This window comes from Sorex fumeus, unplaced genomic scaffold (genome assembly GCF_029834395.1).
Source record: "Sorex fumeus unplaced genomic scaffold, SorFum_2.1 ptg000042l, whole genome shotgun sequence".
Taxonomy (NCBI): Eukaryota; Metazoa; Chordata; class Mammalia; order Eulipotyphla; family Soricidae; genus Sorex; species Sorex fumeus.
Genome location: NW_026606099.1, coordinates 6,188,485 through 6,729,504, shown reverse-complemented (window position 1 = coordinate 6,729,504; position 541,020 = coordinate 6,188,485). Strand labels below are relative to the sequence as shown.

General features: G+C 43.2%; 5 protein-coding genes and 4 pseudogenes across 11 annotated transcripts; 3 read left to right on the top strand and 6 right to left on the bottom strand.

Annotated features, from left to right (window-relative positions):
• Nucleotides 1-14,179: 14,179 nt before the first annotated feature.
• Nucleotides 14,180-21,624, bottom strand: TMT1A (thiol methyltransferase 1A). Its single transcript, XM_056120286.1, has 2 exons — nt 20,800-21,624; nt 14,180-16,163 (listed from the first exon to the last, which is right to left on the bottom strand). The coding sequence occupies exons 1-2, from the start codon at nt 21,295-21,297 to the stop codon at nt 15,927-15,929; spliced, it is 735 nt and encodes a 244-aa protein (XP_055976261.1). The 5' UTR covers nt 21,298-21,624; the 3' UTR covers nt 14,180-15,926.
• A 25,874-nt stretch (nt 21,625-47,498) lies between these two features.
• TMPRSS12 (transmembrane serine protease 12) lies at nt 47,499-98,412 on the bottom strand. The gene is given in 13 exon segments (XM_056119993.1): nt 47,499-47,527; nt 47,530-47,740; nt 47,742-47,909; nt 47,911-48,269; nt 48,272-48,414; nt 48,416-48,503; nt 49,834-50,008; nt 55,620-55,762; nt 88,378-88,640; nt 95,662-95,854; nt 97,206-97,359; nt 98,060-98,296; nt 98,401-98,412. Coding segments are annotated over 13 exon segments (2,175 nt in total).
• Nucleotides 98,413-113,390: 14,978 nt separating this feature from the next.
• ATF1 (activating transcription factor 1) lies at nt 113,391-173,874 on the bottom strand. Of its 3 annotated transcripts, none has more exons than XM_056120283.1 (7): nt 173,638-173,874; nt 165,067-165,167; nt 139,436-139,536; nt 126,432-126,562; nt 122,705-122,887; nt 122,459-122,618; nt 113,391-114,276 (listed from the first exon to the last, which is right to left on the bottom strand). In XM_056120283.1, the coding sequence occupies exons 2-7, from the start codon at nt 165,157-165,159 to the stop codon at nt 114,132-114,134; spliced, it is 813 nt and encodes a 270-aa protein (XP_055976258.1). In that variant the 5' UTR covers nt 165,160-165,167; nt 173,638-173,874; the 3' UTR covers nt 113,391-114,131. The 3 variants fall into 3 exon arrangements, with proteins under 3 accessions (XP_055976258.1, XP_055976259.1, XP_055976260.1); XM_056120284.1 differs by lacking the exon at nt 173,638-173,874 and adding an exon at nt 166,334-166,353; XM_056120285.1 differs by lacking the exon at nt 165,067-165,167 and having other exon boundaries at nt 173,638-173,733.
• A 16,002-nt stretch (nt 173,875-189,876) lies between these two features.
• On the bottom strand, nt 189,877-429,019 carry DIP2B (disco interacting protein 2 homolog B). Of its 2 annotated transcripts, XM_056119950.1 has the most exons (38): nt 428,908-429,019; nt 314,455-314,526; nt 292,301-292,429; nt 279,833-279,958; nt 268,006-268,218; nt 263,860-264,015; nt 263,294-263,413; nt 259,951-260,148; nt 257,428-257,519; nt 253,398-253,508; nt 251,273-251,396; nt 250,277-250,386; nt 247,144-247,246; nt 245,825-245,889; nt 242,419-242,512; nt 242,076-242,195; nt 240,673-240,787; nt 239,484-239,623; nt 237,715-237,851; nt 231,418-231,498; nt 229,218-229,345; nt 226,641-226,755; nt 224,160-224,361; nt 218,829-218,938; nt 218,609-218,689; nt 216,257-216,380; nt 213,747-213,868; nt 211,592-211,703; nt 208,496-208,605; nt 207,373-207,503; nt 205,922-206,090; nt 204,698-204,868; nt 202,152-202,213; nt 201,179-201,236; nt 198,279-198,353; nt 196,596-196,773; nt 195,927-196,050; nt 189,877-194,269 (listed from the first exon to the last, which is right to left on the bottom strand). In XM_056119950.1, the coding sequence occupies exons 1-38, from the start codon at nt 429,017-429,019 to the stop codon at nt 194,017-194,019; spliced, it is 4,743 nt and encodes a 1,580-aa protein (XP_055975925.1). In that variant the 3' UTR covers nt 189,877-194,016. The 2 variants fall into 2 exon arrangements, with proteins under 2 accessions (XP_055975925.1, XP_055975926.1); XM_056119951.1 differs by lacking the exons at nt 268,006-268,218; nt 314,455-314,526; nt 428,908-429,019 and having other exon boundaries at nt 292,301-292,403.
• On the bottom strand, nt 234,949-235,084 carry LOC130029386 (uncharacterized; annotated as a pseudogene).
• On the top strand, nt 266,448-266,623 carry LOC130029392 (uncharacterized; annotated as a pseudogene).
• On the top strand, nt 356,223-356,334 carry LOC130029381 (uncharacterized; annotated as a pseudogene).
• On the top strand, nt 382,754-383,121 carry LOC130029082 (60S ribosomal protein L31-like; annotated as a pseudogene).
• A 31,917-nt stretch (nt 429,020-460,936) lies between the features above and the next one.
• On the bottom strand, nt 460,937-537,961 carry LARP4 (La ribonucleoprotein 4). 4 transcript variants are annotated; one of them, XM_056119931.1, is made up of 17 exons: nt 537,820-537,961; nt 511,338-511,485; nt 510,096-510,248; nt 507,183-507,258; nt 500,131-500,267; nt 497,585-497,688; nt 495,536-495,646; nt 493,654-493,707; nt 482,312-482,524; nt 481,733-481,836; nt 480,299-480,361; nt 474,734-474,946; nt 473,810-473,858; nt 471,878-472,039; nt 465,338-465,462; nt 464,667-464,835; nt 460,937-461,566 (listed from the first exon to the last, which is right to left on the bottom strand). In XM_056119931.1, the coding sequence occupies exons 1-17, from the start codon at nt 537,835-537,837 to the stop codon at nt 461,228-461,230; spliced, it is 2,238 nt and encodes a 745-aa protein (XP_055975906.1). In that variant the 5' UTR covers nt 537,838-537,961; the 3' UTR covers nt 460,937-461,227. The 4 variants fall into 4 exon arrangements, with proteins under 4 accessions (XP_055975906.1, XP_055975907.1, XP_055975908.1 ...); XM_056119932.1 differs by having other exon boundaries at nt 511,338-511,482; XM_056119933.1 differs by lacking the exon at nt 480,299-480,361.
• Nucleotides 537,962-541,020: the final 3,059 nt, after the last annotated feature.

Here is a 541,020-nt window from a genome sequence, read left to right as displayed (position 1 = left end):
AGCTGACAAGAAAGATGAGCAAGAGAAAAGATTTACTATTTTGTACATGGAGATTCATAAAATGTGAAGATTAGTGAATGACCGATCCATCCAGCTATATTGTTTTGAGATCTCCTATATTGTGAAGCACAGGTGGGACAAAGACATTCTTGGAAATTTTGTTTTGGGTGAAGGTTTGATTTTTTTATTTTGGTTTGGTTTAGTGTTTGGGCTACACCCAACGGTATTCAGGAGTTACTCCTGACTTTGCATTCCTAAATCACTCCTTGTGGGCCCAGGGGACCCTTGGGGGTGCTGGGATCAAAATTGGGTCAGGCGAATGGAAGGGAAGCGCCCTACTATGGCTCCAGCCCCTCTTGGAAATTTTGGTTTGGGCCATTAATTTAGCAAGTTAGCCAGAGCTTGTTAATAAAGTTTACCCGATAAGCATCCCTCTCTACCTCTGTGATGTGAAGATACTCTTCACATAGATTTTTCTCCCTTTTTTCAAGTTAAGGAATTTACCACTTAAAATTTTTGAAATTTCTTTTTTTTATTTCTTATGAGTGACATTGTCTTTAATTGATTCATTAATTTTTATTAAAGCACTATTATTTACAAAATTATTCACAGTTTCAGTATTCCAGCACCAATCCCACTACCGGCATCATCTTCCTTCTACCAGTGTCCTCAGTTCTCTCCTACCCATCCCTTAGGCTGCCACCCTGACAGGCACAGTTTAAAGTTCAGTTGTAGTTTGGATCTCATGTTTCAAGTGTTGACTCTATGGTTTGGATATATAGCTATACCCCTCCTTCACACCACTGATGTACCCGAGGCCCTTAACCTCTGCCCCCACTCTGTTGCTTCCCGTTGACCTCTTCTCCCCCACTTAATTTCATTCTCTATTTCTTATTCCTATACTCTGAACTCAAAGGTGATCTGGGCATCTCCCTTTTATATGTTGTATTCCCTTGTCCAGTTATTCTATCCACCAGAAACAAGTGAGATCTCCTGCGTTTGTCCTTCTTTTGGCTTACGCCACTTAACTCCACTTTTCCTCACGTTTCAGCAATTTGCATGATTTGTTCCTTGCAGTTATGTAGTATTCTGTTGTCAATATATATCACATCTTCATAATCATTTCACCTATTCTTGGATACCTAGGTTGGTTCCTAGCTATGGTAGGAACTGCTGTAGTGAATAATGGCATGCATATGTCCTCTTAAATAAATGTTTTTGTGTTCTAGAGATAAATACCCAGAAGTGGGATTGCTGGGGCAAATGGCAACTCAATTCTAAGTTTACTGAGTACCCTCCATACTATTCTCCATAAGGGTTAAACCAGACGACATTCCCACCAGCAGTACATGAAAGTTCCTGTTGGTTATTAACCCTAAGTATTTTAGGCTTCATCAGTGAACTGCCCCCTTTTCTCCTCCCAGAGAAGCTTACAGTGCTCTTGCGAGCATCCCTAATCCCCTGAGTTTAACCTTCCCTTTGTGTTTTACATCTCATTGTCACAGTTCCTCAAGTCAATCTTGGTTAAACTTTCTGATAATTCTGAATTTTGTATTTGTAGTGATTTACTTGCTTTTCTATTTCCCCTGTAGCCTTTTCATATTTTACTATAGAGCAATGTTCTTTGCTTAAACACAGAAAGACCTTAATGCTATGCTACTAATATTTGGGAGTTGATTGACTCTGAAATATAGCTACTCCTGGGTATCCATCGTAATTACTTGACTCAGGCTTCAGTTGCCGTAGTTTCTAACACCCCAAAAGGGAGGTCCCGCCATGGGACTGGGATGGACCCAGGGTGAGTGGTGAAGCTACCCTGGCATCGAAATGGGACAGTCTAAAAGCATAAACAGCTTGATGCAAGCTGTTATGACTTAAGAGACAGGACGTCCCATGGAGAAGGACAAGTTGAACTGGCCTGAGGATTTAGTCTGGGATTTGCAGTGAAAGCCTTGCTTGCTCTCAGGGAACTAAGAACCCAGAGAACTAAGTTTGGGATCTTACTGTGTTTATCCAAACTCTGACTGCGTTTATCCAAACAACTGCAAGTATTGGTAAGAAGTTGGCTTAATTGTTTGATTGTTTGACTTAATTGTTTGATATATACGACTAGAATGAAAGAGAAAAACAATATAGATATATCCCTGGGAGAAAGAACATCTCCTAGAGAATGTTTTACCTCTGTAAAGCACAGAAACATGCAGTCCTATACCTCCGACCCCTTCCGATGTTCTATAAGTATGCTTGCAGCTCTCATTAAACAGGCCATTTTCACCACCAGGCTGTGGTCTCCTGGTGGGGAGGCCTGGGGAGGATGGGAGGCAGCTCTGTCTCTCTGGTGGGGAGGCCTGGGGAGGATGGGAGGCAGCTCTGTCTCTCTGGTGGGGAGGCCTGGGGAGGATGGGAGGCAGCTCTGTCTCTCTGGTGGGGAGGCCTGGGGAGGATGGGAGGCAGCTCTCAGTCACCAAAGGCACGTGTCAAACAGCAGTCACAGCCTTTTCTGCCACATCATCCCCAACACAAACTGTTCCCAATATTTTTGATAGGTGCCATTTTTACTTGTGTGAAATAATCTCATTGCCATCTCGATTTAGATTTCCCTAATAATAAGTGATGATGAAGCGTTTGATCAGTTTCTGTCTCCATTTTTGATCGTCTTTTGAATTTTTTATTATTGTTTATGGTGGTGGGTAGGTGTAATAGTGATGGCATTGGTGTGGGAATATTAAATGTAACAAATTATTGTGAACAACTTTGTAAAAACTAAATGAAATTTTAAAAAGTAAATAAAATATTATTGTTAGTATTTGTGAGTATTTTACATGTCCTAAATATTAATGCTTTATCTGATGTGGTAAGTGCAAAAATTTTCAGTCAGCTGGAAGTCTTTCAGTTGTGGCCCTTGATTCTTTCACCATGCAGAAACTCTTTCATTTGATGTAGTCCCATTTGTTTATTTTGAATTGCCCTTGTTTTTGAAGACAGCTTTGAGGTCCAAATCTTGGAGCATACTACCTGTATTTTACCAAGTGTATTTTACCATTTCCACTCTTTGATCCACTTTGAATTGACTTTGTGTAAGGTGTGTTATGGAATCAAAATTAATTTTTACACATATTCAGTTCTCCCAGTACCATTTGTTGAGGAGGCTCTCTTTACTACATTTCATGTTCCCAGCTCTATTGTTAAAAATTAGCTAACTGTCGATATGGAGATTTGACCTTGGATATTCGATTCTGACTCATTGCTCAGAGGGTCTGTCCTTATTCCATTACTATTCTGTATTGATCATTATAGCTTTTATAATATAATTCCAAGTTAGGTAAGGAGATAATTCTCAGTTTCTTATTTCTCATTGTGGCTTTGGCTATTTGGGGTGTTTTATGATTCAATCACGATCACGATCACGATCATCCTGTTGTTCGTTGATTGCTTGAGCAGGCACCAGTAACGTCTCCTTCGTCCTAGCCCTGAGATTTTAAAAAGTGTCATATTCAAGGCTCTTTCAGGGTTAGGAGAATGAGACCCATAATTGTTACTGGTGTTTGGCATATTGGGTACACCATGGGGAGTTTGCCAGACTCTGCCATGTGGGCTGGTTACATTCAGTAATCTGCCAGGTTGTCCAAAGTAAGAATGAGATAATAAGATGTCGCGCTTCCGGTAGCTTGGTTTTATAGTCTCTGGGTCTTGGCCACTGATGGGATTACACGGGGGGTGGGGGGGTGAGTTGGTGGGTGTGACCCCTGCCTACTGGAGGATGGAGGATCTGGGTGGAGGATGCGCAGCCCCGATCCGAGCAGGCTTGGAGATCTCAGCCCCAGGATCTGCATGCCTTTGTTCCTCTGCCGGTACCTTCATGCGTGTGGAGAATGGTCTCAACATGGTTGTGGCTGGTTCTGGAGGTCTTCGGCTGCCAGAGCTCTACTTGGGGCAGGGAGGGAAACTCAACCCGCCTCCCCTCCAAGGGGCCCCAGCGAGGACAGCCAGGCATGGGGGCAGGAGACTCTGATTCAATATAAACTTTATTACCGACTATTCTAAAGTCCTAGATGGGTATCAGCATGGACTTTGAAACCACTGACTGGGTCTAGAAGTGGTGTCAGAGACTGGTGACGAGGGTGGGAGTATCCAAGGGCTGCCTAGAATGGGGTGGGTAGGATTTAACACCTTTCCATACACATGAATGAATTTAGAGGCAGTAGAATTTAGTGGGGTTTTTTTGTGGGGGGGTGTTTTTGGATTGTTTACTCACCAATTATTTCTTCACTTGGAAATAAGTCAATATGCTAATTTGGTGTGTCCTGGAAATCTGATATAGGACCCAAGAGTTTGCATATCCCCAGTTGTGCAGAAGTGCCACAGTTTATCTAAGCACTCAGTTGCAGGGTTATCTTGCTTGGAAACACCACAAGCAGTACTGCAATGGATGACATTGGAATTTATCCTTGGCTGCCACAAGATTTCGGAGCAGTTCTGAAAGTCTAACTGAAAGAAAGTTTGTATTTTCTCTTATGAAAAACAACAGAAAAAGCAAATAGGTGGGATCGTGTGTACATTTGACAAAGATTAATTAAGCACTTGCATATGCAAAACTGAGTGGATGCAAGTGTCCTGTCCTCAAGAAGCTTCGCATCAGGGGGACTATTGTGTCAAGGAGAGACCAAACTGAGAAGCAGGAGGCGTGGGCCCAGTAATAAAGCTGGAAAATAAAGAATGTTCCTTTGAATAAAGTGGTTTGTGGGCTACTTTTGGACCTAATGATTTTTTTTTAATTTTTATTAGTGAAACACCATGAGATACAGTTGTAGACTTACAAATTGTTGTGCTTGGGTTTCAGTTATACAATGATCGAGTACCCATCCGTCCACCAGTGCCCATTTCCCACCACCACGGATCCCAGTATCCCTCCCACCCCCCATCCCCCATCCCACCCTGCCTCTGTGGCAGGGCACTCCCTTTTGTTCTCTCTCCTTTTGGGTGCTGTGGTTTGCAAAAGAGGAATAGAGTGGCAATCATGTTCGGTCTATAGTCTACTTTATGAATTTTAGATGAAGAGAGGGAGGGGTATTCCAGCACAGGAAAGGACAAAGGGCAAAGGACAAAGAAGCAAAGTACCTGATGGCACAAAGTCTGGAACTAAAGTTAGGAGGGGCTTCTAGGGCAGAGGCACTTCAGAGCCAGAGACCATATCACAAGAGCCTTGGATTTTAAATTGGAGATTTTCTTCTTCTTCCTCCTCCTCTTCCTCCTCCTCCTCCTTCTGCTCCTCCTGCTCCTCCTCTTCTTATTCCTCTTCCTCCTCCTCTTCCTCCTCCTCTTCTTCATCCTCCTCCTCCTCATCATCATCACTTGGTGGTGGTGGCAGGGGTCAAGGGATTCCCAAGAAGTGCTCAGAAATCCAGAGATCACTCCCAGCAATAATTGGCCAGCTCTGTGGAACGGATGATTTGATTCTTGGTTTCTGCAATGTGGTGCTGTTTGGCCCAGGGCACTGAGGGACCACCAGGGTCATACCACCTGGTGTTAGGGATTGAATTCGGGGTCTCCAGCAGGCATGCATTCCAGTACTTAATCTGAGATCTCTAAGAAGCCATCCAAGGATTTCAGGAAAGATGTGACTTTTGAGTTAGTTTCTGGAAGCAGCAGAGGACAGAGTAGAAGATTTTGCATTGAGATTAGGTAATTCAAGTTAGTAGTGACATATGCAAAAGCTATGAGGAAGAGAGAAGGGGTACTGTTTAGTTGGTCATGGAAGGTGAGAGGAAGAAAACCGGGATAATGTCCTGGTTTCTGACTTGAGTTAACGATGGGTTTTTTTGTTTGTTTGTTTATTTTGTTTTGTTTTTTAATGCAGAATAAGCAGATTTGTGATAAAAAAGACCACACCTCCAAAACTGACAGATTTGTATAGCATTAGAAAAGGACATGAGTGGCTGGAGCGATAGCACAGCGGGTAGGGCATTTGCCTTGCATGCGGTCGACCCAGGTTCGATTCCCAGCATCTCATAGGATCCCCCAAACATCGCCAGGAGTAATTCCTGAGTGCAGAGCCAGGAGTAACCCCTGAACATCGCTGGTGTGACCAAAAAAGCAAAAATTTTTTTTAAAAAAAGGACATGAATAGAAAGTAATAATGGGCTGGTTTAGCCTGCAATTCAGCCTGGATAAAGGCATTGAGTGATGACAGACAAAGCAGGGTACAAGCATTTGTGGTCTCTCCACTAGAGAACAGATGTTGTGAGAAAAGAATAAAGCTAGGAGTTTTATTCCTTAGAGAACAGGACTTCAGACTTTAAAATTTCATATGTGGTGCTTTGCAGGTGGTGACAATACACTTAGACACGTGCTTAGCGTGAGTGTTTCCTCCGGAAATGATGTTTATTTGTCGGGGCATTCCCCCAGGGAAAGGACCTAAACTTTCTAGGTTCTCTAGTGACCCGCATTAGAATTAAGAATTGACTCTAGAAGGCAATATTTTTACCTTACAGTTTTACAGTTACAGTTTTGCCTTATTTTTTTTTGAATTTTTATTAGTGAAACACCATGAGGTACAGTTTGCCTTACATTTTTAGACACAATCTTCTAAGTATTGTGTGAACATGGGCTGGAGCATAGCACAGTGGTAGGGTCTTTGCCTTGCGCATGGCCCGCCGGGCCAAGCCGGGTTCGATTCCTCCGCCCCTCTTGGAGAGCCCAGCAAGCTACGCAGAGTATCTCGCCTGCACGGCAAAGCCTGGCAAGCTACCCGTGACGTATTCGATATGCCAAACACAGTAACAACAAGTCTCACAATGGAGACGTTACTGGGTCCGCTCGAGCAAATTGATGAACAAAGGGAGGACAGTGCTACAGTGCTATTGTGTGAACATAAGGCAAATATCACTTTATAAAATTCTACGCAAGAAGGGCTCCTGCCAAGAGTATTAAGGAAAGAAAATAGCACTGTCCACTGTAGCACTGTCCTCCCGTTGTTCATTGATTTGCTCGAGTGGGCCCAGTAAAATCTCCACTGTGAGACTTGTTCTTACTGTGTTTGGCATATCGAATATGACATGGGGAGCTTGCCAGGCTTTGCTGTGCGGCAAGATACTCTCGGTAGCTTGCCGGGCTCTCCAAGAGGGGTGGAGGAATCGAACCCAGTTCTGCCGGGTTGGCCGCGTGCAAGGCAAATGCCCTACCTCTGTGCTATGGCTCCAGCCCTAAGGGAAGAAAATGAAAGCACAGTAACAAAAATGTTAGCTGACCGGTTAACATTCTATTCATTGTGCCCACTCTGGCCACCGTTAAAATTGGGCAGATAAATTGGTATGAACTGGCAAGCAGTTTGTCAATGTTAGCACTTCCGCTTACAAATGAGTGTAAACATATATTTGTTTTGACATTGCAGGCTTAATTTTTTTTTTGAAAATAAGGGTTTTAGATTTCTTTATTCCTAAACTTTGATGGACAAGAAGATTAAAATAAACTCTTGCGGGGCTGGAGCAATAGCACAGCGGGTAGCTCATTTGCCTTGCACGCGGCTGACCAGGGTTCGATTCCCAGCATCCCATAGGGTCCCCCGAGCACTGCCAGGAGTAATTCCTGAGTGCAGAGTCAGGAGTGACCCCTATGCTTCACTGGGTGTGACGCAAAAAGCAAAAATAAATAAATAAGTAAATAAAAATAAACTCTTCCTCTGGGAACAGAGTTAATCATCTGTTCTCATAACCTGATAGGTGAGATAGAATTAGAACTGTCTGCTGCTTCTTTTGCAGTTCTAATACGTGCTGCTTAGCTAGGGATCAGAGGGATTTAGGAAATCTTGTCTTTAGCCGCACAGTTTGTGTAGACATTATTTGTATCAATTGAAGCCAATCCATCTCACAAAGGTGCAAAACTATTTATTGTTAGGTACAAAATTGAGAGTTTTTTAAAGTTATTTTTATGGAATATTTCTTTTAAAATATACTGAGAGGCTGGAGAGATAGTACAGAGGATAACACACTTGCCTTGCATGCAGATGACCCCGGTTCAGTCCCCAGCACCACATGTGGTCCCCCGGGCCTTATAGAATACAGCTGTGGAGTCACCCTCACCCCCACTCCACCGTTAATACCCTTGGAGGTGGCTTGGGGCAGTCACTGTCTACCAAGTATCCTTAATCTTTGCTTTGAACTATAAAATAAAAAACTGAATTGGGGTACTTGGGAGACCCAGGGATTGTTCAGTGAGATAGAGGAGAGAGAGAATGAGAGAGAGAGAGAGAGAGAGAGAGAGAGAGGAGAGAGAACATCTTCCTTGCTAGCATGCAGCCATGAATTTGATCTAGCACACTTCATATGACTCTGCCCTGCCCTTTGGAATCCCTGGCAACACAATAAAGTGTCCAGCCTTTGGTGAAGCACAATTAAATGGATGGGAGCTCTTCAATTAGATTGTGCAATGCTCTGTAAATTCTGCAACTAAGCAGCTGAGTGTATGGCTTCTGGTCACTGCAGTACAACCCAGGGAAGGGAACAGGGCTAATGGGATTAACATAAAACTTGGACTGACTCTTCAGAAAACCTTATCATATAACAATCCAGGTCACTGGGATTCCAGGACCACATTTATAGAAGTAAATATCTTTTCCGATTTGAAAAAGTGAGTTTTGTTTTGTTCCTCTCACAAAGGCCTAAAGAAGCGTAGTCTTGAGCAGAGTGAAGAACTGTGTGAAATAGTATCAGTGCTCAGCACAGAGGTTTATAGTTCAACATGCATGTTTTTATTAACCTCAATTCCGGAGAGTTGGGGTTATTCTCTTTACAAAATGAATAATAAGTTACAGCGATGTGATTTGGACTCAAATGGGGAAAGCACTGAGTTGTCAGTTTTCTGGTACCCCTAAAAACAGAGATGTGCAGTTTAAACTTGTGACCTTTAGCCTTTTTTAAACACCAGTGGGGGTCAGAGTGATAGTATAAAAGATAGGGAACTTGCCTTGCATGCGACCCACCTGGGTGCGATCCCTGGCATCCCATAACAATACCCTGAGCACTGCCAGCAGTAATTCCTGAGTGCAGAGCCAGGAGTGACTCTGAGCATCAGTTTCAGTGTGGCCCATAAACAAAAACAAAAACAAAACTAAATAAATGAAAACACCAGCAGAACTCCAGCAGTTCACAGACCAGAGGTTGAGAACCACTAGTTTAAATGAAATCTTTGTGGTTGTTTCTGTTGCTGCTGTTCCTATGGTGTTGCAGGGTCACAACCAGTGGTGTTTAGATGCCGGGAACTTTGCCTGGCAGTGCTTGGAAGATACACAGGGCTAGGAATGGAACCCAGAGCCTCACACATGGCAAGGCATATGTGCTCCTACCACTGAGCTGTGTTCAGGGCCTTAAATCCAATCTTGTGCTGAGTGGATATATACCTTCATAAAATTGAGTTGTGGGAATAGCTAAATGAAACAATTCTGGAAATTATGAGCATAGAGATATAAGGGTGGTGAGAGCACAAGCCATGGAGATCATTTTGAATCATTTGAAGCATTTGAAGCATTTGAGTCAGTTGGAGATCATTTTGAAGCACTGTTCATAGGGACTATGATTTGCATTGATTTTGGTGAACACCTAAGAGCTCACTTCTTTGTAATTCAGATTAAGTTGTTTGCTGAACCTCAGTTTATGTAATATGAGATAAGTGGGGTAAATTGGGTGAAGGAGGGTGAAGAAAGACTTTACCTTGTGACAAAAGAACTATTTTCTTTACTAATATATCCAGGCATAGGATCTGTCCCTCACTCAAGAGTTCCTTTTCTGTCCTATCCTTGATATTGTGGTGCTTGGCAATTTCCTACACAAGAAGTTTGTCAACACAGCCATCCACACAGCAGTATGTGCAGTTTGACCAGGGACCAGTCAGTCCTCACACTAAGATGCTGACTGTGAAAATCAGAAGGGTCAGCCTGAACGGTGTATAGAAAAAGAAGCAGGACTTGGGATAAGTTAACTTGCCCCTGTGGTGTAGTAGCACTGTGTTTGGTATGCAGGAGAAAAAATAGAAGAGATTGATGGCGTGGGGGGCAGTCCTAGTAATGGGAATGAGGGAGGGCATAGATTTTCAAAGCAAAGCTTCTTGAGGCAGCCAGGGGATCATTCCAGCTGGTTCTTGGGAAATACAGTAAATGGGCAGAATTTCAAATACAGCAAATGGCCCCCTCTTCCACCTTGTTTCCTTCCTCTTCGCCCCTCTCTCAACTGCTGTTGGCTTTCTGGCCTCGCCATGCCCCCTGCCCCGTTTATGCAGTTTTCAACTGTGCCCTCCCAGGAATATCCTGGGAGCCCACAGGGGCCATATGGAAAGTTGAAAAGTATTGTTCATTTAGGGAAAGATACGTTAAATTGCCCTTATAGAGTCAAAATCTAAATTGCAAAGAAACAGCAAAAGCATGAGGTTTAGTGGATACAAGCTAAGAGTATGTCTCAAGGGAATGGCCAAAGGTCTGAGCACATTCTCTGCATGCAGAAGAACTTGCTTCGGGGCTGGAGAGATAGCACAGCGGGGAGGGCGTTTGCCTTGCAGGCTGCCGACCCAAGTTCAATTCCCAGCATCTCATATGGTCTCCTGAGCACTGCCAGGAGTAACTCCTGAGTGCAGAGCCAGGAGTAACCCCTGTGCATCACCAGGTGTGACCCAAAAAGAAAAAAAAAAAGAGGAAGAACTTGCTTCATTTCCTGGCACTGCATGGTTCTCTGAGCACTGCCGGGGATAGCCTCCAAGAGTCTGGATGTAGCCCCCAAACACACACACACACACACACACACACACACACACACACACACATACACACACACATCTCAAGGGACTGAACACAAATAATCAATACTGAGGGACTATTCACCATGAGAAGGAGAATAAAAATACAAAGAGGCGGAATCACAGAGGTTTGGGAAGTTCTTTAGAAACTCGTACTCGGGGAGCCCTGGTCTGTGGAGACGGTATGTCACGTGGGGGAGCTGGTGGGCCACCCATTGTGTGGACAAAGGCATGTCCACAGGACTCTCCCTTGCCAAATCAGATAGTCAGACCTGCATAGTTGAGTTATGAGAATCGCATAAAAGGAATTGTGAGGAGCACATTCCTGTTCGTCCCCAACGCCTTGCCCGGTTTTCTCCCTCTCCCAGGCTCATAGATAAACTGACTTTCATTTACTCTCAATTTTCACTTGTTTATTCATAGTCATAAAACTGAATCTGATATAGATTCCATATAATTTGTTTGTGAAATTCCACAAAGTGAGGGAAACTGACTTATTGTTTTAAAAATAAAATAATGCATTTGTCATTAAAAAAAAGGAATTGTGTAACAAGTTAGTGTCCAGCACTAAAAATGAACATAAGAAATGGATGTTTTTATTGTTAGGGCCAGGGAGTAAAGGGATCATTCCAAGAAGTCAACATCATTGTCAGATACGGTGTTTTTTTTAATCAGATACATTTTAAAGACATTGAAAGAGGCAGTTTAAGGAAAGATTACTGAGTGTGAGAAATTTTTACTTTAAAAAAAATGGTATATTTTGAACAGTAATTTTTCTGGTTTTCATGTAGTTCTCTGTTGGTTCCCCAAATTTTCATTTAGAATTGAAAAAACACTGTTTTGATCCTCATACTTCTACTTTGTTTTACTGAACTGGACATTGGGAACTTGGCACTAGTCATTTCATTTCCTGTGCCTTCAGTTAAGATGACCTCTGCCCCCATTCTCTGGCAGCTGCAGGACTCAGGAATTCTGGTTACTCTTTAATGCTGCCTGAGTGCTTTTGGTTTAAGTATTGAGACGGTTAAAGTTTCACTGACTGAGAAGTTTTCTCTTTTGCTTTTGTGAACATTAGTCTGCTATGATTCATTAATTTCACAATTGTCTTAACAGGTAAACAAGAATTGAATTTCAGTTATGTTAAGTTCTGTGTTTTCCAAAGTAATATCAAAGGAGAAGGTGGGTGAAAGTACAAGAGGAACTATTATGTAATATTTGTTTTACTTTCTATTCAGTATTAAAATATGTAGGAATTCAAAAGAAACAATTAGAATATTAGATTACTTAGGGATAGAATGCTTAATAAGAAATGTTTAACCTTTTAAAAATAATTTTTTTGGGGGCAGGGGTTCATACCTAGCACCGCTTGGGTGCTATTCCAGGCTTGGTGCTTACAAGGGTGATTCCCAGCAGTGCTGAGGGACCTTGTGGTGCCAGGGATCAAACCTGGGGCTCCCACATGCAAGACATGTAAAACATGCACTCCAGCCCTTTGAATTCTCTCTGAACTTTTCATTTTTTTCTACTGTTGTTAGCCACTTAAATAAGTGGTGAGGAACTAGGGAAATAGCACAAGGGTGAGGGACTCATTCATTGCATGCTCCCAACCTGGTTTGATCCCCGGGACCCCATGATCCACTAAGCATCAGGCACAGGTATATGGCACATCACCTGAGCACTACTGGGAGGCCCTGGTAGTCCCTGATGCCATAGGGCAGAAGCAGTTCTACATCCTCAGGCTGTAACATTGAGTGAAGAGCCAAGTATGGCCTGGAGTGGCCCACAGGCCTGCAGAGTAATGTTTGAGAGGACTCAGACATTGGGGCTCTTGGGCCACAGGTTTTAACAAAATAAGAAAGAACCTGATTGAGTTAGTAGCCATCCCCAAATCTATCCTTCAGTTGCTGTGGCCCAACATTGACCAATTTCAGTTCTCTGAACCTCCTGATTTCTCCTCCTATCTGTGGTACAAGTTGTTCCATTAGGCTAATACGCAGATGGATTTATTTTTTCTCTGCAGTTCAGCTCAAATATCACTTCCTCGAGGAGCGTCTGATTCACCTCCCCCTGGGGAGATCAGATTCCATTCTCCTGAAACCCTGCTCTTCTCCCTCACTGCGAACATTTCTCTTCATGGCCTGCTCCATGAAGGGAGGGATCACATTTAGCTTATTCATGGTTCTATGCCAAGTGCCAAGAGCAACGTATCTAGTAAGTGCTTTTATCAAACACAAAACGCTTTCTCCATGAGCTCCTTCAAAATAAGCCTTTTTAATTTGATTCCCGTGAACAGATCAAGAAAGTGAGAGCAGAGAAGTCATAGTCAGAAGTAATAGTGAGCAAATAACAGTCACTTAACCTAGATCACTGATTTTCATTTTCCTCCTTCCATGTGTCATCTTTTATTTTTTTCCTTTTTATCAGATACATTTTTAAATATTCGATATGCCAAACACAGTAACAACAAGTCTCATGATGGAGACGTTACTGGGCCCACTCGAGCAAATCGATGAACAAGGGGAGGACCGGACCGTGATTTTAAATATGAGAAAAGATGCCATGTAAGTTGATACATATTTTACCGTCTATCTGTTGTCATTTTGCATAGACTTAGCTACTTTTCCAGGCTTTTGGAATGATTGATGAATGAGTGAACATACAGTCATAAATGTATGTTCTCTGGGTCCAAGGAGAAAAGCAGTGAGAAGGTCATGTTGTAGCAATAACAGTCAAAGGGGTTTTGCAGTTCGAGAACTCAGGACTTCTAAAACTTCCTCAGTCGTTGGTGTAATGTAAGAAACTGTACCTCATGGTGTTTCACTAATAAAAATTTTTTTTAAAAAAGAGAGAAACTTCACATATTCTATCTCTGGTCCTCAGTGTTGTCTCTAGAAAGTGAGGATAATATTTCTCATTCTACTAGGCTAGAGGAACTTGCTGAGAACCTGGACTTTGACATTACTACTTTTCCATCCATCGTGGACTTGTTCTTCCAATGTGTATTTCACCAGGCCAGCCTGTAACTTTTCCAATTATTTGGTCGAAAGGCTGCCCTAGGCAGCAGTACGGTGGGAAGATGAGACTTTGTGAGAAGGTTCATGAACTCGAGATCAACTAACACCATTGCAACATTCAAAGGTAGCACAGGAAGCCACCCTACCCTACATATTCTACTCTACAGATTTCACAAAGTGGTCTTTGTTCTTCTGTTCTTCAAAAGCCTTTCTGAGTTTTCCAAATGTGCATTTGCTAAAATCTACTCGCTAAGTTAATACCTACCTAGCTGTAAGAAGAAATATCTACCTAGCTGTAAGAAGAAATATCAAACAGTTAAATTTCCTTTAAAGCCATTAAAGGAACGCTTTCTTAGAAATATTAATAATAATGAAACCAAGCCAGCAAAGATATAAACCATTTATTATATTTCCATGTCTAAATTGTATATGAATTAGTTGATTTGATATTTATAATAAAAACATGCAAAATAACCTCAGGAAATATAATGATAATAAAATACATGTACTCTATTACTGAAAATAGATATTTTTGTGGTTCTGAGGTTCTATTCCGGGGCCTCACACATGCAAAGCCTCACACCACAATTCTACCTCTGAGAACACCCCAGCCCCTGAAAATCTTGCTCGCCTGTGATGATTTTTAAAAGGTTTGGATAGTTGCAAAAATAACAAAAATGTCAGCTTGAGACAGGAATAGAAACTTGATCACAATAATCCCCCCAAATACTTGTTTACTTCTTTACAGGCTCACAGACAGCCTGTCCCCTTTTTAAGAGCTCTTACATAGCTCCTAATAGAGAATACTTAATTACATAGGTTTTTCTAATTACAGTGGGCCCTTTCTTACCTGCAATCTACCATACTCAACAAAGTATATGCTATAAGGAAAAAGGATCTAAAAAACCTTAATTGCCTCAAATAGTCTTAAGTGTATAATAAAGCGACAAGTACAATCTTTATCTTAAGAACTGAAGGCTGATTGGCCGGAGCTCTATCACAGTAGGGCACTTGACTTGCATGTGGTCAACCTGGGTTTGGTCCCCGGAGTTGCTCCAAGAGTGATCCCTGAGCAGAGGCAGGAATAAGCCCTGAGTGCCGCCAGCTATGACACCCAAACAAACAAGCAAATAGAAGGCTAAATTGCAGGAAAACAAACTTCAATAAATGGTAGAATAAAAGATACAACAAAGCAGGCCTTGCTGTGACTTTCTGGGACATGAATTTTGAGAGCCAGCCTACAGATACTAAGAATAGCAAATAGATTCAGATTCTTTTTTTTATTTTCTAATGAAGCAAAGGTTTTTTTGTTTTATTTTTAAGCACAAAGCTTTAATGGAATGAAACTTACTTAGGAAGATGCAGAGGGAGGATAAAGGGACAGGGAAAGGAATATATATTCAAGATAGAGCACAAGCTTTTCCAGCGTGGAAAAAGCAAGCAGAGACCCATGGAGACAAGCAAGCGAGAACACAGGCTTGAAGATCAAGTATCAGTTTTCTTTATAAAAATATTTGTTCTACTTGTATGTGTGTATGTGGATGATTTGGATTATCACCTGTTAACATTGTTTTTATTTGGCTTGTAAATTATTAAGATATTTTTACTTCTTTTTTTTTATTTGCGGGGGTGGTTCATGGGGTTCTAGGCATGAGACCTGGGGCTCCAACTTGCAAAGGAGGTACCCCAGCCCTTTGAGCTGTCTCCCTGCCTGGTCCCTGCATCTCTCCTTACAAAATAGTCTTTTGAGTTATTCGACTTGTTAGTATCAAGCTTCCAAAGAGGGGACAAAACTAAAATCTGTTGAATAACAATTCAAGTAAGACACCTGGAAAATTTTGAAATTATTCAATAAAGTCAGTTTGGGGATAAATGATAGAATTCAGCTATGGAAGCTCATTCTGCTTTTTCAGAGAATTCAAAGGTGTTTTCTGTTTTATTCTGTTTTTGATTCTTGAGGGGAGACAATAGAAAATGGCTGGGAAGATTACAATGTAAATTTTAGGGATATAATTCAACTTTACCTTCATAACAAAAATAACCAAACCAGGGTTTTCTTTCTGCCAACTAGCCTTTCGTGTTAAGCTGAACCCTTAAGTGATTGAGCCGTTCAGCCCCGCACCCCTGTGCGTGCTATTTCACAGCATATCCGCAAATGTGAGGACGCACCAACTCCCAGGATAGGGGGGCCTGTAAGTGCTGCAGCTTAAGCTTAGAGAAACCCGCTCTCTCCAGGCTTTTCCAGCTCTCTCTGGTCAGGTTACATCCATCAAAGAGAAGGTTCCAGGTCGGATCCAGGACCTGCTGCCAGAAGTAATTCCAGGTGGACCGTTCGGCTGCTACATGCTCCATAAAATAAAAAGCGCCTCCCTGAGAAAGAAAGAAAACACGTCAAGGATTTTAATTTTAATGGGGGAAAACAGATCTAGAAAAAATAAATTTAAAAATTCAGATTCAGATTTCAGTGGCTCCAGAGACCACTTCACGAGAAGACAGGGATAAATGAAACTTACTAAGACACCTTCTGGTCCTTACTTGAGACATCTGCCAACTTTTATAGAGAGCTGCAAATCTAAAACAATTCACTTAGTTCTCATTATAAAAGGAATATAGCTCATAGCTAGAACATAAAGTAGTTCCTGAATTCAAGATGCTATTCTTTTGGTGGGGGCTGGGAGGGTGGTTTGGGGCCACACCTGGTGATCTCCAGGGCTTTTTCCTGGCTCTGAACTCAGAGATGAGCCTGGCAGGGTCTGGGGGACCATCTGTGGTGCCAGGAACCCAGTTGGTGATGGTAAGCCTCATGCAAGGCAAGCACCCTACCTGCTGTACTACCTCTCCAGCAGTATATTATTACAGTATTATTTAAAATTTTAATTTCTTTGTGATTTTGAAGCATGTACAAATGTTTTGGCTTTGTTTTGGCTTTGGGCTATTATTGGGTCAGGCCGAAGAGTTTGCTTCCGGCAGTGTTCGGAACACTTAGTGATGAGGCCGGGGCAAGAACAAGCTGTTCTGCATGTTCCACCCTGGAGCCATCGCCTCAGCTCCTGGGGCCACCCTTAATGCCGATCCCATGTTAACTCAACTCACTTCATCCTCACACTAGACTTTATTATTATCGTTCTATCTTTATAAATGAGGAAACTGAGTCACACAGAAAATAAGTAAAGTTCCCAAGGTCACAATCTTGCAAATATGAGAATCAAGATTCGAAACCAGATGGTCTGGCTCCGGAATCTGGCAATACTGCCTCACCGATATGTTTGTTTTAGAAAATTTAGAAAACACAGGAAAGTTTATAGAGGACAAACAATCAACCACCATGACACTGGCTCGTGATAATTACTGGTTAAGATTTTTTTCCTGAGACTGAGAGGTAGTCCAGGGTAAGGTGGTTGGCTTGCCTGGGTCCTACCACAGGACAATCCCCAGCACTGCTGTAGTCCCAGGAGCCCTGCCAGGAGTGATGCCTGAGTACAGCCAGGAGTGGCCCCTCAGCCCTTCGGAGTGTAACCTCCATGGCAAAAGTAATTAATTCTTTTTTTTTAAAAAAGACTGGGTGCAAGAATGGCCGAAATTAGTACCAGGAATTTTACTCCATGGCTTGGAGGCCAACCACACATACTAGGGGAAAAGGGAGTTCAGACAAAGAAGGGAACACCAAATAAAGGTGTTGGGAGGATCCTCCCAGGATGGGAGAAGCATACGGAAAGTTGACTACAGACTAAACATGATTGTCACCCATTGCCTCTTTTGCAAACCAAACACCCAATAAGAGAGAGAGAACAAAAGGGAATGCCCTGCCACAGAGGCAGGGTGGGATGAGGGGATGGGGGGGGGGAAGGGTGGGAGGGATACTGGGATCCGTGGTGGTGGGAAATGGGCACCAGTGGAGGGATGGGTATTTGATCATTGTATAATTGAAACCCAAGCACAAAAATGTGTAAGTCTGCAACTGTACCTCATGATGTTTCACTATTAAAAATTTTTTAATAAAAAAAAAATAAATAAAAGACTGGGTGCATACTTTATCTGACTGAATTCGTGTTTCTAACACCAGATACTATACATTATGTTTCACTGATGTGTTTTAAAATTACCTAAAACATTGCTTTATGATATATCATGTGAGGTGTTAATGTTTCCAAACATATAAGCAACTTACCCCTCAACACACATTCACAACAACCTAAATCCTAAGTAGGCAAAGAGAAGGACAAGCACCAGGCAAGCTCCTTCATCTGTGATGTCCAGGGGAACAAGACAAGGAAATAGATAACATCGATTGCTAACAAACTCTGGATGCGGGAGTACAAACCAAGAATACCAGGTGAGGGGAGGACAGGTGGAGAGGAGAAGACACTGGAGCATAGGTGGGGTGGTGTCATGGGCACTTGGGTGGTGATGAAGTGAGTTGTGTCCACCAAGACTGACTGTCCACACCATTGTAAACACTTTACCTTAATTCTAATAATTTTTTTAAAAAATGTTAATGGATCTAATTTTAAGGATTTTTAAGGCTCTAAACTGTTCACCAAAGAAGATGTAAAGATGGCTAGTGTCTCAATGAAAAGATATTCTTCACTGTTTATCACTAGAGAAAGGCAAATCAAAACTACCATGAGAAAAATGTATTGAGAATGTAGAAAGAGGAGAACCCTCGTGCATTATTGGTAGGGATGTCAATTGGTTCAACCACTATAGAAGAGAGTATGGACATTCTTCAAAAATATTAAATCTAGATAATACAGCAGGTAAGGTGCTTACCTTGTAAGTGGCTGGCCTAGATTCAATCCCCTGGGACCCCTGAGCACTGCCAGGGTGATTTTGGAACAGAGCCAGGAGTAAGCTTTATTTTTATTTACTTATTTATTTTTTGCTTTTTTTTGGGGGGGGGCGGGGAGGTCACACCTGGTGATGCACAGGAATTACTCCTGGCTCTGCACTCAGGAATTACCCCTAGCGGTGCTCAGGGGACCGTAAGGGATGCTGGGACTCGAATCCGGGTCGGCCGTGTGCAAGGCAAATGCCCTACCTGCTGTGCTATCGCTCTAGCCCTGCCAGGAATAAGCTTTAGAAGCACAAAACCCACCCAGGGTTCAATCTCCAGCACCACATACTACCCTCTAAGCACTGCCAGGAGTAATCCCTGAGGGTAGAGCCAGGATAAGCACTAAGGACAGCTGCATGTGGACACCAAACAAAGGACAAGAGGTTGTAGCAAATTTACATACCTATGAACAATCATTATGAAGGGCCATTTCCAGTAAACAAACATCAGTACCCCAGTGTTTATCATTTTCATGGGTCAAATTTTCTTTCCTGAGTTGGGATGTGGTTCAAGTCACAGAGCACATGTCTTGCTTGTACAAGGGTCCAAAGGGTCTGGGTTCAACCACCAGGTGTGATTTCCCGCCCCCCCCAACAGAACTTTTTATGTTGTTGTAAAAAATATACATATCTTTAATATTACTAGCACATTTCTTCTTTTCTGGTTTGTCTTGTGGTATCTTTGATAAGTTTACCACAGGAGTCTTGCTTTTTTTAGAAAGGATACTTTGGATATAATCATGAATATTACACATATTTTCCCTAGCCTGTTGTTTTTAATGGCATTTTAAAAGCCTTTTAATTCATCTCAAGTTGTCCTCAAACCTGTGGAAGGACCTGATGTCTCCAGCAGGAGAGTATAAGTAGCAAATGTAGTTGAAATGTCAGAGCAATCAAAAGCCCACTGGTAAGCACTGTAGTGCAGGGTAAAATAATACCTGGAGTAGGGGCTATATAGTTATATAGTTCAGCTATATAGTTCAGCAGACAAACACCTGACTCAGGTTTGATCTCTGGCACCCCATAGGAGTGATTCCTGAGTGCAGAGCCAGGAGTAAGACCTGAACACATCCCGGATTGCCCCCCTCCAAAAATAAGACTACTTGAAGTGAATAACGTCAGATCTACTAGCTGTGCAACGCCAGTCAATTTCTTAACCTCTCTGAATTTTGTTTTCTTAGCGCACCATGAAGGTAACAGTGGAGTAAAAGATTTGCTGTGAGGGTTACAGAAGAATATAATAAAGATCCTGGATATATTCTGCAGCTGTGTCACAGCAGCTAAAGAAGACTACTAAGAATACGGTCCCCTTGGAAGTATTTTCAGTAGAGAAGTAGCTACTTAACCCTTGTAGATGTTGTAAGACTGGAATCACTGTGGGCAAAACTAGGAGTGCCAAGTTAGTGCACACTGTTTAAACTTAAGAACTCAGTTTTTGGGCATGCGAATCACAGCTTTCTCATGGACTCCTTTGATATTGCCTCGAGCCAAAGAAAAATTTACACAATTGCCTCTGAACCCTAAGTCAAAGTTCCTTTCTTCCCTAGAAAACTACTTTTACTAGAAAATAAATTTGGGGATTATAGAACATTCCTTTCTCCTACCAAATAAAAATGTTAAGGTATTCATACTTTTTAAAATGAAACTTTCGAATTTAGTGTCAAATAATGGATACATGAAAGTTGCATATACAAGTGTGCGGAGTTTCAATACAGAAAGGTGGAAATTGACAAGAAATCTTTTCCATGCTTCCAATCCCATGAGCACATAGACAAACAGTATTTTCCGCTTCTAATATTTGAAACTTCGATTGCTTTTCTTCATTTAACATTATCTTTGGGAGATGTTTTTTCATATCAACTTAGGTTGGAGATTTTATTCATACTGGCTATTTTTCTATTCCTGCTCCCAATCATATTTTAATGAATTTTAAGCATTCTATACATTCTTTTAAGAGACTATAAAGCCAAGTTCGTGGAAGAGAACAACGCAGAGTCTCCTGCCCCACGCGTCGCTGTCCTCACCGGGGCCCCTTGGAGGGGGGCGGGTTGAATTTCATGTGTCTTCTCTAGTATCAGTCTTCTTTTGTATCAGCCCGTTTGACCCTCCTGCAATTGACAGGAGCGCGATGGGCCATTCACTACACTCTAAATCCTCACATCCCCCCACTCACCGGTCTCAGCACTCTGTGCACTTCCTGGAGGATGCGCTCCTGGCTCTCCACGGAGCACAGGACCAGGGTACAGACCACCACGTCCACGGAGCTGTCGGCCACCTGGTGCATGTTCTCCCCGGCAGCCACCACAAAGCGCTCAAACTGCAGGTGTCGGTTCTTGGCAATACTCTTGATCAGGAACTTCTCAAAGTTGGGATTGGGGTCCACACAAGTCACCCGGCAGCCGGGGGGATAGAACTGGAAGTTGGCCCCAGAGCCGCAGCCCACCTCCAGCAGAGAGAGCTTCCCCGAGGGGCCCGCAAACTCCTGCAGGCTGCTGAAGAGCTCCCGTTTCTTGCTCAGCATCTGCTCATTATACATCACAGTGAACCTCACCATGAAGTGGGGGAACCATCTTTTGCATAGCCAGTTCCACAAGCCCAGAAAATTCAGCAGGTACAAGGGAAATGCCAGGATGCAGAGGGCCAACCGGAGGATAAAGACGGTAATCGCCATCGCTCAGAAAGAGAAACAAAACCAAAAAAAAAAAAAGACCAGCAGTTACAGACCTGAATCCTTTAACTGCAGAGCAAAAAGGATCTGGCTGTGCCCAAACTAAGCAGCAGCTGAAGTCGGGCAAGGGGCCAGCTTCCCGCGGTTAATGCACAATTTGCATAAGCTGAGTCATAGTTTAGTTCTGCAAAGGAAAACGGAGGTTTTCCTCGGAAGGAAGGTTGATTAGCATCCCTTACTCAGTCCGAGCCCTCCTGGGACCGCTGCTAGCTACTTCCCAGGAGTGTCAGGCGCTCACACTCAGGATCCAGACCCGGATCCTCCCGCGTCCTCCCCCAGAAAATGTGTGGGCGGAGCCCGTTAAACTCCACCCAGAGGGAACAGCCAAGATCCTATGACTGACCGATTCCCGGGGCGTGTTTTTCAAAAAGGAAGCAAAAGAACGTTCCAGACCTGGTCACTGTTCACAGGAATTCCGCACTCTGCATTCCCATTCGAAACGCCCAAGAGGCTTCAGTCACCACCCACCCTTTAAAGGGCAAGTTATCTTCTCAAATTAGGACTCGACTCAGTTCATTTCAATTTCACTGAGTCCTTAGATATTCACATTCGGGAACCTAAACGCAGAAAATAGTTTCTGACATTCATCTTTTAGGCAAAAAGCCTGGGGGGGTCGTGGTGGTCAAGTGACACAGAAAAATTTCGAATTGATGGTAACCTTGACTTCTAAAATATTTGGCTGGTAAATTACCAGCGCGTGTTCTGTTGCTTCCTTATTTGTTATACTTTGCATATATTGTGAATAATTATAGACACTCCATTTTAAACAACTTTTGAGGCGAGAATGCAAAACAATAGACTACATACTTAAAGGGTAGGAATGGATGTTTTGACATCTGCAAACACTTTTAAAAGCTACATCATAATCAAAATAATATCCCCCACTTCTGCAAGCTTCCCCTTACTTCCTTGAGATAGCCATCCAGAGAAAGTCTTCTTCTAGATGTTTTCGGTCAGATAGGCATTCGGTTGCATTTCCATTGTATGGATATGGAGTCAAATATGTCCTTTCTGCCATGGCATCTTTTACTCAGCATTATTGATAATGGTAATAATTTATTTCTTATCCACTTAGTTGTGGATATCAAGTGATCTGGGGGAGGGGCTGAACTGTATATCACTGTAAGGGCATGTAACAGCTTAACAATATACCTATTACTAAACATCTGGTAAGCTTCTAATTTGGGGTTCATTCAATTTAAACTAATATAAGCATTCCTGCACCCCTTTTTTTTCCTCCCTGACAGACAATTTCCCCCATACTCTCCCTGCACCCCTTTATAATGGAGGATGTTAAGACTCTCCACCACAAAATTATTTAATTATTTACCCAATACCCATCAGATAAGGGATTAATTATATATGTATATATATGTATATATGTGTATATATATATATATATATATATATATATATATATATATAGCACTGGTAGAACTTTATTTAAAAAAAAAACCTCCAACCCCATCAAAAATGGGGGGAAGAAATGAACGGAAACTTCCTCAAAGAAGAAATACAAATGGCTAAAAGGCACATGAAAAAAAAATGCTCTTCATCGCTAATCATCAGGAAGTTGCAAATCAAAACAACAATGAGATATCGCCTTACATCACAGAAATTGGCTCACATCAAAAAGAGTAAGAACAACTAGTTCTGGTGCAGATGAAGGGAGAAAAGGGACTCCCATTCATTGTTAGTAGGAATGCCGACTGGCCCAGCCTTTTTGGAAAACCATATGGACATTCCTCAAAAAACTAGAAATTGAGCTTCCATATGACCCAGCAACACCACTTCTGGGAATATACCTCCGGATTGCAAAAACACACAGCAGAAATGACATCTGCACTTGTATGTTCATTGCAGTACCATTCACAATAGTCAGAATCTGGAAATAACCCAAGTGCCCAAGAACACACAACTGGTTAAAGAAACTATGGTACATGTACACAAAAAAAAAAAATTAGGAAAAAAAATGAAGTTTTGAAATTCTCTTATGGATGGACATGGAGAATATAATGCTAAATGAAATAAATCAGAAGAAGGACAGACAGAATAATTGTACTCATTTGTGGGATACAAAAAAATCACTGTCCTGTCCTCCCGTTGTTCATCGATTTGCTCGAGCGGGCCCAGTAACGTCTCCTTTGTGAGACTTGTTGTTACTGTGTTTGGCATATTGAATACGTCATGGGTAGCTTGCCAGGCTTTGCTGTGGGGGCGAGATACTCTTGGTAGCTTGCCAGGCTCTCTGAGAGGGGTGGAGGAATTGAACCCCGCTCAGCTGGACTGGCTGTGCAAGGCAAACGCCCTACCACTGTGCTATCGCTCCAGCCCACAAAAAATAGTTAGAGACTAACACCCAAGGACAGTAGAAACAAGGGCCAGGGTGAATGGTTGACAGTTGGAAGCCTGCCTCAAGGGCTGGGGAAGGGGTCAGTTGGGATAGAGAAGAAACCATTGCTGACAATGTTGGTTTGTAGGATAACACTGTTTTGCTCCAACATGGCGGGATTTCTGTACCCTCTTTAACCACAACAGTAAACACTAAGTACCAGCAAGTACCTCTTCCCAGCAAGTAGAACTTGCCACTTTGGTTTATCTACTCCCCCATGTGCCAGGGCCTGCTAAGATAGTCTTGGACTCAGCTTATGTGGTTGGTCTCTTCCTGGTATCGTGACTGCTTCTCTAAATGCCCCCAACCCTATAGTCCAACAATTGCTTCAGCAGCTACAAGCACTTTTACAAAAGCGCTCGGAACCTGTTTTTATTACTCATATCAGATCTCATTCTGGTCTTCCTGGACCTATGATTCGGGGAAATGAAGCTGCTGATCTCTTGGCGGCGCCAGTTTTTACCTCCGCGGAAGAGGAGCACCAAGTCTTACACACAAATGCCCGCCGTCTTCATGTTCACCATCGTGTCCCAATGCGGGAAGCCAGGCATATTGTCCGTGCTTGCTCCATTTGTGCTCCTTTCCACTGCACCTCCTATGTGGCTGGGGCTAATCCCCGAGGCCTACAGACCAATGAATTATGGCAAATGGACATTACTCATGTCACATGCTTCCCCAAGAAACCTTCCATGTAGCTATAGATATTTACTCTCACTTCCTATGGGCTGTTCCCATGTCTTCTGAGAGAACCAACACAGTCTGCTCCTTCCTACTACAGTGTTTTTCTATAATGGGCGTTCCCTCTGCTACTAAAACTGATAACGGCCCAGCCTATACTAGTAAAGCTTTTCAAAATTTCTGTGATGAACGGCAAATTAAGCACATTACTGGAATCCCATATAACCACAGGGTCAAGGCATAGTTGAGCATGCCCACAGAACCCTCAAAACACAGTTATTAAAATGCAAAAAAAGGAGGTATGCCTCCACTTGATTCCTTGTCCTTGACATTACTTTAAACTTCTTAAATTTGCCTCAAGGAGAGCCCTATACAGCATTAGAGAGGCATTTTCAGGAAGGTGCACAGACTCAGGAAACTATTAACTCTCCTATTTGGATTAAAGTTGACAAGGAATGGGTAGCAGGAAAACTCCTCATTCGAGGAAAAGGCTATACTTTTGTTTCAACAGATGATAACCTCATTGAGAAACTTTGGGTCCCGTTACGTCTCAGCAGGAGTAGAATTCATCCACCTGAGTTGGATCTTGGATCACCAGAGACTCACAACCCTTCAAATTTCAGCCCCAAGTCATCGGCAAACTGATTTCAGCTGGAAGTCACAAGGGACAGAAGAGGAGCCAGCATCAGAGGACCTAGAGCAAGGCCTCTAGCTCCTTTAACATCTCATGAGTTCACATTACAGCATTCCTTATACCCCTCTTTTACAGGTTGTGGATTGGACAACTGCCAGGCCTCCATTCACGGTCCTCCCGTTGTTCATCGATTTGCTCGAGCGGGCCCAGTAACGTCTCTTCCGTGAGACTTGTTGTTACTGTGTTTGGCATATTGAATATGTCACGGGTAGCTTGCCAGGCCAGGCCTCCATATTTTGAATTAACAATTCTTTACTCTTTCCCTTTCCTTGGAATTCACAGGTTCCTGAAGGAGAAAGGAATGACTTGACAGGAACACCTTTTCCTTTTTCTCCAAGATATCCATTTGTATTGGAGCTTCCCTCTGTCTCTTTCTCTACCCCCAGACATGGGGACCAAACCCTGATGGGCAAAGCCTCTGATAACTTTTTAAAAAGTGCTTTTCTCAAACATAAGCTAGGTTGCACATCTATGACTGCTGATGAACCTGACCAGAGAATGGCTGCATTCCTCTGCTGAAGTACTCCTGCCCAGAAGCTGTGATGCTCCTGTTCCAGTGCTCCCCGACTGGACCAGTGCTTCCTGAAATTTATTGGACTCCTAATAGTTACTCCCCTGGGATTCATTGTTGCAACCACTCCTGATGCTGTTGCAGGAACACCTCTTCAGTTTTGATCCAGACACTTCATTTCTTCAGAATGGGACTAAATGACTCTCATCATTGGTGACTCTTATCACCCCTGGACAGTGCAGGAAAATCGGACGCTTTACTGCAAGCACTGCTCTGGGTCCAGAGTTGGACTGAAATCTAATGAGACTGCTTTGTATTTGGAATTGTTCCTCTGTCTCAAATTTTGTGGTTTTTTTTGTAAAAAGAAAAAGGGGGAGATGTAGGATAACACTGTTTTGTCCTTCCTCAGGCAGTTTAGGTTTATCTGGTCACACCCATCCCAGTGCTCCCGAGTCACTCCCATTCTTTTGTTTATTTGTAACTACTTCTCTATGCTCTCTTCCCCAAACAGTTAATCAGCTTATTCCTCTAATCAGTTTCTATTAATTTGTAAGGTCAGATCTTTCAAGGACACTGAACTTATATTGTAAATTAATATTGCCTTTCTCCTCTCCTTATGTCTTTTGAATGGTTTACTTTATTTTATTTTATTTATTTATTTATTTTTTTGCTTTTTGGGTCACACCCGGCGATGCTCAGGGGTTACTCCTGGCTCTGCACTCAGGAATTACTCCTGGCGGCGCTCGGGGGACCATATGGGATGCTGGGAATCGAACCCGGGTCGGCCATGTTGGCTGCGTGCAAGGCAAATGCCCTACCCGCTGTGCTATCGCTCCAGCCCCGAATGGTTTACTTTAAAGCAATGTCCTTTTGTATCGACACAAGAAGACAATTAATATTATGCTATTGTAACACGGGATTTAATTGGCTTTGAATATTATTCACTCCCGGGCATCTGCTCTCTCAACTTAAGCCTCAGTTGCCCTCACTTCCTAGCGCCCCCAAAAGCAGGGTCCCGACGAGGGACTGGATGGAACCAGTGCAAGCGGTAAGCTATGTGCTACCCTGGCATCGAGATGGGCCTGGCCAAAACGCCACAATTCTTAATTATAAGAGCTAGATCACGACAAATGCTGTCATGATCCAAAAATAACAACGAGACTAGGACCCTGCTAGGGATAGGAAAGACTAATCTGGCCTGAGCACTGTAGTCTGAGAGTGAGATGACCCCAGGAGAGCAATTCTATAAGCTTAACGCATCTCTTACTGTGTTCATACAAAATGATTAATATTATGAATGCATATATGTTTGTTGGACAAAGAGAGGAGAAACACTCCTGGGATTCTGCCCTTGGGTGGGTCCTGATGAAAGAAAATCTGTCTTAGAAGCAGCATCCCCCGAGGGGAAGAACTTTAACCCTATTAATTGTGACCACACCTATGTGTAAGCCCAGCCCCTCATGGTATGGGGATTTAACTAGACTGTAAGAGTGGACTGGGGAGGACTGAGAAGATCGAGACCAAGATCCAGAGTCAGAGCCAGGAAAGAGGGGTTCCAGAGAGAGGCCAAGGAGAGACAGGAATGAGGAGAAGATTGGAATAAACTGCAGCAAAGACCAACCAGCCTGGCTCTCGCCTCTTCCTTCATCTGCCCTTGGCCAACAGCCGTCTGGATCCAGGCCACACAGCGGCTCTAGGGCACTGAACGCTGGCGGTGAGATAGAGTCATCCAGAGAGCTTGTGAACACACAACCTTCTGCGTGTTTAGTTTTTTACAGCGGCTGAAAGGGATGGTTTCAAGTGGGCGATGTGTGCTAAAAGTGGGTAAAGGACCAAACATGAGGGACTCTCAGTTTGGCCAAAGTTTGCATCAGTTTGCATCTGTGTTGCAAACCATAAGCCCAAAAGGAGAGAGAGAGAGAGAGAGAGAGAGAGAGAGAGAGAGAGAGAGAGAGAGAGAGAGAGAGAGCTGCTACATACAGGTGGTAGGTAGGCTGGATGGAAGAGTTGCAGGAGGGATATGGGGGATATTGGTGGTGGGAAATGCCACTGATGCAGGGATGTGTGTTGTAACATTGTATGACTGAAACCTGATCATGAAAGTTTTGTAACTGTATCTCACGGTGATTCCATTTCAAAAAATGAATTAAACAAAAAAAGAAAAGACAAAGTTAGCTAACAGAAAAAAATTACACACTCAGTCCGGAGAGATGGTAGGGCATTTGCTTTGCGCTTGGCCAACCTGAGTTCAATCCTTGGCATCCCATATGGTCCCCCAAGCACCGCCAGGAGTAATCCTGAGTGCAGAGCCAGGAGTAACCCCTGAGCATTGTCGGGTGTGACCCAAAAAGAAAAAAAAATTACATTCTCAGTTAAACAACTAAAAAAAAAAAAAGAAAAAGTCATCATCAGTATGGATTTAATATAATAGTCCAGAGTTAAAGAGGAAATGGGGAAAGAAAAGAAAAGAAAAGAAACTCCCCAAATTTTCCAAAGTGTAGCATTTTATATTATGATCAATAGTTTACTAAAGAGTTAATTGGTCCACTTTCTCTCTCACTGTTGGTATGGTCATCTTTTATTTTATTTTATTTTATTGTAAAAGGTGTGCAAAGAGAATCCACTTTTAATTCGGAGTTTTAATTTGCATTTCCCTGATGATTGATGTTGACCAGCTTCCTTTTGGTGCTTGTCTGCCATGTGTGTGTGTGTGTGTGTGTGTGTGTGTGTGTGTGTGTTAATGTATCTGTTCAACACATTTGCACATTTTACTTTTACTGTTCTGTTTTCAAAAATCAAATTATTTTCAAAAATTAACACACCACCCTCCTTTAGACTCTTTTACTGTTTCTCTATTTTTCCCCCCTCGGGTAATCTCTGTTTTGTTGAAATTGCCCACTGATTTATTTCCTTTTTTTGCTTTGCAAGGTGGGATTCCCTTCATTTCTGTAGCAAAACACAAAACACATCTTGAAAACAATGTTTTTAATTTTCCCTTACCTGCCTCTATTGATGTTGTTGTGACAATCAGGACAATACACACTTGATTTAATGCTTGAACACGCAGCCAATGCTTTACACAGCTTCACAGACGGTTAGCTGAGGTACTCGTGTACTTTTTTGATAGGTTGCTTGTGGACGCCAGAAGGGGGGCACAGCACACAGTGGCGGTGACTCTATCTCTCCTGCCGCCCGCGTTTGGTAGTCTCACCCTTCTCCCACCCTGGGGAGGTCGATGGCAATGGTCAGGCAGAGGAAGGAAACGAGGGCCAGGCTGGTTGGTATTAGTCGCAGTTTATTCCTATTCTCTCTTCATCTACACCAGTCTCCCTTCTCTGCCTCTGCCCCCCATGCCCATTCTACAGTCTCATTATATCTCTCTCCATGAGGAATTGGGGGAACAATTACACATAGGTGCGGTCACAATCAATAGGGATAGAAATCTTAGCCTCAGGGAAAGCCGCTCCTAGAACAGATCCTTTCTCAGCAGGACGACCCAACCTAGAGTGAGATCCCATGGGTGTGTCTCTCCTCTCCTTGTCCGACAAGCATGTAAGAATATATAATATAAATCATTTTGTATGGATACAGTAAGAAATATCTTAAACGTATAGAATTGCTCTCCTAGGGCCATCTCGATCTCAGACTACAGTGCTCAGGCCAGAAAGTCTTTCCCACCCCTAGCAGGATCCTAGTCTCGTCGTTACCTTTGGATCATGACAGCATTTGTCTATGATCAAACTCTTAACTTATGGTTAAGAATCATGTCACTTTGGCCTGGCCCATTTCGATGCCAGGGTAGCTCACCGCTTGCCCTGGTCCATTCAGGCCCTCATCGAGACCCTGCTTTTGGGGTGTTAGGAACACTTAGGCAACTGAGGCCTAAGTCGAGAAAGCAGATGCCCGGGAGTGAATAATATTCAAAGCCAATCAAATCCTAAGTTACAAAGTATAATGTTAACGGTCTTCCTGTATCTATACAAAAAGGATATTGCTTTAAAGTAAACTGTTCATAAGGCATAAGGAGAGGAGAAAGGCAATATTTCACTCATACATATAAAATTCATAGATTTCTGAGAAATCTAACCTTACAAATTAACAGAGTCTGATTAGGGGGAAAGCTGATTAACCGGGTGGGGAGGAGAGCATAGGGAAGACTGTTTACAGATAAACACAATGGAATGGAAGTGCCTCAGGAGCACTGTGATGGGTGTAACCAGATAAACCTAAGCTCCTTGTGGGAGAAGGACAAAGCAATGTCACTCTACAGTCGCTGACCTCACCAGGTGCAGAAAGAGGGACAGAGATAAGTAAAGTGCAGAAATAGAAGTTTATTGGGGTGCGATTCTGGGCAGACCCCACCAACTTCTGGATAGCCTGGCGTAGAGCCGCATCCTGGGAGAGGCTATGTGGGATTTTAAGTTGTCTTGGGTGGGAAAAGGGAACAGAGACCTGTGGGACTGGTGTGCTTGGTCTGGCTTTCTGTTGTCTGTAAGGAATCTGTGTGAGAAAGCACAGAATGTAGCCCGGTAGCTTCCTGGCACCAGAAGAACCGTAAGTCCTGTCTTCCACGCTAAGAACATGGTGATCTTAGACTCTGGCAATGTCGCTATTTCATCAGCTGGTTGCCACTTGGACCTGACTAACCATACATTTTTGATTGAACTTCTCTCCAGGAGTTGCCGTGGTGCTCACACACGTGTTCACTGGGAGTCACACCTTGAGTTGTGATGTGATCAGATGGTATTTGGTGACTTCAACGGTTTTCAGGGATCAAACTCAAGACCTCAAGCATGCAAAGCAGGCACTTCAGCCATTGAGTCATCCCCCACAATTTTTTTTTTTTGCTTTTTGGGTCACACCCAGCGATGCTCAGGGGTTACTCCTGGCTCATGCACTCAGGAATTGCTCCTGGCGGTGCCCAGGGAACCATATGGGGTGCTGGGAATCGAACCTTTGTCGGCCATGTTGGCTGCGTGCAAGGCAAACGCCCTACCCACTGTGCTATCGCTCCAGCCCCCACCATTCATTTTTTTAACAGACAAATTCCACTGTATAGGGTTCTACCTCTTCTTTGTCCAATCATATTTATGGGCAGTTTAGTTGTTTCCATAGTTCAGAGATTGTAAATAATGATACAATAAGCATTGTGGTGGATATAAATTTTTATGTTAATATTTTCATGTTCTTTTGGTAGATACCTAGAACTGGAATTGCTGGATTATATGATAATTCAATTTGGGAGCTTAGGAGAAAACTCCATATTTTCCAGAACAGTTGCAAAATTTACATTGCCAACAACAGTGTATGAGGATTCCTTGCTCTCCACATCTTGGCCCACACTGTGACTGTGGTTTTGATGTACATCATTGTCACAGGTATGAGGTGCTCTTTTGCTCTTTCACTGTGCTTTGATTTGCATTTCCCTAGTAATGGCAAGCATATATATATATATATATATATATATTTTGAATCACCATGAGATAACAGTTACAAGAGTCCATGTTTGAGTTACAATCACACAATGATCACTCATCCCTCCACCTGTGAACATTCCCCACCACCAATCTCCCAGTATAGCCCCCTTTCCCACCCTCTCCCTGCCTCCATGGCAGGCAATTTTCCCCATAATCTCTCTCTCTCCTTTTGGGAATTATGGTTTGCAATACATATACTGAGAGGTTATCATGTTTGGTCCTTTATCTACTGTCAGAACACATCTCTCGTCCCAACTGATTCCTCCAGTAATCATTTTTTAGTGATCCCTTCTCTATTCCAGCTGCCTTCTCCTCCTGCTCTTGAGGTAGGATTCTAACTATGGAGCAATCTTCCTGGCCCTTGTGTCTACTGTCCTTGGGTGTCAGTCTCATGTTCTGCTATTTTATACTGCACAAATGAGTGCAAGTCCTTCTACATCTGTCCCTCTCTTTCTGACTCATTTCACTTAGCATGATACTCTCCATGTCTATCCACTTATTAGAAAATTTCATGACTTCATCTCTCCTAACAGCTGCATAGTATTCCACTGTGTATAGGTACCAAAGTTTCTTTAACCAGTCGTCTGTTTTCGGGCACTCGGGTTGTTTCCAGATTGTGGCTATTGTGAAAAGTGCTGCAATGAACATATAGGTACAGATGTCATTTCTACTGTGCTTTTTTGCGCCCTCAAGATATATTCCCTGGTATTCAGGGTCATATGGAAGCTCAATTTCTAGCTTCTGAAGGAATGTGATGTCAAGCATATTTTTATGTACCTGTCTGTCTTTTTTTTTTTGAGAAGTATATGTCTGAGTTTTCTGCTCATTTATTAATTGGATTTTTGTTGCGGTGAGTTACTAATTTCTCTGTATCTTGTATAATAAGCCCTTATTAGAGCTGTGCTGTGTAAGTATCTTCTCCCATTCAGTAACTATCTTTTCTCTATGCTAACAAGTTCTTCTTTGTACAGAAGATTTTCAATTTATGTGCACTCTGATCTCTTTATCTTTCATTTTGTTTTCCTTATTGTTAGTGTTGAGTCCCCAGAGACACCTCTATAATGATGTCATGGAATAGTTCTCCTTTGTTATTGTCTCTGCTTTCTAAGCCTTATACCCAGATTTTCTTTTTCTTTTTTTTATTATATTATTTCTAAATTTTGTTTTGAAATTTTTTTAAATTTTTTTTCCTTAAATTTTTATTAGTGAAATACCATGAGGTACAGTTGTAGACTTACAAATTTTTGTGCTTGGGTTTCAGTTATACAATGATCGGATTCCCATCCCTCCACCAGTGCCCATTCTCCACCACCATCAGTCCCAGTATCCCTCCCCCCACCCTTCCCTCCATCCCACCCTACCACTATGGCAGGGAATTCCCTTTTGTTATCTCTCTCCTTTTGAGTGCTGTGGTTTGCAAAAGAGACATTGAGTGGCAATCTTGTTCGGACTATAGTCTACTCTCGTCACGCATTTCCCACCCTGAGAGGAACCTCCCAACACCATTTATTTGGTGCTCCCTTCTCTATCTGAGCTTTTCAATCCAATTTTATTTCATTTTTGTGTATGAAGGTAGTGATCCAGATTAGTTATTTTTTCAAGTAAAAATATTTTGTAGTTTAATTAACCCACTAACATGCAATAAGAAAGGGAGAACTGAAAATTACTTTGGCACCTATAAATGTGAAAAGGGGCAGGGATTAAAATCTACTCTCTAAACATTTACTGCTGGATACTTTCTGGGGACACAAAATAGATTCAGTTCCTTCCAACAAGGCACTGTCCACTGGTGGAATTCAAGTCAAAATACAGAATCACAACTTCTTCGGGGTGTGCCAGCCCAACTAGTCACCGCCTCCCCCAGCAGGTCTGTACCTGCTTCTGCACGCCCCCTTCCCACCCAGACCTGCATCCCCAAATGCCAGCCACCGGGCCCCCGGCCTATGGGACCCCAGCCTGTGGCACCTGCCTCCACTTCCTTGAGTGCCAGCCCAACCAGTCACCTCTCCCCTCAACAGGTCTGTGGACTAGCATCTGGACTGGCTGGGGGTGTGGCCTCCACGGTAGGGGCGTGGCTTCCTCAAAAGTGGGAGTGGCCTTCTTTGAGGCTGGGTGACGCTGGCGGCTGAGTGGCCTGTTATATTTCCCACTCCTACCAGTCTCAACTCACATCCCAACCTTCATCACCTAATTCTGTGGAAAATGTCCTGGCCACCTCAAACATAATACAATAATCCACCGGCCTACTCCCATTCTAACAAAAGACCAGTGTACCCAAAAAGCTGTACAAGCCCAATATAAAAGACCACCTCCTCCAACGCTTCACTCCATGCCTTTCATAAAGCACAGAATAATGTCTGAGAGGAAGGACATATTCTAGAAGGGAAGAAGGGTGACCACCATTGACTGACCTTATTCAGAATCCTTTCCCGCAATAAAAGGGAACAGTGCTACTGAACTTGAAGGTTTTACCTCTATACACCCACAACGGCATGAAGAAACAGCGCAAATCTCCACTACAACGAGAGGACGAAGGAAAGAGTCCTGAATCCTCAACAGGAGTTACCCACAAATATGATCTCTCTGATAAAGAATTCTGAGATGAAATGCTGAGGATGTTCAGAGAATTCAAAGAATCAGTGGAGCAGATATCCAGCCTGGCTGTTCCTCGCCGGGGCCCGTTGGAGGGGAGCGGGTTGAGCTTTCCTCCCTGCCCCGACCAGGGCTCCGGCAGCCGAAGACCTCCAGGACCAGCCACCACCATGCTGAGACCACTCTCCGCACACATGAAGGTACTGGCAGAGGGACAAAGTTCAGCGGGTTCCGGGGCCGAGATCTCCCAGCCTACTCGGATTGGAGTCGAGCATCCTCCACCCAGATCCTCCAAATTCCAGTAGGCGGGGGTCACCTGGCCCCCTGGCGCCATGTAATCCCATCAACGGCCAAGACTCAGAGACTATAAAATCCAGCTCCCGGAACCGCGCGAATGCAGCCGCGCGACATCTTATCAGGACATCTTTTTATGACATCTTATTATCTCATTCCTACTTTGGACAAACTTGCAGGCTATCGAATGTTGCCTGCCCACAGGGCAGAGTCTGGCAAACTCTCTGTGGCGTACCAAATATGCCAAATACCAGTAACAATGATGGGTCTCATTCTCCTAAAGAGCCTTGAATATAATCTCAGGGTTAGGATGAAAGAGACGTTACTGGGGCCTGCTCGAGGCAATCGACGAATAACAGGATGATGAAATGAAAATGAAAGGAAGAAATGAAAGAAACAGTGGAACAGATAGCCGAGAAAATACAGGAAGAAATGAGAGCAGAAATAAGAAAGCTACAAAAAGAAATGCCACAAATAAAGCCCTGTATAGGTCTGTTAGCCCTCGGTAGATGAAATTAAAGACTCAGTGGGTGCCCTCAGCAGTAGAATGACTACAGCTGAAGACAGAATTAATAAGCTTGAAGATGAGCAACAGAAATTGTACAGGCAACAACAAACAATGGGAAAAGACCTCAAAAGAGCTCTAAGGCAAATCAGAGAATTAGGGGACAACTCCAAGAAGAACAACATTAGAGTCATCGGAGTACCAGAAGGACAGGGAAGCAACTCCAGTGAAAAAGCCACGGTTAAAGAAATCATTGCTGAAAAGTTCCCAGAGTTAGAGAATGCAGACATCTAGATCCAAGAAGCCAGAAGGGTGCCATCTAAAAGAGACCCTAATAAAAACACTCCAAGACATATCATAGTCAGAATGATGGGTGCTGTAGATAGAGACACAATACTGCAAGCAGCAAGGTCAAAGAAGGAAATCACATACGAAGGAACACCCCTTAGATTCACAGCAGACCTATCAGAGGAAACGCTCCAAGCCTGAAGACAATGGTGGGATATAGTGAAAAAAAAAACTCAATCAAATGAACGCCTCACCAAGTATACTTTATCCATCTACACTCTCACTCAAACTCGATGGAACAGCGAAGGCCATTTTCCATTTCTCAAGGGATATGTACAACAGGAAGAAATCACACTCTTAAATGTATATGCACCTAATGAGGGACCAGCTAAATACTTAAAACAACTGCTTACAGATTTTAAGCAGGACATTGCTAACAATACAATAGTAGTCGGAAACTTCAACATCACCTTATCACCTTTGGATAGAGCAACAAGAGCAAAACTCAGCAAGGGAACACTGGCTTTGAAGGAAGAAATAGAAGAGAGGGTTAACAGACCTATACAGGGCTTTACACCCCCAAAAGAAAGAATACACATTCTTTTCCGGTGCACACGGAACATTTTCTAAAATAAATTATGTACTGGGTCACAAAACATACCTTAATAGAATTAGGAAGATAGGCAAGAAAAAGATGTTAAGAGCATCCAGATAGGAAAGGAAGAAATCAAGCCCTCACTTTGCAGATGAGATGATACTATGTCTAGAGAATCCTAAAGCCTCTACCAAGAAACTCCTAGAAACAATAGACTTGTAAAGTTGCAGGCTATAAAATCAATACCCAAAAATCCTTGGCCTTCCTATATGCAAATAATGAGACAGAGGAAAGAGACATGAATAAAGCAATCCCATTCACCATCGTGCTCCAGAAAATCAAGTACCTCAGAATCAGATTACTAAGGAGATAAAGGACCTCTAGAAAGAAAACTACCAAACGCTATTCAATCAAATAAAAGAGGACACGAGGAAACAGAAACATATCCCCTGCTCACGGATAGGAAGAATTAACATTGTCAAAATGGCGATACTCTATAGGCACTATACAGATTCAATGCGATCTCTATAAGGATACCCATGAGATTCTTCAAAGAAATAGATCAAGCACTTCTAAAATTGATTTGGAGCAACAAACACCCACGAATAGCTAAAGCAATTCTTGGGAAAAAAAGACGATGGGAGGCATCACATCCCCAACCTCAAACTCTACTACAAAGTAGTAACAATTAAAACAGCATGGTACTGGAACAAAAGCAGAGCCACAGAACTGAACTGAAACACCATGAGGTGCAGCTGTAGACTTAGAAACTTTCGTGCTTGGGTTTCAGTTATACAATGATCGAGTACCCATCTCTTCACCAGTGCCCATTCTCCACCACCATGCACCCAGTAGCCCTCCCACCTCCCCAACCCACCCCACTTCTGTGGCAGGGCATTGCCTTTTGCTCTCTCTTTTCTTTAGGGTGTTGTGGTTTGCAATAGAGGTATTGAGTGGCCATCGTCTATAGTCTACTTTCAGCACACATCTCGCATCTTGAGTGAGTCCTCCAAACACCATTTACTTGGTGTTCCCTTCTCTATCTGAGCTGCCTTTCTCCCAGCATCTGTTGCCAGCTTCCAAGCTGTGCAGCAGACCTCCTGCTACTTATCTCAACTATTCTTGGGTGTTCAGCTCCCCTTCTGTTACTTTATATTCACCAAACGAGTGCAGATTTTCTACATCTGTCCCTCTCTTTCTAACCCATTTCACTTAGCATGATACTTTCCATGTAGAACCACTTGCATGCAAATTTCATGACTTCATCTTTTCTAACAGCTGCATAGTACTCCATTGTGTAGATGTACCAAAGTTTCTTTAACCAGTCATCTGTTCTCAGGCACTTGGGTTTTTTTCAGATTTTAGCTATCGTGAACAGTGCAGCAATGAACATACAAGTGCACATGTCATTTCGACTATATATTTTTTGCCTCTCCAGGATATATACCCAGGAGTGGTATTGCTGGGTCAAATGGAAGCTCAATCTCTAATTTTTTGAGAATCATCCATACTGTTTCCAAAAGGCCTGAACCAGTCGGCATTCCCACCAGCAGTGAAGGAGAGTCCCTTTCTCACCACAACCATGCCAACACTGGTTGCTATTGTTCTTTTGGATGTGGGCCAGTCTCTGTGGTGTGAGATGATATCTCATTGCTGTTTTGATCTGCATCTCCCTGATGATTAATAATGTAGAGCATTTTCTCATGTGCCTTTTTGCCATTCGGATTTCTTCTTCGAGAAAGTTTCTGTTCAGTTAATCGCCCCATTTTTTGATGGGGTTGGATGTTTTCTTCTTGTGGAGTTCAACCAGTGCTTTGTATATCCTTGATATCAATCCTTTATCGGGTGGGTATTGGATGAATATCCTTTCCTATTCTATAGATTGTCTTTGTATTTTGGTCACTGTATCTTTTTCGGTGCAGAAACTTTTTAGTTTAATATAGTACCATTTGTTTCTCTCTGTTTCCATTTATTTGTTGGTCAGTGCCATTAGGCAAGTGCCCTATCCCCTGTACTATATCTCAGGCCCCCCATTTTGACTCTTTATGCATTTTAATGACTATCAATGCTTTTCTTTTCATCTGCATTATATACGTTTATTTTTAATATTTTATCTTTATTGACTGAAGTACTGATATACAATACTGTTATTGATGATTTCATTTGTATGTAATTCCAACACCACACCTATGACCAAGTGCCCTTTCCCTTTCCCATCTCAAGCCCCCTCCCTATCAAACTCCCTATCCCCCCAAACTCTTTTGTATATCAATTCTCCTATTCTGTTGCCTTTCGCCCTTTGTTGCTAACTTGCTGTATATCTTCTAAAGCCACATATGAGTGAGACCATTCTATACCATTCTATATTCTATATATGTCCCGTGTTTTTTCTTTTACTGACTTCACTGAGCTAGAGCGATAGCACAGTGGTAGGGCATTTGCCTTGCATGCAGCCAACATGGCCATACCGGGTTCGAGTCCTCCGCCCTTCTCGAAGAGCCCGGCAAGCTACCGAGAGTATCTCGCCTGCGTGACAAAGCCTGGCAAGCTACCTGTGATGTATTCGATATGCCAAACACAGTAACAACAAAGTCTCACGATACTGGGCCTGCTTGAGAAAATCAATGAACAACGGGAGGACAGTGACAGTGACAGTGACTGACTTCACTAAGCATGATATCCTCTAATTCCATCCATGCCTTGGAAAATTGCATGATTTTAGTTCTTTCTTAGAGCTACACAGTATTTCGTTGTGTATATATACCACAACGTTTTGATCCATTTATCTATATTTGGGCATTTGGTTTATTTCCATATCTTGGTGTGCAGATATAATCTTGAATTAATGTTTTTATGTTTTGGGGACAGACATCAAGTCGTGGTATCATACACTGGGTCATGGGAGAGTTCTATTCCTATTTTTTGAGAGATATTAATAGAGGCTGAGCCAGATGACATTGCTACCAAGAGTAGATAAGAAAGAGATCCCTCAAAGTAGTGGTTTTCGTCACGCTATTCCCCTCTGTGATTTGGCCTTGCAGCATTAACTTGTCCAAATATTCTGCAGCACAGGGTTGTGCTCTTTGGAAAGGATCCAAGTTACATTTACTAGTCAGATTTGCCAAGAGATTCCATGGTAGTGAGTACAAATATCCTTTCACTGAAAAGAAATTCCACAGGAATTTTCCTTTAAGCCCTGATTCTAATCCTACTCACTCTGTTCCCGATAAATTGCTTGGTTCTATTCCCCTTCCCCATTTTTATAGGTACCATGTTTTACAATACTGTTAATGATAGTTTCTTAATGATAGTTTCATATGTATGACATTCTAATATCACCAGAGAGCTTGCTTCCCTTCATCAGTGTTTTTTTTTTTTTTTGCTTTTTGGGTCACACCTGACGATGCACAGGGGTGATTCCTGGTTCTGCACTCAGGAATCACTCCTGGCTGTGCCCGGGGGACCATATGGGATGCTGGGAATTGAACTCAGGTCAGTCACACACAAGGCAAATGCCCTATCCACTGTGCTATCGCTCCAGTTCCATCAGTGTTCTTTAGCAAGTGATTGTCCTGTTTTCCTAATACCATTTGTGGAAGATAGTTTCCTCTCTCCTTTGAATGGTTATGCCTCCTTTATCATAGATTAAATATTGGTAAATGGTAAATATTGGGTTTATTTATAAGTTCTCAATTATAGGTCACTGACCCCTGTGCCTATTTTTATTCCACTATTATACAAACTTAAATTACTGTTGCTTTCTAATATAGTTTGAAGTTAGGTAAAATAATGTCTCCTTTTTCTTTTCTTCTGTAACACAAGATTGCTTTAGCTTGATAATCCCACATAAACATTATTTTTGTTCTGTTTCCTTTAGAAGTTGCAGAAATATTACAGGTGTTTTCATGTCGCTGACTCTGGCTCGATCCCAGCACTCTGCTGGTGACCTGAGCAAAGAACCACACTGCCCCTGAGCACGACTGTGTGTGGCTCAAGCCACTTCCAAGACTTAGTTTCCTTTAAGATATTACTGAATATCTATTTTTATTTATTTTTAGTTTGGGGCACACACCCAGCAGTTCTCAGGGCTTACGACTGGCTCTGTGCTCCGATATCACTCCTGGCAGGGCTCAGGAGACCATATGGGGTAGCAGATATCAAACACGGTTTGTTCACACAAGGCAAGTGCCCTGTCTGCTGTACTATGTCTCTGGCTTCTTCAATTTTGATGTAATTGTAAATGGTGTTGTTTCATTATTTCTTATTTGTTTGCATATTCAACAGATTTACAAAATGTTGACTTTGTTTTATAGCAAGCTTCCCAGTTTGCTCTAGTCATTTATTGTCTGTATAGTTATTCATGTGGTCTTTAAGGATTTCTATATAAATTATAATATCACTTAAAATAACAATAGCTTCACTTCATTTCCAGTTTGAATTCATTTTATTTCTTAGTGCTGCCAAGTTGTTCCAAGACCTAGATTATTAAATGAAATAGGAATGACGAGATTTAAGGACCTTGTTTTGTTCTTGACTTTAAAGAAAAAGGTCTTCAGGTTTTCACTATAGAATATATTAAATATGGGTTTACAGCATCGATGCCTTTGTCATATAGAAATGTGTTCTTATCTCTAGTAAGAGCTTTTATCATAAAAGGGTGATGTATTTTGTCAAATGTTTTCTCTACATCTACTGACATAATCATATGATTTTTGCCCTCACTTTTATTGATGACTAGCTTTATCCCAGCAGTTACTTTGTTTGAGCACGGACCCTTACTCTTTTATTGACATAATGCATAACATTAATTGATTTGTATATATCAACTATCCTTGCATCCCTGGAATAAAACTTACTTAGTAATAGTGCGTGGTCCTTTTAATGCAGCATCAAACTCATTTACTAGTATTTTGTTCGTAAGTTTTCCATCTGAGTTATGGATCTATAGCTTTCTTTTTGGTGAGACAATCTAGGCTCTTTTTGCTATCAGGGTAATGTTGCCCTCACAAAATGTATTTAGAATTATTCCTCCTTCAAATTTTTGGAAGACTTTGAGAATAGGCTTAAGTTCGTTGTTGAAGATTTCGTTCAATTCACCAGTAGTCATCTCATCTTGGGCATTTATTTTTGGAATCTTTGTTGTTACTTTGTTACTGTGTCTGGCATATCGAATACTCTTGGTAGCTTGCCGGGCTCTCCGAGAGGGGCAGAGGAATCGAACTCGGGTCGGCCATGTTGGCTACGTGCAAGGCAGACGCCCTACCCGCTGTGCTATCGCTTACTTTACTTGTTGTTACTATTTTATTTTCCATATTTGCCATCAGTCTACCTAGGGCTTACTCCTGGCTCTGCACTTAAGGATCGCTCCTTGTTGTTCTCAGGGGACCTTATGGGGGACTGCAGATTAGAACCTAGATCAATCTTGTGCAAAGAAAGCCCCTAACTGCTGTACTATCTTTCAAAAGCCCCTACTCAGGACTTTTATTTCTTCAAAGTTCAGTCTATCAAGACTGAATTTTTCTGTAAGTTTATCGAATTTTTCTAGATTACAAAATGTTTTGGCAAATAGTTTTTCGTATGTGAGTATGTGCATTTCTACAATGTGAGATTCTCTGAAAGAGAATTCTCAGATGCTATTTATTTTCTCTCTGTTTGTGAGTCCAACTAATGATTTATTGATTTTGTTTATATCCTTTTCTTTTCCCTCTCCTCCCCTTGTTTATCCTATTTAAAAAAAAAACTTTATCCCGCCTCCTCCAGATGGAACCCCAGTGACCAGAAGCCTCTACAAGCATAGCTCGAGTATGCAGGAACCAGGACTTTTCCTCCAAACTGCCGGGACCTTCCCAGCTCCCAGGTAACCTCTGATTCCAGAAGTCATGCCCACAACCCGCCCCCCCACGCCATCTTTACAGCACACAGCCGCAGAGAAGAAAGGCCGCGGTGGGTGAGGCTCCACAGCTCCCAGAGAAGGCACCAGGTTCCAAAAAGAGCTGAGATCACCAGGAAGTCCCAGATGGGGTAGGTGCTGCATCCCGCCTCCTCCAGATGGAACCCCGGTGACCAGAAGCCTCTACAAGCATAGCTCGCTTATGCAGGAACTAGGACTTTTCCTCCAAACCGTGCGGCTGCTTATGCGGTCGCGCAAAATCTCCGTGTATACAAAGTGATCAATGGAAAGTAAATCATCCAACGTTTCTCCCTGAAAATCAGGCTTAACTCTTATACAAAACACAACACTCAATAGGAGAGAGAGAACAAAAGGGAATGCCCTGCCACAGAGACAGGGTGGGGTGGGGGGGCGGGTTGGAGGGATACTGGGATACGCGGTGGTGGGGAATGGTCACTGGTGGGGGGATGGGTATTCAAAATAAATAAATAAATTTAAAATAAATAAATAAATAAATAAATAAACTTTGTTTCATTCATCTTTTGGTTTCTGTTTATTTTTCTCCCGATTTTAGTATTTTTTTTTCTTCTAAGAACTTTGATTTTCTTTTCTTCCCAGTTACTTACAGTGCAAATGGTTTCTTTGAGATTTTTCTTGTTTCTTGAAAGGCCTATATTGCAGTTTATTTCTCTCTTTGTGATGCTTTGTTGCGTTCCACTAGTGGTTTCTTTGCTTTTATTTGTTGCCAGGTTTTTTTTTTCTTTGTCTTTTATAGGGGCTACTCCTGATAGAGGTCAGGAACACAGATTCAGGCCCAGTCATGCTTGGGGGGCACTAGAACCACAGCTGGGGGTACTCAAGACACTATGTGGTTCTAGGGATCAAACTAAGGGCCTTGTATATGTTAACTATCTTCTCTACCGTTAAAGCCACATCATCCACAGTCCCTCCGGATAAATTTTAAATTTCTGCTTTTATTTCTATGTTGACCAATTGGTCATTGAAAAGCCTTCTGTTTGGGTGGCACGTGTTTAAGAAGTTATTTTTAAATTTGCTTTTTGTTGATTTCCAATTTTTCCATAGTCTTCTCTTTGTTGTTGTTGTTATTGTTGTGATGTTCAGGGGTCACACTTGTTGAAGTGACACAATTAGTTGCAATGTGCTGGAAGGTTCTGCTTACTGTGATGCCTATCAATGGGTGGTGCTAGGGATTGAATTTATAGCCTTGGAGCAAAGCAGGCACCTACCACCGAGTCACTAATATGCTTTACCAGGAGAGTTGTTCATAGTATTAGTATAAACCCCCAGCCTGTTCATAACTCTCTGCTGATATTCAAATTATAAAACAAAACTTATAAATATAAGAACATAATAATTGTACATTAAAAATAAAAAGATATTAAAAATAATTATTAAAAAACATTAGGGGCCCGAGAGATAATACAGCAGGTAGGGCTATACTTCCACACAGCTGCCTTGCACGCGGCTCACCTGTGTTCGATCCCCAGCATCCCGTATCATCCCCTGAGCACAGCCAGGAGTGATTCTTGAATGTAAAGCCAGGAGCACGCCCTGAGAACTAGATGCTGTGGCCCAAAAACCAAACATATTTTTGAAAAATCTTAAAACACATTATTTTATTTTCCTAAATATAAAGTTAATTTGAGGTTGTCGGTACTACAGTGCTTTGCTCTTGGCATAAGAAAAGAAGCATTAACTTAATTTTTTTTCAACATCCACATTGCAAGTTTTATTGAAAAGCAGATTTAAAAAAAATGAGACTCAGACAAAATAACACTACTTATGTCTGCTCTGCTCAATATGAAGAAACAATACTTAGAAATGATATGCTATATACGGTTGTGTGCTACTATTTTCAGATGAATGCTATATTGCCAATGTTTTGGAACCTCCCAAGAGCTAGCACAAAAATGATTATGCTACACCGGTAGAATCAAATGGCCAGAAACGCCGTGAGAATCGGTGCTTAACTGACTGACACTCTAATAGGAAACTGGAAAGGTCCAAGGGCCCAAAGCTGCAGAAAAGGGAAAGACCAAATTCTAACCATTGCTGGGACCTACAGTCTGAGTAAATTAACTCAGTGTAGACAAAAATAGGCTCATAGTTAAAAGAAGTGAACCATCTGTTTATTTGCATTGAAATGTATTATTCATGAAGTATCCTCTTGACTTTAGGTGATCATAAGCTTTGAGCATGCCACAAATTTGCAGAAAACATCATACTCTCTTTAATTCTACTTTTGACAGGTGATTTGGGGGGAGAAAAAGGGTGATGGTGGCAGATGCCCAGCCTATTCAAAGACATGTTCTCTGCTATTCAGATAGAATTATCTACCAATAGTTTTGTTATAACTAAATTAAGATTGGCAAGTAGCAAATGTTGGGAGGTTTTCCAAACATGTTCACCATTTACATTAGTTATTTCTGAATATAGCTACAGGTTGTTTTCCCTCACTCCTCACAGTATAATTTCACTGATAAGCACAAAATACTGAAGGATAGCATCATGAACAAAAGATTTAAAATAAATTATAATTTAAAAAATAAATAAACATCTTAAATAATTCATGATATACACAAGTCACCACATAATTGCTTTAATAAAATCTTACAAATTCAGTAAAAAAAAATCAGCAGCAAAAGATTAAGCAAGTATGCAGAAATTTAAACCAATACAGTTTTGTTGCTGTTTAAAACACAACTTATGGTGCTGAAATGATAGCACAGTGAGTAGGGAGTTTGCCTTGCACATGGCCAACCTGGGTTCGATTCCCAGCATCCCATATGGTCCCCCAAGCACCGCCAGGAGTAATTACTGAGTGCAGAGCAAGGAGTAACCCCTGTGCATGGCCAGGTGTGACCCAAAAAGAAAAAAAAAACACAACTTTTTAAAGTTTTAAAATACATCATTTGATGTGCCGGGACTGCAACTCCCAGGTAACCTCAGATTCCGGAAGTCACGCCCACAGCCCGCCCCCCAGCGCCATATTTACAGCATTCAGCTGAAGAGAAGAACAACATGGAGGGCGGGATCCACAGATCCCGAAGAAAAAAAAAAAAACAGGTTCCAAAAAGAGCCGAGATCATCGGGAAGCCCCAGATGGGGTAGGTACCGCATCCCGCCTCCCCCAGATGGAACCCCGGTGACCAGAAGCCTCTACAACCACAGCTCGAGTATGCGGGAACTTGGACTTTTCCTCAAAACCGCGTGGCCGCTCACGCGGCCACACGACATCTCTCTATATACAAAGTGATCCATGGGAAGTAAATGACCCAACGTTTCTCTCTGAAAATCATAGTTAAGTTTGGAGCACGGCCACAGCCCCAGAAACACAAGGACTTAATGCATAACCCAGCAGCTTGGAGCAGAAAAGTGAATGGGCTATGCGTTAATCCAGGCCATCATGACTGTCCGGAGGGGAAAGGGTGTTGCCCCATTCGCCCTCTCCTCTCTGGAAAGAAAGATGGCGGCCACATGGGAGCCTTGTGGACAGCAGGTATGAGCCGGGGGTGTGGGGGCAACTAAAACCTCATGGGAAGGGGGGCGTTCTGGTCCATCCTTCACGCCCTAACAAGGTCACCAGTTGCCCCCCGCGAGCGGCTCTCCAGCACAGCCACGGCCCCAGAAGCACAAGGACTTAATGCAGAACCCAGCAGCTTGGAGCAGAAAAGTGAAAGGACGATGCGTTAATCCAGGCCATCATGTCTGCCCGGTGGGGAAAGGGTGTTGGTCCCTTCCGCCCTCCTCCCTCTGGAAAGAAAGATGGCGGCCACATGGGAGCCTTGTGGACAGCAGGTATGAGCCGGGGGTGTGGGGGCGACTAAAACCTCATGGGAAGGGGGGCGTTCCGGTCCGTCCTTCACGCCCTACCAAGGTCACCAGTTGCCCCCCGCAAGCGGCTCTCCAGCACGGCCACGGCCCCAGAAGCACAAGGACTTAATGCAGAACCCAACAGCTTGGAGCAGAAAAGTGAACGGACTATGCGTTAATCCAGGCCATCAGGTCTGTCCGGAGGGGAAAGGGTGTTGCCCCAGTCGCCTTCTCCTCTCTGGAAAGAAAGATGGCGGCCGCATGGGAGCCTTGTGGACAGCAGGTATGAGCCGGGGGAGTGGGGGCGACTAAAACCTCATGGGAAGGGGGGCGTTCCAGTCCGTCCTTCACGCCCTACCAAGGTCACCAGTTGCCCCCCGCGAGCGGCTCTCCAGCACGGCCACAGCCCCAGAAGCACAAGGACTTAATGCAGAACCCAGCAGCTTGGAGCAGAAAAGTGAAAGGACTATGCGTTAATCCAGGCCATCATGTCTGCCCGGTGGGGAAAGGGTGTTGGTCCCTTCCGCCCTCCTCCCTCTGGAAAGAAAGATGGCGGCCACATGGGAGCCTTGTGGACAGCAGGTATGAGCCGGGGGTGTGGGGGCGACTAAAACCTCATGGGAAGGGGGGCATTCCGGTCCGTCCTTCACGCCCTACCGAGGTCACCATTTGCCCCCCGCGAGCGGCTCTCCAGCACGGCCACGGCCCAGAAGCACAAGGACTTAATGCAGAACCCGGCAGCTTGGAGCAGAAAAGTGAACGGACTATGCGTTAATCCAGGCCATCAGGTCTGTCCGGAGGGGAAAGGGTGTTGCCCCAGTCGCCTTCTCCTCTCTGGAAAGAAAGATGGCAGCCGCATGGGAGCCTTGTGGACAGCAGGTATGAGCCGGGGGAGTGGGGGCGACTAAAACCTCATGGGAAGGGGGTCGTTCCAGTCCGTCCTTCACGCCCTACCGAGGTCACCAGTTGCCCCCCACGAGCGGCTCTCCAGCACGGCCACAGCCCCAGAAGCACAAGGACTTAATGCAGAACCCAGCAGCTTGGAGCAGAAAAGTGAAAGGACTATGCGTTAATCCAGGCCATCATGTCTGCCCGGTGGGGAAAGGGTGTTGGTCCCTTCCGCCCTCCTCCCTCTGGAAAGAAAGATGGCGGCCACATGGGAGCCTTGTGGACAGCAGGTATGAGCCGGGGGTGTGGGGGCGACTAAAACCTCATGGGAAGGGGGGCATTCCGGTCCGTCCTTCACGCCCTACCGAGGTCACCAGTTGCCCCCCACGAGCGGCTCTCCAGCACGGCCACGGCCCCAGAAGCACAAGGACTTAATGCAGAACCCAACAGCTTGGAGCAGAAAAGTGAACGGACTATGCGTTAATCCAGGCCATCAGGTCTGTCCGGAGGGGAAAGGGTGTTGCCCCAGTCGCCTTCTCCTCTCTGGAAAGAAAGATGGCAGCCGCATGGGAGCCTTGTGGACAGCAGGTATGAGCCAGGGGAGTGGGGGCGACTAAAACCTCATGGGAAGGGGGGCGTTTCGGTCCGCCCTTCACGCCCTACCGAGGCCACCAGTTGCCCCCCACTAGCGGCTCTCCAGCACGGCCACGACTCCAGAGCACAGAAACCAATTTCTTAACTATCTGACTTTCAGTAGAAATACTTCTAGGGTCAATAAGTAAAATAGCAGAAATCCAAAACCAACATATAATTCTTGAACCCAGCTGTAGAAAGCAAATCACTTCACAATGGTTTGTCAGCATGTCTGATTCGGGGGGGGGGGGGGTAAACTCTAAATAATAGTGGTGAATCTTTCATTGAAACAATGAATCTAATCAAAGCAGATAGAGTGTTAACTAGAATTCATCTGCCCCACAGGGACTGGGAGGGGTGGGGGGTGGGGTTTTATTGGGGTTCTTCATGGTAAAAAATAAGTTTTGGTAAAGGGAAATGTGCTTGATATTTGCATGACTGAGACCTAAACCTGAAAGCTTTGTAACCTTTCCCATGGTGATTCAATAAATAAATATATTAATTTAAAAAAATAAATAAATAAAAATAAATAAAATAAAAAAAGATAAAATAAAATACATCATTTGAAATTTAAAATAATAAACCATTACAAAACGAACTCTATATTTTTGAAAAAATCACTCAAAAATAAGACCATTGAATTGTTTTCAAAGTAATTCCATCAATGACTAAATGACTCCCCATCCCTCCCCATGCTGCACCGGCCCCCCTCCCCCAACCCGCAAGCCCAAGTAGTCATCTAAGGCCAGAGGTCCAGCTGATGCTTCCAGAGTGCTGTTTGTATCTGAGGCCAAAGATGGGTCTGTTAACATTGAAGACACATCATTGACAGACGACGACAATGACAATGTATGTGAGAGTAATTGATCACTGCTACACCTGTGCTAATGGAGAGGGCTGCCACCGTTCTTGGTTCTCCCCTCCAAATAAATAACTTCCTTGTATATCAATTCTTTCCTTTTTTCTACTGTGTATTCTCTTTCATATAACTGCTTGTCAGGTACCTTTGGTGGCTGTGCTTCTGCTTCAGGAGGATCATACAAAACATTGATATACGGGTGCTGAAGAGCTTCATCTACAGAGATCCTTTTAAAGGCATCAAGAACCAGCATTTTTGGATAATAAATCCCTTGCCTGACTGGCTTTAAATTTATTGTGTTCCAAGTCAGCAGGGAAAAGTACATCGGGGAAGAGTTTCTCAAAGCTATATCCAGCACACTTAAGTTTATTTTCAACATAAGCCTTTACTGTTGGTTGTAGTTTCTTCATGAATTCACATGAATTCAGGACATGGTGTTCCAAGCTGTTCAACAACTTTATTCCATCGATCAATATGATCTGTACCTGTGAACAAAATACCACCTTTGATCATTTCTCCCATGATACACCCAACTGACCAAATGTCAACGTTTTCTTTGTAGCCCAGTTCTAGGATGACCTCTGGTACTCTGTAGTAGCAGTTAACCACATAAGTTGTCGTCATAAAACTAGTTCCTGCAGTCCTGACCAATCCAAAGTCAAGAATCTTCTAATTGCAGTCTGATTTTACGTCTATATTATTGAGTTTTAAGTCCTGTTGAATATCTGAATAATAAAGGTGCTTGCTGCTACACAGCATCTGATAGAGAAGGTAGGATATCCTTTATGAGGTAATTCCATCTGAACCACTTGGCATAGATTTGCATCCATGAGCTCAATAATTACGTAAACATTTTGAAATTCTTCTTAAGATTTCTGCGATGTGAAAACATTCAAAAGGCCAATTACATTTTTGTGATTAACACATTTCATAAGCCTGCTTAGCACGAGGAGTTTGATTAAGAAATGGCCGACTTAGCTTCTTGATTTCAACATTTCTTTCAAGAATGGCTTGAATTTCTTTCAAGTTTCAGGACTGTGAATGCAGGAACTCTAGTCTCTACACAATAAAGGTTGCTGTCATGCTTGCTTCTGCTCATGATGGCAGCAATTAATTTAATGGCTTTATCCAAATATTAACTGACATATACGTAAACAAAAGCTGGAAGAGTTCACCGCCCTACTATATCCCTTATCAGAAATGCTCTTTAGTACTGAATAACATAGGTTGGTGAGGGGAGGAGCCCAGTTTATTAGCTTTCTGAGGGTCAGTTTCATTTATTTATTTATTTATTTATTTATTTATTAGCTTTTTGGGTGACACCCAGCAATGCGCAGGGGTTATTCCTGGCTCAGGAATCACTCCTGGCGGTGCTTGGGGGACAATATGGGATGCCGGGAATCAAACCTGGGTTGGCCACATGCAGGGCAAACGCCCTACCAGCTCGGGCCCCTCTGTAGCTCAGTTTTTTGGTTTTTGGGGTTTTTGTTCTTTTTGGGTCATACCCAGCGATGCACAGGGGTTACTCCTGGCTCTGCACTCAGGAATTGCCCCTAGTGGTGCTCAGGGGACCATATGAGATGCTGGGAATCCAACCCAGGTCAGCCGTGTGCAAGGTAAACGCCCTACCTGCTGTGCTATTGCTCCAGCCCCTGAAGCTCAGTTTTAAAAGGAAGAAGACTTTAGACTCGTCTCAGGAAGACTTAGTTCTTCAAGCTCCTCACTGCTCCTTAAGGCCCACAGAACAGCCAACAGCGACGGGAAAGGCTGCCAGCGGGGACCCGCGCCACCCGGTTCCCCAGCTTGGCTCACCACGTCTCTGCACCCAGGGTCGTCTCGCCTCCTACCTCCGCTGAATATCAGGGACGCGGAAGAAGCATTAACTTTAAATAAAGTGCTTTAATTAGAATTTAAGAAATACTCAAATATTTATTTATCCAAGTATGCTGTGATAAACAAAAACAAGATGATAATTTAAAAGAATAAAAATTTTTACAAGTATTTTTAATAAAATCTAACTTAAAAAGAGTTTGGGTTAATTAACAAAATAACAGCTTTCATGTTAATTATAAATTCCTTATTGTGAAGTATTAATTTACATATTTAAAATATTCAGTTGCATATTTTATACAAACTCCAGAAAATTATACACAACTCTTCTTATGCTCCACAAATTGTTTACATTGTAACAACAAAGTGGGTAATTACTTCCTAATAGAATAAATAGTTATGTAGAACATGAAAAGGGACGAGATCCAAAATAAAGATTCTTCAGAATTTATAGAGTTGTTAGTAAGACAACAGTTCCTAAAGCTATAAAGGCTAAGAGACATATATTATTAGATTTGCCATTGTTTCTTGCCTGGTTGAGTTGATGAAGCAACCAATTTTGGTGGAAGGACAGCCCGCTATACACACCAGGAAAATTTTTTCGACCACATCCAAATCCATAACTGGTAATTCCCATTGCAAAAAATTGCTTATGTTCTGGCAAGTAGCACATTAATGGTCCACCACTATCACCCTATCAAATAAGTCCCAAAATAGTATTAGTTACTTCTTGTAGCCTTTAATTAACCATAAAGCTAGAATGAGTTTATCATATTAAACATGTATTTGTATAAATATGCATTTAAATAGACCTTAAAGTTAGGAAGATCCATAGTTTTTTTTTTGTTTTGCTTTTGCTTTTTGGGTCACACCCAGAGATGCTCAGGGGTTACTCCTAGCTTTGCACTCAGGAATTACTCCTGGTGGTGATGGGCAGACCATATGGGATGCCAGGGATCGAACCCAGGTCGGCCACGTGCAAAGCAAATGCCCTACCCGCTGTGCTATCACTCAGGCCCCGGAAGATCCATAGATTTTTTTTTCTTTTTGGGTCACACCTGGCAATGCACAGGGGTTATTCCTGGCTCTGCACTCAGGAATTACCCTTGGTGGTGCTCATGGGGCCATATGGGATGCTGGGAATCAAACTCAGGTCGGCCGCGTGCAAGGCAAACACTCTACCCGCTGTGCTATTGCTCCAGCCCCCAGATCCATAGATTTTTAAATGTTCAGCCAGGTCTTTTATGAAAGAACCAAATAACTTCCACGTGGATAACTTAGAACCAGAATACTATAAATCAAATTATTTGGATTCTTTGCACAGTTACTCAGAAATATTCAAAATTTTATAAATATTATGTTAGAATATTTAAACTGATTAATGCTGTCTAAAATACCTTAAGATATATGATGGATTCTTTCAGGCACGTGTGGTTTTTCTACTTGGATGAGAGGAGTAATCTGACATCTTGCAAAGAATTTAGTTTTCCAAGCGTTGACACTGGCTAATGAATGACCAACCCACTCAATTTTATGGGGGGTTTTTGGAGGGTGCACATTGGGTAGTGCTCAGGGTCCTTGCCTGGCTCTGTGTTCAAGGGTCACTCCTAGTGGTGCTTGAGGGGGCTCATATGTGGTGCCTGGGAATCAAACCAGTGTCAGCAGCATGCCAGGGTAGCACTTTCGCCTCCTGTACTCTCTCTGGCTCTTGATGATTATTTTATGCAAAAATGTTTTATTTATTAATGTAATTGATTATATTTCCTTCTTTACTACTTCACTCAACAAGATTTTTATTATATATATTTTAAATTTTTTATTTTATAAAGTAGTTCACAATAGTTGATGACATTTAATATTCAAACACCAATCCCACCACCATTACACCTTCCCACCACATTTCGTGTGTTTCCATCCCGAAACCCAATCCCTTCCCCAAAGCAGAACTGAAATAATATATTTTGTGTTGTTTGTTATAAAAAACCGCTGAAAATGCTATAAAAAAGGATCCATAGGGGAAAGAGTGTGAAGACTGTTCTATTTTGACAGGGGTCATTAAGACCTTCTGTAAAAGATCACTAACATGTTGTTAAAGGTTGAGCCCTGTGAACTTTTGTGTGTGTATATATCTATATATGTTAAGTATATATAAAAAAAGGTAAAAGGTAAAGGCCCTCCCGTTGATCGTCGATTTGCTCGAGCGGGCCCAGTAACGTCTCCATTGGAGACTTTGTTGTTACTGTGTCTGGCATATCGAATACTCTCGGTAGCTGGCCAGGCTCTCCGAGAGGGGCGGAGGAATCGAACTCGGGTCGGCCATGTTGGCCGCTTGTAAGGTGAATGCCCTACCGCTGTGCTATCGCTCCAGCCCTAAGTATATATATAATATGTATATAGATATTTCCGTCTATGATTGGTTGCCTACTATTTGAACCCTATCAAATGTGGTGCGATAATCTTGGAGTATGAGTAGGGTGTGTCTTATGATTTGTGGCTGTGCACTCCAGGAATAGGTTCACTCGTGGGTGAGGCTTGGCCCAAGCATGTGGAGAGCGACCTTGAGGGTGGCGGCGGTTGGGTTATGGAAGTTTTTGACTGCCATGGATGGGTCCCTTGGGGCGGGGAGGGTTCTCACGCAAGCCTCTCTGGGCACTCCAAGTGAAACAGCCTGGAGCAGGGTCTGGTGGCATGGCTATGGGAACATCATGTTATGCTCCCTTCCTGGAGAGAAGGACTTGTGATCTGGATGGTGGCCGATGACAAGATTATCTGGCACTAGCCCAAAGTGGCTTAAGGGCATGACTGCTGGGTTGCCAGAGACAGGGGGAAATAGGCAGAAGATCTCCACTCCCGGTCCCTTTGAACCCAGAGCTCTCAGTCACAGAGTTCCGCACATCTGGGCTTTGTTGGACTTCATTCATGTGTGAGGCTCTGCCCAAGCATGTGGGGAGAGACCTTGAGCCTGGCAGTGGTTGGGTTCTGGAGGTTTTTGCATTAAGTCCTTCTATAAGAGATCACTAACATGTTGTTAAAGGTTGAGCCTTGTGTGCTCAGCCTTTATATGTATCTGTAAAAAAAAAAAATGCATATTTTCCCTCTAAGATTGGTTGCCTCCTACTTTGAGCCCTATCAAATGTGGTGTTGTAATCTTGGAGTACAGGTAGGGTGTGTGGTTTGAAGTATTGTGCGGCCTCACAGTCCAGGAATAGATTCACTCGTGGGTGATGCTTCGCCCGAGTGTGTGGGGAGTGACTGCAAGCATGGAAATGGCTAGGTTCTGGAGTCAACAAGATTTTTTGCTTGTTTTTGGTTTAGAGGCCACTTCCAGTGGTGCTCAGGGTTTACTCCTGGCTCTGTGCTTAGGGGTCAGAGGTCTTGGTACTTGAGGGGCCATATCAACTAGATTTCTCAGGAAAAAGACACAGGAAAGATAAAAAGTGGATCGAAGATTTCAGAAAGAAACAGGGAAAGATCACAACATCGGCAACTCTGAAAAGAAGTGAACAGAAACAGTGAAGAACAGGTGAGTGAATATATAATCTAAAATTATAACGAGAAAAATATATGAACAAATTGGAATTCATTTAGAAAGAAAAACCTTTGTTCTACAAATAATATCAGGAAAGTGAAGGTAGTTCATAGGATCAGAGAGAATATTTGCTATTTGCTATAGATAAAAGGTAGATGGATGAAGAATACTTATAACTAAATAATAATAAAATTTAATGGGAACAAAGAAGAGAGATTTCTCATTAGATGTACAAATATCTAATTAAGTACCTGGAAAGATATTCAACATCATTAGGTCTTTGTAAATGAGTTGGCACTTCATGAACCTACATAGTTGGCTAAAATAAGAAAGACAATAACAAGGGCTAGCAAAGATGTGGAGAAATTGGAATCCTCATAAATTGTTGGTAAGAACTTAAAATGGTATGTCACTTTAGCATACAGTTTGGCGGTTCTTCAAAATATTCTACATTGACTCAGCAATAACACTCCTACATGTAATTTCCAAGGGAAAAATATACATATATTTATATACCTATATATGGGCTGGAGCGATAGCATAGCGGGTAGGGCGTTTGCCTTGCACGTGGCAGACCTGGGTTCGGTTCCTCCACCCCTCTCGGAGAGCCTGGCAAACTACCAAGAGTATTCTGCCCACACGGCAAAGTCTGGCAAGCTACCTGTGATGTATTTGATATGCTAAACACAGTAACAACAAGTCTCACGATGGAGACGTTACTGGTGCCTGCTCGAGAAAATTGATGGATAACGGGAGGACAGTGCTACAGTGCTACCTATATGTAGAAATATTACACATAAATGTTCTAGCAATATTATTCAGTAATAATAAGTGGAAATGGTGCAAATATCTGTCAATTAATGGGTAATTAGTAGGTAGACTAATAAGATGGAGGTATTCATACAATGGCATAGTATTTAGCAATAGAATCAGTAAAGTATTAATATATGCTCTAGTGTGGATGAACTATGAAAACACTATAGTAAGTGAAAGAAACTGGTCCTAGAAGACCACATATTGAATGGTTCCTTTCAAGTTCAAAGAGATAATTTTATTTGTTTTTGTGTTGTTCCAAATAATATAAGGTAAATTTGGTTGTGTGTGCAAGGGGGCTGGCTAGGGTGGTGGGTGGGAAAATGGACCCATTGATGGTTAGAAATGCACACTGGTGGAGGGATTGACTTTGGAATATTTGATGCCTGGAACAACTGCATGAATCACTTGGCAAATTACAGTGTTACAATAAAAAATAAATTAAATTTACAACAAGAGTAACAAGTGGAGAAAGGAAAACCTCCTCAAATATGGTGTTGAGAAAAACTGGGGAAGGAAGGAAGAAAGGAAGGAGGGAGGAAAGGAGAGAGGGAGGGAACGAGGGGAGGAAAAAAGGAAGGAAGGAAGGAAGGAAGGAAGGAAGGAAGGAAGGAAGGAAGGAAGGAAGGAAGGAAGGAGAGAAGGAAGAGAGGGAGGGAGGGAGGCAAAAAAGGAAGGAGAGAAAGTAGGAAGAGAGGGAGGGAGGGAGGCAAAAAAGGAAGGAGGGAAAGAAGGAAGGAAGGGAGGGAGGAAGGAAGGAAGGAAGCAAGGAAGGAAGAAGGAAATTAAAACACTACCTCACACCATGCACAAAAATTAATTCAAATGGATTAAAGACCTGAATTGATGAAATACATTGAGAAAAATAGAGACAATTATTGACTTCAGATATGTTTTAAATAATTCAACTCCATGGGCAAAGAAAGTTAAAAATAAACAACCGGACTATATCAAACAAAAAAGCTTCTGCACTGCAAAAAGAAAAAAGAAACTATGAGTGACACAGTAACAACAAAGTCTCCAATGGAGATGTTACTGGGCCCGCTCGAGCAAATCGACGATCAACGGGAGGGCCTTTACTTTACTTTTATATAGGGCTGGAGCGATAGCACAGCGGGTAGGGCGTTCGCCTTACAAACAGCCAACATGGCCAACCCGAGTTCGATTCCTCCGCCTCTCTCGGAGAGCCCGGCAAGCTACCGAGAGTATTCGATATGCCAGACACAGTAACAGCAAAATCTCCAATGGAGACGTTACTGGGCCCGCTCGAGCAAATCGATGATCAACGGGAGGGCCTTTACTTTACTTACTTTACTTTTATATCAAATGGGAGAAATTTTTCATAGTCTCTAATAAACCATCTAATATCCAAGATATATAAAGCAGACATTTCTCCAAAGAAGACATATAGATGGCCAACAGGCATTTGAAAAAGTGGTCATCATCACTTATTTTCAGGGAAACGCAAATCAAAATGACAATGAGATACTTCCTCACACCTGTGAAAATGCCTGCATCAAAAAGACACACCCCTACCCCTACCCCCACCGCCCATGTCGCCAAAAAAAGAAATGATGAAGTCCTGAGGTCAATGCAACTTGGATCGAACTGAAAGGTATTGTGTTAAGTGAAATAAATCACAGGCAGAACAAACGCCAGATGATCTCACTCATGTGTTGTATATCATGAAATAAAGCAAGGAAACAGACAATGGCCAATGAAAACAAACCCTTGACTCAATCAACAGAACTGAGTTCACCACGGAAGGGCCGAGATGGGAAGAGAATAGGGAAGGAAGGAAATGTGGATAATGTGGATAATAAGGAAACTGGCATCATGGTGGAGGGATATTGGTGGTGGGTGTGGTGTAAATACCTAGAGCATAAATATTAAAACTATTGTAAATCATGTCACCCAAAAAAACTTTAAATAAATAATTCTAATGAAAATTATTTGGTCTTACCCTGCAAGTATCAAACTTTCCGTCTTCATCACCTGCACAAAATGAACTATTAGGAATTAATCCTGCATAACTATCCACAGAATTACAAATAGCTCGAGAAATGAAATGAACTTGTGCCTCCTGTAATGTAGTTGTGATATTACCTATAAAAAAATCAACAAATTATTTTGGAGAGTAAGCATTTTGACAAGAATTTAAAATGTCTATATTTGGGCTGGAATGATAGTACAGCAGGTAGGGCATTTGCCTTGCATGCAGCCAACCCAGGTTCCATCCCTGCATCACCTATGGTCCCCTGAGCACCACCAGGAGTGATTCCTGAGTGCAGAGTCAAGACTAACTTCTTTATTTAAAATAAAATAAAATAAAATGTTTATACTTAATGAGCTTAACATATTTTGATGACTCTAAAGTGGCGATTTCAACAATAAAGTAGAATTATAATCATTTAGGTATGTCTGTACATTTGTGTGTATGTATGTATATGCCTACAAAGATTATGGGAGAATGTTCACCAAAAGTTTATTCTGTATAGTAGGAATGTCAAGTTATTTTATATTATCTTTGCTCTCATGTATTTCCTGAAGATCTCACAGAATGATCTTTTATGTTTACAAAATAAAGTTACATTAAAATTGACAAAGACAAGGACTGAAGAGGTAAAATTGGCAAGAGCTTTCTTGGATTTCAAGTTGTTGTCAATAGACCACAAAGTTTATATCTTGAACTATGATGAACATGGAAATAAAAGATATTAATTCATATATGCCGCTAATTCCTTTCTTATTCTTAGATATAGTGTGACTTGTTGGGAGACTGGAGCGGTAGTACAGCAGGTAGGGCACTTGCCTTGCACATGACAGACATGGGTTCTATTCCTCCGCCCCTCTCTGAGAGCCCAGCAAGCTACCAAGAGTAATCCACCTGCATGGCAGAGCCTGGCAAGCTCCCCGTCGCATATTCGATATGCCAAACACAGTAAAAACGAGTCATACAATGGAGACATTACTGGTGCCCGCTCAAGCCAATCGATGAACAATGGGAGGACAGTGCTACAGTGTGACTTGTTGGGGGAATTCCCCAAACTCACCAGGGTCAAACCTGATTGTGTTCAGGGGACCATGCAAAGATGGAGATTGAATTCCAGGCCTTGTGTGTGCAAGGCATACACTCCCTGGCACCATATAGTGGTTCCTCTGTAACTCAAAAATAGAGGATAATCGGGCCGGAGTGATAGTACAGCGGGTAGGGCGTTAGCCTTGTACTCGGCCGACCTGGGTTCGATCCCCAGCATCCCATATGGTCCCCCAAGCACCGCCAGGAGTCATTTTGAGTGCAGAGCCAGGAATAACCCCTGAGCATAGCTAGGTGTGACCCAAAAAGCAAAAATATATATACATTGAGAGAGAGAGAGAGAGAGAGAGAGAGAGAGAGAGAGAGAGAGAGAGAGAGAGGATAATCTAAGACAACACTCCAAGAATCATTAAGGGACCAATATCATAAATTTAATCCAAAGAAAAGCTGCCATAACAGCAATGTCCGATTCCATCGATCACTTTCTGTGTTGCAGCTGTCATGTGTGATACCTAAATATTCCCTGTATCCTGAATCTTCCCCCAACTTTATAGTAATAAACCAGTAATTATTCCTGTGAATTCAGGTGGGTACATGTTCCAAGTATTCCATTCACACAATTACACTCTCCTGGTTATGCTAACTGGTCTAGGAGTCATTTGGAATAGGCAGAGATAATTGAAAAAACACCTAAAGATGCATTTGCTTTTGGTGGCTCAGGACCATGCAAAGTCAAGGATCAAGGCTGGAGCTTCTGCATGTAAAGTCTATGCTTCTGCCCTTGGAGTTATTTCCCAGCCCTCGCCAGCGTTTTCAAGCTGGAGCTACTAGAAAACCTTTCCACCCTCGTTGGAGGAGTGTTTGTTTGTTTGTTTGTTTGTTTTTAAGTACAATGTAGTCTGTGGCCAATTTCAACCTTAGGAGGACAGGCAGCCTCAGAGAATAAAGTCAATCTACAAAGAGCATAGGAATAGTAAATAGATATGAAATATGTCCTCAGTCATATTCCTGAATAAAGGTTTCTTAGAAGCTGGCCAGATTTATGCAATTAAAAATACAGTAATACTGGAGTTGGGGAGATAGTATAGTGGCTACGGTGCTTCCCTTTTACACGGTCAACCTGGGTTCAATCCCCAGCATCCTGAGCACTTGCCAGGAATGAATCCTGAGTATAGAGGCAGGCATAACCCCTGAGCATTGCCAGAATTATATACAATAATAATAATGATGAATAAAAATAAAGCAATTCTGGGCCAGAGAAATAGTACAGCATGTATGGTGCTGCACCTTGCATGTGCAGACCCAAGTTCAATTCCCAGCATTTTATATGATCTATCAAGCACTGCCCCGGGTGATCCCTGAGCACAGAACCAGTAGTAAGCCTTGAGCACCCACCAGATGAGGTCCCCAAACCAAAACCAAACAAAAATAAATAAATAAAGCAATACTGAGTATATGGGCTGGAGTGATAGCACAGCGGTAGGGCATTTGCCTTGCAAGCGACCAACATGGTTGACCTGAGTTCGATTCCTCCACCCCTCTCGGAGAGCCCGGCAAGCTACTGAGAGTATCTCGCCCTCACGGCAAAGCCTGGCAAGATACCCGTGAGGTATTCGATATGCCAAACACAGTAACAATAAGTCTCACGATGGAGATGTTACTGGGCCCGCTCGAGCAAATCGATGAACAACAGGAGGACCATGACTGAGTATATAATAAAATTGTATATAACAGAGCTGGAGAGATAGTATAGTGGGTAAGGCGATTGCTTTTTATACAGTCGTAAAAGGCAAATTATGGACATGTAAGTTATGGAACATAATCATGAAATGAACCTGTGAAGCTTAGTAATAATGTTTCAAATATGTTTTGGTGTAGAGTTCATAAAAACACTGTGTGTGACGGGGAAGGGAGGGAGAGGGAGAGATCATTTAAAATGCTGAAACACATGCTTTGCATGCAGGAGGCCTAGGTTTGATTTCTGCGGTGCCCCCAAACACAGAGTTGGACATGTCTCCTAAGCACTGGCTGAAATAAAATAAGCAGCAGAAGGGAAGGTATAGGAAGATAATTCAAATAGCAAAGTGTTTGCAAGAACCTGAATTCTATCTCGGCACTGCATGGGCCCCTGAGCAAAGATGGTTTAGGCCCAAGTGGTTCCTAAGCACTGCTAGGGGTGGCCTCTACAGAAAAAGTAAATAGTGGGGGCTGGAGGAATAGTTCATAACTTAGAAAGCTGGCTTTGCAAGTTTGGGAATTCAACACTGGTGCTGAACATGAATTGAAAATAATACTTGCAGCTTCACTGCAAAGGATTTCTTAACCTCACCTCAGCCACAGGTATGTGGGCATCGCAACAAAAGGGCACAATTCCCAGCAAGCACTGCAACTAAAATACACGCAAGCGCTATATCCAGGAAGTATGACTCCTGTTGATCACCTATGTGAACACTGCAGAAACCCCCATGTTCCTTCCCCCACCCACAGTATTAGTCTAGTTAATCCAACTAAAATGTGCATAGGTGATAATCACCACAGCTCTGTGTGTATAAGCCCCATTCATTAGAACAACAAAACAATGCAGGGAAGAAGAGAGGGAATAATAGGCCATATGCGAGCATTTTCAAAATGAATAAAGGAAAGAGCCCAGAACTAGATGCCTGTCTCTGTCTCATTGCCTTTAAGAACATCCTTGTACAAATCTAACACCAATTTACTATAGCATTAGCGCAAATCTTGATAGTTTTAAAACATAATTTTTACTTAAGAACCATGATTTACAAAGTTACTGTTATCTGAGTTTTAGGCATAAAATTTCAACACCAATCCCAATACCAGTGTCAATGTTCCTAGACTCCGTTCCCCAACCCTCCATCCACCCGCTGCCTGTCACCTTGACAGGCACATTACAAAGTTTGATGGATGCAGCTTAGAGTTCATGTTTTCAGAGTTGTTGAGTTGTGACTATAGCTATGCCGCTCTCCCATATCACCAGTATAACTGAAGCCTCCCCCCCTATTCCCCTTTGACTTCCCTTTCTCATCTTCTTCCTTTCCACCTTAATTTCTTTCCTTCTCTATACTTCTCCTCTCTAAAGATATATAGATCCAGCTTTAATTTTTCACATGTAGTTTTCCAGTTTCCCTGCATCATTTGTTGAAGACACTATCTTTACTCCATTTCATGTTCTCAGCTCCTTTATTAAAAATTAACTATCCATATATATGTGGTTTTGTCCTTGGAAATTCGATTCTGGTTCACTCATCAGAGAGCCTATCTTTATTCCGGTACCATGCAGTCTTGATCATTACAGATATATAACGCAGTTCCAAATTAGATAATGATGTACCTCCCAATTTCTTTTCAGTATGGCTTTGGCTATTCGTGATCTCTTTAGATTCTATTTTATTATTGAAAAACATCCTTGAATAATGTCATCTGATTTTGGGTAGTGATTGCATTGAATCTATATAATTTCTTAGGTAGAAATCCCATTTTAATAATATTGATTCTTCCTATCCACAAGCACAGAATATCTTTCCATTGCCTAAGGTCTTCTATCTGTTTCTTAAGTGATTTAGAGTTGTCATGGTATAGATCTCCTACATCTTTTGTTAAGTTGATTCCTACATGTTTTATTTTTTTTGACACTATTTTTTTACACTATTTTTTTGTTTTTAGGCCACACCTGACAATGCTCAGGGGTTACTCCTGGCTCTGCACTCAGGAATCACTCCTGGCATGCTCAGGAATGACAAGGATTGAACTCAGCTCAATCACGTGCAAGGCAAATTCCCTATCCACTGAAGTATCACTCAGGCCCCTTTATTACTATTTTAAATGAGCTAGACTTCATGATCACTTTTTCCTTTGATTCATTATTCTTATATAGAATGCAACTGAATTCCACCTTCCCAGCTCTCTGGACTCACATCTCAATCTCCATCAACCAATTCTGTTGAGCTCTTCTTGACCATCTCAAACACAATAGTCCAATAGTCCACCAGCCTATTCCAACTTCACCAAAAGACCAGTGTACACAAGAAGCTGTACAAGCCCAATATAAAAGAACACATCCTCCAAAACTTCACTAGATCCCTCACATAAGTCACAGAGAAATATCTGAAAGGAAGAACGTATTCCAGAAGGGTAAAAAGGTGACCACCATCAACCGAGCTCATCCAGAACCCTTTCACGCAGTAAGAGGGAGCAGTGCTAGTGAACTGGAGGACCGCACCTCCATACAACCACAACAACATGAAGAAACAGCGCAAATCCCCACCACGAGGAGAAGATGAAGAAAAGAGTCCAGAAGCCTCAACAGGGATTACCCACAAATACAATCTCTCTGATAAAGAATTCAGAGATGAAATGCTGAGGATGATCAATGAACTCAAAAAATAGTGGAGCCGACATCCAGTAAATTAAAGGAGGACATGAAAGAAACAATGGAATGAACAGCCAACAAAATACAGGAAGAAATAAGAGCAGAAATAAAAAAGCTACAATCAGAAGTGTCACAAGTAAAGCACTCGGTAGATGAAATAAAAAATTCAGTGGATGCCCTCAACAGTAGAATGGCTACAGCCAAAGACAGAATCATTGAGCTTGAAGATGACGTGCAGAAAGCGTACAGGCAACAACAAACAATGGGGAAAGACCTCAAAAGAGCTCTAGTGGGAATCAGAGTCCTAGATGATGATTCCAAGAGGAGCAACATTAGAATCATCAGAGTACCAGGAGGACAGGGAATCAACCCCAATGAAAAAGCCACGGTTAAAGAAATCATTGCTAAAAAGTTCCCAGAGCTGGAGAATGCAGGCATCCAGATGCAAGGAGTCAGAAGGGTGCCAGCTAAAAGAGACCCTAATGAAAAGACTCCAGAATGCAACTGATTTTTGTGTATTGACTTTGTAATCAGTTTTGCTGTATTGGTTTATTATTTCCAGGAGCTTTCTTGTGGACTCTTTTTTATTTTTTTGCTTTTTTGGGGGGTCATACCTGGTGATGCACAGGGGTTACTCCTGGCTCTGCACTCAGGAGTTACTCCTGGCAGTGCTCAGGGGACATATGGGATGCTGGGAATCGAACCTGGGTCGGCCGCGTGCAAGGCAAACGCCCTACCCGCTGTGCTATCTCTCCAGCCCCTCTTGTGGACTCTTTAGGGTCTTCTATATACATTATAATGTCATTTGCAAGTAGTGATAATTTGACTTCTTCTTTTCCAATTTGGATCCTTTTGATTTGTTTTTCTTGCCTGAATACTGTAGCCAAGATTTCTAATACTATATTGAATGAAGTTGCAAGAATAAACATCTTTGCCTTGTACCTGCAAGCAGCTACAGGGAACTGGAAACTCTCCTCAGCTAAGGTGCCCACATGAGCACCTAGGCCAGAGGGGACCCCTGCAGTTTTAGAAGTGTGCAAGCTCGCTCAGAACAGAAGTAGAACTCTAATCCAGAACCGGTACCAACGCAGCCCCTCCTCCGCAGGTACAGAGGTGGTGTCGGGTGTGGCCTCTGGGGTGGTGTCACTCATGCGGCCACAGTTATTTTTTTTTTTCTTATAGCAGAAAGGCACAAGAAGAAATGGGCTCACATCTCAACCTTCATTACCTAATTCTTACGAGGACAGCCTGGGTATCCCAAACACATTAGGCCAATAGTTCATTAGCCTATTCTAATCAAAATACTCCCCAAATTCACCAAAATAACAGTGAACATAAGAATCTGAACAAGCCTAATGTAAAAAAAATATATCCCCTGAAGCTCACTAGAGGCCCCCTTAAGTCACAGAGAACCATAAAGGAAATTAATATTCTTGAAGGGGTAAAGGGAGACCACCATTGACCAAGCCCATCCATAATCCTCCCTCACAGCGAGAGGGGACACTGAAAGTGAACTGGAGGGATCCACCTCCATACTATTACAGCAATATGAAGAAAAATCACAGATCCCCATCACAAGGAGTGGATGAAGAAAAGAGCCCAGAAGCCTCAACAAGGAATACCCACAAATACAATATCTCCAATAAAGAATTCAGAAATCAGATGTTGAGGATGTTCCATGAGCTCAAAGAGATGGTGGAATAGGCATCCAGTAAATTAAAAGAGGATATGAGAGAAACAGTGGAACAGACAGCCAATAAAATAAAGAAATGAGAGCAGAAATAATAAAGCTACAAACAGAAGTGTCACTAGTAAAGAATTTGATAGGTTAAATTAAAAACTCATTGGGTACCCCCAACAGTAGAACGACAACAGCTGAAGACAGAATCAGTGAGCTTGAAGATGAGCTGCAGAAAGCATATAGGCAACAACATACAATGGACAAACAGCTCAAGGGCAAATAAGAGACCTAGGGGATGAATTCATGAGGAACAGCCAAGACTCATTGAGTACCAGAAGGACAGGGGGCAGCCCCAATAAAGTAGTAGCAATTAAAGGTATCATTGTTGAGAAGTCTCCAGAGCTGGAGAATGCAGGCATCCAGATCCAAGAAGACCAAAGCGTACCAGCTAAAAGAGATCCTAATAGAAAGACTCCAAGACTCCATAATCAGAATGACGAACACCAAGATAGAGACACAATACTGCAAGGAGCAAGGTCGAAGAAGAAAATCACATACAAAGGAACACCCCTTAGATTTATAGCAGACTTATCAGAGGAAACAGTCCAAGCCCAAATACAGTGGTGGGATATAGTGAAAAAACTCATGAAATGAACGCCTCACCAAGAATACTTTATCCAGCTAGACTCTCACTCAGACTCGAAGGAACGATACACTAGTTCATGGATAAACAACAGCTCAGGGACTTCATAGACTCAAAACCAACCTTAAAAGAAGAGCTTATTTTCAGTAGTTTGGCAGTCAACCCACAAACTTCCCCAGGCACTATATAGTCTTATCAATAGCCAAGATCCAGAGACTATGAAATAAAGTTCCCGAAAGAAAGTAACACGGAATGTCCTGACCCCGCTCCGGGCTGTCTCACCAGGGCAATTCAGAGAGAGGCGGGTTGAGTTTCCCTCCCCACCCCAAGCAGAACCACAGCAACCAAAAACCACCAGAACCCAACCGCAGCCATGCTCAAGACCACTCTCCACCAGCTCGGATGAGCCTCACCTATGAGAGAATCTGCAGAAAAACCCAAGTATTCATGACCCATGACTGACATCTCCAAGCTCGCTCAGAACGGAAGTGGGCCTTCCTCCATCCAGCTCCCCAGTTTTTCAGTAGCTTGGCAGTCACAACCACAAACTGCCCCTGGCGCCATATAATCTCATCAATGGCCAAGATCCAGAGACTACAAAGTAAAGCTCCCAGAAGAGAGCAACACAGAACGTCTTGTACTCTAGCCCACTGATGTACCACTAGCAGCACACATTTGTTTGGTTTTAATATCACTTAATCACTTAATCACTTAATCCCCGTTATTCATCGATTTATTCGAGCGGGTGCCAGTAACGTCTCCATTCATCCCGGTTGCGTGCTAGCGTAGCCCAATGGTCTCTGTTCATTCTAGGAACATGCAGAGCCTCAAATCGATCATTTAGGGTCTTGACGAAGAAGTCTGACCATCTTATAGGTGGGCGTCCACGTGATCTTTTGATGTTCCGTGGAATCCAATCAGTAATGGCTCTAGTCCAGCGGTTGTCTGTAAACCTCATTACGTGTCCAGCCCATCTGATTTTTGATGTCTTGGCAAATGAGACAGCGTCCCTGATTCTTGAGCGTTGACGAAGATCAGAACTCCGGATTCTATCTCTCATTTGAGTGAATCGTGATATTCCAAGCATAGTTCTTTCGATTCCTCTTTGAGAGACCCGAATAGTGTTCTCATCCTGTTTTCGTAGGGTCCAGGTCTCTGAGGCATATGTTAATGCAGGAAGAATAGTGGAATCAAAGAGATGTGCTCGTAGCTGGAGGTTCTTTGTCCTTTTAGTTATTTCTTCAATGCTCTTGAAGGCATTCCAAGCCGCTCTCTTCCTCCTGCGCAACTCAGGTGCCAGGTCATTCATCATGTTGATTTCTCGACCTAGGTATATATAACTGTTGCATTCGGAGATGGTGGTTCCGTTGAGAGCGAATGGAGCGTCAGGAACAAGGCTGTTTCTCATAAACATTGTCTTTGTAAGATTCAGCTGTAGTCCGACCTTTCCACATTCATGGTCAAAGTCGTTCAGCATTTGTGCCGCTTGGCTGATGTTTGGTGTTATTAGAACGATGTCATCAGCAAAGCGGAGGTGGTGTAGTTGCCGACCATCTATCTTCACTCCCATGTTTTCCCATTCCAGTCGTCGCATGATGTTCTCGAGGGTGGCACTGAAGAGTTTTGGTGAAATGGTATCATCCTGCCGAACCCCTCTCTTGATATGGATGATTACTTCTTTGTAGAATGGTGAGATCTTGGTAGTGAATCCGCAATAGAGCTCACGAAGGATCCTGATGTATTGAGTTTGTACGCCCTGATTGGCTAGGGCTTCCATGACCGCTTCCGTCTCAACAGAATCAAAGACCTTTGATTTTGGTTTTAACATACATGCTTATAAATATCTTATATAAGGGTTTAAATGGCTCCAGGATGAAATACAACAATCTTCACACACTTTCCTCTTATGGTGGTGGGACGGTGCATAGTAGTGGGATTGGTGTTTGAATATTATTTGTAATGAACTATTGTGAACAACTTTATAAAAATTATATATGTATATATATAAAGAAGAACTGAAGGAGCTACTTAAAACAAGACAAATCCCACAAGCACACCAAACCTCTACAAAAACCCCACAACAATAATCTCTTTCAATGTGAATGGTCTAAATGCACCAATTGAAAGACACAGAATAGGGCTGGAGTGATAGCACAGCGGGTAGGGCGTTTGCCTTGCACGCGGCAGACCCGGGTTCGATTCCCAGCATCCCATATGGTCCCCTGAGCACCGCCAGGAGTAACTCCTGAGACTTGAGCCAGGAGTAACTCATGTGCATCGCTGGGTGTGACCCAAAAAGCAAAAAAAAAAGACACGAATGGCAAAATGGATTAAAAAACGGAATCCAACATTCTGCTGCCTACAAGAAACACATCTGGGGGCTGGAGTGATACCACAGCGGGTAGGGCGTTTACCTTGCACGCAGCCCGATCTGGGTTAGATTCCCAGCATCCCATATGGTCCCCCAAGCACAGCCAGGAGTAATTCCTGAGTGCATGAGCCAGGAGTAACCCCTGTGCATTGCTGGGTGTGACCCAAAAAGCAAATAAATAAATAACATATTTGAAAAAAAAAAAGAAACACATCTAAAAAATCAGGTCAAACACAGACTCAAAATCAAAGGATGGAAAACAATCCTTTCAAGCAAACAACTCCCTCAAAAAAGCCGGGGTGGCCATACTAGTATCTGGCAACATAGATTTCAGGCTGAAAAGGATTAGAAGGGACAGCAAAGTCCATTATTTAAAAATATAATCAAGGGATATGTACATCAGGAAGAAATCGCACTACTTAACATATACACCCCCAATGAAGGGCCAGCAAACTGCTGAAAACAACTAATAGACTTCAAGGAGGACATTAATAGCAATACAATAGTAGTTGGAGACCTCAACACTGCCTTATCACCTCTTGATAGATCAATAAGTCTAAAACTCAGCAAGGAAGTACTGGCTCTGGAGAAAGAAATGGAAGAGAGAGGACTAATAGATGTGTACAGGGTTTTTCACCCCCCAAAAAACAAATACACATTCTTTCCCAGTGCACATGGAACACTTTCCAAGATAGGCCAAATGCTGGGCCACAAAACATACCTCAATAGAATCAGGAAGATAGAAATTGTATCAACTATCTTTTCAGACCACGATGCACTAAAGATAGAAGTTAATCACACACAGAAGTGGAAATGCAAATCAAAAATGTGGAAATTAAACAACTCAGTGTTGAATAACAAGTAGATCAGGAATGAAATCAAGGAAGAAATCAAAAGATACCTGGAAACAAATGAGAATGAAGACACGAGCTACCAGAACTTGTGGGATGCAACTAAAGCAGTACTGAGGGGGAAAATTATGGCTCTGCAAGCATTTCTTGGGAAGGAAGAAAGGGCCCACAGCTGACTACACAGCTGACTACACAGCTCAAGATCTTAGAAAAGGACAAACAAAAGGAGCCCAAACCATACAGGAAGAAGAAAATAATAAAAATTAGAGTAGAAATTAATGACATGGAAACCCAAAAAAAGATCTGAAAGATCATTGAAACCAAGAGCTGGTTCTTTGAGAAAATAAACAAAATTGATAAACCACTAGCAAGACTCACAAGGAAAGAGAGAGAGAGAACCCTAATAAACCAAATCAGAAATGAAAAAGGGGATCTCACAATAGAAACTAAAGAAATTCAAAAGATCATCAGAGATTACTTTGAGAGTCTGTATGCCACGAAACAAGAGAACCTAGAAGAAATGGATAAATTCCTAGATTTTTATAACCTCCTAAGACTGAGTTGGGCTGGAGTGATAGCACAGCGGGTAGGGCGTTCGCCTTACAAGCGGCCAACATGGCCGACCCGAGTTCGATTCCTCCGCCCCTCTCGGAGAGCCCGGCAAGCTACCAAGAGTATTCGATATGCCAGACACAGTAACAACAAAGTCTCCAATGGAGACGTTACTGGGCCCGCTCGAGCAAATCGACGATCAACGGGAGGGCCCAAGACTGAGTCAATAAGATTTGGAATGTCTGAATATACCTATCACCATCAAGGAAATTGAAACAGTGATCAAAAGTCTTCCCCAAAACAAAAGCCCAGGTCAAGATGGATTCACTAGCAAATTCTTCAAAACATTTAAAGAGGACCTATTCCCAGTCCTTTTCAAGCTTTTACAGGAAATTGAAGAAACAAACTCTCCTAAACAGTTTCTGTGAGGCACATATCACCCTCATACCAAAAGCAGAGAGAGACACCACAAAAAAAAAAAAGAGAAAATTACAGGCCGATATCCCTGATGAACATGGAGGCAAAGATCATCAATAAAATATTAGCAATTAGAACCCAACGACTCAACAAAAAGATCATACACATGAACAAGTAGAATTATCCCAGAGATGCAAGGATGGTTTAACATTCCCATGTCAATCAACATAATCCATCATATCAATAAAAGAAAAGATAAAAAATATATGATCATATCAATAGATGTATAAAAAGCACTTGACAAGATCATAACCCATTTATGATGAAAATTCTCAGCAAAATGGAAATTGAACTAACTTTCCTCAATATTATCAAAGCCACTGACTACAAGCCCATGGCAAGCATTATTCTCAATGGGGAAAAACTAAAAGCCTTCCCTCTAAGATCAGGGACAAGACAAGGATGCCCATTCTCACCACTTCTATTCAATATAGTACTGGAAGTACTTGCCATAGCAAGTTAGGCAAGAAAAAGATGTTAAGAGCATCCAGATAGGAAAGGAAGAAATCAAGCCCTCACTTTGCAGATGAGATGATACTACGTCTAGAGAATCCTAAAGCCTCTACCAAGAAACTCCTAGAAACAATAGACTTGTACAGTAAAGTCACAGGCTATAAAATCAATACCCAAAAATCCTTGGCCTTCCTATATGCAAATAATGAGACAGAGGAAAGAGACATGAATAAAGCAATCCCATTCACCATTGTGCTCCAGAAAATCAAGTACCTCAGAATCAGATTACTAAGGAGATAAAGGACCTCTAGAAAGAAAACTACCAAACGCTATTCAATCAAATAAAAGAGAACCCTAAAGCCTCTACCAAGAAGCTCCTAGAAACAGTAAACTTGTATAATAGAGTCACAGACTATAAAATCAATACCCAAAAGTCCATGACTTTCCTATATGCAAATAATGAGAGAAAAGAAAGTGAAATGAAAAAACAACCCCATTCACAATCATGCCTCAGAAATAAAGTACCTTGGAATCAGCTTAAACCTAAGGAGGCAAAGGATCTGTACAAAACACTACTTCAAGAAATAAAAGGGGGAGTTGCCGCCCACGAACGAGCCCTCTGGCTGCTGATTGAGCTGCTTATCGGCTATCATCCCAGAGACTCAGAAACAAAGCTCGGAACCCAGTGGCTTTTGGCAGAAATGCGGCCAGACTACGCATTAGGTTTCTGGTGCCAGACCACCCCAGGTAGGAATGGGTTTCATGCCTTGGTCTGTTTCCCCTGGCGGCTCAGTTGACGCTGCCATCTTCCAGAGGCCCAGGGATAGCTAGGGAGGTACCCACAGTGATGAGGAACACAGGGCCTCATGGGAGGGGGGCAGAGCCAGCCCTTCTCCCCCCTACCCTGCCCCTATGAGACCCCGAGTTGCTGCCACGAATGAACCCTCTGGCTGCTGATCGAGCTACTTATCGGCCATGATCCCAGAGACTCAGAAACAAAGTTTGGAACATAGCAGCTTTGGGCAGAAATTCCTCTAGATTTAATTATTAAAACTTCAGAATTCCAAAATCATGTGGCCTCAATAGCGACCACGCATCATCATATGCAATTTATAATCAGCAATAGAAAATAAATTGTCTAATGTTGCCTTTTTAGCAGATCTGAGTGTTGGGGTAAAATCCCAAATAATAATGGAGGGTTTGTTGTCAAAATATTGAATGTAATCAATGTAGAGAGAGAGTAATATGGAAATCATCTGCTACACATTAGTGGAAGGGTGTGGGACTGGGGAGATATTGGAGTTTTGGGGGGGTGGAAAACGTGCACTGGTGAACGGTCGGTTGTTTCATCATTGTATGACCGAGACTTAAACTGAAAACTTTGTAACTGCTCTCACGGTGTTTCAATTAAATAAATAAATAAATAAATGGGGACATGAGGAAATGGAAACACATCCCCTGCTTATGGATTGGGAGAATTAACATTGTCAAAATGGTAATACTCCCCAAAGCATTATATGTATTCAATGCTATCTCTATAAGGGATCCATATTAGTCAACCTACTGTATGAGAGAGAAGGAGAAGGAAGAAGAGAAGGAAGGGGATGAGGGGGAGGAGGAAGAGGAAGAGGAAGAGAGGAAGAGATGGAAGAGGAGGAGGATGCTGCTGCCATAGAGGCATGAAGTGGGTGGGGAGTGATGGGAGGGAACTTGGGGACACAGGTACTGGGAAATGTACACTGGTGGAGGGATGGGTATTGAAATACTGTATGACTGAAATCTAATCACAAACAGCTTTGTAAGGGTCTATCTCACAGTGATTCCATACAAAAGTTTAAAAATAAAAAGAATGATACTGACTGTGGTTTTGTTATAAGTAACTATCTTGGGGAAAGTTTCTCCCATCCCTATTTTGTTGGAAGTTTTATCATTAATGTATGTTGGATCTTGTCAAAAGTTTTCTCTGCATCAACTGATAAAATCGTATTACATTATTTTTCATTTTACTAATGTGGCATATTATGTTAATTGGTTTGCATGTGTTGAACTATCCTTGCATCCTTAGTATAAATCCCACTTGAACAAGTTACATGATTTTTTTATATGTTCTTTGATTTGGTTAGCTAAGATTTTATTAAGGATTTTTTCATTGATATTCATCAGGGAGATTGGTTTGAAATTTTCCTTCTCGAAGTGTCTCTACCTTGGGTTTTTTTTGTAATATTATCTTCATAGTTAGGAAGAATTCCTATATTTTTTATATTTTGGAAGAAATTAAAAAGTAAAGGCAGCCCCAAAGGAGAGAGAGAGAACAAAAGGGAATGCCCTGCCACAGAGGCAGGGTAGGGTGGGGGGATGGGGGGTGGGAGGGATATTGGGACCCCGTGGTGATGGAAAATGGGCACTGGTGGAGGGGTGGGTATTTGATCATTGTATAATTGAAACCTTAATCACTTAATCACTTAACTTCCCATTAGTCGTCGATTTGCTCGAGCGGGCGCCAGTAACGTCTCCATTTGTCCCTGTCGCGTGCTAGTGTAGCCCAATGGCATCTGTTCGCTCCGGGAACATGAAGGGCCTCAAACCGATCGTTCATGATCTTGACGAAGAAGTCTGACCATCTGGTAGGTGGGCGGCCACGCGGTCTTTTGACATCCTATGGAATCCAATCAGTAACAGCTCTAGTCCAACGGTCGTCTTTAAATCTCATTACGTGACCAGCCCATCTGATTTTCGACACCTTGGCAAATGAGACAGCGTCCCTGATCCTTGATCGTCGACGGATGTCAGAACTCCGGATTCGTTCTCTCATTTGAGTGAAACGTGATATTCCAAGCATAGCTCTTTCTATTCTTCTTTGGGAGACCTGAATAGCATTCTCATCCTGTTTGCGTAGGGCCCAGGTCTCTGAGGCATATGTTAATGCAGGAAGAACAGTGGAATCAAAGAGATGTGCCCGGAGCCGGAGGTTCTTCGTCCTCTTAGCTATTTCTTCGACGTTCTTGAAGGCGTTCCAAGCCGCTCTCTTCCTCCTGCGCAGCTCGGGTGCCAGGTCATTTCTCATGTTGACCTCTCGACCTAGGTACACATAGCTGTTGCATTCGGAGATGGTCATTCCATTGAGAGCGAATGGGGCGTCAGGAACAAGGCTGTTTCTCATAAACATTGTCTTCGTGAGATTCAGCTGTAGTCCTACCTTTCCACACTCACGGTCAAAGTCGGCCAGCATTTGTGCCGCTTGGCTGATGTTTGGTGTTATTAAAACAATGTCATCAGCAAAGCGGAGGTGGTGTAGTTGCCGACCATCTATCTTCACTCCCATTCCTTCCCATTCCAGTCGTCGCATGATGTTCTCGAGGGTGGCACTGAAGAGTTTCGGTGAAATGGTATCACCCTGCCGCACCCCTCTCTTGACATCAACGATCACTTCTTTGTAGAATGGTGAGATCCTGGTAGTGAATCCGCAATACAGCTCACGGAGGATCCTGATGTATTGGGCTTGAATGCCCTGATTGGCTAGGGCTTCAATGACCGCTTCCGTCTCAACAGAATCAAAGGCCTTCTTTAAATCAATGAACGTTAAACAGAGCGGCATCTTGAACTCCCGAGAAACCTCAATGAGCTTGCTTATCGTGTGGATATGGTCGATGGTGCTGAATCCTTTGCGGAACCCTGCTTGCTCGCATGGTTGTCCTTCATCTAGTGTTCTGCCCATCCTATTTAGGATGACTCGAGTGAACAACTTGTAGATGACAGACAATAGGCAGATCGGGCGATAGTTGCCAATGTCATGGATGTCTCCCTTCTTGAACAGTAGTACGGTTCTGCTGGTTTTCCATTGGGACGGAACCTTGCATTCAGACAGGTAGCGAGTGAAGAGCCGAGCCAGTGTATTGATGAGTACTGACGGCAGGTTCTTCAGGTGTTCAGGTCTGACCTTGTCTGGGCCGGGTGCTGTTTGTTTCTTTACCGACGAAATGGCGTGTCGGATTTCGGAAGGGAGAACGTTGGGAACGACATACCCATCCTGTGGAATTTGGTATGTCGGCAAGTGGACATGGCTATCGAAGAGATTTGAGTAGAAGTCATGGATAATCTTCTCCATTGCCGTTCTGGAGGATGTGATGGATCCATCAGTCAGGACGTCGGAGGGCAGTCATCTTGGACTTATAGTTGGCGAAGGACAGGCGGGCGTTACGAATACTTTTCCCGGCTTTTGCCGCATCTACCAGTACTTCTGCTCTTCTCTCTTTGAGGTCTTCCTTGATCGCATCTCTGCACTGCTTTGCGAGCTTGGACGTTAGCTTGCGGTTGCCTGAGGCATGTGCCAAACCACGCTGGCGAATTAGCTCAAGAGTTTTCGAAGATAGGCGATTTTTTGTGGCTATCTCTCTCTTGGCGTTCCTCGCACATTCATGGAGGTGCTGAACCAGTCGATCGTATTCCTCGTCAATGTTGTCAACAATGGCATCTTCCCATGTTGCCGCAATAGTACCAAAGAGTTCCCAGTTGGTGGTCATTCTGGGAGTTCTCTTTTTGAACTTTGCAGCCCTTTCTCCCCGCTCTGTGAAGTAGAATTTTGCACGAAGGAGACGGTGATCCGATCCCGTTCGAAATTTTGGGACAACAGCGACATCAGTCAGGCAAAACCGTCGATTGAATATGATGTGGTCTATTTCGTTGTGGAATCGTCCACTGGGAGACTCCCATGTCCATCGTTTAGATTCTGCCTTCTGGAACTGTGAGTTACCATGAATGGTCTTGGTCAACATGATGAACTCAGACAGTCTCTCACCCTGTTCGTTCCATTCTAGGCCATGGGTCCCAATGTGAAGTTCTTCAGCTGGTCCTATCTTGGCATTAAAATCACCCACAATGATCTTGTAGAAGGTGCGGTCTTCTTTATAGAACTTCTCTAGCTCCATGTAGAACTTCTCGATTTCTCTTTCATCATAATGAGATGTTGGTGCGTAGACAACTAAGATAGAAACTGCAGGCAGTGAGCCACATCTATTCAAATGTAAACGTCCGATTCGGGTTGTTAGGCATTCGAATGAATCAATGCTCTTGGCCAAGTTTGTGTTGACAAGGACACCAACGCCTCCAACACCTCTTTTATTGCATGTTCCGAGGAACAATTCTTCTCCAGTGTCGAAAACGGCATGGTGAGATTCGTGCCTTCTTATCTCGGTCAGACCAATGATGTCGTACTTGATCATTCGCGCTTGTACCATCAGGTCCTTGATGGATGCATCTGATGCTAGCGTAGGTGCATTGAAAGTACAGACGATCATTTTTGTCTTCCTTCGTTGTGGCAGCCTAGGTCGGCCTTGAGATTTTGTCGGCCTCTCCTTTCTCATCCTTCTCAGTGCTGCCATGTCGGTGAAGCCTTCAGGGTCAGGTGAATGAGACCAGTTGTAGTTACTGGTTTTGGCATATCAAATACACAGCGGATAGCTTGTCAGGCTCTTCCGATAATTGAAACCTAAGCACAAAAATTTGTAAGTCTACAACTGTACCTCATGGTGTTTCACTAATAAAAATTAAATTTAAAAAAATACAAAAAAAAGTAAAGGCAGTAAATCTTTTCTGAAGGTTTGATAGAACTCACCAGTAAATCCATCTGAACTGAGAATTTTGTTGTTGGGAGATTAGTTTTTAAAAAATTACAGCACTGTGTTTTTCTAAATTATTCATACAGTTTTTTCAGGCATTAAATATTCCAACACCAATCCTACCACCAGTATGCCCTGTGGATCAGATTTGCTGTGATCCTATTGGGCTGGCAGGACTGTGAAATTTTGAGATGTCCAGGAACAACAGATCTGGAACAATATGGTGGCTTGTAGGTTTGATGAAGTTCAGTTGTGAAGCTGGGCCATTTCTATGTCAGAGAGATTTGGGTCTGACTGAGGAATATGCCCCATCTACATTCCAAGAAGCCCCTAGAGTTCTCAACCTGGACCAGTCTACCTGGAAAGATTCTATAGTATCTTTTGTATACTCTCTCTCTTTATCTATCTATCTAGCTAGCTAGCTAGCTATATCTCTAGCTATATCTATATCTATATGGTATACTATAGTATAGTTCTTTTGGAGAAGGGGTGCTGGGCTATTTTTCTGCTGCCAAGATGATAGGTGTGGAGATCTTCAAGAGGTTCTTCATTACTGTTTCATTTTTGTTACTTGTGATTCTATCTCTTCCTCATTCACTTTTGGTAGATTACATGACTCTAAAATCTATTCATTTTTTTGTAGATCCTAGTTTAAGAGCATAAAGTCACTTATAGTAACCTTTTACTATATTTTGAATTTCGGAAAGATCTGTTATAATTTCTCCCCTTTCACCTCTGATCTATTTAAACATTTTCTCTCTTTTTCCTCATGAATCTAGCTAATGGTTTATTCATCTTGTTTATTCTAAGAACCAGCTCCTGGTTTCATTGATTCTTTGAATTGCTTTTTTGATTTCAATGTTATTGATTTCTGCTCGCGTTTTTACAATCTCCCTCTTTCTCGTACTTTTTGGGTTCGTTTGCTGTTCCTTCTCCAGATTTCTTACATGTTTGTTCAGGCTATTGATTTGAGCTTTTTCTTCTTTCTTAACGTAGGCCCGCATTGCTGTTAATTTTCCCCATATCACAGCTTTTGCTGTATCCTATAGATTCTGGTAGCTTGTATCTTGTCATTATTTTCAAGAAATCTTTTAATTTCTTCCTTGATTTCCTCTCTGATCCAATTGTTTTTTAGAAGTGTTTTGTTCAACTTCCAACTGTTGAAATTTCTCCCCATCTTCTTTTTGTGAAAACCTCTGAAATCTCCAAGTGGTAACCCTTCCAACAGAGTTTTCTTTTTAAGAAAACTTCTGGGCTATAAGGGGGCAGGTTGGGATTGGGAGGGAAACTGAGAATATTGGTGGAGGGAAGATCACACTGGTGGTGTTGAAACACTAAATGCTTGAAACAATTGTATAATGAACAACTTTGTAAATTACTTTTAATGGAAGTTAATTAAAAAAGAGTTTCGGAGCTACTCGAGTCATTTACTTCTTTATTGTTTGGGGGCCAAATCCAGCAATGCTTAGGGGTTATTTCTGACTTTGCACTCAGGAATCACTCCTGGCAGTGCTTAAGGAGGCCACATGGGATGTCAGGGATCAAATCTGGGTTCGCATATGCAAGGCAAGTGCCCTACCCTCAAAGTGACTACCTGTGGTAATCAACAAAGCACAAGAAAGTATGAAAGTCGAAATAAAAAAAAAACTACTGCAGTCAGAATGGCAGAAATTAAGAACACGGTAGATGATATATAACAGTCAAGAGAAGCTCTGAGTAGCAGAATAACATCATCTGAGCGAAAGATCACGGAGTTCCAAGACAAGAAACCATGAGGAAAAAGTAAGTGTGTGAACTGAAAAAACAAACATCCCCCACCCCACCCCACCCCCACACCCACTTGCTTTACATGTCTGCGGGCCTGGATTTACTTCTTTGCACCCCTCAAAAAGATTAATAATCAAAAAAGCAAGTGAAAATGACAATAACATAATTGGGGTGTAAATCAGAATTCTGATATGTTTAAGACACAGAATTAAGCTATGTACTTAAATCACCCAATTTTTAACAAAAATATTGTAAGATATAAATAAATAGCAAAAGAAACTGACTAGCATAGTATCATAGATATTGATATTACCAAAGACTTTATTATCTGGGGGTGAGAGGGCAGGGGATTATCACACCCAGAAATGCTCAGAACTTACTCCTGAGTTCTGCACTCAGCAATTACTACAGGCAGTTCCGCCCAGTGATAATACAGTGGATAAGGCGCTTGCCTTGCACGCAGCCCATTTGGGTTTAATCCAGGTATCCCATATGGTCCCCTGGGCACCGCCAGGAGTGATTCCTGAGTGCTGAACCAGGAGTATCCCCTGAGCATTGCTGAGTGTAGCCAAAAAACTTTTTAAAAGTTAAAAAATTTAAAAAAAAAAGACTTTCATATTCTGCTGAGATTTTATTTCAAGGAAAAATACCCTTCCAAAGTGAAAGTAAATAAAAACTTCCCAAACAAATACTGTGGTAGTTTCCTGAAGCAGCTGCCCAGTGCAGACTCCAGTTTTCAGCCAAGAAATATCATACAAAGTCAAGAGTCTACAATGGAGGGTTGGAGCAATAGCACAGTGGGTAGGGTGTTTGCCTTGCACATAGTCAAACCAGGTTCCATCCGCAACATCCTGTGGTCCTCCAATCACCGCCAGGAGTAATTCCTGAGTACAGAACCAGGAGTAGCCCCTTGCAACGCTGAGTGAGTGCGAACAAAAAAAAAAAAGGGTCTATAATGGAGCAAAGAAAGTCTCCTCCATAAATATTTAGGAAACATGACAGTCACATACAAGCACATAAAATTAGCCCTACATACAGCAGCATGCACACATTAATTCAAAATAATGTAAAGGCTGAGCCTGGCAAGCTACCCGTGATGTATTCGATATGCCAAGTACAGTAACAACAAAGTCTCCAATGGAGATGTTACTGGGCCCGCTAGAGCAAATCGATGAACAACGGGAGGACAGTGACAGTGAATGTAAAGGCTTTATGTAACCTGAAACCATATGATATATGGACGAAAATATAGAAAATACAGTCCCTGGCATCAGTATGAGAGATAAGCAAATCAGTCTCAAAACAAATATCACAATCACGATCATCCTGTTGTTCGATTGTCTTGAGCAGGCACCAGTAACATCCCCTTCTTCCTAGCCCTGAGATTTCAAAAGAGCCATTTCAATGCTCTTTCAGGGTTAGGAGAATGAGACCCATCATTGTTACTGGTATTTGGCATATTGAGTATGACACGGGAAGTTTGCCGTGCGGGCAGGATGCTTTTGGTCGCCTGCCAGGTTCTCCAAAGGAAAAAAGAGATAATAAGATGTCGCAAATGCGGCCGCGTGTGCTTCCAGGAGCTGGGTTTTATAGTCTCTGCGTCTTGGCCATTGATGGGACCAATCCTGGCGCTGGCAGCAGCTGGTGGGTATGACGCCTACCTACTAGAAGATGGGGGGGTCTGGGTGGAGAAGGCCCAGTCCCAATCCGAGCAGGCTTGAAGATCTCAGTCCCAGGACCCACATGGCTGCGTTCCTCTGAAAGTTCCTTCATGCATGAGGCTTGTCCGGACGTGTGGAGAGTGGTCCCAGCATGGCCATGGCTAGCTCCGGAGGTCCTCAGCTGCTGGGGATCTGCTGGGGCGGGGGGGGGGGGGCGGAAGGAAACTCAACCCGCCCCTCTCCAAGGGGCCCCAGTGAGGACAGCCAGGCGCAGGGGCAGGAGACTCTATGTACTGATATATTTGCTTTGAGACTGAATTTGCTTTGAGACTGCTTTAGACAAACAAATCAGTCTGTCTAAATCAGTCTCAAATACATTTTATTAAAATATATTCAAAACAAAAATATATAGACAAACAAATCATTCTCAAAAATAATAAAACAACTCCATTGAAAAATAGGTCAAAGACCTAAGTAGATACTTCTCAAATAAAAAGACATACAGATGCCCAACAGTCACATGGAAAAATCATAACAAATATTTAGGAAAATGCAGACCCAAACTATAATGAAATTAGCCTCACATTGTGGGAATAGCTATTATCTAAAATAAAAGAAAAAGTAACGACAAGATGGGAAAGTGAATGAAGATTTCAATGTATTGAGCTTTCCTGCAAAATATGGCAGACAGGCTGCAGTGATAGTATGGTGGGGAGGAAGCTTGCCTTGCATGCAGCTAACCTGGGTTTGATCCCCAGCATTACATATCGCTCCCCAGCTCACCAGGAGTAGTGATCCCTGAACACAGAACCAGGAGTAATCCATGAGCAAGACGGTGTGCCCCACGCCCCAAAACACACACACACACACACACACATTAAATGTATTTTCTGTGTGTGTGTGTGTTTATACACATATGTATATGTATCATCCAGCTCCCGGATGAGACCAGTGCAGTCTCCTGCCCCTGCGCCTGGCTGTTCCTCGCCGGGGTCCCTTAGAGGGGAGTGGGTTGAGCTTTCCTCCCCGCCCCGACCAGGGCTCCGGCGGCCGAAGACCTCCAGGACCAGCCACCACCATGCTGAGACCACTCTCCGCACACATGAAGGTACTGGCAGAGGGACAAAGTCACGTGGGTTCTGGGGCCGAGATCTCCAAGCCTACTCAGATTGGAGTCGAGCATCCTCCACCCAGATCCTCCAAATTCCAGTAGGCGGGGATCACACCCACCACCTGGCCCCCTGGCGCCGTGTAATCCCATCAGCGGCCAAGACTCAGAGACTATAAAATCCAGCTCCTGGAACCACGCGGCCGCATTTGTGGCTGCGCAACATCTTATCAGGACACCTTTTTATGACATCTTATTATCTCATTCCTACTTTGGACAAACTTGCAGGCTATTGAATGTAGCCTGCCCACAGGGCAGAGTCTGGCAAACTCCCCGTGGCGTACCAAATATGCTAAATACCAGTAACAATGATGGGTCTCATTCACCTAAAGAGCCTTGAATATAATCTCAGGGCTAGGATGAAAGAGACGTTACTGGGGCCTGCTGGAGGCAATCGACGAATAACAGGATGAATGAATGAATGTATGAATGAATATGTATCAGAAAAAAAAGTACAACAAAAGACATAAAAGGAAATATGCAGAAAGGGTCTTCAGAAGATAGCTTTTTTTTTTTTCAGTACTATCCTTTTTGCTTCAACAAGTCTCTGCCATAGAGAAAAGTAATAAATATCTGGCTATAGCCCAAACTGAGAGAACAAATTTGGTATTAGATAAAAAATGGTATTTCATATCAGAAGAAAATGTTCTTAATAAGTGATTGTGTAGTGAGAACTACATAGAAAAATATAACTTTTGATACAGGCCTCATATCATGTCTTTTGGCCATCTGTATTTCTTCTTCTTTTTTTTTTTTTTTTTTTTTTTTTTGCTTTTTGGGTCACACCTGGCATTGCACAGTGGTTACTCCTGGCTCTGCACTCAGGAATCACTGCTGGCAGTGCTCAGCGGACCATATGGGATGCTGGAAATCGAACCTGGGTTGGCCACATGCAAGGCAAACACCCTACCCGCTGTGCTATTGCTCTAGCCCCTGTATTTCTTCTTTGAAGAAGTTTCTGTTCATTTCTTCTCCACAATTTTTTTTTTTTGGACAGCATTGGATGCTCTTTTCTTGTAAAGTTCTGCCTTATATATCTTGGACATTAACCCCTTATCAGATGCACTGTAGCACTGTCCTCCCATTGTTCATCAGTTTTTTCTAGCGGGCTCAGTAAAGTCTCCATTGTGAGACTTGCTGTTACTGTGTTTGGCATATCAAATACATCACGGATAGGTTGGCAGGCTTTGCCGTGCAGGTGAGATACTCTCGGTAGCCTGCCAGGCTCTCTGAGAGGGGCAGAGGAATTGAACTCAGGTCGGCCGCATGGGCCACGTGCAAGGCAAACGCCCTACCTGCTGTGCTATCACTCCAGCCCTCTTATCAGATGATTATTAGGTAAATAATTTCCCCACTCCGTGGGCCGTCTTTGTATCTTGATCACCGTTTCTTCTGAGGTGCAGAAGCTTCTTAGTTTAATGTAGTCCTATTTGTTTATCTTTGCTTTCACTTGCTTGGTCAGTGGTGTTCCAACCTTGTAGATGCCTTTAGCTTCAATGTCATGGAGGGTTCTGCCAACATTTTTCTCCATATGCACTATGGATTCAGTTCTGATATTGAGATCTTTAATCCATTTTTTTAATTGAATCACTATGAGATACAGTTACAAAGTTTACAGTTACAAAGTTCATATAATGAGTGAACAATCATCCCTCCACCAGTGTTCATTTTCTACCACCAATGTCTCCAGTATCCCTCCCATTAACTCCAACTCCCCACCCCACTCCCTGCCTCTACGGTAGACACTTTCCTCTTACTCTCTCTCTCTACTTTTGGTCTTTATGGTTTGCAATACAGATACTGAGAGACCTTTAATCCATTTTGATCTGACTTTTGGGCCTGGTGTTAGAAATAGGTCGGAGTTGGTATATTTTTGCATGTAGCTACCCAGTTTTCCCAGAACCACTTGTTGAAGAGGCACAGCTGTTAGGAAAAGTGAAGTTATGAAATTTGCTTATAAATGGATGGACACGAGGAGTATCATGCTGAGTGAAGGAGAGGGACAGACATAGAATGATTGCACTCATTTGTGGAATATTAAAAATGTATATAACATGAGGTAAAGGCTGGAGCGATAGCACAGCGGGTAGGGCGTTTGCCTTACAAGCGGCCAACATGGCCGACCCGAGTTCGATTCCACCGCCCCTCTCGGAGAGCCCGGCAAGCTACCGAGAGTATTCGATATGCCAGACACAGTAACGACAAAGTCTCCAATGGAGACGTTACTGGGCCCGCTCGAGCAAATCGACGATCAACGGGAGGGCCTTTTACCTTTTTTACCTTACCTTTATAACATGAGACTAATACCCAAGAAATAATTACACTAATTAGAAATGACACGAATTAGAAATGTAATTAGAAATAATTATAATTAAATAATTATAGTTCTTGACTACATTTACCTTTATAAAATTTCCCTCTGTACTTAGATCAAATTCTCTGATATTTAGCTGTAGAATTATGAGTTTGCCCTTAAATAAAACTTGCTCATTATTTTGCTTAAATGTTGAAATTTTTACTAATTTTAATGTTTGATTAATAAAGAGATTTATATTTTAAAAATCTCTACTGGGTACAGGGGTTAAGGTACTTGCCTTGCATGCAGCCAACTCTAGTTCCTGACACCCCAAGAACCACCAGGAATGATCTCTGAGCATAGCATTGAGCCAGAAGAAAGCCCTGAACACAGCTGCTTTGGCCCCCAAACAAACAAAATTCTATGCTATCACAGAGAGTAATAATTTGTGCTGTACAATTCTTTTTTCCTTGACTATTATCTGGGTCTCATTTTTTAAAACTCACAAGTGTAGAATTGTTTTATCTTTCTGGTGAGTTGAACCTGTATAAATACATAACCTTCATCATTAATATTATTTTGTCTTAAAGTTTATTTCATCTGCACAGCAATAGCAGCTTTTTATATTTCTTTCCTGTCCTTTTACTTTAATCCTTCCATAGCTTTATGATTTAGGTATGATTTGCTAAGACAAACCTGCTTTTCTGCTCCTTTATATGATCATATGTTGTTTTTATTTGTTTTGTTTTGTTTGTTTGTTTGCCTTTTGGGTCACACCCGGCAATGCACAGGAGTTACTCCTGGCTCTTTCACTCAGGAATTACTCCTGGTAGCACTTGGGGGATCATATGGGATGCTGGGAATTGAACCTGGGTCGGCTGCGTGCAAGGCAAATGCCCTACCCGCTGTGCTATTGCTCCAGCCCCGATCTTATGTTTTTTAACTAAATTTCTGATCCATAAACATTTATTATGATTATGGGTCAAAAGGTTTGTTTACCAGTGACCAAAATACAAAGACAGTCTACAGAATGGGAAAGGATATTCGCCGAATACACATCTGACAAGGGGTTGATATCAAGGATATACAAAATACTGGTTAAACTTCACAAGAAGAAAACATCCAACCCCATCCAAAAATGGGGCAATGAAATGAACAGAAACTTTCTCAAAGAAGAAATCCGAATGGCAAAAAAGCACATGAGAAAATGCTCTACATCATTAATCATCAGGGAGATGCAGATCAAAACCACAATGAGATACCATCTCACACCTCAGAGACTGGCCCACATTCAAAAGAACAAAAGCAACCGATGCTGGCGCGGATGTGGCGAGAAAGGGACACTCCTTCACTGTTGGTGGGAATGTCCACTGGTTCAGCCCTTCTGGAAAACAGTATGGACGATTCTCAAAAAATTAGAAATTGAGCTCCCATTTGACCCAGCTACAGCACTCCTGGAAATATATCCCAGAGAGGCAAAAATGTATAGTCGAAGTGACATCTGCACTTGTTTGTTCATAGCAGCACTCTTTACAATAGCCAGAAACTGAAAGAAACCTGAATGCCCAAGAACAGATGACTGGTTAAAGAAACTTTGGTACATCTACACAATGAAGTACTATGTAGCTGTTAGAAAAGATGAAGTCATGAAATTTACATACAAGTGGTACAACATGGAAAGTATCACTTAATCACTTAATCACTTAACTTCCCGAGCGGGCGCCAGTAACTTCTCCATTTGTCCCTGTCGCGTGCTAGTGTAGCCCAATGGCATCTGTTCGCTCCGGGAACATGAAGGGCCTCAAACCGATCGTTCATGATCTTGACGAAGAAGTCTGACCATTTGGAAGGTGGGCGGCCACGCGGTCTTTTGACATCCCGTGGAATCCAGTTGGTAACAGCTCTAGTCCAGCGGTCATCTTTAAATCTCATTACGTGACCAGCCCATCTGATTTTTGATACCTTGGCATATGAAACAGCATCCCTGATTCTTGATCGTCGAAGGATGTCAGAACTCCGGATTCTCTCTCTCATTTGAGTGAAACGTGATATTCCAAGCATAGCTCTTTCTATTCTTCTTTGGGAGACCTGAATAGCCTTCTCATCTTGTTTGCGTAGGGCCCAGGTCTCTGAGGCATATGTTAATGCAGGAAGAACAGTGGAATCAAAGAGATGTGCCCGGAGCCAGAGGTTCTTCGTCCTCTTAGCTATTTCTTCGACGTTCTTGAAGGCGTTCCAAGCCGCTCTCTTCCTCCTACGCAGCTCGGGTGCCAGGTCATTTGTCATGTTGACCTCTCGACCTAGGTACACATAGCTGTTGCATTCGGAGATGGTCATTCCATTGAGAGCGAATGGGGCGTCAGGAACAAGGCTGTTTCTCATAAACATTGTCTTCGTAAGATTCAGCTGTAGTCCTACCTTTCCACACTCACGGTCAACGTCGGCCAGCATTTGTGCCACTTGGCTGATGTTTGGTGTTATTAAAACAATGTCATCAGCAAAGCGGAGGTGGTGTAGTTGCCGACCATCTATCTTCACTCCCATTCCTTCCCATTCCAGTCGTCGCATGAAAGTATCATGCTAAGCGAAATAAGTCAGAAAGAGAGGGATAGACATAGAAAGATTGCATTCATCTGGGGGATATAAAGTAACAAAATATGAGATTAATACCCAAGAATAGCTGAGATCAGCACCAGGAGGATTACTCCATAGCTTAGTGGCCAGCCGGGCATTCTAGAGGAAAGGGCAGCTCAGATAGAGAAGGGAACACCAAATAAAGGGTGTTTGGAGGATCCTCCCAGGAGGAGAGATGCATGTCGAAAGTAGACTATGGACTGAACATGTTTGCCACTCAATGCCTCTTCTGCAGACCACAACACCCAAAAGGAGAGAGAGAACACAGGGGATTGCCCTGCCACAGAGGCAGGGGGGAATGGGGGGATGGGGGTGGGGGGGATATTATCCATGGTGGTGGAAAATGGGCACTGGTGGAGGGATGGGTATCTGATCATTGTATAACCGAAACCCAAGCACAAAAAATTGTAAATCTACAACTGTTCCTCATGGTGTTTCACTAATAAAAAAAAAAAAATTTAAAAAAAAGGTTTGCTTACATTGGCTTTTAGCTAGTCACTTGCTTTGTTTATTTATATATAATGTTGGATTGAGATCACCTGGCATTTGTCTTTCTTCTGACCTATTTCATATAGCATAACAACTTTCAAGTGTATTCAACTTGCAGAAGTGAAAGATTTCATCATTTATTTTGGCTAAGTAGTATTTACTATGGGCTGGAGTGACAGCACAGCGGGTAGGGCATTTGCCTTGTACGTGGTCGACTGGGCCAACCCATGTTCGATTCCTCCGCCTCTCTTGAAGAGCCCGGTAAGCTACCGAGAGTATTTCACCCACACGGTAAAGCCTGGCAAGCTCCCCGTGACGTACTCGATATGCCAAACACAGTAACAACAAGTCTCGCAATGGAGACGTTACTGGGCCAATGGAGACGTTACTGGGCCCACTCAAGCAAATCGATGAACAATAGGAGGACAGTGCTACAGTATTTACTATGTCTGTATAGCATAATTTTTTTCTGTTTATTTTATACTTAAAAAATTATAGTTTAGGGCCGAAGCGATAGCACAGCAGGTAGAGCGTTTGCCTTGCACGCGGCCAACCCAGGTTCGATCCCCAGCATCCCATATGGTCCCCCAAGCACCACCAGGAGTAATTCCCGAGTGCAGAGCCAGGAGTAACTCCTGAGCATTGCTGGGTGTGACCCAAAAAGCAAAAAAAAAAAAAAATTATAGTTTACTTTACACGGTTTCAATATGTTAACATCGATGGTATTAATGTATATGGTAACCTCACCTCACCACCACCAAAGTGCCCAAGACCCTCCACCAATGTCCTTTTCTTACTTCCAATCCATGTAGTCATTCTCCCCACCCACTTCTCACCCTACACATGGTATTCTAAGTTCCTAAATCCAAGGTCCAGGGTTTGTTATCATTAGACACTTTTTCCGTGTTTTGCTTCTCAGTATAACACTAGAGTGAGATAGTTTGGCATTTGTCCTTTCTCTGACTTACGCCACTTAACATGATATCCTCCAGTTCCATCAAAGTTACTTGAAATATTTCATTTTTCTTATAGGTGCATAGTATTCCACAGTCTACGTATATCACAACTTCTTTTTCCTTCCATCTTCACTCGACACTTAGGTTGTTTCCTACCTTGGCTATTATACTGAGTGCTACAATGAACATACAGTTATGGCTATATCTTTTCTGATTAATGTTTTTATACTTGAGGGTAGGTGCCAGGAGATGGAATCACTAGGCCAGATGGAAACTCTATTCTAGCTTTTTGGAGATATCTCCATATTGCTTTCCATAAAGGCTTAACCAGAAAATATTCCCAGCAATCCCTCATTCACTAATGAGTGTTCTTTTTTTCACCACATCATTGCCAACTCTTGTTTCCAATCTTTTTGATATATGCATTCTCACTGTTACATGCTCTCTCATTGTGTTGATTCACGTTTTCCTGAAAATAAGTGATGACGAGTACTTTTTCATATGCCTATTGACCATCCATATATCTTTTCCTGAGATGTTTCTATTCATCTCCACCCCATTTTAGATGGAGTTATTAATTTTTTTGAAGCAAGATCATTTTTATTTTTTTATTTTTTATTTTTATTAGTGAAACACCATGAGGTATTATTTTATTGTTGCTAAGCTTTATGACCACCTTATGCATCATAGATATTAGTTCTATGTATTATGAGAAAATATTTTCTTCAGTTCAGTATGGTGCATTTTTTGTTTTGGATTGAGTTTCTTTTGCCATGTAAAAATTTTATTTGATGTAATAACATTAATTGTTTAGCACTGCTCTGTAGCACTGTCGTCCTGTTGTTCATCGATTTGCTCTAGCAGGCCCAGTAATGTCTCCACTGTGATACTTACTTGTTGTTACTGTGTTTGGCATATTGAATACGTCACGGGTAGCTTGCCAGGCTTTGCCGTGCGGGCAAGATACTTGCCCGGTGGTAGCTTGCGGGGCTCGCTGAGGGGCAGAGGAATTGAACTTGCCTCGGCCCGGTTGGCTGCGCTCAAGGCAAAGGCCCTACCGCTGTGCTATTTAAAAATTAAATAAAATAATTTAAAACATCTCTGGGTTGGGTTGTTATCTTAGAGGGTTCTATCTATATTTTCTTCAATATATTTTATGGATTATGCAGATCCAATTTCATTTTTTTGTGTGTAAAGGCAGGGCTGGAGCGATAGCACAGCGGGTAGGGCGTTCGCCTTACAAGCGGCCAACATGGCCGACCCGAGTTCGATTCCTCCGCCCCTCTCGGAGAGCCTGGCAAGCTACCGAGTGTATTCGATATGCCAAAATTTTCCTACCATTTATTGAAGAAGTTTTCTTATTCCACTTCATGCACCCAGTTCCTTGGTCATGGATTAACTATCTATAATTCTGGATGCTTATTTCTGTGCTCTCTTTTACTCTGAAGAGTATTACTTTATTTCAGCACCATTTTTATTACTATAGCTTTACAGTATAATTTAAATTCAGGAGAATTTAAAGAAAGAATTTAAAGAGGGAAAGAACTTTCGCTCTTCTTTCTTCTCAGAATTGCTGATTCCAGACAAATTTTAGTAGTATTTGTTCTAAGTCTTTGAGGACACTATTAGTATTTTGATAGGAACTACATTTAATCTGTATAATCTTTATTTTATTTTATTTTATTTTTACTTTTTGGGTCACACCTGGCAATGCACAGGAGTTACTCCTGGAGGTGCTCAGAGGACCATATGAGATGCTGGGAATCGAACCTGGGCTGGCTGCGTGCAAGGCAAACACCCTACCGGCTGTGCTATTGCTCCAGCCCATAATCTGTATAATCTTTAAGGTAGAATAGTAATTTTGACTATGGTAATTCTTCCTATCCATGAACGTGGAATATTTTTAAAAATTCCCTGCTGTCTTCTTCTAATTTTTTCAGTAGTGACATAGTTTTAAATGTATATGTCCTTCATATATTTTTTTATTTGATTTTTGGGTATTTGATGCATTTTGGACATTTTTAAATGAAGTAGTCTTTTTTTTCTCTTTCTCTTCTAGTTCACTCTTTGCACAGAGAAACGCAACAGACTTTTGTGCATATAGAAATGCAATAAATAATTTGTTGCTTTGCTGTATTGGTTTATTGTTTCTAGGAAGTTGTTAGTGAAGTCTTTTATGTATATTATCAAGTAATACAACATGTTTTTTCCTCTTATACCTACTCTTCCATTTATATTATTATATCATACGGAAATAGTGAGTTTCACTTTTTTAAAAATTTAAATTCCTTTGGTTTCTTTTTCTAATTAATTGTTGTGTGAGAACTTCCAAAACTATATTTAAATAACAGAAAAAATAAATAACACAATCTTTCCTTCCTTCCTCCCTCCCTCCCTCCCTCCCTTCCTTCCTTCCTTCCTTCCTTCCTTCCTTCTTTATTTTTTATTTTGGGACTGTGCCCAGCAGTGATCAAGCCTTACTCCTGCCTCTACACCCAGGGATCACTCCTGGTGGGGTTCAGGGGATCAAACCCAGGTTGGCTGAAAATAAGGCAAGTGCTCTACCTGCTGTGCTATCTCTCTAGCTTCACTGTTTCTCTTTCATCCTATATATGTAAGAGATATCTCTCTTATATTGTGAAGTCACATATAGATGAATAGAACTAATCTTCTGAAATTAAAAAATAAATTGTGAAGTTGATAAAGTAAAAAACTATACCTTCTTTTTTACTGCTACATAAATGTAATAAAATAACATTATTAATAATTCTGATAATACATTTTTAAATTACATAAAATAGATAAATCTTACAAATGTAAAATACTTTTAACAGCCTTATCTAAATCACCAAAAATCAGAAGCAATCAAGATTTCCCTCAACAGATGAGTAAGTAAATTATGGCATAGCTATAAAATTCAGTGGTAAAAAGTGATAACTGATAATTTATTGAGTCGCTAACATGGATAGTTGAAAAATTCTTTCCTAAGTGGAAGAAGATGGCTAATGTAGCCAGACACTGTGCAGATATAGTCTACATGTGGAATATTCAATTCACGTAACATTTGGGGAAAGGTAAAATTATAGCAGTGGAAAACTTACCAGGAGTCAGGGCTCATAATGGATTTTTATTGCTGTAGGAAATATGTCTCTATGAATTTAGAGAAACCCTTAGAACTGCACATCACTAGGAACTAATGTGAAATAAAACCTCAACCAGCATACTGAAGATCCTTGAATGGAATGCAGGCTATGACCAATCAATCCATTACCAATGTCTGAAGGTCAAAGAGTGAAAAAAGAACTAACCTAAGTAAGTTTGTAAAACTAGTGCCTTAACTGCAAACCTGGCAATGCTCAGGGGTTATTCCTAGCTGGGCACTCAGGAATTACTCCTGTGGTGCTGCTCAGTGAACTATACAGGATGCCAAAAGCAAACCTTGGTCCTGCTGTACTATCTTTCCACTCCCTGGAACCATGATTCTTTCTGATGTTTAAAGGTTCAATGGTCTGTCATTCTACTTAACAAAAGCTTCTATAAACTTACGCATTAGAAAAAAAGAGTTTCCTTTCACTTACAGTGACCTGTTTTTTAAATTCATAACATAAAAATAAATATATAAGGATTTATCCTCTGTCAATAACAAGAAAGTCTCTAATAAGAAGTAATTCAGACTTAATTACCTTTTTCTTTCGTTAATCCCCAGCCACTTACATAACATGCAGTGTTTTGGTCCAATTTTTGGAAAACATCAAAAGGTAGACAGATAGGCTGTATGTAGTTAGTATATGTCACTGCTTTTTTTAAATAAAAAAGTGCAACATCATTTAAATAAGTTTCCAATATGAAGTTAGGATGGACAATGATTTCCTGGACTTCCATCATTTTGGTTTGTTTTTCATATAGAAAATTGGTTCCAATTACAGCTCTCCAAAAGGCTGGATCTCTGAAAGAGAGTAAATGTTTTCATAAATATACTACGTAACTAAACACAGAACATAATATTTCATGAGTTTTACTATTTATCATGTTAAATAACAAAAAATTAAATTCTATTTCTATGTAACAAAGTTGTGGGCTGAAGCGATAGCACAGAGGGTAGGGCGTCTGCCTTGTGCACAGCCAGCCCGGCCAAGCCGGGTTCGATTCCTCCCCTCTTGGAGAGCCCGGCAAACTTCTGAACGTATCTCGCCCGAGTGGCAAAGCCTAGCAAGCTACCTGGGACATATTCAATATGCCAAACACAGTAACAACAAGTCTCAAAAAAAAAAAATGGAGACTTTACTGGGCCCGAGCAAATTTGGTGAACAATGGGAGGACAGTGTTTGTTTGTTTGTTTTGTAACAAAGTTGTATCAAATGAAAATCAACATATCATGATATAGGAAATGAGTAAAATATTAATGGATGTGAAATTTCAATAACAGATTCTAATACATGAGAATTGAAAAATATGAGGCTGGAACCATAGTACAGCAGGTTGGGCACTTGCCTTGCATGCAGCTAACCCAGATTTAATGCCCAGCATCCATGGAGTCCCCTGAGCCATCAGAGTGATCCCGGAGTACAGAGCCAGGAGCACAGCTGAATGTGGCCCAAAAAACAAGGGGAAAAAAATCAGAGGAGGATTTGTTGAAATAAGATCAACAAAAAGGTGATAAGATGAAGTTGGGTGACAGGTATTAGGAAGCTCATTAAATGGGTTTTCTACTGTTTTTGAATTAGCATGAGAAATTACAAATTAAGGTAGAAATCAAATTAATACAAAGCGCTAGCATAAGAACTTTATGAAGTATAATCTAAATATAAAACCAAGAAGCACTAATGGATTTTGATAGTCTTTTGTTATGTTTTTATTTGGGGCAACACCCTGGAGTACTCAGGGCTTACTCCTGGCTTTGAATTTGGAACTCACTCCTGGTGAGCTTGGAGACCATACGGGATGCCAAGGATTAAACTTGGGATGCTTGCAAGGCAAGCACCTTACCTGCTATACTATCACTCCGGCCCCTTGTTGTTTTTTTTTTTAACTGTTGTGGGACCACTCCCAGTAATGCTTGGGCCCAGCAATACTGGAGGTAGGGGTGAGGCATGCAATGCCTCAGTATCAAACCAAGGGGTTATGTTATACCACTTGTCACATATCTGGCCTCAAGATTTTTGAAAGGCTTAAAGAAAAATTAAAAGCAAGCAAAAATAAAACCAAATTTAAAAAAACTTTTCTAGCCAAAAATAAAGGAGTTGAGAAGATAGTTCAAAGGGTTGGAGTGTATGCTTTGCATGCTGGAGCCCTAGTTTCAATCACTGGTGAAGGATGGCCCCAGGCCACCTCTAGGAGTGACCTCTGAGCACCAAGTGAGGAGTAGCCCTGAGCACCATTAGCTGTGGCCCAAACACAAAAACAAAAAGGGACTGGAGTGATAGTAAAGAGGTGTAGATAAAAAAATTTTTTAAGATAAATTGAACTTTCTAAGATTTTTTTTAAGATAAATTGAACTTTTGTCAAAATCATGAACTTTTGAGTGTCAACTAACACTATATCAAGATAGTGGGGAAACGACCCAAATCCACAAGTGGTTTCAGAGAGATGTAACAGCTCAGTCTAATGAGGTAGGCCTGGTCTCTGGGTTCAGTTCTCTGAAGCCTCTCACGATGGGGGCAGACCAAGACCCCACCTTGTTGGAAGACCCAGTACTCCACCCACACTTGTTTCCAAGGGCATATAAATGGCCCGGCTGTGACACCTTACTGCTGTGTCATCCCAGTTCCACAGCCCCTAGAGGGACATCTACAAATTTCACAGTACTGACGGCTCAGTTGTAGCACAGAAAATTTCATGTGAACATTGCATAGAAGCCCATTAAGCTCAATGAGTGAAAACAATAGCTTAGATAAGTCAACAACTGCCTAAAAGGTCAGCAAATCTTTGGACAATGACTTTAGAAATACCATTATGAGATATTTGTTGTAACAAGCAATATAAATTCTTTTGTACCTGCTAAGGGGGCACACTGTGGGGTGGGTGGGTAACGGGAGACTGGTGGAGAGAAAGACACACTGTTCGTGGGACTGATGTTGGAATATTGAATACCTGAACTGACTGTCTTATGAACAACTTTGTAAAAAAAAAGCCTCAGGTGTTTTTAAAGAGAGTGAATGATAACACAAAATATGAGACGTTTAAAATTCATATATTTGTTAAGAGATTAATATCCAGAATACACTAAGAACTTAACTCATAAGTAGCCCAATTCAAGTATGGGCAAAGGGCTTCAGCAGACATTTCTCAAAAAAAGATACATAAATTACCAATGTAAATAATCAAATAGATTCTCAATATACTAACCTTTAGAAAAACAAAACCACAATAGGATTCTACTTCACATTCATTAGGGTAGTTACAGAGTAGTGATAGTACTGATGTGATGTGCTAAAAATACAAATACTGATATCCTAAATCTACCAATTAGGGGTGAGTGTTGGGGCAAAAAAATAAAACAAAAAATATTGCAGAGACTGCACAGATTTTGGGGACCATTTGGATAGTTGAAATAGGAGAAATCAGGGAATTATTTGGGTAATGAAGCTACTGGTGTTATATTTTTAAAAGGCAGGGTCCAAGGAAATAGGCATTTGCCTTAAACGTAGTCATGCCAGATTCAATCCATTGTCCCACACGGTCCCCCAAATCCCACTAGATGTAATCCCTGAGCACAGAGCCAGGAGTAAGACCTGATTTGTAAGATAACCTTGGTTTGTTCTTTCTTCTTTGCCATAGGGAGCTTAGGTTTATTGGGTTACACCCATCACAGTGCTCCTGAGACACTCCCATTCCTTAGTTTATTTGTAACCTCTTTCTTTGTGCTCTGCTTCCCCAACTGGTCAATCACCTTTTTCTCCTAATCAGACGCTGTTAACTTGTAAGGTCAGATCCTTCTAAGGACACTGGACTTCTATTCATGAGTGAAATATTGCCTTTCTCTTCTCCTTATATACTTTTACTTCAAAGCAATGTCCTTTTTGTATAGACACAGGAAGACAGTTAATGCTATGCTTTTGTAACTTGGGAGTTATTTGACTTCAAATAATCTTCACTCCTGGGCATCTGTTTTCTCGACTTAAGCCTCAGCTGCCCTTACTTTTTAGAACCCAAAAAGCAGGGTCCTGACGAGGGACTGGATGGACCCAGGACAAGCTGTGAGCTACCCTGGCATCCAAATGGGCCAGGCCAAAGCGCCATAATACTTAACTATAAATTAAGACATGATCATGGACAGATTCTGTCATGATCTAAAAAGTAACAACTAGATTAGGACCCTGCTAGGATTAAGAAAGACTAATCTGGCCTGAGCACTATAGTCTGAGATGCCCCCAGGAAAGCCATCCTATAAGCTTAATGTATCTCTGTATCCATACAAACTGACTAACATTATGAATGCTTATATGTTTGTTATACAAAGGAAAGGGAAATACACCCAGATAGATGGAATTTCACTCTTGGGTGGGTTGTCCTGCTCAATGAAAGTTTGTCCTAGAAGAAGCTTCCCCTAAGGGAAGGATTTTAGCCCTGTTGATTGTATGACCACATCTATGTGTAATCCCCAACCCCTCATGCTTGGGGAGATAACTAGACGGTAAGAGTGGGCGAGGGGAGAATCCGAGAGGATCAGGCGATCCAGAAGGAGGATGGAGAAGAATGAAGGAGGAGAATCAGGAGAAAGAGAATGAAGTAGAATGTAGGGGGGAATCGGGGAGAATCAGGGAGAATCAAGGAGAATCTAGGAGAAGTATGAAGGAGCAGGGTCCAAGCGGAGGATGAAGGGGATCGGGGAAGGAGGAGGAAGAGAATGGAGATGGGAATGGAATAAACTGTAACTGACACCAACCAGCCTGGCCCTCATTCTGTCCTTCATCTGCCCAATCGCCATCGGCCGCCCAGGGGTGGAGGAAGCAGTAAAAGACCACCAAACGCAGGCGGTGAGAGAGAGAGCCACTGGGCCCTTTGTAATTTATTTCTGAATACACACTGATTGTAGCTGGGTGTGACCCAGAAGCCCCAGAAAAAATTTTAATAAAAGAAAGACAAAGGGCGGAATTCATTGTATCACTGTATCACTATCATCCCGTTGTTCATCGATTTATTCGAGCGGGTGCCAGTAACGTCGCCATTCATCCCAGCCCTGAGATTTTAGAAGCCTGTCCTTACTCATCTTTCCCAACACTGCTGTATTGGGGCTCTTTCAGGGTCAGGGAAATGAGACCCGCTATTGTTACTGTTTTTGGCATATCAAATATGTCACAGGTAGCTTGCCAGGCTCTGCTGTAAGCATGCAAATAACAGGATAAAAAGCATGCAAAAAATAAAATAAACTTTTTATTCTATCAAACATGCAAATACTAGAATAAAAAGTTTATATGAATAAGATACTTTAGCAGAGGTCACTTTTAAAAAATCTCTATATTGGGGCTGGAGCGACAGCACAGTGGGTAGGGCGTTTGCCTTGGCACGCGGCTGACCCAGGTTCCATTCCCAGCATCCCATATGGTCCCCTGAGCTACCGCCAGAAGTAATTCCTGAGTGCAAACCAGGAGTAACCCCTGTGCATTGCCAGGTGTGACCCCCCCAAAAAAAAACCTCTACATTTTTAAGCTATACGGTGCAGATTAACTTAAAATTACTTTTAACTAGAATAGCAATGATATTTACAATTGACTAAAAACCTTAATAGGATGTTAGGCAGAAAATTATGGCACATCAATGAATCTTCTGGAAAATAAGACTATGCTTTCATGGGAAATTTTTCATTATGTGAAGAACTAGAAAAAATATTATTTATTCAATTCTAAATTAAGAATAATAATCACTTTATTAAGTGATCATTAATTAAAGGATATTGAAGGACATAATTAGAGGGGAAATTAATACTTTAGTTTTGAACTTGTTAAAAATCATATTGCTGATAGTTTAAATGATCACTCTGGACAAAAACTGAGTGCTGACAACACCCAATAGGAGAGAGAGAACAAAAGGGAATGCCCTGCCACAGAGGCAGGGTGGGATGTGGGGGGGATGGGGGGTGGGAGGGATACTGGGATCCGTGGTGGTGGGAAATGGGCACTGGTGGAAGGATGAGTACTTGATCATTGTATAACTGAAACCCAAGCACAAAAATTTGTAAGTCTGTAACTGTACCTAATGGTGTTTCACTAATAAAAAAAATAAATTGAGTGCTGAAAGGAAGTAAAGTGATATGCATGTTACCCTTTCAGCAACAATATTGCAAACCTCAGTGCCTAAAAGGGAAAATAGAGAGAGAGAAAGAGAGAGAGAGAGACAGGGAGAGACAGAGACATACACAGAGAATAGGAGGTAGCAGGAGTGGAGGGTGGCGGTGGGTGGATGAGGACATTAGTGGTGGGAAACGCGTACTGGTGAAGGAATAGGTGTCCATGTTGTCTTCCAAAAAGGCTCGACTAGAGGCCCTTTCCCCCACATCCTTGCCAACACTAGCTGTTGTTCTTTCTGATGAGTGCCAGTCTCTGTGATATGAGAATATTCTTATATTTTAAAATAGTTGGGGAAGCTTCAAAATGACAAAATAGCACTTTGTGCAAGTTTCATTTGTTCAAGTGTTCAAAGTTTCCTTTGACCACAGCTACCTTCGGTCAGTTATGCATCATCATCTTTGGCCTATTTGGTTATACAGGTAGCAAAGTTCAGGAGTTGTGGTAGAGACCATATGATCTGTAAAACCTAAAATATTTACTACCAATGGTACCAGAGTAGGGACGGTGGTTTGCTTTGCACATGACCAACCTAGGTACAACTCCCAGCACCCCATGTGCTCCCCCAAGCAATCCCTGGGCACAGAGCCAGGGAGAAGCCCTGGCACCGCCAGTTGTGGGCTAAAACAAAGAAAAGATTCATTTTCATTACAGAAAATGTCAACTTCTGACTTAAAGGATCCATTAACTTTTTTATATTTAGGTACTGTGATTTACAATGATGCTAATATTGTTTCAGTAATACCTGAAATATGTACATTATCTGAAAAATACTACATACATTGCTACCCAACACCCACCATCAGAGTATCAGTATCCCTCCACCACTGTCTCCATGTTCCCTCTCACCTCCCCAGCCCCCTTTTATTTCTAATACCTGACTAGTAAACTTAGTTCAGTTCAACAATATTGTTGGCTATTGTGTATTCCCTTACTGTGTTTCCTTATACTCCACATGATAGAGATAATTTTGCATTTATAAACAGTCCATTAAACAAATGGTGTCCTATTTGAAGGCATTGTGGCTACTTGAAAATGGGAATTAATGAACATGGATGAAGTAAATAGGTGTTCTACCTTTACCATGAAAATATCCCCTATGGGAAATGTGCTGGAAGGGACAGGTGCTGGAAAATTGTATGACTGAAACCCAATCATAAACAACATTGTAACTGGTGATTCAATTAAAGGTAAGGTAAGGTAAAGGCCCTCCTGTTGATCGTCGATTTGCTCGAGCGGGCCCAGTAACGTCTCCATTGGAGACTTTGTTGTTACTGTGTCTGGCATATCGAATACTCTCGGTAGCTTGCCAGGCTCTCCGAGAGGGGCGGAGGAATCGAACTCGGGTTGGCCATGTTGGCCGCTTGTAAGGCGAATGCTATATATATATATATATATATATTTATTTATTTATTTATTTATAATATATATATTATTATATTATATAATATATATATATATTTCCTCCGCCCCTCTCAGAGAGCCCAGGCAAGCTACAGAGAGTATCTCACCTGCAGGTCAAAGCCTGGCAAGCTACCCAGGAAGTATTCGATATGCAAAACAGAGTAACAACAAGTCTCACAATGGAGAAGTTACTGGGCCCGCTGGAGCAAATCGATGAACAATGGGAGGGCAGTGACAGTGACAGTGACCATAATAAAGGAATTGTTTCTAAATACATACCTAGTTCTAATGCAGTGAGCAGCTGTAAGAATCCACCTTTCAGCTATTAAACAACCTCCACATAAATGAACAAACGTTTTCTCATTCGGAAGTTGTAGGCTGACAATCCATGGCCAAGAGCCAATATCAGCAACTTTACCCCCTATTATCCGAGACCCTTCCCATATATTATTAAGTGGTGCTTTTCCACAACCTAAAAATAAAATTAAAACATTATTTGGTCTAAACATCTTATATATGCAGTATTTCCTAATTATAAGACTTCGATGTATTTCAATACTTATTTAATCAATAGGGCAGTGAGTCAGGGAGACAGAGGAAAGATCTGAAATTCAAGCTTTGCAAGCAGGGTTCCCAGCACCACATGGTCCCCCAGATATTTTCAGGAACAGACTCAAATTCCACCCACCACCTCCCCCTCCCCCCAAAAAACAATAAAGCTGCATACTTGAGGCATAAACATATTTTGCAAAAAAATACCAAACAACTTAAAGGATGCCCAGGGAACTAGCAGAATGTTTTATGCCTTGAAGACATACGGTAATGAGTTCAAATTCTTGGTACCCACATGCAGTAAATGCCTGACGATTCTGTCTGCACATGGTGCACAGCTACCTGTGATCTGCCAGCAGCAACACAACCAGTAATGTGTAAATACCACACACAAAAAAGGAATGCGACCCCCAGAAGCACACTCAAAAAGACATGAGAACCTTGGCCAGCATACCCGCGAAAGGGGTAGATACCACAAGCACCTCTACTGTGGGGACGTATGCAGAGGAAATATGTGCGCACCACAACCAGGCATGCATGCAACACCCATCCTCACAGCATGAACAATGAAGCAGGCAGGAGCTTTAAAAAGACCCAAATTCTTTTTTTTTCTTTTTGGGTCACACCCAGCAATGCTCAGGGGTTACTCCTGGCTCTGCACTCAGGAATCACTCCTGGCGATGCTTGGGGGACCCTATGGGATACTGGGGATCGAACCAGGGTCGGCAGCATGCAAGGCAAACGCCCTACCCGCTGTCACTCTGGCCCTGACCCAAATTCTTAAAGGAGAAATTAGATAAGCATGCCTTAGCTGGTTACTTAAAAGGTAAAAAATGTAATGCAATTCATTAAATTTCCATTTAATGGAAACTATTTCCCCCCAAAGCATAAAAATTAGAAAAATATCGCTCAAAAGGTAATGCTTTCTTTAGAGTCTGGAATATGTGAATCAGGAACAAGTTCTAACATTTAACGTTAGGTTAACCCTTTTCAGTAGTAGTGTGAAAGGGCCACTTAATCACCCCTTCAACTCGAATTCCAGTGAATTACCCAGGAAAAACATTAAAACAAACAGGAATAGTATCTTAGGAGTGCTAGGGCTAAACTATTTTGAGGAGCCCACTGAAGGGCCGACACTCTACTGCCTGGTTCTGCCAACCTGGAGAGGCGGTGGGAACAAACAGAAAAGAAAGGGCCCAAATTCCAAGGCTGCAGAAGTCGGGAAAAGCCAAGCAAGAAGGTCCAAAGAGCGCACGGAACCGGCACACTACCCTGCGCGTCCAGCTTTTTCTTTTCCCGAGCAAAAGGGGATCGAAGGGCCTGTTTGGACGGAGATTCACGCCGACCCCCTTCCGAGAGCGAGTCGAGCTCCGAGTATAGGAGAGCAAGAAGCACCAACGGAGCACGCAGGAGTCCCAGCCCCATCTGGGAAGAGGGACACAGGAGGCGGGAGGAGAGGGAGGTGAGAAGAGGCAGCGCAGCCTGCGGGCCGCGGGCCGAGGAGGTACTGGCTGGCGGGCGGAGCTGGGGCGGAGCTTAACCGGCTTGTGGGCGGGGAGTGAGGGGCGGGGCTTAACCGGCTGGTGGGCGGGCACAACGTGAGGGGCGGGGAGCAGGGCTTGAAGCCCGCGGGGGTGGGTGGTGACTGGCTGGTGGGCCGGGTGGGGCGGGGCGTATCTGGCTGATGGGCGGGGTGTAGAGGGGCGGGGCGTATTTGGCTGGTGAGCGGGGCGTAGAGGGGCGGGGCGTATCTGGCTGATGGGCGGGGCGTAGAAGGGCGGGGCGTATCTGGCTGATGGGCGGGGCGTAGAGGGGCGGGGCGTATTTGGCTGGTGGGCGGGGCATGGAGGGGCGGGGCGTATCTGGCTGATGGGCGGGGCGTAGAGGGGCAGGGCGGGGCTATTTGGCTGATGGGCGGGGCGTAGAGGGGCGGGGCGTATCTGGCTGATGGGCGGGGCGTAGAAGGGCGGGGCGTATCTGGCTGGTGGGCGGGGCGTAGAGGGGCGGGGCGTATTTGGCTGGTGGGCGGGGCGTATCTGGCTGATGGGCGGGGCGTAGAGGGGCAGGGCGGGGCTATTTGGTTGGTGGGCGGGGCGTAGAGGGGCGGGGCGGGGCGAGGCCGCACAAACTTGCAGGTGTAGGGCGGGGTTGTGTCCGTTCCCGCCGAGCTGAGACTGGCAGGGTTGCCCTGATGCTGGACTTCCAGACGCGAGCAAGGAGGCATCCACTTACAGGACCGATATACTAGACGGTGCTGCTGCTGCCTGGATCTGAGGTTTCGTTCATTGATGAGACGTACCTGGACCAGGTTAATGCGCTGGAGTATTGTGGTAGGAGGGGAGCAGCTCGAGTCACCGTTGTGCTGTTCCGCAAGCAAGGACCAAGAAGACTTTCAAAAATCTGGTTATCTGAAGAAGGGAGAGGTAAAGCAGAAAGCAACACAGGATTTGAGACAAGATAACCAACGAGAGAGCCCATGTTCAATGATTGTTTTCTTCATCTAACTAGAGAAAATTAAAGTTCCTGCAAACTCGAAGATGATCTGAATACTACCAGCCCCTGGACACACTGCCCATTTACTCCCTTCAACGCCTAACCTGAGAAATGCATCGGTTCTTTCCCCTTGGAAAGCCCTGCGATGCCTCTTTGACATACCAAACTCTTGTGGGGAGGGCTGCAGTTAAACGCAGATTAGTGGCTCTAATTAATGGATCTACTGAGAAAGTAGATGTCCATCTCACACAAGCACTATAGATAGTGTTTGTAAATAAGTATCACACAGTGGCAAGTGTCTTAAGAACTGTTTATCCCAGATAATTTTTTAAATTGACTTATTAAAGGGGAAAACAGGACTTACCTACGAGGAAAACAAGACAGAAAGATACTTAAGCCTAAAATGAATTCAGACATAAAAGATGATTGGTGTGGGCATTGACCGTCTGGGAACGTTCTCTGTAGTAGGAGAATATGAACTGCACCTACAGTAAGGTGAATGATCAAGAAGAAGGAGATGTGAAAATTGACTAGGCTAAGCGTAAGCAAAGGCATGGATATGTATCCAACTCTTCTCATTTCTCCAGACACAGAACTAACAGAACCAACTAGACACATAACTAAGAGATACTGCTCAATCATATTGATAAGACCCCAAATCGGATAATATTACATCTGCAAACTAGAAAACCAGGAAAATCACTGGCATATTTCAATTCCAGACTGAGAAGATGCGGGAGAGTCCTGGTATCCCAAGGACCCAGAGTCACATGCTTAACTGTAGGAGAGCTGGGCAAATGGACATCCCAGCTCAAAAAAGAAGGCCTCCATCCATCCTTTTATTCTTTTTGGACCCCTATAGGACTGGATGACATTTGACCTCATTGTTGAGGTTGAATATTTGTCAGGGGAGACTTTTAAGCAATGTGTGTGGACCCAGGGAGATAACCCAGCTGGTACTATCAATATTTTGCAATATTTTGCATGACTTTCTTGGATGATTCAGTTCTCTGCCAGGTAAAGCAGTGCTTCTCTGACCCTACAGAGCTGGGTCCAGGTAGGCTACAACTTGCACTACCCTGGCGGGCATCCAGGGTTGTACCTGGTAATGCTTGGAGGCTATGTGATTATTATAATTAGACACGTGCTAGTCATGATCTTCAAGCATGCAAGGCATGGGAGGTAGGCTTTGAACGATCTCCCTAGGACTCGAGGGTAGACATTTTGTTTTGTTTTGGGGGCACACACAGCTTTGCTTAGAGCTTATTCCTGACAATACTCTGAGATCACTCCTTACTGGATTTGGGGGACCATATGTGGTGCTCAGGATCAAACTCGGGTCAGCTGAGTACAAGGCACTCTACCGAGGGGAGATATTTTGTGGGATACTTTCTTTTAAGGTAAATTGATGGGAAAGACTGTAAATTTTTACATACATGACCACATTACACCCATACCAAGGTGCCAATGTCCCTCCTCCATAGTCTTTTTGACCCCCTCTGAGAACAGAGCCTCTTTACAAACTCCCCTAATTCAAACGCTATTTTTCTCCAAAAACATTTTCACATACACACCCAGAAGTCATATTTCACTAGTTGATGGGCTTGGTCCCACAAAGGAAAAAAGTCTTATGGTTGTATGGGCACCCCACCATCCTATCAGGACTCTGAAAGAGCCCACTCCCGGGGCTTCAGAAAGTCAAGGACTATCACGCTAGCTTTTGCAAAAAGGGCAAAACTTTATTGCAGTCTGAAGTGCAAGGAAGGCAGAAGCAGTCCTTAAATCTACTTCCTGGTCCCTTTGTTTCAGGGAATATTTGCACACATATAAAGAAGCTTGAAACTTCAGTTTCTTGAAAAACAGGAGGTGGGATTCAGGACAAATAAGATGGAGGCCTTGAAGAAAACAGGTCTTAAAATAAACAGGCTGATGATGTGTTTTCTGTGCATTTTTTCCAAAAGCATAATCTTTCTTAGAGTCTTCTGTTTTGAATATAAAAGGTAAATAGGAAGGGCAGAGGATGCCTGAGTTCCTGTACGTTTTTTTTTTTTTTTATGACTAAAGAGTTATTTGTGTATCTGAAAAGTAGTTTCTGCAAAACAAGAGTGAGAGAAAGAGAAATTTCTTGGCTAACCCAACTTATTAATGTCAGGAAGCTTGGTTCTTTTAGGAACATGCTTTCAAGTTGTCACATAAAAGAAACCCTCATGAAGCTGGAGCGATGGTACAGTAGGTAGGGCATGTGCAAGGCAAGGTTTTCCAGCATCCCATATGGTCCCCCCAGCCCACCAGTACTGACTCAGAGTAAGGAGTAGGTCCTGAGCACCTCTGTGTGTGGCCTCAAAACACTTAATCACTTAAATCACTTAACTTCCCGTTAGTCGTCGATTTGCTCGAGCGGGCGCCAGTAACGTCTCCATTTGTCCCTGTCGCGTGCTAGTGTAGCCCAATGGCATCTGTTCGCTCCGGGAACATGAAGAGCCTCAAACCGATCATTCATGATCTTGACGAAGAAGTCTGACCATCTGGTAGGTGGGCGGCCACGCGGTCTTTTGACATCCCGTGGAATCCAGTCAGTAACAGCTCTAGTCCAGCGGTCGTCTTTAAATCTCATTACGTGACCAGCCCATCTGATTTTCGACACCTTGGCAAATGAGACAGCGTCCCTATCCCATTCTATCCCTCTCAGAAAGACTGGCAAGCTACCGAGAGTATTCCGCCCGCACGGAAGAGCCTGGCAAGCTATCCGTTGTGTATTCGATATGCCAAAACCAGTAACTACAACTGGTCTCATCCACCTGACCCTGAAGGCTTCACCGACATGGCAGCACTGAGAAGGATGAGAAAGGAGAGGCCGACAAAATCTCAAGGCTGAACTAGACTGCCACAACGAAGGAAGACAAAAATGATCGTTTGTATTTTTAATGCACGTAAGCTAGCATCAGATGCATCCATCGAGGACCTGATGGTACAAGCCTCAAAACAATAACAAAAAATAACCCTCATGTATATAATTTTGTTTATGGCTTTTTGGGTCACACCCTGGCAATACACAGGGGTTACTCTTGGCTCTGCACTCAGGGATTACTCCTGGCAGTGCTTGGGGGACCATATGGGATGCTGGGGATCAAACACAGGTCAACTGCGTGCAAGGCAAATGCCCTGCCTGCTGTACTGTGGCTCCAGCCACTCGTGTATATAATTTTGTTATTTTTTATGTTGATGATTTACTTTTCACATTTAAACAGTTGTTACCAGCTTTCAGTGTTCCAGCATCAGTCCCAACTACAAGTGACCTTCCCCCCACCATTGTTCCCGTTTTCCCAACCGATTTCCTTACAGTTTTAGCTGTTAGAAACTGTGAAGAGAAACCATGCCTTCGAATTGTAAGTGAAGAGGGGAAAACTGGGCCAGAGAGCTATCAGAACAGCCTGAATACAAGCTTTGCATGTTGGGAGTCAGAGTTTGATCCCTGAGCACTGCTGGGAGTAGACCCTGAGCACCACCAGGTGTGCCCAACTCTTCCCTCCACCAAGAAAAGAGAAAAAACTGTTTAAAGGTTTCTTTTTTTTTTTCTTTTTGGTCACACCCGGCGATGCACAGGGGTTACTCCTGACTCTGCACTCAGGAGTTACTCCTGGCGGTGCTCAGGGGACCATATGGGATGCTGGGAATCGAACCCGGGTCGGCCGCATGCAAGGCAAACACCCTACCCGCTGTGCTCTTGCTCCAGCCCTCTTTCTGTTTTTTTGTTTGTTTGCTTGTTTGTTTTTTGCTTTTCCTCCGTCCCTCTCGGAGAGCCTGGCAAGCTACCTAGAGTATCCTGCCCACACGGCAGAGCCTGGCAAGCTACCTGTGGCGTATTCGATATGCCAAAAACAGCAACAACAAGTCTCACAATGGAGACGTTACTGGTGCCTGCTTGAGCAAATCGATGAACAACGGGAGGAAAGTGCTACAGTGCAGTGTCACACCCAGCGATGCTCTGGGGTTACTCCTGGCTTTGCACTCAGGAATTACTCCTGGCAGTGCTTGGGGGACCATATGGGATGCCAAGGAATGAACGCGGGTCAGCCGCATGCAAGGCAAACGCTCTCCCCGCTGTACTATCGCTCTGGTTTAAATTTGATTTTATTCTGGTCTTAGTCCAGAATCAGAACCTAACTGTAATTTAAGAGGAGTGCTAATTGCTCTGCATAATTGAGAGAAATTTGTCATTTTACAAACAAAACTGGGGGAAAAGGGAGAAAAGAAGCAGGAAGCCAAACAGCATTGCCATGCTTGAACCAAAAAGGTGCCATAAGGAAGTTTCACTGCGGTGGATTCACTCAAGGTTTTTTAAAGAACAGTGATGTCTTATGTTGCTTTTAAATGATTTCATCATCGCTGTCTTACCTATTGTGAACTTCACTTCTCTTAACCTCAGACCTTCAGTATCAGAGAACAGGTTAGACTTGTGGTAGCCTGGAAGGCAGGTCCCACATGAGGAAATAAGTCTGGGTCAGTGAAAGGACAGCAGCCTTGATTCTCTATCATCATTCTTTAGTGCTTGAGTGCACTAAATCAAAGGCAGCTGTTAGTTGGAGGCTTACAGGAAGTAACATGGGGAAAAGACCAAACACCTACTTTGAGCTGAAATCAGCCACATATGTGGGAGGGCTTGGGGGTACGAGGTTGACAGGCGATGCTAGAAAAATAAGTTGCAGCAAGACCTGATTCAGGGGCAGACAAGAAAAAAGTTCCCTCTTCTCCAAAGAGTTTAGTGGAAAATTATCACTGACAGGAGGACCATATATGTCCCTCAAGCACTGCTAGAAGTGATCCTTGGGCTGAAAGCCAGGAGTAATCCCTGAGCACCGCTGGGTGTGGCTTAAAAATTAAAATTAAAAAGAGAATTACTATTAATTTCCTAAATAGGCTGGAGTGATAGCACAGCGATTAGGGCGTTTGCCTTGCACGTGGCCCACCAGGCCAACCCAAGTTCGATTCCTCCGCCCCTCTCGAAGAGCCCGGCAAGCTACCGAGAGTATCTCGCCTGCACGGCAGAGCCTGGCAAGCTCCCCGTGACGTATTCGATCTGCCAAACACAGGAACAACAAGTCTCACAATGGAGACGTTACTGGGCCCGCTGGAGCGAGCAAATCGATGAACAGCGGGAGGACAGTGCTACACAGACAGTGCTATATAAGTTAACCTACCTGGGACTGTTTTCAAATTATTCTTTAATAATTTCTTTAAAAGTTAATTTCAGAAAGTCTATTTCATCTTGCGTTAGTTTTGGCATATTGTAATCAGGAATTACTCTTGATGGTGCCAGTGATTTAACCTAGGTATGCAAAGCACGCGCCTGGCCCTTCAAACTATTTCCCCGGACCCCCTTCCCCTTTCTTCCCTCCCTCCCTCCCTCCCTTCCTTCCTCCCTCCCTCCCTCTCTGTCTTTCTTTTTCTTCTTTCTTTCTTTTCTTCTTTCTTTCTTTCTTTCTTTCTTTCTTTCTTTCTTTCTTTCTTTCTCTTTCCTCCTTTCCTTCCTTTTTCTTTTTCTTCCTCCCTTCCTCTTTCTTTCTTTCTTTCTTTCTCTTTCTTTCTTTCTTTCTCTTTCTTTCTTTCCTTCCTTCCTTCCTCCCTTTCTTTCTCTTTCTTTCTCTTCCCTCCTTCCTTCCTTCCTTTTTTTTCTTTCCTCCTTCTTTCCTTCCTTTTTCTTTCTCTTCCTTTCTTCCTCCCTTCCTCTCTCTTTTTTCTTTTCTTTCTTTTTTCTCTTTCTTCCTTTCTCCCTTCCTCTCTCTTTCTTTCTTTCTTTCTCTTTCCTCCTTTCCTTCCTTTTTCTTTTTCTTCCTCCCTTTCTTTCTTTCTTTCTTTCTTTTCTTTCTCTTTCTTTCTTTCTTTCTTTCTTTCCTTCCTTCCTTCCTCCCTTTCTTTCTCTTTCTTTCTCTTCCCTCCTTCCTACCTTCCTTCCTCCCTTCCTTCCTTCCTTTTTCCTTTTCTTTCCTCCTTCTTTCCTTCCTTTTTCTTTCTCTTCCTTTCTTCCTCCCTTCCTCTCTTTTTCCTTTTCTTTCTTTTTTCTCTTTCTTTCTTTCTTTCTTTTTTTCTTCCTTTTTTCCTTCCTTCCTCTCTTCCTTTCTTTTCCTTCTTCCTCCTCCTCCTCCTTCTTCTTCATTTTCTTCTTCTTCTTCTTCTTTCTTTCTTTCTTTTTTTCTTCCTTTTTTCCTTCCTTCCTCTCTTCCTTTCTTTTCCTTCCTCCTCCTCCTCCTCCTTCTTCTTCTTCATTTTCTTCTTCTTTCTTTTCTTTCTTTCTTTCTTTCTTTCTTTCTTTCTTTCTTTCTTTCTTTCTTTCTCCTTCCCACTTTGACTTACAAAGTTATTGATAGTTGAGTTTCAGGCACATAGTGTTCCAATACCAGTCTGTCAGCAGTGTCAACTTCCCTCCACGGGTGTCCCCAGGTTCCGTCCCACCTTCCAGCCCCCAAGCCTGCCACTTGACAGGCACATCTTTATGCTTGATTGTAGTTTAGATCTCGTGCTTTCAGTTTTGTTGGTTCTGTGATTCACAGACATAGATATCCCATACCTCTACACTGCCAATGTGCCGAAGCCCCTGCTCCTGTTATTTCCTGTCCACCTCAATGTCTTTCCTTCCCTAAACTCAGTTCTATAATCTAGGGACTAGGGTGATCTAGGTATCCCCGCTTTGATACCTTGCATCCCCGCATCCTGTTATTCTATACTAATCCAAAAGGAGACACAGAAAGGGGGAGGGGGGAGAGAACGTGCTTGCTATAGTGACAGGCTGGCTGGAGTGGGGTGGGGGCGATGTAGGGGTGGCGGGAGGGAAACTGGGGACATTGGTGGTAGGAAATGTACACTGGTGGAGGGATGGGTGTTGGAACATTGGATAACTGATACCCAAGCACGAACAGCTTTGTGACTCAATAAAATAAGTAAAGGGTTTTTTTTTTATTTTTGGGTCACACCCAGCGATGCTCAGGGGTTACTCCTGGCTTTGCACTCAGGAATTACTCCTGGCAGTACTTGGGGGACCATATGGGGTACTGGGAATTGAACCCGGGTGAGCCGCGTGCAAGGCAAACGCCCTACCCGCTGTGCTATTGCTCCAGTCCCAAGTAAAGTTTTTAATGGAGAGAAAAATGAACAGAAACTTCCTCAAAGAAATAAAATACAAATGGCCAAAAGGCATGTTTAAAAAAGTGCTCCACATTACTAATCATCAGGGCTATGAAAATCAAAACAACAATAAGATATCATCTCACTGCACAGAGACTGGCACACATCCAAAAGAACAAACAGTGCTGGTATGGATGCAGGGAAAAACGGGACTCTCATTCTTGTGGACAGAAACTGGCTTAGCCTTTTGGGAAACAAAATAGGCATTCCTCAAAAAAGTAGAAATAGAGTTTCATATGATCCAGTATTACCACTTCTGGGAATATACCCTGGGTGCCCAAAAACACACAGTAGAAATGCCATTTGCATTTCTATGTTCATAGCAGCACTATTCACCATAGCCAGAATCTGGAAATAACCCAAGTGCCCAAGAACAGATGAGTGGATAAAGAAACTACGGTACATCTACACAATGGAATACTACATAGCCGCCAGAGAAAAAAAAATTACGAAATTTGCTTAATAAATGGATGAACATGGAGAGTATCACCCTGAGTGAAGGAGTCAGGAGAGGGACAGACATAGACTGTTTGCATTCACTTTTGAATACAAAAAGTATAGTATGAGACTAATACTCAAGGATAGTAGAAACAAGGGCCAGGAGGACTGGTCAAAGGTTGGAAGTTTATCACAAGTAGGAGTGGGAGGAGAGCAGTCAGGACAATGAAGAGACCACGATGACAATGATAGTTGGAAATGATCTCTCTGGACAAGAACCAAGTGCTGATAGGAGGGAAAGGAATATATGTGATTACCTTTCTCTACCTTTATTGCAAACCATAGTGCCTAAAAGGAAAAGTGTCTGCCATAGAAGCAGGCTGCGGTCTTGATGGCAGGAGAGGAACTGGGGACATTGGTGGTGAGAAATTTACTCTGGTGGAGGGAAGGTTGCTGGGACAGTGTATGACCGAAACCTAACCATGAACAACTTCGTGACATGTATCTCACTGTGATTCAATTAAAATATTTTAAATTAAAGAAAATTCTTCCTTAAGGCTGGAAAGATAACAGGAGACTGAGTGCACGTTTTGCAGGAAGGAGGCCTGATCTACGTGGTCCCCAGACTACCGCCAGGATCAAGACCCAAGAACTGAACTTGGATAGTCCCTGACAACTGTGTCTCCCTGCAACTTTTTTTTTTTTTTTACCAAAATTGAGGTGATGAAGTTATCACTTTAATTATCTTCTAAAAGGCCTGGAGCGATATAGCACAGCGGGTAGGGCGTTTGCCTTGCAAGTGGCCGACCAGGGCCAATCCCAGTTCGATTCCTCCACCCCTCTCGGAGAGCCTGGCAAGCTACCGAGATTATTCACACCCGCACAGCAAAAGCCTGGCAAACTACCCGTGACAAGTTACCCGTGACGTATTCAATGTGCTAAAAACAGTAACAAGTCTCACAATAGAGACTTTACTGGTGTCCACTCGAGCAAATTGATGAACAATGGGAGGGCAATGCTACAGAGCTAACAGTTTCATAGGTTTTGTCTTTTATATTGAAGTCTTTCGTTCAACTGTATATGTGGGGTAAAAGTACAATTTCCTTTTTTAATCAATGTAAGTAACCATTTATTTACTTTTAAAACATTTTTGTTTGGAAAATACCAGATATATACACAAATGGAATAGAACTTTATAATTATTCCATAGTCTGTCCTACTTACTACACATGTATTCCAATACATTTACAAAATAATTTTTGGTAAATTTCAATAACTATATAATTGGAGGGTGCCTTGGGTCACAACTGGTGGTGATCAGAAGTGACTCTAAGTAAGTGCTCCTCTTGGGAAGGGAGCACCAAATAAAGGGTGTTGGGAGGTTCCTCCCAGGATGGGAGATGCGTGATGAGATTAGACTATAGACCGACCATGATTGCCACTCAATGTCTCTTTTGCAAACCACAGCACTCAAAAGGAGAGAGAGAACAGAGGGGAATGCCCTGCCACAGAGGTGGGGTGGGAATGGGGGAATGGGGGGGTGCAAGGGATACTGGGATCATTGGTGGTGGGAAATGGGCACTGGTCGAGGGATGGGTACTCAATCATTGTATAACTGAAACCCAAGCACCAAAATTTGTAAGTCTACAACTGTACCTCATGGTGTTTTACTAATAAAAGTTAAAAGAAAGAAAAAAAGAAAGAAAGGAAGAAAGCAAGCTGTCATGATACTATTGTGTGTATATAGGATGTATTTGGTCGGGTTTATCATATCGTGCATATAAATTCTTTTTAAATTAAAAAAAAAAAGTGCTACTCTTGGGGACCATATGGTGCCAGAGATCAAACTGGGTTAGCCACCTGTAAGGTAAAAATCTATTTTTTGTGCGCAGGCCCAAATAACATTTTTATATATAAATGTATTTACTGCAAAGCTACCGAAAGTATCTCGCCCGCACGGCAAAGCCTGGCAAACTACCTGTGATGTATTAGATATGCCAAACACAGTTAACAAGTCTCACAATGGAGATGTTACTGGGCCCGCTTGAGCAAATCGATGAATGAAGTGAGGACAGTGCTACAGTGCTACTGCAAATGTAAGCATATTTCAAATAATAATGCTTTAAATGTATTAATAAATATAGGTCATTTATTTATGGTTTTAGAACCACATAAATAGTAGTTGGGGGACCATGTGGTGTTGAGGATTAAATCCAGGTTTCCTGCAAAAAAGTATGAACTCAGGGCTGGAGCGATAGCACAGCGGGGAGGGCGTCTGCCTTGCACGAAGCCGACTTGGGTTGATTCCCAGCATCCCATAAGGTCCCCTGAGCACCGCAAAGTACAGAGTCAGGAGTAATCCCTGTGCATCGCTGGGTGTGACTCAAAAAAAGGAAAAAAAAAGAAGTATGAACTCAGCTATTTCAACCATCTCTCTGATCCAGATATAGAACTTTTTTTTGAGCAATTATAACACTGCTAACACATTTAAATTATGGATTACAAATCTTTAATAGTAAGTTATTAAATAAAGCTAGTCATAGACTAATACAAAAATAAAGCAGAAAACATTATAAGCGCAGAAAACTGCAGACAAATTTGCCTCATAAGCAGAGATGCAAAAACATTTAATAAACAATTGGCAAAATAAATCAAGAATTTATGAAAAGTTAATTATACATCATGATAAAATGGTAGTTACCCTGAGAATAAAATACTGATTTGATATTAGAAAATTAGTAAAAATCTACCAAATAAACAGAACGCATGAAGAAAAGCCGTATGATCATATTAAAAGATATAGAAAATGCATTTCATAGAAAATCAAAACTTACTGAAGCTTACTTTAGTGCCCAACACATGGCTGTTTTCCCAAACATTCTTTTAAGTTTCTTAGTTTTAAAAAGTGGGAGGGGGTGTTTGGGTCACACCTGGCAGTACTCAGGGATCCCTGAGATGCTGGGACAAATCTGGAGCTCTTGCATGCAAAGCCTGTTCTTCGGTCTTTTGAAACACCTCCCTGGATCCATAAGCACTTACATGTGCTTGAAATAATATTCTCGGTATTTTGCACTGCATTGCCTAAGGTGCACATTTTCCACATTGAAACGTGTCTGTAATGAACTTATGACTTCCTACCCTCCATTTCTCCCTTCCAGCTGTTGTTGCTATTACCAGGGGTCTCTCTCTCTCTCTCTCTCTCTCTCTCTCTCACACACACACACACACACACACACACACACCTGGAAGTGGTGCGTGCACATTTCAGCTGTAGTGCTTGTTGGGGATTGCACCTCGGGTTGTGGGGTTTGCACACTCAGTCATGGTGCAGTCTGAGGCTTATACTCCTTTGTGTTGCTTGTATTTGTACTCATGAGGAGCGGTGGTGTTGAACTCGTTCCTTGTGGTGTTTGTGTACATTCTGGTTGGAGCGCTCTCCAGCGGTTATTGCAGTGTTCACATGGGTCATTGCCAGGGGTTGACCTTCCTGGCTGTGGTACTGGCACATCTTGAAGTGGTGCTCACTTGGGGTCTCGCTCCTTTGTCGTGTTCACACGTCTGGCTGCAGAGCAGCTGGAAACTGCTTGTGGCCCCACAGGCAACCGATTCTTGTTAGGATCAAACACCACAGCTGCTAGATCAAGCTCAGTGTGTGTGGTGGCACTTTGCCCTTGTCACTGACCCTGAAACCTGAAATACTTCTATGGATGGCATGTCAAAATTTAAGAGACATTGGTTTGTCTTCATAGTACTAAACAATGTGTCTTATAAACAATGATTGCTTACAGTGAATTCAGATATTAGTACCCAGTTTCTTGTTATGGCTGTCATAGGGGCAGTGCTGGACCACACTTCGTGAGGATCAAAATACTCTACCACTTGAACTACATCCTCCGCCTCCAAGTTTTTTTTTTTTTAAATTCGAATCTGTATCCATCTTCCTGCTTTTGGTAACGAGAGGTATTAAAAATCTACTAATCTGCCACGCTCACGGCCGATCTCCACAGATTTAGAATGCAGGAGAATGACTCTGCTGAAAAACTCAGGTATACATAGGGGTTTTGTGATTGAAATCTCCAGGCTCGCATCGAGTTGGGAATGGGTGACCTCCCCCCATCTACCTGTTTTTCCAGGAGCCTGGCAGTCACACCCTCTGGGGGCCATATAAGCACATTAGTGGCCATGATCCAGACTCACAAACAAATCTCAGAAGAGAGCCGGAAGCTGCAGAGATGCCTCTTGGCCCCAAAGTCACTACCCAGTTGAAAATTTAACTCCAACTGTTCCACCCTTTTTAAAATTTTAGAATTCCTGGAGCACGCAGCTGCATTAGCGGCTGTGAGACTGCCACAATTGATGGGGTGTAAAGTAGAAGGAAACTAAACCTGATTAAAAAATAATAATAAGGGCTGGAGCGATAGCAGAGCGGGTAGGGCATCTGCCTTGCACGCGGCTGACCCGGGTTCGATTCCCAGCATCCCATATGGTCCCCTGAGCACCAGCAGGAGTGACTCCTGAGTGCAGAGCCAGGAGGAACCCCTGTGCATCGCCGGGTGTGACCCAATAAGCAAAAATAATAATAATAATAAATGTATGTATGTGTGTGTATATTATGTATGTATATGTGTGTATATATGTATATGTGTGTGTATATATATATAAATATATATGTAGCACTGTCCTCCTGTTGTTCATCGATTTGCTCGCGCGGGCCCAGTAATGTCTCCATTTTGAGACTTGTTGTTATTGTGTTTGGCATATTGAATACATCATGGGTAGCTTACCAGGCTTTGCCATGCGGGCAAAGCTTGTCGGGCTCTTTGAGAGGGGCAGAGGAATCAAACCCGACTTGGCCAGGCTGGCTGCATGCAAGGCAAACGCCCTACCGCTGTGCTAAAGCACACAAGGTTTAACCTGTACCATGTTAGTAATCTCTTATATGAGGGCTTATCATTCCAAGCTGAGATACAACAATCTTCATACACTTTCCTCTAAGGAAACCTTTTGGGATCATTTTTAGCAGATTATTCATAATAAGCAATACAAAATAAATTATTTAGGACCTGTCTTTGGGGAAAGCTTGGAAGGTGGTTGGAAAATTCAAAATAATGATGGTGGTAAGGTATAATGGTGGTGGCACTGTTGTTAGAATTTTGAATGTAATAAATTATTGTGAACAACCTTATAAAATTTTAAAAACAGTAAGTAAAATATACTCCTTTGTGGTAAGAGAAATTTCTATGTAATTATTTCAAAATGAAAATTCAAAAAAAACCAAAAAAAATCTGCTACTATTTGCTTAAAATCCTATTTCATAGTATAATTTTAGTGTAAATGTGCTTTGTTTTTCAGTGAAGTGTGACAGCTCAAGCCACTGCCATTAGGTGTGTGTAGCCCCCAGCAAGTGACACAACGAAACGTGTGAGCACCAGGGTCAGAAGTGTGCTCTGAGCAGCACTATCACACCTCAATTAAGAGAGTGTGATGCCAGTGAAATCAACACAATTAAAGGTGTGATCTCCAGGGAGCACATGGCCAAGTGTGACAGCACTGCAACCTGATGTGCGGCCATTACACCAGACGTGTCCTCACAACAGCCACTACAAAACACAAAGGCACAGGGAGTCAGGCTACTGGGGCTCTGTGTAACTGTTCCTATTACTACAGCTAAGCTTTAATATCTACCCATTATATTATTTCTTGTTATAACCCAGTAACTTATACATAACCTATACTTTCTCATACTCTTCAGGTCAAATGAGCTGCCTGTTTGAGTGTATGGCCTTAGAACATGATAAAATACCATTGGTGATCAGAGTTCCTTACACAACTGCTACTGTGAAAGGCATTACATTTTATGTTTTATTTTCCAGGGTAAAGACCTCCCAAGTAGTACTCAAGAGAGGGTTGGGACTCACTCCTGGTGATACTTGGCCTGGCTGTATGGGCTTGACAGTTCAGTGCTTTGCCCCACAGTGCTGGGAGTGGAACACAGAGCAACAAAGATCAAACATAGCTTCATCTGACCCCTGAGCTCTCTCCCTGGCCCCTGGAGCTCCATTTTATTTACTATTTTTATGGGTTGATAGAGATCTTTATTAGCCACAAGACTGCAGGTTGGAAGACGGTGGACTCATGGCCTCTAAGCAACCATAATGTCTTCAAGGACACAAAAAGAGGTTCTTATAGTGAAAGAATGGGATTTCTCAACAGGCTCCTTATCCATGTACCAAAAACTCACAGAATAAAAACTACAGTCACCATTATTCTGATGGAATCAAACTTATATATTCCTCTAAAAAGAATATGTTGTATGGACCACAATCCTCTCCTCTCCTCTCCTCTCTCTCTCTTCCCCTCTCCCTCCCTCCCTCCCTGCCTCCCTCCCTCCCTCCCTTCCTCTATCCTTCCCTCAATCGGGCATATGTCAAACACCAGGACGGTGTGTAAGCACCATCACCAAGTGTGTGTGACCGTCAGTCAAAACAAAAAGAAAAGAGGGGCCAGCGTGACAGTACAGCAGGCAGGGCGTTTGCCTTGTATGCAGTCAACCCAGATAGAATTCCTGGCATCCCATATAATTTCTGAAGCTGCCAGAGTGATCCCTGAGAACAGAGTCAGGAGGAAGCAATGAGCATCACTAAGTGTGGCACAAAAACCGAAAACACAAGAAAGGAAAAAAATTCTAGTCAAACTAATTATAATTAAATGATCATCAGGAAATTTGTTATCCATATATTAAGCAATATATTTTACATTCAGCAAACAACTTTATCAAATGTCTTTTAATTTCATAGACAATATGATACATATTGTGTTAAGAAGTGCACAACAGTTATGCAGTACAGTTTCAAAATATATGTCATTTGGAATACAGAAGTTAAACACTGGTGCATCGACAGCAGTTTTAAACTTTGGATGAGTTGCATATAAAACTTACAATTCAAATATTAGCCAATCAAGAAACTTTACTTCCCATAATATAAAAATCATACTTTGAGATGCAAAATATTTTTACTAAAACTATATAAACATTTAAAATAATCATTTAAAAACTCAACATTAGAATTTGTAAAGATTAGCTATAAAAATATATTGGCAGTTGCTTTTCTTATATAAATGTACCATTCACTACATTACAAAATAGTCTCTAACATAAAATTGCCTTAATAACAGCTATTTTAGAATCTGATAAAACCTTAAATTGATTATAATATCCTCTTGGAAAACTTTGGTATACATCTTCAGAAGGTTTTTAAAAAATACTCTAATATCATCAAGGCCTGTAAACATTCCATCCTATTAAAGCACAACAGAATAAGGTATATTCAACTGGAGACAGAATATAGAATCAAAAAACAATTTATTACATATTTGTAGAGTCACCACTCCAAGAGTAAGCAAAAAACCCCAAACTATTTAAAAGTATCAAACTTTTAAACAGTTCTCATTTCATTCTGATAGAAAAAAAAAGTTATAAAACTCCACACTGTTTCATGTACCTCAGATGCCTTTTAGGACAAAGCCTCAAAAATAGTTAACCAGGGCTCAACAACCTAAGTTCCATAAACTTTAAAAAAAAAACATTTAAAACACCTGACAATAAAACAATCAGAACACATAATTTATATATCTAGTATGTATTAGCTTTTCTTTTATATTTGTAATTTAGAATATATTGGCAGGAATACACAATTGAAAAGGGCAAATTTTAGGAAACAGTAAGAAATGCAAAACTAGAGGGTAAACTGACTTCTAAAAAATTCAATTTAACAAATTTCATCCTAACTGCCAACGTTGGGTTATTGACCACTGCTGGTGTATAGAAAATTCAAATTGCTGAAAATTCGTTTCCTGCTTCTTGAACAAATTTACTTTTTACCGGGTTCCAGTTGTGCCAGTTACTGCTGTGAGGTCATGTTCCACTTTATCCTCTGTCACCAGATCTCTTACATAACGTATTTATCTTTGAGTTGAAAAAGCCTATGGTAAAAGCTTCAATTTTGACCTTTTAATTTATAAAACTCCACTAAAAATAAAGGAAATTCATCTAATTTTTAGGCAAGTCCATGAGTATTTTCTAAGAATCAAACACTTTTATGGGAATAAAGATCCTTCAAAGTTTTTAACTCCTCTATTAGAGTTTTATTTTGATTTTCCAGGACTGCAACTCTATTTTCCAGGCATTTCACATATTCTTTCTTCTTTCTGCGACATTCTCGAGCAGCTTCCCTAAATGTAAGCATTGAAAATGAATTAAAAACCAAGAAAAAGGTTCAAGTTCTCTAATAAATGCATTTGTTATTTTCTCTGGTCATCATTTCTTATTAAAAAGAAATTAAGCAATCATCTATAATAGGTTATATATACAGAAGGGCCCGCTCAATGAACAACGGAGGACAGTGACAGTGACAGAAAGTATCATCTATACACAAGAGAATAAGTACAAAACTCAAATCAGTTTTGGAAAATGCTTTTGCTAGTATAACCCACTTCCCTATCAAGACACACGTTTCTGCTGCCCCAGAAAGTGCTATCCTGTCTGCTCCTGATAATCCTCTACTCGTCAACTACTGTCCTGATTGCTTATCGTTAGAGACAAGGACTGCGACAACATTGTACAGTACGTATTCCTGTGTCTAGTCTTTTTTCATTAAGTATATTTTTAAGGTTCATCCACGTTAACACAAGGTGGCCTGTTCCTTTCTATTGCTAGGTGTATTCCACTGTATGAATAGAACCACAATTTGTTTATCTACTCTTGGGCTTCTAGTTTTAGTTGAAAAAAACATATTCTTGTGCCAGTTTCTTTGTGGGCATATATCCCATTTCTTTCGGTAAATACAAAGAGCAAAAGTTTTAATTCCTCTGGCTAACTTTTGGCATTGTTAATTTTTAAATTAATTTTTGTTTTTTGAGTTTTAAAAAGTGTTTTTTTAAGTTTTAAAAACAGTATCTTTTTAAAAAAAAAAATATTATTAGTGAATCGCCGGTAAGGTACAGTTGCAGACTTACAAACTTTCATGCCTGCATTTCAGTCATACATTGACCGAGTACCCATCCCTCCTCTAGTGCCCATTTTCCACCACCAAGGGTCTCAGCATTGCTCCCACCCCCCACCCCGCCTCTGTGTCAGGGCATTCCCTGCTGCTCACTCTCTCCTTTCCGGTGTTGTGGTTTGCAATAGAGGCATTGAGTGGCCATCACGTTCGATCTAGAGTCTACTTTCAGCACGCATCTCGCATCCCAAGCACGCTCTCCTCGCACCCTTTACTTGGTGGGCCCTTCTCTATCTGAGCTGCCTCTCCCCCAGCATGTAAAGCTGGCTTCTAAGCGGTAGAGTAATCCTCCTGGTACTTATCTCTACTATTCTTGGGTGTTAGTCTCCCATTTTGTTACTTTATATTCCACAAGGAGTGCAATCTTTCTGTATCTGTCCCTCTGAAACTGAGTATCTTTTTGGGAAAGTCTAACTGGTCCTTTGGATTTCATGTATGCTGCCTTTGTCATTCATACATTTCCATTCATACCTTTTGCCCATTTACAATTAGAAGTTACCAGAAAGACAAATAACTTAAGAAGTCTTTCAGCATTATACATTAATCCTCACATGTAGCCTTCTTTCCTAATCTTCCATTTGACTGAGATGTGTATGCATCTATATCTATATCAGTCACAGTCCTCCCGTTGTTCATCGATTTGTTCTAGCGGGCCCAGTAACGTCTCCATCGTGAGACTTGTTGTTACTGTGTTTGGCATATTGAATACGTCACGGGGAGCTTGCCAGGATCTGCCGTGTGGGCGAGATACTCTCGGTAGCTTGCAGGGCTCTCCGAGGGGGCAGAGGAACCGAACTTGGGTCGGCCATGTTGGCTGCATGCAAGGCAAACGCCCTACCGCTGTGCTATCGCTGGTAGGGCGATAGCACAGTGGTAAGGCATTTGCCTTGTGCACAGCCGGCCCAGCCAAGCTGGGTTCGATTCCTCCGCCCCTATATCTATATAATGTTTTTTTTTTTAAATTTCTGGCTATGTCCAAGCAGTGCTCAGGGCTTACTCCTGGCTCTTTGGACAGGGATCACTCCTGGCGGTGTTTGGGGAACTTTTCGGAAAGCTAAGCATCAAACTCGGGTCAGCCACATGCAAGGCAAGAGCCCTGCCCACTGACTCCAGACTACTGGCATTTTTTCTTATTCCACACACATACTTTCTCTTGATTCCCCCTTTACCGCCTCTCCTCCCCCCACGAATTATGTCCTTAAATACATCTAAAATGATTTGTACAAGGCATAACATTCTATTTTAATAACTGGGGATGGGGATGGGGTGAGGTGGGGGAGGGCCCACCCCAGCTTTCAACTTTGTACTTAGATCTCCAGCTGTGTTTGCATGTGCTCCAACCCTTTAAGTCATTTCCCTGAATTTAATTTTTTTCCAGACGTGGAGCTGTGTCAGATCCACTTATCAAATGGCCATCCTTTACAAACATACTTACCTGGCACAGAAACTGTATCTAGATTCTCCATCTTATTTATTATCATGCATGGGCTTTTAGAGTTATGTATCAGTGCCTAATACTACAAGTAACATCTTTCTGTTCTTGACCATTCATAGATACTTGTTTCTTCCATGTATTTTTGTCCAAGACCACAAAGATTTATAAATTCTACATTGGATCCCATTAAGTTTATATGTATATTTGGGGAAGAACTGACATTTTAACTTCCTCATCTAAGGAAACATAGTATTTTATATTTTGGGGGGAGAAGAGATAAATAGGGATTAAGGCCCTTGCCTTGTACTTAGCTGACCCAGGTTCGATCCCCAGCACCACAAATGGACCCCCTGGGCACTGTCAAGCGTGATCTCTGAGCAGAAAGTAGGAGTAGGCCCTGAGCCCAGTAGGCATGGTTCCCCTGCCAAAAAGAGATTTTTTTAAAAGAATCTTTTGCATTTGGTCAGATACTATTTTAAATATCAATGTTTTCATTGGCCAAAGATGTGTCTAAGTGATACCGTACTTTCTTATATGCTTATAGTCCTGGTTTTAATCCCCGGTACTACAAAAAATAAAAATAAAAGGAAGAAAGGGCATGGGGGGAGAATTGTGGATTCTATGTCTTTCCCTATTCTAAGATTTGTTTTGAAGTACTTTAAGAAACGCTACTTCCATTATAATTTTTCTTTCTGGTGTGGGGAATGAAACCCAAACTGGACAGACAGAACAGATATTGAGGTGCTTGCCCTGCTGACCCTGCTTCAATCTCATATGCTTCCCTGGGCTTTGCCGGGAGTGACCACTAAGCACATAGCCAGAAGTAGCACCAGAAACCAGAGAGTGACCCCAAAACCTAAATTTTTTAAAATTTGCTATTAAGGGACTGCAGTGATAGTAAAGCAGGTCAGGTGTTTTGCTTTGCAAGCAGCTGACCTGGGCTCAATCCCCAGCACCCCACATGGTCCCCCAGAGTGATCCCCGAGTACAGAGCCAGGAGCCCTGAGCATTACCAGATGTGGTCCCCCAAAGCTCCCCCTCCCACAAAAAATTTTCTAGTAAGTAGCATACACACAAAGATCATAGGTCGTATAGATGTGAAAATTATAAAGCATAATAATGTCATGTGTAAGCTCAATACCCTTCTTAAAGGGAGAAAATACTATCCACACACTTGAAGCCCCACTGTCATTCACTCATTCCACATCCTCATCTCGTGCTCCAAAACAATTACTAGCTGAACTCATTCAGTTATTTTCAAAGTTTTACTGCATATGTGTTCGCTCCTAAATTATCTATGTAACGTAGTTTACTTATTTAAAAATTATAAAATATTACACTTTGATTCTGTTTTAACTTGCTTTTCTAATTCAACTTTACTTCAGCAATATTTATATTGAATATGAAATTCTTTTTAAAGAATTTTAAAGAATTTTCTGTAAACTCATTCACTCAAATCAGTGTAAGTGAACATTGTTATTATATAAATACAACCATAATTTATATATCATTCTGTTACCAATGGACATACAGGTTGAAGTTTCCTACTAATTTTTGCTATACTTGTTTTGGGGCCACATGTGGTGGTACTCAGGGCTTACACCTGGCTCTGTGCTCAGGGATCACTCCTAGAGGATCCTATAAGGTAACGAGGATCGAACCTGGATCAGTCACATGCAAGGCAATTTGCCCTACCCACTCAGATATGAACATTTGTAATGATTCTTTCTACAAAGTCTCTCTAATATATACAATTACATATATATTATAATTGACAAAGTTTATCTAAGTCCACACACTTGAAGCCCCACTGTCAACTCAGATACATGATAAAGCCAATTCCAATTTACACTCTCAAAAATAATATATAAAGTTTCTTTGGTTCAGACCTTCGCCGATTCCTGTTTAGACTTTTAAGATTTTTCCAAGTTGGGTAAATGGTTAGCTATTCATGGCATTAATTCCATTTTGTTAACGCCGATACGGACGGGCACTATTTTAAATGATTATCAACCACATGTTTTCTGAGAAATACTGTACATTGTGCTAATCCTTTGATACCTTCCCCTGCGATTATATTCATTAGTTTAAATTCATTAATAAAGATTCAGGACTAGGCAACAGCTCAAAACCCTGGAGTGCATGCTTTGCACGCAGAAACCCTGAGTCTGACCCGGCAAGGTTCTCTGAACACCTCTCAGAGGAAAGTAACAGAGAAACCCCAGCACCACCAGAAGTGGCCCACAACAAAAATGAAAACAAAAGATATTTATTTCCTTTAAACAAATGCTTTTTAATAGCTAGGCTTGTTACAAATGCCTTATATTAAATTTAAAGTTTCAATCTTCACTTTACTATTGTTTAATAATATATCAATCTTTTCTATTAGTGTTTGTGTATATGCTATTTTTCTAATTAAAGAATGTTTTCCCACACCTAAAATTATCAGATTCTACATTTTTACCTGAAAGTTGGTAACTTCCTATTTACATTTATATTTTAGAATTCACCTGGGGTGATTTTTCTGCATAAAGAAGAAATCCACTACACTTTTCATATACTTGTAAACACTTACTCTAGTACACACTGACTAAAGAGCTCTTTAGTCCCCCCAAGTAATCTCAACTGTAGATCAAGGTTTCCTGTGTTCCTGCATCAGTTTCTGAGCTCTTGAATACTATTTCATTGGTCGTATTATTTACCTTGGGCTGGAGCGATAGCACAGCGGTAGGGCGTTCGCCTTACAAGCGGCCAACATGGCCGACCCGAGTTCGATTCCTCCGCCCCTCTCGGAGAGCCCGGCAAGCTACCGAGAGTATTCGATATGCCAGACACAGTAACAACAAAGTCTCCAATGGAGACGTTACTGGGCCCGCTCGAGCAAATCGACGATCAATGGGAGGGCCTTTACCTTTACCTTATTATTTACCTTAATGCCATTTGTCCCACTTTCAATAGCCACAACTTTAAGCAAAATAGTATCTCCTCACCTTATTCTTGTCTGGAATGTTTTGGCTGTTCTTGGCCCACTACTCTTCTATAAATATTAGAATCAACTTGTCAGGTTTGTCAAACAACCTGTCTGAGTTTTGTTTGGAACTGCATTGAATCTATGAATAATTGGGGGAAAAATAATCATCTTTATAATAATGAGTTTCCATTTTTAAGGACATAGTAAATTTTTCCATGTCTTTTACATTTTAAAATATTTTTCATAAAATATCCTGGAATCTTTCATTAGACATTTTTCCTCAGGTATCTGTTAACATAAATATTATCTTTTTAATAATAATTACCAAAATTTATTGTTCCTGTAAAAAAATGCAATTTCCTTAAAATTTTTGAAACCTAATTTTATATCTAGCAAATTTTAAAATATTCTTTTCTTTAAATTCATTTTTTTTTTATGAAAGGAATACTTTTTAAAAGTTTTACTTCTTTCATTTAAATCCTTGTCATTTATCCTGTGGCCCAATCCCCTCCTTTTTCTTGTTTTAGTACCTGGCAAGGGTTTCCAGTACAATGTTAAAGAGAATGGATTCTTTTTCAGATTCTCAGTCTGGAGTTGATTCTCCTGGATATTCTAAGCAGATGAGTATATTTTTGGTAATAAATACCATTTTATTTTGCGAATATAATTTATTTTCAATTCTTCCAATTTTTTCTTCTATAATTTACTAATCTTTCCTGATTTTCAGTGGTAAACCCTAGTTCACTCTAAACATAGAAAATATGTATTATTCCCTTTTTCTATCAGATAACTAAAAACTTCGCTGTACTCTTTCCAGTTCGCTTTTTCTAGAAACTCTTGCTCCCAAAAGGCAATGTAGTTAGTCTAAGACTCTGTACTCTGAAAGCAGTATAGTCCTGGGCAAGTATAGTTTTCTCTCGAATTCTTACACTAATCTCAAAAAACTGAAACAGTAGCACCTAAAATTAGTCGGTGAAAATTCCATAAACGCTTGACATCACGAACGAGCTCTAAATTATAACTATTCTGTTGTGGGTAGGGGGTGGCTCGGAGGGGACAGACAGGGTGTCGACAACACTCCCGGCAGTGCTCGGGGAAACTCCTGGTAAAGCAGCAGGGGCGAATTACATATGGTTCTTGAACAAGATTTGAGGTCTTCTGCAAGACAAGCACCTTAGCCTTTGTACTGTTTCCCTGGCCCCTAAAACGACGGCACTTTTTGGTTTTTTTTGGGGGGGAGGGCAACACCTGGCATTGCTCAGGGGATACTCCTGGCTTTGTACTCAGGAATCACTCCTGGCAGGTTCGGGGGGGCCACAGGGAATACCAAGGCTCAAATCCGGGTTGGCTGTGTGCCAAGAAAGGCAAGTGTCCTACCCGCTGTACTATCTCTCAGGCCCCTACAATGACAATTCTTAAGTTAGAGTTGCAGCACTTCTTGGCTCTTATTCTATGAAGACTCATTCTGGAAACCTTTTTGTTTTGGGATCACACCCAGCAGTGCTCAGGGCTTCTTGCTAGATCACCAGGGACCACTCCTGATGGTGCTAGGACTTGACTAAGAGCCAGCTGCTTGCAAGGCAAATGATAAGCACTGTGCTATCCCTCTGGCTCTATGAAGGATAATTCTGATCCATTCTTCCAGCCTGTGCAGTGCTCAGCACACTAACGCTAAACTAAATGATCACAGAGATCTGAATTTCTCGCCTTATGTTTCTGGTCCTCTCCTAACCAAGAGAAATTTCTGTTACTTTCCTGCTGGTTCATTCAATCATTTGAAAGAACAGTTTTTGCTTCTCCCCATTTTTATTGAGATACCATGATTTTCAATATAACACGTGGTATTTTCATGTACAGATTGTCCCAACACCATAGCCAGCACCAGAGTGCCTGTTCCCCGTATCACTGCCCCCCAAGACCTCTCCCATCCACCCTCACCAAGCTCAGTTGAAAGAATGTTTTACGTTTTCATTAAGTTCCATAAAACATTACGTAGCTAAGGTCATACTGTCTGACCAGTCTTGCTCTGGTAATTTTCAACAAGTCTCAAGTTACCTACACAACTGTAACAGAAAAAGAAGTATTAACTTTCTAATATTTATAATTTTATTTCCTCATCTTACTATACTTGGTAAAACCTCCAAAACAACAAAGGTGCCCTGCTTTATTACCAAGTTCATTTGCAATGATGTTTGTCAGTTTCTGTAAAGAAACATTTTATCTTAAAATAATTAAATGTAACTATTTGGTCCTTTTATGGAACTTTTTATTAATCTTAGAAAACCACCTTTCTTAATTTATTTGTGAAGAGATTAAAAAAAAGAATCCTGTTGTTGTTTTTGTGGGCTTTGGTGTTTTTGGGGGGACATATCGGGGAGTTCAGAGCTTACTCCTAGTTCTGTGCCTAACAGTCACTCTTGGTGACAGTGCTCAGGAAGACTTACGTGATGTCGGGGTTCGACCATATATAAGACATATATAAGCACTATATTATTTCTCTTAGCCCTGTATTCCTTAAAAATCTGCTGTGCTGTGGTAGTTTACTTTTTGTTGTTGTTCCTAATAAACTTCATTATTTTTTTCCTTGAACACATTATAGGTGGCATATCATATTCCTTTTCTATAAAAAAGTTTTTCATGCCTGCTGCATATATAGTAGAAAGTTGAAAATAAAAGTACTTGGAGGGACTGAATCATTGCTGTTTCTTCATCACTGAAAATATTTTAAGAGCATTTCTGTGTCAGAATGTAAGTACATTAGGCATTATACAGAATCCACTCTTTCCTCCTCTTGCTATAAAATAACCAGACACATCTAACATTCAATAAAATAAAACTGACAAAAGCTTCTCTCCTTATTTCTAACATACAGTGTCAATTGACATCTGATTAGATCTTTGAGGTTTTCAAAAACATGATCCATTCTGGCAGCATAGTTATTCCACCTACCTGTTTTTCATCAACCTTATCTCCCTTTTCAACTGGGGATCATCTGTTTTAGTTGACTGAGATGTGAGGGTCACAGGAGATGTCATCACGACAGTCTGTGGCAGTGAAGTAGTTGAAGGTGTGGTGCGGATCTGATACGTCTGCATATCTCCTGATGCAGCTGTGCGGTCAAAAGAGTGAGGAAATCCGTTAAGAGTCGTTCACAGTAATTTGGGATGCTTTTCAGACACTTTTAAGCATACTTACTCTGCACAACCACCTGGTTGCTGGGCACGAGTATTTGCTGTCCATCAGAGGTCTGAGCATACTGAAGAATTGTTGTACCTTGTTGAGTACTGCCTGAATTTGTCATGGTTAATGTCTGAAGTCCTTGAACTCCATCTGTGCCTGGACTGGCCAGCTGTAAGGCTCCATTTGGGGCAATGGCAACTTGAACCAAAGAGAGAACATAGCTATTTTAAGCCTGTACAATACACTGATTGCAAAGGTATGATACAAAGCAACACTAGGACAATGGGTTTTAGATACAGTTTCCTTTTTTTCCCTGAGAGGCCCACAAAGGCTCAGGGCTTACTCCTGGCTCTGTGCTCAGGGATCACTTCCAGGAAACTGTATGTGGTGCTGAGAACTGCATGTAAGGCAAGTGAAAGGTTGTCAGCATGAAAAGCAAGCACCCTACCCACTGTACTATAGCTCCGATCCCTATACTTAATTCACTTTTTAAAAGCTTTTTTTTGGGGGGGGTGGGGGCACACCCTGGCTCTGTGTTCAGGAATCACTCTCAGCAGGTCTTGGGGAACATATGGGATAAAGGGATCAAACCTGGTCAGAAACATGTAAGACAAATGCTATATTACCTCTCCATCCAATAATTTAAAATGAAAAATGAACCTCTCAACTGCCTCCTCCCACACTTCCTTCCCTGAAACACTATTACCAAGAACTTATATAACTTCACAGACGTGATCTGTTTTGTTTTGTTTTTTACTTGATGTGGGCACACGCTGTGATGGATGGAACCCAGAACCTCACACATTCTAGGCATGCACTCTACCACTTGTCACATCTTTAACCCATATATATACACATTATATATATATATACACATAAATATATATTTAATATATTCTTTAAATAATTCATAATTTTTTTTCCTGAAAGGCCTACTTTGTGCCAGACCCTTTAGGACAAAGATATAACCAAAAGCAAGGCAAAGTTCTTAGTTTTGAAATTTAACAATTCTGAGATCAGATCATAAACTATATTTTTACAAAATCTATAACTAAATTAATGTAAATTATAAATATGCATGAATGCTATTAAAATATAAGAAAGTAAAGAAAGAGCCAGCAAGATGGCTCAAAGCTCTGGTTTGAATGAGGGAGACCCAAGTCTGATCCCAGTTACTGCATGGGTCCCAAAGCACTGCTGGGTGTGCCCTCCCTCCAAAAAAAGAAAAAGTGAAAAATACTAAAAAAGGGGCCGGAGTGATAGTACAGCAGGTTGGGCGTTTGCCTTGCACGCGGGCGACCTGCGACCTGGGTTGGGGTCCCTGGTATCCATATGGTCCCCTGAGCACCGCCAGAAGTAATTCCTGAGTGCAGAGTCAGGAGTAACCCCTGAGCGTTGCCAGGTTTGACCCAAAAAGCAAAAAAAAAAAAAAAAAAAAAAAAACCTAAAAAATACCAAAGGGTAGGGCAGTGGATCTTTCAAAGTGCCGTCTTTGAGAACATACATAAAAAGGAGTATAATTGTAAACCAAAGGAGAGCCTGGACCTTAGCAATAAAGTGGTGTGGGGGAGGTGGGAGTGCAGTATGTGACAAATACAGTGATTCTTAAGCAGAAACACGTTTCATGTGCTTGAGAAAAAAGAGCAAGAAAGTGTGTGGTGAGAATGCCATCAAGTGGCAAGAGGGGGGAACACCGTGGCAGACAAAGGCAGACACTGAATATAATTTCCAAGTTTAATGGAAAATCATAGAACTACTCTGAGCAGGCATGGTGTGATCCAATTGGTATTTTAAATGAATTTCTTTGGCTGCCACAAAAGAAACTGAAAGAATGGAAGCAAGAGGAACAACTGGATGCCTACCGCAAGAGTGTAAATGGGGCCAGAGCGATAATGTAGCAGTCTACACACAGCCAACCCAGATTTGATCTCTGGCACCCCATTTACTCTAAGCACTGCCACGGATAATGCCTGAGCATGCTCCAGGGAATTAAGACTGAGAACAGCTGGATATGGCCCATAAAAGATAGAGACAAGGTGGTGATAAAGACAGCGTGGTGGGAGAGGTTAGAGCAGACATACCTTGTGGCAAGAGCCAATTCAATTTGAAGCACAGAGATTAAAAATGGAGGGAAAATTAATTACAAGTGGAACATTAATTTCTTGAGGTTATGAAAACTGTCATGGTGGTGTTAGTTAAGACGGTTCCAGGCATTTGTCAAAACTAAAGACTTATATGGCAAGAGAGGGTCAATTGTAAATAAAACAAGAATTTTAAACAGCCAGGAAAATTCTAAAAAGGAAATACACTAATGCACAATAATGATATATGAAACTAGAGATACATTAACGAAGTGGGGCTGGACCGATCGTATAGTAAGTAGGGCACTTGCTTTGCATGCAGCAACCTGGGTTTGATCCCTGGCATCCAATTTTGTCCCCTGAGTCCGCAGTAGTCCCTGAGCACTGCCTGGTGTGGCCCCAAAACAAAAACAAACAAAAAGTGCTGAGGGTCAGAGAGACAGCTCAAAGGGCAGGAACACATTGCCTGTGTGCAGAGGGTCCCAGGTCCATTCCCCAGCACTATGTGGTCACCCAAGTACCTCTGGATATGCTGATGTGGCCCCCAGAATTGCCAGGGAAACCCCTTTCCACCTTGCAAGTCTTAATACAAGCAAAGTAAATGCTTGATGTTAGACAGCGATATCTACATTTCTGTACATGGTAGGCATTTTTTGTCTCTCAGTCTGTTTCCTCTAACTGAACGCTTTCCTCTTAAAAAGCAAGAATAACATTTGATCTTTATAACAATATTTTCACACACAGCACTGTAGCACTGTCCTCCCATTGTTCACTGATTTGCTCAAGCGAGAACCAGTAAAATCTCTTTTGTGAGACTTGTTGTTACTGTTTTTGGCATAGCGAATATCCCACAAGGAACTTGCCAGGCTCTGCCGTGCAGGTGGGATACTTTCGGTAGCTTGCCGGGCTCTCTGAGAGGGATGGAGGAATCAAACCCAGGTCAGCCCAGTGCAAGGCAAACGCCATACTCGCTGTGCTATCGCTCCAGCACATACAGCAGTTTATTCAAATTGATTAGTTTCTGATTATTTTGACTGGTATGTGATATACTACACTGTAAACTAATCATAATCACTTGAAAATCATAGTACAATCTTCGAAGTGTAATCTTTTATTACGTAACTAACCCAAATACTTTCTGTTGGCATTAAGGCTCTACTTTTTAAAAGTAGGCTGTAAGAGACAAAATAGTAAAATTGTAATCTAGACTTCTACAAACCTAAAATGGAAATCTAGTTCCATCATTTATAAACATTCTGATCTTAAAGACATTAACACTTAAAGCGTTAGTTCAGCTATAAATGGGTAAGATCCCACCTCTCAAAACTGTTAAAAGGAGTAAATGAGATAAAATAGGAAAGTACTTTGCATTATTCTGACTCAAAATGTTATACTCTAATAATCTCACTCAAATTGGAAAATATAGGGGTGAAGGTGCTTCCCTGGCATGTGACTAACTCCTGGCAGCATCTGGTGTATCCTAACACAAGCAGGAACAATTCCCAAGCACAGAGCCAGGAGTATCCCCTGAGCACCACCATGGTGCTGCTCAACCCCTGACCCAAAAGACAATGTGTAACAGCCTTTCTGTATACCACTTCTTTCTGTGGAAAGGTTAGTCATTGTGTGTCAACCCCGGAGAAATTGATTCCTATACATACTGTACTGTCCAGTGCTAGTCTGATAGATGGGAGTTGGAACAGACATAGAAGTGACAGCAGAAACTCCAGGGCTTTCTCCGTCTCCTTTTCTGCCCCGGGTATCTTCAGAAGATAGGTCTTTCAAAATTTTTCTGTGAAAAACAAAACTCTATTAACATTGGGGAAAAGAGCTACAAGAAATTGCTAAAACATTTTACAATCAATAATCTTAACTAGGCACCAGGACTTCCTATCAGAAATTCTTCTTTTAGCACATATATGATATCCTGCAGGCTAGTATATTTTAGAGTATGGCTACTTGGAAAAGAGACACTAAACAAGTACACATACATAGTACCCTTCAATTTGGAGGTATAAAATTTCCTTTGTCCTAACAGGAGAAATTCTGTTGTGAGACTTTTAATTAGTAGTATCTGTTGATCTAGAGTGATAGCAAAGTGGGTAGGGCGTTTGTTTGCCTTGTATGCGGCTGACCTGGGTTCCATTCCTCTGCCCATCTCAGAGAGCCTGGCAAGCTACCAAGAGCATCTCACCCGCACGGCAAAGCCTGGCAAGCTACCTGTGATGCATCTGATATGCCAAAAACAGTAACAACAAGCCTCACAATTTGTTGTGAGACGTTACTGGTGCCCGCATCGAGCAAATCCATTTTCTAAATAATGTCAAATGACCTTTGGTTAAAAAGATCATATTAAGGGCCGGAGAGACAGTACAGCAGTTAGAGCGATTGCCTTGCACACAGCCAACCTGGGTTTAATCCCTGGGATCCCATATGGTCGCTGAGCACCATCAGGAGTAATTCCTGAGTGCAGAGCCAGAAGTAGCTCTGGAGTATACCTGGTGTGGTTCCAAAACCAAAATAAATAAATAAGTAATAAAAAGATCTTAAGTTTTCCAATCTTCAGTTTCATAGAAGAGCCCAAAACTTTCAGAAATAAAACTAGAAATATTGTTAAGATAGAGAAGTACTTTGGGGTTGGAGCAATAATACAGGGGGTGTTGGTGTTTGCCTGGCACACGGCTAACCTGGGTTTGATCCCTGGAACACTTTGTGGTCCCCCGAGTCCCATCAGGAATGATCCCTGAGCACAGAGGCAGGAGTAAGCCCTGAGCACGACCAGGTGTGGCCCAAAAATAACAACAAAAGAAAGTACTTTTCTGGTACTATTAAAAATTAAAATGTAGAATATCGGTGATAAATAAAATTGCTTATTTTAACAAAAAAAGCAAATATCCCATATATATCCTTCAGATATGGTGGATTCATGACAGTACTAAGAATATGGAAATATATTTCTTCTGGGAAGGGAGGGGGAAGACCTTCTAAAACGTAATTTGAGGTGAATCGGGAAATAAATACTTGTTTCAGAAAAAAAGTTTACTAATGGATCCCATTTTAATCGCAGAAAAAAACACAGAAAATTGTAATACTTGTGTGAAAATAAACAATCACAAAGGGGAAAAAATAACCTTAAATACTTAAGAGATCTTTCACCTATGCCAACCTTCCAGTTGTTGGGGCAATTCCCTCTAACTCCCCCGAAAGCCTCTGGTTCCAAGATTAGGGCATTTACAATTCCCAAAAGCAAACCATCCAATTATCAAACAACCTTTTCTTACTTAGGTCCAAAGCTGGTTCTACCCACTAGACTACAGAGAAACTGAAGTTAACTTCATTTCTGTATCCAAGCCTACTTTGCAAATTTTGACAACTACTCCAAGTTTTCTATACTGAAGGTCAAACATTTTTTTGTTCCTTCACCTCTTCTTCTCTAATATGTTTAAAATCCTCTCCGGCTTGGTCTCCTTGTTCCCAAGAGTGAATATAATTGTAGACAGTTTTAATCAAAGTTCCACATAAAAGGACAAAAGAGATGGTAGTCCTCTAGGATCAGGAACTAGCATTTGTAGAATAGTTCTGTTGCAGAATCTAAACCCAGATTCCCATCGCTACTCCTAGTGAGTCACTGAGTGGGTCAGAAAAGAGCTCCAGGAGTCATTAACAATCAGTCTGCTAGATCTGATTACGCACCTAGTCTTGCATGAGAAGAGAGATACTGCGCTCATTTCTTTTCAATTTTCAATTATGAACATACTGAGCATAAAAATTAAATCTGCATATATACATTAGCAGTTCTTCCCTTCTTTTACCCAACACATAATCTCTTACTGAGCATCATCCACATAGGTACTGCTTTGTTTCTGTTTTATACATTCATAGATAGTATCTGCCATTGGTTTATATTCTGCATCTTCCTGAATAACAAGGCACTTGTCTTGAACACCACCAACCTGGGTTTATTTCCTAGTATCACAGAAGCCCTGCTGAGCACAGCCGGGGTAGTAGAGCCCTGGGTACACAACCAGGAGTAAGCCCTAAGCACAGCAAAGTATGGCCCCCAAACTAACCAAAAATGATGTCCATTTGGCAGTGGGAGGGCACTGGACCATACCAGGAGGTACGCAGGGTTTACTCTTAGACCTGAGTCCAGGGATCACTATGCAATGCTGGGCAACCAACCTGAGCTGGAAGCACAAGCAGGCACCTTAACCCCTGCCCACTAGCTCTCTAGCCCAGATGTACAGCATTTAAGTTTGACATCTGTGTATATAATGCATCATGCCACAGAACCACAAAGCACGTAACTACTCAGCATGATTTTCAGCAAGTCCATTCTCCGTCCGTCACCACACAATGAATCCCTCCCACGGCTCTTTTGTAGCCAAACCCCGTTCTCTCCTCTAGTAACCGTCAGCTATTCTCATGTGACGTAACTTATGGTTTTGCTTGGTTTGCTCTATTTCTATATTGTATGATTTTTATTTATGGGGAAGGGTCAGAGGAAATTCTATTATTTCCTCTAAGTGCACAAAACAAGTATCCTACCCGGGAGTTAATCATCGGATGCCAGGAGAGTCCGACTGTTTGGAAACTACCTAGTCATTTGGTGATTTCCTCTAAGTCCTTTTATCTTTTTACATAATTTTTAATTGAATAACAGTGAGATACAGTTACAAAGTTGTTCTTGATTGGACTTCAATCATATGTGTCAACCCTCGTCCCTTCACCAGTGTATATTTCCCAACCATCAACATCCCCAGTTTCCCTCCCTCCCGCCTGCTCCCATGGCAGGCGGTATTCCTCTCCCTCTCCCTCTCCCTCCCTCCCTCCCTCCCCCCTTCTTTCCTTTTGGGCATTCTGGTTTGTAATACAGAGACTGAAAGGTCATCACGTATACCCCTTTACCTACTTTCAACACTCAGTTCTTGTCCAGAGTGATGGTTTCTGACTACTACTGTCATACTGGTCCCTTCTTTATCCTAACTGTTCTCTGCACCCCATACTTGGTAGTAGCTTCCAACCACTGATCAGTACTCCTGGCCCCTGCTTTTTCTTACCTCTCCGTCTTAATTAGGGCAATCAGTACTATATTCCAAAAGACTATTCTTTGTTGACAAATTTCTGTTTGATATACTCCAATTTACTTTTAATCAAAAAAATTACTTTTCCCTTTGTTTCCTTTATTAGCTGTAATTGTGATGACTTGGGGTTGCAATGTGGCTATGATGCTTGCACATGTTTTAGTTCAAGGGTTTGTTCATGTTTGGATTGTAGCACTCACCATGACTTGCTGTAGTAGTCACACATGTGCTGACCAGGGGCTGTACTTCCTGGTGCCAAAGATTACGCTCATCTGACCACAGCACGGCCAAAAAATCATTCGCGGCCCCAGAGATTACAGAGCTCCCAGGATAACATGAGGCACAGATGGCAGCACCAAGGATTAAACCCAAGGCCTTATGCTGCAGAGCAGGCCTTCTAAGTCACTGAACAATTCTGCAGGACCCACGCCCATTTCATTTTTTAAAACGATCCAAATTCTTAGTGTTGTTTTTAAAATGTCAAGTGATGGGCTGGGGAGGTGGCTCAAAGGGCTAGAACACATACTTTGCAAGTGGGATCTCTTAAATTTGATCCCAAGCACTACATGGTCTCCTGAATGCTGGAGTGGCACCCAGCACTGTCAAGTGTGGAGCCCCCTGAAAAAATAAAGTTAGTGGAAACAAAGGAAAGTCTTGACTGTTCTTTTTTACTTTCATTTTTACAAGGTCAAAAGAGAGGGGCAATTCGCCCTCTCTTCTCTGGAAAGAAGGATGGCGGCCGCTTGGGAGCCTTGTGGACAGCAGGTATGAGCCGGGGGTGTGGGGGCGACTAAAACCTCATGGGAAGGGGAGTGTTCCGATCTGTCCTTCACGCCCTACCGAGGCCACCAGTTGCCCCCCATGAGCAGCTCTCCAGCACGGCCACAGCCCCAGAAGCACAAGGACTTAATGCAGAAGCCAGCAGCTTGGAGCAGAAAAGTGAACGGACTATGCGTTGATCCAGCCCATCAAGTCTGCCGGAGGGGAAAGGGTGTTGCCCCATTCGCCCTCTCCTCTCTGGAAAGAAAGATGGCGGCCACATGGGAGCCTTGTGGACAGCAGGTATGAGCCGGGGGAGTGGGGGCGACTAAAACCTCATGGGTCGGGGGGCGTTCCGGTCCGTCCTTCACGCCCTACCGAGGTCACCGGTTGCCCCCCACGAGCGGCTCTCCAGCACGGCCACGACTCCAGAACACAGAAACCAATTTCTTAACTATCTGACTTTCAGTAGAAATACTTCCAGGGTCAATAGGTAAAATAGCAGAAATCCAAAACCAACATTTAATTCTTGAACCCAGCTGTAGAAAGCAAATCACTTCACAACACTTTTTCAGCATGTCTGATTTGGGGGGGGGGGGGGGGGTAAACTCTAAATAATAGTGGTGAATCTTTTATTGAAACAGTGAATCTAATCAAAGCAGATAGAGTGTTAACTAGAATTCATCTGCCTCACAGGGACGGGGAGGGGTGGGGGGTGGGGTTTTATTGGGGTTCTTCATGGTAAAAAATAAGTATTGGTAAAGGGAAATGTGTTTGATATTTGCATGACTGAGACCTAAACCTGAAAGCTTTGTAACCTTTCCCACAGTGATTCAATAAATAAATAGAAAAAAAAAAAGAGAGGGGCAAAAAAAGTATGGTGGGTAGGGCATTTACTTTGCATGCAACCAACCTGAGTTCAATACCCAGGCACCCCATGTAGTCCCCTGAGCCCAGTCAAGAGCGATCCCTGAGCAGATCAGGAGAAAGCCCTCAACACAGCAAGGTGTAGCTTGCCAAATTTTTAATAAAAATAAAAAGAGGACCCAACATAATAATGCACCTCAGAGCCCTTCATTCTATGTACATGGTCATTAGTTCAAATCCCTGGTATTTCCATGGGCCAACAACAATCCTTGGCAGCTCTGCTGTCTGCTATGCTTGGTGCTGCAAGTGATTTTTGATCACATGAGTATGAGTAAGAACCACTTCGGAAGCAAAGTGTGACATCTATCAAGTACATGCACAGGTCACTGCAGCAACACCCAGTGAGCACCACAATCAGAACCGTGTGCCTCGAATAGGAGTATGAATCTCAGCAAACATGTACAAGCACCGAAACGAAAAGAACGTGGACCTTGATAAATACCATGCTGAGTGTGCAAGCACTTCAACTGAATATACAATTCCCGGAAAAGCAACACAGCTAAGTATGTGAGCATGACAACCAGGTGTGTGCATAACCCCCAGTCAGATGTGTGTGTGTGTGTGTGTGTGTGTGTTTAATCAAAGATATAGCCTAGGGAAGGTAGCACAAAGATGAAGTGCATGCCAAAAGCACAGGGCTCTGTATTTGATTTCTCACATGGCCTCCTTAGTACTCCCAGGTGTTAAGTACTGCCTGATGCCCCTCCCCAAACAAACAAATGAATAGTCAAAGATACTAATTTGGACGTAAGTAGAAGATTCGTTGCAGGGACTGGAGATAGTACAGGACATAAGGTACTTGCCTTACCTGCAGCAGCAGAGACTGCCACCTCAGTTCCAATACCCTGAACCAAAATGGTTCCATGAGCATCACGAGGGGTCAATCCTGAGTACCGTGCCAGGAAAAGCTCCTGAGCACAGCTGGGTGGAGCCCAAATACCCCAAATAAAAAACAAACAAAACCCAATTTTTGTTTTCTTTTGTTTTTCTGGGTCACACCCGGTGGCCCAAAATTAACCAGGGGTAAATCACTCCTGGTGGTGCTTGGGGGACCACATGGGATGCCGGAGATCAAACCCCGGTAGGCTGCATGCAAGGCAAACACCCTATCCATTGTACTATTGCTCCAGCCCCCCTCCCCCAATATTTTCATTGTGAAGCAATCTTATGATGCTAGCTGATCTGTAAGAAATTTTCAAATACACTGCTCAAAAATGGGTAAAGTATTTGTAAGGGGAAAAAAGAAACTGGTTGGAGAGTTAAGCATCCTGGATCCCATCTGAATCCAATCCCCAGCACTACATACTTGGAGTCCACTGAGCTCTGTCAAGACTGACCCCTGAGTGCAGAGTAAGCTCTGAACATAACTGGGTGTGGCCCAACAAAACAACAAAATCAAAATGTCACTTATAACAATACTACTTTGTACTGGGCCACTTCTGGCAGTACTCAAGGGGTTTGTGTGGAGGTGCTAGGGATCAAATCCAAGCCTCCTACATGCAAAACATGTGCTCATCAAGCTATTTCTCTGACCTCATATAACAATAATACTCTTACAAAAGGAATGTCCAGGCAAAGACCCAGCTCACAATCGGTATTTGCTAAATATTTAAGAATGGACAGCAGGCATTTGTACATATTTCTAACTCATGGGACAGGATCTTAGGTCACTATTAAATGTGCTGCCATTTGTTTAAATGTGTCAACTGATTGCAGCTCATTTCTTTTAAACGTAATTGAAAAATGTATTAGGGGACTAGGGACATGGTTCAGCAGCAAAATACTTGCCTTACGTAAATGAACTCTTACATTTATTCTCCAGCACCACTGGGGGGAAAAAAACGGGGGGGGTGGGTGTTAATTGATCTTGTAGAGTGACCAGAACTTTGGGATAAAGGCTCCTCGGTATTTCAGATAATCTAAAGTCCAAAGTCAGTCACTTCCAGAAGGTAAAGGAGCTAGAGTGACAATAGCACAACGGTAGGGCGTTTGCCTTGCGTGCAGCCTGCCTGGTCGAGCCGGATTCGATTCCTCCGCCCCTCTCGGAGAGCCCGGCAAGCTACCGAGAGTATTCGGTATGCCAGACACAGTAACAACAAAGTCTCCAATGGAGACGTTACTGGGCCCGCTCGAGCAAATCGATGAACAACGGGAGAACAGTGCATTTTTCTGAAAATAATTGAAGGTAACTATGTTCCGTACAGGAGGATACCATCTGCGTACACGCTGAAAATAGAATGAAGATATGTTGGGCATGAATCCTACTTTAGATACTCCACTTAAATAGCCAGACACATATAATAGCAGATAATTCTTCCCTGGCTATCATCAGTGTATCTGAACACAAGGGAAGCCCAGGCCCTAGAAACTCAGTACAGACAGCTCTAAATCCTGGCTTTGTGATCATCTCTGCAGGCTATAGTGAAAGAGACCTGTGGCTGGAGACAGGAGTAATGGAGACTGAAAAACCTGCAATCAGAATCCAAACTATCCTAGGCAGTTTTCATTATCAGACCTCAGAAGATTAATGTTTTTACCGAGAGCCTTATACAAGGTCAGATCTTAAGCTGGCAGGGAAGGCAGGCCTGCCTTTCCAAACTGTTCACCTACTCACAGGCACTGCAGGCTAAGCCCTTTGCGGACGATCTTTGTTCTTAGACCTTCCAGCTCTTTTTCACTCGTGAGTTATTGTTTCTACCACTGAGCTTAGTGGCCTCTGCATGAGTGCGCCTCAGGTAGTTTTAGTCAGTTTGAAATTTTTTCTATCTCAGCGTCTTTTTTCTTTTTGGTTTTGAGCCACACCCAGCTGTGCCCAAGGCTCTGTACTCCTGGCTCTGTACTCTGAGGACCATATTCTGTGTTAGGGACTAAACCCAGATCAACTGCCTACACTGTACTGTTATTTCAGTCCTTAATGTCATTCCTGAGTAGCTGGCTGTCCAGAGGAAGGTGTAAAATTCCTGGTTAGGGGCTAGGGAGATCGTTCAAAGGGCTAAACACAAGCTTACATGAGGGAGTTCTGGGATCAGTCTCCAGCAATCTCTCTCTCTCTCTCTCTCTATATATATATACTTATATATATACATATATATACACACACATATACATATACATATGTATCTGTAAAAATATATTCCCCTCTAAGATTGGTTGCCTTCTACTTTAAACCACATCAACGGGGTGCATACTCTTGGAGTATAAGTGGTGTGAGGTATGAGATGTCCAGGGATAGATTTACTCACTGTTGAGTCTCAGTCCGAATGTGTGCAGAGTGGCCGCGAGCATGGCACTGGTTGCATTTTGGAGGTTTTTGGCTGCCTGGGCTGGGTCCCTTCGGGCGGGAAGGGCCACACCTGGCCCCCTCAAGAGTACCCCAATTGAAGCAGTCTGGTGCTGGGTCCGGTGGCATGGCTATGGTGAGTCATTTTATGCTCTCTTCTGAGAGAGAAGGACAACGAGTCTCTGGACGGTGGCCACCGATGAGATTATCTGGTGTCATGGGCATGGCTGCCAAGTTGTTGGAAATGAGGACATGGGGGGCAGTCACCCATTCTGGTTCTGTTGAACCTGGAGTTTTCAGTCACAAGTCCCGCATACCTGAATTTTCTGTGGATTCACTCACTGGGTGGGGGGAGTGTCAAAATCTCCTTTGTTCTGATGTTCATATATATGCTGGTTGTAGTGTTCTAAGCAAGTGTCTGTGATGTTCACACATGCTTGCCAGGATCACACTTCCTAGCCATGATGCTTACTGGGGACCACGCCTATTACAGTGTGAGCAGCATATCTGGCTACAATGTGGCTGGAAACCTCATGTGGGGCTAAGAATTACAGGCAGCGTGGCTGCCAGGCACAAGGAGCAGAGCCACTAGGAACAGGTTCAGTACATGTGGTAACCGCCAGGATCTTACCTGCAGCCTTATATTTGCAAGGAAGGAACGCTAAGCTACTGATCTATCCCCCTTAAGCCATGCTGAGTAATTCTATTTTCTGGAAATACTTAGAAAGCTGATTCTGCTTATTCTTTAAGCTTGATAATAACAGACTATTTTATTTTTTAATTTTTAAGATTTTTTAAAATGAATCACTGTGATAGACCCTCACAAAGCTGTTCATAAATGGGTTTTGGTCATACCGTGTTCCAACCCCCATTCCTCCACCAGTGGATGTTTCCCATCACTCCCCTCCCCCAACCTGCCTCTATGGCGGTCTCTCCTCTCTTCCTCTCCCTTCCCCTCTCCCCCCCTCCAACCCCTCCTCTCCCCACCCCCCAACAACCCTCCCCTTTCGGGGGCATTGTGGTTTGCAATATTGATACTGAAAGGTTACCAGGTATCTCTTTAACCTGTTTTTAACACCAAGTTCTTGTTCAGCATCATCATTTCCAGCTATTTTTGTCATTCTGGTCCCTTCTCTATCTTACCTACCTTGTCCCACACACACTTGTGGTTGATTCCAATCACTGACCCGTTCTCCTAGCCCTTTCTTTCTCCCTGGCTGTGGATATTAGTCTTTTGCTACATATGTATTTTTATGTACCAAAAATGAATGCAGTCATTCTATACCTGTCCCTCTCCTTCTGACTCATTTCACTCAGCATGATACTCTCTGTATCCATCCATTTATAGACAAATCTCATTACTTCATTTTTCCTGACAGCTGCATAGTATTCCATTGTGTAGACAGTTTTTGTACACATTCATCTGTTCTTGGGCACTCAGGTTGTTTCCAGGCTTCGGCTATTGTTAATAGTGCTGCAACGAACATAAGAGTGCAGATGGTGCTTCTGCTATGTGTTTTTGGGCCCGAAGGATATATTCCCAGCAGTGGAATTGCAAAGTCAAATAGGAGCTCAATTTCTAGTTTTCTTAGAAATGTCCATATCGTTTTCCAAAAAGACTGGATCAGTCAGCATTCCCACCAGCAGTGAAGGAGAGTCCCTTTCTCCTCATATCCACGCCAGCATTGGTTGCTCTTGTTCTTTTGGATGTGTGCCAGGCTCTGTGGTGTGAGATGGCATCTCATTGTTATTCTGATTTGCATCTCCCTGATGATTAGTAATGAAGCGCATTTATTTCATGTCTTTTTGCCATTCGAATCTCTTCTTTAACAAAGTTTCTGTTCAGTTCTTCTTCCCTTTTCTTGATGGGGTTGGGTGCTTTTTCTTGTAAAGTTCAACCCGTGCCTGTGCATCTTTGATATTAACCCCTTGTCAGAAGAGTTTGGGTGAATAACCTTTCTCATTCCGTAGGCTGCATTTGTTTCCTGTTTCTTTTGAGGTGCAGAAGTTTCTTAGTTTAATGTTGTCCCATTTGTTCATCTTTGCTTCAACTTGCTGTCAGTGGTCTTTCATCTTTGAAGATACCTTTAGCTTCGATATCGTTGAGGGTATTGTCACATTTTCTTTCATGCACCTTATCAATTTGGGTCTGATGCTGAGGTCTTTAATCCATTTTGATCTGACTTTTGTGCATGGCGTTAGAGGAAAACAACTCTGTGTTGCTAGGCATTGAACCCAGTCCCTCCACAGAGACAAAGCAAATGCTCTGCCACTGAGCCCCATCCTTGGCCCCTTTTTTAACTTCTAAGAATTTTTAGGTTAGGAGCTCATTTAATTCATTTTTTTTTTCACACAGCCTCAACATTTTATTATCTAATTATTCAATGAGTCTAAAATTGTGAAAATAATATCAATGTTCGAAGTAATCTGCCTCTTATTTACCTTTTCTTGCCAAATGACTTCTTTCTCCTAAGAACTTCTAAGTTTTCCTAGATCGACCTCTTATATTTTATAATCTACAATTATATAGATCCCTAAAGCCTAAAACATTCTCTTTTGTTTTTTTGTATGTGTTTTTGTTTTGGGGCCATACCTGGCTGTGCTCAGGGCTTACTCCTGGCTCTGTGCTGAGGGTTCACTCCTGGTGGGTCCTGGGGAACCATATGGGATGCCAAGGACTGAACCCAAGTTGGTCATATCCTACCCACTGTATTATAACTCCAGCCCCCAAGACATTCTTTTCCTTCCTTACAAACCTTTCCATCATGCCCCTATGTCAAATAATTAATCAGATTTATGGTATTCAAAAATCAATCTTTTATCAAGTCTGTCCACTTACTCCACCAGGCAGGAAAAACTATATCCCAATACAGAGTTCTCTTCTAAAATCTAAGATCCTACTGCATTTGTTTATTTTGAAGACAGCATTTTATCCTTTCCTCGCTCCCTTTCCTCCTACCACCGAGTCAGCATGTTGGGTCAACCCCACCACAGAAGTGTCTCAAGAGTTAGAGATAGGGGCTGGAGCGATGGCACAGCGCGTAGGGCGCTTGCCTTGCACGTGGCCAACCCGGGTTCGAACCCCAGCATCCCATATGGTCCCCTGAGCACCGCCAGGAGTAATTCCTGAATACAGAGCTAGGAGGAACCCCTGAGCATTGCTGGGTGTGACCCCCCCCAAAAAAAGAGTTAGAGATACAGTACAACAGGTAAGGTAAAGGTAAAAGGTAAAGGCCCTCCCGTTGATCGTCGATTTGCTCGAGCGGGCCCAGTAACGTCCCCATTGGAGACTTTGTTGTTACTGTGTCTGGCACATCGAATACTCTCGGTAGCTTGCCGGGCTCTCCGAGAGGGGCGGAGGAATCGAACTCGGGTCGGCCATGTTGGCCGCTTGTAAGGCGAACGCCCTACCGCTATGCTATCACTCCAGCCCTAGGGTGTTTAACTTGCACGAGGCTGACCTAAGTTTGATCCTTGGCACCACACTGGGTCCCCTGAGTACCTTCAAGAATTAGCCCTGAGTGCAGGGCCAGGAGTGATCCCTGAGCACTGCCAAAGGTGGCCCGAAAAAACTAAGTATTTTAAATCCACCTACTATAAAAATACCTATATAAAATTATCCAGACTATTCCAACATTTTCCCGTCAATAAGTGATACTACTTCCAGATCTCCATTTATTCAACACATAATAATAAAATATTATCTTTTTAATTTTTATTTTAGGACCACACTGGCTGCCTCAGGGTTATTCCTGGTTCTGTGCTAAGGATCACTCCTGGTGGGACTTGGAGGACCAATTGCAGTACCAGGGAACCAACCTGGGTTGCCTGCAACACAAGGCAGGAGGTTATCAGTTGTACGGTCTTCAGACCGTATGTCTGTGATGCGTTTTTTTTTCTGTTATTGTTGTTGAGTCACACCCAGAGCAGCTCAGGGACTACTCCCAGTTTAGTGCTCAGGGCTTGCTGCTAGTGCTGTTGAAAGGACCATGTAGGATAAGGGATGGGCACCAGAACTTCTGCATGGAAAGCATGTGCTCTTCTGAGCTATCTCTCCAATCCTGGAGCTTTCACACTTAGATAGTTACTTTACTAGGCCCTGAAATCACCAAAAATACACAAAGGCCATGCCCTTAAGCTGGAATCCCAAAAGAATGATGTAAGAACTGTAACAATGCCACAGGAAAAATGCCTAACTTGGTCATGGGTGTTGGAGAGAAGGTAACCAGACAAGACTTTCAGGAGGAAATGAGATCTAAACTACGCACAGCAGCTATGCAGAATGCAAAGACACTTTAGGCGAAGGGGTATACAAAAGCCTATTTCACAAAAATAAAAAATAATTAGTTGACTGATTTTAAAATTAAATAATAAAAGTCCAATTCATTTCCTAAAATCTACAATTCTTCATAGTGCAATAGCAATATGCCTTCACATTGCTATTACGCTATCTAAAAGCAAATATGAAAATCTAATAATTTGCCAGAAGATTTGTCTGCATTCCTCAGCACAGGCATGAATCTTTCTCTCCAACATGCAAACTGCGCTTCCCAATTTACACTATACTCTTTGCACAGCACGGTTTGAGCTTTCTGGAAGTGACACACGTACTCACCTGTAAGATGGGCGTCGTGCTAGGATTCCGTGGGCTTTCTGGGAGGAGCCAATACTGTCAGATGAGTCCTGAGATTCCTCACTTTCTGATAAAGATGATGCCTGAAAACCAGAACTGGCTTTACTCTTTTGAACAATGCAAGTAGGAAATCATTAAATTCAGCTGTTTCTTTTTGGAAAAATGATCTCTTGCTACCTGATTTGTCATTGTATCTGAGGTCTACAAGAAAGGCAAAAAAGGATCTTTTTTTTTAAAAGGGGTTGGAAAGTGGGGGGGGGGGACAAGCTCAGAACTAGAGCCAATGTGACACAGTTCAGCAAGAGAGCACTTCTTTTGTCTATGTGAGGTTCTGAGTTCTATCCCTGGCACCTTGGGAAAAAATGAAAAGAAAAAAAAAGCCAGCCTATTCCTCAAAGAGGCTCTCTTCTTTTATTTAGGGCTTGCTCTCTGGGGGAATACATACTACTTCATTATAATCATGAAGAACAAACTCTAAAATTCACAGCTGATTTTTCTGATGAAACCCTCATGGCCCGAAAACAGTGGTGGGACATAGTAAAAAAACTCAATGAAATAAATGCCTCCCCAAAAATACTTTTCCCAGCAAGACTCTCATTCATAATAGAAGGAACAACACACAGTTTCACAGACAAACAACAGCTCAGGAACTTCATAGACTCAAAACCATGGTTACAAGAACAACTAAATGGGCTACTTTAAGGCAAGAAAGGCCCCTCAAATACACCAAATTTTAACAGAACAATGGGACAAAATCCCATAACAATAATCTCTCTCAATGTCAATGGGCTAAACGCACCAATTAAAAGACATAGAGTGGCAGGATGGATTAGAAAATTGAACCCAACATTCTGTTGCCTGCAAGAAACGCATCTCAATAGTCAAAGCAAACACAGACTCAGAGTCAAAGGCTGGAAAACAATCCTACAGGCAAACAGCTCCCATAAAAAAGCTGGGGTAGCCATCCTTATATCAGACCACATCGATTTCAGAGTGAGGAAGGCCATAAGAGACAGTGAAGGCCATTTCTTATTGATCAAAGGATCTGTACAACAGGAAGAACTTACAATAATAAATGTATATGCACCTAATGAGAGACCAGCAAAGTACTTAAAACAACTACTCATAGATTTGGAAAAAGACATCAATAGCAACACAATACTAGTGGGAGACTTCAACACTGCTTTGTCACCTCTTCATAGATCAACCAGACTCAAGCTTAGCAAGGACATACTTCATTTGAGGGAAACAATGGAAGAAAGGGACTTAGTAGATATATACAGGACACTTCATCCACAAAAAGCTGAATACACATTCTTCTCAAGCGTACATGGAACATTCTCCAAGATAGACCACATGCTGAGCCACAAAACATGCCTCCATAAAATTAAGAAGGTAGAGATTGTATCAACAATCTTCTCAGACCATAATGCGCTGAAATTAGAAGTAAATCACACACAAAAACAGAAAACTAAATCAAACACCTGGAAATTAAACAGTGCACTATTGAACAACGAGTGGATTAGACAGGAAATCAAAGAGGAAATCAAAAGATTCCTAGAAACGAATGAAAATGAGAACACGAATTACCAAAACTTATGGGACACAGCAAAGGCTGTGTTAAGAGGAAAGTTTATAGCTCTACAAGCATTCCTCAGGAAGGAGGAGCGAGCACACATAAGTAACCTAACCTCACAGCTTAAGAGCTTGGAGAAGGACCAAAAAAAGGAGCACAACCCGAACAGGAGAAAGGAAATAATAAAACTCAGAGCAGAGATTAACGAGATGGAAACCCAAAAAACAATCCGAAAGATCAATGAAACCAAAAGCTGGTTCTTCGAGAAAATTAACAAGATCGATAAGCCTCTAGCAAAACTCACAAAGAAAGGGAGAGAGAAAACCCTAATAAGCCGAATCAGAAATGAAAAGGGGGTCATTACAACAGAAACCACAGAAATTCAGAGGATCCTCAGGGAGTACTTTGAGAAGCTTTATGCCACGGAACATCAAAACCTCGAGGAAATGGATAAATTCCTAGACTCCTACAGACTCCCAAGGCTGAACCAAGAAGACCTGGAATACCTGAACAGACCTATCACCATCAAGGAAATTGAAATGGTAATAAAAAGTCTCCCCAAGCACAAAAGTCCTGGCCCGGATGGATTCACTAGTGAATTCTTCCAAATCTTTAAAGAGGACTTACTCCCGATGCTCTTTAAGCTTTTCCACGAAATTGAAATATCAAAAACACTTCCGAACAGTTTCTACGAAGCAAATATCACACTGATACCAAAAGCAGACAGAGATACCACAAAGAAAGAGAATTACAGGCCGATATCCCTGATGAACACAGATGCAAAGATCCTCAACAAACTACTAGCAAATAGAATCCAACTACTCATCAAAAAGATCATACACCATGACCAAGTAGGATTCATCCCAGGGATGCAAGGATGGTTTAACATTCGGAAATCAATCAACATAATCCACCATATCAACAAAAGAAAAGATAAAAAGCATATGATCATATCAATAGATGCAGAGAAAGCATTTGATAAGATCCAGCACCCCTTTATGATGAAAACCCTAGCCAAAATGGGGATAGAGGGGACCTTCCTCAACATAATTAAAGCCATCTACCACAAGCCTACAGCAAGCATCATCCTCAATGGGGAAAAACTGAGAGCCTTCCCTCTAAGATCAGGGACGAGACAGGGATGCCCACTCTCTCCACTGTTGTTCAATATAGTACTGGAAGTACTTGCAATAGCGATTAGGCAGGAAAAAGATATTAAGGGCATTCAGGTAGGAAAGGAAGAAATCAAGCTCTCACTATTCGCAGATGATATGATACTCTACTTAGAGAACCCAATAACTTCCACCAAAAAACTCCTAGAAACAATAGACTCGTATAGTAAAGTTGCAGGTTATAAAATCAATACCCAAAAGTCCATGGCTTTCCTATACGCAAACAGTGAGAGAGAAGAAAGCAACATGAAAAAAACAATCCCGTTCACAATTGTGCCCCAGAAAATCAAGTACCTAGGAATCAGCTTAACTAAGGAAGTAAAGGACCTGTACAAAGAAAACTACAAAACGCTACTTCAGGAAATAAAAGAGGACATGAGGAAATGGAAAGATATCCCCTGCTCATGGGTCGGGAGACTTAACATTGTCAAAATGGCAATACTACCAAAAGCATTGTATAAATTCAATGCAATCCCTATAAGGATACCCATGACATTCTTCAAAGAAATGGAGCAAACACTCCTGAAATTTATATGGAACAATAAGCCCCCACGAATAGCTAAAGCAATTCTTGGGAAAAAGAAAATGGGAGGAATCAACCTCCCGAACTTCAAACTGTACTACAAAGCAGTAATAATTAAAACAGCATGGTACTGGAACAAAGGCAGAACTGCAGACCAATGGAACAGGGTTGAATACACTGACATCTCTCCTCAATCATATGCTCATCTAATCTTTGATAAAGGTGCAAGTAATGTGAAGTGGAGTAAGGAAAGCCTCTTTAATAAATTGTGTTGGCATCACTGGACGGCTACATGCAAAAAAATAGGCTCAGAACTCTGCCTAACACCATGTACAAAAGTAAGATCAAAATGGATTAAAGACCTCAACATCAGACCAGAAACCATAAGGTACATTGAAGATAAAGTTGGCAAAACCCTCCATGACATTGAAGCTAATGGTATCTTCAAAGATGCCACGCCACTGGCCGAGCAAGTGAAAACAGAGATAGATAAATGGGACTATCTTAAACTAAGAAGCTTCTGCACCTCCAAAGAAACAGTGACCAAAATACAAAGACAGTCTACAGAATGGGAAAGGATATTCGCCGAATACACATCTGACAAGGGGTTGATATCCAGGATATACAAAATACTGGTTAAACTCCACAAGAAGAAAACATCCAACCCCATCCAAAAATGGGGCAATGAAATGAACAGAAACTTTCTCAAAGAAGAAATCCGAATGGCAAAAAAGCACATGAGAAAATGCTCTACATCATTAATCATCAGGGAGATGCAGATCAAAACAACAATGAGATACCATCTCACACCTCAGAGACTAGCCCACATTCAAAAGAACAAAAGCAACCGTTGCTGGCGTGGATGTGGCGAGAAAGGGACACTCCTTCACTGTTGGTGGGAATGTCCACTGGTTCAGCCCTTCTGGAAAACAGTATGGACGATTCTCAAAAAATTAGAAATTGAGCTCCCATTTGACCCAGCAATACCACTCCTGGGAAAATATCCCAGAGAGGCAAAAATGTATAGTCGAAGTGACATCTGCACTTGTTTGTTCATTGCAGCACTCTTTACAATAGCCAGAAACTGGAAGAAACCTGAGTGCCCAAAAACAGATGACTGGTTAAAGAAACTTTGGTACATCTACACAATGGAGTACTATGTAGCTCTTAGAAAAGATGAAGTCATGAAATTTACATACAAGTGGTAAAACATGGAAAGTATCATGCTAAGCGAAATGAGTCAGAAAGAGAGGGATAGACATAGAAAGATTGCATTCATCTGGGGGATATAAAGTAACAAAGTAAGAGATTAATACCCAAGAATAGCTGAGATCAGCACCAGGAGGATTACTCCATAACTTAGAGGCCAGCCGGGTATCCTAGAGGAAAGGGCAGTTCAGATAGAGAAGGGAGCACCAAATAAAGGATGTTTGGAGGATCCTCCCAGGAGGGGAGATGCATGTCGAAAGTAGACTATGGACTGAACATGTTTGCCACTCAATGCCTCTTTTGCAGACCACAACACCCAAAAGGAGAGAGAGAACACAGGGGATTGCCCTGCCACAGAGACAGGGGGGATGGGGGGATGGGGGTGGGAGGGATATTATCCATGGTGGTGGAAAATGGGCACTGGTGGAGGGATGGGTATCTGATCATTGTATAATTGAAACCAAAGCACAAAAAATTGTAAAGCTACAACTTTAAAAAAAAATAAAATACAATAAAGGGAAAAAAAAAAAGAACAAACTCTAATAATTACCCTGTTCTGTCCTGAAACATATTTCTCGAAGGTTTTTCAAATATATCATTTATGCCATCTCTTTTAGATTCTGAAACATGTTGGCATTGAGATATGATTAGATATCCAACTGATTTTACATAATGACACTGGAGAGAATGACAAAATTATGACTCTGTGAGGCAGGGAAGAGGTCTAGGCTAAACATATAAATCCAGGGGTCCACAGTTCTTCAGAGCATCCTTAAAGCACCAAGATGAGTTGAGCTCACTAAGGGAATTGATGCAGACAAGACAACCAAGGATAGAGCCCAGGAAAACTAACAGTAAATAGGAAGGGAGAAGCGTTTAGGGAGTTTTAAAAACAAGCCACCAGGAGGCAGGAAGGTTGCTAAATGAATGAGATGTCCTTGGAAAACTAGCAGACAGTGAACTGAGGAAAAACAACTGATAAACTGTCAGGTGTGAAAAGGTGAAGCAAATCAGACCATTAGGTTAAATAAAGTACTCTACTGACAAGGGAGATATGCAATCAATATTTTCCTCACGGTTTTATTTCACTTCACAACTTAACGAGTTGATAAATATACATGTATCAGTACATAATAAACATTTATATTAACTACTATTAATTATCCCTTGAAAACCACGTCAAATCAATAGCCATGCGCAAGTTTTAAGTCATAACCCCTCACAGTAGAGAAAACAAGTTATTTTCTAGTTTAAGAATGTCTAAATTTCCCAACATTTGTCTAAAGTTTTATTTTTAAAAATAAAACAACCCAGGGACTGGAGAGAGAAGACACTGGGTAAGGCCCTGCATGCAGCTGATCCAGGTTCAATCCCCGGCACCAGATTTGGTGTGGACCCAAAATCAAATAAAAGTAAGTAAATAATCCAAACAGGATTCAAGAAATGATGTAACAAATCAATTCTCTTTCTTAGTTGCTATAACCGCCTTCACTTAATTCAGATTTAGGTTTCATCAAAGGTGTCTGCTTTATATTTTAAAATCTCTTGCAAAAACAAGTACGAGGCTGGGGCTGTCAAAAGTGGGGAAAAGAAGGGTCTGGAGGCAGGGCAGAGCTCAGCGGAGAAACAACCGAGAAACAGCGCCTTGCAACTCAGGAGTCTGGTCTCTGGCACTGCCCCACTTGAACAACGTACTCCCTGGGGATCCCAGCACCACATGTGCGATTGCCAGTGGGCTGCACACAAGCATGTATGAGCACCGCAACCAAGTGCACGACTCCCGGTGATCACAACAACAAAGGGAAGGGGAAAATACGGAAACAAAATGGTTTTACAGATGGCCTATTTATTGATTATACTAAATTTTAAAAATATTTTTTGATTAAGTGCTAGTATGCTGGAGCGATAGCACAGCGGGTAGGGTGTTCGCCTTACAAGCGGCCAACATGGCCGACCCGAGTTCGATTCCTCTGCCCCTCTCGGAGAGCCCGGCAAGCTACCGAGAGTATTGGATATGCCAGACACAGTAACAACAAAGTCTCCAATGGAGACGTTACTGGGCCCGCTCGAGCAAATCGACGATCAACGGGAGGGCCTTTACCTTTTACCTTTTATGCAAGTCCTCATCCACATTTTACATTAAATTGACACCTCTTGGAAAAAAATATTCTAGTAGCGGAGGTCAGCCTAGCACACGAGAGGATCTAACTTTGATCCCTGGCAGTGTCTGCAGTTGTGGCCCTGTTACAGGAAGCACTGCCAACACTGCCAGTGTAGCCCACATACACACACACACACAACGTATATATAATATGTATATATGTATAATAGTGGGTAGGGTGTTTGCCTTGCATGCGGCCGACCCGGGTTTGATTCCTCCACCCTTCTCGGAAAACCCGGCAAGCAACTGAGAGTGTCCTGCCCGCACAGCAGAGCCTGGGAAGCTCCCCATGGCGTATTCGATATGCCAAAAACAGTAACAACAAGTCTCACAATGGAGACGTTACTGGTGCCCGCTCGAGCAAATCGATGACCAAGGGGAGGACAGTGACAGTGCTATGTATAATATATATAATTATATATAGTATATACATGATTATATATATTGTATATAATCATGTTGTATATACATGCTTTTTTATTTTCTGGACTTTTGGCTCACACTTGGAGATGCTCAGGGGCTACTCCTAGCTCTGTACTCAGAAATTACTCCTGGCAGTGCTCGGGAAACCATATGCAATGCTGGAGACTGAACCTGGGTCAGCCGTTTGCAGAGCAAACCCCTACCCACTGTACTATTGTTCCAGCCCCTATTTTTTAAAAAAATTTTTTATTAGTGAGACACCACGAGGTACAGTTGTAGACTTACATATTTTGTGCTTGGGTTCAATTATACAATGATCAAATACCCATGCCTCCACCAGTGCCATTTCCCACCACCATGGATCCCAGTATCCCTCCCACCCCCCATCTACCCCTTCCCACCCTGCCTCTGTGGCAGGGCATTCCCCTCTGTTCTCTCTCTCCTTTTGGGTGTCGTGGTTTGCAAAAGAGGCATTGAGTGGCAATCATGTTTGGTTTATACTCTACTTTCAGCATGCATCTCCCATCCTGGGAGGATCCTCCCAACACCCTTTATTTGGTGCTCCCTTCTCTCTCTGAGCTGCCTTTTCCCCTAGCATGTGTGGCTGGCCTCCAAGCCATGGAGCAAAATTCCTGGTACTAATCTCCAGCCCCTATTTTTTAAAAAAATCTTTAAAATCCAAGCAGCAGCCATCTTTCACATAGGAAAGTCACATAAGGATACAACTCTGGGGCTGACCACACTTCCAGATACTATAAATTCAAGTGTATACAGCTTTCCTCCCAGTACAGATGATTCTAAAAATTAGAAATGGGGTTAGAGAGTAAGATGCCTGCCGTGTATGTGGCCAACCTGGATTTGATACCCAGAACCTATATGGTCCCCTGCACCCCACCGGAAATGATCCCTGAGCTCAGAGTCAGGAGTAAGCACTGAGCACTGCTGGGTGTGGCCCAAAAAACAAATTAGTAAATGGGGAGAAAAAGCAGAAAGAAAAGAAACCCAGGATGATGATTCCCTTTCCACAGCTGTCAGATGTTACAAAGCAGAAAGAAATAAAATATGAACTTGGGGCCAGAGCAATAGTACAGCAAGTAGGGCGTTTGCCTTGTACTCAACTGACCTGGGTTCAATTTCCAGCATCTTATATGGTCCCCAGAGCAACCCCAGGAGTAATTTGAGTGCAGAGCCAAGAGTAATCCCTGAACACCACCAGGTATGATTCCCCTTCCCCCCAAAAGAAATAAACACTAAATCCACATAAGAAAACACTTTTTCGGTTGACCTCCATAAGGCAGGTACTTTCTTAACTTTGCAGAGATGTTCACATAATTATCCCTGCTTCAGAATTCTCTTTTTAGCAAAGGATAACACTAGAATAATAGAGGTTTTTTTCCCTTAAATCTTTTATTTCCTTAAATTCTAAGCAGTGGGGTTGGAGTGATAGCACGTTTGCTTTGCACGCGGCCAACCTGGGTTCGATTCCCAGCATCCCATATGGTCCCGAGCATCGCCAGGAGTAATTCCTGAGTGCAGAACCAGGAGTAACCCCTGTGCATCACTGGGTGTGATCAAAAAAAAAAAAAAAAACAAAAAATAAAAATGAAAATAAATAAATTCTAAGCAGTAACTCCCCACCAAAACTGTCTTCTATTTCCACTGGGTCGTACATACATGAAAGAAGAAATTCTTTCTTTTCTATTGATTTCACTCTACTTTCTAAGAAAACTTTATTATTTTCATTTTCTAAGTATCGAAACTACAGGGATCAGAGAGCTAGTACAGGGGATGACACTTGCCTTTCATGTGGCCAACTCAATTGCATACAGTCCTCTGAGCACCATCAGGAGTGACCCCTAAGTACAGAGTCAGAAGTAGCCCCTAGGCACTGCCCATTGAGCCCCTTTCTCAAATAAAATATAACAACAAGCAACTTCAATGTCTGAAGAGTCAGGATATAAAAGTGTCCTCTCTCAACCACTAAGTCTTTGGATTTCTGTATCGCTTGCACGTGTGATGGGTGAATTACAGAAGACTGAGCTGTCTGGATGACCCCCAGAACCTGTACTTGCTCTCGGGGAAGAGGTACAGTTGTCACCGGTGCAGACCCTCTTAATGACATCTAAGAACAAATAAACATTCGATTATAAAAGACATAGTGTAGCCATGCATAAACGACAGCTGAGTTCTTAAGAGCGAAAAACATTTTGGGGTTTACTATATTTACCCATTATCTCTCATCCAAACGCTAAATATTTTCTCTGGCCTGGAGACTAAAGTAGGGGTTAATTATACTGCTAATTACAAGAACTAGAAGTTGTAACAGTAAAAAGTACTTTATGTGGGAGCAAGAAATGGTGCTATGAAGCTAAAGTCTGAAGGATAACTGATTCTCTGAAGGTATACGGAAAGAGGGCACAAGCAGACATGTTATAGTCAGAGCAACAGAATGTTATTCTGAAGCAATCAAGAGTCAGAAAGCGAAGGGCTGAAGAGAGGATACAGCATGTAGGGTGCTGGCCTCACAGAGCCAACCTGGATCTGATCCCCAGCACCCTCTATGGCCCCCCAAGCCCCATCAGGATTGATCCCTGAACAGAGCCCAGAGTAGGTCTTGAGTGCTGCCAGGTGAGAGCCAAAACCAAAACCAAACGGAAAAGTGAGAAAAGACCTGTTAATATGTATAGCTCAGTGGCAGAGTGTCTGCCTTATTATACACAGGAAAGCAAGAGTTTGACCCCAGGCACCACCTCCCATTCGAGTACAATCCAGCAGCTCCACCGTTTGAGATCTCTCACACTGTACCACAAAACCTGCTATCTCCAGTGCAGCATACTATGAATGTAGCAACTGAAGTGTGTGGCCCCTAGCAAGCATGTGTACCAACACCACTAGCTTTGCATAACCCCCGTCACTGCAACAATAAAAAGGAAAGGGAGAAAAACACTTTAATTTTTAAAGGAAAGAAAGGGTGAGGGAGATGGCTGAGTGGTCATGTGAACCAAGTTCAAATCCCAGTACCACGTGGCATCTGAGCACCACTAGGGTTGCCCTGGCGATCCCCAGCACTGCAGGATCTTAATTATGCTAGAAGAAATAGAAAATAGAAAATGGTTCCTTCGAAGCTGCTCTAGTTAAATGAGGAGATGCAGGGTTAACACCCCATGATTTCTTCTTACGCTGTGGGGGTAAATGAGTCCAAAATTCCTCTTAAACGGATGACTGTGCAAAAATTAGTCCTCCCCTTAAATACCTAATGAGGGGATGAAAGACTGTAAACACTGGGTTGAAAGAGTTGGAGAGCAGCATAGTAATGAAATATCTCATTAGAGGTGGGAGAGATCGTATAGGCCTAGAACTGCATACGGCTGGTACCCTGAGCACTGCCAGGAGTGATCCCTGAGCACCTGCAGGTGTGGTTCAAACCCCTTCCCATCACCCCAAAATCCCTCTTTATTTTTTAATATACTTTTTTTTATAAAGTTGTTCACAATAGTTCATTATAGGTAATATTCAAACACCAATCCCACCACTGTGCACCTTCGCACCATCATAAGAGGAAAGTATGTGAAGACTGTTATATTTCATCCTGGAGCCATTAAGCCCTTATATAAGAGATCACAAGCATGTATGTTAAACCAAACAAATGTATGCTACTTTTGGTATCAGTGGGCCACAGTATAAGAGGTTGCGCAGCCACAAATGAGGCCATGTGCTCCAGGACATTCTGTGTTGGTCACACCCAGCGATGCTCAGGGATTACTCCTGGCTGCACTCAGGAATCACTCTCCTGGCGATGCTTGGTGGGCCATATGGGATGCTGAGAATCGAACCCGGGTCGGCCGTGTGCAAGGTAAACGCCCTACCCACTGTGTCATCGCTCTAGGCCCTCATCTGCAATTTTATGGTTTAAATTTCCCCTATTGCTAAACCTTTGCTGGACTAACCTTTAAATTCACTTTTCCTAAGGCTCATAAAATTCAAATGATCCCTAAGGAATCAATATTAACGCTAATATAATATAAACAACTGAAGTGAAGAACTCATGTTCAATATGCTCAAGAGAGAATATGAAATCCCTATCATCTCCTATATACAATGATTTATTATGTTTCTGGAAAGAGTCACCTTTTGTGGCCTGAGTGGTAGTACAATGGGTAGGTTATTTGCACATACATGCATACATCTTACACATACACTCACTCACACACACACACAGAGGAATGTGATATGGGTAAATCTAGGCAATATTACCTTTTGAGTATCAGCACTAAGAGAACAGTAAGACTGGAATGAAGGGGCTGAAGCAATAGCACAGCAGGTAGGGCGTCTGCCTTGCATGCGGCTGACCCAGGTTCAATTCCCAGCATCCCACATGGTCCCCTGAGCACCACCAGGAGTAATTCCCGAGTGCATGAGCCAGGAGTAACCCCTGTGCACCACCGGGTGTGACCCAAAAAGCAAAATAAAAAAAAGACTGGAATAAAGAACAATAAAACGCAATGCTCTGTACATGTCAGGTGCTATGTTAGGGCCTCAAAATAAAACAGAAGACAGCAGGGTAAAGAGATGATTCAAAGGAGGGTTCATGCAGCGGATGCATGAAGGCCCAAGCTCCACTCAGAAAGCTCTGTGTGGCCCCTGGCCCCAGCACCAACAGAGCTGAGCAGGAGTGCAGTACACTGCCAGACTCAAGCACAGAATCCTATCAGCAGGAATGGCCTGAGTCCGGGGGGTGGGGGTGGGGTGTGTAGTTGGTGGGAAATGTACACTAGTGAAGAGACTGGCCTTGAAGACTGTATGACTGAAACCCAATCATGAACAACTTGGTAACTGTGTATCTCATGGTGATTCAACTTAAAGAAGAAAAAAGAAAAAGGCTATTTCGGAGCAAAAAAAATTTAACTTGCCATTTCGATACATATATATGCCTTTTATTATAGCATCTGTTAGTTTCCCCCCACACCTCGCACCTGGGATCAGACAGTGAAGCTGTCGGGATTCACCTGGTGCATGTGGCAGTAGTAGGGTTTAGGTTCACGGCCTCATGGATGTCCTAGAAGACTTTAAGCCACGGAGCCATATTCTAGGTCCCTGTTTATTATTTAAGAATTGGCTGAGGGGGTATAGTGCCGCCCAGCAGGTCAGCCTGTACCTGTGGGTGGGTACATCAGCAGCCTGTGGTGTCTTCTGGCTTCCTGATACCCCAAATTTGCTGCTGTGCCTCGGACTGGACCCCAACAACCTGGGATCAAGCTTCCTGAGAAATTGAAAGGCCAAAAGTTAGGTATGTGGGAGTCATGCCCACAAACCACTTCCGGTTCAGCTACAAAAGCTCATTTATCAGCCTTGCTTCAGAGACCCATAAATAAATCTCCAAAGAGATCAAAATCAGGCCATTTAAGTGCTTTAACGGCTATGACTCAGAGACTCACAAACAAATCTCAAAAGAGAACAACACACCACAGCAATGTCTCCCCAACCTATGCCAGGTTGATTTCACCGGGGCACCTGGTAGGGATGGAGAGAGGGGGGGCACGGGGAGGCAGGTGTGTCCCCCTGCATGCCCAAATCAACAGCACCCACAAATCTCCAGAACCCAAGTGCCACCATGCTCATAGCCAATCTTCACAGGCTCATCCCAAGCACGCCACACAAGAATGAATCTACTGAAAAACCCAGGTATGCGGGACCAGTGACTGAAAAAGTGACTCCAGGCTTCGTGGAGTACAGGATGGCAACCACCCTTCATCTCCCCGCCCTTCCGGAACTGCTTCTGGGTGCCAAAACAGCCATGATTCAGAGACTCGCAAATAAATCTCCAAAGAGAACAGCATGCCACAAAGATGTCTCTGGACCCCCCCCAAATAATTTTGCATCTACCTATGGGGCAGGCTTGGGTAATGGTGGGAAAATTAGAAATAATGGTGGTGGGACTGGTGTTGAAATATTGAATGTAAACAATTATTAGACACAGAAAAGAATCTCGGAACCAAGCAGCTCCCTGCAGAGATGCCTCCGGACTTTGTGCCAGGCCGATTTCCCAGGGTGCCTCAGATGGGAGCAGGCACTGTCCCTCCACCTGCCCCCTAGGAATCCCGGCGGCTGCCATCTTCCAGAACCCAATGAAAAGCCCAGGTACTCAGGACTAGTGATGGCAAACTCCCGGCCTCATGGGATAGGGGATGGGCTGGCCCTTCCCATCTCCCCACCCCATGGGACCCTAGATGTCATGCCCACAAGCTGCCTCTGCCCGACTATTTAAGCTCATTAACAGCCAACGGTCTCTGGGTCTTGCCCGCTGATGGGATTACACGGCGCCAGGGACAGTTGGTGGGTGTGATCTCTCCTACTGCCCCCCGCAAGGCAGAGTCTGGCAAACTCTCTGTGGTGTACCCAATATGCCAAATACCAGGATCTGGGTGGAGGATGCTCAGCCCAGATCCAAGCAGGCTTGGAGATCTCAACCCCCGGACCTGCATGCCTTTGTTCCTCTGCCGGTACCTTCATGTGTGCTGAGAGTGGTCTCAGCATGGTGGTGGCTGGTTCTGGAGGTCTTCGGCTGCCGGGGTTCTGCTTGGGGTGGGGAGGGAAACTCAACCCGCCCCCCTCCAAGGGGCCTCGGTGAGGATAGCCAGGTGTGGGGGCAGGAGACTCTGTGCTGTTCTCTTCCCGGAGAGCGAGAGTGGGGGTTTTATAGGCTGAGCATCCTCCACCCAGATCCTCCATCTTCCAGCAGGCAGGGGTCACACCCACCAACTGCCCCTCCTCCCCCGCCCGTGTAATCCCATCAACAGCCAAGACCCAGAGACTATAAAACCTGCTCCCAGAAGTGTGCGGCCGCAAATGCCGTCTTATTACCTTTTTCTTGCTTTGGACAACCTGGCAGGCTACCGAATGTAACCTGCCCACACGGCAGAGTCTGGCAAACTCCCCGTGGCATACCCGATATGCCAAATACCAGTAACAATGATGGGTCTCATTCTCCTAACCCTGAAAGAGCCTTGAATGTGACACTTTTTAGAATCTCAGGGCTAGGGCGAAGGAGATGTTACTGGGGCTTGCTCAAGGCAATCGATGAACAACAGGATGATCGTGTTCACGAACAGCCATGATCCAGAGACACACAAAAGAATCTCCAAAACTGAGCAGCTCACTACAGAGATTTCTCCAGACCTTAATTATCTAAAATTTTAGATTTCTAGGAGCATGTGGCCGCCCTTTCGGCCAAGAGGCATCCTATGTTATTCATAGCAGGCAATACAAATAAATTATCTAGCATTTGCCTGTTAAGCATGTTTGAGTGATGGTGGGAAATTCAAAATAATGGTGGTGGGAAGGTGTGATGATGATGGGACTGGTGTCGAAATATTGAAAGTAATCCATTATTGTGAACAACTGTATGAAAATAAATAAAAAGAAAATTAATAAAAACTCAGAAAAAAAGAAACAACAACTGTGAACAATTTTATAAAAATAAAATTTTAAAATTATAAAAAAAGGAAATGTGGAGTTCTTGCCTGCTTCAGTCAGCTTAATCAGTGGCTGAATAAATAGCAGCACACCTACATAAAAAAAAAAAAAAAAGAACTGGCTGAAAACAAACGAAGAGAAAGAAAAAAAGTGCCTGCCATGGAGGCAGGCAGGTTTGGGGGGTGGGGGAGATGGTGGGAGGGAAACGGGACATTGGTAATGGGAAATATACATTGTGGAGGGATGGGTGTTGGATCATTTTGTGACTGAAACCTAATCATGAACAGCTTTGTAATGTTCTATCTCATGGGTATTCAATATAAAAATAAAACTAAAAAAAAAAAAGGAATTGGTTGAAAAGCAAAATTTCATACCAAAAAAGAGGGGCGAGGAGGAAATAAGTGTATGATGATGTGTGGAAAAGAGAAGATACGTGTGGCAAAAGCAAAAGAATTATGATTTTCTTTCATCTATTAAAAAAATCGTTAAGAAGCCAGAAAACCCTTGGATTAAGGCACTTGCCCTGCATCCAGCTGACTGACATTTAATTCCTGGTTCTACATACATCTCAGGATCACTCCTGAACAGAGTCAAGGAACAGGTTCTGAGCCCAACCCCTGGCCCCCAATTTAAAAAGTGTTAAGGGGCTGGAGAGATTGTTTTTTGTTTATGAGTCCCACCCAGTGATGCTCAAGGGGTAACTCCTCATTCTGCACTCAGGAATTACTCCTGTCAGTGCTTGGCTGACCATATGGGATGCTGGGGGCTGAACTTGTTCAAGATTAATGCAGAGGAAAGAAAAAAAACCAGCAGGGCTAAAGTGGTAATACAGCACTTGCCTTGCATGAGGCCAACCCAAGTTTGAGCCTCAACTTCCTGTACGGTCCCCCACACCCTCTAGGAGTTAATTCCTGAGTGTAGAGCCAGGAGTAAGCCCTGAGTACTTCTGGGTATGGCCCCAAAACAACAAAAATAACCAATCAAATCAGGTACCATGAGCAAGAAGCAAAAACACAGTGTACACAAGAAACAGATCCAGGTGATTTTAGATACTGACATTATGAGAGATGACAAAATAATTATGTTTAAATAAACTTATTACCAGGCCAAAGAAATAGCACAAGGGTTAGGGGTTCAACTTTTAGGTGACTGACTTAATCACTCACTGTCCAACACATAGTCCCCAGAAAATTGTTGGGTGTAAACCCCAAGATCACTATAGAGCTAGACCAGCAATGCACCCTGGGCCCTGATGGCTAGGAGGAGCTGGCAGGGGCCTCCAGGACATGTTTTCTGAACAGAGGCACTGAAAGCTGTTATTCATGACTAGTTGACTAGTTTTCAAGGATGTTTATACAGTTATTAGATTTAGTGAACAATATAGTGATCCGTCAGGGCAAAGAGTAGATCTGTCTGAGTCCAGAATGAAAACAGCAATGCCTCATTCTAAAGTCTGGACAGATTTCCTACAAGATATCATTAAAAGCGTGGGGTTCCAGGGTTTAGGTGATCGTTCAAACACCTGTTGTCACAGGTTCAGTCCCCAGAACCACAGAATCCACAGAGCATGGCCAGGACTGGCCCTACCTAAATAAATAGCAATAGTTTGGGAGTCCCTCAGCAATATTGCAAAACTACTGCATGTACAGCATTTACCTGAGCCACTGTGGACTGTCCCAAAAGATTTGGAAGACACGGTCAACTTCATGAAATACGACGCCCACACTCTCTGATGTGCTCTCAGTGATAAACTTTCCCCCTCTGAACCAGGAATCTCATGCTTCTGAAAGTAACCATGCAACTGAGGATCACCTGTCATATTACCATAAAGCGGGGTAAAATTCCAGGTCTATCCACCATTCCTTCCTCCCTTCCTAGGTGCCCAGGGGCAACTCCTGCCAACACTCAGCTGGGCCAATGCTCAAGCAATGCAGTCTACCACTTGGGATAAGCAGTGCTGTCTGGGACTTTTTTTCTTTTCTTTTCTTTTCTTTTTTTTAAAGTCCCACCTGGCAATGCTTAGGTGCTACTCCTGGCTCTGCACTCAGGAATTACTCCTGGCAGTGCTTGGGGGACCATATGGAGGACTGGGGAACAAACCTCGGTCGGCTGCATGCAAGGCAAACACCCCACCCACCGTGCAAACGTCTTACCCACTGTACTATTGCTCAAGCCCCTGTCCATGATTTTTCAAAGGTAGCAATGGAAGCTGAAAGTCAGCAGAATGTAGTTAGTTGTAGTTAAAACAAGTTAACAATACCAGGACTGAAGGGACAGACAGACAGAGGTTAGAGTACATGCCTTGCTTTAACTGACGCTGGTTCCATCCCTGGCAACACAGTGTCCAAAGCATAACCAAGTATAGTCCTGGTGGCCGCTGGCGCTGCAGGACCCAAGCAACCCCACACCGCTGGGGCCTATCATTGAAATGTCTGGCCCAGTTTGCCAAGAATTTCTGGGAGTGGCCCATATGTCCGGTGTGCAACACTTGGGAGGCCCCACTAGAAAAGTATTTTTTTAAATCTCGGAGCCAGAGACATAGCAGTGGGTAGGGCACTTGCCTTGCATGTGACCCACCTTGGTTTGGTCCCTGACAATGCAAACGGTCCCCTGCGCCCCACAAGGAATGATGCCTGAACACAGGGCCAAAAGTAAGCCTTTAGCAGTGCCGGGTATGGCCCAAAAGCAAAACAACCTATGCCCAGTTGTAAGATAACATTGGTTTGTCCTTTCTCCCTTGCCACAGGGAGCTTATGTTTATCAGGTTACTCCCACCACAGTGCTCAAAGTCACTCCCATTCCTCGCTGTTTATCTGTAAACTCTTCTCTGTGCTCTCCTCCCAACCAGTTAATCACCTTTTCCCCTAATCAGATTCTGTTAACTTGTAAGGTCAGATCCTTTTTTTTCTTTTAATTTTACTGAATCACCTTAAGATAGTTACAAGCTTTCATGCTTGGGTTACAATCACGCAATGATCAAACACCCATCCCTCCACCAGTGCACATTCCCCACCACCAATATCCTCGGTATAGCCCCCCTTTCCCATCCTCCCCCTGCCTCCATGGCAGACATGATTCCCCGTAATCTCTCTCTACTTTTGGGCTTTACGGTTTGCAATACAGACCGAGAGGTTATCATGTTTGGTCCTTTCTCTACTTTCTGCACACATCTCCCATCCCGGCCGATCCCTCCAGCCATCTTTTTCTTAGTGATCCCTTCTCTGTTCCAGCTGCCTTCTCCCCTTTGCTCATGAGGCAGGCTTCCAGCTATGGAGCAATCTTCCTGTCCCGTGTATCTACTATCCTTAGGTGTCAGCCTCATGTTATGTTGTTTTATACTCCACACGTGAGTGCAGTCCTTCTAGGTCTGTCCCTCTCTTTCTGATTCATTTCACTAAGCATGATACTCTCCATGTCTATCCATTTATAAGCAAAGTTCATGACTTCATCTCTCCTGACAGCTGCAGGGTACTCCATTATGGTCAGATCCTTCTAAGGACGCTGAACTTGTAAGTAAAATATTGCTTTCCCCCATCTTTTGCATAGATTACTTTAAAGCAATGTCCTTTTTCTATGGACACAGGAAGACAGTTAATATTATGCTTTTGTAACTTAGAATTAGCTGCACTGTCCTCCCGTTGTTCATTGATTTGCTCAAGCGGGTACCAGCAACACCTCACAACAAATTGTGAGACTTGTTGTTACTGTTTCTGGCATATCGAATATGTCACGGGTAGCTTACCAGGCTTTGCCGTGCAGGCGATACTCTTAGTAGCTTGCCGGGTTCTCCGAGAAGGGCAGAGGAATCAAACCCAGTTCAGCCGCGCTCAAGGCAAACGCCTTACCCGCTTTGCTATCACTCCAGCCCTCTGAATAATATTCACTCCTAGACATCTGCTTTCTCGACTTAAGCCTCAGTTGCCCTTAGTTGCCCCAAAAGCAGGGTCCCGCCAAGGGACTGAATGGACCCAGGGAAAGCTATGAGCTACCCTGGCATCAAAACGGGTAAGGCCAAAGCGCCAGAATACTCAGCTATAAGTTAAGAGCATGGTCATGGGCAAACTCTGTCATGCCTCAAAAGAGGTAACTGGATAAGGACCCTCCTGGGGTTAGGAAGACTAACCTGTCCCGAGGACTGTGGTCTGGAATATATCTTCAGGAAGATGTCTTCAGGAAGAACCAAACTTTAAGCGTGATGTATCTCTTACTGTGCTTCTACAAAATGCCATTGCTAGAAATTTACTACAACTATTTAAGTGGATTACTAGCTGAGGAAAGAAGAAAGCGACACACCCTGGATGGAATCCCACCCTTGAGTGGATCTCCTAGTAATCTGGAGTAATCTCTTTAGATGAGATTTTGTCCTTGAGTTAATCTCCTGGAGGAATGGCCTTACCTCTCTTTGTCAATTTTCAACCCCACCTTTGTATCCCCACCCTACGTGATTTCTAAACAAACTAGGCTGTAAGAGTGGGCTGGGCTCTTCTGCAGACCACAACACCCAAAAGAAGAGAGAGAACACAAGGGATCGCCCTGCCACAGAGGCAGGGTGGGATGGGGGGATGGGGGTGGGAAGGATATTATCCATGGTGGTGGAAAATGGGCACTGTTGGAGGGATGGGTATTTGATCACTGTATAATCAAACCCAAGCACAAAAAATTGTAAATCTACAACTGTACCTCATGGTGTTTCACTAATAAAAATTTTAAAAAAAAGAGTGGGCTGGGGGGGGGGGGCTGGAGCGATGGCACAGCGGGGAGGGCATTTGCCTTGCACGCGGCCAACCCGGGTTTGATTCCCAGCACCCCACACAGTCCCCCAAGCACCACTAGGAGTAATTCCTGAGTGCATGAGCCAGGAGTAACCCCTGTGCATCGCCGGGTGTGACCCAAAAAGCAAAAAAAAAAAAAAAGAGTGGGCTGGAGAGGCCGGAAGGAGAATGAGCGGAGAGCAAGGAGGAGAACGAAGGGGGCTCCAGAGAAGCAGAAAGGGAACCAGGAGAATGGAGAGGAGGCTGGAAAAACTGCAATTGATACCGACCAGCCTGGTCCTCGTTCCTTCCTTTGGCTGCCCACCGCCACCGGCCTCCCTGGGGTGGGGGAAGCGGAGACCACTGAACACAGGCAGCAGAGAGAGAGAGAGAGAGAGAGAGAGAAAGAGAGAGAGAGAGAGAGAGAGAGCACCGCTGTCCTTCAGTAAATACACACCCAGTGAATATGCCTTCTTTTAAAATGAGGTTCAAACAGCCGTTCCCAATAAACCAGAACACAGAGAGGTCATCGCCATCAGAAGGCTGATGTCAAAAGAAGTTCTATGACAGCAGCTGCTCAAGTCCGAGTGACTGTCCTCGCCAAGGGCAGTTGGCGTTTGGAGAGAAGTGGGGCTGTCATAAATGGCGAATGCTACTGACATCTAGTGGACAGAGAACATAGACGCAATCCCTCACAACAATTATCTGGCCCAATTTTTTTTTTTCCCTGAAGTACATACTTTTGGTATAAGAAAGTGATATTACTTTAATGGAAATCATGTTATCTTACTGTGCTGTGGTCAAGCCAACAAACTCAAAATCCTCATTTACACAGCAGGTGTTTTACTCAGCACTCGGGTGAGGCCTGAGACAGAAGAATGAGGGTCCTGTTTCTGCGGAACCTGCACGTTACATTTGGGAAGTGCTACGATTATCTGTCCAGAAACTCTAAGGGATGGATTCTGAGAGCAAGCTAAGGCTTGATTCGCTGCTGCCACTCTACTCAACATGCGATCCTGGGTATGTGTCCCACCAGGAGCCCACGCGCCTGCCAACCTAGCACCCACTGCACTGGGGCAAGAAGCGAGCTGATTCCACTGTGCAGGGAATCCCCATGTCCTTCGGGAAGATCGTCTGTAGGGGAGAATATAAAAGTTTTCTTATCTTAGTTTCCTTCTCCTTAATCAAATTCCCTACCTAGACGGGGTTCCATTAGGCTGAATCTGACCTCCACAGAGATTAGCAGACATGTCCCCTTACCATGGACTCCAGCAGCCAAATCCACTGAGCCATGGGAATTTCAAGCCTAATCAAGAAGGATCTGTGGGGGTTTCTTTATTTTTTAACAAATAGGAAAATAAATGGGAGCCTGGGCCAGAGCGATAGTACAGCGGGAAGGGCATTTGCCTTGCCCATGGCTGACCTGGGTTTGATCCCCAGCACCGCCAGGAGTAATCCCTGAGCATCGCTGGGTGTGACCCCCCAAAAAAGGCAAAATAAATTTTAAAAAACGGGAGCCTAAGGGCTGGAGAGAGAGTACCGGGGGCAGGGTGCTTGCCTTGTACCAAACTGAGCCCCCAAGCACCGCCAGGAGTGATCCTTAAGCACACCGAGCCAGGAGTAAACCAGCAGTACTGCTGGGTGTGGCCAAAACACTAACTAGGAGCCTACACATCTAGTAAGGAGGAAGAGCAAGGAAATTGATAAAAATGTGAGAAAAAACAAATCACTTTGAATGCATAAAATGATTTTTTGATTTGGTTTTTGTTTTGTACCAGGGCCAGCTGTGGTTGGAGCTTGTTCCTAATGACGCTCAGTGAGTCACCTGGGTAACAGGGCTTGGGTCAGGGTCAGTGGCATGGAAAGCGAAAGTCTAACTCAAATTATGACGCTTTCTGAGGTGAAAAAGGATGAAAGCAAAGTCTGTGTTAAACAGATCAGCTTCACAGCTTCACAGCTCATCTCAGAAGAGACGCCAAAGTGAGGAAACTCACAGCTAAGTGGTCTTCAGGCAAAAGAGTCTGCAGCCTCCCTGAGATAGGGGCAGGCCGATAGCTGTCCGGGTTCTAAAGATTCCGAAGCTCCTGGAGCGCATGGCCACATGTGTGGACCAGCAACATTTCCAAAATACTGACAGCCCAGCAGGAGCACAGCAAATGAGATGGGAAAAGTAGCCCCCCAATTTCAGGACCAAGAACATTAACAAAGAAGGCCTAACTAGCAACACAGAGTTCAGTAAATCCTCAACGATTTTAATAACACCACTGTGAGACATACCAATCTTCACAAATTGTCTCTTACAAAATTATTTTTAAATAATCTTACACTTACCGTTTGTTGTAACAAGCAATATAAATTTTTCTGTACCTGCTAAGGGGGCAAGCCTGGAAAGTTGATGGGAAACTGGGGGCACTGGTGGAGGGGTGGTGTGATTGGTGCTAGAATCCTGAATGCCCAAAACAACTATATTACAGACTCTGTAAACCATGATGTTTAAATTAAGTTGGGGCGGGGGGGGGGGGGGGGAAGTAAAGTCTTTAACAACAGCTACAGTCAGAAAAAAGATAACAGAAATAGGTGTGCTAGGTCTGGTAGGTATTGACTAACTATAGACTGTATTAAGTAGGCATGCTGTAATTAGGACAATTACTGGAAAAAGTAGTGATACGGTTTATGTATAGTCCAAATCAATATAAGAGGAGATGGAATAATAGTAATAATTTTTAAAAAAGAGAGGATAAAGCAATCAAAGAGTCTATTCCATTCAAAATAATGCCCCAAACTATCAAGTACACAGCATGAAAAGTTTAAATCACTTAGAGAGATAAACAGGGCTGGAGCAACAATACAGCGGAAAGGACATATGCCATGCACATGGCCAATCCAGATTTGATTCTCTGGCATCCCATATGGTCCCCTAAGTACTCAGTACTCTCAGGAGTAATTCCTGTGTACAGAACTAGGATTGATTAACCCCTGAGGACCACCAGGTCTGGCCCCTCAAAAACACAAAACAAAAACAGATAAAAGACCACCTTAGAAAATGGAAAAATATTCTATGCTCATGGGTTGGAAGGATAAATACTGGTCAAAATGACCATCCTACATAACCAACTATATAGATTCAATGCAATTACTATCAGGGCTGGAGCAATAGTACAATAGAGGGTAAGATAGGGCACTTGTCTTGCGCATAGCCAACCCAGATTTAATCCCTGGCAACCTGTATGCTTGTCAAGTACCACCTGGAGGGATCCCTGAGTGTAGAGCCAAGAGTGAGTCCGCCCTGAGCACAGTTGGGTGTGCCTGCCCCCTCCCCCAAATAATCAGTGCAATCTCTATCCAAATTCAGATGATGTTCTTCAAGGGCTTAGAACAGTGAGTAACAAAGTTGTATGGAATCATAAAGGACCCTGAATAGCCAAATCAATACTGAAAAATAAGAAAGTAGGAAGTATTGATCACCTAATTTGAAACTATACTACAAAGCTATGGTGATCAAAACAGCATGGCACTGGAATAAGGACTCTTTGACCAATGGGTCAGAATCGAAAATCCAAGGACAAATCCCCATATATATATATGGTCAGATAATTTTTTTTGTATATAGTTTCTTTTATTTATTTTTTATTAGTGAGACATATGAGGTACAGTTGTAGATTTACAAATTCTTGTTCTTGGGTTTCAATTACACAATGATCAAATACCCATCCCTCCACCAGTGCCCATTCTCCACCACCATGGGTCCCAGTATCCCTCCCACCCCCCATACCCCCACATCCCTGCCACAGAAGCAGGGGTGGGACGAGGTGGGGAGGAATATTGGGAACATTGATGGTAGAAAATGTGCTTTCATGGAGGGATAGGTGTTTGATCATTATATGATTGAAAGTCAATCACAAGGGACTGGAGCGACAGCACAGCGGGTAGGGTGTTTGCCTTGCACGCGGCCGACCCGGGTTCGATTCCCAGCATCCCATATGGTCCCCTGAGCACCACCAGGAGTAATTCCTGAGCGCAGGGCCGGGAGTAACCCCTGTGCATCACCAGGTGTGACCCAAAAAACAAAAAACAAAATGTCTCAAAATTCTTTTATTCAACAGTTATGAGCACCTCAACAAAAAACTTTCATCTATATGAGTTTTTATCTCTTTAAACAGGTTCAATCCCCTGCATCTCCTATGACCCTCTGAACAACACCCTGAGGCAAGAAACCCATGAGCATCGCTGAGTGTAGCCCCCAAACAAACAAACAAACAAAAAAAAAACAAACCTGATCAGAGCTTGAGGGACAGAAGAGGGGTTTAGGGGCTGCAGTGATAATGTAGCAGGTAAGGAATTTGCCTAACACATGACCAACCCCAGTTTGATCTCCGGCATCCCATATGGTCCCCAAGCACCACCAGAAGTGATTTCTGAGTACAGAGTCAGGAATAACCCTTAAGCACTACCGGGTGTGGTCCAAAAAACTAAAGAGCAGCAGTTAAGACCCTTGCCTTGCATGTGGCTGATCCCTGCTGAATCCATGACACTGCATGGATCCCCACCCAAGCACTACAGGAAGCAAATCCTAAGCAATACTGTGGCCCAACCGCCCACCCTCCCTCCCCGCAGAAATAATTTTTATGAAAGTGTGTACTACCAGAGAGTTAGTATGGGCAGTTAGATAAGGCGTTTGTATTTCACACATCAAACCCTGGTTCACTCCCAGCACTTCATCTGATCTTGTGAACACCACTAGAAGTGTTCCCTGCACACCAAGTTAGTAGTAAACCCTGAGCACCACAGGATACAGGCCAAACATCAAAAATTTAAAAAAATAAGAACCTCAAAATTCCAAAAACAAAATCATGAATGAAAATTTTACACTTCAGTTTTACATTTCTATTTGAATTATCCTGTTGGAGTTAATAGAAAATGGCTGAATTGACGATTTGCAATGTACAATATGAAGTTTGTGTATTCTGTTAATGTTAAAATGCACTGGTTTTGGGTTGAGAGAGAGTACAGGGGGAAGGTGCTTGCCTCGTACACAGTCAATCGTGGTTCCATCCTCAGAACCTCATATACTCCCTGTGTACCACCAGGAATAATCCCTGAACACAGAGCCAGAAGTAAATTTATCCTGAGCACCAAAGTAAATAAATAAATGCACTGGTCTAACTTGCAATTTGAATACCCATGTATGACTTGTAACATAATTTTGCTAACTAAAAAAGTCTGCGAGTTTAGGAAGCTATTAAGTTCACTATGTGAGTAAAAAATTTCCAAAATTCTACTGTTTTGTTTTAAAGTTCAAATCTTACCAGCGGCAACAAATGTCAGTTGTTTTCCTTAAAGTGAGTCAAGTTCATAAATCAAACCATTTGAAATTTTTAAAAATCAGTTTCTGGGGCTGGAGTGGTACTACAGCGGGTAAGGCGCTTGCCTTGCACATGGCTGACCAGGGTTCGATCCCAGCATCCCATATGGTCCCCTGAACACGACCAGGAGAATTCCTGAGTGCAGAGCTAGGAGCAGCCCCTCAGTACTGCCAGGTGTGACCCTCAAAAGCAAAATAAATAAATAAAATCAGTTCTGGGGCAGGAGAGGGTAGCCTAAAGGACTGAGTTTAATTCCCCAAAATGCATGATCTCCCCAAGCAGCACGGGGAATGATCCCGAACAATAAGCAGAAAACAAAATCATGTACACAGGAAAAAAAAAAGTTCTGTAGTTTACAGACCTCTAAATAAATACACCTATTTTCCAATTCAAGAAAAATATTTCCTATAAATAGGACTGATTAAGGTTTACCTCCTAAAACTTCATCTCAAGTTCAAAGAGTCAAAAAGTTTTTACTTTCTTATGTAGTAACAAAACCTGTCTGCAAAAAGAAAATCAATCATTCTCCATATAATATGAAATCTACAGCCAGAAAGATACTACAGCAACTAAGACACCTGTCTTACAAGCAACTGACCTGGGTTCAAGCCTTAGCACCTAAAATGGTCCCCCAGGGCCTGTCAGGAATGATCCCTGAGCACAGAGCCAGGAGTAAATCATGAGCACAGCCAGGTGTAGCTCAAAACCAAAAACAAACCAAAAATCTACGTCTCCAATTCTTGAGAAACAGACACAACAGTATCTTATTAACACAACAGTAAATATATTCTATATAAGAGAAAAAACTGAAAGATCTTGTCAAAAGATTTAAATAAAATCTACCTTCCATACATTTTATATTTACAGCTTTTCTTTTGGTTCTTTTTTGAACACTCGAAACTAAAGAGCTAAAACAACAACATTCCTAACTTGCTCAATATTTTGGCTAGTCCCTGTCTTACCTGTTGATTAATATGAGAAATGTGAGCGCCCTGAACAGCTGAACCAGGTTGAGATGCTGTCTCTGAAGTGTTACTCTTGTGGGAATCTTCCATAATCAACTCTACAGGGAAAAAAAGGGCAGTTAAAAAGTTGCTTTCTGATTTCAAGAACTCGAAAGTTGTTTCTGTTAACATGAATACTTTTCCTGAAACACAGACCAAGCTTTTCTAGAGGGAGTTTAGCTCAATCCAGCCTCAGTATGTTCCCATACCTCTTTGCTATGAATATGGAGCAACTGAATTTAAAAGTTGTTTTTGTTTTTGTTTTTTTGCTTTTTGGGTCACACCCAGCGATGCTCAGGGGTTATATCCTGGCTCTACACTCAGAAACTACTCCTGGCGGTGGTTGGGGGACCATATGGGATGCCGGGAATCGAACCCAGGTTGGCAGCATGCAAGGAAAACGCCCTACCCGCTGTGTTATCGCTCCGGCCCCTAGAAGATTTTTTTTAATGGAAAAAAAAAGTGCTACCAAACGTATACAGTATATCACGTACTTATGTAATTTACCTATGTGAAAATTGTGAGCTGGCTGCCTCCATGAGAAATAACTGGTAGCTATGTCATAGAGATAGGGGGGAAAAAACCAACAACACTTGTCCTTAACACAAATATTTAAAAATTTTAAAATACTGATTAACACTTGTTTAAATTTGGCTTGTTTAAATTCAGTGAATAACATAAGCAGAGACAATGTTATGACCAGGACAAGAGACAGCTTAAAGGCTGAGCACACTCTTGCAGGTGGGTGCCCAGATTTGGTTTTCAGCACGATAGGTGCCCCAAGTCAGGAGTAGCCCCTGGGCACCACCAAATATGGCAACAAAACAAAAATATAGCATGACTAAGTTTTCAGATGTTGTATCATTCAATAGGTACAATAATCTTCCTGTTCATGGGCATAAGCTTTTCTTTCTCTAGTCTCCTGTTCTAATTAGAACAGTTCTAATTATACAGGCTTTTTGTTTGTTTTCATTTTGAAGCCACCTGGCAATGCTCAGGGCAAACTCCTGGCTCTGTGCTTAGGAATCACTCCTGGCATGGCTCAGGGGACCATATGAAGTGCCAGGGATCGAGCCCGGCTCAGCCATGTGCCAGGCAAACACCTTACTGGCAGTACTATCTCTTGAGGCCACAATCACAAAGTTTTATATAGAGAATCACTGAATAAAAGGCAAACAATAAAACTACTGTATCACGAGAGGTGAAAGGGGAGTTTGGGCCACACCTGGCCATGTTCAGGGCTTCCTCCTGGCTCTTTGCTCCGGATCGTTCCTGGTGTTGCTCGAGAAACTGTGTGTGGTGTTGGGATCCAACTGGGGTCAGAGCATGCAAGGAAAGCACCTTCCCCCCCACCCTAGCTCTCCAGCCCAATGAAACTACACTTAAGTTCTAACTGTCAGATAAAGCCAAGGGAGAGTTCCACGGGCTAAGCACATGCTTTGCCTGCAGGAGGCCCAGGAAAGATCCCTAGCCTGGACTGTTCCCCACAGACCCTAAGCTCCACCGGCTGTGGTCCACAACAAATAAATAAAGATCTAGGTCATCAACGGCAGGATATGTAGGTCGGGTAAGAATGATAATAAATGGGTTATGAGAGATGGAACGGAATATGTCAAATAGGAGGAAAACCAGGTTCTTATGAATATGAGCCAAGGAAAAACAGAGAGAGAACGGAGGAGGGGAGGAGGAGGGAGAGGGAAAGGTGGGAGGAGAGGGAGAGACTGGCTACTTTTTAGGAAAACGCAAATTCCACAATATGGTTATCACTTTGCACTCATCAGAATGACTCAAAAATTAATTTATGTCTTGAAAAACTGGAATCTTAGTGCACTTTTGTTGGTAAAATGCTACAATTCACTGTGGCAAGCAGTACTTACTACACCCCACTTCTAGGTATATTTCCTAAGGAATCTTAGGAACATTTGATACATAGGTCTATAGCAGTATCAGTTACAACAGCTAAAAGACAAAAATACAACTGTTCATCAATGACTATGAACAAAATGTTATATATACAATATAATTATAGATGAATAATTATAATTACTTCTAACTATAACTTATAATTATGAATAATTGATTAACAGTAGTTAGGCTATAAGCCCAATCTCCTCCTGTGTCCGAAGACACTTCAAGGAGGACCACAATAGCTAGTAAGAAAACAAGCATACTCAAATGGGATTTACAAGTGCCTCAAAATGATGGAATGTTAAAAATGCTTTTCTTATATAAAGTGGTGACATATGCGACAATGTAAATGAACCTATTGCATTAAGCAAAATAAGCTAGTCAAACCAAGAAAAATACTACATGATTTTCTTTTTTGCCCCTACAGTGTGAGGAATTCAACCTAGAACCTGGCAAATACAAAGTAAGTCCTCAACTGCTGAGTTATGGCTCTAGTTGATTTCATTTGACTATTTACTTTATAGCAGTCAAACTCAGGGGCCAGAGAGATGGTGTAAGGGGTAGGGTGCTAGCCTTGCACATGGCCAACATGGGCTCAATCCCTAGCACAACATATGTGGCCCCCGAAAAAGAGTAGCCAAAATCAGAGGCAGGACCAGAGAGATAAATCAAAGGGCTAGAGTGCACGGTTCAATCTCTGACAGCACATCCCAAGGCACTGAGCACCACCAGGGAACCTGGTGTCCACCGGCATTGTCAGCTCCCACATCCTGCATTCAAGCATTTAACTGCCTGGCCTGCAGCACAGGAATGGCACCGGGTCCTTTGAGCCCTGCTTAAGAGACCCTGCCTCCAATAAAAAGAAACAAATTAAAATGATTTTTAAATTATAGAGACAGGAAACACTGTAGAGATTGCTAGGGGTGGAAAGGAAAGGTTAGTGGGAAGAAATGAGCATGCCAAATTACACATATACGTTTCACGGTAAAGTGATATAGTTAACAGTATTAAATTATATATAAAGGGTTGAGATAGTAAATGTTCTGTGTATTTTTGGACCACTCCCAGTGGTGCTCGGGGCTTATTTCTGGCTCTGTGATCAGGAATCACTCCTGGCAATACTCAGGGGAAACCCAAGCACTGCTGGAAGTGATCCAAGAGCATATAACTGGGAGACGTAGTCTCTGAGCACTGCCAGGTGTGGCCCCAAAACAAAATCATTTAAAGAGGGGGCTGGAGCGATAGCACAGCGGGTAGGGCATTTGCCTTGCATGCAGCCGACCTAGGTTCAATTCCCAGCATCCCATGTGGTCCCCCGAGCACCGCCAGGAGTAATTCTTTAGTGCAGAGCCAGGAGTGACCCCAAAAAGAAAAAAAATAAGAAATAAAGAGAAAGCAAACAGGTATTCCCCTCTTACAGTCACTGACTTAAAACTGTGGAACAGGGCCAAGATAGTACAGTAGGTAAGCCCATAGCACACGGCCAACTCAAATTCAATCCCCAGCCACACAGATGGCTCCCCACCCCTACTAGGAGTGATCCCTGAGCTCAGAGCCAGGACACACCTGCGCAAAGCCAGGTGTGTCCTCCTTAAAAAATTTAAAAACACTCTTTAAAAACTGTGAAACTGAGCCTACAGTACATGCTTTGCATGCTGGTACTCAAGTATGACATGGTCCCCTAAGCACTGATGGGAAGGGCCTCAGAGCAAAGTCCAGTGTGACCTCACCCCCAAAAGAGAAAATCACCCCAAATCTAAACTCATATAATCTATATCTAAATGTAATCTAATGTAATCTTAATCTAAATGTAACCTAACCGTACTCTAAATCTAAACCCATATCTTGTTCCATTTTATTTAAAAAAAATCAGAAACAAATTCATCTAGATAAGAGTTGTTTTACCACTGAGAAGGGATATATATAAACTACCCCAAACCTAAGTGTTTTTAGTTTCTTTCCTTCTGAAAATGTCAACAGTCTTTTGTTTTGTAATATGGAAAATATACCACAGAAAGAGGGGGAAGGGATGTCACAGTCTTAATTACAGCATTATCATTTCTTTTTAGTCCTATTTGCTTTATTTTCAAAGTCATAAGCACCTAGCACCAAGAGATAGTACAGAGATTAAATCAATTGTTATGCACGGGGCCAACCCTGATTCAAACCCTGATTCAATCCCCAGCACCACGAAGGTCCCTAACACAGAGCTAAGAGCAAGTCCTGTGCACTGCCAGATGTGGCCCTAATCCAAAAACAAATGCAAGTTAAAAGTATGTTGTATGTAAAATTTTGTACCCTCATATTCTGTATCCTGTTTCCTTTTATCAAAAATATTTTCTAGATTTTCAATAAAACCTTATCTGAAGGGCCGGAGCGATAGTACAGTGGATAAGGTGTTTGCCATCCACGCAACAGACCCAGGTTCAATCCCCCCCCAACCACCACCAGGAGTAATTCCTGAGTTCAGAGCCAGGAGTAAGCCCTGAGCATCGCCAGGTGTGACCCAAGAAGGGGGGAAAAAAAAAACCACTTATCTGAGGTGTATATAATATTCTACCAGTGAATATACACAACTCATAATTTTTAACCAAATAAAATGATACTGAGATTTACAGTTGCCTCACAGCTCGGTGTAGGTGTGTGGAAGACTGGAGCACAAATGCAACCCAGAGCAAGCATTACAAGAACATGTGTGCCTCAGCTAGCGTGAGGCCCCAGGGCTGGAGAGAGTTCCAAAGGCAAGCTCCACACGCAGGAAGCCCAGATTCAATTCCCAGCACTACATGGCCCCCCAAACACCTCCGGGAGTGACCCCCAAAAGGTACACCCCTGAAAAATGTGGCCTCCAGCAAGCACATGTGTAAAAAACACAACTAAAGGAGGGTAACTGCCAGTGAGCCGTAACTTCATGAAGGACCCCCGGCAAGCACCCGAGCTACCACGATGTGCGTGGCACAGCTGAGGCGCACACTCGGCAAAATCAACAGTAAAGGGAAGGAGAAACGTAATTTAAAAAAAAATCATCCAGGGGCTGGAGAGAGAAGATTAATATAGTAAGGTGCTTATTGTGCATGCTGTCAACCCCAAATGTAATCATGACACCAAAATATGGTCCCTAGAGCACCACCGGGAGCGAGCGATCTTTGAACACGGAGCCAACACTAGCCATGGGTAGCCAAGAGTACTGCCAGATGTGGCTCCAACACATACCCGTTAAAACGTTTTAAATTCCCTATTTGAAAGAAAGGGCAACTATGTACCTGCCCTTAGTCTCACTGGTACAAGGTTCATATCAATATATTCTTTCTTTCCTTTCTGAGATCAGAAATTCATTTGTTTGTTCAGATTGGTGATGCCGTGGAGAGGAATCCAACCCAGAGATCCCACATGCCAAGTATGTGCTCCAGGCCTTTGAAACTTCTCCCAGTCCCAGAAATCAATTTCTAACTTGAAGATATTGTTTTAAACATTAAGAATAAAAGACCATTTCAAACATGAAAAATAATTCGTATTAGTACCTTTTAAAGGGGTCATTCCCAACACTGGGCAGGGGCCCAATGGCTGGGTGGGGTGAACCCCAGAGTTTCTCAAGGGGACCCTGCATGTGCTCAGGGGTAAGTAGGGCTATATTCAGTATTGCTGGGATGAAAGACACATATGGTGCTGGGGATTAATTCAGTCTCGAACATACTAGGCATGTGCTTTACCGCTGGAGCTACCACTCAGCACAAATTAGTTTAAAATTGGTGGGGGGCGGGGGGCTAGAGCAACAGCACAGCGGGTAGGGCATTTGCCTTGCACGCAGCTGACCCGGGTTCGATTCCCAGCATCCCATATGGTCCCCTGAGCACCGCCAGGGGTGATTCCTGAGTGCAGAGCCAGGAGTAACCCCTGAGCATCGCCGGGTGTGACCCAAAAAGCAAAAAAAAAAAAAAAAAAAAAAAAAGGAAAAGAAAATCAGTGGTGGTGGGGAGCAGCAGAATGGTAGTATAGTGGATAGACAGGGTGTTTGTCCCGAAGACAGCCAACCCAGTTTAGATCCCGGCATCCCATATAGCCTCTCTCCCAAGCACTGCCAGGAGTAATTCCTGAGTGCAGAGCCAGGAGTACTCCCTGAGTTGCCAGGTGTGACCGCAAAGTCAAAACTAATAAAAATAAAATGGGGGGGGGGGGGAGGGCAGGGGGAACACCAAGTGGTGCTCAGGAGGCAATGGTGCCATGGACTAGACCTGGGTCACTCAACCCACTGAGCTCTCTCCAGCCCTAGAATACATTATTTCGTTTAACTAGAAATAAATTTGGGAAGCTAAAGTCCTCTAGGTAGCTGTGTATCTTGCTTATGTACATAAAGGATTTAAGTAAAGGCATGACACTTTTTTCTTTTAGGGGGATTTCTGGGCCATACCCAGGGATGCTTGGGGCTTACTCCTGGCTACACACTCTGGAAACATCCACTCCTGGCAGTACATAGGGGACGATGTGGAATGCCCGGGATTGAACCTGGGTTGGCTACCTGCAAGGCAGGCACCCAACCTGCTGTGCCTGTGAATTCAAGACCTGAAGCCAGAGCTTTTTAATTCAAAATCCAAGATCTTGGCATTACTAAATCTTACTAGATTTCACCCATGTTATTAACTTCTTTTTAGATTTTCCTTTAAGAAGCAAGAACCTAAATTCATAATCTTTTTTTTTTCCCATAATGACCCCCACATCCCCAATTTAGTCACCGAGTCTCTTTTCAACTTTCATTTCTACTCTCTTCAGACAGATCTTAATTAAGACACCTCAGAATAAGGTCTGTATCATGGGAATGTATTCTCTGTAACCAGCAGATCCTCAAGTTAGCAGTTAATCATAAGCATTGACAAATGTACAAGTGATCCAATCTGAGAACTGAAGAGGATCTTAGATTCCTCATTCATTCAGGCAAGGAGTCCCTTCCTCAACATCTCCACAACTGTGCTCATTATCTCCACCCAAAATTGCAATTAGTCATTATGAATTTCTTCCAGAGGTCCAAATATACCTGCTTGCTTTCTCTCACCTTCAGGCTCTGCCAATGCTATTTCCCTACTTTGCTTGTGGCCTATTCCTTAAGTGTTAATTTTTCTAGTCAAACGTTCCTACCTCTGCTCGGTGTGGTCTAGAACCCTTGTCTGCCCCCTCTCTCTTATCACAGCACTTATCTCAGTATTAAAGTGACCTTATAATAAGAGCCACCACCGGTAAACACGGGGCAAGTCACAGCACATTAATTCTTGGTGGCTAAACTAATGTGCTATTTAGATGGGCTCAGTCACTTGAAACTGATAGGACTGATAGGTAAACAGCTTTACAAACAAGACAATTCCGGAACATTCAACACTTGGATGGGCATTGTGAAGGATGCCAAGTTTTAAGACACGTTTGAAAAAGACTGCCACCTACAGGCAGTCCCGTAGAACTGCAGAGACGCGCGGCCCAAACTTGTAACAAAAGCAAAGACACAAAGTAACAGCGTCCAAAGCCCCGAGTCCCAAGACAGGTGAGAGCAGAGACTCGGGTCGCTGCCCAGGAAACGGACACCGTGGAAAAGGGCAGCGCTTTCTCAGACCCGCACTGTTCCGGCGTACCAAAAATGCTCGGCCTCAAATGTTTGGCGACCACCCCACCCACATACTGGCCACGCGCTTATCTCGAGGCGGGCCAGTCGGGCCCAGATGCTCGCCCACGCCGCGCCGGGAAGCGCCTCGGGAGGGCGCGGGCTCTACTGTTGGCCCCCCGACCCTCCAAGGTCGGCCGAGCAAAACGTGCGCGCGATGGTGCGGTAGCGGACGCCGCAAAGTCCTGCCGCGGTCTGGGGCCAGAGGAGCCCAAGGGGCAGCCGCCGACAGAGGGGGCGAGACCCTCGCGTGTCAGCCCACACCGCCCCCTCGCCCATCGGCGGGGTGCGGGGGAGCCGCCGTCTCCCGGGCGACAGTCGCGGCTTCGGGAGGGAAAGGGGCAGTTTCTGGGCCGCCGGGAGGCCGCACACCCGGGGGGGGGGGGGGTGGAAGGGTGGGGGGCTTCCCTCCCGCACGCACCTCGCCGCGCTCTCGCCCCGCGCCCCGGGCTGCCCACGCCGGCCCGGAGACCTTGGACGAAGGGCGCTCGCCTTGGGCCGCGGATGTGGGTTTTATTTGGGGTTGGTGGGCGAGGGGCGGCGGGGAAGGGGGGGAGGAGGGGGAGGAGGAGGACGAAGAAGAGGAGGAGGTGGAGGAGGTGGAGAAGGAGGAGGAGGAAGAAGAGAAAGAAGAGGAGGAGGAGGTGGTGGAGAAGAAAGAAGAGGAGGAGGAGGAGACGGAGACCAACGACCCGAGAGGGGCAGCGGGGCCGCGGCTCGAGCGCCGGAAGCGCGCGCGGGAACGCCGGGCGGCCCCTCCCCCTTCCGCCGCGCGCGCGCGCGCCCGCCCGCCGCCGCGCCCCTCCCCCACCGCGGACGCCCGCGCGCGACCCTCCTCCACGCGGCGCGCCAGCCGGCTGGGCGTCCCCGCCCCGGCGCCGTGTCCCCGCCGCGTCCTCCCCCTGCCAGCCGGGGACGCGACAGCACGGGACGCCGCGTCCCCGCCCCCCGCCGCCGCCGCCGCCGCCGCCGCTCACCTGTGGCTGCCGTCTCGCCGCGGTCCGGGGCGGCACCTCCACGCTCGCGCCGCCCCCCGTCCCCGCAGGAGCCGGATTCACGCTCCCCGCTGGGCCGGCCCGTCACGCGGCCGGGGGCCGCGCCTCTCCGCCGGGGGTCGGGCGGGGCGGGGCGGGGCCGACGGCGTCCCTCGACCGCCGACGCGTCCTAGGCGGCCGTTCCCGGGGCCGTCGGGGCCGGCCGTGGCGGCATGATCTGCGCCGGGCGGGGGCGGGCGCGGGCGCGGCGCGGGCGGGGGGAAACCGAGGAAGCGCGCCCGGGGCCGAGGTCAGGGCGGCGCCGCCCGCCGGCCGCCGTCCGACGTCATCACGCCGCGCACGTGACGCGCCGCCGCCATCTTGGTGCGGTCTCGGCGGCGGCCCGGCGGGCCGAGTCCCGGGCGGCGCGGGGCGGTTCTCGGCGGCCCGCGGCGCCCCCGGCTCTCGCCCCTCCCCCCCGCCCCAGCCTCCGCGCTCCGTCGTGTTCACGCGGCTTCTCCCGCTCCGTGGCGCCGACGGGCGTTTCCCGCCCTTCGCGACCGGCGCGGCGCTGCGGCTCTGGGCTCGGACCCGCGGGCGGCGGGCGGAGAGGTGGCGACTTACGACGCAGAGCGGTCCCGGCTCCACTTCTGGGGTCGCCCTGAGTGTCTGCGACCCTCGCGGCGCGCTGGGTGGGGAGCTTCCGGCGCCGCCGCACGGACACGCTGGAGACCCGAACTGTCACTGTGACAGTCCTGAGGATACTATGTTGCCGGCGCCAGAGCCTGAGCTAGACTGCTCACAGCTCGGGGCTGGAGCGGTAGCACAGCGGGGAGGGCGTTTGCCTTGCACGCGGCTGGCCCCGGTTCGATTCCCGGCATCCCGCATGGTCCCCTGAGCACCGCCAGGAGTGATTCCTGAGCATCGCCGGGTGCGACCCAAAAAGAAATAAGTGGAATGTTCACAGCTCTTGCACATTTCAGGGTCGGGTCAGTTGGCTGCTCCCTGAGTACTGGGGTACCGGGGTTCTCGCACGCAAAGTGGGCTAGAGGCTCGGATGGCACCCAGTATGGTCCTCCAGGCAACCCCAGGAGTAATTCCAGAGTGCAGAGCCGGGAGTAACCCCTGAGTTTTATCAGTTCTGGGTAAATAAATAATAAAAGCCAGAGCATGGTTGCCAGTTCATTAAACCATCCCCTCAGCCTTGCAGAAACTTGAAATATATTTTTAGTGACCCAGGAGAGTTCAACAGGGTGAATGCAGGCTTCGCTCCCACGAGCAAGCCAAGTGGGTGCCCAAATCAAACAAGATGTTTCAATGTGACCTTTCTGGAGAAGGTATTTATGTCTCTCTTTTTTTCCTTATCAGTTTCCTTACAATACTTAAACGACTTTCATAGTGATAAGAAATGATAAACATCTTAGCATACTTCTGGAAAGGGCAAGGGAAATAAAGGGGTCAGGGCCAGAGCGATAGTACTGTGGGTAGGGCCTTTGCACACGGCCGGCCTGGATTTGATCTTCAGCATCCCATATGGTTCCCCGAGCAGCGCCGCCAGGAATTAATTGCTGAGTGCAGAGCCGGGAGGAAGCCCTGTGCATCACCGGGTGTGATCCAAAAAGTGAGAAACTAAGTATAGGGCAAGAGGGCCAGAGAGATACTAGAGCACAAATAGGGCATTTGTATGTCACACAGACGATCCGGGTTCGTCCTTGACGCCTCACGTGCACCCACGTGACAGCCAGGAGTGATCCCTGAAAGCAGAACCAGGAATAAGACAAAAACCGGGAAAAGAAATGGGGGAGGGGGAGCGTGGAAGAGCCACCCCTGGTGGTGCTAGAGCGATCCAGGGCCACCCCCCACGGTATCTGTGATAGACCCCTGCAATACTATACCGTGTCCCAGGGCCTCCCACACCTTGGGTATGTGTTCTACTCCTTGAGCTATCTCCCTGCTCTGTTACTAAGTAACCAGGTGAAAAAAAAATAGGGTAAAAACCCCAAGCACACAACCACAAGAAGAGTTCCAAGATTTTCCTGAAGTTTTACTAGTTTGAAATATCAGATGTAGGGGCTGGAGTGAGAGCATAGCGGATAAGGTGTTTGCCTTGTACTTGGCCGACCCGAGTTCGATTCCCAGCATCCCATATGGTCCCCTGAGCACCGCCAGGAGTAATTTCTGAGTGCAGAGCCAGGAGTGGACCCCTGTGCATCTCCAGGTGTGACCCAAAAAGCAAACCAAAAGAAAAAAGGAAGCAGAAAACAGAAATATCCAATGTAGGAAAGTGATTGAGCCCTTCCTAATCTGCAAAGGCAGATAATGTGATTGTAATCTAATTTTTTATGTGAGAGATTCCTAGAAGCTGGCTAATGTGTAGTCACTGTTATGAATTCAGCAAATCTTATTAAATACCTATGAAACATGTGACTACTATTAAATAGTATTTACTGTTTTTAGGGTTTAATTTGGGTGCTGCACCTGGATTTTGGGATTTTTTGTTTGTTTGTTTTTTGGTCTTGGGGACACACCCAGTGATTCTCAGGGCTTACTCCTGGCTCTGAGCTCAGAAATTACGCCTGGCTGTGCTTGGGGGACCATATCCAATACCCTGAATTGAACCCGGTCGGTAGTGTACAAGGCAAAAACTACCCGCGGTATTTTCTTTCGCCCAGGCACCTGGAGTGGGGGCAGGCGCTACACCTGGAAGAGCTGGAACAAAACCATTTGCCATTGGGGATGGCACCCTGGTTTCCTGCAAAGTATGGACACTATCCCTTTGAGCCACCTCTCGGCCCATTTTAGTTCTTTTAAGTGATTAAAGAATATTTGAACTTTATTATTTTTATTACTTTTCCATGGGGGCTGAAGCGATAGCCCAGCGGGCAGGGCATGCCAACCCAGCCGACCAGGTTTGATTCCTCTGCCCCTCTCAGAGAGCCCGGCAAGCTACAGAGAGTATCTCGCCCACACGGCAAAGCCTGGCAAGCTACCCGTGGCGTATTCGATATGCCAAACACAGTAACAACAAGTCTCAAAATGGAGATGTTACTGGGCCCGCTCGAGCAAATCAATGAACAATGGGAGGACCATGACAGTGACCTTTTCATGGTTTTGATGAACGATGTTATTGCACCTTTACCACACCAAAGTGCCCAAGTACCTCCACCACTATCCTTAGGGGTTTTTTGTTTGTTTGTTTGTTTGTTTTGAGAGGGATTATCTCTCAAACAATGATCAAAAGCCCCCGGGACCCCACTTGAGCAAGGGCCCAAGGATGCAGTGCTGGTAGGCCCTGAAGTGATGCTCTGGGGCCTTGGGATCCACATTTGATGGTGCTGGGGGCCTCTAGGGCTGTAACTAGCAACTCTTAGAGAACCATGTGGTACAGAGGATCAAACTGGAGTTGGCATGAGGCTTAATCCTTGCATACCTGCCCCCCTGTAGCACTGTAGCACTGTTCTCCCGTTGTTCATCCATTTGCTCGAGCGGGCCCAGTAACGTCTCCATTGTGAGACTTGCTGTTACTGTGTTTTGGCATATCCAATACTTCACAGGTAGCTTGCCAGGCTTTGCCGTGCGGGTGAGATACTCTCGGTAGCTTGCTGGACTCTCCGAGAGGGGCAGAGGAATCGAACCCGGCTTGGCTGGACTGGCTGTGAGCAAGGCAAACGCCCTACCTGCTGTGCTATCACTCCTATCTTTTTTTTTTTTTTTTTTTTTTTTTGCTTTTTGGGTCACACCTGGCGATGCACAGGGGTTATTCCTGGCTCTGCACTCAGGAGTTACACCTGGCGGTGCTCAGGGGACTATATGGGATGCTGGGAATCAAACCTGGGTCGGCCACATGCAAGGCAAACGCCCTACCCGCTGTGCTCTCTCCAGCCCCCTCGCTCCTATCTTCTTTAATCTTGCTCGAGCGGGCCCAGTAACGTCTCCATTGGAGACTTTGTTGTTACTGTGTCTGGCATATCGAATACTCTCGGTAGCTTGCCGGGCTCTCCGATAATATATATTGCAGGGGGATGGGGCAGGGAGGATGAAACTGCCTGATCTGAATTGCACTTTTAATCATTTTCTTGATTTCTGTATCGCTAATTTTTGCTCAAATTTTTATTATTTTCTTCATTCTTTGGATTATTCTTTCCCCTAGTTTCTCAAACTGTGAGGTTCGGTTGTTTATTTGAGCATTTTCTTTTCCCTCATGTAAAATGATATGCCTATGAAATTCCCTTTGGTAGTGCTCTTTTTTCAGGGGAGGGGTTGGACCACACTGGAGATGCTTGGAGGTTACTCCTGGCTGGGCATTCAGGAAATACCCCTGGCAGTGCTTGGGGGACAATAGAGATTCCAGGCATCAAACCTGGGTGAGTCACATGCAAGGCAAGCGCCCTACCTGCTCTGCTATCTTTCCAGCCCCAGTACTGCTTTTGATGTGGCCAATATGTTCTGGTTCTCGTTCATTCAGACTCTCTAACTCTCTGTCTTCATTTTCATTTATTTTTGAGGAATATTTTAATTTCTTCTTTGATTTCCAGTTTGGCTTTTTTTTTTTTTTTTGGTTCTTTAAAAGTATTGTTGTTGAACATACTTTTGTAGAAACTAGTTGTTTTTGAATATGTTTAAACATGGTTGTTTTTCAGTTTTCAAGTGTAATTTTTTCCTGGCTTTCTTTTTATAGCTAATTTCCAGCTTCATGGCATACAAAAATATGTTTGATATTTCTGGTTTCATGACATTATGGACACTGGAATTATGCCTGTGGTCTATTATGAAAAATGTTCTGTGTTCTGTGTGCACTAGAAAAGAATGTATATTCAGCTTCTGGGGTTGATAGGTCCTATATATCTCTTACCTCTCTCTGTCTCTGTCTTGCTCTCCTCCTCTCATTTTTTGTCCACTCCATTTGTGTTCAGGGTTTACTCCTGGCTAAGGCCTCTGGTTCTGATCTTAGGGATCATTCTTGGTGGGGTCAGGAGACTATATGCAGTGCTCAGGATGGATCATGGATAAGCTACATGCAAGGCAGATGCCTTACCTGCTATGCGATCTCTCCGGGCCTTGTGTATGCCTATTAATCCTGTCTTCAAATTCTTTGTTTAAAGCTCTTATTTACTTTTAGTTCTCTGTCTGGTTGATCTGTCCAGTGACGAGAGACAGGTGTGAATGAGTTGATGTCAGCACTTTGCTTCTCCTTTATTTTTTGTGTTTGCGTGTGTGTATGTGTATACCAAATATATAATTCATGTATAGATGTTAGGTGTTCATGATTTATTGATCCCTTAACCAGTATGTAATGTGTGCTATTCAGTTCATGATTGGAAAAATCAAAATGTCAATATCATAATAAAGAAAAATGCCTATAAGCAAGTGGAACGATGTCCTCAGACATTCACCATTCCTGATTAATCAAGTCCAGTGTCAGTTATTCCGGGACCCCTAATATGATGGTCTGGATGGTTGTAAATGTTTGTCATTGTTTATATTTGCTTCTTCCTTGAAAAACAGAATATTCAACAAATGCTGATCAGTAAATAAAGGGTGGGAAAAAATGAAAAATATCATCAAACAAAGCTTTAAAATGTTCTAAAACCTAGTAATTAAAACTATTGGGTTGGAATAGAAAGGCATATGGACAAATGGGATAGAATTGAAAACCACTAAATCATCTTATTCATTTAATGATAATTTTTCACAAAGAATATAAGATCTTACAATGGAGAAAGAGTTTCTTAAATGTTGTTGAGAAGATAGAAGAATAACATACAAAATAATGAAACAACTATTTTCTAACTCCATACAGCAGGTAGGGCGTTCGCCTTACACGCGGCCAACATGGCCGACCCGAGTTCGATTCCTCCGCCCCTCTCGGAGAGCCCAGCAAGCTACCAAGAGTATTCGATATGCCAGACACAGTAACAACAAAGTCTCCAATGGAGACGTTACTGGGCCCGCTCGAGCAAATCGACGATCAACGGGAGGGCCTTTACCTTTACCTTTTTATATACAAAAAATAAATTTTAAGTGGAGAGAGCAATACAGAATGTCCTGACCCCGCGCCAGGCAGTCTTCACTGAGGCAACTCTGAGGGGGGCAGGTTGAGTTTCCCTCCCCGCCCCAGCAGAGCCCCAGCAACCGAAAACCTCCAGAAACCAACTGCACAACCATACTCAAGGCTGTTCTCCACAGTCTCGGATGAGCCTTTGGGGGAACCTGCAGGAAAACCCAGGTATGAGGCACCCGTGACTGAAATCCCCAAACTCGCTCAGAATGGGATTGGGCTCCTCCCCCCAGCTCCCTAGTTATCCAGTAGTTTAGCAACCACAAACTGCCTCCAGCGCCATATAATCTCATCAATGACCAAGATTCAGAGACTATGAAATAAAGCCCCCGAAAGAGAGTGACACAGAATGTCCTGGGCATGAGACCACAAATGTGGCCACGTGACCTCTTATACTCTAGCCCACTGATAAACACCAAAAGTAGCATGCATTTGTTTGATTTTAACATACATGTTTATAATCTCTTATATAAGGGCTTAAATGGCTCCAGGATGAAACACAACAATCTTCACACAATTTCCTCTTATGGGGTGGGAAGGTGTTGGGATTGGTGTTTGAATATTATCTGTAATAAACTACTGTGAACAACTTCATAAAAATAAAAGAAAACAAAAAATAAATTTTAAATGGATGAAAAACTGAGATGTAAGATCTGAAATGGAAAAGCACATAGATGATAACATAGATGAAATATTTTATGGCATTGTTGTGGGGCTTTCCCTAAAGAACAAAGGAAACTGAAAATTTTTGGAGAGAAAAGAAAATATAAACAGAATGAAAAAAACAGCCTATTGGATGGAAGAAAGTATATTCACATCATACATCTTATGAAGGGGTTAATATCTAAGGTATGTGAGTAACTCATCTAACTTAACAACAAAAAACCAAAATAAAAAAATGGCACAAGGCTGGAGAGATAGTACAGTGGGTGGGGCCCTTGCCTTGCAAGTGGCTGACCCAGGTTCAGTTTCTGACACCTCTTGTTGTTCCCCGACCTCACTAGGAGTGATCCTGAGTGCAGAACCAGGAGTAAGCCCTGAGCACCACTGGGTGTGGTCACAAAGACCCTGATTGTTATGGTAGGTGTTTGGTAGATGTATGATCAGTTTAAAAGTCCACTATTCATTGCTTATTACAATGCTTTTTATTCGTCAGTGTTGGCATTTACCTCTTTTGTTTTAGGGTCATATGTGGCTGTGCTGAGGGCTTACCCTGGGATTTCTATTTACGTGTTGCTAGAGATTATACCTGGGTCAGCTGCTTGCAAGGCAAGTGCCTTAATTGCTGTATGATCTCTCTGACTTGACGTTTATCTTTTTGGTCTGTGAACTTGTTCTAGAAATGAGATGATTATTTGGCTTTTTTCTCCAAACTGATGATACGGTATTTGTATGTAAAGAGAGGGCAGGGATTGTAACTAAGTATAGAACATTTGCCTTGCATGTGTGACGCCCCGGATTTGATTCCCAGTACTGACACAAACCAACCAATATATGTTTATGTGTATACATGTATATATTTTTTTCTTTGTTGGACTTTCATTGAATCTCATATTTCTTTAAAAAGTTTTATTTGAATATTCATGAGATATATCATTACAAAGCTGTTCATGATTGGGTTTTAGTCATACATGATCCAACACCCATCCCTTGAGTTTGGGGATTTCAGTGTTCATTTCACACCATCAATGTCCCCTGTTTCCCTCCCACCATCCCACAACACCCCACCTTCACCCCAACCTGCTTAGATGGCAGGCACTTATTTCTTTCTCTGTCTCCTTTTGTGCATTTTGCTTTGCAACACAGGTACTAGAGATCATGTTTGTTCAGGGCATTCAGTATTTTATTGGGAAGGTAAGGCTGGAGTAGCTTTTTTAAGTAGATGGCAACTTTGGGGTGTGTATATGACTGCCAAGGCTTCAGGTGGGGGGAGGTAGCCCATTCTGACTCTGAGAGAGCCTGGTGATTTCAATCACAAATTTTCAGCAGGTTATGTCTCAGTGAGGTCCGTCCTGAGACGGTGGAGTCCAGCTGGGGGCATGGGGGTGATTTTGGATTGTGGGAGCAAGTAGCTGCTAGAGCTTCTGCTTGAGTGGGCACAGGGATGATGTGTGTGTCCCCCCAACACCCTAATTTACCATGGTTTGTTCAGCCTTTCTGAGACTAACTGCAGCTTTTGATCTCTTCCGAGATTTATTTATGGTCTCTGAAGCAAGGCTGATAAATGAGCTTGTATAATACAGCTGAGCCCTAGTTGGTTTCTGTGTGTGACTCCCACATTACCTAACTTTTGGCATTTCTTGGGAAACTTGATCCTGAGTTGTTGGGGGTCCGTCCAGAGGCATGGTGGCAATTCTGGGATATCAAGAAGCCTGAATGCACAATCAGGCTGTTGATGCACTTGCCCCATGGGTACAGGTTGACCTGCTGGCAGCACCACTCCCCTTCATATCTTATTTCTTTTATACTACTTGGTTTGATTTGCTAGTGTGGGAAATTGTATTTTCCAATGTAATATATACCTACCAAGCTAACTCCCATCTCACATCCTGTGTGAGTGCATCCGAGTCACTCTTTCATGGCGGAAAGTCCTCTTCCTCGAACCTGAGCTGGGAAGCAGAGTGCAGCAGAAGTGTTATGCACGACTCTCCAAGAGTGGATAAGCTTTCAGTTTAACATGCTCTTTCTCCCAGTGCTTCTTTTTAGACACAACTGTCCTGTTGTGAGAAGCCCAAGCTGAGAGGAGAGGCCATATGTGAGGGCTTTGGTCCACAGCTCCAGATAAGCCCAATCTGAGTTAGCACAACCTGAGTAGGGGTAGTTGAATAGAACAGTCTGTGTTATCACTCATATCACCTTCAGAAATGTGATCACAGCTCAGACTGACATTCTGGAGCAGAAATAATTCATTCATCCCTGTTGTGCCCATTCGATGGCACTTAGGATATACATACATTGTTTTGCTTAAGCTGAGGTGATGTAGATAATTTAAACAACTAGATCTTATTTGTAGACTTATAAATTTAAATCAGTCTTTCACATGAGATCATTTTAAATTTATAAAAATGTCCTTAATTGGATTTTGACATCAAGATTAATCTAATGGTCTAGTGGCCATCTTTTTTTTGAGTACACCTGGCAGTTGTCAGGGGTTACTCCTGGCTCTGCACTCAGGAATCACTCCTGGTGGTGCTCAGGAATTATATGGGGTGCTAGGGATCAAAGCTCGGTTGGCTGCATGCAACACAAGCTACTGTCTTATCACTGTAGCCACTCGAGGGGCTATTTCTTATGTTCCTGTGAGCTTGGTAAAATTCAGATATCCTATTTCTCCCCCTGTTGCACTATCTGTGCTGTGCCAAGGTTCAAAGCAGGGTCAGCTGGATGCAAGGCAAGCTCCTTACCCCTGGATTCCCTTTCTGGCCCCAGATTTTCACTTTCTGGAATGAATTTTTAAATTACAGAATTTCTGGAAATTTTTCCATTTCATTTCAAATTTCGTTCAAATTATGGTGGTGCTGGGCACTCCGTGCTGGTGTGAAACCAACGTATGTGCTCTGCCATTGGCTGCTCCTACCCGGGTTTTGCTGCCCTCTCCACGTATTTCTTTCCCCCTTTTCAGACTCCTCTTTCTCCCCTAACCTTTAAATAGTCCTTCGCATTCATTACTGATCCCTTTTGTGTATTTTCCTAAGGGCAGCGATGTTCCATCTCTCTTGCTGCTTGCGTGCGGGAGTCTCCGCTTCTCCCACCCTGGGGAGGCCGGTGGCGATGGGCAGGCAAAGGAAGGAACGAGGGCCAGGCTGGTTGGTATCAACGGCAGTTTATTCCAGTCTCCTCTCCAGGCTCCTCTGATTCCCCTTCTGCTTCTCTCCCTCTCGATCCCCCTTCATTCTCCTTCTTGCTTCCCCTCATTCTCCTTCTAGTCTCCCCGCCCACTCTCACAGCCCAGTTTATATAGAAATCATGCAGGGTAGGGATACAAAGGTGGGTTGAACTTAACAAATCAACAAAAAGAGGTAAGGCCATTCCTCCAGGAGATGAACTCGAGGACACAATCTCATCTAAGGAGATTACTCCAGATTACTAGGAGATCTGCTCAAGGAGGGATTCTATTCAGGGTGTGTCGCTCTCTTCTTTCCTCAGCTAGTAATCCACTTAAGTAGTTGGAGTAACTCTACTTCCAATATTTCTAGCAATGTCATTCTGTATGAGCACAGGAAGAGATATATCAAGCTTAAAGTTTGGTTCTTCCTGAGGACCTCTCTCTATATATTTCAGACCACAGTCCTCAGGACACGAAAGTCTTCCTAACCCCAGCAGGGTCCTAATCTCATTGTTACCTTTGGATCATGACAGCATTTGTCCATGACCATGCCCTTCACTTATAGTTAAGTATTATGGTGCTTGGCCTGGCCCATCTCGATGCCAGGGTAGCTCATAGCTTGCCCTGGGTCCATTCAGTCCCTTGTCGGGACCCTTCTTTTGGGTTGCTAGGAACTAAGGGCAACTGAGTCGAGAAAGCAGATGCCAGGAGTGAATATTACTTGGAGTCAATTAACTCCCCAGTTACAAAAGCATATTAACTGTCTTCCTGTGTCCATACAAAAAGGACATTGCTGTAAACTATGCAAAGGACGGGGAAAAGCAATATTTAATGTACAAGTTCAGCGTCCTTAGAAGGATCTGAATTTACAAGTTAACGGAATCTGATTAGGGGAAAAGATGATTAACTGGTTGGGGAGGAGAGCACAGAGAAGAGTTTACAGATAAACGCAGAGGAATGGAAATGACTCAGGAGCACTGTGATGGGCGTAACCCGATAAACCTAAGCTCCCTGTGGCAAGGGAGAAAGACAAACCAATGTTATCCTGCACCTTTCTCACTCTTTTACTGGTATGTAATTCACTTCTACAGCTTCAGTGACCTCTTGGGGGAGGGGGTGGGGAGGGCATACCTGACAGGGCTCAGGGCTCTGCACTCAGGAATCACTCCTGGAGGTCCTCAGGGAACTATATGAGGTTCTGGGGATTGAACCGGGGCCAGTCACCTGCAAGACAGCACCCTACCTGCTTGTTCTCTAGTCCGTTTTTTGTTTTGATTTTTGCTTTTTGTTTTGGGTCTGCATTCAGCTGTACTCAGCCCTTACTTCTGATGTGCTTAGGGGACTCTCTGATTCCGAGTACCACTGTACTATTTTGCTGGACCCCATTTAAAAATGATGTCTCCCCAATAGTTTCAGTCTAAAGAGCTCCTGAGGCTTCGCCACAGTATTTAACCTTGTCTGGGTCTTCAATTGCATGCCCTGCAGGGTCTCAAATGAGAAAGATCAAATTGGGAGACAGGATCTTCTTTCCCTAGTCTGTTTCTCCTCTTTAGGACCCATATACCTGTATCCAACTCCGAAAGTTAGAACCTAAGATGTTCTGGTTTATTTAGACTCTGAATGTTCTGTGATTGAGATCTGACTTTTAGGCACTGCACTCCTCCATTCTCCCTGCTCCTGCACAGAAACTGAAGCTGCAATTATTGCAAACCCTCTTTGTCTCCCCATGTCTGGTTTTACTTCCCTTTCCTTATCCCATAAATCTACTGTTTGTGTAACTGCCAGGAAGACTTCGGTGTTGCAAATATCCATTTGAAAAATCCCTGCTTTGGGAGCCAGAGATAGCACAGGGGGGAGGGTGCTTTCCTTTCATGAAGCTGATCTGGGTTTGATCCCTGGGTTTGGTCCCTTGAGCATTCAGGAGTGATCCATAGGCACAGTCAGAAATAAGACCTGAGGATCAGTAGGTAAGACCCTCACCCCAGAAAAAAAGCCCATAAAAAAGACTCCCTCCCCCAAAAAGTAGATCCCTGTTTTAAAGTTTGTCATTGGCTCTAATATGATACACAAGGCCCCAAAGTGCTCTGTCTTTGGCTCAGGCCTCCAAAGTTAACTTTTTACTTTCTCTCTTCATGCTGTCATAGGATGGTAGGTAAGGAGGCCCTAGTTATATACTTCCGGGAAATAAAACTTAAGAAGAGATTCCTGGGCCTGGAGTAATAGTCAAGGGGGTAGGGCGCTTGCTTTGCTTGTGGCCGACCCAGGTTTGATCCGAGTGCATCGCCAGGAGTAAACTGAGCACCACGGGATGTGGCCCCAAAACAAAAATGCAAGGTGGGACATCCGAAACAACAAAAGCAACTGGTGCTGGCGCGGATGTGGCGAGAAAGGGACCCTCCTTCACTGCTGGTGGGAATGCCGACTGGTCCAGCCCTTCTGGAAAACAGTATGGACGATTCTCAAAAAATTAGAAATTGAGCTCCCATTTGACCCAGCAATACCACTCCTGGGAATATATCCCAGAGAGGCAAAAAAGTATAGTCGAAGTGACATCTGCACTTGTTTGTTCATTGCAGCACTCTTTACAATAGCCAGAAACTGGAAGAAACCCAAATGCCCAAGAACAGATGACTGGTTAAAGAAACTTTGGTACATTTACACAATGGAGAACTATGTAGCTGTTAGAACAGATGAAGTCATGAAATTGACATACAAGTGGTACTGCATGGAAAGTATCATGTTAAGCGAAATGAGTCAGAAAGAGCGGGATAGACACAGAAAGATTGCATTCATCTGGGGAACATAAAGTAACAAAATGGGAGACTAACACCCAGGAGTGACCGAGATTAGCACCAGGAATTTTGCTCCATGACTTGGAGGCCAGCCACACGTGCTAGGGGAAAAGGAAGCTCAGATAGAGAAGAGAGCACCAAATAAATGGTGTTGGGAGGATCCTTCCAGGATGGGAGAAGCATGCTGAAAGTAGACTATAGACCAAACATGATTGCCACTCAACGCCTCTCTTGCAGACCACAGAACCCAAAAGGAGAGAGAGAGAGAACAAAAGGGAATGCCCTGACACAGAGGCAGGGTGGGATGGGGGGGATGGGTGGTGGAAGGGATACTGGGACCTGTGGTGGTGGAGGATGGGCACTGGTGGAGGGATGGGTACTTGATCATTGTATAACTGAAACCCAAAAATTTGTAAGTCTATAATTGTACCTCGTGGTGTTTCACTAATAAAAAAAGGAAAGGAAAAAAAAATACAAGGTGGGAAAAAAGATTCCTTAGACCTGAAGGTAGCCCAAAGTCATGAAGACCACAGCTCTTGGAACATAAATCCTGAGCTCTTTGAAGAGGAGAAACTGAGGCACCACCCAGATGAATAAATCCAGGCACCTACTCAGAGGAGAGTGGAACCCTCAGTTTTGAAGCTACAGAAGAAATTAAGGAAAGAACATCAACAAGTGCAAAGGATGAGATTACAAGACCATCAACAATGCAAGACTTTCCTGTGGTGAGGCCAGATGAACTCTCATGTAGGCAAACCCCCAGAAATAAAGGAATAATTGTATAAAACCTCCTCCTGAAAGCCATTTGGGGCTTTTTCTCCCTTGAACATGGATCTAGTCTATTCTTTGCTTATTTCCACTCTGGAGAAATCTGTTCTTTTTTTTCCCCTTTGGTTTTGGGGCCACACCTGGTGATGATGCTCAGGGCTTAATCCTGGCAGGGCTTTGACTATATGTGATGCTGGGTATCAAACCAGGATTGGCTGCGTACAAGACAAGCACCCTTACTCCCATACTATGTCTCCAGCCTGTGTTCTCTCTTTAACACATATTTCCCCTCTTCCTCTTCTCTCACATCTTTCTAAGCAAGTTTTTGTTCAATAAAAACCATATTCGCTTCCCTAATTCCCTTCCCTCCTGCTGAATTTTTTTTCTGCAAAGACCCAAAATGCTGTGCCGAGGCTAGGATTGACTTTCATTTCCTGCAAAGAGCAATTCCTCTCTCCAGCCTGAGTCCACAGGAGAAATCAGGTGGCAGGGACATTTCCCCGCTGTGCTTAACAAGTGAACTTCAGGTGTATCTTGACAGCTGCCTCATGGGGCTTGTGGGACGTATGAATCTGTGCTGAGTAAGTGCAGAACTTATCAGTCCTCGTCCAAGCCAGGCATTTCCCCAAGAGCTGGCGGCCAATGAGGGTCAAGCAAGGATGTTAATACTTTTTTCTTGAGTCATCTTCCCTTCCTCTCCACTTTACTGAGTTATCAGCAACAATGCTAATGAATTACATCCTCAAAATATGAAGCTGTTGGGGCTGGAGCACAGCGGGTAGGGCATTTGCCTTGCATGTGGCCAACCCGAGTTCGATTCCCAGCATCCCATATGGTCCCCTGAGCATCCTGAGTGCAGAGCCAGGAGTAGCCCCTGTGCATCGCCAGGTGTGACCCAAAAAAGAAAAATATATATATATATATGAAGCTGTATTTCTGCTTATCTGTCTTAGCTTTCAAAATCAGTGCAGATATTACCTCTTTCAGCAGATTTCCCACAGGCTTCTTCCTCACTTCTTCCTCGGGTAGAATTGGGTGCTCAAGTCTACCTGCCCCATGACACACTGTTCCTCTTAACTCTTAGTTATCTCCTTATCTCCTTGAGGGCAGGACACAGTATTTTCTCTTTCTAGTTGTAGTTCTTATTTCAGTGCCTGTGTTTAGTGGGTAAGCACTTGAAATGTTCTCAATTGCATATACAGCTTCGAGCATAATTCAAGAATCAGTTTTAATGTTTGAGAATATGCACAATTCACAGGGCTACCATTGTTTTTTAACCAGGAAATGAAGAATAAAGAGCAGCGTATTACTTTTTTTTTTTTTTCCCTCCCGTTGATCGTCGATTTGCTCGAGCGGGCCCAGTAACGTCTCCATTGGAGACTTTGTTGTTACTGTGTCTGGCATATCGAATACTCTCGGTAGCTTGCCGGGCTCTCCGAGAGGGGCGGAGGAATCGAACTCGGGTCGGCCATGTTGGCCGCTTGTAAGGCGAACGCCCTACCCGCTGTGCTATCGCTCCACTTTTAGAGAATCTGAAATTCAGTAAGTACATTATAGATTTTTAAAAATTCTAGTACAATGAACAGTTTGAAAACAAAACCAAATGAAATCTGTCAATACTATGAGTAAAGATCCACTTAGAATTTTCATGGATGTACGAGCAGCACTGGAGCACTGTCCTCCCGTTGTTCATCGATTTGCTCTGAGCGGGCACCAGTTACAAGTCTCCATTGTGAGACTTACTTTTTTATTTTCTTTTTGGGTCACACCTGGCGATGCACAGGGGTTACTCATGGCTTTGCACTCAGGAATCACTCCTGGCAGTGCTCAGGGGACCATGTGGGATGCTGGGAATCAAACCTGGGTCGGCCGCATGCAAGGCAAACGCCCTACCCGCTGTGCTATCGCTCCAGCCCCTACTGTTTTGTTTTAGGGTCACACCTGGAGATGCACAGGGTTACTCCTGGCTCTGCGCTCAGGAATTACTCCTGGCGGTGCTTGGGGGACCATATGGGATGCTGGGAATTGAACCCGGGTTGGCCAAGTACAAGGCAAATGCCCTACCTGCTGTGCTATCGCTCCAGCCCCATACTGTTTTGACATCATGAATATGCGTGGGGAGCTTGCCAGGCTCTGCCATGCGGGCAGGATACTCTTGTAGCTTGCTGGGCTCTCCAAGATAGGGATATACTAGTACTACTAATACATCTCTCTTGGGTCAGAGAGATGATTCAACTGACAGCATGTTCTGCATAAGGGAGGTCTGGAGTAGGCTGAGGAGGAGCCCCTGAGAATCGCCCCATATGCCTCCCCCACAAAATGAAAGACAATAGTACAAAAAACTTTGTTTTGAGGTCACATCTGGCAGTGCTTAGCGCTTACTCCTGGCTCTGCACTCAAGGTTCACTCCTGGTTGTGTCACGTGAAAGGCCAATGCCCTACCTGCTGTACTGTTGCTGTGGCCCTGATTTTTTTTTTATCTTTTATAAAGAATAATTAATTTTTTAAAGATAAAAAAATTAAATGCCTGGAGCAGAAAAAATTTAATCCTCATAAAAGGCTTGTTAATTTTCAAAAGGCTGTTTTGTGATCTGGCCTCCTGTTGTAGCACTGATCTATAATCTGCATTCAGAGAGACTTGCATTATTTTCTTTTTTGGTGTTTCCTCGAATCTAGATTTGGATTTCTGTATTCATCTTCCCGTGGCCATTCCAGCTATCTTTGAGTCTCACCATCTGAAGTTAACATTAAAACTTATCAATTTTGATTTATCCCAGTGTATAAAGCATTAAACACAATCAAGCATCAATATTTATTAACACAAGACAAAGGAAACACATTCAATGAGTTAATAGAACACTGTCCAGCCAGATGTTAAATTTAAAAATGTATATCTAGTCTAATTTCAAATAAATAAAAAAAAACTTTGTACATAATTACACAGTACTATTGTTTGAGTTTGACACTGGTAAATATCTTGACAAAAAAAGTAAACAAAACAGCATTTAGGACAAAAAAAATTAGTTTTGTATTTTTACACTTGCTTCCTTGGACAAATAACATGGCCCATTTACATTTACCTAAACCAGAAATGTTGTATGGATGATAAAGAAAAGGCCTAAGGTGTGTTTGGAGCACTGCAGCTTCTTGCTCCAAATACACTTGCTTATACATCAAAGCAGACAACAAAAAACAACACTAAGGCATAGATTTTGTTGGAGTTTGAGGGTGAGGTGATAACTCCTCAATGCTTTAGTCTAAGATTCCTGGATATTCAAGGAAAGTAATTTATTTGGCCAAGATATTGAGCACCATGCCTGGGGCAGAGACCTTAATAAAAATCTAAGGCCTCAGGCCCTTTGTTGATTCAACAAAAGCACTAAGCAAGCATTGCCCAGGGACTAAAGTTAGGAGGCAAACTCATGTCAGGAAGATGGGATGGTCCCTAAATAGCCTGAGGCAGCATAACATCAGGAGGAAAGGACTTGGGAGTGGGTGGAGGTGGGCCAAAGAACCAGGGCCTTTAGAAGGCGGGAAGTAAACCTGTGGATTCACTGGTGTCTACTGGCATGCTGGTCATTTCCAGGGTCTCCCGCATGCAGCTCTAAGAATCCCCAGGGCCTAGGAGTTCTCCTGACCGACCTCAGTTACCTCTGCTGTTAGGCAGAAAAGAGGTTCAGAAACTTTCAGATGAACAGATTACAATGAACTAAGATGGGGACTTTGCTATTTATCTTTCACAGGCATAAAAACCCATACGAAATATGTTCCACAGGAATTGCAAGGTGTGTTTTTTAATAGATAATGGACTTTAGAGTTGGTTCTACCACAAAAGTTCTACTGATTATAAAAAGAACAAAAGCTCTGTGTAATCAAGAGAGTTGCCTTAACCAAGTCTACAACCAAATGGGATTCTGATATCTGAGAACCTACAAATGTCTTTAAGCCAATGACTGAATTCATCCCCCTTCCAGAGAAACACTCTATCAGAGTTACTGATAAAGTTCCCAAGACTGTGGACAAGAGGGAGCTTTCCATTATTAGCAAATTCTGGCTTTGAAGGCTATGCAAAGGATCAAGAAATCATCTATACAGTATAAACAAAACAAAACAAAACAAAAAACCCCCCTAATGTCTCAAGGAACTACAAAACTAGAAAATCAGCCCCAAAGTAACTGGGAATGAACCTCACTCTGAGATTAATAGGAGTATATTATTTGAAGGAATGACAATAGATTAACACAGTCCAGTATCATAACCATAGCCTGTAGCTACTGAAACTTGAAATATGGCTAGTCCACATTGGTATACTTAATACGCTTACTCAATTGATTTCAAAGACAACATGATTAAAAAAAAAAAGCAAAATATCTTGGGAATATTTTTCATTTTGAGCCCATGTGGCAGTGATAGAATCTTGATCTTTAGCTTAAACAAAAATAAGTTAAAATCAGTTTAATCTGCTTCTTAAAATTTCAATGTGTGGGTGTGTGGTGCCAGGGATTAAACCCAGGCCTATAAGGCATGAGCTTTACCCCTGAGCCACTCTCTTGGCCCTGCTTCGTTTCACTTTTTCACAATGTGCTTTCTAGGAAAAGTTAAATGACAGACGTGGTTCACATTCTATGTCTAATAGACACATGAACTGTGTAGTAAGAATTTTCAAAATCATCCATAGGATACATTCTGCCCTTTTTATCCTTTCTTAGAATGTGTGGATTTTGGAGAGAGATGAAGGTTGGGGGGGGGGGGGGGTGGGTGGAGGAATCTGGGCCGCACCAGGCGCAGGGATCATGCCTAGTGATGCTCAGGGGACCATATGCAGTGCCGGGGATCAAACGGGTTAGCTGTGGGCAAGGCAAGTACAGAAACCTCTGTACTCTCTCTCTAGCCACCAAGATAAAACTACTTAACCCTCAGGATCCCTTGCTTTTTCTTTTCTTTTTCAGTAAATCACTAAGACTATTAGAAAATTACTTTCTGAATAAGTAGGCAATTTTCTCTGCAAACCAAACCGTTGCAAGACACTGGATTTTCTAGGCCCAATGTTGTTTTTTTTCCCCCCTGTATACACTAGAACAGTTCCCATCACACGTAAATTAACTTCATACAAAATGCTGAAAAAGAGAGCTGGAACTGGAAAATGCCTTGAGGTCTGCCTCTGTGGAGAATGAGTTGGGAGGAAAAGAGGATTATGTAAAAGGAAGAGTCATAAAGTGGCTTAGAGACTTGTTGTAAGGAGGATTATGTAAAAGGAAGAGTCATAAAGTGGCTTAGAGACTTGTTGTAAGGGCAGCCCCCAAGAATGCTGCCCTGGTGAGGGGTCTGGTCTTTGCATTATAAACCTTATTTTCAGGGTAATTACAAGTCTTAAAAATTGTTTAAAAACATATTTAGTTTACATGATGTTACAGTGGGGGTAAATGATATGTATTATTAAAATAGCCTAAATAAATATTTACACAATAGACCAGAGTGGGTCAAAGAGAACCATTCTGATTTAACAAGTTAACTCTGTTCACTTTTGAGTTTTAATTTTTAAAAATATTTCTGTAAGAAAAAAATAATAAAATTCAACTATATTCAAATACATGAAGTATCAGACCAAAGAAAGGAAACTGAGCCGGACGCCAAACTCAGTCTCGGGCTCAGTCCGCTTGGCCAGGGCACCACAGTTATTCCAAAAGTTTCTTGAAAACATCAGCCTTCCCCTACTGCAGCATAAGCCTGTCGTCTATTTTGGCAACCCAAAATGATCAGCTCTGAGATGTCGAGTCCTGTAGCCTTACTCGCTCAAGTGACTATCGAGAGATCCCGCTGCCTTCCCAGCTAGCTTATCACCTGCTCTCGAACCCCTTGTGCACCTTGTGAAATGTGCATGCAGTGCACTTTGCAGGAAGAAGTAGCTCTGTATACAAACTGCACGCACGGCTTATGATGGGGGGCTGGAAAAGAGGAAAGTCTCCAATATTATGCAGTCTCAGCAGTTTCAACACTGGGGGCCAGAGTGCAGTATCCGGGTTCCTTAGGACAGGGTGGGACTTAGTGAATCTCAGTTTGTCCACAACATTTTGATTCCTAAACAGATTTTCAGCTTACAGAAATAGGTTGAATTCTTAAAAGCTTAAGCTGATTCTGGGAATGCAAGCTTTAAAAACGAATACAGGCAGCTTGAGTTTATAAAATACACCAGCCAGAAGAGACACAGTACAACGTGCAGTAAAATCTGCCAACAATTTGCACTTTTTGGTCATCTATTCAATTCCACTGCACTACGAGAGTTCTAAAATTCTCTCAAAGCACAAATGTTGCTATTTTGGTTGTTAATAACTATACAAGCCAATTCTTCAGTTTTTTTTTTAAGCTGAATTATGTGTATTCTTATTTACATGTTTAAAACACTGGTCAAATGTTTTACAGTTAGGAATTTATATATATGTGCATATATATAACGTAATTCTCATATTCAGTGGGTTATCAGTTTTGCTTATGTGTCGACTCCATGTTAACAAAGCCCACAGGATGCCTAGCGATGATCAAATGGCAGAATACAGTACAGAGCGGGGAACTGTGTAACTCAGACTACCCCCTTCCTGTGAATTCATTCGACTCTCTTACAAAATTCTAAAAGAGCATTAGGTAAAAATACAAGTATATACAACAGATGAAAAAAATGCAACATGCATGTAATTGCTTTAGTAACGTGCTGCTCACGCTAGGTCCAAGCTCATGACTAACAGATTGTTAACATTTTTTTCATTTGCCATCTCAGAATTCCCCTTCCCTGTACACTGAGTGCAGAATTCCACAGGATGAGATGAAGTATCTAAAGTAGCTGTCCCAGCTTATTTCTCATCATCTGAACGCTTGCTTCTAGTCCCAGATCTTTGGTCCTTGTGGTTTTTTAGGATGGGCCCTTGAAATCTCCACAAGGCTGGTTACATGTTATATGCCACATAGATGGGGTCTAACTGGTCGGCAAGGAAACTGTCACGAAGGTGCATCCTCTGCTTCTCTCCTCTGGAGTTAATGGGGATAACACCTGGGTCCACCACAACCACGACTCCAACGATGAGGTAATGCTCTTCCAGGACCACGTTTGTCACTAAAGGAACCAGATCGAGGGCTTCCTGCTCAGAGCCACACAGTTCCACAACCACCACAAGCAAGTTGGTCCATGTAAATACGGCACTGAAATGAGAATGACATTCAATTATTGTCACCATTGCTGTCAGTTATCTTTTCTTACATATGCCCAGGACTTGGTCCTATCTCCTGGAGAAGTGCTTTTTTTCCTTGGATCCACTCAAAGAGTAGGAGCCATCTCAGTGATATGTAATCTGACTGCAGGATCACAGCTATTTGGCTGAACCACCAAAAATCTCGTAGGAGTCTAAAAGTGGAATGGGAAGTTGTGAGTGCATCATGTGAGGGAAGGATATGTGGCCTTTTGATCCCTTGTTTCTATCTCCCTTGAGATCCAGAGACACAAGCCTGAGATACCCAGGTATTCTATTTACCCTCTCTTTTGCTTAAGCTTTCCTGTTTGGATTTTGGGCCACTCTCAGCAGTATTCAGGGGCCGCTCCCAGCTCAGTAATTGCGTTCCGCACTGCTTGGGGACCATGTGTAGGTATAACCCTTGGCCTCCTGCACGCACAGCATATGTTCCAGTCCTCTGAGCTGTCTCTCTGATCCTGACAGAAGACATACGCAACAGAAGAGTTCTGAGAATAGAACATGATTTTGGGGGGTGAGGAGGTACGTGTAGAGGTTCAGTCAGCCTCAGTGGTTCTTAAACCTGGGGTGTTTGGGTCTGTTTTGTTTCTTTGGTTTAGAGGCCACATCTGGCATCGCTCAGGGCTTATTCCTGGTGTTACCTTCCTGGCAATACTTAGGGGACCTTTTGTGGTAATGGGGGATTAATCTGGGGTTGGCTGAATGTAAGGCAAACTCAATTCCTGAACTATTTCAATGGCCCCAATATTAATTTTGTTTTGGACCACACCCTGCAATACTCAGGGCTTACTCCTGGCTCTTGAGCAGGGATCATCCCTAGGCATGCTTGGGGTACCATATGCGGAGCAGGGGATCAAACTGGAGTTGGCCATGTGCAAGGCTAGTGCACTCCCTGCTCTCTCTATTCCTTTTTGGCTTGCTAAAACAACACTCTCCCACCTAATAAGAAATGCTTTGGCTAGTACATTGTCTTGCACTGAGTGGGACTGCTGCATTGGCAGGTACGGCCTACTGTAATGTGCAGAACTTAACTGGTTAAAAAAAACACACACACAGTAAATGGATTCCAGGTAAGGGAAAACATAAACAATATTAAGCAAACTAAGAGAGAAAGAGACCTTAGAACTGGTCTAAAAGCATGTCATGGTCACCAGCATATTCTGAATTTTGTTTTGTTTTTGGGCCACACTCAGCTATGCTCAGGGGTTATTCCTGGGTCTGCACTCAGAAATTACTTCTGGTGGTGCTTGAGCACCATGTGGGGTGCCAGCGATTGAAACTGGGTTGGCTTGTGCGAGGCAAATGCCCGACCTGCTATATTATCGTTCTGGTCTCTCTAGGGACTTTCTTGAGGCAAGATATCAGGCGGGTCCCTTTCAGTGCCTCTTATTAACCCAGCTTCACAGACATTCCTCTGAGTCAGTCTCAGGGTCTCTGGGTCCTCTCTGTCACAGCAGCTGGCACACCAAAACTGGAATGAATTCACCTCCTTCCTTCCTATCTTCCCTTGTTCCCCCTCTCTGCAGGTGGGAGGGCTGAGGGCTGACAATTAAGGGCTGGTTGAACTGGCACATGGCGGAGCTAGGAAAGCTATTCTGCGAGGGCTTTACCATTCGGCAATGCTCCTGTGGACCCGGGACACTGAGGTCTCAATATCGATCGGGTGGTATCTCAGGCCTCTCAGCTCCAGCGTTTCATCCAGAGCCCCCACAACATACAACGCATCGTGACGCTCTGACAGAGAGAAGAGAGACGTTTGGTTAATCAGACCTGTAAGTACAGGACAGGGCTGGGGTTCAGAGCCCAGAGTTTGATGCTGCCTCATCGCCTGGCGCCATACTCGCCAACTGTGTGATGCAGAGTAAAGTGCACGGCCTCTGGGTGGAGCAAGACTGTGAGACAGGTGACAAGAAATGGCCGCTGTGAAGATGAAGTGGGGAGATCCATATCGGGAAGTTAGCATGACGCTTGGTACGCCGTAAGTAACCACAAAATTAGCAATTTTCATCATCACCATCATTATGTGTTGTGAATTGTGTGGGCTGAAGAAAGCCAGTGGCAACTTGTCTTGCCGGGAGAGAGAAGAGCGAGAGAGAGCGAGAGCAAGAGCGAGAGCGAGAGCGAGAGAGAGAGAGAGAGCGAGAGAGCGAGAGAGCGAGAGAGAGAGAGAGAGAGAGAGAGAGTGCTTGGTAGCACCAAAATAAAATAAAAGAACGTCAGGCTGTGCTACTGGCTGAAATGCAAGCTTGGCACACAGGCAAGTGTCGGTGAAGAGATACCTCCGGTGGCTGCAGTCAGCTCCGTCCGGCGAACAAAACCAAGGTATCCCGTCCGCGCCCAGAGAGTCTGAGCAGCATCTCCGAAGCTGAGGCGGGTGTTGAAATGATCGGCTTGAAGAGTCTCACTGTCGTAGATCGTGTAGTAGCCGCTAGCTGTGTGGGGACTGTTTACCCAAATCTACAGAAAGACAAGGAACACACAAAGTCAATCTCCTTGGCACAGATTGGTTTTTAAATCACATGCCTACAGGAAGAACGGCAACACAATTGCAACAGAAAAGGCTGTTGACATTTACCAAGTATTTTTTGTGCTCACAGTAAAAGCTGGGCCTTTCTGACACAGATCTATGAGTCCTGAGAGTAAATTATATGGCGATGTTGCATGTACTTAGCTTATTTCCCTCTTATCATCGAAAAACAAGGTAAACGCGCCCAAAACGCAGAAACTAGGAAACTCTTAACCATGCCCCTTATCCTTCCTCCCCCCTGCTTCCTTTCTGCCTCTCTGGGGGCCCACAGATGCATCAGGGCATCATTTCTGTGCCCCCGAACCTAAAACCTTAGAAAAGAACTACAGAGGATATTTGAATTTTGAATCTGAACATGGCATAGCTAACGACAATAAGAACACTGGTACTCATGTGAGACACTCAATGAATCTTACACAATTCCACTAAGTCGGTGAGGGAGTGTAATTACTATTTCAAGATGAAGAAAGAGGCCCTGAGAACTTAAGCAACTTGCTATATATGTGGGAGGAGTTATACTCAGCTCCATGCTTGCAGTGGGTGTACGTGTGTGTGTGTGTGTGTGTGTGTTTGTGTGCGCGCACGCGTGCACGCCCGGGCACATCTCATGCAGGACTGGGCATGGTACCCAGGTTTCCTGCATACAAATCATGTGTCCCTGCCCTCTGAGCCTTCTTCTCCTCCCTAAGGCTTTTTTAAAAAATATTTATTTATTGAATCACTGTGGGAAAAGTTACAAAGCTTTCAGGTTGAAGTCTCGGTCATGCAATGATCAAACATCTTTCCCTTCACTTATCTTTCACCACCAAGAGCCCCAATATACATCCCCTTCCACCCCTCCCAATGCCTGTGAGGCAGATGATTTCTACTTAACTTTCTATCTACTTTGATTACATTCATTATTTCGACAGAAGATGCACCATTATTGTTTAGAGTTTCCACCCAACAATCAGAACTGCTAAAAAGGCGTTGTGAAATAATTTTTTTTCTGTAGCTGATTATGAGAACCAAATGATACTGCGCGGCCGCCATAGCAGCTGCGCGATTTTGGATTTCTGATATTTTACTTATTAAGTCTGGAGGGATTTCTGCCAAGAGCCAGATAATTACGAGATTGGTTTCTGTGGCTCTGGAGCCGTGGCCGTGCCGGAGAGCTGCTTGTGGGGGGCAACTCGTGACCTCGGTAGGGTGTGAAGGACGAGCCGGGAAAGCCCCCCTTCCCATGATGTTGCAGTTGCCCCGTCACCGCCGGCTCATACCTGGCTTCCAGTAAGCTCTGAGGCGGCTGCCATCTTGCTGCCCGGAGGGAAAAAGCCTAAGGCTTTTTTGCAATGAAAACTCACAATGACAGAAAAGTTAAACCTACAGTTCAAAGTGTGAACCGAAAAATCTTTCAGTACTGACTTTTCAGAATAAAGGTGAACATCGTCCTTACCTCCCCAAGGTGAGAATCTCCAACAGGCCCTTTGGTCTCGGGATTAACAATAACCACTTTCACTCCGGGTAAAATCTAAGGGTGAAAGAGAGAGAGAGAAATGGGGCTGGAGTGATAGCACAGCGGGTAGGGCGTTTGCCTTGCACGCGGCCGACACGGGTTCGATTCCCAGCATCCCATAGGGTCCCCCGGGCACCGCCAGGGGTAATTCCTGAGTGCATGAGCCAGGAGTAACCCCTGTGCATTGCCGGTGTGACCCAAAAAGCCAGAGAGAGAGAGAGAGAGAGAGAGAGAGAGGGAATGCGCTTCAGAGACTGACAGCCTGCTTGCCTCCCTCCAACACAATAAGCAGTGCTCCACGGGTCATCAGTGACAAGGTACGCAGAAAAGCCTCTCAAAGACATGCAGTCAACCATCTATGCAGAGGGGGAGCAACTTCTGAGCACAACTGTGGCAGTCAGCATTTATAGACTAATGGGACCATGAGCTCACCTGTCACTAGACCAACGACAGTGAGCCCCTGAAGGCAGGGGAGCAGAGGGGGCTGCCTGGGAGGTGCCCAGTGCATGCCAGCAGAACAGAAGCTTTAGGAAGGAGATGGCAGCAGCTCTGTGGAGTGGAGACATTCAGTCCCTAGGATTCTGGCAGAGATTATGTGCCAGGACCTCCCTCAGGAAGGAAAAGGAAGAAACAGGTGCAAGAGAATGGACAAGGCCTCATACAAGGAAGGCCTCTCAGGTTTTCTGTATCTGTCCTTAAAAACCACCCTTCGGAGGCTGGAGAGAAAGTACAAGGGTTATGGCACTTGCCTTGCAACGTCACAGCCTGAGCATTTTATTTATTTATTTTTTGCTTTTTGGGTCACACCCAGTGATGCTCAGGGGTTACTCCTGGCTCTGCACTCAGGAATTACTCCTGGCGGTGCTTGGGGGACCATATGGGATGCTGGGAATCAAACCCGGCTTGGCCGTATTTAAGGCAAATGTCCTACCTGCTATACTATCATTCCAGCGCCCTGATTTGATTCTGAGCACAGCCAGGGGTCACTCTCGAGCACAGAGTCAGGAACAGCCCCTGGGTACAGCTGGATGTGGCCCTACACTCTCCCGAATAAAAAATTCTATTGTTTCTGTTTTGGGAGTTCCTCCCAGAAATTCTCATCCAACTAGGCCAGCAATTTAATGCAAGGGCCCGAGGACGCACGTCATGCCGGGGGTTTCCTGGGCGCTACTCTGCAATGCTCGGGGCACCATGTGGTGTCAGGGAACAAACTAGGGTTGGCTACATGCCTGGCAAGAGAGTTTACCACTTTACCACTGTACTGTCTCTAGAGTCCCTAAGTCCTCCCCTCTTCATCTGGAGTTTCTGGAGTATATGAGTATCAGAGATCTACAGTGACTGAAGAAGTTCCCACCAGTCCCGCCAGTCAGCTAATGCTCAGCTGGGGCATAGATAAGATCAGAAGAGTGAACCCCGAGTAACCTCCCAGGGGGTGACTGACCATCACTTGTGGTGATGGAATAAAACCTGCACATGCAAAGTGCCTTACCGCTGAGTTACGTGCCAGGCGCCACTGGCACTTGTGGTGGGGATTGAACCCACAGCCTCAAACGTGTAAGGCAAGCAACTGCAGTTCCATTAAGGAATTTATTTTTCTGTCTTATCTACCCACCCGCATCCAGGGCCACCGGGTGCTGACACTCGAACCCAGTGCCCCACAGAAACAAAATGTACTCTACTAAAGACACATCTCTGGTCTCAATGGTTCCTTCTGTGACACTCAAACTTCTCTGCATTTCTCAATTACCGCAAGGGATTTTTCGGTACCATCAGTATCTCTTCGAAGAACTGAGTCAATGGATTGCTTCCGCTAATGTTCTATCATCCAATGTAGTGACAAGACTGCAAACTCTGAACCGGCGCCCCAACCAACAAGTGCCCTTGGAATCCCTCTGCTCGGAACTGTGAGGAAGAAGTTTCTGCTGTTCATAAGCCCAGTCTCCAACACTGTTACAGAAGCTTGAGTGGACTTGAACAATAAATCTTTCCAGAATATTTTACAGCTTCACTCTAAGAAACCTTACCTTCATCATCTGTTCCCTGTTTTATCTTTTAACTTTAAATATGTATCTTCCCTGACATTATGTACATTTCCTCTTTGTACATTCTCCTCCTCGTAACATTACAAAGATAAAACTGGCTTGTCATTTTTATACTTTTTTTCAGGGGAGGTGCCCGGGTTTGGGCTGCTCCAGCAAGCCTGGCCCTGCTCTCGGGAGTCACACACACAAGGCGCGTCCTCCGCCCCTTGCCCGCTCTCTCGCCACTTGTCCTGGCTCCTTTCAAGTGCTGCTCCTCTTTCTACCTTGAATATAATGAACCCTGAATCTTGCTGGGATGTGAAGGAGAATATGCCACGGAAAGGTTTATTTTTATTTTGTTTTGCAGGACAAGGAATTGAACCCAGGCCCTCATATATGCAAGGTGAGCGCTCCTTGGCTGAGCTCATCCCTGCTTCCGTTAAAAAAGTGGGGAGAGAGGGAAGTTGGAAATGAAGCAACTTTAAATCCAGTATCTGATGAAGTTTTTGTTTTTGATGATGCTCAGGGCCTACTCCTGGCTCTATGCTCAGGGATTACTCCTGGTGGTGCTCAGGAGATCATGGGGTGCTAGGGAATTGAACCCAGGCTAGTTGCATGCAAGGCAAGGGCCCTACCCGCTGTACTGTCGCTCTGACTCCTGTGTCCTGTAAACGTCAAAGTACTTGCTAAGTTAAAATGTTCAAATATCTGCAGGTTTCAATTCAGTCTTCCCTGAGTACTGAGAAATCCAACACTTTCATTTTTTGAATGACCCTCTACACACAGACCATTTTCCCAGTGAGTAAGAGAACAAATTACCTTTCCAGACTCGGAGAGGAGCAAGCTCTGTGGGGCGCCCCGTTCCACAAGACGAACCCTGTGGAAGAACAACATTTTCTCCATGACAGTGTTCTGTCCGTTCCCGTGCCTGAGGGCTGGAGCCGCCTCTCCAGACCCCCAGTTGGTCTCCCCCCGCACAAGAGGAGTCTCTCAGGCTCATCACTGCTATCCTGGGTCAGGGAATTCTCTGGGTAAGGTTCCCCTGTGCACTCTAGGACATGCAGCAACATAGCAGGCTTTCACCCACTAGATGTCAGTAGCTCCCCCTTGATAAGCAGAAAGCATCTTTAGAACTGTCCTTTGTCCTCTAAGGGGCACTGTCCAGACTGAAGACCTTCATATGTCCATCTTGAGATTTTCCCAGGCAGCCTGGGACTGTGGGTTGAAACTCTGGGCTCTGCTTTTTTTTTTTTTTAAATCCTGTCTGTCCCATCTCTTATTTTCAAAGAGGAGAGAGCATCCGTTTCCATTAAAAGTCTCAAAATGCATTTACACAGGCAAGAACTAAGTATTACTTTCCACTGTGGAAATTAAAGCTTTCTTCTAAGTGTAAACAAGCTTGTAATCTGGCTAGAACATTAAAGAAAAAATCCTTCTTCCTTTTTCCTTTGTCGGGGTGGGGGCTGGGCCACCCCTGGCGATGCTCAGGGGTCACTCCTGGCTCTACACTCAGGAATCCTGGCAGTGCTCGGGGGACCATAAGGGATGTTGGGACAGAAACCGGGCCTGTCGCATACGAGGCAGGCGCCTCACCCGCGGTGCTATAGCTCTGGCCCTCCTCCCTCTTTCCTAGGTGTGAATCTTATCAGACGCTGAAAGCAAATCCCCTCCCTCTACACACACCCCTTGAGAAGACACAAACGAAAGACGTAAAGAGGGCTGCCAGCTTTCGTGTGAGGCGCAGAACCTTGTGTGCAGGTAATCTGGGAAAGGCCACCCCAAACTACTGCACCTGTCGTGTCGGAGTGACTTCAGATCCACGTACACAGTTGTTGGATCAGGCCCTGAGGTTCCCTAAAAATAAAAACGTTCTTTAGTTTAAATCGAAATAATTTCCATATTCTGTATTTTCAAATCAAGAAATACATTATTTGGCCACGTACAGAAAACCCTCCAATTCTATTGCTGAATTTCACATCCCTCAACAGTGAAGTGGGGTTGCAGCCGGCCCTGAGGGACAGCCTGGGTATTTTCTGGTTTGTTTTGGAACCGCATCTGGCAATGACTTGAGGACCATGCAGTGCTGGGAACAAAGTATCCATTTGAGCCCTGGCTCATACCCCTCACCAGCTTGGTCTCTTCTGGCCACAAGTGGCAGTGCTTAGGGCTTACTCCTTACTCCTGGCTGTGCTCAGAGATCACTCCTAGAGGGCTTGGGGACCATCTGGGGTGGGGGGGTTGAACCCAGATCGAATGCTTGCAAGGCAAGCTCTCCAGCCCTGACAGACTGGTTTTAGCCTCATGTTCTCTTTCTTTCCCAGGACAGCAGGGCCCTACCCACAAGAGCCACAGCGGCACTGAAAGGTCACCAGGCTGAGACGGTTCCATCCCCGCACTCAAAGCAGGTGAGACAGGTCTACTCTAAGGACTTCCAAGTCAGCACTGTCCAGGCTGACGGTCAGTAGCCCACAGTGCGCTCCAAGGTGAGTGTGCCCCGACACTTGGATGTCACAATGCAGTGGATATGAAGCGACCTCACACAGACCTTTACTTGCACTAAGAGCTTCTAAACGACATGGAATCAGCTCCATTCTTTCTTTTTTCTTTAATTTTTTATTAGTGAATCACTATGAGGTACAGTTACAAACTTACGAACTTTCGTATTTCAGTCATATGATAATTGTTTACCCATCCCTCCACCAGTGCCCATTCTCCTCCACCGATGTTCCCAATATTTTTTCCCACCACTCCCACCCCATCCTCCCCCATCCCCCGCCTCTGTGGCAGGGCATTCCCTTTGGTTCTCTCTCCTTTTGGGTGTTGTAGTTTGCAATAGACGTGTTGAGTGGCCATCATGTTCGGTCTATAGTCTACTTTCAGCATTCAACCTGAATGGATCCTCCTAACATCCTTTACTTGGAGTTCCCTTCTCTCTCTGAGCTGCCTTTTCCTCCAGCTGCCTTTTCCAAACCATGGAGCAGACCTCCTGGTCCTTATCTCTACTACCCCTGGGAGTTAATCTCCCATTCTGTTACTCTATATTCCACAGATGAGGGAATGAGTTCCATTCTTCCCTGGTATCTCAGTCCCTTTTTGTTTTGTGGTTTTAGGCCTCACTCAGGAATCACTTCTAGAGGTGCTGGGGGGACCATATGTAATGCCAGGGATCAAACCAGGGTGGGCCGCATGCAAAGGAAGTGCTTTATCCCCTATGGTGTCTCTCTGGCCCTTGGTCTCTTTTTGTCATTCACCCACTAATAACATGGCAAGTCTATCTCTGGTTGGAGGAGAGAATACAGCCTTATCTGTGCTTCCCCTGGGGAAAAAGGTTATAGAATATGAAGGAGATCAAAAACAAAGGAGATTAAAAAAAAAGATGCATATCATGCTCACTGCAGCACCACTCACAACAGACAGGACTTTGGGAACCAACCCAAGAACTCAGCAACGGGAGAACAGATAACGAAGCTGTGGCTTGTATACATGGTGGAATGCTAACCAGCTATGAGAAAATCGGAAAACCAGCAGTTCGCAGCAACGTGGATAGAACTAGAGGGTATCACGGCAAGGACGTGCAGGATGATCTGAGTCATATGTTGATATAATGGAACAAAGCAAGGGAATGGGTAATGTCTAACGAAAACAAACACTTCTGCTGTCCTGACAACAGCACTGAAGCAACCTGGGTGGGGCCAGGGATGTGCATGTGTGTGAGAAACTGGCCAGAGAGATGGGCAGAGCACAGAGAACTGACAGGTGCCCAGGAGGGTTCTTCCACTTTGGTAGTGGTTCAGTGACTGTATGTGCCAAAGCATTAATATCACTGTACCTCAATTTATTGAATATTTTTACTATTTTGGGGGGCCATACTTGGCAGTGCTCAGAGCTTACTCCTGGTGGGAACTTGGCGGGGGAGGGTGGTGGTGAGGGGAATACAGGGTGCCAGGGATTAAACCCGGGTCAGCTGCATGTAAGAAAAATGCCCTACCTACTATACTATCTCTCCATCCTCTGTCCCTCAATTAAAAAGAATAATGAAATAAAAAAATGTAAGAGATTATATACACCCCCGTACTATTTTCTTTGGTATTCAACTGCTGGGTGTGGCCCCCAGTACCTGGCACTGAGAACTCAATATGGCACTGCGAAAGAGGGATCATACTAAGTCCTCATTACCTTTATTTCACAAAGCAGTGAAATGGGGCCCAGGGAAGTCCAAAGAGGACTCCCATCCCCCAGCAGGTGAGAGGAGCTTGTGGATACTCCAGCCTGAGACCTCTGCTGAGGGCATCCCACCTTCCATTCCCTTTTGTCCCCAGATCAAATTCCATTAGTCACCTGCAAACATATTGCTACATTGACTCTTGATCCAAACGTGGTGCTGACAGCCCGAGGGGACAGACCGATGTCCTTAAAGAGTTTGGAGAAGGACTGTTGCAGGGCGATTCGGGGCCGCTCCTCAGCCACCACCACACAGGTCCGGATGCACGAGAGATTGATCCCTCTGGTCTGTGAGACACGGAGCCAAGGTCAGTGGGGTCACCACAGGGTTAAAAGGGGTGGCAGAAGCAGGCTCTGTCTCTGCTCAGGAAGATCCACAGAGTTGCAAGTTTTTAGCCCAGACACCATCAGAAAAGAAACACTCAGCACTTTCAGAATATCATTATCATGGCTGGATCTGCCATTATGTTTCTTCTCCCCTTCATCTAAACCTTTCAGGTTCTGCAGCAATTATTTTAATCCTCTGCATGCCTGCATATCATTTTTCATTTCATTTCATCATCCTGTTAATCGTCGATTGCCTCGAGCAGGCCCCAGTAACGTCTCTTTCATCCTAGCCCTGAGATTATATTCAGGGCTCTTTAGGAGAATGAGACCCATCATTGTTACTGGTATTTGGCATATTTGGTAGGCCACGGGGAGTTTGCCAGACTCTGCCCTGTGGGCAGGCTACATTCGACAGCCTGCAAGTTTGTCCAAAGTAGGAATGAGATAATAAGATGTCGCGCGGCCGCGAATGCGGCCGCGCGGTTCCGGGATCTGGATTTTATATGCCTGCATATCAGAATTTCAAAATGGAGAGAAGCAGCTAAGGCCCCAAACCAGCTAGAAATCTACGGATTAACTCATTTCTTTTTTCATTCTTCGGGTCATTGATCTTAGTGAAAGAAGAGTCAGTGTTTTCTGACTTCTCATGACAGTCAGAGCTATGATCACTGGATACATACGAATGCGCTACCTTATCTTTGGGCCATTTCCCCAAGAGCAAATATTCTGAGACTGTATATTCTATAGGAATAAAACCCGTTGAAGGTCACGGTTTTCATCATCTTTACACAAAGCAATTTCCACTCAGCGTGCCAACAAATCTCACCTTCCGCCCAAAGTGACTAACATTAAACTCTGAAGGAGTGTGCTAGTAAAAAGGCGATGAGATCAACTTCCTGAGGTTTACAAAACACCTATTTGATCGGCCATTAAAAATTGCTGGCAGTCATTTGTTTCCCCTGTGCCATTTCTTCAAAACTCCTCAGGATGGAGTGAGCAGCAGCTGCTTCTCACCTTTAGCACCTCCACCTGGTTTCCAAGTCCTTTGGTGCAGAGCTCCATTACTGAGTAGGAGCAGAAAGTATCCCTTATTTTGTACTGGTTGACAGTGGACAGCCAGAGGAAAAGGTTGTTTTCTAACTCCATAGGAGGAATTAAGATGGACTGGTGACCTGAATACACACTGCAATGGAAAAGGCAAGAGTTAACATTATCAATCTGTCCCAGACACGTGAGTGTTTTAGAACATCATCAATTCCACAGACGTTTACTGAGTTATGAAGGACGGCGTAAGGTAATGTCAGATATGCAAGCCACAAGACAACAAACATAAAATAAAGCAGCTGGACTGTGCAGTAAATAAAATATGCATAAAAAACACTGAGGTCACAGAATAAAGAGTAAGTCGTTCAGTTTGAACAGGGGGTTGTTCCAGAGAATGAGTGACAATGAGCTTGAAGGAAGATATTTCTGAGTGGCTGGAGAAAGTGGGGATGGCAGTGAAGGGACTGAGGCAAAAGAAGAGCACGTATGAGGGAGGCAGAGAAGCAAGGGGGTGCTCAAGGTACTTGGGAATAGCACTCCAGGGTGAAGTCTTGGAAAACAGGCTGCATGGGGAAGAGGTGAGAGAGCCGTGAAGCCAGGAAGGTTGGGGCCAAATGACAGACGAGCTCAATGAGCACAGGATGAGCCATGTGATCCCTCAAATTCCTACACCTGGATACGGGTCCAAGTCACAGGAGCCTGTTTTGAAAAAAATAGTGGAATCTCTGCCTCTAGAGATTTAAGTATATCCGGTGAAGGTGATTTACCTGGTGAATTTTATGCACAGCAAATTTTGCAAACAACTGAGCCAAAGGACATGGTATTTAATTAGATGTGAGACAGAGAGAAGTAGAAGTCGGAAAGCTCCAAGTTTGGTTCCCTATTAGGAATGGTGCCATCCTAACAAAGGAGAGGACAGAGAGAGGCTGGTGAGTACAGGTGTCCAGGAAACATGCATGGGGATGCCTCCCAAGGAGGTGACAGCATTGGTCTGAGCTCAGTTCCTTGGGTGGGCGAAAGTGGGCAGGAAGTCTGCTGCTCCACAAGACACATTCCGGCCAGAACAGCCGGGCTACCGTCCAGTACATGCTGGCAGTCCTTCTAGTCCTTCCTTTCATGCCTAGGGGTACATTCTGGCTGTCAAAGCCTGATAAGGCACACCGAGTACTATCTTCCCACTTGGCTCTACTTCTAACATGGGGATTATAGGATGGAGCGGAGGGCAGGTAACCTGATTACTGTGTGTTGGGGTGAGGCATAAAACATGAGAGACAAATACCAGAGATAAGTAGGTGCACCAATTTTGGAAACAAGCATTACACTGAAACTGATGAATTAAGGGAAAGATGGAAAAGATGATATGGTTATGGTACACCCAGAGACAACGCACACAGTCTGTTTCTTTACATTTCCATTCCTACCTGCAGAGACACCATAATGCAAAGCCAAGTCCACAGTAAGGATCAAGGCAGATGGCGATCTGCCGTGTGGAGTACAACTCGCACTGGAGCTTGATGGCTCTACAGAGAGCGTTGACCGCAGAGTGGGACATCTGGCAAGCAAGGAACAGGGAACAGAATGGAACTGGAATCCCACAAGCACAACAATAACTCAAATTTAGTTTTGAGAACTTGCAACTTCTCATTCTCCCAAGCTCCTCAAAATGATACGTATTTTCGATTGCTGCTGCAAAGCCTTATCTAAGTCTGGGCTGGAGTTATAGTACAGTGGATTGCACACGAGAGGCCAGGGTTCAATCTCTGGCACCCCATAAGGTTCCCAGAGCACCACCAGGAGTGATCCCTGAGCTAGGACTTAGCCCTGAGCTGGATGGGGTGCAAAAACAAAAACAAGAACAACAGGAAAAAAAAAAGAGCAAAGCCTAATCCAAGTCTCATTTGAGAAATTTCCTGTCATAGCAGATGTTTTGGTCCGGGAGCCTTGGTTTTGATCCCCGCACCACATAGTCCCTCAAGCACTGTGCTGGGAGTAGCCCCTGAGCACTGCCATGTGTGCCCCATATTAAATTAAAAATATGTGCAGGTACTTTATTTCTGTCATTAGTCAAGACTGGGTTTTGTGGGGCTGGAGCAATAGCACAGCGGGTAGGGCATTTGCCTTGCACATGGACAACCCGGGTTCGATTCTCAGAATCCTCTATGGTCCCCTGAGCACCGCCAGAAGTAATTCCTGAGTGCATGAACCAGGAGGGACCCCCATTGTCGGGTGTGACCCAAAAAGGAAAAAAAAATTGGGTTTTATGAAATAGGAACCTACAGTTCCAGACTGGCTCAAACTGTAACTCTGTTAGGCTCTCTGTTAACACTTTGCACATAACACAAATTTCTTGGGATAACTGACTCTGGAAGAGTCAATGCTTTCAGTTAAATATAGCAGGGCCCTTGATCCCCCACCTACTACTCAGTGGTACAGCTGGTTGGCTTCCGCACTGGAAGTCCGCAGAGCAGTGGTCATGTCTATTTTTTGCAGACCTGGCATTTTCCCAGCATGCAGTGCGGAGTGAACATATCCAGCCCACTCTACCTTTACTCCTGTGAGCATGCCTGTGGTGGAGACACTGAAATCAAGGTATGCCAACATCTCAGGAGTGGGAGGTTTATACAGCTGAGGTAACCTTTTCCTGGGTAAATCATCTGCAATGAGAAGAGAAAACACAGTGTCAGTTAGACATGCTGCAACCTGAAAAGTGTTGCAACTCTTCAGCTAGTTTCCGGGGCTTTGCCATGGCCAAATTTAGCTTCTTGGCTTTGCTAGGGCTTAGCTAACCAAGCAGCTCTCTTATGTCACTGTCACCACTAGATAATGCAAAGAATTAAATTGACATCAGGTAAACACGTCTACTGGAATGTTAGTGAATAAACAGCAGTGGACAGTATAGGCGGAGGAAACAGATGACATGTTCAGATCCCAGCCCAGTCATTTCTCAGTCATGCGACCTTGGAGTTAAACCTGCTTCCTTATCTCTAAGTAAGAACACTACCACCCTTATGTAACTGTTAGGCAGTAGTTCAAATACAGCATTAAAAAAAAATTCCTCCCCTTTGATTCACTGTTGATGTTGCTGTGATGGCTGGGTATTGCACACAAGCCCGGCTGTGGTGCTCACTGAGGTCCGTGCTCCTTTGATTGTGCACATCTGCCAGTTTGTGCCTCTCTGTGGTGTTTACACACACCTGACTGCTGTGTGGCCAGAAATCACTTGCTGTACCAGGGACTGCAGGTGGCAGAGTAGCTGCGAGGCCCAAAGACCGGAGCTGCCTGGATCACACTCACCCATCTGGGACACCAGGGATCTGAATCCAGGACCTTCCGTTTGCAAGGCCTATGTGCTAAGCTGCTGAGCTACTCCTCTGGGGCCTCACAGAAAGCACTTTTAAAAACAGCTCGAAATGCTAAAAGAGGTTCAGTTGTCATCATGCTGGTTTCAAGCTAAACTACACTACTTATAGTTATTTGCATGCTACATTAATCACAAACTGCTGTGAAAGGTGGACAGTGTTGGGTGAGGGAGAGGACCCAAAGGGCTGGAGCACACGCTTCACACGTGGGAGGGCGGGGCTCAACCTCCAGCACTGCATAGTCCTCGGGCAACAGTGGATGAGGCCACTAAAATGAGGAAAAAAAAACAACCCAAAACAAACAAAAAACCAGTAAGAAAAAATTGGGACAGTCTTTCTTTCTTTCCTTCCTTCCTTCCTTCCTTCCTTCCTTCCTTCCTTCCTTCCTCCCTCCCTCCCTCCCTCCCTTTCTTTCTTTCTGACAGGAGGCCTTGGGACATACCCTGCAGTGCTCTAGGGACCACATATGGTGCTGGAGACTGAACTGAGGCCAAACACATGCCAGGCAAACGCCCTACCCGCTGTGCTATCGCTCCAGCCTCTAGTAGTGATAGTTTTTAAGAACAACAATTTAGAAATGGAAATTATTTTCCTTTGTTTTATTCATTGCCCCAAATCTGCATTTTAAATATGTAGAAGCCAGAATGTAAAGAATATAGCTGGCTATATCCCAGAGAGGCAAAAAGGTATAGTCGAAGTGACATCTGCAATTGTTTGTTCATTGCAGCACTCTTTACAATAGCCAGAATCTGGAAAAAACCCGAGTGCCCGAGAACAGATGACTGGTTAAAGAAACTTTGGTACATCTACACAATGGAGTACTATGCAGCTGTTAGAAAAGATGAAGTCATGAAATTTACATACAAGTGGTACTACATGGAAAGTATCATGTTAAGCGAAATGAGTCAGAAAGAGCAGGATAGACACAGAAAGATTGCATTCATCTGGGGAACATAAAGCAACAAAACGGGAGACTAACACCCAAAAATGGCTGAGATTAGTACCAGGAATTTTGCTCCACGACTTGAAGGCCAGCCACATGTGCTAGGTGAAAAGGAAGCTCAGATAGAGAAGAGAGCACCAAATGAAGGGGGTTGTGAGGACCCTCCCAGGGTGGGAGAAGCATGCTAAAAGTAGTCTATAGACCAAACATGATTGCTTTACATTATATCGTTTAAACTTTACAATCCTACAAAGCAGTTATCACAAGCCTCCATTTTATTGTTTAGTCCAAATTAATAGGGATGCTCAGAATAAAAGGTATGAGGATTTAAAGCCCATCTTCTAGGACCAGGGCAATAGTACAGTGGGTTGTGCACTTGCTTTGCACAACCCACCTGGATCCAGCTCACCTGGATTCAATGCCCAGGCCCCCGTGGTCCCCGGAACCCCTCCAGGAATGATCCTGGGTACAAAACCAGGAGTAAGCCCTGAGCACCACTGGGTGTAGCCCCAAAACAAAACAACCCCACCCCCCACAAAAGCCCCGTCTTCAGAGTCTAAGATCCCTTTCTTATGTCATGACTCACTAGATATCCCTATGCCTTATTCTTTCTAATGTTTATCATCTAAAACACTCCTGCACTTAAAAAAATGAACAAAATTAATGTACTTGATGGGATATCAAAGTTCTTCCATATTATGTGTGCTTGATCTTAATGAATCTGTGGGTGAGGTAAGTGGTAGGTAATCCCAGACAAATATAGTGTCAGTAACTGCTGACACTTGAACTAGAACTGTTCTTCTGACTTCAAGTCCAATATTTATCTCAACCATATTATGTATGGGAAACAACAGACCAGAGTGTCTCGGCACTTTCAATCGGTGCTGCATATACACGGTCACATTAGGCAAAAACACCTAGCAACTGGCCTAGCTAGCTACTGTTCCAGGAGGTAGAAAGTAACACCAAGAACATTTGTTTCCAGGGTTGGAGAGAGAGTACAGTACAATGTAGCCAATCCCAGTTTGATCCCAGATACCACATGTAACCCAAAATACTGCCAGGAATGACTTTTAAGCTCAGAGTCAGTTGTGCCCACCCCCAAAACAATGTTTCTAGAATTCTCAGTATCCTGGGCTATCCGTCTTTGGACCTGGCCTTTGCAGTACCCTGACCCTTTGGTAACATCAGCAGGCTGGAGAATACACTTTGCCTGTTCTTGCATCTGTCTCAGCATGTGGAATGTATGAAGACCTAAGAATGAGTAATCTCTGGCACAAAATCTAGGAAATTGCAGGGAGTTCTTGCTTCCTTAACTATGAGAAGTCACCCTTTCACCTGTGTCAATGATGGTGGGCCAGGTTTTCACGTCCACAGCTGCCGCTGCTTCTCGAGACCTCAGTAACCTCATTAGGGTCTGAGTGGTGAGAATGCAGGCTGCTTTGCTGACCTAGAAGACAGACAAACAGAAATAAGCACCACGTGGCTTAGCCCCGTACAGCACCACAGGCTCTGGCTGCCGCTACCGTGGCCCAGTGTGCAGGCGAAGCGGTTCTCTGAAGAACTCAGGTAGGCCAAAAGAGCTAGACCTTTCCGACCTTCCTCGTGGGAATGTACAACACTTCAGAGTGAAGGACTAGTTCACAGCCCAAGCGACTGTTTTGAAGAGTGATCTCAAATATTCAATCTTCCTATTTCATGAAGACCACTCCAAAAGAAGAACAGAATCAGCAATGCTCAGGACTGTGAGGGCCAGATGCTCATCTCCTAGGAGTTAGACAACAGTCCAGTGAACGGTGAAGCTTACCAAACCTAGACTAGAACAAATCCTAAATGCGAGGAAGTGTGGGTCTTGCAGAAACTGGCTTTCCGATCACTTGCATACAGAATTACAAGTGACCAAACTCCTCACTAATTGCGGCCCAGGGAAGAAACCCCCCCCCCCCCTCCAGGATACTCTGGCCTACAAAAAAAAGGGCATTTTGTGGAACTGAACTTTGTAATAAAATTGTCTACTATGAACATGATTTTTATGTGAAACATGATTTTTATGCAGACATAGCATTAATTCTTAGAGAAACAAATGTTACAAATATAAGAATTTTGGAATCCTTCACATATATAGTATATTAGAATGAAGCAATATAGACGCCTTATTTTTTTTTCAGTTCTAATCTATAAAAACTTCAAGTCTAGAATAAAACTTAGGTAACAACATTATCACTCAATGCCTGCAAATGAATTTGTAAAAACTAATGAAAATCAAAATGACCTATTACTGGGGACTTTGGTTGGGCCAGTGAGACAGCATTATGGGGTGAGCACACGCTTAGCATGCAGGAGGCCTGGTTCTACCCCCAGTACAACATGGCCTTTACATTAAGTACATCACGGAATGATTCTAGATGACTGAGTCACAAGTAGTCCTGCAGCATGCCAGGTGTGGTCCCAAAGAAAAACAAACAAAAAATATTATATAGGAATATTATATAGGAGTTAGTTAGAAACTTTGGTTACTGTGTAAAGAAGTTTTATTTATTTCTTTTTTCTTTTTTTTTCCCCTTGGGTCAAACCCCGTACAGCTCAGGGATTACTCCTGGCAGTGTTGGAGGACCATACGGGATGCCAGGGATTGAACCTGGGTTCAGCTGCGTGCAAGGCAAATGCCCTACCTACTGTACTATCACTCCGACCCCTGTCAAGAAATTTTAGAAAACTGCTCCCCCCACCCGTGGTGGTAAGGTTTGGGCCACACCCGGCAGTTATCCCTGGTGATGCTTGGAGGACCATACATGGGGCCAGGGATAGAAGCAGGGTGGGAAAGATGCAAGGTGAATGCCTTAATATCAGCATGATCCCTCCAGCAAACATTAGAAATGTTTTTAACAGGAGGGAGACTTGTAGAAAATTAGTAATGACAATTTCACTGTTCATGATAAATGCACACGATTCTGTGTCTTCCCAATGACCACTTGGGTGACACTAAGGAAAAGGAGGGAGTCTGGGAGGCAGAACTATCTCCCCAACTCAATGAAACTATGAAACTGAAAAATTAGTAAGGATCCTTAGAAATCTGAGCCTGGGCTTTGTTTCACTTATTTGGGGAGGTGGTGTTGATGATCAGGACTTACTGCTGGCTCTGTGCTCAGGAGACCAGATGGTGAGTCAAGAATGAAACTAGGATCAGCAGTGTGCAGGGCAAGTGCCTTTCCCATCGTACTGCTTCTCCAGCCCTGAATCTGGGTGTTTTGGAGATGAAAACTAAGCAAGAAGGACTGGAGAGATAGTACATCACGTCGGGCACTTGCCTTCTATGTGTCCCACCTGGCTCAATCCCCGGCATCCCATCTGGCCCCCCAAACACTGTCAGGAGTGATTCCCGAGTGCAGAGCCAGGAATAACAACCCCTGAGCATCACCAGGTGTGGCCCCCCCACAAGCAAACAAAACGGAGAAAGAAAAAGAAAACAAGGTAAGCATTACTCAGCACTTACATCGACAATCATGCGGACAGTGGGCAACGTGGCTGTGAGGTTCTGAGCATGCGGAGGTCGCACAGTCACGGGGATGCAGCCCGCGTACAGGCAGCCATAGAACGCAGTGATTAACTCGATGCCTGTAAGACAGAAGCACTTAGCTGTTGTCTAGAAACAAGAGGCAGACCCTCTAAAACCGGCTTATTAAATCACGCGTAAGACAGGATGCTTATACCATATTTTAATACCACAATTTATAGGATATTTACACCATATATTATGTACCATAATTTATACCATAGTTTAACAGATACTAGAAATATTTTTTTTTATTACTGAGGAAAAAAAGATGACAATAATGTCAACGTTCTGGGTGTAAAAAGTCAGTGTGCTTACAATCACACCAAAGTGTCAAAAACTCTCCACTCCTATGTCACAAAAGTAATTTCTCGTTTTTACTTTGGTCTTAAACCATACCTGCTCTAAACCAGGGACAACTCTTGTGATTCAGTGCTACTCCTGGCTTCAAGCTAAAGGGACCGTGTGTTTTCAGGGATAGAACCAAGGAATCTCACATGCAAAGTGTGTATGTTGGCCCTTTAAGTCACTTCCCCGGTCAGAGAAAAAAAACATTTTCACAAGGAATAAAGGAAAAAAAATAGTTAAGAAGCATATAAAACAACTTTAAAAAAATATGGGCCAGAGTGATAGTACAGCAGGCAGGGCACTTGCCTTGCAGGCAGCTGACCTGAGTTCAATCCCTGGCATCTCATGTGCTCCCCTAAGCACCACCAGGAGTAACCCCGGAATGCAGAGCCAGGAGTAACTCCCGAGTACTATTCGGAGTGGCCCCAAACAAACAAAAAACAGAGAAGGGTCAGGGATGTGGCTTAACAACAAGAATTTATCTTGCATTTGTCAAGGCCCTAGGTTTGAGTCCCTCTCAGACAGACATGAATGAATAAGAAGGGAATTCAAAAGTCAAACGACTCTTTTTAAAGTTGCTGCTGCACTGGGGAGTGAACTCAAAAAAACCTGATCTACGTGGAGAGATAACTGCAGAAAATTGGGATAAAAATCTGGAAAACAAAAGAAATGGGGAAGGAGCAAGAGTGATAGTACAGTGGGTAAGGCTGACCCTGGTTCTATCTTCAGCACCCCATATGATCCCCCAAGCACTGCCAGGAGTAATTTCTGAGCACAGAGCCAGGAATAACCCCTGAGCAACTCTGAGTGTGGCCCGAAACAAGACAGACAAAAAAGAATGGATGAAAGGAAAGATGAGTAACGCCTGAGTTTTCTTTTTCTTTTTTCTTTTTGGGCCACACCCGGCAATGCAGGGGTTACTCCTGGCTCTGCACTCAGGAATTACTCCTGGCAGTGCTCGGGGGACCGTATGGGATGCTGGGAACCGAACCCAGGTCTGCCACGTGCAAGGCAAACACCCTACCCGCTGTGCTATCTCTCCAGCCCCGAGTCTTCTTTAAACACCAACAAGACCACTATGTGGAAAGTCTTCTTGATACTCTGGATGGTGCACCCTCAGCATGTGTCAGTTTTAAAGAAGTAAAGCTGGGGCTGGAGTGATAGCACAGCGGGTAGGGCGTTTGCCTTGCAAGCGGCCGACCCGGGTTCGATTCCCAACATCCCATAGGGTCCCCTGAGCACTGCCAGGAATAATTCCTGAGTGAAGAGCCAGGAGTGACCCCTGTGCATTGCCGGGTGTGACCCAAAAGACAATAGATAAATAAATAAATACAATAAAGAAGTAAAGCTGGACTGACTATACATCAGGTCTTATGGCAGACAGAGTCTCCTCAGGAGCCCTCCTTTCCCCAGCATCAACTAGTGAATGGAAGATAATCTCACTTCTGTGAGATTGCAGAGGAATTCCTTAACTAGATGAACATCTAAAACATCTTAGCAAAAAAAAAATCACCCAACAAAAAACCCAAAACATCTTAGCACCCACATACTTAAACAGCATCCATCACAGACACACAGAGCAAAATAAAGGAAGTAAGAGGTGGCTAAAGAAATGTTAAATATTTACATCAAGTGATTATCAAATAATTTTGAGTCCATCTTATTAAGAAGGTCACGGAACTAAATTAGACCACAGAGGATGTGAGCAGGAATGACTGTCACGTATTAAATAACAGAGAGCCAAAGGAGATCATGCCCAACTTATTTCTGGGAACTGGGAAAATAGTCCCATTCCTGAGTACTCCCAGGGACAATATGTCTTTTTTGAGGGTTTCCAAAAGTCAGAAAATCTGTATTCATTCAATATTTACCCCAGAGTCAAAAAGTATGCTAGACGGTGGAAACAATAAAAGTAAATTTAGCAACCAGGCTTCGAGCAGAGCCCTGGCACTGTGCAGTTGGTGAGGGTGGGGTAGTGGAGGTGGGGTGGTTTGTACTGCCCCTGTGTATAGTCGCCCAGGGCTGGGGAGCATACAGCAAACAGACTTCCTGTCTTCACTCTGATAACTGAGCGTAAGTCCCATCGACAACCCAATACTTACCAGGTGGATAGAGCAACACCACATTGTCCCCAGCATTCAGATGTCCTTTATCACTGAGCACTGATGCTATCCGCTCTGCTCGCTTGTGAAGGTGAAGGCAGCTGGCTGTGCACACAGTAGTTCCCTTTAGGCAGAAGGAAGTGTGAGCAGGTCAAAGCTCAGTAAAGAAATAAAACAGGGTGAAGCAACATGCTTTGCAAGACAAAGTCCCCAGTTCAATTCCTGGCACCACATGATCCCCTATGCCTTGGGGGGCAGGAAGGAGCCCCCCTGAGCTCCAAGCCAGGAGTGACACCTGAGCACAGCCAAAACAAAGCAAACATACCAAAAAATAAATCAAGGAACAAGTGTAGTCAATAGTCAAAAGGCTTGTGTGATGGCATATCGTATTTTAGCAAGCCACCAATTCCAGTGAAAATTCTCTTAGAACACAAGATGTGTAGTGTTTTCTTTGTCAATAGCCAAAGGTACTTACAAGCATACATATGTTGGTCAGTTTTAAAATCAGATGGGGATTTTTTATTTAAAGAAGGAAACAAGTCAGGCTGCAGAGACAACTCAATGCTTGGAGTGCAGTATACCTTGCATGCTGAAAGCCCAGGTTTGATCCCTGACACCACTTGGTTCTCTGAGGACCAAGCAGCACACCTGAGGACCACTGGGTTTGAAAACAAAACAAATGAAAGAATAAAGGGATAAGAATAGGAGGAAAATGAAGGCAAAGCGGGATCGGGCCTATGGCCTGGGCCTATTCTCACATGGACAGTTTTAGCCCCGCACACTCTAGTAGCCATCTAACAGCAAAGTTGTGGACAAAGTAGGACGAGTAAATCCCAGGCAGTTAGCTAATAAAATGACTGGTGCTGCCCAACTGGTCCAGACCCCGAGAATAGTTTCTCCTGCAGGGCTTCCAAGTATTCTCTCCCGAGTCTCAGTTTCCCCTTGTAAAATCTAACACACATAAAAATACAGCACAAATAAAAAGTCCTTCAAACTAAGTGCGCAGCTTCATGAGAAACTGTAAAGCAAATATCTGTGTCACCAGGTATGACAGGAAATGACTACTGCAAAATCCAGAGCCCCCCCATGTGGTTCTCACCCAACCTTCTCTTCCCATGGCACAGACCCTTTGGTTCTATCACTGCAGAAATTCTTAGAAGGCGTGAGGGGACAGAGGAGGAAGAGGGAGAGAGAGGGAACCAGAGTCTCGTGGAGGCAAAGCTAAGCACTTGTTAGATGCCAGTCAGTACTGGTCCCCGACTGCCTTTAGAAAACACTCAATGGCCTCGCAAGTGGAGGCTGTGAATCTGAACCCTGGTGCAACAAGCATGACCTGCTTCTGCATCTGACAACTTTGCTGTCTGAGTTTCCAAAGGCACAGGTGACTGTCCGCACTACAAAGCCAGTGTGTGTGACCCCACTAAAAGGATGTGTGAGGGGCTGGAGCAATAGCACAGCGGGGAGAGCGTTTGCCTTGCACACGGCTGACCCGGGTTCGATCCCCAGCATCCCATATGGTTCCCCGTGCACCGCCAGAAGTAATTCCTGAGGGCACGAGCCAGGATTAACCCCTGTGCATCACGGGTGTGACAAAAAACAAAAAAACAAAAAAACAAAAAACAAAAGATGTGTGAGTACTGCAGCCAGCGCAGCCCCAGTGAGCAGATGTGTGAGCACAGTTACACTCAGCCTGCCCTACAAGCCAAAGATACACGAGAGGAGTATTGCATATGCAAGGGTGAGGCCCCATTACACCAGCAACAGTAACAACAGTGGGAGGAGAAGGGAACATAGAAATAAAATTTATAATGTCAAAAAAATGTATGATTTTTTCTAGATAAAATGTTCTGGTGAACCATTCGTTAAGAAACAATTGCTGACATATTCAAATAATTTTTAATTTGCTTTTCATCTCTTAGCAAAATTCATTAAACGTGTACTAAAAATAACCCTGGTGAAAATATGTTCATTAAACCCATAAATAAATGCCTGACATTTTCTTCCTGGTAGAAACAAAAAAGGTGAAATTGATAAATCGAAGACAGAACTATGTGACATAACACATTCTATGCATCTATTAAACTATAATAGTACTGTCAAGCTCATGGGTCATTCAGAACAGAACACAGATAACTTGAATTTAACACAAAAAGAGATGGTATTAAATACAACTCCAGGAGTTCTCCTTTCAACCCTAAGATGACAGCACATTTTTCTCTTGAAAATCAAAAGAAAGCAATAGCTCTTCAGAGTTGGCAAAAGAAATTTCCCGATGAAATAAAACGATTAAGAATGCCTACAATATTCCTACAGTATTTAGCTGATCTAGCGTTACAACCGAAAATTCAATACCTTGGCATTTAACAGCATGAAAAGTACATGTTCAGGAGTTGCCTGGGCTCGCCACTGTAAAATTTCTGCCAGAAACTGATGCTAAAATCATAAAGCAGAAAGAAAAAAGAATCAAGGTCAGTAGCATCCGAAAGTTATGGATAATGCAGTTCCCATTCGCCATCTGAAGTCTCAGTTCTGTCCTTCAGGTCTCTAAAAATCAACCCTCAGGAACACTTACCTTCCTCACTAAATCATTCTCTTCAATTTGCCCAAGATCCCTTCCAGCAGCTTGGGCTATGCGTTTTCCAGCAACCAGATTCCCAACCAGTACAGAAGCAGGGCCTACACCTGTAAGGAAAGGCAAAGATGATCTTCTGGGAAATGGCACTTGAAGCTAGGCAGCCACAAAAGCATTCGAGACAGGCCAAAACAGGTTCAAACGTGCTTTCAACACAGAACACTCTTCGAGGCACCAGGAACACGGCAGTAGACAAGATAAACAACTTATATTCCAATGGGAAAGACAACCGGTCAGTGCCCACACATATCATGTCAGGTAGCAGGAAATGTATTAATAAAAAATAAGTAAAAAACAATAACCAAACAAAATAGATCACAGGAGAGGGAGAGGGGTTTCAAGGAAAAAGGTGAGGGAACAGATGGATTCCTGTAGCTTGAGTAGAGAGCAATTTTCACTAGGAGAAAGTGACAGTTGGTTGCATTGGTTCCTACTGATAAAGAATTTGATCTATTGCAATGATAAAACCATCCTAAAATGAACTTCGCAGTAAAGAGTATTTGGTCTTAACAGAAATATGCTCTCTACAGGGACAGAATAAGTCTATCAAGAATATCATAAGAGCTTCGATTAAAGTGAAAAATCACAGCTAGATTGTGGAGCAGTCTATTAAAGTATCTGGAATCCTCACAAATGATGGTGGTTTTAAAACAAAATAGGGCTGACATCTCTTATATAAACATGACAAACACAATGCATGATCCTGATTGCATGACCTTGATTTTATTAGAAATATAATCAGGTATATTGGGGAATGAGCACTGTGGTGGAGGGATGGGTATTTGATCATTGTGTGATTGTAACCCAAACATGAAAGCTTGTAACTATCTCACGGTGATTCAATAAAATTAATTAAAAAAATATGTATATAATCAGGTATAATAAACAAGTGGAAAAATCTCAATATATAGACTATTTTAGTTTACACCATTATATTAGATTACATTTCTTACTAGGATAATGGCATTATAGTGATTAGAAAGAGTTCAAGAGTCTGTTCTGTTTTTTGGCTATCTGTTGATGTAACATATACATCACGTTATGATGTCTGCCATTTCTGTACACAGGGCAGTTTAAATGTAAACATATAATAAATCTAGGGAAGGCAGAGTTGTGTTCACTATGCTATTCTTATAACTCTCTGGTAGGGTTATTTATCACTTGACAATCAAAAGGGGAACTTGCTGCTCTCATGGAAAAAAAAATGTTTGGGTGCCTTTCTTAGTGGTCAGTGACAGATTAAGACTCAACTGTGTCTGTTCAAGATAGTGAAAAGGAAGCAAAACTTATTTCCAGCTGAGTTTTGAATAATGCTACAGTTGGATTAGTGTTAAATTTCTTTTACTGCCCCAAATCTGTTGATCCTGAGTGCATTAAGAAAGACGGTAAAATATAATTTAAATCACATTTTCAAGTATTTGAGGAAGATGGAAAAATGACATATAGGAATTCTTACATGATTTGGCAACTGTTAAAAACTCTTTGAAAGGGGCTGGAGAGATAGCACAGCGGGTAGGGCGTTTGCCTTGCATGCAGCCGACCCGGGTTCAATTCCCAGCATCCCATATGGTCCCCTGAGCACTGCAAGGGTAATTCCTGAGTGCAGAGCCAGGAGGAACCCCTGTGCATCGCCGGGTGTGACCCAAAAAAAAATAAAACTCTTTGAAAATAAAAAGTTGGAAAATGAAAAATCAGGGCCAGGTGATGGCACAAAAGGTTGGTGTGGAAGGCCTGGGTTCCAGTTCTGTCCTGGGAACCCCATAGTCCCTGACTGCCACAGACAGCAATCCCTGAGCACTGAGTTGGGAGTAGCAAAAAAGGGTACAGTCCTCTAACAGTGATTGCTGAACATTTTCAGTCTAGAAAGTATTGGCTGCAGTATTAAGGAATTGCAAAATTCCATCCTAAGAAACTACATATGTAGACATATCAAGTTAGAAATAACCGTTTTTATAGGTTGGGACACAATCCTCGATTCACAGTAAAATCAATAAAGGCATTATGTTTTATTTATTTATTTATTTTTGCTTTTGGGTCATGCCCGGCGATGCACAGGGGTTCCTCCTGGCTCTGCACTCAGGAATTACCCCTGTCGGTGCTCAGGGGACCATATGGGATGCTGGGAATCGAACCCGGGTTGGCCGCGTGCAAGGCAAATGCCCTACCTGCTGTGCTATTGCTCCAGCCCCAAGGCATTATGTTTTAAAGAAAAAAATTTTCAGGTACTTTAAAACAACAGAAATAATTCAGTGGGGGTGGAGTGACAGTACAGTGGGTAGGGCTCTTGCTTTGCATGAGACGGACCTAGGTTTGTTCCCCAGCATCCATATGGTCCCCTGAGTACTTACTGCCAGAAGTAATTCCTTAGTGCAGAGCCAGGAATAACCCATAAATATCACCAGGTGTACCTCCCACCAAAAAAATTTGGCAACAATTTTCTGCATTCTATATGCATTTATTGAGACCATGTCACAGTGAAAAATAACAAAGTCATGATACCTAGGAAGATCATTACTGACATTTGCTGTTTCTGTATATAGGCTTCTTTAATTCCTCCACAAAACTCTGTAAATTTCCGAGGCAGACTGCTAGTTTTCAATTTCTTATTTATTCTCATTTTCCTAAATAACAGAACTGCTATTGGTTGGGCAAATATCTGAAGTAAAGACAATATTCCTTACTATGATAGAATAATATATAAAAGTAATATGTGGAATTCTAGAATTAAAAAAAATGGGGGGGGCGACACCCATCAATACTCAGGGTGTACTCCTGGCTCTGTACTCAGGGATTTCTTTTAATAAAGATTTTTGGGCGACATCAGGTGATGCTTAGGGGTTATTCCTGGCTCTGTGCTCAGGAATTATTCCTGGCGAGCTTGGTGGACCACATGGAACGCACAGGATTGAACCCAGGTCAGCTGTGTGCAAAGCAAGTGCCTTCCCTGCTGTACTGTCTCTCCAGCCTCAGAATGCTTTAATTCTTACAATCTTTCTTTTTCTCCGTGTCCATGCTGTGATTTTAGGGGAGAAGTATTCTCTCCTCCACTGACGCTGACCTTGACATAGTCTGACTTGTTTTGGACAATGAAATGTAGGAGATGCGGCTCAAACAGAAGCTCTAAATATACCGTGGTTTGGCTTGTTTCCTTGCTTCTGCCATCTGCCTTGAGGAGAAAATGGCTCAGGTAGCGACCAGTTCCATGATGAAGAGACACAAGGGACAGTTCTGAACCCACGCTCCAGCCTGGAGCCCGGCCAATCCTAGCCAATCCTGGCCAGGCTCAGCAAATTCATATCCCATGAGTAACACATAAATGTCCTTTTTCTTTTCCTTTCTTCTCTTCTTGGTTTTTGGGTCACACTAGACTGTGCTCAAGGTTTACTCCTGGTGGTGCTTGAGCCCAGGACAGTCGTGTACAAGGCAAAGCACTAACGGTACTATTTCCTAGCCTTCAAATGCTTCTTACTGTAGCTTGTTGACACTGGTGCTACATTGTGTTACTTAAAATATATTTAAGTGTGTCATTAGTGATACACGACCACTCAATAAGTTAAGCCACTAATTTCATGGTTATATGCTATGCAGCATATCCCTGACAGTAGTTGATTGATAAATGCCAGAACAAAAAGAGAATGACTGAGGAGCTTTCATTCACCCTTGGATTGTCTAGTTCTGCATGTTTTTCTACCTGGTAAACGTGTGGGGCTGGGGAGATAGAACGAGGGTTAAAGTACATGCCTTGCATGAGGGTGACCCCAGTTCAAACCCTGGCATCGTATCACTCTCTGAGCACTCCTGAGTACCATCAGGGCAGGCCGTGTCATCTCTAGCCCTGCAGGATCTGAGCAAGCACCACATCTTCAATCAGTCTGACCTTCTGTCCTGGTTTGTGGGAGGGCCCCGAGGCCTCCAAAGTACCACTTGGGAAACATCCCACCCCCGAGAAAAGAATTAAATAAACTTGCATCTCATTCTTTGTTATTTTGGGACATATCTAGTGGCTGTCAGGGAATAATCCTGGGCTAGGACAGGGGACCATAAAAGCATCTGGAGGCTGGAGCATTCAGACAGAGCTGGGGATTAAACTTGGGCCTCCAACTGTAAGGCATGCACTCAGGCCTTATAGCTATCTCTCTAGCACTAAGTTGTATTTTGTTTAAGCAATTGATATTTTTCTAAATCCTGTATCCTGACATATTTCTGTTTGTTATAATAATTCATGACAGCTCTAATAGGCATCTCACTGGGCTTTTCGTAATTAGGACACTAACATTTTTCATCTCCCTTTTCCTCTATTTTCCAACCTCTTTACTCTTCCATCCCTTCTTCTGCTGAATAGGGGCCATACAAGGGGATGGAGCACATGCAGTGCTGGGAAATGAACTCGAAGCCTCACACATGCAAGGCATGGCCACACCCACGCCTCTCCTGTATTCTTCTTCTATTTTTTTTTTTTTTTTTTTGCTTTTTGGGTCACACCCAGCTGATGCTCAGGGGTTACTCCTGGCTCTGCACTCAGGAATCACTCCTAGTGGTGCTTGGGGGACCATATGGGATGCTGGGATTCGAAACCGGGTCAGCTGCGTGCAAGGCAAGTGCTATTGTTCCAGCCCCCTGTATTCTTCTTAAATGCTAACCTCTTAGTTATTCCCACATCATTGCCTTTTCACTAATCATTAGCAAGCAATAAAAATGGAAAGCAGGAACTGGAGCAACAGTACAGCGGGTACAGTGTTTGCCTTGCACACGGCCAACCTGGGTTTGATCCCCGGCATCCCATATGGTTGGTTCACCAAGCAGCACCAGGAGTAATTCCTGAGTGCAAAGCCAGGAGTAACCCCTGAGAACCACTGGGAGTGACCCAAAAAGCAAAAGAAAAAAAAGAAAAAAGCAAAAATAATCCAGAAATCCAGATATGAGGTTTTCCTCAGACAGGTGGATATGCCTGAAAAGGTTTAGAAATGATTCTTTTACATAGGATCTTATCATTTAAAAAAAAAAAAAGTCATTGCAATCTGGCTGGAAAAATCATTTTCAGCATCTACTAGATCTCTTAAATAGCATTTTTTGTTTGGGGACCCCACTCAGAGATGCTTAGGGGTTACTCCTGGCTCTGTGTTCAGGGATGACTTCTGGTAGGGCTCAGGGGACTACATAAGATGCTGGGGATTGAACCCAGGTCGGCAGCATGCAAGGCAAACACCCTACTGCTCTAGCCCCCGAAGCTCCAATTTTCATGTTGTTTATCTTCAAAGTCAGCATATTTACCTGGTTGCTTTTGTCTGGGTTTTGGCAGATTGGTCACACATGTATGTGGGCACATGAGGATGTTGCAAGGATGTAGAGATCCCTCTAGAAAGAGCTGTTTGGTCTGAGATATATGAATCCCTCCTAGTGGAGTTTTTGGCAATGTATTGGCAGGCACCAAAGCAAGACAGTAAACTCCCACCTGATGAATGCTATCGATTGCCTAGAAAGAACACAGAAAAAAATATCAGTGAGATTAGTTTGCTTACATTTGACATAATCCATGACTGAACTCTATGAATTTCCTTTCTCACTAAATTTCTCTCCCCCTTCACCGAATCTATATATAACCTGGAAGATAATGAAAATGCCAAATATCTAAAGGTAATCTGATTCTTCCAGTGATGTCACAAATTAGTAGAGGAGGGATAAGATTATACTGAAATGGTGCTGGCCAGGGAACCATACGTGGTACAGGGGATCAAACTGGTCAGCTGTGCAAGGCAATGAACCTTACCCATTGTATAATCTCCCTGGCCCTATAAGAACTTGGTTTACAAGATTAGTACACATTTAATTCCTATATACTTAAGTTTAATTTTTTTTTTGGGGGGGGGGAGTGCCACGCTGATCATACTCAGGGTTTTCACCTGAATCTGTGTTCAGGGATCACTCCTGGCAGGCCTCAGGAGACCATATGCAATGCCGGGGCTTGATCTGGAATCGACTGCACTCGAGGTAAGTGCTTCAAGCCATGGATTATCTCTCTGGCCAACGAAACACTTCTGAAAACATACTCTGCCATGGCAGACAGTCTCTACTTCCTCGGGATCATCCATTTGTCCGACAGACATGTACTGAGTCTTCGTGCTAGCACAAGCTATCAGATTTGGGGGGCTGAGCAGGAAAAAAGAGAGAGAAAAGCCTGGCCTTCATGGGGCTTATAGGGAACAAATGATGAATATATACAAGAAAAAATGTGATAAGAATATAACGTATTTATAATATATAAACGTGATGTTTGTGTGTAATATGTAAAGGCCAGGCATAAAGTTCCAGGGTGAAGGCATCTGCTTTGTACAGCCAACTGACACTCATCTCCAGCACCAGATAGGGACCACTGAGCACTGCTGGGTGTGGCTCGTGAAAAAAAAAATCCAAAAACTGTAACTATAAAAAAAATCCAAAAACATTAGCTATATATAATATGCTCATATTTTTTGGTGGTGGGAGTTGAGGGGGTTAATTTGGGTCTCAGCTGGTGGTGCTTGGGGCTTATTCCTGATTCCTGTGCTCAGGAATCACTTCCGGAGGTGTTCAGGGGACTGTATGTGGTGCTGGGAATTGAACCAGGGTCAGTCACAGGCAGGGCAGGAACCTTATCCGATTTACTATCTTCCTGGCCTGATTTAAATGTGTAAGTGTATTTCTATGGGGATAAATACTGAGGGAAAAAATAAAGCAAAGTGACAAGGCAGGGAACGTTGCTTAAAGAAAGAAAGAGCCTCTCTGGGGTGGAGAGAGAATATCGGGGTTAAAGTGCTTGCCAAACTCATAGCCACCCCAGAATCAGTTCCAGCACTGCTGGCAAGATTAAGTAATTTACCTAGAGGCACATAAATTGCAAGGAGTGGAACTGGAACTCCGAGTCAAGGATTCTCTCTCTTCTCTTTGGAGAAGGGGGTGGGAAGGCTTCTGGGGAGCAGATCCGGGGACTTGGATATGTGAAACATGCTTTTAACCACCAAGAGCCAGTCCAAGAATCTAGATCCAGGGTTCTTAATGAAGACTAGGCACATCAGTAGTCTTTTTATGGGGGTGGGGGGTACCCCCAGCTGTGCTCAGGGCTTACTTGCAGCTCTGCACTCAGGGATCACTCCTGGTGGGCTTGAGGAACCGAATGGGGTGCTGGGGTTTGAACCCTACTTGGCTGCATACAAGGCAAACTTCCTATCTGCTCTCCTACAGCTCCAGCCGGGGATCTTCATCATTCTATCCTCTAAAAACAGAGCACTTACACAGAGCCCAAGTCTTTCTCCTTTCTCATGGTTCACCTTACCTGCATCTCTAACTCCCTACAGGAACACTTGATCGGAATAAGAACATCTGAATGTTTTCTGGAAATCTCTTATTTTAGGCACCATTAACATATATAATAAGATTAGAGATGTGACAAGTACAATGATTACTGTAAATGATGTGTTTGACAGAGAATTTTTATACACAGTAAACACTCTGATATAAAAAGAGTGAAAATTTCTTGAGGCAAATTAATTCTGCTGTTCTTCGCATCTTGGACAGAAAAAAATAACCATATGGCCCACGGGATGAAACGGTATTAATTATCTGTTTTTTAATGGTTTTGCTAACATCGTCTGAGTAGTAACTGAGAAAAAAGTATGTTAGCATAATTAGTCCATTTAAAGCAAAACAAAACCATAGTTCTTAAGTGATGGATGGATGCTGTCAACGCTGTGAACAAAGCTAGCTGAGGGCCCTCACCTGCAGCACGCGGCTCATCCACTGGAAACTATCTTCTTCGGAGGCATCAGGTCTTTGTTCGGCAACCACCACAATGCGCTCATCATAAAACACAGACACAGAAAACACAGCAATTCTAAGAGAGACAGATCAAACACATCAGGACCCCCTTCATAGCTGGGGCTATTTGCTATGCTCCCCTGGAATTACAGACACCCCCACACTACGCAGAAATGAGCAATTAGGAAAGAAAACACCAGTCATTGCCACTCAAATGAAGACTCAAAAACATGTGTTAGGACTTCTGCTGGGAATGTGGAGGACACAGTCATAAGTAACACAAAGTCCCTAGGTCTGCGGAGCCCGCGTATCAGAGAGACAGAATGAATGAACAGGAAAGCAAGTCACGTTGTCTTGTGAGCTGGGAGAAACTCAGAGGGGCAGGGGATAAAGGGAAGGGGTGCGAGGGGTGAAGTATCTATCTAAGGGCGGCCCTGCACAGGAGACCTGAGTGCAGTGAGGACAATGGCCATGCAGAGATCTGCGAGGAGAGGTTTCTGGGCAGGAGCGGAAAGAGAAAACGGTTCTGAAGTAGCGAAAAGGAACGAGCTTGGCAGGTTTGAGGGACAGCAAGAGGCCAGTGTGCCTGGAGCACAGTGCAGAAGCAGGAGTTGTGGGAGAGGTCAGACCCAGGCCAGGGCAGCCACTGAGGATGTTGCAGGCTGGACCTGGTCTGCGTGAGGCCTCCGCTTAATCACCACCTCTGATGAGGCATTCCCAGACCACCCTCTGTGTTGGTTCGCAAGGCTCTTCACACATGGAGGGAGTTCCCTCACTGTATGGGCACTGTCTGCTTCTCCCGGGAAGCGTGTGAACTTCAAGGTGGCAGACACTTGGTTTTTCTGGCTGACTGCCACACCAGGATCATCTACAGAATGGTGGCAATCAGTTGGCACCCAATAAATATTTGTTCAATGAATGCATGCAAGAGCAGAAAGTCACTAAAGAGCCAAACATGGTTACTCTCCGGGTATCTCTCCTCCCACCTCCCCTCCCTCTTCCTGCCTCCCACAGACCTTCAGAGAGCACCTACCAGGGACCAGTCCCTGTGGATATGCTATGGCCAGACAAATCTAGCATGGGGAGCTGACATCTCTCCGAAAACTCCGCCAACTACAAAATGCTATGTCTTCCAGGAAATGCTATTTCTCTACTGGTTTATTTAACTTTTCTTCTTAAAACTAAAGGGACACCAAGATGGCTTTAAAGATGTACATAACCTACCAAGTAGGACACTGACTCCTCAAGTAAGTTACAAATACCTTTCCTTGCATTGCAGAGAAAAGAAAGCAAGTATGAGAATCACCTCATCCATGGTTTGTGTCCTATAGTGCGGTGATACTGTGGTAACGTAGAGAAGTGGAAGGGGACTAGTTCCTGGATGCAAACTCTACTGAGCAGCATCTATCTCAATTAATCTGAACGGGACTACTTCTCTATGAAAGGAATTAAGTTCAAATTTCAGAATTTATTTTTAAGTTCTCAGGATTTAATAGTTAATTTAGGTTTTTTTTTTTGCTTTTTGGGTCACATCTGGTGATGCACAGGGGTGACTCCTGGCTCTGCACTCAGGAGTCACTCCTGGTGGTGCTCAGGGGACCATATGGGGTGCTGGGAATCGAACCTGGGTTGGCCGTGTGCAAGGCAAATGCCCTACCTGCTGTGCTATCTCTCCAGCCCCAGGATTTAATAGTTAATTTAAAACTGCTACAGAAAATGGCAATATCTTACATCTTTCAACTCCAGCAGAAGAACAGAAATTTTATTTTTTGTTTGTTTGGGGGAATACCTGGCTGTGCTCAAGGATCACTACTGTTTGCCCTGCCACAAAGGCAGGGTGGGATTGGGGGGGATGGGGGGGTGGGAGGGATACTGGGATCTGGGGGGGTGGGAGGGATACTGGGATCCGTGGTGGTGGGAAACGGGCACTGGTGGAGGGATGGGTATTTGATCACTGTATAATTGAAACCCAAGCACAAAAATTTGTAAGTCTACAACTGTACCTCATGGTGTCTCACTAATAAAAGGTAAGGTAAAGGTAAAGGCCCTCCCGTTGATCGTCGATTTGCTCGAGTGGGCCCAGTAACGTCTCCATTGGAGACTTTGTTGTTACTGTGTCTGGCATATCAAATACTCTCGGTAGCTTGCCGGGCTCTCCGAGAGGGGCGGAGGAATCGAACTCGGGTCGGCCATGTTGGCCACTTGTAAGGCGAACACCCTACCCGCTGTGCTATCGCTCCAGCCCTAATTAATTAACATTAATAAAAATTAAAAAAAAAAAGGATCACTACTGGCGGGCCGTTGGGGATAGAATCTGGGTCGGCAACATGCAAGACAAACACCCTCCTCACAGTACTATCGCTTTGGCCTCTAGAACCAGCTATTTTAAAAATAAATATTCAAAGCTCTATTTCTGCTCTGCTTAACCAAAATAACGTGGCCAGTTGGAAAGAGACTCTATAGACATGACTCAAAGCAGCTTATAAAAGTATATTTAGGTTCCAGTGGGAGTGATAACTTGCATTTTGTACTACTCACCTTCCTCTATAAACAGTCTTTATCGATTCAACAGCCAATCCAGTAGCAACAATGTCATCAGCATTATGTCTTCTGCCACTAACCATCAGTAATCCATCCATTTTTCCAACCACAAATACCAAGCTTCCCTGAAAGGTAAAAGTGATTTGCCTTGATTTCCATGACCTAAATAGCAAAAAAGACCATACCCTATTTTATGGATCCTAAAAATGTATTTCACACTTGGACATGTATCAATGAACTCTCACAATTGATGGTCTTACAACATGAAAGACATGTGTGAGTATGTGTTTGATTTGCTTTTAAATCACACGCACAGCTGCTCAGAGGCTACTCCTGACTCCGCCTGGGGGTATACCCTGTGCCAGGGATTGAACCTGGACCATTTGTATGTGTTCCTTTGAGCTATCTCTCTGGTCCTATACCTACTGTTTCATTGTTGCTTTGGATTCTGGGGCCTCAACCAGTGGGTACTCCGAGTCCTATATTGTGGTGCTGGGATTAAACTGGGGTTGGTGAAATGCAAGGCAAGAACCTTGCTTATGGACAATCTCTCTGGCCCTGCTGCCTGGAAGGCCTTCCAGCAGTGCTGGAGACACCAGGAAGACACTCAGTGGTGAGAATAAGGCTATGTGGTGTATGTGGTGTGTCTGGGGCCAAACCTGGGGTTCTGAGCATGCCAGGCTTATGCTCCAGTGCTTTCAGCTGTCTCAGCAACATCTCATATTTATTCTGTTTTTTTAATTCTTTTTTTCAGTGCCAGGGATTGAACCCAGATCTCACACATGCAAGATACCACTGAGCCACATACCTGCTACCAATCTTCATATTCTGAAGGAGGAATTTTAAAGAAAGCTGCTAGAATTCTACACAGTTAGCTTCTTTCTCCAATAATGATTATGTATTAGCTGTTCTTCTGTATCTATTCATTGAATGGATGCAGTGGAGAAAAACAGTAGTTCACTGAATAATGAAGTCAGGAAGAGATTAAATTCGTTTGTTTTAGGGCCAGACCTGGCTCTTGGCTCTGCGCTCAGGGAACACTCCTGCCAGTGCCTCAGATTCATATGCACTGCTGGGGATTGATCAAGTTTGTAGCAGGTACGGCAAGCATCTCATCCTCTGTATTTTAAGATGTTAAGTAAGGAAGAAAGGTGGCGAGTAAGGGGCCATCAGTGAAGAGTGGAGGCATATGGCCTTAACTATGTTAACGACGGCCTACCTGGAAAATAAAATCCAAACTTTCCATTGTGCCACACGAAGCCCTCCAAGGTCTGGCTTACTGCCTGCATCACTGGCTCATCAAGCTAACTGAGTGAGTGGTCGGAGAACAGGCCCTCTGTCCTAATTCTGTAAAGCCAGTGCCTACAATTACATTTTTTTTTTAAAGTTTCTATTTAGATAATTTACTATCACACATGGTATAATGTTGGTGATGTGTATGAAAATGTAGTGCATACTATTTACTGTCACTTTCCTTGGCAATTGAAGGTAACTATTTTCTGTTCTTTTGTTCGTTTTTGGGCAGTACTCAGGGCTTCCTTCTGGTTCTGTGCTCAAGGAGTTGCTCCTGGAGGGGCTCACGGGACCATATGGGTCCCGGAGAGCCAACCCAGGTTGGCTGCATACAAGGCAAGCACCCTACCTCTGTATGACTACTCTGGCCTCCTCCTGTCTTCTTCTAACTTACTGAAACATATTCATCAAAGACAGATGGCAAGGTAAAGTTTTTCAGTGGAGAAGACAGCTCAGATGGACAGGACGCATGAGTCCTGAGCCAAACCCCTGGCACCACACGCCCCACTCCCTGCACTGCTGGGTACAGCCTGGGTGACCCTACTGGGCCTGAGCAGCAAGGCTCAAGCAACCAAACTGTCAGGCCTGCACTGGTGTGCTGAATACTGAATGGGAGGGGGCTGAGGGCCTTGAGCCCCCAAACTGCTGGGAGGTCCCACTCAAAAAACAAACAAACAAACAAAAATTCATTAAAAAAAAATATATATATATATATATTTAAAATAAAAAAGTATGTCTTAGTTTTTGAATGGGTTATGGAATGAATAAACATTAAGTCATTTTTTATGACATTTTATTGGAACTGCTTGAAATATAAGTGAAATGTCCTCTAGTCCTCCTGGAGAAATCAGAACTTCAAATATTTGAATGAGCTGTATCAAAACAAATATTAAGACTCACTTACCGGTCCAACAAATCCAAGCAAACCTGAACGAATGAATGGCACATCCCCAACAGGAGAGCCTGCAGAATTCACTGGAATCACCTGAAGGAGGGGGAAAGGAGCAAAAAATCTTAGCTCTTCCTTTCAAGAAAGAATACTGGGGCGTGGAGAGATAGTACAGGGGGTTAAGATGCTGTCCTTGGGGCTGGAGAGATAGCACAGCGGGTAAGGCATTTGCCTTGCATGCAGATGACCCAGGTTTGATTCCCAGCATCCCATATGGTCCCCTGAGCACTGCCAGGAGTGATTCCTGAGTGCAGAACCAGGAGTAACCCCTGTGCACTGCCGGGTGTGATCCAGAAAGAAAATAAATAAATAAATAAATAAAAAGATGCTGTCCTTTATGTGATTGATTCTGGTTTCTGGTTTGATTCCAAGCACCTCACAGTCCCTATACTCTGCTGGTACCCCCTAGCACTACGGGATATGTGTGTCCCAAAAGCGCCCTAACCCCAAAAACAATCAAAAAAACAATGTTTCGCAGACCAAGAGACAGTACAAGGGTTAAGGCATTTGCCTTGCATATGGTCAACCCCAATCGAATCCCCTGCACTACATGGTCCCCCGAGCACTGTCTCCTGCGCACAGGAGTAACCTCCTGAAGAACAGAGCTGGGAAAAGTTCCCAAGAACCACCCATATTGTTATTAATATCAACAATAATAATAATAAAAAAAATTAAAAAGTTATAACATACCCCCCTAAGAGATAACCCTTATAGAGGCCAGATCGATAGTTCAGCAGGTAGGACATTTGTCTTATGTGTGGCCTACCTGGTTTTGATCCCTGACATCCCATATGGTCTTTCAAGCACCACCAGGAGTATTTTCTGAGGGCAGAGCCAGCAGTAACCGCTGATCATAGCTGGTGTGGCCCAACTCCGCCTCCCCCAAAGAAGATAACCTTTACAAGGGCCAGGGAGACAGCACCTATCAGGGGTGCATGGTTTTTTTGGGTCACACCAAGTGATGCTCAGGGATTACTCCTGGTGCACCTTGGGGGATCACATGGGATACCTGGTCGGCTACCTGCAAGGCAAGCAACTTACCCACTGTACTAGTGCTCAGGTCCCCGGGGGTATGTTTTGATGCATACAAATCTGGCTTGATCCCTAGCATTGCTGCAAATAACCTTGGAAGCCCCCAGCACTGAGGAGTGTGCCCCCCCGCCCCGCCCCAGGTCCCTGAGCAGCACCACATCCTTGGCCCTAGCACTGAGCCTCAACTATCACTGGAAGTGGTGCCCAGGCTCCCTGAGTACATGTGGAGCCAGCCCTCCCCAGCCCCAGGACAAAAAGTGTCATTCTAGTTTCCTTTGTACCGTAACTCCATAATATACCTCTATAAAAGCTTCATAGAGGAAGTCTATGAATCAGACATAAGTTCAATTTCTTGCCTTGCTACTTATACTAGAAATGTGGGCTCCTAAACTTTCCTAAAGCTTGATTTCTTTCTGTTGAAAAATTTTTTTTTTTACATTTTGAGACAACACCTAGAGGTGCTGAGGGCTCATTCCTAGGACCAGTCCTGGCGGGGCTGAAAGCTGTATGTGGTGCCAGGTCGGCTATGCAAAAGCTGTTTTCTTTGGTCATCAAATGAGATTCCCAGTGCCTCGCTTAGCTGTAGAATAAAGGCATGCAAATTAAAGACATGCAAATGTAGAGAGCATGGGGGACTGCCATAGAGGCAGGGGAGGGTTGGGATTATGGGGGGACAATGGGGGCATTGTGGTGGAAAATGTGCACTGGTAGAGGGATGGATAATCACTGTATGACCAAAACTCAAACATGAAAGCTTTGTAACTGTATCCCACGGTGATTCAATTGAAAAAAAAAAAAAAAGGAATAAAAGAAAAAGAAAAAAAAGAAAAATTTTGCTAAAAAAAAGATTAAAGGCATGTAAACAAATTAGCTGACATAAGCACAGCACTTGACCTAGTTACTCGGAATATGCTCAGAATTAGATCTATTACAATGTTTTACAACTTTCATAACTGGGAACCTAGAAATTTGGTATTAAGTTTAAGAAGTCTGGGAGCTCGAGCAATAGTACAGCGGGTAGGGCATTTGCCTTGCATGCAGTCAACGCGGGTTTGATTTCCCAGCATCCAATGGTCCCCCAGCACAGCCAGGAGTAATTCCTGAGTGAAAAGCCAGGAGTGACCCCGTGCATTGCAGGTGTGACCCAAAAAGCCAAAAAAAAAAAAAAAGAGAAAAAGAAACCTGGATAGGCAGTTGACAACATGGGAAAGGCAATATAATTACAGATAGTCATCTCTTCAAAAACTGCTTGTGGATTTTGTTTTCAGTAAGGATTATGCAATAAAGAAAAACCCAGGTACGTGAAACATATAGTTCAAACCCCTGAAAATGAGAGAAACAGACGTCCACTTTCCACAGCTGTTGCTATGTAAGCTCATTCATCGGTCCAGCTTTACAGATTCACAATTAAATATCAAAAGAGATGCAAGGCAAGCATCAAACATTCAGGGTACACTCGTCTCCTGACTGAAAACTCTGGGGTGCCCAGGGAGGGAGGGGCAGGTGAGTCCGAACTCTGGGATCTTCTTCGAGTGGGAGTGGGCTGCTACCCCCACTCCCCATACTTTCAGAAGCCCCAGCGGCCACAACCACATTCCATAACTACCACTATGTAAGCTCCAGTCCAGTTACAGATCCTGAAGTATGCATGGCAACTCCAAATTCCATAATACTGACATCCCGGTAGGAGCACACCAACTTAATTGGGAAAGGAGCACAGACGCCAACGAAGCTCAATAAAAGTAACACAGAAGGCTCAACTAGCAACAAACGAATTAGCAAATTCTCAGGCAAGGACTCACCCCACGGCGAGACACAACAATTTTCATAAATTTTCTTTTACTGGAGTATTTTTTGATAATTCCATTAGCCGTTTTGTAACGAGAAATATGAAACAAATTATTCTGTTCCTGCTAAGGGGGCAGGCTTGGGCAGTTGCTGGGAAAATGGGGACAACGGTGAAGGGAAGGTCACACTGGAAGTGGGATTGGTGTTGGAATACTGAATGCCTGTAACAACTACATCATGAATAACTTGATAAACCACAGTCTTTTAAAAAAGGGGGAAAAAACCACTGAAAAAACTGAAAAAACTTAAGAAAAACAGTAAAATTTAAATTAGTAAAATGTATACACCCTCAGCAGAGGTAATAGCCTGGGAAAGTAAGCCAAGGGACAGTCAGGAAACACATGTGAAGAAGTACCCGTCACGGAGGTCTGGCCCCCGCTGTTTTCCTGCTGGGGATCACAAACTGGGAGCCCCACAACCAGGAAGCGCATGCGCTACCATGCAGCTATAACCCTCATCCCAACATAGGAAGCCAAGAATTCAACAGTCATAATGGTGCCGATGATGGTAACAAGAGACGGAAATTTAAACATTCATATTATTTCATTTTAGGCTACGTAAATGCAGGAGATGGTCAGTCCAAAGATGCTTTTCTCTTTTTTTCTCTCTTGTACTCCCCCATTCAATTATGGGCTGCTATAATCTGACAGGCAGAAAGTGAGAAGATACTTTTTTTCTTGCATCTGTAGTGGAAACTTTGGCAGCAGATAACTACTGTTGCAGGTCTGTCAAACAGATGCATTCTTTTTCCCTTTTTTTGTAGTGCCAGTTATTGAACCCAGAATCTTACACTGTTCATACAGGTAATGCTTTCTCTGGGAATTACATCTATTATTACATAATTAAATGCAGGATTTTGACTGTCCAATGGAATGGGAGCTAGCATGTCCTCTCATACTGAGAACCACTAGTCTAGATCCTTACTTCTTTTAAAAAAATTTTTTGTTACATTTATTACAATTAACATTTTATACTTTTTTTTTTAAATGAAGAAAGTTTTTATTGAAACTTGTCTAGAAAGATGTATGTGAGGGCCCAGGGAGGGAGTAGTAAATGTTTGAGAGAACACAGGCTTCTCCAGAGTGGAAATAATAATAAAAAAAAAAATAGAGAGACAAGCAAGCAAGATACATGTTCAAGGGAGAACACAGGCTTGAAGAGAAAGCCTAGATCCTAGCTTCTTAAAACTGTGAGCTGGGGATATGGTGCCGCCAGCAGGTCAATCTGTACCTGTGAGGCAAGTGTATCAGCAGCCTGATGGCACCTTCAGACTTCCAGATACCCCAAAATTGCTGCTGTGCCTTTGGCCAGGCCCCAAAAACTTGGGGCAAAGTTTACCAAGAAAGTAAACGGCCAAAAGTTAGGTATGTGGGAGACACACCCACAAACCACCTCCGGCTCAGCTATATAATTGGAGGCATGGCCTCTCTGGTTCCTGATCGAACTGCTCAATGGCCATGATCCCAGAGACTCAGAAACAAATCTCGAAACCCAACGGCTTTTGGCAGAAATGCATCTGGAACTCGCAGTAGGTTACTATCGCCAGGCACCCCAGGAGGGAGGGAAAGGGTGTTGTCTCTGCCTGCTCCCCCTAGGCGGCCCGGTGGTTGCCATCTTCCAGAAACCACTGGACAGTCAGGTTTGGGCCCTCAGAGATGGATGAGACACGTGGGGACTCACGGGATGGGGGTGGAGCCGGCTCTTTCCTCCCTGTCCCAATGAGACCCCCAAGTCGCTATCCATGAACGGCCTTTCTGGCACCTGTTCAAGCTGCTTAACGGCCATGATTCCAGAGACTCAGGAACAAATCTCGGAACCCAGCAGGTTTTGGCAGAAATCCCTCCAGATTTAAGTGTTAAAATTTCAGAATTTCAGAATCACGCGGCCACTACTGCAGCCACGTGACAACATATGTTATTCTTAACCAGCAATAGAAAACAAATTGTCTACAGTTGCCTTTTCAGCAGATCTGAGTGTTGGGGTAAAATCCCAAATAATAATGGTGGGTCTGGTGTCAAAATATTGAATGTGATCAAAGTAGAGTGAGTAATGTGGAAATCATCTGCCCCACATGTAGGCGGAGGGTGTGGGATGGGGGTATACTGGGGTTTTTGGGGGTGGAGAATGGGCACTGGTGAAGGGACAGGTGTTTTATTGTATGACTGAGACTTAGACCTGAAAGTTTTGTAACTGCTTTCACGGTGATTCAATAATTATAAAAAATGGGAAAAAAAAAGTAAGATGGAGTTCATGCCCAATTCAATCAGCTAATTAGTGGCTGAATAAATAGCAGTACTCCTACATAAAAAAAAATAAATAAAAAAATAAAAACGTGGGCTGCGACACCCATATGGTATCATATAATTGAATATGGGGGTTGTGAGAAATCTGGTGACAGCAAAAGGTTTTTGAATGCATGACAATCAAAAACTAATTAAAATTGACTGCATAATGAATTCAAGGTGTTTCTGTGGCACTTGCCTATGTTATGAAAAGGGGTTTCAAGAGGAAAGAGTTTTGTTTTTTATTTTTTGGGTCACAGCTGGCGATGCACAGGAGTTACACCTGGCTCTGCACTCAGGAATTACCCCTGACGGTGCTCGGGGGACCATGTGGGATGCTGAGAATCGAACCCGGGTCGGCCGCATGCAAGGCAAACACACTACCCACTGTGCTATCTATCGCTCCAACCCCCGAGAGTTTTCAAAGCCCTGATCTGTATTACAGAAAAGAATGATTGAATGGACCTGAAAATTAGCAAATCGTCAAAATTAAAGCTCAAGCTGTGGTTTCAACATATTTATATGAAGAATTAAGTCTTTTTGTTTTGTGTTTGGACCAAACCTGATTGTGCTTCAGGCTTTACTCCTGGCTCACGCTCAGTGATCACTCCTGGCAGGCCTTGGGAACCACACGGATAAGGTAAATGCATTGCCCACTGTACTATTACTCAGGCCCCAAGGCCCTAGGATTGATTTATGAGAAAAACAAAACAAAACAAAAGAAAAACAAAAAAACAGTAGTAGGTCCTATACACAACAATGACTGGAATGGTGCCAGGTTCTAGTCTAAGTACTTTAGAAACATTAACTCTGAACCCTCACAGCAGTTCTGAAGTAGGTACAAGGGTTCCTCCCACTTTCAGGAAAGAGCACAGGGCATAGAGAGGTGAACCAAGATCAGCGAGTCAGGGCCTGTGTAAGGGGTCTGACCTGGGGCAGTCCGGCTGTAGAATACACGCTCTCAGCCTCTGCATTACACTTTCTCCCCTCAGCCAGCCCCTCTGCTTAGGGAAATCCTCACCAGACATTTCCCTCTGCTTAGGGAAATCCTCACCAGACATTTCCCTCACAAGACGTTATGGTCACCTACCTCAAATGTATTTTTTGTCACACCAGCAAGCCCGAAGTACATCATGCCCCCAGTTCTGGAGCTGACACAGATTTCACCAATTTCATCTGTTTTGCAGAGTTGGGGTGGTCCCTCAGGTCTCACAATGCACATCATCCCTAGAGTACAGAAACGGCAGTTAAGGAAGTTCTGAAAAACCTCTGCAAATTAACAGCTTTGTTTTTGTGAACTCATCAACGTTGTGCATTTACCTAGAAGCACTAAGAACACCAAACAGCAACATTAAAAATGGACCTGGAGTTACACAGTGTGGTTGGCAACATACTTCTTATGTTACTGCTGTTGCTTGGTTTTACTTGGGGTCACAGATGGCAGCGCTCAGGAGCGACCCCTGGCTGTGCTTACGATCCTTGGTCATGTTCAGGGGATTGCATGTGGTGATGAGGATGTGAGCCTGGGTGAAGGTGGCTGTTGCGTGAAAGGCAAGGACCTTCCCTTCCACACTCTCTCCAGGCCTGAAAATCTCCATTTTTTTTTTTTTTGGTGGGGGGGGGGGGTGGAGGCACAACCAGCCACGAGCAGGTTTTACTCCTGGTGGGTTTGGAGGACGAGATGGGGTGCCAGGGATCAAATCTGGGTTGGCCATGTGCAAAGCAAGCGCCCTACCCACTGTGCTATCCCTCTGACCCCTGAAATTTCCATCTGTTACACTTGTTTATGTGAGAGAAGGTTTGGTTTTGGGCTCATACTTGGCAGTGCGCAGAGCTTACTTCTGACTTGGTGCTCAAAGATCACACCTGGCAGCACTTAGAGGACCACACGGGGGGTTAGAGATTGAACATGGGTTGAATGCCTTCAAGGCAAGCATGTCCTTACCCACTGTACTATCTCTCCAGCCCCTGAAAGTTTCATCTGTTGGCACTAATGATAATTTTTTTAATTAAGCAAATAAAACATACTAATACAAAGTGTTTTTTTGTGGAGAGGGGAACACAGCTAGTGGTGCTCGGCATGTACTCCTGACTCAGGGATTACTCCTGAAGGTGCTTAAGGGGTCCTATGGGGTCCTGGGTCAGCCATGCGCAACAACATACTAAACTTTTAAAGACAGTGCCATATTTTAAATGACTATAAAGTTTTAAAAAATGAGTTAAAATTACTACTATGTGATCAAATTCAAATCTGTTTCTTATTTTTGGGCCAGACCCAGCAGTGCTCAGGGCTTACTCCTGGCTCTGTGCTCAGGGATCACTCCTGTCAGGCTTGGGTCCTGGGTCTGTCACATGAAAGACAAATGCCCTACCAACTGTGCTTGGCGTTCAATTTGTTTTGTTTTGGGCGGGGGGGGGGGGGGGGGAGAGGGGAGAACACCCAGCTCCACTAAGAACTTACTCCTGGCAGAACTTGGCGGATCATATGGGGTGCTGTGGAATGAAGCCGGGTTGATTGTATGCAAGTACACAACCCAGTGTACTATCTCTCCAGACCCACAAACGCAAATCTTATGGGATACAGTGAACTACAACTTTTCAGTGGTTTGGGAAATACAGTGACAACCAGATCACTTTAGAACACTGAGTACAAGCTTTCATGTGAACAGCTGGGACTGGAATCTACAACTAAATCATATGTAATCATCAGAAAGTAAGAATTTCTGTCCTATTAGAGAAACTCAAAATTATGTGATGAAGTACTGAATGTTATATGCCTAGTATTTTTAATTCACAGTTTATCAGGTGCTATATGTAATGATGAAATATTGTAAAAAGACAAAGTGCCTGAGAACTCACCACCGGGCATGACATGCCCCACATCCTGGACAGTCAGTGCTGAGTTTTTATCTTCAGTATTGACCCGTATTACCCCATAGCTCAATCCATTCATTGAGAGAATGGCTCTTCCAGGCAAAGGGGCCCCTGGAACACCAGGTCTGAAAACAAAACAACTCATCAAATTGGGCATATGAAAGAGAAAAATAAACTTTTCCTGGCTACAACACACACACACACACACACACACACACACACACACACACACACACCCCTCTCTTTACCCAAAAATGTCAAAAAAATCAAATTCATATTGTACAAGGGTCAAGTGTCATTCAGGTGGAAAATGTAACATTTAACTGAGGCTCTAAAAGTAAAATTTACTAAAAAGTGAAAAAGACAGAGAGCCATTCTCTCTCTCACTCACATATATATATATATATGTGAGTGTGTGTGTGTGTGTGTGTGTATATATATATGTGTGTGTGTATATATATGTGTGTGTATATATATCATATATATGTGTGTGTGTGTGTATATTCAAGAGAGAGAACTGTACTACAAATGAGCATTTCATTCCATTTTTGGCTCTTGGGCCACACCTAGCAATGTTTGGAGGTTATTTCTAGATTGGAGGAGCGTAGGGATCACACTCAGTGGTGCTTGGGCGACCATGCACTGCCAGGGAACAAACCCAGGGCTACAACATTAAAAGTGAGCTCCAGCCCTCTGAACTATCATTCTGGCCTGTGTTTTCCCATTTGGGGGTGGGGATGCGAAAGGCACATCTGACAGTGCTCAGGGCTTACTCCTTACTCTGTGCTCAGGTATCACTCCTAGTGGGCTTGGGGGACCATACAGGGTACTGGGGATTTAACCTGGGTTGACCTCATTCAAGGCAAAAGCCCTACGTACTGTACTATCTTTCCGGCCTTTGTTTTTCCATTCTTCAGCTAAAATCAACAACGGTCTACTTCTAGTCTAGGATGCTGGTCAGGGATTCAAATGCACAAAACAATACAGGAAAATAACTCAATTCTCAAACGTGAGAAAAGAATCGTTTTCAGTTAACCAGTTTCAGTTAATCAAGACAGTAGTAGGACAAATAAATGCAACGCTGCAAACTGCGTATGAAGCAGATTAGCACCTCATCTATCGCGTTTGATCAAAGCTGTAGCATGCATGAAGAACACAGGCACTCGAACAATACCTGCGGATGGCCACAGTCATGGCTTCAGCAGAAGTAGCACATGGACAGATGGCCTCCGGTTTTAGCCCATGGCTTTGGAACAGACTCAGGAAGGCATCACAGGATGACACAGACCCTGTGGAGTAGGAACAGATTATTATGAAAGCTAAACTGCAGGAAATTGATAAAGAGGAGAAACACAACACTTTTTTTTTTCTCACAAGGACTCTCATCATACATCATGAATTCCACACAAATATTTTACTGTGCATGTGAGATAGTTGATACAACTCAAATGAACGCTCATCTAGCCCAGGAAAGGGAATCAATGCTCTTTAAAAACTTTCCACTCAGGGTGCTTGAGAGATAGTACAGCAGGTAGGGTGCTGGCCTTGTAAATGCAGCCAACCTGAGCTCAATCCCGGGCATCCCATATGGTCCCCTGCGCACCAGCAGGGGTCATTCCTGAATACAAAACCAGGTGTAACCCCTGATCATTACTGGGTATGGCCCCCAAACAAACAAACAAACAAACAAAAGTTTCCACTCAGAAGAAGGAGCTCCTACCAATGGCCTGAGCAGCTGCAGTGAGGTGATGCAGGGAACAGGCAGTGGCTTGGAACTGAGCAACCCTTTCTGAAGCAACATTTGATCTGTGTGGAACTAATATTCTGGCATAGTTCAAACTTCTTCTATGGGCTATACTTTGATTTGTCCAGGGGTTCAAAACCAGGCTTTGCACACACAAGGCATATGCTCTATCACTTGGGCCACATCCCCAGCCCCTGAGAAGTACATTTTAAATGGGTCAGTTTTACAGTATGTGAACTGTATCTCAAAATAAGTTATGAATTATAAATTGTATATATATATATATATATATATTTAGTGGAGAAGTATGAAGGAGACAGGAAGTGGGGAAGAGAGAGGCTATATGTTTAGGAGAGAACCTGGGCTTTGGAGGGATTTGGGGTGGGGGAAGAAATTGAGAGTACACATCTCAGCTTGAGATGAAGACCAATCTCCAGTTCATCACCTAATATGTTATTTAAATACTATAGGCCACTGAGAATCACAAGGAGTGATCCTGGTGGCCCTCAAAACTGTGGGCTGGAATAGCACCTCACTGCCAAGACTAGCACCAAATTGTGAGGTCCACATAACCAAGCCAAGTATCAGCAGAAACACAACTGGGGAGGCCTCTCTGAAAAATTCAGAGGGGCTGAAGTGACAGTACAGCAGGTAAGGCTCTAGCCTTGCACATGGCTGGCTCGGGTTTGATCCCTGGCACCCCATTTGGTCCCCCGAGCTCTATCAGGAGTGATTCCTTAGTGCAGATCCAACTGCTGGGTAGAAAGAGCCTATACTCAACCTGCCAAAAGAATGGCTATTCCCATACCCACCCGCACTCTACAAATACTCACAGGGATTTGCTCCGTCGGTCACAATTAACATCCGAAGGGAACTCAAGCTCACATCTCTTTGGTCCCGATGTGCCATCATGGCCCAGTGCAAGTCTCGACATTTGACCAAAGCTACCTTAGCTATAAGTTCCAAGGGAATGAAGTTAGCATACAAATGCAGGCGGAAATTTGATGTACTACAATAGAAACCCCACTTGGAGCCCCTATCCCTCCAGCACTGCCTGAAGCAAACCCAATTACAAAGTAGGAGGATCCATGAGCACTGCAAGGTCTGGCCCCCTCCCCACTCCAATCTTAGCTCAAACTGGCACAGAAGTAAAGCTTAGGTGCTGTGTGTAACTACCTTTGTGGGCATGAACTCTCTGGACCCAAGAGAGAGGACAAGTCTTCATAACAGAGTACGGTACGCTAATTGTATGCATCTTATTCATTACATTCTGAAAAGCAAAAGAAAGACAAAAAGTAATTACTGTTTAATATTACTTAGCATTTAAAAATTGAACTGATATTTTGTTAATTTAATCCTCAAAGCAACACCCAAAGTCATGCTCCTGGGGCCTGAGCGATAGTACATAGTACAGTGGGTAGGGTATTTGCCTTGCACACAGCTGATTCAATTTGATCCCCAGCATCCCATACGGTTCCCTGAGCACCACCAGGAGTGATTCCTGATTGCACAGCCAGGAGCAACCCTTGGGCATTGCTAGGTGTCACCCAAAAAGACCAAACAACAACAACAACAAAAAACCCAAAACAAAACAAAGTTATGCTCACTGAAAAAAACCTAAAATACTAATTATGAGGTTCAAGTCTTCTTTATCACCTCACCCTGATTCCCTCCATCTTCTCACAAATAATCACTGAAAAGAACCTGGTTTGTGACCAATCAATCCTTTCCCCAAATATTTCTATCTCTCTCTCTCTCTCTCTCTCTCTCTCTCTCTCTCTCTCTCTCTCTCTCTCTATCTATATATATATATATATTTGTCACCAGAGAAACAATGTACTTTGAATATAGAAAACATATACTATAAAAGCATCTGCAAAATGCTTTTTCATTTAAATTGAGAACTAAACCTTTACTTTTCAGTGTAAGAAACTGACATAATTTCTACTGCACTATACACACACACACACACACACATATGTGGAAATGTGTGTGTGTGTGTCTGTGCTACTATAATCTGTTATGGTTCTATTACTGTTTTTTTTTTTGCTATTACAAACAATGTTTCCAGGAACTTGGAATTTACTTGAGCATACATCCCTGGGCACATGAACAATTGTTTCTCCAGGGTATATACAAAAAAGCTGAACTGCTGGGTCTTAGATATATAGATCACTTAAATTTAAAAGATTTTTAACCTCTAAATTTAAGAGACCTTTAATCTATTAAGTGCTCTCCTCATGCTCATTCTCACTACATAATACAAAGGGCTGGGCATTATGAAACAAGAAACCCAAGTTTCCCTGTTGCTTAAATACAGACTGTATTTGGGGGGATGAAGCTGAGTGAGCTTTGCCCACTCAAAGCTAAGGGGCTGTGCAATCTGTTGTCTCCTCAAACAAGTGCATGAAGACCCTGTCCTGAGACCAAACTGGCTGAGAAAGTTTTCTTGTGAGAATGGATATGTTTTTCATTTACCACATAGGTGGCCCACTGCAGACCTACTCTTTTTCTTTTTTGGGGACACACACACACACACACACACACACACACACTCAATGATGCTCAGAGGTTATCCCTGGTGTGCAGATCTATTCTTTCTCCAATGTCTCTAGCTTTCTTTATAAGAAATCTCCACACATATTCCTAACTTGGTTTTTATATTGAAGAGAGGTGCCTCCCTTTAATTCCTCATAAGGGGCTTTTAAAGTCTGATTTTAAAAAATGGTTAGAACATGTTCATTTGAAGTAGGTTCTTAGTAATTCAAAGGGCTGCTACCAAGGGGTAGCAGGAGGGAAGGGTCTTTGGCAAAAAGTAATCTTCTACCAGGCTTCCTTTTCCAAAACTCAGGATTTCTTCAGTGTGTAACAAAATTGAACTAGACACTCCTTTTTTTTTTTTTTTTGAACTAGACACTCTTGAAGGTCCCTTTCTTTTTTCTGCATGTGGGACACACTTTGAAGTGCTCAGGCTTTTCTCCTGGTTCTGTGCTCAGGGGTCACTCCTGGCAGTACTGAGAGGACTAAATGCGGTACTGAGAGGTCAGTCACATGCAAGGCAGGAGTCTTACCATTGTACTATCTAACTTCCTGAAGTTCCTTTTCATCATTAGGAGTCTTCGTCTTCCAGCTCTCCCTCCTAGTCAGCATGCTTTCCCCTCCCCCCACTAGTGAGCGGCATGAACAGAGTTGAGCTCATGCCAGGCATGTGTGCCCCATGGAACTAGGCTAGCTTTTCCCATTTGAAATGCCTTTTCCTGATATATGGCTAAATTAAAAAAAAAAAAGGTTTTAAAGTTAGTCCCCATGAAATTACAAAGTTGTCCATGATTGGGTTTCAGGCATACAATATTTCAACACTGATTCCTTCACCAGTGTCCACCTCCCTCCACTAATGCTCTCCCACCTACCAGTCTGCTTCTATGACAGGTGCTTTTTTGAAAAAAAAAATGTATGCGTACACTGTGGCTTACAGTTTGATTGCCGACAGGGTCTCATACATAACACCTGACCACCTTTCAGCATCCCTCCTCCTAGTTGAAAGTTTTCCTCCACCACAGATGTTGCCCCCTCCCTGTCCTGTTCCCCAATGCCCTCAAGAGGCATGTTTCCTACTGAACGCCAGTTCTCATGTTCTTTGTTTCCACTGTCTTTGAGTATTTGTTATTTTATGTTCCTTTACATCCTGCATATGAGAGAGATCATTCTGTATGATATGGCGGAATTTTACCCATTCTGTCAAAGTCAAACTCAACTGTCATTTTTCCCATAGAAACAAACTTGATTTTCTTATGCAATTATGTGAAGTGTATGGTCAATCACAATGAATTAAAAAAAATTTACACTATTAAAAAAATACTACATAAGAAAATTCCAATTGGAAAAAAAAATGACCTTTTGGGGGCTTAAATTTCAAAGTACCACTGCGATGCTCTGGTTATAAAACCTAATACTGACTTAAACCATAGCACTGTACTGTCACTGTAGCACTGTCCTCCCGTTGTTCATCGATTTGCTCGAGCGGGCCCAGTAACGTCTCCATTGTGAGTTGTTGTTACTGTGTTTGGCATATCGAATACATCACGGGGAGCTTGCCAGGCTTTGTCATGCGGGCGAGATACTCCCAGTAGCTTGCTGGGCTCTACGAGAGGGGTGGAGGAATCGAACCAGGCTTGGCCGGTCTGGCTGCGTGCAAGGCAAACGCCCTGCCACTGTGCTATCGCTCCAGCCCACTGACTTAAACCATAAGCATATTTTATACTAAAAACCTTAACTCTAGGGAGCCAGAACAATAGTAAAGTGCATAGGGCATGTGCCTTACAGGTGGCTGACCTGGGTTCAATCTCTAGCATACTTATGGTCCTCTAAGTCCACCAGGAATGAATCCTGAAGAGTAATCCCTGAGAATGGCTTGATGTGGCCACCCCCATGTCCCCACTCCACCCCCAAATCCCCTGTTTCCTTTTTTGATGATGCTATTTGTTTTGCTGGTGCTGGGAACTGAACCCACAAACATACAAGCAAGTGCTCTTGAGGGGAGTCACATTCTAGGCCCTCAGTACCTCAATGCTGAAGAGCTTACCGCAAACATGCCATGCCACAGCCCAGCATCCTTCTTACAATCTAGAACATTCACTACTGTTTCACCTAAAATAGGAAATACAGAAAAACAGAAGAAAATCCTCTTTAGTACTCAGAAGTAAAGTCGTGTCAAGTTCTTCTATGAAGCAACTGTTTCAGTGATTTTAAAGAAAATACTGAGAGTTCTAAAGGCCTTTTGATTACATGCAGATCTCCCTGAACTGACTGGGGAATGGCAAAAAGATAATGAGTCTAAAGCTTTTCACTTAGAGACTGTCTCCTGAGATAATTTTTCCCTGTATTATATATAAGGAATATAAATTTTAGAAATTTTGAACATTTCACAAACATGTAAAAATTATACTACCAAGACAAAATTTAAAATGTTGGTAAGCATGTACATGATAATCTGCCCCCACACATATAATTGTACTTATATAATACCTAATAATAAAATGGGTATATACTACTCTGTAATTTGTTTACATTTAGTAATTTATTAAAACAACTGCCTCATTTCTTAGAGCACAAACTATTACATGAATGTGTTATAGTTTAATTGATCCCAACTTGAGGTGGGTATTGAGCTACAGCTAGTGGTATGAACACTCTCGGACGTGCTCTGGGGACCATCTGTTGTGCTGGGGATCAAACAGAGATCGACCAGACAAGACAAGTACCAAATCCCCTGCACTCTCTCTCAGGTCCCCAACCCCTATTTTGAGGTGACATCTGAATTGCTCCCATACATACATTTCTATAGTTTGTATGTATATGTGTATGCATAGAGTATACACACACACGACAGAATGCTAGTCCGCACTCAACATACATTAACTAGTTTCACTGCATAAAAAATTAACAGTACGAAGAATATTCTAAAGCAAATAGTCACTGCATATCAATGCATCGAACTATCTAGCAACAAATCTAAAGTTCAATAAGACAGAATACATTTTGGGCTTTAATCGGTCTGTGGTAGCTGAACTTCTTTTGATGATAGTTTCTAACACACAGTTTGTGGGAGTTTTATATATTCAAGCGGATGAAGATGCCTCACACTCCGTAGTTAATAAGCACACATATTAATTTTTTACGTCTGCAATCTGGAACTCATGCTTTACATATTTGGCTTGCCCATTTTCGTTCCTTTAAATTACAGCACATTTGTGAAAAAGAAGGCAGCAAAAGTCAGCCAAGAATGTGTCACACAATTTCACTCTCAATTTGGTCATTAACTGGAAGCCAATCCTGAAGCCCGACTCACAGTCACATCTATCTGAAGCTCACAATGAGGGCAGTCACGGGAAAAAGTCTGACCTTCAGTGTAATTGCAGGCCTGGGACAGAGCTTGGCAGTGAGACAACATTGCAAGCCGGGATACTGTAACTCCCATTACACTCCCTTCTTTGCTTGTTTTGTACTAGAAAAAATACATACAGACAAACACAAAAATAAGAAAGACAATACAATGAGTTATTTCAAATGACGTAACTAGAATCCAAAACAAAACCCAGATATAGATGTCTTAACGGACCATATTTCCTGTGTTTCATATGAATATGTGAGGCCATGAGAGTGTATCCAAACTCTAATCACACAAAGCTAAGACTGCCGAATGACAAAGTTCAATGAAAGTATGTGTGAAAAAGACTCGAAAGCTTAATTAGGCATCAGTGTGATGTGGTTGCTAGGGAAGCTTACACAGACAAATGACTGGAGCTACGTTAGTTGAGGCACAGGAAGAATCAAGTATGTGGCAGGCACTACAGGGACACGTAGTGGTATGGAAGATGTGTTCCCCGACCATCAGAAGCTCCCTACCTGGGAAGGAAAAACCTAGAAACTGCCCTTGCACTCCGATAAATCAATCAATGTTTTGCTTCTGCCTCAATGCTCAAGCAGCTTTGGATCGAGATTAGCAACTTTATAGCTGTTAATCAACAGGACATATTACATACTTCTCTCCACTTTCTTCTTCCCTAGATTTTGTGATACCTCTCTCATATTTATGCCTCTTGCTCTTCCTTTTTCACTCTCCTTTCTTCACCCACTCTTTAAAAGTTGGCAGGGCCTGCAAGTTTAGTTCTTGATTCTTCTCCTTTCACTCTATCACATCAGGGAACTATGCCGAGAAGACCTTCAATTCTATCTCCAGTAGAGACCTCTCTCCAGAGATCCAGATTCAGTGGGTCGGTCTCCTGAATGACCCCTGAATTTGTAAAATGCAGTGTGTGCAACATCTGTGGCCTCACGCCAGAAAATCTTCCTGCTGCAATTTCTAATTCAGCAAAGAACGCTGCCATCTATCCAAACTGCCTGAGTCCAAAACCTGAGTTTTCCCTACTTCCTCCCTTTCTGGAGGCATCATTGCATCGGTCTATTCTGGTTTCCTAACTACCATGTCAGGCCCATTAACCTGTTTCTAATGGCTACTGCTCTGAGTTGCAGTTCACCCAGGCAGCCCTGACAGCTCGTCTATTTCCCTTCTTAACCCAACCCAACCATGCCAATTTTTAAAAACACAGATATTTTGTAGGGCGTCTGCCTTGCACGCAGCCAACACGGCCGACCCGAGTTCGATTCCTCGGCCCCTCTCGGAGAGCCCGGCAAGCTACCGAGAGGATCTCGCCCTCACGGCAGAGCCTGGCAAGCTCCCCGTGACGTATTCGATATGCCAGACACAGTAACAACAAAGTCTCCAATGGAGACGTTACTGGGCCCGCTCGAGCAAATCGACGATCAACGGGAGGGCCTTTACTTTTTACTTCTGTTCAAAATCCTTTAATTGTTCCCTAATACTCACAGGACAGTCTGGATCCACTAGTAAAGTCCTGAGATAATAAGGGAGAAATGCAAGCGAGAAAAGGAAGTTAATTCAGAATTGTAGGAACCTACAGCCACAGAGGTTCTACATGAGGCCAAAGAGTGAAGTAGAAGCCATACACTGAAGAGCTCTTTACCTTTTAGGCAAAACCAACAAAGAAGGGTGAGAAGAGTAGTCAGTGAGACAGAAGGCCTGAGAGTGAAGGTTCAAAAAGCCAGTGAGTGGTTTTCAGGAGATGGAGGCTGAATCATCTGTCTCTGACATGGCAGGAATTTAGAGTTGACTGCTAAGTTCGGAATAATAGGCCTATTTGCTTGCCTATTATTCGAGCATACTCAGACCACTTTCATCTTTGAAAAACAGTCCGCCTGGTACCCAACATTAATTTTTCAAAGGTACTGCCCACAGACTTCCCTTTTACAGCCAGTTATTTAAAAGCTATCTAAACCTATGACCACAGGGTCCAAATCTATTTTTTAAAAAGTATTGAATGTTTATTAATTTACAAAACACTTGGTGAGCAAGTATAAATATGCTTTAAGCAGACTGCAGAGTGGTGATAGGTGGTATAAAAGAAGTAGTGGTGATAGGCAGAGTAAAAGAAATGTGAGCTTCAGTTCCACCATTCTTGAATCTTGAGGCTTTAGGTCAGTTACTCAAGTGTTTTGATGTCTCAGTCTCCTCACTGACAAACTAATTTATTAACAACTCACACCTCAGAATGTTGTTGTGAGAACAGAATGTGAAAACATGTTAAAAGCACTGAGCCTGGTACCTAGTGTACAAGACGATTTAATTCCTCAATTACATTAAGGCATTAACCTTTAATAACCATCCTATAATCATTATGTTTGTTCTTGCTTTTTACTTTTCATCTGCTGAATTTTTTTCAAACAACGCTATTTTACCTCATTCCACCATTTTCTTGCTTCCCTTTCATATGTCCCATCTCCAAGAGCTGAGATATCTCTGCCTATAAATATGTTTGGGGGCCGTGGGGGGAAAGGGTAACCCAAGTGGTGCTTAGGAGGCCCAGAGATAGTCTAGTGATTCTTGGCCAAGTGGGCCTGTGTTTAACAAAAGGGACCAGAAATTGTTGGGAGGTGCCAGGAATCAAATTAGGGTCAGTCACATGCAAAGCATTCTCCCTAGCCTGTAGACTTTCTCTTCAGCTTCTCTATCAGTGAATCATTTCTTAAGCCTTTTCACTTTTTTTTTTCTTTTTGGGTCACACCCAGCGATGCACAGGGGTTACTCCTGCCTCTGCACTCTGGAGCTACTCCTGGCGGTGCTTAGGGGACCCTATGGGATGCTGGGAATTGAACCCGGGTCAGCTGCGTGCAAGGCAAACGCCCTACCCGCTGTGCTACTGCTCCAGCCCCAAGCTTTTGTAGATCTGCAAGCCTTTTTTACTTTCCTATGTGCATCCTATTTTTCTCCTAATACTGTTAAAAATAATTATAAGAAAGTTCATTATATGACATCTTTAACACTTAAGGGTGGAAATCTAGCAAAGCAGAATATTTACGTAAAACAGTTTCAAGTTTTGCAAAATAAATGTATTTCTAAGGTAGCAACAAATCCCAAAAGGAGAGCCAAAATACATGTTTTAGACTTAGGACTTACCTCAATGTATGCTGGTTCCATTCCAGCAGGTGAGATGTGGGGTTGCCAGTCTTTAGGTGGCTTTGAAAGGTATTTGGAATCTGTCACAACCCATTTGAGCCGAGGCCAACCTTAATCAAACCCAAGATAAAAATTGAATTATCTAAGGCAAAAGGTAAGGACCCTCCTTGCTGTATTCTCTCTCTAGACCTGATACTTAATTCTTTTAACTTTCACTGAAAAATCATACCTTGTTAGACCATGACATTATCTCAACAAGTGGGAAGTCCACTTGGAAGCATAAGTCACTTAAGTTAGTGGTTTATCCTGTTTCTACACAAAGCATTTAACTGCAGTGAACAGAATGGAAGCTTTTTCCAACCATCAGCATAAAAGTTAAGGATGTAGGCCATGGAATCACACAGCTTTGGGTTGAAAACTCTGCTCTGCCATTTATTTGCTGTGATTTTGGGGAAATTACTTAACCTTTCCACGTTTGTTTCTTTGCCTGCAGAATGGAAACAATGGCACTTACTTTGTAAGATTAATGGACTAAAATAGGATATGTAAAGTTCTTAGCCACTCTATGAAAACCCTGAGCTTTTTATTAAAGTGTGTGTGTGTGTGTGTGTGTGTGTTGGGGGGGAGGGTGACAGTGCCATACCCAGTGGTGCTCAGGATCAAACCCAACCTCTTGCAGGCAAAGCACCAGCCCTCTGAGCTATCTCCCTGGCCTCAGCTTGAACCTTTTGTGGGTGGTTTCCAAGCAGTGCCCAGATCTGGGTACCCCACCAGTGATTCTTGGTTATCTGGGTCCTCAGTTCACTGCAAGGACCTGAGGAATTGCAGCTGCTTGGGGCCTACAGCGTGAAGGCCACACGGAGCGGTGCTCTGGGCTCCAGATGGGGGCCTACGTTGTGTCGGATAAAGCATTAGACGCATACCAGGCATGTGCCCTTACTGCTGTACTTTCCCCCAGTCCCTCAGGTCTAATGTTTAACTTCAGGTATAACTTACCTTTAAACTGTACAATTTCTCCATTCTGGGTTTTTGGCAATCCTTTCAGGCAAATTTCACTTGTAAGAGCTAAAGCAATACCACAACTTCCTAACAAGAAACCAATCTGCTGCCCTCCAGCATCCTGTGGAGAAAAGATAATCAGCAAACAGAGCATACCTGGGCCCCATATCTAACCCTGAGCAATGCTCTGGCACTTGTGTGATAACATTTGTGGAATCCCATTGATAACTGGCAACAGTCAAAATCCAGTGACAATAAATTCTTCCAAACTGTGGGATTATTTTATAAGAAGACTACAATGGATGTAAACATCTCACAATTATTTCTTGAGTAGAAATTTAAGTTCTAATCTAATACTGCTAATGATTAATTCTATCAGGCAAATGTAATGATTTTATTCCAAGGTCAGCAATGGCCTCTGAGTTCTCCTTCAGGAGAATGTAATACATGTGACCATGGTTAAATTGTAAGCATAGTAATTTAGGTTACAACAAAGTGAATACAATAAGTAAATATTAAATATCCAAATACACAATGATGTAATGGATGGTTATACCCAAATTCAAAGTATGTGTATTACTTTTCATTTTCATTTTATTTTTAAATTTTGGGGCCATACACGGTGGCCCTCAGGGCATGCTCCTGGCTCTGTACTCACGGGTCACTCCTGTTTTATTGTTTTTGTTTTGTTTTGGGGCAAAACCCAGCACTGTTCAGGGGTTAATCCTGGCTCTGCGCTCACAAATTATTTCTAGTGGGCTCCGATTCTATATCTGGGATGCCAGGGACTGAACCCAGGTTGGCCACGTGCAAGACAAATGCCCTATCCACTGTATTACTGCTCTGGCCCCTCAAGGATCACTCCTGGTGGTGCCACATACACAATGATGGGGATAAAGGCAAGAACCTTACCAGCTGTACTACCTCACTGTCCTTGTCTATCTTACTTTATTTTGAAGAAGGCGGATTTAAGTCTTACAAACAACAAAAAAGATGAGATATTTCTAAATATGATAACATGATATGTTTAGAAATGATAATGTTCCCATTAAAATTCCACTTTGAAAGGATCATCATGAAACCACATAAACAGTCAATTTAAGAAAATTTTCTGACAAGTCTACCAGAGATACTATATTCCATAGATTAGAGTTTCAGGACTACTACCAAGTCATCTTTTATTTCACTCAGAAAAAAAAATTTTTTTTTTCTTTATAAATCCACAGTCTCTACTGTATCTATTTGTATCATCAGCTCTTGTTATACACGCATGAGGAAATAATATTTAAACAGCTCACAGAGAAATCATTTGGCGAAACTTGGGAATCTGCGAGACATGCTTCATTCTGTAGGGCAATGTTGTCAAAATAAAGCCATATGCTCCCAGGTACCAGCACTGAATCAATATTTGATTTAATAGAAATCCTAGATTATATGGTACAGTTAAAGGATTTCTCTTTACAAGAAAGGCCTCACATTTTATACACATGGGTTATTTACAGTTGCTGGAGCAAAAATGATACTCATTACAAATGATAACTGTTGAAAGATTAAGCTCCCAAGATTTCTAAAGTAAAGTAAAGTAAGTAAGGGCCCTCCCATTGGTGATCGATTTGCTCGAGCGGGCCCAGTAACGTCTCCATTGGAGACTTTGTTGTTACTGTGTCTGGCATATCGAATACGTCACGGGGAGCTTGCCAGGCTCTGCCGTGTGGGCGAGATACTCTCGGTAGCTTGCCGGGCTCTCCGAGAGGGGGCCGGGCTCTCCTCTATCTTATTTGGAAATCTTATCTGAATGAAACTTATCAATTCACTAATAATTCATCTACAACTTTCATGTTTTTGGTTTTCCTATGGGGGGCCACGGTTGGCAATGAGACAGGCTATTCCCAGTTCAGGGCTTGGGGGTTGCTCTCGGGGAAGCTCAGGGGGCCAGGGGGTTCCAGAGACTGAACCCAGCCCTCCCACATTCAAAACAAAATCTAGCCATGTTGAACTATCTATCTTCAACTTTCATGTTTTTAAAAGTAAAGCTGAGTATTTAAGAAAATCATCTTTCTTCAATACTGTGACCAAGTCCATTGGAGGGTGAACCCATGCCTCTAAAATTTAGCAATGTTACCTTTCTGGTAAGGGGTACCTCAATAGGCACGGGAATCACTTCTGCCAGGAGACATCCATAAAAAGCCACCATGAACATGACTGGATCATTGTTGGGGTAAACCAGGGCTACCTAAAATGTATAATGACATGCAATAAGAACAGATCACCAATTTCAACACACACTTTATAATGGAAACTTCTGGAAACTAAGTTACTGAGAAGATGCATAAAGAGTCACTCTCGGGTTGTACTGGACACGTTTTAGGATCTGAAATCATGAGGAGAATTTCTCACTTAATTCTACTGGTGCCCTAGGAGTAAATTACTTCCCTTACATAGAAAGTTACATAGAACGTTAATTATTTGCAAAACTTAAGGTACAGGGCTAAAGCAAAAAATGGGATGGACCTCTCTAGATAGACCAGCATATTCAATAAGTTTACATTTAGAGAGACCCTATAATTTCTGGCTGACTTAATACCACCTTGGGGTTTCTTACTATTTATCACGTTTATTGCCTTATTCCTTACTCACTTACCCAATAATGCAAATTCTTCATGAAGACATCTGTTTATAAATACAAGCACCAATAGGAGTCATTCTGAATTTAAAATTAATTACAAAATATAAAGAGAAATCTCTATAAGATGTTCAAGCTGTTGTCTCATTAATAAGGCATCACAGGAACTACTGACTCCCTAACTTACTCAAGAAATATCAAAACACAGAAGATCCTACCACTATGGAATTTATGACTGGCTCAGCATTTCACATATTAATGTCTGAAATACTTTGTCACTACTTATTTTTCCCCCTTTTGCTTGCAAATTCTCTTAGCTCACTTCCAAGGCAAATGCAATTCTGCACCTCCTGGAGTTCTAAAAACAAAAACCAAAAACTTAACTCCACGAGACACTTAAACAACCTGTTTTCTTCCTGCACACAAGTGTCCATGTTGCTAGGACACATAAACCACCTCTTAGGGTTCAATGAGGATTAGGAAACACTCAAATATCAGTTATAAGGAGAAGCCATCTTAAGTGCATCCTTTTTCACAATGCTGTTTATGTTTTGGGGGGCCACACTCTGTAGTACTCAGTGCTCAATGGCCACAATGAGCTACTTAAAAGGCTAGTTTAAGGGCCAGAGATACAGCTCAGCGGCAGAGCGCTTGACCTGTACGCAGAAGACCTGGGTTCCATCCCTAGCACTAACACACAAAAATACTGTCTAGGGCTGTAGAGATAGCTTAAGGGGCAAAGCATATATATATATATGCACGCAGGAGAACTGGGTTCAATCTTTAGCACCATACAGTTCCTTGGGCATCCCAGCTCACGAAGCACTGAGCTGGGACTAGTTTCTGAGGGCTGCTGGATGTGACCTAAAACACACAAAAAGGGGGGCCAGGAGATTATGCAGTATGAGCTTACTAAAAAAAAGTTGTGGATTTTGTACTTCATTCTACTATTTCTGAATGAAAAGCAATGTTCAATGGTAAAATGTATCATATTTAGGAAGTCAGTATAGAAAAAAATTAAAAAACTAAAAAAATAGGGGCTGGAGATGGTTTAGGGAGCAAGGAATTTGCCTTGCCTATGTCTGACAATTTTTTTGATTCCTGGAACCACATATGCCCAGAGCCCTACCAGGTGTGATCCATGAGCACGGAATCAGGAGGAAGTCCTGGTTGGAGTGAGAGTACAGGGGTAGAGCATTTGCCTTGCGCATGGCTGACTCAGGTTTTGTCCCCAGTATTCCATATGGAATACTGGGGAATCCCACCAGGAATGATCCCTGAGCACAGAGTCAGGAGTCAGTCCTGAGCACTGCTGGGTCCAACCCAAAACCAAAAGAAACAAAAACAAAAAAATCAAGTAAACAAAAAGTAGGAGTAATTCCTACTAACTACAAAGTATGAACCAACACCCTCCCCCGCCACCAAATAAATATAATTAAAATGGAAACTACAAAAAATAGTATTACCTTCAACAAAAAACTAAATAATAATAACAATGTTTCTTTCTAGAAGGGTCATTTCTATACAACAATCGAAGAAAACTGCTTTAAGTTTCACAGGGTAGGGGGCTGGAGCAATAGCACAGCGGGTAGGGCGAGCGACCTGGGTTCGATTCCCAGCATCCCATATGGTCCCCTGAGCATCGCCAGGGGTAATTCCTGAGTGCAGAGCCAGGAGTGACCCCTGTGCTTTGCCAGGCGTGACCCAAAAAGCAAAAAACAAAAACAAAAAAAAAAAGAAAGGAAAAAAAAGTTTCACAGGGTATTTTGTTTCTTTTGTGGTGTTTGTACTGTGTTGTCTGATTGCTTTGTTTTGGGGTATCAGGGATCAAACCATGCCCTGGGCACGCAAGGCATACATTCTATCCTCAGTGCCTACTGGGCTTGTAAATTACTTCATTTATCACACATGAATCTGCTGACTCAGGTATGCGGGTTTTCTGACTGAAATCACCAGGCTCTCACAGAGTTGGCAATGGGCGACTTTCTTCCATCTCCCTGTTCTTCAGGAAGCCTGGAAGTCACATCCACGAACTGCCTCTGGTACCATATGAGCTCATTAACAGCCGTGATCTAGAGACTCACAAATCTCGGAAGAGAGCCCCATGCTCCAGAGATGCCTCCAGATCCCAAAGTCACCATCCAGTTAACAATTTAATGCCTGCTATATCACCCTACTTAAAATTTTAGAGTTCCTGGAGTATGTGGCTATTGACATCTCATACTCTACTCCACTGATACACCAAGAGGAGCACACCACATTTGATGGGGTGTAAATATTTAGCACACAAGGCTCAACCTGTAACAAGATGTGAGTAGTCTCTTCCACAAGGGCTTAATGTCTTCAGCATGAGATACAACAATCTTCACACACCTTCCTCTAAGGAAACCTTTCTGGATCACTGTTAGTGGATATTCAGAACAAACAAGTTTTTTTTGGGGTCACACCCGGCGATGCACAGGGGTTCCTCCTGGCTCTGCACTCAGGAGTTACTCCTGGCGGTGCTCAGGGGACCATATGGGATGCTGGGAATCGAACCCGGGTCAGCCGCGTGCAAGGGAAATGCTCTACCCGCTGTACTATCACTCCAGCCCCAAAATAAATTGTTTAGGATCTGCCTCTGGGGAGGGCTTGGGTGGTGGTGGAAAAATTCAAAATAATGGTGATGGCACTGGTGTTGGAATACTGAATAAAATTAAATTACTGTGAACAACTTTATAAAAATAAACGATTTCATTTAGTTCATCTGAATTTTTCTTATATTAGTTTCAAACCCAGGTTCGCACATAAGCAACCAAGTGCTCTACTATTGAGCTACACTCTAGACCCAACTGGGATTTTATTTATTAATGTTTTGGGGCCACACCCAGTGATGCTCTAGGGTCACTACTGGCTCTGTGCGGAGGAATCACTCTTGGCAGGTTCAGAGGGCCATAATGAGATCTGGGAATCAAACCCACATTGGCCACAGGAAAGGTAAACACCCACTTTACTATTTTCTGGCCCACCTATCTGACATTTCAAAATTAGTTAATGGGGTATATCTCACTAATTAACTAATAATTATTATTAATAGTTCCTGGGAAGTGCTCAGGAACTATTCCTGTCTCTGTGCTCAGGAGTGACTCCTATGTAGTACCAAGGATTCAAACCAGGGTCAGCAGGATCATGGCAACTGCTTTAACCCCTATATTATCTCTCTAGCCCTGTCTGGCATTTAAAAAGTAAAATAAAATCAGAGTAAGCTTTATAGCTGCCTTTATGCCCCAGATACTGAAACACTTATTCTAAAAAAAACTTATTCCTCTTCTTCCTTTAAACTAGTACCTCTAAGAGCTCACAGGTTAGCAGCCACAAAAAGTGACATGCAATCAATGGATGCAATATCTTCCCAATTCACATTGAATGCAAAAACTATCACCTAGAACCAAACCATTTCATTTTCTAAGGATGAGTTTTATCAATGGAGCTGTTGTACACTAGGCATACAAAATATACATTGCCTCTCTCAAACCAAAAACCAACTTACCCTGTCTCCAGGTTTTAATACAGGCTCATTTTTGGTCCCCAGTTTATTAAGCAGTGTGTAGGCCAACTTTAAACTTCTGCTCCACAACTTTCCTGAAAAGAAGGAAAAGAAAAGTATTAGTGAAAAAAACTCACCTTATTCAAGGACAATCAGTTCATCAGCATACTTCCCGAGATAACAGCCATTTCCAAATTAAATGCACCACCCTATCAGAGAGCCCCCTCCCCTACCAAGTACTTCAGCTGACAAAAGCTGTTCCTGGCTCCCAATAAAAAGAAAGTACCGCCAGATGCTCATTCCAGTTTAGATAATATTTGAAATTCTTTCTGTAGTAATCTGAATATCTCCAGAAATAATCTGATATAAATTAAACACCTTTTTTTTTTGCTTTTTGGGGTCACACCTGGTGATGCACAGGGGTTACTCCTGGCTCTGCACTCAGGAATCACTCCTGGCGGTGCTCAGGGGACCCTATGGGATGCTGGGAGTCGAACCCAGGTTGGTCATGTGCAAGGCAAACGCCCTACCCGCTGTGCTATCACTCCAGCCCCATAAATTAAACACTTTTATAGGGGCAGCAATTATTTCTCACAATACTAAAAATCAGTGTTGTTTTTTTTTTTCTTTTGCCTTTTGGATCAGACCCAGCAGTGCTCAATGGTTTACTTTTGGATCTGCACTCTGGAATTACTTCTGGGTCAGCCACGGGCAAACACAACCCACTGTACTATCGCTCTGGCCCCCGAGACTAAAAATCAGAAGAGTATTTCTTTGTAAGCTTTTCTAAAGGACGACTTAGAAACCTGAGATTAACTAAAAAGCAAAAATGTGACACCAATGATAAAACATTTCTTTACCATTGGATTCCAGTGAAAACAGATAAAAGAACAGAAATGAACTATGTGGGACATGAATATAGTCACAGTAGTTAAATAAATATAATGAGTTGGCAGTTAATAGTTTTAAGGATTATGATGAATAAAATTAACATACAGCTGCTGAAATAGTGCTAAAAGCTATTTTGAGAGATGGGGGAAACCCTACTCTTATTCTTCCCTCTTCCAGCGTCTTGCCCCGTTGGGTAAGAAATTCTTTTAAAGTAACCAAAAAAAAATTAAAGAAGGAAAAGAAAGAGAAAGTTATTTAGAAGAGATGTGATGGTTTATATTCAGCGGACATCTATGCATTTAGGGTCATTTAATCTGCACGATTCTTGACTGATTTTTTTAGTTTTGGTCCATGCTCAGTGGTGCTCAGGGGCCACTCCCAGCACTGCGGAGAAGCCATGCAGTGCCAGGGCTTGAACTTGACCTTCTGCGTGCAAAGTATATACTCAGTCTGCTGAGCAATTGCTCTGGTCTCTGCACACTATTTTATTTTTGTTTTTTGGGTCACACCTGGCAATGCTCAGGGGTTACTCCTGGCTCTGCACTCAGAAATCACTGCTGGCGGTGCTTGGGAGACCATATGGGATACCGGGATTGAACCCAGGTCGGCTGCGTGCAATGCAAACACCCTACCCACTGTACTATCACTCTGGTCCCCGCACATTTCTTTAAACACAAGCAGTTTTCCTCTAAAATTATTCTATTCTTAGGACACTGGATAATGTGCTTCACTTATGAAGGCTAAAGGCAATCTGTTTGAATAACATGGTATGAAATCTCATAACCCAAGTTGAATCCTTCTCATTTAAAAATTATTTTTGAGGGACTGGGGAGATAGTACAGTGGGTAGAGAGTGCTTTTCTTGTATGCAGCCAGCCGGGGTTTGAGCCCTCCAAGAGTGATCCCTGTGTGCAGAGCCAGGAGTATGCCCTGAACAAAGCCAGGTGTGACCCCCTCCCCCCGAAACAAAAACCAACAAATTATTTTAAAGATCCCAGAAAAAAGATTTAAAGATCTGAATACAGAAAAAAAAATTGTTTTTGCTTCGGGATGCTGGGATTGAACCTGGGTTGACCTCCTGCAAGGCAAATTCTCTACCCATTATACTATTGCTCCAGTACCCAGAAAAAAAAATTTTTTTTAATCAGTTACTTTTAAAAGCTACTTAAAGAAAGCAAATACTTAAGTAAAACTAAATGGAAAAGTACTGAGAAACTGTTCATTATAGAATCCTATGCTTATTATAGGCAGAGGCAGGATGAAATAAATGGTAAAGATCTAGGAAGTAATTCAGTTCAATTTTTAGATTTTAAAAAATATGATTTTAACCATCCAGATTTAATCCTGCCCAAATGTCATCCCAAAATGTTCTAATGTGAAAACATCCATGGAGCTCAAGTTTGCATTTCTTCCCCTTCTGTTTTGTATTCAAGCTGGTTTGCAAGTGCTACTTTAGTACATACTAATATTGGTGCTAGCTATACTTAAGACTTCAGGATTGAAGTCCAAAAGATGCGCTCCGAAAGATCTATTAAAACAATGATTAGTAACTGCTGAAAATTAAGATAGTAATACTACCCACAATAATCTGAAGACCAGTAAGGAGGGAAAAGGAGCTGGAACCTCGTATACTCACCATATGTCAACGTGTAAACTGGTTTCCCAGTCACGTCCAGGGCAGTCAGGCAGGGGCATTTGGCTTGAGTGGTGCCCCAGCGCTGCAGGGCGGACTCCAGTGCAGGTGGCCAGTTACAGATGACTCCCAGGGGCTCTCCTTTCACGGGAGTCATCTGCCGGCCCTCAGGCTTAGGCTGGTTGGGGTCTGGCTGAGGTACTAGACAAAAACAAAACACCCATTCCACAATGGGTTATTAGAAAATTAAGATCTTAACAAATGCCAGCAAACATAGCTTGTTCTTTAGTCTGAACTATTTTCTGGGGCCGGAGAGGGAGTTCAGTGGGCTGGGCCCATGGAGGACTTATTTCCCAGCACTGCTTGGTAATGGTGAGCCAATACACCGTTTGGGCCTTACCCACCTGTGCTCAGGACTTGGCTCTATGCTCAGGGATCACTCCTGGCTGTGCTCGGGGGACTGTATGTGGTGCCAGGCATTGAACCTCAACAGGGCACATGCAAGGCAAGAGCCTTACCTGCCATACTTCCTCTCCAGTCCTAGCACCTAACATTTTATGCAATAAATGGACGATCCTGAGGGGCCGGGGCGGGGTCCCAAGGAGCCCTGCACAGGCCTTGCATGAAGCTCTGGGTTTGGTTCCTGGCATGCAAAAACACACTGGGAGTGATTTCAGGGGTTCTGCTACTACAACAAAAATCCCAACCCTGACAAAGTCAGAACTGACCATAGAGAAAAACACAATTACGCACTTAAAAAAAAAAAAGAAAAGAAATTTAACTTTAGTAAGGCTTTAATTTTAACTTAATTACTTATTTATCCCCCTTCTTGTCTTCTTAGGAGCTGTTGAGATGGCTGGGAGGGTTGAACTTGTGTTTCTTCTTGGCCACACCTAGCAGTTTTTAGACGTTACTCTCAGCTCTGTGCTCAGGGGTTGCTCCTGATGCTTGGAACAAGGAATCCAACTAGGTCTCCTCATGCAAAGCACATGCTCAGCCCACGACCATCAGCCCCATGGGTTGCAGCTACACTGCAGTGCAACAACGACGGCACACTCACTGTGATGTCAAACAGTGCTCAGTATATGTGGGCAGTGCCAGGAATTGAGCTTGAGGTCTGTCACTTGCAAGCACGCACTCTTGCTGGAGCTATGCCTGGGAGCCAAACTTGTCTTAAGATCTAACAGGTGCCACCTCACAAGGCTCTGCAATCAGAGCTTGGTGAGCTTGGAGACCATACGGGGTTGGTGGAGATCAAATGGGTTGGCTACATCAAGGCAAATGCCCTCCCCCCCCCCCCCCGTACTATTATTCTAGTCCCTTGCTTGACTATGCTTTGGCGTGCTGGTGCTCACACAACAGGTCGCCCTCATGAAAGCACTAGAATCCTCAAGAGCTTCTGTTACTGTACAACTCTGTTACCAGGACTGGCAGCTTCTTGAAAGATGAGGCCCTAATTCCACTTGTGACCCCAACTGCCTAATATATAATGGCTGCTGAATCAAAGTTAATTAAACTGAATTTGGTGGGGGGGTGGGGGAGGGAGAGTATGCTAGATTAAAATGTCACTTATGTGTATAGGGCTTTTTTGGGGAGAGGGGGATGTTTGGGTCACACCCAACTGTGCTCAGGGCTTACTCCTGGCTCTGCACTCGGATCACTCCTGGCAAAACTTGTGGAGGGGAGGACATATGGGATATTGTGGATCAAACCTGGATCAACTGTACTCAAGGCATGCACCTAACCCACTGTACTATAGTTCCAGCCCCTGTGTGTATGGGATGTCAAAAACAAAAAATTACTGCTGGTAAATGCACTTGCCCTTCACGTGGCTGACTCCAGTTTGAATTCCAAGCACCACATCTGGTCCTCTGCTGACTGCCAGGGGTCACACCTGAGCAGAGCCAAGGTATGGTGCAAAACCAACCCACCCAACCGCCTCCAAAGAAGAAAAGAAAAGGGATGCTGAGTATGTTATCCTATGTTGTCTGCTGTAAGTGCTTGGTGTAAAGGACAGTCTATGTACCCAAGGAGCATCTAGAATTTAGTGGGGACACTTATTTGTCTGCTGGGGGAGGGGAGTTTGGGCCACACCTGGCAGTGCCTGGGAGCCACTCCTGGCTCTGTGTTCAGGCGTTGGTCCTGGCAGTGCTATGGGAACCATGTGACAGTGGCTGGGATTGAATTGGGGTAAAGTGATAACTACCTCTTCAGTCCTCGTTTAAGCACCGGTCTAAATTATAAAGATAGATACGTGGGAGGAGAGAAGACAGTTGGGTGACACACAGAAGTGCTAAGCGATATTTCTGGGTTGGTATCGGGGATCAAACCACATGCAAAGCATGCCTTGCCCCCAGTTCTTTGTGTTTGTTTCCCAGCATTTCACAAATATTTTAACTTTTTTCACTACCTACCATACATATATCTTTGATAAAGTAGACATATATGTATTGACTGATGTAATGAAAGAATTGTGTAGTATCAAAGGAAAAAACAGTGACTTCAAACTAGACATTCATATTCAAAAATAACAATACATATAAGCTTTTTGTTTGTTTGTTCGGGGGTCACACCTGGCAGTGCTTAGGGGTTACTCCTATCTCTTCACTCAGGTATCGCTCGGTGGACCATAAGGGATGCCAGGGATTGAACATGGGTTGGCCACATGCAAAGCAAACGCCCTACCCAATGTACTATCACTCTGGCCCCTAAACTTTGTTTTTTGTTTGGGAACCACACCAGGAGGCTAAGAGCACGCTTCTCAGGGGTCGGTTTTTGGCAGTACTCAGGGGATCAGGCTGTAAGGGGGGACTGAAACTCTGTTTCCCACGAGCAAAGTGTGGGACTGGACCTTTGAGATCTTTTCTGACTTCTTAAAAAAACATTGTAGTAGAAAAAAGTTCCAGAGCACATTTTCAAAGACTGTCATATGTGTCTTTTCTCTTCCCTATTTTTCAACTGAGATCCAAAATATAAATGGATATTAGTTCAGTGGTCAGAGTTTTGGGATCTGAGTTGAAACCTTGGTACCGTATAGACCTAAAGCACCTCCAGTGTGATCTTGGGACCCTGAATCACAGGGCCCAAGCAGCCTCAGATGCTCAGGCTCTAGCACTGAACTGCCCGGACCAACTGTCCAAATATCCTCAGGAGTTGCCCCAGCCCCACTGAGCACTGGATCTCCATCCATCTCCCCCCTTCTATGGGGGGGTGGGAGGGGAAGGGCAGAAAACTCAAGAACTTTCTGAATCCTAAATGATGACCTTTTCAGCCATACACCCTAAGAACCTGACAGGCAGCAACCTTTTTAGAAATGTTACAGAATTTTTGGTATTACTGCTACTACCTTCCACAATTTCTTCAGAGTCATCTACAAAAAATTCTTTTAAGGGTGGTCTTTTAGGTCGTTTTAGAGTGTTGAGAAGCTGTTGGATTTTTGTAGATACTCTGCTATTGACAGGAACACCTATAAGAGGAAAAAAAGTAGTAAGTCAAAGTTTACTTGTTTCTGTGATATTTTAGTTCAGTTCTTAGTAGCTTTTATTTCTCCTGATGATTAATCACTCCTCATGATCCTTCTCTATTTCAACAGGGCAACGGAGTACAGAAGTTTTATGACAAATTTTATGGGAATAAAATACAAACATGGTGCTACTATAAAGGTACTGCTCAAAGATCTCATCTGTTCTCTCTCCTTTTCATCTTTCTTACTCAGTTTTTTGGGGGAGGTTCCAAGAATCTCTGGGAAATATAGACTAGCTACCGGCAAGTCAGCTGCCACATGCTGACTAAGTGAGGAGACTCAGGGTAGTTTGACAGCTGCTTGGGCCAGTGTGGGAGGCCTCAGAATCCCTCATTTGAATTTTTCCAGTTTGACTAATTCCCTATTTAGCTACAGAAAGAATCTCCTACCATCAGCAGTATCCATAAGGCTGGACCTGTTGGATCCTTTGTGCATGCCTTTAACTATTCCTGAGGGGGGAAGGTCAATATTTGCCGGGCGTATTGAGGAAGATGATGATGAGGAAGAGGTAGTTGTAGTGACGTCAGGGGGAGCAGAGAAATTCTCTATGAGAGGAGAAAACAAAATTTAGACATATATTACAGTAGCAGTAAATATAAGAATAACTGGCATCTGTTTTGTTTGTGGCCAAGGAAGACACTTAAATAGCTTCTGTAAATAACCTTCTAAATCAAATTCTAAACAATAGAGGAGTAAGAGGCTAAGTCAGGGCTTATTGCTTTCGAAAATTACTGTTTTCAAGAATTCAAGTAGCTTAGTAAGGATAAATTACATATAAAATACCCTTTAGGGGCCTGGGCTATAGTACAGCAGGTAGGGCATTTGTCTTGCCTGCGACCAAACCCAGTTTGATCTCTGGCATCCGTATGGTCCCCCGAGCACTGCCAGGAGTAATACAGAGCCAGGAGTAAGCCCTGAGCATTGCTAGATGTGACCCAAAATAGGAAAGAAAGAAAGAAAGAAAGAAAGAAAGAAAGAAAGAAAGAAAGAAAGGAAGGAAGGAAGAAAGGAAGAAAGAAAGAAAGAAAACAAACATATTTCACTATATTAAAAAATATTCTTTATACAGGAGCCCAATGTTATAAAATAAAGTTACTTCAGAAAGAAACCAAAGTGAGCACGATCTTGACATTCGAGTCTCTTTAGCAGTTCTTCATCTTTGTCGGTCTGTATCCCCTCCCATGGAAGACAAAAATAGTATCTTAGGAGTGGGCAAGAACTTAGGTTTTCAGAGAAGAGGGAAAAAAATCATAAAAATTCACTTTAAAGTTCCATTAATTTCATTTTGGAGGTTGTGTTTGGACCATACCCAGCAGAACCCAGGAATTACTCCTGACTTTGTGCTCAGGAATCGCTCCTGGTGGTGCTAGAGAACCATATGTGGTGTTGGAAAATCTAACCTGGTCGGCTGCGTACAAGGCAAGAGCCTTACCTCCTGGACTATCTGTTAGGCTTTATAAAATCCACTTAACAGAAATCATCCTTCCCATTCTCTAAGTATGACTGAATAGTATTGTGTTCTGATCCACGAAGGACTTTTAATACAGGGCATCTGAATGATTGGAGTTGAGTCATTTAAAGAGGTGTGCTGCCAAAAAACTTAGGAAACATCTGAAGAAGAAAATTAGAGGTAAAATGCATGATTCAGAAGAATAATGAAAAGCCAAACTAAGGAAAAAGAAAAAAAAGGTGTAATATAAATAATTTCAAAAATCAAATTGGGAGTAAGATCTCTATGCCCCCCTATCTGCGATTATTAGATTTATTAATTTAGTAGTTTCTCTAACTTTAAAATACATTTTGCAGGGGTCAGAGAGACAGTCTAAGGGTTTAGGGACTTGCCTTGTATGTGGACAACCCTACTATCCCGTATGGTCCCCAGGGCACCACCAGGAGTGATCTCTGGGCACAGAGCTAGGAGTAAGCTCTGAGTACTGCCAGATGTAACCTAGGAAGGAAAGGAGAGAGAGAGGGAGGGAGGGAGGGAGGGAGGGAGGGAGGGAGGGAGGGAGGGAGGAAGGAGAAGAAATTATAGGAAGGCAGAGGGAAGGAAGGGGGAACAAAAAAAGGGAGCTAGGGAGGGAAGAAGAAAGAAGGGAGGAGGAGAAGGGAGGATAGAAGGAAGGAAGGAAGGAAGGAAGGAAGGAAGGAAGGAAGGAAGGAAGGAAGGAGAGAGGATGTAATGTGCTGGAGAGATGGTACAGGAGGTAAGGCACTGCCCTTTAAACAGTCAACCTTGATTTGACCCCTGACACTCCTGACAACTCAGCAGAAATAACCTCTAAGCACCACCAGGTGTAGCCACAAAACTCGGTAAGTAAATAATATATAATAAAATAAAATAAATAAAAAATAATACTGCACAAGTAGAGTGTACTATATTCTTGTGTGGGAAGTGATGAAAAGCATTAAAAAATAGATAAATTTGTATGACCCAGTAATTCCACTAATAGGAATATTTCTTAAGGAATTAATCAGAAAAATGTACCAAGTAGTGTCTTTAAGGATGTTCATTCAAGCAGTTTTTGTAATAACAAAAAGCTAGATATACTATTCGAATGTCCAAACGACTAAATAAATTGGAACATAGCCATATACTGGCAAATTTTAAGATCATAAAAATAGTAGTATAATTCTAATTATATAAAAATGCTTTTGATAAATTGTTAAGAAAAAGTTATGATATTTATGTTTAGTACCATTTGATTTCTCTAAAAATAACCCCCCTATAATCACATGTAAATAAAGTCTAGAAGAATATACACTCAAGAGTTATCACAGACTGTGATAACTTTTGGCTAAGATCAAGTATAGTATCTGTTCTTATCAGTTTATTTTTTCTTTTTGGGTCACACTCAGCAATGCTCAAGGGTTACTCCTGGCTCTGCACACTCTGGAATTACTTCTGGTGGTGCTCAGGGGGCCACATGAGATGCCAGCGATTGAACCCAAGTCAGCTGCATGCAAGGCAGACACTCTACCTGTTGTACTATCACTCTGTCCCCTCTCATCAGTTTAATATCTGATATGTCCTCAAACTGAGGACAATATATTAGATGGATATTTGGAGCAAGGAGATGGAATAAGAGCTTGATCCATCCACTCCATGCATCGACCTGGTATTGCAGTACTTCCAGAAATAGTATACCAAAAAAGGAAAAAAAAAATTATCACAGAAAGTGAGTTCATAGACTATTATTCTTATTTTCAAATTTCTGAGTGAGAACATAAATTGCTTCTATCAAACACTTAAAAGGCAATATTGTCGGATAAAATGATTTCTATGAATCTATAAACTGATAACATTTCACAGTACAATAAAAAAATCCACGTTGAAACAGTGTTAAAAATTCAGAAGAATTTAACTGGTTATTAGTATGATATTTTATCAAGCGAAACTGTTCGCTTTTATATGGAAATCAAACCTGACCCTGTGTTTCCCCTCCCATGTAGAAAGATGGTCAACATGTTCATCTGCAGCTGTCAGAGGAAGCTCAAGTACAGGACTAAGGTAAGGAACACCTATCAGCCGCTGTCACCTGGATTTTTTAATATAAGCAATCATATCTACAAAGTAGGTATTTTCTTTAAAAATTGCACGCTTGAGTTAAAAATTTTTTCACGCTTTCTCTTCAGAAATCACTCAATAAAATAAAGATAAAAATACACGGTGATAGACAGGTCGCTGATATGAAAATTAAGACCAAAATAATGCAATTGAGATTGCTGAAAGAAAAAAAAAAGACAGAAGTATCACAGACATAATGTTCATATACATTACTTAGTACAACATGGACCAACCAGATAAGCAAACACAGAAAACTGGGTTGTTATCTTAATCTGCAGATGTCACAAACTCTTAAAAACACACACACAAAAACATAAAGCAGAGCCAAGCCAAAAAACTAAAAAACAAAACAAAAAAAACACAACTAAACTCCATACAGGAGCACTGGCAGCAGGGAACAGCTCAGAGCACATCATCAGCCTGCACACCCCAGTACTGCAATAACACAGCAACAAGGATAATATTCCAGTCTTCAGGCAAAAGACATAAGAGTCTCACCTATATTGTCTAGCACAGAATTTGTTTAGGTTTACTGTGTTTTCTGCTTGAGAGGCTGGAGAGAGCATGTCACATAGTAGCTGGTGTTACATACTTTGACATCTTCAACAAGGATAAACTCATGCTAAGACTGGTATTATATCTTGTGGCTTGAGTATTGCTTATGGAAATAGCTTTGGCTTCAGGTGGGCGATTCTATGCACCAATAAAGCAGATGATCTTTCATTCCAAATGTATTGCTGGTGTTTCCTCATTTTATCTCATCATCAGTCAGGGTTTTTTTTGTTTTTGTTTTTAAAAATCCCCTCTTTTTGATTTATCAATAGTTTGCAACATTTATGTTCTTTCTGACTCTGTTTTTTTTTTTTGAGGTCACTGAAAAAAACCAATGCCATTCATAAACTGTTTCCTGAATACAGGGAGCTAAAATGGAACATATTTGGGCTTTGTGGATAGAACCAGTTCCTACCTATTCGAGTATTGGCAAATACATCAGCTAGAGACCCAATGGTTCCTTTGACCTCTCCATGGGACAGCGTAGAAGATGCGGATGAAGAAGTGGACGATCCCTGAATTGAACGGTTGATCCAGGACTCGGCATTCTGTAAGCTCTGTTGCAAGGCAGCAGAGAGCGCAGCTTGGCGTCTCAGAGAACCCTCATCCTCAGAGGCCGAAGACGTGTCTGTGTGGAATTAGAAAAAAAGAAGTTCTCCATCCTGCCTAGAAATGAGAGCTTTCAGGTTCTTGCTCACTGATCACACATACAACTTTGACACCAGCAAAACATTCGTATACTTAGGGAGCTCCAATAGGTCGGGTATGTCAAGCGTCTCAAGGAAAGGGCCATGAACCAAAGTCTGGAAAAGTAAAACAGCCAAAACCTATAGGGAATTTAACGTCAATTTTAAAAGTGCGTCAGGAACACTTATACTTCACTTACTGTTTTTTGGTTCTGAACTTACTCAGTAGCTAACGTTTCCCACTTATCTTTTTATGTTCAAATCATGTAAGTACTTATATATCTCCATCAATCTCTTAATTAGAGAACCTTGTGATAGGAAGCAATGTTTATTTTTACAAGCAATTATTAGTGTCTACTTAAAAGGGAATTATCTTGATAGAGATCTATAAAAACCTATTTTTGTTAGTAACAACTTAAGTGCCAATGAGCTGGGTGTTGGGCACTGATAGGGACTAAAGCTTAAAGCCTGAGGCTTTCATGGTTTTAGTGGAAAGGCCAGCTGACCAGAGGGTACAGGTAAGCTCTCCAAGCATGGCAGAGGGCACAGATGTCCTTCTCTCCTGAATTCTTCATTGGAGAAGAATGGTGAGAAATTCACCAATGTCTGTATTTAGCCAGGCTCTGTCTGACTTTAGGAAAACAAGGCCTAAATTAGAAATGCATGTTGAAAAAAAATTTTTAAAGAAAAGTTCAACCAAATATAGGATAGCTGAGGAAAGCAGAAGTCAGGAATGTATTTCAAGGTTCTAAACTTACAAGCCACATAAGTAAAAGGTCCGATGTGGAATCCTTGAAATGACTGGAAGGGGGTCAGAGCATCACTTGCAAATTAACTTTTACTCAACTGTTTTAAAATTAAATATCCTGTGATTATTCCTGTCAAATGACATGTCCTCCAATTTGGTGAAACTGTAGGTCTCTGTTCAAAGAACCTAAGAAATAACTAAAAGAGCCAGAGCACTTCCAGCACCACCAATGGAAATCTGAACCATGCAAGATTAGTTTTATCTAAGAGTTACGTTTTGCAAGAGAACATGACAAATTAAGGACCTTTTCCTTCCTTCTTGCTCTGGACTACCTTCAATTTATTATCTCACAGTGAAGCAGATCTGAGGCTCGAAAACGCTGCTTTGCTTTCAGCACTGCAACAAACCAAAACGATCCAAACTGTGCTATGTGCTGGAATCTGTCAGATATTCTAATATGTGTAAGTTCTTATGAGACTGAAAGCATCCTAAGAAAGGCCTGGTCGAGCAGAGGAGACACAGTCCCAAAGGAACGCTAGAGATATGAAGGAGGCGGTTCTGGAGGGAGGCAGGATTTCAAGCACTTCTACACAGAACAAAGTCTCTGAGAAGGTGAAGGGGCAAAAAGATGGGGCTGGAAACAGTGTCCCGCCCCCAAAGGGTTAAAGTAGGACGGTTCTTTGAAAGGAGAGAGTTTTTTATTTTAAAATAAAAAAATAAAAATAAAAACAGAGGCTGGAAAGATAGCACAATGGGGAAGACGTTTGCCTTGAACATGTGTTCCTTGCCCGGCACCTCATATGGTCACCCAAGCCTGGACAGGAGTGAATTCTGAGCACAGAGTCAGGAGTAAGCTCTGAGAACTGTTGGGTGTGGTACAAGAACAAACAAACAGATAATTAATAAAGAAAAACAGAGATAAATGCAATAGCATCTATGACTTTTATTTAAGGGAACAGTTTTACAAAATTTCAGAAAATACCAGAACATTCTACCTATGCCTGGAAGAGAGAGGTGTTTCTGCAAACACTCTATATAGAAGGAAGGTGGCTTTCAAGTAAATCTGACCCTTGGGAGATACGTCTCTGACTCCCACAGACTCCAAAGACTCTACAAACCATCTGTATTATATCATTTCTTTTAATTTGTGTAAGTCAGAATAATCCAATTTTAAGAGATAGAAAGCTACTACTTTCATGATTAGGTTTACGGAAAATTGGCTTCATTATGTTTCTATATTGAATCAATTATATAATTTGGTATATTGTTGCAATTCAATTCCCTCATCTGCCTGCTAGTCCTTGGAGAGTTTGGTGACTACACGTGCTGGGTTGCTTGGTCAAGTTGAGGTAGGGAGGGGGGAGAGTGGGTATGGCTTTGGTGTCCATTTTCTATTTAAACCCTGAGGTCCACTATTTATGAGCTATGTGACATGAGGATTAAAATGACTACCTGAGAGGGCTGCTAAACTGTCCATCCATTCATCAAATACTACTAAGCTTTATACTAGTTAACAGGAATAAGATGGTGAGCTCTAAGATGATACAGTTTCTGCTCTTAAATGACTTTAGACTCTAGTAGGATTTCAGGGCAGGAACCCAAAGACTTGAGATCTAAACCATGGTCAAAAGAGTAGATAGGAATTAGTAATGAGGAGGCATAGCAGCGGGAGAGTAAAAAGTCAAACAAAAAGGGAATAGCATGCGACAAAGCTGAAGGGAGCCGAAAGCAGGCACATTTGAAGATCTGGAAGAGATGTGACTAGCTGCTGTACCAGATACGAAACCGGTAGCAACGAACAAGGAGGCTCGGCAAAAAGACAGTGCAAGGGCCACAGAAGACATGCTAAGCAAACCCCTTTTTATTCTAATGGCAAGGGGAGCCCATAACATTGAAACAGTGTGCAGAAGGCACCAGCAGTGCTTTCTACCAGCTGGCCAATATTATCAATTCCCTTCTCCTTCTGGACTAAAACCTGCCCCACAGTCGCTCACAGACACAAAACTGTGACCACGCAAAGCTTAAAGCTGCTCATGGTTATCTGGTAGCTCTTTTGTTTAGAAACAAAAACTGTCACACAGAAATTACTATGAATTAACAGAAATTCAGGCAAGATTAAACAATAATAGAACTAAGCCTTCCTTTTCCTTCTTCCCTCCCTCTCTCCCTCCCTATTCTTTCTTGGGGCGGGGGCAGACCCGGAGGTGCTCAGGGCTTACTCCCGGCTTCCCTGGCATTGTGGTTCTCTGAGCACCCCCAAGAGCAGTGGCCCAAACCACGTCCTCAACCCTGCAAAACTAAAACCTGGTTTACTGTTTATAACTGGTGTGAGTTTAACATGGCATTATTTAATACGGTTATCAGAAGTCTAAAACCCACTTATAATGAACTAGGAAATATAATTTGCTTAGTGGAAAGTGCTCTTAACTGCTGCAGCACTTTTAATCGAGAGCTATGTATGAAAAGACTCCAGTCTTTTTAATGCAAACATTATAACTAAAAAATGAAAATATCATAACTAAAAAATTTTGAAAATTTTAGATGCTACATATCATCTATCCTACTCCTGGGTATTCAAGAGAATTAAAATCATGTATCTGTGTAAAGTCTTGTTATATGAATATTCAGGGGAGCTCTGTATAATACACAGCAAAAATTGAAAAACAATTCAAATGTCCATCAACAATGGAATGAATGGATAAACTCTGGCTCATGGGTATGATGGGACAGTACTCAGTAAAAAGAGGCAATCCCACCAATAGGCACAGCAATACGGACCAGTCTCAAAGTGATCACAGAGTGGTTGGCTTCTGCAGAGTGGCAGAAGCCAACCATCCCACAGATGGACAGCTCTGTGGTTTCACTTACCTAAAATTCTAAAAAGTGAAAATGTAACAGTTCAAGAAAACAGATCAGTGGTTACCTCAAGGGGATGGGTAAACACAAGATTACAAAGGGATCATAAAGAAATTTGGTGTATATGAGTATGTTCACTATCTTACTTGTGGTGAAGGCTTCTGTTTTGTCCAAACTTAGAAGAACACACACTTTTAAATACATGTTGTTTATTTTGTACACCAATTACATTTCACTAAAGATATGAAAAAATAAACTAATTAAAAAAGCTTTGTGGGAGCTAACATGATGCGGGGGGTGGGGGTGGGGGTGGGGAGCCTCATGACATGATGTCTCAAGACGTAACTTGAGAGTCAGCCATTTACCACTGCCTGAAGCTGAACGAGACCCTGGAAAGAGTGTTCCGTGTCAGGCATCAATGCCCGAACTGGATTCCACTTAGGACAGGTGAGTCAAGACTCACCACTGTTCTAAGCTATTAGAACAGGAAGGAAGAACTCATCCTAAACTATAAACACTATAAAGCATGTAATGTACCAAGGGTAGGGAACAGGAGATGACAGTAAGTAGGAGCTTAAAGAACAGAATCAAGGAAATGAAAATGAGCAGTTGGTGTATGAAATTCCAGTGCCCACGAAAAGATGTGTAAGTGTTCCTTAGGTGAGATGGGATGGTGTCGCGCAGGAAAATAGTATTTTGTTTTGTACCATTTGGTCAGGGGAATTAAGGACTTCTAGGAATACCTTCAAGAGAGGTCCAAGGAAATTTCTATGTAGACAAGGAAATAAGTACGAAGTTCTAGAAAGTAAATATTTAGAGATTCTAGAAGGGCGGCATAGGAGTAAAAGCATACACAGAATAGAAGATCAAAAGGTTAGTTCTGGAAGCAGGCCAATGTAAACTTACCTTAAAATTCCCAACAGCCTGATCTACAATAAATTCAACCAGGGTGGATACTGATTCACGAGACAAGGGTTAGGAGAACTTTCAGAACAACCCTATTGATTTTGGAAAACCCACAATAATCTGTACGAAGAGCTTATGGGGGACTCAAAAGTCACTATGGAGAGTCCAACTGACAGAACGTCCATGAGTTAGTTGTCTGACCATTAACATAGAAACTGAGATTCCAGGTCATTTTACCTAAAAGATATATTCCAGCGCTGTTCTTTACAATTATTATTTTATATTTTGGGTGTGTGGGGTACATTTGGTGGTGACAGAGGCCACTCCTGGCTCTCTGCCGGGGTTGTTCCTGACAGTGCTTGGAGCAATGTGGTTCCTGGAATCAATTCTGTGCCTTCCACCTGCAAGACCTGCTTCCAGTGCTCTCAGCCCCCAGTGAGCCCCTCATTTACTCTCTCGTCTCTCCCCAGGCAAGCAAAGTGAGCTCCACCAAACCACTCTGATTTCCAGTGCTCTTGCTCTTATGCCCGTATTTATTGAAAAGGAAGCTAGCATTTCTAAAGGGAAATTTCGTTATCAACAGTTAGAAACTGTTTACCATGCAACTGCTGACCACTGCTTATAAACCATAGTAAGAATGAAAGTATATTATTAAAAGGACCCAATCTATTAGCCAGTGCACGCTCACATAGGCTGATTTGCCAGCTTTGCTTCATGGTTTTAAATGACATTACGATACTTAGGAAAAACTTCCCAAGTTGGAAATTCAGACAAATACTCTGTATTAGGTTCAAATTACCTGGCTATTCTGTGTTGTGCATATACACTCTCAGATGGCAATAATTAATTTGTTTGCAGCACCCATTCCACTACCATACAGACATGGAAATCAAGTAAGAAAAGATTTCCTAATCATGAATTTTTTTTTAAGGAGAGAAAAACCAGAATCAAGAGGACCCAAGGGCTATCCTCAGTAAGAGAGAGTACTTTGCATGACTGAAGAGCTGGATCCAGTCCCTGGCACTGGTTCTAAGAAAGGAGGGGGCGCGGGAGGTTGAGGCTTGAACTTGACAAATAATTGTTCTCGACTTTGGGAAAATATCTTAAAGGCTATGAACCCGCTGAACGTGTTTGTTTCCTCATCTCTGAAGAAATCTGCTCTTCCTACTTCAAAGTGCTTGGAGGAACACAGGAGGCTGGGCAGCCACTAGCATGTAGAACACCCAGAGCACAGTGTGATGCACTGAGCTCCATAAAGCATAATTAGAGCATGTTAAAAGTACAACAGTAATCTTCCTGCCTGTTCAAGGCATTGTCTCTTTTCCTCTGTCATTTTCATGTCTAGAGGAACACAGAAGTAAATGTCTCTTTGCCTGGTCTTACACAGACAATACGAGACAGACATCTATTCATTCATTCATTCATTCATTCATCATCCTGTTAATCGTCGATTGCCTCGAGCAGGCCCCAGTAACGTCTCTTTCATCCTAGCCCTGAGATTATATTCAAGGCTTTTTAGGAGAATGAGACCCATCATTGTTACTGGTATTTGGCATATTTGGTGCGCCACGGGGAGTTTGCCAGACTCTGCCCTGTGGGCAGGCTATATTCGATAGCCTGCAAGTTTCTCTAGAGTAGGAATGAGATAATGAGATATCATAAAAAGATGTTCTGATAAGATGCATTTTGTAGTCTCTGAGTCTTGGCCGCTGATGGGATTACACGGCGCCAGGGGGCCAGGTGGTGGGTGTGACCCCCGCCTACTGGAAGTTGGAGGATCTGGGTGGAGGATGCTCGACTCCAATTCGAGTAGGCTTGGAGATCTCGGCCCCGGAACCCGCGTGGCTTTGTCCCTCTGCCAGTACCTTCATGTGTCTTCGGCTGCCGGAGCCCTGGTCGGGGTGGGGAGGAAAGCTCAACCCGCTCCCCTCCAAGAGACCCTGGCGAGGAACAGCCAGGCGCAGGGGCAGGCTGCACTGACTGCACTGGTCTCGTCCGGGAGCTGTCACCTCGTCACCACCTGGCCTCCTGGCGCCGTGTAATCCCATCAGCGGCCAAGACTCAGAGACTACAAAATGCAGCTCCCGGACGAGACCAGTGCAGTCAGTCTCCTGCCCCTGCGCCTGGCTGTTCCTCGCCGGGGTCCCTTGGAGGGGAGCGGGTTGAGCTTTCCTCCCCACCCCGACCAGGGCTCCGGCAGCCGAAGACCTCCAGGACCAGCCACCACCATGCTGAGACCACTCTCCGCACACATGAAGGTACTGGCAGAGGGACAAAGCCACGCGGGTTCCGGGGCTGAGATCTCCAAGCCTACTCGAATTGGAGTCGAGCATCCTCCACCCAGATCCTCCAACTTCCAGTAGGCGGGGGTCACACCCACCACCTGGCCCCCTGGCGCCGTGTAATCCCATCAGCGGCCAAGACTCAGAGACTACAAAATGCAGCTCCCGGACGAGACCAGTGCAGTCAGTCTCCTGCCCCTGCGCCTGGCTGTTCCTCGCCGGGGTCCCTTGGAGGGGAGCGGGTTGAGCTTTCCTCCCCACCCCGACCAGGGCTCTGGCAGCCGAAGACCTCCAGGACCAGCCACCACCATGCTGAGACCACTCTCCGCACACATGAAGGTACTGGCAGAGGGACAAAGCCACGCGGGTTCCGGGGCCGAGATCTCCAAGACATCTATAATTAAACTTTATTCTAAGCCAAGTTTGTGATGTTTGGGGGTCACTGTGCAGTCTACCAGGTCATCTGTGTACCCTCAGAATGCAGGGCAGTTGGTCCACATAGGTACACACAAAACCGGAGTGAGGGAAATCTATGTATGGTTTTGCACCATGTTTATCAGTCTAAGTGAATACACAAAGAACCCCCAGGAAAAGTGAGCTGAGGTAATTGCCTCATGACATTAGTAAATGACGCCAGCACACAGGAAACTGGATGGCACTCATTCAAGCAGTCTGCAAGACTCTGAAAAGGTCAGAGGCACCAGAAATGCAGACTGCTAACTACTTGGAGAATTTACAACCTAAAACTCATGAACTGGAGTGACAAGGCAGGAGGTCTGTCACTTGTCTCACACTCAGCTGATTCAGATTTGATCCCTGGAACTAGATATGGTCCCCCCGAGCCCTGCCAGGAATGATTCCTGAATGCAGAGCCAGGAGTCGCCCTAAGCATCGTTGGATATGGGCCCCAAAATCAAAATAACAGTAACAAAAAAGTTTTCAAGATAGAAATTAATATACAATTCAATACAAAAATCTTAAGTTAAATGATTTTCTATAAATTGATAATGATGGATGAATATACAACAAAATACATCCATGCCAACTATTTACCATACTTTCTAGACTACATCATACCATAAATGAAACCAAGACTTATGACAAACTTTACTCCCCGAAATCTCACTTTTTTCTAAGTTTTCCAAAAACAGTTCTAAACTGTCATGAATTTAGTAATCTCAATGTTATATGCTCGGGCTGGAGCGATAGCGCAGTGGGTAGGGCGTTTGCCTTGCACGCAGCCAACATGGCCAACCTGAGTTCGATTCCTCCACCCCTCTCGGAGAGCCCGGCAAGCTACCGAGAGTATCTCGCCCGCACGGCAGAGCCTGGCAAGCTACCCGTGACGTATTCGATATGCCAAACACAGTAACAACAAGTCTCACAGTTTGTTGTGAGACGTTACTGGTGCCTGCTCGAGCAAATCGATGAACAACGGGAGGACCGTGACCGTAATGTTATATGCTAGAAGCCCCCAATGAAGCTGACCTATTACTGTGGTTTCACAGGCATGCCAGAAACCATGCTGTTTGATGTGTGGTGCATCTTCTCAGAGCACACAGAACAATACACTCAGTAATGGTGACACTGAGAGTAGTTCTGCCCTGCAAGGGAGTCACTTTACTAGAAGGTCATTGAAAAAGGTTATTATAAAAAGTTTTGTTTCGGGACCACACCTGTGCTCAGTGCTTACTCCTGGCTCTACAGGGTATGATATAGGGATCATTCCTGGCAGGGCTTCGTGGCCCATATATGGTACCTGGGTCAGATGCATGCAAGGCACATGCACTACCCACTGTACTATCACTTTGGCCCCAAGGTCATTTTTCAGAGGGGTCATACCCAATGGTCCTTGGAGACTACCAGGGCTACACCTGGCAGGTGTGGGGCCTGTGGTGCTGGGTATTGAACCCAGGGCCATGCACAAGCCAGTCACGTGCTCTACTACTTGAACTACATCCCGACTCAGCAGTCATTCTCACAGCTGCCTCAACTAAAGCCGATTTTCTTGAAAACAACTTCAGCACTTTCTAAAATAACACTTTTCTAAACTTCAGTATTCCAAGCGCTAACAGTAAATATGCAGGCAAGACCCTTATTGCCATCCCTGAGTTATGCACTTTGAGGAGACAGTAGTAAAGGATTAATCTGCAGACTGAAGAGGAGACAGTCAAGTCTCCGGCCAGTAGCTCTCAGAGCGTTAAGAGAATGGAATCCAGATTCTAACTTGGGAACATCCCCAGAATACCATCCCCTAAAATGAAAGGTGCTAACAGAAGCTTTCTGGACACAGTGAGTCTCACATTCCCTCACACAGGGTCTGTGCTGTGCCTGAGCTGACAGCTGAATGACAGCATCAAGAATAGCTTCAAATGGGGACAAAGTGAGAAACCACTATCAGGGTGCTCTCAAAGTTGAAAGAGATTTCCCCCGGGCCATACTACCTTTCCTATACCACAGCAAGGAGAGTCTACTAAATACATACAGGTTTTAGGAAAGAGGGCCGTATCTTTACAGTCGCGAAATTATGAAAACAAATAGGGTGATCTGGGATGGCAGAGTCGGCTCTGTGCTCCGAGGTGGTGATGCTCAGAAAACTACACAGTGCAGGGGTTGGGGGACCCAAGGAGGGTCAGCCACAAGTGCTACTCCTCTGGCCCCACCCCCCAAAAAAAACAAAATGGAAGAAAAGAAAAACAAGTAAGGTGATAAGAACAGCTTGCAACAAGTCTAAGTCCACAGCAGAGCAGAGCTTCGGTGTTCATAAACTCAAAGGCCTGTAGTGAATGCTGAAAGACTGTGGTCTCTTTCAGCAATGAATAGCCTTGATTTGTTTCCAGAGTTGGTAAATTCCCCTTAGGCAGTGACTTTTTGCAAAAAGGGGCTAAAGAAGGTTTCCATTCCTTCTGAGCATTCTCCAGATCCTTTGCTGCACTCTCACATTTGACTTGAGGCCATGAGAGCAGACTATTTACTTGGAAATTGCATTCTTTAAGACAGCGAAGGGCAAGATTGTTTCTAAGAACTGCTAGTCTGCTGCTCCCTACCCTTTGCCATTTACTACAATCAAACCCTTCGCTGCACTGCAACAGAATCTGCCAAACAGAACTAGCTACTAAACTGAGGGCTCCCTTTGTCCATGAGCACTAAACGGGTCTATATTAATGCAAAAGGGAAACTACCCAAGATTCCGAGTGGGCTTGAAGTATGCACCGTTACAGACATAAAATGCCTTATTGTGATGGTCTGCTGGAGGTATTCCTTGTTACGATTTAATAAACACTTGAAGCCACAGAGCTATTTCTCTTTCAGACACACTGATATCACAGATGCAGAGGAGAAAAGCACACACAGTTAATGAGCCCACAGCACACCCGAATACTCTAAGAAGTTAGCGAAAATCTAGGGGGGAAACTACTAATATAAACCTAGACTGAGAATCGTCAGTGGGAATAGCACTATTTAACAGCTACGAATCAAAGTTACCACAATAACGCAACCTTACTGGAAATCTCTCCAAAGTTCTTTAGACCAAACAGTATCTCACCCCTTTCCAAGGATTTCATTCCCAATGATTTGAGAGTAAGGAGACACTCGCTAGAGGCGCTTTACTGTGTTTACTCTCACAGGCCTATGCTGAGAGTTTGTCTGGAATTTCATCTATTTTTTAAAAAAAACTTTGGGAAAGATTCTGAATGGACATGATCACTAAAGTTGCTCTTCAAATATGAATTAATAACTCTTAAATTTACTTTTGAGGGAAGTGCAGATTACAAGTCTGAAAAATGGGGGTGAGAATGCTGGGATGAAGATACGCAGTTCCTGCTGTCCTCTTGACAGCATTCAAAAGAAGATTCTGGGGCTGAGGATGTGACAGAGTATATAGCTTACATGTGTGAAGTCCTGAATTTGATCTGACGCCACATAGACACAAATAGTGATTCTTAAAAAATACATAAATACAAAATATATTAACATGCACATATAAACACACAATCACATTTTTCAGAGCAACTGTAACTTTGCACATCATCTTAATTTTTTTTTTTGCACATCATCTTTAATGACAAAATTTTGTCTCAAGTACTCCTACTCTCCTACTTGCGGAGATAAAAGCATCTGATTTGTGAATAAAAATATATTCAGGAAATGAAAGAAATGTGTAATATTTTGGAGGAGTAAAAGTATTTATCCAACACAGACTCGGGGGGGCCCAGGGGCCATTCCCAGTGATATTCTGCCAATCACTGCTAGGACTGCAGGAGGTGTGCCGCTTGGGCCCTGTGGTGTTGGGGCCCACCAAAGCCTTCTGGGCACTCTGGTGCTGCTCAGGCCATGGAGTACTGGGGGTCAAACCTGGATCTATTGATTCCAGTCATTACCTAATCCCTGTTCTATGGCCCTTGCACCAGGGTCAGCTGCATGCAAACAAGGCAAGCAGTTTAACAAGTACTATCTCTTTGGCACTATACCTTAAGATTTAGCCTGCAGCCAGTATGTGTTTAAGACCACATGAGTTTGGGGTAATAGCAAGAAAATGGGAGAAATTTAGAAGAAGAAGCCTTATTAGCTTTACTCTTAAGGCACTCTTTGCCTGTTGCTTTCTAAACGGCAGAAAAAATATGCTACCTTCCAGATGTTTTCAACCCACCTCTGGTGATGAGCAGAGTGTTCGGGCTCGAGCCTCGGTAAAGCAAAAGTGTACCTTATTTCAGGAACATCAATGTGGCGACCGTAAGAGAGAAGAGGTTCTGCTAAACCTACCAGGAGGCGTGCAGGCATCCGCAGGAGACTGGACAAATGTGGATCGCCTTTTGGTTGGCATGGGCAACGCCATTTTCTGCTCTTTATGCTTTGCCAGCGCGGCCTGAACTGCTTCGGTGTGGATATCTGAAAATGAAGCGTTTACGTTAATTCACCTTTATTACCTCCGGTTCTTTTTCATGGGGGGTGGAGAGACAGAGGTTTGGGCCCAACTGGGAGGTGCTCGGGAGCTATTCCTAGCTCTGTACTCAGAAGTGACCCCTGGTGGAGCTGGGAATCATATGCAGGGCACGGGATGGATCTGAGAATGAGCATGAGTCAGAGGCTGCGAAGGCCTTAAGCTCTCGGCTTTCACAGCATTTCCTTCACTAGACTGAAGGATCTCTGCTTCAACTGCTGAAAAAGGAAAACAAAACAGAGTTCTTACTACTACCTCCAATTCAAATTAAAACCACAAAATTCATTCTAATCTCCCCCTTTCTCCAATTGTAGCTATCTTCTCTAACAATAAGAAATCTGGTTTACAATTATCAGTATGTTTTACTCATTCATTCTAATAGACAAAATTCTTTAATACACAGAAAGGACGTTCAAATACCAATCCCATATCGCTATGAAAATTAACTATAATGGTTGGAAATGATAATTTTAGACAGGAAGCGAGTGCTAAAAGTTGGTAAAGGAATATACCTGATAACCTTTCAATATCTGCACTGCAAACCATAATGCCCAAAAGGGACGAGGGAGAGGAGGAGGGTGGGAGAAGACAGAGAGGCAGGGGTGGGGGTTTGGGTGATGGGAGGGAAACTGGGGACACTGGGGTGCTGGGAAATGTACACTGGTGTAGGGATGGATGTTGGAACATTATCTGACTGAAACCCAATCATGAACAGCTAAGTAACTGTGTATCTCACTGTGATTTAATTTGAAAATAAATAAATTTAAACATTAAAAAAATTGTCTAACTGGAGCTCACTACTTGCCGGATTAGTTAAATACTGTGTTCAAAAGTTATGAGTTATGGGCCAGGAATGCAGCTCCTACATGCAGAATACATGCTTAAGATTCTGAGTACAATCCCCAGCACTAAAACTGATTTTTTTTTGAGCTGATTTTTCACTGCTTCTTCTTTTGTGATCATTAGTATTTATTGAGTAATACAGCCAGGTCAATTTGTTTTTGTTCATATGCTATAAGACCCTTCTAATCTTGCTGATTAAACATTATGCAGCAGAATATAAAAGTATTTGGTCTCTTCCACTTTTCTCTGGCACACAGTTTCTAAAAAGCTTGTAACTTCCTGAGTGACAAAAATAACTTTTGCTCTAATAAAGCAATGATTGGTGCTTCAGGATAATCACTGCTCATGGAATGGCCCGGCCATGATTAGAAGTGCAGAGCCATTTTTGTTGTTTGTTTTAGGCTATGCTCAGGGTTTACTGACTCCAGGGTCTGTGTTCAGGGATCTCCACGGAGGTGTTCTGGTGGAATTGTAAGTGAGGACTGAATCTGAGTTGGACACATGCAAGTAAAACCTAACCTCAGTGTTATCTCGCAGGTCCAGAAGTGCAGAACTGTAGTTCCATTCTACGGCTACCCTCCAGAGAGAGTAGAGTGGTGAGCTAATCAGTACTGACAAATGATTTAATCAAATATGCCTAGACAATGGTCCCTCCCCTCCTCCCCCAAAAAGTCTAAACGATGGGATTCAGAGGATCTCCATGACAGTCAAAGAAGTCGTATGCCAACAGGGGGGTGTACCCCCAAAAAACAATGGGAACTGAAGCTACTGGACCCTTCTGAACCTTGCTCTATACATCCCTCCAACTGGCTGACCACCAAATCCTTTATAAAAAAAAACCTAATACTTTCTAGAAAGTGAAGTATTTCCCTGGGTTCTGTGAACTGCTACTGCAAATTACTGAACCCGGAGGATTGACTGTGGGAAAACCCCCGCTGTAGGCAAAATGGACAGGAGAGGAGGCAACTAGAAAAACCAAATTTGATGGCATCTGAGATGGGAACAGTCTTGAGGAAATGCTCTAACTTCCTGTCTTAACTGTGGTGATAAAACTGTGGTGTCTGCACTAACTCTGGTTGGTTAATATGAGAATTCAGTTAAATAGCAAGACAAATGATTGGCACCTGTAGAGAACTAAAGACTTGGTGATTAGAAAAATTCCATACGGCTGTTTTCAGAAATAGCATGACTAGACAAGACTTTTTTCTTTAATTAAATGATTCCAGAAGACAAAACTGTACCAAAGTGACCCAAAAAAAAAAAAAAAAGAAAGAAAAAAAAATTAGAGAAAATATACTCAGAAACTTGATAAAAAAATTTCAAAGGACATGAGCATTTACTTCACTTACATACTTTATTTCTCAATCTTTTGGTGATGCAGAGGATTGAATCCAGGGCCTCACACACGTTAAGCATATGCTCTGTCTCTGAGCATATTCCCAATTCCCAACCCACTTATCTGTAAAGATGTTTAATCTCATTAGTAATTGAGGAACTTTAATTTGAAACTATACCAAAATTCCACTTCTCATTTGCCAAACTGGCGATGTAAAAAGCTATACAGCACAATCTGAAGATGAGATGCTACTGCTGTTGGTAATAAAACAACATGATAAAAAGTCTTTTGGAAAAAAAAAATAGTCTTTTGGGAGCTGGAGCCATAGCACAGTGGGTAGGGCGTTTGCCTTGTATGCAGCCGACCCGGGTACAATTCCCAGCATCCCATATGGTCCCCCAAGCACCGCCAGGAGTAATTCCTGAGTGCATGAGCCAGGAGTAACCCCTGTGCATCGCCGGGTGCGACCCAAAAAGAAAAAAAAATAAAAGTCTTTTGGAGGGGAGTATATTCAGATAAAACAAATTTAAAATGACATGGCACAACAGTGAAGCATTACACCTGTCAAGGGCGGGGGGGGGGGGGGAGAGGGGGCGCTTCTCTCTCTCAACACAGACAAGTACACACATGCAAATGTGTTCATTTCTTGACTTAGGAGTCCTGCTTATAACGGTTTTCCCTGAAGGGGGAATTCAAATCAAAATGACAATGAAGTATTGCCTCACACTAGTGAAAAAGTTCAGAAATTGGTGCCAGAGAGGTAATGTAGCAGCTAGGGTGCTTTGTTTTGTTTTTCTTTTTGGGTCACACCCAACGATGCTCAGGGGTTACTCCTGGCTCATGCACTCAGGAACTGCTCCTGGCGGTGCTCAGGGCACCCTATGGGATGCTGGGAATCGAACCCGGGTCGGCCGCGTGCAAGGCAAACGCCCTACCTGCTATGCTATCGCTCCAGCCCTTTTCTCTGAATTTTTAAGAGTTCTTCATACGTAAAGAATATGAATTATTTAGTTCTGATATATTTAAAATATATTCAGTTTGCCCTCTGTCTTTTAACACTGCAGTAGATTTTTGCCACATAAGAAAAAGAAAAAAATTTATAGTTTTATGTAACGTCTCCATTGGAGACTTTGTTGTTACTGTGTCTGGCATATCGAATACTCTCGGTAGCTTGCTGGGCTCTCCGAGAGGGGCGGAGGAATCGAACTCGGGTCGGCCATGTTGGCTGCGTGCAAGGCAGACGCCCTACCGCTGTGCTATCGCTCCAGCCCTTTTATGTAAGAGTTCAAACAACTATACTCCTGACATTTAAAAAGACAGGAGGAATTTTAAAAAAAGACAACTATAGAAATTTAAAATGTTAGGGGACAGAAAATCAGAGTCTTTAATTTTTTTTTAATTTCTTAAATTTTTAAATATGTTACTGGGGCCAGAGTGACAGAGCGGGTAGGCTGACTGCCTTGTACATGCTAACGTGGGCTCAATCCCCAGGATCTCATATGTTTCCCCAAGCCTGCCAGGAATGATCTCTTAGAGCGGAGTCAGAAGCTCTGAGTTCCACTGCGCGCGTGTGTGTGCGGGCACGTGTGTGTGTCTTGGTCAAGGGGGTAAGGGCAAAAACTCCTTTCCATGCTTTAGCCCCCTCCTTCACAGCTGTCACTGGGGTACCAGGGCTGCATATTTGTTTGGCGGCGGCGTCCAAACCTTTGGCTCCGCATCAGGCTGCAGCACTTGTGCACTCAGCAGGACACACAGTGGATTAGCTACGGGCTCAGGCAGGCTCACAGGAGGTCGGTCTTCTGTCTGGGGGCTCATGCACACTTGGACTGCAGTGTTTGCCAAAAAAATGGCACACTTGAGTCTTGGTGTTGGGATGGTGGTGGAGAGAAGGGCTCACGTTCCTGGCTGCAAGCACTGGGCCACGAATTCAAACCCCCGGTAGCCCACACGGACTGAGCAGTTTGAGTCCGGCGGCTCCAATGGCTCTGGTCTGGCCCTGTCCAGCCACTTCAAATCACATCACTGCCAGGTGTGTGTGAGCACCTCAAAACGGGCAATACCAGTCGAGCCCCACAACTAAAGAGAAGTGCGAGAGCCTTGGCCAGAAGCGTGACCTCTGCCAAGCGTGTACGTGAGCATCTCCGTGATGTCAGATGTGAGCACTTCAACCAGAACTTGTATGTCGACCCAAAGTGCACCTGCTACCTCCTATCCACCAGAGATGTGGTAAAATTTTAACCAGTGCCCACTCTCCTTAGGGGCATTTTAGTATTTTCCCCCTGCCCTTCCCTCCATCCCCTCTTAGCAGTGTTTGTGTGTGTGCTAAAGGGGGGTAAACGGGGGTAGAGAAACATCCAGTAGAACTCAGGCTTACGCTGTTCACAACAGCCAAAATTTGGAAACAACCCGAGCACCTGAGAACAGACAACTGGTTAAAAAAAACTTTGGTATATCTACTCAGTGGAATACTATGCAGCTGTTAGGAGAGATGAAGTCCATGAAATCTGCTTATAAAGTGGGAGAGTATCATGCTACGTGAAATGAGTCAGAAAGAGAGGGACAGACATAGAAGGACTGCACTTATCTGTGGAGTATAAAATAACATGAGACTGACACCCCAGGACAGTAGACACAAGGGCCAGGAAGACTGCTCCATAGTTGGAAGTCTGCCTCATGAGTGAGGGGAGAAGGCAGCTGGAATAGAGAAGTGATCACTAAGAAAATGATGGTCGGAGGGATGGGAGATGTGTGCTGGAAGTAGATACCTTTATCTAAATATGATAATCAAATATGATAACCTCTCAGTATCTGTATTGCAAGCCAAAATGCCCAAAAGTAGAAAGAGAGAGTATGGGGGAAATTGTCTGCCACAGAGGAAGGGGGAAGGTGGGAAAGGGGGGTATACCGGGGATATTGGTGGTGGGGAACGTGCACTGGTGGAGGGATGGGTGTTTGATCATTGTGTGATTGTAACCCAAGCATGAAAGCTTGTAACTATCTCATGGTGATTCAATAAAATTTTAAAAACAAATAATAAAAAGAACACAGGCTTAGTACCGGTTCTATGCTAAGGGATCACTCCTGACGCTCGGGTAACCACATAGGGCGCTAGAGACAGAAATGCGGTCGGTTGCACACAAGGCAACATCTGAACTTAACTATCTCTTCAGCCCTTAGGGGCTTTCTGAAGATCAAGATTCAAACCTTAGAGGAACTAAAATGTCAGATGGACAGGGAAAGAAGCTACAATATGAAATGACCAAATAAATGTTTATTGCCTTAGACCAAAAGAAACAAATCAAAAAATTAAAAAAAAGAAAAAGGTGTGAGCTCTGGTGAGCATATGTTCAAACACCGTAACTAAAAATGCACACCTCCATGGCACTGCAGGAGTACAGCCCCTGGTCATTACAGCAGTAACAGTAATAATGAGAGCCAGAGCGACACTACTGTGCGTAGGGTGTTTGTCTAGTACAGGCAAACCTGGAATCAACCCTCAGCATCCCATCTAGTCTCTGAGCAGTCAGGAGTGATCCCTGAGTGCAGGGGCAAGACTAAGTGTGAGTATCATCGGGTGTGGCCCCTCAAACAAAGAAAGAAAAATCAACAACAATGAAGGGAGGCAGTTGGAAATAAAAATAAATCAGAGCTCTATGAGTTGAGCTCCTGCTTTTTATTCAGAAGGCTGGGGTGTAATCCCCAGGATGATATAGCACCCCAAACACTGCCAGGAGTAATCTCAAGCAAAGGTGGGAGTAGTCCCTGAATACTCCCAGCTGCAGTCCCCAGCCAAAATTAATGAAGAAGGAGGAAATCCTGGGCGAGGGACATGGCTCAATGACAACATTTCTAGCATGTGTGAGGCCCTGGGTTGGCTTCCTGGTACCACATGGTCCCCCAGCATTACTGAGAGTGACCCAAAATGAAATTAAACCAAACCTGAGAGAGAGGGAGAGAGAGGGGGAGACGGAGAGAAGAGGGAGAGGGAGGGAGGGAGGGAGGGGGGAGAGGGGGAGAGGAGGATATAGTGGGGGGTGTGTGTGTGTGTGTGTGTGTGAGAGAGAGAGTAACAAGAGCGCACATGATCCACTTATGTAAGAATTCCAAAGTCGTCAAACTCAAAGAATGTGTTTTGCAGGGACTGGAGGTATAGGGAAATGGGGAGTGTCCACTGGATATGAAGTTTCAATCATAGAAGATTAAAAGGTTCTAGAAAGCTCTTGTACAATGATGTACATATAATTAACTACACTATAATGTATACATAAAAACTGTTGCATACATTTACAATATTTTCTATTACCACAATAAATTTTTTTTTTACAAACTCTCTCTTCCATTACTCATTACCAGTAGATTTTGAGTCTTAGTACAAAGTTTTTCTACAAGGTTTTCTATCAAATTATAGAAAAATTCACTGATATTTTGTTTTGGTACATATATGATATCTTCTTTCTATACAACAGATCTCTGATCTTTTTGAATTGTTTGCTTGTACACAGTGTGATTTATGGCTCTTATTAATCTTTTTATAGCTATCCTATAAAAAGCTTTCCTAGCACCACTTATTAAAAAGCACATTTCTGCTCAGTGATTTGCATTACTATCTTTACGAGACATTAAGTCCCAGCTATTCTTTGGCCTATTTCTGAACTCGCTAGTCTATTCAAGTGGTCGGTCTGCCAATTCATGTGTCATACCAAATAGGTTTAATTACAGTCTTCAGTATGTTTTCATATCTAGTAGGTGTAGCTACTACTTGTGGGGTTTCTTTCTCAGTGATTTTCCCTAGCTATTCTGACATGCTTATTTTTCTAAGTAAAGTTCAAAAATGCCTTGTAGTTCCATAAATAAATTTGATAAGAGTTTTACTTGGCTTAGGTTAAAATTATAATATACTTTGGGAGTTCTAACATCTCTGGGATACTGAATCATCCTAAGAACAAGGGATGCTTTTCTATTTATCAAGTATACGTTTACGCCTTTCCAAGTATCTTGAATTTACCTTCATCAGGTTTTCACATAACAATCAAAATTATTCCTAAACATATCTTATGTTTTTGAATGCTTTTATGAATCATGTTTGCTCTACCTCTGTATCTATTTCCTCTCAATTTCATCTCTTAACTGGTCATTGTTTGTATACACAAAGGCTGCAGATTATTACACCAATGTTCTGTCTTGCTACCTGACAGAACTGTTCTGATACTGATTCTCCTGTACTTCCTATCATATCAATTACAAATAACTTTACTTTCCTAATTTTTATATCTCTGGTTTATTATATTTATTAGCTAAACCTAAATATAATCATTCTTAGGATTAAAAATGATCTTGAAATTTTTTTTTTAAAAAGGGGGGGCTAGAGAAATACCTCAACAGGGTGGAGCTCACACATTGCAGGTAGAAGGCCTGGGTTTGATCTATGGCACCACCTGGCCCGTTGAGCACTGCTGGGAATGACCCTGGGCAACGAACTAGAAGTAGTCCCTTGAACACCACCAGGTGCAGCACCCCCACTCAAAAAAAGAAAAGAAAAACGCAATTTTGTTTTGTTTTGCTTTGGGGCCACGCCTAGAATTGTTAACCTCTGGTTGTGCTTGGGGGACCCTACGTGATTTGATGCAGGGTCAGTCACATCCAAGGCAAGCATTTAACAATCTGGCACAAGAAAAACCTAAGTAAAAAATAAAAATGTTCAGGGCCAGAGTGACAGTACAGCAGACAGGGCAGTACAGCCTCGCACATGGCTGACCAGTGTTCGATCCCCAGCACCTCATATGGTCCCCTGGGCACACCAGAAGTGACCCCTGAATGCTGAGCAAGGAGTAGCCCTGAGCACTACCAGGTGTGGCCCCCAAACAAAACAAAACCAAAACCAAAACCAAAAAAATTAGCTTAGGCAATGGACAGAAGAAGCACAAATAAACAATAAACATAGCCCCAAATCTCTCATCTTATTAGTAATACAGGGAACAATGATTCCACAACAGAGCAGGAGGGTCCAATGCATCTATGAACAGGCCATCTTTTTCATAGTTCCCCTGAAAGCAGGAAGTAAAATTTTATAGTTTTAAAGAAGCTGTTCCTAGGGGTGGAGAGAGAGCACAGCAGGAAGGATGCTTGCCGTGAGGTAGCTGATCCAGGATCTATCCCCGGCATCACATGGCCTCCTGAGCCTCACCAGGAGTGAGGAGTGATTCCTTAGCACAGAGCCAGGTGTAAGCCCTGAGCACTGCCAAGGTGTGTCCCAAAAACAAACAAAAGAAACAGCAGTTCCTAATCTTATTATTTATAAGGTCATTAAGACATGGGGCAGTAAGTGGCAGTTAAGGACCAAGGCAGAACAGACTTCAGGTGCCCTTCCCTGACACGGTCTTCCTAAATAGAGACAACTGTCACTGACCACTGTCATCCTGTTGGTCATCGACTGCCTCAAGCAGGCCCCAGTAACGTCTCCTTCGTCCTAGCCCTGAGATTTTAAAAGTGCCACATTCGAGGCTCTTTCAGGGGCAGGAGAATGAGACCCATCATTGTTACTGGGTTTTGGCATATCGAATACGCCACGGGGAGTTTGCCAGACTCCGCCGTACGGGCAGGATAGAGACAAGGGCACATGAAAATACAGACGTGGATGAGCAGAGCTTTAAATTGAGAACAGTTCCAGGAAGTGATCACAAGTGAACAAGTTAGTTTATCATGCGATCTGTACAATTTCTAAGGCATCAGCCACTTTTATTTACCCACTTTTTTGGATTTCTGTGCCAAACCCAGCAGTGCTCTGGGGACCATGTGCTTCTGGGGACGGGGCCCCATTCAGCATGCAAAGCATGTGTGAAGCAATTTGAGCGATCTCCCCGGTCTAATCATCTCTATATTTACAGGAGTCAATCCCCCATCATACTCAGCCCAATGATATGTGACGGCTGGTGCATTAGATACGAACATTAATGTGACACAGTGACACAGATACATACATTAAATATGCATTTTACATTTTACCACAATAAAAGACTAAGTTGACACATTATGAAGAAATCTAAATACATAAATGCTGAAGTCAAATATTTCTCTAGATAAATTACCACCAATAAGTAATTCCACCTCAGTAGTCTGACACTTAAATTTTTCTAGGTTTCTGTGTTTGTGTATACACAAATGTATATGATTATTATTAATACTTATAAAATCAGCTCGTGTTATTTATTGCCTTGAACTCCTTCTTCATTTTATATATTATTTTCAAAGTTCCAATTCAACCAACTCTGGCTCTCCACCAGAACAGCTGGCCTTGTATTTTAGCCTGAACAACTGATCTGAGTGAGGTGACAGATACTCCTTTCAAAGATTAGAAAGATAGTAGTGTGGGTAAGGTGTTTGCTGTGCATGTGACCAACTCAGGTTTAATCACTGACATCTTATAAGATCCCCAGAGCACTGCCAGGAGAGAGTGCAGAGTCAGGAGTAAGCCCTGAGCATTGCCAGGTGTGTCCCCAAAACAAAACAGAGTAACACTGCATCTTGACTTCATCAGTTAGCAGAGCAAATATGAATCTGATTTTGTTATTAATCTGCTGAGAATTCTTGAGTAGTAGTCTAGATTTCTCAAGATCTGCTTTTCTCATAATCTTCTGGGCCCTTGCATTCTAAATTCAGGCGACAATAAACTACTTTCAGATCTAATATCAGCCACTACTTCCCTAGCCCTGTTTAAGACTTGGATTAGATGTCAGATTCTCTAAGAAAGCCCCCTTTTGATCATTTAAGACCAAGGAAAATACCATGGAAAAATTGAGTGTGGCAGGCAACCTCTTTTACTTCTCTTTTTTAAAAAATTTTTATTGGTGAAACACCATGAGGTACAGTTGTAGACTTACAAATTTCTGTGCTTGGGTTTCAATTATACAATGATTAAGTACCCATCTCTCCACCAGTGCCCATTTTCCACCACCACGGATCCCAGTATCCCTCCCACCCCGCTTCCCCCCCCGCCTCTGTGGCAGGGCATTCCCTTTTGTTCTCTCTCTCCTTTTGGGTGCTGTGGTCTGCAAAGGAGGCATTGAGTGGCAGTCATGTTCGGTCTATAGTCTACTTTCAGCATGCATCTTCCATCCTGGGAGGATCCTTCCAACACCCTTTATTTGGTGTTCCCTTCTCTATCTGAGCTGTCTTTCCCCCCTAGCAAGTGTGGCTGGCCTCCAAGCCATGGAGTAAACCTCTTGGTACTTATCTCAGCTATTCTTGGATGTTAGTCTCCTATTTTGTTACTTTATGTTCTCCAGATGAATGCAATCTTTCTATGTCCCTCTCTTTCTCACTCATTTTGCTTAGCATGATACTTTCCATGTAGTACCACTTGTATGTAAATTTCATGACTCCATCTTTTCTAACAGGTGCATAGTATTCCATTGTATACATGCACCAAAGTTTCATTAACCAGTCATCTGTTCTCGGGCACTCAGGTTTTTTTCGATTTTGGCAACTGTGAACAGTGCAGTAATGAACATAGAAGTGCAGATGTCATTTTGACTATACTTTTTGCCTTTCCGGGATATATTCCCAAGGAGTGGTATTGCTGGGTCAAATGGGAGCTCAATTTCTAATTCTTGGAGAATCGTTCATACTGTTTTCCAAAAGGGCTGAACCAGTCGGCATTCCCACCAGTAGTGAAGGAGGGTCCCTTTCTCACCACATCCGGGCCAGCACCGGTTGCTTGTTTTTTTGGATGTGGGCCAGTCTCTGTGGTGTGAGATGATATTTCATTGCAACCTCATTTTCCAATAGAACATTTCTTGTTCTCACACCTTCCAGTGTGTAAAAATACATATCTGAGAATATCAGCTCACAGAAGGGCCAAGGTTGCTTGTCCTCCAACCATTTCCGTTTGCTCATTAACTCTCAAGCAGTTTCTGAGAGGATGTGATATACACCTGTTGTTGTTTTGGGGGGACTTCCCAAGTGGTGTTCAGAGGGTACCCAGGAAGCCACTCCTGGAGATTCTCAACCAACCAGACCGGTGATTTAATGTTATGGCCCAAAATGCAGTGTTGCTGGAGTCCTGTTGTGCTGGAGGCCTCCAGGGCCACACTGGCTGGTATCCAGGAGGTCATTTAGTGTGAGGGACTGATCCAAGGCTTCCTGCATGCAAATTTCCCCAGTCTCAATTCACTACTTAAACAATAGAAGTGTTAGGGATTTTTTTTTTTTTTTTTTGCTTTTTGGGTCACACCTGGCGGTGCACAGGGGTTACTCCTGGCTCTGCACTCAGGAATTATGCCTGGCGGTGCTCGGGGGACCATATGGGATACTGGGAATCGAACCTGGGTTGGCCGCGTGCAAGGCAAACACCCTACCCACTGTGCTATTGCTCCAACCCCAATGTTAGAGAATTTTAGTGCTAGTGAACAGCAGGTGGGCACGGAAAGGACTTGCCAGGCCACTATGCTTCTGAGACCCAGAGCCTCTCGTCTAAGTTCATCGGGGAGAACATTCCCACTTCTAGCACAGCAAGGACGCCTTCCTCTTCCCATAGCTACTTTTGTTTTTTGGGTAATACCCTGTGCTCAGGGCTTACTCCTGGCTCTGCATGTAAGGGTCACTCCTGGCAGGGTTTAGGGGACCAGATATGGTACTGGAGACTCGGTCAGCCATGTCAAACACCCTACCCACCATATTATCTCTCCGGCCCCTTCCCATAGGTACTTTTAAAGGAAAAATAACATTTAAGCTTTTAGTAATTTGGAATCTCATTCTGTTTTTTCCTAACTCTAACAGTTGAGAGACTAGTTAATCAACAACTCTGGCAAACACAACAGGGCCTCTTCTCCAAACCTGACCTTAATCCTACATTTCCTTACTTATTAGTCGCCTTTGTGATTGCCTGGCTCCTCTTCCCCCCTTAAGTAGAGAAATGGTCTAATTTGCTGTCATATCTCCAAAAACTCTGAGTTTCTACTCAACGTGACATAATAGGGGACTCAATAAATGAACTGATGTAGACCTGTTGGTGTAAAGGGGAAAAAACCCAAACAATACGACCTCTCTGAGAATACAGTTTGTACTAGTCTTGCTAAAAATCAATTTTACTGGGAATTTGATAATCCTTTCTCACCTGATCGATATCGTTCATCCCTGGCTCCCCCAGATCTCGTTCGGTGGTACTTAGAAGGAGCAGAAGTTTGCGCTGCAGATGGAGCAGGTGTCTGGTTTCTATGTTCTTTCTGTAGTGCTGAATCAGCTTCTAAGAAAGGAAGTTTAGAAGATGGTTATCTGAAAACAGAAATGGCTAATATTTTTCTGAGCACTGAGTCACAACACTTTGAAGTAGGCAAAACTATGCCAGCTATAGTAGAGGGTTAAAGAACTTTATATTAAAATGATACAAAAACATCCAGGCTACAAAATTTACCTTACAGCTGTAGGAGAGAAACAGCAATAAGAAACATGCATAGTGAAAAGGTCATTTCAGAGATTCAAAGAACAGGTGGGGTGGGAGTCTAAGAGGCATATATGACTCCCGAAGCTGAACAGTGATTCAGAGAAAAGCTGAAGAACTTCAGCCTCCCAACCAAAGATTGCTCCAAATAAACATTCAACCTAAGTAAAACTAGGGTGCCCCCCAAAATAGAGGGGGGTGGGAGATGGAACGATATTACAGTGGGTTAGGTGCTTGACTTGCACGTGGCCTACCAGGGTTCAATCCCCAACAACTCCTATGGTCGTCTGAGCACCACCGTGGGTACAGAACCAGAAGAAAGCCCTGAGCACTGCCAGGTGTGGTCCCCCAAACAAAAACAAAGAAAAAGTGCCCTCCAACTACATCCAATACCCCAAGCGTATCCAATACCACCCCTGGGCTGGAGCAATAGCACAGAGGTAGGGCGTTTGCCTTGTATGTGGCCAACCTGGCCGACCCGAGTTTGATTCCTCCGCCCCTCTCGGAGAGCCTGGCAAGCTACCGAGAGTATCTCGCAATATGCTAAACACAGTAACAAGAAGTCCCACAATGGAGACGTTACTGGGCCCGCTGGAGCAAATCGATGAAGGGAGGACCGTGCTACAGTGCTACTACCCCCCGTGATGGTTCCAGCATCCCCCAGGGGGCAGTCTCACCCACAGTGGGAAACACTGACCCAGATTTTGTCAGCCACGCCCACTCTTACCCCTGAGGTTGCTAGTTTAGAATCCCCATGTAAACAGAATGTATCCAGCATTTGTCCGTCTGCCATGAGCAGGTTTCACTCAGCATCATGTTCCAGGTTGAGCTATGTCGCGAATGGCAGGATGTTCATCTTTAAGGGTTCCTTGCTGCTTTTGCTCCTTTTTGTTTTTTGCTTTCTAGTGTGAGGAATCAAACCTGCAGTCTGCATGTGAGACAAGAGCTCTACTGCTGAGTCACGTCCCTCGCCTCTTTAGGATCCCTTAGCTCTGTTGAGCAAGGTGATGCAGACATAGCAAACCAAGGCAGAAAGATGTCACTTTTTTGGCAACAGCACTGCTCCCAAGCACCACATAACTGCTGAGAATTCACTTATAAGTAGCACTGTCCTCCTGTTGTTCATCGATTTGCTCGAGCGGGCACCAGTAACGTCTCCGTTGTGAGACTTGTTACTGGGTCTGGCGTATCAAATACGTCACGGGTAGCTTGCCAGGCTTTGCCATGCAGGCAGAATACTCTCAGTAGCTTGCCAGGCTCTCCGAGAGGGGCAGAGGAATCGAACCCGGGTCGGCCGCGTACAAGGCAAACGCCCTACCTGCTCTGCTATCGCTCCGGCCCTCGCTTATGAAGTAGGAAAAAATGAAAAAGGAGAATGAGGGGCTGGAGCGATAGCACAGCGGGTAGGGCATTTGCCTTGCACGCAGCCAACGTGGCCGATCCAGGTTCGATTCCCAGCATCCCATATGGTCCCCCCGAGCACCGCCAGGAGTAATTCCTGAGGGCATGAGCCAGGAGGAACCCCTGAGCATCGCCGGGTGTGACCCAAAAAGAAAAAAAAAAGGAGAATGAAAGTGGTCTAAAAAGTGTGATCAATGGGGTCATAAACCTCAGTGAAGGACACTCAGGTACTACAGGGACAGGAAGTGAGCCTCCTAGCAATCAGGTGTTTCCCCGTGTGAGGACAGCATGTGGAGGAGCTCCACAAATAGTGTCAGCTGAGCCCTGCCTGCATCTGCCTCTGCTAAGCACCAGACATGGGCGGCACCATCCTGGGCTAAGTAACCATCACAGACTAAGTGAAAAGCAGTCAACCTGGTGGGCACACATGGAGCACAGGAATCACTCATCTGAGTCCTGTCCACAGTCCACACCCCCAAGTAATAATTTACAAACATCTTTCATTTTTAAAAATGGTTTAGATGTTTTATATACGGATTTAAATGTTAAGCGCGTATATTTGGAGGGGTGGGCGGGGCAACAGTAAAGTGGGTAGGGCATTTGCCTCGCATGCAGACGATTCGATTTTGAGCCCCAGCCTCTCATAGGGTCCCCAGAGCACCGCCAGGAGTAATTTCTGAATGCAGAGCCAGGAGTACTCTCTGGGCATCGCTAGGTGTAGTCCAAAAACAAAGCAAAAGACTATATTTTAAGATGCTCCCTACTAAAGTGTCTTTTAATTTAAAAATTATACATTTTTTATTAAAAAAATTTTTAATAGTGAGACATCATGAGGTACAGTTGCAGACTTACAAATTTTGTGCTTGGGTTTCAATTATACAATGATCAAGTACCCATCCCTCCACCAGTGCCCATTTCCCACCACCACGGATCCCAGTATCCCTCCCACCCCCCATCCCCCCTGCCTCTGTGGCAGGGCATTCCCTTTTGTTCTCTCTCTCTTACTGGGTGTTGTGGTTTGCAAAAGAGGCAATGGGTGACAATCATGTTTGGTCTATAGTCTACTTTCAGCATGCTTCTCCCATCCTGGAAGGATCCTTAAAAATTATATTTTTTTGTGGGGTCCCTCCCAAGCAATGCTCAGGAGGCCTGAGGGACACTCCCTGGGGTACACAGCTGGCCAGGTCAGAGAGTTCAATGCTCAGACCCAGAGATGCTGTGCTGATCAGAGCCACGATGGCCACACCATGGCAGTATTTAAGACCTCCTGATTACACTCAGTGGCCCATTTAGTGCTGGCACAGAACTCTGGTTCCTGTGTGAGCCAAGCATCTGCTCCTGACCCATCTCATTAGCCCTGTAGTGCATTTTTTTGGGAGGGAGGGCGGGGGGATTGGGTTTTGGGTCATATCTGGTGGTGCTCAGGGGTTACTCCTGGTGCGGCACTCAAGAGATCATACTTGGTGGGGTATCATAAGGAGTATTAGGGATCAAATTTGGGCTTGCTGAATACAAGGCATGTGCCTGACCCATTATACTATAGCTCCAGCCCTTATACTGCTTTTATATTCTACCCTTTTATATGCTACCGAATGTAGCCTGCCCACACGGCAGAGTCTGGCAAACTCCCCGTGGCGTACCCAATATGCCAAATACCAGTAACAATGATGGGTCTCATTCTCCTAAAGAGCCTTGAATATAATCTCCGGGCTAGGATGAAGGAGACGTTACTGGGGCCTGCTCGAGGCAATCGACGAATAACAGGATGATTTGTGATTTGATTTGTGATTTGTGATATTCTACCCTTAAAAAATACCCTTAAAAAACAGTGATTCCAGGTGGTCTGTATTTTCATTATAAAATATAAAATCCAGCAGACTATGTTTGAAAATGGGGGTTCTGAAGCTTAGTTTCTGGGAAGAGAGGATTTTTTTTTGTTTTTGTTTTTTAGCGGGGGTGCGGTAAGGAGGTGTCCTTCTTTTGGGGATTTTGGGCAACTCTCAGCAGCTACTCTTGGCTGAGTGTACGTAGGGCTACTCTAGCCAGTGTTTGGGGATCATGGGGTGTCTGGGATCAAAACCAAGGTTCCTGTATGCTTTTTAGCAAAGCTTACACTCTAATCCACTTAGTTATCTTCTAAACCCTAAGGGTTGAAGCTTTTTTTTTTTTTTTTTTTGCTTTTTGGGTCACAACCAGCCGATGCTCAGCGGTTACTCCTGGCTCTGCACTCAGGAATCACTCCTGGCGGTGCTTGGAGGACCATATGGGATGCTGGGAATTGAACCCGGGTCGGCCGCGTGCAAGGCAAACGCCCTTCCCGCAGCGCTATTGCTCCAGCCCCAAGGGTTGAAGCTTTTAATCAACGAAATTCTCTTGATATTCCATTGCAAAGAACAACTATAGTGAGTTCTTAATATTTTCATACCTCTTTAAAATTTCATTACTCTAGAATAATGGTCAACACTTGCATTAATATGCAAATATCTGTGATTAAAATGCTTTCTCAAGGAGTTAGGAAGAAATGCAAACTAACCTGACAATGAGCTGATTATCACCTCACACTACTGAGAATAACATACAGCAAAAAGACCAGAAACAGGTTTTGTGCCTATCTCTCTGGGCCCTGGGAAGCTGTCATGGGTCCTGTCCCCCAGTATCCCTAAGGTCCCACAAGCACTGCTGGGAGTGATCTTTGCTTGAGTGCTGAGCCAGGAGTCCTGGGCACAGTCAGGTGTGGCCCCAAAAACAAACAAACAAAAAAACCCTCCGCCCCCCAAAAAACATTAAGTTCTGGCATGGATGTGATGAACAAGGAACTCTCATCCAGTACTAGTAGGAATGTCATCTTGTTTAGCCTCTATGGAAACAGCATGGACACTTGTCAAAATTTAAGAATAGAACTTCCATTTGAACCCGTGCTTCAAGTTCTTGGAATCTACCCCAAGAACGAAAATATATTTATGTTCAAAGATATTTGCCCTCCTATGCTCAATGCAGTGCTATTCACAATAGCAAAGATTTGGAAATTATCCAAGTTGCTTCCAGATGAATAAAAAAACTGTTGTACACATACATAATAGAATACTACTCAACTAAAATCTGCAGATGAAAACCTGCAGTTTGCTACAGTTTAATGGAACTGGAAGATGTGCTGGGCAAGGTGAGTTAAATTGGAACAAATGCCACATAACCTCACTATCTGTGAAATATAAACACAGGAAGGGAATAAATTATGGTCAATGAAAACAGACCCTTAGAATAAGTCTATAGAAATGAGTTTGCCAAGTGGGGGACACAGCAGGGAGAGGGGATCGTAGACAGTGGGGAGGGGTGCTGGGACTTTGGTGGGAGTTGTGGTATAACAACAACTGATTCCAGAAACATTAACATTGGAATCTACCGGAGAGATAACACAGGTGATATAAGCACTTGCATGGGGCCAACCCCAAATTGCTCCCCAGCACCATACATGGTTCCCAAGCACGACCAGAGGTAACTCTTGGCACAAAGCCAAGAACAGCCCCCAAGTACTCTTGGGCGTGGCCCCCTCCACACACACCTCCAAAAAAAGAGAACTATTATAAATCATGGCATGTACGTTTTTTTACAGTTTCCTCATTTCATCTTATCTATTCCTCACAACAGCTCTATAAAGCCATCACTATAACCCTTTGTACAGAAGAGGAAACAGACATGGATTAATTTAGCCAAAGTCACAGGGCCAAGAAGACGCACAGCCAGGATTCAAATCCAGATCAGCCTCACTTACCAGTTTTCACTCAGAAAACGTTATGAAGAAAGTTACCAGAGGAAAGCAATCAGAATCAGTAGTTTAGCTTAAGTGCACCCAAATTTTTTAGGATATAAATCAGTCAGCAACTAGATACTAGGTTTTTTTTTTAATCAATTGTTATCATGTGAAACACTGGGGAAAAAATTCTAAATAGATTTTTAGCCATTCAGTAGCAAATTATAGAGAGAGCATTCCAATTAACTTGAAATAGAAAACAAAAAATAGAAAGAGGCTATTTCTATTTATAGGGTCAGATGAGAGATACAGGAAGGAAATCAGATTAGGACAGGAGCTACACTTGACTTATAATCACAGAGAAAAGAATTTGACTTAAACCAGTATCGCATTTGAACAATGGCTTTATGCTTATTGCTGTGGTGAGGGCAAATATTTAACTAACCACTTAGTGCTGTAGCACTGTCCTCCCGTTGTTCATCGACTTGCTCGAGCGGGCCCAGTAACGTCTCCATTGTGAGACTTGTTGTGACTGTGTTTGGCATACTGAATACACCACGGGGAGCTTGCCAGGCTCTGCTGTGCAGGCAGGATACTCTTGGTAGCTTGCCGGGCTCTCCGAGAGAGAAGGAGGAATCGAACCTGGGTGGGCTGCGTGCAAGGCAAATGCCCTACCCGCTGTGCTATTGTTTCAGCCCTAACTAATTATTTATCATAATTAATTTAACGAGTAGATTTGTAAGGATCAAGCAAACCTAAAGACATGGCTCAACAGCTAATAATCCATAGGGTGAGAAGAATAAGGATTCTTGCTTGGAAAAGGGTAGCATGAAAGTTTTATCTATTTTTTCTCTTTGCCATATTTCTGAGGCACTGTGACTTAAACTACTGTTAATCATACTTCTCATGCCTACGTTGTTCCAACACCACACCCATTGGCAGAGTGCCCCTTCCCTCCTCCATCCCACCCCAAGGACACTTCCGCCCTTCCTCCAGGTGAGTTTAATTCTAGAGACAAGACGGCCATTTGTTATTCATTTCTTCTACTTCTTTGGAGTTTACTTGGGGTTATGGCCACTTCTGGTGCTGGAGTGCAGGGGGTAGGACCCCGGCTCTAGGATGGGGGGTTTCTGGTTTTTCTTTTGTGTATTTCTGCTTGTTTGTGGGCCACACCCAGTGGTGCTCAGAGCTTACTTCTGATTCTGAGTTCAGAAATTATTCCTGGCTGGTCAGGGGTACCATATGAGATGCTGGTGACTGAACCTGGGTTGGCCTATATGCTGGACTCTCTCCCACCCCACTGAGATTTATTTAACTATTTCTCTCATCTATTTTTGTACTTTGCATTTTTCAATGTAATTGATTAGAAGGTAGGTTAAAGAATTAAAAACTATTACATGAAATGACAGGAAGGTGAGGGAGACTCACAGAGGACGCTTTTGATGGAGGAAGAATTATAGAGCAGAATTTTTTTTTTCTTTTTGGGTCACACCGGCAATGCACAGGGGTTATTCCTGGCTCTGCACTCAGGAATTACTCCTGGCGGTGCTCAGGGGACCCTACGGGATGCTGGGAATCGAGCCCGGGTTGGCCATGTGCAAGGCAAATGCCCTACCCGTTGTGCTATTGCTCCAGCCCCTAGAGCAGAATTTCTACCGAGGAGGATCACCTCAGGGCAATCAGAGCACACCACAGGGAAATGGAACACCAACACAGACATCTGATGAGAAATGAGAGCCAAGAAATCCACTGAATTGGTATTAAAAACAAAAACCGGGGGCTGGAGCGATAGCACAGCAGGTAGGGCATCTGCCTTTCACATGGCCGACCCAGGTTTCGATTCCCAGCATCCCATATGGTCTCCCGAGCACCGCCAAGAGTAATTCATGAGCGCAGAGCTAGGAGTAACCCCTGGGCATTGCCAGGTGCGACCCAAAAAGCAATAATTAATTAATTAATTAAAATAAAAACAAAAACCAAAAGGATTCACAATACTCTATTCTCCGAGCAATGCTGGTGCAGTGTTTATCTGTTCCCTTGAGAACTTAGTCATCCAAGTAGACCAGGTCTCTTCTGGGTCTAAAATCATGATAAACATTTCATGTAACTTTCCAGAAGTGAAACCCAAAGGTCAAACTGCAGTTTCAATAGGCTGCTGACAGGTTTGTCAGTAAGCATTCCTGGGGGGTACAGAACCACGTCAGAAACACAACCTTCTGACAAAATAGCTGTGGTTCAAATGTTTAATACACCTGCGTCAATTTCCAAAGCGACTGTATGAAAGGGGTGTGTGTGTGTGTGTGTGTGTGTGTGTGTGTGTGTGTGTGTGTGTGGCTGAAGGGGGGGGTGAAATATGAATTCTTAGAAACAAAATTGTGTCAAGTATGTATATGGGGATTAATAATGAAACCCTGTAGCTAATCTTTTTTGGGGGGAGGGGCCACAGCTAATAGTGCTGTGAGGTCTATGCACTAGGGGACCACGTGGTGCTGGGGATCAAACCCACGGCTTATGTCTGGCATGTGCTTGTAAGGCATGTGCTTCAACATGGAGTCATCTCCCTGCCTATAGCTAATCTTTTGAATTTTTTTGGCTTTTTGCTTTCTTTTTAAAATTTCATTTTATATTTATTTTTTGGGTTTTGGGCCACACCAGGGCAATGCTCAGGGTTTGCTCCTGGCAGTGCTCGGGGGAACCACAGGGGGTGCTGGGGGATCAAACCTGGGTTGATTGCTTGCAAGGCAAATGCCCTAACCTCTGTACCATTGCTCCAGTCCTGCTTTTGAAAAAATGTTTAATTTTGGGCAGCCACACTCGGAAATGCTCAGGGATTACTCCTGGCTCTGCACTCAGAAATTACTCCTGGCAGTGCTTGAAGGACCATATGAGATGCCAAGAATCGAACCTTGGTCAGTGCCCTGCAAGGCAAGTACCTTACTCACTGTACTGTGACTCTGGCCCCACCTCGGCTCTGCTTTTTAAAATATAAGAGGGAGTGACCACTGAGCACTAAGATGGGAATAAGTAGCCCTAGCACTTATGTATGGTTCAAAAACAAAATAAAACAAAAAATATATATAGTCAACTATTGCTGCTACAGTATATGCATACACTCTGAACTTAATCTTTTATTTAAAAATTGTACATATGCATTTATAATTATAAACAGTTAATTATAAAAATGCTATTAAATTTTCTTAATTTGAAATTCATACTACATATAGCAGATTCCACAAAAATAAGAGAGTATTCCAACTATGCAGCTGTTAGGGAGAATGAAGTCATGAAATCTGCTTATGGATTGACGTGGAAAGTATCATGTTGAGTGAAATGAGTCAGAAAGGAGAGGGACAGATAGAATGATGGCATTCATTTGTGGGATATAAATATATATGTAATGAGACTAATAACCAAGGGGAGAGTAAACGGGCCCAGGAGGACAGATCAATGGTTGGAAGCTTGCCACAGAGAGTACGTGTGGGGTGAAGGGGAGGGAGGGAGGGAGGGAGGGAGAGAGAGAGAGAAAGGGGGCTGCGATAGTGACAGACTGTGGGGGGACTGGAACCACTGGTGGTGGGAAAAGTGCACTAGTGAAGGTTTGGGTGTTGGAACATTATGTGACTGAAATCCAATCATGAACAACTTTATAAATGTGTATATCACAGCAAAAAATAAAAATAACAACTTTTCTTACAGCTAAAAATAAATAAAATTTTTAAAAAATAAATTCTAAATACTAGATATGTTAGGCCTGCTTTGAAACTTGGCCCAAACAGCTAACAGCAGACAACAGCAGAGAGATACAATGAATCGCCATCTTAGCAAACATTCAGTACAAGTGGAGTTAATCAAATACTGGTCTAGGCTGCATGTCTCACCTTTCTCAACACGTCTGTTGTCTTAGTGAAGTAATTTTGGTTTGCCTTACAAAGTAGGACGGTGTAAACATGTTGCGCTGTATCTGGCTAGCTGTATTTCATTTTTCTCTTGCTTAAGAGTAACTATAGGGGCTGGAGTGATAGCTCAGCGGGTAGGGCGTTTGCCTTGCATGCAGCCAACCCCGGTTTGATTCCCAGCATCCCATGTGGTCCCCTGAGCACCGCCAGGGGTAATTCTTGAGTGCATGAGCCAGGAGTAACCCCCGTTAATGGCTGGGTGTGATGGAAAAAGGAAAAAAAAAAAAGTAACAATACTGATTGTGAGGCCAAAACTTTAAATGTATATGTAAGTTTACAACCTTTAAATGCAATAGTAATATGCATTTGGTGTTTACATAAATATTGTTTTTGTTCCCTAAAACAAGAGAGAGAGAGAGAGAGAGAGAGAGAGAGAGAGAGAGAGAGAGAGAGAGAGAGAGTATTCCATTTTCAGGTCCAAGATAAAATGTAGCACTTGGAGCAGACCTGTCCAATCTTCTAAAATCAATTGTCTCTTTCCTTTCCTCCAATGATCAAATATATGCTTATATAGGTATAGGGGTAAGAAACTAAATCCTGGTGGATTGACCGAATTTTGGATTATCCCCTCTTCAACATATTTGCCATGGGAACAATTTCTCCTGGAAGAGGGCCAGTAAAAGTGAATCTTGGATGTCTCAAGGATATACATCAGGCATCATAACAGTGCTTGAGCAGAAAAGGGACTGCTTAAAAATGCATCGTTCCTGGCTATGCAAATCTCAGTAATTTTCTGGCCTCTAAGTGGCATTTCTATATTTTAAATAGAACGTGAAGAGTTTCACTGCCACGGTAAAAAAGTAAAGGCAGAATTAACGGCGTGTATCAACATAATGAAATATTATATACCACTGTAACTGAATGTTGACTATGTAGACACATGACATGTAACTCAAGCAAACATCAAGTAATAAAATAACAAAAATATTATCCATACAAAGATTACAACTGTGTATACAAAAACTATTTATGTGAAATTAAAGATAAAATAGGACATAAAATTCCTTAAGCAGTTGAAATCAAATAAAAAGTTACTTTAATTCTTTACCACTTCATTTTATTTAAAGAAAGTTATGTCTAAGATCAAAGTGATTTTAAAAGATGTTAAAAACAGATAAATGAAGTGAGGAATACAAATTTCACAAATAAAGTCTTTCTCAAAACTTCTATATTCTAATGTGAATTCTATCCATACAGCCAAAGGAAAAGACCAGACAGCTTTATTCGGTGTCTGGTCTCATGAGCTGTTCCACAGAATATCCACTAGGGGTCACCATTATGTTTACACAGTGATATTCCAATATTTAATAATAATGAATTTAAATACATTTTGAGTCTTCTATTAACAAAGTCTATCTTCTCAACGATCAGTATGAACACTATTGACTGTTTTTTGGCAGAGATGTAGAATCTTTTGAGTCTACTAATTAAACATAGAAACTAAAAAACCCAAGAAAAGTTGATGTTTAAGCAGTAGGAAACTAAAGCGATTTCCCTTCACAGGGCTGAAGAGATAGTTCAGCAGGTAAGACACTTGCCTGGCATGCAGCTGCTGACAGTTCAATCCTCAGCACCACAAATGGTGCCCTAAGCATTACTGGGAAATGCTTTCAGAAAACAGAAGAAAGTCAACTTCAGTTTCTTACTTTTCAATTTTAGGGCCAGGAGTGACAGTAAAGGGGATAAGGCCCTTACCTTGCATGCAGACAGTGCAGGTGTGACAGGTCAAACCCCTGACACTGCAAATGGTCCTCTGAACCACTTCAGGAGTGACCATTGAGAGCAGAGCTAGAAGTAACCCCTGAGCACCACTGGGTGCGCCCACCTCTCCTTCCCCCAATTAAAAAAAAAAAACCTATTTCCAGGGTCAGGAATTTGGCTCCGTGGTAACCTGCATGTCTTACATGTTTGAGACCCTGGGTTTGATACCTCATCAAAACAACAATACAAAAATCTTTTTTTTTCTTTTTTTCTTTTTGGGTCACACCTGGTGATGCACAGGGATTACTCCTTCAGGAATTACTTCTTGCAAAGCTCGAGGGACCATATGGGATGCTGGGAATCGAACCGGGGTCGGCCGCATACAAGGCAAACACCCTACCTGCTGTGCTATCGCTCCAGCCCCAATAAAAAAGTCAAATTTAATTCCACCTATGACTTATCAAATTTTTACCTCTAAGAGTAATATTGTGAAATAAGATGTACCCTGAGAACCAAATAATGTAATAATTTTAAAAATTAGAATAAACAGAACAAACATGTTCACGAAGCTTTGTGCTGGTACAAAAAAAGAAATGTGTTAAGTGACCACCAATTCATATATCACTGACATTGCAATATGTACCAAAAAGTTAAAGAACAAGGCTCTCAAAACCCATACGATGGGGAATTTCATTTTTATTAGTTTCAGGGACTATCTAATTTTAAAAGGGGTAGGGAGGACTTTAGCAAGGCAGAGAGAAACAATAGACACTTTATACAAATATCTGTGTAAGTCCACTGTGGGAGAGAAAACTTTGGTTAAACCTAAAGATTAAAACAGTGAAGAGGGGGCGAAGAGACATTATAGCGGTAGGTCATTTACCTTGCATGCAATCGGCCCCGGTTCATTTCCCAGCATCCCATATTGTCCCTCTAGCCTACACGGAGTAATTTCCTGAATGCAGAACCAGAAGTAGTACCTCCTGAGCAATGCCTGGTATGGCCCAAAATCCAAAAGATAACAATTTTTTAAGAAAACAATAAAGCACCATATTACAAAATAAGGTTGCGGAAAGAAAGCAAAGTCAGTTCACTTGTCCAAAGCCAAAAGAAAAGTTTTCTGAAAGAATTTAGATGTAGAATGTCCAGGAGGTTTCTCCGTTTTTAGGGCCACACCCAGGAGTGCTCAGGGCTCACTCCTAGCTCTGTATTCAGGGATCACTCCTGGTGGGGACGGGGGACCATATGAGATGCTACGGATGAAACCCAGGTTGGCTGCCTACAAGGCAATTGCCTTAGCAGCTGTACAATCTCTCGGCCCCCTTGAGCCCACTCTGAAGGGACTTAAACAGAAAATGACAGGATACAATTCAATGGCTACAAACCTTCACAGTGAACCCGACTAATACCACCAGTGAAGCATTTGCCCTGAATCACTGATAGTGCCTCTCTAACTCTCAGCAGCCCAGCCCACCCAAGTAGGTGGGTGAGTGCTTTGAATGACTCAGAGATGAATCAATGCAGGGAGGGGAAAGAACAACAGATAGGTTGAATGTGCCATTCTTAGAAGAATGAGTGATTAACTTCAGTCTGGGCAAAGGGAAAGAATGAAATGTATGAGTTTGTAGTCTGGAGACAAGACCACTTGTCTGACTCATGGAAATAGGTTCTAGGAAGGGAGCTGGGGTTTGGGGTCTGTATGTACAGTGACAAGCATTTGAGCAGACCCTGAACTAGACGTCCCTGTGCCACTTGGCATCAGGAAAAGGGCCGCGCGTGGAGCTGAAGGGAAACATTTGTATCAAGAGTTCTATCCTCAGAATCCAAGTAGGGTACCACGCAGAGCCAAGCAAAATGGAATTTTCCTTGAAAATGCATGTAAGAGGCTCATGAAGGAAGCAAGCTTAACATGTATTAGTTTCGTATTGGCTTGGCATTACTGGTTGCATAGAAAAGATCAGTTCTGAGCAACTACCCTGCAACAGTGAGAAATGCAGCAGGCTATGAGAGTGTGGAGTCCCTTTGGGTGTGGAGTCTGCATCGACCATCTCTCCTTCTGCTATACTCCTGGTAGGTTCTTAAACAATTCTGGAGGAAAGAGCTGTAAGAGGAAGACGATGGAGTTCCTTCTGATAAGGCAACCAGGAATGCAATGTGTGCTCTAATTCAGACTGACTGAAAAACTATCTAGACCTGGCCAGAGTGATAGCAGAGAAGGTAGGGTGTTTGCCTTGCACATGGCTGACCTGGGTTCGATCCCTGGGATCCCAAAAGTTCCCCCGAGCCCACCAGAGTAATTCTGAATGCAGAACCAGGAGCAACCCCTCATCACCCGCCAGGTGTGGGGCCCCTGCTCTCTGCACCCCCCCAAAAAAAACTATTTATAAACAAAGAAGTCAGAAAGGTGACTGAGGGGCTGGAGCTATTGATAGCACAGCAGGTAGGGCATTAACCCTGCAAGCTAACCTGGGTTTGGTCCCTGGCATCCCAAATGGTCTCCTGAGCCTACCAGGAGTAATTATGAGTGCAGAGCCAGGAGTAACCCCTAAGCACTGCTAGGTGTAGCCTCAAAACTAAAAATAAAACAAACCCCCAAACCAAAATAAAACACCTAACACCTATCTAGACTGAACAAATGAAAGAGCACAACTAAAACTGAGATTAAAAAACAAACAAACAAACAAAATCCACATTCTGGGGCCAGAGCAAGAAATCAAATGGCCAAAAGTTAGGTATGTGGGAGCCAAGCCCACAAACCACCTCCAGCTCAGCTATCCAAGCTCATTTATCGGCCTTGCTTCAGAGACCCATAAATAAATCTCAAAAGAGATCAACAGAGGGCCATTTAAGTGCTGAAAAATCCAGGTATGCGGGACCAGGGCCGAAAACTCCAGGCTTCACAGAGAAATTGGGGATGGACGACATCCTTCCATCTCCCCACCCTTCGGGTTTCCTGGCAGTCACTCCCAAGAACTGCCTGTGGGTGCCATTTAAGTACATTAATGGCCATGATTCAAAATGAATCTTGACAGAGAGCAGCATGCCGCAGAGATGCCTCCGGAATAAAATTTTTATTTTTTAAATTTTAGAATTTCAGGAGCGCCACTTTTGTGGCCACGTGACATCTCCTACTATTCATGGCAAGTAATACAAAATAAATTACTTAGCACCACCTATGATACCCTGAGCCCCACTAGAAGTGATCCCTGAGCACAGAGCCAGGAGAAGTCCTGAGCATTGCTGGGTGTGCACCTCTCCTTTCCAAGCCCCCTCCTCCCCCGCAAACTAAACATAGATGTTAAATCTCGGTGAGAATTAACACAGTGTACACAATCTTTTGAAATCTGATAGGTCTAAATGAAAAGATTTATTGAGGGGAGAAGCAAGTTACCAGAATCAATCACTTTCCAACTATTAATATAACCTGCTTCTTTGTTTGTTTATAGACCACACTCAATGATGCTCAGGGAAAACTTCTGGCTCTGCACTCAGAAATTACTTCTGGAAGTGCTAGGGGGGTGTGAGGTGGGCATGGCACATATGAAATGCTCGGGAATGAACCTGGGTTGGCCACGTGCAAGGCAAGTGCCCTACCCATTGTACTATCTCCCTATAATCTGCTTCTTGATCCCTTCAACCTCAGAGGAATTACCTGATCCCTCTAGCTTCACAGAAATTTGCTAAAAGATACTGGAAATTCTAGATGCCATTTCTGTTCAGTTCCATTTAGATTTGGCATCGACAAACCACGGCAGGAAGCATGGTGCCAGGACCAAACCCAGGTCGGCACGCTTGCGGGGCATACTAAATTTCTGAGGGCAGCTCAGTACTGGAACTCAGATCCAGGACCTCATACATGAGGTCTATCGATGAGTCACAACCCAGGCTATAAGAGCTTTGTCTAAAACAGCCGTTTCAATGACTGGGGTGAGGGGAAACTGTTCTCTACAGTCCAGGAACTTCTCTGTGAAAGTCCTGGTTGCGCAAACCCCTGGTAGAGTGAGGCAGCATGAGGAGGGGAATGGGGGTGGAATGAGGAGGTGGTCCTGGGCCTTCCTGCCTGCCTTGTTTAAGGCTGTTCTGCCTCCTCAGGTCTTAAGAGTAACTGGATCAGAGGAGGCTCTTAGTATGTGCTGCTGTTCTGTCAGAAATACCTGCATCAATTAGAACAGGCTCTTCTGTATTCAAACTAGCAGGAAGTATCAGTTACTTGAATCCAAAGTATCTTCTTTCCCCCTTCCCTTGGTTACTGGTGTCCACTCTTGCATTGCCCAGAGGCCACAAATTCCTGATTGCGGTGATCACACACACTCGGCAGCTGTGAACTGGCAATATAGCCCATCTGTGGTACCAAGGATCATGACAGCAGCTGGGATCATACTCGACCCTGTCGGGGTAGTGCTGGGGATCAAACTTGCCTCTTTCCTAGAAGGAGATGACCTACCACTGAGCCACATCCTTGACCCTTTATTTCTTTACTGAGAAATCCCTGTAACTTCCTTTCTTTACTGAAGCTGGGGATGAGGGGGGTGGGCGGACCGGGCAGTATCAGGCTGTGCGCAAGTCTTGCTCCTGGCCCTGCACTCAGGGACACTCCTGGTGGGCTGGGGAGACAATATGGAGTGCTGAGGCTGGCCATGTGGAAGGCCAGCGTCCTACGTGCTGCACTATTGCTCCAGCCCCTAAAGTAACTTTCTTAACTCTAAGATCAGACATAGGATTGGTCAAAAGAAGTTTCTTTCACCCTGCACAAAAATCGTCCATTTTCCTGCAACTCCAGAAGTGGCCAAGAGTGACTCATTTACAGAGGAGTTAGAGCATATGTAGTTTAAAATTTCAATTCTTTTAGTGATGCCAAAGAGAGTTGATTTTTGGCCCTTTCTCCCTAGAAGTTTGCTAATTGAGACATGTGGAAAGCTTTCTATCCAGGCTCTTAGAAGCTTCCAGCTATTGAGAGGTGGATCAACTATTCCTTCAGAAGAACAAACGGCTAAGCATGAGGAGATATAAATCTACCACATCATCGATTTTATATGCCAAGTATTTTGAGGCCCTCATCATGATTTCAACTTTTATCAGAACATGTATTTTTCATACAGCCTCATTTGTGAATACCAAATAAATTTTGGATTTCTTTTTTTGTTTGTTTGGTTTTTGGGTCATACTCGGTGGTATTCAGGGCTTACTACTGGCTCTATGCTCAGAAGTTCATATGTGGTGCCAGAGATCAAAACTGGGTAAGCCACGTGCAAGGCAAATGCCCTACCCACTGTACTATGACTCTAAACAGTTTCAATATTTTTCAAAGTCTTCAGATAAAAAGTAAAAGGAGCTGAACAACACAATTAACCAATGAACTAGAACAATCAATCTAGCAGATGAAACACTGATAGATGAGTTAAAGGAATTTACCAAATACTAGTGGCACGTGTATTAAGAAAGACATTTTTTGTTCTTCATGTTCTCTGACCACAGTGAAATTAAGAAACACTGTAGGAAAGAAGACAGAGAAATCATAGAAGCCAATTCAGGAAATTTAAAAAATATGCAAAATAATTAACAGAGTACAAGAAAAGAAATACATGAGTCAAAATGGCTCAGAAAATAAAGGAAGATATAGGAGAAAAATACAGAACCAAAAGATTATTCTTTGGAACGACAAATTTATAGGAATACTGACAAGAAAGCACTGCACTGCACTGTCCTCCCATTGTTCATTGATTTTCTCGAGCGAGCCCAGCAACGTCTCCATTGTGAGACTTATTGTTACTGTGTTTGGCATATCGAATACATCACGGGGAGCTTGCCAGGCTTTGCCGTGCGGGCCAAATACTCTTGGTAGCTTGCCGGGCTCTCCGAGAGGGGTGGAGGAATCAAACTTGGGTCGGCCAGGTTGTCCGCGTGCAAGGCGAACGCCCTACCCACTGTGCTATTGCTCCAGCCCAACAAAGAAACCTAAGTAAAACAGAAATGTGAAATATGCAGTTGGAGCTATGGAGCAGGAACTCAGAAGAGATCTGGGTTGCAGATACATATTCTGTAGAAAGAGAACTCTCATACAATCCAGTGAAACACTTTTGGAATCTATACCCCCAATTACAAAACATTAATTCAAAAGGATATATATATATATATATATATATATATATATATATATACACTTGTATTTCCTGCAGTGCATAGCACAAAAGTCAAGATATAGAAACAATTTAAATGCTCAACTGTAGATAAATGAATCAAGAAATTGTGGAATACTGGGGCCAGAGAGATAGTACAGAGGGCAGGGCACTTGTCTTGCATACAGTCAACCCGGTTTCAATCCCTAGCAACCCATATTGCTCCCTAAGCCCTGCCAGGAGTGATCCCTGAATATAAAGCCAGGAGTAAGCCCAGAGCACTGCTGAGTGTAGCCCCACCTCTGCCTGTCCCACCTAAAAAGAGTGGTATATATATACAATGAATACTATGCAACGCAAAGAAAAAACAAAATCGATGCAATTTCCCCTAACATGGATAGAACGAGGAAGTCAGTTAGGGATAGATACATAAAGGTTTTGCTCATATGTGGGACTTAAAGATGTTTCAAGGGAGCAGCAGAGGGCCATAGAAAACACAATGGGAGAACTGATCCACACAACTGAGTTGGGGGTGGGTTTGAAAGAAAGGGATCTTGGGATCTTGGTGGGAGGGAAATGGGTACAGTGGTGAGAGATATGGCATTAGAATTATGTGCACAGGAAGCCATCACCAACAGATCAACAGTGCTGTAAATCACAGAATTTCAATCAATAAAGAAGTGTTAAAAAAGAAGATACGCATTTTGAAGTCACCTGTACGTAAATGATAATTAAAGTCACAGATATAGTTAAAATGCTCTATGGAATTAAAGCACTTTGAGAGTGCAGTCTGGGCCAACAACATCAACATCATCTGGTATACATTTCCAGGCCCCAGGCTAGAGCTATTGAATCAGAAATCCTAAAGAGGGCATCTTGCAAATGAGCTCCCCTGCAATTCTAAGGCATGCTAAAAGTTGCAACCTCTAATACACAATGTAATGGCAAGACAGAAGTGGACCTTACCATGACAATTTCAAGTTAATGAGCAGGAAGAGGACTACTGAGATTTCTTTATGATGATCCAGAAAGGAATGGAACGGGGCCAGCGAGAGAGTAGAGTAAGGCATTTGCCTTGGATGCAGCCTACTCAGGTTTAATCCCAGGCACCCTATTTGGTCCTTCAAGCCTGCTGGGCATGATACTGAGCTCAGAGCCAGGAATAAGCCCTGAACACCACTGGGTGTGACCCAAAAGCAGAAAAAAAAAAGCCTAAAACAAACAGAATGGACTGGAGTGCACTAAGGAATGAGCAGGAGTTGAAAAAGACAGATATACTAAATACAGACAGTTCTGACAGACCCTACATGGGTAGATGCAGGTAGAGATGAAGTGAAGGAGGAAGACAGGAAGTAAACTCAGCAGTGCTGAGGGACTGAACCCAGGACTCCTATATGCAAAACATACATCCAGTCCTATGAGTCTTCTCCCTGAGCCCAGGATTTTGGTGTCTTGGTTTGGTTTGGGGCCACATCCAGTGTCTGCTGATAGAGGTGCCTGAGGAACATTGTGGTACCAGGGATCAAACTTGGGCCTCCCACACGCAAAGCAGATGCTCTGCCCATTAAGTTATCTCCCAGCACAAGATTTTGTTTTCCATGAACAATAATGAACATCACGAACATCTAAGAAGAAGAAAGCGATTGAGAAGCAGAGTGAATCACAAGAGACAAAGAAGAGGCCAGCAATGGCATACCCACGGAGCAATATAATTGTTTCAGCAGGAAGACAGTTTTATTGCTAACAATATTACTCCGTCATTGGTGCCTCTGAGTAGATAGTATAAGGTTCAAGAGAAAGGAGAGAGGATGAGATCCAAAGAACAAGGGGTGACCTTGAACAGGAGTGATAGACCACCAGAAGAAAAGTAGTAAATATGGGCATGGATGTGACAAGTCTGAAGACAAGAAGCAGAAAACTGCTCCTTGAAGACAAAACCATCAACTGCTTCCTTCTCCTCCACAAGGACATCTGAAGACAATCCTCACTGGGAGATGGCCCTCATGCTGCCTTCAATATCTTTCCACTAAATCCTAGTCAGTGAGTATTCTGTAATCTGGTTCCCCACAGGATAAGAATGTGCTGGCCATAGGGATGTGAGTATATCTCTACGGTTTCTCACTGTAAGTGGACAGAATGGTTTCCTGAACATGATCTGGTTTCTATACAGCCTGACTACTACAGTTAATATGGTTCTTTTTTCTTTTTCTTTCTCTTCTAGGGGTGGGGGAATGTGGGAAGGGCCTCCCAAGCCATGCTCAGGAAACCCTAAGGCCCTGTCCAGAGGATCTCAGCCATCCAGGTCCACAGTTCAATACCAGGGCCCGGGCCCGGGAAGCGGTGCTGTTCAGGCCCTGCAGTGCTATGCCAGGGTTTACCTATACTACGTGGGTGGCGCTCAGGAACCTTCAGGGCTGTTACTAACAATAATCAGGGAAAACGTGGTACTGGGGACCACACTAGGGTTGGCTGCACACAAGACAGACACCTTAATCCCATGCCATGCTCTCCTACTTCGTGATTCTTTTACAGTTACATTTCTTACTCAGTTACTCTCTCAGGAGCTGAATGCTTTTGCATACAGTGAATAAAGTGAATCTCTTGACCTTCAGCATCACAGGCTGGATCCATATTTAACCAGTCAATCAAAGCACTTGCAAACTCTGTTGTGCCTTGTTCAGCAAAAGCTGGCATTCCATTAATTGTCACTGGCCCAATTTCTACCTCTTCCCTTTCAATTCATTTCTGCATCCATCTGTTCATTAGGATATTTTCAACTGACTGTCAGGGTATTGACCTGTTCATTTTTGTAGGGAGGTATTTTCAAGAATAACATCACGAATAAATAAATAAATAAAGCAAAGACATTAGTGAACTATATTGACATACTGTTATTCATTCAACAAATATGTAAAGACTACTTCATGCGAGGCTTGATATTAGAATTGTGGGGGAGGGGCGAGAAAGAGATACAAAGTTCTCACTGTATCTATAATCCCTAAGAAAATTAGTTCACTCTGTTACTCCTGTGGATATAAACTGATCAAGGTGAAAAATCAAAAATACAGAAAAAATTCCTTACAGTTAAGATTGAAGCAGGGCCAGAGAGACAGTACAGCTGGCAGGGCATTTGCCACACACAACTAATCCAGGTTTGATCCCTAACACCCTATATGGTCCCCTGAGTAAGGGGTAAGCCTTGAACACAGAGCAAGGAGTGATCCCTGAGCACCTCCAGGTGTGGTACCCCAAGCAAAAAATAGTAATGAAGCAGAAACAGGCTATTCAAAAGAAATTTTGGTGATCAGGTTACCCTGGAATTTGTATTTATATATATCCCAACCATGATCAGGGGATCACAGAATACCAGGGAGTGAACCTGGGGTTTCCACATATAAGACATACGCTCGAGTCCTTTGAGCTGTCTCTTCAGCACAATCTAGATATATAAGTTAAAGCAAGTGCAGGAAACCTTTTTTTCTGAAAGGCCATTTGGATGTTTAGTACATCATTCAACAGTTACAGGAGATGGACCTTCAACAAAAAACATTTATGTGTCTATCCTGGAATGGACCACGCACCAGATCAAAATTTCTCCTTCTTCCCCTTCCAAATCACAGAATTCCTCCCTTCCTCTTTCCTTCCCTCCCCTTCTTCTTCTCTTTCTTTCTTTTTGGTTTTTGGCCACACACAGAGATGTTCTAAGGTTACTCCTGGCTCTGCACTCAGAGCAGTGCTTGAAGGACCATATGGGATGCGATGGATCAAACCCAGGTTAGCCATGTGCAAGGCAAGTCCCCTACACACTGTACTAGCTCTTGAACCCAGATCACAAAATTCCTTAAGTCTTTTATGGTCTGCGGGATGAACATTTCCTACCCATGACTTTAAAAAGACAGGTTTGCCTTGAGGCAAACACTAGAAACTAAAGTCACCTGTTTATAATTATGCACAAACTTGTGACTTGGGATTTCCTAAAATTAAAAGAAATAGGGGCTGGAGCAATAGCACAACAGGTAGGGCATTTGCCTTGCACTCGGCCAACCCGGGTTTGATTCCCAGCATCCCATAGGGTCCCCTGAGCACCACCAGGAGTAATTCCTGAGTGTGTGAGCCAGGAGTAACCCCTGTGCCTAGCCAGGTGTGACCCAAAAAGCAAATAAATAAATAAATAAATTATATATATATAATATATATATGAGATAGTGCTTTGGGTAAGATGCTTGCTTGCATACAGCTGTCCCAGGTTGTATTTCTGGCATGATTACCCCCATGTGGTTCCCTGAACACCTCCAGGAGTGACCTCTGAGTGCAGAGCTAGGAGTAAGCCCTGAGCACTGTCATGTTAGCCAAGCCCCACCTACCCACAAATAATACAAATAGAACATACTTCTCTCTAGAGAATGAGCAAGTCTGTGAATCCATTTAAACATTTATTTACGGGTTTTACCACAAAATTCTCAGGTATCCCAGTCCTACAGCAACAAGAACTCTGGCCTTTCTTGTGTTTACTCTGCTGACTCCTCTTCCCAGCAGTTCCTGGTCAGGTATAAATAAAACACTGGGGAACAAAATGTGGCTCAGCAGTGAAGGTCACACCTCCTCTGTTTAAGACCTTGGTTTCAATTCCCAGCAAAAGAGCAATTTGCCACTGAATCATGCCAGTTCTGCACAGATGCACTACCCCCAAAACCCTATGCAAGAGATCTGATGACCTTAGTTATTTTAAAGTGCCTAGCACACAACACATGCTCAAGAAAGATTCATTTCCTCCTTCCTTTCCTTCCGTTTTTTGGTGTTCACCCCCCTTTCTGGCGAAGAAGGATGGGGTAAAACAAGAACCAACAAAAGGTAGCATCTCTTTGTATAAAAATATTGACAGGGTTTGAATCAGTTCCCATTGCCTACCTTGCGTCTGTGGGATGTAAGGAGACAGGAGTTTTGACTTTTTCTTTTCATATCCCTTCTGTGTGATATCCCCTAAAATAGCAAGAAACAAAAATAGATTAGGCATTATTCTTACTCCATGGTTGCTCACTGTGAAAATAAAATTAATTACAGAGTGTTAAAGAGTTACTACATACAGAGGAAGGAAAAAGTATAGCTTTTTGCCAAGGATTCTGCTATGTGTGGACTTCCCACGAGCCAGAAACTGACTTTTTGTGGCAAACTATAGGATCTATCCCTGCACCAACCTAGCAATATGTTGCACACCATGTCACATGCCCTGGTTCCTAGGCACCCCTCGCTTTCTTGCTATTTAAGACACACCGAGACAGAATGCTGCAAAAGCTGGCAGCCAAATGATATCTCCAAAGTTTCAGTCTGACCAAATTAACGTAACTGACTTGGGAGGGATTCAATTGTACTGTTATCCAGAACTGTCTAAAATCAAACTTCTAAGTAAGTCAGAGGGAAAAGGGCAAATATCTCACTGATCTGTGGTATCAAGAATCAAAACAGGAGACTGTACTGTACTGAACAATGACAAACACTGAGCCTTGGATTACTAGCGGTGGAGGGAGAGAAGAGGTGGAGGAGAAGCGACAGAAGTGAAGACTCACTTCCAACAAACTCACGGTGATTTGTTACAAAATAAAAAATTAGAAAAAAAAAAGAAGTGACTGAAGGTAGTGACTTTGGTGGTCATGAAGGCACAGTAGTTCTGTATATCAAGACTAGAATCACTAACATTTATAACCATGTTACCTAAACTACAATAAACATAATTTTTTCTCTAAAAATCAAAAGTCTAGTTAAGAGGAAAAAGTCAAGGTCTGATCCTTACCAGGAGAGGTTGCACACACACATGCACATACAAACACAGTAGGGTGGAAAAGGTTCTGAATGCAGCAGGCAGGCAAAAGCAAGTCTATTTTGTAGCAGTATAATACAGCAAGGATATAGTAAGATGTTGACTACTAAACTTAGGAGAGGCCTCTGGGAAACGCAACAGCTGGACAAATGGATCCAAAACGCAGGAAAGAGATATGATTTGCAGTCAACAGAATATAGTTGAAAATATATCAGTAAGATACTTTGGCAATTCTCATCAAAAGTTGATTCAGCAACTGCACTTCTATAAATTTATTCAACAATATTCATACATCACTGTATGACTGTCATCCTGTTGTTCATCGATTACCTCGAGAAGGCCCCAGTAACGTCTCTTTCATCCTAGCCCTGAGATTTTACAAAGTGCCACATTCGAGGCTCTTTCAGGGTCAGGAGAATGAGACCCATCATTTTTACTGGTTTTTGGCATATGGAATATAGCACGGGGAGTTTGCCAGACTCTGCCGTGTGGGCAGGATACTTTTGGTACCCTGCCAGGTTCTCTAGAGTAAGAACTAGATAATAAGATTCATACATGTACTTGAAAATGTAAGAATACTTTTTTTCCTATTTTTTACAATGAAAGAACTGAAAGGATTCTAGGAGCTTATATATTATAAACAATCTATAAACTGCAACTTTCAGCCAGGAGCTATTTAGTTCTGCCAGAGACCACTGACACTGTCTGGAAACATTTCTGCCACGCTTAGAGGAGGGGTCTATTGCCATGTAAGGAGTAGCGGCCAGACATGCTGTTTAACACCTTGCAACACACAGAAAAGAACCACAGCAAGGAATTCTCTAGTCTTGGGGCTAGAGAGAAACTACAGTGGGTAGGGCATTTCCCTTGCATGCAGCAGACCCGAGTTCAATCCCAGGCATACCATATGGTCCTCTGAGCACTGCCAGAGGTAATTCCTGAGCACAGAGTCAGGAGTAACCCGAGTATGGCCAGGTGTGACCCAAAAAGCAAAAACTAAAAAAAAATTCTCCAGTCTGAATGGTGAGTAGTACTGAGGGTCATAATCTAGGATATATATATACATTTCTCTTCCACAAAATTTTGTTCATATTATAAATTGATTTTTATTCTTGCCTTCTATTTAAGTATTAGTGGAAAACTGATATAAATCTATATAATATTTTATAGCAGCTACAAGTATTACTTATCATTGAATATTAATACTGGTTATATAAAAGAATCATGGGAAAGCCTGGCAAGCTACCCGTGCCGTATTCAATATGCCAAAAACAGTAACAACAAGTCTCACGATGGAGATGTTACTGGGCCCGCTAGAGCAAATCGATGAACAACGGGATGACAGTGCACACACATTGTACACACACCTTAAAAAATGTTATCCTTAGCAGAAATGAGAAAACAAAAATTACTTGTTTTCTGTAGCCTGACTGTTTTGTGCAGAATTTTAAAAAACAAAAAAGATTTTTAAATAGAAATGAATGGTTCTTCTGATATAGTTGCTGCATGATGTCACAGTATATCGGAGAGAAAAAGGCTACAAACTAAATAGTTCAAGAGAGTATAAGCGAGTTTTTGGAAGCCATATTTGGATGAGTGGGGACCTTCCAAGTAATGCCGAGGGAAACTGGGTCCGCTCTTCGGGATACGCAGCCCAGCTGTGAGGGCCAGAAAGTTCTGGCTCTAGCCCAGCAATGTGGTGCTGCTCGGGTGACACAGCGATGGGGGCCACCAGGGGTACAAGTAGGAGTGCTTGGGGCCTATGTGGTGCTGGGGATCAGACTCTAAGCCTCTGAATGCCAGGCACACACTCCAGTCCTTTGAGCTATCTCCCCGAGCCAGGAAAATAGTATTTTTACACACACACACACACAAACACACACACACACACACACACACACGTACAGTTTTTAAAACTCTGGATGTTCATATTCCAAAATATTCTTTTGCCTGCTTATACAGCGAATGACTATTACTTCAAGAGAAAATAAATATTTTAGAACTACAATCATGATTTACTTATCAGGCAGTACAGATTTCACCACAATACCTCACCTCTTTGTCTTGAATGAAACAAGAGAAACTTTCAGAGTATTTTCTAATTACCAAATTTTTTCTAATTAGCAAACTCAAAAGTTTAGGTAATCAGCAATACACAACTAATGGAGATGCAGGACTTTAGCAAGGACACCTTCCTTACGTATGACATCATGTCTTTTGTTGCAAATACACAACGGAGCATCTCCTGTGTCACGCTCACAAGATCGCCATCATCTAACTCTTTCTCTTCCCCTTCTCTCATCCTTTCTCTGAAGTGGCCCAAAGACTAGTTTGGTTGACTCCAAACACAGGTGATCAAGTAAAGGGTCTTCACAAGCTTCAATATTTAGAATCTCACTTGCTGTCACTGAATTTTGATCCCAAGACAAACTGCTAGATGTGGTACCTTAGATTGTTATCAACTGCTAATACCCTCAGCATTTGAAAAGTCAGTCAAGAGAGTCTAATTCAACCAAGTCACTTTACACCATTGGAAGCATATATGCAAAGAAATGAAAGTGCTCTTGAAGATGAAGAGCAATGACAAAGTGAGAACGATGGGAACAGGCCACACCGCTGCTTAAAAATGTTCTCTGTGCCACCTGACACCACTCATCTGTTACTTCACTGGCATTTGTTGATACATTGTGTCCCTACTCGACTGTGCACTTGAGGGCAGGGATTGTGCCTTGTTCATCTCTGTGGCCGCCTACAGCCTGGCACAATAAACACTTGTTGAATGAGTGACTGTATGGATTGATAAAATGGAGGCAGAAAAGAACAATAAATCAGTCACATGTACTTGGGTAGACCACACTGGGGGAAAAACAAAAAGGCGGAGGGGAGGGTGGGGATGTGAGGGGGGGGGTGAGGGGAGAGGGGTTATTCTTTCAGATTCTTTTCACTATACTAAGCTGAAAAGCCCAAGAAGAATTTAGTGAAGCAAAAATTTGCTGAAACTCAGCAGTTAGACCTCAGAGGTGGTCAGAAAAGCAATCCTTGGACTGCCCATAAAGAACAATACATAACTGAAACAAACTCCACCAAATACCTATTGTAACCTTTAACAAAATAGTGATGAGACCAAGATCAGACAAAAAGGATTCAGTTATTCCTCAGAATGAATGTGTTATTTCACATTTCTGTCACTTCCTAGTTTTAGTCTGCGCTTAATCCTTCTCACCAGCTGTGGTTGAAAAGTTTTTGCAACACCATGTTTTCTTTAGCCACGGTCTAGATGCGGAGAGACGCTTTTTGCCCACCCACGTGAATCCATGCTGCAAGTGGGATGGACTGATCAAGGACTGGAGAGGCAGCTGCTGGAGTGGTTGCTCAACAGTGGGGGGCTGGGGATAAAGAGAAGACCCCTGATCCTGTACTGGTCAGTCAATCATTGAACCGATGCACTCACACACTTCATCAGGCAAAGCACATGTGGGTATATTCAAGGTAAATCAGGCAGGTTGGTTCAGAGCACCTGACCTTACGATTCCCAGCGAATTAATCAAGATGGGGCAAAAGCAGTGACTCCAAAGCCAGCCCTGGAAATGCAGAGTGGAAATGTCCTAGCCGAAGCTCAGAGAGCTGGACAGACACTGGTCTGGGAGAGAGGGTCAGTGGGTAGAGCAAGGCTGAAAACTTGACAGGTGAACCAAAAAATCTTTTTCTGGGGGAGGAGGCTGCGTGGGAGGCCAGGGACCCCTGCGAGACTAGCCCCCAGGCGTCTTCCTCAACCACTTTTCTTCGGCGCCCCTTCACAGCTGCCGAGGGAGACGCCTCCAGCCGAGCCCCCTGTTCCATAAAATCCAGAATAAACGGGACAAACCTCTGGGCGGGGGCTGGGCGTCCGGGGGAGGGGCCGCCGCCCGCTCGGCACAGAGCGACCCCCGCTCACAAGGCGGAGACCGCGGAGGCTCAGGGTGCCCAGAGCGAGCCTGCGGAGGAGGAGGCTCTGAGGAGCGGCTCTCTCAGGCGGCTGAGGAGGAACTGGGCGGGACGCCCTAGTCCGCCTGGTCGCCCCTTCCCGCCCCTCCCCGACTGCTCACGCTCCGACGACTTTAGGGCTGGAGCGATAGCACAGCGGGTAGGGCGTTTGCCTTACAAGCGGCCAACATGGCCGACCCAAGTTCGATTCCTCCGCCCCTCTCGGAGAGCCCGGCAAGCTACCCGTGACTTATTCGATATGCCAGACACAGTAACAACAAAGTCTCCAATGGAGACGTTACTGGGCCCGCTCGAGCAAATCGACGATCAACGGGAGGGCCTTTACCTTTACCTTTACCTTTACCTATGTTTTCTTTACTTGCCAAAGTTTTAAGAATCAACTGTAAAATGTGTTAAAATACATACTCCAAGGCTACTCCCATGAGGATTCTGTTTCACTGGGTGTGGATTAAAACCGAGATACCGGTGCATGGAACAAGTACCTTTCAACGAATCAATGTTCAGAATCAGGCCAGTTTGAAAAGTGCCGCATTGAGGAATCCTGGTGCAGGACAATGCTGCTGACTTCATGGGAAGGGGTTGGAGGGTCCAGCGAAGAACGCTGGGGCTCTAACACTGCCTCCAAGGAGAGCATGGAACCTCAGGTCAGACACCAACTTAAAACACAGGCGTTCTTACTTAGAATAGAGGTTTGGGTTTGGTTTTGTTTCATGTTTTTGCTTTTGCCATCTGGCATACAGAATGAAAAGGACTGCAATAACCATGCCTGTAAAATTTGCATCAAAATGACACACATCTAAGTCAAACCTGTTGTGCAAGTTTTTGGAGAACTAAACAAATAAAGGGAAGATCAGCCTTCCCCTCCCGGGAATAACGCATTTCTCCACCCACTGTACACCTAGGACAGTAGTCACTTTCTGGATTCTGTAGCTACTGGCAGGTGTGGTGGCATCAAGACACTGATCAAATAAGACACAAGCCCTGAGCAGTCTGAGTCCCACATATCTGACCGGTTGTTTTGGCTCTTACCACAATCTTGACTAGTCAACACCAGGCACATGGAAAAACCCACAGGTGGGGCAGAACAGAAAGAAACTATGTTCCCAACTTCTCGCCACAGGATCAATAAAAGCAGCTGGGCACAAGTAGTCCACAAGTCTTCCTCAAGCAGACATTCAACCTAAGCCTCTTTGTTTGGTTTGGTTTCTGGGACCCACCTGGCAGTGCTGAGGGCTTACTTCTGGCTTTGTCTTTTTGGTGGTTGCTTCAGGATTCTTATCTCCCCAAAGAGACGGAGGGCAATGCTAAGCAGTTTTCAGAAATGATCTTAGAGGGCAACCATCACAATTAGATGCTAAACAAACACAGGGCTTGAGAAATTCTGGATTCACCTGGTTGTAGTTACGGCTAATCTTGATGGACAGAGGGAAAAGATTCCAGCCTAAGTACATTCTTACTGCTCCAGTGGAAATTTAAAGCTGAACTACAGCACCCCAACTTCAGAATCACCTGTTCAGCCAGAGATGCAACGGTTAAGGGGCAACTCTAGGGAATACGCAAAACACTGCGCATCAAATGGATCACACCAGAGTACCCGAGTCTTCAAGAAGCTCCTCGTCTAAACAAATAATTATAATAAAAGTGATATGTATTATACTAGGGACTGAGCACCAAGTCCTATGGGAGTACAAAGGCAATCATGGTGATAAAAATAATTATGACTCAATAAAAACATAAACAATCAAGTCCATAGATAATATTATCATCATTCCCACTTTATAGGCAATTCTGAGGCACATAATTTTAAGCAGCTGCCCACAGGCATACCTAGTCAGGAGTGTAATCTGGCTTTGAACTTAAGATCTGGTGCCAAGGTTACTTCTCTTAGTTACCACCTCATTATTTTCAGAGGGGAGCTCTAAATTCAGCTTCAGGAAGACAGGGAAGACTTCACAGAAGCTGCACTTGCCCTGGATCCTGAAGGATGACAGACACTATTTCTCAAGCCCATAGCTGTGAAAGAGAGTGGCATGCCTGAAGCATTAGAAGGTTATAAAAAAACTGAATTCATAATTCTATTTTTGATAGCTCTGGTGCCATTCTTCAGACGTAGCCAAAAAGAACTTGGTATGGAATCCTCAGACATCAATTCATTTGATTTGACTCAAATTTCTCTTGATTAGTAAAAAGGGCATTACTGTGATGCAAAACAAAAAACTGAGACACGAAAAGATAAATGTCAGTTTCAGAACACACAACTAGACTCATCTCATTGTTATTTGTTCATTGTTTTAATTGTAGGTGGTCCCCAAGTCAGATTCAATAAAAATATAAAGCTAATCTATTGTTCATAAGTCAGCAACATGAGATAAACAATTCTGATGACTCACCCCAAATACAGATCCCTTTCCAGAAAAAAATTTTTTTTCCAATCTGCCCACAACCAACAGGGTCCTGCATGAATTGTCTCTTTTTATCATCTTTTAAATGAGACAGCCAATTAGGGGAACTCTGTCCAACTGCAGTTAAAATAGTCATTATACACCACTACTAAATATTACACTAGGGCAGAATGTGCCTTTCTGTTTTGCTAATGAATGATTAGGAGGGGAAGAAATGAGAGACCACAGAGAAAAATGTCTAGAGTCATCACCTCCTTTGCCTGTATCTAATAAACTTATTCTATGTGCAAATCTTAGACCAGGAAAGCAATGATGGAATGTGAAAGTAAGTAGAAGTGGGGTTATGGTTGTTACACACAGGGCAGAGGTAGACAAAAAGCCAGAAACATATCTGAGAATATGAAGAAGATCAACCCTCACAAACATAACAAAGACACAGTGAATTAGGTCAGGTCCAGGAGTCACTAGTTAGAAATCCAAAAAAATTTATTAAATTTTACCCTATCCTCCTAGCCACACTAATTCCACTCAAAGAATTAGATGATGAAGCCACTCGGCCTCCCAACATCCTTGTGGAAGTTTTAGCTTTGGGGCCACACCTATGGTGCTCAGTGTTTACTCCTGGCTCTGTGCTTGGGGAACCGAAAGTCGTGCCAGGAATTGAACCAGGGTTGGCGACATGCAAGGCAAGCACCTTGCCCCTGTACTATCTCTTCAGTCCCAGAGATGATTTATATTTTAAAACTAACAGGCACACACAATAAAGCCTTAACCTTCAAACCAGCTACAAAGCATTTTGACTTTTGCTTGCTGTACAGTTTTTCTTTTTCTTCTTGCAGTATCTGGATGGAAAGTGGTCAAGAGAACTCAAAAGAATTAAAAACTTTAAATTATTCTTTAAAATGTACTTTTAGACCATGGAGATAATTCAAAGGGCTGAGCACATACAAAGTATGTGGAAGACCCAGGTTCACTCTCCACACCACATGGACACCTGAGCACCACTGGAAGCTACTACCCCCCGCCGCCCCCCCCCCCCCCCACGACCGCTAATCCAAGAGTAGCTCAAGTGAGCCCAGCTGTGCTCCAAAACCAAGCAACGAACAAAACTCTAAACACACAGGCAGAATTTATGTTGAAAGGATAATGAAAATATACTAATTTCATAGTTCATCCAGAAATAAATCTGCTAAAATTACAGGGGGGCTACCTGGCAGTGCTCAGGGCTCTGTACTCAGGGGATCACTCCTAGTGATGCTTGGGTGACCACCGATGGTTCCATGGATAGACCAGGATCAGTTGTGCACTAAAGATACGGTACACTGCGTAGAGTGTTTGCCTTGCTTGCAAACGACCTGGGTTCGATCACCAAGCACTGCCAAGAGTGATCCCCAGGAGTAAGCCCTGCGCACAGTAGGGTGTAGCCCAAAACCTGTATACAATGTACGTGCCTAACCCTCTGTACATTCTCTTCAAGTCTTCAGCCCCTTCCCTCAACATTGCTAGTCTAACAAAAGACTGTTTTTTTTCTTTTTTTGCCAGACACTCAAATTTCCATTCTGGGGACTAGAGCGATAGTACAATAGGTAAGGTGCTTGTTTGCAGCCAGTGAGAGTTCGATCCCTGAGCCAGGAGTAAGCCCTGAGATCCCTTCCTGCCAAAAATAAATAAATAAATACATAAATAATTCCATTCTGGGAAATCTTCTCACCTCACTTAGGGCAATACTAGACACTTTTACCTCAAGAACTGAAGGAGGAGTCCAGATTACTTTCTCCCAAGAAGCAAACCAAAGTTTTTGGCTTCACAGTTCTGTTTTGTAGGTCAAGTACACATGACTTCTTACAGATGGTATTTCACCCAAGGCATCAAGCAAGTTCAAACAAATAAAAAGCAACAGTTTTTGAAATACACTAAGAAACTGAGTTCTCGGTCTGACAACACCATCAAGTAGTTGGTTAAGTTAGCCATCTTGTGCAAAAGGTATTTTCGTTTGTCCCATAGAAAAACCACCTGCAAATAATAATAAATTTGCCATACAAGTGACAAAGGGAATGAATGTAAAGAATCCCTGCTGATATTCCGACAGGAAGCTGACCAGAGTCTGCGCTGTGCTGCCGCCATTCACTGGCTCCTGGACAAACCAGTGAACTGTTCTGCCTCCGTTTCATAATCGCTAAAACTGGAATAACTCCTACCTGGAGTACATAATGAGTCCTAAGTGAGAGAATAAATGCAAACATCCCTGGCACATGGCGCACACTCAAATAGTTTTAGTTAACACCACCCTTACATACAAACAATAACTTAATCCTCAAAAGGGCTACTTAGAAAATTCTAAGTTGATGAGCTCTCTTTGTTTTTGAAATTTTTAAAAAGAGAAGGAAAGATTGCATTAAATGTCTCCACAGGCCCTTCGCTGGGCTAGATCTGAAAGAAGGGAAACAGACACCAACTAATTTGGGTCACACCTGGCTGTGCTCACTGCTTACTCCTACCTCTGTACCTGGGGATATCTTTTAGTGGTGCATGGGAGAACCACATGTGTTACTGGGGATGGAACTGGGGTTGGCCGCACGCAAAATAAGGGCCATACCTAAGGCTCCAACCTAAGGCTGCTTCTTTTTCCTCCTTAATCTGAGTTTCATCTTTAATTTTCCTTAGAAAATCAGAAAACAGAGGGCTGGAGTGATAGCACAGCGGGCAGGGCCTTGCCTTGCATGTGGCCGACCCGGGTTCGGTTCCTCCGTCCCTCTTGGAGAGCCCGGCAAGCTACCAAGAGTATCCCGCCCGCACGGCAGAGCCTGGCAAGCTACCTGTGACGTATTTGATATGCCAAAAACAGTCACAACAAGTCTCACAATGGAGAACGTTACTGGTGCCCGCTTGAGCAAATCGATGAACAACGGGAGGACAGTATTTGCAAGATGAAGAGGCAGTACAGTACAGAGAGTAAGATGAATGCCTAGTCTGAAGTCAATGTCAGTTACTTCCCTGGCCTGGCACATGGTCCCCAAGCACATCAGGGGTCACTCCTAAGCAAAGAGCAAGGAACTGCCCTTGAGCATTAAATGTAACCCAAACATGCTCCTGCTTTTTTATTTTTATTTTTTTTAAAAAACGGGGGGTACAACTATCCAATAATTGCCTCAGTATAGCTTTATAAAACTGAGCAGTAAGTAACTGTATTAGTATCAATCGCTGAACACAAATTAAACTGCAGATGTTGGGCATTCTTTATCAGTGGTTTAAAAAAAATACTGATCAAAATCTAAGTATGTTCTCCTGCATGTTCAAAAAAAAAAAACCAAGCAAAATTTTGAAACAGTTGTTGAATTTTGCTGGTGGTCAATGAATACTGCTCTGGAAACCAAAGAAAGGGAATACCTAAGCAGAGAGAAAATTGCTACAGTGTATGGATCACAAAATCAGTGACTTGCCCAGGTCAGATAGGAGAGAAACTTTCCACACAAACAAAAAACATGTGGCACCGATTTATAATTTCAGATTCCAAATGTCAAGAGAGTGATGTCTTCTCTTCTGATCCAGGGAAAGTCGCACTGTACTTCTACGGGCCTCAGTTTCCCATCTGTATCAATGAGGACAACAGGTTCTCAAGCTGTTTTGGGTCAATGTCTGACGAATACCATTTCCCTGGCAGTTCAATGTAGCCAGCCCAAACTAAAGGCAGGCAAGCAGTAAGCTGGATGAGCTCTAGAACGACTCTATGGATTTATGCCATCAGTGTGGGAGGGGGTAGCTGAAGGCTTGGGTGTGAATGATATCATGAGAAGGAATGCAGTGTGAGAGGAAAAAGCCAGAAAAGGAATTCTGGAGAAAAGGAGCATTTAAATAAGCAGAGGAAAAGAGATGAAACTGGGACATGGTGGGGAGGGAGATCAGGCAGAGTTAGAGGAAATAGGAACGGGAGGGGAAAAGTAAAAAAGAGAAGCTGAATAACAGACACTATCACAGATATAAAGTACGAATCAAGAAATGCAGGCTGGAGAGATAGTACAATGGATAGGGCGCTAGCCTTGCCCAAGGCAAACCCAGGTTCAATCCCCAGACCCCTTATGGTCCCTTTAATTGCCAGGAGTGATCCTTGAGTGCATAGCCAAGAGTAAGATTCGAGCACCATCAGGTGTGGCCCCAAAAAGTTAAACAGAAAAACAAACAAAAATCCGCTGGATTTGGCAGTTCTAAAGGAACATGACAAAAGTATACGGCACAGAAGAATGAATAAGAGATGGCCATTACAGAATTTTTTCTTGCATCATATTTAGCTATAAATGAATGATATGGGGTGGCATACACTGAAAGCTAAAATCAAGGGCAAGTCTTTTTTCCCTTAAAAATGGACATATTTTTATTATTTAGAAAGAGTATTAAAAAGAAACTGAGAGCTGAGGAGCTAGCTCAAAGGCTAATAGTCCACAGTCTCCAAGCATGCTGGAAGTGACTCCCAAGCAACACTCACAGAACAGCCACCCCCAGCACATACATGTTTAAAAAAAAAAAGATAAAAAGATGAGGGAACAGAGAGACTATACAGCATCTAAGATGCTTGCCTAGCCAACTGCCAATTTCTGTTCAGTTCCCTAAACCACATATGGTTCCCCCCAAACATCACCAGGAATGAGCCCTGAGCAGAGCCAGAGCACCATCGGATGTAGATGCCCCCCCCATCTCACCCCCCCACAAAAACCAAAGAAGATTAAAGCACTAATTTAATCCATCCTAAGAAGTTCCTACACACAAAGCCCTACTTTAGAGTAGAAGATGGACATAGGCCTGAAATCCACTCCTACTTATTCATCTCCCCCCAAACAACAAACTAGCAATGAGGGGGTTACAAAGAAGCTGAGGGGGGAGGTTGGCAGGGCCCGTGGCTTCAGCATCCACAGTGCTCAAGTGCAGTGTCGAGCCCGGGACCTGCTCCATCTTGAGTAGCTGGGGAAGTGACACTGAAACTGAGAACTAACAAACGAAGATATTTAAATACTGAAAGGAGACAATAAAACAAGAGAGGGCAATGGGTATACAGTGGTACTCTGCATGACACTGCGGATTCGGGAGTTTATTATAAATCAGAGAAATTCAATGAAAGACTCTAAGATGTAGAGTAACAGGATCAAATAAGGTAAAGGACAAGGTCATTTATGAAGACGAAGTTCTTGGAAAGATCAGGAGTAAGATTCAGATATGGGGCCCTGGATCTTTGCAGGGTCCCCCAGCCCAGACTAAAAATGTGGTGTACATCCCCGGTCTGTGAAAGCTTTATGGGTGGAAAACGGTATCCCTGAGGCAGAGACCAGAGGACCTGGGAACCCTGGAGCAATCAAGTCAAATAGGTGAGGCAAAAAGCCTTTTAATCTCATTATACTGAACAAATGTTATTCATTTTCTATGTCTGCCAAGACACAGAAAAGGATGGAAAAGCCGAGTAGGAAGATAGGAAAATGGCCAATGTGTAAGTGTGATGTACAAATTACGTGGGCTATAAAGTCCTCTAGGGGGAATTAGAGGGGTGGGAGAGAAGAGCAATTGGGTTCCTTATTGAACTTGAGTCCATTGTAAACCAAAACAAAACTAAAATCTTTTAGTTAAAAAAATCTAATTCCTATCATTAAATATAGATAAAAATAACAGAATTATATAAAGTTAGTAACCTTCTAGGTAAAAAAATGCTCTTGACATAAAGATCACACTTCTTTCAACGACATCTATTCTGTATGAACCATGTTTTGTCAAGAGTTAATGTTACAGACATTAAAAACCCTAAGAGGCCAGAACAATGAAGAACAAAACTTGAGGTATGCTGGTTGGAACCAAGAAAATTTGGGATGATAAAGGACCAGGTGATTAACGGACAACTTCCAGATTACTTACAAAATAAAATTTTCTTTTTCTTTTTTTTTTCTTTCTGGGTTACACCCAACGATGGGGCTGGAGCAATAGCACAGCGGGTAGGGAGTTTGCCTTGCACGCGGCCAACCAGGCCAACCCGAGTTCGATTCCTCCAGCCCTCTCGGAGAGCCCAGCAAGCTACTGAGAGTATCTTGCCCGCATGGCAAAGCCTGGCAAGCTACCTGTGACATATTCGATATGCCAAACACAGTAACAAGTCTCACAATATTACTGGGCCCGCACAAGCAAATCAATGAACAATGGGAGGACAGTGACAGTGATCCAGTGATGCACAGGGGTTACGCCTGGCCCTGCACTCAGGAATTACCCCTGGCGGTGCTCAGGAGACCATATGGGATGCTAGGGATCGAACCTGGGTCAGCCGCGTGCAAGGCAAAAGCCCTACCCACTGTGCTATAGCACAATAAAATTTTCATGCTGGAAAAAAATTACATTGGAGTCCAAGAAAAAGTATAGGGTAGGGTGCTTGCATCATATGTGACAGACCTGGGTTTAATCCCCAGCACTCCATATGGTTCTCTGAGACTATCAGAAATATTCCCTAAGTACAGAGCCAGAAGTAAGTCCTGAGCACCATGGGGTGTGGCCCCCAAACAAAATAAATAAAATTTTTAAAATCACACCATCCTACACCATGATAGTATATAACTGCCATGAGAACCCCTGGATATGACCAAACACGGTCAAAATCTGGGTGGTACTGTGACTCCAGGAAATTTCCATCCCTGAAAAATCATGAATATGCCTAAGCAAATCCTCTTTCATTTCATTTACCTATCGAAACAAAAAATGTACATAGAAATATTTGCTCCTCACTCTGGGATATTCTCACACTCTGCATCTGTACAAATACTTTTTTTTTTAAAGAAATGTCTTTTCTTTTTTTTTTCTTTTTTTATTAGTGAAACACCATGAGGTACAGTTATAGGCTTACAAATTTTGTGCTTGGGTTTCAGTTATACAATGTTCAAGTGCCCATCCCTCCACCAGTGCCCGTCATCCAGCACTTTTAGTCAAGTGACTGCCTTCAAAACAAGGCTGCTCACTCTTTGAGTAGGTCGGCACTCTGATTCTCCAGTATATACTGTTCGTCATAAATCTTATCTCTTCTTGTGACTCAAACTTGAATTCTTTCCTGTGCAGGTCAAATGAATCTCACACCCAGATAGGGACCTAACGACCATGGGGCTTGACCAGGCACTTCCTGCATTAGTAGGACTTGAATGACATCTTTTGTTCCAGGAAAAGACATCAAGATGGGTAGAATAGGGCCAGAGCAACAGAAAAAATGAGTAAGGCACTTGCACATGGCAAACCCAGGTTAAACTGCCACATACTATATGGTCCCTCAAACCTGCCAGAAATTATCTCTGAGTACAGAGTCCTGAGTACAGCTGGGTGTGCCCCCCAAAACAAATTTCATTTCATTTTTTCATTTCATCATCCTGTTATTCGTCGATTGCCTCGAGCAGGCCCCAGTAACGTCTCTTTCATCCTAGCTCTGAGATTATATTCAAGGCTCTTTAGGAGAATGAGACCCATCATTGTTACTGGTATTTGGCATATTTGGTACGCCATGGGGAGTTTGCCAGACTCTGCCCTGTGGGCAGGCTACATTCGATAGCCTGCAAGTTTGTCCAAAGTAGGAATGAGACAATAAGATGTCATAAAAAAAAGTTCTGATAAGATGTCGTGCGGCCGCATTTGCGGCCGCGCGGTTCCGGGATCTGGAACAAAACATAATAATATACAAAATATACAAATATACAAAACATAAATATACAAAACATAAATAAAGTATAAATGCTGGGAGAAAACTGGGGATTTCTCTAATAGTCCTGAGTCTGACAACAATGAAGCTCTACCTAGTTGAAAACATCTAAGTTTGGGGGGGGTGGGGTGGCGGGGAAGGGGGGTGGCGGGGGAGGGGAGTGGCGGAGTAGGGAGGGGAATGGCAGATGGATGTTGGGCCACACTTAATGGTGCTACCTTACTCCTTCCTGGCTCAGGGATCACGTCTGGCAAGCTCAGGGAATCACACAGGGTGCCGGAGATCCAACTAGGGTTGGCAGCATGCAATGCCAGTGGCCTATCTGCTATAGTCTCAGATCTCAGGCCCTAAGATTCCATGTAGGAATCAGAATGAAGGGATAAATTTTTGTTCACTTGTTTCATTTTTCTTTTTTTCTTCATAAAACCATTTTTAAAAGAAAAAAAATGTTTGCGGGGGAGGGCTGTTAAGAGTGTGGAGTTGACCACCCCTCAAGGACAGAGAACAGAGCCGATATTGCAAATCACATAGTGAGTTTTACTGCTTGCAGCTAGCTGGGGTCCAAAGAATCTGTACAACGTAGCGGACTTCAACAAGGACCCCAAGCACTAGGTTCAGTAAATTCTTATACTTTCATTTTGGCAAGTCAGCATTACTCAGCAAATTTCTATTACCTACAGAGTACACATATATTTTTGTTGTTGTTTTGGCCCACAACATCCAGCCCACCTTCCTGACAGTTACATTCCAGAGACTTAATCTGATTCCGGGGATGTAATCTCTGACAGAAGCATCTGGATTTTCTGCTTTTCTTGTTTCTGGAAGAGGGAGGCCTAAGTTACTCAGGGCCTCTCATGGCAGTTCTCTGGCTAAGAGGGTCCTAACATCCCCCCCCCTTTAGTTATTCAAATAAGGAATCTTCCTCATTCTGACCACTCAGGTTTAGGCTCCCTAGGTCTGGGAGCTTCTGGTACTCCTGCCTGTGAACCATCAACTGTACCGTGTTTATCCTATCTTTAACAAAAGACACCAACTTATTCAGTATGCAGAAGCAATGACGCTAAAAAAGTTGAAGAGGATCAAACCTGGTGAATGTCTGGCAGACTGATCAGTAAGAGAGGAGGAAGAATGAGAACAAGGAAACGAAGAAAAACAGACTATCAGAGTCAGTGAGGAGAAGGGATAGGGAGTTCCTACGCTCAACAGTACCACCCTGGGTCAGATGTCCATAGATGGCCAGATGCTCTTCCAAGGGAAGATTTAAACTAAGTATCTGGGGATGACTATTTGTTAAAGATTAAGAAAAAATAGCCCACATCCTTCAATGTATTCTCAGTCAAAGAGTAAATGTTAAGCATCATATTATTCTTTCTTAGCAACAGAGAATCCCTGAGATAGGGCACGCAAATAAGAAAAAGGCTAAAAAAGACCCAGTGTAAAAGCTGCCCATGACATTTTAGCAGTCTAAAAGCTGAGGTTCTTAGCAATTAAAGAAAATACATGATTGATAAACTGCTTACAGATTTATATAAATAACTGGTGCTTTCATAAATACCTACAGTGAAGCACCAGTGTTTAGGTGCTGTAGCTTGGTTTGACCGATACAGAAAGTTTCTTTATTTCCATAGCATGTGTGCCTACTGTTTCCCTAGAGATATTTAAATCTCCAATGCCACTACAAAAAGAAACAAAAATCTACTTCTTTCCTGCAATTTCACTTGAAGGGAGCAAAAAAAAAAAAGAACAAAAAATTCCTTCCTAAAATAACCGCACAACAATGGGAGAAATACTACCTCACAGTTTGAACAGATATTTCCTGTACTTGATTCAATGTACTAACCACAATGAAAATTAGGAATTTAAAAAAAAAGGGGAAAAAAAAGACTGCTACTTACTCTAAACACCAAACACTCAGACACTGTGCTTTCCCTACACTCACTCTCCAAACCACCACCATATGTCGACCAGAACGTAATATTTGGAAAGAAGAGTGAATCTTGAATACTGTCAATACATGCAAATGTGAATATTAAACAGGACAAGCATTCTTCTTGAAGGTGGTGATAACAAGAAAAATGATTTTTTAATTTTATTGTTTCATATGAATTTCCAAAGTGTTTGATCAATTTATTTTAAAAAAGTGTCATGGGTATCCTTATAGGGATCGCATTGAATCTGTATGATCTGCTTTGGGGAGTACTGCAATTTTGACAATGTTAATTCTCCCAATCCATGAACAGGGGATGTGTTTCTATTTCCTCGTGTCCTCTTTTATTTCTTGAAGCAGGATTTTGTAGTTTTCTTTGTACAGGTCCTTTACCTCTTTAGTTGATGCCGAGGTACTTGATTTTCTGAGGCATTACTGTGTACAGGATTGTTTTTTTTTTCATATCACTTTCTTCTCTCTCATTATTTGCATATAGAAAAAGTCATGGACTTTTGGGTATTTATTTTATAGCCTGTGACTTTACTATACAAGCGCCTTGTTTCTAGGAGCTTCTTAGTAGAGGCTTTAAGGTTCTCGAGGTATAGTATCGTGTCATCTGCAAATAGTTAGAGCTTGATTTCTTCCTTTCCTATCTGGATGCCCTTAATATCTTTTTCTTGCCTAACTGCTATGGCAAGTACTTCAAGTACTTCTATTCAAGAAGTAGCAAGAGTGGGCATCCTTGTCTTGTCCCTGATCTTAGAGTGAAGGCTTTTAATTTTTCCCCATTGCATAATGCTTGCAGTGGGTTTGTGGTAGAAGGCTTTGACTATACTGAGGTAAGTTCCTTCAATTCCCATTTTGCTGAGAATTTTCATCATAAACGTGTGATGGGTCTTTTCAAATGCTTTCTCTGTGTCTATTGATATGATCATATGGCATTTACCTTTTCTTTTATTGATACAATGGATTATGTTGACTTGCAAATGTTAAACCATCCCTGCATCTCTGGGATGAATCCCACTTGGTTATGGTGCATGATCTTTTTGATGAGTTGTTAGATTCTACTGGCTAACATATTGTTGAAGATCTTTGCATCCATATTCATCAGAGACATCGGCGTGTAATTTTGTTTGTGGTGTCACTCTGCTTTTGGTATGAGGGTGATGTGTGCCTCATAGTAACTGTTTGGGAGTGTTTCTGTTTCTTCAATTACCTGGAAAAGCTTGAAAAGGACTGGCAATATGTTTGGACTCTTTATATGTTTGGAAGAATTCACTAGTGAATCCATCTGGACCTGGGCTTTTTGTTTTGGGAAAACTTTTGATTACTATTTCAATTTCCTTGATAGTGACAGGTCTATTCAAGTATTCCAGATCATCTTGGGTCAGCCTTGGGAGGTTATGGGAATCCAGGAATTTATCTATTTCTTCTAGGTTCTCTTGTTTCATGGCATACAGACTTTCCAAGGAGTCTCTGATGATCTTTTGAATTTCTTTGGTTTCTGTTGTGATGTCCCCCTTTTCATTTCTCATTCGGTTTATTAGAATTCTCTCTCCTTGTGAATCTTGCAAGTGGTCTACCAATCTTGTTTATTTTTTCAAAGAAATACCTCTTGGTTTCACTGATATTTTGGATTGATTTTTGGGAATTCAATTCATTGATTTCTGCTCTAAGTTTTATTATCGCTTTCCTCCTGCCTGATTTGGGCTCTTTCTGTTGGTCATTTTCTAGGATCTTAAGCTGTGAAGTCAAGTTTATTTATGTGGGCCCTTCCTTCCTTCCTGATAAACACTTGGGCGCAAAGCAACTCTTAAACTAATTAAAGTTATCTAAGGTACACATTACAAATCTTAACCTAGGTTCAACAGTGCAAGTGTTAATATATCTGATAAGTTGTTTTTATAAAAAGGTTTTAAACACACACACAAAAAGGTTTTAAACATAATCAAAATGGCATTTTCTACATTGTTCTTGTGTTTATTTTTATTCTTGAAGTTAAAACAGCAACCATTTGATTTGCAAAGAGTTTCCCCAAAAAGATATTATCTAAATAAACCATCAGTTAAAAATAGATGTGTGAACACAAATTCCAATTACTGATCTGCCAGTTGCAGAAGGACTACAGCGTGGAAATAAGTGAGCTGTTCGAGCAATGATGCTTTTCCTCTGTTTTTATGTAAGAGCTTGATGTACCAGAGCCATTAGTGATTCCATGAAATTTTCTAACTTTTCAAATAAAGTGATTCTGCTTTTACTGATTACAATCAAACCTGCTTCAGTATAAGACCATGTTTGAACAAAAGATTTTAAAACTACTGAACAAAGAGCTGAAAGACAGAAAGCAATGAACTTCTTTTTAGAAATAGAAAAAAAAAGCCAAATAAAGGACATGAGGGAAGGTAAAACACTGGCAAGACCTGATTTTTCTCCCCTGGCCATGGATCTCAGGCCCTGAGGCTGTCTGGGCTATCTCTGAATGGACGGCATCAGGCTTGAACTCAGCCTCACTGAGGAACTCCCCTGGGAAAGTGATATAAGTCACTGAGCCATCATCTGGACTCCTAGAAAGAACTGATTTGGTGGGGGGGAAAAAGAAATGAGATTATATTTTAAGTCTTTTTTTTTTTTGAAGGGGTCAGAGGGTTTTCCTCTCCACCTACTCTCTACTACCAGCCATGAAAACATCAGAACAAACTGCAATGAGAGGATTGTATACATTTTTGCAATGGGTGGCACGTACAATGAAATTCAGTTACGAATGCTTTCCTTGATACACACAAAAAAAACTTGTACCTCCATGTTTAACAGCAGAATTATCCACAACTGAAAAAATAGAGGGAAAAAAATCAACTTAAAAACAAACATACAAAGGCTGTAAAGAGTATAGTAAACAGGTCTACATGGATTTGATCCCCAGCACCCCCAGGAGTGATCTCTGAGTGCAGAGCCATGAGTAAGCCCTGGGCATCACCAGGTGTGGTCCCAAAACAAAACAAAACAAAACAATGAAGCATGGGCACATGCTACAATCTGGTAACCCTTGAAGTCAGTATGCTGAATGAAAGAAGACAGAACAGCATATTTCATTTAATTCCACTTACATGAAGCAACCCCAGATAGGCAAATTCATGGAGACAGAAAACAAATTAGTCATAGTTAATGCCTGGGGGGACGTGGTGGCAGTGGTGTAAGGGGAGAGAGGATAGGAAGTGCCTATCAAGAATGGGTTTCTCCTTTTTTGTTGTTTCTGTGCCATTCCCAGTGCTGCCCAGGAGTCACACCTTGCTCTGCACTCAGGAATTTCTTCTGGTGGTGCTTGGGGGACCATCCGGGATGCCTGGGCTGGACAGAGCAAGGCAAGCACCCTGCCTGCTCTGACTCTCTCTCTGGCCCCGGATGGGGTTTCTCTTGTAGCTGACGAAAATGCTTTAAAATTTAATGATTATACAACACCATAAACTAATTTAAAAAGCAATGGACTATATTTTTTAAATGTGTAAATTATGTGGCAAATGAATTATAGCTCAATAAAACTTTCTTTGAAAATGCCTCACTGGATCTACAATTTAATAAACGGAAGCTCAGCTTTTCAAAATATTTCGAATTTTAGAAAAGAGTATATATAAACTTCTAATTATCCATAATAATTTTTATTTAGCAGTTCATTTTGTTGATTTTTTTCTGCTCATTATATATAATAGATATCTTAAGTCTTGTGCACCTAGAATGATTTACCTGCCTACCACATTTGGGGTATCTTAGTTGAACACAACACTCAGTTTTCTGTAGGGTTTCACTCTCTTCCAGAACTCTAACATGTGTATGCTTGTTTTTTATCGCGGGGAGGGGGTTTGGGCCACACCCTGGTGTGCTCAGGTTTTACTCCGGGCTCTCAGTTCTCAGGGATCATTCCTGGCTGTGCTTGGGGGAAGCATATGTGTGCTGGATATCAAACCCTAGTTGGTCATGTGCAAGGGAAGCACCTCACCTGCTGTACTATCTTCCCGGTTCAAGCATATGTTCTTTTTAAACAAGCAGAATACTGACCACATACCAGATCATAATTTCAAATGGGTAGCATACAGACTACTTCAATTGTCAAGAAGCAATCACTTTACTTTTTCCCCAAAAATTTTATTATAAAGCACCATAAATCACAAAGTTACTGACAGTTGGATTTTCGACATACAATGTTCTGCCACCAGTGTCAACTTCCCTTCACCGGTGTTTCCAGATTTCCTCCCCTACCTCTCCCCACCTCAGCCCCTGTCTGCCATTTTAACAGGCACTTTTTGAAATTGGTTATTCAAGTTTGGGTCTTGAGATTTCAGTGTTGCTGACCCTGTGGTTTGGATGTTTCGCTCTATCATTCCTTAACACCACCAATGTACCTGGGTCCCCTCGACCCCTACCCTCATTTCCTCTCGGATCCCCTTCACCCCTACACCCCTACCCGTTGCCTCTCATCTACCTATTCTCGCCTTTCCTGTCTATTTCTTTCCTTCCCTATACTCTAGGGTCAAGGGTCATCTATGCCTCCCCCACCTTAAACCATTGCATTTCCTCATACTGCTACGCTAAATCCCACATATAAATTATATCCCTGACAATCACTTTGATAACACTTGAAAGATCAGACATTAGAAAGGAGCCAGTTACTATGTAACTTACTTGTATTATATGCCACGCAAGGAATACAGGGCCTGGAGATACTAGATGGGTTGAACATGTTTTGCTGTGGAATGTCTAGAGTCTAGATACAATTCCTAGCACCACATGGTCCCCTCACTGCCAGGAATAACCCCCAAACAATATGCCAGGAATAATCCATGAGCATTTCAGAGTTTGGCCCAAATACCAAAAGAAAAAGAAAAGAAATCCTGCCTCACAGAGGTATATGGTTTTCATATTAATTTAAATAGGTTTATTGTATTTGATATATTTGTTTCACAAAAAAAGTGTACATAATCATTACTACCATAGGATGAATGAGGTAAATATTCTTGTACTATAAATAATGATTGCCTAACTTGTCTATACTTAATTATTTCAAAAGCTTACTCTATTTAGCAGAATGCACTCAGTACACCAGCACTGTCTGGGAGAGTACAATCCATCAGGCGTTTGCATAAGCTGCAAAACAATGCAGAGAAAGGAAGTTGGTGCTCTGGTCACTGCCAAGGTCAACATTTCCTCAAAGTGATCTTCGAATTCAGCAGGCCAGGGCTTGGAGCCAGTCCTCTGCCTTCTCATCATGAATTTATCCTTGAGCAGTTCCTGAGAAAAAACTTCCACTGGGCCCTATCCAAGTAGAAAAATGGGACTGAACTCCAATCACCTGAGGTGGCCAACTAGCTCAAAATCGCACACACCAAGTCACAGTTGTCTCCTCCTTTCCAGACTGTCACTGACTTGGGCTTTCTTTTTTTGTCCCCCAAGGCCTGCTTCTCAACTACTTTACTTGCCTTCAATGAGCATAAGCAAGAATCAGATGGAAACAAACTTGTATTTCTAACACTCTGGTATGGACTCTTTCCAGGTCTCCCATTCTGCAGTCTTTGTTTTCAGACTTGAACAGACCAAAGGCTACACTAAATGCATCACTAATTTGTTCAAAGTAACTTGTTCAAAGTAATGACACTATCAGTTTAAAACTGGCATTGCTGGGGCTGGGGAGATCACTCAATGCGCTGAGCTCATGCTCTCCATGCAGGAGGCTGAGTTCAATTCCGAACAATACATGCATTACCGAACATGACCCCAAGCACCAAGCTGAGAGCAGCTCTTGAGCACTACTGAATAACCCTAAACTGAAACAAATAACAAAATAATTCGACATCCCTATCAAGAAAAAGTCATTGCAGTGTTGGAGCAATAGTTCAGTGAGTAGGGCTCTTGCCTGGTGTGCAGCGGACCCAGATTTGATCCCTGGTACCACCACATATGGTCCCCTGAGCCCCAGGAGTGATCCCTGAGCATAGAGCCAGGAGTAAATCCTGAGTGCTACTGGGTCTATCCCATAAAACAAAACCAAAACAAACCCAAAATAAGGGCTTTGCAAATGCTAGATTTCAATACTGAAAATAAAGTTAGATACTAATATTGCTAAGATATGAATCATTATATCAAATGTGGTACTAACACACCATCTGTGAGTGTACCATGTCCTACTCTTGGTCTGCCTCATTTCTATTCCATTTCGAGAAGAAAAAGGTATAAACTACTTTAGCAAATTAATAAGCAAGTTGTAAGTTTGAAATGTTTGAATGTCATGAATGTCAAGGTTGACTTCCAGACCACCAAGGGTGATTCCCTGAACAACAAGCACTCTTCTACTATCCAGCCCCTAATAATAAGGGGGGGGGGGTGCTTTCTGATCACAGAATGGTGAATTACAAACCCAAAGCAATAATTGTGCCAAACCAGAAAGGCCAGAGTGAATAATTCAGGCATAAAAATGGGACCTAGCACCAAAATCACATACAAACAGATTTAACTGGTATGCATGAGATCAGGTAAGATTTCAGTGCTAAAATAAACATAACAGGTTAACCATGAAACAAGATGTAAGAATGCACAAATAACATTTTCTGAAAGCCAACAAAAATTATCTACAGAGAAGCAAGAGAATTATTCACTAAGATGCAAAAACTACGTATGTATAATCATAAAGTATTTTATAGATAATAAATAATGAAAGCATCTTTAAGTTAAAGGACTCGCATAAGCACTTTTTTTTTTTTTGCTTTTTGGGTCACACCCGGTGATGCACAGGGCTTACTCCTGGCTTTGCACTCAGGAATTACTCCTGGTGATGTTAAGGGATGCTGGGAATCGAACCATGATCGGCCATGTGCAAGGCAAATGCCCTACCTGCAGTACTACCACTCCAGCACCGCGTAAGCACTTTTATGGTCCACAAAATTTTCTATAGCATGCAATCTACTTGTTACTATGATTCTGATTCAGCCGACACAGACTGTTTCTAGGAGTCAAAGCACTGCAGGTGTGTCAAAGTGGACAGAGTTCCCATGAAGCTCAAATTTAGGAAAGGGACAGACTACAAACTAGAAACGTAATAGGGAGCTCAACTATATAGAATGCTAGAAGGTGGAAAGTAGTACAAGAAAAGTACAAAGAAAAAGCAAGCTATAAAGATTCAAACAAGGGGGGCTGGGGTAATAGCACAGCTAGTAGGGCGTTTGCTTTGCAAGCGGTCAACCCAGGTTCGATTCCCAGCATCCCATATGGTCCCCTGAGCACCACCAGGGGTGATTCCTGAGTGTAGAGCCAGGAGTAACCCCTGTGCATCGCCGGGTATGACCCAAAAAGCAATAAATAAATAAATAAAAATAAAGATTCAAACAAGGGAGGCAAGAAGTATTAAATATTAATTTAGGACAATCAAGCAGAATTCAGATGAGAATATGAGATTTGAACAAAACCTGGAGAAGTGAGTCAAAATATACCTTTGAAAAGCCTTTCAGTGAAGTCGTCCAGGAAGAGTAAACAGGCATGTAAATAAATCAACAACTGAACAATAGAAACATGTTTTGGATTTCCTTTTGGCAGTGCCTGGAATTGAACCCAGGGCCTTCACACATGGAAGTTAAGTGCTCTATACTGAGCTACAGCCCTGGCCTCACCTTTTAAGCTTTAACACCAGAAGCAAGAACCAGCTTCTTTCAAACCTCCATCTTCAGAAGAAAACAAAGAAACATAAATAGGAACATCTGGATTTTACAAAAATGCTTTGGTTGTCACTGATTTTAAACTCATCAGATAAAGTGATTACCTAAGCAGTGAATCTTCTGAACCATCCAGTGAGCTAGCAGATAGCCAATGCCTAGCCAGGCTCACAGGGCTCTGCTGCTCTCAGGTCTACCCCAGGCTCTGTCCCAATTTAAAAGACCTTTGCCGCTCGCTGTACCAGAGCACAGCGCAATGGACACTAACACACAAACACACCAAGCAATGGTTTTTTGTGGAGCACAGAAATCAACTATTCTAGTATTAATGTTGCTACTATTTTGTCCTCAAACAAGGAGTGAGCGAGGATTAAGGATAGTTTTAGCAATCCTTTCAAACATCAAAAGATGCCTACATTGCAAGGCTTACTTTTCAAGCCATGTTTTCCCTTAAATACTTATCTAGCTTGCTTGCAGGGAGGGATGTACTTCTGGGGGTATTTGGAGGACTGTCCAGTCACAGGTGAGGAAAACACCCTAACCCTTATACCATCTTTCTGACCTCTTACGTTAATTTTTACAGTGATAAAATTATGATAAAATATAGTGAAAAAATATATAAAAATGTGGGGCTGGAACAACAGTACAGCAGGTAGGGTGTTTGCCTTTGAAGCGACCAACTGGGTTTAATCCAGGGCACCCCATATGGTCCCCAAAGCATACTGGGAGTGATCCCTGAACAGAGCCAGGATGCCTTGATTGAGCACAGTCAGGTGTGGCCCAAAAATCCAATATGTGTGTGTGTGTATGAATGTATGAAAAATGTAAACATTCAACAACAGAAAAGCTTAAGAAATTCATTTGGGATACTCTATATCTAGCAAAAGTAACATTTATTAAGAATTCCTCTAGCAGAAGTAACTGTTAATGGTTTGTTTTGAATTTAAAATATAGATAATACAATAGTTAACAATAGGAGTACTTTCTAAGAAGTGCATTACTAGATAAATCCTTTATTGCACAAATGTCATAAAGTGACTGCACAAACCCAAGTGGTAAACTCAACTACACTTCTAAGCGATATGGGATGGTCTATTAGGGCCACCAGCATGTATGTAGTTCATTGGGGAAAAACATTAGGCAAAGCAGAACCTTATAGTTCAGCATGAAAAGCAGTGGTCTGGGGATAAACACATCTGTTGCCTATTTGGTTCGGTTTCTAATTAGGGATGTGGCTTAAAGAAAGTCTTTTCCAGCCCCCTAACGTGTATCTATCTCACACCAGGTATTTGTATTGGGTGTAGGGAGGCATCAAAGGAAAGGAACAAACTTGGAAGCGACTGAAAGATGTTAACAAAGGATCATCCATGTCATCAAAATCACCATTAGAATTCTATCTGAAGGAAATAATTTTAAAAGGAAGGTATTTCATATTTTTGACAAAGGAGAAAAATTGTAAAATTAAATATCTATAGACAACCAGAAAGCAATAGCATTCATGAAAAATGAAAGTTATTTCAGAACAATGTAATAATCAGTTGAAAAAACGGATTATGTCTTTAAGATGAGGGGTTAGAAGATGGATATGGAAAGATTCCAAGAAAGTTACTGGCCATGAGATATGAAACGGATGTTTTGGGCTAGTGAGAGAGTGTGCTTGTTTTGCATGCAGTCAACCCAGTACCAAATGGCATCCTAAGCACCACCAGAACTGACCCCTGAACACAAAGCCAGGATCATCCCTGACTACCTATAGGTGTGGCCCAAACCTGCCTCCCCCCAGCCCCCATCCCCGCCCCAGATAAAAAAATATACACTGTGTAAATAACATTGAAACCCCCCCAAAAAAAGAAGAAGACATGCATTAAGATTCTCCACTGTGTAAACCCAGGATTAAGTTTACTTAACGAAACCATGTTCGAGAGCATGTTCGTGTTCATGTTCATCCTCTGATGCAGGTTTTATCTACTTTTCCCAAGGAACTATCATTTTCATTGCCTTATTAAAAAGCACAGTGGGTAAGGTGTTTGCCTTGCATGAAGCCGACCTGAGTTCAATTCCTCCATAATTGTCAAAAGCCATCAACATTCTTTAAAAAAAAAAAAACAACGGGGGGGGGGGCTAGAGTGATAGTACAGCAGGTAGGGCAACTGCCTTGCACGTGGCTGACCCGGGTTCGATTTCCAGCATCCCACATGGTCTCCAGAGCACTGCTAGAAGTAATTCCTGAGTGCAAAGTCAGGAGTAACCCCTGTGCATCACCGGGTGTGACCCCAAAAAGCCCCCCCAAAAAGTCTTTCACTCACTAATGCAGAAAGATGTGGAGATAAATGAGCTGACTGCACCAAAGGAAAATCCATCAAACTCATATTTAGAAATTATTCAAGGAGCCTGAGGATAGCTCAACTACCAAAGTACCTGCTTTATAAGCATGAGGCCACAAGTTTGACATCGAGTGCCACCTACTCTGCTTGTCTGGGACCCCTGTTACCACAACAAAGTGTGCAATCTTCGGCACACGGCCAGGTGTGGTTTAGCACCACAACTAAGAGATATGCCAGTACTCAAGCCTAGGTGTGGACTTATGTGTGAAGAACAAAGGGACCGCCAATTGGCACTACAACCATGATATATGTAGAAACCACTACCAAGGACCCTCCTGACACAAAGGCAAGCACTGCAACTAAGTATGTGTAACCATAACTAGCACTCAGCCAAGCGGTCAAGCATCACATTCAAAAGTGCAACCTGCAACACAAAAAGAGCAACCAAGGGGAAGGAAAATAGGAAATTAGGAAGAATTTTTAAAACTAGTTCACGGTCACGGTCCTCCCGTTGTTCATCGATTTGCTCGAGCGGGCCCAGCAACGTCTCCATCATGAGACTTCTTGTTACTGTGTTTGGCATATCAAATACGACACGGGGAGCTTGCCAGTCTCTGCCGTGCGGGCGAGATCCTCTCGGTAGCTTGCCAGGCTCTCTGAGAGGGGCGGAGGAATCGAACTTGGGTCGGCCATGTTGGCTGCGTGCAAGGCAAACGCCCTACCTCTGTGCTATTGCTCCAGCCCTAAAACTAGTTATTTCTAAAAAAGAAAAAACCTAGTTATTTCTGAACCAGTGACTGCTCTGAATGCCATCTAATGGAATTAAGTTGGGACCACTTTCTGCAAGTCCACTCACTTCTTGTCAGTGGAAGCTAAAAATGTGCGAGGCGGAATCAAGAAAACTCTGGAGGACTGAAAAGCAGAATGTGAAGGAATAAAATCATCAAAAGAACTTTATCGCTGAGGGCTAGAGAGATAACACAGTGGGTTATCTCTTGCACAAAGCTGACCAGGGCTGAAGGCGCAGAACCACACGTAGTCCCCCCACACTGCCCGGAGTGATCACTGAGCAGAGTCAGGAGTGAGCCCTTAAGCACTACCAGGTGTGGACACAAACAACCTTTAGTGTTCCGCCTTAATTATAAGCATTTAATCTAATATACACTTTATTTACACACACATACAGAAGACTGAAAAGATCATTATAAAAGACATACTTGAGGGGCCAGAGATAGTTGAGGGGGCAGAGAGATAGTAGAGAGGTTAAGGTTCTTGCCTTGCATGTGACAGCCTTGGTTTGAGGCCGAGTCCCTGAGCATGCCCCAGGTATGACAGAGGTTTAAATTAATAAACCCAAAACACATACCAAATTTCAACTAAACAAAGCTGAGACAAGAAATAGCTAATAAAAAAAATTTTAATGAAATTATTGTGAATTACAAAGTTATTCATGACTGAGTTTCAGGCATACACTATTGCAACACCGACGAATGCCAATACTCTGGGATTCCAAACTTCTTAAGTGACTGAATCCTTGGTCTTTGTTACTGAATCCCTGATCTGTTTTAGTTCCATTTAAAAACTATCTTGTTTGGGTCAACATTCTGACCATCTCCTAATCTTGGACACAGGTCAAAGGAGAAGTCTGGGTGGCCGGGTATTTTTACAGCTTCGAGGAAGAGAAAAGCAGAAAAAGCTGATTCAACAGCCCAGACGGTGACAGGGTAGGGACAGCAGCACAGGCCTCTGATTCCTGACACAGAAGCTTTCCCCACCCATTACTACCACCATGCACAGCAGATGGAATCCAATCCAACAATGTCTTCAAAACGCTTAGAATTTTTTGGTTGTTTTCTTTCCTACTTACTTTATGTTTCTAAAGTAAGTCTTTCTACCAAAATTTCTTTTAAGACACTAAATTATATAAAGCAGAACAGCTGCTAACTGGTATAGCACCTGCCTTACATGTATGAGACCATGAGTTCAATTCTTACATAAACCAAGTACTAAAAATCACAGGGCTCTAAGGCTGGAGCATTTGGTGTGAGCACCTACTGGCACCATAGTACAGAATTACTGTTATTAAAAGTTCATCGTTACATTGTAAATACCTAAAATACACCAGGTAAAAAGCTATGTTCTAGGAGCTAACTGGTCTGAGATTTGCCACTGGGGCTAGAGCGACAGCATAGCGGGTAGGGCGTTTGCCTTGCATGCAGCCGACCTGGGTTCGATTCCCAGCATCCTATCTGGTCTCCTGAGCACCACCAGGAGTAATTCATGAGCCAGGAGTAACCCCTGTGCATTGCCGGGTGTGACCCAAAAAACAAAAAAAAAAGGCACCATGAAACCTTTGTTCAAAGGAGGTGGGAGTAGGAGGCTTTGAATCCATGGGGGTAGCGACGTGGGAAAGGGGACAAGCCTTGCAACTGTGAGTTCTGTGCTTGGGGGTTGCTCTTGGCCATGCTGGGAGAATCAGACGGTGCCAGGGATCAAACCCAAGTCTCCCACACGCTATGTGTGAGTGTGTGGCTAGGGCGTGCTTCAGCCTCCTACATGCCTCAGCCGTTTGAACCATCTCTCGCGCCCCAAATCCCATTCTTTGAGGGAAGGAAAGAAGAGAGGGGAGAGAGAGAAAGGAGGAGCCCTTCCTTTAGTCTACTCCTCGAGACCGTGCCAGAGACTCTAATTCTTCTCTCATATTTTTCTACTTCAATCCATCTGGAAAGTTTTCCCCCTGGGGTGAATAAATGGCTTATTTATAATGTAAACCAAACAGTATTTTGGTTAACACATGCAACTGTCACAAGAAATCAAACTTGAACAACATGTATATATAGCATTTACCCTCCACACAGCCACAATAAGTATTACAATTGTACACTTGAAACTTTGTTAATAGGACTGTACCTGTTTACTCTCCTATTCTAAATATTCACCAAGACACCCAGGGTCCGGAATCCTCCAGCAAAGGGCACAGCAGCCTGCGATACACATTGCCAAACTGTATTGGTTTCCTACTCACAGGAGCAGACAGTTTGCCAAAATGTTAAGACTCTGAACCTGTGCTCCAAGATAACTGATACAGTCAATTTAGCTTAACCATTTCATGAAAATATTTCAAGCATATGTTATTCAAGGTGAAGCTCATTCCCCTCAAAAAGAAGAAAATGTCAGCGTGATCCCCTAAAGATTACAGTTACAAGCTAAACAGTGGATCATGCACGCCAAAAGACAAGCCCATTGAGACTCGTCATTTAAGGCACACCTGGAATGACAGTGTTATTTTACATGACTAATATTTTAGTCAGATAATCTTATCTGAAAAGCAGCCACGCAAAATTAAAACAGCAAAATATCTAAACTGATTTAAGAGCAAGAGATACTAGCAAAACATTTTATCACTGATCAAGTTATTAATACATTTTTAACACTGCTACATTTGAACTAGGCGAACATTTAAAATATATGAAATAAAGTAGCACACATTTGTTCGGTTTTAACATCCTTGCTTGTATTCTCTTACATATGGGCCTAAATGGCTCCAGAATGAAATACAACAACTTTCACACACTTCCCTCATAATTACTGTGGTGGGAAGGTGCTCGGTGGTGGAATTGGTGTTTGAATATTATCTGCAATGAACGACTGTGAACTAATTTATGAAAATAAAATATATAATTATCTTTCCTTATTAGGCAGTTAATATTCAGTTCTTGATTACTAATTCGATCATTAAGCTGCTTCACAATTAACATAAAACATTAAACTAATTAAATGCCTTAATTTATATGACACATTGAGACAACAGTGTAACCATACTTCACATTACTATGTAGGCATTGGCTTTACTTCATGAAATTGAAGTCTGCTAAATCCTAATCTGGCCAAATCACCAGTCAAATCCAAAAGGAAAGTTCCTTTCCTTGCAGAGGTCCATCCAGAAAACTAACCTAAATTAAGTTTTCATACTACCTTTACAGGTACGGGAATCAGATCAAAGAGAAAACTGCAAAGTCTGTCATGGTTCAAATTAAAACTGAGAATGACATTTGGTTTTATTCTCTCGTCACTAAGGCAACAACAGAGGAGGATTAGTTGGGCTCTATTATCTCATACTTGAAATGAAAAACAGAGGTGTGTTCCCACAAAAAAGCAGATTTCCCAACAATTCCCACTCATCATTTCCATGTGTGGCCTAAAGTGATTCACTAATCTCTGACGGTGCCGTTTTTATTTTTCTCATACACAAAACAGGCAGAATCATTTGTAAAGTTGGGTCATATCTGTAATGAGCGTAGCTTTATGCTGAACAGAAAGACAAAATGTTCTAGATTTCTAGAAAACTAATTACAGTTCTGGTCCTACATGAATTCTAGAGCACTAGTTTCCAAGCAGGGTGAGTAATGTAATACTAATACTAAAGTAATACTAATCCGGGTATTACCTCTGGAACCATTAACTCTGGTATTCATATGGTATTATCCATTATCAAGATAATACGGGGTATAACCATATGCAACGGGGCGGGGGTCCACTTTCTGTTTCTTTTACTTCAAGAAAGCAGATTTGGGGAAAGGGTGCCACTAAGTAATTTTTTTTTTTCTGAAAAGTGAACAGTAGACCAAATAAATTTGGGAGCCTCTGCCCATGCATATGTCCTTAGCATAAGAGTTTTAATCACAAGTATAGAGAACAACAGAGAGAAGCACAAATATATAAATCTCAGATTTAACTCAGATTAAAATGGAATCTCCTGGAACTGGAGTAATAGCACAGCAGGTAGGGCGTTTGCCTTGCATGCAGCTGACCCGGGTTCAATTCCCAGCATCACATATGGTCCCCTGAGCACCACCAGGAGTAATTCCTGGGTCCAGAGCCAGGAGTAACCCCTGTGCATTGCCGGGTGTGACCCAAAAAGCCAAAAAAAAAAAAAAAAAGGAGTCGCCTGCTATAGAAATAAAAAATTAGTAGGGGCCGAAGTGATAGTACAGGCAGCAGGGTGTTTGTCTTGCAAGTGGTCAACTCAGGTTTGGTCCTCAATGCAGTATATTTAGACTGTTTCCTTTTTGTGGGGATCAGGTCAACTGAACATTCTAGTTTAGCTCTGCCTTCATACACTGGAATTCTAGAGCCATCGAAAGACATCTGAACCCTACGGAAGTGTACGTGGTGTAAGTATCAAATCCAGGGCCACACTCTACCCAGAGACATATCCAGCCCTAGACTCTTTCAAAATACACTGTAAAGACTTTATTTAAGATTTCTTCCTGGAATGGAGAGATAGTATAGCAGCTGGGTGCTTGCCTTGAAAGCGGTTCAATCCCCAGCACTCCAAACGGCCCCCCTAGTACCACCAGGAGTAATCCCTAAGCACAGAACCAGGAATAAGCCCTGAGCACTGCTGGGTATGACCCAGAAACCAAAAAGAAAAAAAAATTTTTTTAATGAGGGTGGGTTATGTGGAGGATGTAGAGGGCCCTAAGCAAGTCCAGGCAAAGGCTGTCAGTGACCTGGATTCAAGAGGTGGAGAGGAGATAGGGACAGAGCCAAAGACGTGACAGCATTCTCTCAAACACACACACCAGTAGAGGCCAGAACCCAAACCTCTTACTCTAGAACTTTCTGCTACTTCTCTTGATAATCTAAAGGTGTGTCTCAAAGAAGTCAGCGTTTCATGGGTACTTGGTGTGCAGTAACTAGTAACTTTGTACATCAGTACTATAAATCAAACACCTCAACTCTAATGTAAATTTTAAAACACACAAAAAGAGAAAAGTTGTAACATGTGATGACATATTACATCTCTGGGTTGCTACTGAGTTCAGTTTAAATAAAAACTGTTTTCAGACTGGAGGGGTAGTACAGAGAGTATGGCACCTCCTTGCACAAGGCTGGGGTAGCTGTGACCCGGTTAGATCCCCAACACCACAACACACACACAGTGCTGCTATTATTGTAAACATAACAAACTCATCAAAATTTGCCCAGGTAATTTTACTATTGGTTGTATATGTATCTTTGGGCAATCCTCAAGAAAGTAAATTACTGAAAATTAGAAGCAGAGATCTCTTCACTGCTTGCATGTCTTTCTGAGTCTTTGGATTTTTGAGCCATTGGCAAATATGTTATAAAAATGATATAATTTAGGTCTATCACTACTGGCAGGGCTCAAAGGATCACAATATGGTGCCAAGGATCGTTGTGTGGAAGGCAAGAACCTTATCCAATGTATTCTATCTCCAATAATCCACTCTCTTGCCTCCTCCAAGCTATTCTTCTACAGATTGCAACCACAATAAATTTTTGAATGCAAGTCTTTGCTTTGGGGGGAGAAAGGGGTTTGGTTCTGGGCGTGACACCGGGCAGTGCTGAGGGGCTACTCCCAGCTGTCCTGAGAATAAAAGTGGTCCTGCTGCATGCAGGGCATGTTCTCAGCTTGTGGAGCTAAGTCCCTAAGAAAAGACACATTCTTGTCCTCTGCAGAAATTGGCAGATCCTTTAGAGATCACTTCCCCCTGCCGCCATGCCAGGAATTGAATCCAAGACACCACAGAAGCAAGACAAGTATTGTACCATTGAGCCACAACGCAGTCCCCCTTTTATGTCATGCTGGGGATCAAACCCAGGGCCTCACATAAGCAAGACATGAGCTCCTCCCTGATGTAGCTGAGCTTGATCTCAGCCCCACAATCATTTCTTTAATAAGATTCTCTCACTGAATTCAAATGAAGTGGGTAGTATCTCAAATATTTCCTTCAACCAATTTACTCCAAATGTATATCGAGAATGATAATGATATATTATTTTTTAAATATCAGATCTGATCTATGTACCCATCAAAAAAATTCATTATAGACTATATTCCCATAATCCATTGACTCTATGATTATTGGCAACTTAATTTAAAATTGTAATTTTTAAAAAAACATTGTAATTTGTTTTGCAGTACCAAGGATTGAACCCTGGACTCACAAATACAAAGTAAATACTTTACCTGAGCTACATCCTGGGCCCCATGATTTAAGCATCTTTTAAAAAGAAACCATGAGGACTAGAGCGATAGTACAGTGTATTTTCATAAAGGGTATCTGCCTTGTACGCAGCTGACCCAAGTTCAATCCCCAGCATTCCATATGTTCAATCATATTCCATATGTTTCAATCCCCAAGAGTGATTCCTGAGTGGAGAGCCAGGAGTAAGCCCTGCTGGGGTGGCCCAAAAAGCAAAAAATTAAAAAAGAAACCAGACAATAAACCAAATAGGAAAAACAATTTGTCCTTTCAGTATCAATATTGCAAACGACAATGCCCAAAAGGAGAAAGGGAGAGGGAGGGGGGAGGAAGGAGAGAGAGAGAGAGAGAGAGAGGGAGAGAGAGGGAGAGAGAGAAAGGGAGGGAAGGAGAAGAAACGTGCCTGCCACAGAGGTGGGGGGGAGATGGGGGGAGGTGATGGGAGGGAACCTGGGGACATTGGTGCTGGGAAATGGACACTGATGGAGAGACGGGTATTGGAATACTGTATGACTGAAATCCAATCATGTACAGCTTTGTAATATCACACAGTGATTCAATAAAAAACTTTAAAAAATAAACTACAAGTACTGGGAGGGGAAAAAGCAGTTTATATAATCTAGAGTCAGAGCGATGGTACAGCAAGTAGGGCATTTTCCTTGCATGTGACTAACCTAGGGACAATCCCCAGGAACCTATAAGGTCTTCTAATACCCAAGAGTGACCCCTGAATGCAGAGCAAGAGTAAGCCTTGAGCACACCAGGTGTGCACCCCCACCCCTCAAAAGCAGGGGGAGGGGTGGAGAACCTTTGTATAATTAGGTCCAGGCCCCCTAAGCTCTGTGGCCTCTCCTAGTCTCTTCCTTGGGACAATGTGACTAGAGATTGATAAATACCTGAGTGAATTTACATACTGATGCTTTAGATATGCTTTATGATGCGGGGAGGGGTTAGAGAGGGAAATGTGGGTGGTAACAGATGAAGCTAGATTTGCTATGGGTTGGTCATTATTCATACTGAGTACTCAGAAAATATTCTAGTCTCAGGTATGTGTTTAAAAATCTTGATTTTAACCCAATTGCCACCATGCTCACAGGCAATCTCCACACACTTGGGTAGAACATCATGCATGAGAATGAATTTGCTGAAAAACTCAGTTACGCAGGTTTTATGACCGAAATCTCTGGCTCCGAGGAGTCAGGAATGGGACCTCCCCCCATCGTTCTGTTCTTCTGGGAGCCCGGCAGTCATGCCCACAAACTGCCTCTAGTGTCATATAAATTCATTAGCAGCCATGATCCAGAGACTCACAAATCTCATACAAGAGCCAAAAACTGCAGAGAAGCCTTCGAACTCCAAAGTCACCATCCATCCAGTTAAAAATTTAATTTCAGCTGTATCACCCTATTTTAAATTTTAGAATTCCTGGAGACACCTCATGCTCTAGACCACTGATGTATCAAGAGCAGCACAAATCATTTGATGGGGTGTAAAACAGAAGGCAACCGATCTCAATTAAAAAAAAAAAAAGATTACACACAAGGCTTAACCTGTAACATGTTAGCAATCTCTTATACAAGGCCTTAATACTCCAGGGAGAAAGAAACGATCTTTACCCACTTTCCTTTAAGAAAACTTTTTTTGATCATTTTTAACAAATTATTCATAACAAGCAATACGAAATATTTAAGGATCTGCCTCTGGGACAGGCATGTGTGGAGGGAAGATTCAAAATAATGGTAATGGGAAGGTGTAATGATGGTGAAATTGGTGTTGGAATATCGAATGTAATAAATTATTGTGAACAACTTTATAAAAATAAAATGTGAATTTTTTTTTAATTAAAAAATCAGGCTGGAGCGATAGCACAGCAGGTAGGGCTTTTGCCTTACACGCAGCCAACCCAGGTTTGATTCCCAGCATTCTATATGGTCCTCTGAGCACCACCAGGGATAATTCCTGAGTGCAGAGCCAGGAGTAACCCCTGTGCATTGCCAGGTGTGACCCAAAAAGCAAAAATTATAATAATAAAAATAATAATAAATAAAAATGGGCTGAAGTGATAGCACAGCAGTAGGGCATTTGTCTTGTGCACAGCTGGCCAGCCGAGCTGGGTTCGATTCCTCCTCTATTCCTTTGTCCCTCTCGGAGAGCCCAGCAAGCTACCCATGAAGTATTCAATATGCCAAACACAGTAACAACGAGTCTCACAATGGAGACGTTACTGGGCCCGCTCGAGCAATAAATAAAAATAAAAATAATCTTTATTTCAAAAAATAGTGTGGCTGGAGAGATACTATAGCAGGAACTGTGCTTCCTTGCATGCAGCTGACCCAGGTTCAATCCCTGACATCCCATATAGTCCCCTGAGCACCACCAGGAGTAATTCCTGAGCTCAGAGCCAGACGTAAACCCTGAGTACCACTGGGTGTATCAGGAAAAAAAGAAGGGAAGGGGAGGGGAGGGAAGGAGAGAGAGAAGAGGGAGGGAGGAAGGAAGAAGCCAGAGAGATAGAACAGAGGGTGGAGCCTTTGCCTTGGCAAACAGTCTACATGCATTCAATCCCCAGCATTCCATAAGGTCCCACAAGCACTGCCAGGAGTGATTCCTGAGTGCAAAGCCAGGAGACAGCCCTGATCACAGGCAGGTGTAACACAGGACTGGGGGGGCAGGGCGCGGGCAAATGAAAGAGAGGAAGGAAGGGCGAGAGGCAGAGAAAAAGAAAGATCATCATTTTTGTCTCTTTTCTTCCACAACAGACGTTCATTCTCCACAACTCGGAGGCTCCCTTTCAGCTGATGCACAGGAACAAAGTAAACAGGTCATCTGTGCTTCCCCGTCTTTCTGCGTCAGTGAGCAGGTACTAATTCAAAGCAGGAGTAGCGCTAAAGGATACGGATGTGACTGTAAGGATGCCACGAAGAAGAAATTAGCAGTGGGCAAGCCCGTCCTGGGATCTAAGGTCTGGAGTGCTTGTCTGAGTTTACCAACAATTCTTCCCCGTTCCCTCCCGCATCCCCTTATCTCTTCTCTCACTTGAAACAAATTGGAGCAAATAAGATGAACTGGACACCAAAATGCAGTAAAGACCCAAATCCTCACTGGACACCACTGTTGTAGTGCAGCCTTGCCAACCGAGGGTGACCTAACTGGTTTTACTGACAGAACTGGTTACCCATCAGGGTGTACATAAGAGCCACTGGCAGTAGCTCTCTGAAAAAGCCATCGGTTTCTTTTCTACCACCAGGTGCAATGATTCCCAAATCTAGCTAATGATAGGGATTTGTAAAAGGGATTCTTATTTTTTAAAAAGAAAGTTATTTTTTCAAGTTTTCTGATGCCACAGAGGTAAGGCATGGCTAACATGAGGTAAGGACATGGCTTGACCTTGCATGAGGCGGCAGAGGCCAAGATGCAGGTTGAAAGACCCAGCACCACATAGAATCCCTAAGCACCGCCAGGGGTAGGTGACTTTTGAGCACACACAGAGAAAGAACCCCAGAGCACCGTCAGTGCTGTGACCCAAAAACCCAAAAAACAAACAACAACCAAAAAATCCACACATTTCTGCCCTCTCTCCCTTCCTTTGTTGTGCTTTCTGCAACTACTAGACCGGGTGGCGGGGGGTCACATTCACTTGGCAGGGGTCCTCACCATAACAGTGGCACACAGTTTAGCTGTGGTGCTTATGCACTTAGTTATGATGCTCTCCGGGAAGCTTCTGTTGTGTGCCTGCATGCTCTTGACTCCATCAGAGATCAAACACTTTTGTGGTGATGCCAGGAATCTCAGACAGCAGTTACAGGGATTTAACCTGGAAATGTGAGTGGTGCAGTGTGAGTTTCAAAGAAAGCAGGGGGGGGGGGGGGGGGGGGGTGTGCATAACTGGAGCATTCAGTGGCCGAGAGTTACTCCTTTGGCCATCCCACAGCATCCAGGGAAACGGACATTGAGGAACAGGGCACCAGGCTGGTCAGTAGTCAGTTTATTTCTCTCTCCTCCCCAGCGTCGTCCGGTTTGTCCTTTACTTGCACAGTCGTAGTAATAGTTGTGGTCATAGTACTTTCTTCATCCTCACCCTCATAGTCCTTGACTTCCAGTCTAGTCTTTCTCTTTCTCGTCCCTTCTTTCCCCTTACAGCTGTATAGAAACCATAAAGGGTGGGGGTACACATAGGTGGGGGTTGAACATTGTCATAACAACAAACAGATGTAAAGCCACTCCTTCAGGGGAAGTTCTAGGAGATTAATTTAAAGACAAAACCTCATCTGAGGGTTGAGAACTCTAGATTACTTAGGAGATCCACTTAAGGGCGGGATACCGTCCAGGGTTATTGCTTTCTCCTTTCCTCAGTTAGTAATCCATTTAACCAATCATAGTAAATTTACTTCTCATAATATTTCTAGTCATTTTGTATGAGCACAGTAAGAGATATATTAAGCTTAAAGGCTGGCTCTTCCTGGGGACATCTCTCTATATATTCCAGACCACAGTCCTAAGGCCAGGTTAGTTTTTCCCACCCCCAGCAGGGTCCTTATTCAGTTACTTCTTTTTGGTGCATGACAGAGTTTGTCCCATGACCATGCTCTTAACTTATTTTACTTACAGTGCTTATCTTATCCCCTTTTGATGCCAGGGTAGCTTACAGCTTGCCCTGGGTCCATCCAGTCCCTTCGTTGGGACCCTATTTTTGGAGTGCCAAGAACTAAGGGCAACTAAGGCTTAAGTCAAGTAAATATGGATGCCCCGGAGTAAATAATATTTTGAAGTCAGTTAACTCCCATGTAACAAAGATTAGCATGAACTATCTTCCTGTGTCTATACCAAAAGGACATTGCTGAATAAACCATGCAAATGACATAGAGGAAAGAAAAAAGCAATATAGGATTATTAGTGCTTGATGGAACTGGGTGTGCCTCAGGGGCACTGTTGCGGGAATAATTCAATAAACCTAAGCTCCCTGCAGAAGGAGCAAGGACAACCCAACCCAACCGTTATCCAACGGACACACACACACACACACACACACACACACACACACACACACACACTGAACTTGTAGACTTCTGCTTGTAGGTACATTGTCAATGAAATAATCCCAGTCTCCTGGGGATTTTTAAAGTTTGATCAAAGTCCCAGAAGCAGTATTTTCAAAAGGTTACTTGTGCTCATTCAGGCTTAGGAACCATGTTGTGCTATATTAGATATAAATCCTTAATCAAAAGGATAATTTTTCTCTAAAATCTTGTTATTACTTTTGATTAGTTTCTCCAAAAAGAAAAGACCACAACTCTAGACACTACACTAATTCAGATCTTTAATACCGCACAAAACATTAATAGCTAAAATCTGACATGTAAACAAGGAAAGAGAGGTCTTTTAAGACATTATTTGGGGACTGTATGAGTCCTTATTGAGAAAGGCTGCCTTGTACATTGCAGGAAACCTCCATCATCTGAACATACGCTAAGTGAAAATTTTCATTTTAACAACAAAATCAGTGAATTCACTGAAATGAAGACAAGATCCCTATCTTTTAGTTAGCAGATGCCAGCAACTTAAGTCAGCAATATCCCTAAGATGTATGAACTAAAATGTCCCCTGGGGAACAAATCATCCCTATTCTAAACCATTGGACTTGACAAAGTGGGTTAAAAGCAGAAGTCCAAAGCAGACTCAGGATGAAGACAAAGACAATAAAATTGTCTTCAAAATACAAAGCATTAACATAAGGAGTAGTGATTCCAGGTATTTATATTAAAAAATAAAGCCTGGGGAAACGGACTTTTTATTACAAAAAGGAGCAACTAGAGTACTAAGAAAGAAAAAACGTCTTAAATCCTAAAAGTAATCCAGCCAGTAAACCAGAGGCCCTTCCAAGGAGATAATTAGTACGAAAGACTGACAGGACTCAGAAACTGGAAACTGGAATGTGTTCGTCTGAGACACCAAGAAGTTCACCAGTCCCAGAGCTGTTAGAGAAGTAGTGTCTCCCTGCATATTCAGGTTCTTGGGATGTGACCCACTTCAAGAATGTACACACAGCAAACTTAACACATTTGGCCCTTCCCAGGTGTGTTTGTGCCTCAAGGCTGAGTGAGGCAGGGCTGAGAACCCTCTCCTCTCCTTTGCGGCCAAGGTCATGCCCAGCATGTGGTGCCAGCACTGGCAAGGTGATAAAACTGGGGATGGAACTCAACCCAGATCAACCCGGAGTTCAATCCTACAAGGTCTACTGCAGCGAAAGGAGAGAAGAAACAGAAGAGACTAAGAAAGAAGTCACGTCAAAAATTATGTTGTAAATCACCCATTTCCAAACATATGGCCATGTTTTTTCAGGAGTCCCCCAAGAATTCACAGGGAGTCTGCAGCATAAAAACTACTTTAAAAATTAAAATAATTTTAAGGCAAACATTTTATAAACAGCAACCAGAAAAATAAGTCCAAGGAGATAGTGAAAGTGGTATGTGCACATGCTCCACATGGTTCCTCACTACCGTCAAGAGTGACCACCAAGCACCAATCCAAAGAGCCAGATGTGGCCCCCAAAAAACTCAGTCATATTAAGACTTTAGTTGACCGTTTCAGCTCCAGTTAGCTACATTCTCTATATCCAGATCTTAAACTTTTTACTCTTAAATTATTTGCACTGAAGGTATAAAAGCAACGGTGAGTAAAAAGTACTGGAGCCTTAGCAAGAATAAAAATGGTAGCCAACAAGTACCATGCACTATTTCTACTCAGACCCCTCACCCTATCTTTTTAATATTCTACACAGTAAAAAGCACCTGCACAAATGCTTGTATTATGAATTTAACCAGATGTCTTCATATAACATTTCTACTTGAGAGAATATCAGACTTGAATATCTGGAAGGCCTTTTTAAAAACAACAACCACAACAAAGAACAAAACGAGCCTTTCACTGGCTACACTGATAAATTTCAGTGATCTGACGGTGATTTCAAGGAAAGGTTAAAATTGAGTTGACAGGGACCGGAGTGATAGTATAACAGATAGAGCACCTGCCTTGCATGTGGCATGACACGGCCACCCCGAGTTCAATCCCCAGCATCCCATATGGTCCTCTGAGCACCACCAGGAGTACAACACCAGGTGTAACCCCTAAGCATTGCCGGGTGCAACCCAAAAAGCCAAAAAAAAAATCAAGTTGACAGTTTGCTTATAACCAGTGTTTTCTTATGACATTGTAATAATAACAAATTTGATTATATTGCAAAATAAAATGTGTCATGCATACTTCAGGTGATGCCCAGAATCTAGTCAGTATTTTTTCAAGTGACCAATGTATGTCTGTGCAGGGGAAAAAAACAATCATAGTCAGGGAGAAGGTGCAAAGGGAGGAACACACTTTGCACATGGAGGCCCAGATTAGTCCCAGGCACCACTGGGAAGTGACTTCAGGTGCTGAGCTCACAGCAGCCCCTGAGAACTGCTGGGCATGGCCCAAAAACAAAGTTTTTAAGCCAGTCATGACTAAAAAATGTGTAAGTTACCAAAGTATGTGATTAAAAATGGGTGATTCACCCAGGCAGACCAATGGGATTCAGAATGATACGGCATTAAAAATTAACCATGGGGCTGGAGCCATAGCACAGCGGGGAGGGTGTTTGCCTTGCATGTGGCCGACTCGGGTTCGATCCCCAGCATCCCATATGGTTCCCCCAGCACCGCCAGGAGTAATTCTTGAGTGCAAAGCCAGGAGGAACCCCTGGGCATCGCTGGGTGCAACCCAAAAAGCAAAATAAATAAATAAATATTAACTGGTGGCAGGGCAGGCAGCTCAAAGATATAACCACTGCAGCCAATTAAATAGAATCTGCTGTTTCCCACACAAGCCAGTATACAATGTCTGCAAACAGTAGCCCCCGTGGGAGTATCAGCAGCCCTTCAATGCCTTGGAGACAGCCTGTGTGGTGTCCTCACGTAATCCCAGGTGTGACACACCAAAAAAAAAAAAAAGGCCCATCCCAGATGGCTACAGAGTCAAAAGCACTGCTAATCATGGGCCTCTGGATAAATGGCGGGTGCTGTGCTCCTGAGAGCCTCACAGCTACCCCTCCTGAGTCCTGCTTCCCACTCCCAGCCTTTCTCACCACAGTTCAACTTGCTTCCTTATCAAGTAAAACAGAAGCGTGTGAAATATGCCTTGTCTGTGCAAGTTCCTGAGTTTGATCCCCAGCACTACATGCTCCCCCTGACCACCACAGTGTATGGCCCTGATTATTCCTATACTGCTGGGTTCAAGCACCAAATCCACACAGCCAGATAGAGTGCTGATGAAAGGCCCCAACACTTCTGGGAAGACCGCCCCTACAGATAAAAAAAAAAAAAAGAGAGAGAAAAAGCTTTTGGGGGTTTTGTTCATTTGTTTATTTGTTTGGGTCCACACCTTATGACAGAGCACCAGAAATCACTTGTAGTTCCTGGAGTCCAAGAGTCTCAGAGCTGGGTCCAAACCATATAGATGCCAACATCAAGCTAGACACACGTGGTGGCACTGGGACCAAAGTCATGGGATCATATGTACCATTGCTGAACCATTTCCTGGCCCTTGCCATAACTCTGGAAAGTTATGAAAAGCCACCAATAACAAGGAATAGAAAAACTACTGATCACAGCAAATCTGGTGATCTGTAGCACTGTCCTGAAGCACTGTCCTCCCGTTGGTCATCGATTTGCTTGAGCGGGCACCAGTAACATCTCACAACAAATTGTGAGACTTGTTGTTACTGTTTTTGGCATATAAAATATGTCACGGGTAGCTTGTCAGGCTTTGCCATGCAGGCGAGATACTCTCAGTATACTCTCCAAGAGGGGCAGAGGAATTGAACCTGGGTGTCCACGTGCAAGGCAAACACCCTACCCACTGGGCTATCGCTCCAGTCCTATCCAGGTGTAAAGGTAAAGGTAAAGGTAAAGGCCCTCCCGCCCGTTGATCGTCGATTTGCTCGAGCGGGCCCAGTAACATCTCCATTGGAGACTTTGTTGTTACTGTGTCTGGCATATCGAATACTCTCCGTAGCTTGCCGGGCTCTCCGAGAGGGGCGGAGGAATCGAACTCGGGTCGGCCATGTTGGCCGCTTGTAAGGCGAACGCCCTACCCGCTGTGCTATCGCATCCAGGTGTATGAGTGGAAATATCCAATCTATTCCAGAGACACACAAAAGAATCTCGGAACAGAGCAGCTCACTGCAGAGATTTCTCCAGACCCTAATTATCTAAAATTTTAGAATTCCAGGCCACTCTTGCGGCCACATAACATCTTATGCTATTCATAACAAGCAATACAAAAGAGAGTATGGGGGAGACTGTCTGCCATAGAGGCTGGGGGAGGGGTGGGAGGGGATACTGGAGACACTGGTGGTGGAAGATGTGCACTGGTGGAGGGATGGGGGTCCGATCAATAATTGTATGACTGAAACTCAAACATGAAAGCTTTGTAACTGTAGCTCATAGTGATTCAATCAAAACAAAAAAGAAAAGAAAATATTCGATCTAAAAGGATGCATACTGACTCTACTTACCTAACAGTTTTCAAACTGTTACTGTAACCATTTACCTAAGATAAAATTTTTAAAATGTTTACCATTGTTGAAGTGAAAGAATTAAAAAACATGGAGAAAAGATTAGTGGGGGACATGAAGAGCAGCTAAGGTATAAGTGGACGTTGCTATAAGAAGCAACACTTGGGGTTGGAGAGAGAGTACCGCGGGTAAGGTGCTTGCCCTGCATGCAGCTGACCCAGGTTTGATCTCCGGCATCCTATCCGGGACGCCCTCAGCATCTCCAGGAGTGAGCCCTGCGCATTGCAGTTGTGTGGCCCCAAAACCAAACAAACAAAAGAGCAAGCAACATTCTGCATCTTGACTGCATCAGTCACTACAGATTACAATGAAGTATTATTGGGGAAACAAGGGAACGGTAACTGGAATTTCTCTGTATCTGAATCCACAATTATCTCAAAATAAAAAAGCTATGAAACAAAGAAACCAATAAAGTTACACGAATATCTAAAAACCCGGCTTACCAATTCACACACTGACTAATGATGTCCTTACAAACCACTCCTCATGGTACCCCTTGGAAGTGTTAATTCATGACGGTCTCAGCATACGAGGTAGAGGAGAGATCAATGAGAAAACACAGAGCCTACCTTGGAAATGTGTATGGTGAGGGAGGAATGACTGAACTACTAACGAGTTCTAAGTCAATCAGTTCCAGTAACCTGGAATGTGCAAAACTGAAGTGCACACAAGGTTGAACTGTGACACAACTCCACAGAAAGCAAGTGGGCTTAATTAAAAGGTGACAACTAAGCAGAATCCTAGAGGGGGAAGAAGCTGTTGCAAGCAGAAGAGAAAGGGCAAGAAACACTGCACTATTTCAAACAAGCTGGCATGTCAGATTTGAGGTTCCTTTTCTTTCTAACGTTTTTTGGGGGGAGAGGGGGTGTTTAAGGGCAGGGGGGTAGCTGAAGGTGCCACTCCTGGTGATGCTCAGGGGCCATATCTGGTGCTGGGGATTGAAATGGACTCAGCCACATGCAAGGCAAACACCCAACCCCCTGTACTATCTCTCCAGGTTCTGTTTTGTAAAGAAATATGATAACAGTATGGGGGAAAAGACCAGGTAGGCACCTACTATATTACTCTAAGGAAGAATAGGGCAAAAAGAATCTAGGAGAGGAGTTGGGCAAGAGTGGGGAATCCAGCCCACCACCTCTGGGGAGAAGAGAAGAGAAGAGAAGAGAAGAGAAGAGAAGAGAAGAGAAGAGAAGAGAAGAGGGGAGGGGAGGGGAGGGGAGGGGAGGGGAGGGGAGGGGAGGGGAGGGGAGGGGAGGGGAGGGGAGGGGAGGGGAGACATAAAATCCATAAACCACCACTTAAAATTGGGGAGCTCAGAAGACTCTGGCCAGATTTGCCCCAGTAGCCACAGCTTGCTAATTCCATACCTGGAAGATAAAAAAAAATTCAAGAAATAGGAAGAGTCTGATGGTAACACCCAGATTTCTGGCCTAATTTCATAGACAAGTAAAGGTGCAACTCACAAAGACTGAACACAAAATAAGCTCAGGGCTTCCCCCCCTCCCCGTTTCCCCTCCGTTTTTGGGTACAGTTTGGCCACACCCAGCAGTGTTTAGGATTTACTCCTGACTCCGCACTCTGGTATGACTCCTGGTAGGCTCGGGGGACCATACGGGATGCTGGAGATCAAACCTGGGTTGGCTGCCTGTAAGAAAAGCACCTTACTCGCTGTACTATTGCTCTGGTCACAAGTCTCTGAATTGCTGAAAGGGTAACTGGAAGGATAAGTCTGACTTCAGGTTGGATTAGGTCTAATGGGTAAATAAAATGCAGGGGCAGAGAAGAGAGCAAAGGATGGAGGAGACAAAGAGAGGAAAAAAGAATAAGGAAAGGGGAAAAAGAGAAAGGCAAGGGAGAGGGAGAAGGAGAGAGGGCTCAGACAGCAGGAGATAGAGATTTGGAAAATATCAAGACAGAAAACAGTTAAAACTCTTGTACATGGCTGACAGCCAAGGTATGAGTGTCAACTGAAAAGAAAGTTGGCTATCGCCATGGGAAACACTAGAGTTTGAGGGTGGGCAAACAAAAAGAGTCTTTGAAGGAGAAAAAAAAGGAAACGACTGAAATAGGTACATTTTTTCAAGCCAAAGGGCAGCAGAAACGAAGTTGTGGCCCACCATTTCCTGTGGGCCCAGGAATATGCAAAATCAGAAAGAGAGTAGGAACAATTCCCAAGACTCTAGCAAACAAATGCTTGCTGTCGTTCCCCGCAAGATGTCAGCTGCTTTATGGTCTTGTTCCCAAAACTAAGATTTACTCCTCGTCCTAGTTGCGCTATGGTTTCCAACCCTAGCAGCAAATCACTTCCATCTAAGTCGTGCCTGGAAGAAGGGGTGCTGGAGGGGGACATTCACTTCTCACTCTGAAAACTCCTTCCACGAATGCAGACCACCAGCTGTGGCATATGCCCCTAAGATGTCACTGTCCTGCGGAAGGAACGGCCTGATCTGACTGGCAAACTCAGGGAGAACAGTTAGGCTGTGCCCTCCCTCCCCACGACACTGCTGCCTGTAGGAGTTGACTGTTAGAGGCTTTGAACGACTGCCTACTTTTGAAATTCAGTTAGCAAGTCAACTGAGCTCCAAAACTGAACTGTTTCCTTAACCTTCACAGTTATTAATTATAAAGGTTATGGCCCCAACAGCTAATTCATCCTTTTTTCTTCTAGAACTGGAGTAGGGAAGCGGGTGCGATTTCTGCTCTCCCCTCCCTTCCAGATCCTACCATCAAGTTTAAGTAGACAACAATCTTCCTTTAATCTAATTAATGCAGTGCTAATAAAATCATTTAAAACATTTTTTTTTATTTCTCCTCTTCCCCCATTTCTTTGGTGTTTCTGTGAACAGGGGTCAGCATGCACTGGCTTGGGTGCTCACCAGAGGGAACAGGCTTGGCTGCAATGCTCAACACATTGGGTGCGTGTCTGGAGATTACCAGGTTCGCAAAGAACAGAGCCACCGGGGTTGAACTCACGCATTACCTTAGTTTCCGAAGCTTCCTTTTACTTGTTTCTTTGGGTTTGGTTTGGTTTTCTGACCACACCTCTGGGGTTTCTCCCTGCTCAGTACCCAAAGGATCATGTATTGCTGGGGAACAAGCCTCCGGCTCCTGCCTGCAAAGCCTGCACTCCAATCCTTTGGGCCACCTCCCTGCCACCCACACCTTCAGTCTTCCTTTTAAATGGAAGTTCTCTCTCTCTTTTCCTTTGGTTTCGGGCTGCACCCGACTGTGCTCAGGACATACTCCTGGCTCCATGGCTCCGTGCTCAGGGATCATTCCTGGCAGTGCTCTGGGACCATATAGTATTCTGAGGATCAAACCCAGGTCAGCTGCATGCAAAGGCAAGTGCACTGCTAGCTATACTATTGCTATGCCCCTAGATGGAAGTTTCTTAAGAGTTTTTATAATTAGGAATGTTGTTCTTCACACTTGTCTATAAAAGAGCCTAAGGAATTATCATCATGGTGTAATTACATTATTAAAAATGTAATTACAGGGGCTGGAGTGATAGTTCAGTGGGTAGGGCATCTGCCTTGCACATGGCTGATCTGGGTTCAATCCCCAGCATCCCATCTGGTACCCCAAGCATCACTGGGAGTAATTCCTGAGTGCAGAGCCAGAAGTAATCCCTGAGCTTCATCAGGTGTAACTAAAATTGAAAAAGTAATTACAGATACAATTAATTTTAAGTATTCCATATTCCCTCCAAGTCACAAGTTTGGAAATTTTAAAGAACTCTTAATATTCTCAAACATAATCAAGAAAAATCACCACAGCATCATTTTAATCTTAAAGCACATCTCCTTTACTTCCTATCCCCCATCATGTACTTAAACACAATTTATAAATATTTATTTCTGGTCTCTTGAAAAATACTTAAGAAAACAGATTGAGTAAATGAATTTAGGGATTTAATGCAAAATACCCCCACAGCAATTGCCATTTTTAGTCTGAGGAAGGGAAAACACACACTCTGTATAAAAAGGAAATGCAAAAAAAAAAAAAAAAAACTGGACTAGGCTCAGATGTAGTTCAGTGGTGAAGCATATGCTTTGCATGTGGTGAGGCCCTGGGCTCAACCGTGGCAGCAAAGAAATAAACACAAACCCAAACAAAAAAACGAATATTAAAGACTGCTCACATTTGGGTTCTGCCTATTTGAACAACAGTGAGCTCCATTAGAAAAGTAAACTATGGAGTTAAGGATACAGTTCAAGTTGGTATAGCACATGCTTGGCATACCCAAAGTCACAATTTCAAGCCCTGATACCACATGGACCACTTCGAACCAACCAGTAGAACACAGAAGCTTCCAGCACTCCTGGGTCCAAGACGCATAACAGAGTCCAAACACTGAAGGGTCTAGCAGAAGCAGCTCCAGGAGTAGCCCCTGCCCCACCCTCAGCATTGCTTAGAGACCCAAATAAACAACAAAGAAAATCAAGGAGCAACAGGATCAGAAATTTTAAAAAGACTAATTGCTTTTAAATAGCAACTCAAGGGCCAGGGGTGTGGATCAGTGGTAACATATATTCTTTGCATGCAAAATACCACCAGAAAGGAAGAAAGGAAGAAAGGAAAAAAGGAAGAAAGAAAGAAAGAAAGAAAGAAAGAAAGAAAGAAAGAAAGAGAGAAAAGAAAGAAAAAGAACAACTCAGGTTTGAGTAGTGCTACACTGGGCTTCTCCATCAATCACACAGATACTGTTAACAGCTCAAGACACTGTTTCCAACTACAGTGCTCCCTACTGTAGATTATGGGTAAGATTGCACAAATTGTGTTGGAAAACCCATACTGAAAAAGCCTGGATGAACATGGAGTTGTGGCAGGGCAGACCAGGACGAAAAAGGACATATACTCTAAATGCAAATGGACAGAACAGAACAAGATGCTCTACTAAACCTGTAAGCCACTTCCTGGATCTTCAATCTTCTGACCTGTTTCTTTATCCCCTGAAGCACCTAGCACAGAGCTTTCCATGGGAGATGTACAAGATCTTATTGCTAATGGAACTGAGTTAGAAATCTGACTTCTGAACAAGAGGCTCTATTTGAGGATTTTGTGGGATTTATTCTTTTCAAATCATGTGCTGATAGTCTGAGATAGATTAAGGGGAAAGTCTAACAGAATATTTAACCATTTGGTTTGCACAAATGGAAGCATGAAATGCCCTGCAAACTTTTGTAAGAACATTAGATTAGAGAGAGGGTAGAGCAAGCAGAGGACTTGCATGCAGCTGACCCAGGTTCAATCCCCAGCATCACACGTGGTACCACAAGCACCACTAGCAGTGATTCCTGAGTGCAGAGCCAGGTGTAACCCCTGAGCACTGCCAGGTGTAGACCAAAAATAAAAACAAAGACCAAAAAAAAAAAAACCCCTCTTACATGTAGAATGGTACTTGTGGCCTCAGTTTCTTTATGCCAAATGGGCCTTCTGTTTCAACAGCATAAATCTAGACAAGATGCTGGCATCTGGCATGTTCTCATATTCTCAACTGTCTCCTAGAGCTGCTCAAATCTGATATAACAGCATCAATAAAGCATCACAGCACCAGAAGCGCTGGATCAAGATGCTCAATGAAAAGCTTTAGACAAATGTTAATTTATGAAAGGAGGCACTGGCACTCCAGAATGTTTTCTGTTACCAGATTTCACCACACAATCATCACAGATTTGTGCCCATTTGGAGGGGGAGGGTGTGGGGGGAGTGGGCTGCAATTAGTAATGAAGTCCTTTTTTCACTGTGCAGGTATTCCTGTAAAAACAGGATGTGACAATTATGCAGGTGAGGGTTATGCAGGAGAATATGGTCTTTTTTTTTTTTTTTTTTTTTTTGCTTTTTGGGTCACACCTGGCGATGCACAGGGGTTATTTCTGGCTCTGCACTCAGGAATTATCCCTGGCGGTGCTCAGGGGACCATATGGGATGCTGGGAATCGAACCCGGGTCAGCCACATGCAAGGCAGACACCCTACCCGCTGTGCTATTGCTCCAGCCCAAGAATATGGTCTTTTAAAATTTGTCAAAAAAAAGGTGAGCCAGCAACCAACATTTTAAACAAAGTAAATTTACAGACTTCTCAGCTTACAGAATTAAGTCATTAAGCTCCAATCTTCATTAGCTGGGGAATAGTCAATATGATGGTGAATGGAAGAAAGGACACTCATCAAAGTGCTGTAGCTGGAAAGTCTTTCAAGACAGAACCCGTATTTTATTCATTTTCTTATCCCTTCAGGGTTTGGCTGAAGTGCTCTGAGCACAGTATTCAGTAAATGTTTGCTGAATCAAACGCTTTCAAAAGCATCCTCAGCACACCACTACAAGTTTAGCAATCCTTAAGACTCCTTAGCAAATACTTTCAGTTCCGCTAACAGCAAAATATTTTTCGAAAAAATACACTTTAACTTCATTATAAATGAAATCAACAGACCCTCATTTGTAGCCACAATTTAAAAAGTAAATAAATTAAGAGGGACCCCTGGGGCCAGAAGGAAAGGATAGTGGGTAGGGCACTTGCCTTGCATGAGGTGGACCCAGGTTCTATCCCCCGCATCCCATATGGCCCTCCAAGCACAGCTTGGATTTCCTGAGTGTAGAACCAGGAATAACCCCTCAGCATCACTGGTAGGTACCAAAACAAAAAGCAAATAAAAAATAGGTAGCCATCTACAACTGTAACTCATGATGTTTCACTAATAAAAATTAAAAAAAAAAAAAAAGGTAGCCAATTACTCAGCAAAGCTTGAAGTAGCCACAGTCCTTTAGTTTAGGGGTAATGATACTACAGGAGTGGTATATTTACATAAAACTATACATACACTGGAGGTCAGGGACATGGTTTCCCTGTGTGCATGAGGCCCTAAGTTCCCATATTATGATGCTGTAAAAGAGTTAAGAAGCAAAGAGGAAAAAAAGAATTTCTACACCACCTCCTCAAACCAAGTTACTGCAATGACAAAGCAATGACAGAACAAAGATATTGAACCTTTGATCTCATCTGTAAAAACTTATGCAATTTTTTTCTGTGCCACACTACATACAAGTCACCAAATTATAAGTGAATACTTGTGAACCTCAACAAACTAAGCAGTTTTCTTCTGAGGCTTTTTCTTCCTAGGAAGCAGATGGGCAAGGAGTAAAGCATTATCCTGCTCTTCATTTGCATTTTAGTGCTGAAACATAAATATAATTTTATCTGCGACTTTTTTTGTAAAAATATTAAGATCAATGTATTAATTTATCCCAAAAGTAAATTTCACATCTAAATTAAAAGAAAGAGAAGAAGGAAGACTGGCATTATCTGGCCCAGTAGTGCAGTGTGATGGCCAAGGCCAAGTGCCAGGGTCCTGTTCTAAAAGCGCTATTTCGGCCTACCGACATTTGGAAGTGACCAGGATCACAGGGAGCAGGATGTGGGGGGACCTTCATTGCTTGTGCTGGGGAAACACCTAAGAAGCACTGAACTTTGTGTCTCATACATACAAGCCATGCACTCTCGTTCTTTAAGTTATTTCTCTGACCGAGCCCTGAATTGAATGCATGTGTGTGGATGTTTTGGGGCAATGAGGAGAGGATATAAAATGACCAAATCAGGGGCTGGAGCTGTAGCAAAGCAGGTAGGGGGTTTGCCTTGCACGTGGCCAACCAGGGTTCGATGCCCAGCATCCCATATGGTCCCCTGAGCACTGCCAGGAGTCATTCCTGAGTGCATGAACCAGGAGTAACCCCTGTGTATCGCCGGGTGTGACCCAAAAAGCAAAAATAAAAATTAAAAAAATAAAATGACCAAACCGATACACGAAAACCTGAGAACTTAAACAGACCAAGTTTCAAGAGGACTTGAAAGAGAAATCAATTTTCAAAGAGATCCTTATTTTATTATCCAAATTTCAGATACCAAATCTCTTAAGAAAATAATACAAGATAATTAATTTAGGACTATGCTATCTTTATAGATTAATTTGAGAGAGAAATGATATCTTGTTCACTTACATACCCTGAGTTTTTGTCTCACTTATTTTTTCTTTGGGGAGGCCCACACCTGGTGGTATACAGGTGGTATACAGGACTCTGTGCTCCATGAAGCACAATACTCAGCTACCCCCAGCATCATGCTTGAGGTTAAATCCTGGATTGAGGAGACCATGTGGTGCCAGGAATTGAACCCAGGGCCTCTTAACTAAACAGACTAAAACTCCTGGGGAGAAAACAATCATGTATCAAATACAAGAACTACCATACCATACATTAATTCATGGGATGAGGAAAAGATCTTTGAACCATGGAGAAAATTCAGATGGATCATTATACTAAACCACAACCAACAGATTAAAAGCCTAATGAGACATGCTGAATTATTAAAAAAAAAAAGTAGTAAGCAGTATAGAATATTCTGGGACTTCAGAACCGCAGAGTGCCTTCATTGTCACTGTGATGTCGGGATACACCCCCAGTACGCACACCCGACCCCCCAATTGTGAAGCACAATCCCCAACAGTGTTGCTGTGATCCCCAGCACGGCTTGTTCAACCCCATGTTACCAAGTGTGTTTAAGTACTCCAACCAAGCCTGTGGAAGCTACCAAGTGCCAGACCTCAAAGATTACAATAATGATTACAATAAAAGCAGGGAAGAGGGAGATGTATGCAGCAGATCCAAGTTTGATCCTCAGCACCCCATAGGAGGCCTGCCAGGAGTGACCCCGGGACACAGATCCAGAAGTAAGCCCTGAGCACTGCTGGGTGTGGCAAAGCAAAACAAAACAAAGAGACCAGAAAGCAGAGTTGGAAAGACGGAACAGGAACCAGGACCTTGTTTTCATGTAGCAGATCCACCTTTGATTCCCCAGTACCACATATGGTGCCCTGAGCATCACGGAGTCACTCCTGAGCAGAAGTTACCAGAAGTAAGCCCTGAACAACGCTAAGGCCGAAAAACAAAAAGTCCCAGAAAGACATATAATAAAGTTTCCAAAAGGTTCCAAAGGTTCTATTTGATGCAATGCTCATTATATCAAAGTTAGCTTCAGTTCAACAAAAGCCACCTCTAACTAAATAGACTAGAAAAAGGCAAATACCAGGCTAATATTCTAAATTAGACGAAAGATTTCTGCAACCCAACATAAAAAGCCCGGGATTCTAACTTATGAAATGGTAAAAGACATAAACAAGCAATTGAAACAGCACTCTAAACGGTCCAAATGGCACACAGAGATGCTGTGACTAGCTAGTAATTGGAGAATGCAAATTAAAACATTAAGATAACACTTTCCCCCTTATCAGATAGGCAACATTAGAAAGGTGGATAAAACTAAGAGGAAGTTGAAGATACAGTTTCTTACACACACTGAGCACACAGTCAAGCCTGACAGTGCTTAACCAAACGAAGCACAACAATCTACTTCCACATATGTACAGAAATTCTCCCACAGGACCTCAGGAGAACAGGTACACGCTGTTCCTCCAAGTCGGTGAGGAGTTGAAGGTGACCTAACATCCACCTAGAGAACAATCATTTACAGAAGAGTACACAATTAAAAAAAAAAAAACTAGGATAGGGGCCAAAGTGATAGATAGTACAGTGACAGTAAGCAGGGGATTTGCCATCTGGGTTCAATCCTAGGCATCCGATAAGGTCCCCTGATCACCGCCAGAAGTGATTACTGAGCACAGAGCCAGGAGTAATCCCTGAGCTTCACCACTATGGCCCAAAAACCAAAAATGCAAACCAAAGCCCCTTCCCTAGAATACACAGAGCACCAAATCAACTCATTAAACAGTAATGAAACAAGGTGGGGGTTGGAGGGCTGGGGGAATAAGAAACAGAACAGAGACTAAAGTGTGGTTCAAATACACACTAAAAAGTACACACAAATATAGGACCGAGAGCAGAGACGTTAGAAGCTAACTATGGGGCACTGGGAAATGAAGGGAGAAGTAGTAGAGAGAAAAAAGGGAAATTATTCACTTTAACTGAAATTAGCCTAAAGAGAGGACCCACACAGAAGACCAATACTGTATCCTCTGAACTGAGATGTATGATTGACTCAATCACTAAGACTCGAAAATAAATTTGCTACATATAATGTCAAACTTGAAGATTTAAGGATCAAATAAGTTAAGGTACACAGACAGAGCAACAGTTTAAAGATTTATACTGAGTAGGGAGAAAAAAACCTGATGATCGAAATATAATAATTTACTACAAGTCTAATTTGCAGGTCAGATGGACATGGACATAAATATAATTCGCTGCTTCCTTAAGGTTTATTCTATGGAAAAGGTTTACTTGCCTGACACTTGCCGAAGTCTTCAATACTAATTTTATGGGGGGGGTGGGGGGGAGCTTATTTTCTGGCCAACCCTGGCTATGTTCAGGGGTTATTCCTGGCTCTACACTTAGGAATTATTCTTGAAGGTGCAAAGGGCTCCATATGTGGTACTGGGGATTGAACTGGGATCTAAAACATACAAGCAAGGACCTAACTCTTATACCCTAATATGCTCTAGTCCTTATTATTATTATTATTATTATTATTAAAAGCTATCTTTTAATGTGACTCTCAAAAAAAAAAAACTGAGACTTTCAGAGTCAGAATACCTCACTAAAATTAAAGAATTGGGGCCAGACAGAAATCTCAACAGGTTGGAGCACATGTTTTACATGCATATGGGTCTCTGCATGGTACCCTATGCAACAAGTTGGAAGCTGCCCCAACTCTTGTTTTTGTTTATTTTGGAGGGGTGTGACCAAAAAATATACAAAACTGTCATGACAAACAAAAAAAATTTAACCCCTGCTACTTTTTTTTTTTCCTTTTGGGTCACACCCAACGATGCTCAGGGGTTCCTCCTGGCTCTGCACTCGGGAATTACTCCTGGCGGTACTTGGGGGACCATATGGGTTGCTGGGAATCGAACCCAGGTCTGCCATGTGCAAGGCAAGCGCCCTACCCACTATGCTATCACTCCAGCCCCCTGCTACCATCTTTCTCTTTTCTATTGAAAATTTCTGTGAAAAATTTCTCTTTTCTATTGAAAATTTAACTTCTAAATTACAAGAAATAAAAGGAAAAATAAAAGATTATCCAAAATTTTTAATGCTTCTTTCAGGAAAAACAGTGGAATCAAAGAGATGTGCCCAGAGCCGGAAGTTCTTTGTCCTCTTAGCTGTTTCTTCGACGCTCTTGAAGGCATTCCAAGCCGCTCCCTACCTCCTGTACAACTCAGGTTCCAGGTCATTCGTCATGTTGACTTCTCAACCTAGGTACACATAACTGTTGCATTCGGAGATGTTCATTCCGTTGAGAACAAATGGAATGTCAGGAACGAGACTGTTTCTCATAAACATTGTCTTTGTGAGATTCAGCTGAAGTCCGACCTTTCCACACTCAAGGTCGAAGTCGGCCACATTTGTGCCGCTTAGCTAACGCTTGGTGTTATTAGAATGAAGTCATCAGCGAAGCGGAGGTGGTGTAGTTGCCGACTGTCTATCTTCACTCCCATTCCAGTTGTCGCATGATGTTCTCGAGGGTGGCACTGAAGAGTTTTGGTGAAATGGTATCACCCTGTTGAACCCCTCTCTTGACATGGATGATCACTTCCTTGTAGAATGGTGAGATCCTGGTAGTGAGTCCGCAATACAGCTCACGGAGGATCCTGATGTATTTAGTTTGAATGCCCTGTTTGGCTTCGGCTTTGATGACCGATTCAGTCTCAACAGAATCAAAGGCCTTCTTTAAATCAATGAACGTTAGACAGAGCAACATCTTGAACTCCCAAGAAACCTCAATGAGCTTGGTTATCATGTTGGATATGGTCAATCATGCTGAATGCTTTTTGGAACCCGACTTGCTCGCATGGTTGTCCTTGATCTAGTGTTCTGCCAATCCTATTCAGGATGACTCTAGTGAACAGCTTGTAGATGACAGACAACAGGCAGATCGGGCAATAGTTGCCAATGTTGTGGATGTCTCCCTTCTTGTACAGTAGAACAGTTCTGCTGGTTTTCCACTGGGACGGAACCTTGCATTCAGACAGGTAGCATGTGAAGAGCCGAGCCAATGTACTGATGAGTACTGACGGCAGGTTCTTCAGGTGTTTGGGTCTGACTTTGGGCCGGGTGCTGTTTACTTCTTTACCAATGAAACAGCATGTCAGATTTCGGAAGGGAGAACGTTGGGAACGACATATCCATCCTGCAGAATTTGGTATGTGGGCAGGTAGACATGGCTCTCGAAGAGATCCAAGTAGAAGTCATGGATAATCTTCTCCATTGCCCTTCGGGAAGATGTGATACATCCATCAAGATGTCAGAGGGCAGTCATCTTGGTCTTGTAGTTGGTGAAGGACAGGCTGGCATTGCAAATGCTTTTCCCGGCTTCTGCCACATCGACCAGCACTGCTGCTCTTCTCTTTGAAGTTTTCCTTTATCGCTTCTCTGCACTACTTTGCATGCTCAGATGTTCGCTTTCGGTTGCCTGAGACTTGCGCCAAGCCACATTGGTGAATGAACTCGAGTTTTCGAAGACAGGCGTCTTTCTGTGGGTATCTTTCTCTTGGCATTCCTCGCACAATCATGGAGGTGCTGAACCAGTCGATGGTGTTCTTCGTCAATGTGGTCAACGATGGCATCTTCCCACGTTGCTGCAATAGTGCCAAAGAGCTCCCAGTTGGTGGTCATTCTGGGAGTTCCCCTCTTAAACTCTGCAGCCCTTTCTGCCCACTCCGTGAAGTAGAATTTTGCATGAAGGAGATGGTAAAGGAGTGTATCAAAAGAGCCAATGCACAAAATCACAACAGCATCAGCAACAACAACGGAGAGAAAAGGAATTTTTTAAGAAATTAACATAGCAACTTTAAAATCTCAAACTATATAACTTAAAACAATAAATGCAGTACTTCAAACTCCTAATAATCATTCTATTACTCATGGTTTGGGCTGGAGCGATAGCACAGCAAGTAAGGCATTTGCCTTGCACAAGGTCGACGGGCCGACCCAAGTTCGATTCATCCGCCCCTCTCATAGAGCCCAGCAAGCTACCCAGAGTATCTCACCCGCACGGCAAAGCCTGGCAAGCTACCCATGATGTATTCAATATGCTAAACACAGTAACAACAAGTCCCACAATGTTACTGGGCCCGCTCAAGCAAATGGATGAACAACGGGAGGACAGTGACAATGACTCATGTTTTGTTTTACTTTAAAAGCAAATAACTGTCTTCCTACAAGGAAGATGATCCAACAACAGATTAATAGGTAGTATGAATAGGAGCTGAAAAGGCATCACAAAATATAAAGGGTGGCAAGAATGAGAAAAAAGCAAAGCCAGGACAGATTAAATTTCTAAATAGATAAATCAAACAGATTAAATTTATAAATGAGCCTAGAGGCTGTGGAAATTGTTCTGAGAAGTTGGAACTCCTCTGGGTGCAGGATGTCCAGGTATGATTCCTAGCAGGGCAGGCTCCACCAAGAACAGAGGATCCCAAAGTTAAGAACAGTCTCTTTTCAGGACGCTGTAATAAAAAATCACTCAGCAACACCCTAGACATCTATATTCCTAAAGGGAATGAACAGTTCTCCCAATTGTACCCAGTGCTAATTATGACCCCCCGGAATTATTCTAGCAACCCCTCAAATGTATGGTGCCCCCCACTTTGGAGACTGCTGGCCAGGAACCACCCCAAGTAGTAGCTTTTCACTGTTCAAAACAAAACAACAAAGCATCGTGGTTTTTGCTGCTGGTTCAGATCATTTCTTGAGAAGCTGACATGATAGGCTGATAGCTAGAGCTGTCCTTTGATCAGTGTGTTTTGTATGGGGGGTGGGGGGAAGGGTTCCACCTTAAGAGAGAAAAAAGTTTATGCTGCTTAATGGAAGCACCTCCTATAAGAATAAAGGAGATTGTGAAACACCAAAACATAGGGTGGTCAAAGGGCCAATAAACTAAAAATAATAAAATGTCAGAAATGACTCAAGATGTGGGTCAAAGTTAGGAATCAGAGATGTTAAGTAGATAACCAGGCTGACCAGGAGACAAGTACAAAGGAAGAAATGAGATAAAGGATAGCTCAGGGAACTTCTAGTCTAAAGAAAGCAGAATGAGTAACAGATAAATGATAACTTATGTAGGGGAACAAATCAATTTACACTAAAAAAAATCCAGAGGGCTTAGAAATGGGTTGGGCCAGCTTCCTTTGGGAATTAGGAGCGAAGGGGATTATAAAATTCTTTTTTTTTTTCTTTTGCTTTTTGGGTCACACCTGGCAATGCACAGGGGTTGCTCCTGGCTCTGCGCTCAGGAATCACCCCTGGCAGTGCTCGGGGAACCATATGGGATGCTGGGAATCAAACCCGGGTTGGTCATGTGCAAGGCAAATGCCCTACCCCCTGTGCCATTGCTCCAGCCCCAATTATAAGATTCTTTAAGGAAAGTTAAGACCAGGAACAAGCCACCAAAATAACAAAATGTTCCAGGTAGATCAATCTCTGGGCTGAAAACTCTATGCCTTCTCAGAATAGGGGCAGGCAAATCGCCCTTATTCCCAGCTAAACCCAGAAGACCCACACCCAACCTCCTCTGCCACATAAATGGTCCAGCTCCACAGCTCCTGCAGCATGCGGCCACATCTGCAGTCATGCAACACCTCCAAATTTCGTAGGATTTACAGCTAGTAGGATTACAGCAAATTTGAAGGAAAAGCTACGTAGAAGCCCACCAAGCTCAATGAGCAAAACAACACAGAAAACTCAGTCAGCCCCAACCAGCTCAGTGAATCCTCAGATTTTAGTGAGACCATTATGAGATATAACAATCATCACAAACTGATTTTTATTGATTTATTTTTTTATTACTCCATTTGCCACTTAGTTGTAACAAGCAACATGAAGTATATTTGTTAATGTGCCTCTGAAAGGATCAAGTTTGGTGGAGGAACGGTCACAATGGTGGTGGCAGCATTGGTCTTGGAACAGTGGGTACCTGAAACAACAGTATTATGGGCAACTTTGTAAATCAGTGTTATATTAAAATGTTGATGGAAGGTTTAAAATAAATGTTAAAACTATACTATTTAAAAAAAAAGACAAGGCTGGAGCAATAGCACTGCGGGTACGGTGTTTGCCTTGCACACAGCCAACCCGGGTTCGATTCCCAGCATCCCATATGGTCCCCCGAGCACCACCAGGAGTAATTCCTGAGTGCAGTGCCAGGAATAACCCCTGTGCATCGCCAGGTGTGACCCAAAAAGCAGAAAGAAAGAAAGAAAGAAAGAAAGAAAGAAAGAAAGAAAGAAAGGAAGGAAGGAAGGAAGGAAGGTTAAGACCAGGATAGGTCAACAGTACAATAACTACCTTGCAAGCCTAAAGATATTGATGGTGAATTTGATCCCAGGCACCTCCTCACCACCACCACCAAATACAATAAGTACAATCCCGGAGATTTACTGTTTAGGACTCCAGGTGCAACAACAAAGTACGTGACCCCAGATCACAGAGTTATTTTCTAGAAAGACAAATTAGAAGGCCTCTGGACCAAGGATTTAGTATAATGCAGGACACCTAAAATTCAAGTATGCAGCTAGAGAGGCCATGAGTTTGAAACCCTAGCACAGCATATATGCCAACAGCAATTCTCAACAACTGTTGTGTGATCCCACTGCCACAACCCAAAGCATGCAATGCAAAAGCACCATGGCCAAGGTGGGCAAACACCATGACTGAAATGTGTGATCCCTGGCAAGCAATGCCACCTAAGTGTGGGAGCACCAACCCAGTGTTTGACCTCTACCAACAACACAACCAAATGACCTCCAGCCAATCACAACACGGAGGAGTGGGGGGCGATTTTTCTCCCCTTAGGTGCCAGAAAGTACAGACAGTAGGACCCTTGAGTCATATGCAGCTGACTTAAGATTCGATCCTGGCACCACATACGGTACCCACTAGAGGTCAGTCCTGAGCAAAGAGTCAGAAACATCTCCAGAGCACCACTGGGTGTAGCCCAAACTCCCTCCCCCTCCAGTTATTTTCTAGACTGGGAGAGACCAAGCACAGTTAAAGGGAAGATCCCATGCTGAAAAGAACAAAGCTGGAAGTTTGGTTCCTAAGAGGCTCCACCTCACCTCACACAGTACGTAAAGCAATTCCTCAAATGAGGGAAGGGTGGCACTTTACTGTAACGCCACACACCCAAGTCAGAGTGAGTCACAAAACTCCAGAATGGACTTGTTCAAGAAGGTGAAACCGACAGAATATAGCATGAGCATGATGATACAGAGAGAGATTCCTGCAAACGAGAGACTTCGGGGACACGTCAATGAGAGAAACATGGAAAATGAGCAAATAAAAATCTAAAAGTCCACAGAAAATAAAATTTAAAATTTTAATTTTAATTTAAAATTTAATTTTTTTAAAATTTTTTTAAAAAAGCAATGAAATATTACAATTTAGCTGCCTGTGGCACTCTACAACAGCCATAATAATGTAAATACTAATCTAAGAAATCAAAATTGTTAGAAAATTAGGTAATGGTGCTATGAGAACAGTGGATGAGTGGCTGAAGGAAGAAGCCAATTCTGGAAAAATGAAAACCAGCAAGCAATATATGCATATTACTTATGAATATAGACCCTAAATATCAATTAAAATATATGTTATCTTTGGAAAGGAATAAACTGGTGAAAAGAGTGAGAAGAATTCGGTTATTGATGAAAAACTATATAATTACTTAACTTTAAAAGATATATGGAGGTATATAAAGCTTTACACATCAAAAGCATAAACACAAACTACAGTGAATAAATATTTAACGTTTTAAAATACACACATGTTAACCTTCTGTACAAATAAAATTTCAGTAAAAATTTTAAAGTGACAGAAAAGAAAGGCCTGCTCTTCAAGCCCATGTTCCCCACTGAACATGTGTCTCATCTGCCTGTCTAGTTTCTTTACTTGGCTTTTTCCACTCTGGAGAAGCCTCTGTTCTTTCTTGAACATGTGCTTCTCTCTCTGTCCCCTCCCATCTTTCTAAGTAAGTTTCAACAAAAACTTTCTTGCTTCACCATTTTGCCTCCTGAAATTCTTTTCTGGGAGGGAACAGGCGACAGACCCACAATGCCCGTTGCTGTAGAATCTAGGCCAGAAATCTCCCTGATGGCAGAGGTAGGTTGAGCAGAGGAGGAAGCACTCTTTTCTCGAGCCAGCTTCCCTTCCTCCCCACTTGACTGACTCACCAGCAACAGTTAGGTGTCTCCTGACCCTCACAGTCCCATAAGCATTTAGTGCTTTAAAAGAAAAAAGTCTAAAATAGAGGAAAATAAAATTAACCAGAAGTCCTCCTTGAAGATTTTTTTGAACTCTACTTCGGCTATCATCTTAACATTCTTACTCAGTTAAGTCACCGGGTCACTAGCATTTGTGTCCCACTTTACAGCACAACACTCCTCAAACTGACCTGTATCATACAAGCTGTCTCTTGTTACATTCAGGTCACTTAATGCACCGACTCAACAAATGAGCACTGAATGCCTAAACTAAGTGCCGAGCACCAAGCAAGGTGCCCATGGAATACAACTGTAACAAAATAAGACAATATTCATTTCATGGTACTTCAATTAGTAGAAACATATTTAAAGAAATTTTAGGTTTAGGGGCTGGAGTGATAGCATAGCGGGTAGGGCATTTGCCTTGCACGCAGCCAACATGACCGACACAGGTTCGATTCCCAGCATCCCATATGGTCCCCTGAGCACCGCCAGGAGCAATTCCTGAGTGCATGAGCCAGGAGTAACCCCTGAGCATCGCCGGGTGTGACCCAAAAAAGCAAAAAAAAAAAAAAAAAAAAGAAATTTTAGGTTTAAACAAAATTAACATTTTAAAAAGAGCTTGGCTTTAAAAAAAATTCTTTAAAATAAAGTTAAAAGCACTTTAGTGAAAGGATGCCAAGACCAGTCAATGGGAAAATGACTGCTTTCCATAAATGGAACTACAAAACTTCAGTATCTACAGCAAAAGAACAAAATTGCACCCTCTCTTACACCATAAGCAAAAATTCAAAATGCTTTAAAGTTCCAAAAATAGAAAGAGTCGGAGTGCACACTCTGCATGCAGGAGGCACAGCTTCGATCCCTCACATCACAAGGCCCCCAAACACCACCAGGAGTAACCCCTAAGTACCACGATAGGATTAGCTCTTTAGTACCATTGGGTATAAAAACATACAAACAAACCCAAATAACAATCAAAATAATTAAAGATTTAAATAATGCCCGAAAGAAAATATAGAAGAAGAGCTTTCTTTATAACATCAGAACATGCAATGATTCCTTGACCGTGACACCAAAACCACAGGAAACAAAAGCAAAACAGACAAATGAGACAAAAGTCAACAGACAAAAGTCAAACGCCCAGAGACAGTATAAAGTGATAGAGGATAGAGGATGTAGGTCAAAAGATACAAACTTTCAGCTTTAAGGTAAAGTCTGAGGATCTAAAATAAAACATGATGATTTAAGTTGTAACATTCTATTATAAAATGTAAGTTAGTTCCGCCCACTCCAGATGAAACCCCAATGGCAACAAGCTCCCAGAAGCAAAACCCAGGTACTTGGGTTCAGGGACCAAGACTCCAAGCCACATGGCACCAGCGGAGACAGGCCAGCCCTTCCCCTCTCCCCGTCGACTTGGGGTCCTGGCTGTCAAGCCCATGATCTGCCTCCAGACGCCATTTCAGTGCATCAAACGCCTCAATCCAGAGAACCCCAAATGAATCTCAAAATGGATTAGCTCCCGGGGTCTCTGGACCCCAACCATTTACAATTTTTGAATTCCAGAATTGCTCGACCTCTCATGATATTCATAATAAGCAATGGAAAATAAATTATCTAGCATCTGCCCATGGCAGGCAGGCTTGAATGGTGGTGGAAAAATTTGAAATAATGGTGGTGGGATTGGTGTTGAAATACTGAATGTTAAAAAAAAAGAAATACTGAATGTAATCAATGTGAACAACCTTATGAAAATAAAATTGTAAAACATTTAAGTTAGTTTAAAAGCAGTAGGGCGATAGATATGACAAATTTGATCACATGTATATCATGGCCCCTCAAACTGCCATTAAAAACTAAACAAAATAAACAACAAAATTTAAATACTGCAATATTTTTGCAAAGGGCCAGATGTAGAGATCAGGAGTAGAGAACTTACTGAAGGTATGTGAAACCTTGGTTTTGTTATTAAATACATAAATTAAATAATTTATTAAATAAACTAGGGTTTTATTCCTAGTATCACCACTATACCCCCAAAAAGTTAAATGTTCTCACCAAAAACAAAAATTATCCTATCATAATTATGTCAGATGATATATATTAACTACATGGTTCATTAAAATTGTATAATCTACCGTCCTTCACGCCCTACCGAGGTCACCAGTTGCCCCCCCACGAGCGGCTCTCCGGCACAGCCACGGCCCCAGAAGCACAGAAACCAATCTCTTAATTATCTGACTCTCAGTAGAAATACTTCCAGGGTAATAAGTAAAATAGCAGAAATCCAAAACCACTATCGCGGCCGCGCGACATCATTTAATTCTTGAACCCAGCTGCAGAAAGCAAATCATTTCACATCGCTTTTTCAGCATGGCTGATGGGGGGGGGGGGTAAAGTCTAAATAATAATGGTGCAACTTTTATCGAAACAATGAAGCTAGTCAAAGTAGATAGAGTGTTAACTAGAATTCATCTGCCCCACAGGCATGGGGGGGGGGGCTTATTGGGGTTCTTCGTGGTGAAAAATAAGTACTGGTAGAGGGAAATGTGATTGATATTTGAATGACCGAGACCTAAACCTGAAAGCTTTGTAACTTTTCCCACAGCGATTCAATAAATAAATAAATTTAAAAAAAAAAAAGAATTCAGTTGTGTAGGGAATGCCTTGCCACAGAGGCAGGGTGGAATGTAAGGGTAGGAGGGTGGAGGGATACTGGGATCATTCGTGGTGGAGAATGGGCACTGGTGGAGGGATGGGAACTCGATCACTATATAACTGAAACCCAAGCACAAAAATTTGCAAGTCTACAACTGTACCTCATGGTGTTTCACTAATAAATATTTTAAAAAAAATTGTATGATCTATGTGTATCACAGAACCACCACGCATACTACTTCAAATATCTTAACACTGTGTCAATCACACCTCAATATAAAGTTGCAGTTTTAAAAAAAAATTCCACATCACAATCCGATAAGAATATTTGAAAATATATCAAGAACCCCTACAAGTCAACAAAAAATTAATCCATGTTCCTTGCTCATTTTTGCTGTTCTATTCAAAAGATGAGCAAGGAACATGGATAGACATTTCCGTAAGAAAACACTGTAGCACTGTCCTCCCATTGTTAGAAATGTGATTATCAATACAACAGTAAGTATGCGAAAAGATGCTCAACATCACTAACCAGCAGGGAGGTACAAGTTGAATATTTACATGCTTAAGACACACACACACACACACACACACACACACACACACACACACACGCACACACACGGGCCTGAGCAATAGTATAGCGGGTTAAGGCACTTGCCTTGCACAAGACCGACCCACATTTAATCCTCAGCATCCCATATAGAACCCCAACCACCACCTGCCAGGAGTGATTCCTGAGTACAGAGTCAGTAGTCACAGTCACGGTCACAGTCCTCCCGTTGTTCATCGATTTGCTCGAGCGGGCCCAGTAACGTCTCCATTGGAGACTTTGTTGTTACTGTGTCTGGCATATCGAATACGTCACAGGGAGCTTGCCAGGCTCTGCCGTGCGGGCGAGATACTCTCGGTAGCTTGCCGGGCTCTCCGAGAGGGGCGAAGGAATCGAACTCGGGTTGGCCATGTTGGCTGCATGCAAGGCAAATGCCCTACCCACTGTGCTATCGCTCCAGCTTCAGGTGTTTAAAATGAAAAAGTTCTGGAGAAGGCTCAGCGGCAGAGAGCAAGCCTTGCATCCATGAGGCCACTAATTCAATCGCTGGCACTACCCCACGCTGCCAAGTGCAAGCCCAAAACAGCAAAAACAAGAAGACCAAAAGCACATTTCAGAGAGCCACTTCACAACAATGTGGTTACCGTTAACACTACTGAAGCCTTGTGTTTAAAAATGGATTGAGATGGTAAATGTTATGCCATGTGCTTTTCAACCACAATTTTAAAAAATATAGCACACTGAAAAGGAAAAGCTTAGAGGCAAGCAAACAAGTGGGAGGCAGCAAATGAGTGGGAAGAAAAGCCTAATGAGTAACACGCCCTCTGGGACATCGGAATCAATTTACCGTACACATGCAGGACTGTTTAGAAGGCAAGGCCCTGGTTCTCTGGGGGTTACAGTGATGAGCAGGACTGAAGACCTGCCCTAAGAGCTGAAAACTGATGAAGACAACTTCCTCAGCTCCGAAGCATAACTGCAAGAAGTATACTGTGAGCTCTAGTCTACAACTACAGTACTGTACCAGAATAGAGAAGGGAGACTCCGATTCCCAGAGTGAGCATGGAAAAATCTATCTTAAATAAATGAATAAAACACTAATATGTCCCAAGTCTGACAATGTTTCTTTGCTGGAAGAAAGCGGTCCAACCAAAAAGTGGGGGAAAACACGTACAGACATTTCTCCAAGTAAGTAGTAGTAATGCAAGTAGTAACAGTAATGTGAAAATAGTAAGAGCAATGTGAAAAAATAGTAATGTGAAATAGTAATGTGAAAAAAGGTTCAACTTCAACCATTATTAGGGAAATGCAAATCAAAGTCACAGAGAGGAATCACCTCACACCAGTGGACATGGCCTTTATCAAAAAGACTAGAGGCAAGTGTTGGTGAGGGTGCAAGGAAAAGGAGCTCTCCTAATTTTGGGATTGAAGCAGGTGCAGCACCTATGGAAGAGAATACGAAGGTTCCTCCAACAACCCATGTTAAGTGGGCTGCAAGAGAGCTCAAAGGGTTAGTGTGTGAGTGTTTTGCAAACAGAGGGTGTGGGTTCCATCCTTGACATCTCATGGTTACCAGAGGACTGCTGCCAAGTGATCCAGCAACATGCTGCAAGTAGTCCCTGAGCACCACCACGTGTGATCAAAAGATGAGAAGGGGGCTGGGTGGGGCTTGGCCGGAGCAGTAATACAGCAAGTAGGACATTTGCCTTGCATGCTGCCGACCCAGTTCAATTCCCGACATCCCATATGGTCTCTCAAGCATGCCCAGGAGTAATTCCTGAGTACAGAGACAGGAGTAACACCTGAGCATCACGAGGCGTTACCCAAAAAGCCCTCCCCCCCCAAAAAAAAAAGATGAGAAGAGGAGCCAGAACAACAGTACAGTGGTAGGGTGTTTGCCTTGCATAAAGCTGATCTCGGCTCAATCCCCAGTTTCCCATATGGTCCCCCAAGCCCACCAGGAGTAATCCCTTAGGAAAGATCCAGGAGTAAACCCTTGAGCACCGCCCAGTATGGCCCAAAATAAAAAACTAAAACGAACAAGAGAAGAGATGGGGGAGTGGGAGAGTGAGAACAAGAGAGAATCATATTTAGTCCTTACATACCCACATATAACTCTCTCTGTATGCATGTGCAGGACTTTAGGGATGTAGATCAAATACCAACAATGTTATCTATGGTTATTTTTCATGATTTATTTTGCTTATTGATAGTTTCACTTTTTCTACAATGAATTTAGGATGGAATCCCTTAAAAATAACCATTTGGGCCCAAAGGAGAGAGTTAGACAGGCTGAGCACCAGCTTTGCGTGCAGGAGGCCTGGATTCAATCCTTGACATTGCACAGTCCTCCAGTACTCCAAAACCCCAAAATCAAAATAATAAATATATTTTTTTTAATTCCAAGTAAGAATTGTCCCTGACACTCTTGTAGGCACACCTGCTGTGGGCCACACTGTGTTCTACCTCTAAATTCACAGCCACAGTGAGCCTGGACTGACAAAGCGCTCCCTCTCGCTGAAACAGAACAGTTTAGTATCTGGTCTTATTAGCAGGCCTCTTCTGTTTCCTTCTTTTTAAGATAATTTTTCAATAAGGTAAAATGAATCATGGCAAATGGCAAAAGCCTATTAGTTATCCAGATCATTCTCTCAAGAACCCTGAGAAGAAACTCTTATACTTTCTCATATAAACAAGTGGTGAAAAATAATAACTTAGAAGCTCATCATTCTTTCTAGGGCGTTTCTCATTAAACATTCATAGCCAGCATCTAAGTAGTTCAATTTCTCAATTCACTTGTGAATGTCATGGTTTCATGAAAAAGATGAATGGGGAAAAAAAAAAGAAATCAATGAAGAAACTATCCAAATTGGCAGGAAGTTTCGTGCCTCAAAAAGCAAGCTGGTCCCTTGAGTATTCTGCTATTAACCCTATATCTAAAACCCAAGAGATCGAAGAGAAATGTAAACCATTTGACACCAGCCATTATACAAAATCAATCAGGCCTAAAAAACTACATTCACAGTTTCTAAGACTTAGACTCTACAGCATCTTATTTTCCCTCACGAGGCCAAGACCTAAAGAGAACAAATGTGGTTGCTATTCTGCAGGCAAAAGCCAAAGAAGAAAAACAAGCTCAGGCAACTTGCGAACCGAAGAGTCCCTAGAAAATCTGGACTTGCCAACAAGAACAAAGGCATGTTTAAGAAATTTTCCAAACCTGATACAAGTAGGTACCTTGGTTATTAAGTTTGGGATAGAATTTTTTCATCGTGATGTAAGAAAATTGTATTTGTACAGACAGAGAACACGTCACAAACTTTGTTCTTTAAAAAACAAAACAAAATTATTCAGAATGTCCGGGTACAAAACCTTCAGACCCTCGCTACAGTGCCGTCAGAGACTGATCCTGTTTAAAAAGGAAAAAGTAAGTTTCAGAAGAGAGCACAACTGAGAGGATGCAACCTAAGCTACAGATTTATGAAATAAATGTAAACAAGCTACGAGTGCTCTACTGAACATAAAACTGAAAAATCATGAACTAACCACTCAGCTCTTTTTAACAGCCCTTTCTCATCCCTGACTTGGTCAGAAGAAGGGAATTCCAATTTACAATCCAAACAGAGCAGCAGCACTGCCCTGGAATACTTTCTTTGCTGTTTCAAAGGTCATGCAGTTGCTTAATTACCATAAAATTTAAACTTTAACTCAGAGGCAGGAACAGGCTACAACCTGCATTATGGAAATCTCAGCACCTATTACTGCAACCTAGAAAACAGCATATTTCCAGAACAAATCCCATCATTTAAAAAAATTCAAGAACCATTATTGTACACTGTGATGGGGGGGTGGGGGAACGGACACTTTTTTGTGCCTTGCATTTTAAAATCCAAGTCAATGCATCTTGCAGCTTAATTAAATGTCCCACTGTAGTCACTCTGTGTTTGTGCAAGTATATTTTAATATATCTAACAAACATAAATAAGCATATAAATACAAAAATTTTTTAAAAAAATATTCTTGTTAAACTGAAAGTTAACCCAAAGTGGCTCATTAGATCTCTATCTCCCCATTAGTTTTATCCATAGTTTTGTTTAGGACTGTTTAAACGAGGAAATAGTTCAAAAGACTTAAGTGAATGCTTTGCATGCAGGAGGCCCTGGGTTTGATCTCTGGTACTGCAGTCTCCTGAGAAGTGAGGCAGGAGTAGCTACCAGAACCACCAGATAAATCCCTAAATCTCTACCAAGCGGCTTGGCAAAATGGCTTCCACAAAGAAGGATTGAGAGAAGAAGGGCTGTTCTGCCATCAACAAGATGGTGACCCAAGAATACACCATAACATCCCTAAGTGCATCCAGAGAGTGGGTTTCAAGAAGCATGCAACTTGGGCACTCAAAGAGATCCGAAGTTTGCCATGAAGGAGATGGGTACCCCAGATGTGTGCACTGATACCAGGCTCAACAAAGCTGTCTGCCAAAGAGATAAGCAATGTCCCAAACTGAATCCACAAACATTTTGTCCAGAAAGCATAATGAGGATGAAGATTCACCAAACTTTAAACACTGGTTACCTATGTAGCTGTCACCACTTTCAAAAATCTACAGAAAGTCAACGTGGATGAGAACTGATGACTTAATAAAGTTATATAAAAAAAAATCATAAACATACACATAAAATCCTTCCCTGACATAAATTTTCAATGCTTTTTTCTTTTGATTTAGGGGTCACCCCAGGCAGTACTCAGGGGCTCAGTGCTCAAGGAAACATAGTCCCAGGGATACAATATGGTGATCTGGCATCAAAGCATGCACCAGTCCTTTCAGCTGCTATCTTCCCAGTAGTTATTTATTTGGGGGGGAGGAGAGGGAGTAGGAAGATTCGCAGAAAATTCGGTACAAAATATGTAAAGGTCTGGAGCCAGAAAGACAGCACTGTGGGCAGGGTACTTGCCTTGGGTAGGGTTCCACCCAAGGCAAAGAACCTGGTTCCACCCCTTGGCACTACATACGCCCTGCGCCCTACGAGGAATGATCCCTAAACAGAGAAGCCAGGAAGAAATCATTGCATGTTGCCTTAAAAAACTCCAAGAGGGCTGGAGCAACAGCACAGCTGGTAGGGCGTTTGCCTTGCACGTGGCTGACCCGGCTTCGATTCCCAGCATCCCATATGGTCCCCTGAGCACTGCCAGGAGTAATTCCTGAGTGTATGAGCCAGGAGGAACCCCTGTGTATCACCAGGTGTGACCCAAAAAAAAAAACCCCAAAGAGCCATACTTTTCTCCTATACTTATATATAAAACATACAGTGCCCTAAAAAATAGCACAGCGGGTAGGGCGTTTGCCCTAAAAAATAAATTTAAATAAATAAAAAATACAACTGTACTTTCTAAATACAATATTCCAGGGTTACGGTAAGTACAGGTACTTACCTTGCACATGGATGACATAGGTTCAATCTCTGGCATCTCATATGGGAAAGAAAGTGTTGAAAATATCTGGATCATTCAGGATCACTCATTTGTACTGAGCCTAATTCCCCTACTTATGGAATGGTACAGATGTCACCCCTCCTGTGACAAGAGCAGTTAATTCTACTCATTCATTTCAGGCACAGTATCAAAATTTCTCACAATACCTAACTGCAACAGACAAGGAGTAAGCCTCTAAAACTGCATGCTATGAGCTAAAGAGACAGTTCAGCTGGTGTGGGGCATTTGCCCCGTACAGGGCCAATCCGGATTCTATTCCCACCATCCCATATTGTCCCCCAAGACTGCCAGGAGTGATCCCTGATGGTAGAGCCAGTAATGAGACTTGAGCACAGCTGGCTGTGACCCAAAAACCCAAAAATATAAAAGCAAAACAAGGGCCAGAGAGATAATCAGAGGATAGGGTGTTCGTCTTGCATGCAGTTAATCTGGGATCAATCCCTGGCATCCCATACTGTACCCCCAAGTACTACCAGGAGTAATTCCTGAGTGTAGAACCAGGAATAACTTCTGAGAATCACCAGATTTGGCCCAAAAGCAAACCAAAATAACAAAACACAATTATACACCATGCCTACGTTACACCATGTTGTTTTCCACTAAGCACCATTAACGATTTTTGTAGAAGCAAATATTTGCATGTGTGCATATACAACTGTTTTCCTGAGAAATAAAGCATTAATCAGATTGCTTAAGAAAAGGTCACTGTCACTGTCACTGTCCTCCCGTTGTTCATCGATTTGCTCGAGCGGGTCCAGTAACGTCTCCATTGGAGACTTTGTTGTTACTGTGTTTGGCATATTGAATACGTCACGGGGAGCTTGCCAGGCTCTGCCGTGCGGGCGAGATACTCTCGGTAGCTTGCCGGGCTCTCCGAGATAATCTGAAGAAAAGGTAAGATAGTAAAATCAGCACAGAATGAACCAAAGCTGACAACACATAGGGTGCTGAATTCAGCTGAACTCGACTTTTCCACAGAAGGGAATCTAAAACAAGGAGGGACTCGTGCTTTCATTTCTAATATCCTATCTTTCCTCAATGATTCTTACCCCTCCTGCCCCAATATTTTCTATCGGTAAAAGAGGGGCTCGAAGTAAGGTGCTTATACCTTGCATGCAGCTGACCCTGATTTGCTCCCCAACCACATGTAAGTCCCCTGAGCACTGCCTGTAGTGATCCCTGAGCACACAGCCAGGAGTATGCCCTAAGCACTGCCATGAAAAAGGATGTGGAAAGGAGGAGGAAGAGGCAAACGAGGAGTGATGTGACTGGGCCAAAGAGATCATACAGAGGTTAAGGCCAACTGACCCTGTTCGATCCCAGCACTGCCCCCAGAGGTGATCCCTGAGCACAACCCTACACATAACCCCATGCACCTCTGGGTGTGGCCAAGCCCCTCTGCCAAGTTAATTTAATTTTTTAAAAAGATGTGAGGGCCAGAGAGACAGTGCAGGAGTTAAGGCTGCCCCCGGCACCACAGATAATTCCATGAACACAGCCCGGAATGATCCCTGAACACACCTGGGTGTGCCTCCCTCTTCCCAAAAAAGGTATAAGGAAGTTATTTAACCTACATAATTTATACATATAAACAATATAACTGGTGGATAAAGCAAAAAAACCCAGGAGGTCTCAGACAAGTATTAAATTAGCAGCCGGCGATGTAAGTCAGCAGGAGAGCACCTGTCTTGCTTGTGGGAGGCCTGGCTCCAATCCCCCCAACCACAAAAAGCAATAATAATAATAATTAACTCGTATATTTAAAACACCACTTTGTGGGCCAGGAGAGAGTTCAAAGGGCTGGAATGGTGCTTTGCATGTGGGAGGCCCAGGGTTGTTCCCCTGCACCACACGGTCCTTCTGGAGTTCACCAAGAGTGATACCCAAACACAGAACACCACTGAGTGTGACCTCTCCACATTATCAATAATAATGATAACAACAATAAAAACAGATACACTCACTGTGTCACATTATTCAAAAACATTTACTGAATTCCCACCACATACCACTATGTTCCAAATCAACAGAAACAGAAAAATAAGAGCCACCCCTTGTCTTCCGAAAGCTCTGAGTAGGGGCCCAGAGGATAAAGTGTGAAAAGTGTCCTTCTTGTGAGCCTGAAGTCAATCCCAGCAGAGTATGTGCCCACGTACAGTTCCTGCAGCTCTCCTGTTTGGGTCCTCCAGCACCACGACAAAGGGTGCAATCTCTGGCACAAATCAAGGACGGGGAAATGGGAGCACTGCAACGAAATGTGTATGACCTCCAATTATCACAACAATAAAGGAAAGGGCATAGATTTATATAAAAATAAATGAAAGTTGGTGCTGGAGCAATAGTGCAGTGGATAAGGCACTTGGCTTGCACATGGCTGACTCAGGTTCGATCCGTGGCTCCCAGAACGGTCCTGAGTCCCCCAGGTGTGATCACAAAGCCAGGATAAGTCCTGAGCACAGTTAGGTGTGGCCCAAAAAGTAATGAAAGTTACTTAAAAAAAAAAAAAAAGGAAGAAAATCAGGCTAGTGTGAGATATGCAAAATATTAAGAATACTTTGTAAGATAACTGCAGGGGTCAGAAAACTACTTCCTTAAGGGTCACATATATCTTACAGGCAAAAGGCAAAATCTAGGCTACTGTGCAGGTACTTATATAAATGTAAATGTTGTGGGCTGAGAAATGAGCAAGTAAGTCATTTCTCTATCTCATCCCTTTATTACTACAATCCAAATACAAAAAGAATTTATTTTCTGAACAGGCCTCTAAATATTTTTCCCAAACTTCAGACCAAATTCACACGCTGAGCTATTTTTTTCCTTTTTTGAATATTGTTAAATATAAAGTATATTTTTATATTCCCCTCTCGGAGAGCCCGGCAAGCTACCGAGAGTATCTCGCCCGCCCGGCAAGAGCCTGGCAAGCTCCCCGTGGCGTGTTCGATATGCCAAACAAGGTAACAACAAGTCTCACAATGGAGACGTTACTGGGCCCGCTGAAGCAAATCGATGAACAACGGGAGGACAGTACTTCATAAAGTATATTCAAATAAAATGTTAAAGTGTATTTAAATATAAAGTCATTTAACATAAAGTATAATATTATAAAAATTAGTGTAATCACAGCATCTTTCTATCAGCAGTTCTAGAAGATTATAAATCAATTCATCACTGATTCCAAACCCTGTAAATAGTACTGTACTATGTGTCAGGCACCAGACAAGCAGGGAAGAGAGCTAACGAGGCATCCCTGATGCTGGGACTTATGCTCTGATCAATGTGCTACTTCACTAGAACAACCCACTCCTCGCCTGACAAGAAGGGCCGCTTCCCTGGGACGTGCTGCTAAAGAAGTCCAGATTCGTGAGATGTGACTCACGTCTGTGTGACACGTCTGTACCTTGTCTTTTCTCTCTCTCTAGCTTTGTCTCCCAGCCTAGCTGCCAAACCCTTCCAGTCTAATGTCTAAGCAGTTTTTCCGGCCCAAACCCTCCCAACTTATTTCCTGTCTACTTCCTACTTTCCCTGCCCTGTGTGGAAAATGTTAATATATAGCTATCCCAGTCACTGGCCGATGCCTTGGCCCTGCTGGCCCTCTTGCACACTCTCTCAGGAGGCAAAGCAGCAGTCATGCCAATCCTCTGAGGAGTGTGGGCCAAGAAACCAAAAAAACACTAAAAAAAGGCTTGTCTGTTTTTCAGGTCGGAGTGATAGTATAATGCTTGCCTTGGATGTTTCCAACCCAGGTTCCATCTGCGTTACCCCATACTGTCCCCTGAGCACCACCAGAAATAATTCCTGAGCACAGAGCCAGCAGGAATCCCTGAGCACTGCTCAGTGTGGAAAATAAAAAACCTTTTTTCTTGGGTCAAAGAGATAGCTCAGTATACTGAGCGCACGTCTTCCATATTAGATACCCATATTTGATTCCTAATACCTACAAGGTCCTTGTTCATTCCCATACCCCCCTCTAACCGCCCCCCACTCTCACCCTTGCCAGGTGCAGACTCAAAATAAAACATATCAAAAGACTGTAGCACTGTAGCACTGTCCTCCCGCTGTTCATAGATTTGCTCGAGCGGGCACCAGTAACGTCTCACAACAAACTGTGAGACTTGTTGTTACTGTGTTTGGCACATCGAATACATCACAAGTAGCTTGCCAGGCCTTGCCGTGCGAGCGAGATACTCTCGTTAGTTTGCCAGGCTATCCGAGAGGGGTGGAGGAATTGAACCCGGTTCGGCCTCATGCAAGGCAAACGCCCTACCCGCTGTGCTATTGCTCCAGCCCATCAAAAGACGACTTTCTTAATATTTATTAAATTCTGTATTAATTTACTAATCTTTTTAACATTTATTTTAACTTTTTAGCTTCAACTTCCTGAAAAAGAAAGTGGGGATTCTATCTGAGTTACTTTAAGGAGTATGAAGAACCATGCAGAGAGTCCAGGAAATGCCTAACATTAAACATTTTTAGTCAACAAGGTCACGTCATTAACCTAGATCTAAAATTTTGTAATAAACAGAAATATTTAACATTAAAAAATAAGATCTAATTTTAAGTCCCCTGATTATCAACAGGGGTAATCCCTGAGCACAGAGCGAAGAGGAAGCCATAGGCACCGCGACTGTGGCCCAAAATATTAGAAACAAAAAAATCCGATAGTTCCACAACATTTACTGATCACTAACTAAAAAGTGCATTTCGCAAGAAACCATTATTTTTTATTTACAGCATACAGCTTTTGTATTACTCAAATTCTGAGGGAAAAATTTAGTGAACCTTTACTTGCTTATATAAATCCTGACTTTAAACAGATTCAAACTGTTCATTTAAAACCTGTTCATTCATATCAAGATTCTGAGCAATTTAAACATTAACTTGTATGGACAGGGGTCAGAGAGACAGCTCAACATCTGGAGTGCAAGCTCTGCATTCACAAATTGTAAGTCCAATTTCCAGCACCAAATGGTACCCTGAATCCCGCCAGCTGTGAGCACCACAAGGTACGGCCCAAGTGCCCTTACCCCCATAAAAGCAGTAATAGAATAAAAACTGTGGGATAGTCATACAAGAACTGTACCGAATCAAAAGAGAATAGTTACTACTCTAAGTAACAACATGGAAAAACTCAGGAGATACGATACTAAAGAAACAAGCCAGAGGAAAGAACATGATGACTTCATTTATGAGAAATTCCCAAACAGACAACACCAATCAATAACAGAATCCAGAGTTGTTTAACTTCGGGCAAGTAACAACGGCAAAAAGGAAAGACCTCTGACTGCTAAAAGTTCATGCTAGTATTTTTCTTGATTTGGGTGGTGGTTTTATATTCACATCTACCAGGTAACTAAGAATTCGCTAAGCTACACAGTAATTATCTAAACTTTGTATGTAATCTACACTTCTGTTTAAAAATTTACTGAAAACTGGAGCGAGCTCAACCAGCCTACCCAGGTTTAGCCCTGGAACCACGCGGTTCCTCAAGTACCTCTGGGGTGAGGGTGGGAAAAAGAAGACAAGCACCACCGGGTGTGGGTCAAAAACGAAACTACAAAATCAAAACAAAACCCCCGAAAGAAAAGAACTAAAAAGAGATCAAACATAATCTTGAGGTGGTCAAACTCAGGAGTCAAAAATTTAAGACACGAGATCTCAAAGTAGTCAAAAGGGAGACTAAAACAACATATATTTGTCCTGGTAGGATATAAACTGATCCAACAATAAAATGTGCATACAAGGGCTAGGAAGAGAGCCCAAAGGCTGGCGTGTATGATTGACATTAGAGTCCTGGTTCAACTCGGAACCACTCCACAAAGGAGTGGCCCCTAAACACTAGACCAACAGAGGCTCCCAAGTACCTTAAGGTGCGGCCCCAAAAGGAAGATAAACATGTGCTAGAGGGGCTGGACACAGCGGGTAGGGTAGGGCGTTTGCCTTGTACGCAGCCAACCCGGATTCAATTCCCAGCATCCCCTACAGTCCCCTAAGCACCGCCAGGAGTAATTCCTGAGTGCAGAGTCAGGAGTAACCCCTGTGCATCGCCGGGTGTGACCCAAAAAAAAAAAATTGCTAGAGAGCTAGCCCAATGAGCTGACACATGCCTGGTTTGCAGGAGGTCCAAGACTGGTTCTGGGAACGGCAGCCCCTGCCCCCAGGAATACCAGGGTGTGGCCCAAAAATGAATGAAATAGGGAGAGAAGAGGGAATACCTCCAGAGTATACTCTTTTTGATTTTGTTTTTTGGAACACACCTAGTGATGCTCAGGAATTACTCCTAGCAGTACTCAGGAGACCATATGCAATGCCAGAAATCGAACCTGGGCTGGCCGCAAGCATGGAAGAAGCCCTACCCTTCACACTATCGCTCCAGACCCTAAGGATACTCTCTAAGAACACCTCTTAAGGAAATAATCAAGTGTTTGATCATACGTGCAAACGGTTTTATTAGAGCACTGCCTATAAGAGCAAAAATTAGCAAAAAGATAAATAACATACTAAGATTACTACTAAATAAAGTGCCCCATGAACATTATTAAAAAGGAATGTGTAGGGCTGAGGTGAAGGCCCAACGGGCTGAACACGTGTTTTTCCTGCAGGATTCGTGAGCTCAATTTCCAGAAACCATATCCATGAGCACTGCACCAGGATTAGCACTCCACCAGGTGTGCACCCCCATCAACAAAACCAGGGGCTGGGGATGTAGTTTATCACTATGGCACTTGTATAAAGGGCCTAGTTTCAATCCACAGCAATGCAAAAAAGAAAAAAGGAAAAAAAAAAACAAAAACAAAAACAGCAATGTGGCTAGCCAGGGATCTAGTTTAAAAGGCTAGAGTGCATGCAGGATGCCCCAAATCAGATGCCCTCCCTTAAGCATCACGACATGGAGCTCCTCTGGTACCAGCACCACACTGCTGGACCCAAGCACTGTCCAGTCCCTAACTAAAATAAGCACAACTGGGAAGGAATAGGCCTCCTGCCATAAGAGGGAAAAAAAAGGGGGGGGAGAATGTGGCAAATAGGTTTTGGTTTTGGGGGCTACTGTTTTAGTTTTTTGGACGACATCAGCTCTGCTCCTAGCTTGTTGCTCTAAGTCTGGCAGTGTTCTGGGGGTCATAATGGTGCTGAAGGTTGAAACCAGGCCTCTTGCATGCAAAGCATGTGCTCCAGCCTGTTAGCCTATCTCTCTGTCCCCACTGTAAATCTGTACTTCTTAACACTGAAAAGATGTTTATGATATAATAAGCGTGAGAGGAGAAAGCAGGTTAAAAATGGAACATTTTAGGAAGCCGGGGCTATAACAGGACAGCAGTCAGGGTGCTTTGCTTATTACAGTGCAAATACAATAAAAATAATAATAATAATATAATAAATAATTTTATTTATTTATTATAATAAATATTATTATATAATAATAATATAATACAATGTATTATACCACAAATAAGACAATTTTTAAAAACAAAAGAAAAAATGTTCAATTCTTTTTTTTTTTACTTATTCTTGGCTCTGGGCTGGAGCGATAGCACAGCGAGTAGGGTGTTTCCCTTGCACGCAGCCGACCCAGGTTCGATTCCTTCACCCCTCTCGGAGAGCCCAGCAAGCTACTGAGAGTATCTCGCCTACACGGCAAAGCCTGGCAAGTTACCTGTGACGTATTCAATATACCAAAAACAGTAACAACAAGTCTCCCAATTTGTTGCGAGATGTTACTGGTGCCCAAATCGATGAACAACGGGAGGACAGTACTGCGGTGCTACTCTTGGCTCTGTACTCAAGAATTACTCCAGGCTCTGTGCTCAGCAGACCGTATGATATGCTAGGGATTGAACCCAGGTTAGCTGTATGAAAGATAGATGCCATACCCACCAATCATCTCTCCAACCACATTTCTCCCAATTAAGAAAAGAAAATAAAAAGATCTGAAGAGAAAGGTAGGAAGAAAATTTACTTAAATAGTAAATGAGTATTTGTGTTTGGATATTACAACTAAGGGGAAAATTTTTTTTTCTTTTTGGGTCACACCCGACGATGCACAGGGGTTACTCCTGGCTCTGCACTCAGGAGTTATTCCTGGCAGTGCTCAGGGGACCATATGGGATACTGGGAATGGAACCCGGGTAGGCCGCGTGCAAGGCAAATGCCCTACCCGCTGTGCTTTTTGTACCCTTTTTTCATTCTGTATATATTACTTTTATAATATGGGAAAACGTTTTTGTTTTTTCTCTTGTTGTTGGGCCACACCTAGCAGTGCTCAGGGCACGCTCCTAGCTCTGTGCCTGAGAGATGACTTCTAGTCGGCGCAGAGGAATACACAGTGTCCTGGGAACAGAGCTTGGGTCAGCTCCATGGAAGGAAAGGCCATCCCCACTGTACTATCTCTCTGTCCTCAAAATGGAAACGCTACTTCAAAATCATTTCCATGTAGCTCAAGAGGCACATGTACCTCAAAGGACTGAGTGCCCGCTCTACATACGAAAGGCCCAGGTTGGATCCCCTGGTGACCACTGGAAGTGACCCCCAGGCACAGAGCCAGCAGCAGTTCTTGCGCAGCACCAACTGAGGCCCCATTTTTTTTTAAATAATCGTTAACATATTGCGGCAGATATTTATACTAGTTACTCTTAATGAACTACCCATGAAAATTTATCTTGGTCTAGGATCTGTAACACTAAAGCCACTGAATCTGAACGAACAATACAACCAACAACAAGAAATTTGTTCTGGTGAAGGGCTCTATTCCTCTGTCTGGCAAAAGTGAGAGGGTAACTCATAACTCTGATCATGAAGTTTTGTAATTGTTCTAGCACCTGTTCAGCTTTGCCAATGAACACCACACATGTGACATGCTAAAACCCAGGCAGGATTTAACAAGTGAGGTGTATCAAACACAGGCACTGTTATTGTCAAGGTTTCTAGGTGTGGTTGCAGCTCCAGAATAATCAGGTCATTTACATCTCTCTGAGTCAGTCACCCACAGCACTGTCTGTCTCTCCTGCTTGATCAGACAGGGGCAGGTACTGTACACATAGCACAGATCTGAGAAGATTAAAAAAAGAGCAGATATTAGGTATGAGAATTCAGAAATTCCAAACCTTTTTCCCTTACAAAAGGAGAAAAAAAATCATAAAAACAATTATTACCCCAAATAAATACACATCTGCAAAGGTTAAAACAGCTTCTAAATCAAAGTCATAAATTTCACGAAGAATGCAGTCCTTGACCATTCTACTTACACACTTTTCCAGAGTTTTCTCACTTGCCCTACCTGTTCACATCTGTGTGTGAATATATGTAAGAGCATCTGATACGTTCTTTCCCACACCACAGGTTACCACCGGATGAATTAGATTCCCAGAAGTTCCAAACCTAGAGAGAACATGAAAACCCAAATACCCCTAGAATTTCTAGAATTCCAGTACAGCTCATCAAACTTCTCAGCACTGTAGCACTGTCCTCCTGTTGTTCACTGATTTGCTCGAGCGGGCACCAGTAACGTCTCCATTGTGAGACTTGTTGTTACTCCCTTTGGCATATCGAATACGCCACGGGGAGCTTGCCAGGCTCTGCCGTGTGGGCCAGGTACTCCTGGTAGCTTGTCAGGCTCTCCGAGAGGGATGGAGGAATCAAACCCGGGTTGGCCTCATGCAAGGCAAACGCCCTACCTGCTGTGCTATCGCTCCAGCCACTACAGTAAGACGCAATATTAAATAAACATTTATTTCTTCTCTCTTTTTTTCTTCTTTTCAGATAACACTCCTGGTTCTGCACTCAGGAATGAGCCCTGATCGTGCTCAGGGGACCATATGGGATGTCAGGGATCAAAGCCAGGTCAGCTGCATGCAAGGCAAATGCCCTACCCTCCATACTACCACTCAAACCCCTAAATGAACATTTCTGTCTGACTACTCTCTGTTTTTCAAAAAGGTTGCTCAAGAACAATGTATCACTTTTATCACTTGCCATCCCGTTGATCTTCGAGTTGCTCCAGCGGGCGCCAGTAACGTCTCCATTCATCCCTCTCACGTGCTAGTGCAGCCCAATGGCATCTGCTCACTCCAGGAACACAAGAGACTCAAACCGTTTGTTCAGGGTTTTCACGAAGAAGTCTGACCATCTCGTAGGTGGGCGGCCACATGTCCCTTTGACATCCCGTGGAATCCAGTCAGTAATGGCTCTAGCCCTCGTCTCTCAATCGCATTACGTGTCCAGCCCATCTGATTTTCGACACACTGGCAAACGAGACAGCGTACCTGATTCTTGATAGTCGATGGAGGTCAGAACTCCGGATTCCTTCTTTCCCTTGAGTGAAATGTGATATTCCAAGAATAGCTCTTTCGATTCCTCTTTGGGATACTCGAATAGCATTCTCGTCCTGTTTTTGTAGGGCCAGGGTCTCTGAAGCATATGTTAGTGCAGGAAGAACGATGGAGTCGAAAAGATGTCCCCAGAGTCAGAGGTTCTTAGTCCTCTTAACAACTTCTTCGAGACAATGAATCAAATAATTTTGGAACCAGAGAGTCACCAAGTGGGTAAAATGCCTGCTTTTCATGCAGTTTGACCTGTGTTTGATACTCAGCACCACACAGGTTCCCCTGAACATCACCAGGACCAATCTCTGAGGCACAGAACTAGGAGAGAGCCCTAAACACAGCTGGGCGTGACCCAAAAGACAACAATGATGTTGATATTATTATTGTTATTGCCCCTCCTACTGTAAGTAAATAAATTATACTAAAGTAATATAAACTTCAAGCCAGAGGGCTAAGAATGTGATAGAGCACTTGCCTTGCAAATGTGAGGCCCTGAGTTCACCCAGCACTCTGTCATCCCCGAACACCTCTGGGTGTGGCCCATCCCACTCCCCACCTCATCCCCGCCAAAAAGGGAAAGAAACAAATTTCAACCAGAATTACAACTCTTACTAAGCACTTTTTAAGAGGTGTTGGTTCTTTTCACTTACTAACTTGTCCTATAAGTAATAAAAATGATTAATAAAGTATTTGGAGTAATGTTCTTCCCTTCCCCCCCCCCCACTCCATGTTTTTTGTAGAAATGGGGATAGTAAATAAAAGTATCACATACTCTTTAGAAAAATATAATACTGCTCTACAATACACTTTTTAAGTCTATTTTTAAGTCCGACTCACTCCTGAGAGGCATGGAGGATCACATGGGGTGATCACATAGGAATCGAACCCTGGTTGGCCATATGCAACGCAAGCACCCTACCTGATGTACTCGCACTCCAGCACTAAGTCTCTAAATTTTTAGGTCTTTAAATTTTAAGTCTCCCAATAGTTTTCCCCAGAGAACACAGAAAGGTCACAAGTATTTTGTTTGAGGAAATATGAAAAGGGCAATATTCCCCACTCTGGGAGTCTGTCAGCATCTCAACTTGTGATAAGTCCTCTTTTTAACTTTCTTTTGCTCTACCATCTGGAGAAGCCCATATTTGATCTCTTCACTCTCTCCCTTCCTTGTGCTTTCATTATTCTCTTTCTCTCTCTCTCTCTCTCTCTCTCTCTCTCCCCCCCCCCTTCCTTCTCATATTCCCTAGAAAGAACTGGGGTCAGAAATACAGTACAGGGATTGGGCACTTGCCCTGGACACAGTCAACCTTAGTTCGATCCCCAACATCCCAAACACCATCCTGAGCATAGAAAGGAGTAAGCCCTGAGCACAGCTGGGTGTGCCAACGCCCAACCCCCTAAATAAAAAAAAGAAAGAACCTATGAAAAGGAGCTGATACCGGAAATAAAGAGCACGCATTTCAAGAGTTAATAGGGCATTGTATCAACTCCCATTTTTACTTTCTAATATCTTAAGCCATACATAAGTCTGAGTATTATCAAAAACTTCAGCCACCCCAGTTCTGAAACTTGACTTTCCAGAACTAAGACTGGCGTCATGACCAAATTTTTCTCGTTTGTACAGTACATGTTGCTGCAAAGCGATGGTGCAAGTGAGGAGGACCTCTGGGTTCCCTCCAAAGCCCAAGGTATCAGTTATTTCATAAACCAACAGGAGAAAACTATTTGCAGTTTCTCGTGTTCAAGCAAGCACCATTAACCAAATTTAACTGCCATGGTGATCATCAGAAGTTTTCCAAACAACTTCCATAGTATGTCTAAAAGAATGTATCACCATGTTTTACACTTCAAGAAACACTCAATGATGCCTGCCCTAGAGAGGGAACAGGACCAGGGCCAAGAATATAGGTCAAAGTAGTGAAGCACATGCTTAGCATCTGTGAGGTCCTGAGTTCGATTCCTAGCACCACATCCTACACTCCCCCCCGCATTATTAGATATTAGATATGCCCTTCCCCAAAAAAATAAAGATGAGAAAAGCAGAACTCAATACATCTATGGGTGATGCCTACTGGACAGAGAGCATTGTCAAGGCAGTCAAATAACACTGTTCCACACGGTTCAGAGGTATTTGTAATAAGTTTCTCTTTAAGCCTGAGGCCAATCAAAACTGAGTAAGATGTCTTCAGCTAGAGCAAGCTAGACATGCAGGACACCCATGTTCAACCCTAGCACTACATTGTTTCCTGGGTACCATCACTTAGCACTGAGCTGGGAGCACCTATGTACCAGCCAATTGTAGCCCATGAGCCAACCAACCAAAAAATAATAAGGGAAAAAAAAGGCCTTAGCTCTGTTGATTGTTCTGAATGCTTCTATATACTCAATTGCCTTTAACTCTCAGTCACTGTGAAGTCTAGAAAATTTGTTAGTCCAAGTAAGCTATGATTTGGCAATATCAAAAATCATTTGGCAATATCAAAATCATTATCAAAAAGGCTTATTACCAGGGCCAGAGCGATAGTACAGCAGGCAGGGTGTCTTCTTGCACACAGCCAATCCAGGTTCGATTCCCAGCATCCCATATGGTCCCCCAAGTACAGTCAAGAGTAATTCCTGATTGCAGAGCAAGGAGTAACCCCCCTGAGCACTGTCAGGTGTGACCCAAAAAGCACAAAAAAAGAAGGGGTGAATATTATCCATACGCCTTACTCTAAAAAATCTTGGTACTAAAAATTAAAAATAACCAAAAGTTTTCATATCTACCAGCCCAATTGTCAACAACAACTGTCCTCCCATTGTTCATCGATTTGCTCGAGCAGGCCCAGTAACATCTCCATTTTTTGAGACTCGCTGTTACTGTGTTTGGCATATGAATACGTCACGGGAAGCTTGCCAGGCTCTGCCGCGCGGGTGAGATACTCTCAGTAGCTTGCCTGGCTCTCCAAGAGGGGCGGAGGAATCGAACCCGGCTTGGCCAGGCCAGCTGCGCAAAAGGCAAATGCCCTACCGCTGTGCTATCGCTCCAGCCCAATTAATCTATAATAAATCTCTGAAGCTGATGACTAAGTACAGAGGGTAGGGTGTTTGCCTTGCATGCAGCCAACCTCGGGTCAATCCCTGGCATCTCATATGGTCCCTTTAGCACTGTAAGGATTGATCCTTGAGTGCAAAGACAGAGGTAAGCCCTAAACTGATGGTGTTTTATTTATATTTTCACTATAAATAAAAATTAATATTAAAAAATAAACTTTTTCAATGTTTTAAAAGTTTTATCCTGGTTCCAGGCAACAGTACAGTGGGGAGCAGGAAGGGCATTTGCCTTGCACACAGTCGATCCAGGTTCAATCCCTGGCATCCCACATCCTGGCATCCCTGAGTATTACCAGGAGTAATTCCTGAGCGCAGAGCCAAAAAATGAAAGAAAGAAATGCTATTCTTTGTTCTTAGAAAAGTTTTCTGATTTTGGTTAGAGTTTTTTTAGTTTTATTTGTGATTTATTTTGTTTTGTTTTGTTCTTGCTTTTTTGAGTCACAAGCAGAAGTGTTCAGAGGTTACTCCTAGCTCTGCATTCAGGAATCACCTCTGGCAGTGCTCGGGGACCAAATGGGATACAGGGGAATCAAAGGCAGGAAGGCCACGTGGAAGGTAAGAGCCCTTCCTGTCGTACTACCACCGAAGCCCCAATAGCAAAACGTTTTGGTTATCCTTGATCCTGCATGAAGCTGACTAAGCAAATAGAGGACAGACCGTAGATGAAAAAGAAAATACAGAAAATAAGTTTTAAAAGTTGGGGCAGGGAAAACAGCTCTGCATACAGAGACACTGACGTCAATCCTTGGTACTCCATGGCCCCAGAGCAGTGCCCTGGAGTGGCCCTGGAGGTGCCTGGTTCCACTGTGCCCAAGAAGCAATTCAATGCCAAGCCCAAGCTCTGTACCAACAGGCCCACTCAGTCAGGCTGCATGCCACTGGGAGGGCCCTCCAATGCTCTCTTTTACACACACACACACACACACACACACACACACACACACACACAAAGACCCTTAAAGTTACTAATTTGATGGGCCAGAGAGATAGTACAGCGGGCAGAGGGTAGAGTGCTTGCCCTACGTGACACCAACCTGGTTCAATCCTCAGAATTCCATATGGGTGCCTGAATGCTGCCAGGAGTGATTCCTGAGTGCAGAGCTAGATGTAACCCTGAGTATCACCAGGTTGGCGCAAAAACAAATACAAACTTGACTAAGTATGAAAGTACTCACACACAGATTTACTAATACAGACGGCTCTGCTAATGATTCTACAAAATCATTAAGCCTGCAAAAATTCATGGCTAACACATGAAAATGAGGAGAAAAACCACTGAATGCATATTTTTTGTTTGCTTTATTTTGGAGTCACACCTGACAATGCTCTGAGTTTACTCCTGGCTCTGTACTCAGGAATTAATCCTGGTGGTATTCAGAGAGCATACAGAGTGCCGGGAACTGAACCCAGGTCGGCCGCCTACAAGGCAAGTGACCTACCTACTATTTTATCGCCCCAGTCCCCAATACAGATTTCTTATCAATTATTATCTGTTCCTATATTCTTCTGTGGAAAACAGTTATACCTTCCAATGGCTTCTGGTTTTTTTGGTCTGTGTTTTTGTTTGTTTGTTTGTTTGTTTTTAGTTCCATTAAAGTATGGACATTTTGGGGTCAAGGAGATCATTACAAGGAGCCCATGCCCTGCAAGCTCAAGGTCTCCAATTTGATCCCCAGCACTGTGTGACTTCTGCAAGGACCAATGGGTAAGCCCTAGTGTTCCAAACACAGTGGTCACTGGACAAGGTCCTCCGTCCCCACCCTCTAAAGGAGCATTTAAGAAAGTATAAAAAGTAAAAAATAAATAAAATTAAAAAGAAACTGGAAAGTTCACACAATTTATAGCTTAATTTTTTTAATTATTTTTTCTTCAGGTACTTGGTTTACAAAGTGATACATAGTAATGTCAGCACACAAGGCTCCAATCCGACCCCTAATATCAATCTCCCTCCGCCAATGTCCCCAAGTTCTCCCATCAATGTCCCCAAAGTCTCCCACCTTGCCACCCTTTTCTTTTCTCTTTTTTCTTCTTAAGTAAAACAAGTTTATTTGGGAAATAAAGGGAGGGAAGGAGAGAGAGAGGCGTGCGCAAGAGAGAACACGAGCTTCTCCAGAGTAGAAAAAGCAAAAGGCAAGTCCACATTCTGTGACTGAGAGGCCCTTTCCCCAGAATGGGGAAACGTGCCCTTAAGTAAGAAAGTTCGTATCTCGGGGAGCTGCAAGGCCTTTAAAGAGGCAAGGCCGACAGACACAATTTTCAGTTTGATTGTTGTAGCTTGGGTCTCCTGCTTCCAGTATTTCTGGCTCCGTGAGTCTGAACAATAACACAAAGGCTCAGCTAGCACAGCAGATCCTCAGACAATGACTTTAGTGACACCCCGAGAGATAAGACAATTATCACAAGTCAACGCCTTTTGATCTAAGTTTTGATCATTCCGTCTGCCTTTGCATCATAACAAAAAATATGAAGTGAGTTTACTTGTGCCTGCAAGGGGACAGGCTGGGATGATGGGTCAGAAACTGGGGACACTGGTAGAGAGAAAGTCACGCTGGTCGTAGAACCGGTGTCAGAACACTGACTGCCTGAAATAACTCTATATGAAAAGCATGGCAAATACAGTGTTATCATTTTAAGAATCCCCACGCAAATCATGAGAAACAACAGCAACAAAGATAAGGAAGGAGAACAGAATTATTCAAAGAAATTAAGAGGACTCAGTATTCTCTTATCATTGCACCATTCTCTGTGAGGCAAGGTTTTTTTTTTTTTTAATTTTCATTAGTGAAACACCATGAGGTACAGTTGTAGACTTACAAATTTTTGTGCTTGGGTTTCAGTTATACAGTGAACAAGTACCCATCCCTCCACCTGTGCCCATTCTCCACCACCAATGATCCAAGTATCCCACCCTGCCTCTGTGGCAGGGCATTCCCTTTTGTACTCTCCCTCCTTTTGAGTGCCGTGGTTTGCAGAAGAGGCATTGAGTGGCAATCATGTTCGGTCTATAGTCTACTCTCAGCATGCATCTCCCATCCTGGGAGGATCCTCCCAACACCCTTTACTTGGTGCTCCCTTCTCTATCTGAGCTGCCTTTTCCCCTAGCATGTGCGGCTGGCCTCCAAGCCATGGAGGCAAGGTTTTTAAGCATAAAAAGCATAGCCCAGGGGCTGGAGCGATAGTATAGCAGGTAGGGTGTTTGCCTTGCACACAGCCAACCGGGGTTGAATCCCCGGGTTCGATTCCCAGCATCCCGTATGGTCCCCCAAGCATCGCCAAGAGTAATTCCTGAGTGCAGAGCCCAAGTAACCCCTGAGCATCGCTGGGTATGACCCAAGCAAAAACAAAAACAAAAAAAAAAGCATAGCCCATATTCTGAAGTCATACTTACTGGATAATGGTATTACAAACACAGTAACTGTAAGAATATGTAGGGTTTTCAAAATAGCTAAACCCCATGTACCCAGGGGTTGGGGTGACTTCCACAGATGCCTGGCCCTGGTATGAGGCTAAGGGTTTGATGCTCAGGCCTGGCAGTGCCCAAAATCAAATGCAGGGTCTCACATGCCAGGGATGTATTCTGCCACCTGAGCTATCTCCCCAACTCTATTTACACCAAAGCATGACAACTTATTTCACATAACAATTTACTTCTTGCTACACAAAATAAACAGCATTTACTTTGATAACACACGAACAATAATGTGACTAAAATATTCAAAAGGAAAAAGATAACCAGAAGTATGTAAGTCTCATTGGTTACAGCAGAGAATCAAGAGATGCTGTCTAAAGTTAACAACGTGTTGCTGAGTCAACTACTGATTTCCAGCACTACAATCCTTTTAAAAATGATGCCCAAGAGTAGCTGCCTTGGCAGGAGGCCACAACTGGATCCCAGGCACATGCCAAGTGCAATCCCGGAGGCAGAGGTGTGTGATCCCGAGGGCACAACAAAACACATGATCTCTGGTGCACTTCAAGTGTTGTGCTCAAACACAACTGCAAATTGCAAGCACCATAACCATATGTGTGACCCCCATAACTGGAACAACAACAACAGGAAAGGAGGTTACTGTCACTGTCATGGTCCTCCCGTGGTTCATCGATTTGCTCGAGCAGGCCCAGTAACGTCTCCATTGGAGACTTTGTTGTTACTGTGTTTGGCATATCGAATACTCTCGGTAGCTTGCCGGGCTCTCCGAGAGGGGCGGAGGAATCGAACTCGGGTCGGCCATGTTGGCTGCGTGCAAGGCAAATGCCCTACCGCTGTGCTATCGCCCCAGCCCACAGGAAAGGAGGTGCAAATATATTTTTTGTACTGGACCCGCTCGAGCAAATCGATGAACAATGGGAGGACAATGCTACAGTGATAATGACCTCATTTTGGGAACCGGAACTGGGGGTGCAGGAGAGGAAGCTATTTTCCATCTCATTTTTTTTTGCAATAATATTTTAATGCCATTTTACTTAGCAGTTTTAAAAGTGTATAGTAAAGAGGAAAGAGAGAGAGAGAAAGAGAGAGAGAGAGGGAGAGAGAGAGAGAGAAGTGTCTGCCATACAGCCAGGTTTGGGGGGAGGGGAGGAAAGCGGGAGGGAAATTGACGACATTGTTGATGAGAAATGTACACTGGTATTGGAACACTGTAGGACTGAAGTTCAAAAATAAACAACTTTGTAACTATGAACCATACAGTGGTTCAATTTTTTAAAAAATTAAAATACAGGGGCTGGAGCAATAGCACAGCGGGTAGGGCGTCTGTTTGGCTTGCACGCGGCCAACCCAGGTTCGATTCCCAGCATCCCATATGGTCCCCTGAGCACCGCTAGGAGTAACTCCTGAGTGCAGAACCAGAAGTAACTCCTGTGCATCGCCAGGTGTGACCCAAAAAGCAAAAATAAATAAATAAATAAAATACAACAGTGTAGTATTCTGGGGCCAAAGCAATAGAATAGTGGGTAGGGCATTTCCCTAGCACAGGGCTGACCTGGGTTCAATCTCCAGCAGCCCATGTGGTCCCCTGAGCCCACTAGGAGTAATTCCTGAGTGCAGAGTCAGGAATAGCCCCTGAGTACTGCCAGGTTAAGTCAAAAAAAAAAAAAAAAGCCTGAATTAAATTAAAACGTGTAGTATTTTTACAAAGCATTCTCATACCAAATTCTCACCTCAACAATCTTTAAACAAAATCATCTTTCTTTCCTGCCTCATACACATACACAAACTGTGAGAGTGACTGGATCCGTGGCACTGCCCATCACCCATGGAGCAACCCGGCTGATTCTACTTTCTCTAGACTCTGGTTCTGCCTCTCTCCTTGGGACCACTGGAACTTACACAAACCACTGGATGACACCCTGGTCTCCCACGGCTACAAACATCATACAAGTGCCCGAGGAGCACAGGCACTGACTTCACCTGCCTATTAATTCTTCTCAAACCTCCACCCAGTGGCCGGACTCATTCATACTTACCACATTTCTCAAAACTTCATGCTTCCATCTTTCTGATGGAAAGGAAATTCCACAACAATTTCCTCCCCTCAATTCAGTTTTCTGAACCAAACCCTTCTGCTTTCGCAGGGGGAAAAGGGCTCCTCCACAAGGTCCCATCGGACCACAGCCCTGCCATCCTGCTCTCACGCTCACTCTTCTACCCTAGAGGGATCAAATCTGTGTCCAAAACTCTCTTGCCAACTCAACCGTGTCTTTTCTTGACTCTTCTCTCCCACCTCCAGCTAGATCTCAGTATTCTCTATTAACAAGAAATAATAAAGTAAATATAAGCATCAGCCTTTGAATCTGTCTGTTCTTTCATTTCTTTTCCCCAACCTCTAAATGAGGAGCCTACCCCTCACTGTTTCTATGGCGCCATCATTTTTTTAAATCTTGCCTCTGATTCGGCCACAGGATGGGAACTGACTAATTCCTTCTTGTGTACTCCCTCATGTAAGTCTTCTAGCCTCTCTAAAGCTTTAACATTGGTAAGTACTTATCTCTGTACTCACCCAGTCCACCTCCCACCTCTGTCTATATCACTTCCGGCACCTCGATGACTCTTCTTGCTTCCTATGTAAGCATTCCCCATAAGCTTAATTTTCACTTTCCTCTTCAGATATCTGATTCACCCTGATGAAGCTCATGATGATGGTCCACATCCTTCAACTTTTAGGGGGTTATGATTCACCATTTTTAAATGCCCATTCAACAATCTACTGAATATCGTATCAGTGGCACAGATTCCATTGTGTCCAAAATACTGTTTATTATCTTCTATGCAAACTTGCATCTCTGGGGCTTCTATATGTCACAAAACCATTCCCTGGTGTTCTAAACTACAACTGTGTGCTGCTGACTCTGCCACTACCTATTTCATCACCATCTTTCTTGCCCTCAGTGTTTCATAACAGGGAAAGTCAAGATGAGTAAGATAGAGTTTTCAGCCTCTGGGAAGAATACAGAATTGTAACCAAACAATTACAAAGAAATCTGATACACGTTACAAAAGATAAATACACAGGATGCAGAGGCTGGGGAAAAAGAGGGAGAGCAGATACATTAAAAGCTTAGCTCAATTAGGGGCTGGAGAGACAGCAGAGGAGTCAAAGCACTTGCCTTGCATGGAGATACTATAGCAGGTCAGCTACGGCCAAGCTTGCCTTGGTCAGCTACGGCCGTAGCTTGGCCGTAGCTGACCCAGGTTTGACCTACAGCATCACCAGGAGTAATTCCTCAGTGCAGAGTCAGGAGGAACCTCTGAGCACCAATGAGTGTGTCCCCTACCCCCCAAAAAATCTGGCGAGGCAGGCAGCATTGAGGCAACAACCACTGGTGACCAGGGATTAGTCCTGACCCTTGCTGGGTATGTGGATGATTGTGCAGTACTGGCGACTGAACTAAGGTCAGCTGCGTTCAGGGCAAGCACGTTACCTATACTATCTCTCCAGCCTAGAAGTAAATTTTTTTTAGAAGTAAATTTTTAAAGAGTCCAAATTAAAGTTCTGTTCCATAACTATCATTAGATCAGAACACAATAGCATCCTGAACAGTTAAAAGTATGTTTCTTAGCTTAAGAAAATTCAACATCTGAGTTCTGGCTGGCTGAATCTAAATAGGCAATGACTCTGACTATATATGGATTTTCTTTAAACAAGTATTCAATAAATTTAAAAAAGGATTTCCTTTTTCATAATATGTATATATAGCCATATATTGCCCGCATGGCAAAGCCTGGCAAGCTACCCATGACGTATTCGATATGCCAAACACAGTAACAACAAGACTCAAAATGGAGACGTTACTGGGACTGCTCGAGCAAATCGATGAACAACGGGAGGACAGTGTTTGTTTTGTTTGTTATATATTTTCATAAACATGCTAGCAGGTCACCTAAGGCACTGAGCTCTGGGAAGAAATGGATTCTCTTATCAAGGCATTTCATCTCCCAGAGGCTAGATTTCCCCAAGATCAGAAAGTTCGTAAATAGCTGATGGAGGACCTGACCCAGCTATCTGTCCATGTCACCCCAATTGATGCCACTGATGTGCCTCTGAGCTCAGAATTCTTTACCAGCTGATTTCGAAAAAAGTCAACGACAATGAGAAACTGTAAAAAGGGTTCAGACATAAAGTCCTTCCGAACAACTAGAGGGTAATCTTCCCTGACTATAACTTAATTCCCTATAAAAATGAGAAATGAGGGCCAGAAGTACAGTACGGGGGTTAAGGTGCATTACTCGCTGCCAAGCCTAGCTCAATCTCCCGCATCCCTGGCATCAATGGGTGTATCCTGGGGGTCACTATAAACTTGTCCTCCCTGTTAGGGCAGTTGAAAGGTGACTAGAATCTGCAACTTGCTCTAAGTAAAACCCTTTTTACTCTAAGAATCTGTTTCCTTTCCTTTGTTCGTGTTGCAGAAAACATGTTCTAACACGTGAGAAATAGAAAAGCAGAAACGGCCAGAGCTCTAACTCCAGCCTGCCTTATAAAGCTCAATTGTCAGAGGTCTATCTGAAATAGTGACGGCTAAGGTTAAAAGAAAAAAAATTAACTTGGGCAAGTTATTTCAACTATTAAAATTTTTCCACTCACAACTCCTTTGGTGGTGGCTGTTGGCCACAGCCAGCAGTGCTCAGGGCTGACTCCTGGCTCTGCACTCAGGGATCACTCCTGGCAGGCTCAGGACCATGTGGGGTGCAGGGAATCAAACCAGGACACCCTCACACAAGGCAAGGACCCTACCCACTGTTCTATCACTCGCCCTCGCAACTCTTTTTTGGCCTGAGAATTTTTCATGCCACTCTGGGCATACAGGCATATAGAGTAGGTATACAAATCATGCATTTATCATTTACAACTCATAATGAACTTATGAGTTCATTATGATTTGAAATACGTAGTCTTGGGGCCAAAGATTGTGGCTCAATGGCAGAGTATTTGCCTCGATTGTGTGAGGTCCTGGGCTTAATCCCCCACATGGCAAAAAAAAAAAAAAAGGAATACCAGAAATAAATAGTCCTGAAATGGATTAAACTCAAAAAAAAGAATTCTGATCAAATGAAAACTTACTACTTAACAACTGCCAATTAAAACAGAACACTTTAAGCAAAGTCTACATAAAACTTGAGGTAAACAAGGGTCATTCCTTGTTCTTTATGACTCACTGTGACACTGTCACATCCTCTTTCTCACTACCACCTCTGCCTCTAAGCAGGCAAATCATTTGAGATAACAGCCTGTCAAAAGTTGGGAAAGTAGTTTCCTGTCAAATGAATCAGAAATAAATCACTGGAAAACCAGCTTGGTTAGACGAAGCGGCGTTGCTAACAAAGGGTTACTCTGCGTCACTCATGCTCATGCTTCTGCTCCTTTTACCCCAAAGCAAAAAGTGAGCCTCAAGCCCGGCCTTTCCTTCTCCCGACTGCCCTGACAGGCCAAAGGCAGCCTCTTCCGTCTTCAGGGCAGAATGAAACTGCAGACTCACAGGTGTGCGTGTTCCCTTCTCCAGCGCTCAGCCACTCCCTACACTCCCGGCTCAGACTAGAGACCTCTTGTCTCACCTGCGCTTACTCATCCTCTCTGGCACATCCTTACCTCATCTACCCTTTTGTCACTGACCACAGCCTTGTGTGTGCCTACAATTAGAGGCCTAGGACTTTCCAGAGTAGCGCGGCCATTTGAATCAGGGGTGGCATTTTTTATAACTTCAGAAGGTGTTTTCCGAGGGTTCACACAAACTCTCATTCTCTATTTTTAACTCAGAGAATACTCCTAAAACCATCAGGATAGAACATCCTCAACTTCCTCCTCTTCTCCCACCTATAAATATCTGTCTCTGCCTCTCTTCCCCTCCCTGTTCCCTTCTGTTTCAGCAGAAATGGAGACACTCCTGGGAGCCTGGAAAACACTCCAGCCCAGGGGCCTCAGACTTACCTATTTCCTGGAAAACTTGTTCCATCATAGTCATTTTTTCTGGACTACTGATCTTTCTCAGATTTCTTCTCCCACCCCACAAATAAAAGAGACTTACCTTTTCTCTTTTTAACCTAATTCATTAGCACTGTAGCACTGTCCTCCCATTGGTCATCGATTTGCTAGAGCGGGCCCAGTAACGTCTGCATTGTGAGACTTCTTGTTACCGTGTTTAGCATATTGAATATGTCACGGGTAGCTTGCCAGGCTTTGCCGTGCGGGCGAGATACCCTCGGTGGCTTGCCGGGCTCCCTGAGAGGGGCGGAGGAATTGAACCCAGCTTGGCCAGGCCAGCTGCGTGCAAGGTAAACACCTTACCGCCGTGCTATCACTCCAGCCCTAACCTAACTCATTAATTCTGTCATTAAATATTTATTAAACATTTCTAAAAGCTGTTTTCAACCTTGGAGACCGAGCAGCTGAATCAAACAAAATTCGTTTCTCTCTCCCCACTTACTTTCTAGAGCTGAAGTATAAGCATGGGAGACGGAGCAATAGTACAGTGGGTAAGGTGCTTCTCTTGCATCCTGCCCGTTTGGGTTCAATATCCGCCTCCAGTGTGGTCCGCTGAGTACCACAGGAGAGATCCCTGAGCACAGAGCCAAGAGTAAGCCCTGAGCATTGCCAGGAATGCCTCCCTCAAAAAAAAAAAAAAAAGCATCCTACTATAATTCATTCTCTCCATCACTTCCCAAGGTCTTTTTTCAATTCTTTTTCATGAAGCAAGATAGTTGTTATCAAAGGAAACTTAAATGTGAGGGGAGTGAAGAGGAAACACGTGTTCAAGGAAGAACACAAACTTATTCAGAGTGAAAAAAGTCACAAGCGATAGAGAGACAAGCAAGCAAAATATGTGTTCAAAGGAGATCCCGGGCTTGAGGAGCAAGCCCCCACAGCCTGTCTTGAAAGTCCTCTATACCACCTACTTCCTCTCCAGCCTCGACTCCTAAACCTTCTCCCAAAGGGCGTACATGCGATCACCCAACACCACTAAAATAGCTCAGATAAAGGTTCAAGTCCTCTACTCGTAAATCTCAATGGCATTTCAACTAACTCCTTTTTTCTGGGGGAAGGGGAGGTTTGGGTCACACCTGGTGGTTCTCAGGGCTTACTCCCAGATCTGTGCTCAAGAATCATTCCTGGAGGTGCTCAAGTGACCTTATGTGGTGCTGGAATTGAACCCAGGTCGACCTCATGAAAGGAAAGTGCTTTAATTCCTGTGCTATCTCTCCAGCCCTCACATTTCACTTTTAAGAATATCAGGAGTGGGGCAGGAGCAACAGTACAGCAGGTAAGGCACTTGACTTGCATGACGCTGACCCAGATTCAATCGCCGGCACCCCCCCCATGGTCCCTCAAGCCCACCAGGAGTGATCCCTAAGCAAGGAGCCAGGAGTAAGCTCTGAGCACCAACAAGTGTGCCTAAAATCAAACTAAACAAACCAACTTAAAAAAAAAAGACTATCATGAACAGCTTTTTAAGGGTGAATCTCAATGATTCAATAATATCTTTTTTTTAAAAAGGGAGGAGGACTGTCAGCAGAGAATTCTCTCAACCTGAACAATGAAGGCAACAGAAACGAAGAGGAGGAGAACTGTTACCTGAAAATTTGGAAATTCCAAAAAAAGTTGGAAACTGGCCTTTAGGCGTTGAGACAGAGGTGCTGAGATAGGTCAGGGAAGGCAGCACAATGACACTTGCCAAAGGAAGCGGTCATTCTGGACCAGGACTAGATGCTGAAAAGAGGTAAAGCGACATGCATGATACCTATCAGTAATAGTGCTATGAACCACAGTGCCTAAAAGGTAGTTGGGGGAAGGGGAAAAAAGTGTCTATGATATAGAGATTGGCTGGGGGTCAGGAAAGAAACTGGGGACACTGGTGGGAGGAAGTGGACACGGCTAAAGGGACGGGTACTGGAACATTGTACACCTGAGACACAGTCATGAATAACTTTGTAATTTTGCAATTCACAGTGATTCAAAAAAAGTTGTTTTGTTTTTTTTTTAATCCTAGTTAGTGAAGACTAAACTCCCTGCATCAACGGCACCTCCTGAAACTCCCTATTGGTTCACTTTTCTCCCTCTTTGTTCATGATTACCTCTCTGACCACTTGTTCTCAGGCTCTTTTTATCTTCCCCTTTAAAATCCAGTGATAGGACAGTATATAAAAGCCAGAGATAGTACAGTAGGCAGGTGCTTGCCTTGCACGCGTCTGGACCTGATTTTCATCTCCTGGTACCCTTATGGTCCCCTGAGCCCATAAGGAGTGATCCCAGAGCACAAAGCCAGTAGTAAGCCCTGAGCACCGCCAGTTGTGGCTCAAAATCAACAAAAACAAATAAATAAATAAAAATTTAAATGGTGGCTTCTTTAACTCAAGATGCTAAGCCAGAAACCAAGGACCCAATCTTGGTTCTTCAAACACAATCTCCTCTGCCATCAAATCTGCCTTCTTGGGGCTGGAGTGCTGGCACAGCGGGTAGGGCGTTTGTCTTGCACGCGGCTGACCGGGTTCGATTCCCGGCGTGCCATATGGTCCCCTGACCACCAACAGGAGTGGGTCCTGAATGCAGATCCAGGAGTAGCCCCTGTGCACCGCCGGGTGTGGCCCAAAAAGCAAAAAAAAGGAAAAAACCTGCCTTCTTATTTGTTTTGTTTGGGGTATTACCACAAAACCAGTGTGCAGGGTGAACACCTGGCTATGCTCAGGGGTCACTCCCAGTTGTACAGAGAGGACCACATGGTGTAAGAGTCCCCTCATTTCATAGCCAGCCTCCCACCTGCAAAAAATACTTTCTGCTCTGTCTGGCTTCTGTGTTGTTTCTGATATCATCCCCATTCACTCTTTAACCCACTTTAGTCTGGTTTCTATAAGGAATAAGATGAATTCTTTGGATTGAGCCACATATAGTTGACGAGGTTCGCATCAACCTTTGGTCATTTCCAAGTTTGTCTTTCTTTTCTTTCTTTTGTTTTTGTTTTTGGACCACACCCAATGGGACTCAGGATTACTGCTGGCTCTGCACTCAAGAACTGCTCCTCGTGGTGCTCAGGGGACCACAGGAGAAGCAAGGGATCAAACCCAGCTATGAGGACAGGTGACTTACCTATTCTCATGGCTCTATCGCCCCATCTAATGTCTGCCTGGCTAGCTCAGTCAATGGAACATCAGACTCTCAGCTATCAACCCACTTAAGGAAAAAATGGAAATCAGATATGGGCCCATATGCCCAGTTTCTCTATATGGTTACCTCAGCACAACCGCTGCATGGATGAGCATTCAGGCAATATGAACAATTCAGCAACACAGTGACACAATAAAGACTCACCATGATTACTAGTCACCAGGTACATTCTATACTATTTTCTTTTTCCTGGATTTTTTGGCCACACTCAGCAGTGTGGCTTCCTTACTTACTCCTGGCTTACCTACTGCTGGCAGGGCTCAGAGTGTGCTGAGGACAGATAGACAGATACAAGGTCGGCCATATTAAAGTCAAGTACCTGACCCACTGTACTCTCTCTCTCTGGCACTGCCAGGCACTTTTCTTCTAATCACTGTAAGCTGTATATTTATGTATCAGTTGATTTTGTTCTAATATCAATATTATAAGGTGGATTCTATATCCTACTTTACAGATTAGAAAGCCAACAAAATCAGACTACCAATGAAAAAAAAAGGGAAGAATCCCCACCTCTAATAAAAAACATCGTTAGAATTATAAGGAAAATAAGAAGATAATCAAATGAAACTAAGGGTTCTAAGAAATTTGCTTCTTTTGACAACAGTAAACTTGCATTAATATTTTTAATTATCTTACCCATTTTTTCAACATGTTTATTTCCATATATATTGACATAGTCATCTTAATTACAAAGATGTTTTATAAGTTCAGTTTCTCAGCCACAAACTTGAAGATCAAGCAGAATAATGAATAAATGGAATAGCTGAGATTTTCAAATATTTGATTTACACGCAGAATGACCAACAATGTCTTAATATTACCTTGATCACTGAGTGATCACTGAGCACAGGTAGCCCCCCGCAAAAAAAGACAATTATGCAAACTAATACTTTTTTCATCTCTGTCACCTATTTATTGAAGAGTTACTAGATTGGAAGCTCTGCAAAGCAGAGAATCTGCACTCTCTTCAACAGATTTTATGAGGGGCTGGAGCAATATAGTACAGCAAGCAGGGTACTTGCTTTGCACATGGCCAACCTGGATTTGATTCCTAACATCACATATGGCCCCCAACCCTGCCAGGAGTAATCCCTGAATGGAGAGCCAAAAGTAAACCCCAAGAACCATCAGGTGTGGCCCAAAAAAAACAAAAAAAGTTTTTTTTAAAAAAGATCTTATAGGGGTCAGAGCAATAGTATAGTCAGGAGGGTCCTTGCCTTGCAGCAGCAGATCCAGTTTAATCCCCAATATCCCATTTGGTCTCCCAACACCATCAGGAGGGATTCCTAAGTGCAGAGGAGTAACCCCCAAGCACCACCAGGTGTGGATCAAAAACAAAACACCAATTAGTTGATTAAAAGAGCTTACATAAAAATACGTGTGCTGAATCCATTTTTTAACTGATACATGATACCATACAAGTTCCAAGATTTTTAGGGGCTAAAAGGTAGTATAGCAGCTAAGGTGCTTGTATGCAGCTGATCAAGTTTCAGTACCCAGCACCTCATATGGTCCCCAGAGGCCATAAGGAGTGATCCCAGAGTGCAGAGCAAGGAGTAAGCCTTGGGCACAGCCAGGTGTGGCCCAAAAACCCAAAAGGGAAAAAAAAAAGTCAAATCTGAGGAGGCAAAAATGACATATTCATTTATAAAACAAACAGCAGTGGGGCTGGAGCGATAGCACAGCGGGTAGGGTAGGGCGTTTGCCTTGCACGCGGTCGACCTGGGTTCGATCCCCAGCATCCCATATGGTCCCAGGAGTAATTCCTAAATGCAGAGCAGGAATAACCCCTGAGCATTGCCGGGTGTGACCCAAAAAGCCAAAAAAAAAAAAAATCCAGCAGTCAGTTAAGTGTTGAATTATGTCTAACAACTGAAGACAGGACCAGAGAGCTGGCCCAACTGGTAGCACGTGGTCCAATGAACACCGCTAGAGTGCCGTTCAAACACAGAGCTGGGAGTAGCACCCATCACCACAGGGTGTGCTCAACCCCAACAAAAAAAATTAAATCAGAAGAGATTAATAAGGACTAAAGCAGTCAGCTGGTTTCATGATGAAAGGGGTATCCGTCAGGCCATAAAACGTGTCAATTGAGCTGGAGAGGTAGTATACCAGGCAGGGTACTTGCCTTGCACAGAGCAGACCCAGGTTCAATCCCTGCCACCCTATTTGGTCTTCTGAGCCTGCCAGGAATGAGCCCTGAATGCAGGGCCAGGAGTAAGCCCTGAGCACTACAGGGTGTGGCAATCCCAAATGGGAAAAAAAAAAAAACCTGTGTAAGTTCTGATATGAGTAAAAGGAAGACCTGACACAGAAAACAGTCACTGCAGCGGCACAGAGGTGGGAATGAATCTGAGAAAGGACAAAGAAAAAACCAGTTTGACCATAACCGAAGAGAGGCTACTAGCACTAGCACAGAAATAAGAACAAAGAGAGAGGTTGATGACAAAGTCTAGATTCACTCATAGACTAAGTGCCAGAAAGTAATTATGCAAAAGGAACCTGAATGCTGTCCTCAGCGGCTTATAAAAAGAGGCTAGACTATTTATGCAAATGACAATTTCTTAGCTGTAAGATCATTTGAAAATATAATACAGGCAAATCAGAGATCAGAGTTCAGAGAAACAACGAATGAAGTTGGCTTTTTTTAACAGGAATTTCATCTTTTAGTACTTCCTCTGACTTTCTTAAAGAAAAATAAGCTCAAAAAATGGAGAAAAAATACATACCAATGCCTTTATTACATGTTCAATTTAAAAGTAAAAATTTGGGACTGGAGCTAAGGCACTTGCCTTGCACATGACAGACCTGGGTTTAATCCCGAGCACCTGCTATTGTCCCGAGTTCCACTCATAGTGATCCCTGAGCACAGAGACTGGAATAAGTCCTGAGCAGGTGTGGCCCAAAAATCAAATAAATAAATGAGTTTCTCCTACCCAGGAGGAAGTTCAAACAAGTAGGAAGGCCACTCTTTCAATTTAAGACAAACTGTAGAGAGTTTATCTTGCAGGAGGCCGATCTGAGTACAATCCCCAGCACCTCCTCATGGTCCCCCAAGCTTCTAGGAGTGATTTCTGAGCACAGAGCCAGGAGTAAGCCCTGAACACTTCCAGGTGTGGCAAAAGAAAAAAAAAAAAGACACAGAAGACTGATGACAACTTGGTCAGCATCATAAAATACATTCATGCATGGCCTGAGTTAAAATCCTCAGATTCCAGAGCCAGGAGTAAACAGAGCACTGCAGCATGTGGGCCCCAAAACCAATAACAATAAATCATAAAGCTCAGATTCCAATCTCTGCACAATTTAAGTCAACAGAATCACCCAAGGTCCTCAAATAATGAAAAAACAAAAATGCACAATCTTATAGATACCAAATTTCTCCATAAAAACAATGGTGTTTTTTAGAGGCAGATATTACCCACAAGAGAACCTGCAGAAAAACCCAGGTATGCAGGACCCATGACTGAAATCTCCAAGCTCACTCAGAGCCGGACTGGGCCTCCTCCCTGCGGCTCCCAAGTTTTCCAGTAGCTTGGTAGTCACACCCACAAACTGCCCCGGGCCGTATAAACTCATCAATGGCCAAGAAGAGAGCAACAGAGGGCTTACCCATGAACGACTCTGCTATATAATCATACTCTGAATTTCTGAATTTCTGGAGCATGTGGCCGCATTTGTGGCTGCACAACCTCTCAGACTGATACACCAAAAGTAGCACACATTTGTTTAGGTTTAACATACATGCTTATAATCTCTTATACAAAGGCTTAACTGGCTCCCGGATGAAATACAACAATCTTCACACACTTTCCTCTTATGGTGGTGGAACGTGAATGGTGGTGGGATTGGCGTTTGAATATTAAATGTAATGAATTACTGTGAACAACTTTATAAAATTAAATTTAAAGAAAGATATTAAAGTACTTCATAAGAAAAGAAGCAACAAAACCACCCCAAGAGATGTCAGAGAGATAAGCTGCTTGCCTTGCATGAAGTCCACCCTGGCAGAATCCCTGACACCACATATAGAATTAAACCCAAACCCCTGGGTTTGATTCTAGGCATTGTGGCTCCCAAGCACTGCCAGGGCTGACTTCTGAGCACAGAACAAGGAACAGCCTGAGGCCTGCTGGGTATGGCCCCAACCCATCAAAAAGAAATTTCAAAATTCAAGACAAAGTCAAACTATATGTCATTTGCAGAAATGTCTATATATTAACGTCTATAGTAGAAGGTAAAGGTCCTCCCGTTATTCATTGATTTGCTCGAGCGGGCCCAGTAACGTCTCCATTGGAGACGTTGTTGTTACTGTGTTTGGCATATCGGATACATCACAGGTAGCTTGCCAGGCTCTGCCCTGGGGGCGAGATACTCTCGGTAGCCAAGAGGGGCGGAGGAATCGAACTCGGGTTGGCCATGTTGGCTGCGTGCAAGGCAAACGCCCTACCGCTGTTTTTCTGGCGGGGGGGGGGACACACAACCTGCAGTGCTCAGGGGGTACTTCAAGCTCAGTGCATGGGGGTCACTCCCAAAGGTGCTGGGGGAAATGATGTAGTGCAAACTGTTTCTACTGCATGCAGAGCCTGTGATCCAGCCCAGCAAGCTCTGCTCTCTCCAACTCTACTTAAATGCTACTTTTGCTTCTGGGTCGCACCCAACAATACTCAAGCGCTCCTAAGCTGGTGCTCAATGGTTGCTACTGGCAGTACTTGGGGGCCACACTGCCTAGAATCAAACCCAGGGCCTCAGACATGCAAGGCAAGTGCTCTACTACAAAGTCGCATCCCCTGTGCCAGTCATCTACATTCATTTTTGTTTTGGGTCACACCTGGTCATGTTTAGAGGTCATCCCAGATCTGTACGAGAGGTATCATGTAGTTCCGACATTCAAACCCAGGACTCTGGCATGCAAAGCAAGTACAACATCCACTGATCCATTGAATGTGTAACCCTACATTAACTTTAAAAATTCATCAGGGGCCGAAGCAATAGTATAGTGGGCAGGGCACTTATCTTTGCACACGGCCTTCCCAGGTTTGATCCCTGGCACCTCATATAGTTACCCAAGCCCTGCCAGAACACAGAGCCAGGAACTGGTCCTGAGTACTGCTGGGCGCAGCCCAAGAGCAAACAAAAAAGTTAAGATTAAACACCAAAAAAATTAAACATTAAATGTCGTAAGAGTGAAATAAAAAATGGTCAAGGTCAGAAAGACAGTTCAACATGCTGGAAGACGGGGCCGGAGCGATAGGACAGCAGGGAGGACATTTGCCATGCACGTGGCCAACCTGGGTTCGATCCCCAGCACTGATCCCAGCACCACCAGGAGTAATTCCTGAGTGCAGAGTCAGGAGCAACAATCCTGTGCATTGTGGGGTGTGGCTCAAAAATTAAAAAAAAAAAAAACGGAAAAAGAAAAACATGCTGGGGGACATGCTTTGCATGCAAGAGTCTCAGGTTTGTTCCCTGACACCACAGAGACACCTGACCATCCTCTGCAGTGACCCCTAAATACAGAATCAGGAGTCCCCAAGCACAGTCATGTGTGGCACAACAACCAGAAAAAAAAGACCAAAACCTCTTTCTAAAGCAGAATATAATTGCATTCTGTAATACAAAAGCTTGAGTCCAATGTACACCAAACCCTTTGTCATTCCAAAGCTGTGTATTTTCATGTAGGGTTATACCAAATACCAGGTATTTGTCCTTACAAAATATTTTACTTCTAGGAACAGAGAAATGGTACAAGGGTTAAAGCCCTGTTTTATTTTTTCAAATTTCATTTTGGGGGTCACAGTCAACAGGGGTTATTCCTGGCTCTGAACTCAGGAATCACTCCTGCGGTTGCTAAAAGCCTCGGCTGGCATGCACCTACCCAGTCCACCCCCAGCACCACCTCAAACACTACCAGGAGTCACTCCTAAACACATGTGCTTTTGCATGCTACACACTATTTCCCTCCTGGATTTCCCTCTTTAATCCCCCATCTTAATTCAAAGAAGAAAACTGAACTTCGTATCAAAATATAAATACTTTATATTCCTTAGGAATTTACCAATTTTTTAATCATTTAAGAAAATTAAAAGTCACACCTTACCTAAATATTTGACTAGGACGGGAAACACTACAAACTAGAGATATTGCTCAACAGGCTAAGCTTATGCTTTGCATGTAAGATTTGATCCCTGGCACGACATCGTCCCCTGAGCTTCACTGGGTGTGGCCTAAATACCAGATAGTTTATAGAGCCTTAACTCCTCATATTCCGGGAAAGCAACACCAGAAATTACCAACCATTCTTTTCCTTCCAGGGAACCCTACCTCCAAAATTCTGAAAATGGAAGCTAGACACCTTTTAAAAAGTGGTGAAATCTCCAAGCTCACATTGAACAGGAATGGGCAACCTCCCCCCACCCCCCATCTCCTTAGTTTACTGGCAGCTTGGCAGTCTCACCCACAAACTGCCCCTGGCGCCATATAATCTCATCAACAGCTATGACCCAGAAACCCAGAAATAAAGTTCCAGAAGAGCGCAAGATAAAACGAAATGCCTCCAGACCCCACACCAGGCTGTCTCATCCAGAGAAACTCGGAGGGGGGGTGGGTGAGTTCCTCTCCCCACCCCAACAGAGTCCCAGCAGCCGAAAACCTCCAGAATTCAATTGCCACCATGCCCACGGCTGCCCTCCACAGGCTTGGACGAGCATCACCCGTGGGGGAAACTGCCGTATAATTACTGGACCCTGGAGCCGCATTTGCAGCCGTGCAACCTCTTATACTCTACATCACTGATGTACCAAGAGTAACACAGCACATTTGATGGGATTTAAATTAGAAGGGATTACAACGATTTTCACATACTTTCCTCTACACAAAATTGCCTCAGTTCTGCTCTAGCAGCACTGTTTGGGATGTGGGGGTGGGGGGGATACTGGAAACATGGTGGTGGATAGGTGCAATGGTGGTGGGACTGATGTTTGTGAATTTAAATATAACGAATTATTGTGAACAACTTTACGAAACTAAAATAAATAAAAAGTAAAGCCCGGGGGCTGGTGAGAGAGTATAGCTGGTAAGGCATTTGCCTTGCATGTGGCCAATTCAGGTTCAATCCCGGCATCCTATGTGGTCCCTTGAGCCCGACCAGGAGTAATTACTGAGTGCAGAGCCAGGAGTAAGTCCAGAGCATCACCAGATGGGCCCCATCCCCCCCCCAAAAAGTAAGAACACCAATGACAACAAAGCTTGCTGAAATTCCTACAACATGTCAGGAAAATAACAACAGATGGCAGTGGGAAAATACCTTAGGGTTTTATACAAAACAGAATTGACTTCTAGTCACCGCATACGGTTGTTTCAGGGTTTTAGGGTGTTGGGTTGTTTCAGGGATGGGGAGGGATTGGGCCATAACAATGATGCTCAAGGCTTACTCCTGGCTCTGTGCTCAGGGATCACGCCTGGTGGAACTCGGGACCACATGCGGTCCAGTACTCCTCTATATTTTCAAACACATCTCAACAAAATAGAAATTACCTATTTCTAGTTGTTAGAATTAGAAACACATCTCCAAGACCTGTCCTGTAGCAAGCAGTAAAGTGGGAAAGACAGGCTTGAACCAAGTTCTAAATGACTCAAACCCAGAGTTCTTACCTTTCTGCCACTGAAGATGTTACCACTAGTGGCAGGATTGTGCGTGCAGACATACACTGCAATGCTCAGAGTTGAGTACTTTTTTGCTAGCTCAGTTCCGTCATCTAGAGCTATTTATTCAGTACCTATTTATCAGCTGGGCAGGGCTTATAAAGTGCCAAATACAGAGTCTATTAAATACTCAGTAGCTGATGGCTACTTATAGAGAGATCTTAATGTCTCAGAAGAGTTTTGGAAAGGCTGGCTTCTCGCAACACAATGAGTGGAACAAAAGTTTAACCCAGCAAAGAAAGGGAAGAACACACCACAGCGGACATTACTCAGAGAAAAACATGGAAGAAAAAAAGAGTAACGCATTCAGGGAAATGCAAAGCAGTTGCCATGGCTGAAGAGTAAAGAACAAACACGATGGGAACATGGACTAAAGCTGAAAAGATAGGTCTCGGTACCCAAAGGGTGTCTGAGTTTTATCCTGTGGATGGAGAAGCCAATAAAATTTATTTATTTATTTGTTTGTTTATTAATGTGGGCTGGAGCAAGATAGCACAGCGGGTTGGGCATCTGCTTGCACATGGCCAACCCAGGAGAGCCCGGCAAGCTACCGAGAGTATCCTGCCTGCACCAAAGCCTCACAAGCTACCCGGGATGTATCCGATATGTCAAAAACAGTAACACGTCTCACAATGGAGATGTTACTGGTGCCCGCTCGAGCAAATCGATGAACAACAGGAGGACAGTGCTACAGTGCTACATTTATTAATAAAAATTTTAAACTGGGAAAAACACTACTTAGACTTGTGTTCCAGAATGTTCATTCCAGGGCCAGGGATATGGCTCAGTGATAGAGCACTTGCCTCCTATGTGTGAGGCCCCGGATTCAATCTCCAACACTTCAATGAGGTTAATGGGAATTCTGGAGCAGGGGAGAATCAGGGCAAGAGGGAGAGAGAGAGAGAAAGTGAGAGAGAGAGAGAGAGAGAGAGAGAGAGAGAGAGAGAGAGAGATCCATCAGGCAGCCAGGAGGGCTGTAGCCCAGGCATGAATGAGATTGCGCAAGGAGTGTGAGAAGGAAAGTGACAGCTATGTGGAACTCCACAGGAGAAGGAAGAGAGCAAAAATGAATCCCCTGAGAAGAAATTGTCAGGGAGGCAGAAGAAAATAATGAAAGGAAGGGAGCGCTCCATGGATGACGGTCCACCAGTATCCAACGCTGCAAAGTGCTGCACGCGGGAAGAATGTGCTCCTCAGCCCACGTTAGCACTGGGGACGCAGAGCCTTGAGGCGGGAGCACGGTGAGAAATTCGAGAAAGAAAATACAGCTACAGCTTCCAGGGTCTTTCAAAGGGAGAGTGTGAGAGCCGGCAGATTCCAAGGCAGAAGCTGCCTTTTCTTTCGTAAGTTAAGAAACCTCAGTGTACAGACCGAAGCGAAGGAGCCAAGAGCCCAATGTTATGTGAGAGGGAAAAGATGAAAGAGACAAAGGCTAAGAATGAATAGATCGATCAATTAAGTAAGATCTCAAACTCCCTGAGGAGGAGAGAAAGGACTTAGAAGAAAGTGAGGGGGACACAGGACAGAAGGAAAGGGGATCTGGGTGGGAACTGTAGGATATGCTTACAAGTGTGGAGGGAAGCAGAAGGAGTCTAGCTTTCACTAGCCAGAGAAAAATGAAAGGCAGCAAGACAGAGACTTGGTTTTTCACAGTGCCTTAGAGTTTCTCTCTCAGAAACTGCTGGAGGCTATAGACCCTGCTCAGCCAAGGAAGGTCAAAAGCACCCACAATAAAAATTCTGCACACAATTTGTGACTTTCTAGGTCTGCGGAAATCAAGTCACACACCCAAAGATTCTGTCAACTCTGACTCTATGAATTGCTAAAGAAACTGCCTTTCAGAAGTGATCTTGTTCAGAGAAGAACACCACATGGGAAAACAACTTATTCCTCATGAACACAAAGATATAAACAATCAAATCTCTACGATAAAATCAATCACCAAAAAGAGAACACTTGATGCATACAAAAGCATTAACTCCAACTCTAGGAACAAAGGACACATGAAATCATCCCAACCTTTAGAACACTTAGAATACAAAGACAACAGGGTCAGAATTGGCTCAGCAGTAGAATATATGTTTCATGTGTCTGAGGCCCTAAATTCAATTTCCAGCATCATAAAATAATAATAATAATAATAATAATAATAATAATTAGGGACGAGGGTCATAGAGGTACTTTGGTGGGTTTGAGCATACGCTGTGCTCGAGGTCTAGGATCAATCCCAGATACTACATGATCCCTTGGGCACCAAACCAGGAGGAGTCCCTTAGCACTGCAGGGATGTGGCCTAAAAACTAAAGATAGGGGCCAGAGCGATAGTACAGTGGGCAGGGCGTTTGCCTTGCACGCAGCCGACCTGGGTTCGATCCCCAGCATCCCATATGGTCCCCCAAGCACCGCCAGGAGTAATTCCTGAGTGCAGAGCCAGGAGTTAACCCTAAGCATGACTGGGTGTGACCCAAAAAAGCAAAAAAAAAAAAAAAAAATCCCAAAAAACTAAAGATAACTATTTTAAATTAAGAGCTGGGGAGACAGCTCAAAAAGCTGGAGCTCTAAACCCAGGTTCATTCCCTGGCACAGCATGGTCTTCTATCACCACTGAATATAGTCCTGGAGTCCCCAAGAACAGCCAGGATGGTGCTGGTGACCCCAATTCTACTGAGCGAGCACAGCACATCACCAAGCCAAGGCTCTCAACTATCAGGCAGAATATAGCCTGGGCCCCCAAGCACTGCTTGAAACCCTCTCCCCAAAATATAATAAGATGAGGGACAGGACCTAAGATTTAGCAATGTCTTTGGATAAAAAGTACTTTTTTTAAAATTAAAGATTAAGGCCAGAGAGATAGTACAGAGGTTAAGGCACTTGCCTGGCATCCCGTCAACTCTGGTTCAAATCTAAAGAAACATATATGGTCCCCTAAACACCACAAAGGTCATTCCTGGGCACAGTGGGTGTGGCCTAACATCCCCCCTTCAAATTAAAACTAAATTAAAGATCAATCTAGCGCTAAAGGGAAACAAAAATCAAATCATGAGGTTAACAAGGCTGACAGTAAATAAAACTCAAAGGAAAAGAGGATGCAAGAAAGTTGGGGGATTTTTTGGGGGGGTGGTAGTTCTGGTGGTTTTTTTGCTTTTGTTTTGTTTTGGGCCACCTCCAGGGGAGATCAGAGGTTACTCCTTGCTCTGCACTCAAGAATTACTCCTGTCAGTGTTCAAGAGACCATATGAGGTGCCTGGAATCAAACCTGAGTTGGCCACACGCATGCAAGAGTCCTACCCACTGCACAATCTCTCTGGTCCTTGTGTGTGTGTGTGTGTGTGTGTGTGTGTGTAAGAACCAAGCTGAAAGGAATGTTCACTAAAGATGAGCAGAAGACTGGGGAAACGAAGAATCAAAAATGCTTTGATGTAACTGTGTATGTCACAGTGATTCAATTAAAAAAAATTATTTGAGGAGCCAGAGTGATAGTACAGTGGGGAGCGGGGGGAGAGGAGGAGGAGGAGGAGGAGGAGGATCTGAAGATCTAAATACTGAGTACCCATCTACCTGTGCCTTTTCACAGCTTGAGTCTCAGATTATTCCTACATTTCAGAGTCATTTTCCAGAGTTTACAGGCTTGGACACGCACAGGTGCCAGATGTCAGTGCAGCACAAGCCAACTACTCTTTTCTGTTCTTGTGAACTGCCTGCACCTACCTCACAGTGCTGAGCTAAGGGCAGAGAGTCTCAACAGGAGTAATATGGTGAAGCCTTACTCTTCAAAAACATCTACGATACTTTCTATTTATCACTTCACATAAATCACATTCTATTAAGTAACACAAGATACTGAAAACAGTGAAGGTCTGAGCAGTCACTCACTACCAGAAACAGTGAAGACTCCATGTACTAGCACTTACTCTATGCCCCACACAACACGGGGCTGTTTGCCTACTAACTCAATTTAAACAACTCTAAGGCAGCTGTCTTCAACTCTTTCTCTTTTCCTCTTGGAAGGCAGGGTCTTCACAAGCAGTGTTTATAAGACCCAAGGGACCCCTCTCCAACCTACCTGTATTCAATGCAAGGATCTGAGGACGAGGTACTGCTGGTGCCCTGCAGTACCAGGGATTGCCAATGGTACTCAGGAGCTTGCAGGGTCACACCCGGCAGTGCTCAGGCTGTACCCAGTGACACACTGGCGCTCAGGGGACCAGTGGTGCCAAGGACTGGGATCAGCCGTATGTATATGTGCTTTAACAGATGTACTGTCTCTCCAGCCCTGTCAAACCTTTATAAAAACTAAAGAATCTGGAGGACCTGGGGCTGGCTCAGTGGCTCAGAGTATCTGCAGAGCAAGTGGAAGGTCAAGGATTCAACCTCTGGTGCCGCCACAGGCATCCAATGCAATCTTGGCATCATGCTATTAGAGCCTGGCAGCACTGCAGTCTACATGCCTGATGCCACACCAGACAAGCACTAATGCTAGCCCCACAATGACCCCCTGGAAAGTAAAGAAGTGCAACCCTTGGCAAGCAACAAAACGTGATGTGCAGCCCCCCACAACTAGATGTGGGAGCACAGTCAGGTATGAGTATGATGCCCCATATCAAAACAACAAAAAAGGGAAAAGTGGAGGGGGAGATGAGGACATATTGGGGAACGTAAAACCTGGGCTAAAGTCAGAGTGATAGGCAAGGATGGAGACCTAGGCCCACAACACCCCAAAATCTATGCTTCTCAACTGATTACACAACTCCACCTCGTTGCCAAAATCAAATCCCTCAGACCCGAGATTTTATTTCCATTCAAATCAAGGTGAAGTGAGGAAAAACCAGAAAGTAGAAAACATCTGTGCAAAACTTGTCTTGAACTTGTAGAAGAAAACAGAAAATCCAATGGGGGTCTTATTGAAATAAGATGTGATAAGAAAAGGTCAAGGAGAAGGTTCACTGGCTCATGCATTTGTTTTGGGGTGCTTAGAGTTTACTCCTGGCTCTAGGATCAGGAATCACTCCTAGCAGGGATCAGGGGACCAGTCGCATGATGCAAGGCAAGCACTCTCCCTGCTATACGATTTCTTCAGCTCCAAGGAGCTCATGCAGGAGACCAGGGTTCAATCCCTGGCATCATACTGGAGCACCCAAGGAGCAACTGCAAGCAGCATCTGAGACAGAAGTAGCTCTTGGGCACCTCTAGGTGCACAAATGCCAAAAACAAAACAAAAAATATACAGTAGGGAGATGAAGCAAAGAACTGGAGCGTTATGCTCTGCGGACGAGAGCTCCAGGTTCAATCCCCAGCACTGCATGGTCCCCAGGCATTGCCAGAGGCAGCCTCCAGCATCAAGTAGAAAGTAGAAAGTTACATCAAGAACACTTCTGGCTATGGCCTAAACCCAAAATGTACTTGGACCGGGAAATAGTCGAAGAGTTACAACACGTGTTTTGCATGCTAAAGCCCAAAGATCAGCACTGTCTGGAGTGATAACCTCTCCCAAAGCACTAGAGAGAGCCGCCCCCCAGTATCCTCAAAAGCAGGGGGGGAAAAAAGACTGAGACATGGGGGCCAGAGCTACAGTACAGCTTGCCTTGCAGGCAGCCGACCCAAGTTCAATCTCCAGCATCCCATGGTCCCCAGAGCACTGCCAGGAGAAATTCCTGAGTGCAGAGCCAGGAATAAGCCCCGAGCACTGCTGGGTCTGGCCAAAAAACAAAAATAAAATGAAACAAACAAACAAAAAACAGGATATGAATGATCCCTATAAGAGCTTATACTGATGCAAAATGAAAAACAATTTAAATACACTCATGATTAGCAAAGAAAAATGCTGTGAAGCTTGAAGAAGCACACCAAAGTCAGGGCCATGTTTATAAAACCGGCAGAACTTCAACTGAATCCCTTAGCACTGTGAGAAACTGTGCCAAAAAGCTGGGCAGAGGGTTTCAAAGTACATTCCTAAATTGTGAGGACCAAGGAGAAGTGCAGTATTTGTATACGTGGAGCTGTATTTGGATAATTCAAATACAGTGAGCCGGCCCTTTTCAGTCAATCATTTGAACTCTGAACCCTGAGAAACGACTTCTTTATACAAGCCAGGAAAGAAAGGAGCAAACAACGGCTGGGTTGAGAGTAAGAGGTTAATGATTCATATTATTCAAAAATCCAGTTCAGTTCTTTAGGCTGTCAAACAAAAATAATTTTTTAGAGCTGGAGCAATAGTATAGTGGGTAAGGTGGGAATCCTTGCACACGGCGGGCCTGGGTTCAAGGAAAATTTCAAATAATTAGAATACGCAAGCTCTAACAACAATCCCTAAAGATGAGCTCTAACAAAAAAAAAAAACAAGCATATCTCAGAAATATAGACACGCAGGTTTTATTCGGTAAATCTAAAAAATGCCTGATTTGGCTTATTTCAAAATCCACACACCTGCTTCCTTAATGCCATTAGCATCAGGTATCACAACGACTCAGACATATTTTTTGTTTTGTCTCAGGGTCACGCTTAAGGGTTACTCCTGGCTATAGATTCCTGGCCCTGTCAGTGCCAGGGGACCATATGGGGTGCTGGGATTGAACCTGGGTCAGCCACATACAAGACAAGAGCCTTACCTGCTGAACCATAGCTCCAGACTCTCAGACCTAATCTTCGATGGTTTATTGTACAAACTCAACCAAGCTATGCATTTTGTGGGGAGTATATAGTCCATTTACCCATTCTGAGGAAAGCAGGAAGAATCTGCCCCTTTTTCTGGCAGTTTCGGTTTTTTGCCTGCTTCTGACACTAGGAAACATAATTTCAACTAAGCACCTTGTCATTTTCCTCTTCAAGTTCCCTACCTTTCAGCTTCTAAAGAGGATGCACTCTCCCCCACCCCCACCCCTGACCCACCCCCACTCCATCCCTTACACCCTCCCCAGCACACACCCCCCTCCCTCCTCCAAGCTTTAAGCCCACCCCAAGATGAACAGACAGGAGAAAGAGAGGAAGTGACTACATTTGCTGTGTTTACACTCAGAAATGTTCAAACAAGAAAAGGGAGGATCCCTTCCTGTCAGAGCCATTTTATCTTAAATACCTTTCCAGTTGTCAGCTGGGACTGTTCTGATACTGCAAGACATGCACTCCTTCTGACATATCACAGAGGTATGGGGCTTCCGTACCGCACACTTATCATTGAACTACACAGGCTGAATCACAGCCTTCTTTTCCAGCCACACAATCCAATCTTCAAGTATTTCAAATATTTCTGTTGTTTCTGTTTCACAACAAAAACAAAACAGATACATTCCTCTTTTCTTGAAGAGAGCCTGGATACAGAACTACCCTAGTCTCTTGAGCTGCTTTGTTCTTCTCGTCTGAGTTCCCACCCCCGTTTGTTCATACTTTTCCGCAATTTCCCTACAAAACTCAGTACCCCATTGACTTCTGGGTCAAGAGCACTTAGTAGGCACAGAAGAAAACGTCTACTGGATTAAATTCATGAAAGATCGATTTGGACAGAGTTTTTAGAAAGAGACTCAGTAAGACTATTTGGAATTGAGACATAAAACGGTTCTGGAGCACTTCCTTGGAGTGCAAATTCGAACTAATAGCTTGTGCAATGACAGTGAAGATACTGAGAAATCACTGAATGGTAACAGATGTCATAACTACACGGCAGCTTGAGATAATGGCACTCATAAGATAAGCAGCACCAGGCAGACTGTTAACTTTTCTGAGTTTCCCTTGTGTTAAACCAAAAGAGAAGTGGTGGGGGCTGGAGAGAGAGCACAGCATGAAAGGCGCTGGCCTTGGACACACCCAACCCAGGTTCGATCCCTGGCATCCTTGAAGTTCCCCCCAACACTGCCAGAGTAACTTCTGAGTTCAGAACCAGGAGTGATCCCAGAGCATCGCCAGGTGTGACCCCACCCCACCCCACCCCCCCAAAAAGAAAAACTTTAAAAAATTTAAAAAGAGCAAAATGGTGAGAGATGGCAGTAACATCAAGTCTGCCTAATCACAAAGTTTCAGTGAAACTCAAGTGATATACAAAATCATTATACAACTAGCACAGCGGGTAAGGTGTTTGCCTTGCACACAGCCGACCCGAGTTCGATTCCTTCGCCCCTCTCGGAGAGCCTGGCAAGCTACCGAGAGTATCTCGCCCGAACAGCAAAGCCTGACAAGCTTCCCATATTCAATATGCCAAAAACAATAATAACAAGTCTCCCAAATTGTTGTGAGACGTAACTGGCGCGCACTCGAGCAAATCGATGAACAAGGGGAGGACAGTGCTCGAGCTACCAGACATACTTAGACAAATATTTCTCACCATTAGTATTATCTTGTGTGCATATGCTTGATTAAAATATATGAATAAAGTTCAGAAAACAAGGCTTACCTAACACAATAGTAAAATAATGTGCAAAAAATAATAAAAATAAAAATTTTTTTTTTTTTTTTTTGCTTTTTGGATCATACCCGGCCAATGCACAGGGATTACTCCTGGCTCATGCACTCAGGAATTGCTCCTGACGGTGCTCGGGGGATCATATGGGATGCTGCGAGTCGAACCCGGGTCGGCCGCGTGCAAGACAAACACCCAACCCGCTGTGCTATCACTCCAGCCCCTGTACGTCAATTATTTTAATCATGAAAATATCCCTGTTTTTAATGTATCTGTAATGTATCTGTAGAAAAGTTCACGATGTGTAATTTTGATTTTAAATAAATCTCTGGACAGTTTCGAGACTCTCTTTGGTGCGGGAGCCGGGACTTTAACCACCAAGTCCACAGTGGCCTGCAAGAAGCTCCAGACACAGCCTGGGGCTCCATGCTGAGCCCTGCGGCACCACCATCCGCAGACGCCCAAACCTGCATTTCAGCAAAGAGTTGGCTGATCTACGACCAAAGCCTGCAGCTAAAAATACAGCAAGCACTGAGAAAATCCTTTAACAGTATACAGCTTAGACTGTTACTATAATTAGGACAAACTACAGCCTGAACCTAAAATATGAATAAAATTGAGAAATAAGTACCCCCAAATCATTACCACACACAAAAAACACAGTTTTTAGTGTTTTTTTTTTAAGAATAGGAAAGTATTTTGTCAGAGTAGTAACTGTAAATGTAAAACAAGAGGCCAGAAATAGAATGCAGGGGTTAAGGCACTTGCCTTGCATGCAGCCAACTCAGGCTCACTCCCAGCACCAAATATGGTCCCCTGATACCCACAAAGAGTGACTCGTGAGCACAGAAAGGGCCAAGCGTCAGCCCTGAGCACCAGCAGGTGTCCAAAAACACAAACAAGTGTGTGTGTGTGTGTGTGTGTGTGTGTGTGTGTGTGTGACTGACTTGGGAAGTGGGTCATTTTAACTTCATCAGAATTCCACAGAAACAGATGGCCAAGCTCCGAACAACGCAGACTGCAGAGCCAGAGAGGGCTGCAAGTCTATGTTTCAAATTGTCCGGTTCTAAAAACAATAATCTATAGGGTAAAGTAATACAAATCTGTTAAGAAACCAAATCAAACGAAGTCATTTGCCAAAGCCATCCTGCCTTTGAAAAGCAAATCCAGCACGTAACCTTAAAATCGGTCAAGCACTTGCATCTTCGGTTTGTAGGAGTTTCACACCTTTCTGAAGGTGAGAAGGGTGAGCTAATCAGTGTGAGTCCTAGAAACAGTTCCTGGGAGCCATCTCTAGAAACACCCGGAGAGGTAAACAATCAGCTGAAAGCGCACACACACCAAGAAGGAGCTTCCAGGATTTCCCTCTCCGTGGAGGAGCAATCAACTATTTTTAATCTTGGTCTGACTCAAACATCCAGCCAAAGCTCTCTTCTTGGCTCATCAAAGACTGCTGATTTGTTACAGTTAAAGTTAACTGTTTTGAAAATCAGATCTGAATGGAAGTCTCTGGAGATTTACAGACAATGGTCGGGTATTTGGAGAGGCAGAGCTGGGTGAACGTCCGGAACACTCAGAGCTGGGAATCAAATTCACCCACCATCACTGACTCTGCGGAATGGCCCAAGAATCACTTCCCTACCAATCCACTAAAACAGAATGCCGGTCACTGAGTCAAAAACGAAAGCCACCTCTCCATCCATTGGGCAAGACTCAGAGGGTGATAAAAGTCATCATTTCCTCAAGTCTACTTTGACTTTTTCACTGTCAAGATCATGCGTGCACAAGAAATCATGCCCCCATAAATCCCCCCCCCAAAAAAAGTGAGGACCTTTCCTGGGAACTTGTCACTTTCTTCTTTTTCCCATTCTTTAATTCACTTGCAAAATGCTAGTGGAAGGGGTTTGGGGGGGGGGGGGGGGGGCCTTGGCAAGGAACTGAGTGAGCCGATGCAGCGCCGCACAGCACTGACATCAAGCCTGCGGAAAATGCTGCTTTTGTCTCGGAGGCAGCCGGCTGGGCGGAAAACAGGAACTTTGGGGAGGCTCGGTCCCCGCCGCACCCCAGCCGGACCCCGCGCCCGCCGCCCAGCCAGGCTTCTCGCATTGTGGTCGGGGGGGACTTGTCCGAGAGGGACCCGCCGAGCTCCATCCTCCTCCTCTCGCTTAAAAAACACACGCAAACCCTCCTGGGCTTGGACCCCCCGGGCCCATTGTCAGCAGAAAGGCCGCTGCTGGCCGGGACCCGCAGAGGACCCGTGGCCCAGCGCGTTCCTCGAAGCCCCCCGGGGAGGTGGACATCGGGGCCCGGGCGCAGGGGCCAGGAAAAAAAAATTTTAAAAATAAAAAAAAAAAAACCTTGGTGACAAAAGGGGGTCCAGGGGCCCCGCGCGCCCCCCCCCCCGGCTTCCCGATCGCGCCTGTCACCGGGGAGGCGCCGCCTCGCCTGGTCACCCACCGCGGGAGGGACGGCGGCGGCGCTCCCGGGTCTCGAGGCCGCTCGGGGCCTGCCCGGGGGTCCCGCAGCGGCTCGCGACCCCCCCCCCCCCCAGCCCCCGGCCGGGCGCAGCTTTGTCTCGGACCCGGGGACGCGGCGCCCCGCACTGCCCCCCGCGGCGCCCCCGCCCCGGGACACGCGCACACAATGAGCGGCCCGGCCCGCTTCCGGCCGCGCGCCCCGCCGCGCCGCGCCCCGCCGCGCCCCTCGCGCCCCGCCGCGCCCCGCCGCGCCCCCCGGGGGTCCCGGCCGCGCGCCGCCCCCTCCCCGCGCGCGCTCACCCTCCGACAGCTCCAGCTCCAGCTCCGCCAGCTGCGCCCGCACCTCGGCCGGCAGCGCCGCCACCGCCGCCGCCGCCGCCGCCGGGCCGCTCTCCAGGCCGCGCTCCGCCATCCCCGCTCCGCCAGCCGCGCGCTCCGGAAGACGACCGAGGGGCCGAGGGGCGGACGGACGCGCGGACGGACGCGCCGACGGACGCGGGGCCCACACCCCGGCTACTGGATCCGGCTCCGGCCGCCGAGCGCCGCCAGCGCCGCCGCCGCCGCCGCCGCCATGAGCGGAGGTCACGTGAGCGCGGCGGCCCCGCCCCCGGCCCGGGACGCCCCGCCCCCGCCGCCGCCGCCGAGGGCCCGGCGGGGACGCGCGGGGCTGCGGCGCCCTCTACCGGGCGGGCTCTGCAGTGCCGGTGGGTGCTCCCCTCCGCGCCTTTCGGGCGGGGTGCCGGCTGGGAGACCGACAGCCTGCCGTGCTTGGGAACTCAGAATAACGGGTTCTCAGGGATCCTGGGGCTGGGTGCCCCAGTCTTCTTCACTTCGAAGTGTGCGCCCGCGAGGCTGGAGCGGTAGCGCAGCGGGGAGGGCGTCTGCCTTGCACGCGCGCGACCCGGGCTCGATTCCCAGCATCCCATAGGGTCCCAGGGGTGATTCCTGAGTGCAGAACCAGGAGTAAGCCCTGTGCATCGCCGGGTGTGACCCGAAAAGCAGAAATAAAAAAAGTGTGTGTCCGCGAGGCTGGAAAGAGCACAGCAGGTAGGACGTCTGCTTTGCCTGTTCCCAACCCGGGTTCGACTCCCAGCATCCCATAGGGTCCCCTGAGCACCGCCAGGGGTGATTCCTGAGTGCAGAGCCAGGAGGAACCCCTGTGCATCGCCGGGTGTGACCCGAAAAGTCAAAAAAATATATATGGTTCTCTGAGCACAGAGTCAGGAGTAAGTCAGCTTACTGGGTAAGCCCCCCCAAAAAAAATTTTAAAATAAAGAGGGGGACAAAATAGAGATATCAGAGTAAATAGCAAATATTCCCAACATACTACTATATTGGTATTGGTTTTGGGGTTTTTTTAAGTGCCAAGGATGGAACTCAGGAACTCACACATGTCTGAGACCCCTGAGCACTGCCAGGTGTGGTGCCAAAACACAAACAAACAACCACAAATTAGAGGAGTGGGGAGAGCATCCAGGGGCTTAGGTGTTTGCCTTGTGTGCAGCTGAGCCCTGGTTCAGTTCATGTCACCACCTACGGTCCCCTAAGCACCACCAGGTGTGGCCCACAGACAGACAAACCATATTGGGAGGCAGAGCACAGAACCCTCACACCCATCGCCATGGGCTGGAGGATGGCGGGGAGTGACATTTAGGCTCATTCCAAGACTGTCTTCATTGTCCATCAGTGCAGGTGTTTCCTTCACGCCTTCCTCGTGTCTGAGTCAGTGTCAGCCTCAGCGGCAAAGGTCCCAGAAATGCCTGGGAGTGAATAAAGGTCGGTTCTGGGATTCTGGGGCAGGGAAACTCCTCAAGGGGGTTACCTGGAGATGGCTAAGACAGCACTAGCCGGGCACTGCTCTGCTGCAGGGGAGTGGAGAGGGGCGTCTCCCAGAATGGCGGCCAGGGTGCTGAATGCATTTCATTATTCTCCAGCTCTCTCCTGACATCTTCCCTCACGTGTGTGTCTGCTTAGCAAAGTAATGTGATCACTGATACATTGGTTTGTTTCTTCCTGATTGAATTTTATTTGTCAGAGACTAAATAGATAGGTAAGGGAGTCGGACAAGACGGGTAGTTTACATGATCTTTTTTGTTTTGTTTTGTTTTTTGCTTTTTGGGTCACACCCGGCGATGCACAGGGGTTACTCCTGGCTCATGCACTCAGGAATTGCTCCTGGCGGTACTTGGGGGACCATATGGGATGTTGGGAATCGAACCTGGGTCGGCCGCATGCAAGGCAAACGCCCTACCCGCTGTGCTATCTCTCCAGCCCCAAGTTTACATGATCTTTAAGCCCAGAAGGTAAACAAGGAGGAATGCTGCCCCACCGGGGATCCTGTAACTCCTTTGTCGCCGCGCCTTCTCCCCAAGAATCTCCCCTGAAGAGAGCTTGTAGGATAACATTGGTTTGTCCTTTCTGCCTTGCCTCAGGGAGCTTTAGGTTTATTGTGTTACTCCCATCACAGAGCTCCCATTGCTCTGTGTTTATTTGTGACCTCTTTCTTTGTGCTCTGTTAACTTGAAAATACTGCTTTTCTCTTCTCCTTAAGTCCTTTGCATAGCTAATTCAGAGCAATGTCCTTTTTGCATAGACACAGGAAGACAGTTAATGTATAGACACAGGAAGACAGTTAATGCTATGCTTTTGTAACTTGGGAGTTACTTGACTCCGAATGATCTTCACTCTTGGGCATCTGTTCTCTCGACTTGGGCCTCAGTTGCCTTGCTTCTTAAAAGGGACGGCAAAAGCAGGGTCCCAACAAAGGACTGGATGGACCCAGGGCGAGCTATGAGCTACCCTGGCATCAAAATGGGTCTGGTCAAAGTGCCATAATACTTAACTATAAGTTAAGAGCATGGTCATGGACAAATTCTGTCATGATCCAAAAAGTAACAACTAGATAGGACCCTGCTAGGGTTGGGAAAGATTAATCTGACCTGAGCACTGTAATCTGAGATCTTTAGTGAGATGTCCCCAGAAGAGCCACCCTACAAGCTTAATGTATCACTTACTGTGTCCATACAAAATAACTAATAATATGAAGAAATAGAATGAAGATGTTAATTAAGTTATTGGACTAAGGAGAGGAGAAACACCCCTAGGTGGTATTTCCCTCCCTTGAGCCTGATTGATCAGGAAGGGCTTTTGATACGTTGATTGTGCTACCACGTGGTGTGTGGTATATACCCCCCAATGTTGGGAGTTGAGGAGAGACTAGAGAGAGAGCAGGGCAGCAAGATGGAGCGTGGAGAGACTAGTAAGAGGGACAGAGGAAGAAGAACGTAGGGGAAGAATTCAGGAGCAGGCGCGTGAAGAGACGCGAGAGACGCTACGAGAGGGAGCTCGAGAGAGATGAGCTGGAGAGACAGGAGGAGACAGGAATGGGGGGCAGTGTGAGGCTAGAATGAGGGGCTTAGTGAGACTGAACAGGCAGGTGGGGAGAGTGGAATAAGTGCCAACTGATCATCAACCAACCAGCTTGGCCCTCATTTCTTCCTTTGTCTGCCCATGGCATTGGCCATCCTGGGTGGGCTATTGGCCCGAGACCACTGATCACAGGTGGCGACATAGAGCTGAGGGGGATCCCTAGCCACTCCCCCCCATGATTACACAAGAGCTCATTAGGAAGATGTTGGTCCTGATATTCTAAGGCCATCTCATGTGTAAAAGGTCCAGCCCAGATAGACTGAAATAGACATTTGACCGAAGAACGTTGTCCTCCTTTTGATGATCACTGGTTCTAAATAACAAATATTAAACACGGAAGACTGTCAGGGCTCTCTGTCTCTGAGGCCGTTAGCCTCCCGACCCCATGCTTTTTCTCTCTTATCTTTTTTTTGTCTCTTTTATTAATCTTCTTGGCATCCTTGCTTCAGCCATGTTCACCTGTGGCCGGTCCCTGAAAATTATCAATCTTTATCTTTTCTTCTTGTTGAATTAATAAAGTAATAGACATATGCTTCTTTATTTTGGTGGCAGAATACAGATTGAACGTTTTTTTGTGTTTGTGTGTGTGTGTGGTTATTCTTTTTGTGGCTGTTTTAAAATAACTTCTCCCTCACCCCCTCACGAGAAATTTCCAGACATGTTTTAAATATTTGATTAGCCTCTATCTTCATTTTGTTGTTACATAGAGTTTTGTTTTATTTTGTTTCTGATGCTGCAGATTGAACCCAAAAATGCAAGGCATGAAGTTTACCACAGAGCCGCACACCTAGCAGAGGTGTTTTTGTTGGGAAGGGGTTGATCATATCTGGTGATTCTCAGAGCTATTCATGGCTCAGTGCTCAGGGGTCACTCCGAGCAGTTCTCAGGGGAGTATATGTGGTACAGGAAGATCAAATTGGGGTTGACTGAAAGCAAGGCAAATGCCTTAACCCCTGTACTATTTCTCAGACTTTTATATAGAGTTTAAATTTTAGCTTTAAATACAAACATTTAAAATATATAATTAAGGATTGTAGACACAGTACAAGGGTAAGGCATTTGCTGTGCTCATGGCTGACCCCAGGTTCAATCCCTGGTACCACATTTGCCCCACTAAGTTCCACCAGGAATGACCCCCTGAGCAGAGCCAGGATGAGGCCCTGAACTGGGGTGGCCACCCAGACGATCAAATTACATTAAAATTCACCCCCATTCAACACCTGAGGTGGCAAGTTTGAGAACTCAGCAGAATACTGAATTCTTCATGGAACAGTTTCCTGCGCTTCGTGAGGTGTGCCACTCTGGGTCCGTTCATGTCATACCTTCCTGTAAATATTCATCACATATTTTCTCTATTTCCCTACTCACAAATTCCTTGGTCATCGTCTCGTCCTCCTCCTCTTCCTTTTCCTCCACCTCCTCCTTTTGCTCCTCCTCTTCTTCTTCTTTTTTAGTGTTTTTTTTTTTCCACATCCAGCTGTGTTCCATGCTTACTCCTGGCTCTGTACTCAGGAATGACTCCTGGAGGTGTTTGAGGGACCAAAGTTTGGTTTGGGAGACTGAACCAATGTCACTTGTGTGCAAGGCAAGTGCTCAAATTCCTGTACTATCTCCTCAGTCCTTATTCATTTGCTAGGGATTGAACCCACTTCCTCATGTATTTGAATTGTGTGCTCCACCACAGAAATATATCCTTAGAACCTGCTTTTATTCCTTGTTTTTGGGGTCCACACCTGGTGATGCTCAGGGCTTACTCCTGCTTTTGCATTCAGAAATCACTCCTGGTAGTGCTCAGGGCACCATATAGGATGCCGAGGTTTGAATCATGTTAGCCACATGTAAGGCAAATGTCCATGAGTCATAGTGCCATGAGTAAACTTTGGCCACACTGTACCGTGTTTGTGTAACCATCACAAAAGAATTTAGCTCCTGATGGACTCTGCAACTAAAACCTGCAAGCACCAGGACTAGAAGTATGATTCCTAGCACACCACATTAGAGAAGGCAACCAATCTCAATTAACAAAATATAAACACAGAAGGTGTAACCTGTAGTAATATTTTAGTAATCATACAAGGTCTTAATGTGTCTATGATAAGATACAACGATTTATTGGTCCATGGTTGGAAGTACTGGGTGAGAAGGCAGTTGGGACAGAAAAGGGACCACTATGACAATGACAGAAATGATCACTCTGGATAAGAAATGTGTGCTGAAAGTAGGTAAAAGAACAACATGATAACCTCTCAGTGCTTGTTTTGCAAACCATAATACCCAAAAGGAGAGAGAGAGAGAGAGAGAGAGAGAGAGAGAGAAGAGTGTCTGCCATAGAGGCAGGCTAGGGTGGTGGGGGCTAGTGGGAGGGAAACTGGGGACATTGGTGACGGGAAATATACAATGTTACACTCAAGTTTCCTCAGTGTTTCTTCTCGGTGGTGCTTAAGATGGAACCAGAGTCAGCTAAAAGCAAATCAAGATCCTTAACCCCACAGGCCCTTAGCATCAACAGTTTCATAATTGTTTTCTACACTGTTATTTATTTAATTATATAACAACAAACTGTCCTCCTCTTGTTCATCAATTTGCTCGAGTGGGTCCAGTAATGTCTCCATTTTGAGACTTGCTGTTACTGTGTTTAGCATATTGAATATGTCACGGGTAGCTTGCCAGATGGGTGAGATACTCTCGGTAGCTTGCGAGGCTCTCCGAGAGGGGCAGAGGAATCAAACCTGGCTCAGCTGGGCTGGCTGCACGCAAAGGCAAACGCCCTACCGCTGTGCTATCACTCACACTTATAACTTATTTATTTTGTAGTTGCCACTACCAGTGCCCTTTGTTTCTTCATGTATTACTGTCTAGAAAAATGTCTGCCTCCACCGTCTCAGGATGGACCCCACCAAGATGTAATCTGACTGGATAACATTAAGTAACATTGGATTGTCCTTGATCCTCATGCAAGTTTGTTGAGTTACTTCCACAACAGTGCCCCTGAGGCACACCCAATTCCATTAAGCAATAATAATCCTATATATTGCTTTGCTCTTTCCTTTATGTCATTTGCATGGTTTAGCAATGTCCTTTTTTAAAAAAAAATAATGTAGGAGTACTGCTATTTGTTCAGCTATTGATTAAGCTGGTTGAATTGGGCAGGAACTCCACTTTTTATTTTATTGTATCACCGTGAGATAGAGTTACAAAGCTTTCATGCTTGAGATTCAGCCATACAGTGACAGAACACCCATCCCTCCACCAGTGCACACTTTCCACCACCAATGTCCCAAGTATTACCCCCCCACACACATACACACACACATACACATACACATCGCAGTCCTCACCCTGCCTCTATGGCAGAAAATTTCCCCAATACTCTCGCTCTAATTTGGGGCATTCATTTTGCTTGAATTTTCCCACCACCATTCAAGCCTACCTGCCAGGGGCAGACACTAGATAACATATTTTCCATAGCTCATTTCGAATATCACGAGAGCTCACGTGGGCGCGATTGTAAATATAAATTTCTAGATTGAAAACGGTTGGGTTGCAGAGACATCTCTGTATGGTACTAATCCCTTTAGGGATTCAATTGGGAGTCTCTGGGCCAGGGATGTTGGTGCGCTAAGATGGCGTCCGGAGGCAAATTGTGGATGTGACAGCCAGTCTTTTGGGTGGGTGGTGACCTGGGGAGGGACAGCCCAGGTCCTCTGCCGCCATGCAGCCTGGAGATTTAGTCCTGAACCTGCATACCTGGGCCTTGCTGTGGAAGATCTTGGTCACCAGGATTCCATCTGGAGTAGGTGGGGAGACTGTACCTGCTCCATCTGGGTTGTCCCAGTGATATTGGCTTGGTATGGGGCCCAGAGAGATCTCCAGCACTGTGGTGTCTTCCGGGACTTGCTGCTGTGTCTCTGGACCAGGGTTGCTGGTGTGCTGAGATGGTGCCCAGAGACTAATTGTGGGCCTGACAGCCAGTCTTCTGGGCAGGTGGGGATCCAGGGAGGGATAGCCCAGGTCCTCTGCCACCAGGTGGTCTGGAGATTTAGTCCTGGAACCCGCATACCTGGGCCTTGCTGTGGAAGCTCTTGATCACCAGGATTCCATCTGGGGTAGTCAGGGAGACTACACCTGCTCCATCTGAGATGCCCCGGTGATATTAGCTTGGTATGAGGCCTGAAGGGATCTCCGGCACTGTGGTGTCTTCCGGGACTTGCTGCTGTGTCTCTGGGCCAGGGCTCTTGGTACACTAAGATCCACATTACAAAATTTTTAGCAGATTATATCTTGGTGGGGTCCATCCTGAGACGGTGGAGTCAGGGTTGGGGAATGGCAGCAATTTTAGATTGTGGAAGCAAGTGGCTGCTGGGGACTCTGCTTGGGCAGACATTAGACTACCCCCCCCCCAATTTACTCCGGACTGTTCAACCATTTATGAGTCCGAGCTTAACTGTGACTTTTGATTTATTTAGGGGTCTTTGAGGCAAGGCCAATAGTAGAGCTTACAGGGTGGCGCTGGAGTTGTTTCGTGGGGGTGACCTTCAGTGCTTCTATGTGTATTGGGAAGTGGGGAAGGTAGCCCATCCCAACTCTGAGTGAGCTTGTATAGCTGAGCCAGAGGTGGTTTGTGGGTGTGACTCCTACATACCTAACTTTTGGCTGTTTAATTTCTTGGTAAACTTGTTCCCAAGTTGTTGGGGTCTGGCCAAAGGCAGAGCGGCAATTTTGGGGTATTGGTAGCCTGAAGGCAACATCAGGCTGCTGATGCACTCACCCCGCAGGTACAGGTTGACCTGTTGGCGGCAGCAATGTCCTTTTTGCATAAGCACAGGAAAACAGTTCATGATATGCTTTGTAACATGGGAGTTAATTGACTCCAAATAATATTTACTCCTGGGCATCCGTCATATTTACCTGACTTAACCCTCAGTTGTCTTCACTTCCTAACACCACCAGGATTCCATCTGGAGTAGGCAGGGAGACTGCACCTCCCTAAGGAGGGTCCCAACAAAGGGACTGGATGAACCCAGGGCAAGCTATAAGCTACCTTGGCATCAAAAGGGAACAAGATAAGCACCATAAGTATAATATGTTAAGAGCATGGTCATGGAACAAACTCTGTCATGATTCAAAAAGAAGTAATTGAATAAGCCCTGCTGGGGTTAGGAAATACTAACCTGGCCTGAGGACTGTAGTCTAGGATATAGAGATGTCCCCAGAAAGTCATCCTTTAAGCTTAATATATCTCTTACTGTGTTCATACAAAATGACTAGAAATATTATAAGAAGTAAATTTACTATAGCTAACTAAAGGAGAAAGCAATACACCCTAGATGGGATCACACCCTTGCACAGATCTCCTAGTAATCTTGAGTGCTGAACCCTCAAATGAGATTTTGTCCTTGAGTTAATCTCCTAGAACTTCTCCTGAAGGAGTGGTTTTCCCTCTGTTGTTATGACAATATTCAACCCCACCTATGTGTACCCCCACCTTTCATGATTCCTATATAACTATGCTATAAGGGGAAAGAAGGTACTATGAGACTACGACGAGATAAGGAAGAAGATATAATGAAAGAGAGGACTTTGAGGTCTACGAAGAGACTAGGATGATGGAACTATGATGACTGGGACTATGACCAAAACTATGGCTGTAAGGGGGGAGATCGAACTACCCTGGGAGGAGAGAGAAATAAACTACCAACCAGCCTGGGACCCCGTTTCTCCGTTCCCCTAGTCCTTTGTCCATCTGTCACTGCCATGGGTCAGCCTGAGGGGGCGGCTCTCGGCCACTGAACGCTGGAGTCCCACACACCAACGCTTTTCTTTTGAAATTCATAGTCTGCCATAGAGGCAGACTCAGGAGCGGGGAGGGATGGGGGTGGTGGGAAGAAAACTTGGGATACTAGTGATGAAATATGTACACTGCTGAAGGGACTGTCGTTGGAGCATTGCATTACTGAAACCCAATCATGAACAATTTTGTAACTGTGCATCTCACTGCATTTCAAAGAAGCGTGGGCCTGCGGGACATGTTTGTTTGGTGGCCAAGAACCATTCCCCTGGCAGGTCCATGGCCATGGACGGATGAAGGACCAGGGAATGGGGGAACAGAAGAACAGAGCCCCAGGCTGGTTGGTAGTCAGTTTATTTCTCTCGTTTCTCCTTCGCCCCTCTTAGCAGCTTCATTCTTCTGCTTCTCTCTTACAGCGTAGTTATTTCTTCTACAGAGTTGTTAGTTCTTTTACCCCCTTACAGTGCCAATATTTCTTCCCTATTTACAGGTCGAATAATCTCCCTTTGTTCGATCTCTCTCCTTACAGCATAGTTACATAGAAATCGTGAAGGGTGGGGGTACACATAGGTGGGGTTGAACAGTGTCATAACAACAGAGGTAAAGCCCCTCCTTCAGGGGAAGTTCTAGAAGATTAACTCAAGGACAAAATCTCATCTGAGGGTTCAGCACTCCAGATTATCAGGAGATCTGCTCAAGGGTGGGAACCCTTGAGAGAAAGAAAGGGTGTGTTGCTTTCTCCTTTCCTCATCTAGTAATCCATTTAACCAATCACAGTAAATTTACTTCTTACTAATATTTCTAGTCACTGGGAGCAGCAGCCCAGCGGATCTTCACTGCCTCCACTGCCTCCACTGCCCAGCCACTGCCACACTCCAGGATGCTTTCCGGACACTCGGGCCGGGACTCACATGTGAGTGAAGCCCCACAGAGCCAGGGAGGTGGAACTCTGTTACCTTGGACTCCAGGCTCAGCGGACCCGGGAATGGAGATCCTCTGCCTGCTCCCAGCGACCTCCACTGCCTCCACTGCCCAGCCGCCACCACACTCCAGGACGCTTTCCAGACATTACAGCCGAGACTCGCACACGGGTGGAGCCACGCAGAACTAGGAAAGTGGAACTCTGTGACCTTGGACTCCAGGCACAACAGACCAAGAGTGGAGATCCTCTGAGATCCTCTGCTCCCAGCAGCCCAACGAACCTCCACTACCTCCACTACTTCCACTACCCAGCCGCCGCCATGCTCCAGGATGGCCACACTACACATCATAAAACATTTAATACAAGATTACCACACCATATTTTATGAGGGTCAAATATGGTCTGAACCATGGGAACACCTGCAAGGACGATTAGAGGCTGCCCTAAAAGCCTCTAACCCTCTCAGAGAGCCTGGCAAGCTACCAAGAGTGTCCCGCCCACACGGCAGAGCCTGGCAAGCTATCCGTGGTGTACTCAATATGCCAAAACCAGTAAATACAATGGGTCTCATTCCTCTGACCCTGAAAGAGCCACCAATATGGCAGCATTAAGAAGGATGAGGAAAGAGAGGCTGATAAAATCTCAAGGCCGAACTAGGCTGCCAAAACAAAGAAGGACAAAAATGACTATCTGTACTTTCAATGCATGTACACTGGCATCGGATGCATCCATTGAGGACCTGATACAAGCATGAAAGATCCAGTACGACATCATTGGTCTGACCAAGATGAGAAGGCATCAATCACATCACGCCGTTTTCAACACTGAGGAAGAACTGTTCCTCGGAATGTGCGACAAAAGAGGCATCGGTGGTGTTGGTGTCCTTGTCAACACAAACTTGGCCACGAGCATTGATTCATTCGAATGCCTAACAACATGAATCGGATGATTACACTTGAATAGATGTTGCTCACTGCCGACAGTTTCTATCTTCATTGTCTATGCACCAACATACAATTATGATGAAGGAGAAATTGAGAAGTTCTACATGGAGTTGGTGAAGTTCTATAAAGAAGAGCACACCTTCTACAAGATCATTGTCAGTGATGCCAAAATAGGACCGAGAAGATCAGCCGAAGAACTCCACGTCAGGACCCATGGCCTAGAATGGAATGAACAGGGTGAAAGACTGTCTGAGTTCATCATGTCGACCAAGACCAGTCATGGTAACTCACAGTTCCAGAAGGCCGAATCTAAACGTTGGACATGGGAGTCTCCCAGTGGACAGTTCCACAACAAAATTGATCACATCATATTCAATCGATGGTCTTGCCTGACTGATGTCACTGTTGTCCCAAAATTCCAAATGGGATTGGACCACCATCTCCTTCATGCAAAATTCTACTTCACAGAGCGGGGAGAAAGGGCTGCAAAGTTTAAGAAGAGAACTCCCAGAATGACCACCACCTGGGAGCTCTTTGGCACTATTGCGGCAACATGGGAATATGCTGTCATTGACAACATTGATGAGGAATACAATCCACTGGTTCAGCACCTCCATGGTTGTGTGAAGAACACCGAGAGAGATAGCCACAAAAAGACGACTGTCTTCAAAAACTCTCGAGCTCATTTGCCACCGTGGCTTGGTGCAGGCCTCAGGCAACTGCAAGGGAACGTCTGAGCTCACAAAGCAGTGCAGAGAAGTGATAAAGGAAGACCTCAAAGAGAGAAGAGCAGCAGTGCTGGCAGATGCGGCAGAAGCTGGGAAAAGTATTCGTTACGCCCGCCTGTCCTTCGCCAACTACAAGACCAAGATGACTGCCCTCCAACGTCCTGATGGATCTATTACATCTTCCAGAAGGGCAATGGAGAAGATTATCCATGACTTCTACTCGGATCTCTTCGATAGCCACATCCACCTGCCCACATACCAAATTCCGCAGGATGGATATGTCATTCCCAACATTCTCCCTTCTGAAATCCGACACGCCATTTCGTCAGTAAAGAAACGAACAGCACCCGGCCCAGACAGGTCATACCCGAACACCTGAAGAACCTGCCGTCAGTACTCATAAATACACTGGCTCGGCTCTTCACACACTACCTGTCTGAATGCAAGGTTCCGTCCCAATGGAAAACCAGCAGGACTGTACTACTGTACAAGAAGGGAGACATCCATGACATTGGCAACTATTGCCCGATCTGCCTGTTGTCTGTCATCTACAAGCTGTTCACTAGAGTCATCCTGAATAGGATTGGCAGAACACTAGATGAAGGACAACCATGTGAGTAAGTCAGGTTCCGAAAAGGATTCAGCTCAATCAACCATATCCACATGTTAAGCAAGCGCATCGAGGTTTCTTGGGAGTTCATGATGCCGCTCTGTCTAACGTTCATTGATTTAAAGAAGGCCTTTGATTCTGTTGAGACTGAAGTGGTCATCGAGGCCCTAGCCAAACAGGACATTCAAATTCAATACATCAGGATTCTTTGTGAGCTGTATTGCAGATTCACTACCAGGATCTCACCATTCTACAGGGAGGTGATCATTGACGTCAAGAAAAGGGTTCGGCAGGGTGATACTATTTCACCAAAACTCTTCAGTGCCACCCTCGAGAACATCGTGCGATGACTGGAATGGGAAGGAATGGGAATGAAGATAGACGTTCGGCAGCTACACGACCTTCGCTTTGCTGATGACATCATTCTAATAACACCAAACATCATCCAAGCAGCACAAATGCTGGCCAATTTTGACTGTGAGTGTGGAAAGGTTGGACTGCAGCTGAATCTCACAAAGACAATGTTTATGAGAAATGGTCTCATTCCTGACATTCGCTCTCAATGGGATGAACATCTCCGAATGCAACAGTTATGTGTACCTAGGTAGAGAAGTCAACATGACGAATGACCTGGCACCTGAGTCGTGGAGGAGGAAGAGAGCGGCTTGGAACACCTTCAAGAGCGTCGAAGACATAGCCAAGAGGACAAAGAACCTCCGGCTCTGGGCACATCTCTTCGATTCCACTGTTCTTCCTGCATTAACATATGCCTCAGAGACATGGGCCCTACGAAAACAGGATGAGAACACTATTCGGGTCTCCCAAAGAGGAATCGAAAGAGCTATGCTTGGAGTATCATGCTTCACTCAAATGAGAGAAAGAATCTGGAGTTCCGACCTCTGTTGATGATCATGAATCAGGACTCTGTCTTATTTGCCAAGGCGTCGAAAATCAGGTGGGCTGGACACATAATGAGATTTGGAGACGACCGCTGGACTAGAGTCATTACCGACTGGATTCCATGGGATGTCAAAAGATTGCGTGGCCGCCCACCTATGAGATGGTCAGACTTCTTTGTCAAGACCCTGAACGATCAATTTGAGGCTGTTCATGTTCCTAGAACAAGCAGACACCATTGGGCTACACTAGCACGCAAAAGGGATGCATGGAGACATTACTGGCGCCCGCTTGAGCAGATAGATGAGTAACGGGATGTCAAGTGATCAAGTGAATATATCTAGTCATTTTGTATGAACACAGTAAGAGATTAAGCTTAAAGGTTGACTCTTCCTGGAGACATCTTGCTATATATGCCAGACTACAGTTTTCAGGCCAGGTTAGTCTTTCCTAACCCCAGCAGGGTGATTATTCAGTTACTTCTTTTTGAGTCATGACAGTTTGTTCCATGACATTGCTCTCAACTTACTATACTTCTTATGGCACTTGACTTTGTCCCTTTTTGATGCCAGGGTAGCTTACAGCTTGCCCTCGTCCATCTTTGTCCCTTTTGTCAGGAACCTCCTTATAGGGGTGTTAGAAAGTAAAGGTAACTGATATTTGTCAATTAAATATGACAGACGCCCAGGGTTAATTATTACTTTGGAGTCAACTAACTCCCATGTTACATAGCACAGCATCAACTGTCTTCCTGTGCTATACAAAAAGGACATTGCTAAATAAACCATGCAAATGACATAAAGGAAAGAGAAAAGCAATATAGGATTATTAGCGCCCGATAGAATTGGGTGTGCCCCAGGAGCACTGTTGTGGGAGTAACTCAATAAACCTAAACTCCCTGCTGGAGGAGCAAGGGCAAACCAATGTTATGCAACATCTCGCAGAGATTCAATTAGAAAAAGAAAAGTATTTTGAATGTAAGCCCACTGCCTCTTAGCTTGGAATTGAATAGAGGTAAACCTACATCCCTGGCCCCTTGACCTGTTTCTGAGGTTTCTGAGGTCAGCATTTATTTTTTTAGGATCTTGTATATTATGTTGCTTTTTTATTTTTGGATCACACCAAACCAGGGCTTACTCCTGTTTCTTTTTTTTTTTTCTCCTGTTTATTTCTGACCTCAGGGTAGGACTCAAGGGACCATATGAGGTGTTGGGGATCAAATCTGGGTTGGCCTTTCTATCTCTCTGGTCCACTTGGCAGCAGAATTACTATAATGCATCTAGAGATGAGTAGCACTGTAGCACTGTCCTCCCGCTGTTCATAGATTTGCTCGAGGGCATTTGCCTTGCGAGCAGCTGGCCTGGCCAACCCGGGTTCAATTCCTCCACCCCTCTCGGAGAGCCCAGCAAGCTACCGAGAGTATCTCACCAGCATGGCAAAGCCTGGCAAGCTACCCGTGGCATATTCAATATGCCAAACACAGTAACAAGTCTCACGATGGAGACGTTACTAGAGATGAGTATTATTATCATATTATTATTTGTTTTGTGGACCTCACCTGATGGTGCCCAGGGATGATTCCTGGCTCTGCACTCAGGGATCACTTCTGGAGGTGCTCAGGAGACCATATGGGATGCCAGGGATCAAACCTGAATCAGTTGTGTGTAAGGCAAGTGACCGACCTGCTGTACTATCGCTCTGGCCCCCCCAATTTTTTTTAAATGTATCTTGGAATTTGTCGAAATTTTTGAATAAGGAAAAAAAATGAAAAATCTGAGTTGAAGGATCTAAAGAGAATAATAGCTGAGACAAATAATTCAGCAACAAAACTCAGAAGCAGGAAAGAAGCTGAAACCTGCATCAGTGAAATAGAGGTACATGGCATCGTCATTCAAAGGAAAACCAAGTAAAAAATGGGGAAAATTCATAAAGCCTAAGAGATTTATGGGATAACATTAACCGGAATAACCTCTTACATCATAGGAAATCCAGAAGAATCATGAGGAAAGTGATAATAATTACTGGTGGAAAAATAATAGCCGAGAATGCTCCCAACCGGAAAAAAAAGAGACATGTGCAATGATCTTGGAATCTCAAAGAATTCAAAGTAAATTTAATCCAAACAGAGAATCACCAATATATACTATAACAGAAATGGCAAGAGGCAGAGAGAAAGTCTCCTAAAAGCACCATGACAGAAGCAAAGGCTCCCATATAAGGAAAAAATTGGTAACCGTGGAGTATGGAGCTTTACAAGCAGGTCAGGAAATATTTTCAAAAGCAAAATATTTTCAAAGTACTGAATGGAAACAGCCTCCAGCTAAAACTTGTTTATCCTGCCATGCTATCACTCAAATTTGAGGAAGTGATAAAAAGAATTCATGGAGGGGCCAGATCAGTAGTACAGTAGGTAAAGCTGTTTGTCTTGCACATGGATAACTCAGGTTAGATCTCCAGCACCCCATATGGTCCCCCGAGCCCTGCCAGGAGTGATCCCTGAGCACAAAGCTGAAAGTAAGCACAGGTGGGTATGCCACCAAAACCAAACCAAACCAAAAAGCAGACAATGATCGAGGGCAAATTTTACAAAGAACCTTGAATGAGCTTCTAAGAAAAGTAGGGAAATTCCAGTTGGAAGCAGACTGATAAGAGTCTTACAATAAGATGTGAGGGTGGGGTGTAGGGTTGGGGAAGGAATGGACAGGAGTTTAGGAAACTCACAGGCCAGAGCCATAGTACAGCTAGTAGGGTGCTTGCCTTACACATAGCCAACCTGGGTTCAATCCCCAGCACCCCATATGGTCCCCTGAGCTCCACCAGCAGTCATACCTAAACTCAGAGCCAAAAGTAAGCCCTGAACTCTGCTGGATATGACACTCGCCCCACACTCACCGCCCCTCCCCCCCCAAAAAAAACCCAAAACAGAGCTACACTAACAGACTTGGAAGGGGAAATAAACTCATCAATAAACTACATGGAAACAAAAAAAACAAACAGCAACATCAACAACAATCACTATCACTATCCCGTTGTTCATCGATTTGCTCAAGCGGGCCCAGTAATGTCTCCATTGGGAGACTTCTTGTTACTCGATCACGATCACGATCATCCTGTTGTTCGTTGATTGCCTCGAGCAGGCACCAATAACGTCTCCTTCGCCCCAGCCCTGAGATTTTGAAAAGTGCCATATTCAAGGCTCTTTCAGGGTTAGGAGAATGAGATCCATCATTGTTGTTACTGTGTTTGGCATATCGTATATGTCACAGGTAGCTTGCCAGGCCTTGCCATGCGGGCAAGATACTCTTGGTAGCTTGCTGGGCTCTCCAAGATGGGCGGCGGAATCGAACTCGGATCAACCAGGCCAGCCATGTGCAAGGCAAATGTCCTACCACTGTGCTATCACTCCAGCCCATCAACAAATATATATATATATATATATATATATATATATATATATGTGTATATATGTATATATGTAGCAAGAAGAGAAAGAGATTTACCACTGTATAAAAGGTCAGTATCAACATGCAAATAAATGGGGCTGGAGCAATAGTACAGTGGGTAAGGTGCTTGCACAGCTGACCTGGTCAATCCCCAGCACAGCATATTGTCCCGGAGACTCATCAGGAGATATCAGAGAGAATAAAGCCAGAAGTAAGCACTGTAGGGTGTGGCCCAAAAATAAACAAACATCAACAACAAGCAAAGTGAAAGTAAAGAAAATAAGGAAAAGCCAGTGTCAGAAAGATAGCAGAGAGGTTAAAGAGCCAATCCACCCTGGTTTGATCCTAGCATACATATGGTCCCCTAAGCACTGCCAAGTGTAAATCCTGACCACAGATCCAGACATCCAGGTAAGCCCCTGAGCACTGCGAGGCATGGCCTGAAATTAACAAATAGCTAAAGAGACTTTGTCAACTGCAAAAATACCCAAAATCAGGACTGGAGAAAGAACTCAACGGGCTAGTAGTCATGCTTTACATTCATGAGGCCTCGGTTTGATTCCAGCACCCCATGGTCCTCTAAGCATTTTCAGGAATCCTCTGAGCACTCAGTCAAGAGTAGCTCCCGAATATTTCTAGGCATGATCCCAAAGTAAAACCAATCACCAACAAATAAGAACAAAAACATTCTCGGAGAAAATTAGCAGTGGGGGCAGGAGAGCTAGCTCAATGAGCTGAGTGCAGACCTTGTATGAAGGAGGATTGTATTTGATTCCCTGCCCAACATATGGTCCCCCTCAAAATCTCCAGGAGGAGAAAGGGAGGGAGGGAGGAAAGGAAGGAAGAAAGGAAGGAAAGAAGGAAGGAAGGAAGGAAGGAAGGAAGGAAGGAAGGAAGGAAGGAGGGAAGGAAGGAAGAGTAATGGATTCCCTTATGTCAATAATCTCTTTAAACGTCAGTGGATTGATGGAACTGGAACGATACTACAGCAGGTGGGATGTTTGCCTCGCACGTAGTCAATCCTGGTTCAATTCCCAGCATCCCGTGTGGTCACTCAAGCACAGCCAGTAATGATTCCGGAGTGCAGAACCAGGAGTAGCCCCTAAGCATCACTGAGTATGACCCCAAAACCAAAACAAAAAGTAGATAACAATGGACTGAATATTCCTATCAAGAGAGAGACTAAATGGGTTAGGAAGCAAAATCTGACTATATTCTGCCTACAAGAAATGTATGCAAGAAAATTTCCAAAATAAATACGAGTTCTAAGTGAAAAGTGTGGGATGGGCTGGAGAGATAGTATATCGAGTTACATGCTAGCTTTGCACGTGGCTGACCCATGTTTGATTCTTGACATCCCTTTGGGTCCTCCCTGCTCCCAGACTGCCAGGAATAATTCCTGAGCAGAGAGCCAGGTATAACCCTTGAATATTGCTGGTGTGGCCCTCAAACAAACAACCCCCAAACAAAAACAAAACAAAGTGATAGAGTCGTAGAGATAGTACGTAGCACTGTCCTCTGGTTGTTCATCGATTTGCTCGAGCGGACACCAGTAAGGTGTCCATTGTGAGACTTGTTGTTACTGTTTTTGGCATATCAAATATGCCAAGGGGAGCTTGCCAGGCTCTACCATGCGGGGTGGGGGGGATACTCTTGGTAGCTTGCCATACTCTCCGAGAGGGACGAAGGAGTCGAATCCAGGTCGGCTGTGTGCAGGTACAAAGAGTAAGGTGTTTATTTTACACATGGCCAACCCGGGTTCAATTCTGGCATCCCGTATGTACCCTGAGCCCCTGAGCTCCCCAAGAGTGATTTTTTTCTTTTGAGTCACACCCAGCAATGCTCAGGGGTTACTCCTGGCTCTGCACTCAGAAATTACTCCTGGCGGTGACTGGGGAACCATATGGGATGCCGGGGATCACACACAGGTTGGCCTTGTACAAGGTAAATGTCCTATCTGCTCTACTCCAGCCCCAAGAGTGATTTTTATTTCCCCCACTGAGTTTTTATTTATTTATTTAAAAAAAATTTTTTTTTTTGTTGAATCACTGTGAGAACAGTTACAAAGCTTTCAGGTTTAAGTCTTGGTCATACAATGATCAAACACCCATCCCTTCACCAGCGCACATGTTCCACCACCAAGAACCCCAGTATACTACCCATCTTAACCCTGTCCCTGCCTGTGTAGCAGATGATTTTCACTTTACTCTTTCTTTACTTTGATTACGTTCAATTTTTCAACAGAAGATCCATTGTTATTATTTGGAATTTCCCCCCAACAATCAGACCTGCTGAAAAGGCATCATTAGATACTTTCTTTTTTCAGTTTTTGACAGTTTTTTTTTAAATTTTTGTTAGTGAGACACAAGAGTGATTCTTGAGTGTAGAGCCAGAAGTAAGCCCTGAGGATGGCTGGGCTTAAAAAAAAAAAAAAAAGTGAAAGGTCAGAAAACAATCACACAGGTTAATAGTAAACTAAGAAAACAGATGACTATACTTGTATCAGATTCAAAAGTATTAAATATAAAAAAATCAATGAGATAGAGCTGGGCATTATACACTGATCTTTTTTTAATGAAGCATGATAGTTTTTGTTTTAGTTTTGTTTTTTTTCTTTTTTTTTTTTTTTGCTTTTTGCTTTTTGGGTCACTCCCGGCGATCGTCAGGGATTACTCCTGGCTCTGCACTCAGGAATTACTCCTGGCGGTGCTCAGGGGACCATATGGGATGCTGGGATTTGAACACGGGTCGGCTGCGTGCAAGGCAAACACCCTACCTGCTGTGCTATCACTCCAGCCCCCTTGTTTATTTCTATTAATGTAAAAGTACTGCTATTTATTCAGTCATTGATTAAGCTGACTGAACTGGGCATGAACTCCACATTATTTAAAAAAATTTTTTTTAATTGGATATCCATGAGATAGACCATTACAAAGCTGTTCATAATTGGGTTTCTGTCATACAATGATCCAGCAGCACCCATCCCTCCAGTGTACGTTTCCCACCACTAATGTCCCCGTTTCTCTACCACCATCCCCCAATCTCCCACTCCCCATCCCCTGCCTCCCTCTATGGGAGGCACTTTGCTTCTTGCTCACTCTCGCCTTTTCCTTTTGTACATTATGGTTTGCAATACGCGTGCGAAGAGGTCATGGTGTTTGTTCAGGGCATTTGGTATCTTTATCAGGACGGTAAGGCTGGAGTGGCTTTTCAACTGGGTGGCAGCTTTGGGGTTTGGGCTTCCAGAAGTACAGGGAGGTGGGGGGATAGCCCATCCTGACTCCAAGAAAGCCTAGAGATTTCAGCCACAAAACCCGCATACCCGACTTTTCAGCAGATTATATCTTGGTGAGGTTCATTCTGAGATGATGGAGTCAGGCCAGGTTTGGCGACGATTTTGGATTGTGGAAACAAGTGACTGCCAGGTCCCAGACCAACCCACCCCCTCCGATTTACCCCAGTCTGTTCTGCCAGGCCCAGGTCCCAGCTTAACTGTAGCTTTTGATCTTTTTCGAGATTTATCTATCAGTCTTTGAAATCACGATCATCCTGTTGTTCGTCGATTGTCTCGAGCAGGCACCAGTAACGTCTCCTTCTTCCTAGCCCTGAGATTTTAAAAGAGCCATTTCAATGCTATTTCAGGATTAGGAGGATGAGACCCATCATTGTTACTGGTATTTGGCATATTGAGTACAGCACGGGAAGTTTACCAGTCTCTGCCGTGTGGGCAGGATACTTTTGTAGCCTGCCAGGTTCTCCAGAGGAAAGATTCATGGCTGCGAGCTTCCGGGAGCTGGGTTTTATAGTCTCTGCGTCTTGGCCGTTGATGGGACCAACCTGGCGCTGTCGGCAGCTGGTGGGTGTGACGCCTACCTACTGGAAGATGGGGGGTCTGGGTGGAGAGGACCCAGTCCCAATCCAAGTAGGCTTGGAGACCTCAGTCCCGGGACCCGCAGTCTTTGAAATAAGGCAATTAAGTGAGCTTGTATAGCAGAGCCGGAGGTGGTTTGTGGACATGACTCCCACATACCTAACTTTTGGCATTTAATTTCTCGGTAAACTTGGTCCCAAGTTGTTGGGGTCTGACCAAAGGCACAGTGGCAGTTTTGGGGTGTCAGGAAGCTTGAAGTCACTGTCAGACTGCTGATGCACTCGCCCCGCAGGTACAGGTTGACCTGCTAGTGGCACCATACCCCCAGCAAGGTCGTTTTTATAGAATGAAACTTGCCTGCAAAGGTGTGAGAGGAAATAAAGAGGGGAAATATGTTCAAGAGAAAACAAAGGCTTCTCCAGAATGGCAACAGCCAGCAAAGAAACACAAGCAAGTGAGATAAATGTTCAAGGGCTTGAAGCTCAAGCCATTATTATACTAAAGGAATCAATCGATCAAGAGACTTAGCAATTACTAATATGTACCAAATAAAGGGGCATTCTCAATATCTACTAAAAGAACAAAGAGAGCACACCAATGGTGACACAATAGTGGTGGGAAATTTTAACATTCCACTCCTACTGGACAGATCAAGTAAATCGATAAGAAAACAAGAGGTCTAAATGAAGAATGAGAAGGACTAGGTCTAATGACACATGTACCGCCCTCTACCCCCCAAAATCAGTGTATATGGTACATTCTCCAAGATACACTGCATGCTGGGACAAATTAAGTGTGTCTGTAAAATTAAGAAAATAAAAATCCTTGGGACAGAGTGATAGTCTAGTGGGTGGGTTCTTGCCTTGCACCGAGTAGCCGGTAGATTCAGGAACACTTTATACTGCCTACAAGAGATCAGAAGGAACCAGGAGGAAGTAGACAAACCTACAGAAAGGAAATTGAAACAGTAGTTAAAAGAAAAACTCACCCCAAACAAAAGTCCACATTTAGATGGTGTACTAGTGTTTTTGACTTTTGTTTTGTTTAGCTCTTAAGTTCTTTCAGAATATTGGACAATCAATAATTCTTCCCAGCAGCTTCTATGAAGCCAAGATAACCCTATTATTAAAAAAAAACAGTTGGGGCTATTATTACCAAAAAGAAAGAACTTCAGGTCAATATATCTGATTAACATAGATGCAAAAATCTTCAATAAGATCATGGTGAGGAGCAAGAGATATAGTACTGGGGGTAGGGCACTAACTTTGCATGCATGCAGCTGACCTGGGCTAGATCCCTGCATCCCATTTGGTCCTCTGAAAACGGAGAGGAGTAACCTGTGAGCATCATGGGGTGTGGCTCCCCCATCCTCCACCAAAAAGGATCACAGTGAATAAAATTTAGCAACATAACTAAAGGATTATATACTATGATCCTTTAGCTAAGATAGCACAGCGGTAGGGCATTTGCCTTGCACGCAGCCAACATGGCCGACCCGAGTTCGATTCCTCCGCCCCTCTCGGAGAGCCCGGCAAGCTACCGAGAGTATCTCGCCCGCACGGCAGAGCCTGGCAAGCTACCCGTGACGTATTCGATATGCCAGGCACAGTAACAACAAAGTCTCCAATGGGGACGTTACTGGGCCCACTCAAGCAAATCGAGCAAAGATCCTATATGATCATATATTATTCCAGGGACTAAAGGATGATTCAATATACACAAACCAAGATTTATCAATGCTTTTCTTCTTTTTTCCTGTTTGTTTTTGAGTCACACCTGGTGGTACTCAGGGCTTACTCTTGGTTCTAGGCTTGGGGATCACTCCTGGTGGTGCTTGGGGGACCATATGGGATACTGGGAATCAAACCCAGGTTGGCCACATGCAAGGCAAGCGCCATAACCACTATATTATCACTCCAGCCACTACTAATGCTCTTTAAAAAATTCCTTTATTCTGCCATTGCCAGCTGTGCTCAGGACCATTGCTGGATGTGCTTGGAGGACCAGATGCTTTAGCAGGGATTGAACCCAGATTAGCTGTATGCCAGACAAGAGCCTTGCCCACTATACTATCCCTTCAACCCCTATCCATGTTTTGGACAAGTTTTAAAGTTGATTCATGATAAAAGTTTTCAATAAAAAATAGGGATAGAATGAACCTACCTCGATAGTAAAAGCCATATATTACAAACCCACAGCTAATATATCACGATCACGATCATCCTGTTTTTCGTCAATTGCCTCGAGCAGGCCCCAGTAATGTCTCCTTTTTCCTAGCCCTGAGATTTTAAAAAGTGCCATATTCAAGGTATTTTTCAGGGTTAGGGAATGAGACCCATCATTATTACTGGTATTTGGCATATTGGGTATGCCACAGGGAGTTTGCCAGACAGCTAATATAATTAATGGTTAAACACTAAAAGCCTTCCAAGGTCAGAGTTGAACAAGAACACCCACTCTCTCTACTACTATTCAACATAGTATTGAAAGTCCTAGCCACAGGAACTAGGCACGAGAAACTGAAGCATTAAATTGAAAAGGAAGTTAAGCTTTCGCTATTTGAGATGACATGATAATACACAGGAAAAACCCTAAAAACATTTTAAGAGAAGTTAGGAATAATTAACCAATACAATATCAGACTACAAATCCACTCAAAATTGCATTTTTATATACACACAATGAACTAGAAAAAGAACTGAACAACCCCATTTAGAGTATACAAAAACATCAAGTACCTAGAAATCAAATGATGTGAAATATTTACACACCGAAATTTATATCACTGTTAAAAAGAATGAGTACACAAGAAAAGGAAGAATATTTCCTGCCCATGGACTGGAAAAATATGATTTGTAAAAATGACCACGCAACCCAAGCATATACAGATTCAGTGTAACTTCAACCAAAGTTTCAATGACATTCTTCAAGTACGAAAAAACTGCTAAAATTTGTATAGAATCCCAAACTCCCAAAATAGCCTAAGCAGTTCGAATGGGGTGTGGGGGGTGGGGGGAATGAAGGGAGGCATTACATTACCTGGCTTCAAACTATACTACAAAGCTATAGTAGTCAAAACAGTAAGGAACGCAGTTTGTGTGTGTGTGTGTGTGTGTGTGTGTAAAGGTAGACACACCTGGTGGTTCTCAGGGGGTACTCCTGGTTCTGTGAATGGGGGTAACTCCTGGTGGCACTCAGGGTAACATGTATTGCCAGGGATTTAACTCAGTTTTTGAGCATGCAAAACATGAACTCAGCCCATTCAGCTCTCTGGCTCCCAAAACTTAAAAAATTTTAGATAGGATTCTCTCAGTCCACTGAAAACACAACAGCTGATTTACTAAGCTCAAGATTTGGGTATCCTCTGGGTTATTTGTTTTGAGTCTTGGGGTAACACCTGACAACGCAGGGGCTATTTCTATGTCTGTGCTCCTGTGGCAGGGTTTGGGGATCATATGTTGGTGCCAGTGATAAACCCAGATCTCCTGCATTGCAGATCATCCACTCAGCCCATTGAGCTCTCTCTTTAGCCTTGGGGATGAAGATTTTCTGAAATCTGTGAGAGTAGTGACTATTCTAATGCGACTTGGAGTACTAAACAGATTCTATTCTAGAGGTGTTAGGCTTCTGGTTTTTAAGACTACTGCAAAGACAGGGTGAGAGCGGGAATAAATCATACTAACACAAACTTGTTGCTCGTAAGATCCAGCACTCTTTATCAGATAAAACCTCCATAGGGGGAAAGGGGAGCTGAGGAGATAGTAAAGCATTTGCCTCCTTATATTCAGCTGAACTGGGTTTTATCCCCGGCACTGCCCCTTACCAGGAGTTATCCCTGGACGCAGAGTCAGGAGTAAGTCCTGAGCACAGTCAGGGGTTGAAAAAAAAAAAAGGAAAAAAAAAAAAAAACCAAGCACACACACAAAATCAAAAAAGCATTATAAGTCCTTGATTTGGGCCCATGAATGTGATTCAAATGGAGAGCACATGCCTTGATCTGGGAGGCCCTGGAGCACCATTTGTGTGGCTCATGTCTCCCACACCACCAAAAGAATGGCCTCCGCAGTCAGAACCACTAAAAGGGCCCAGATAGAGAATAGAGTGGGGAAAAGTGCATGCCTTACATGCAACAGACTAGGGGTCCAGCATCATGAATGTTCCCTGAGAACCACCAAAAGTGGTCCCTGAGCACTGGCCAGGAGTAAGCCCTGAGCAACACTGGGAATGGCTCCCCCTGGCCCCCAAAAAGAGAAAAATTAAAAATCACCAAAAACCAAACCTAAAAACTTCTATTTAAAAAAAAACACATCCAGGAGGCAGAAGTTAGATCCCTGACACAGATCCCCAAGTAATGGGTCAGGCCCTGGGAACTGTCATGTATGACCCAAACACACAGACACACACAGACACACACACACACACACACACACACACACACACACACACACAAAGTTCATTCTACCTAAGTAATTCAAGAATAAATTGTATACACAATGGAATATTATTCAGCTTTAAGACCGCTACATGGATAAAACTGGAAGGTATCATAATGAGTAGTCAGGAGAGGGAAAGATACAGAAAGACCTTTTTTTTCCCCTTTTTGGGTCACACCTGGCGACGCACAGGGGTTACTCCTGGCTCATGCACTCAGGAATTACTCCTGGCGGTGCTCAGGGGACCATATGGGATGCTGGGAATCGAACCTGGGTTGGCTGCGTGCAAGGCAAATGCCCTACCCGCTGTGCTATCTCTCCAGCCCCAAAAAGATCTCTATGTGTGGGATATAATGAAACATCGCAAGGGAATAACAGATGGCCAAAGGCAAAAGAACTTGAGAACTGACCTACTCTGGCAAGAGAGACAGCAAGGGAGGGAGAGGGGACCTTGAGACAATGATGGAAGGAAATGGCCACTCATGGGGAGGGTGTAGAACTTGTGTACATGGAACCCTGTCAGTAACAGCATTATCAAAAGTGACCGAAAAAAATTTTTAATGTAGCATAAGTAAGTAAAGGCCCTCCCGTTGATCATCGATTTGCTCAAGCGGGCCCAGTAACGTCTCCATTGGAGACTTTGTTGTTACTGTGTCTGGCATATCGAATACTCTCGGTAGCTTGCCGGGCTCTCCGAGAGGGGCAGAGGAATCGAACTCGGGTCGGCCATGTTGGCTGCGTGCAAGGCAGACGCCCTACCCGCTGTGCTATCGCTCCAGCCCTAATGTAGCATAATAGCTATGAAATACGTTTTCTTTTCTTTTGCATACTCTTCAATAAAGGTTGTCTGTCATGTTTAAGAAACCAGTTATTAAAAAGCAAGAGGTTCAGGGTCCAGAGCAATAGTACAGGGCATTTGCAGTTCCTGAACACAGAACCAGGAGTAAGGCCCGAGCATCACCAGGTATGTCCCCCTCCCCAACCCATGCGCAGGAGGTTCAGCTAAACAACTTGTTTTCTTTGTAGAGCGAGGGTCTTGTCAACCCCATGTAGAGCATATGCTCTACCACAAAGCCACATTCCTTGACCTGTTGTGTTGGGGCTACATCCAGCTGTGCTCAGGTCAGGTGCCAGGGATTGAACCCAGGTCTCAAATGCAGAGTGCTTAGGTGCTAAATTGGCACTTAGTTTGTATATGACCAACCCAGTTCAATCTTGGCACTGCACATGGCCACAAGTGGCTCCAACAAACTCCCGCTCCCATCTCCTGCCCCCATCGTGTGCCCAGCCTGTTGAGATCTCTCTCTAGGCCCTAGCCCCAAGTTTTCTAACTGTATTCTTGTATAATAGAATTAGCAGAGATCAGCACATTAACAAGAGCCCAGTTTGATTCCTGGCACAAATTCCCCAAACATGACCCAGATGCCCCTGGTGATCCCAATATAGTAGGGACTGAAGTTTGGACAAACTTGCAGGCTATCGAATGTAGCCTGCCCACAGGGCAGAGTCTGGCAAACTCCCCGTGGCCTACCAAATATGCCAAATACCAGTAACAATGATGGGTCTCATTCTCCTAAAGAGCCGTGAATATAATCTCAGGGCTAGGATGAAAGAGACGTTACTGGGGCCTGCTCGAGGCAATCGACGATTAACAGGATGATGAAAATGAAAATGAAAAATGAATGAAGTGCACCACATTCCTGGGCTGTAACATAGGCCTGGCCTAGATGATCATTTTACTACTATAACTGGGTCTTGAGAGGCCCCTAATGTTTCTCAGAAAAAAAATTTGGGGGGGTCACACCTGGCAATGCACAGGGGTTACTCCTGGCTCTGCGCTCAGGAATTACCCCTGGTGGGGCTCAGGGGACCATATAGGATGCTGGGAATCGAACCTAGGTTGGCCGCGTGCAAGGCAAATGCCCTACCTGGTGTGCTATTGCTCCAGCCTCTCTCAGTGAATTTTTAAAAAAATTTTTGGTCATGCCCAGCAGTGCTCAGGGCATATTCAAGGATCCACACTCCAAAGATCAATCCTGGCTGAGCTCAGGGGAGCATATGGGGTGCCAGGGATGGAACGTGGGTTGGTCACTCTTAAAGTGCCCTTCCTGCCATATTATCGCTCTGGCCCTCCCAGCACTTTCTTTTAAAAAGTGGTTCAGGGACTAGAGCGATAGTACAGCGGGTAGGCATTTGCCTTGCACGCGGCCGACCCGGGTTCGATTCCCTGCATCCCATATGGCCCTCTGAACACTGCCAGGAGTAGTTCCTGAGTGCATGAGCCAGGAGTGACCCCCGAGCATCGCTGGGTGTGACCCAAAAAGAAAAAAAAAAGTGGTTCAAGGACAGGAGAGTCCAACAAGCTTTGAGCGCATCCTTTGCATGTGGGAGGCCTAGCAGTCTGCCCCCACCTCCCCAACCCCCTCCAGATTTCTGATCATCTCTATGTGTGGCCCCAAAATAAAAAAACCAGAAAAAACAAAAAAACAAAAAATAAAAAAAACGGCGCTCTAAAAGTGGAGGCCAGGGTGCTGGAAAGGTATTATATAGTAAGGCATTTGTCTTACACAAATCTGACTGGGCTTGATCCCTTGCATCCCGTATTGTTCTGAGGCCACCAGGAGTGATACCCAACTGGAGAGCCAGGTATAAGCTCAGGTGTGGCCCCCAAATAAAATGGAAAAATAAACTGGGCACCAAAGAGTAACACAGGGTTTTGAGGTGTCTATGTCGAAACCAGAAAACCCTGATCTGATTCCCAGCATCATGTAATCTGCCCACTGTTGTATCATCACTTCGGCCCTTGCCGTGTATTTGTTTCTGGTACTGAAAGGATTTAAGAACATTCCAATATCACATAGTTGAATCTTCTAGCTCTCTGCATTCATTTTACAGATGCAGCATCAAAATTTCAAAATCCCCAGGCTGAGGCCAGAATGATGATGGAATTAGGGAGTGAGCAACACAGGCACCAGAGCCATAGTACAATGTGTAGTAGGGAGCTTGCACTGCACCTGGCCAACCTGGGTTCGATCCTCAGCACCCCATGGTTCTTCGAGCCCACTAGGAGTAATCCGTGACTGTAAAGCCAGTAGTAAGCGCTGAGCACTGCTGGGTGTGACCCGAAAAAGAAGCAATCAACACAAAATTACTTTAAGGAAAAGACAGTAGCCATATACATAATCGCCTGGAAAAAAGGAAACCAGTCCTGCTTTTAAATTATTTTATTTTTTCTAATTTTGTGTTACTTTAATTTCCCATAGCACCTTGGCAATGTTGAAACAAAAATACAAATACAAGAATGTACTCATTTTAACATAATATGTATGAGTATGTGTCACACCATATTTTGGGGGAGGGGGAGTTTTGACAACTGGAACAAACTTAAGCTATGGACAAAATAGAAGCCAGAAAATTGGTTCTTAACCCCAAACATTTAAAAGAAGTAACTCAAGGGATACCTGAGCCAGGCCAAAAAAAACAAAACAAAACAATCCCAACAACAACAAAAATTTGATGTGGATGTTCCTAAATGCTATTTGGTGTTCTGTGCTGCAAAACAGAAAATATAATCATTTATCCACAGCCTGTTGATATCTGAGTTGTTCTTTAGGAATTTTTTCCCTTAATGATTCGTTCAAAGTTTTCAATTTTTTAAAATTAAAACTTTAAACTATAAAGTAACTAGGCATACCCTAACTTGAAAATAAATTCTTTTTAACGTCTTAAAAAATGTCCTAATTCAGCTAATGAAAACTTAAATGTTTATATTTCTTCTTGAAAGCTCAGACTAGCTAAATTAGAATATACCAAAAAGCCTAAAGTTAAATTAGTGGCCATGAAATAAGAGGAAATGCTAAAAAATTAGGAAAACACCTATTATACATTATATCTAATTTATAAAAACCCTTCCAAAGGAATGCAATATCCTCTTGCATTTTATCTTTCTTGTAAGGACAAAAGTGGTATTTTAAAAAAAATGATTAAAATATATGGCCAACGTAGAGACTTAACTCTAGTTCTGTTTAATAACTGTTACTAAGTATACTCTGTGGACATTAAACATCAGGACCATAACTAAAAAAACTAGAATTTGTTCAGTTACTATTTTTTGCTTCAGTAATATTTTTGTTCTCATTTGCATTAGTGAAGACACTAACACTCCATAATTAAGCCCACTATAAGGCCAACCTGGTTTATTTAAAAAAAAAAAGGAATGTAAAATAATATTCAAACTACTTTCATTTTAGGAAGCAAAAATACAATTAATGTTTTGCACATCATTTGATCACATGCAAACTGAACGCATAAGACGACAACAGTAAATCTTATCACTGAAAACTGATCTTCTTCCAAAAGCTGATTGAAAAAAATTCAGGATCATTCTTTTGAATTCCAATGTATGGTTGCAAAAAAAGGAAATCACTCAGATTACAGACAGGCCCTAGAAAATCATGAAAACCTAATTGTCAAGCTAGAAAAAAGAAACAGATTTTGTGGTCTCTGTACTTGCTCCATGAAGTGCAAGGTGGTGGACTTGGGTGACTCTTGCTCTGTTCATGCAGTCACAACTATGGCAGAAGATCACTGGACCATACACTCAACCATTATATCTACTCTTCAGTTCCAACAATCCAAGAAAGTACTAAGTCATAAGGATGAAGATAAAATTTTGACATTAAAATTCCCAAAGAACCAAATAAATAGCTGAACTATAATGAATGCCTAACCCTTATCAGTTACGAAGTAATTCTAGGGAAAAAGCCAACAGTTTGACACACTCATAGGCATCATTTAGACACAAATCTTAAATCTGCTGTAATAAAATAAATGCTAAATACATATTGTGAATATATATTATATATATACACACACACATTAATTTATTCTTCCGTAAATGTCCCATCAATATAGGACCTATTAACTGTAATGTAGCAAATTAAATAAAAAAAAAAACCTCAATACTAGATTTTATAAGAAATTAAAAAGTCATGTCTTTAAATTAATTTTCTACTTCAATAACATTTGGTGAAAAAGCAAGAACCTACTTGCTTTCTCCAAAAAAGGAAAACTCTTTCAGTTAGAACATTAAAGATCTTAAAATTTGGTAGACTAACTAAGTCACACAAGCATTCAATACAAGCCTACTTCTGTGACATACTGGGGAAAAAAAAAAGGTGATGTTTTATTTTAAGTGCAACAATTATGCTTATAATTCTTACCAAATAATTTTTATAAAATGTTTATTCTCTTAAATCCAATGCATTCACAGAGTGTTAACACTTTAAATGCTTATCATTTCTACCAACTGCAGCATTATCTAAGTAAACCAAAATAAGCACTTTTATCGTAGATGTAATTCAATGATTATTAATACTCTTTTTAAAAGGACCTAAACTTCCCCCAAATTTCAGCACAGGTAGTTTTATTGTATGTTTCACCTAGTATATGATTTGAAAAAATAGTGTGCATAAATGAATAGCTTCAAACTGCTTAATATATCGTGTTATCAATTCACCAAATCAAAAGCAACTGCCAAGCTGAATAATAAGTTACAAAGAAATAATAATTCTGGCTTGTACAGAAATGTGCAGTGTTTTCAATGCTCTGAACAATAACATACTAATACAAATCTCCAAAGCTTAACATAAGAGTTGGAAGATGAGTTTCACAGTAATGTAATTTTAACCTCCATTTACATTCATTTTAATATATTACTAAGATGTTTACTCTATGTCACAATGGTGCTTTCCAGTGTTCACAATTTACAGTTTCAAATTGTACATAACGTAATTTACTAACATAAGGGACAGTTATTACTATTACAAACTATCCCTAAAAAGAGAACAAAACCCCACCGTACATAGAACTCTGAAATGGTATGAATAAACAGATTAATTAATGCATCAACACAGTTTTTAATATTTTAGTCATTTTCTAAATACCAGCATGTAAACTTGTCTATATGAGAATTACAACTTTCCTCATTGAGAATTTATGCATTAATTTTCTTCAACTATCTTTTTCACCTTAACTCAAAATCTCCTGACATGCCGGATCTGTGTACTACAAACTGTACTTTTTTTTTTTTTGAGAAGGTGATACATATATTGTAAACAGAAAAAAAAGGTGCTCCCAAATTCAGCTTCAATTTTTTTCCCCTCTTATTTCTATACTATTTAACATTTCAAGAGTCAATTATAGGGGCTGGAGCAATAGCACAGCGGGTAGGGCATTTGCCTTGCACGCGGCCGACCCGGGTTCAATTCCCAGCACCCCATATGGTCCCCCGAGCACCGCCAGGAGTAATTCCTAAGTGCATGAGCCAGGAATAACTCCTGTGCAATGCTGGGCATGACCCAAAAAGCAAAAAAAAAAAAAAAAAAGAGTCAATTACAATGTTTCATTTTTAATACTAACAAAATAAATTACTGTAGGGTGAGTTTGCCCTACCATTAAAACTCTATAAACACATGAACAGAAAAAATGCTCAATTCAGAAATTTATAACAGTTACAAGATTTAACTAGACTGGACAAAGCAGTTAGAAACATACAATTCTGAAAAAGAAAAAAGAAACATACAATTCTGTAGAGTTGGTTATTTTGTTTTGGGGGATAGTAGTGAAAGAATTTAAGAGTGACAATGAAAAACGAAACCAAAAACTAACCCCAAAGAAACTCAAAACAAAAAAAAAATTCCAAAAGAAATATTGTTTTAGGAAGAGAAAAATCATGGGGCAGTTAAAATCTCTGGGGCTCACCTAACCTACTGGTCAGATCTAAGACAGTTTGTTGACCAGCCCCATTCTTTGAGCATCAAACTGATTGGTAGTCACATATAAGTACAATCATTGTTTAACAGCTTGTTGATGAAGTATTAATAAAGTCAAAAGGACAGACTGAATTCCAAACTGGGAAAAAAAATCTACTCAAGTATTACATTCAATTTTCAAATCATTTACTAACATGACAAGTTTTGGCTTCATCCACTCTCGCACACGCTCACACCACAAACAGGCACCCCACCGACGGATCTGCTTTGCAACACAAGGCCATGTAGGCAAAGATGGCATTCTCCAAGCCAAACTTTAAATAGATTAAAAAAAGTAATTTCTAATTTTACACAAATGCTTCTTCAAAAAATATTTTCTCTCACTCCCTCATCTCCTATACTGAAGGATGTATATGTTTTTCCCCAAGCTAAATCTGAACCCTCGAAATTGATTATAAGCAGATTTCTGCAAATTAAAATCAAAAAACAAAAATAGAAAAATTATATTTTTATATATGTTTACATATATATATATATTTATACTGATTGGAATCCTCCAGCATTTTAAAATCACTTTAGAGATGAATTTTGGGAATCTACTGCTCACACCTCCAAAATTCATAAATGATATATATATACGGATGTATTTTTCCTGTTTCCATCCTGGCGACCCACTCCCCTCCAAAAGAGTTCAATATAGCCACGGCTCAAGTTTAATGGGAAGAGAGAAAGGTCTGTGAATAGTTTTTCGTCTGTTTGTTTGTTTTTGCTTTCGTCTGTTTCTACTTTGGTGATCTGGGTGGCACGCACTGCTCTCTGCCATTCCGTCGCGTCACTCCCTGAGGTACGGCCCGATGGCCAAACTGACGTCTCTGTTCCCTGATTTTTCCAGCTGCTCCCCTGGGAATGGCATTGCCTCGAAAGCCAGAATATTCCTTACTAGCCCTTGTTTCTGGCTTCTCATGCGGTTTTTCAACGGACTTCTCAGGCGCTCCATTCTCTTCGTTTTTGGTAGGAGATACTACATTGGAGCGAAGTTCTCGTAGTGGCTGCACTGGAGTTGGAGATGGCTCTTTTGGGGGTTTCTGGCACACTTCCGCGTAACTTAACTTCCGAGGCTCCTTTGAAATGTAAATAGAAGACAAAAAAAATTGTATACATAATTATGCACGCACACACACACACACACACACACACAATGATGAAATAATGAAGTACAGAAAGGACAGTGTCACCAGGAGAAAATCAGCAAGTTTATTTTTTCCCCCAGGAAATGGGCACTCTCACAATGAACTGCCATTGAAAGTTGGGAGTAATCAAGGCACTTGCTTTTCATGCAGTTGCCCCTCAGTTTAATTCCCAGCACCACATATAATCCCTGAGGACCACCAGAAGTGGTATCTAAGCACAGAGAGAGGAGTAAGCCCAAATATCAGAAAGGTATGGTCCCAAAACCAATATAAAAACAAAAAAAAAAACCCAAACATTAAACTGTTATTAGCACATGGCTAGGGATGTACTGCAACACTAAAGCACATGTCCATGCACGAGACCCGAGTTCAACCTCTGGCACCACACATACACATAAAATGTTAGTAATCTGATTTTAAAATACAAAACCAAAACCAAAAAACAACCCACACATTTGGAAGCAACAGAGATCATTTAAAGGGCTGCAGGCACCTTTAGCATACAGGAGCCTAGGAAGCAATTTCCATGACATGAGTCAGGAGCGCAGTCCCCTAAGCACTGCAGGGTGCCCAGTATCACACTCCCTCAAACAACAAACAAACAAACAAAACCCACAAAGAAACTCCAATCCCCACAGTAGGACGTTTCCATTTTTTCCCTCTCGGGCCATGCCTAGGATGCTCAGGAGACCAGATACGGGCTGGGGATCTGAAATGGAGTCAAGCACATGCAAGACAAGCACCTGAACCCCCGTAACAATCTCTCTGACCAGCTGGGGTTTTCCTTTTTTCCAAAAGCAGGAAAAAAATGAAACAAACTGGATCGGGGAGATGTCTAAAGGTGCAAACCAGAGGATTTATACAAATTATAGAGATATTAAAGCATGATAAGTGCAGTTAAGTAATTCCTGAGTGCATGAGCCAGGAGTAACTGCTGTGCATCGCTGGGCGTGACCCAAAAAGAAAAAAAAAAGGGGGGGGCCAAAGAGCTGGACCGATAACACAAAGCTTAAGATGCTTGCCTAGCATGTGATGGTGGCTACAACCCTGTTCAAATCCTGGCACCAGATGTGGTCCCTTAAGAACCCAAAGTGGTTCCTGAGCACAAAGATGTTTGTGCGACTACCTGCTACTTCCCGAACTGGAAAAAAGAGCTCAGGATATAGTTTAGGGGTAAAAAACTTGCCTTCATGTGTGAAGACCTGGGTTTGATACCCTGCACAGTGAAAAACAAACAAAAATTGTGACCTTGTCAGGTGGTGCTTCAAGGGCTCTAAGGTGCCAGGGATCAGACGTGCCCTTGCATATACAAAGCATATGTTCCACCACCTGAACCACGCTGGTCCAAGTAATAACTTACTATTGTAGAGATCACTTTGCAAATACCGTCATTTTATTATACACTTAAAGCTACGATTACTTCTAAATTTAAAAAAAAAGTTGAAAATAATAAAAAGCCTAAGCAGCTTATGATGACAAACTTAATCTCATTCAAGGAATTTATTAAAGAATGGCAGTACTGTTTAGGAAAAGTCAGGTTGGGGCCACACCTGCTGTGCCTGGGAGACCACAGAGGGTGGCAAGAATCAAATGTGGGTCACCTGCACAAGGCAAATACTATCTCACTAGCCCAGAGCAATGGTTCTTAGCCTTTTTCCAGCCAGGGCACCCTTCCAATCTTGTTTTCTTCTCGTGGCCCTCTGACCTGCTAGTGCTCCATTTAAGTTATTTTCACCTATCATCCCCTTGGAATATCCTGGAGGAGGCCATTTTGCCCCCAGTGAGAAACCGTGTTTTAGAGTAAATGGAAATTAAAATGATACCAAAAACCACTAAATAGTGAAGAAGACATTTAAATTAGACTCAAGCAACACAATGGTCCCAGGGGGGAAAAAAGGTCCATCCTTTTCCCTGAATACAAAAGAAATTCCTTAATGGATTCCACAACAATCTCAACAAAGGGGTCAGAGTAGTAGTACGTGGGTAGGGTACTTGTGCTTTGTCCGCGGCCATCCCATGTTCAATCCCTGGCACCCCATATGATCCTCTAAGGATCCTAGGAACTGTTTCCCTAGAACACTTGGAAACTGTAATATATAATTAGAAGACTACCACATCTTAAAAAGACATTAAGCAAAATAAGAATGTGCAAGTGGACTACAGGGCAGATAGTGTGCATATGGGAGGTCCTGGGTTCAAGTCCTAGCACCACAGGGCATGAAAGGGAAGGGAAAGGAGGGGAATGGGGGTGGGGATGCGGGGGCGAAAGGGGGAGGTTTAAGTTGTAAAGACACTGATTCCAATATACAGCAGGCATTCAACACACAGCAACTGCTGTTCTATTACTAACATTATTCAACATTCGTGCTGAATGTTGACTAATGTTCTGAAGCTACAGAAATGTTGCTGTCCCTTCTGCTTTTCTGTAAGTTTTGAATTATAAAGATCATTATGAAACTTGAATAAAAATGAGTGGCTCTGCATGGATTTCACAGACTTGTTAAATATTATATGAAACTAATACCAGCGGCTCAAGGCTTCTTTAATGATACACAGGAGCTGGGGAGCTAGTACAGAAGGCAGGACACTTGTTTTGCATGCAGCCAACCTAAACTCAACCCCCAACACTACATATGGTCCCTCAAGCTCTGCCACTGTTGATCCCTGAGCCAAAGCCAAAAATAAGCCCTATGCAGCACCAAACAAACAAACAAAAAAACCAAAAAAACCCACAACACACACAGCTAAAATCCGCTCCCCCCCACCAGTGACCTTAAACTAATTTAGCTTCTTTTGATACAGCCAGTCCCAATTTAGGCTATTCCCAAAAGACTGGTACAGCGCTTAGACAAGGAAAGACAATTTTTCTGGCTGGTACAAACAGTATAGTAAATTCCTGGGTTCAATCCCTGGAACATGAATCCGGAGCACTGACCAGTATGGTCTCAGAAACAGTAACTGCAAAACAAAAACTACTTATTACTGATTATTTTTTCCTCACATTTAAAAAATAATATATGCTCATCATTACCTGTAGGACAACAGCCACAGTTGGATTTATATTACTATTACATGGTGAAGTGGTATTTGTCCTTGATGGCTTTACAGTACTCGGGGGAGAAACTGGAATAGCTGTTTGGTTGAGAACATCCTTCTGGACAGCGGAATCCTCTATTAGCTCTTTTTCTTGTTGGGTTGCACTACAGAAAAAAGAGTTTAACATTAAATTGGGATGGAGAGACAGCGGTAGAGTGTTTGCCTTGCGTGCAGCCAGCCCGGCCGAGCCGGGTTCGATTCCTCTGCCCCTCTCAGAGAGCCCGGCAAGCTACCGAGAGTATTTTGCCTGCATGGCAAAGCCTGGCAAGCTACCCAAACACAGTAACAACAAGTCTCAAAATGGAGACGTTACTGGGCCCGCTCGAGCAAATTGATGAACAACGTGAGGACAGTGACAGTGAACATTAGATGGAGTACTGAATACTGCTCACAGAAACAGCTAAGCAAAAAAATCACAGTGAAATCTAATCATAGGACTAGAGAGAGTTCCTGGGCTCAAACACATGCTTTAGATGTGGGGGCCATCACTGACCACAGAGACAAGAGTGCCCTGAGCATGACTAGACGTGGCCCAAAGAACAAAAGAAGAGCTATGTAATAAGTGGAATATCAAACAGAAACTGATAGAAACTGTACAAACTGTACCTTAATGCAGGAAGTTCAGCTGTGCATGGAGGACTAGAACTCAAACTGAGCTGCTGGACAGAGGCACAATCTGCATGTTCATCTTCTGCGGGCACCGTGCAACTTACTCTCAACTCTTCATTGTCCTTAAAGTAGAAAGATATTTTAAAGCTGTACTCTTATAGGAACTTCTCCAAGTAAGATATAAAAATGATAAGTACGTGAAAACATTCAATAGTTATTAAGGCAGAGTTTCCCAAAGTTGGGGAATATCACCATCCAGGGAATGATGTAAAAGACCCAGGGGACCTTTGAGTTTCCTTTGTTCTGTAAAAGAAGGCAGATTTCAGGAGAGATGCAGACTGACTCTTGTTCTGAAAAAAAGGAGGTGGTATGCCAAATAAGGAACTTTTGCATTAGAGAAATGCAAACCAAAGATATACGCCACACTAAGATGGTTATAATCAAAAAAGGCAAACCAAAACAAAAGTAATAATATGAAAATACTGGGATGCTCATACGTTGAAAGTAGCAATGTCAAATGATGTGAAGCACTTTGGAAAACTAAGTTTCTCAAAAAAAAAAAAAAATCAAACCCAGTTACCATATGCCCTCTCAATTCCTTTCTTGTGCATATTATCCAAAAGAAAATAAGTGTCTGCATAAAAAAATTATGTATGTTCATAGTATTAGTATCCAAATTGGCCCCAAAGCAGTAAAAAACTAATACTCAATTTGCCAAATAATAAATGAAATGTGGTAAAAATATAATCACCCATGGGGCTGGAGCAATAGCACAGCAGGTAGGGCATTTGCCTTGCACCCGGCCAACCCGGGTTTGATTCCCAGCATCCCATATGGTCCCCTGAGCACCGCCAGGGGTAATTCCTGAGCGCAGAGCCAGGAGTGACCCCTGCGCATTACCGGGTGTGACCCAAAAAGCAAAAAAAATAAATAAAAAATAAAAAAAAATCACCCAATGAAAGGAATAAAGTATTTATTCATGCTAAAATACATGGATGAACTTTGAGAACTTTATGCTAAGTGGAATGAGTCATAAAAAGACATACTATATGATTCCATTCATGAGGTACCCACAAGTAGAGAAATTCATAGAGACAAAGTAGAATGATCGTTACCAGAAGCTAGGGGAAAGGGAATTACAATTTCAAAGGTATAAACTTAGTTTTGTAAGACAAAAAGAACTCTGGAGAGTAGATGCACAAAAATCAGACTATATTTAGTAGTAATGAACTGTATTAATACACTTAACAATGATTAAAAAGAAAAAAATTATTATATTAAAAAAAGACAAACAAGGAGTTTGGGATGCTGCTCTTAAGAAACATAGTACTTGGCCCCCAACGCTGCTCTGGTCTTTTCCACCCCCCTAGGACAGTCTGCTCATCACTATTCGAACCCAGGACGTGGCTTTCGCCCTGCACAGCCCCAGGTGTCCTCTAGGACCCTGCGACAAAAGCAGACCTGAGCCTCTTCCTCTTCGCCCCCAATGTTGCTCGGGTCCTCTACCCCACCCATACACAACAGGTTCTCATGAGGGCGTGGCCTCTCCTGAAGGGGGCGTGACTTCCTTAGAAGTGGACGTGGCCTAATTTTCGGCAGGCGGCTGCTCATGTGGTAGTTTAGTGTACCAAAAAATCTAGTGTAACGTCATAGTTCCAATACCTACACACCAACATGAAGAAATAACGCAAATCCCCATCATGTGGGGAGGACGATGAAGAGTCCAGAATCCTCCGTAGGTGCTACTCACCTAAGGGGCCTCTCTGACAAAGAATTCAGATACGAAGTCATGAAGATGTTCAATGAACTCAGTGAAACAGTCAGACAGATATCCAGTAAATTGAAAGAGGACATAAAAGAAACAATGGATCGCACAATCGAGAAAATACAGGAAGAAATGACAGCAGAAATTGGAAAGCTACGCACAGAAACGTCACCAATGAAAGATTCCGTAGATGAGGGGCTGGAGCAATAGCACAGCGGGTAGGGCGTTTGCCTTGCACGCAGCCAACATGGTCGACACAGGTTCGATTCCCAGCACCCCATATGGTCCCCCGAGCACTGCCAGAAGCAATTCCTGAGTGCATGAGCCAGGAGTAACCCCTGAGCATCGCCGGGTGTGACCCAAAAAGCAAAAAAAAGAAAGATTCCATAGATGAAATAAAAAACTCAGTCTGTGCCCTCAACAGTAGAATGACCACAGCTGAAGACAAAAATTAGTGAGCTGGAAGATCAGCTGCACCAAGCCAACAGGCAACAACAAACACAATGGCAAGAGACCTCAAAATAGCTTGAGAGAGAATCAGAGTCCTAGGAGATGATTCCAAGAGGAACAACATTAGAATCATCAGAGTACCAGGAGGACAGGGAATCAACCCCAATGAAAAAGCCACGGTTAAAGAAATCATTGCTAGGGGGTATGGTGCCGCCAGCAGGTCAGTCTGTACCTGTGAGGCGAGTGCATCAGCAGCCTGATGGCACCGTCAGACTTCCAGATACCCCAAAATTGCTGCTGTGCCTTTGGCCAGACCCCAAAAACTTGGGGCAAAGTTTACCAAGAAAGTAAACGGCCAAAAGTTAGGTATGTGGGAGACACTCCCACAAACCACCTCCGGCTCAGCTATATAATTGGAGGCATGGCCTCTCTGGTTCCTGATCAAACTGCTCAACGGCCATGATCCCAGAGACTCAGAAACAAATCTCGAAACCCAAAGGCTTTTGAAACACGTCCTGTTCCTGCAGTAGGTTACTGGCGCTGAGCCACTCCAAGTGGGAATAGGTTTCATGCCTTGGCCTGTTCCCCCGGTGGCCCAGTGACTGCCATCCTCTAGAGGCCACTAGACAGTCAGATTTGGGCCTACAGTGACAAGACACACGGGGCCTCACAAGATCCTCCCCATCCCAGCGAGACCATGAGTTGCCGCCTACAAACGGCCTCTCTGGCTCCTGATCAAGCTGATTAATGGCCATGATCCCAAAGACTCAGAAACAAATTTCAAAACCCAGCGGCTATTGGCAAAAATGCATCTGGACCGCATACAAGGTGGCCACCGTATCTGAGCTTATTGGAAAGCCAGGTATGAGCCAGCAGTGATGGGGCAACTGCAGTCTCATAGGAAGGGGGACGGTACCGGCTCGTCCTTCACGCCCTACCAACGTAGGGGTTGCCCCCACAGGCGGTTCTCCAGCATGGCTACGGCTCCAGAGGCAAAAGGACTTAATCCAGAGTCCGGCAGCTTGCGGCAGAAAAGTGAATGGACCATGCGTTAAACTACAGCGCCATGCCTCCCTGGGAGGGAAAGGGTGTTGCTCCCTTCCGCCTTTTCCCCCCCTGGCAGCAAGATGGCCACCGCCTCAGAGCTTATAGGAAAGCCAGGTATGAGCTGGCAGTGACGGGGCAACTGCAATTTCATGGGAAGGGGGTGGTACCGGCTCATCCTTCACGCCTTACCGAGGTCACGAGTTGCCCCCCCACAAGTGGCTCTCTGGCACAGCTATAACACCAGACACACGGAAACCAATCTTGTAATTATCTGGCTCTTTGCAGAAATCCAAAATCGCGTACACATGACATTATATGATTCTCATAACCAGCTATAGAAAACAAGTATTTCACAATGCCTTTTCAGCAATTCTGATTGTTGGGGGGGGGAAATTCTAAACAACAATGGTGCATCTTTTGTCGAAATAATGAATGTAGTCAATGTAGAGAAGAGTTAAGTAGAAATCATCTGCTTCAAAGGCATTGGGAGGGGTAGGAGGGGGGTATATTGGGGTTCTTGGTGGTGAAAAATGAGTACTGGTGAAGGGAAAGGTGTTTGATCATTGTATGACCGAGACAAACCTGAAAGCTTAGTAACTTTTCCCACAGTGATTGAATAAATAAATAAGGAAAAAAAAAAAAGAAATCATTGCTGAAAAATTCCAAGAGCTCGACAATGCAGCCATTCAGATTCAAGGAGCCTGCAGGGTGCCAGCTAAAAGAGACCCTAACAAAAACACTCCAAGACATATCATAGAATGATGGATGCCACGGATTGAGACACAATACTGTAAGCAGCAAGGTCAAAAATGGAAATCACAAACAAAGGAGCACCCCTTAGATTTACAGCAGACCTATCAGAGGAAACCCTCCAAGCCCGAAGGCAATGGCGGGATATAGTGAAAAAACTCACTGAAATTAATGTTTCACCAAGATACTCTATCTGGCTAAACTTCACTCAAACTCAAAGGAACGGTACACTATTTTCTAGATAAACAGCAGCTCAGGAACTTCACAGACTCAAAACCAAAACTAAAACAAGGGCTAAAGGGGCTACTATAGGGGCTGGAGCAATAGCACAGCAGGTAGGGCGTTTGCTTGCACGTGGCCGACCCAGGTTCGATTCCCAGCATCCCATATGGTCCCCCAAGCACTGCCAGGAGTGATTCCTGAGTGCAGAGCCAGGAGTAAACACTGAGCATCGGCTGGGTGTGACTCCAAAAGCAAAATAAATAGAAAAATAGTGCTGAGAATCTGGTGTCAGTGGTGTAACATATGCTTTGCATGTCTGAGGCTCTTGGTTCAATCCTGCCTCAAAAGGTGAGAAAGAGGAAGAAAAAGTGAGAAAGAGGAAGAGTCATTAAAATATTCAGTTTAGAAGGCAATATTCAGGAAAATTTGGTAGGAAATATAGATACAGACAAAGGTAAAAAATTAGAGAAGCCAAAACAAGAAAATCAGGTTCAACATACAAGGTCTAATATCAAATTATCTCAAGAAAGTGAGAAGGTTAGAGAAGTGAGAAATTTATCAGGTCTGGAGCTGTGGTTCAGTGGTAGCGTGCCTGGCTGGCTGGCATCACACTGAGAGTTGGATTCAAGCCGAGCAGGATCCAGGTGGGGCTGCCGTTTGGGAACACCTTGAGCCGCAATTAAATGTATGGTCCCTGGTGCACTGCAATAAAATGCGCGCAGTTTCCAGTCACCAACTCAACAACTACAATGGAAGATGGGGGGGAGGGGAGGATGGAACTTATCCAAGAGACAATAAAGGAAAAATTATAAGTACGAGTTTCTTGGCCATGGCGGTCCACCATTTTTCCAGGAAAACAACCAACAAAAAACAGCCATACCAAGACACTCTGAAATTTTTTTCAGAGAGCACAAGGGATAAATGAAAGTCTCCAGAGAAGAAACAAATTAGCCTTTTGGTCTCTCCAGCCAACATGTCCAGGATGAAGAGCAAAATCTTAAAGGCAATGTGAGCTATGACCATGGCCACATCGCCATGTAGCTTTTTTCACAGACAAGCACCAGAAGCACCCAGAAGTTAGGGATACTGCTGTTGGCATACATCACCACAGGATTTTTTTTTTGCCTTTTTTGGGTCACACCCAGCGATGCTCAGGGGTCACTCCTGGCTCTGCACTCAGGAATTACTCCTGGCAGTGCTTGGGGGGACCATATGGGAAGCCGGGGATTGAACCTGTGTCGGCTGCGTGCAAGGCAAACGCCCTACCCGCTGTGCTATATTGCTCCGGCCCCATCATCACCACAGGATTAACATTGACAAAATATATGTATCTGCTTCCATTTCTCTAAGTGAAATTTTAAAAATAAAATTACTTGGAAAAAAAGCAAAATAATACTTATACTAACTACATTTAATGCTGTGTTCAAAAAGTCCAACAGACATTATGTTGGCTAAGGGTTGCAAACCAAGGTTCACAGGCCAAATCTATGGTCCCCCAAGCCTACCAGGAGTGATCCTTGAGTGTAGAGTCACCAAGAGTAACCGTGAGTACAAACCCTGAGTACCACCAGCATGTGGCCCAAACACACACACACACACACACACACACACACACACACACACACACACACACTTTTCATTAGGATTAGAAAAGAAGTAAGAAAGAAAAAGGTTATGGTGCATAACAATTTTTAGGAAATGGAAAAAGCTATGCTTAAAAACATTGTAGGAGGTGGTAGCCCAACCTGCTGACATTGATTCTCTATTATTTGAAAGACCAATTAAACAAACTAGCTGAGAATACATTAAATACGGGCTGCGAGATACGGGTAGGGCACTTGCTTTCATGTGGACAACCGAGGTTCAATAATCTCTGGGACCGTATATGGTCACTCCCTGAGAGCTACCAGTAGTGACTGCTGAGCACAGAGCCAGGAGCATAAAATAAAATAAAACAAAACAGCAAACCACCCATAGAAAATAACACACATGAAAAACCAATGCAAACTAAACCAAAAATACACTGGTCAGGTCAGGATCCTTAGATGGAAATGACATTTTTTTCACTCGGTTTGTAATTTATCTATTCTATCAGGTTGAGCTAATACAGACACGTGAATGTCAAGAATTATTTTCTTGGTCCCAACATAGCTTTATCATACTTCTTTTTACAATTCTCAAAGGATGCTGAAACTTCTATGAATAAACACTATGATAGAAATAAATATTAAGTGCAATGAAAATATTAAATAACAACCCTGTGACAAAAACTTATTTAGGAAAAGACTGGATTCAGAGTTTACCTTTTCTTTGTAGACACCTTTGACAACATCAGACATCCTACTCTCCAAAACAAGTTCACCTGGTGTTCTTGAAGAACTTCCAGGTAAAGGAGGAAAATTGGAGGCTAGTAAGTCAAACTTTGGTGTTGGAGCTTTTGCTTCAGCTGCTGAAGGATGGGTTCTCTGAAAGATACAAATAACAGCAGGTCATTACATCCCTAGCTCACTGTCAATTCTGAATCAAGAGGGAAGAAAAAGGAGAAGAGTGAGAAAGTGCAGAGAGGGGTGCTTGCTTTGATTATGGAAAGCCAGTAAAAGCTCTGACAGGTGTACCCCCAAACCAAGACAAACAAAATGAGGGGAGAGAAGTAAAAGATTAGAAAAGTTTAGTTCTTCAAGTCCTTGTGTGGGGGTCTGGAGAGATAGTACCACAGGCAGGGCACTTGACTGTGCGTGTGGCCAACCTGGGTATGATCTCATACCACACATGGTATCCCGAGTTCACCAGGAGTGAACCCCTGAGAATCACAGGTGTGGCCCCCAAACGAAACAAAACACACATCTTTTTGTTTAAAATTTTAAAAAGGCAAGCATCACCATGAACTACAAAAACTAAAACCATGAAAATGTTGAAGGTAGGTAAGCATGAATCAAAATGTCAAATTATAAAATTTTTATCAAGGCTGGGAATGTAGCTCAAATGACAGAGAATTTGCCCTGAATATGTGAACAACGTATTTTTTTTAATACCCAATGAGTGATTCAAAAAATTTCGATAAGCTATTTTACAACAGTAGAGGTAAGAATCAGTATTTGGAACCAGGGATGTGGCTCAAGTTACATGAACAGCATGAATGAGGCCCTAGATCCAACCCTTAGCACCACATGGCAAAGATCCTTCCCCAGATCACAACACTGGATATGGTCTTGAGGACCCTAGCACCGTACTTTCAAGCTTATACTGCCAGGCCAAGCGTGGCTGAAGGTTGCTCAAAACCCACAGGAACAGTGTTAGAAGTTACCCCTATAAGTTAAAAGCTATGAGAAGGAGTATTATCCTTTATATCAGTTTAGACATAAATTCAAACCCTAAGAATAAGCAAACTTTTTGCTTACCATTCGTGGAAGGGAAAAATAAACAAAACTCCTATACAAATTATTGTCAGCAATTTACTGAATTGTGCCCAAGAAATTTTACCTTTAGGGATTTTCCTCTATGTATTATTATAACATGGAATGATGGCTGTATAAGTTTTGTTGCACTGCTTGCAATAGCACTCTTTGTAGAGAAAAAGATTAAAACTACCTACTTTTTTTTTTGGTTTTGGGGCCACAATCATCTGTACTCAGGACCATGTGTTAATGGGAATTGGGACAAGGCTTCCTGCATCCCTTCTCCCTTCTGTCCTTTGATAGTTACCTTTTCTCATCTCAAACTATGTTCATATTTGGGCTGGAAAGAGAGTAGAGCAGATATGGCCTTCACCTGGCACACAGCTGACCTAGGTGTGATTCAGACCTCGTGTGGTCTCCTGAGCCCCACCAGGAGTGATCCCTGATTAATTCCTGAGCATCCCCAGCCCTCTGTCCAAAAAAATATTTTTAGATTATTAAATTAATTTTTACTGAGCCCAAATCTCTATCTGTAAACTTAAGGAAAATTAAATATCAAGAAGAGGCTCTATTTACCTCTGCCAAATAAAACACACCACAAGCAAACATAGTAAATCACAAAAGAAAAAATTGTAAGCAGACTGAAAGTTAAAAATGACACACCAGAGGGGCCAAAAAGAAAACAGTGCCTAAGGCACTTGCCTTGCACAGGGTTGACCTGAGTTCTATTCCTGGCATCCAGCAGGAGTAACCAGAGTGTAGAGTAAGCACTGAGCACTGCTGGTGTGCCCTCCGCCACCCTCCTTCAAAAACACCCAACAAAGAAATAAAAATACATACTGGAATCCTATCATCTTCTCGTCGTCTTCGACCTCTGAAGAGAGTTCTCCTTTAAAGAACAATAAAAAAAAGTACAGAAAAAACTCATGAATTGCTTTAGAAATATATTTAATCAAAGATGAATGTATTTCTATTAAATACCTATATTCTCTAAATCTTCAATATAAAAATAAATGGAAAGACCCTTTTGAAGGGATCTTGAGCAAATCTACCAAGAACTTCACTCACCATCATAACTAGTCAGCCAAGCCCATTTAAAAAATTACTCTTCTTTATATCTCAGAAGCACACTAGGGCTGTTTCTTTGTTTGCCTAAGCAGGTTATAAAGTCCCAGCACACACAGTTCATAAGTAAAAGACATTAAAACTTTAAGGAACTTATACATACGTACATAAATAAATAATCGAATCTATGCTATTTTCACTACTTTGTTTTTTTTTTTGGGGGGGGGGGGGGGTCACACCTGACGCTGCACAGGGGTTACTCCTGGCTCATGCACTCAGGAATTACTCCTGGCGGTGCTCGGGCGACCATATGGGATGCAGGGAATCGAACCGGGTTGGCCGCGTACAAGGTGAACATCCTACCTGCTGTGCTATCACTCCAGCCCCCTATAGTTACTTTAAATTTCTCAAAGTGATTCATTCTCCATCCTAGAAACTGTGTACTCTCAGCATTTTCCCTTCTGAAGAATCCTATGCTCTCTCACATCTCTCTCCCCGACCCCTTATTTTTCCCTATGTAAATTTATTTAAATAAGTCAGGTTAAAATATCTCAAAGTTCACCCCTATTATGTAAACAACATATAAGCAAAACCAAACACCAACGAAAAAAATACTAGATCATGATCTTCAAGTATTCACATTATGATCAAAGTATTTTTATATTCCTTACATCCATGTTTATTATCCTGTCTCCTTACCTGCCCCTACTATAGTCCCCATTCTGCTCCATTTGCAAAGTGGGGGTTTCTTTTGGAAGGTAATTTTGTTCCTGATGTACTGTTACTGAAGGGTTATGTCGTTCAGCTGCAAAGTTCCTTGAACCAGATCTATTTAACGGTCCATCACCCAATGACACAGAGCCCTCTGTGGAGTGTTCTGAACCACTCGATGACCTAAAATGAGGCTTTACACTATAAGAAACAGAAGACCATACACATGAAAAGATGAATCAGACAGAAAATATTTCCTCTTGCTGGTAAAAACTCTTATTAGACCAAGTTAAAAATTAACTTTTGGGTTAGAGAGATAGTATACTTGTTCTAAGTGGTAAGGCACTTACTTTCCAGGGGGCTGTGACCCTGATTTGAATCCTGAGCACTATATAAGGTTCTGCCCATGGCCAGAGAAGTTAGGATCATCACTTTAGCATTGCCCGCGTGGCACCAAAAGGTGACCAAAAATGTCTTAAACATTATTACTTCTGTTGTGCTAGAGACAAAGACCAGGCAGGGTCTCACATGCAAGACAAATGATCCACCAGTAAGCCACTCCTTGCCCCTAATTATTTTGAGGGAGGCAGGATAGAAACACTTCTAGCTCAAAGGTCAAGGGCAATACCGAAGTGCTCAGGGGCAACAGCTGTCAGAGCACAGAACCACAAGTGGTAATGGAATTTGAACCGCTGTCTTGGTTCCAAGCAAAGGAAATGCCTTAACCTCGGTATCACCTCTCTGGTCCTAGTACTATTTTTTAAAAGACAAATTTTTTTAATTTTAATTTTTCCAGCTTTTGGTCTAGCGGGACTCAGGGCTTACCCCTGGCAAGCTGAGGGGTGCCAGGGCTTGAACCCAGGTTGGCTATGTGCAAAGCAAGCACCCTATCGCTGTACTATCTCTCTGGCCCCAAGGCAATTTTTTAGAAAACATCTTGCAACCATTGTTTGGAGATATCTGAGAAAAAATTCCAAAGTGCTTCAAGATAAAGTTACTTCTACCTCAGTACTCAAGTGTAATCAGGTGGCTGGACAGCAAGCACATGGCTGAGCCGGGTTCAATACTCGGCATCCCGTATGGTCCCCTGAGCACCACTAGGAGTAATTTCTGGAGTGCACAGCCTGGAGTAATTCCTAAACATTACAAGGTATGGCCCATGCCCCATCCCCATAGGTAAAGGCCCTCCCGTTGATCGTCGATTTGCTCGAGCGGGCCCAGTAACGTCTCCATTGGAGACTTTGTTGTTACTGTGTCTGGCATATCGAATACTCTCGGTAGCTTGCCGGGCTCTCCGAGAGGGGCGGAGTAAAATCAAAATTGTAATTACACAGCTGAATATTAGCTGTAGTCTGAGCACATCTAAATCAGTGAGAATTTATGCCAATGAGTTTATGCCAGGCAACCTCACACACCCCGACCAGAGTGGAGTGCACTGCTATGCATTTTCAATGACAGCAACAGTGTCCCCAAAGGGCAAAAACATTGGCCCACAGGTAAGGACAGAAAAAAAAATTAATCTCATACATTTTATATTTAAAATGCATATAAATTTTATAAATAGAGCAATAAAAACTTACAAGCTTGAAAAAAATTCCAAAATGCTTCAAGGTAAGTTCCTTCTACCTCAATACTCAACCACAATACTCAGTGTAGAAGTAGTTCCCACGCGCCAGGAGAGCTAGTACAGTGGGTATAGGCAATTTTTAAAAGTGGCCTAAAATGCCATTTAGTGAGATGACAATGAAAAAATATTTTGAGGACTGGAGAGAGAGCTCGTGGGGTTGAGGACTGAATGCATGTAGGAGGCCTAGGTTTGAGCCCTGATCTCCCAAAACTGGCTGGGAACAACCCTGAAACACAGAACCTGTAACTGCTCTTGAGCACCACTGGGTTTGGCCCAAAAACCAAAAAATGAAAATTTACTGAGCAACAGTAGAATGTATTAAAGTCCCAACTTGCTACCAGTTATATTTCACCAAATAAAATCTGTCCAGAGATCAATAATCAGGATAAAAACCAAGAAAAGGGCCTGGAGATAGCTCAAAGGGTGGATTCATTCCCTGGCACCTCCTGCCCTCCAGCCCTACCTACCCAAATGCCCCCAACACCACTTTCCTGAGCATCAAAATGTCAGACCCAAACAAATGGGCTGGGAGTAGGCCCTGTGGCCCCAACAAACACAGCTGGGGAGACCTGTATAAAAAAAAGGCAGGAAAACAAGGACGTTCCTAATATACTGCATGGCATAACTTCAAGAGTTAAGGTACCAAAGCTAAGTAGTAAAAATACTTCTAGATTTTAGCAAAAACACTTGCAAGAAAAGTTTCAGACTTGGATGACAGGCATGCACACCCAATGTGCCCTACCCTTCCCCTACAAAAGAAATAAAAACATTTTTGAAAAACTGGGAGGGGAGGGGCATAGAGTATCGCGGGTGAAGGCACTTGCTTCGCATGCAGCCAGCCTCAGCTGGATCCTCAGCACTCGGACGGTTCCCCAAGTCCACCAGAAACGTGGCATCTCCGTGTGGTAACCATGAGTATGCCTGAGCGCAGCTGCATAAGACCTGCTTCTCCCACCCTGCTCACCACCAAAGTTGGCTCTGTGCTTCATGTAAAATGACTTTTGCAGATAATTAAAGTGAAATTTAGCAACAATAAAGTGATTTTCAAAATATTTTTATTTACTCATTTATTTGAATGTGACCTCTGAAGCAGATAATGCTGGTTACGTATCTGTTCAAAAACTACTGTTAACTTTTTTGTTTCATGGTTCAGTACTCTCAGCGGATAAGTTTTTTCAATACTCTTAATGGATAAGTTTTTTGATTTTAAACAGCCCTCAGATCTCATAATCTTACCCTTCACTGAGAGGAACTAACAATCTCAGCCCAGGCAAGAGACAGAGATAGATGGAAGAAGTGAGAAAAAATGTCGAGGAGAGAGAAAAATAAAAGTATGAAAGGTAGAAAATTACCCGGACTTCTGAAAGTTAGTCTTTCTCTCTCTGAGTAGGGCTATTGATCATCACTGGGCTACTGCAAGGTTCTATACTACAAAAGGAAAAGAGGAAGGCAGGGAAAAAGGAAAGAGGAAGGAAGGAAGGAAGGAAGGAAGGAAGGAAGGAAGGAAGGAAGGAAGGAAGAGAGGGAGGGAGGGAGGGAGGGAGGGAGGGAGGAAGGAAGGAAGGAAGGAAGGAAGGAAGAAGGAAAAGGAAGGAAGGAAGAAGGAAAAGGAAGGAAGGAAGGAAGGAAGAGAGGGAGGGAGGGAGGGGAGGGAGGGAGGGAGAAGGGAAACAGGTAGGAGGACTATAGTGATCAGTTCTTAGAAGAAAAGCAGAGTCTGGGATGGGGTAGAAAAATTTGTTTCATCTGTAATATTAGTATCTATTTGAAGAAAAGGTTTACTTTCATACCTCAAAACAAAACCTTAACCTGCATTTATAATTAAAAACATGGAAGAATTGTACATGGGTGATTCTGAAGAAGACGCAAAATTACACAAAACCTGACTTTAAAATCACAATACGTCAAGATGACTTGACTACTTTTTCTGGTTTTCTTATTTTACTACTTATTTACTCCCCCCACACCCCTTTTATTTTGGGAACTACTCTTGATGGTGATTTTGGGGCCACATAGTAGTGCCAGAGATGAAACCAGGATCTTCACAAATGTAATCATCTACCACCTCCCCAGATGCCAAGTTTTATTTTAATTTTACTCCTTTCACAGGAATAGCATAGGGGACAAAAAATATGAACATAAATGAATATATATAATGATACTTTTGGGGAGAGTCACACACAACAGTGCTCTCAGCACTCCTGGCTCTGTGCTCAGAATCCTTCCTGTAGGGCTCAAGGCACTAAGGACCAAACTCTAGTCATCCACATGCAAAAAAAGCACCTTATCAGTCTCTCTGCCCCTTAGCCCCCAACAACCCCATATTTTTGTTCTGGGGTCACAGATAGCAGTACTCAGGCCCCACTCCCAGTTCTGAGTACAAGGATCCCTCTTGGTAATGCCTGGGAAATCATATGCGGGGCTGACAGTTAATCCAGGTCATATGCGTGCAAGGCAAGTGCCTTGCCTCTTCTGTCAATAACTGAATTATTTATTTTGGCTTTTTGGGTCACACCCAGCGATGCACAGGGGTTACTCCTGGCTCTCTACTCAAAAATTACTCCTGGAGGTGCTTGGGGGACCATATGGGATGCTGGGATGCTGGGGATCGAACAGAGTTGGCCGCGTGCAAGGCAAACGCCCTACCCACTGCACTAGTTTGTGTGTGCGTGGTGGGGTAACACTTTATGTTTATGTGTGTTATGTTTACGGGGCAACACTACTTTACCAGAGAACTTTCCTCATTATAACACAACAAATCTTGTTATCTTTTTAAAAATGACTGTCACTGTCACTGTCCTCCCATTGTTCATCGAGCGGGCCCAGTAACATTGTGAAACTTGTAGTTACTGTGTTTGGCATACTGAATACTTCACGGGTAGCTTGCCAGACTTTGCCGTTTGGGCTAGATGCTCTCGGCAGCTTGCTGGGCTCTCCGAGAGGGGTGGAGGAATCGAGCTCGGGTACAGGACGTGTATATCAGTTGGTCCATTTGTCTATTACGATGTAATTTATTTTTATTTCCTATGTCCAAGTATCCTTGAATTTTGCACGTAATCTGTTATTACCAAAGTAAAAGTCATCTTTAAGAGTAAAAAATCATCTTGTACGTAAAGAAAATAAAAAAGCCTCAACACTTGAAGTGATACCATTTAATCTTTTTGAAACCAATTTTGTTATGGGGGTGGGCGGTGTTGGAGGGCAAGACACGCAGGTGTGCTCCTCCAAGTTCTGTGTCACAGTCACTCAGGTGACCAGGCAGTGCTGGAGTGCACAAGGACTCCAGTCTGAGGAACTCTCTCGCTCCTGGCCCAGTCGAACACTTTCTAAACAGCACTCCTCAAAATTCTTACATCTACAAACTAACAACTGTCTTGCATACTGGGTGACAAAGCTGGCAGTTTTCCTTTTGTTTTTGGATCACAACCAGAGTTGCTCAGAATCTGCTCCTGGCTCTGTGCGCAAGGATTACTCCTGGTAGGGCCTCGGGTTCCATACAGAATAAAACCTGGGTCTGGTGTGTACAGGGGAAGTGCCCTACCGGCTGTGATACTACTGCTCCAACTCTGAACTGGCAGTTTTAAAACAAGGTGGTCCATTACTGGTTTTCAGCTTTTCTATACCACTGGATCATCACTGGTTCAGGGACCAGTGGTTGAAGATCACTATAAAAGCATCAAGAATGTAGTCGTAATAAAATTTTTCTATCACTTAAAAAATTTTTTTTCAAATGCTTTAGCCTGATCAGTAAAATTGAGTGCAAAAATTGTGACCTTTAGAGGGAAGTACATATAAATGAATGCTTCCAGAATCCACCAAGAAAATTTATTTTTAAAATGGTGAGATTTCTTTTCCAGTGAAGTATGTTTCAGGAAAACCTTCCAAAAAAAGAAACTAACTCCTAGAAGTAATCTTGAAAAACATACCCCATGTGGTCTCCTTGCAAAAAAGAATTAACTGGCAGAATGAGATCTGGCAAGAGAAAATCACTGAAAAGAAATAAAAGAGAAAAAACAGGAGGCTCACAAAACAAAGAAATAGTAAATGTAAAACTAATAAATAAGTCTAAACTATTATACGAGCCATTTATTTTTTGATTACTCATCGTTCTCTAAAGTCACAAGATATACCAAATTACTGAGTTATCAGTATAAAGAATACTACACTAAAGGGTTGGAACGATAGTACAGCGGGTAAGGCAGCACCTGCCTTGCGTGCACCTGACCCAAGTTAGATCCTTGTCACCACATGTGGACCCCTGTGTCCACCAGAAGTTATCTCTGAGTACAGCAAGGAGGAAGTCCCAAGCACTACTGGATATGGCCCCCAAAGAAAGAATAATAACAGAGATATGTCAATTTTTCACATAATTGCAAATCATTTCCAGGGTTCTTAATAATTTATACAGCATCTGTACTTTAAGTATAAGCTTTGGAGACAAACTGTCCATGTTCAAAACTTAGCTCTGACACTTCCTATACATAGAATTATTTATCTTTTATATACTCATCTTTAAAATGACATAACTAATTATACCTGTCTTACAGAGTCATGAAGATTAACTGCTACAGAACATGTAAAGCATTTTAAAAATGAAGATCAACTGATAGTTAATGTCTGTTGAACGTAGCTAATGTAAATAATTCTCTGGTCACTTCTTAAAAACTCCAAATACTGTATTTCTAACATCTATTACTCAGCTAACAATTATATCCATGGTCAGAGCAATAATACGGTGAGAGGGCATTGTACACGACTGATGTGTCGTGTGCCACTGAGCATGACCAAATGTGGCAAAAAAACATAACAATCATATTGTTAAAATATCTCATTTTCAAAAATATGTTTTTAGGTTTTTGGGCCACACCTAGCGAAGCTCAGGGGTTAATCCTGGAATGCTTGGGGGACCATATTTAGTGCCACAGATCGAACTCGGGTTAGTCACATGCAAAGCTAATACCCTAGCCACTGTAGTATCTCCCAGACTCTCATTTTCCAAAATAATACCTATTCAAAGAATTAAATGATAGACATTATTGTCAGAAATTATAATACTTTTCTTTATTCAAAAAAGTGTGCAATGACAATGATGATTTGAAGTGACTGCTCAGGATGGGAGCTTTGTTCTCAAAGTGGGTGAAGGACCAAATATGATTGCCTCTCCCAGTGTTTCTTTTAAAGTCACACTGAACTGTGAAATCAAAGTAAGTTCATGAATTCTAAACCTTTCAAATATCTGTTTGTACAAGAAAACCTTTATTATTTTGAGCTGCAAAATACCACTAGTACTTACAGTACTAAAGTACAGTAACTAAAGAGTAATTGTTCACAATAAATTCCAGCTGTAGTTTTTATCTTACCGATTTTTTTGGAATGGTCGGCCCATATTCACAACAGCAGAATTTGTTTTGTAAGATCCTGGTGAATTAAAGCCATTCACAAAACTACCATTGGGAAAGGGAGCCTAGAAGACAATTTTAGAAGAATTAATGTTTTAGTAAAAGCAAAACCTAGAATAAGTTTAAGTAGTTTCAGAGGAACTAAACTAGCATTATTGTTTTTCTAGTGAAAAGTTCACTAGAAAATTTTAACTTACTACATCTCCCCCCCCAAATTTTATTTAAGTTCACTTTATAATACTTACCTTCAGGAATCACTTGATATATGGAAAAAGACACCACTACTTTATTATTAAAGAACATTTCTCTGAAAAAGTTTCACAAAACTCAAAGCACTTTGAATTTAACAATTTTCTTATTTGAAATTATTTGAAAATCTGAAGATTTAAAGTATAACATTACAGTAAACCTTATATGCATAATTTTGTGGATGGTCAGATAGCCTTATATCATTCCTTAAAGTCAGAAAGTTACCAAAATAAAAATAAATTCAGACTCTAGCTGATTGATTCAAATTTTAGCTTGAGTGAAAACACTTACCAGTGGTGTTTCAAAGTAAGGTGCAGGATTTGGAGACCAAGATTGAGGCACAATACTATAAACGGAGTACTGATGGTGAGGATTATATACAGGCTGCATAAAAACGGGAGAGGCATACTGTGCTTGAGTTTGAATAGGCTGACTATACATACTTGAATCCATTAAGCGATAACCATTCTTCGCAAAAAATGTATTGATGGCTTTTATCCTTGCCTAGAAGAGGAATACATTAATTAACACAGGATTAAGGAATTATCTTCATACTGTTCATTATGTTTATTCTGGTGTGGTGCCTTTATCCAGCAGTGTTTCGTGGGCTATTTGGGTCCAGCGATGGTGTGGGGGCTGGGGGTGGAGAGGAAGACGAGAGTGACTCCTGGTGGTCTTGCAGGCAAAGCATGGGCTCAGCCTGGTTTGGGGCCACCCCCAGCTGTGCTCAAGGCTTATTCCTGGCTCTGTGCTAATGGATAACTCCTATCAGCGATCAGGGGACCATATGGGGTGCTGGGAATAAACCCAGATTGGCCATTTGCAAGGCAAACGTCTTACCATTGTACTATGTCTCCACCCCTTAATTTATATTTTAATATGTTTTACAAGCATACGTTACATTATTTTTGTCTATTTTAAAATTCAGTGGAGCCAAAGAACCAGCAAGGGGCTCTTGCTTCTAGGATGAACAGGACACAATGGTTGTTACGAATGAGCCACTGAGAAATACATCCTATCAGGAGTACCAACTGCATCCATGTGTGCCCAAGGATGAGATTATTAAGAAGTTAGTCTTCAGGGGCCAGAGAGATGGTATAGAGGTTAGGGTGCTGGCCTTGTAGGTGACCAATTATGGTTTGATCCCTGGCACCTATATAGTTCCCAGCACCAACAGGAGTTATCCCTGAGCTCAGAGCCAGGAGTAAACCCTGGGCAACACTAGGTATAACCTAAAAACCAAACAAATCAAACCAAACCAAACCAAACCAAGAAACGCAACAGAGCCAGAAAAACGTGGCTCCCAAACCAAAAATATGTTAGTCAAACAAGAGGTCTTGGCTCAAATAGTCCCCAGTTCTCTGGTGACCTTCCCTTATCATCAGCCCCCCCAAAAAAAACCAAAACCCCCCCATCAGTAGTCCATGTGCACTTTCTTGGACTTCCAGTGAAATAAAAATACTGTTTCTCTGTAAAAGTACTATCGGGTCAGTGAGATTTGCCTCTTTTGGCATAAAAAGTACAAGAGTCTAGAATATCTTGTTTTATTATTAAAATTATAAAAAATTTCTAGGGTTTTGACAGAACAACTAAGGAGGCGACAGTACACTGATGTAGGCAATAAACACACCAAAGAAAAGTCTGGAAATGCGTCTCAATAGACTTCATACAGTTGAGATAGTTACCAATTCACAACCACTTAGATGATTACTATCAAAACACAGAACACAGCAAGTGCTGGTTAGAACGTGAAGAAACTGAAGACCTGTACATTGTTCACAGGAATGCCAAACAATATAGTTGAAAAACAGTATGGTGATGTCTCAAAAAGTTAAAAGTGAAATTATCATAAGACCCGTTATTTCTACTATTCTGGATATGTCTCCCAAAACTGAATGCAGAGTCTCAAAGAAGTACTGTACCATCACGGTCAAAGCAGCATTATTTATTAATTGCTAAAATGTAGAAGAAGGGGCTGGTGCGATAGCACAGCCGGTAGGGCATTTGCCTTGCACGAGGCTGACCCAGGTTCAATTCCCAGCAACTCATATGGTCCCCTGAGCACTGCCAGAAGTAATTCCTGAGTGCATGAGCCAAGAGTAACCCCTACGCAACGCTAAATAAATAAATAAATAAATAAATAAAATGAGGAAGGAATCAAGTGTCTTCGAATACATGGGAAGGAAACACAGTGTGAGGGTGGGTGAGAGAAGACTTAAGACTAAAATTATTGGAGCTGGAGAGATTGCACAGTTGGTAGAGCACTTTGTCTTGCACGCAGAGGTCAACATGTGTCCAATCCCTGTTACTCCAGATGGTACCCTAAGCCCAGTGGAAAGTAACCCCTGAGCACTGAGTGTGGCCCCAAAAGTATTTTATATGCTCATGAATAAGAACCATGATGACTTACACTAAGGAAAACATGAGAGGGAGAGGAGAGGGAGAGAGAGAGAGAGTAAGAGAGAGAGAGAGAGAGAGAGAGAGAGAGAGAGAGACAGGCAGACAGAGAGAGAGACAGAGAGACAGAGAGAGACTGCAGGATTCCAATTAAATGAAATATTTGTTCAAAGCCATAGCCAGTATTATGATAGCTGCCAGAAACTGGGGAAGTAGAAAAAGCACAGTTTCTGTTTAGTGCTATAATTTCAGGATTTTGTTTTTGTGCCATGGTGCTTAGGCTGGAACGATAGCACAGTGGATAGGGTGTTTGCCTTGCATGTGGTCGGCGGGCCCAGGTTCGATTCCTCCGCCCCTCTCAGAGAGTCGGCAAGCTACCGAGAGTATCTTGCCTGCATGGCAAAGTCTGGCAAGCTAACCATGACGTACTCGATATGCAAAATGGAGTAACAAGAAGTCTCACAAAGGAGATGTTACTGGGCACGCTCGAGCAAATCGATGAACAACAGGAGGACAGTGCAGTGCAGTGCCATGGTGCCTGGGGGACCTGAAACGCTGGGACTTAAACCCAAGGCTCCAAGGCGAACCATGAGATCCAGCCCTCTGAATGACCTCTCCAGGTCCCGGGGGTCTGAGTTTCACAAGATGAAAAGAATTTTAAGGACAGTGTTAGCAGCAGCTGCAAAACAAGGTGTGTCTAATGACAATGTATTAAAAAACACCTAAATGTCTATACTAACTCATTAAAAACAACAATATGACTAAAATGGTGATTTTTAATTACACTGTGTATTCAAAAACATTTAAAATACTGGGATCACACTTGGTAAAGAAGGACGTGCAGAATGAAACAAGGCTCATGCATACAAGGCAGGTACTCTTCCACGATCATATCCCTAAGTTTCTATACTGTGTATTTTAACACACACACACACACACACACACACAGTGGGTTACTCGATGACATCTAAGTTATTTGTGTTCATTTATTAAATTTGATATCTGCCTATTAAAACTAAAACTCCCATCTTTGAGTAACTTGTTTACAGATTTTCAAATTTGCTTCAAAATAAGAGGGTATGAAGAAATGGGCAGGAACAGAGATTTAAGAGGCTGCGTTCTAACTGCTAAAATTGGGTGAGAGGCTGAGGAGATAGTTAAACTGGCTGAGCACATGATGTGTATGGCAACTGGTTTCCTTGAGTACCATTGGGTGTACCCTCAAATAAGACACAAGAAAACTGGGTAAGGGCCTAAGGGCCTGGTGAGTGTAAACACCACTGTGCACCACAACCAAGTATGTGTGCAACTCCCCTTGTCAAACAAAGGGAAGAGAAAAATCTAAATTTTGTTTTGTTTTTGGGCTGCAGCTGGCAGTGCTCAGGGTTTACTCCTGGCTCTGTGCTCAGGGATCATGGCAGGACTTGGGTACCATGGGTTATCAGAGATCAAAACCCGGATCTATCTTGTGCAAGGTGAGTGCCCACTATTTCCTCCAGTTTTTAATTTATTTTTGTTTTGAGGTCACACCTGGCAATGCTCAGGGGTTACTTGTGTCTCAGCACTCAGGAAATGCTCCTGGCAGTGCTTGGGGGAACCACATGGAATGCCCTGTAGGGATCAAACCCAGGTTGGCTGAGTGCAAGACAAAGGCAAACATCCTAACCCATGGTACCATTGCTCTGGCCCCTCCACTATTTTTTTAAAAATCATCTTTTTTGGGCTGGAGCGATAGCACAGCGGGTAGGGCGTTCGCCTTACAAGCGGCCAACATGGCCGACCCGAGTTCGATTCCTTCGCCCCTCTCGGAGAGCCCGGCAAGCTACCGAGAGTATTCGATATGCCAGACACAGTAACAACAAAGTCTCCAATGGAGACGTTACTGGGCCCGCTCGAGCAAATCGACGATCAACGGGAGGGCCTTTACCTTTACCTTACCATCCTTTTTGGGGGGTGGGGGGAGGAGATGGGCCACAGCCAACTGCTCAGGAGTTACTCCATGCTTTCTACTCAGGATCAATTCTGGCATGGTTCGAGGACCATATACACGGCTAGGGATCAAACCAGGGTTAGCCAGCCAGCTCCAAGCAAAGCAAGCACTTGACATACTCCAACTCACCCCTAACTCTGTCTTTAGCCTTTTTCTTGGGGAGGCAGGGATGGGGGGTGGGAGGGATACTGGGATCCGTGGCGGTGGGAAATAGGCACTGGTGGAGGGATGGGTACTTGATCATTGTATAATTGAACCCCAAGCACAAAAATGTGTAAGTCTGCAACTGTACCTCATGATGTCTCACTATTAAAAAATTTTAAAAAAACAAAAAAAACTCAAAAACTTAGCAAACTAAAGTCATTTAAAATGTACACAGTACATTAGTATCATGCAGAAAATAGTTGTGATTCTTGCAAAGAATTGAACAGTCAAAGCAGAATTACATGACCAAGAAATAACGTTCACTAAAGTTTTACTCTTTGGTTCTTGAAAGAAAGTTTGTTAGCTAGGGATACAGCTCAGTAATTGCATCTGTGAACCTTAGTTTGTTCCCTAACCCCACACTCCTCTCTCTCTCTCTCTCTCTCTCTCTCTCACACACACACACACACGCTGATCAACTTTATGTAACAGAACTCTAATATTAAACAAGAGGAGAGACAGATTAGGAAATAAAAGCCTCACCAAGTTGATGAAAGTGTCAAAATAAATCACATTACAGCACAAATAATTTTTTTATCCACATCCGGTGGTACTCAAGGTTTATTCCTGGCTCTGTGCTCAGGGGACAACATAGGACACAGATCAAACCCAAGTCAGCTATGTAAAAGGCAAGTGCCTTACTCACTTTACTCTCCAGCCCACAGAATAAATCATTTAAACAAATAAGTGAAAGGTTATTTTATGATTCATACAGATAGAAACAAGGAACCCCCAATCATAACTAAACATGTCAGTATTATCCGCCAATCTTGAAAAAGTTCTTAAAATATCAAACTGACTTAAAATAATCACAACCACTATTTTTACTAAAGTAATGTTGTGTACTATAGCACACCTGACCAAACTATCTCCTAAGAAACTGAAACCAGGCAGGGGAGATACAGCTTAAGTGATAACAGTACAGGCCTAGAACGTGCGAGTCCAATCTCGACACGTCATGATCACCCCAGCACTGCCCAGTGTGGCTCCCGTGGACCTTGAGCACTGTGTCTCTTTCCTGGCACTACAAGGCCCACGCAGCACATCTGAAGCACTACCATTCTATCACCTGGTTTGGTTAGTAACTTGGAGTGACCTTTGGCCCCATGAGCACTGCTTGGAGGCTTCCACCTTTCCCCAAATAAAATAAAATAAAATGTGGCTCATTAGTCAAGTAAATAGTAGTCAAGAGAAACTAGCTCCATGACAAACTAGATACCAATATGTAACAGACAAAGCTTTTAATCTATTGTGAATGTTATGGATAAAAAGGAAGTTTTTTTTTTCTTTCTGGGTCACACCTGGCGATGAACACCTGAGCATCATCGCTGGGTGTGACCCAAAAAGCAAAAAAGAAAAAAAAAAGCAAATAAAGATCCTGACCAAGGAAGTTTATCCCAGGAATGGAAAATAGTTCAATAAAAGAAAAATCAATTTAGGATCCGGAGTGATAGTACAGCGGGTAGGGCGTTTGCCTTGCATGCGGCCAACCCAAGTTCAATCCCTGAAATTCCATATAGTACCCCAAGCACTGCCAGGACTAACTCCTGAGTGCAGAGCCAGGAGTAACCCCTGAGCATCACTGGGTGTGACACAAAAAGAAAAAAATACTGTAGATATTAATAGAACAAAACAAATACGACTGTCTCATTTGCTATAGAAAAATCCATTCACAAAATCCAACATACTTTAAAATATCTCACAGAAGACAAATACTGGAGTTAGTGTGCCTATTTTACATGCAACTGACCCTGGTTTGATCCCCAATATCTCATACGGTACCCCAGCACTACCAGGAAAGATCCCTGAGATCAGAACCAGGAGTAAGGCCTAGCAAATTCAAGTCTCCTACAAAAAAGCCAAAACCACTAGAGGTGGGGAGATAGCTCAAAGGTCGAAGTGAATATCTGAATGCTGCAGTCCAAAGTTCAATGCCTCAGCACTGTACTGTCCCCCAGGAAGGCCTATCTGCCCTAAAAAGAAAAAAAACCTAAAACCAATGAAAAGAACAAACCTTAAAAAAAAAAAAACCTTAAAAAAAAAAGTAGTCCATGACAAAAACACTCATTATACTAGAAACAAAGGAAATTTCCCCAAACCTGTGGGCCTGAAAAATCACAAGCCAACATAAAACTCAGTGGTGAAACAGTTTTCTAAGATCAAGAATATACATTTTTTATAATGCAGAAGCCAACTAATCTTGACTAGAACACTGACACAGAAGGCTTAACTTGCAGCAGCAGCTCAGTAAACTCTTAGACAGGACTTAATGTCCCCATGGTGAGATACAACAATTTTCACACACACTCTTTTCTTGAAGTATTTTTGATCCTTCTATTACCTACTTAACAGAAAATAAACTATTGTGGGCCTACTATGGGAACAGGCTTGAGGGGTGGTTGAGAAAATGGAGACAATGGTGGAGAGAAGGTAACGGTGGTGGTGGACTGGTGGTGGAATACTGAATGCCTGTCACAAATCATCAGAAACAACTTTGTAGACCACAGTATTTAAATACAGTGAGGAGAAGGGAGAAAAAAATTGCACTTTTTGCTACTTTTACTGAACACAGTATTGAAAAATACAATCAGAAAGCAATAAGACTTGATCTTATGCATAAAAAAATCCTAGATATATATATAAAAAGACAAAGTCCTCCAATACCCCCCGCTTCACCAAATCCAGACATACCCAAACCTACTGCTAATCAGGACAAAAGATGTAAAATAAACACCCAAAAATAACTGCATTCCCATGTACTAGGAATGAACACTTACACTAAAGGGAAATGAAGAAATGGAATGAAGGAAACTTCATTCATATTCGCATGAAAAATAGTTAAATATTCATAGATAAAATCAACCGAGGGGCTGGAACAACAGCACAGCGGGTAGGGCGTTTGCCTTGCACGAGGCCGGCTGACCCGGGTTCAATTCCCAGCATCCCAGATGGTCCCCTGAGCACCGCCAGGGGTAATTCCTGAGTGCAGGGCCAGGAGTAACCCCTACGCATCGCCGGGTGGACCCAAAAAGCAAAAAAAAAAAAAAAAAAAAAAAACCTGAGGCAAAACACCTATAATGCTGAAAAATGGAATGAATCACTGAAATAAATGAAAGATGGAAAAAATAATAATGACATACATGTTCATAGATGGGACTTTATTGGCTTTTTGTTTTTGAGCTAAACCTAGATGTGCTCGGGGCTTACTTCTGGCTCTGTGCTCAGAGATCACTCCTGGCAGGACACAGGAATCAAAACCAGGTTAGTCATACGCAAGCCCTGTGCTAAAATGCCAATTGTATTCAAAGTCCTCCATCCCAGACTCATTTATTTCCTCCCTCCCTCCCTTCCTGGGTCACACCCAGCAATGCTCAGGGGTTACTCCTGGCTCTGCACTCAGGAATTACTTCTGGAGGTGCTTGGGAGACCCTATGGGATGCTGGGGATTGAACCCGGTTCGGCCCAGTGAAAGGCAAATGTCCGACCTGCTGTACTGTTGCTCCAGCCCCCCAACTTTAATTCTAAAATGGCAATTCTACTCAAAATCCTAATAGCATTTTATTTCATAAGAACAGGAAAAAACGCCAACACAAAAGGCATAAAATTTCAAGTAATTCTGAATAACCAACACAGTATTGAAAGTGAAAAAAGTTAAGAGAGCTCACACCTTCAATTTCGAACTTACTATAGAGCTACAGTAACTGCTTTATTATTGACACAGAGACCCATACAACCATGGAATAGAATAGAGATATCAGAAATAAGCTTTTGCATACCCTGTCAGTTATTATTTAGCAAGGGTACCGTGAGTACTGGTAGGGAGTCAGGGAGACAGCTCAAAGAGTCAGAGCAATGCTCTGCATGGTATAGCCCCAGGTCATCTCTGTACTACAAGGTGTCCCATTTGTCCCTGTCCCCCCTCCCTCTCCCCCACAAAACACAGTTGCGAGTGACACACCCTCTCCAACCCCAGCACTGAGTCGAGAAGTCCTAGAGTGCTGACAAAGTGTGGTCTTGAAAATAAATACACTGATACTGACTGAATTTGGAGCTCTACCTTATACTGTCTCAAAGAAAAATTAACTCAGGGCCAATGGCTGAAAAAGCTGAGTGTGTGCTTCGCAGGCAGGAGGCTCAGATCCTGGGCACCACCAGGAGAGATCCTGAGCATAGAACTAGGAGTAGCCCCTGAACACTGGACTATGTCCAAGATTTATCTCCAACAGAGGCCAGAGAGCTAGCTTAAGGATTAAGCACAGGGTTTGAACCCTGTCATCACATACAGTCCTCTGAACACTGCAAGGAATGATCCCTGGGCATAGAACCAGCGAGGACCAGTGAGTTTGCCCCCATGTCTCAACTCTAGAAAGAAAACAAAGCAACAACCCCCACTGGAAATAAATATTGGTGACAGCTGCACAATCTGCCAGGAGTGATTCCTGAGGACAGAGTCAGGAGAATGTCCTAAGCACAGCCTGGTGCGGCCTCCAAAGCAAAACTAAATTCTTCAACTGAAAATTTACAATAGAGGAGGGTGGGAGGGATATTGAGATCACTGGTGGTAGAGAATGGGCACTGGTGGAGGGATGGGTACCCGATCATTGTATGACTGAAACGCAAACACGAAAGTCTGTAAGTATGGAACAGTACCTCAAGGTGATTCACTAATAAAAAACAAACAAAAAAAATTTACAGTAGAAATATTTAAAAATACATACTTTAGATATCATATATCTATAATGATCAATATGACACAAAGATAAAAATGTTCTCAGTTATAAATACAGGATGAAACACTGTCTCTTAATGAGGGACAGTACAGCAGGGAAAGCACTTGCTTAGCACACAGCCAACCCAGGTTTGATCCCCAGCACCCTGTTATGGTCCCCTGAGCCCTGCCAGGAACGAGTCCTACGCACAGAGTGAGGAACAAGTACTAGTTGAGCACTGTCAGGTGTGGCCCCCAAACCAGGAAAAAATAAAAGTGAAAAATATACACACTTCAAACACACAAATTAGGACCTTAGAGCAACTTGATTAATCCACAGTCTAAGAGCTAGTTGCTGACAAAAGCATTCAAGGCTACAATACAAGTATTCTGGCTTCTGTCTATTTCTCTAACAGACGTCAGGGATTTGGCTCAGGAGGAGAATGCTGTTCTGGCTTCTGTGAATCCCTGAGCACAAATATCACAAAAAAATCCTCCCTCTCGCCCTCGCCCCAAATCAACAAAAAACCTCTCAACTGACCACAAAGATCAAGTGTGTGTGTGTGTGTGGGGGGGGGGGGCCGCAGGGGGAGGGAATGGAACAATAATAATAATAATGAAAACCCCACTAATTATAAAATTTAAGAGACCAGGGAGAGTTCAAAGAGCTGAGTACATGCTTTGCGTGCCAGGGACTGGGGCTCAATCCTCAGACCTACATGGTTTCTCTGACACTAAGTACATACAGTTCTCCAGAGCACCAAGCACAGCTATGACTGACCAAGTACAGAGCTTGGAGAAACCCCTGAAACACCATCACGTGAGGCCACAAAACAAAACAAAAAAATCAAAAAGCTTGAGATCTCAACTAAACAGATAGCAAAATATATCATAACAAAATGACTTTAAAAAAAATTTTTTTGGCCACACCTGGCTGTGCTCAGGGATTCCTCCTGGAGATCACAGGTGATGCTGGGGACTAAACCTGGGTCAGGCAAGCACCTTACCTGATGGACTATGTCTCCAGCCATCTTTTGAACTGATACTGCTATTAGTTCAGGTCTAAGCACTTTCTATTAAGGCACTTAATCCTTAGATGAACTTAATAAGGCAGGTATTCTTCGTTTTCTCTATTTTACTATTAAAGGAAATACTCTAAGAGTTGCTCAATTTCACCCTAGTAAGTGGAAGAACCAGTATAACCGAAGCTTAGTTTTATTAAGAGGTTAAGTGTCAAGCATCATCGTAACAACTCGACATAAATCTTTTTAGTGCTATGTAACAAGTGGTATTTTTACTTTTCACATGACGTAAAACCTACCAACTGTTGTATTTGCTTTTCAATTCACCCTATCATTTCCTTTCCGTGCTTTGAGTACATAAAGATAATGTAATTGCTCAAAAGTTTTAGGTCGTGGATAATCTCAAAATTTGCTTAATAAGGCAACTACCCTGCCCCTTGTGCTAGTTCTCCAGCCCCAAATTTGAAACTACTTTGATGATAAGTACAGTACAGGGACCTATCCTTGCTTTCCTTGGGGAGAGAGAGGGTTTGGGTCACACCAGTGGTGCTTGGGATCAAACCCAGGTCAGTCACGTGCAAGGCAAAGACCCTCCCCACTATACTATTCACACAGGCTCCCCCCCTTTTTTTTATTATGAATTTTAGAATGTTTGAGTACCAACAAAGTAACAAAACTTAAAACATACTGGCTGCGTTTAATTCGTTTGGGTGTGTGGTAAGGGGTGGGGGGTGGTAACTGAAGTTTTGCACTACATTATTTGTGCACACTATTCAGTAATTAAAATACCTTTAGGAGCTGGAGCGATAGTATTAGAGTATTAGAGTATTCAGCACAAGTACTGAAATTTTTAACTTTGTTACTAAAAAATTTTCCCACTGATCATTTTGAGAATTGGGATTGACAAAACATTAATCAATACCTAACTACAACTTTATGCTACTGTTATAGCTGTGCCTTTAGAAAAAAAATGCTGTATGAAAAAGATCAATTATTTTATTTAATTTTTTCTTTATGGGTCACATCCAGCCTTGCTCGGGGCTTACTCCTGCCTCTGCACTCAGGAATCATTCAGGTGGTGCTCAAGGGACCATATGGGATGCCAGAGATTGAATCTGAGTAATCGCATGCAAGGCAAGCACCCTACCCACTGTACTATCTCTCTTGCTCCAGATCAACTATTTTAAACACATCATATGAAACAGATAATTCTTTAGAATTATAGGCTTTTAAAAAATGTCACTTTTTTGAAATACTAAAACAGAAAAATAAGCTTATTTCACAGTGGCCTCTACTTATAAATATTTCTTACCAAGATTGGCTTGCCCTGAAATGTTTTAACTTCTTCTCTTAAGTATTTAAAAGCCTGTTAACAAAGCAGAAATATCTTTCATTAGCACTCACATTTGTTAAGGGCATAGCTCAAAGGGAGGTTCAAAATCAAATAAACTACCATTTCATTAAGGTCATTTTTATGCTAATAGATCTTGGTATTAGAAACTATCTTTAAACATGGAATGAAATTTAAGAGCTCAGCTATAGTTGACATTTACAGAGGAAAAGGTAGCTATTACGGATTTCTGCAGATAAGTAGCACAAGAATCAAAACAGACCCAAATATCTACTTAAAAATGGTCAAAATGAACTCCTTCTACCCTCACCTGCCCAGTCCTGAGCTGAGAACCCAATTCAATCTCGGGTTGAATTGGAATCCTGGCCTAATTTCAGTACAAACATTTCATGATTAAAAAAAAAATTATATGCCAGAGAGATAGCACAAACACCACCTGGAATGATTCCTGAGTGCAGAGCCAGGAGTAACTCTTGAACATTGTACCATCCCCACCCCACCCCCCACCCCCAATTCAATTGGACTGCATTCGAAGATTTAAAAAAAAAAGGAAAAATATTTTTAAAAAATCTGAATGTGCCTACTAAACAATTTGTTTCAAAGGGATAATTATTATCTTTATGTAGAAAATGATACCAATGAAAAATAAAAAATTTGGGGGCCGGAGCGATAGCACAGTGGGTAGGGCATTTACCTTGCATGCAGCTGACCTGAGTTCAATCCCCGGCATTCCCATATGGTCACCCAAGCACCGCCAGGAGCAATTCCTGAGTGCAGAGCCAGGACTAACCCCTGAGCATCGCTGGGTGTAACCCAAAAAAGCAAAAAAAAAAAAAAAAGGATAAAAAATTTGGCTGGGGAGATGGCTCAAAGGGCTAAATAAAGCATACACCGTGGCAGGTGAAGACCTCCTGATTCCCAGTATGGCACAGTTCCCCTGGCACTAGAGGATCCCAATAAAACCAGGTCAACTACTAGGACCAATTCCTAGACCTCATAGGCACTGTCTGGAAGACCCCTGGCTCCCCTTCTCCAAGTAAAAACAAAAAGAGTAAAAGGTTTTAGGAGATGGTAAAAAAGAAAAAAAAAAACAATAAGCAACAGTGAAACTGGAAGATAGTACAGGAGTTGGATGCATTTTAGGCATGCATCTGACTGGGCTTCAAATCCTAGAGCCATCAGTCTTGCAAGCACTGGTGGATGTAGCACTGGAGGCCCCCAACACTATGGTAGCCTGGGAAATTCCCGGTAGTAATGGCCCACACAACCCAGCAGAACCACTGGTCGGCTGGCAAAAAATTCCCAATAGTCCCCTCATCCCCCACAGCTTCCTGTGCATTGCCTAAGAGGTTCCCCCACTAAAGCAAAATGGAAAAGTAAGTAAGATGCTCAATCGTCTTCACAAAAGTAACTGCAGGGATCAGTGGCGGAATAAATAGCAGTACTCCTACATTAAAAAAAAAATAAAGTAACTGCAGGGGCCAGAGCAATAGTACAGTGGATTGGGCATGTGCCTTGATGAAGCAGACCTGGCTTCGACCCCCAGAATCCCATATGGTTCCCTGAGCCCAGACAGGAGTAAGCCCTGAGCACCACTGGGCACGACCCAAAAATAACAAAAAAAAGTTACTGTAGGCACACATTTTCTCAACTAAAACATACCACTATTAAGCTGCTACGTAGCTCAGTGACAAGGCACCTACCATACATCTGAGGCCCTGGATTTGATCCCTCAATTGCAACAAAGAAAAATAACAATAACCCCTCCCTTACAAAATATACTATTACTTTTTATCACGACTACTTGAAACATAAAAAAACAAACAAAAATCCTTCTACTCACCTGTTGTGCATCTGTATCTGACTGGAAAGTGATATACCAGTTGCTATTGTGGGCAAACTCACAACTTATTACCTTAGGACAGTTTTCACTTTTAAACAAAGCTTTTACTTCCTGAAAAAGAAAATCTTTGTTTAAGTCTAGAAAATGCATAAGCATCAAGCATATTTTTCTCTTTACGTCTTCCAGACCTTTCTTTTATCTTTATCTGTCAATTGTTTGTACTTTCTCCCCATTTTTCTAGTAAGCATAGATCATGCTCTCAAGCAAATCACTTATTGTGTAGATTTTGTGTATGATTTAGGGAAGAAACTGTGTTTTGTAACAGGCAAAACTGGAGTGACTCCTGACAGGTATAACTACTGAGAGTTGAGAGACAAGCCCCTAAAACAAAAGAAAACCAACCCCCACAACAACAAAATTTCTTCAATTGTTATGCTCCCCCCTCAAGTATTCAATCCATTAGCATTTTCTATGTGCTCAAGTATTTTCATGTAACTTTCACTCAATCCAGGAAGTTTATCTACAATAGATTCATAGCTTAAAAACTGTAAAAAAAAAAACTCTAAAAAAATTATATAACTGAAAAGTAAAAATATGATCACTAAATCTCAGAACTATGTTAATAGTTAATAGTTTAAAAAAAGTTTATAAGAAAGAAAGAAAGAAAGAAAGAAAACAACTGGAAGTGAACACTGGGCATCCCTAAAAAATCTAAATAAGGAAACACCTACTGAAAATGAATCTGAAACAACTGTGTTTAATATTTCATTATCTACATTATAGAAACGGTGAATCAGATAGCTTAAACCCAGTGTTCCTCAACTTTTTCCAACTGCAGCCTCTTCTGACCTTATTTCCTTCCTTTTGCACTACTGGCTAGCCCCTATTCTCAAACTGTGGATGCCCACATTTCCGTGCTTTTCATCTGATTCCCTAAGGAATATTCTAGGAGCATCATGGGGAAACCAGTAATTTCCAAAGAGCTAAAGAATCTAAGTTACACTGTCCTACAGAATATAAAAATGTAACTTATTTTTTAGTCGCAATTGATAATAAACTGAGCCAGGGATATGGGATATGGTTCAATGCTAAAGTCCATGCACTGAATTCATGAACCCTGGTTTAATACTATTATTTAGGGGGGTGGGGGGGGCGTGGAGACAGCGTGGAGACAGGGACAACAACAACAAAAGCTTTAGGACATTACAAATAGAAAATCAATTCACAGGCAAAATAAAAATGTGAGCTACGTGCTCAACAGTGTAGCTCATAGCTTCAAGTGTCAGTGACATTCTTTTCTAATTTCTCTCACAATTTCTCAATCTAGGGAATTTTTAATTTGAAACAAATACTGAATTAGCACTAATGTGGCAATTCTGTTACATGGCAAGGGTGAAAAAATTATTTAAAAAATGGCAAGTCTGGAGCTGGAGCCAACAGTATAGTGGGTTGGGCATTCCACATGCTCCCCCAACCCTGACCAGGAGCAAGCTGGGTGTGGTCCCCAAACCAACAAAAACCCAAACTAGAAAAAAAAGGGCAAGTCTGTTATATGTTAGTCTGCCCCATCTTATTATCTTATTATCTTTAACATGGCACTCTTTAACTTCATTACCAATAAATTCTGTGATATAGTGGTAATGAAGTATGGGTAGCAGAATCAGAGAAATCAAGTCAAAACCAAATTCTGACATTTAATGGCTGAAATGTATCTAAAGCATGTCAACCTAATATTGTTATTTTATGCATAAACAGATAATAAAAACTTTGCATTATAACATTAACAAGTCCATCCTTTTTTTTTAAATGTAGGAGTACTGCTACTTATTCAGCCATTGATCAGGCTGATTGAATTGGGCATGAACTCCACAAGTCTAACCTTTTAAGAACACAGAATTGTATTTCTTATCTTTCATGCTTCTAGCATTTCAGAATTTTGTACTTAACCTATTTACAATAATTGATAGGAGGGAACTAATTTGCTATTTTGCTCATTTACTACTAACAGTTTAAACAGTAATTTAGTTTGAACAACACCTAACAACTTACCTCTACTGGAGTTGTTTCAGGAATCTCCCTAAGAATAACAATACAACGTTTATGACTCGGTCTTACTTTCTCGCCTTTCTCATCAACTTGTACCATAGGAGAGGCTGAAATTTAAAGAAAGATTTTATTTAAAAATGATATTTAAAAATGATAAAGAAAACAGCAATGTCATTAAATACTACTCGTTTCTATTTTCAACAGATTTTAATTCCTGTTGCGTGAACGTTCTGGAGCGACAGCACAGCGTTAGGGCGTTTGCCTCGGGCACAGCCAGCCTGGCCAAGCCGGGTTCGATTCCTCCCTTCTCGGAGAGCCCGGCAACCTACCGAGAGTATCTCGCCTGCACGGCAAAGCCTGGCAAGCTACCTATGACATATTCAACATGCCAAACACAGTAACAAGTCTCAAAATAAAGACGTTATTGGGCCCACTCGAGCAAACCGAAAAACGGGAGGACAGTGTTTGTTGGTTTTGAACATTTGTTCCGTCTACATGGGCTCACCCTGAGAGCTTCGTCCAGCCCCAACAAATTTCCTAAAAACTTTAAGTGAAAAAGATTGGAGGTGTGCGTCACCTTTAAGCAGAGAATCTCTCTGGTGATATTTTGAGATATGGGCTGGAGCAATAGCAGGGCGGGAAGGGCACCTGCTCTGCACACGGCCAACTCAGGTTCAATCCCCAGCATCCCAGCTGGTCCCCTGAGCCTCGCTGAGAGTAGTAATTCCTGACCGCAGAGCCAGAGATTACCCCTGAGCACCGGAGGGTGAAGTCCAAAAACCAAAAACACTTGAGACTGATATGCAAAGAACGCTGTCATTTGTAATTCTTTGAACAAGCATCACAATACCTACTTTGAGAAGAAGCCTGCAGGGAGCACTTACTATTTAAATCTAATTAAATTTTCTTATCTATAAAATAAATAAAGTCTTTGTTTTAATTGACAATAAAAACCAATATATGAGTGTACATGGGGCCGGAGCAGTACTACAGCGGGTAGGGAGGCTGACCCAGGTTCAATTCCCGGGCATCCCATATAGCAACCCATATGGTCTCCTGAGCACTGCCAGGAGTGATTCCTGAGCAGAGAGCCAGGAGTAACCCCTGAGCATTGCCAGATGTGACCCAAAAAATTAAAAAAAAAAAAAAAAACCCAAAAAACGAAAAACCAAATCAATGAGTGTATGTGTATTAACCATACATTGCTCCAAGATATGAAATGCTCTGATGTATTTAAAAAAAAATTCTTGGGCTGAAAATTGGAGTTTAGGAACAGCTCTTGAGCACCACTGGATGTGGCCCAACTGCCACCTCAGCCCTAAAATGAAATTCTAAAGCGTAATTAAAAAACATAAGCAGCACTTAAGCAAAATATTACAAACAACAATTTTCCATTGATTTTAACAAACTTTTACAATGGCATAAAACCAACTTGTAGGTGTTTATTTTGAGGAAATATTAAAAGAAAACAGTACCATAAAGACAACTTAATTCTAGTTCCTTCAGACACATAACAGAGAACCATGTCTCACTGAACAGGTAAGCATGAAGGTGAGAGAGAAGCTAAGACTTCAGGGATGAAATTTAAATTGGGATGAACTGAAAAACTAAGGTTCTGTAAAATCCTTAGTTTCAGCTCTCCAGCATTCTGAGAAACTGGGGGATTCTACCAGTTTCAGAGCAATTCTTTAAATACGGACAAGACTGGCTGATTTTAAGAAATGGTATCTCAACAATCCTCACACACTTTCCTCTAAGGAAATTTTTCGTATTATTTTTAGTGGATCATTCATAACAAGCAACACAAAATACATTATTTAGGTCCTGTTTTAGGGGCAGGCTTTGGGAGTCGGGGTGGAAACATTTGAAATACGGTGGTGGGTAGGTTTAATGGTGGTGGGACTGGAGTTGGAATATTAAATGTAACAAATCACAGTGAACAACTTTAAAAAAGAAATAAAACTATATAAATCAGATTTCATAAATATTTTTAACTCTGAGAATGAAAGTCCTCTACTTCACAAAAGCAAATTATTAGATGTGCTATGTTTACAAAAAACACAAGAAATCACCAAAATACAACACTAAAATATCTTACATTCTTCATATACACAACATATTGTGGGCCTATTAATCTGTGTAACACTTCAACTGCATGTGGGTATGAGATGTATAATGAACTATGATTTAAAATGTACTGTCTATTTAGATTCAAAGTTCAAAACAGTTTTAGTGAATGCAATAACAACAAACAGCTTCTTAATAGCAAGAAAACTGATTCGCTGATTATACTTAAGTAAGGAGATAGTAAGATGAATAAAGTTGCTGAGGATGAAAATTCAATACCATCAGGCGGTAAAAACTATTGAACCAATAACAAAAGATATAAATATTTTTAAAGTTCCTTTTATGATACTTAAACTGTAGAGAAAAAAATGGAACTATTAAGACAACTTTATTTTATATTAAAAAAATAACCCATCTGTTATCTTTCACATACATACATCTTAATACTTATTATCATACATCTTACTGTATTATTTACATACATCTTAATACTTCAATAATTAGATCCAGGTCTGTGGTCAGCTTTTTTATTTCTTCCATGTTCGCAACTGTCCAAATTGGGATGAACTGATCACTGTCCATTTGAGAGATCAAATAAAGATCCTTTGACAAATTTTCTCTGGGGGGAGGGAGGGGAGAAAAACACTTTTAGAAAATCAACAATTCCTAAAAGCCCATAAAAACAGATTTCTTATTCATTTTTTCTCCCAACAGGAGAAAAACAAAATCATATTATCAGCAATAGCTTGGTGGCCTGTGAAATACAAAACAGAGGGCAGGAGAGATAGCTCAAAGAGGGCTATCTCTCAAAAGGAGAGACAGCACATGCTCTGCATGCAAGAGGCCTGATCATGGTACCAAGTACCACCAGGCATGACACACTCAAACACATAGCCAAGAGTAGCCCCTGAGCAACAGTGGGAGTAACCAGCCCTCACCCCTACCCCCTCCTCCCCAATACATAATACAAGACATGCTCAATAACATCATCTGGAAACTTTAGAAGGCTGTAATTGATGGTACTCAGCAGGGTTTGCTGCTGGGGATCAAACCAAGGGGCTACCACATGAGCCATAGGCCCAACACTGCAGATTTTCTTTTTTTTTTTTAATGGTGCCAGGATCGAATGCAGATTTCACGCATGCAAAGCATACACTTCACCAATGAGTAACAGCCTATGCCCCTTGGAAATTTCTGAACCTGAAAACACACCTCATCCTACATATTAGTGGTTCTGAATAAAGAGATTCGTGGAATACTGAAATGCAAAGAGGATTAATACTGATTTTTTTCAAGTGTGTTTATTACATACTGTGTATTTCCATTGGGGGGTGTGTGTGTGTCCACGCCTGGCTTTGTGTTTGGAGACCATGCAGTGCCAGGGTTTGAACAGGGGTTGGCTGCATGAAGGAAGTGTTTTAACCCTTGTACTCTCTCTGGCCCTTATAAACATTTTATCACCGATAGAAAATACGCATATTGGGGAAATTTGTAACCCACGTGCTGAATCATAAAAAAAAATTTAATTTCCTTCCTCCTTCCTCCTTCCCCCTTCCCACCCACCCTCCCGCCTCCCCCTCTCTCGTACCCCACACGCTGAATCATGAAAAACTTTTAATTTCCTTCCTCCCTCCTGCCCCCTACACCCTGTAGTGGTGGTGCTGAAACACAGGGCTTATTCCTGGCTTTGGATCAATGATCCTGGATCAGTCCTGGCAGTGCTCAGAGGACCATATGTGGTGCTGGGTATCAAGTCAGGAGAGGCTGCACAAATCTGTCCAGCATCTTAAAAATTCTTATAAGGCCGGGGCTGGAGAGATAGTAAAGTGAGGAGGGCATTTGCCATGCATGGACATAATCCAGGTTTCATCCCCACTCGCGGCCGCGCGACATCTATTATCTCATTCTTACTTTGGACAACCTGGCAGGCTACTGAATGTAACCTGCCCACACGGCAGAGTCGAGCAAACTCCCCGTAGCGTACCCAATATGCCAAATACCAGTCACAATGATGGGTCTCATTCTCCTAACCCTGAAAGAGCCTTGAATATGGCACTTTTTAAAATCTCAGGACTAGGAAGAAGGAGACGTTACTGGTGCCTGCTCGAGGCAATTGACGAACAACAGGATGATTGTGATCATGATCGCCAGTATCCCCAAGCCCACCAGAAATGATTCCTGAGCATAGAACCAGGAGTAAGTCCTGAGCAACACCAGGTGTGGCCCAAACAAAAAATCTAAAAGGTTATTAAGCTGTTTAAAATTCAATTTAAGTAATCTTTTTTTTTGGTGCCCAAAGTGAATAGTAAGTGAGAAGGGCACTGGCCTTCCGCACAGGTGGCACAGATTTGATCCCCGGCTTTCCCTATGGTTTTCTGAGCCACCACATCTGTGCTCAGGGCTCACTCCTGGCAGGGGTCAGGGAAACTAAAAGGGGTGCCAGGGACTGAACCTGGTCAGCTGATACAAGGCTAGTAGATCTACCTACCTAAGATACTGTGGGGCTCTGGCCCCTAAACAATAAATTACAAAAATAAAATCACAGCAAAACTTATGTTAAATAAAATTTGTTTTTATTTGATATTCATATAAAATATTTGAAGCAGTGTATTATTAAATATAAAACAAGCTTTTTGCTAAAAAGCCACTTTCTTGGAGCCAGAGCAATAGCTTTGCAAGCTGTCAAACCAAGTTAGATCTCCAGCATCCAATATGGTCCCTGGAGCATCACCAGAGTAACTCCTGAGCATCACCACCTACTGTCCATAAACCCAAAAAGAACTAGTTCCTTGGGGTCCTGGGAGACAGTTCAAAGGTCTGGAGAGTAGGTATGGTAGGAGGTCTAGTTTAGACCCCTGGCACTATAGTCTCCTAAGTATTGCCAGCACTGAACACCACAATGTGTGGCCTTAAAACAAACAAACAACAATAACAACAACAAAAACCCTGCAACTATCAGTAACTTGGTAAACCATGGATCTTTAATAAAAATTAAATAAATTTAAAAAAAATACACTAAAAGCCACTATTTCAGTAATGACATTATTTATAACTAAAGGGGCTAAGGTATTTTTGACTATTTCCTTGCGCCCACTGCTCCATTTTTCTCTCCATAGCACTTACCACCTAATATACTTCTAAGCTTATTTTTAGTAAATTTATTGTTCCATCTTCCCCGCCCTTGATACAGGTTGTTCCCTTAAGGATCTGTTTTTCAAACAATATGTTTCACACTTTCTAAAAAGTGCAAATACGAGCTACAGAAAAATAACATACATATACATTAAAAAAAAGAAATCTTTCAAAGACCTAAGACCTATGCAAAAAGGTAGCAGCTGGAAAGATAGTACAGCAGGTAAGACATCTGCTTTGCATCTGCCCAAAGCAAGTTCAATTCCTGAGCATAGAACCAAGAGCAAGCCCTCAGTAGAGAGAGGTGTGCACCCCCCACCCAATAAAGGTTACAGGTCTAGTGATGGTTATGATTTGGGGGTGAGAAGAATAGAAAGGGCCCTAGTTAGACTCACTTCACCATAAAAAGAGGGTTCATTTATCTTCATTAGCAAGACTGCCTTCAAAAATGTGAAAGGAAGAACCAGTGAAATGACTCAAAGGACTTAAGCACAAGCTCTGTATTCAAGAATCCCAGGTTTGATTCCCATGACCCTATGACACCCCAAGCAAAATAACAAGCAAAAATTAAAAATAAAGACACTATAAGTTGTTAATACAATTAAGCTCTGCAGCTTAAGTCAAGTATCGCTTTTAGCAGGGGTATTCTTATAAAACTGTGGGTCAAATTCTTACTTTTCAAAAGTAGCACTACACTGTAGCACTGTCCTCCCGCTGTTCATGGATTTCTCAAGTGGACACCAGTAACATCTCCATCATGAGACTTGTTACTGTTTTTGGCATATCGAATACGCCACAGGGAGCTTGCCAGGCTCTGCCTGGCGGGCGGGATACTAGGATACATTTGGTAGCTTGCCGGGCTCTCCGAGAGGGACAGAGGAATCGAAATCGGGTCAGCCACGTGCAAGGCTAACATCCTACCCGCTGTACTATTGCTTTAGTAAATCAAATAAATAATGGGTCTAACATATTGGATCTGATTAGTCATAGCTAATAACTGTTACACATGAATGAAAATTCAACTCTAAATTCAAGCTATATATATATGAAAAAATACTATTTTTTATGTAGGAGTATTGCTGGGGCTGGAGCGCTAGTGGGAGGGCGTTTGCCTTGCACGCAGTCTGCCCGGCCAAGCCGGGTTCGATTCCTCCGCCCCTTTCGGAGTGCCCGGCAAGCTACCGAGAGTATCTCGCCCACATGGCAAAGCCTGGCAAGCTACCCGTGACGTATTCGATATGCCAAACATAGTAACAAGTCTCATGATGGAAACGTTACTGGGTGCGCTCTAGCAAATCAATGAACAACGGGAGGACAGTGCTACAGGAGTATTGCTATTTATTCAGCCATTGATCAGGCTGATTAAATTGGGAATGAACTCCACCTTCCTTTTTTCCCCTTTTTTATAATTTTATTTATTAAAATTCAAGCTACATTGTGATTTGACAACTGTCCGTAGCTCTAAGTGGATGTAGAAAATCATGGTGAGCCAGAGATCTACTGTAACAACTATTAAATACTGAATAAATTATTTTTAGAGATAAAGGAGGGATGTGAAAACATTAAGGACAAAATACAAAATAAAATTCCATTTCTTGCCTGATGCATCTGCAGATCTGGCCCAGAAAGAACTACAGACTTTTGCAAGGCTGGCATTAGGAAACAGAAACTGAAGGAGCCCCTGACACGTGACTGATTTGCTCCCACGACATTTCCTGAATTCTAAAGAGGAAACCAGAAGCGTCAGACAAGGATAATATTAAAAATAGAGTAAGGGGCTGGATCTACAGTACTGTGGTTAGAGCACTCACGGTGTACTTGTCCCTCAAGCCTCAGCAGGAGTGATTCCTGAGGGTAGGACCAAGAGTGGGTATGGCCCCCAGATAAACAGAGTAAATCTGAATCTTGCTAGGGAACTCCTTTCCTATACGGGATGAGTCCTGCTCTTTTCCTTTTTTTTCCTTTTAGGGTCACACCTGGTGATGCACAGGGGTTACTCCTGTCTCTGCACTCACAAATTACTCCTAGCGGTGCTTAGGAGACCGTATGAGATGTTGGGAATTGAACCTGGGTAGGCCGCGGGCAAGGCAAACGCCCTACCTGCTGTGCTATCGCTCCAGTCTCTCTTTTCTCTGTTCTTAAGTAAAACCTTCACCTGAATTCAGCAACCCTCCCCTCCAAGTTATAATTTTAAGAGTAAAATCTCTGTGAGGCGGTAATTAAGTTCCAGTGGAAGGAGGAACCAGCAACAGACATGTCTCATCTTCCTTAGAAGAAATCTGCCAGAATACAAGAGTGACAGATTAAGAGACTGAAGAACTAATTACAAGCCTGTTAGAACCATACAGAATCACCAGTGATAAGACAGAGATAACAGGGACTCTCGGGTATAAATGCCCTGTACCCACTAGGAGTGATAACCGAGCCCAAAGTCAGGAATAAGCCGAGAAACACTGGGTATGGTCCCAAAACTCAAACACAGACGAGGGTAACAGAAAATAATCAACCGCAAAATCAAAACCCTCAGAGGACCAGAACAGACAAATCAGGGTGGGGTTGCCTACTCCAACCTAGCTCAATCAATCTGCTCCTTCCAACCTCTTGAGGAAAGTTCAAATCTACTCCAGACATTAACTGCAAAATCACTTGCAGATTCTATGCTTCCTTTTCATGCAATGGACAGAAGAAAATCAAAACTTTTGTCCTAACAGAGGAAAAAACTAGAAATGTAAGGTGTAATATAGTAGAAAAAGCATTTTAAATTAAAAACATGTTAAAATTGAGGGCTGGTGACACAGCAACAGAACAGTAGCTCAAACCCAAGCAAGAAATCTTTGTCCCCACACAATCCTACCCTGCAAAAAAAAAAAAAAAAAAAAAAAAAAAAATTTTTTTTTTTTTTTTTGCTTTTTGGGTCACACCTAGCGATGCACAGGAGTTACTCCTGGTTCATGCACTCAGGAATTACTCCTGGCGGTGTTCGGGGGACCATATGGGATGCTGGGAATCGAACTTAGGTCAGCTGCGTGTGTGCTATTGCTCCAGCCCCATGCAAAAATATTTTTAGTTGACTAACAAATGTAACTGTTAGAGGAAAGAAAGCAGGAGCTCTTTCTTTTGTTCTAGGACTGATACTATATTACAAAGCACCCCTTTGTGGGTGAGCCATTATTGTGGGTAAGAAATCTGAGCTATTTGAAATGAAGAATTATACTAATTTAAATGAACTAAGAGCATATTATATATAAAGAAGTCTATGATGGTTCAAGGAGATGGCTCAGTATTTTCCATGCTGGAGCCCCAGGTTTTGGTGGTTTTTTTGTTTGTCTTTTTGCTTGTTGGGTCATACCCGGTAATGCACAGGGGTTACTCCTGGCTCATGCACTAAGGAATTACTCCTGGCAATGCTGGGGTGACCATATGGTATACTAGGAATTGAACCCGGGTCGGCCCCATGCAAGGCAAATGCCCTACCCGCTGTGCTATCACTCCAGCCTCTGGAGCCCCAGGTTTGATCCCTGATATCACACAGTGCTCCAATAACAGCCAGTTGTGGGTCCAAACCAAAATAAGACAACCTGCAGCCTCTTCCTACAAAAAAACTCTTTACCTAACAGAAGACACTGGTAATATAAGCTCTATGTTCATCCATCTATCTTGCTAGAAACTCAATAATCATGTTAAGAACCAACTACTAGAAATACAAAGTAACCGATAGTGATATTTCCACAGGAAAATTATACAATAGAAGAATCTTTCTATTGAGTAGATTCCCTTTGCATACTCAGTGATAAACTACATCTTTAAATCTTGTTAAGAAATACACTAGGACTAGGGAGATAACTCAAAGGGCCGGAGCGCAAGTGCACGTGTGTGTGTGTGTGTGTGTGTGTGTGTGTGTGTGTGTGTGTGAGAGAGAGAGAGAGAAGAGAAGAAAAGAGAAGAAAAGAGAGAGAGAGAGAGAGAGAGAGAGAGAGAGAGAGAGAGAAAGGGCTGGAGTGCAAGTGTGTGTGTGTGCGTGTATGTGTCAAAGGGCTGGAGTGCAAGCATGTGTGTGTGCGTGTTGGGAGGGGTAGACCTAGGTTTGATCCCTGGCATTGCTTGGTCCCCTGAGCACCACCAGAAGTGACAAAAACAGAAGGAAAGGGAAAAGGAAGAGGAAGAAATAAAGGGCAGATTGAGAATGTAATCCAGTGATAAAGCACATGCCTTGCCTTGTGTGAGGTTCTAGGTTCCATCCTGGCACCAAAAATGGGAAAAAAAAATAAGGATACCAAAATGCATCACTGAAATAAATTAAAGTCATCCAGCCATTTTTCTTTTTCACTATATTTTTAGGGGTATTTTTACATCGACTAGCCAAATAATTTGAAAAAGAAGATAAACAAAAATACTAGAATACCGTGAAAAACAGAATTCTAATTGTTTCTTCAGACATTCTTTTAAGTCTTCTGTAGAAATTGCTGAACTGCTTTCTCCTGGTGGTAGAAAATAACAGGAAAAGGTTAATATCTAGTTAGCAAAGTGGCACACTTTATATATCATTATACTCAAATGTCAGAAAATATCCACATACTAAAATTCACCATAAAATAACATGGATTTAATTCCCATTAGAATCCAGATAGCTATAAAGGTAGAATCATATTCAATTCCAGATACTAGAATCTGGGTAGAATCTAGATCTAATTTCTTGTAACTATGTTTCTTTAGCTAGATTTCTCATCAGTTTAAAAACTACCAACTAACAAATGCATCATTACTGCCAAAAGTACTTAGTTATTTTGCAAGATACTTTTTTTTTGGGGGGGGGGGGCTTTTTTGGGTCATACCCGGCGATGCACAGGAGTTACTCCTGGTTCATGCACTCAGAAATCACTCCTGGCGGTGCTCGGGGGACCATATGGGATGCTGGGAATCGAACCTGGGTCGGCTGTGTGCAAGCCCTACCCACTGTGCTATTGCTCCAGCCCCTGCAAGATACATTTTAACCACTAAAGTGAAATATGTGGTAAATGATTAATGAAAGAATATTAAATAAAATATTAAATATTAAAAATACAAATGTGTTATTAAATCTGAATTTGAAGAAGGAGCTAAGAAGAATTGTACATTTATTTACATATGTATTGTTGGCATTTGGTAGTAAGTGCACTCCTTAAAACTTCTTTCAGTAATATTCCTTTTCATTCCCTGATTTAGGCATTGTATCTTAATAGGTATGTTTAAGTCATTCAAAAATCTAAAGAACCAGATTAACTCATCTGATGTATTCGATACGCCAAACACAGTAACAAGTCTCACAATGGAGACATCACTGGGCCCGCTTGAGCAAATCGATGAACAACGGGAGGACAGTGACAGTGAGAGTGATTTTCAAAGCCATTTAATAATAGTCGATAAATGGGGCTGGAGAGATAGTACAGGAAGGAGTTCAAGTGCTTGCCCCGTATGCTGCCAACAATAATCTGATCCCCAGCACCGCTTGGTTCCCTGAACACCCATCAGGTAAGATGTCTTGTCAAGTTTGATTCCAGGCACCACATATGGTTCCCCAAACCCTATCAGAAGTGGTCCCTGAGCACAGAGACTGACACTATCCTTGAACAGTCAGATATGACCCCCCAAAAAAGGAAAAAAAAAATTCAATATGCAGAAGACAAAATATAGGGTTTTTTTTTTTTGCATTTTGGGTCACACCCGGCGATGCTCAGGGGTTACTCCTGGCTCTGCACTCAGGAATCACTCCTGGCGGTGCTGGGGGCACCATATGGGATACTGGGAATTGATCCCGGGTCGGCCGCGTGCAAGGCAAGTGCCCTAACCACTGTGCTATCGCTCCAGCCCCACATAGAGGTTTTTAAGAAGTAAATTTTGGGCATGATCTTACCACAATCTTTTCTAAGCACTTGTGAGTAAACAATTATATTAGACATCAACTTCATTAAAACAAATACTTTGTAAGGTAGGACACTAACTTTAATCCCTAGCAATAAAAGTTCCCCAAGAACCACCAAGCAGTCACAGAACACTACTGGTATGGTCCAAAACAATAAAATAAAATAAAAGCAATCTAGAGTTGGAAAGACAGTTCAAAGGGCTAACAATGCATCCTTTGCATGTAGGAGCCCCCTTTCAATCCTTTGCACCTTGAGCACAGCAAAGTCAGAGTAGCCTTTTTAACAAACCCCTCCAAAGAAGTGTTCTATTCCTTTGCAATCCTAACAAAAAATTCACCTACTGAAGTCCTGGCTATAAGAAACTTAAACTTACTGGAATACCAACTGGCTGCTTAATTGCTCTTTGGGTCACACCCGGCATGCACTGGGAACTTAGCTCAAGAAGTTCAAGGAAATGCTTTGCATGCAAAAACTTGGCTCCAGTGCTCCATGGTTCCCCAAGAACAGCTAGATGTGCACCCAAAATGAAAAACACACCCAATGCCGTTCAAATAAAAGAATGGCTAGGTAGATTATGACCTCAAGTAGAGAAAAGAGCCTCTGCCTTATACAATTATACGAAACTACAGCCCACTTCCCTTTTAAAATAATAGATCCTAGAAATCCTAACTTAGGTATTTATAATAAACACGGAAAATAAGGGCAAATGCTTATAAATCCTCATTGAAGTTCCAAAGTTAAGCCGTAGGGGCTAGAGATAGCTCTAAGGGCTGGAGTACATGTTTTGCACACAGAAGCACTTGATCACCAGCACTGCATGGTCCCAAGAATAGGCCGGAGTAATCCCTCAGCAGAGCTAGCACACCATTAAAAAAAAAAACAAAAATAACAAACTAAGCTCTATTTCCTATTACACTTGTTGTCCAAAAAATCCTTTAGAAAAATTAGATATAATCAAGGCCTGTGGTTCAAGCTCACATAGAAGGCTGGAGCAATAGCACAGCGGGCAGGGTGTTTGCCTTGCACGCAGCTGACTCAGGTTTGATCCCAGGTATCCATATGGTCACTCAAGCACCAAGAGCAGTAATTCCTGAGTGCAGAGCCAGGAGTAATCCCTGGGCAATGCCAGGTATGGCCCAAAACTAAGATTTGGGGAGGATGGGAGGGAGAAAATTTAGGTCTCTTCAAACTGTTGTTTCTCTTTATTTTTGATACTTTTCCTTATTAAGAGCTTTAAAATGAAAATAATTATAATTTTCTGTTTCGTCTTCTGAAAATAGTATTTTTATAAGTTTTTCCAAATAAGAAAATAGAATGATCAGTGAGTGATGTTTATTAGAATGTTAGAGAGACTTTAGCAGAAAAAAATCTAGCATAGTGAATTCTAAATTTATTAATAAAATCAGAAAGTTTACCAGAAACATCATATATTTGGTAACTCAGATCTTCTGGCCCTAAAATCATTCCATCAGTTGATTCTTCAATGCCTGTAGTATTTCTTGTGGTTTCACAAGATGAATACATTACTTCATAGTCCTTACATATATCATCTGAAAGTTCTGTACTGCCTGTATTTAAAAAAACAATAAAAAATAAAAATAAATAGGCATTCTTTAAACCTGAGCACTGCCTTTCATAATAAGATCTCAAAGAATCCTACCAGGTGGGAAAATGCCCACATTATAAGGGGGCAAGTTTGGTCACAATGAAAAAGGCAAAATGACTAACAACACTTACAGCTAGTACTATCAAACAATTCCGTACACTTTTAGTTAATTCTCAGAAAAGTGCTATGTCATGTGTTTACTTTGGCAGCACACACTAAAACTAGAATAATACAAAGATTAGAATGCCTCCTGCTCAAGAACAGCAGGTGAATTTTAAAAAGGAGAAAAGTCCATGCCAAAGTCATAGTTACTGATATTTTATAGCTGAAGAAATCTGCAAGTAGTCATTTGCCCAAAATCAGTGAGGAAACAGCACCGCCAATGATAAAAACAAACAAACAAAAAAAAAAACCCAAAACAACAACAACAAAAAAACCCCTAACTTTAAAATGCATATTTTAAATGAATCAAATGTTGGGTCTAACTACTTGAAATCCATAATCTATTCACAGTGGATATAAATACTACATAAATAATATATAAAGAGTAATAAAGATACATCAAATAATCTGGGTGGAGTGAGAGTCAGTGGGTAGGGCGTTTGCCTTGCACAAGGCCAACCCAGGTTGATTCCTCTGTCCCAAGGAGAGTATCCCGCCCGCACAGCAGATCCTGGCAAGCTCTCTGTGGCGTATTGGATGTGCCAAAAACAGTAACTAAGTTTCACAATGGAGATGTTACTGGTGCCCACTTGAACAAATCAATGAAGAACAGGAGGACAGTGCTACAGTGCTACATCAAATAATCTAAGAACTTGCCCAACTTGTCTGGACATACTTAAAATGAAATTGTGATCCCTTCTATTTGTTCAAGTTTTTTGGTTTTTGTGTCACACCTAGCATGTTGATTACTCCCGGTGTTGCTCAAGGGACCATGCAGTACCAAGGATCAAGTCCAGGCCTGCTGCATGCAAAGCATGCACTAAGCTCATTGAGCTGTATCTCCCTCGTCCAAAATGTGACTGGTTCTGATGAAACATTTAGGACTTACCCTCAGGATGAGAACCTGATGAGGCTGCTGTTTCAGGCCAAGAACTTTCAGTTCCATGAGTTACCGAAGAGGCATCAGTATTTCCTGGAGGAATTTCCTGCCAAACTTTGGCATTAGGATTTAAACCAGTTCCTTTAGATGTTACCTGCTATTAAAAAAAAAAAAACTATTTATAAATCTTAAAAGACACTACATTTTAATGAAAATTAGACGGGATTAGAGCAACAGTACTGCGGCAGGGCGTTTGCCTTGCATGCGACCAACCCAGGTTCAATCCCCAGCACCCCATCATCCCATATGGTCCCCTGAGCACCACCAGGAGTAACTCCTTAGTGCAGAGCCAGGAGTATACAAATTGAAAATCTTTTTAAGCCGATGAACTTCAAACATTTACAGATACATAAAATTTAGTTAATCCGGTGGTGGCAGGAGATTCACACAAGGGCTAAGGCATTTGCCTTGCACTGCATATGGTCCTGATTCCTGCCAGGAGTGTTCCCTGAACAGAAAACCAGGAAATAAGCCCTGAGCACTACCAGATGTGGCCCCCAAACAAAATTTTAAAAATTTTAAATAAGCTATCTATATACAAGCATCTATTAAACACTAGTAACACAGAACTAGCCCTCTGTTAAATCTACTTAGAAATCACTTTTTTTTTTTTTTTTGCTTTTTGGGTCACACCTGGCGATGCACGGGGTTACTCCTGGCTCTGCACTCAGGTGTTACTCCTGGTAGTGCTCAGGGGACCATATGGGATGCTGGGAATTGAAGCCCAGTCGGCTGCGTGCAAGGCAAACACCCTACCCGCTGTGCTATCACTCCAGCCCCATATTTTTTTCTCTTAAAGTACCTGATAATGGTTGAGTTTGTATGTTCAAGACAAATGATGCAAGTGTACCTAGATAACTTCCCATGTTATAAAATACACAACTTTCATTGCCGTCTAAACTACGAAAGCTAGCTCATACACGGAGGGTCAGAGATGGCTCAACGGGCTGACTGCCACATGGGATGCCCAAGCTGAATCTCCAACACCATATGGGAACACAGAGCTATGAGTAGCCCCTAAGCACTACGTGGTGTGAGCCCCAAACCCAAAATAAATAATAAACAAACAGAGCTTTAATTCTGAATTATTCTATCAATGCTAGAACATTTCCCCCAAACCCAGCAATCTGGAAGGGCATTCCCGTTTATCTTGAAATTGCACATTAAGTCTGCAAAATAATGTACTGTCATCTAATGTGATCTTTTGGTCACACCATGTAATCGCTGACACAAGAAATGAAACGCAGAAATGAGCTGTAATGAAGCTGGGGGAAAGAGTATTTAAAAGTTGGGAGAAAAGTGGTAAGCACAAAAACATGCCTTTTTTTCCTAATTTAATGAACAGAACTTGATCCTTCTCAAAAATGACTAACCTTTCCAAAGTCTGCTTCCAAGTCAGAGAGACACCTCAACAAACAAGAGCACATGCTTTGCATATATGAAGCTCAAATCTGATCCTTGGCACTGCCCGGTCCTCCCAGGCTAATCACTGAGTTAGAAGTAACCTGAGTTCCCCAGGGTGTGGCACAAAAGCAAAAATAAATCTTTTACATGAAAGTAACGTAGATGCTTTCCCAAAAGCTACTTTTAACTGTCTTCTGTCTAAAGCCCTTCCTCTGAAAAGTGGTTCCAAAGTGCATGAAATAAATTACCTTAGCTTGCGTCCTTCAGAAACTGGGAGTTCAGCTTTCATGAGAAACAAACTGCATGTTTTTGAGGGGCAGCAAAAATTCTTATGACTGACTCTGATTCACAGTTGAAAGTAAAATGGAAGATGGAGAGATAGTACAGGGGGCATGGCACACTTATTTCCACACAGCAGATCCCAATTCAATCCCCCACCCCAGTGTCCTCCAAGACCCACTCAAAATAAAAATATTGGCCATTATCGCCAAAATTGACGAACCAAAGAACGATTCTCATTAGGAAGAACCACAAGGAGCGGCTGAGAAGATCTGGCTTCAGAGAGGCCTTAGCTAAATTATAATGAAATCCTCCTCTACCTTTCTAATGAAACATACTATACAAACAACAAACTGTGTGTGTATGGGTCTGTGAACTAATAATACAACATTGTTTAATATATTCTATAGCCTGCAGTGGATTTTTCCCCCCGTTTTTTTGGATAGCTTCTTTCGATCAATGAAACCAAATTTGGGGGAAAAAAGAGAGGGCTCAATGTTGTTTTACATGTCAAGTTATCTTCACACCTTGAAGCAAATATCAGGTGTTGAAATGGTGATATGCTGCTCATCCCTCACAGTATTTAGAATTTTCCAGTTTTATGATAGTAACTAACAAGCATCTGTTAGAAAAAGTTTGGAGAGGGGCCCACTAAACTTTTGGTAAACAGGGCACTGAGTTCACTGCAAGGGAGCTTGTAAAAGGATGCGATGCTGCTCAGACCCGGCAGTGCAGGAACGAGCCCAGGAACACACCCAGCAAATTGCAAGGACCACGTAGTGCTGCACATTCAATCTAGATGGTGGTGCTATCTCCTGATCCATTTAGTCCACTTTATTGTTTATCTTTTCTTCTTCTTTTTCCTCCCCCCACCCCCACATGCCACATGCTGGGGAACCATATGAACAGCTGTGGATCAAACCAGGGTCAGCGGCATGGAAGGAAAGCACCTTAACCCTGTACTATCTTTCCAGCCCCTCATTTGAAAAAATTTTCCACAAGTTAATACATCTGTTCTTGGGGCGCTGGAGCGATAGTACAACGGGTAGGGTGTTTGATTTGTATGTGGTCGACCCGGGTTCGATCCCCAGCATCCCATATGGTCCTCCAAGCACTGCCAGTAGTAATTACTGAGTACAGAGCCAGGAGTAACCCCTGTGCACTGCTGGGTGTGACCCAAAAAGCAAAAAAAAAAAAAAAAAAAACAAAAAAAAACAAAAAAACACCTGTTCTACTTGCACCGGATTAGTAGTATTCCCACAACCTGCCTTCAAATCTGAACAGATTAAATGTGATTTAGAGGGGGGCTGGAGCAATAGCACGGTGGGTAGGGCGTTTGCCTTGCACGCGGCCAACCCGGGTTCGATTCCCAGCATCCCATATGGTACCCTGAGCACTGCCAGGGGTAATTCCTGAGCTCAGAGCCAGGAGGAACTCCTGTGCATTGCCGGGTGTGACCCAAAAAGCAAAAAAAAAAAAAAAAAAAAAGTGATTTAGAAATATAGATACAGCTTAATTTTTGAGACATCAGGGGAGAAATTTTTTTTTTTAATTTTTATTAGTGAGACACCATGAGGTACATTTGCAGACTTTCATATTTTGTGCTTGGTTTCAATTATACAATGATCAAATACCCATCCCTCCACCAGTGCCCATTTCCCACCACCACAGATCCCAGTATCCCTCCCACCCCCCATCCCCCCCACCCCACCCTGCCTCTGTGGCAGGGCATTCCCCTCTGTTCTCTCTCTCCTTTTGGGTGTTGTGGTTTGCAAAAGAGGCATTGAGTGGCAATCATGTTTGGTCTACAGACTATAGTCTACTTTCAGCATGGTTCTCCCATCCTGGGAGGATCCTCCCAACACCCTTTATTTGGTGCTCCCTTCTCTATCTGAGCTGCCTTTTCCCCTAGCATGTGTGGCTGGCCTCCAAGCCATGGAGCAAAATTCCTGGTACTAATCTCGGCCATTCTTGGGTGTTAGTCTCCTATTTTGTTACATTATGTTCCCAGGGGGAGAAATCTTTGAAGAACGTTTAAGTCTAGTTTTTAATCTGGCATTAAATACTTTTAATAGAAGAAAATTTTTAAATTTACATACTCATTCTTGCCCTTCCTCAATTCTGAGAATACAAGATATATCCTTGCCCAGCAAAAGGAAAAATAAAAATTACGTTTCTCAGAAAGAGAAATCTAACTTCTGGGTTATTGATAAACACAATATGACAAGTATCAAATTCACTTAAGTGTAACATATACAGAAAAAGACCACATATTCTACAGAAAGTAACCTTGACTTTAAAATAACTGTCATTTGAAGCTAAAAACATCTTTAAGAATGAAATAGCACTGACCATGCAAGTCGAAGCAAATATAAACAAATGGGACTACATCAAACTAAGAAGCTTCTGCACTTCAAAAGAAACAGTGACCAAAATAAAGAAAAGGCCCACAGAAAGGGAAAGAATATTTATCCAATACCCATCTGATAAGGGATTAATATCCAGTATATACAAGACACTAGTAGAGTTGTACAAGAAAAAGACCACTAACCCCATCAAAAAATGGGGAGAAGAAATGAACAGAAGTTCCCTCAAAAAAGAAATACAGGGGGTATGGTGCCACCAGCAGGTCAATCTGCACCTGTGAGGCAAGTGCATCAGCAGCCTGACGGTGCCTTCAGACTTCCAGATACCCCAAAATTGCTGTTGTGCCTTTGGCCAGACCCCAAAAACTTGGGGCAAAGTTTACCAAGAAAGTAAACGGCCAAAAAGTTAGGTATGTGGGAGACACACCCACAAACCACCTCCGGCTCAGCTATATAATTGGAGGAATGGCCTCTCTGGTTCCTGATCAAACTGCTTAACGGCCATGATCCCAGAGACTCAGAAAGGAATCTCGGAACCCAAAGGCTTTTGGCAGAAATGTGTCCTGTTCCTGCAGTAGGTTACTGGCGCTGAGCCATTCCAGGTGGGAATAGGTTTTGTGCCTTGGCCTGTTCCCCCTGGTGGCCCGGTGACTGCCATCCTCCAGAGGCCACAGGACAGTCAGGTTTGGGCCTTTAGTGACAAGACATGCAGGGCCTCACCAGATGGGGGTGAAACCGGCCCTTTCCTCCCCACCCAGTGAGACCCCAAGTCGCTGCCTACAAACAGCCCCTCTGGCTCCTGATTAAGCAAATTAATGGCCATGATCCCAGAGACTCAGAAACAAATCTCAAAACCCAGCAGCTTTTGGCAGAAATGCATCTGGACCGCATACAAGGTGGCAGCCGCCTCAGAGCTTATTGGAAAGCCAGGTATGAGCTAGCGGTGACGGGGCAACTGCAGTCTCATGGGAAGGGGGATAGTACTGGCTCGTCCTTCTCGCCCTACCGAGGTCACGAGTTGCCCCCCCACAAGCAGCTCTCTGGCATGGTCATGGCTCCAGAGGCAAAAGGACTTAATCTAGAGCCGGGAAGCTTGTGGCAGAAAAGCGAATGGACCATGCATTAAATTACGGTGCCATGCCTCCCCGGGAGGGAAAGAGTGTTGCTCCCTTTCTCCCCCTCCAGCAGCAAGGTGGCCTCTGCCTCAAAGCTTACTGGAAAGCCAGGTATGAGCCAGCGGTGACGGGGCAACTGCAGTCTCATGGGAAGGGGGACGGTACTGGCTCGTCCTTCACACCCTACCGAGGTCACAAGTTGCCCCCCCCCCCCAGCGGCTCTCCAGTACAGCCCTAACACCAGATATACAGAAACCAATCTCGGAATTATCTGGCTCTTTGCAGAAATCCAAAATCATTATATGATTCTCATAACCAGCTATAGAAAACAAAGTATTTCACAATGCCTTTTCAGCAATTCTGATTGTTGGGGGGGAAATTCTAAACAATAATGGTGCATCTTTTGTCAAAATAATGAATGTAATCAATGTAGAGAGGGGTTAAGTGGAAATCATCTGCCTCACTGGCATTGGGAGGGGTGGGAGGGGGGTATATTGGGGTTCTTGGTGGTGAAAAATGAGTACTGGTGAAGGGAGAGGTGTTTGATCATTGTATGACTGAGACTTAAACCTTAAAGCTTAGTAACTTTCCCCACAGTGATTCAATAAATATAAGAAGAAAAATAAATAAAACTGAAAAAAAAAAAAGTTAGGTGGAGTTCATGCCCAAATCAATCAGCTATCAGTGGCTGAATAAACAGCAGTACTCCTACATAAAAAAAAAAAATACAAATGGCCAAAAGGCACATGAAAAAATGCTCTACATCGCTAGACATCAGGGAGATGCAAATCAAAATAAGGAGGTATCTCACACTACAGAGACTGGCACACATTCAAAAGAACAAAAGCAACCAGCGCTAGCGTGGATGTGGGGGAAAAGGGACACTCTTTCACTGTTGGTGGGAATGCCCACTAATCTAGCCTTTCTGGAAAACAATATGGACAGTTCTTCAAAAACTAGAAATTGAGCTTCCATATGACCCCGCAATACCACTTCTGGGAATATATTCTGAGGATGGAAGAAAGCACAGTAGAAATGACATCTGTACATATATGTTCATTGCAGCACTGTTCACAATAGCCAAAATCTAGAAACAACCCAAGTGCCCTAGAACAGATGGGTGGTAAAAGGAACTTTGGCGCACCTTCATAATGGAATACTATGCAGCTGTCAGGAGAGATGAAGTCATGACCTTTGTTTATAAATGGATAGACGTGGAGAACATCATGCTAAGTGAAATGAGTCAGAAAGAGAGGGACAGACATAGAAGGACTGCACTCACGTGTGAAGTATAAAACAACATAACATGAGGCTGACACCTAAGGATAGTAGATACACGGGACAGACAGACTGCTCCATAGCTGGAAGCCTGCCTCATGAGCAAAGGGGAGAAGGCAGCTGGAACAGAGAAGGGATCACTAAGAAAAAGATGGCTGGAGGAACCGGTCGGGATGGGAGATGTGTGCAGAAAGTGGATAAAGGACCAAACATGATAACCTCTCGGTCTGTATTGCAAACCATAAAGCCCAAAAGTAGAGAGAGATTACGGGGAATCATGTCTGCCATGGAGGCAGGGGGAGGATGGGAAAGGGGGGCTATACCGAGGATATTGGTGTTGGGGAATGTGCACTGGTGGAGGGATGGGTGTTTGATCATTGTGTGATTGTAATCCAAACATGAAAGCTTGTAACTATCTCATGGTAATTCAAAAATATTAAAAAAAAAAAAAAGAATAAAGACGATTTACCTGTGTGGGGGGGTTGGGGGGATAAAATAAAATAACTGTCAAGCAGAGTATGTAGCTTCAGTATTTATTCTTCAAAGTATTCTTCAGTAAACTGTCACTGTCCTCCCGTTGTTCATCTATTTTCTCGAGCGGGCCCAGTAACGTCTCCATCGTGAGACTTCTTGTCACTGTGCTTGGCATATCGAGTACATCACGGGGAGCTTGCCAGGCTTTGCCGTGCAGGCGAGATACTCTCAGTAGCTTGCTGGGCTCTCCGAGAGGGGCAGAGGAATCGAACCCGGCTTGGCCGGGTTCGCTGCACGCAAGGCAAACGCCCTACCGCTGTGCTATCGCCCCAGCTTCAGTTAAACTAAGAATTGTTATTCCAAAATAGCTATTATCTAAGCTTATGAAATCTGAGGTTGTAGAAATAAAGTTCCTAAACTTGTATGGCATACTGCTCCCTCTCCAGAACAGAAGAAATGACTTAGAGTACCCCCTGGAAATCTACCTTCCTTAAGGGAACAAACAGAAAGGGATCTCTCCAATTAATTGTACCTGACTATACCACAACTCCTCTCTCCCATCATTTCAGTGCCCCACTGCAGTGCAGTATTGATTATTTTGGGAAAGACTGTTCTAGAATCACAAATGAGTTCAAAACTCAGTTCTTAACACAAATAATGGGTGAACTGATGGCTAGAGATGAGACTAGATGGTACAGAATATGCCTTCCACATGTGAGACTCGCGGTTTGATTCCCAGCACTGCCCAAAATAATAGTAACAAAAGATGTCTGATACAGAGAAAAAAATTCTTTCTTTTGGAGCATCCCAAGCAATGCTCAGGGCTATCAGGGGCCAAAACCTGGACTAACTTTGCAGACCTAAAGTTTTTAATTCAGGGGCTGGAATGATAGCACAGTGGGTCGAGCGTCTGCCTTGCATGCGACCGATCCAGGTTCGGTTTCCAGCATCCCATATATGGTTCCCTGAGCACCGCCAGGGGTAATTCCTAAGCGCAGAGCCTGGAGTAACCCTTGTGCATCGCCCAGTGTGACCCAAAAAGTAAAAAAAAAAAAAAGTCTTTGGTTCAAACTGGCAGAACTGGGAGCCATGAGGAGTATGCCCCAAAGTGCTCAGGGGACCATGAATTACCCTGGAAGGAACTCCGGGGTCTCCAGATATATGGCATGAACTCTGACCCTTTTAGCTATCCCCCCAGTCCTGTAAATATTTAACTCATTAAGCCATATTTTTATTATCTGTAAAATGAAGAAATCCTTATTTTAAGAACTAAACTTTCAGTTATAAATAAAGAATCATGAAAGTATAATCTACTATAAGGCAACTATAGTTTATAAGACTGTATTACATGTTTGAAAGATGCTGAGATAGATCTTAAAGTTCTCATCACAAGAAAAAGCTTGTAGCTAGGGACAGAGATGGTTGTTACTAGACTGATAATTCTGAAACATATACAAACATCAAATCACAACATAATCTGAAACCTATGAAATGTCACACCAAGTATACCTTAATTTTATAAAGAACTAGTATTTTAAATGTGACTGTATGAAGTATGTTGGTTCTAAATAGAAAAGAGTTTGGCTGTCTCACCCTCAGAAATATACTACACAAAAATTTATTATACCTAAATTGCAAGGTGAAGTTAAACATCGAGCATAGGGACTAGAAAGAGTACAGTGGGTAAGGCAATGCCTTGCACACAGCCGACCCAAGTTCAATCCCTGGCATCCCAAATAGTCTCCCAAACTTGTCAGGGATGATTCCTGAGTGCAGAGCCAGAAGTTACCTCTGAGCACAGTTGGGTGTGCCCCTCCCCTGCAAAAGATAAGCGTAGTTTTACTATCACGGAAAATTAGTTTTGAAAACACAAAAATCACAGAAGAAAAATCATGAAATGGTTCAGCTCAGGGGTCAGAAAGATAGAACAGGCTGCCACATATGGAAGACCTGTGTTGGATCTGCACCACTGCAAGGACCCCTAAACTCTACCGGAAGCAAAACCCCAAGCAATGAGCTGGGAGTAGCTGCTGAGTACTGCTTTGAGCTACACAAAACCCAAGTGAAATAAACAAAACTATAAAATGGTTCAACTTATATTCTCAGTCATATTTATAAAAAGTACTGGAAATAATCCAAACAATAAAAAAAACAAAGAAATTATGACATACTCACAAAGACTCACAGTGTTAGTTATTCAAAATTGAAGTTACACTATCATCACATTGTACAAAATCTATAGGGATATTTACCACATCAAAGAAAAAAAGGTTATTAACTGTGACACACCAAGTTCTGTAAAATGTATCCCAATATTTGGATAAGTTACAATGTGCAACAATGTTGATGAATATGAATAGCATTAAAATGTAAAAACCTTGGTTTGGAGAGACACAGTAAGGGCACAAAATCTGCCCAGTCACAAGTGATTTCTGAAGCAGCCCTTGGCACAGAGGTGAGTACCCTCCCAACTCACTCACTCTCTCTTCCCTCTCCCTCCAGGGTCCCTCCTTAACCCTGAGTACAGCCAGCTGTATAGCCCAAAACCCCCAAATTAAATGTTGCCTGAAAGTCCTGGAGAGAGTTCAACTAGATTTGAAAGCATGCTTTGCATACAAGAGGGCCATGCTCGATCCCTAGCATGTGATTTCTCCTAAGCATTACATGTTGTACTCCCAAAACAAAATAAAAAGACACTACTCAGAGGGCAACAGAGCACTTCCCTTGCATTATGAGGTCCTGAGTTTGATCCCAATCACTGCCAAAATGAGAAACAAAACAACAACAAAAAACCATTTAGAGTGTAATCTCTTAGGATTCAAGCGACAGTACAAAAGTTTAGCTTAAGGTACATGCATGCTGCCACCCCCAGTTTGACCACCTACACCACTTGGTTTCTAGAGCAGCACTGAAGTGACCCCTGAGCTCAGTGCAGCCCTTAAGCACCAATGGGTAAGCCCAACACTCCCCCCAAAAGAACACAATTTCTTAATAGATGGGCCAGAGAGATAGTACAGCAGGCAGGGCACTTGCACTGCATGCAGCCAACCAGGCTTCAATGGAACCAAGCACCACATATGCTAAGCTCCACCAGGAGTAAGCTCTGAGCACTTCCAGGTATGACCCCTGAACAACAACAAAAAAGGCAAATGGGAGAGGCTGAAAAAGAGGTAGAATACAGAATAATACACAAATATGTATTATTAGTACTCCAGAAGAAAATAAGAGAACACTTTGTAGAGAGGCACTATTGAGAAAAATGACAGAATTGTACAGAACTAATGAAAGATGTATTAGGATTCATAAGACTTCCCAAGTAAAATAAACTGCAAAACATATTAACAAAGATTAAGCAAGCAGCGAAGAAAGAGATTAGAAACGATTGCTTTAAATTTACAGAACAAATATTTAACTAGGGACTGGTGATAGACCTCTGCAATAGAGGGCTTGCCTCGCATGTATCAGACCCTTGGTTTGATCCTGAGCACTGAAAAAACAAAATCACATACAAAAACATGAACAATTCCTATTGTGTTTTAATTATTAGCTCGTTCATAATGTATCAAAAACAAAATTGTCTTGATAAAGCTACAATGAAGAGTAATTCCAAAATTTAACTTTATTCTGCCCACTAGTAATTAACACCATCAGTGGTTCCAAGTTTTGCTTTCTTAAAATTTTGGCTGTTGACGCACACGCTAGGGGGGAAAGGCAGCTCAGATAGAGAAGGGAGCACCAAATAAAGGGTGTTGGGAGGATCCTCCCAGGATGGGAGATGCACGTTCATAGACCGAACATGATGCCACTCAATGCCTCTTTTGCAAACCACAGCACCAAAAGGAGAGAGAACAAAAGGGAATGCCCTGCCACAGAGGCAGGGGGGATGGAGGGAATGGGGGGTGGGAGGGATACTGGGATCAGTGGTGGTGGAGAATGGGCACTGGTGGAGGGATGGGTACTCGATCATTGTATAGCTGAAACCCAAGCACAAAAATTTGTAAGTCTACAACTGTACCTCATGGTGTTTCATTAATAAAAATTTTTTTTTAAAAATTGTTGTTTCTGAGTCACACACAGCAGTGCTCAGTGATCACTCATGATGGGACTCAAGAGGACCATACGTGGTGTGATCCTTGAGCACAGAGCCAGAAGTCTTTCCTGAGCACTGCTGTGTTCCCCTCCCCCCCAAAAAAAAACAGGGTGGAAGGAGGGATACTGGGGACATTGGTGGTGGAAAATATACACTGGTGGAGGGAATGGGTGTTTAATCATTTTATGACTGAAACTCAATCATATAAATCATATTGAATTACTTTGTAACAGTAATTCAATTAAAAAAAAAATCTAAGGGGGAAAAAAAGAGAAAAAACCCTAAGCAGAAACTTTAGAAAGTCATCTTTATATTTGGCACCATGTAAAGAAAACAATGTATGCTTTACCAAAAATCTCTTATCGAAGACTTATTTTTAATCACTATTCTCAGAATCCATTATGGTTAAATTAAAAAGAAGAGTAATCTACTAAAAGGTAGTGTAACAGCCACTGTACAGTGTCACTATAACAGCTAAATAACAGATGCCAAGATAACATCACCAAAAACAATGTTCCTGAAGTGGTTTGACTAGGAGATCACTGTGCTTTCCTCCCCTGCCTCTTTCCCAAATCAAGAGGGCAATCAGGACCGTCCAGCTGACCTCAAGCCAACCTTGAGAGCTTCCTAAGCCACTGAGCCAATTTCCAGGGCCTTTCTCACTGGGACCCCCCCCAACAGTAGAGCTCTCAGGATTGTCTCAGAGTTTTCAGGCAGCACCAGGATTTGAACTCAAGACCTGTGCTTGCCAGGCAAGTGCCTTAAACCACTGAACTACCTTCCAGCTCCCAAAATCACTATTCTTACCCCCTCCAAGCACTAAATGCCAAACTCAAATCCAAATAACAACCTTATTACTACCAGTATCAAAGAACGCTAACATCTACTTAAATCTGGTACCTCTAAAGGCTACTACTCTGAAAAGTAAAATGAAAGTTATAAACAGAAATATCTTATCAAATAGAACTTGAACCCAGGTCAGCTGCATTTAAGACAAGCAAGTAATTTACTCACTGTACTATCTCCAGCCCATATTTGATTATCTTTCAATGAAGGTTCAATAAAGACCTCCATCAAAATTCTTACTTCTACCTAATTAGAAGCAAGTCTTTGAAGCTAGTTATATAAATCATCTTTTAGAGGCAGGGGATGCAGTTCAGTGGTAGAAACTTGTGTTCATGTATAGGACCCTGGATTTGATCCTGGAATCTCTGAAAAAAAGAGAAAAAAATCTACACACCAACAAATACACAGTACAAAGCCTCAAATTACCACAAAAATACTGAAATCCTAAGTTCATAAAACTGACACATAAATCACTACCACATTTCATGCCATGTATACTATTACTAAATAAGTCAAAAGCAGCACTGATAATGCTAACTGCTTGTTTGCAGAGGAAAAAAAGAAAAGAAAATTAATGACAAAATGACACCTCTCATAAGAAATGGAAGTTTTAAAAGAACAGAATCATGGACTTGAACAAAAATCACCATAATTATGATGAAACCAATTCTTTAGTCACACATTATTATTACTAAGTTTACTAACTTACTGATATTAGAAACTAAGTGTATAAACCAGTTAAACTTACTCTTCATGGCAGTTCAATTCTCCATGTTTACTTTTTACATCTCCAATATAGAAAAATACAAATTACAAGCCCTTAAAAACATAATACGAAAGTGATTTCATCCAGCACTAGAGCTTCAAGTCCCAGTAGATCTCACAGATATTTCACAGAAAATAAAAGAGGAAAATTAGGGGCTGGAGCAACAGTACAGCAAGAAGGGTGTTTGCCTTGCACTCCACTGAACCCAGTTACATCTCCAGGAACATATTTAGTCCTGAGAACTGTTGGTAGTGGCCCAAACCCTGTGCCTCCAAAAGAGATGAAAATTTAGTAACTTTCCACTCATCTGACAGTAAATAACAACTAAGATTCATGTTTTTTGACAGTAAAGAACAATTAATTTGTTTTCCTTTTTAACAACTGTAGCTGAATACCACTGTCACCCATATTTTGCAAGTAAGGAAAATTCTACTTTACCTGAAGGTAAACTAATCTGCCCCAAGACGGCACAACTAACTTCTAAGACACAGAGGTAGGCTTGGAAGTGTTTACTTGTGAACTTGTACTGATTTCCGTAAACAAGTCTGAAAGTAGTAGAATACCTTGGCATTTTAATTCGCACCCATATGTTGTCACCGAATCAACTCCTTAGAGCCTTTAGGTGGAGGACAGGTCGTTTCAGCCACGGTGGGGTGCCTCGGTGATTGTTGTAACTGAGCAGCTACACCTGCCCAACAATGAACTTCATGATTAATCTTCTTGTGTGACTCTGGTTCAATGACTCAATTTTCCCTTTCTTTTCAATAAGATACTGTTTTCTGCACTCTATTTTGTCTATTGTGAGCTAATTTTTTATTTTGTTAGTTTTGCCATTAGAGAGGTTATTTTCGTTCTCCTGACTGGTCTCCTCTCTGTTGAATTTTACTTTGTTTGTGCCTTTATTGTTAATTTTATTGGGACTTAAGACTTTGAAGGTGAAAAACAATTATTATCATAACTTGCTAGCTGAAATTAAAGATTATATATTTAAAAAAAAGATAAAGAGCATGATCTGAATTAATTGAGTCGAGAGAAATAGTGGGTAAGGCGCTTGCCATGAATACAGCCAAACAGGGTTCTAGTCCCAGTACTGCCAAAAGTGACCCCTGCCACAAAGTGAGCCCTGGTAACAGGCAGGTGTGGCGAAGAAACTAATACCAACCCCTCATTCTGAGTAAAATAAAAGTTATTTTAACTGAATCATGGGAAGTTGGCCACATACTAACAGTGACTGCTAGCCAAAAAACACCACAGTTGTCTTTAGAGAAAACTTTCATATAACTAGTAGTTATATACTACGTAAGAACTGTTATTAGTCTAAGTCGAAAGGTTACTGGCTCCAGTTTTGCTTCGAGTGATTTATAATCCAAAAGAAGTACAGAGAAACGAAAGAGAGAGAGAGAGAGAGAGAGAGAATAACCATTGATAATCAGTTCTATTCTGTCCTAGAACAAAAGTGTATTCTACTCCCCTCGAAGTTTCAATTACTGAACTACTTTGTTTGCAAGTTTCACAAATAGCAATAAACCTTGCCTATGGTTTACTGCTCTACAGTACCTGAAACTAGCACACAGAAAGCCAAGACAATATTTATTCAATCAATGGGTAAATATATACCATGTGAGTGCTTCTCAAAGTTCACTATGTATAAGAATTATCCAGGGTCATGGCACTATTACAGTGGGTAGGATATTTACCTTGCGTGTGACAGATCCAGGTTAAATCCCCAGCACCCCAGAGGGTCACCTCAGCACCATGAGGAGTAATACCTGAGTGCAGAGTCAGGAGTAACCCTGAGCACTGCTAGGTATGCCCCCCACCCCCCCCCCAAAAAAATCATCTAGGACTCTTGATAAAATGCAGATTCTTTTGGAACCCACACCCGGAGGTGCTCAGAGCTTATTCTGGCTCTGTGGTATGGGAATCACTCCTGATGGGTTCAGGGAAACATGAACAGGAGACCAGGTCAAACCCAGGTTGGCCACATGCAAGGCAAATGCCCTACCTGCTGTACTATCATTCCAGTAGCAATAAAATGCAGATCCTGACACAGCAGTTCAGAGATAAGATCAGAGAGGTTTTTGGGCTGGAGCGATAGCACAGCCAGTAGAGCGTTTGCCTTGCACATGGCCAACCCGGGTTCGATTCTCAGCATCCCATAAGGTCCACGGAGCACCACTAGGAGTAATTCCTGAGTGCATGAGCCAGGAGTAACCCCTGTACATCGCCAGTTAGTTTGCTGGTCTTAAGACTTATGGTGGGGTTGGAGTAATAGCACAGCGGGTAGGGAGTTTGCCTTGCACGTGGCCGACCTGGGTTCGATCCCCGGCATCCCATATGGTTCCCCAAGCAGAGCCAGGAATAATCCCTGAGCATAGCTGGGTGTGACCCAAAAAGCAAAATAAATAAAATTTAAAAAAATAAAAAAGAATGACTAACAGAGTCACCAAACTATTCCCCAAAGCTCTCTGACTTGTGAAGAATCAAGAGTGCTTATTCAGTGGCTCTGCGGCTGCCATCCACCAGAGGCGATTGGACAGTCAGGTTTGGGCCCTCAGTGACGAGACACATGGGGCCTCACAGGATGGGGGTGGAGCTGCCCCTTCCCTCCCTATCCCAGTGAGACCCCGAGTTGCTGCCCATGAATGGCCTTTCTGGCTCCTGATCAAGCTGCTTAATGGCCACGATCCCAGAGACTCAGGAACAAATCTCGAAACCCAGCAGGTTTTGGCAGAAATCCCTCCAGATTTAAGTGTTAAAATTTCAGAATTTCAAAATCGCGCAGCCACTACAGCAGCCACGCAACATCATGTTATTCTTAACCAGCAATAGAAAACAAATTGTCTACTGTTGCCTTTTCAACAGATCTGAGTGTTGGGGTAAAATCCCAATTAATAATGGTGGGTAAGGTGTCGAAATGTTAAATGTGATCAAAGTAGAGAGAGAGAATAATGTGGAAATCATCTGCCCCACAGGTAGGGGGAGGGTGTGGGATGGGGGTATACTGGGGTTTTGTGGGGGTGGAGAAGATACGGGTGTTAAAGGTACGGGTGTTTCATTGTATGACCGAGATTTAAACCCGAAAGCTTTGTAACTGCTCTCACGGTGATTCAATAAACAAAATTATAAAAAATGAAAAAAGAAAAAGAAAAAGAAGAGTACTTATTCACCCATGGAATTAAGTGTAACCATCAACAGTGCTACTAAATTTATAATATATACTACTCAATTTATAATATATAGGTAATATTTATTCACCAGTAAAGTTACTACTAACAAGGAGTTAAAGGCACATGTCTTACACACTGCTGATCCCAGTTCTGCATGTGGTCAGTGTTCCCTAACTGAGTACAGAGCCAGATGTGGCCCAAAAATTAAAAAAAACAAAAATACTACTTGTTCTCTAATATTAGTGGGAAAGACAAGTTCCCTCTACCTATAGTCACAAAGCATCTGACAAGTTCTTAAAAAAAAAAGCAAAAACCCAGGTTTAATCAGGCACCATATATGGGTCTACAAGCACTGCCACAAATGATCCTTGAGCACAAAGCCAAGAAAGAGTAACCCCTAAGCACAGCTGGGTGTGGCCCACAAACAAAAAATAATATTAATATTTAAGTAACCTAAACAATCCTCAAAACATTCAGTCATTTTCTTCAAATTGGTCATCTGAGAAAGCCAAAAGCTAACTACACAAATAAACTAAAAACCCCACTCAAACGTCAGTTGTCAATATTAAATACCAGGACAGGTATTTTCAGGACAGGGCACCCTTAAATTTCTAGTGTAGGGTACAGAGTGATTTTGTGCAGCAGGCAGGGCACATGCCATGCAGGCAACAGACCTGGTTCGATCCCCTGGATTCAATGCCCAGCATCCCATATGGTCCTTCCCGAACCCTACTAGGAGTGATTCCTGAGTCCAGAGCAAGAATAAATCCTAGCACCACTGAGTGCAACTCCCACCCTTTAAAAAAATCCTAGCTTGTATCTTCAGGTCAGCAAACATTGTTGCTACCAAATAAAGACGATGGAAGCATGGGTCACAATCATGAGGCACTGGGTGCTATTCTCCCTCTGCCACAACCAAAAAAAATAATAAACTGCAGAAATTCTAAAGACAAAAAAATAAAAAAAGGTCACATTATATTGTTTGCATTACTATTTATACAAGACTATATATCCTAGTCTATATATTACTCTATGAAGTAGTATTATTTTTATATTAACTGTCAATCTTTAAAATCACAAGATAATTATTACTCCAAATTTACAGAGAAAAAAACTGAAAACCAAATTAAACTGGCTTGAGGCCACACAACTACAAAGTGGCTAACTCTATGCTAGACACTGAATTACTTCTGGTGACAGAGAAAATGTTTTTCTCTTCCCTCAACAATATAAATTATAAATACATAAATACAACAAAACCTCTTTTGCTGAACTTCGGCTTGCTGCCTGAAGATCATAACCAACCCCTCCTTATATCCATCTGGAGCACTCCTGCCTTGGGTCTACAGCCCGTCTATCAATTACAAAGTCATAATTTATACAGAGCTACTCTAAGCATTTTGTTTTGGGCCACTCTGGGTCTACTCCCTGCTTGGTGCTATAGGGCGCAAAGTGCTGAGGATTGAACTCGGGGCTTCCTCATGCAGACCTCTGAGTTTTGAGTTATCACCCATTTCCCAAGAGCCACTTTCTGAACTAACAATGGTTCAATAGTCTGGTGGGGAACATCCTCCTCCTCCGTGAGAAGAAAACTTAGTATATAATATTTAACTCTTTGTCTTACATTTGTTCATTAGTAAAGTTTTCCCCAAGAGAATTGAGCACTACAGGGTGTGGCCCCAAAATAAACAATTACTCTCGAACCCAAATAGGTCTGTATTTTAACAGGCTGCAATTCGGGGGCTGGGTAGACAGCACAATGGACAGTGTGTGGAGGAGCTCACGTCCAGATGACTGGTCAACTACTGCCAGCCTGTTGCAAGTCCTCCCATCCCCAAGGCACACAATTTGCCCACATTAAAATCTACTTATAACTGAGAATGAGAATTTGTTTTGTTTTTATTTTTTATTCCTGTGATGCTGGAAATTGAAGCCAGGGCCTCAAACACACAAAACAAGTACTCTGTCACTAAAACATGTATCCAACCCACAATGAAAATTTTTTTAAAATAAGTGACCTGGGCAGCAAAGCTAGTTCAAAGGACTAAAGAGGATGCTTCACATGTGGGAGCCCCAGGTTCAATCCTCAGCAGAGCATAGCCCCCAGGGTAACACCAGGAGCCACTCGCCCCCTAGCACAGAGCTGGGAGAAACCCCACAGTAATGGTGGGTGCAATTCAAAATTTAAAAAAAAAGTTGATTATCCCATTGGCTTATCCAGATTCGAACAAAATGACATAGCTTGTATTAGAACTCAAGGGGGCCATGCAGGCAATAAAATTTGCAGATCAAAGCCATAGATAGAGGGTTAAGTGCTTAGCTGGCACACGTACACCATGGGTTAGGTCCCCAGCATCCCCGTTTGGTCCCAAAACCCCACCAGGAGTCATCCCTGAGTCAGGCCCTGCTGTAAGCCCTAAGCACTGCCAAGTGTGTGTGGTCCAAAAAAACAAAGATTGATATGGAACTCAAAAGAAACTCAAAAGTTATATGTCTCACAATAGTTTTTACAGTTACTTACCAAATTAGAATAAAGGACTCGCCTCCCTACCCCATAATATGCCTGAAACTACAGTGTAAACCCTCTATATTTATTTTCTTTCAGTTTTCTTTTTTCCCTTTTTTTAAAATTTTGCTTTGGAGCCGCATTCCATGGTGCTCTGGGACTCCAGTTGGCCGTGCTCCAGCAGACTGTATGTGTGCAGGAGGTCAGCCACAGGCAAGGAAATTAATTACCTTAACTCCTAGAATATCTCTCTAGTCCCTTTACTACTTTTTTTAAATAGGGGCCACACCTACCAGTGTTCACGGGGGCCTGAGGCCACTCCCAGCTATGTTCTGCCCACAGTGTGGGTCTGAAGGTTACAGGTTCCACGAGAGCCACACCCAGTACACACTCAGAGGTGCTCAAAGGGCCATGCATGCTGTGGACCAAACCTAGGGCCTCCTATATGCCAGGTATGTGTTCAACCTCAAGATTCTCTCCTGGAGCCATTGTTTTTTTTGTGCCACACCCAGCTGGTGTGAGTGTGTAGGGGGGAGGGGAGCCACTCACAACCAGAGATCCAACACAGGTTAGCACACACAAGGCAACCATCTTAACCTCTGTACTACTACTCTGACCCCACTATGATTTTATTCTTCTATATACGTACCAATATTAAAGTTTAACTTACAAGATTAATAAAAACAGAACAATTTAATAAAAGAGGTCACTGTGTCTTTCTCAAAATACCTTTTGGGGAGGAGGAACAGGGCTGGTTTTTTATTTTGGGGGGGGGGGCAATACCTGGTGATACTCGGGTCTACTCCTGATTCTGTACTCAGGGAGTTATTCCTGGATACACACAGGGGGCTGTACCAAATCAGGGTCAGTTGCATTCTCACAAGCACCTAAAACCCTACAGTATCTCTCTGATCCTAAAAGCTTCTTATTCTACTATTCTGACACTGCAGTTAACGCTGGGCAACAAATTGTGGAACACAAGTGTCTACTGAAACCAAAACTGACGACAAGGGGAGAACATTGTTTTATGATCATGTGGTTTCAATGAGTATTTTAGAAATATTTAATATATAAAGCACACATTTCATTTCTAGAAGACATATACAAGCAAATTACATCACAATTCAGCTTACTGTGCTAATTAAATGGTAACATTATCTGTCAAGTTCTCCCCAAGACAGCATTGCAAGGCCTACTACATAATACATACCACAAACACCATGAACACAACCTGACAGAAGAAATCATTATCAAATTATAAGAACTTGAGATACTAATAAAGCTATACAAGTGATGCACTTAATACAGGACTTCAAAGACATTACAAAAAAATCACTGTGATTAATACAACAAATTTTGGGCTGGAGTACGGTACTTTGCCTTATAAACAGCCAACCCAAATGCAATCCCCAGCACCACATATGGTCTCCTGAGCACAGAGACAGGAGTAAGCCCTGAGCACCTCCAGGTGCGGCCCAAAAATAAACAACTCCCTACCAAAAAACTAAAATTTTTAGCTTTTCCACAAGGGTAGATACCTGCCTCAACAATTAAAATTTAGGGCTGGAGCAATAATACAGCAGGTACAGTGTTTGCCTTGCACACAGCTGACCCTGGTTCGATCCCCAGTATCCCATATGGTCCCCAAGCACAGCCAGGAGTGATTACTGAATGCAGAAACAGAAGAAACCCTTGAGGGGCTGGAGCAATAGCACAACGGGTAGGGCGTTTGCCTTGCATGCGGCCGACCCAGGTTCGATTCCCAGCATCCCATATGGTCCCCCGGGCACAGCCAGGAGTGATTCCTGAGTGCAAAGCAAGGAGTAACCCCTGAGCATCGCCAGGTGTGACCCAAAAAGGGGGGGAAAAAATGTAGGGGCTGGAGAAATAGTATAGCGGGCAAATGGGGGAAATGAATATTGATATTGCACTTGGCTTGGGATGAACATCTATAACTGCTGTCTCTGGAAAAAAAAAAACTATATAGGGGCTGAAGGTTTTGATCTGTCACCACATAGTGCCCTGATCACCTCTGCCCTGAGAAACCCGCCCCCATCAGAGATGGGAGTAGCCCTAGAGCACTGCATGAGTGTGCTGTTCTACTTCCCTGAATTTATCTAGGCAAATATCCAACTTTTAAAATTCTAAGATTGGGAGAGAGAGCTCAAAGGGCTGGATTATACAAGCAAAGGATCTCCAGTTTAAGCCTTGGCACAACTTCCAGAGCACCAAAGAATATAGCCCTGACATTTAAATGTAATCATCTAAAAAACTACTTCAAAAATCGGGTGTAGGGGCCAGAGCAATTTTACAGCAGGTGGGGTGCTTTTCTTGCACATGGCCAACGCATGTGCCCACCAGCATTCCATATGCTTCCCTAAGTCTGCCAGGAGTAAGTCCTGGCACCACTGGGTGTGGCCCCAAAACAAAAACAAAAATTAGGTGCACAGGTCTGATAGGATAGCAGTAAGGCTCTTGCCTTGCATACTGCTAACCTGGGTTCAATCCCGGACCCCGGACACTCCAAAGACTGCCAGGAGTGATCCCTGACACCAGAGACAGGAGTTGTAGAAAAAAAGGGGAGAAGTTCTGGAGATGGTAGCACAGTGTAAATTCATTTATTATCACTGAACTGTATTCTTAAAATGGCTACAAATATATTATGATTTTACCATAAAACACCATCACTGTCCTCCTGTTGCTCGTCAATTTGCTCCAGCGGACACCAGTAACATCTCCATTGTGAGACTTCTTGTTACTGTGTTTGGCATGTCGAATATGTCACGGGTAGCTTGCCAGGCTTTGCCATGTGGGCAAGATACTCTCGGTAGCTTGCTGGGCTCTCCGAGAGGGGCGGAGGAAACAAACCCGGGCCAGCTGGGCCAGCCACGTGCAAGGTAAATGACCTACCACTGTGCTATCGCTCAGAGAGCCCGGCAAGCTTCCGAGAGTATCCCGCCCACATGGCAAAGCTTGGCAAGCTACCTGTGACACATTCGATATGCGAAAAACAGTAACAAGTCTCACAATGGAGACGGTACTGGGCCCGCTCAAGCAAATCGACAAACAACGGGAGGGCAGTGCTACCATAAAACAATGTATTATGGTTGTACAAGGTATTAAAACATACGGCAGTTCACAACTTATTGCTACCTAAATTGTCAATATAATTTGAGTAATTTTAAGTAGTTATTTGCAAGGAAAAGATGAACCAGACAAAAATCCAATTAAAACAATCCCAAACAACTGGAGACATAACTTGCTACAAAAATTTGAGGGACAGAATCAGAAGTTAATAAAATGTGAACAAGCCCAAGACCCCTTCAAATTCCACACTACTGACAGCCCAGGAGCACAGCAAATTAGATGGAAAAGTAGCATCTAAATTCACTAAGCAAAAACAATACCACAGAAGGCTCAAAATAGCTCAGAAAATCCTCAATGAATTTAATAACCCCATTGTGAAATGCAACAGTTTTCAAAAACTTGTACTGAAATACTTTTGGATAATTCCACTTACCATTCTGTTGTAACAAGCAACATGAAACAAATTATTCTGTGCTTGCTAAAAGGGCAGGCTTGGGGGATGGGCGAAAAACTGGGGACGACAATGTAGGGAAGGTCACACTGGTAGTAGAACTGGTGTGCTGGAACACTGAATGCTATAGCACAACTCTATTACAAACTACTTTGCAAGCCATGGTGTTTAAATAAAGGTTTATTTATTTTTTTAAATGTGAGCATTAAAAAAAAAGTATTTCATCGGAGCTCAAAAAGTTAAATTCGAAAGCAGTCTGAATAGACAGAGTGATAGATAAGGTGTTTGCCATGCATACGGCGATCCAAGTTCGATCTCCAGCATCCCATATGATTTCCAGAGCACCACAGGAATAATTCCTGAATGCAGAGCCAGGAGTAATCCCTGAGCAATGTTGGGTGCACCCCCACCCCCACCACTGCCCCACCCAAGGTCGTACTGCTTCAAATTTACAAACTTATTTGTAGTAAAGAAATTTAAGCTGACACATGTTAGACAAGCTTGTGAATGAATTATCCAAACTGTTTTTATCTCTTACCAGAGCCAGATATTGTTGTCTCTTTAAGCAGAGAAAAAAATACCTGTGCCCAACTTTTGCAACTAAAGAGAGAGAACAGCAGGTTAGGGTGTTTGCCTTGCATGCGACTGACCCAGGCTCAATCCCCAGCATGCCATATGGTTCCAGGAGCACTGCCAGGAATAATTCCTGAGTGCAGAGCCAGGAGTAACCCCTGAACATGACTGCCCCCCCCCCACCAAAACAAAGAGAGAAAAAAAAAATAAACTAAAATGTCAATAGTTCCCTGCCACCCCTTCTCCCCAGAAGTAGGTTAAAAAGTTTCGGCTGGAGCCAGAGTGATAGTACAGTGGATAAGGTGATAGACTGCCTTGCCCCAGCTGACCAAGGCTTAATCCCCAGTACCACATATGGTCCCGAGTCCAAGCCCTGCACACCCTCAGGTGTAGCCCCAAAGCAAAAAAAGAAAAAAATAAACACAGCCAAGTATTAAATAGTACTCCTTGAACCTTGCACATGCACACAGCCGACTCCAACTCAATTCCAGGTACAGCGCACGGTGCCCCCAACACCACAGGAGCAATTCCTGAGCACTGCCAGGTGTGGACCAAAGCCCTCTCCCCCACATAATGCTCCATGTCTGCCTACAGAGTTGCACTGCATTCTAATTAGAAGGCTTAGAGTTGAAACTGAACTTCAACATTATTCACTAGTTATAACTGGAGAAACAGTACGGCAGGTAGGGGGCTTGCCTTGCGAGCAGTTAATCCAGGTCCCATCCCCAGCACTCCACAGAGCCCTTTGATTCTGCCAGGAGTAAGCCCTGAGCACCACTGGGTATATCAGGGGCAAGTTTCATAAATTCTTTGTGCCTTTGTTTCTTTATCTCGAAATAGAGATAATAAGTACTATTCTGTAACAAGCTGGTTTGAGTAGATACACCTATATACTCTCATACATACAAAAACACTTAACAGATTAGACATACATACAGAACATATATATCACTATTATATCATTATTACTATTCTTATTCCAGTTATAAATTAATGTGCTGGGATTGCTCCAGGAAAATGCGCCTAAGTAAAAGATTTTCAATACAACTCTAGAGGATTCATAGATCCTGGATTAGATAAATTTAACCAAGATACACAAGCAACCAGGCTCAGTAAAATGGCTTTTTGTTGTTTATAGGTGACATCAAGCTTTGCTCAGCAATTACTCCTTATATACCTGGCTGGCTAAGGGAACTTGACATGCTATGGGAGATCAAACCTGGGTTGCCTGTACAATCTCTTGGGCCCGGTAAAGTGGTTCTTACTCTCTAGCGTATGGGCCTCTTGAACGGTTCAATTGACCTATGTATCTCTCTTTAGAGTATTTTTAAGTTTATGAATAAATTGGATCAATAAATAAGTCAATTATGGGAGCTGCATAGAATAGGGTGCTTGCCTTGCATGAAGCTGAACTGGTTCAATTGCCAGCACCCCATATGGTTCTCCAAGTCTTGCAAGGAGTGATCTCTGAGCACCACTGGTTGTAGCCCAATATAAAAAAAAATAGATAAGCCAATTATAATTATGAATTTTTTTATTTCAAATTTAGTAACCCTAAGTAACAACTTTTTTGCGTGTAAGTAATTAGTTTGCACATCATAAGTAATATTTTGAGAACTGAAAAACTCAAGTAGGGAACTAAAATATTCTCATTGCACTCATTGAAATATTTTTCAATTCAAAACTAAGGAAAATAAAGACACTTTTTCCCTCTTAACTAAACTGATTCACTTCCTCGATTCTATCCAGGGACTCAGTTTAAAGACCCTTGGCTTAGGGGAAAAGTACAAAACTAAGTTTTGGATCTAGAGCTTTGTGTTCTAGAATTCAGACTTCAGACTTTACTCCCAACACTATTTACACCTGAATGACCTTAGACATCAAACTTCTGAGCGATGGTTCCCTCACTGAGAAAAATTCCTGGGGGGGGCCACCTCAAAGAGATAGCTCAATGGTCTAAGCACATGCTTTGCGAAGCAGGAGGCCAAGGTTTGCTCCGTAACACTTGGTGTATCCCCCAAAACACAGCTGGGTGTGACCCAAAAACAAACCAAAAATTGAAAAAAAAAAAGACTCCTATATTATGACTTTTTCGGGATCAAATTAGTCAACAAAATTCCGGATGACCAGCATGCATTAAAAAAAAAAAAAAGCCTGAGTATATATTAATACTATATATTCAGCACTTGGTGACATTGTTAATTTTTGAGAAAACAAGAAAAATTTTAGACTACACACTGATTCATAGTGAAAATAATTAATGAAAACATTAACTTTATCTAACACATCAGTCATGACTTGGCATTATAACGACCTATATCTCAGTCTTAATTTTACCATTTTAACTAAGTCAAAACTTTCCACCAGTTTTTTCATTATAAATTATTGCAAAGTTTTAGACGTGAGATGATCTAGCTTAAACACTGACTAAATGGAGCTACTAGTAAGGTACACCTTTTAACAGAGCCAAAGGAATCAATTTGGAACTCTAAAGTTTATTCTGGAATTCATGTTGACATAAACTTGTCTTTCTTTTGCCTGGCAAAACACATCCCCACGCAAAACTTGCAGTATCTGCATGCTGTAACATTCCTAAAACAAACTGACCCTGCTTAAAACTCATCTGATTTTTAATACTGCCAAAGGAAAACAATAAAAAAGGAAGAGAGAATGGGCTCAATGACTTTTTATCTTTTCATGGAAGGTTCCGATGAATATTTATCATCAACGGTGGACATATTGGAAGGTAACTTACTTTCTTTAAACTTCCAGCTCTCTAACTTAAGGGTTACATTCTGTTAGCAAGAGCTTTTATGTATACGGCTGTACATACGTCTATGTATCTTTAAACATTGTATCCACTTGAACCCAGCAAGATCCCTTCCACTGGAAGCAAACCTCCGCAGACAGGCCCCACTTCCCCCCACATTCATTATACAACCTGTAAATTCCTTCCCTCATTGAAATCCTCCTTTTTATGGGCCCAGTTAACAAGCGCCAAATTGCGAAGTTGCAGCTTTGCTGGTTTGACGTTTTTCACAATGCAAGAACAATATGATCTGGAATCTACTCAAAACATTAGCCAGGCAGTCAGCTGATCGCTGCCCACAAGAGGAGGCAGAAAGAGGAGAAACTGAACCTCGGGTCTGCGTCGGGCGGGCACCCGGCCCCTTCCTAACTACACCGGGGAAGAGCCAGCGGCCGGCCCCGCCTGGGGTGCTCCATTGTTCCCCCGGCTCCCCCCAGACGCCTCGCCCCCAACTAAGTTTCTCTCATCCTCGGGATTTTCCTGCGAGGCCTCGCGGGGGCTCGTACAACCACGAGCTCGTCGCGACGCCGCTGCCCGAGCAACTTTTCGAAAAGGTCAAAGCGGTGCCTTTCAAGGCTCCCCAACCCCACGGGCTTCTCCTCCGGCCTCCGTAACGCGCTTTCCACCCACAGAACGTTCCAGAGATCCCGGGACGGACGGGAGCCCCGGGGAGCCGGGCGAGGGGCTTGCTCCGGAGCGAGGCGCTCAACTTTCTCTCCCCAACACTTGGGCGCAATTTCGCCCTCGTCGCCCGCCCCGCGCCCCACATGTTGCTGGTCCCCCTCGCGGCGGGCCCCGCGGGGCCTCGCCGCCCCCCCCCGGCCCCCTCCCCCGGGAGCGGCCACCAGACCCCCCCCCCGTCCTCCCGCAGGCTCCGCCCCCTCCCCCGGCCCCCGCCGGCTTGCCTCCTCCCCGCGATCCATACGGGACGCTTTCCCGTGCCTCGGACCCCGGCGCCGCGCTCGGCGAGCCGCGTCCCGCCGCCTGGGGCCTCCGGCGCCGGCCTCCCCGCCCCCACCCACCCCCCGCCCGCCCCGGCTTCCTCAAGTGCCGGGAAGCGCCGCGGGAGCCGCCGGCCCGCACGGCCCAGGTGCTGTGTCAGCCTCGCCGCCGGCGGCGCGGCGTGTGCGGCCTCGGCGAGTCACATGGCGGGGGGACCGGCCGGCGGCGCCCCGCTCCGGCGCCCCCGGGGCAGACGCTCGCCCCGGCCCGCTCACCTCCACGAAGAGCAACATGTCTTCCGCGCTCGGCCCAGGCGTCCTCGCCGCCGCGACTCCAACCGGCTTGCAGGCCCGAGCCCCAGTCGTCAGGCTAAGGACACACGCCTGGCCCCTCCACCCGGCAGTGGACCCGGCTCCTCCCCCGCCGTCAGCCGCTGTGGCCTGACCCGCCCAGTCCCGCCTCCCTCGAAACGGCGACTGCTTCCGGGGCCGCGGCCCGACCACTTCCGGAGGCCAGCGAGCCCTCCGCGCGCTCGACTTTCACGCCGCCCCCGGGAGCGGGCGGCGAGGGACGTACCAAGGCCGGCGCGGGGGGGAGGGGCGCGCTCGGAGGACGGCACCATTCTGGGCCACGGGGGGGTGCAAATGTCGGCTCTGGCTCCTCTTACCCCTCGCGAAACGCGCAGCCGCCGCGGCTTTCACAGCTCAAGTGACAGTTTCCACAGATCGAATTTTTGTTCTGATCGAAAACAAGGAAAACGGGGCCCAGATGGGACCAGGCTCTGAGCCCCTCCGAAAGTTGGTTCTCCGATAGAGAGAGCGAGAGCGCGCGCGCCGCAGTAAGTGTATCAATAGTAGCTGCTGCTTATTGAATGTTTACTGTGCCCCGGGCGCATTTACGGACATTTGCCAGATTCGACCCTAAAACCGTCGTCTGCAGCAAGTACGATTAGCCCCACCTTGCAATTCAAGGAGCCCCTTGGTAGGGCGGACCTAGACACAACTTTAAAGAACTTCAAAGACACGCCTTCCCTCGGACACACCTTTGAACTTTGCCCCAGGTTCCCTGCAATCCCGAACCCACAACTCTGCTCAATATAATGCTACTCGGCCGAAGTTTGTTAATTCAAAGAAGTACATTAAAAGAAAGAAACGTTTGCAGTTATTATAGTTTTCGGTTAGATCATCCAAATCTTATCTTCAGCAATACCCAGCAGGATTTATCCCTCTATTAGTCACATCTGTATCCTGGTTCAGACACTTTTTTTTTTAATCAGGTCTGATTTTTTTTTTTCCCAGTGAATTTTTTTCCCCATTCTATTATTTGAAAAAATCTTCCTAAATTGAAGGTTTAATTTTCACGAAACTTTTTGTTTTCGAAACCTTAGCATTCTGATTGCATCTAATCTTGCTTTTTATTACAAATGAACTCCCTGGGGCAGGGGATGTGGCTCAGAGGCCCTGAAGTTTGATCCCTAGTACTGCAAAAACAAAAAGCAAAAAAAACAAAACAAACAAACCAAAACTCACTTTTCTGTCTGGATACCAAATTCGCCCTACAATTAAATTGCTGGTATTTGTGTCCGTCCTCTCCCTAAACAGATCCCCAGTAAACTCAACATACTTTCAGCCGGCTTAGTTAAACTGATTTTCCCCACTTCTCCCGTGAAATCGAAACTCACCTCCAAAGCCATGGCTTAAGGTATCTTCCCCCTCTGGAATGCCTTCTTCATTTGTCAATCAACTTTCTCGCGCCATAAGGCTTTCCCAAAGACTCTGCTCTCCACAGATCTCTTCCTCATGTCCCTTGTTAGTCCTTTATTATTATACTCTATCTTAAATTATTTTCCTTTCTTTGCTTTCCACTTCTTCACAGAAAGAATCGTTTGTTCTTCATAATTTAGGATAATAGTAGCCACATAGTAGTGTCTCAAGAAATGCTCGTCCAATTGAAAGAGGACAGTGATTTTTTTTTTAATTTGCTTTATAAAGCCTTCATTTCCAGTTGCTGATGAATTCCATGCTGCTTAAAAACAAAAACAAACACATAAGAAGGAGGGATAAAACACAATACTGTTAAATTTAGTTGATTGCTGTCAGCTTTGAATGTTTCTTGGAGAGAACAATGTAAAGAAATCTATAAACGAAAGTTATCCCACCATCAAATATTTAATTACCACAATCTAACAAGTACTTAAATAAGCTAACTGATAGAGTCAAGAAATTCTGGATAATGGTGAATATTTTATTTAACCTCTTATTTATAAAAATTAGTGTAATTGTGGTTCTTTAAAAAATGTTATTCACTTCTTTGAATACATAACTGTGAATTGAAAAGAGGGGCTAATTAATACTTTATGATGGGACAGTCTGGCAATTAAAGAAAAAATTCTAGGACTTAGAAAAGTTTCCATAAGAAAGATGAGAATTCTGAAATTATGATGAATGTTCAAAATGTTAACAATTTCTTTGGAGGAACTGAGGAAGAATATGGCAAATGTTAGAGAAGAAAACTGAAAAAAATTCCTCAGCTAATAGATAAAGAAAAAAATAAAGTTACATATCATAAGTACTAGAATAAAAAGTTTACAAAGTGATTTGGGAACACAGTGGAGGCAGTAGTAGACAACAGGAGACAGAAAGAGGCTATATTTAATTTTCTCTGTTTAACAGTTGATATTTTTAAAAGGTAACTACTTTATGATTCCTTGCCTTCCTTTCTCTAAAGGGTGGCAACACAAATTACTTACTAATTTACAAGAAGGACTCAACATCGGACTAAATTTACTAGAAGGACTCAAGAAGTTCTTAGATTTTTATACATACACAATTTCTATAAAATCTAAAACCTAAATGGTATTAGTTTATAAATCCATACACCTATATAAACATAGAAAATATGTAAACAGTTAGAAATATAAAAATTCATGATCGTCATCACCTCTGAAAAAGGATAGAGGGGAATGGAGTAGTCCGGGAAGAATACGAAAGGGGAATTATTTTATCTCTAATGCTTTATTTTAAAATATCAGAAGCAAATATGACAATATGTTAATTTTTTGCTCAGTCTAGGTGACAGGCACATGGCTCTTACTTTCTTTATTTTTTCCTATCTCTAATTTTTTTTAAAGCCTGTTCTTTAATTGCTCCAGTCTCTTAATCCTTCCCCCTCCTCTGCAATCAAAGCTGCCGCCCAAAGTGCAGTTCAAAAGCAACCTCTAGAGTTCCCCTCAACTTCTCCAGTCAACTACAGAACATCAAAGCCTTCTTCAGTCTGGCTCCTTGAAAAAAATTGGTAACTAGGCAAGTGCAAAAAGTGTCATCTCCACCCAATAATATTCCGAGATATGGCATTATCTAGAAAAAGTTGAGGGGCAACTGAAGAAGTTGTAATACAATTATTCCATTCTAGATGGCTTAAAAGGTCTTAAGCAAAACTTCAGGAAGAGAAAAGAATCAGGAGTTACTTTTGATATA

Excerpts from the sequence above, each read along its gene's own strand:
- TMT1A (XM_056120286.1), bottom strand. The coding sequence starts at position 21,297 with ATGGCGATTACCGTCTTTATCCTCCGGTTGGCCCTCTGCATCCTGGCA. Across the intron at positions 16,164-20,799 it reads TGCACAGAGTGCTGAGACCG|GGAGGCGCTTTTTATTTTAT; the intron begins GTGAGTGGGGGG and ends TTTCTTTCTCAG.
- ATF1 (XM_056120283.1), bottom strand. The coding sequence starts at position 165,159 with ATGGAAGATTCCCACAAGAGTAACACTTCAGAGACAGCATCTCAACCT. Across the intron at positions 139,537-165,066 it reads TTTCTCATATTAATCAACAG|GCATCATCTTTATCAGAAAG; the intron begins GTAAGACAGGGA and ends TCTGGTTTTCAG. Across the intron at positions 122,888-126,431 it reads GACTAGCACTGGACAGTACA|TTGCCATTGCCCCAAATGGA; the intron begins GTATGTATAGGA and ends CTTTGGTTCAAG.
- DIP2B (XM_056119950.1), bottom strand. The coding sequence starts at position 429,019 with ATGGCGGAGCGCGGCCTGGAGAGCGGCCCGGCGGCGGCGGCGGCGGCG. Across the intron at positions 240,788-242,075 it reads GACCGACGGAGCAAATCCCT|GGTCTGTGTCATCCTGTGAT; the intron begins GTGAGTATTTGT and ends CCTACTCCACAG. Across the intron at positions 237,852-239,483 it reads GGGGCATGTCATGCCCGGTG|GGATGATGTGCATTGTGAGA; the intron begins GTGAGTTCTCAG and ends TCTGTACTCTAG.
- LARP4 (XM_056119931.1), bottom strand. Across the intron at positions 507,259-510,095 it reads CCAAATATATGATGTTTCTG|GAGAAAGCAGTTCAGCAATT; the intron begins GTAAACTTTCTG and ends TTCTACCACCAG. Across the intron at positions 464,836-465,337 it reads GCTGAACTTCCTGCATTAAG|TGCAACCCAACAAGAAAAAG; the intron begins GTACAGTTTGTA and ends TTTTTTCTGTAG.